We start from the raw sequence: 576,716 nt of genomic DNA on the forward strand, positions 1-576,716 counted from the left end.
ACGTACTTCCATAAAATGTATATTTTCAGTATGCATCTTTTCTAATTTTACCAACAAATCATTTTTATACTATAATCAATCCAATGCCATTTTGAGCTGTTATTTTTGACTTTTTGATCTATAAGTCCACCATTTTGTAATATACCTTCGCCAAACAAATTTGTAAGCATTCCGAATACATATACAAATATATTTAAAAAAGTTTGAGTGTTTGTTTCTCTTTCAAGAATCTCGAAACACAGATACTTTTTACCTAAGCATGAGTTGAAATATGACAGGTCTACTCTAATAAACATTTCAATATTAATTCGTCAAAAGGGCGAAAGTGTTTTTGTAAACCAACTTGTTTCGCTCATTAGTCTGCTGCAGAGTGGAATTTCATGAAAATATGCGTTAATGTAAATTTTTACCCTTCGTAGAAGTAATTTCAATTGTTTTCTGCTTCGAAATTATAGTAAATTAAGAGAAACCATCAAAATAATAGTTTGTTTACAAATCTTATTCGCTCTTTTGCAAATTTAATATGGATTTGTTTTATTCATTCATAAACATGAGTTTAATTGGTGAGCTAATCTATGTACAGTATTTCTAATATTTTTTTAGTGGAATTATGAATTGAATAATATTGAATAAAAGAGATCTTTCGAAGATGCTGAAGCCTTTGGGCCCATTTTCACCCAATTCCTATTGCCATGCTAACCATATGAATCCATTGATCCGATCGCAGCATGTGTTATGTTTGTTTAACGCATTGGCTTAAAAGGTATGGTGACGGTTTGACTCTCGTTTCGTATTTTTGTTACGATCAATCACGAGAATTTCACAATATTCACGTTCCTTTTGTTATTATACCGATTCTTGGGAACGAAGCAGATATATTGATACCAACTTTAGACGCATTGCATCGACTGTAGACTAAGTGAATAACGAAATTATGTCTTACTCTTTATAGGGTGAAAATAGGTATAATACCCTGGTCAATTAACAATTCCTTCTGCGGAAGTAACCGATGAACACCTGTTAGTGAAATAAGAGAAAAAACTACGAAATCGCTCCTTCGCGAACACTTCATTGCATTGCAATGAAATGTATATGTAGGGTAACGTGTATATTTTGGCCGAATTAGGGAGGACACTGCACTATTTTATAAATGACGCGGCCTATAATCGATGGAATGCGTAAAAGCATTTTTGCGTCATTCCTGAGAAGCGATATAATAAAAAAGTGCTTCTGTTTAAGCGCCACGAAAAATTGAATCGATTACCCCAATCATCGCATTACCATTTGAACCAATGTGTCAAACAAAAGTGACAGAAGATGTTCTAATCAACGATTTTAAATGGGTAGAGTGGTACAGGTTGACAATAAGCTCATTACTATACATAGCTCAACCGTGTAGACGTAAGACTAATTAGTCGCGGAGTGTTTTGTATTCTTTGCATCTCTGCAGAATCGTGCGCACAAAAACATGAATCATCGTCGTCAACTAAATGTTGTTGAACAGCACTGGGGGAACAATACTTTCATTATGTGAAAACTGACCAAGGTCAATGTACAAGGTGCAGTATTCGTTAATAAATATATCCAAAAAAGTGTTGTTCAAACCAGCGGATGAATGCTACGGACATACTATTATGGTTGGGTTGTCGTTACCAACTCAAAAAACACGTGCTCTCTGGAATGTGATAAGCGTACTGACACAATGTTTTTATATTTAACAGCAATTTTCTTTTATTAATAATTACATACATTATACAACTTCCATTGTTCGTATGCAGCTTAACGATCTCCTGTATAATTGTTCATTTTTATTTATAAATAAATTATCGATTATCTAACGTTACGCGTTCGGATTATGCCAATATTTTTTATATATTAGCTAAATATATATTTCTCTGCCTCAGGGCTATGTGTTATCCCTTCAGGTATTTTGAACATTTATATTTTATCTTCAGCTAGTAAGTTGAACCTTCGGTTTTAGTCCTTGGAATATTCACTACATTTATAGAAACATTGCAAAAACGCCATGTTTCCCTTTAGAAAATTAAAAACATCGTAAAGGTTGTATAAATGATCTGTACATGATTACATGTTTTCTGAGGGAAATATTGACAATCCGCTTTATGTGAAACGAATGAGTTTTTTTATAGAAATATTCATACCGTATGCCTTGGTTTTTTTGGTATTTGTATATTATATCATTAAAACGTGCAGTAATTAATGTGTCATTCTACACTAAGTACAATTAATACTTCAACAGTTATAAAAGAGTTTTGAGTAGTACGGTATGAATGATTACAGCATTCGACGATTTTAGGCGACGATATATGCATTAGAAATGTACAAAAAAGTGCAATGACGATTGAAACCTTTTTTCTCTTGTTGGTGCATACTGAAAATTTCAGCTAAGTTTAGGCCATGTAAAAAAACTATAACATTAGTCTACATAACAATTTTTTGATTTCAACATCCCACTAGTTTCAGGCATGCTAAAAACTCGTATAAATATATTATGCTTTGAAACCTTATCTCTCCTTTGGAATTGTAGCCACGTGTGGACCTTTATTGTCGTTTCATTTGGGAAATTATATTTTTTCTTGACACTCAGAATGTTGTTGTTCTTTATCTCAAATAATGTGTCTAGCAAGTCCTGCTTGCCGATTTCAAGTTTCCTACTAAACATAAGGTTCAGTTACAGTTATTGGTTCCATCAATATCTTGTAACTTATATTTTCTAGATGGTAAAAGCAAACAAGATTCCTGCAGCATTAGACTTGCCATAGGAGAAGATGGTTAGTACTATCTTCCCGTCCAGCAATTTCGCTCATAGTGTTGTTGCCAGTGCTTCTGAAATCCTCGTAACCATCCCCACCAGATATGACTAACAAATTAGGATTTGGTTTATTGTTTACTGGGTTCGATTTTCTATGGTTCATCTTGTGGAAATCTGCGCTATCTGGTGACTCAACAGCTGTCAAAAATCGAACGTGCCCCGTGTGACCGTGGGGTATTCCTGTGGATACACAAAAACTGGTTATCACGTTTACTAATTAGAATTGAGAAAGTAAAACTGCGATACCTGTCACGGCGGGAAGAGGCGATCCTTTGCAAATATTTGAAGCTGCGATTGTGAGCAAAACACCAGCACTTGTTCCTACCCAAATTAAATCCTTACATGCCAGAAGGGATGTTACCCGGAGACACGCCGCTTTATGCTGCCGGATGATGTCATCACAGTTGGACAGCATTTTATTAACAGAAGGGGCTAAATTGACCTCAAAAATTATTTCAAAGCTAAAAAATAATATCACCGATAGCTCATCGTAATATTTAAAAATGAACACTTCTTAGTAATACCTATCATGGTGGCAACACTTAATCAGTGCCGAGTTTTGTACCGATATCCAGACATAGTCATTTAGTGCAGCCATATTTGTGACTGGTTTAGAATCTGTTGAGATTTGTATGTGACTATCAACCTGTAAGTAGGGCGCAGTGTTATCAAAAGCACTACAGATATAGCAATCGTTTCTATGAATACCTGTATAGTTGTTGTATTCAGTACTTTAATACATCCTTGAATCGCACACCATAGTTTGCCCTGGACACTCAATAACTTGCTTACCGGATTTGTAACAGTTCCTATAGATACTGTGAGGGGCGTTGCTGTGTTCCAACCATCTGTAAAAATGTCAATTGGTTTATATTGAACTCAGATATAAAAAATAGATACTTACTGTTATCCCTCGTATAAACACAAATATCACCATTGGCTAACGAAACAAAAACTTTGTTACTCAAGTATAAAATTGAGTAGACTGCACTAATATGAGGAATCTTAATCTTATTTTTCTTTATCCGAATATTATCGGTACAGTTGTACACGTGAATGCATCCGTCTTCTGTACCAAGCCACATTGTGGATTGTTGTACGTCGGCCTCTTCAGAGTTCGACTCTTGGTGTCGATGTACGATAGGGGACTGGGTCTGTTCGGACATGGCAGTGGCTCCTGGAGGGCTAATCGAACGGTCTAGCTGACTTTCCGTCTCCGAGTCTTCACTCGAACTTTCCGAATCAAGCTGTATGTTACCGGAATTTTTCTCACTAAGCACTGTATCATCAGCAGGCTTCGAACAACGCTTATCTCTCGGTTTGGAAGCTGAATTGACTATCGAATTAATTGTACTGGCTATCGAAGCCGTCGGTTCCTGGACAGAAATGGTGACACTGGTGGCTGTATGACTAGAAAATCTAATGAACGAGCGTCGGTAATTAGGGACCTATTTGAAATATTACGTATAATACCTATCATCGGATGCAGGAACGGATGCAACGCAGAGTATTCTGGCGTTGCAAACGCCATTACAACTAGTGACAGTCGGTTCCGGTACCAAACTAAGTACGCAAACTTGCCCGACGTATCCGTCGCTGTTACACACCCAGACATCACGCTGAATGCCGAGTGTAGGAGAGGCACAAGTGAATTGAAGGCCAGCTCGGGTTTTTCTTATTGGCACTGATACGAGGAATTCTGGAATTTGACATCGTTCGACGCTGCTGGCAAGTTTTTGTTTTGCTTCTGTAAATGCTTGCTCCCATTGAGCTCTTTTGTCGGGTTTAGCAAACACCACCGTCATATTTTGAATACCATTTCTGTAAGATTGCAAGTTTAGTCAATTATTTAGCATTAATGTAAAATAAAAGGATTAAAAATTACGATGACTTCAGCGTCAATTCCAAAATATTTAGTTGAGCATCATTGGTCTGTCGCTCGGACAGCTGGCGTTGTACTTCTCGCTGCAAATCTCTAATGGATTCTTCGAGCAACTGGTGGGGACATCTGTAATAGAATGGGAGTGATAATCTCTAAATAGAAAACTCTTCGTTCAACTTCTATGAATGAATACCTTAAGCAGGAAGCTAACTCTGACATTTGGGACAATTTATTAGAGTCCTCTGACAGATGTTCTATTTCCTTCATTATTCGCCTTATATTCTCATCCTTGGCTGTAATAATAATTTTTCAAAGATTAGGTGGGGTTAAAATCAAATTTTGTTTTATAACTGAAAAACTATGATGTAAATACTGTGTAGTAATAGTAATACGGAACTCCTGCTTCTCCGCGTCAACGGGTATGGTTCGAGTAACCTTAGTGAAGATTGCGCATTCAACCTCGCTCGAATTTTTGATCATATAATGCCAGTGTAAAGAGTGCTTTTGTCTCATGTTAAGGACGGTTCATAGCCAGCATCTGTATTCAACTTTTTTAAAAAATCATGCTACTAAGAAAAATGACCGAAATAGCGAGAAAGTAATACGGCGAAAATACACTGACCCAGGACCCGGATCCGAACAAGTCCAAGAATTCGGACCAGTTCCATCTCTAAGTCCGGAACAGATTCCGGAAACGAACCAGTCTCCAGATAAAAAACATCGGACCATTGAACCAGGCTTAGACAAGTGCACAGAGTTTTTGGCAAAGTCGTGCGATTTGTTCACTGCATCTATATCGGTAAATTTGGGTCAATGAAGTTATTGAAGAAATTTGTGGACATAGCAAGTCCTTTCATATGGTTTGGTGATTTTTATGATTGATCTCCCTAAAAGTTACACAGCAAAAAAAATCGTCTTCCCAGAAATAAATAAAAGGAGCGTCCCAATTCACATAAATTTACTTTTAATTACATGAAGAAATGCGAGTTATTCGGCTTCTCCTAGGTCGTTCAGTCTGAGTTTTAGATTAAAAGAATCACAATATTTAATTTTACATATCAGTACATGTAAAATTCTATTATCAGACAGAAATATGCGTCGCTACGTTGTTTACGACAAATGTAATTTTCATTTTTTCTAAGAGTGTAGGTATATTTACCAACTGTCTTGTAAGAACATATATAGGACCGTTCATATTGCACGTGAACAAAAAACATTCGTTTTTTAACCCCATTCTCCCCCTCCGACGACAAACGTGAACAATTTATGTATCCCTACCCCCTCCCTAAATGTCCACGTGGAGTTTCCAAAAATATTCCGGGTTATTCCATAAAGATGAGTTTTCTGAAATGTTTTCAATGTGTTAGACTACTTTGATGCAGAAGGACTGAAAATCGTTCAAACTTCAACTACAGAAACTTCAGCTACATTTTCTTCTTTAGCCTTTCGTGAAATTTTCATGGAAACATCTCATTTCTGAACGGCATTACGATCGTGATATTTATGTCTTGAAGGTTCATCATAATAACACAAAATTGATAGCACGGGTACCTTTTTTGCTGACATTTGGCGAACAAAATTTGGTGTGCATACAAATTTGTTACATTTTCCCATAAATAACAAAAATGTAAAGAAAAGTCCACGTGGACATTTCCCATACCCTCACACACTCACTTTGGACAAACGTGGACTTTCTCGTGACCCCTCCCCTCCCCTAAATTATCCACGTGGTATATGGATGACTCCTATTAAGATTATGTCCTCGGTAAAGTTTTAGATACAACTTTCTATATTACAACATTGGCTTATTTCGTGTATTATTGAAGAAATTCGGGGATTTTTGAAAATTATAGTCATTGATTGTTTACATTAAAACGGCTGAATTTACGTCAATAGTGTTTTTTGTTACTAGAAGCATTTTAGGTTTGGATGAGAATTATTAGCCTGTTCATTAATTTTTAAAATTAGTTGGAATACTATTTTAATCTCATAATATTATTTTTAGAGGATGATTCCAAGCGAACTTAGGGCAATTACATTGTTAATGAAATGTTTCTATTATTAATAAAAATCGTATCTGATAAGAGAGGACGGGCATAGCGTAGTTGGTAAATCGATTGCGTTGTACGCAGCTCACCTGGGTTCGACTCCCAACCCCGTACATGGAGTTAGAGATTTTTTCAAAAGATAAATCTCTAATCCGAAAAGAGGCGAATGACCCTAAGGTTAAAACCTCTATAATCATAAGAAAAAAAAAGAACTCTAACAAATAACGGCTTATTCATGAGACTTGTATTAACTAACAAGTCATGGCAATTGATTGAGAAAAATCTAAAAATCGTAAAACCATTTTTGTTAAAAATCATAGCAAGTAACTGTCATCAAAAAGGTCTTAACCATATTTTGAACTACACTTTTATTATTGGTGTTTTGGTTTTTCCATACAACTCCAAGCCAGTCTAATGGTCAGCCATTTGGACTTTCCTTTCGTGATATAATCAAGAAAATATACTCTTTATACAACTTTTGAATATATTTAGTAGAACTACTCAATATTTCGTTAAATTGGTGAAAAAAAGAATTCCTCATATTCCAATAAACTACGTATAATGAACAGAAAAATTTAGTGAAACTACAAATCCTTTTTGTTGAACTGATGTAAAATATTCGTACGCAATGAAAGTGAATGAAAACAATAGAAGTATAAAAAATCGTTACATGTTGTCAGTTTATTTTCAGTTTGGGAAATGTGCTCGAATTCAATTTTATTCAGTGTGCGAAATTGATTTGTTTCAGAAAATTGTTGTATTTTTCGTAGAATTGAATCATTCCCGAATGTACACCCAACATCCCTAAGTTTCTATTACCTTTCGAAAAGGTAAAATTTTTTTTCGAAGATATCCTATTCTAAGCACGATCGAGATATCGTTTTACTACAAAATCGGATCGACTTGCAGTCTTCGGCAATGATGATCCTTGCACCTTAAATTATATATCTGTTTTGGGATGCTCAAAATGATACTGGCATTGTATACTGAATTTATTATTTCCATTGCTGATTTTTCTTATATTTGCACATATAGAATTAAAAAGTCTTGTGAGTAAACTAGACACAATCAAACAAGTTCATATAAGCCTTATGGCCAAAAGTCAAAAGTTAATTTTTATGCTGGTCTAATGTATATACTTTATGAATGCGCATTTCAAAAATTGAAATTCGTATTGAATTTTTTCTATACAAAAATCGTTTATTTTTTTTACTTTTAAATAGGCGACAATATTTTACATATTTTACATTTAGTGATGGAAGAGTTTCAATATTGTCAATAGTGCTGTATTGGAAACAAAGATACTCAACTCGTTCCGCAACGGTGATTAGGCTCATAACTTTAATCACAGCACATTCCATGAGTACTATCGACATAAACCAGCAAATATCTATAACAACTGAGTAGTGTTTACTCAGAATCAGAATATACTACTTCAATTCGAACTTGGACAAGGTTAAGTTCCACCTTGCAATATAACACCTTTTCGAAGTCGTGTGATAACAAATCGAAACATAATGAATTGTTTTATCTCGCACGTTCTGATAACGCCAGCAATTGTGGTAGTATCATCTTCGGTGTTCAATCAGTTCGTCATTGGAAGTTGTTGAACGTAGTCCTCAAGCCTGAACCCAACATGCCAAAAACACAGGAAACGAAATTTGTCAATTCGCTTTTTTTGACCAACCTAATTCAGTCACAGTATGCGGAAACTGAGGTTAAAATTAAGGCTTACGACGTTGAACCGGCTACGGCAGAGATCAATGATCCGTTTGCCAGATCATCGATGAACAGGATTCTTGTGAAGTAAGTAACAATCATTTTGTTCTTTTACGGTTGATCTTATTTTCCATATTTTTAATTCCAGGTATGTCTCCAAAGAAAATCCTATGGAGAACCTAATAACTTTTGTGGCTAAAATTAAACCAACGGAAGGAAAACTTGTCGAGGAATTTAAAAAGAGCGATGTTTTCGATAAAGAAATATTCATCTACAAAAATGTTCTACCAAATTTAGTGGCAATTATATCGAAACTTGGAGGAACTGTTGAACTAGCCCCTCAGTAAGTAGCACCAGTCAGCTGACTGGATAGGAGTAATTATATAATCTTGGCAGTTGGTAAAAAAGCTCTAAAATGCACCCAACCGAATCTAATCAGTTAACAATTGCACCCAATCTTCCCCAATTGGATTGATATGTTACCCATTGATGATCGAATTCAATGGCAATAGATATGACAACGTATGAGCACGTACGGAAATCGATAGCTGCTACCGGCATGCTTATCATCATGTTCCACACTAAGAAAAAATAGTAACACAAAATCTATTGACCAACTTTTTGCAGGCTAATCTATTCGTCTGATGTTCCATCCAATTTGATGGTTTTGGAAGACCTCACTGTGCGCGGGTATAGCGTGGAGAATCAACAACTGGGTCTGAACTTGGAACAAAGTAAGATGGCTATCGAGAAAATAGCATTTTTCCATGCTGCTAGTGCCATATTGATAACCGAGGTAAATAATACATGTGACAGCTTTATGTTTTATCATTTTTAGTTGGTAGCCACCTTTAACATTGTTAATCGTCAACATGGATGTCATCAGCATCAGTAATAATAGTAGAGTGGGTGTAGCAAATGGCGCTTTAGTTTTTGACATTGCACTACACTGGTGTAACAACGACTACGCTCATTCAAATTGGGTGTAATTAGTCTCTGTCGCTTTTTCACACTACACCGGGGGAGATATGTAAATGATTGTAATTGCACCGTAGTTGTCGCAACATTTAGAATATCTCGAGAACCACTACATTTCAGAAAATTTTCGTAATTGACATTTTGATATAAAATGGCGTTTACAATCATATTCAAAACGAAAATTGTGTTTTTGAGCTCAAATAGTATGGATTATAAAAATATGTCAAAAACTGTTAGGAAAACTTTTTTATTGAAAGCTTCTCCATGATCCAAACACACCGAAAAAGTTTATTTTACGTCTTCAAAACGATAAAAAGTAGATTTTTGACATTTTATAATGGGGTGACGCGAATAACTTTTAAAAATGGCATAATCACATGAATTAACTGTTTCGCTGGAACAAAATTCCAAATATCTCGAAGACTATCGCATTTTGGAAGATTTTTGTTTTTGATATAAAGTTATACTTAGAATTATATTCAGTAATAAAATTGCAGTTTTGTATGTCAATTAGCATGAAATTTTAAAACATGTATAAAGTCATTATTAGAAAAACTTTTTTATCAATAAGTTCTCCATCATACAATTAAATTCAAAATGTTTCTTTTCTCTTTAGGTTTTTGTTTACAAAATATAGAAAATTAGAAAAATGGGTTTTTTGCAATTTAAATTTCTACACATTTTTTTGTTTTTGTAAAAAAATACATAACATTTTTGTTCAGTGTATATTTTTTCGTACATAAATATTCATTCCCTGAAACTCTTTCTCAGAAAATTTTGATGTATAAAATATAGTAATAGGTTTTTTAATTTCATTAACTGAACGATATGAATGCTCTATTTAGCAGGAAAATTTCCAGTGGAACTAAAAAATTGAAAATACAAAGTATACTTTTTGAGTTTAAGGTACTATAAGACAAACAGGTTATTTACAGAAAAAGTTCAATAATTTTGTAACGATTGAGATTTGAGGGTATGTGTAGTACAATATTGTTGCCCAAATATGATCCTCTATCACCCCTTGATAGGTTCTTAACCATGAATCAAACATCCTATATGAACACCGTGTAATATGTAATAGGTATGATAAAAGTGTAAATTTCAAAGTGCTTTCGAATTTTTATATAGCGAGATTAATCTCTACAAAGTGGGCGTTTACAGAATTTTGACATTCTTCTTGGTTACTGAGATATAGCGAGAAACGTGCTGAGAAATTTTTAATTTTTTGCTTCAAATGACTGTATCTGGGGATTGGCTCTAATTATCTTTATGTATGAGATGTTTTTATTTGTAAAACTATCTGATAAACACAATGGAATAATCATTTTCGAAACAAAAATGCACGAACTGTGAGAAAAATGCAATTTAAGTTTTAAACTGGAATTATAGCATATTTGGCAACACTGTAACCAAAAATAGCTATTTTTTCTAGATTCTCTGACTCATTTCCTTCAAAATGCATCTCACCGATTGTTTATAGACCAAATGAAGCCAAAGATATGAATAAAAGTTAATAATTGATGATTTTTTTCTATGGAAAATTTTCCATGCGCAATTATGACATGCCATACAAATTTTGTTATCAATACACACCTATGACACGTGTTAGACCGACTTTTGTTTACATTTTTAAAGAAAAATCGCAATGTAGTTAACCGATTTTCGTAATATTCGAGAGATTAATGCAGAATAGATAGAAGCATCATTTGTCTTCTTTGAATTGTTTATACCATTTATAAGTTTCAAAATATTCAATCTCAAACTTTAAAAATTGTTTTTCTCGAAATGTACAAAATGGCGCTTGTTATAAGATGCAACAGCGACGAATTCTTGAACATAAGCTTGTCTGTATATTTTGCAGTTGCATTTGTATTGCATTACAACATTTACCTATACATAATTGACATTTTTCCCGTTGTCCTTCGTTTTCGATTATTTTACTGTAACCCACAAGCATTCTAAAATTGTTTTAGCGTCCCAATGATTTGGCAAAATTTGCGAAGGGCACATTCCATGCAGACCATAAGGAGCAGTTGAAATATTTCACCAGTGCCTTGGCGGCGATTGCCGAAAGTGCTTCAGAGTTGGGAATAAATTCCAACGTGGCAAACAAGCTGAAAGCACTACCGCAAAAGGCGGTACAAAAGGCGATCGAGGCGTATGGGAGCGACTTTCAAGGATTCAAGGTGCTCAACCATGGCGACCTCTGGACCAATAACATAATGTACAAGTACAACAAAACGGAGCTGATTGATGCTGTTTTCGTAAGTGTTTAGGCGATGTGCGCATAATTTAAGCAGGCTGGTGTGATCGTAAAATTACCATCAATGAGAAATTTAATAATTGCGATAACTCGCATCTCAAGCAGTACTTATTTGAATATTTGTAAAACTTTTTTAATTTCTAGGTGGATTTCCAAAATTGTGTTGTTGGATCACCTATTATCGATTTAGTTTATTTCCTGACATCCTCGCCATCCTATGACGTGCTGGAAAAATCAAAAGATGAGCTGGTGTATATATACTATGAAACGCTCGCGTTACTTTTGCAGCGTTTGAATTACAAAAAAACAATACCCTCATTGATCGACTTACAGGTGGAGCTACTCAAACATGGTGCACTAGGTACGGTTGCAAGTTTTGCGGGTTGGCCTATTTTACTAATTATACTTTTTATCGCAGAGGTCATTTTATCACTGACAACGGCTCCATTTTTGCGTACCAAAAACGCTCAGAATACTCCAGCTATGCAGCCCACACTCTACAACGAAGGACAAAAGGTTGACCTGAAGCCTGTGCTAAAAGCTCATGCTAGTCATATCAATCAACAATTGAAAAATTATGAGATTTGTGGCTTACTCGATTGGGGAGCAGCTGAAAGCAAGATTAAAGGACTTATGGGACGTTTCCAGCGCTGATTACACACGATAGACTTTTGGTATTACTCATCCGACCATAGTTGGTTTATGGCTATGTCAAACTTCTATGAGCATGTCTGCGTTGTCACCTTGATTTGGTGTTTAATGAAAGGTTCTGTATAGGTACATAGTTGTATGAATAAAGAATGCGGATTTCGGTAATACAAACACTAGATTATCATTGTATATTAAAGTATACTTGTTTGGATGACATTTGAGAGCTAGTAAAAGCGCTTTAACCTTGGCTAATTAGCCAGAACAAGATGTTTAATATCATTGTCCCATCCCAAGATGTCAGAACCAAATGAGTGACATTAACCTTCTTAGCCACGTCAATCCCAACAATTTATCTAACGTTAACCCTTTTAAAATGAAGCGGTCGGTACGGTTGTCCACGTTTCTTTCTTATTCAAGATTCAAAATGTTGTCGAAAATTGACTAAATTCTTCATTAAATGAATAATTTTATTATCGTATACTGTTGCATAATTTCGCTATACAGTTGGCCTGGCCGCTTCTATGATTGTGTCACATACATTAATATTGACAATAAAAATTGTAGGTGAACGTTTGCAATTTTCCAGCATCCCCATATGTACTGGCTGTTTATGTGAAGTCTACACTAGAGATACTTGTTGGGATGACATTTGCAATACGTAATTTTCATTTTCTACATGCGTCGTGGATTATTCTACGACTACAGGGCCAGTTACGATCCTATTGACACTGAGAATCATTCCTGTTCGAACATTCAATGACTGGCTTATGATATCAGCACCTCGTACCGCCATATCTGGAACGGTCAAATTATTTACCGTAATAAAAATTTCTATGAGCTTAAAGTTAATTATTCGAGTTTAATTTTTTTCGCTACGACGCTGTGCACAGTTTCACCTATTACAATAAACTAGTTTATGAGCGCACTCCAAACCGGAAACATCTATCCACACTATCTGTGCTGTGTGTTGAACAGTGTTGAATCTATCCACACTATCTGTCCTCAACACAGTGTTAAAAAATCAGTCTAAAAGTAAATTCTAAATTTAAGTGATTGTTCCCTAAAATCATCGGAAAAAAGTAAAAGAGCAGCAGTAGGTGTTGTCAAGAAGGCTCCAGTTATCGCCATCAAGACCATCCTCTGAAGATGGTTTAACTTTGATTGCATTGTCATGACTTCTTTCACCCATATGCCAGCATTGGTCTAACAATTGTTGTGTAGATCCACTTAATGTACTTGGGTTTGAGTGCCGAAAGTCAGTCCACATTGGCCGAAGGCCATGCAAGCTTTCTTAATTCTGAAATCGAAGTGAGCCAACCAATTATGTTTTGAGCAAGAATTACCCCAGCGTACTTAAGTTGATCTACCAAAATAATTTTAGTATCAAATAACTGCAACGGTCGAGATCCGGTAGTAATCCTTCGTTGCGTAAAAAGCACCATTGACGTTTAATTTGGATTAGCTGTTAGTCCAACATAAAGACACCATCGGCTTGTTGCGTAAAATAAAAAAGTGTGTTAATGCAAATATCGGTGATCATTATATGATAATCATCGGCGAAACCATGTTATGCTCATTAAGTTTCTTCAATAACTCATCGGCGACAAGATTCCATAGAAGTGGTGACAGCACACCACCTTGAGGACACCTGCAGACACTCACTTTCTTTATCTCTATTTGTCTTAATGATGAGCACAGATGTCTGTTACTGAGCATTGCGTGTATCCAGTTCGTGATATATGAAAGTACTCCAAGACCTCGTGCTGCTTCCAACATGGTTTCGAAAGACACGTTGTCAAAAGCACCTTCAATATCAAGAAAAACTTCTAAACTTGAGTGCTTCCGCGAAAAAAGTTTTTTTAATGTTGTAGACAGCATTCATGTTGCATTGCATGCAGCGGGTACTCGCCAAAACTAACATCCCGAATGTAGTGTTCGGTTAAACGTTTCACTGATTTGAGAAAGAAAGAGGTCAGTCTCATCGGTCTAAAGCTCTTTGCCTTCTCATAAATGAGCTTTGAGATTGAATTTTACAGATATATTCCGCCACGCTGATGGAGTGTATCCTTTTGCAAGACTACAAGTAAGAGCTTATTTTCAAAATATGCTTGAAGTGTTCATATCCTCTTTGAAGTAGAACTGGAATGATTCCATCTTTTCCCGGTGACTTATACGGAGCAAAACTTTCAATCGCCCTATTGATCGATTCGGTTGTCACAATTCAACGAGCAAATGCCCAAGAATCAGTACTACCCGAAAAGAACTCAGGGACAGTCGTCAGGGATGGCTCCGTACAACCTGGAAAGTGTGTGCCAAAAAGACAGTGGAGTACCATACATTCGTCTGACGAGTATTCACCATTAGCAGTTCTAATCGAACTGACATAAAAAGTTTTCGCTTACGGAAGTAACTTATTTAATCTACTAGTCTCGTTGAGACTTGAGCCATTGGTGCAGAGCCTTTTCCAACCTCTTCGCTCAGAGGGCACTTCCGTATGTTTTGCGAGCCAACTTAAATGCCTCCGATCCGTCCCAGATTCTGCGATTCCAAGGTCTTCTATATAACCTTTTGAGTCGAAAAGATCGGTATATCACCAGGGTGTTCCTCTAGAAATACGCATAACTTGAAGCGGACAAGCCTATTGGTATGCTGCTACTATGAGTGAGTTTGTTTTATCCACGACCTCATCCAAGTCACTTGGAGATATCTTTGGAAGATACCCATGAAATCTAATAACCAAGCCCTCTAGCGAGATGTTTAAATGATCAAAGAAAATGTGTTTATGAAGATAACGACGGTTCGATCTCCTTTGGTACGAGCCAGTTTGCCACCTCATGCCTAATATCGTCAGAGCAGAGAGTTATATCTAACATCTCTTCTCTGTCAGCTCCTGTAAATGTCGGGCGATCTCCTACATTCGGTATGTGCAGATTTGTGATACTTAAGTATTCCATCAATTCGGTGCTCAAATTCTTATCTGAGCTACCCCAAGCGTAGTTGGTAAATCGATTGCCTTGTACGCAGCTCACCTGGGTTCGAGTCCCAACACCGCACATAGGGTTAGAGATTTTTCTTAAGAGATTTTTCTAACCCGAAGAGGCGATTGACCTTAAGGTTAAAACCTCTGTAATCGAAATAAAAAAAAAATGTCCAACAATAGACGTATTTCTTGTTTATGTTATCAACTGCCATGTTGACCGTGACAGCACAACTATCGCGAATTGTGTGGACGGATGTAAGACATGCATCAATAGTACTACTCGTAAGTATGCATGTACGAAGCATTTCACGTGGATTTGTCGTGCCATTGTTGTTGAAAGTTGCGAAGACGGGGTTCAGTAGCTTTCTTGAATCATAGCCATGAAATTCTCCTTCCTGCACAAGGTGGGATAGATTCATAGTGGCTGTACGCTTACGCTGAAGACTAATTTGTGCTACTCTAACCATACTCGATCACAGCACTACCTATTTCATTATCAGCTCTTGTTGTACAGCAACTAGAAGATACCAAACACGTTGGTTTATAATCGCCTATAGCGAACCCCGAAATGGGTATTATGGACATGACCATCATTTAAATCCCAGGATTTGTGAAGAAACAAACGTCCACTGTGACAGAAATTCGTTGTAACACAGCAAGGGTAACCCAAGTAACAATTGAAGTTTAATAGCACGCTACAAGTGCAATCTAGGTTTTATGAGTGGCTATAAACCTACTACAAAACCTCAGTTGTTACTAGGGAAGACTACTGCTCTAGCGAAACCGTCTTTGAGCATAAGTGGCTGCTCGTTTAGGGAAGCATAAAGGGCGAACACGAAATTATTGCGACACATTCAACAGGGCATAACTTTTTTACCATTGGGTAAAAATCAACCAAATTTTGCACACTTTCTCATTGATGTGTATTGTTTATATGCTGTCAAACTCGAAGTCGTGTTTTTCGATTCAACGAAAATGGAGGTGAACCAACGCGAGTCGAGAGAACAAATTCTTTCCAAACACCTGGAATTTCCTGACCTGTCGCACCGGCAGTTGGGAAAAATGTTGAACATTCACCATTCAACCGTCTCCAGAGTGTTGAAGCGGTTCCAGGAGCGGTTGACGTTGGACCACGGCAAAGGAGCTGCAAGAAAACCGGGACCGGAGAACAAAAAGACGGAGGGAAAGGTGAAGCGGATGATTAAAGCATATCCCAACGTCTCAAGCCGTGATTTGGCTAAAAAGATCGGCATGTCGCAGAGCTACGCCTTTTGCCGTTCTTGCAGCAGCACGACGAAGCTCCGCTATTTTGGCCAGATTTGGCATCATGCCACTACTCTAAAAGGGTCCTGGAGTGGTATGAGGCCAATTCTGTCCATTTTGTTCCAAAGGACATGAATCCGCCAAACTGTCCGGAGCTGCGCCCGGTGGAGCAGTACTGGGCAATGATGAAACGGGAACTTCGGAAGAGCAAGAATACAGTCAAAGACGAGAAGGACATGTTAAGAAAATGGAAAAAAACTGAGAAACTGGTACCGGATGACACTGTAAAGACTTTGATGGAGGACATCAAGTGAAAATGCGTTCAATTTTACACTCAAGGCTCCATCGATTAACTTTTCTTTTGATTTTTAAATTAAATATATGTACAAAACTACTCTAAAATTTTGGTTTGATTTTAAACATTATAAGAAAATTGGCATGACATTTTCGGTGTCGCAATAATTTTGTGTTTGCCCTTCAGACGCGTTTACTGGAGCGGTTATAATCGAAATTTCAAATCAATATATCTCAAATATATGAAAATATGTGTTCTCCACATTTGGCAAGAAATATATGGTACACTAAGAGACGCCAATGACTTCTGCAACTTTTTGAAAAACTGATTTATAATTACGTTTTTAATTTTTTGGCTCATGCTTAAAACATGTCGAAAATAAATGCAAATTGTTAGTATAGCATTTCTCAATCAGAAACAAACAATATGAATTTAACAGAATGCAATTCTCATAACAAAATGTGTTATAAATAAGGGGTGGGTAATAGCTAAAGTAACAGAAAATTACAACAAGGAAGGACGAGAGTCATAGTTTTGGTTGTATTTTGTTATGATTTTCTGATCGGATTCCACTTCCAATAGCACTTCATGCCATACTTATAAAAGTCATATGAAAAGTAGAAAACAACAAAAATACTTACATTTAACAATCTCCAGATCATCCAGTGAAATTTTAGTCAAAAACTTATATTTATTAGTGTCCAAGGTTGACGCAATGCTTCCTGGACACGTCCTGGAAAAATCAAACAGTACTTTATTTGAAAAGCTCCCAAACCACCAAGAACTTACATATTATTTTTTCTAATTGTTCCACTGCGTCGTTTAATACTGGTAATGACTAACAAGTCGTTGAACAGAAAGAAACCCCGTTCCTTGCGAGTCGCTTGACCGGAAGGCATCGAGACGAGATCAAATAGCAGGAAGGCTCGGTCCGACGTTACCAGATCGCTTATGCCTTCGATTACACCCTCTAACTCGCGTAATGCAGTCTCACGTTGGCCGTTTTCCAAGGCTTCCTTTTCTTTGCAATTGAGAAACACCAGAATATCGTGCACCAACTTTAAAGCTTCTTGCAACAGCTTCTGATCCGGATGATCAATATCGGTGTGTTTAATCAGTCTTGATAATATCAACTCGTAGCTGCAATTATAATGTATTTATTTTCAATGCGCTTGGGCACAAATATGTTTGCATACTTCGGAAATTTTTGAACAGGTTTAATAAGCAAATTATCTAGTGATAATTTGCCTTTGTGTTCCCGGGCCATGGCTTCTAGAAACCGCGCAAAGGCTGGGCATTTTTGTCTGGTAGTGCGTATCGCATCTTTAGCACGATTCCAGTTGTTCACAAAAGACGTATACGTATCCAGTATTACAGGCCTTGAAAACTACATCATGCTCGTTAGATATAAAGCAATTTTGATTGCGGGCACTGTTTGAATACTTACTACATCTACAAATGCGTCCCCAATTTTCTGCAGCGGATCCCAAGCATCCAAGCGCCGTCGTAGTTCTTCGAGGAATCGTTCGTGGATATTTAGAATGGCCGGCACCATATAGAATATTTCATCTACCGTATGAGTATCGACTAATCCGGCGTTTTCGGATGATTTGAGTTGATTCAAATATTTCTGGAAAATGTGCTTAATTTTTAACGCTTAATTTAATTAAGAAAAGATAAACTCACCAATACTATTGTTTGTAATGATTCTACGTACGACTTTTCCGTATTGAATAGTTCTACTACAACGTGAGTCCTTGTATCCTGAAAGAATGAAATTACAATAAATTTGACGTTTGTTAAAAGTTTTGTGTATTTCTATACGATTCTAAATAAAATTATTATATTGGAAAAATCTTCATTTTATCGAACCTCAATGTATACTCGAAATCGGCAGCTACTACCGTCTTTATACGTTTCTTTTTCGCCAAGATACATTTCCAGAATAAATGTATAAGCAATACTGAGCAGCTACACAAACGGAAATTGAATTAGGCCTTCAAAGAATGCTTTTAACTCGGAATATGTTTTTAATTCACTTATGATATCCAGGCTAGACTGTTCACCTTTTAACGGTATGTGATGCAATGTTCAAACAACTACCGAACATTGCATCTGTCAACCAGTATTGTTTGGGTATTTTCGTCCACAATCTAATGTTTTGAAATAATTACAGATAAATATCCCTCGTGACTACGTATCAAATTCAATTCAGGTTCAATTTGGTTATTTTATTCGAAAACAACTGGAAAACTTCGTGAAAAATGCATTCAATGTTAGCCGGTTGCTTGCGGTTTGTTGGTTTAGAAGACGTAGAATCATGAAAAAAATCAAGGACATCGAAACACAAGAACGAGGTAGTCAATCGACATTACCGTTTTGAATAGGATTCCTCTATCGAGCATCGTCATCACTAAATCGTTGGTTGATATGACTGTGTGATTTCTTCTCCTATTTTATTTAGATAAAATCTCTTTCAAACCTTGGATAACAACATTTAGAAGCGACCTCTACTCATTCATGTCGCAATATTACTCGCAAGTGTGGGGTCCAGTATTATTTTTGCAAGAAAATGTCTCCAGGATGTCATTCGCCAGTTGCGTTATTGTCAAGAAATGGGCTTTCTAGAATCTTCTCTGCTCATCACACCTCAGTTTATTTACAACAAATGCAATTTCACATTTTTTAACAATAAGCAAAGTTTGTTTCTATTAGGGTTGTGCTACCGGTAGTATCGGTATCGAAAATCCTGGGAATACCGACCAATTTTGGGGACCGTAATACAGGTTTCGAGCTCCGTATTGCCCATCTGCTCTACGTTGTGTCCTGTCTCGCGTAGACTGACGTTGAAATACTGGTCCTGATTAAAAATAAATACCATTATTTCGGCGCCATGCAAAACTTTTGATAAAGAATGTATCTAATCTAAAGTTAAAACTTGGCGAGAATCAAACTGCCATCGCTTCCAAAATTAGGATAGGTCTGGTAATAACCAGATTCAATGACACACTCATAAGCAGTGTTGCCACAATTAAATCTGTACCGGGAGTTGAAAAATCTTTCCTATCTGTACTCTGCTATAGAAAAATCTGTACGGGATTCTGTACCGAAACAATAACAAGGTTGTTTAGAAAAAATCATTTTTCTTATACATATTTTTCATTTAGGGAAATCAAACCAGAAATTTTGACTCTTCTCTTTCACAATAAACTTCTTCACTCCTATGTGTTTTGCTCCCATGTGTGCATTCTACTCCATGGCCGCACACCTGAAAGAGTAGAAATAAAGAGGCTCTTTAGTGTGCATCATGGTCCCATGCGCACGGAAGCAGAGAAGACAACCAAAACACATTCCCTGTTTGCCAGTGAGGGGAGGCACAAAAAAGTGGCTCTTCAAGGTGACTCAATGTGCGAAATTTTGCATCTCTTGGTGCACAGCTCTTTCTCTTTTTCGTTTTCAAGTTTCTCTTTGGGCGGGTGATCTCCACATCGCAGTGTTCTTGTGCCGCTCTTTTTTGTGTTTCGCTCTTTGTGCACATTATGGGATGCATCGCAAGGTTAAATTATTTTACTCTTCTGTCATCTAAAAAAATCTGTACCAATCTGTACTTTTTTACAAAAATCTGTAATCTGTACCGTACAGAATCTGTACCAAAAACGCTTCAAAAATCTGTTCCTTTCTAGATAAATCTGTACTTGTGGCATCACTGCTCATAAGTAAAATGACGCAGTAGAGGTAAACACAAATCGTGATGTTAATGTTGTTGTTATTTGTCTCCGACTCATGCTGGGCACTCAAAATTTACGCTGGATACTCAAAAGTGTTTGTAGGCAGGGCATTCAGAAGCTAGGATATATTGTGACGAGCGAAAATTTGAAAGGATAACGATCTTACGTACGGTAAATGACCCTCGAGGAACTGTGATAATTTGAGCGAAGAGAGTTCATTCAGTTATGTATACTGTCAGACTCTCTATACATGCCTTCGTAGAGTGTAGTTGAAAACTTGAAATTACAAATTGGAAACGAACTTTACCGCTTAGTTTTACGCTGATCAAACCTTTCGATATAAGTTCCTATTTCAAAATATCGACCAGCCATGTGGTATTACAAGTTTACAAGTTCGGAAATAATTACAACGATCTTGTTTTAAATTTCAAAGTAGTTACAACGAATGGGAAACATGATTTTTGAGAAAGTTTCATAAGAGAAGTTCTGATTATTCGCTACGCGCCGACATAATTAGTTTTTGGGGCTACGTCTGGTTTCGAATTGCAAATTTTTATACAAAAAAACGAACATCGATTTAATACATAATTTTACGTATGATCCGCACGAATCACTTTGAATGGTGAGAATTGTGATTTATTGGCGAGTGTAACAAGAAGAGGTGTCATAGGAGAAAGAAGCCTTGAAGTTCAAAGGAGAAGATCATGGAAACCGTACTTTAGGATAAGACTTCTGTACAGCGAATTGTACTCGAGATGTAATAAAAGAGAGCATCGAATCTAGCAAACTGAGGATACTTTGTTGATTTATTGTTGAACATAGGGTTCCTAGTATCTACCAGATTCGAGTTCGAAGAAAGCAGCGGCGCTTGTAGAACCAGAAGAAAAATCTTCAGATAAATTCGAAGTATTGTTCCAAAGTAAGTGACCCATACAACATGCTTTGTTGATCAGAATACTTGTTAAGCATACAAGATCTGATCCAAAAATCATGATGAACATGATATAGACAGATAGTGAAACTTATCCGGCGTCAAGCAAGATAACTCTACCGACTAATGCAACTTAAGATAATAAATACTAGCTGATTTTTAGAAGTACATGTACACGGCTTTCTTGATATGCGGTACTAACTCTTGATCTGGTTTACAAAGCTTGGACATATAATTTGGTATCATCTGGTCTGGTAGTTATTGGTGCGGCTTGTCGCTTTACCATCACTTGGACACCATTAAGAACATCAGGAAAGAACTTCTTTTAATTGTCATATCACCCCTATTTAGTGCGACATCTTTGTCACTGTTTGTACCCACGAATAGACGAATGGTTATGTCAATACTTAACATCAACCGTTATCTTGTAGTTTGACATTGTCTTCTGTTGTTTTGCCCGGTTACAGTATTCTTATCTTGTTGAGTTATAGCAGACTGTACTACTGATTAAAGATTATTCCAGGATACATGTTTCGTTATAATGGGTGAAGTGCAAAACTACTAGTTATAGTATTTTATGTTGTGGCAAAAGCCCAGACAATTATCAGTGAATCAAACAATTTTATGTACTAAGATATTTTACTGATTTTTCGTAACGAGAAATAATTGTGTTCAAAACAGATAAACGTAGTAGAGAAAACATTTGACCAAGGGGACATTTCAAGAATCTTTGCATATATTTTCGAATATGAGTAAAAAAATTGCAATGATGTGCTAGTTTCTAAAACAACTCCCCAACATTGTACTAAACGCTTAATTGTTAAACTTAGACTTTTGACCCGTACATTTAATTTATACAGTTTCTTGAATGCCCTATTTCATAGTCATTTCTAATCCAGTGCGAAATTAATAGTATAAAATAAACATTCAGTTAGGTTAAGAATATTCCCGATTCACAATCTCGTATATTTCATAACGAATTTCAAGTTAGCACACGTCAAACAAATTGGCAGAACTAAGATACTACGTGGTAAAGGCGAGATCATTTAAAATTGGCGTGTATTTTAAAGTGCCTATCGAGAAACTTTGTCGCCCATCTTCACAAGTGCCTATCGAGAAACTTTGTCGCACATCTTTCAGCGATGGTCTTGGCAAGCTAATTTTACTAATTCTTCTAGTGACTGCTCCCTTCATCTTTAGTTTCCGCTTCATATTTTTCTACTGGACAGAACTGTAGACAATTTTATGAGTTCACCTTGCTGTTATGGCAGCCGGCTAGACCTGCCTAAAATGTAACTGGACCATCATGGAACAGCTGATGCTGATTCTCTTGCCACAGGATCAGTTCCCTTGCTAAATCATTTTTTTTTCGATAATCAATCCACGAAAACAAACTTGCTTGAAACCGCGAGTAGTAGCCTTGTAAAACTCGAGGTCCGGGATTTATATGAAATTGGTTTTCGCATAATTTTCATCGTCGATCAAAACACATCCATCGAGTTTTATCAGCACTCGACCGTACAGCAACTAAGATTGAGCCTGAAATACCAACCCTTCAAAAGATGCAGAAAGATATTGGACTGGCCAACGACTGAGACAAATGCTTCTTAACAGGCTGACCTTTAATGAATGTGGTTGAATCAATCGATTGCTTTGTACGCAGCTCACCAGGGTTCGAATCCCAACCACATAGGGTTAGAGATTTTTCTTAAGAGATTTTTCTAACCCGAAGAGACGAATGACCTTAAGGTTAAAACCTCTATAATCGAAATAAAAAAAACACTTGTACTTGGGTTTGCGCTAGTTGTTCTATTCTTTTGTTTTCTATGATTTCGTAGAACAAAGAATTTGCCTATATCAATGAAAGACACAGAATGGCATAACTGTACACGCTGTTCTCCAAGGATAAAATGCTTATATGTTTTGTTGGGGCAGAAACATTAAAATTGCTAATTCATTGAGTTGTTGAGATTATTTGATACTTTATTTGATGTTTGAAATAAAAAAAACGAATAAGTGCAGCAAAATGAGAACAAACGTTCATATTTTATTTGGAAATCACAACATGAAATCAAATTAACGTTTGAATTTGATGCTAATATCAAGATGTTATTTCGCTTTTCTTTAATTTTAATATTTGACTTTGCACGGGAATAAGACGATTGTACATTGACACTACTGAAAATGCTTTTTGAGTTTGAATTGCTAACAGATCTGCTATAGCAAAACGCTTCAGATTGAGAAATAGGAAAAACACAAAAAGAATCACCACAAGCTGTTTGTAGTAAAACAGGATCGATGGCGAAATGAACCCCTTGAAGATTAGTAGAGAAAAAATCTAGAGAAAATTTTCAATAGGACGTAAGTAACATTGAGAGCCTCTCTTTGTTTGATATAGGCTACTTTCTCTTTCGTTTATTACAACGTCATTACAACACTTTGCACTAATTTTCCAGTACATATCGAAGGCCGACGGTTTTACTATAATATTATGCAAAGAGTAGAGTAGTAAATGTTGAAATGGCCGAGTAATAAACAGAAGAGAAAGACCCCAAAGAGAATCTCTCATTGTTACTTACGTCCTATTCTAAATTTTCTCTAGAAATAGTGATTGCATTCAAGAACTGTGTGGTTTGTCCAACTAACTAATATTAATTCAACAAACTCACAATACGAATCGTGATAAAAAATAAATTTCCAAAATTCGACACTGTTTTGTCGCGAAAGGTGTGCCCCTCTTTCTCGGCCGGCTGGAGCCGCCAATGGTCGTAGCATTATGAAATAAAATTTATAGGAATGAATCAATTGAGAGATAGGATCATGTTATTTAAGCAAAATCATTGCCAATCGTAGAATATTAATAGTTTATTATCAGTTGACCATGATGTTGAAACGAATGAAACATAAGTCATTGATATCAACATTGTAATTACATTTAGAGCTGCTTAGTTGAAACAATAATCATTAAAGCATTTTCTTAATGAAACGCATTTTTTACAACCTAGGTACTAACAAAAACATACTCGTATAAGTGCGTTACGATCGATTACCCTTCATCAAGCTATTTCATTGTACGGTCACATTATTGAGATTGAGGCAAATTAAAAAAAAAATGAGAGACATCGAAATACTTACATTGTTTATAATACTATGCCACCTTTCAGATTCTCCAATCGATTTTGGCGTTCGTTCTGGGTCATCCTCGGAATCAGAACAGAGATTTAACGACAACATAATGTTTTACCTTGAGTTAATAGAATACTATCAAACCTGCCGCAGGACTGGATCGTATCATTCGATCGTCTTTAATAATAATTTTGTACTTTAGAGTTCTCCCTGTTTTAGTGATAAATACCACCGTCTCACAGCATTCTAAAGAAAAGAAAACCTGTTGCACTCTTTTTAGTTCTTCTCATACTTGGTAGATACAATTGCTGCACCTTTATGTTAGTGCACAACTACCGACAACGTGTCGTTCACGTGAAAAAATTACCTCGAAGTTGCTATGTTTACCTGTCCAAGTAGTAAAGATGAATCGCTATCAATGTTCTTTAAAAGGAAATTCGGTTCGAGAAAGTCAAAAAAGGAATCTGATTGAGAACTAGTTTGTTACTGCATAATGAGCAGATAAGATGTTGGTTGAACGCAGTTTTAAGTGGCTGCGCGATAAAGCTATAATTGATGTGTTTATTGCTTTTTTGCGAAATAATTTTCTCACGACAGGCAAAAGCAAATATTTTTCTGGCGATAGCTGCATTAACTCTTAGCCTTACCCAACATATATACACAGCTGTTGAGTTTTCCAACATTCACGAAAACCGCGATATAACGAAATAGTATCTTATACACAAACAAAATTTGTATACAGATTGGATTATTTCCGACATAAACATTTTGACTCTATCAATGCTACTAATACGAACTGGACTTTGAAACAGAGATTTTAAAAGTGAGGTTGTATATGGCAAGTGGAGTTTGCTTTGATTTTTCCAGCACAAGACATAGGCTCAAATTTCCATCAGGTTCACAAAACTCCTCGCTTTTCTACGTATCCACATCGCACGTGGCACAATCATGTTCATTTTTATTACTACCAATCAAGCAATTCAACTTGTCTTTATATATTTGAAAAGTTCTATCATTTCTTCACATTTTCGTCCAATTTTTTCCCGACTGTGCGAAATAAACACTATCAATTCGATTCGTCCATGAAAACTGCGTTGTACATGGTAGGATCTGTTTCCCTCTCGTCAATAGTCACTTTTCCTTCGGAGAGTAACACTAGAACTGATCTCGTGGTGGAAAATGAGAGCGAACAAGGGGAGAAGATTACATGCGTTGGAGAGGCACCGACCGAGTACCATGTGGAAAACTGTTTGGTAAATCATGTGTAAGTTGTCAGATATTTTCCTTCTCTTTTCTGTTACACACAGGTTGGAAATGTGAAGTGGATGGAAAAGATGCAAAACGGAAAAATACCTCTTTTTCACTTTGCAGGAATGCTGACAATGCTCGGCTGTAGTAACTAGTGTTTAGCTACACTAGCGAAAATTGTGTCGGAGATATCTTTAGAGTAGCCGATGTATTCCTTATTAGGGTGGTTCAAGGATTTTGTAGATTACAATTGTGCAATATTATTTAGTTGTGTTGATATCGATCCTTGACATCGAATTTGAACTAACCGTACGTTTAGGAAATTTCTAGGCAAATGAATAACGTTTGGAGTAAAAGAGGGAGTATGAAAATGTGAGATTTGTGTGTTTCATACAACTTTATCTTTATTTGCTGAAAACTTGATGTTGAAACTGTCAAAAAACCTTTATTGAAAATTCTAATTTTATTAAGAATTTCTAATTGCTAATGTTTTGCTCTTGAAAATAATTTACTAAAATGATCAAAGTAAAAGTGAGGTAAAATAAGCGGATTGTTAATTATTCCCATTACTAGAAATGTGTCCGAATTCGAAAGGGTTAGAATGTTGCGAAAGCATCTAAAGACTCTAATACGATGCTATATATGCGTCGATCTAAAATATCGATACCGGTGCCGTTTGATTAGCCTATCGGCTTGATACTGTTTGCTAAAATCAGGTTTCAATTACCCCTAGACTGCCGCTAGAAGCATAACTGTCTCATGTGCTATGGGAATCCCTATACACATGGGACAATTATCCTTTTAGCGGTAGTAGAGGTCCAATGGAAATAAATCACTCGACAATCTGTTTGTGCATTGTGCTTTGAAGAATAATTGGTAAAATATCATCTAATTCAATTAACGTGTTAAGAAGCTATACTGCCTATAAATGCATATACGCCCCATAATGAAACGCGCTTTCAATCCACCTAACAGTGTGTTGAGACATTTCTTATACCTCTTATCACTGTTTTCGAATATTATATCGATTGAACATGATGTTTCGCGATATTTTTTTGATAACACATGCTACATGGGACAGTGCCAGGACTCGAACGTTCAAATCATCATGGGACAACATCAGTGCGAGAAATCTAAATGGCTAAACCAAATCAAAGATAAAGCGAAAAAATAGTCTATAAAATAGACGGACTTACGAATTATTATTAATACTTTGTTAAGGGGAGGTTCTCATTAAAAAATTTCAAAAATTTGTTTTTTTTGTCTTGTTTGAAATTTTTGAAAGTTGTCTACTGTCTACTATATTGTGTTAAACGGGTTTTTTGATCTGCGCATCAAAAAACTTTCTACAGGCTATTTTTCGAAGCGGCCGCCATTTGACGCTCTCGGCTCAAAACGCACGGTCTCAGAGAGGAACCTTTTCATGACATTATGCACGTTTCCAGAATGCTTCGCGTTGTACTATACATGTGTACAGGTCTCGAGAACGCATTTCACGACTTGATCTGTAGAGGCATCGCAGACTAATCGTGAGTTATCAAACATCCACAGAAAACAGTGAAACAAGAAAAATTTGGATCAAATTGTTAAAGTCACATTTTGGTCCACCATATTGGAATCGCATTTTTTTTTTTAATTTTGATACATATCAACTCAAATTCTTGTTTATAAATCACAAAACCTTTTTTTTTTTTTTATTTTAGCTGAAATACCACGTCAGACATCAGATTCGTAATCAGTGATGTCCAAAATCGATAATTTCATATAATTGTTACAAAATATTGACATTCTAAACACCAAAATTTGGTAGTCGATTTCAGCAAAATTTTGCCGAATTATCATTAGGTGAAAGGTTTAACAATCCATGATGCCGAAAGTTCAATATTTTGAATTTTCAGCAAAGTAATTCTGTCAAATCGGATACCGTTTGACAGAACTACTTTGTTGAAAATTGAGCAATTAACATTGTCAAACTGACAGTGCAATTACTAGATTCACAGAAACCCAGCCCGAAATACTGAGAATGCGGTAATCGGGCTGTCAATTTGACAATTTCAATTGCTGATTTTCAGCAAAATGAATATGTCAAATGAGATAAATTCAAATTGCTCAACTTTCGGCATCTTGCATTGTTCAACTTTTCAACTGATTTGGCGTGGACCATGAATAATTCATCGAAAGCGTTCTCAAAAATTTAAACGCGTTTATCTTATAACATGTTTTTTTAAACTGCGTACAACCTCATTTGAAAATGGCTCAATTTGACCTCTCGCATGAAAACCTTTTTCAGTTGAGGAATGATCTATAAAATCTACAAAGTCTTTGTATTCATTGTTTGTACTGAAGCCTTAAAGTGGGAAAAAGGTCTAAAAGCCGATTGTAAAGTTCAAGATCGCACCCTTACGTCAAATTTTTTTACCCGTTCTTAGGTTATTCCTTCAATAAATTTAGTTTAATTTAGAGTCTTATTATTAGTTTTGTGTTTCACATCGATCCTGAAGCAGCAGGCTCTAAGAAGTTTTGGAATTCCACTTAACATTAGACAGTGCATCACCACGAACGCAATTTTGTATTTTTTTCGCCTTAAAAATGTAAATGAACACGAAAATATAAACTTTTTGAATCCTTAAACTGTTTCTTTCTATGTTTTTTCATTGGCCAAATTTTGCTTACTTTTTGGTCATTAGAATTTTAACCTCTTCTTAACAACAGGCGGTGGTCAGCTATTTTCGTCCGCGTCCCTTATCACCTGTTTCATAAGATGATTCATCAATAGTGCGAGCTTCGAATATCAACCACCTTAGTTATGAAATAAATTTTCCGATCTTATTTTATTGCCAATAATTAAGTAATCTTCAATTTATTATATTCAGAATTGCACATATTTTGTCGTATGTAATTTTAAGTGTTCTTTGATTTGGTGGCTTTGTAAGGGAACACGTATCCGCCGGTTGATGACAATCAAGCTGACAGTTCTTTGGACTGATGAAACCAATTGTTTATTTGCCCAATTAGGAACCTAATCCCCGGGTCATTTAATGGGGAATACGCATGCTCTTGTATGAGTGAAATTATGGCTGTTGAATCATTTATGAGGGTTGAGAATGGACGGTTCCCGAGAAAAATCGAAAGCCAGTTATCAATTTTCGGTAGTCGTCTTACTTTTAGCCCATTAAATCAATTAAATTAATTGTTCTCGTTGTACAGAATACTTAAGTCTTTGAAATAGTGCATGCACTCTGTTATTTATTGTGATATTAATTATATTGCTTCATGAGTATAGAAATATTCTATCTTGATTATTGACGAAAAAGGTGACAAGTTAGTTTCTTTTCGTTCTTTTTGTCCCCATTTTTGTTCTGGTAATTAGCGTAAAAGTTGGCGTCATCGGTTGTATATTCGACATACAAAGCCAGTGCTAATTTTATACCGTTTAAAATGCGCTTGAGATAGCTTAACAACGCGCGTGAATAATGATAACATAACAATCGGCACCTTATTCAACTGTTCGCGGAGAAAGAAACCAATTTATTATTGTCATTTTATTTGCTATATAAATGCATAGAACAGCGGTTCTCAACCTTTTTCGCTTCACGGACCCCTTGGAAATCACCTTGCATTGTTGCGGGCCCCCACAGTTAAACATCGATTTCGTATGCTATCAATATATTATTTTCAGTCTGTTAGGAAACAAGACTTTCAATACCCACTCGGAAAATATATGTTTCTTCGCGGATCCCCAGCAGCGACTTTGCGGCCTCCTAGGGGTCCGCGGACCCCAGGTTGAATATCACTGGTATAGATCGTATCTCTCATCAAGGTGAATCCAGATTTGGATAAACCCATCCTACTAATAAAAACTCCTTCCCGTTCCAAACATTAACAAGGGCCAATTCCACGCCGTTTCAAACCACACTCAGAAGTGCTTGTAGGAACGTTTGCCATTCTGGGCGAAGGATGTAAACGACCAACCAGATTCGATCTTAATCTATTGGATTATTCAGTGTGGCGCGTCACGAAGGCCTGTTCAAAACGTAACTCAACAACAGCAAGCTTTAGAAAAACAGATATGGACCCCGATTACATTCAGTTATATTTGAACGAAAGTGACTTGCATTGTCAATAACGACAGCAAAATTTATCAGGATTTGATCGAACTATATCCGTTCGAAGAGCAATCCGTCGTAATGCCGAAAAATGCTAAATTTTTGGAATTCCGAAAGTATGCTTAGACCGCAATTGTGGCAAATGGAAACTTGATCAATGAATAACGTAGTTTTAGACTTTAACATATCCCTTTTATTTAAATAAAAAGATTCATTTTATTGTTTGTGGCGCTAAAACCTGGATTATAACCGCACTGCGCACTTGCCATTCTCCTTTCTCCTTTCTTGTCATAGACTGGTTAGTTCAACTGGTCTTTCTATGATAGTACCATCTCTATCACTTGAAATACATGTGTTTTGACAGCTCGTCGCTGTTGTGCTATCTTATGACAAACGCCATTTTGGGGTAAACTGAGTTAGATGTGCCACATTACTTGTCTAAAAAATCTCTACAAAGTGGCGTTTACAGAATTTTGATATTCTGCTTGGTTACTGAGATATAGCCAGAAACGTGCTGAGAAATTTTTAATTTTTTGCTTCAAATGACTGTATCTGGAAATTGGCTCTAATTATCTTTATGTATGAGATGTTTTTATATGTAAAACTATCTGATAAACACAATGGAATAATCATTTTTGAAACAAAAATGCACGAACTATGAGAAAAATACAATTTATGTTTTAAACTGGAAATATAGCATATTTGGCAACACTGTAACCAAAAATAGCTATTTTTTCTAGATTCCCTGACTCATTTCCTTCAAAATTCATCTCACCGATTGTTTATAGACCAAATGGAGCCAAAGATATGAATAAAAGTTAATAATTGATGATTTTTTTCTATGGAAAATTTTCCGTGCGCGATTATGACATGCCATACAAATTTTGTCATCAATACACACCTATGACACGTGTTAGACCGACTTTTGTTTACATTTTTAAAGAAAACTTGCAATGTAGTTAACCGATTTTCGTAATATTCGAGAGATTAATGCAGAATAGATAGAAGCATCATTTGTCTTCTTTGAATTGTTTATACCATTTATAAGTTTCAAGATATTCAATCTCAAACTTTAAAAATCGTTTTTCTCGAAATGTACAAAATGGCGCTTGTCATAAGATAGCACAACAGCGACGAGCTCGCAGTTTTGAGATCACTCGCACTTTGAAAGTGCGGAGTCCAGGTTGGTGGGAAGTGCGCAATAATTTTATCATTGTTCAATGGTACAAACATAATTACGCATACGGTAATATACACACCGATTTTTTTTTTCAACGAAAGCCAAAATAAACAAAATTTGCTAAGTTTTCATTAGCTGAATGTTTCAGTAATCCATGATGCTGAAAGTTCAACAATTTGTATTCAATCCATTTGTAGAAAACCTGCAATTAAAATTGTTAAATTGGCAGCACAATCAACTAGTTCTCAGTATTTCATAGTAAATTATTGCGAATTCGGTTATTTCACTGTCAATTGGACAATTGAATTTCTGAATTTTCAGCAAAGCGAATGTGTGAAATAAGTTAAAATAAAATTGTTGAACCTTTAGCGTGTTAGATTTCCAAAACTTTCAGCTGATGAAATTTCGGCAAAATTTTGCTAAAACGACAACCAAATTCTTGTGTATATATTATGTACGTAAGCTGTTATAAAGTAATGAGCCTATTTTCGCCATGTTTCTATTATCACCCAACCCATTTGAAGCCGTTGGTTAGAACAGCGTCTGCCATCTCTGTCCAATGCATTGAGTTGAAATGGTAGAGGAACAATAGGGGCTCTCGATTCGAGTTGTCGTTGAGCTGAAACAAGAGCATTACACCGTTTTCAGGTATTTGTTTTATTATCTTGGCTCTTAACAACGAAGGAAAGCTGTTGATTCCAATTTGTACGTATTCCATTGAATGCAGGTCGAGAAATTAATGAATTAGTCAGGCACCCTCCCCAGGCACGTAGCCAGAGGGGGGGCTAGGGGGCTAAAGCCCCCCCCCGAAATTTTTCAAAAATAAATTTAAAAAACCGGTGACTTTTAACAAAACTTGTTGCTTATTTGGTTTGAACAAATTATTGAGAAAAAGTTAAAGAAGGCTATTTCTAACCACCGAAGGCAATGGTCACGAAATTCAGTGTGCTTTATGCTTTTGCTCGAGCCAGTGCGAAGCGAACAACAAAAAAGTAACTTTTATATTGTGTGCCTTGTCTGAAGAATACAAGAGACTGTTACTTTAATTGTAGCTGTAATAATCTGTCGAGATTAGTGATTAGCAGAAGCAAGAATTGGTGCTCCAGCCAAATGCGGTGATTATAAAATTATTGATCATTCGCATCCTGAAGGTGTAAATAGAGATTAGACTTTCGGAAACCGGCTCTATCCAGTTCTACCATGGCAGGCATTTAGCGCTCAACAAATTAGTGCAGACGAAACCATTCATTTCGCACAACTTAAAGCACAAGGTTGTGTGTGACAATGCTATAATTAAGATCCTTCTGTATATGGACTATGAGAAAATGAATGTTCCGCTACAAGATCGGATACCGCTTACTCGCAGATTAATGTCACATTTGGGAGAAATGGAATCTATTTGGAAGGGCAATTATTGAGGGCGAAAAGCAAGGAAGATATTCGCGAACATAAAGGCAGCAACTACGATGATGACACGGAAATGTACAATAGCGAGATAGAAATGAACTACTCCCCCCAAGACATAGTTGGTGAGGAAAAAAATATTTCCTCGCCTCGTAAACAGGTTTCCACGTGCAATGGCTAAGCGCTTGCGCGAGATCTGTAGGACAACCACATAAACTCGTTATATTATTTTTATTGTTTACATAAGGAAATATATAAAAGACCCACGACCCAGTTTGTTATTTTTAAATGATAAGTTTTTGAATTGCACACAATTTTGAATTTCTGTATTAGGTCAGTGCACACTGTACACTCTGTTCTCTGTACACTACTCTGCGCTACACAAAAAGTATTTCAATTTATCTGAGAACGATTGAGCCGAGAATAGAATTTTCATTTCGCGTCATTTTAACGCAATACCATTTTTATTAACGCTTCATTTCATTGTTACGAGTAATTCGTTCCGTACTAATACACTGTTAATCCGTAAATCCGTGATATCTTCGACAAACGTGCAAAAAAAATTCTTTTAAAAGTTGACCGGGCAAAAAGTGGTAAAATAATAGGCAATCACGAAGAGGGACTAAAATGTTGGGACTGATTGAATCTATAAGTCAATAAGTTGGGATAACAGTTTCGATTTCATATCTTAAGTATGTGACAGTCTTTCGTTCCGTTTTTGCTCGTCATGGAATAAAATGAGAGAGATAATCTTAAATAAGAGAGCAAAGAGAGGAAAAAATCAACCAATCTAAATCGACTCAAGATCACTCTTCTATCTTTACTATACACTCAACACGAGTTCTTTCCGAATTGCGCTCTGATCTTCTCATTTCGTCTTCGTTGCGTTAGGTGCAACAACTTTAATTGAAACTTTTTCCCAAATAGTGATAAAACAAACATGTAATCAGACAAACATTACAACTTTCTTCAAGAAATCATACATCTCTTCCAATCTTGATGATGATTGAAAAAAATCAAGAGCTAATTATTTTTATTCACAAACAAACCTATTACTAAACAGATTAGTGTTCATATTTGTTTAATGAATTGGCAAAGAGTTTTGCAAAAGTTTTACAGGAAACGGATAATTTGCTGTAATTTAAAACAGACAACTCTAAAAGAAAGCCTCGGCAAATTAGGTGCAAGTGCGATGTGTTCTCTTCCATGTGTCGGAAGCAAGTGATGCTGAAATTATTATCTATGTTTATAGTCTCTAGTTATATTGGTGTCATCAATGTTATATTTACCAAATTTTATGTAAATTAGAAGCATTGAGTAATCAGTGCTAAGTAATTTTCTTTCGATTTGTGAATAGATTCTGAGCAGTTTCGCTCAGTAGATTAAATTCTGGGTAGTTTCCATTAGTAGATTAAATCATTGAAATATTTATTTGACATTGTCCAAAACCCCACGAATTCCGAAATAAAACCTTCAAATAAATAAATAAAACCAAAATGTTCAAATATAATATTTACTTAATCTAGGTAATCTTCTCAAGTTACAACGGTTTTGCAAGATTGTCAAAAGTCAATAGAGCTAAGGCATTCTTGCTTTGTAGTGAAATCAGTAGTTTTTGCACTCACTTTACATTTTGACTTTTACTATAGTTTTAGGGATCTAGAAAAATCAGTCTACGATATTTTTAATTCATAAGTACAATGATATAAAAAGTACCTAAAAAGAATCAACTTAAATAGATAAAAAGATAGTTATTCTGAGTTGCCTGATAATGTTGTCGAAGATAGTCTTTAACCCATTACCTATGAGAGTCAAATGAAAAAAAAATGTGTTTTTTTCAGGATTGTTTTGATTACGACATGATCAGTATCATTTAAATTGAAAATTTCATAAAGTCGAGTTAACGCAAACTTCGGATGAAGTCAAAGATCTAGTAATAGTAGAAAGAAACCTGATCATGAAAATAAGAGTTGAACCTATTTTCTGCATCTACAAATCGCCTGCCTTATCAGAAGATTTGAAGCGAATTTCGACATTCACTTTGTTCGAACATTCTTTGCAACGGTAAACTTTGATTTCACACTGATATATTCCTATTCATGGGGACAACCTTGACGTTGGTTTCGTTCTTCTGATTAGCAAATGCGTGTAAAGTTTCATGAGACGGGTTTTTGGATATTTTTCTACTCATTCCAATTTAGCGTCTTCTACAAATTGTAAAGGTGTATCGAATGTGTAGCATTTTCAAGCAGCGTAGCATGCAGCGTAGCATTTTCAAGCAGCCCTTAATACTTTGAGCTCTTGACTATTCATTTTTGTAACTAGAGAAATTTCTAACTTGTAAATCAAAAATAATCAAATTTAATTCGTCGATGCACTATAGCCTTTCTTGTAACAGGCAACATATTATTAGAGTTTTTAGTGTCTATTGTCTTATTTTTGGAATTGTTTTCACTAAGAACTTTTCATAATTACGTTCAGTTTCCAGTGATTGTTTCAAGTCATCAGAATTAATACATTTATGCAATAATTTTTAAGCCCCTCCCGAAACAAAATCCTGGCTACGGGCCTGACCCTCCCTAATAAGGTGAAAATAGGCACCTTATGTACATATGTTTCGTTTAGTTGATGTAGCTCTCATATTTTTTTTAATTATCCGAAGTTCAATTGATTGCTAAATGACCGGTAAATTGATACTGTACTATACATGAAATGCAGAATTTGGGACTGTCAAGAACTATTATAAAGCACAACTACGTTAATGAAAAGAAAACTTACCAGACACTTGAGCACAGCAGTTGGAAGCGCGTTACTGGCGTTGTTTGGACTGGTGCCACCCGATAGTTGTTCTGTTACAAGTTTCTCACTTGACCCTTTGAGCAGTTCGGCCAGCAACTCTGGAGATGCTACTAATCCCTTCGGTGGATCCGGTGTGTTTAGGACAAAACTTCGCTCGGATGGGGTTCGACTTGACTGAGAGTATCTGGTATCATCTAGGCTTCTTTTTTGATGCTTATCGTTACCACTCGAAGAGCTCCGTTTGTTGTGTTTTTCGTGACTGGTAGTCTTATCAGATAAGTGACTATCCAGGGAGAACTTCTTGGTTTCCAATTTGCTGGTAGATTTTTCCGACCTGTCAGAGTCAGTGCTTTTCTGTTCGATGTTGCCGAGATGCCGTTTAGGAGTTCCTGTCGGGGTATTTTCAACATTGCCCAGTTCCGCAAGTTTGGATGGACTAGAAGCTGTTCTGCTATGTGCCGGAAGCGGGAGGTTTGCATTCGCCTTACGCGGTTTGAAAAGCTTGCTGGTGTGACGATCGTTGGTTTCATCCATTGATTGACTGCCGCCACCTCTATTTCTGCTGAACGATGGGAATGAGTGCGAGCTTAAATAAATAACAGATGTTCATGTCAGTATGATAGTTTTTTAATTCCTCGCTATTGATGCTTTTGATGGAAAAAAAATGATTTCATAGTTGATGTTTCCATTATCAAATCAAGCAGAGTTATTATGATTCAACTTATTAAAATGAATAGACGGGTATAAATGACTAGCAAAACGTAGGGGAAGATGTGTGAATGATAGTCAAAGCATGATCTATGTATCAGATATAATCATAATTAGCTATTCGTGCCAATAAGCGAATAAAAAATTATAGAATGACGATGGAATTTCCAAGAAGCTTTAATTCGTAAGTATGCTGTTGCAAAAGTTATTCACCAGCTCAAAGTGTGGTTTACTTATACCGATAAAGCATAAGGGTTGAGAAAATATTAGGAATCGAAGGATTGACGTATTTTGAAAACAATAGTTAAAAACAGACTGGCTTTACCAAAAAAAAAATTCTCTCCATTGAAAATTTTTGGTGATTATCCAATTTTTCTACTTAGGGGATAATATAGCATAGTGCTTTCGCATAGGCCTGCTAAGCCAAGACAAGTTTCGGCTTCACTGTGCAGAACTTCTGCTCGGACGGAGCATCACGTTTGACCAGTCGTTCGATTGAAACACAAAGTGTGTTTTAGTATTAGGGATTTAGCGTCAAGCTGGCGCTAATCTATTCCAAAAAAAGTTAGTGTCGGTTTCTGATGAGACGAAGTGGAAATGTACCCATGACTAACATATTTATTGTAATTGCAATAAATAAATATGTTCAGACCAATAATTTTGTTATTTGAAGTAATAAACAATAAATGATAGGATTCAATAACACATATTTTTGGTTTAAATATGCTTAATTTTTTTGCGTGTGCCTCCTCGACTAATACGTGTTCAAGCTTCCAATGGTCATATTTTCTTCAATTTAAATCAAAATCGTTACAAACTTTAATAAGTGTCGTATTATTTCATAATGAACAAGCAAACGTAAGCTTTTGTTGGTGATATTACAAATGAGAAAGCGAGCGTTTTTCTGTTCTGTAATATATTAAATAACTTTTGTAGTAGCATCCGGAAAATTATTGTTTATATCTTATTTTAAAGAAATCATTCTTAGCATTTGAATGGGAATATTTTAGTTTCTCGAAAAATAGGAAAAAATGGGGTTTCGAGCCATTTTGTCCCCAAAATTCCGCATTTTTAATAACTTTACTGCACTATGCTGTAAATAATACATATTTTGTAGTTTTTCTAATGTGAAACAATCTCAAGAATCGAACGAACTTGCGATTTTTGTCCGAATGCGAGAATTTGGTTATATGGTTTTTTGTCATTCATATTGAATTTTATTTTTTTCTCGTGCATATATTTTTATTTTTCTTCAAACATTTTTCATAAAATGCATCTTGTTGAACATGTAAAATTCTCTGGAACAAAATAGAAATAGATTCCTTACCGGAAAAAATCAGAAACATTTAATTTTTTGGCATTTAGTCTCGATTCCATATTTTTATCATTAAATTGCACATATCAAGCCCATTTAACAATAAATTATTTTTTAATTTATTACTTCTAGTGTAAAATACGCTGAGCGGTCACATGAGTAAATTTTCATTTCGTGTAAAATGCGGGAACTTGGGGTATTGGGACATTTAATGAAAAAGATGTGATTTGTCGAATAAATGTCAAAAAATTGATGTATTTGTATGTAATTCTGCAGGTAACGAATTTAATTTTATTTGGTTGCTAAGAATTTTCCGCGTTTAACAAGGTATTCTTTATGAAAACTGATATAAGAATGCTCGAGAAAATGAAAATAATTAATATGAATGACAAATGGACATATACTTTTCGTATTTGGACAAAGGTCTTCCGTTCGATTTCTGAGATTTTTTCACATCAGCAAAACAAGATTTGTATGATTTGCAGCATGGAGCAGCAAAAAGAGATTTTGGGGACAAAATGACCCCCTACCCCACTTTTTCCTATTTTTCGTGAGACGAGTATATTTGCTTTCAAACTATTAGGTTATTTCTTTTAATCCTGCGGCACTCGCGCCGTTGTATATGGTGTGACACCTTCAGGAACTCCAGCGAAATCTTCTTTCAGCACCAGCGGCTGCTCTTTCGGGGAGCTATTCACGCGAGTGCCGGAAGGTTAAAAGGAGCTATTAATTGTAATTTACCGAGTGCTACTTCAAAAGTTATGGCATTTAATATATTTTTTCTCCGTATTTTCCCATAGTATCAATGTCAAAAATTTCAAGCGAAGTGGGCGGGGGTCTAAATTTTCCAATTGATTTGAAATTTGATATCTGAGCTTACTTTGACACATGTTACAATATGAATATACAATATGACTTTGAGATTTCAAAAAATGAGTGATTTTTTGCAATGACCCAATATCCACCCTATCCAGAACCTGCTGCTCCATCGCCGAAAGTGCCAACGTTCACCATGTCAGAATTCCGTTCCGGGGAAGAATCGTCTGTCTCCGACTACTTCAATCGTTTCGAGTGGGCACTGCAGCTAAGTCGCATTCCCCAAAACCAGTACGCAAACTATGCCAGAGTGCATATGGGGGCGGAACTAAATAAGGCATTAAAATTCCTTGTGAGCCCCAACGATCCTGCAGAGACGACATATGAGGATTTACGCACCACACTCACAGATCATTTCGATCGCGCAAAGAATAAATTTGTCGAGAGCATCAAGTTTCGTCAAATCGTACAGCAAAAGGACGAAGCCGTCGCCCAGTTTGTCCTACGTCTTAAGCAGGGTGCTGCAGACTGTGAATACGGCGATTTCCTGGACCGCATGCTGATCGAACAGTTTCTACATGGACTTGAAGCACGAGATATGTGCGACGAAATAATCGCGGAGAACCCAGCAACGTTTAAGGCAGCGTATGAAGTAGCGCACACGCTGGAAGCAACCCGGAACACGGCACGAGAAGTCAATGCTGGAACACCATCAGCGAATGTCGAGGGCACGAACACGCTTGGATACGAAACTCCAAGAATGAGGAAGTTTAGTCGACGTGCCTCCCCACCACACCAGAAGCCGCATCTTCATCAGCAAGGATCATCGGATGAAAAACTACGAAGCGACCGTCACCATGACAGAGGATCAAGCAGCTGCAATGGTTGTGGAGGACAACATATGCGGAATCAGTGCCGTTTTCGCGATGCAAGATGTAACAAGTGTAACAAAACAGGTCACATAGCTCGGGTCTGTCGATCAGCAAGGTCGACGTTTCAAAACGATGGAACTGATCAAATACAGTCTTCAGAGAATCCAGCGTCCGAAGTCGATGTGGTACAAACACTCGGTCAAGTCTGCGACACAACTGCTGTCGGAAAGAAGATGATAAACGTTGTAATCGACGGCCAGCATCTGCAGATGGAGCTTGATACTGGTGCTCCGTGTGGAATAATTTCAGAGGCAAAGCTTAGAGGAATCAAACCAAATTTTTCGTTGCAACCATCAGATAGACACTTTTCAAGCTACTCGGGCCACCGTATCAACTGCCTCGGTCGTGTACCAGTTAACGTATCCATTGGATCGACAACGCGCAAATTAAATGTATATGTTGTGTCTGGCGAATCCGACCCTCTCTTTGGACGTGAATGGATTGCTCAGTTTACTAGCCAGATTAACATCAACCAAATGTTTGCTCCATGCGCACATATCAACGTGCTAACGCATTCTGAACTATCTCCAAATCAAGAAGTGCTGTTGTCAGAACTGCTCGATAAGTACGAAGAAATCTTTAGTGACGTTGCCGGCAAGCTAGTTGGGCCTCCAGCAAAAGTACACTTGAAACCGGGTTCATCCCCTATTTTTGCTAAGGCTCGTGAGGTTCCATTTGCTCTACGAGATCGTTACGCTACCGAAATCGAGAAAAAAATCACCGCAGGATTTTACGAAATGGTGGACTATTCGGAATGGGCTTCGCCGATACACATCGTTGTGAAGAAGAACGGGGGTATACGTATAACAGGCAACTATAAACCTACTATTAATCCGAGGATGATAATCGACGAGCATCCAATACCGAAAGTCGAAACAATTTTCAACAAACTAAAGGGAGCCTCTTTGTTTTGTCATCTAGATTTAACCGATGCCTATACACATCTGCCAATCGATAGCGAGTTCAGTCATGTGCTCACACTAAATACTACGACCCACGGCCTCATTCGCCCCACGAGAGCCGTTTACGGTGCAGCGAATATTCCGGCTATTTGGCAACGTCGAATGGAGAGCATTCTTCAAGGTTTGGATAACGTTGTCAGTTTTTACGACGACATCATCGTCGCCGCAGACAACTTTAGCGATCTTCTGTTAACCCTCACAGCGACAATGGATAGGTTGAAGCAAAACGGGATACGACTCAACCGATCAAAGTGTATCTTCGCTGTTTCATCTTTGGAATGCCTAGGTCACAGAATCGACCGTCACGGTCTGCATAAATCTGACAAACACATCGAAGCAATTCGCGACGCGCCACGACCTGAAACCCCCGAGGAATTGCTGCTTTTCTTAGGTAAGGCAACCTATTACAGAGCGTTTATTCCGAATCTCTCCTCTAGAGCACGAAGCATGCGTGACATGCTGGTCACCGACACGTTTGAGTGGACTGTTGAGGCAGACAAGGCGTACCAAGATTTGAAGCAGGCACTTATCTCTCCGCAAGTACTGATGCAGTACGACCCAACATTACCACTTGTTTTGGCAACAGACGCAAGCAAGACAGGACTCGGAGCGGTACTTTCCCATTGCCTGACTAATGGAACGGAACGACCGATAGCATACGCCAGTTGCACGATGTCCAAAACAGAACAACAGTACCCACAAATCGACAAAGAAGCCCTCGCGATAGTGTGGGCGGTTAAAAAGTTTTTTCATTACCTATATGCCCGAAAATTTACTTTGATCACAGATCACAAGCCACTCACGCAGATTTTGCACCCAGAAAAGTCCCTTCCGACACTATGCATCAGTCGAATGGCAAACTATGCTGATTACCTGGCTCATTTCAACTTCGATGTAATCTATAAACCAACCAAACTGAACGCCGATTATTGTTCCCGCATTCCGAGCAGATCAACTCAGTCCAACGTCAACATTCTGTCTAGCGAGGAAAGAGATGACGAAGATGGATTCGAACGATTTGCCCTTCTTCAGATACAGCAACTCCCACTGCGAGCTGATACCATAGCACGCGAAACACGGAAGGATCCGCAGCTCGGGAAAATTGTTCGAGAATTGGAATTAGGTCGTAACCTTACACAGTTAGGCTACAAGGCGCCAGAGACAAAATATGCGATAGTCGCCAATTGCTTGCTATTCGAACATCGAGTAGTTATTCCAGCTGTTCTGCGCCAGGCAATCCTACATGATTTGCATACAGCACACTTCGGTGTCGTCAGGATGAAAGGACTGGCGCGATCATATGTTTATTGGCCAGGAATTGACGCGGACATAGAACGAACAGCAAAGTCATGTATGGAGTGCGCGCGTTTTGCACCGGCACCACCAAAGTTCAGTATTCACCACTGGGAATATCCAAACGGGCCGTGGGAACGAATTCACATCGATTATGCCGGTCCCGTTGCTGGTGTAATGCTACTAATAATCGTCGATGCATTCAGTAAATGGTGCGAAGTTAAAACCACTACGTCTACAATAACAGCTGCCACTATCAAGCTTCTCGACGGGCTCTTTTCGGCATATGGCGCACCAGTAACAATAGTGTCGGACAACGGACCACAGTTTACCGCCACGGAATTTAAAACTTTTCTGCAGCAGAGCGGTGTGAAATATCACAAGCTGTCAGCTCCTTATCACCCTGCAACTAATGGCCAGGCCGAGCGTTATGTACAGACGGTCAAAAATGCTTTGAAAGCGATGGGAACAACTAGTGAAAACTTGCAAAGCAATCTTAACGTTTTCTTGCAACAGTACCGAAAAGCGCCGCACACCGAAACTGGAGAATCACCAGCGAAATTGTTCCTTGGTCGAAACATCCGGACTCGACTGGACCTCGTACGTCCACAGAATGCCAACACGAACATCACTGAGAAACAGCAAGCAACGTTCTCCCCATCGTTCCGCTTATTCACACCAGGCCAACAAGTGTTTTTCCTTTCCGGTAATCCGCGGATGGACAAATGGATTCCTGGAATCATTTCTGTACGGTTGGGAGATTTGCACTACGAGATTGTTTACAAGTCAAACCATCTGAAACGTCATGTCGATCAAATCAGATGTTTCGAAGGTAGCGACGGAAAGCAGCCAACACAAACGCACACACCTTCAAGCGAACCAAGGTATTCGATGGCAGCAGGTGAGGCCCCTCGCACCGTTCGTTATTATAGCAACACAATGACATCACAAGAGCCACCAGTATACGCAGAATCCAGCGCATCAGGCGAAAGGTCTTCTGTCCCAGATTCATCTGATGAACAATTTGTGACACCAAGGTCCAGTCCGGTTCAGTATAGAGAAAACTCTCCACCTGCAGTCCGCCGCACGAACAGACTACGTCGTGCCCCTCTACGATATTCTCCGTAATGTTCGAATTTGTTTCTTTGAAGGGGGAGGAAATATTATGTATGCATTCGTTTCAGTCAACTGTAATATGTACAGTGTATGTAAAAACGTCAGTTGAAATAAAGATGTCTTTGGAATATATGCGCCCGCCGCGTTCGCGCTCGATAGTTAAACGGTGTTTCTAAATTTTTATTAAACAGTCCTTACGATATTCCGGCAGTACAGGTGCCGCATTGGAAGCTAGTACGGTAATGCCCATAGCAACACAATACACCCTTCATTTGCGCTGTAGATATAAATGCTGTAACGATCAAAAGATTGTAAACTGCAATTTGACGCAATGTGTACCCCTCATTTTAAAAATGAATGTGTGTAGCATTTGATTTTGACATTTGCTCTTCAGTTGTGAAAATGGCATCGAAGCAAGATGAGTAACGGAGTTTTACACGCGCATCGCAAAAATTCGAAGTACACGTATGCCAAGTAGGCGAAATTGTTAAATGTGGCCAAATAAACTAATATATTACCAAAATAATAGCGTTTTTCGGAAAACTTTTATCGACGGTCAGGAAGCCTGAATCTGGCGAAATCGAAAGCCGGAGACCGCAATTGCGATAAAAAAGAGTAGCCAAATGTGTCAAACGGAACCTCAACCTCTCCGTTCGGGATCTCGCAAGCATGTTGGGAGTGTCGTCAACAACCGTGCAATGAGCTAAAAACGAGCTACACAGTCGACTTACAAGATGCTGGTGACGCTAAATCGTGTCGATAAGCATTACAAGTGGTCCAGAAAACGATCGTGGAAGGTGTACATGAAGATGCCGACGAAGTTTGATTGCGTGGTACAGGATGACGAAACTTATGTCAAGGCTGACTTTAAACAGAATCCTAGACAGGAATATTATGCGTCGAGTGAGAGCGGCAATGCGGCAGAGTTTTTCAATTATATTAAGCTGTCGAGGTTCGCAAAGAAATATTTCATGTGGCTGGCCATCTGTACCTGTATCCCGAAGAGCGACATTCACATCGCAATCGGTATTATCCAACAGAAAATTCACGTAATTGTCCCGTTCTGATTTGGTCGAATTTGGCATCTTGCCATTACGGAAAAAGACCATGGAATGGCATGCCGTGAACATTGTCCAGGTGGTGCCCAGAGGCCTGAAGCCTCCCAACACACCCAACACCTATTAGAAAAATATTAGACAATCGTCAAACGGCGTTTCAAGAAGACGGAGTTGCAGTTCACGGCAAACTGTCGTTCTGCGGCGAGGAAAATCACTAAGGAGGCAAACAAAAGGTCGGGCAATCCGCTTTCACTAAAAAGGAAGCTTGAGTGTATATTTTTTTTCTTATTTCTGTATGAATTGAACTTGCAAAAGAAACATGATGTGATTTTTGAATGAAAAGTTTGACCGATTTATGTACATCCTTGTTTGACTAATTTTTGATCGTAACACCCTTTAATGAGTAATAGGAATCTAGGTAATTTAACTTTTTATTCCTTTCTTTAAACTTTAATTCTACATCGAATGAGTTTTGCAAAATTGTTTCACAAGTAAATCCAAAGGACGAAAAATTTGGTAATATTTCCTCGATTAATATTAACAAATGTCTGAATAACGCATATGTCTCTTTTCTTATTTTTTTACACACACTTGGAGTTTGGACAATAGGCTCATCGCCTTCAGAGGTTTTTCAGTCTACCAGTCTGTTTGTCTTCAACAAGTAACTAGAGGCATTGATGTCAGTGAACTAGTTGATCAGAAAAATGCGTTCGCAATGCAGGGTCCTACGGGGGGAGAGGGAAGAAGGTGCTAAAGTAGTTAGCAGGTTATAAGAAAATTGCGTAAGGTATAGAGAATCAACTATGCTCTTAATAAATTCAAGTTTGCCTTACCTTTCATGCTTACTTAGTTCTTCCAATATTTCATTGTAGTGTACTTTGGAAGGCTTTTTCATTTCCGCCTCCAGCATCTGACCATATGGACCTCGAAGTGGCCTTTTAGAGTACCGTTTCAGATCGTACTCACTGGTTGGAGCTGGAGATGCACTTGCACGATCTCTCGACGAAGCACGTTCGCTTTCGTTGTCGGATACTGAGTCCGAGCGCAAAAACAGATTGCGGAATGAACGCACAGGAATCGAGGTCAGCTGCGCCGAATCGTCCTTCTCGTCTGAACTTTGATAGGTTAAACTTTTCCGACGAGATACCTTGGGCCAAGCTGGTTTACCAATATCCGAGTCTGGCGTGTTAAGGTCCATTAAGCTTGGTTCAGTGTGATGAAGGAGATCGGTTTCTTTGGTTTTCTCAGGTGATGAAGTTATGTCTTTAGAACTGAGATCAGTAAAACTTTCACCACTTAAATCTAAGCTGGAATCTTTTTCAATTGTCAATTTATCTGGACGCCAGCTATCATCCGGTGTGCAATTATCATTGGAATCTGATTCAGGATCAATGTTTGTGTCGATTGCTGGCCACTGTATATAAATTCCTTTTCTTCTCTTAGATTTATCTATTCTTCGTTTTTCTTCGATTTCACTGTTGCAACTACTCAACGCTTCTCCATTTTCTTCATTATTACTATGGCGCTTCCTCACCTCAACGATCCCCGTTGACTCTAATCTGATTGAGAATTCATCAGGTGTTGAAGGTGCTCCGATTATGGCTGTGCTTACTAAGCTGTCTGGTTCTGTGTACACTATAGACACAGGAGGGGTGACAATGATAGATTCGTTCTCTTCTTCTACTTGGATTTCCGTGTTATTTTGAGATTCTTCGTACGTGTTTCCTGTAACATTTTCTGGGCGCTCAGTTAATGCAATGTTTGATTCTGGTGGGTTTTCAACAGGCAACTCACTCATAATACTGACAAGCGATTCGCAGAACTCTACCCCATTTTCACTTGCTTCTGTAATACTGTCCGTACAATCCGTTAGCTTAGTGCATTCTGTTGCGGTTGCATCTATCCACTGCTCAGATGGACGTGCAGTACTCCATTCACTTACGACACAATCGTATACTGGCACCGGTATTAAGCAAGTAGTTGCCTGTTGCAAGCACTCCTCATCTTTAGCTAACGATCGAGGTGTTATTGGAATGCCTTCTTCGACTAATGGTTCCAGAATCATTTCTGATGCTTGGTTGACATTGATTTCTGCTTTCTGCTGTAAACTGTCTTCATTTTCGATAGTTTCAATGTGTTCCGCTTCAGGATCTTCGACAATAGTTTCTATGTCGGAATTTCTATTAGACGACAACTCTCTCCCATCTGAACTGCAAATCCTCTCGAAACCGTCTGGTGGAGTTAGGTTGATGTTGAGCTCAGTTTTTTTGATTATTATTCTTGGTATTTCGTCCTCTTCTAGCACGTGTTCAGATTCGGAATTCGATGAAAGCTGAGCGGGACTACAACTTCGCGTAAATTCCATTTTATTGTCACGTGGTTGCACGGCATTGTCCATGACTGAGCAGTCCTTTCCACGCATTAAACTATTTTTAATAGCTCCCAAAGCAGACCGGATGTACTTTCCAGATGAATAATCTACTTGTGAAAATGAGGCACTCCTAAAAGGAATAGTTTTTTGCGTGTATGATCCTACAATCGTTCGTGATTCTGGCCTTGGTAACTTAGTACAAATCTCAGTATCTTCTTTGGATGAGGTTTCGGGATTGACCTCATCACTGTTAGCATCTTTGCTGGTGTTGCTTTTCAAACATTCTAAGTTCGATGTGCTCACATTGGCTCGAAGATTAGGTTTATGCTCACTTATCGGAGAACTTGGAGTAGATGATCGATTACTGTCAGCAAATTGGTAAGGAATATCTATCGATCGAGACTCTTTAGTTTTCTTCAAACGACTCTTGCCCTCTTCACTGTGAAGTGTATTTATATTCAGAAGGCTTCTTGTGGAAGTTGCAGTATTTTGTCGCTCAAGTGTTTTATCAATACTTAGTAGATGTTTAGGCCTGCGTGGTGGTGGTACTGGAGGTGCTCTGGTTCCTTTCAACAATTCGGTTAGTTCTCGCAGTCGTTCAGTTTTCGTACCTCCGTGCTTGTCACTAGATTTCTCATTAGATGCGGAAGTAGTTTTTTTCACTAATTTTTGCAGTCGATCCAGCGTATTGCTGCGTTTTTCCATCATCTGAAAAATATTGTAGATACACTATTAGACAGATTGTTTTTACAATTTCATTTATCTATTTATTTACAAAAAAAACAGCAAACTTTAAAACTAGTTTATAAAAACAACTGATATTAAATTTTTATTCTTTTTCGACTAATATGTAGTCACAATTTTCTTTTTTACTTTTTGTCGACTTTCAATTAGCTAGAGATTACTAATGACTCTGTCACTTCTAGTTTTTAGATCTGCATATTTCACATCCTTGCTCTCACTTGAGTACTATGGGTCTAAATGTTCTTAGCTTTTCTTACTTAGTTATCTCTAGCCAATTAATGTCGTTAAAAAGTAAAAAAAAAATCAATTGAACTTGATTATTTGACCTCCGTTTCCGATGTAATATCGTGCACAATTACAAAGAAAATTGAGAAATAAAGTTTTCATTAAAAATCAGAAATACGATTACTAATTACCAAATATCTCCGGCTATATCGTCTAAATATCAAATAAAGTAACTCTGAATTATAGATAAATTCATTAGCTATCAATCATCTGAACATTATATTATATGCAACTTCTGATTGGCAACCACAGGAAAAAAATTCATTTTTTCGATTTTCGACCCAAATTTTTTTCCCGTGTGTGTATTAGAGTGGGTCGACATATGACATTTTTCAGCACAGCACTTTTTGAGTTCCTTTTGGAGTCCCAAATGCATGTGCAAAATTTGGGAGCGGTCGGTTGCTTCCCGGGTTTGCGCATTGCGTTTAAAGCTTGTATGCGATTTTATATGAGTAAATCAATTTAATTTGCATTTACGTTACGTTCGCTCAATAAGAAAAAAAACAGCTTTATAAAACTATAGTTCAAACCTTGGTTAACAACTTTGTCGAAGACGGTAGTTAGCTACGAGTTTTCAAAAATATTTATAACGATTTTAAAACTTATGGTTCAACCCAAAGGCAGAAATTCAATTATTTCTTCCAACACTGTCAGAATACCACCGACACCGATACTTTAAACTTAAATAAATGAGAATATAGTCATCGCAGAGACTTGGTACCTTTGAACAAAATGTTCAGAATGAATTGCTGAATAACATAGACGTAGTCAGAAAATGAAAACAAGAGAGTGGGAGGGCTTGTGTACTCCCTAGTTCTCTTTTGAGATAGTTTAGTATAACATAAGGAGTACATCTTTAACGCAGGTTTGGTGTCGGGCCATCAGGCCGAAAGCCGTTAGGCTTAATGCTGCAAGACCGAACGCCGTTAGGCCGAATGGGCCAAATGTCATTAGGTCGAATGGGTCATTAGGCCGAACGCCATTCGGCTGAATGGGCCATTAAGCCGAATGGGTCATTAGGCCGAATGGGTCATTAGGCCGAATGCGTCATTAGGCCGAATTGGTCATTAGGCCAAATGGGTCGTTAGGCCGAATGGGTCGTTAGGCCGAATGGGTCATTAGGCCGAATGAGGCAGTAGGGTCGAATGAGGCAGTAGGGCCGAATGGCTCATTAGGCCGTATGTACACCCAAAACGAATCTTTGAGAGCGGAATTGATTCTGTTTTTTTCGCTCTCGAACTGTGAGCGAAAAGCTCCCACACGATGCATTAGTGTTCAACCAACCTCATACTTGTGCAATACAATATCGTATCCCATAGTTACACGCTGTTGGCTCATGCAGTGCAGGGATAACTCGAATAACACATACCATCGTCTGCATGCTATCCCATTTGTGATCGCTGCTGCAATGATGCGAAGTTTATATAGCCCATTCGAACGACTACTCATTATGTGTCGTTATGGCAACAGGTGTAAAGTAGGCGTTTTAGCGAGTAGATGTTTGTCGGTTCCAGTCCTGATGCTACCCGTTAATCTTTAATTTTTTTCTAGTAAGGCTTAGTTCCCGACACACACATACAAACGAAATATTAATAACATCAGGGAAATGGTACAAAGCAAATGGCGTCAATGGCGATGCTGAAATACCGATGCGGCGGCGGGGAGGCAAACGATATTATCTCACTCATCATTAGTGTGAAGCTTATAGATGGCATTATACTACACCACCAGTGTGTCGTCATGGCACGGGTAGTAAATAGGTGTTTTTGCCGATGAGAAGTTTGTCGGTTCTAATCTTGAATCTCTGATATCAGAATTTTTTTATTAGAAGTTTCAGGTCACGAGCTATTTATAGCAGCGAAGAAAAAAGAATGAAACAAAACAAAATGCAATGCAGCAGCAATGGTGATGAGAAACCAAATACTAACAAAGTTGCGCTCATCCCGAATTGTGCGCGAACAGCTCAATGTTCAAAAAGGATTGCTTTTGGGAATGAGATTGTGAGCCCAAAAACAGAAAATCTGAGCGCGCCGTTTTGGGTGTACCATTGCGCTGAATGTCATTTGATTAAAAGCATCGTTTTAGAGACTAATTGAGATGACGGGTTCACGAGTTTCCCATGGCTAAAAAGTCATGTTGTACTAGAGGGTCCCACGAAATGTCAAACAGAAAAACGCGTTGATAATCGAAGGTGCTTGGCTTTTCTTTGGAGAGTGCTGTATATTCCTTAACATCGGTTGTGATGGGTTTGTTTATATGTATTTAATTTAGAAACATTTTTTTTAAAATTTGCTGATTGCGGATACCAATTCGTATTCATTAGCATTGCATGTATCATCCGGAACATTAAGATACACAAGCCGTATGTCATAAGATCAAAAATTGAATGTATGTCGTCCGAAAAATTAAAGTTTCAACCCAAATTGTTTCCGAAGTTTACAACGTACCCCTAGTGCATCATAAGGTCTCTCTGGCACAATGACCCATATTCGCTATCAGTTTTAATGTTAGCAAGCGCCTCAAAACATCTCGTCATAAAATTTCTTTACGAGTACAAGTGGAACCTCCCTTCGAGTACTTAATTCCCTCACGCTTCACCAATATTTTGACGATTTTCCTAATCCATTTAACGAGTTACTTTCTCCCAATCTCGGTGGAGTTGCATGATTTAAAAATCTTTACGCATTTTTGCTCGTAAAAAATAACAGATGCATGTAGCAACGATCCTTGAAACGAACTTAGCAACGAACAATAAACAATTGCTACCAGCTTTACGAGCCAGATGGAAAATTCGATCATCAAATTTGTTTGTCAAGGTCGCAAAAACTGAAGGGACCGTTCTTTCTTCTTTACTTTAAAAGATCTAGTATATCTAGTATCCATGTACCATGGAATTTGAAGTACTTCTTTGTGAGTTGGTAGTCTCGATTAACCTCTGATCGTTAGCTAGTTAGTCTCCGCAGCGCTGTCTTCCTATATGCCCTCCGTCTTTTTGATCTGTATATTCCAATGTATTGAATTACCAAGAACAACAAACCAGGTCGAAACGTGGCATAGCCAGTCGAAACTTGTTGGAGCACCGCATGTAGGAACATGGAAGACGATTGACGAACCTCGTTTGGACAGAAAGCTGGTAGTGTGTGGGCGAATGTGTTCCTTGTTGGAGGAAGAACCGCACAGAGGAATGAATACGCGCAGAAGAATGAACGACTCCGCAAAGTCGTTAAAAATTTTAATACCTATGCAATTAATGAATATATTATTGCTTTTGTAGCAATCATTCCTGAAATAAAATATACGATGTTAACTGCAATCAGATGGAGTCCAACGTGGTTCTATAAGTTTTAGCTAAACATTCCCTAGAAAATATAATGTCGAAGAGTTTTCCCTAGAAAATACAATTACAAAACAAAACCATTCTGATTATAATATCAATATCCGGAAATAATTTCTCAGAATGTACCGTTCACCAGAAAATCAACCATAAAGTATATTGCCAATGATTGATATTTCAAAATAAAATCCCATTTATAAAAAGCATAGGTAATAAAAGAAAATTGAAATAAAAAAATCAGTTTAACTTAATATAACCACTAGCCATAACTATTTTTCGGTTGTTACACTGCTCTAGCGCATGCGGCCTAGCCGCATAACCGAGGACAAGGATCCGAAGCGGCGTAAAGCCGCTGAGGATCCGCCGGACGAGGTGGCCGCCTACCCGCCGTCGGAAGCGGCGGCCTCTCGCAAGCAAACCTGTGATTTGCCCGGATTACTCAAACATAGGGGCTTAAATTAGTTTAAGTCCGACGGAGCGGAGCAATGTCGGACAGCACTTGACATAAAGCGATGTGGCGTAGCCACATTAGGCGTCACTTTCATTTATTTGTTCCATTACAGCAACGAGAAAGGTGTTGTAAATATTCTAAACATTATTATTGTAAGTTTTAAAAAATCGTGAAAAGTCACCCTTCATTGAAAATTTTCAGTTACAACCGCAATACATATTTATCATTCTCTTTGGTCCATTCGGCCTAATGACCCATTCGGCCTAATGACTCATTCGGCCTAGTGATCCATTCGGCCTACTGACCCATTCGGCCTAATGACCCATTCGGCCTAATGACCCATTCGACCTAATAAACCATTTGGCCTAATGACCCATTCGGCCTAATGACCCATTCGGCCTAATGACCCATTCGGCCTAATGACCCATTCGGCCTAATGACCCATTCGGCCTAATGACCCATTCGGCCTAATGACCCATTCGGCCTAATGACCCATTCGACCTAATGACCCATTCGGCCTAATGACCCATTCGGCCTAATTACCCATTCGGCCTAATGACCCATTCGGCCTAATGACCCATTCGGCCTAATGACCCATTCGGCCTAATGACTCATTCGGCCTAATGACCCATTCGGCCTAATGACCCATTCGGCCTAATGACCCATTCGGCCTAATGACCCATTCGGCCTAATGACCCATTCGGCCTAATGACCCATTCGGCCTAATGACCCATTCGGCCTAATGACCCATTCGGCCTAATGACCCATTCGGCCTAATGACCCATTCGGCCTAATGACCCATTCGGCCTAATGACCCATTCGGCCTAATGACCTATTCGGCCTAATGACCCATTCGGCCTAATGACCCATTCGGTCTAATGGCAGTCGGCCTAACGGCATTCGGCCGAACGACATTCGGCCTACCGGCTTTCGGCCTAATGACCCACCACCCGCAGGTTTATACCGCCAAATTAAAAATTAATCTTACTTGTTTGAGTGCTACTATTTAAGGGCCCTGTTGTTATCTGTACAACGGTTTATAAGTTTTACATATTTTAAAACCAATTACTTATCCGTTCAAATCCAGAATTTAAAAAAATGCATATCCAAGGATTCCTTGAAGCCTCGTAATTGTTTCTATTAACGTTTTCGTTTGAGAATCTAAGAACGAAACCAGTATAATTACTTCAAACAAACGTTTTTGATGAAATTGAGTTAAAAAAACAATGGTGATGTTAGGAAAACTGAAATAGACTTCAGGTTAGGACCCAAGACGATTTCAAGAACTGAGTTAGTTTTAGCCTCAAACAACAAATAAGTTTTTATGTGTAGATCCTAAATGTTGTAAATGTTACTTCCTACAGCAATGATTGTAGTATGATTCATATTTGGGTCTATCAAAATATTAAGAAAGTTCAGTTGGCTATATTTTCAAGGACGTAATGATTATTTGTCTTATACAAAACAATCTAAAAAAGTGGACTGGAGAGTACACAAGTCTCCCTCTTCTTTTCATGTTCTGATTACATCTATGTTATTCGGCAATTCATTTTGACCATTTCATTCAAAAGGAACAAGTCTCTGCGATGGATATATTTTGATTTATTTAAGTTTTAATTGGCGATGTCGGTGGTACGCTGGTAGTGTTGGAAAAAAATAATAAATTTCTGAATTTGGATTGAACCATAAGTTTTAAAATCGTTATTACTATTTTTTTTGAAAACGCTTAGATAGCTACCGCCTTTAACAAAGTTGTTAACCAAGGTTTAAACTATAGCTTTATAAAGCTGGTTTTTCATATTGAGTCAAATAGCGATCGTAAATGTAAAAAAACAGGTTTCCCCATATAAAATCGCATACAAGATTTGAATGCAACGCGCAAACCCGGGAAGCAACCGACCGTTACTAACAGGCATTTGGTAATCAAAAAGATCTGTGTCCGCTAGTTTGAATCATTTTGAAGTTTTCCCATACCACCGCGAGCCAATCTAATCTATATATCCTCTAATATTAAACAATATGAATGGCAAGCCCAAAATTTTTTTCCATGTCTGTCATTTATTATAGCTTGTTGATGCTTCTTGCATGTCCTGAAAATGACTCAAAGATTGTAAGGAGCTAAAAAGGTAAACAAAATTCATATTTTCAACTTTGTGCCCGGACCAACATTTTTCCATCGTAGTCTAATTGAAATTTGATGATATTGCTTCAGAATTTGGGATAAAATAAAATTAATGTTTATTTTTAATTGTGAAGTAATCAAAATCAAATAACTTGTAACGTGACAGATCGAAAATTCGAAAAAAATTAGACCACACTAACAGCTTGCATACATTTTTACTTATTTCTTTGAGTGTACTTTTTGAAACAGTATTTTCAAAAACTTAAATTTTTATTTATTTTTGACAAAACACAGTTGAACTTCTGCTGTAAAGCAATTCCATCAAGATTGATTCAATTATGTCAGAAATGGTGACTATTTCACGTCATCAGAATGTCTGGAAGTCTGTATCCCAGGTTCTACAAATCTATCTGAATTTCAGACCTTGAGCGCTTAAACCCAAAGTCTTGTGTGATGTACTATATAATATTCTGAGAAAGTAAAATGGCCCTTAATTAGCCGGTTCCGACAGCTTGAAGTAACAAGTTACTTTACGCTTGTCCGGACATGCCGTAGACTCAGGTGATTCGCATTTCTAATGCCAAAAGTCCCTGACTCCTACGGTAGCAGACAAAAAGTTAAGTCGCCGGTGAGCTCTAAGCTTGCATATATGATCCTTCCACGCTTTTCTAAACTTTCTCCCTTCAACTCCTTGATCTCCCTTGAGTACTATGGCTCTAAATATTGAAAAATATGCTTCACCTTTCAGTCACTTGCTAATTAAATACCGTAACAACTGTTGACAAATTGACTCAATAGGTCGTTAACAAAAATGGTAAAAATAAAGTAAAATGGGTTGTTAGTTTTACACTACGTGACGTAATAGTGATATGTAGTAACATATTTACGGATTCGTACAGTTAGAAACGATAATGCTCAAAACAGGGTTCCGCAGGTAGATCTGCTATGTATACATATTAAGAACTGTCGGAGGGTTTGGTTTGTGTCGTTTTTTAAATCAAAATGTGTAAGCTTTCTGTATGATACTGATTGAAACATAAATAACATTACTTTCACAATTATCATTCGATTATAACCAAAGCAGTGTCGTGGACTTCTGGCGCCCTTGGTGGAGTCTCAATTTGGCACCCCTTTGGTGTTTACATTGGCTTTCATTTTCTGTTCGACTTTCAAACCATAATTAAGTGTGTACTTAGAAATGATACATACATTTATCCCGACTTACTTTATTACTTATCTTTGCTTTGTTTGTAAAGCAACTCATGATTTCAGCGCCCGTTGCAGACGTCCCTCAGGTATATCATTTTGTCACACAATGTGAAAAATCAACACGTGGATCAATTTAAAAAAAAAAATATTTTTGAAGTATGTATGACTTTTATAATAAAACACGAAAATAATTCAGAGCAAATCTTCTGAAAGAGAAAAATTATCAGTAGTTGCTTCTCCAACAGAAAAACTATAATTTTGTGAAATTTAAAAAGACAAGCTTACTGCAGATTTGTCTGAAACATCATTCGAAGGCGAAGACGACTGATGGACTATATTTGTGAGATAATTTGTGAAGTCGGGAAATAAATAATAAATTTCCCGGGAAATCCCGGGATCCCGGGAATACAATAATAAAAAGGAGAAAGATTTCCTTGAAAACAAAAGAATAAATTGAAAAGTTTTCAAACCAGTTTGATTGCATGTGTATCTGTCCTAAAAGCAGTTGTCAGAAGATGGCGATTTGGTGGCCTACACATCATTCAGTCATTCGATAACTCGTCAATTAGTTTACGCAACATCAACTTCTTTTTGTGATTTTTCTTGGCTATATGTATAACCAAAATTTTGGTAATTACGATTACGATGGGGACTAAGCGCAGCTTAGTTACTGTCCAAAATTGGAATACGTTGTTCTGATACGATGGAATGTAATCAAAGAGAAAAATTATCAGTAGTTGCATCTCCAACAGAAAAACTATAATTTTGTGAAATTTAAAAAGACAAGCTTACTGCAGATTTGTGTGAAACATCATTCGAAGGTGAAGACGACTGATGGACTATATTTGTGAGATAATTTGTGAAGTCGGGAAATAAATAATAAATTTCCCGGGAAATCCCGGGATCCCGGGAATACAATAATAAAAAGGAGAAAGATTTCCTTGAAAACAAAAGAATAAATTGAAAAGTTTTCAAACCAGTTTGATTGCATGTGTATCTGTCCTAAAAGCAGTTGTCAGAAGATGGCGATTTGGTGGCCTACACATCATTCAGTCATTCGATAACTCGTCAATTAGTTTACGCAACATCAACTTCTTTTTGTGATTTTTCTTGGCTATATGTATAACCAAAATTTTGGTAATTACGATTACGATGGGGACTAAGCGCAGCTTAGTTACTGTCCAAAATTGGAATACGTTGTTCTGATACGATGGAATGTAATCAAAGAGAAAAATTATCAGTAGTTGCATCTCCAACAGAAAAACTATAATTTTGTGAAATTTAAAAAGACAAGCTTACTGCAGATTTGTCTGAAACATCATTCGAAGGTGAAGACGACTGATGGACTATATTTGTGAGATAATTTGTGAAGTCGGGAAATAAATAATAAATTTCCCGGGAAATCCCGGGATCCCGGGAAAACAATAATAAAAAGGAGAAAGATTTCCTTGAAAACAAAAGAATAAATTGAAAAGTTTTCAAACCAGTTTGATTGCATGTGTATCTGTCCTAATAGCAGTTGTCAGAAGATGGCGATTTGGTGGCCTACACATCATTCAGTCATTCGATAACTCGTCAATTAGTTTACGCAACATCAACTTCTTTTTGTGATTTTTCTTGGCTATATGTATAACCAAAATTTTGGTAATTACGATTACGATGGGGACTAAGCGCAGCTTAGTTACTGTCCAAAATTGGAATACGTTGTTCTGATACGATGGAATGTAATCAAAGAGAAAAATTATCAGTAGTTGCATCTCCAACAGAAAAACTATAATTTTGTGAAATTTAAAAAGACAAGCTTACTGCAGATTTGTCTGAAACATCATTCGAAGGTGAAGACGACTGATGGACTATATTTGTGAGATAATTTGTGAAGTCGGGAAATAAATAATAAATTTCCCGGGAAATCCCGGGATCCCGGGAATACAATAATAAAAAGGAGAAAGATTTCCTTGAAAACAAAAGAATAAATTGAAAAGTTTTCAAACCAGTTTGATTGCATGTGTATCTGTCCTAAAAGCAGTTGTCAGAAGATGGCGATTTGGTGGCCTACACATCATTCAGTCATTCGATAACTCGTCAATTAGTTTACGCAACATCAACTTCTTTTTGTGATTTTTCTTGGCTATATGTATAACCAAAATTTTGGTAATTACGATTACGATGGGGACTAAGCGCAGCTTAGTTACTGTCCAAAATTGGAATACGTTGTTCTGATACGATGGAATGTAATCAAAGAGAAAAATTATCAGTAGTTGCATCTCCAACAGAAAAACTATAATTTTGTGAAATTTAAAAAGACAAGCTTACTGCAGATTTGTCTGAAACATCATTCGAAGGTGAAGACGACTGATGGACTATATTTGTGAGATAATTTGTGAAGTCGGGAAATAAATAATAAATTTCCCGGGAAATCCCGGGATCCCGGGAATACAATAATAAAAAGGAGAAAGATTTCCTTGAAAACAAAAGAATAAATTGAAAAGTTTTCAAACCAGTTTGATTGCATGTGTATCTGTCCTAATAGCAGTTGTCAGAAGATGGCGATTTGGTGGCCTACACATCATTCAGTCATTCGATAACTCGTCAATTAGTTTACGCAACATCAACTTCTTTTTGTGATTTTTCTTGGCTATATGTATAACCAAAATTTTGGTAATTACGATTACGATGGGGACTAAGCGCAGCTTAGTTACTGTCCAAAATTGGAATACGTTGTTCTGATACGATGGAATGTAATCAATTTAATGCAAAGCACCTTCGTTAGTAATCTTGAATGAAAAGATTGAGATTCTTCAGGGTAGTGTGCAGTTATTTCCGATAAAATGAGAAAATGTAATATATGGAATCCATTTCCATCACAGTAGGATCAGAAATAAGTGTGAATCAAAATCAAGCAGATAATGGACGAACTGAACAGCGATGGATGAACCCTACCATCGTTTTCATGTTACGGGCGAGTATCAGGATTGTGTAATCTTATCTCCCTTCAAAAATCGTTTCTGCATCATTGAAAGCAATATTCAAAGAGTTTGGGTGCGCATGACGTTGGACAGATACAGCATTATGTATTTCTTTTCATGCACCCAAAAATTTACAGATATTACAGTTACGGCTTTCGATTAACCGACCAAATTAATCTGCAGACGATCTAGAAACATTACCTATTTTAAATAGCGTTTGCGCTAAGCATGGTATCACTAAAAACCATTTCAAGTTTTGAAACATACTCATCGATTTTTTTAATAAAGTGCCGCCATTTCCATTACTAATTTGATTGCAAGCCCTTTCATTCACGATCCAACTATTAAAATAAACTTTTAAAAGAACTGTTAAAAAATCTGATCAATGGGCTCATCGGTTGCAGAGATATCGTGCGCACCACTAACGCTACAATCTTCATTCACTACTCAATCCAAATGTTTACGGGTAAAAACGTTATTAATCCACCTATCAGTGTGATGAGACATTTCTTATAACTCTTATCACTCTCTTCGGATATTATATCGTTTGAGAACATTTAGAACTTGATGCTTCGCGATGTTTTTGATAACACATACTACATGGGATAGTGGCAGGGCTCAGAGAATCACTCAAATCAGCATAGGACAACATCAGTGCTAGAAATCTCAAACCAAATCAATGGGAAGGCGAAAAAATGGCCCATAAAATAGACATACAAACGAATTATTGCTAATGCTCTGTTAATAAAATATCTAAATTCCTCAATCAATGCATTGTGGTGGGAAAACTGATTTTTCTAAAGGGGTTATGTATATTGTACTGAACCAAAAAAAAATCGATTTGTTTTAATCGATTTAAAGTTTATACTTTACTCAAATTTCCAACGCGACTGAGAATTAAGAAATCAACGCTTTTTCTTGAAAAAACCCACCATTCAAAGAAAATCAACATATGCATATTTTTAGACTTGGTTTTATTTCCTATTTAAGAACTATTGTGTTTTTTACATCCTAGATTGCATGATTCAGTGATCGAAACCCAAAACTTCATGAAGTATTTGAAATTATTAAATTAAAATTTGTGTTTGCTATTGAAATTGACAAAATGATTGTATATATAGTATATAGTCCCTTTGGCGATTGTTTACTTTTTTGGTCCCACCTATCAGCATTGAAGTATCGCCCTTACGTTTTTTTACAATACCAATTTTACAATTGGTGGGGGTTTGGTGAAAATCGATCTTAATGTCTAAACGGCATAATTCCGAAACCGTAATTTTTGAAATTTTAAAATTACGCAGAATTAATTTTTCAGAAAATAGTAACAAGCAAAAAAGTACCAAAGTCCAAAAAAATCAATTTTTGTCAAACGTAATTTTTTCGAGTTTACATCAAATCTCAATGTTTCATGCATTATAATGTCATTTGGCATCAAAAATGCAAATTTGATTTTGAATTTTTTTCATTTCAGTTTATATTGGAATTTGCTGTGTGATTGCACTCTTCAACTCGTAACTCCGGATCCGGAAGTCCAATCAATAAAAAAAAATCAATTACAGCCGATGGGAAGATTGTACCTTTCATTTGAGACTAACTTTGTGCAAATCGATCCAGCCATCTCTGATTAACAGAGGTCATATTTTTTTTCCACATACACACATACTCACACATACATACAGACATGCATACACACACAGACATTTTCCGATCTCGACGAACTGAGTCGATTAGCATATGACACTCGGCCCTCCCGGTCGGGATTAGATCGACGAATTTTAGAGTGAATGAGAAAGGCAAAAACATTTTTAGCAAATGTTGAAATTTATGCATTTTTTGGTGAGCAGTTCTATGTTTCATAGATATTAAATCAATTTTAACTTCGCTTCCTATTAAATAAAGACCCTTATTACAGTACATCTCTACAAAAACGAGATCAATTTGAAAATAAATCTGAGGATTATGATTGATTACAGAACTCTGGAATTTTCTATTGGAATGTTTTCAGGCAGAAATTTGATATTGATGCTATTAGATAACTGTGAAATCAAGACCAAGAGATCAGTTACATATCAGGACCCCATTCCGACAATTTATCAAAAGTCCTCATGATGTTTACAACAACAGGTTATCAATCTACGGATCAGATAATTGTTATTGTAATATTGAATTAAATCAGTCAGCATCAATAAATTTTCAACTTCAATCCAATATTTTTTTTGGGTGTGGTGGAGGGGGGAGGGGGGTTGTATGGTGTTAAACCCCAAAACCTTCTCTTGGCTACGCCGTTGCTTGGAGTTATTTATTTCGCTTTTCATTTTCCGATATGTTTCAGATCGATCCGATGGTGATAAGTTGGAAAAATTACAGTCAGAAGGTTCGCACAAATGAACATTTTTGTACTGATAAGTTATCAAGTTCCTTCCAGACAACTTGGAAGTGTTCGGTGATTATTTCTAGCGGTTGTAGATAGTAAAATGAAATACAAAATTCGTTTTATCGAAATAATGTTTGGCTTATTTCAATGGATTATTACTATATTGAACAATAAATAGGCGACAAAGAGTAATCAACAAACAACAAGCCATAACTTTTAAAGTATTCAAAATAGATATTTGAAGTCTTCAGTAAAGTTATTCGCAAAAGTAAGAGCTACAAATTTGCTGAAGGCATCATTTCGATATAATCACTTCCAAAAAAATTTGTGAAAATATCTCACTCATAGGGGGATTAATCAGCAAGAGCACAATACCAAAAGAAAGGGCATATTGCCTCCATTAAATTCTCCGAAGATACTATTGACCTAAAATAAGCCGTTTTGTCGTTAATAATAGATTACATGTTTTTGGTCATATTTCTGGCTATGGGAAATGATAAAAATCTTTCGTCCGCATTTAATGTTAAATATCTCTTTTGATAATAGTCCGATTTCAACAATCTATAGCTTGTTCGAAAGGTATTCGTTAAAGCTGTCTAAAAACATATAAATTGTTAATCTATATTGTCAATTTCGGCAGATAATTCAAAAAACTGCAAAAAACGCCATTTTTGCGCATTCAAACATTCATATCTTGGAAACTAAACATCAGAATCAAAAACAAATTAATAGCGTTCATACTGTTTTTTAGTTCTTTCATTTAAAATTGGTTTGGATAAGATCGGTTCAGCCATTGCTGAGAAACACGAATGAGAATTTGTCCGTTACATACACACACACACACACACACACACACACACACACACACACACACACAGACATTGTCCCAAATCGTCGAGCTGAGTCGATTGGTATATAAGACTCGGCCCTCCGGGCCTCGGAAAAAATCTTGAAAGTTTGAGCGAATTCTATACATTTCTTTTATAAGAAATGTAAAACATTTCCTAAATAATTTCTTTCGCAGAACCTAAGCCTTTTGGGATAAATTAAAAATCTTTATTTCCCGGGAATCCCGAATCCCGGGAAAGAGAAAACACAATTTCCAAAAATCCCGGGATTCCCGAAGCTCTACTAGGTATTTGAATGCAGCGGATGAAGCATTTTTCGACTGGGTGTACAGATTAGTACACTGAGCAGGCGATTCATTAGAAAATATCATGGCATTACTGACGAGAACTGTTTTGTGAAGGACTACCGCGTCTACATGTCCGTCCACATCGTTGTGGTCGATGGTGTGGTCACCGATTTGACTTGTTCATGCGCGTGGTGAAGGGTATGGCCGTGTTAAGAACCCCTTTCTCCGCCCAGCGAAAATTTTGAATGGCAATCGCACAGTACGCATGGTATGTTTCTTTAAACTCGTATCGGGTGATCTGCTTAGCTAATTAAAACGAGACGCTCCTTTACGGTACAAACAGCCATAAAGGCAGGCGCTCCTTTGACATAGTTTGCGTTAAATACAAGCGAATGAATTGTCGTAGCAATAAGATGTGGCAAGTTCGCATAGAATCATACAGAAATACTAAAGAAAGCTTCTCCAGTTATCACCACAAACCATGTTCTCGTGACTCGGGAAAAGTGCGACTGTGACGTTCCCCACGCGGAGACATGTTTTACTGCCCATAAAAACTATAAACGGATAAAATTCCATGCAATGGTTACAATTCGGCTCTTCAGGGAACGTCAAATATAACAGCTCGAGGAAGCGCTGACACAAAGTCGAAGAAATCGCTGTTTTTGAACATTTGAGATCAAACCAGCAGTTTCTGTCGCTTCTAGCAACACTAAAAAATCCCAGTGGTTCAACATTTCAACCAGTGATTCAACTTAGTTGAGGACTGGTTGGGCACCGGAAACTTTGTGAGATTTGCCTAGCTCCTCCTGGCACCGAAGAAGCCACGTATTCGACATCGATTGTTTTCGAAGTAAATTTTAAAAAGTATTTTTGTAGGGTAAAGAGCCTATTTCGGCCCTATTGGGGAGGAAGCCGCACTATTTCAATAAATACTTGACCTATAATCGATTGAATACGTATACATTGGAAACAACATCTTTGATTCATTTTAAAGCATAAATATAATAACAAAAATGACTGAAAACGGTACAATGCAACGAAAATTAGAATCGAGTATCTCAATTATAGCAATACCATTTGAGCCAATTCTACATTTTAATTTTGATGATAATACATGTTATTTGTGTAGCCAAAAGTGATACAAAGTTATACTGTGTTGTTAACTAATACATATTTTTTTTCCAGCTGGTAAGATTCACGGGAAATAATTTTTTTTTGATAATAATCAGTCGTTGGTAAAATGTATTTGTGAGCCCCTTGGGTAGATACTATGAAACACGACGTCGTTTATAGTGAAATATTCTACTTGCAAATTTTATTCTTTTGTTTTGATAAAGAAAGACAAAGATCCTATCGCTTCTAATTACAGTTATATTGAGGCGAAAATCGTTTGTTTACGAAAGAAATCACTATATCATCCCCTTACATCGGACCACCATATATGCATATAAGCTGCAATCCTGAAAGAATAGATAATTTCTACAAAACTTGCCCAAGTTGACAAATTTTACACTAAATGAGTACTGATAAAAATCGGAAACTATTCACATTTTAGGACAGATCATAAAAACAAGAAATTTTCACTGTTCCCCGTACGTCATCGTTTCACAGTTATCAAATGGGGCTGTTTATGAATATTGTTAAATTTTACACAGAACCATGACAAGTTACCAAAAAACTTTGTTTGCGGCAAAGGTTGAGCATAATATTTGCTTTAAATAGCAATAGACTAAACATCTGATGAATAGTAACTCATAAAAATGGAATAATTTTTTTATTGCGAATTTACTCTGGCTGTTACAAAACAAACAAATATCCATTAAAAGAGATAGAGTTATCAGAAATCTTCCAAAATATAGCAACATATATAAAGAATTAGAAATCATGAAATATGAGGGAATGAGAGGATTCTGTTCATGCATTATGATTTTTTTGCGATTGTTTCATAGTTTCTGCTGTTCCACCGTTATCCTCACTCCCCTACTATACATATTTATAAAAAATGTAACACCCGTAACATAGTTTTTAAATTTTGTTTTCCAGTGAACATTTATCACAATACATCTATACATAGGAATACGCAATTTTTTTCTCCAAATTGTGTGTAGTTGCAATGATATTGGTTTTATTTCTCTTTTAATAAGCATGTTTCACTTGTCCCATTCAGTCAGTTGTAAATGTTTGCAAGAGAAACATAAATTGTGTGCTGCGGAGTAGTATTTTTGCAAAATCGCAAAAGGTCGAATATCATAAAATGACAAAGGTAACAAATGGTCGTATGTGGAAAAAGGTGCATGAAATGAACAGGTGTCTAGAAGTGTTTATACGTTGTAAGCACGAAAAGAGTATGCAAATCAAATGGGTTGTATGGCAGAATCTAAAAATAATAAATGCAACAGGTATTTGTTGTATAACCGAATATTTAAATGATTTCTCATACCATGAAGAACATGACACCTAATAGAGATCGTAATTACTGAATATGATTTTCATTAATGAAGCTCTTTTCTACGTTAAAAAGGTTTAAACTTGAGTATAATGTTTCAACAAAAACTAGAATGGGATAATCATATCATTGGCCACTGCCACATTAATTGATATTGGGCAGTGTGCTTAAATCTTCGCCGGTTTACGTCCTCTTAGGCTTACTTCAAGTATGGTGGCAACAGAGGTCAAAATAAGATTTTGTTTTACGCTCGCATCTAACTAATGGCATATAGTTAACACCTCCGCTCCACTTTGAACAGATTACAAATTGCCTTCAATGGCTGCATTCGTTGGGCATTCATTTTATATAATAGGGTTTGAACTGCAGCCTTCGATTGATTACTTTTGATTGCTTCTGTCAGATATTTTGAAATTGGATTTTTCGTTATTTATACTATTTTACAACCATTGCCAATAAAAATAATATCCTCTGCTAGTATCAAGGAATGACACAAACTAATTGAATCGCAATCCACTAGCCGTGCAGAACTGACATATTTCCTTCTCGGTTTAATTCAGTCCTTTGAAGAGCTACTCCGTTCGCTCCAAACAGTTAAATACGAATCGTAGTACAGTAGGATTCCGTTTTTGGCAACAATTTTTTTTTCAGTTGCCAAAACTGAAACCGTGCCAAAAGTGGAACCTTATTTTAAAAGCTTTTATTTTCAATCTTTGACATCAAACGTTACAAGAACTTTTAATTATATAAGAATATGGGAAATGGAATGAAATGATAGAAAAAAAATCAGCAAATCAGCAAAGCAACCCCATAAAATATATTTCTCATGTTTGGAAATAAAGTCAAAAGGATATCAATTATTATAACAAAATGTTTATTGCGAATTTTTTAAAGATTTACTATGTACAACAACAATGTTGCCAAAAACGGAACCCATTTGTTGCCAAAAACGGAACTTATTTGTTGCTAAAATCGAGCTTGCCAAAAACAAAACGTTCCAAAAACGAAATCTTTTCTGTAGAAACAAATCAGTAGCGGGCCAATATTTTAAACTTTTCGTTATTTTAGTTTTTGATTGGTGCAACATATTGACGGCTCTGGTCTAGATGGACTGGAAATTCCACCTTTTCTTAGACGACTTCGAAAAATTATTCCAAACACAGTTTTTTTCGTTATGCGCAGCACAAATTGAGTGTGCGTCTTTCCTGTTTTTCAAATAAAATTATTTTGTGCTAGGCACTATTGATATATAATACGGAACAACTGGTAAATTTCAGAAAATCAGATCGCTAAATTGATTCTTAGGTATCGTGATTGCCGTAAAGGAACAGTTGATCAGCAGGTAGCGATCAATGATAGCTGTGACTCAAGTTCTAGCCCTTCGGTCGAGCTCTAATCTTGAGAGATTATTCTTCAAAGTATGTGTTTTTAGAATATCTAATTTAACAATAAAATTCAATCTCTCAAGGGGTTACACAACAGTAGAATTTAAAAAAATCGATTTTTTGTTGCTCCAAAATGTGCTTTAGTATATTTTATATGAAATCCCATAACATGGAGGACGAAAACAATATATGAATGTTCAAATTTTCAATTCTGCCGCAACGCCTCTTATGTATATCCCGAATGTACTGAAAACTTTGGCCGCGTTTTTCTCGAAATCACTTTTTTGAACTGGCCAAAAATGTAACTTGTATAAATGGTTTCTGATCGTTTTCAAATATTCACATTATATTCGTACGCAGGATTTAATTTTTTTATTGCTTAATTTCTTTAAATTAAAATCAAAATATCGAAAAAATGCTACGTACGTCTCTTGCTATTGTTATAAGAAATCAGAAAAAAAACCTGTTTTTGGCTCTAGGTCATCAATTACAGGATATAGATTTAGTCGCCATCTTGTGATGAAATTACTCGAAAAAAATATTTTTTGTTATTCATTACAAGGTGCTAAAAAATAAAAAAGTGAATGTACTTTTTTTTTACTTTTACTTTTTTTCGGTCGTGGACCTACTCCAAAAAAACGCACGTGGGGAAAATGCTTCACAGCCGCCAGCTTGTGATGAAATTCCTGAATATTCCTGAAGGGCAGTGATGGCATTTCACCCTAGTGATGCACTGGCGCGTAAGTGTGATGCCTACACAGAGGATACAATGATCACACACCACAGAAAAAAGCAGAACGCTCTTTCTTTCGGAGCTGTATAGACCGATTTCAAGTGTGCGCTGGTGTTGAGGTAGTTGGGTGCGAGATAACCGTGCTCTCTTGCTCTTTAAATTCTCTGTGGCGCGCTCAGATAAAGTCACCACCGCGCGCGCCCCCGTGTCGCTGTGGTGTATTCACTGGCGTGGTTTCACTGGCGTGTGATCTTTGGTTTGTTTTCGTCTTACAAGCGACATTGCGAGTGAGATTGATTTGATTTGCACAGGTTGTTGCGTTGTATTGTGTGGATGGTGGTGGTTTATTTCAAGCTTATATTATTTTCTACTGAAGATTTCATACAAGTTGCTTGGTAAATCGAACGAGTTTATAAAATATTGTTACACTACCTGCAAAACTAAAAGTACTCGGTCCTCGGAGCAAATTGGGAAAACTTTTTACGTATCATCGTTTAGAGAGTTTTATAATGACCAGAGGCACCTGATATGCAAACTCGTGTTATAAGTATTAATAGTTTTATTATAACTTAATCCTACAAGTTTAAACGAAATCTTAGATTTCGTCGACAGGCTTGACATATTCAGTAAAATTAGGTATACGATAATTAATTTACATACAACATCACAATTACACCGTTATGCATTTGTTTATTTGTCTATTATTTTGCGTGGAAATCGTTTAAACAGCAGGCGAAAGCGAATGTTTCAAGAGCATGGGAGCTAGGACCGGGATTCTGCGCGTCAATGAGCGAAATAAATTGGCTCAGTTTCGGGGTCAAGAAAAAAGGCCACTAGTGTTCACGCTTATTTTAAATGAACAATGAATCTTGTGTTCCATAAAAGTATGTTATAAATGGGTCAGCAGCAACAATGTTTATTATACGTATTCTAGATTTTTGCGTCAGTTAGTATTTTAGACCGTAATTATAATGCACGGATTCATTGCACGTAATATCAACAGCAAAACAAAATATTAGGTATCTGGTAGTATCTTTCGGAATCTCTGTCAATCTCTATGAAATTTTCGTATTTTCAAGTAACAAGTAAGGTGTTTCCTCAAGTTTAAACAAGCGATTTTTGTGTGATAAATTATTCCTCATTATAACTTTCTTGAATGAGGTGTTTTATCAAAAAGGTAGTGTTGGGAAAATATCAAAATATCAATGCTCACAACAGAATCTTTTCATCGCCGATTTTCTAATAAAAAGTTCACTGATATAAAATATCGCTACGGAAAAAATCGTCAGTGAACTTCAAGAGTGCCGATGTTTGGGAACATTATTCGGTTCAAGAAAATATCGGAAGAAGAAAAGATCGCTTGCGAACTTTTATATCAACGAATATATAGAAAAAAATTCGCCTTATGAAAACATCTTGCACGATCTTCGAACAGGGGATTTCCGAGGGATTTTCAAAGATTCCAAAAACCTGTAGATTAACATGATATAAAAAACTACGTTCTATAATATTACGGCGATAGCTCAATAGGATAAAGCGTCAGGCTACTTTAGTGTCAACGAAGCTTTCTTCAGAAGCCATCGTATAAAAAAAAATTCATCAATCGACAGAATTAAAATGGGAAAGAATTAAAATGGTGCTTGAATGGTATGTTGTCAAAATATATACATGGAAAAAAGCAGATTCTGGTATGGTGGCCGGTTCTTAACAACCCGTTGTTTGTATGACCGACTATGAAAGTTATATATAGTTGAGCTAATGTATCTATAGTTGCATGTTCCATAGGAGCCGTAATTAGCAATGGCTATATTAATGATACATGGTAGTGGTAACGGTACAAGAAGTTTCACATACATAAATTGGTTAATAAACAATCTTAACATTTTTTATCATTTTTGGGATTAAACGTTTAATATATTGACATCGCCCATAGAACTTTTCATCGATTTTTTAGCAGAATTTTCACTCAAATATTCTAGTTCTTTGCACACATACCAAAGATACGTTGAACGATTTCCCATATTTGCAATTAAAATTCTAGGGCAGTTCATAAGACACGTAGAACAACTTTCAACATTCTGCTTTTATTGCACTATATTATTAGTCTAACTAATGCTATCGTTGTAATGCAGTACAAGTGTAGATTTTCAAAAATTTTATATTAGAATTAGAACGAAATATTTTTTTGTATCTCTACGTCGCTCGAGAATAGCCACAAAAGCGTAAAATATTTGGCTTTTACTGACCCAAGCATGACTAAAATGCGACTTACAGCTTAAGTGCGGAACTATTAAACTAATATGTATTTACTTTGTTAGCATTACTAGAGCATTCGAAATTGATAAATTTTGAGAAGAATATGGAATATGTTGAGGATAATTAGTATTGTCTGATATAATATTACTAAATATCCATAAAAACTTATTTCATCAGGAATCAAATCCTATATTTCTGCTTATCATAAAATTTTAATCACCTAATTGGACTAAGAATAAATATCACGGAAGTGTACTCGATTCGAAGTGTATGTATGAATACTTACAGGTGAATTGATTAATATATGTATAGAATACGAAGTTTACGTTAATTTTTGGGATAAACGTAGATCGTATTCCTTTTTCGGATCGAAATGAAAACAAAAGCACATCCTCATGTCACGAAATCAACTATAGGTTCAAGGTTTACACAAGAAGATTTTTATTCGGTGGGGTCATAAACATCCTCTGATACATAAACTAAATATTATAAGTTTTACAAATTATAAAATCACGGCAAACAGATAAACGTTCTTTGGAACAATTTAGTATGTACTGCAAAGACGGTGGATTTGCCATTTTGAACTTCTTTGCTATACTCGTACCCGAACATGTTAGGTTTCAATTTTAATTCTCTCTCTTATTATACCATCGCATGGAAATTCGAGAGAAAACCAGCTAATTTAATTAAATGATGGCACAGAAGAAAAATGCCGTCAAATGATTCCAGAACTAATTATTGAGGGGTTACACTACTATAGAGCACGAAAAATAGGCATATTTCGGGAATTTATCTTGACGCAATAATGAGATGAATCGAGATCTTGTTTAACTTTCCGGCAGTGCACGCTGCTCTGAAAATCTAGCGAACCCGTCTTAAAGCATCAGCGGCTGCTCGTTCAGTGGGCCATAAGCGCGACTTCCAGAGGGTTAATGAGATATATAACATTACTTTATTGCAAAAAAATGATTTATTCGAGTAATTTCGTCACAAGATGGCGGCTGTGCAGCACTTTCCCGTCGGGGATTTTTTTTTGGAAAGGGTCCACGGCCGGAGCTCCATGTCCCGTAATTTTTGATCCAGAGCCAAAAACCAAAGCTTTTTAAACTTCTTAGAACGACAGCAAACAGCATACGTAAGATTTTTTCTATGTCTTGATTTTTCGCGAAATGGTGCATTTTTAGTCGAAAAACGCTAAAAATGTGTTAAAAGTGTCGATTTTTAAAATTTGCATATTAAGAAATTATACAATGAAAAAATTAAATCCCACGTACATCGCTGGAGAAAGTAATCTTGAACATGCTGTAAAAATTTTAGGCTGATCAAAAATCATTTGTTCGAGTTACATTTCCGGCCAGATTAAAAAAAATTATTTCGAGAAAAACACGGTTAACGTTTTCAGTATACTCGAGGTATACATAAGAGGCGTTGCGAAAAAACTTGAATATTTATTTAATGTTTTCGCGATTCATTTTTTGGAATATCATTTTCAGCATCCTAAAGCACCAGTAAACAAAATTCAACTAATAAATAAAAATTAAATGCTTTAAAAAATCTACAGTGCTGTTACCCCTTGAAAGCAATGTACCGGTCAAATAGAAGCGCTTCTAAATTGGCACGTCATTATTTTTAATAACGCGCTACAGAAAAAAACGCTTTTAATCCACCTAACAGTGTGATGAGACATTTCTTATAACTCTTATCACTCGCTTCGGATATTATATCGTTTGAGAACATTTAGAACTTGATGCTTCGCGATGTTTTTGATAACACATACTACATGGGATAGTGGCAGGACTCAGAGAATCGCTCAAATCAGCATAGGACAACATCAGTGCTAGAAATCTCAAACCAAATCAATAGGAAAGCGAAAAAATGGCCCATAAAATAGACCATCGAATTATTGTTAATGCTCTGTTAATAAAATATCTATATTGTGGTGGGAAACTGAATTTTCCTAAAGGGATTATTTATTAATCATTCGCATGTATGTAAAAAGCCTTATGTTTACATTTGTGAGTATCGCCCTTTTCACAAAAAAGCGTTGAAATGAAATCGCAGCTCCTGATATCACGCTATCTCTGAAGTGCATGCGTGCATAGTTCCAAATTTTACTTCGACATCGACTTTTTCTAAAGGTGACTTTCCAGTAGTATCCTTGATTTGAATTATTATCGTTAATCCTAATGCCAACGAACAAATAAAAACCTCTCGAAAACGAACCGTTTGGGGAAATCATCATCATTACTGGAATTTTCATTTTCACGAAACTTTTCGATAGCCTTCCGTCACTTGCGTTAATGCACTGGGTGCACAGTGCTCCGAAAATCTAGCGAAATCGTCTTAGGGCACCAGCGGGTCTAATTCAGAGCTATCTGCGCGGCGAGTTAAATCTGTAAAGAACACTAAAAATTAATTTCTATTATTAATTTTCAGTTCAGCAATTCGAGAGATCGTGCTCACCGCAAGCCATGAAAAATAGACTACGTTGTGAAGCGATGGTCACTATTTATTAAAAAATCACGGTTAAATAAAAAATTAAAGTATTAAAAAATTTCAAATAGTTTATAATTTTCACAAACTTATTAGGAAAAATTGTTTAATAAGCTTTCGTAATATTGTGTAGGAAAAAAGCTGAAAATTTCAGTATTTTCTCTATCTGCAACATACAAACCCTTAAGTATTCCAATTAATTGGTATACGAATTGGAATAGGTTCGCCAAATTTTGGAAGAAGTCTATAAAATAACCCCTTGAAAGCTACCTAAAAATTGTTGTAGTTCGATGCAATAAAAAAATCATATTTGGCAATTCATATTTGGCTGATAAAATTGGGGTGTCAATGTATTATAATAGATTTTCAGCATTCGAAGAAGTTTCTTGTGAACGAGTGTAGAACGACTTTGTTTCTACTTACTTGAAGTCAGCGGCGTAGCCAGAAATTCGGTTTGGTGAAAATCGATCTTACTGTCCAAACGGCATAATTCCGAAACCATAATTTTTAAAGTTTTAAAATTATGCAGAATTATTTTCCAGAAAATAGTAACAAGGTTCGTGTCTTTAGAGAACTTGTTGAGACTTTATTGTTGTCATGAATATTAACCTGAGAAAATTCACCATAAATACTTCTTGGACGATATACCGTCAAAATTATTTTATCAAATGATGCGCTGTTTAACGTTTGTAAAACTCATTGAAGATACTAAACTTCCGAAATTGACGGCTTCAAAATGATGCTATCTTGACCTTAAATTACTGTTTTTAAACATTTGAATTATACTTATAATTGGTCATACAACAAAAATCAAATGCTCATCAAAATTGATCAGAACCTGCTAGAGTCGAATGGAAATCGTCATTTTTCATAAATTTCTCTCTACATTCGGAAAGTGTTATCCTCGTTATTAATCATATTACGTTTTCGTCTCAACTCGACGCATTCCCAAAATAAAAACCTGTTTTAATCCACCTAGTGGTGCAATTGTGCTTTTCTCATTTGTCCAAACTACGATTCCATGGCTGGTTATGTTCAATACAATGGTGGAAATGAATATTACATGTTCAGTACGATTTGCACATACATACAATGGATCGACAGCCACGATCTTGAGATACTATGTGATACTGAAACATCGCTTGAAACCAGCGGCGGATCATGGAGAAAGATCCGGGAGGTCCAGGTCCTGCCGAAAATTTTCAACTTGTTAAGAAATTTTAAACTAGTTTTCATTTTAAAGTAGCAACCCCTCACTGCATACTCCCTCCGGGCTGGTATGATTGACGATTTTTAGAGTAATTGCATAACTTTTCTATATGAGAAAGGCAAAACTGTACTAAAGTCCAAAAAAGTCCATTTTTGCCAAACTTCTCAATGTTTCATGAATTTTAAAGGCTTTTGGAATCAAAAATACAAATTTGATTTGAAAATTTTTCATTTCAGTTTATATGGGAATTTGCTATGTGATTGCACTTTTCAACTCGTAACTCCGGAACCGGAAGTCCAATCAATAAAAAAATCAATAGCAGCCGATGGGAAGGTTGTACCTTTCATTTGAGACTAACTTTGTGCAAATCGGTCCAGCCATCTCTGAGAAACAGAGGTCACATTTTTTTCCACATACACACATACATACACACACAGACATTTTCCGATCTCGACGAACTCAGTCGATTGGCAAATGACACTCGGCCCTCCGGGACGGGATTGGATTGACGAATTTTAGAGTGAATGAGAAAGGCAAAAACATTTTTAGAAAATGTTGAAAGATATGCATTTTTTTGGTGAGCAGTACTATGTTTCATTAAATCAATTTTAACTTCGCTTCCTATTAAATAAAGACCCTTATTATAGTACATCTCTACAAAAACGAGCTCAATTTGAAAATTAATCTGAGGATTATGATTAATTACAGAACTCTGGAATTTTCTATTGGAATGTTTTCAGGCAGGAATTTGATATTGATGCTATTAGACAACTGTGAAATCAAGACCAATAGATCAGTTACATATCAGGACCCCATTCCGACAATTTATCAAAAGTCCTCATGATGTTTGCAACAACAGGTTATCAATCTACGGATCAGATAATTGTTATTGTAATATTGAATTAAATCAGTCAGCATCAATAAATTTTCAGCTTCAATCCAATTTTTTTTTGTTGGGTGTGGTGGGGGGGGGGGGGGGGGGTGTTGTATGGTGGTAAACCCCAAAACTTTCTCTTGGCTATGCCGTTGCTTGTAGCTATTTATTTCGCTTTTTATTTTCCGATATTTTTCAGATCGATCCGATGGTTATAAGTTAGAAAAATTGCAGTCAGAAGGTTCGTACAAATGAACATTTTTGCACTGATAAGTTATCAAGTTCCTTCCAGACAACTTGGAAGTGTTCGGTGATTATTTCTAGCGGTTGTAGATAGAAAAATGAAATACAAAATTTGTTTTATTGAAATAATGTTTGGCTTAGTTCAATGGATTATTACTATATTGAACAATAAATAGGCGACAAAGAGTAATCCACAAACAACAAGCCATAACTTTCAAAGTATTCAAAATAGATATTTGAAGTCTTCAGTAAAGTTATTCGCAAAAGTAAGAGCTACAAATTTGCTGAAGACATCATTTCGATATAATCACTTCCAAGAAAATTTGTGAAAATATCTCACTCATAGGGGGGTTAATCAGCAAAAGCACAATACCAAAAGAAAGGGCATATTGCCTTCATTAAATTCTCCGAAGATACTATTGACCTAAAATAAGCCGTTTTGGCGTTAATAATAGATTACATGTTTTTGGTCATATTTCTGGCAATGGGAAATGATAAAAATCTTTCGCCCGCATTTTATGTTAAATATCTCTTTTGATAATAGTTCGATTTCAACAATCTATAGCTTTTTCTAAAGGTATTCGTTAAAGCTGTCAAAAAACATATAAAGTGTTAATCTATATTGTCAATTTCGGCAGATAATTAAAAAAAACTGCAAAAAACGCCATTTTTACGCATTCAAATATTCATATCTTGGAAACAAAACATCAGAATCAAAAACAAATTAATAGCGTTCATACTGTTTTTTAGTTCTTTCATTTAAAATTGGTTTGGATAAGATCGGTTCAGCCATTGCTGAGAAACTCGAATGAGAATTTGTCCGTTACATACACACACACTCAGACATTGTCTCAAATCGTCGAGCTGAGTCGATTGGTTTATAAGACTCGGCCCTCCAGGCCTCGGAAAAAATCTTGAAAGTTTGAGCGAATTCTATACATTTCTTTTATAAGAAATGTAAAAAACAAGTAACAATGTGAATTCTCGTGAACGTTATCTTGTTTTATGTGGACTTTATCTCGGAAAAGTTGGACATCGGATAAGCCTCTTCTCGCGTGAGTGAGAGAGAATTACAATGCCTGCGTATGATAATAATCGAAAACGTGTGTAATACCAGGACATTACTTGTAATGGATCACTTTACTTTTTGGCGTCGCCAAATTCGCAATCAAAATAAGTTAACTTACCATTGAGTTATTCAGTCGAACAAAAAATAGGCCGTACCTAATGTGGATGTACAAATCCCGTCTTACATCTGTTATACGATTAATCTGATACTACAGATCATTATAAAACTTTGTTTATACCAGCCGATACATTGATACGTAAAACGTTTTCCTTGTTTGCCCCTAGGCTCGAATACTTCAGGTTTCCCACGGTAGTGTAACAACACTCTATAAACTCGCAAGCTTTACCAAGCAACTATGAAATCTTCAGTAGAAAATCATATAAGCTTGAAATAAGCCACCGACATCCACACAATACAACGCAACAACATTGATTTGTGTAAATCAAATCAATCTCACTCGCAATGTCGCTTGTAAGACGAAAACAAACCAAAGATCACACGCCAGTGAATACACGCCAGTGAAACCACGCCAGTGAATACACCACAGCGACTCTGGGGCGCGCGCTGTGGCGAATTTATCTGAGCGCGCCACAGAGAATTTCAAGAGCTCTTCTCCACACTCTAGCTCGTTCCAGTGTTGGGTGTATGAAAATTTACCTCTGCCATCAACGTGCGCTTACACATATCAAATACGGTGGTGTATATGAACGAAAGAGAAGCGCTCTCGTTTTGCTTGCCAGAGTGTGGGGAGTAATTTCAATTTCTCTTTACTGCACAGAGGATAGGGACATCACTGCTGAAGGGAAATGAAGTGGTGAATTGTCTCGTGTTTTTTGTCCACAGTCGGACCAGCGTTTTAACCGTGCTTTTACTTGCTAAACTAATGCTGCTGCCTTAAATCGTTCAGTGAACCAGTAGTGCTAACCAATCGATTCGAGTATCTTCAAATAGTACACGTAAACGTGAACAAATTAGTATAAAAGGAAGGCCAACAATATTGTGCAGATTCGACACCCTTCAGAAGTATATTGTTTGCTGTTAGTCTGAAATTTGACATCTGCAAAATGATGAATCAGAATAAGCCAGCGACTCGATCAACATCAACATCATCATTGTTTACTGATGTGACTACTGCGAAGCGTTCCAGAGATGACCTGAGCAAGGAAACCGAAGAAATATGTAGCCTAAATGATCTTTGGACGAAGATGCAATGCCTGATGTCGGAAACTACTGCGCAAATTGGAGCTAAGATCGATAGATGTACATCCGACTTGGAGAAGCGAATCGATAACATTGAACACCAACTTACCGCTATCAAAAATGAGTGTAATACAAATGTGTCTCAGCTTGCTGCATCTGTTAACGAAATTCGATTTGATTTAGATCTTGCTAGTGAAACGGTTGGTCGTCTTGAAAAGTCACATGAGTTAATCATATCTGGTGTGCCATTCTATGAACGCGAAGATTTGAAAAAAATGTTTAATAACATCTCCAAGAGTATTGGTTACGGCAATGAACACACTCCGATGGTTGACCTAAAACGCTTAGCCAGAAATCCGGCAAAGACAGGATCTACTCCTCTGATACTGGTTCAGTTCGCACTAAGGAATGAAAGAGATGCCTTCTACCGAAAATATTTGGGTTTAAGAACACTGAATCTCAGGCAGATCGGTTTCAACAACGACAACAGAATATATATAAATGAAAATCTGACTAAATATGCGAGGGGCATACGTGCAGAAGCCATCAAATTGAAAAAGGAAGGTCGAGTGCAAAAAGTGTATACGAGGGATGGAATTGTTTATGCGAAAGCTGAAGGTGATCATGGTGCTGCTGCTGCTGAAGCTTATTACACATTGGAGCAACTGTCAACAAAATTCAATTGAACCTATCCATAATGCTATTATTCTCCTTCCTTCTTAATCCATGTCTCCTCTCCCTTTCATCCTGTGTCTCCATCCGCTCCTAAAAGTTGAAATTCAAATAAAAATTGCTAACCCTATCCATGCATTCTCATTTCCTAAGCACTTCTCGTTCCCTTGTCTCCGTTCATTCAGTTATCCATGATTATTCCTCTCCTGAAAGTCTTATTGCTGGATTGCTGCTGTTGTTTTGGTTGTTACTGCTGTGTTTGCTGATACTGCTGCTGATTCTGTTAATTGTTCCTGCAGTTGCTGCTGTTTGCTGATTTTGCTGAAGCTGGTTCGATAGTGGATACTAAAGTAACGAATGAATGAATACGCTAGTAGTTTATATGTATAGGGTAAAATTTAAATTCTCAATTACTGTGTGCACAATCGGTGTTTTGGGCTGTGATGAAGGGGGTCGTTCAATGTTTGTTCCAATAATTGAAAATGGCTAGTTTACCAATAGATAGTGTCTCCACAAACAGTATTATTTCGAAAGCAGTAATAAATGCTGCATTCTCCGAAGAAAAACTGAATATTTGTCACATCAATGTACAAAGTCTTTGTGCACGTAGTTTCACTAAGCTTGATGAGTTAAAAATGACATTTGCGAATAGTAAAGCCGACATAATATGCATGACAGAAACATGGATGAATAGCACGATTACAAATTCTATGATCGCCATCGATGGCTATGAGTTGATCAGAAATGATCGTAACCGCCATGGTGGTGGTATTTGTATTTATTTTACAAAAAAACTGAAATGTCGAATAATATCCAAATCTGCTCTGGAAGAAAGTAGTTCCCAACAAAAAACTGAGTATATTTTAGTTGAAGTTCTATGCGGTGACGATTGTCTTTCATTAGGTGTCTATTACAATCCACCTGGAACAGACTGCTCGGAGCTCCTACTAAAACACTTTGAAGAATACGGAGTTAAGTATAAACACAATTTTTTAATTGGAGATTTCAACACAGACATACGCAAAAACACCCGAAAATCTATACTATTTAATGAAACACTTTCTAATTTGTCATACACTAACGTGAGTTATGAGCCAACATTTTATTTTCGATCTGGTTGTTCTCTATTAGATCTGTTTATAACTGACACGCCGAATAAAGTTCTACGATTTAACCAAATATCAATGCCAGGGATATCAGGACATGATTTAATCTTCTGTACACTTGATTTTTGCTCAGTTTCAGAGACAATGAGTATCTGGTATCGAGATTATGTTAATTTTGATAGCAGAGCCCTAAACGATGCATTTCATAGTATTAATTGGGTTCCTTATTTGAGTATTGATGATCCCAATCTTTTAGTTGAATTACTGAATAAGCATCTTTGTTATTTGCACGATAAATTCATTCCTATTAGAGTAATTAAACCACGGAAAAATCCATGGTATAATGATGATATTGAAAAGGCTATTATAGATCGAGAAATTGCTTACAGAAACTGGAAGCACGAAAAAACTATAGCTAATGAAACTCATTTTAAAACATTGCGAAACAGAGTTAATTCTCTTATTAAAAATGCAAAAATCAATTACAACAAAAACAAAATTAACATAAATGTGTCAAGCGGTCAACTTTGGAGAAGTATCAAAAAACTTGGTGTCTCAAGCCGGGAAACGTCCTCAGAAAGTTGTGAATATTCTTCAAACGAAATTAATGAATACTTTTCTGCGAATTATACTACTGACGAAGGGCTTATCCAACACCGAGCAGGCATCGATGGTTTTTATTTTCGCACTTTTGCAGATTATGAAATTGTGAATGCAATTCATTCAATCAAATCTAATGCAATGGGACTAGATAACATACCTATTAAATTTATTAAATTAATTCTCCCCCTAGTCCTACCTTTATTGACCCATTTGTTTAATAGTATTGTATTGACGTCTAAATTTCCTCGATGTTGGAAACACGTAAAAGTTTTACCAATAAAGAAAAATTGTCGTTTGAACGACATTACAAATTTTCGACCAATTAGTATACTCTGTGCCTTATCAAAGGTATTTGAGAAGCTAGTTAAATCACAAATATCGATGTTTATAAATGAAATGAATTATCTCACCAAATTTCAGTCTGGTTTCCGTAAAAATCATAGTACTGGAACTGCTCTTCTCAAAGTACATAATGACATCGCTTTGGCTATTGATAAAAAGGGATTGGCAATTTTACTGCTCATCGATTTTGCTAAGGCTTTTGACCGAGTCTCACACCGACTGTTATTGAACAAATTAGTAACACAGTTTGGATTTTCGCAAAGCGCAATCTCCTTATTACGATCCTATTTGTCCGAACGCAGTCAATCTGTTTCGTACAACGGTGATATGTCTTCTTTTCACAGAATAGATTCTGGAGTACCTCAGGGTTCTGTTCTAGGACCATTGCTGTTTTCATTGTTCATTAATGATCTGCCCTCTGTTCTACAGTTTTGCTCGGTTCATCTTTTCGCTGATGACGTTCAAATCTATTTTTGTTCCAGTGGAAATATTAATACATTCAGAGTATCTAGATTGATAAACCATGATCTTCAAAAAATCCTTCAATGGTCACAGCATAATTTGTTACCTATAAACCCTTCAAAAACAAAAGCAATGATGATAAGCAAAATCAAAACTCCTCCTACTCCTCCACAATTATTCTTAGGCCAGGAAATCATTCAGTATGTTGAACGTGCCAATATCTTGGGTGTAATTTTTACATCGAACCTAGATTGGAGTCCTTTTATAAATGCTCAAGTCGGAAAAATTTATGGTTCATTGAAACAGCTAAATATACTAACAAGATACCTGGATATTCCAACAAAAATGAAAATATTCAAAAGTTTGCTATTTCCACTTTTTATATATGGAGATTTTCTTTTCACAAATGCATCTGTTAGCTCATTGAACCAATTGAGAGTAGCTGCTAATGCCTGTTCTAGATACGTGTACAATGTTTCCAGATTTGATAGAATTTCACATTTGCAAAAATATCTTTTTGGTTGTTCTTTTCAAAATTTCTACAAGTATCGATCATGCGTTACTATTTTTAGGCTTATTAGAATTAAAAAACCAGAATATTTATTCGAGAAGCTGACACCATTAAGAAATACAAGAACCAGAAATTTTCAGATACCTAATCATCGATCAGCATACTATGGTCAATCACTGTTTGTGAGAGGCATCGCATATTGGAATAACTTACAACCCAATATTAAATCAACTTTGTCCGATTCGAATTTCAAGCGATTGCTTTTGTCAGAGCTCAACAACGCAGATTAGGTGCATAGTAATTGAGAATTGGGGTAGGGATTAAACTTTAGAAGTATTGATAAATATTAATTGATATGCTAGAATTCTTTCACCAAATTGTAACAATAAACAAGGCAAAATGTCTTACGTTACATGAATAAAATAAATCAAATCAAATAAAAAAAAATTACTCTAAAAAATATTTTTGTTGTTCATTACACGGCGCTGAAAAATAAAGAAGTGAATGTACTTTTAAAGTGGTCTGTTAAAGGTTGTAAATGCAACACAGAACCACGTTTGATTATTTTAATATACCCTCAAAATCTAGATTTATAGCAAAAAAAATATTTTTCAGGGTTTTCTGCGCGAAAATTTTTTCTTCGTGGTCATTTTTGAACCGATTTTTAATTCTCGAAGTGTTTTGGAATGAAGAAGAAATGTCCTTTCCAACGGTTTGCTATGTTATGTTCTTATGTTAAAAGTACTATGCGGTTTTGGGACAACAATATGAAAGTAACCATTATTTTGCGAATTTTTTCATTAAAAATATAAAAATTGCTCTACATTTTTTTTAGGAAAAGTCTTTGTTTATATAGAAATTAGGGGAAATGGAGGATTTAATTTCGCTTCCAACGAACTTGCTCGCATGAACTTTTAAGGGGACGGTCTCATAAAAAAATTTCAAATTTTTTCTGCTCGATTACGTATATATTCAAAAGTATGTGTGTGAACTTTGAACTTGAAATTGGGAAAAATTAACGAAAGATAGCATCTTATATTATGAGACCTCAATAGTTCTTTAAAAGTTTACTTGCATGAACTAGAACTGAATTTGAAAAAAAATAACTCCGTCATGTCTCAACCGATTTTCATGATGAATAGGTCGTTGGATGCGAAATTGAATGTTCTCTCTAAATTTTAAATAAACCAATTACGCTTCTTTAGATGAATGTTAGCAATTTTCATAATTTTCATGAAAAATTCAAAGTCTTTACTAACAGGTTGTCGTGCTCAATAAAATTACAAAATCACAAATCACAAAAAATTATGGTAGTTTTCATATAGTTGCCCCAAAACCGCAAAATATTTTTGACAAAAGAACATAACGTAGCATACCGTTGGGAAGGTAATTTCTTCTTCTTTCCAGACCATTAATATTTAAAATTTAAAATCAGTTGAAAATGGCCGCGCAGAAATTTTTTTTAGTGTCGAAGGTACCGAAAAATAGTTTTTTGTGCCTTATATCATGATTTTGAGGACAATATCGTTTTGTGTTGCATTTGCCTATACCTATATTAGGACACTTGAAAAATACAAAACCACTGTAGCACCGTGTTACTTAGATGTTATTAATCCCATTTAACAAGATCTCGATTCGTCTCCTTATTGCGCCGAGAAAAAATCCTGAAATATGCCTATTCTTCGAGCTCTACATTGGTATAACTCCGGGATAATTAACTCAAAATAAACACTGGGTCACCCACTCCAACTTATCAAAACGTATTCAGCAAAAATATGCATAATTTCGCTTCACTGATAATGTCTGTTTTGTGTAATTACTTGAGTAATGGGAGGAGTTTTTATTATCGACTATATATTTAGTAGGTTGGGCATTAATGGATTAATGTATGTCATATATAGCCTAGTCCTGTCACTAAGTTAGTGTCAAATTCGGATGAGACAAATTCCATAACTAATTTAGTTATAGGTGTTTTACTCTTAACGCGCAAAGGTAGTTTCAAACAATTTTCTCCACTAAGGAGAACTGCATTATGTAATTGCATCTTGCATAATGCTAAGCCAAACCAAATGTTTCGATTTCATTAGTTCTCTTCAGCTTGAAATTTAACTCATTTTCTTGCCGGTATTCACGCAAGACTAGGAGCTTGCTCAAAAACACAAATCGTGCAGTTTTCAAAGGAAGGCTGCGAGAAACTGATGATATACTCTGACAAAATACAGTGCATGGTTATTGGTAGAGAGCGAGACCATTCGAATGATGTTGGTTTCTACTAGTCTGGTTTTTCTCGTTCTCAGCATCTAATCAGCATCAAACCAGCTATTTCGCTGGCCTTCACGAGTAATGCCCCATTTTTCTGTGGCTATTGTTGTACTGTACTTGTAGTTATAAAATTGTATTTTTCCTTATCAGGGCTACTTACTTTCTGTAGCTCAAGCCTTTCACTACACAGTCGAGTGCAACGATATCATACTGTTTGTGTAGTGGATAATCCACAAAGCGACCGTTAGAATTGATTGCTTATTTTACTGATAGCTATAGCGGATCAATTTATATCTTCCGCTCTGTGTTAAATGAGAAGGTAGATGGAATCATTTTAAACATATCTAGGATTTGTTTGGCTTAGGATTTATTGAAGTTTAGGTTAGATCCGCATTGAGACATATTCTGCGTCAAAAAATGACTTTTTTGCAAAATATATTATCCATATCGATGATTTTGAGCACAGATTTAAAATATGTGAAGTATTTATTTGTCATAGTTAAGTGGTCATTATTACAAGTAATTATTAAATCTATGATTAATGCAGTATTGAGTATAAATAAACATACCCAATGAAATTTAAAACCTACATCATACATTATGTTTCCAAAATTCGATAAGTTCAAACAATAAAAGATCCAATATATCAAACTTTTCCACGCATACGACCTATCTCATCTTCTTGTACTTTCAGAATGGTACAGAATGAATAAATCTGTCGCTTTTTGCAAGTGATAGATTCACTTTAAAAAGCGACAGTATTAATGGGAATGGAATTGACCTTTTCATTCATTCTTCTGCTACCATACCTAGATGAAAATATTATGTTCATACTTACCGGCTTTTCCGGCAATGTCTTAGCATATAGCTGATTCTTTCCGAAGCAATTTAAACTACTAGAAGAATTATCCGGCGATATGTCGTTGAATCTGTTTAACGACGGGGACCGGCCGTTTGAGATCGTGTTTGTTTCGCTACTCCTATTGCTAAAATTAGATATGGTTTGCTCCTTTCCAATGCTGACGGTATGTTGGTTGTTATTGCTATCACTTTGGGCACTAATGATGACATTTGGTTCAGTGTCATCCGCATGTGTGTTGGAAATCCCTTGCTTTCCATCACAGCCGGTACTGGGTGGAAAATCTGCTACATTGCACTTTCTGTACTTGATCGTATGAAAATTCCGTTTGGTTTCTTCTATACATTCGTTTGCTACTGTTGCAGCAACCGTGTCACTTCCACTACATACACTACTCAACTCATCGGAGGAGCAAGCACCGTAACATTCGGGAATTTGAGTACTAACACCACCACTTTGACAAGAATCATTCACCAGAGCACTACCACTTTTTGGCATCGAGTAAAATTTTTGATATTCACGATAATCTTCTTCGTTAATCACAGTTATAACATCTTCTCCGGTCGATGAAATGTCGGAAGAATCGATGAAACTGAATTCCTCCGATTCCGTTGTGTTTGCAGTAAGATTCAAATTCTGTGCACAGTAACGGTTCAATGACTGTAAACGAGTTTCAGCATTTGAATGGTCCACCGTAGATACCCTATGAGGTAATTTTGGCGTAAGATGACAGATGACCACAGATGAATCTGGTCCGTCTGAGCGACCATTTCCCGTGGTACTAATAATATCTGAGGAAAGTTTTCGGTGCCGCTGTGAACGTGTGACATCTGCATGATTAATTATAGGAAGTGAACTTTTTCGATGTCCCATAAATTTGTGTAGCGTAATATCGTTTTCGTATGTTGGATTCCAATCGACATTTTGTTTGCAATCCGTGCTGTTTTCTGATTCGTCGCGAATGCTTGTTAGTCTATTTATAATGGATTTTTTGTCTATATCACGCTCGGTTGATTCGTTTATAATATGGCGTAAAGTTTCGGGCGCTCTAGGACTAAGTGACGGTGAGTAGGAGCTCGAATTAAAAGTTGTTGTTTGTGGCGTGGATTTGATGTTCTGGGAAAGATCACTAACAAATGAGCAGCTATGTGACGGAATCGGCGAACAAGGTGGCGTTAGTTTGATGTAATCTTCAACCAACCGCGATTCCGCTAGTATTGGTGATGGTAACGGTAATGGAGGTGATAACGACGAAGACGAGGAAAACTCATCCGCGCCTGCTTCAGCACTGTTTGTAGTTGGGTTTTCCCTAGTTTCATGTGTATTAATAATCCTTGTTCCACTTACACTAGAACTTGGTACATTATTTGCGTTAATATTTCTTATGTTCACTACTTTGGGCCATGGTTCCTTTAACTGTGGCACGTTTCTAGAATTTAAATTTAAATCATCACCATCAACACGTATCTTCTTCCTGCCTTCACTGCTACTAACAACATCTTTTCTGCATATCAGAGTAGCCAATACACTGTTCTCTTGAGCGCTGTTCACTGTACCATATTCAAATTTTCCCGACAATTTTCCGTTTAAACTTGATGAATATTTGCAACTTAAATCATTTCCATTCTCACTGTCTGTTGGTAAATCCTTGTGTTCACCTTCGTTGTTCACTATTTTCAGCGTTTTCCCGTCGGAGTACTTGTTGCTCACCTTAATTAAGTTGTTATTTTTAGCATTCTTATTAGAAGGAGTGCCGAATCGGTTACTGTAACAACAAACAGTTGAGAAAGTAGCTGGCGCCGCCTCACGATTCGGTTTATGTTTATCAACAATTTCAGCACTATCATTGCTTTTTTTATTATTACTATTGTAATTTTTCGGGAAAACTGATGCTGCCGATCCGTTATTGTACTGCAGTGCTCCTTTGATATCTTGCTGTGTACTAATTTGCCTCTGAGCAAGATGCAACTGCTGATGAATGAATGACGACGAGGATGATGATGCTGATGTTGAGGGCGACGATTTTCTATTCTTAGCTGGAAAGATAGAAAACGAAAATTTGAATTTTCATCGTTCAGTGTTCGCTGTTTGCACGACTGATGAGAAATATATACTTATACATACAGATACTATATTTCCCTGTCTACACCTACTCAGATAGAACGCAACGAGTTGATTTCGGCTCTAAGAAAAATGTTGATAAATTAAATCCACAGGGTGTATATTTTTACTTTCCTTGTTATGTTTGTAGAAGTTTTCTTAACCCAATGAAGTAATCAGCGATCGACGATTATTTTAGCAATATTATGAAAATTCCCAATTATGAAACACCCTGTAGATTTTCCTAGTTTCACGCATGAAATGCGCAAACGCTGATTCTGCGTCGACATTGAGCTCATTCAGTTTTGGTTATTTCAATTATTTATTTTTCTCGGACACAATTACAACAAAAATGAAATTGATCGTGCCTTGTTCATTAGAACTTTCGTATCCGAAGGCATAGTGGAATCGATATTAGTTTTTATCTTTGGGCATCTGTTTTCTTTCTTGAGAGATCTTCAGAAAAACTAAAAAAAACTCAACTATTTAACTTCACTGTATAATCTGCAAAATACTAGAAATACATCGGTGTTATTATGTTTTCATTTTAACAATTCATAAACAACACATAGAGATCGCAAGTATTTCTAGCAGCCTTGAGAATTTTAATACTCACTTAGCTTAGCTTAGCTTAGTTGACCGCCCGTGAGTTTCCCGTGATTGATCAAAGCTTGTTGAAATTGCATATTGAACCAATTGTATGATACTATCATACGTGCAACCTAAAGAGACTAAGATTATAGTATGATCAATAAAGTACATGGCTACGCCCATGCATGTCAATTTTGGGATGGGAAGGAATGTTAGTTCAACACTTGTGACTATTATGACCGAGGAATTCTCTGCATCCTCCACAAGTGTCACAGGATAGGATTGGTGTTAGTACACCCAAAACAATTTCCCAATGCAAAAAAGGCATTACATCCTTTCGTGCATATTCCGAATTAGAATCATGCTTTCTTCGCATTGTAGACCAAGCATAGCTACTGCATTATACCAACACCGCTTGATTCATGATGAAATAAATTGATTGAGAATGCACGCTACCATATTATCTGCCCTGGTGTAAAAGTATTAGTTGGTTTTGCTTGCTGAGTCTGCCAAAAAGGTGGTGTATTCTATACATGAATATCTCTGTGGTGTTTGTAAGAACTTCTGTCTTCATACACAGTTACGCTTTTTTGTCTGCGAACAACTCAATTCCAACCACACTAAACACGGGAACAGTTGACGTTCACGAGAGTGTGTGATATACGCGTTGTTATTTTCCCATAGCGAATGGTTTTTACAGTAAAATCATCGCTCTCTCGTTCTGTGCTTCAGAGAAGAGTGGAAGAAAATGATTTGTGCTCAGATTGATTTGTGATGATCGTTGGCCAGGGCGATGATGTGCGCTAGATTCGCATGTTAGGGAAATAATATAAACTGAAATTAACTGCCAGTGCCACTGCTACTCAAAAGTGCAAAACCATGTCATCACTTCCCTTATAGTTTATGATACTTTAAATTTAGATACTTTTACTGCAAAATACTGATATGATATCACCTGAAAGTACTGTTGATATGAGGAATGCCAGAAATGATTGGCGGACGGCTTCTATCCGACAAATGTTGAATTAACTTGTTAACCCAATGTTCCCATATAGGTAACTTTCTCCTGCGTATAGTGCGCTTAAATAATCATTAATCATTATTTATGAACCTATCTAGTGGGTAGAACTCGCATATCGCTGGTAAATTTAGGGTTTAGAGAACGCCGAAAGCTCAACATATTATCAAAACAAAATCATCACCCACACCCCACCAATTTAATGACGCTATAAACTGTTCTCTCCAATATGCAGCATGTGATCAGTAGAAAGGCGAAATGGAAACTGGTCCTTGAGCGTGTATTAATATTTTCAGAGCACACATGTATCCGAGTGGAGATGTCCTTTACATGTGTATTAGTGCGGAGTCATTTTAATACTAATGCTCCGATATCGTTAAATTCACTAATACATTCTCAACTGTGGGTTTGTGTAAGTTTCTGTGGTGTAATCGCCTTAATGCATTTTTGTCCCGGACCAATATCGCTTTATATGCATTATATCAGTTACAATGCAAAATTCTCATTAGAATCATGCTTATTCGCATGTAATTCATGCGGTTCGCGTTTTGGGTGTAGGTAAGGAGATGGATTAGGATAAATTATTCTTCCGTGGTGCGTAATGAAAGAATAAAACCGCGTGGAATATGATAGAGGTCTATTCATCTATAGACAATATGATCGTAGCAATATGTACGAAGTCGCTCGCGATCAATTTCCGAGAATTCAAAACGAACAATTTGAACTCCGAACAGCCAGCCATCGGGAGTAATGCTTCTTATTAACACTTCAATGATCATTTTCAAAGTTTACAGTACAAAGAAAGCGTACAAATGTATAAAAGATATCCCAAATGAATGTAAAAAAATTCACTGCGAAATGTTAATGACAAGTTGGCATCTCCACTCTCTCTATCAGACTCGTTCCCATAATTGGGTTAAATACCAATTGCAAACGACATGTTTATTATGCGTAACAAATATAGGGTGAAGTGTCTATTTTCACCATACTAAGGAGGGCGCCTCACTGATTCATTAATTACTCGGTCTACAAACAATGGAATGCGTACAAATTGGCATCAACAGTTGTGCTTCGTTGTTAAGTACCAAGATAATAACATACATGGGCTGAAAACAGTGAAATTCTCGTGTTTGAGCGCAACGAAAACATGAATCGAGTGCCCCTATTGGTGCGCTACCATTTGACTCAATGCGTTAAACAAATATGGCAGACACTGCTCTAACCAACGCGCTTTATCTCAACACCATTACATTTTGGAGAGTTTGCATGTTCAACAAGTTTTCTCGCAGTAGAATTTTCTAAAACTTTGTCATTGACATCATGGCTTTATCTCGAAAGTTAGTGGAAATAAATTTTCTATCTCACTTTTAGGTGAATTAATCACAATTCAATATACATCAAAAGAAGGGGGCTTCCATTCTGAAAAAGTGTTCCTAACTCACCAAATCGCTAAAATCAATTCCTAGAGCACCATTAATTACACGCACGTTTTGGGACCATTGCGACCACTGTGGAGCGGTGCAAATTCGAACGAGTGACGTAGAGTACTGCACTGGATGATTTTGAAGAAAGGACCAGGAGTGCGATTTTACGAAGTTTTAGCTTCCGATGGCCCTACATTTTCTGACAAAGTGAAGTTCTGGAATGTTGAGATTTTTATCACTGTTTAGGAAAGCAAAAGTATCATAAAACTAGTGCCAGGCCTTCATGCGACCTCAAAAAGTTACTTTTGGAGGAATTCGTGTATGTAGATTTGTCGGTAGACGGTTCCAGATTTAATAAAACAATACCTAATTTAACACATCTACAGATCGCTTGCAACATACAAATCTTTTTGTACAATTTGACAGCTCCATCTTAGGCCAATTCAATAAATTTCCTACATTAAAGTTTACTTGTTTAAAAAAAAACCGGTTTTTAAAACAAAGCTTTGGAAGTTAAACCTTGGCGTGGAAGAACCGGTATATTAATATATGCTGTAACTTAGTGTAGAATTAGATTTCGTCCTTTACGGCTAATATACAACCGCCAGAAAAAACTCAAAACGTTGGTACACAATCGAGAATAGCGAGTCAGAAAAGGTGACTATATGTCAGTCATTCACTAAATACAGAATGGATTAAGGTTATGATGTAAAACCTTAAAGTCCGTCCAGGCTTGATAATTTTAATACTCACTAAATTTAAATTTAATTGCAATCAAAATTGCTACTAAAAATCATATTTTGCCTTTGTTCTGTGAAAAAATTAAAAGAGTTTTACCAAAAGAAAGCTATAAAGCTATACAAAGCTATGAAAATCTATACTCTTGTTTTAGACTTCAATTGTCAATTCTATTAGTCCCGCTAAATATTCTTCTGCAAGAATGTGATTCATAGTACCACTGTTAAATTCGTCATTTTGCAACGATATACTTTACGTGGTTCTTCGTACGTGGTAATTCTAAAGTATGATAAATTCGCTATTTTTACTGTGGAAAATTTTATCAAAACAATTTTTTCGGTTCTATCCGGTAGAAAGTGGGGAACTGATGGATATTGTGGAAACTAGCGGCACTAATAAGGATACATATCTCGACAAACATATGATTAAGTTATGTTGTTGGTATTGAACATTGGTGATTCAACATTATACACAAATTCTAAAAGATCTTGCAAATGCGAATCATTTTTCTAGTTCCGCTAATGAGAACTTTCATCTTTAATATTATTTACATCGTAGAAAATATTCTGAACAGTCTGCTATCGTCAACTGGCGGTCAAGAAAAGCTTTCAAAGCAAATGGTGAAAAAAGTTGAACAATAAACCGTACGCTGAGCAAGGTAGAAATCCTATAGAAAACACAGTTATTTTTATTCCAAGTTTTGTATGCATTGAGTTAATCGCGATGTCTAAGCGTTAGTACAATGAGTTTCACAATGGTCATTGATTTCAAAACCTGTAGAGTTCATCTACCCGTGCGAGAAGTGGAGCACTTGTTGAAGGAGAAAATGAGTATTGCTGGTTACAAAATTCGACTTTTCCAGTTCCAACATGTACGGAACATGTATGGAATGTGGTTTGACAATTCATTCGAAGTAGATGATCTCATCTATCAGAACAACATGACACAGATTCATACGGTACGGCAATACGGTAAAGTGGTCTCCATTCGATGCATCTTTTCAAGGAATATCTTCTCTGCACTACCAACGGTGTTTGGGTGGTACGAATTCGAAAACACCGTTCTATTCTTTCTTTCGTAACCCTGGAGCATGGCATCCTATATATACAGATCACTCTTTGAATCTATGACAATCAAACTGTCACGTGTCAATGCTGTGAGTAATCTTATTGCCCGTTTCGGCTGTAGATAGACTTTCGTGCTCATTTTGAAAGCAGCAAAATAAATATTCGCCCGTTAAACTGCACGGGGAGCAGCAAATAAACAAGCCGGATGTCTTATGCACAATCCTATAGAGGTCGTTAAATGTTGTTTTTGTTAGCCAGCATATTTTCATGTAACAAAATTAGTGAGCATATTTTCATGTAACAAAATTATTTTGCTGTGAGTCTATTTGGGGGTAAAATTCGCAATGCCTCTATGGAAAATTGGATGCGGAAACCCCAAAAACCCTCAACTAAAGCTAAAACAAGCACTTACCCTTAACCAAGATATTAAAACACACACACACACATACACACAAAACATAAATAGGTAAGAATTTAATCTTCCTGTATCAAAGCGTCGAAGTAGACCTGTGCGCCGCCGCGCCACGCCGCCGCCGCCGGTAATTTTTAACGTACGCCGACGCCGAACGGTAGACCGGCGGCGCGCCGCCGATGCATTTTTCCCGCGCCGAAAATTCGCGAACTCTAAAATTGTTGACTCATCATTTTATCCACAAATCTAGGAACATAGTCTATGGACCGAATATACGACGTTAACTGATTCATGATTTATCACATCTTGATCATTATTTGGTATAAGTGGTCGTCAATTGGATTACAAAATTAAAATAATCTTGATATTTTCTCGAAAACCATTACACGACACTCGTTATATAATTCAAAGATCCATTCTTGCTTCGTCAACTGGTTATGATTGTGAGCATATAAGTTTCAATTCACCATTCGTGTGCGTGAAATGGTCCACAAATAAAAAAAAAAACTTCCACTTTCAAGATATATGTGCCTGAAATTTACGATTATGTGCCTGATCCTAATCTTTGCACCTAATCAATTTCACTGGAACGCAGTGTATTATTCATTGATTTTTTAATCGATTCTTAATTCCTAATATGCTCCACACGATTCACCAGTCGAGCTCGTGAAACTGTTCATGATGTAATTCATGAAGTAATTAATTTTCCACATAATCTTATTATACTTACGTAAAAAATTACAAGGAACTCAGACTATTTTTCATGGATTATTGGCTTTGCTTTTTGGTTTTGAAATTTCTATGTGAGCTATTGTGTACAACTGCTAGCAACCAGTTTCATAGGCACGAGCATTAGATACAAAGACATTACTAGGATCTGTAACCCTGTTATTCCTTTGTTAAAATTCAGAGAAATGTTTGGAATTAAATGAAACTGCGCTGAGCAAAATACATTACCTAGCCACAATTCATGTCCGTGAAATAATTTTAAAAACTATAAGACGCATGACTCTGTGTAAAAAATCCAACGGTAAGCTGAAGACTAAAATATCACGATAACACGACGAGAATTTACGAAAATCGTTGCACGTCGTTAAATTCTTGACTGTTTTAGTCAATAAAGTTAATACAAATCAATTTTTCATCGAGTTATGAATTAGAATCATAAAAATATTAAACATATTCAGACACAACCACCTACTAAACATTTGAGTATAATGTCATCTTTTTTTTGCGTGAACTAGTTTTATGAAAACACAAAAATGCACAGATGTGGCGATGCAGAGGGTAAGATTTCTAGTCTCATAAATTATTCATCGTGTGATCTAGCCCCACTCAAGAAAGATTTTCAGTGTCAGTTGCACCAGCCCGGTATCACAGACAAATAAGACGAAACACGAGATGAATTTTCATCACTCGTAGAAAAAACGGTCGATTTCAATTACAAATCGGTGGCGTTAGTGAAAAGATTTTGACACAGAGCTAAATGCGTTACTTAATTTCCGCACCCACCCGAAAACGTTACGGTCTTTTTAATCTCATGCAAACCAAAACAAACAATATGGGCCGGAAATGTGAAATTCATTCTTGTCGAAGTGCCCAAGGTGGGAGTTGTTCACAACCATTTTTTAAGTTACAACACGATGCCGATCGGTGAGTAAGCACATAACAAGATGTTAGTAATTTAATTGATTCGGTGTATCGAATGTATGCAGTGGATTAGAATTTGTTGGTCTCCGGAAGTGCTGGAGAAATCAGCGGGGTACAGGTGCTACGAAAACTAAAGATACGCTCAGACCATTTTCAATCAGACTTGTTTAGTGATCAGTTTCAACCTAACAGGAGCTAACACTTCAAGTCGTGGAATGATTATGATTGATAGTAACTGTATATTTAGGTTTCGTCAGGGTGTAGATCTGTAAGATTCCAGCACATCGAGCATACTTTGCACTCAAGATAAAAGCAGATCGCACGTTGTAAGAAAATGTAGTGCCAGGGAATCGTATTCCTTATCATCGTGGCGATTTTGTACTTACAAGAAGTAAAAGTAAACACCAGCCTGGAAAATGAAGTAATGTGTCTACCTTGAAAGGTGTCCTTACACGATCATTAAAAGTGACATTTCTGCGCAGTAATGCCAATAATAACGCCTCGTGTTAGGGTACCTGATATCTAAAAGAGCGACGGTAAACAACCCAGGGACAACTTGACAGATAGTGCTTGTTTCATATATGCACCACCGATTTGATGGTGGCGCTAGTATGCCTTCTCTGTATGAGTACCACGAACAACGAAACGAAAAAGTTTCAAGAGAAAAGCGTGTTTCGTTACGTGTGTTATGAACGCCGCCAATGCGGCTAGAATAACATTTAGAAAAAACTTATTCCAAAATATGAATAAGGAAAACCGTCAGCAAAGTTGCATAAATCTTATTATATATTTAGCTGGAAGTCGTTGTTTTTAACAACCGGCTCTCTTCCTTCCTAAACATGTTTTGGTTTTCTTGTTGTGTGAAGTTTGAAATCGTTAAATCATTGGTGCTTTTTATCTCGAGAAATGTAAATGAAAAACATTTTGGCCAATGAAAGTACATCACCACTAAGCTTAACTATTCGTTTTGAATAGAATTTGTGTTTTTATCAGAATTCTAGCAGCAAAAAGAAATGGTAGAAATGCTTAAATTGATTATTTTCCACAGATATGGAAAATAATAAATGGGATGCGCCTTTTTCAAATTTTGCTCCATTCGAGCCACCATGACATCACCAAATCACCCCAAAATTTGTTTATGAATTCAATATATGGGAGCTGTCAATTGTCCCCGGACTTACGGTAAAGATGACTAAATAGAAACAAAAAACAATGAAACGACAACAACAATTAATTTTCTCAAACAAAACAAAAACTGTTTTACCGTTGCTTAATTTCCCAGATATAGAACAATAAATAATTATTATGGGTCATTGAAATACAGTCGTTACTCTACATTCTTCAAATTTATTATTTCATGCGAAGTCGTAGTATGCGACATCGACAATTTTTCTATTTCGTTCTTCAAATTTTACAACTGTAAAAATCCACCTTTCATTTATTATCTTGCATTTGGCAAGCAGGGTGGGCACGATTGGAGCTTCAGTTGAAAAAAAAATTGATATGGTTGCGAGAATTACATTTTGTGCAATGTGTTCAATAGATGTCGCTTGTACATCGTGGGCGATGATTTTTTAGATTTTCTTTAAGCTGTAACGTTTGTTTGTATGTGCTGTGAAGTCTGTTATAATAGAAACCGAAATTTTGGGAAAGGAATTGTACTGTCAAGAATTTCTTTTAGTTACATAAGCGTCAATATTCGTCACGCCGACACACGCCGGCGCGCCGCCGCCGATAGAGTCCTACGGCGTGACGCCGCCAACGCCGCCGCCGCCGGCCATAAATGTCGCTTACGCCGCCGCCGATTAAAAATGCATCGGCGCACACCTCTACCGTCGAAGACAGCAAATATTTTTCATTTTCGATTTTTCAGCAAGGCTAAATACTGCTCAAATCACAATAGTACCGAAGTTCCTAAATAGCGTTAGCTAAAAACGTAGTGCATAAACGGCCCATGAGCACTTTTGGTATTCTACGTGAATCTGAAAAATATTTTCATTTCAATTGCAATGCAAGTTGATCAAAAGTCGAAAATAAACGTAAAATTCGGAATTCGTTTCAACGAATCTTTAGTGTAAAAACAAGATGAAAAGATAATCGGTTTTTACAGTTCGATGGAGGATGGCTCTTACCGATTTGTTCGGTAGAGCACTTTTGAATCGCTGAAAAACTTCAGCCCGAGTTTTCCACAGACTGTTTATAGTCGACTTTTACATTCTAATATATTTGAACGGGTTTTACGAAGATTAGTGATTGGGGTTTTACAAAGACTGGCGTCTTCAGTAATTGCAAACTTCTAGAAGATAAACTAATGACTTTATGCCATTTTTAAAGTTTGTTTTTAAGGCCTTTAAGGTCTGCACACTTAAATCAGATTTCGCTGCTCGGTACATTTTTTGAAGAAAATTTCGGTGAAGATCAAAAGATAGCCGGTATTTCGGTAAACATGATTTATTTGGCAGAAAATACGTCACATTTTACCGAACAGTCTATTACATACAAACCTTACTATAAAAATCTGTAATTAAAAGTACAATTCATACGGTAATGCCGCATTATTCCCATATCCAGTAAAAACACCGAATCAATGGTATATTTAACTGTTCATTGCCAAATTTCGGTGAATTAGATTATCCATGAAAATCAATTGTCAAGCCGCAACCATTTGCAACTTGGTAAGTATTTTGTAGAGCGTTGTTTAGTTTATTATGTAGTGGTCGTGTCCGTAGACGAAAGATGTCCACTTGAGGAAATTCCCGGTATTTTTTTGGGTCAAACACAATGCAACGAAATGCCAGCTATAGCGGCTGGTCATACCTCATAACTGAAAATCATATTTCCACTCTTTTTCCCAAAACGAATGCTTTTGTATTTGATCTTTTCTTTTTATGACATGACAAGAAATAGGAAACAGGGACGCTTTTACCATACATTATGTTCTTATCACTATCGACTCTTTGTCGTCGGCGATCAAATATGATGATGAGTTATGTTCTATCAACGACCAAGCGGTAGACTTGGGTGGAACGCCCAGCTCCTACCAGCAGAAGGCCAAGGATTCTTCACATTTCTTATGAGCCTGTCTAGTTCTAGTTTTCTATTCTAAGTTTATAACTGATTCGCTCAAGAATACGCATCCATCTTTCAATTTCATTGATACCATTTCTCTTAGCATTAAATTTGCCGAAAATAGCCAAAATAATCGAAACAGTAGAACCTTGCGGCAGCAAAAGGATGCCTATAATACTAGTATTTTACATTAATATCTTTATTCAATCATCGAGTTCGTATACACCATACTCACCTAAACTATTCGGCAAAGGTAGCCGAGAACGAGCGTAACTATTATTCCATGGCATCCCAATCGTGCCGGTACCAACACAACAGCAGCTCTGGTTTGCAGCACTGCTGCTACTACTACTGTTGCCATCTGCACTCACAATGCTACTGCCGTTAGTGTTGTTGTCGAATGAATTGACAGAGGTTCTAGCATTTTGGACGCTACTATTGCCACCGTGGCGAACTGCATCACCACCAGCACTGAGATTCGATAAGTTCGTATTCGACCGGCGCACTCCGTAGCGCAATGTTCCAAGTTGAATGTAATCGGATTCTGGTATTGCTCTGAAAATAAAGCAAGCGATAGACGTGAGAAAATAAGCATATTCTTCGGAAAGCCAAATGCGCCTAAGGTGTATGCAATTTATTTGCTTGAGATTCTATCCCTAACCGTACCGTAAAACGGGGTGTGTTTGATCAGTTGTATAGTGCAGTTTCTGTTGATTATTTTTGATTATGGTACAACCTCGTAACAAGTATGCAATTTTGAAATAAAACATCCTTGTCACTAATTTGATTACTTCCACCCAGGTATGTTAGCCACAGGAGGGGCTAGATGCCTAAATTTTTTTGAAAAAATCTAGAGCGTCTAACCAATAAAATGTAATTTATTAACACGTATGCAAGTTGACAGAAACATTTTGACTTGTCCAAAATAATTTGTAGCCTGGTGATTCTTAACAAATTTGTGTCATTTGGATACACTAAAAAGGATTCGGACAAATTTATACGAAAATGAAATTTGAAAGAATTCTAAGCAATAAACTCTCCAAAAACAACGTTTTCTCGCTTGACTTCCATGAAAAAAGAGAGTGAATGTAACTATAATCAGGGGATGAATAAAGTTCAAATATCAGGTCATTCTACTTCAAAAATTCCAAGTGAAATTGGAAGTTTGAAATTATTTTGTGCTTGAAACTAATCTAAAAATTATCGAGAAGAGAGGGGCGGGGTCCGGGCCCCCAGGACCCCTCCCCCCTAGATCAGCCACTGAACATCATTCAATTAATCCAATATGATCTGATTCTTGATTGCTGATGGGCACAGTTTACTATAGCCACTGTTCATATACGAGTTTTCCATATTATTTTAAGTACTCAGTCAACCATTTTAACGCGGTTCGTTTTGGTTAATAAGGTGAAGAAAATTATAAACGATTTTCGATAACAGATTCAATACATTCATCGTACTCGAGTCTAACTATGGTAGCTATTGAGAATAATACCAGATTAACTATGCTACAGTCGCAGCAGTGTGTCGTCCACGTTCAGTATCGAATAAACTCGTACGTGTTGTATACAAGCCTTAGATGAAAATATGAGTAAAAATATAGTGGAAGAAACGATTAATAAAAGCTAGATGTTCATCTTTGAAAGTAGTCTCTAAAATTCTGAGAAAAGTTATCAGTCAGTCGGTTCGCCATATGATATCAGCGGAACATTAGTTGCTAGCAGCCTTGGTCTATCGAACCAACCGAAACAGGTTTGTTTACTAATCAAATCATCTTGAGTCGATTTTTTAGTTTAATTTGTCTTTTAAAAAGTTGCGCTACTAGTGAATTGATTCGTCGTTGGTAAGTGTCATCACAAAATTAGTGGCTGTCAACACCGAGCAAAATGTTGCACCCACCCAGAAACACTTGAATTAATCTTTTGTATCCTTGTCAAATCCCACCGACGGCGCTGATGGTTAGGTGGTAAGCGTGACCGCCACTCACCCCAGTTGGTCTTGGTTCAATCCCACTCGAGGTCGTTGAGATCTTTCAGAGGTGAGAAAAATCTTGAAGTTACGCCTTACTTCGGAAGGGAAGTAAAGCCGTTGGTCCCCGGTCCATGAGTTGATGGGTCGATATCCAGTTCAGATAGTGGGAGTGTCACCTCTCTGACGTGTCGGTGTTTGGCCTCATAGTGGAAATAGGCCGACGGGAAATAAACAGAATTAGAAGAAAAAGAAGCCAAATCCCCGCACCATTTTTTGGATATGAAAGAATGGTGTCTGTTTATATTATATCAGCCAATTCAAAACTTCGTTGATTACAAAAAGTGGCTTTTAGTCATACAAATGTTAAAAGTAAGCAATTTCTAAGAAAACCTAGTTCAGTTGACAACGTTTGAACGATTTCCATTCAATTCTTTAGAATACAGCGAGCAACAGAACAACCTAAAACATTGGTAAAATTCATAGTATTTCTGAAATTGAAAATCTTTTTTCGTGAAATTACTCGATACAAACCATTGTAAAAGTCCACGTTGACATCACGCGAAAGATGGTAGGAGTACTGGAATTGTCAACGGAGGGAGGGGAGAGCGTCAAAAACGTCGAGTATTAACGGCCCCTGACCACTTTTGGTATTCTACGTGAATGTGAAGCAGGTCCGTGCGCAGAAAATTGATATCGGTTGATTTTTAACGTTTATTTTAAAATAAACGTACAGAAACCCCCAAACTTTGAAGATTTGTTTCAGAGGCCTGGACCTAGTCTTGTGAACCAAACGACTCAGCTCAACAAATTAGGTAATTGTTCAAAGTCATCAAAAGACACCGCTGCACAGTGGTCGGAAGTCCCAAAAACATGAACTTAATTTACTAGAGGCCAAACCACCGAAAATATTCACAGGATATCTTTGGACGAATTATTCGTAAAAATATTACCCACAACCTGATAAAAATTGAAATTAGGCATGGCTTACTACGATCAAACTAAAAAAAATAACTTTTTATGCTGATGAGGTAGAAAGTTGGTGTCTTCGACAAAGTTTTAGAAATGTTTGTAATGAAGAATTTTGTTGAACAACTTGAACTTGTAGGACCTAAGGCTATCGACTTATAAAGCGTTTTCTATGGCAACACCCTTAAATTTAGTTTTTTCAATAGAACTTTTTCCACTGTGATTTTTCATGCAAACCATGTTCTAAACAAATACTCATTCGTTTTGAAGTTATTGAAGATTTTAACATTTTTTACCATTAATTACAAAATTTTACGAAAAAAATCGAAAAAAAAATTTTTTTCGTTTATTTTTATATGGAAAAGTAAAAAAAACATTACAAAGTGAGCTTACCGTATTCACAGGGTTCTAGAGTGCCACGCATCAAACCTTCTTACCTTTATTATGCGTAATCTGGACATTGAAAATAGTACCTACTCGTTCATTTTGGTTTGCACCTATCTGTCTTATACGCAGTTGAACTTGGTGTAAAAAAAATACTATTCTTCACTAAAACGAATGAGTATGTTTACAAGACGTGTGCGACGCGCCGCAGGTTTCCGGTAAAATTTTTACATGGAGTCTTCAACAATATTTTACATTCAGTTTTCAACAATATTATGTGGTTTTAATACCTCAACATTTATCTAGAACATCGTTTGCACGAAAAGTCACAGTGAAAAAAGTTATATTAAAAAACTAAATTTAAGGGAGAACGCTTCATAAATCGATAACCTTAAGTCCTACAAGTTCAAATTGTTCAACAAAATTCTTCATTATGAGCATTTCTAAAACTTTGTGGAAGACACCAGCTGTCTACCTCATCAGTATAAAAAGTTAATTTTTCTAGTTCATTCATGGTAAGCCATGCCTCAATTAAATTTTTATCAGATTGTGGGTAATATTCATACGAACAATTCCTCCAAAGCACCCTGTGAATATATTCGAGGGTTGGACCTCTAGTGAATTAAGTTCACGTTTTTGACATTTCCGACCACTGAACGCTGCCTGCTGGCACGTGGTGGATTCGGATTGGTTTGTAGTAGTTGTTAAGCCAACCGACTAAACCTAAACCTCTTGTATCTCGCAATCCTCATCCATCCGGGGTAACCGTTAAGTACCCCAAGCAACACCAGTTGTTGACTAGCAGTTCCAGCAACATAATTCGTTACATAAAGGTATATGGCAACCATTATTGCGCTGGTTTAGCAACCCAAAAAGCGCACGTGTAAAAGCCTTTGCTTATGCAACTAATCGCTGTCGATGCTTGTTACAAATGCTGCTTAAGACTGCTTTAGTAGGGATTGTGCTCTTGCTTATTTTGTTTTGTGTTAATCGTCATGTTTTTATCCTTAGCTACTTTTACTTGCTGTTCAACCTTCGCGATATATCTGACCTGTTCAGGTCTGTTGCAAATATCGTCACCTGTTGAAACATGAACCGATCCGGAGGTGTCGACCATAAGGATTTACATCTGATTACAACCACCTTCGCCGGGCTTCTTATCCTTCTGGGTGCTAGTCGTTTCTAATTATCTGCTAGCTGGTGCTGAGAACTTCTCGGCGGCGGTATTTTACCCTATACCGATACCCATCTTCGCGATCCATTTCGCTGCCACTGCAACGTAATAATCATCGGCGGTAAAATTTCTCTAGACAACGATATCCCGATTTTCTCTAACTTCGTGTTTTCCTCCAAAGCTGCCGTTGCTAGCCCGCTGACCAACATCTGCTGTCTACTCACTACTCGCAACTAATATCGAAGCTTGTCGAAACGTGAACCGATCCTTCAGAGAAGCCGTCCAACTTGACATACATCCCTTTCCAGCCACTCTCGTAAAGTTTCGTCCTTGGTTTCTTCATTGACTTGTTTCTAATGTGGCCGAACTCAGATGACATTTTATGTGCCAAAATGTTTACAGTACATTTTTTTCTGAATAGGAAGTTAATAAAATTTTTAAAAGTAGTTCAAATCTCTCTTGTGCACGGTCCTGGTGTGATGAATAGTTTTACTTAAATTCCAATGCAAGTTGATGAAAAGTCGAAAATAAACGAAACATTCGGACTGGAATTCGGATCAAAGATCATTTAGTTAATAAAAACAGACGAAAAGATGATCGGTTTTTACAATTGAATGAAGTATGTCTCTTACCGATCTGTTCGGTTAAGTACTTTTGAATCGCTGAAAAATTTCAATCCGAGTTTTCCGCTGACAGTTTATAGCCTACTTTTACATTCAAATCGATTTGAAAGGGTTTTGCAAAGATTGGTGATTGTTTTACAGTTTTACAGAGACTGGCGTCTTCAGTAATTGACTATATGCCAATTTAACCCTCCGGACGTGTCGCGCTTATGGCCCACTGAACGTTTAAATATATAACTTTTCTAATAACTCTTCCTTTTTTTATGAACGACTTAGAGTGAATGAAATTTCGCGAAAAATCAAAATTGCACAAAAAATCTAGCTACGCCGCTTGCTATTGTTATAAGGAATCGAAAAAACTACAGTTTTATTCTTTATGAAGAAAACCAGGAGGTAGATTTTTGACCGTTTACTCTTTCCAAAAAAATGCGCCAACGGGAAAATGCCGCACAGCCGCCATCTTGCTACAAAATTACTTATAAACTATATTTTTCGTCCTTAATAACTACTATTATTAATTCCCTTTTTACAAGATCTTAATTCGTCTCTCTATGGCGTCGGGAAAAATCCCCGCAATATGCTTATTTTTTGTGTTCGTTGAACAGAGATAGCAAACACTCTCTATCTGTGATGTGTTTACAAAGGTAGTAGATCTATAATTCAAATTTTGAGTTAATAATAACAAATATAAATCAAAGTTACCTGTTCCATGGTTGTTGCCCTCCATCTGTCAATTTTTGGCAGTTCGGGGGCAGTGCTTTCATATTCCGTGACACATCTCGTGGATTGAATTGATCGGTCATGTTGCATTCAAATCTAGGTGCTCTACGTGATGCATTTTATTAGCTGCTGTATTCCACTAACCATTGTTCAATACAGTATTCATCACCTGTAAAGAAAGGGTATATTTTTGTGAGTTACATTTCATGTGTAGTCTTTTATTTGCTTTAAGAAGCAAATGCTGTTTTAACTGAAATAATATTTTTGCCAAAAACGGAATCGTACTGTATATCATTCTCAATACTCCAGAATTTCGACTTCGACAACTTCTCATTACTCTAAAGCAATTTTTCTAAATTCTTCAGGCGATTGGCCGAAGTAAATGTCCTCTGCATTGACGAAATGCATAAGAAATAGATTTGCGTGCTTTAAAGTGAAGTCCAGAGATAAAATAATTGATAACTATTTTTGCACTATGAATAGTACATACTGCCAACTTACCCCGCATACTTCACCGTCAACCTTCTCCAACCACATGTTTCATAAAAAAGTATTAAAATAACCGTTGTAGTTAGGTGGAATATGTATATAGATAATAAAAGTTCTTTTCAGGCGCTATCGAAAATATTAAAACCTACCATAAATAAAACAAAATGTTTAAAAGTAAAAAAAAATACTTTTTATGCTCGAAAACACAATACTAACAATAACTTTTTCAAAACAAAACATGATGTAACATAAACACATTGCAGAATGTATTTCACATTACATAGGGTGCACAAGGAGAGACAGAGACATATATTTAATATGATTTAAGCCAAATTTTCCTGTATTGAAAATTGTTAACACAAGAAACATACCAAATATGTAGAAAATATAGTTATGTTCTTTACTGTCTGACATTTTCGCTAATGTTTTATGGAAAATAGACACCAGGCTTGTAATCAGATTTATACATATTTGTTTGTTATCTTCAAAAACTAGAAAATTGTTTGTAGCATTATAAACCAAAATTTTGATTTGAAGATCATTTCGGAACAGAAACAAATTTAATTGACGTTTCCAATCGTGAGATATTAAAGATTAATTAATTTCCAGGGCGCTTTTCGATTTCTTGGTTTAACCGATTTAATTTCTAATAAATCAGTCAAGCGCTATAGTGTTACAAACAGATTTTTAGTTACTTTTGTTTCAAAAATGATACAAAACATAAATCATCACAATTTGCTTTTTTACACGAGTGTATGCTAACTCATCGCCATCGATGACCGACACAGTTCAATCAGCAAGGCAGGAGTACTGCCATTAATTTCAATTAAACTCAACATTCAATGTTTGCCGATCTCCCGTTGAGGAGGTTACCTCTTCAGATATAACGTGGAAGGATCGCACTCGACTCACCAAGTCACGGTTTTATGCCTTTTGATGATGCAGCGCAATTCGAAAACTAATAGTTTATAAAATTTACATATTGTATAATCTATGTATGCACTCTATGATTATGAACATGACATACAGTAGACATCTTTTTCTCACTGCATTTCGCAGTGAACTGCACTGCACTGACTGAGTACCGTTCAGTTTCAATTTACGTCTTGAGCGCAGTCACAGTGACGCATGCAAAATTACCGACCCATGTCCATTCACAAGATTGCTATGCCATGTTACTGACATGTGTTGAAGAAAGTAAGTCATTCAAATCTCCCTCATACTAGTTGACAGATATCGGTTAAGACAGTTAGGACAGTGTTTAATTTATTTAAACCTGTTATCGATCTTATGCATATGAAAATCTTTAAAGTTTATGCGGTTTCTACCCCTATCTTTTATCCATTGTACACTATTCGCAACATAAAAAACGATGGACGAGCTCCGGTTGTAATCCTACTTTGTGTAAAAGCCCATTGATATTTTGTTTTGGTCAACTAGTGATCCATCATATGTAGACACCAGTAAGGGGATCAATATATCAGAAATTACAATAATTTGGACCAATCGGCTTGTTCCCTACGTTGTTTGAGGTAACACAAAACATAATGTGAACAGCTTAATTTTTCATCGTTGAAGTAATAATGAACCTTACTGATGAAGCCTATAGCTTTCTACCACACTAGGTCAAGAATCATACATCTTAAAGATTAAGCTCATACGAAGATTTGTCTATATTATGTGGTGATGAAAATACTCGGTTTTGCGTAATTGCATTATTGCACGATAGTTACGTCAGATTACTTATATTGTGAAAATTAAATTTTCCTCCACCTTCTCTCACCGCGTCATATCAACATTTTTAAAGTGTAATATTAGCAATACCATTCAAAAAAACATCACAATGAATACTATCCGACAAGGTTTGAATATTTATTTGTTTATAAAAACACATTTAAACAAAGTCGGAAAAGTGGCAGCACTGGCGAATCGCCCGGACGTGTAGTCGTTAACGTTAACGTCCAATATTTTGCAAAGTTTTTCAGTGATATACAATATATTCAACAGGAAAACGAAGTCAATCGTTTAGTAGGTAGTTTTTCCTGTTGAGTTACGTGTTAGTAGATTGAAATATCCCGAGAAGTGTGATTTTTCATAGAAATTTGTCGTCACAATTTTGCCATGGAAGTATGTGAAGCAAGACGCGAAAAAATACGCCCGTTCGTTCCGCTTAGCGCCTGCAGTACCTCCTGGACCTGAGCAGCTGATGCAACAATTTCACGGATGGAGAAGAATTCTTCACAGAAATCTCATGAATTTATTTATTCAGAGATGGTGAGATCGTTTTATGTCATTTTTCAATGCTTGTTCCTTTTGTAAATACGTGCCAGAATAAAAAAAAATCATTCTGGAAGTGCGAATATATTGCAAATATCCAATTGATACGTGGATGTATTCGCGCGGGGCTTATTGTATATGAAGGCGGCCTCAGAGTGTACGTGTAGGACCAGGCATTCCTGAAATGGGTCGTTGGATGTACAATAGAGCTATCGCCTTTCATTTCCAGGGCCAGAGATGTGTACATCTATAGATGAAAACAAATATATTATTACATAGATGCAGACAAGTTTGTTCCATAAAATCACTACCGGACAGTGGGAAATGGATTGTATACACACACACACACACACACATTTAAACAAAGTCGGAAAATTTTGAGTTTTTCCGTCTTAATTTGAATGCATCATTGCTCGGTGCATAAAACTTCATATCGTGTTCGAAATTATAAAATCACATTTGTGTTCTGATATATTAAATTCAACTGAGGAATTGACTCCCTTTAAGGGATTGGCCTGCTTAAGCAACCAAAAAAGCCGATTCTGTTTTTTTAATGTTTTAAATGTAAACCGATGATTTTGAAACTGTTTATATATGAAAGCATGTGGGTTTTTATAATTTCAATAAAGTTTTCCTTCGTGCTTTGGGTTTTCTACGGAGAAAAATCTCTAAGGAAATGGATTAGTCGTCGACATACTAAACATGTGGCATAAAACTACTCAGCAGGGAAACAAAGATGAAGTAAAAAAAGTCGGTGATTTTCCATAAGACGCACTATGGGTCACAGGGGAGGTTTTTTGGTACAAAAATCAATAACTTCCAAACCGTTCATTTCAGAGATATTATGTCTGAGAGAATATTTCTGGGAATAAAATTGGCTTTCTTTTAAAGTAAAATGTAACTAGGGTGGTCCTCTCGAACATTCTTTTCGAAAAATTATTTTTCGAACGAAATGGTATAGCAAGCTACTTACTTCAGCAAAGTTTTAGAAAAATGTTTTTCAAGAAACATTTTCAAATGCATCAAAGTTATAGCAGGTTTTCATGCTATAATTATTTTTCTTCTTTAACTTAGGGTGTTTCTGAAAAAGTCCGTCGGTATAAAACATCTTGTTGCAGTCGACTTTTTGAAATATACTATGAAAGATGCTTGGGATCACTTGCGGACGTATGTGATCCGGGATTCCACGAATCTCGTCCTTCATGGATGTGTCGAAGAATACAGTTGAATCAGAAGCATGGGGGAGATTGACACGGTTGGGATAATATGAAGAAGGATTGATATTTTGTGCCATGTAATAGAAGTCCAAGGACATAAATCGGGTTTGAGAATTGCGCTCGACAAGCCTTTCGAAATTTGCAATTACTAACGGGTTGAAAATATCGCATCGTATGAGCAATCGATATGAGAGGTCCCAAAATCGATTTTTCCATGTTCCGGTTATTGTACGGAGAAAGTTGATCCTTTGTTGGCACTTCTGTTTCAGATACCTAATGTAACATCCCCAGGTTCCTTTAGAGTCGAATTAGACCCCGAGATATTTGAAAGTTGAAACCTGAGCAATAGTTTGACCCATTAATTGAAGCTGTAGTTGCGCTGGTTCACGCTTCCTTGAAAATATGATTAGCTCAGTTTTCTCCGTGGAGAACTCGATACTAGCTGGAGAGCCCAAGCAGACAAATTGTCCAAGGTATCTTGCAATGGTCCTTGCAGATCAACAGCTTTGGGACCTGTAATAGAGACCACACATCTGTGTCATCTGCAAGCTGCCTTAGCGTGCAAGAATTGACAAGACATTCGTCTATGTCATTCACGTAAAAGTTATAGAGAAGGGGGCTTAGACATGAGCCCTGGGGAAGACCCATGTAGCAAATTCGTGATGTCGATAAATCACCATGCGAAAAATGCATATGTTTTTCAGACAGCAAGTTTAGCAAAAAGTTATTTACTGTCGGCAAAAGACCATGCTTGTGCAGCTTCCCAGAAAGAATTTTGATAGAAACTGAATCAACAGCCCCCTTTATATCTAGGAAAACTGATGTCATCTGCTCTTTGCTAGCATAAGCCATTTGAATTTCGGTTGAGAGCAACGCAAGACAGTCGTTCGTGCCTTTGCCTTTGCGGAAACCAAATTGTGTATCTGACAGTAAGCCATTTGCTTCAACCCAATTGTCAAGGCGAAACAAGATCATTTTCTGGAACAACTTTCGGATACAGGACATCATCGCAATCGGTCGATACGAGTTGTGGTCGGAGGCTGGTTTTCCTGGTTTTTGAATGGCGATGACCTTCACTTGCCTCCAGTCATGAGGGACAATATTACCCTCAAGAAAATTATTAAATAAATTGAACAAGCGTCTCTTGACAGAGTCTGGCAGATTCTTTAACAAGTTAAATTTGATTCTGTCTGGCCTTGGGCTTTATTGTTACATGACAAGAGAGCAAGTGAGAATTCCACCATCGAAAACGGTGTTTCGTTGGCGTTATCGTGAGGGGACGCGGCGCGGTAGATCTGCGCCGGGGTGGACTTAGGACAAACCCTCTTGGCAAAACCGAATATCCAACGGTTTGAATATTCCACGCTCTCGTTAGTACTGTTTCGATTTCGTAAGCGCCGGGCCGTAGAGTGCTCATCGATGTTTCTCTCGTTAGGCCGTCGAAGAACCGGCTCCAGTAGCTATGTTTTTCTTTGGCTTTCATCAAACTCTTCATGCGCGTTTCCGTCATCGCGTACTGTCGGTAGCTAGCTAGCAGCCCGTCGTCCCGAAAAGTCTTATAAGCAGCGGCATTCTCCGTGTACACGTCTGAGCACTCTTTATCCCACCATGGATTGCGAGGACGCCCGCGTGAGTTCGCGTCTGATACGCGTTTAGTCTGAGCTTGAACCGCGGTATCGAGAATCAAGCCAGCCAGGAACCCGTACTCTTCCTACGGAGGAAGCTTGTTGCGGCATAGCCTTATTTATGGTCGCTCCCTTTGTTGTCATCCCAATCATCAACACAGTTAGTGAGCACAATCTCACTCCTCACACTCGCGATGGTTAGGAGAATATGGAACGTGCGAGTGGATAACATACATCGTCCGTGTTGCCAGCTTGCCAACCATAATTAGAATAATTTACTATTATTTTTATAGAAATATGTTTTGATGCCTTGAAGCTGTAATAAACTAGTTGTAGTCTAGCCACTGCTCTAGGCAGTCGGCTTTTAACCCGTCTTGGGCTTTAAGGAAAATTACCCGTCGTGGGCTTTAGTGGAAGATTTACTCGTCGCTGGGCTAAGCAAAATAAAGTTGTACGAAGATACTTTGTGTTTATTTGTAACGGATTCCTAGAACTCGCGCCAACCTTGAAGTCTGTCCATTAGTTCGCTACGATGGGAATTTCAGCTTCCGACGACCGATTAAACTTCGTACCTGGAACACAGCGTAGGGCAGGTGCCTGACGAAACAAAGCTCTTGTTTCGATTCTACTTTTTCGGATATCGCAGACGCGTAGCTCTTCCAATCAATATTTCGTGTGAGGGCATACGAAACATTGATTGTATTCAGGGGCCCTGAACCGTTAACAATATTAATAACGATTGGCAGATGGTCGCTGCCGTGGGGATCAGAGACTACCTTCCACATGCAATCTAACCACAGCGATGTCGAGCAGAGGGACAGGTCTAAGGTGCTCGGACGCGCTGGAGGAGCAGGAATCCGTGTCATTTCACCCGTATTCAAATATTGAAGTTGTCGCAAAGCTCATGGAGTATCGTCATGAAGGCAACCCCATGCTGTACTGTGGGAGTTAAAGTCACCTAAAACTAACCACGGTGCGGGGATATCGCAAAGCCGTCGGTGGCTGACTGAGGCTCTGGGGGGATGTAGGTGGAAGCAATGCAAAGGTCTGCCTTTAATTCTGGTTTGGCAAGCGACAACTTCAATACCTGGTGTCGAGGGGAGGTCGATTCGGTTGAAAGAATAGCACTTTTTGATCCCCAAAAGTACTCCTCCGTAAGAGTCTTCTCGATCCAAGCGAATAATATTAAAATCATGGAAGTGTAGGTCTATTTCTGAAGTAAGCCATGTCTCGCATAGTGCAAAAGCATCGCATTTCAAGTTATTTAGTAAGATTTTAAAGGAATCGATTTTCGGGATAATGCTTCTGCAATTCCACTGTAGAACAGTGATTAAATCCTTGACCTCGTTCGATGAATTAGCCATCGAAGGATATAATCGCTGAAAGGAAGGGCCATTTTGCAGTGAACTGCATCAAGAATGCTTTTACTGCGGGGAGAAAGCTTATCAAGATGTTTTAAGGGGGTCAGAAATATTTAAAACTGTAAGAATACGGTCCACAATGTCATTGAAATTTATTAAGCCAGCGCTGTTTTCTTTCTCGGGCTGAGATATGGGAACACTTGGGGTTTTTGATGTTCCTGGAAGTGCTGGGAACTCCTTTTCTGAGCTTAGGTTACTGAGACCGGAAGCGACTTGCTTCAGTTTTGCACCAGTACTTCCTTGAGTAGTTATTTTAGGGGGCCATGAAGAGACAACTTCTGGCCTTTACGACGAAGCTTGGGAGAGGAAATGTTCCTCCTTTTTCTATTGCTTCTAGGCACAGCAGAAGATGTTCCCTCCTGGGGCTCATCACAGTCGTCTTCGTCAGTAGACAAGTTGGTTTAGATGTTCGTAGAGACAAGTGGCGTAGCTATCTTAAGCATTTCTGCAAAAGATCGCTTAGAGCGTCCCTGAAGGGAACGCTTAAGATTCTCCTCGCGCTGTTTGTACGCGGGACATGAAGGGAGATCATGTGGGTTTCCCCCACAGTACAGACACTTTTCGACATCTCTTCCACATGAATCATCCGCATGATTCCCACCGCATTTCCCACAACGGGCTTTGTTACTACAATGGGAGGATGTGTATCCCAATTGTTTGCAATTAGTACAGTTCATGACCCGCGGCAAAAAGAAGCGAACAGGTAGACGAACTTTGTCAAAGAGGAAGTAGTTGGGTAGAGCAGAACCGGCGAAGGTCACCCGATAAGAGTCTAAGTTGACGTATATTTTCTTCCCGTCAGCTGCGACTGATGCTGAATGCAAACGTTTGCATTCCAGTATCTTCACTGGCTTTAGCATGGGGTCTTTGAAACAGCCAGTCCCATATTTTAGCAGGTCCTTGCAATTCAGACTCGAATCGGAAACGACCCCACTGACTTCAACCCTGTTAGCTGGAATATACACGCTGTACTCCCTCGTAAAGGGCCCGTAACCAGCAATATCGTTTGCCTGAGTCAAACTGTTAACAACCACCCGAAGCTTATCAGGGCAAATTTTCGATATCTCTGTCACGGCCGAATACCGATCCGCCAAAACCCGAGAAATCTGCAACAGATTCAAACACTTTTTTTCTTTGGTCCAAAAGAAGATCACAAATTGCCCGGTGGCCGAGCTCGGATATACTTTGAGCCAGGGAGCCGATTTTGTTTCGTCGTCCATCTCACCTGGAGATGAATCGCCTTCAGGGGAAGTTATTTTTGCACGGACCTATTGCCCAGTGCACGTTAGTAAGACAACCAAGAAGGGGAAACGTAAACTAATACTTAACTTGTGCAGGTAACGGTATCCAGACGGTTTACTAGAAGAACACTGCTTCACTTGTCACTGACCGGCTAACGGTACTCAGAAACAGAAACACAAAAGAAGGCAAAAAATACTGAAACCTCGACTAGGCGTAGAGTTTGCGAAATAACCTTGAACGTGATTTAGCACTATTTGTCGCTATAGAGTGTACGGACCGACAACAAGACTTCTATCTCGACTGAGTGCTCGATAGCCAATGTCGTGAATATGATTTGTATATAACTCGATTCGTCAATGATGTTGCAGCCCACGCTCTGGAACATCATTATTTCGTTTTTGCTTGAAGCGAAACTGAGCCAGGTTCTAACCCCAACTGCTGTCAAAATGTATGAACTGACCGCGGTTGGGGTTAGAACCTGACTTAGTTTCGGGGTCAAGCCAAAACGCCATTACTTTATATGCACGTACAATGCACCGGCTCTACATGTCCCTTTGAAGCCTTCCTGTTTTATCTCCATTACTGCTTATTGCTGTATTTTTACTGTTTATATTGGCGTTTGGTGTTCAAAAAAGCATCGTAATAAATACACTTTTTGACCGGTTTTTGTTGTCGTAGCAGTACAGATAATGATGGTATGTTGATTCATTTCCCTGAATAGACTACCACTCGCTGTATCGTCGAAAATGCGTTTTTTCACCATAAAAACCTTAACCAGACCACCTCCCATACCTACTTTGACAAGAAATTGAGCATTCAATGGGTGGAGATTATTATTCGAAAAGGGAATTGAAATAAAATAAATAATACTAATCACTACTTTTTAGTGGTTATTCATTTGAAAATTTCAGGACAATCCGACAAAAGACGAAATTTCGGCGCGCTATTTTATTCTCGAAAAAATAGCGCACCGTATTTTATCCATTACTAAATTGCCATCATTAAAATTTTAAATTGATTATCAACATTCAATTCCAATCAGGCGTTGCATAGTTAGCAAATGTTTCGTATCATTAATTTAGACAAGTTCTACACTACCACATATCAATTGTAAACCCACAATGGCATAATCAGATTCACGTTTCTGATCGAATACGACGATTGTTGTCTTAATGACGGTAAACATTTTCATTGAACAAACGAATTTACGACCATGGAGGGCAAAAAAAGCTAACACTAAAAATGAATCTCTGAAAACTATTGACATTGACATCACGGACCCAAAAATCGCAACACCAGTTTGGCACAATGAGGCTGCGAGATAAAATAGGGACAGGCACACTTTTTTGGCCTATTGATTTAAATATGGAATTGACCAAGTTTTTTGAGATTTTAATTTAATTCTATCATTGGCTATTTTTCACCCACAATGCTGATTTCTGCTTTGGCGGTAGCCCCAATGTCCGCCGGGAGCCCAGCAAGAATATTTGCATTGACCGGGTAGCAATACCGAAAACATGACAGCTGAAAATGATCGGTGTCATCCTCGATCCGAGACTGTTGTTCAAACAACACTGCAAGCTGGTACAATCTACCTGTGACTCAAGGCTGCGAATTTTGAAATTTATCAGGGATAGAATCCCTCGCGGGCAACGGACTCCGCTACCGCTACGTATCGGTTCGGCCTCTAACTAGTTTTGACGTCAGTTTTGAAATAAAAGCTACGCACGGTGGTTTCAAATACTAAAAAAATGGCAAACAGTAAAGGGTGCCTCAATCAAATTGTATCGCGGAAATAAACGCTGTAGAAAAAATATGGAACGATCCTTTTCAAATTTCCAAGCAATAAAATATACTCATTAGAAAGCTTTTGGCATATTTATTTTATTCAACTTTAATACCATAGCCGTACGCTCACACCTTACGCTTACGGCTGTGTTCTACTACGTTTGTAATAATATTGTCTTACTTAATACAGTCATTATCACTAGAAAGCGATATTGCTGGATATATAATTAAAATGACTAAAAAAACCCCTTAAAATATCACCACTTTGCATCCAAGCAAAAAATTTTAACAATTTTTGACATACTCCTAATTTGGCCACGTTATTCAGGCATTTAGGTATGTAAAAAAAATATAACGAAATAGAAAATCGAAAAAAATATTTTGGTTATTGGCCAGGAATTTGTTCTAGTTACTCCTTTGTGCACCGTTGGCTTCGTACCACTCCAGGGCAACATTTGAACGAAGCTAGATCTGGCCAGAAGATCGTAGAGCCTTCGTGTTGCTTAAACAGAGGAAGCAGACACTTCTGTAGTCGCTCCTTGAGGTAGATCTTCCCGTTTACAGTCTCGGTAGTCACGAATGGCGCACTCCATTTGCCACATAAGCAGATTGCTTGCCAAATCTTGTATTTATGGGCACACTTTGAAAGTTTCTGCTTCCTTACTTCCTCCAGAACATCAAACTTGTGCTGGGTGGTGAAAAATAGTAGCCTCGGAAGCTCCCGGAACTCCGCCTTGACGTAAGTCTCATCATCCATGACGAGACAATGAGGCTATACAGTTTCTCTCTAGCTCTCTGAACTGAAGACTTGGACAGATTCATATTTTTGGCCACATCCCTTGCCGTTTATCGGTTCTTGCCGTTTATCTCCGCCTAAAGGGGGTTTTCGATCCTCTACTTGCGTATCAGTTCGTGATCCGCATACGGTGGGGTGCTTCTGTGTATGACTCGTGGGACGGGCTACCACCGACGCACTCGGTACCGTTTCTGCAGGCTTGCTAAGATCAGAAGTCCGTCATGAGGAGGTCCGTGTTGGGTCCCTCACAGGAGCTTTTTCAGTCCATGCCAGCCTAGAACATTTACGTTCGAAGAAGACCGAATACGTAGTTCAGCTCATTGTGTTGAAAAGTTATTAGTTTAACTGTAGCCTCATCCGGTAACATGAGTTCTACCATATTGAGGACCGTGCTTCTCTTCACGACCCATCAGCATTCTGTGCAGAAGTTGTCGTTCTGATTCTGCACCAGACGGAGGATGTTCATATTGAACCTGTCGATGCTGCCGGGAAAATACTTGATGAAAACCGCTTATTTTGGAATCTGCGACGCTTCAACAGCTTCCCATGAAGCGAATTCTTAGAGCTTAATCGCAGTTGTTGCATCCTATAGCCACTTAACTGTATTTTTGTCTGCACAGGCACTGATGATGATGGCCATCGAGTACTGATGATGATGGCCATCGAGTACGACTTGGCCACTGAGATACTGATGATGATGGCCATCGAGTACGACTTGACCATTTCGTTGAAGGTTGGGCGCTGCTCAGTTTTTAGTCTATTAAGCCCCATGATCTTTTTCTGACGGCGCCGGTGGTTAAATGGTAAGCGTGACCGCCACTCATTTCAGTTGTCCTGGGTTCAATTCCAGCCGACGTCGTTGAGATTTTTCTAAGGTGAAAAAATCTGTGGTCACGTCTTCCTTCGGAAGGGAAGTAAAGCCGTTGGTCCCCGGTCTATGAGTTTGGTGGATCGATATCTAGTCCAGATAGTGAAGTCACCTCTCTGGCGTCGGTAAAGAAGAGGTGATCCAACTTCTATACTCTTACTAACAAAAATATCCTCCTTCTGTGATACTTGTGGAGTGCACAGTAGTATACACGGCCTCTAGCAAAAGCAAGTATCGGACTAACCATTCCTTCCTTTTCCTTCCGCGATCTACGTTCGGGCCTGGCCGGCGCCGGTATTGATCAATAAATACTTTAGGATTACCAGGAGTTGCACATTGAAAGATGTTTCGCTACTCCCAAGCGTAATTATCTACTGATTCCCTGTGCAACTTCAGCTAGTCCAGATCGATAACGGAGTAGCAGTCAGGGGTGGTCGCACAAGCTCTAGCCCCATGATCTTTTTCGGTTGGGGATCCTTCCTGCACTCACTATTGTTCGGCGACTCAGTGTCCTTCGCATGGCTCCAGTTGCTCCACCGGACTGGTCTGTGTTCTCCTTGGTCACTCTTCGATCTTCGTCTCTAGCTGGAGATATGAGAATGGACGAAGTGCAGGATACAACTTCCTCCAACAAGCCATTATTCAGCAGTTCCGTAAGTTCCTCTTCCAGCTCCATCGCCGTAATCTCCTCCAAACTCATACAGTGTTCTTAGTGTTTTCTGTCAGAGCCCCGAATCCCAGTCCCAGTTTTGCATAGGACTGGAGCTCGAAAAGTTGATTCCCCCGGCCATTTATCCTTCGGCACGGCTCGCGTCTCACCTCTGAGTGGGGCTTAAATTTTACGGTTACGGTTTTTGCGGCCCGCCCGTTGGTACCCTCTCATTCTGCTGCTACAGCAGAAGGCTGATAACATCCAGTCGAAGTGGGTCTAACAATCAAATGTCATCAATAGACTCACGTGGAGGCATGATATAGGAAACTTGTGAGCGCTATGTTATCTCCCCATTTGACGGCACAGCTGTTGTTAGTCGCCTCTTGCAACATGGGAACTGAATCAGGAATCTGGAATCAGTTGCGTCTGGTTCAAATGCCACGTTCCCATGTTGGTCGGTGATTTGTGCTTTGCCATGAATCGTCTTTTCACCATTTCCCTGATGGGAAGGATTTGGTTAGGGGAGATGAAAATAACGACATAGAACAATTGAAACAGAGCATTACTGCAGGGTAGTTACATATCAAATGATATGAAGTTCCATTTTTACCATTTTTTGTTAACCATTTTTGCTAACGACCTATTCAATTTGTCAACAGCTGTTGCGGCATTTAATTAGCAAGGGACTGGAAGGTGTAGTATATTTTTCAATATTTAGAGCCATAGTACTCAAGGGAGAGCAAGGAGTTGAAAGGAGAAAGTTTAGAAAAGCGTGGACGGATCATATATGCAAGCTTAGAGCGCACCGGCGACTTAACCTTTTGTTTGCTACCGTAGGAGTCAGGGTCTTTTGGCATTAGAAATGCGAATCACCTGAGTCTATGGCATGTCCGGACAAGCGTAAAGTAACTTGTTACTTCATGCTGTCGGAACCGACAAAAAGTTAAGTCACGGTAAACTTCCACACTAAGCATTTGCGTTGAAACTCATTGAATGAACCAGTTTTGTTTGTTCCCTCACCAATTGCCTGCCTGAGTGATTTTATTTTATCGACTATTGTGACTGTCTCAGCGTTTGTGATATATGGTCACATGTGTTGCTGAATTGCACAGGCTGGAGGAAAACAAACACCCAAGTAGTGTGAGTGAAATCATTTGCATAGAACTCTATAGTTAATACAATTGACACATAGAAGGTATGTGTGCGCATGATAACAATAGCATTTCTTCTTCATATGAATTTTAAGCGGTTTGCGGCAAATAGAATTAACGTTTGGATTTTTTTTTCAGTGTATATAATCTATTAATGCGAAAAACTGATACTTCTGGATAGAAGTCAGATCTTCCTCCAATTACAGCCCCTTGGAGATCTCCAATGGAACAACTTACACAAGTCCAACAGGCAGTGACACCAGACTAAGAGAAACGAAAGCGCTGAGGAAAACACGGAGTCAATCGGTTCTTTTTTATTATTTCCCCTTTTCTTTCTTAAATAAGCAGGAATTTAAGAAATGTGGATGAGAGTCAAAGGAGACATAAATGGGAGATAGAAATGAAATACAAAAATGGTAAGTTTTTTAGTACACATGTGTTATGTTATATATACAAATTGAACCAATATACTAAATACGCGTCGATTTCCTGCTTGAATGGAATCGAAAGTCTTACTGTAATGTTACAATCCAATTGATACAAATATTACAGTAAGGCGGGGCTAGTTGATGGAACGATGACCTCGGAACATGTCTGGCACTGTACACGAAATGGGTCATCGGAAAGTCAATTGAGCTAACACCTTCCTAAATCCGTGAACCAAGTTATTTGCATGAATGTTTAAATACATGCAAACATCTTTTTTCTGTAAATCACTACCAGCTAGTGGTAGATAGGATGGTTAACACACACACACACACACAATGCTGATTTCTGCTTTGGATTAGAGCAGTTCAAGATTTGCTCTAATGTTTATAAAATTCTTATAAAGAACAGTTTGGAACGAGCCTAGCGCGACTCTGATTTAAAAACGAATCAGCATATGACACAACAGTTCCAAATATGTACTCCATTCACGGCTCCAGTTCCGTTTTTGGTGAATTTCCTTTCCATGTTCTCGGAGACATACTCGATCTTTTGTGGCAAAATTAATGCACACTTGGCGCGTTCGATAACCAACTTCTCATTTCAGCCATCTTTCACACATTGTTTTAGTTTGATTTTACGTTACTATTGCCTCAACTGATTTCTTTACGTTTTGAGTGAGCTGCTTTCCGCGGGCCCATGATCCATAATGAAGCAAAAGTTTGTGGCGATAAATTGACGCCAGGTATCATTCCATAATACTCATAATTTATTTACAGGATTCAACATGAGCAGCAGGCTGATTAAAATCTTCTTCCAATATTTTTTGTCTGACCATATTATACCACAATACCTATATACACGACCTACAGTGCTGGCCAATAAAATAAGTCTGTGATAGATTATTTTGTTTTTCTCTCAATTACACATACCAAGTTACAGCGATCTCAATCACTTAATCTCAATCAGCTTAAAAGGAATGGTACACTATGCCAACGGAAACTTATCAGCGTTTGAATGACTCAATGCCAAGACGAATGGATAAAATTTGGTTGAATAAGGGAGGTTACACAGGCTACTAGTTGCTAAAAATATTAAAGTCTTAAAATCATTGGATTTGAAAAATTGCAATGGATTACAATACACCTATTTGATTGGCCAGGTACTTTTTTGGATTTCATGGAGAAGAGAGAGAGTTATGGTAAAGCATAACATTTCATTTACAAATAATATGTTCTTTTTCATCTTTACGGCTGTGTCTAACGATAAGATATTGGAATAAAAAATATTTTTAGAAAAAACTCAAAATTTCATGTATTTTTATCTCACACCTATTTTATTGGCCAGCAGTGTATATACACCGCTATATGATTTACATCACTTGATCGCACAGACAATGTCTACAAATTAAATATATAATCAAAATAGTGTGTACCCAAAAATGGGCTCTCTAACTAAATGTTGCAAATTAATAGAACATACTGAAATCAATTCCTGATCATATGCGCAAATTATTATAATACTGTAATAAAGTATTCAAAACGCTGGACCGCGTCGACCTACACTTGTGGTACTATGGTGTTATCTGAGTTTGATCCAAATGCCAACTTCCTGAAATTTAGCTGAATAGCCTTTTGTCTGTAACATTGCCAGAAACGTTTATTGTTCGTAAAATCGTGGACAGAAATACCAACATTTACCCTTCTCATTCACCATTAATTGTGAGAGCAGCATATTTATAACTTGCACAACGATCCGTCAAACTAAAACCAGGACTAGCGATCTGATGGGCGATGGCAGCCAGTGTGCCTCCAGAAAATGAAAGAATAGACAGTCGGTAACGAAACGTAAGAAGTAAAAGTAAAATTTGCGAAGAAAAAGTTTACTATAATAATAATACAAACAGAGGTAAGAAAAAAACTGGTTTTTAGGGTTGTAATTTTTATACACTATTCTACATGCGAACCAATATTAAATTAGCATATGCTGCAGATGTGCCAGAAACAGAGTATTGTCTGGACGCGGACAATCTTACCAAGCTTGCATGTTATCTGGCAGCATGTTTTTTTTGCGTTCGCTTGCATCTTTTTTATCGCTGAATGCAAACTTAAGTTTCTCATAGTGTGTGGTAAGTCTAGGTAGAGCTAGTACTTCGATGAACCTAAACAATATTAACCGCATTCTAGTAATTTTTAGTAATATTTTAGTTTATAAATGGGAGAAATATTAAAACCGACAACTTAAGCTTAACACTTTTTCTGGGTTGCCACAAAACCAATAAAACTATAATTTCTACGCAGAATTCTTCTTCAGAAAATTCTTAACAAGGCTTAATTTTGTCAGCGCTTCAAAAAATTAATTTCATCAAAAATTATTGGTTGAAAAACTTGGAAAACATAGTAACCTTGTGTAGGCACTGCGGGTAAAACCGACACTCCCTGTAATTTATTTTCTCTCCTCTTTTTTATTAAAATGTGATATATACGTGAGTAATAAAGTGTGAATATGTGTTATGCAAACATGTACTTTTTGTAGCTTCATCATTTAGTGAGGGGAAGAAAGTTCGAAAGCGTAGTGTTATAAACAAGATTTTTATATTTTATGCTATAGGGTTATTTCTTGATATGGGTATTTCCAAATAATCCTTACGCACATCATTGCAACATTTAGTGTCATATTATTTCGTAAGAGAAAATTTGCAAAGGTTCTACATTCTGTTAAAAGGATTTATTCACTTATAAGTGACACACACTTCGCAGCAAAACTGCCTGGCTCAGATTTTGATTTTTCGGGACTCTAATCATCAACGATCTACCGGGGTATACAAAAGATCATTGTCTCACTGTGATAAAGTTCATCTATGGCAAACCAAGAGAACACTAGAAATTTGGTTTTATGAGCTTTTTACAGAAATAGCAAAAACTTTAATAGAATCTGATAAGCAAATATTCCAATTTTTGATTTTCAAAGAGACTTATAAGAAATATGCACAATAAAAGTATTTCTGTGTATTTCAGCTATTACTATAGTGTGCTAATAGTGTAATTGAAGTGTCACAAAGATCTCCAGCCTTTTGTAATGAATCGCAAGTAAACACAACCATCTTAACAGTGTGTCGGTTTTACCCATACCAAAGGGTGTCGGTTTTACCCCCACATTTTTTTAGAAGCAATTAAAAATATTGAATTTCTCAAACTGGTCTTCAATTGACTCATTTGATCATAGGAAAGGCCGATAATAATAGGTACTGAAAAATGTGGTGATTTGAAAAGCATTTTTCGCTTAAAACTCTAAAATCTACCAACAAAATCTAACATCCACAAGAGCATGAACGCTGCTGTCGCATGTTTTGTTTATTTTTATGACGTTCGGCGTACTAACGTAAATCCAATTTGTCTTCAAATGCTCTACATAATCGTCCTAACAATAAAGTGTCATTATGAAATGAATAAAAATTTGATTCCTAGGGAAAGTTGTGGGGTGTCGGTTTTACCCACAATTCCCTTACTTATCAATAAGGAGCTTAAGTACATATATTATAAGTAATACAGTGACGTAGACAGAAATTTGGTTTGGGGAAAATTCTGATAAAAATCGTTCATTTTTCGAAAATATTTTAATTTCATGTAAGTTTGATAAATTATTGAAAATTCAGAATCAAAATTAGTCTAACAGGTGCCTTTTATAATTTCTTTTATAATATGCCAATTAAGTTAAAATTTGAAAATACAAAGTGCACTTTTAAAGTAGAATAAATGTTTGAAAACTTTTCTATCGGTCACGTAATTTCGAAAGTATCAACTTTTAATAACCCTCATGTAATGATGTAATAATTTTGGCGATTGAATGTGCTAGAACTATTTATTTATTTATTTATTTATATCGTCTTTGATGCGAACCACTATACAGACTACCACTTAACATAAAATTAATTAATTTACATTTCAACATTAGGAACGAATCACTCGGAACAAACAATACGTTATACAGTTAGAACACTGAAAAATTTACGATATATTCTAGTCATATTAAGGCTACGAAAACGTCGAACCGTTCGTGGAATTCCCGGAAACAAATCCCGCGCGGCCGTGTAGCTGGAGATAACGCAATGCGCTTTATCTTTACATCGATCCTAACTTTGAATGAAATAACTGGCATTGATGCTGCATCCTTCCATTCGGGTTCCAACTTTTTACTACGACAGAATCACTTCCTAATGCTCCCGAAACCATAGCGGCGATTTCCGTTTCGCTAACAGAGTTCTTGATACGTGTAAAGAAAAGCCAGCAGAACGATGACGCAGAGATTGTCGAAGAGCGCGAAGTTGTCGATATACTACCGGTGCCGTGTTGTAGTTTAGTAGAAGACATCGGTGATGACTGTGCCGGGGGCGAATGGTTTTGATCAGTTGTATCATCCAAACGAAATCGGGAAATCTCAGCAATAGAGTCCTACATGTCGGCAATTTGTTTTATTCTGCTCAACTCCTCGAGATAATTTGAGCTGTTTTCATCTGTCTGTGATTTTGCATGAATGGCAACAGAAGCAGGGCGAATCGGAACGAAGCAGTCAGCGTCAGACAGCGCCTGTCGTTTATCACGAACAGGTCCCAAATGTCGAACGTAGTTCATTATTTCTATACATGGTGTAGGGGAAAGAGGGTAACAGTGGAACTATGAAAACAATGCGTTTTCATAGTTCCACCGTTACCCTCTTTCCCCTACACATCCACCAAATAGTTCGATGTTCGTTACAACTTAGCACCTCTGCGACGGTCAGCGCAACACAATCGGCGTGATATTGGTCAGAACAAAAGCCTTCACAAACGATGCTATTCTCTTCTGGCATTATCACAGAGACACACTTCTTGCAGCTCATCGTTACAGCGTACGTGAGTTGTTGATTTTCGACGCTGATACTAAAACGTTAATTTAGCATCTATTATCAACAATTTTTTCTCTCGACGTGTCGTTTTACTGAATAGCAATGCGGTGAATATCACTCTAAAAATCTCGACTTCACTGAAATTCAGGAGCGGCAGGAGGCACGACCAGTGCGTAAGAAAAACACATGCAAACTATTATAGAGAATTAACTCTTCAAAAATAGTAAGATATGGTGTCTTCAGCAAAGTTGTTGAAAATGTCATTTTAAGCAACTTTATTGAAGATATGAGAAAATGTGAATTATGTTGTTTGTAGATAGCAAATGAGATCTATCAATTATAGTAACATCAGAATAACTTGTTTTGAAGGTTTTCTTTCACATAAGTCTAATATATATATATATATATATATATATATATATATATATATATATATATATATATATATATATATATATATATATATATATATATATATATATATATATATATATATATATATATATATATATATATATATATATATATATATATATATATATATATATATATATATATATATATATATATATATATATATATATAGCGATATTCGGAATACACGGACTACTGTTGTCTTCAACAAAATTAGTTATGGAATGACTTCAACAAAGTTTCTTTTTCATTTTGATTATAGAGGTTTTATGCTAAGGGTCTTTCGGCTCTTTTTTCAGGTTAGAAAACCTGACGTATAGGGGTTGGGAATCGAGCCCAGATGAGCTGCATACAAGGCAATCTACTGACCAACTAAACCATGGCCGCTTCATTTAATAAAGTTGTTCAAAATAGCAACTTAGCTGAAGACATAAAATAAATAAAGCAAAAGTGGAAGACAAAAGCCTTCCACAAAGACCTCTTCTTCGAGATACGAACGACCGGACCGAGAGCGTAGATGCGGCGGATTGGACGGCTTGTGACGCCACAATGCCGCGAAAACTGGAAGTACGCAATAAACGGCGTCCAGCTTATTGATGAAAAGACGCTTGGTACGCTACGCGTTGCTTGTCTGAGAGCCAAGAGGAGGGCTCAGAGAGCAATATCGGAGCCAGATACAGAAAAGCACAAGGCAGCGTTTCTAGGGCCGCTTTAAAATGGGAGATCAGGCTTAGCAAGTCAGATTGCCACAATGAGTTGTGCCAAGAAGTAGACGCCAATCCCTGGGCTGACGCGTAGTGCGTCGTGATGGGGAAAATTAAGAGCTCGACGACGCCTGCCGAAATGTATCCGGTCGAGCTGAATATAATCGTCAAGGGTCTTTTCCCGAAGCACGCTCCAACTATCTGGCCACCGACACCGTACGGCGAGAAAGAAGGACCAAACACCGACGATCGGCAAGTGACTAACGATGAGCTCGCAGAAGCATCGAAGCACCTAAAATCAAAGAAAGCCACCGGTCCGGTTGGAATACCAAACGTGATGCTAAAAGCTGCAATCCTGGTATATCCGGACATGTTCAGGATGGTGCTGCAGAAGTGTTTATATGAAGGTAACTTTCCTGAAATGTGGAAGGTATAGAAGCTGGTGTTGCTTCCGAAGCCAGGGAAACCATCGAGTGATCCAACCTCGTATGGGTCTATATGTCTGCTGGATACCCTCGGAAAACTGCTGGAAAGAATCATCTTTAACAGGTTGAAGAATTGCTTGGAGGATGAGCGTGGGATGTCCAAGATGCACTTCGGATTTCCCAAAGGAACATCGATAGTGGATGCAATTCGAGGAATGCTCGAAAGTACTGCAAACGCAGCTAAACAGAAGCGAAGCGGAGATCGATACTGCACTGTGATCACGATAGATGTGCATAATGCATTTAACAGCACCAACTGGGAAGCCATCGCCATCGAATGAGGGTTCACGACTATTTACGTCAGATTTTGAAGAGCTACTTTCAGAGCAGAATGCTGCTGTACGAGACCATTGATGGGGCAGAAGTCAATGTGAGTCACAGCAAGCATTTCGCAGGGCACTATTCTCGGTCCAACTCTTTGAACGGGATGTACGATGGGGTCTTAATACTGCTGCTGCCCAGAAAAGTGAAAATCGTATTGCGGACGACGTGTCACTAATGGTGATGGGTGAGACATTTGCAGAAGAGGAGGTGTCGGTGACGGAGACAATAGACGCGATAATAAGCTGGATGAACAAGGTCAAACTGAAAATAGCTCACCACAAGACGGATGTGTTGTTGATTAGCAACTGCAAAGCGCTTCAGCGAATGCAGATCGATGTTGGAGGGCACGTGATAGCATCGAGCGTGCACTGAAGCAATTGGGAGTGATATTCTGTTTCGTCTTCGACACTCCGACATGGGATTCCTGCCTGGGGTACTGCGTGGAACCGTTAAAAGCTGAACAGGGCATCTCAGCTGATGGCGAGTCGCGAATGCGGACAGAACAATATCGTCGGTGGCAGTATACGTTATCTCCGGGATGATCCCCATCTGCATCACTCTGACTGAGGTCGTGGAATGCTACCAGCGGAGAAATGCACGCAATGTAAGGAGACTGGTCAGAGCGGACTCGTTGGCTAAGTGGCAGCAGAAGACGCGCCGGCTCATCCCAAATGTGTCGGCTTGAGTGCATAGGAAGTATGGAGAGGTGAACTTGCATTTGACTCGGTTTCTGTACGGGAACGGATGCTTCCGGAAATACATGCATCGGTTTGGACGTTCTTCGTCAGGTTCAAATAAGTTCGAAAGAGTATACCCAGAGAGGCAGTCGACAATATCGTCGAAGAGACGTGCCACGACAAATGTACCCGGGACGCTGTCAACAGAGTTGTTATGAGTATACTCTTCGAGATTGGTTAGAAAGTCGCCCTGCCGTCATCAGCGGGTCGGTGGACCACGTGGAACAGTCAGCAGCGGGTCGTTGAGAAGTGGATCGGGATAAGGTTGGGAGTTGAATGACTCACGAAAACAGGAGATAAATGACTCAAAGAATCAAACAGCACACACACAAAAGGAATGGTGTCGCTCCTTTTTGCAGATGTTATTTAGAAAGCTCGATTCGTAAAATAATGGACACACAATAAGGTTACCTACCATATTTTGCATAAGGGAAAATCCTTCTAATTTCCTGGAAGTGAAGTACTATTAAATTTTTTAATATAGGTTTGGCTTCTAGTCGACTCAAATTTTCTCGAGAGGGCGACGTTCTGGAATGTTTTAAGGTTTACTTCTTTTAGTACAACAACAACATTATTGGTTTCGTGCCAGTCTAGGACGATTCGGGCGAGGTGAATGTTGCTAAATCAGACCATAACGGTGGCCGGTAGGGCATCGCAAATTTGTTTTGACGTAGGACTACGTCTTTGTTTTCGATATAGGGGTGCACGTTGTAAATTCTACAAAAAATGGTATGTAACGAAAAGTGGTCCAATTTTAAACGCATATAATTCAGCCATCTCACGATAAATTTTCAAATTTTTTGCGCATATCGCCCCGAAATACTTCTAAGAATAGATTCCAATAGATAAACCCAAAGATTTTTGATATCATGGCATTAAAAATTTAAATAATGAACAACCTAGTCAAAATATCGCGCATTTACACACAGAAGATAGTGCTTCCCTAGTCCAGCACGACAGATTTGTGTACCCAGCGCGCTACGCTTCTATGAATGACGTCATCATCGCCTATTCAAACGGACGGATTTCGCCGAACCAGCTCAGTTGCCTGTTGAACGGCAGACGAAGCAGATCACTGCGCTGTGTGTTTTCACAGCCAGTGTAGCTGAGTTAGAAGTCCGTTACACTGCCTGTGGAGGTACGCTACCCAGTGAATGCGACTGAGCTCGTCCATTCAAACACTATGCTATCTTTTGTGTTGTGCTCGTTTCCAGCACACTTTTATGTATAATTAATTATTCGTACACAAAATACTTTGTACATGCGAGCTCCATTTGCAAACACGGTTAACATAGTGTCATGGTATTAGTTGTCTCTTTCGCTCTGCCCATCATAATCAGCGTTCATTCATTTTGCTTTGCGCGCTTGGATTTAATGTTTGAGGCGAATGTGTAGGTAGGTAGATCTAATTTGTTACTAAATTGCATAACGAAAGTTTATTATTTACGTTCGATCAATCAATCAATCATTGATTCATTTCCCCATCGCGTGATTCATTTCCAATCAGCCTATAGTATTTTGATTATACTAATAGGTACATTAGACTGCCCTAGAAAATAATGAATTTTTGAAAACTCAATCGGCCCACTCCTGAGTCGATTCCTAGTTCCACCAAGAGTACTTGCTCCAAATTTGAAGCAAATAGGACAAGTCTAGCTACCGACCAACGTGCCCGAAGTTTATGTGGGAGTTTTTGACAGTTTACATGGAGAAAACCCACTAGCGCGCATTTTCGCCGCTAGGTGGCACCGTGTGCATCGCATAAACACTGTAAGTGAAAACAAGGAAGATAATTTAATTGTCTACAACTTTGTCGAAGACTGCTAGTCAATCTGGCTTTGTTAAAAGAAGTTATTAAACTTTTAACGAAGTGATGTCTGAGTCAGTTTTGCATGGGGCCTAGCAGTGCATGGTTGTGTATCGGTACTCAATTCCCACCAACTATTAATTTTGGTGAGTTAATATTTAGATTTAGCTGAATAGTATGTTCAGAAGAATTGTAGTCCATAATACGAGTTATATTTTGGTTAGAAAATTTTAGTTCCACCTGTTACCGCATTGAGGGCGCCAACACTAACTTTTCAACGAAGAGAGTTAGAATATCGAGATGTTCGGAAAAATTACTGAAAAATACCTGTTCTACAACTTTGTAGAAGACATCTAATTCCTATCTCTCTCCGTTGAAAAGTTAGTGTTGGCGCCCTCTATGCGGTCACAGGTGGAACTAAAATTTTCTAACCAAAACATAACTCGTATCACGTGCTACAATTCTTCTGAACATACTATTCAGCTAAATCTAACCATTAGCTCACAAAAATTAATAGTTGGTGGGAGTACCGATACACAACCATGCACTGCTAGGCCCCATGCAAAACTGACTCAGACATCAATTCGTTAAAAGTTTAATAACTTCTTTTAACAAAGCCGGATTGACTAGTACTCTTCGACAAAGTTGGAGACAATTAAATTATCTTTCTTATTTTCACTCACAGTGATAATGCGATGCATACAGTGCCACCTAGCGGCGAAAATTCGCGCTAGTGGGTTTTCTCCATGTAAATTGTCGAAAAATCCCATACTAACTTCGAGCACGTTGGTCCGGTAGCTAGACTTGTCCGATTTGTTTCAAATTTGGAAACTATTTGTCTACACGAAATAAAACATCAACAAAACAGCTGCATCCAGCATAAATGTAAAATGTGTCCTTCATTCAACCAAAGGTGAAGCAAAGTCCTCTCATGGTTTCCAAATTGGCACAGCTACTGCTAGAAGTAGCATTTGAAAAGATTTTGACAACATCGCATGGGAAGTCTCGTCAAATCAAACGGTTGCATAGTTAAATTTGAGATTATCAAATAATAGCAAAACATCTTCTCACACTCACATGTGATCCAACTATTTGATGAAAGGAAAGAAAATTAGTTCACCCTACTCTTTTCGAAATTATGCTAAAACGCCAATACGTACTTCCAACGTCTACATTCTCTCTAATAGTATTCGAGAAAAATAGAATGAACTAAGTTCATTATTGAAAATGGAACTAAGATAGAAAAATACTTCAAATATGGGTAACACGAAAGCGTTTCTTGAAGCCCTGTTTTTTTTTCTCATTTTATCTTAAACAATCATTTTTCAAAGTACGAGTCACTGAATCGATCAAAAGAGTCAATTCATTTTAGTGAGTGAATCGTATACGTTCACTCACCAAACTGAATCGGTTTGCCCACCTTTAATCCACATATTTGCAAAAGTCTACACATATTTTTTAAGTCTTTAAAGTGACATTACGAAATTTAACATATTCACAGCAAATTAAATGTTTTTAAAATTAAGACCTATCTCCAACTATGTCCCATCTGCCTGTCTACCTGGTCTCAGCTAAGAAGTCGAGGTTCTAAGTGGTTACAGAACCTTTCTTATGTGAATGCGAAAATAAAAAAAAACTCATCATGAGGACATTATAACACCACTAATGGTGTGAAAAGGAATGATTAATTCAACCAATCAATTACGGCACTGTCCAGGAGGTGTCTTGCTCTTCAAATGCTTTCATTCTAATTGGATAAGTACACCTGCCGTTATACCGCTTAGTCGGGCGCAGATTTTTTTTATCTCAATCTTGTTTGGCTTCAGTAGTACCATTTTGCAATAGCCTGAAGGCGTGCTTAATCTGGTCATGCTGAGCAGAAATCGTTCAGATAAAATCAAAGCTTATTACGTTCATACCATACTAGACAATCTATAAAACAGTTTTTGCATACCACAGAAGTTGTTTTTCTCGTGCATTTTGCTGTGTTCCTTGTAACGAAAGGCATGTTTCTGGACTTTTGACTTCTTTTATGTGTATCAGATTCTTCTTTCCCCCGGTGTGAGTTCTTCACCAGATGGTGGGATGTTTATTTTATTAGCAATTTTATTACCGATTTATTTATATTTTACTGTATTTTCTCTGCTAGATCCTCCAAAGACTTTCTTTTACTTTAGAAGAAATGGTTCTAGTTATTACTCACTAAGTGGCTGTTTTCGATGGATTCTATGTTGGATGTAATGTTTAGTTAATGCATAAAACTTTTAGGGCATTGAACTCAATTTCATCCTATTCCTATTGCCACCGTTGCCGTTGATCAGAATCTGACATCATTGTGAAACGTACTGTAATGTGAAACATGTGCTCTCAGATTATATTTCCGTTTCGCTAAAACACAGGTATTTCACAATACTCACCGCACTTTTATAATTATATTGTTTCTCAGAAACGAAATTAATTGATACTGATTAATATTGATAATTTATACGCATTCCGTTGACTATTGACTCTAATGCAAATTTGTTCTTGTGGTGACACGCTCTTGTTACATTATATTTTGTTAAAGATCAAAATCATTCCTGAAAATTCTGAAACATCGACAACATATGACCAGGGCCACAGATCAGTTAACTAAGAAAATAAATGTATAGCGCTGCACCAGACTATTTTTCTTATAAAACATTTTATTTCTGTAATTTATGCCTAAAGTACTAGATATTACAATATGTGGTCCCACTTACCACATTCCAACTCAGCATGATAAAAATTTCTTTGTCAATAATGCTTCTACAATTCATTGCGCTATATGTTTGATCATAAAATGGTTGAACGCAAACACAATAGCATTCAATCCACCGAAATGTGCTTGATTTGCAGTGCCACTGAAGTGTAGCTTCCATTGATCCTTCGATTCCCGATATGCCGCCTGGGGTACTAACTATTCGTTAAAGGCCAAATACGGGGACGGTATGGCAAAGAGAGCGAAAACCGGAGCGCAATTTATTGGCTTAATTTATTTGCCGTTCGTATAGATTTGACAATAAAGTGAAATCTATAAATGGAAGAAAGACATTAAAGTGTAAGTTAGTACCGAGACCCATAATTTGCATACACTCGCACAGTACAAATAAAAAGATGATCGTAAGGCCTTGGCTTTGTAGCGAAGCTCGCTGCACTACCGTTAACTGGAGTGAGCGCGCACTGATAGCCCTAGACAACGGTAATTTCTACACATCGTCTCAGTATACAGAGGTTAGTTGCTGTATTTAGATGAGGTGTGGTTCTAAGCATACCAGCTGTAACAGTAGCTCCAAGTACATTTTCTTCGAGCGGTGTAAAATAATTTTTACTACTCTTGAACCTTAAGTTTTAATTCCGTCGAGTCGTGGACATTTTGGATTGGGATTTTTTTTCAGTTGATATAAAGCCATGTGTAATTTTTCGTGAGTTATTCATTACAGCACGATATGAAAGGGGTACAAAATCAAATTGCATCACAAGAAAAGGTTCGCAAAACTCACCCGTTCAACCGCTCGTTTTCAAACTTTCAGTGAATAAAATAAGGGTTTTCTGCACGAAAAAATTTTGCGAACTTTTGGGATGACCTGGGGTCTCAAACTTAAATACATCTATCGGATCTACACGACAATACGGATGCCTTGTGGCAGGGGCGAGAGGTGATGACTAGAGATGGGCGAATGAATCGCGAATCGATCAAAAGAATCGATTCTTCAAAAAGAATGAATGAACCGCGGTTTTTTACAGAACTGCGAACTGAACTGAAAAAGTGACTAATTATTATGAGCCCAATGAGATTCAACAAGAACTGAATGAGTCGTACTTTCAACGTCTACATTCTCTCTAATAGTATCCGAGAAAAATAAAATAAAATGAACTGCGTTCATTATTGAAAATGGAACTATGATAGAAAATTACTTCAAATATGTGTAACACGAAAGCGTTTCTTGAAGCCCTGGATTTTTTCTCATTTTACATAAAACAATCATTTTTCAAAGTACCTACGAGTCACTAAAGCGATCAAAAGAGTCGATTCATTTTAGTGAGTGAATCGGATACGTTCACTCACCAAACTGAATCGGTTTGTCCATCTCTAGTGATACCGGTCCAGTCGTAACTAAACCATCTGCAAAGGATGGCGCTCATGGCGTTGACTGATGCTTTCACCACAACTTCGACTGCTGCCCTTGAGGCCCTTCTCAATATCAAACCATTACACATACACCTCAAACAAGAAGTACTATCATGTGCACTGCAGGTTACTGGGCTTTGAAACACTAACCATGTTGATCTTGCTACCAGTCATACACGACTGTGGTCACAATTGGTTACATGGGGTGAAGATTTTCTTGCTCCCAGCAATATTACACTTACATCTAGTTTTCCTTAAAGCATATTCCATGTGAAGATTCTCTCTCAAGAGTAGTGGTTATCTGGCTAGTTGGAGTGCCAACAACAAACGCAAGTGTACTGTTACAGTGACGGTTCTCTGATGGAGGGACGTGCTGGTGGTGGTGTCTACTGTCGTGAAATGAAATTGGAACAATCTTACCCGCTAGTTAGATTATATGCGAGGTACAATTGGCCCTTCCACAGATCGTGTCGACAAAGTTATAAACTTCCGCTCCGATAGTCAGGCTGCAAACAAGGCCATTAGTTCAGATCAAGCACGGTCCAAACTAGTGATCGCGTGCCGAGCCCAAATCAAAGAACTAAGCATTGTCAACACTATCTACCTTGTCTGGATGGTCGGACATTCTGGTATTACTGGAAATGAATGGTCTGACGAGTTGGTCAAGGCAGGTGCAGCGATTGACATCGTTGGTCCTGAGCACGCCTTACCCAATGTTGACAAGTTGGATAAGAGAAAAAATACGGTCCTTGGTAGGGCTATACCGGGATTTTTGGATTTCCCGGGATTCCCGAATTCCGGGAATTTATGTTCTCTAATTCCCGGGAATCGGGAATCTTTTAATTTATTCCAAAAGACTCCAAAAGAAATTCTGCAGGCAATATATCGACCGGTAAATAATTGGAGTGGGTAATACTAATTATACTATTTCAACTAGTTCGCGGATCAATGAACACATATCTCTGAGCTCTGTAAAACACAGATATTTGTTCGTTATTTAGTCAGGTATATAATCCAAACCTTACTGCTGTCACTGCTGGAGAATGTTCATGTTCTTAGACAAATTTGCCGACTATATCCCCGAAGCATCTCTTTACAGTAGCGAAGCGTGCGCATGATATCTCCGTAACCGATGAACCTATTGAACTGATTTAACAGTTATTTCTTATTTCAAAAGCCAGATTTCAGTGAAAGGATTTATCAATTGGACAAACAAAGATTAGTTATGGAAATAGTGTTGTTGATTTCATCCATCGCTACACAGACCGTCCATTATCCGCATGATTTTGATTTAATCTTAATTCGGAGTGATGCTGGTTCTACTGTGCCGGGAACGTATTCGATATATCACGTTTTCTCACTTGATCGGAATAAATTTCACACTAACCTGCAACAGCAGAATCATTTCATTCAAGATAACCAAAGAAGGTACATTGCATTAAATTGATCACATTCCATCGAAATGTTTTGCAACGGTAACTCCAGCAGCTGCGTTCAGGATGTCGTCTCAATCTTAATCGTGTTTATCACAATTAATGTTACACATACCTCCAAGACAAATCATCCAACAGAATTTGATGTTATCTAAACTGAGTGACGAGTTATCAAACGATTAAATTACATAATTACAATTAAATATACGCATTCTACCAGATCGACATTTTCTGACAACTGTTTTTAAAACAGATATACATGCAATCAGTCGGATTTGAAAACATTCCAATTTATTCTTTTATTTTCAAGAAAACAATTCATTTTCTTTTCTCTCCCGGGAATATTTTTTATGTATTCCCCGAATCCCGGGAAGCTGAAAACCGTTGGGAAATGGAAGCTCTAGTCTTTGGCTTCGAGCACCACAAGAAATCTAGAAACGTGTCGCCAAAAAAAACGTCTCCAGATCAACCGTGTCCAGTAATTTCGAAAAATCTCCTACATTTTTCGAAACTCCACTGCGGCATGCTGACCAGGGCTTTGACTGGCCACATGGCAACTATTCAGGGCGCTGAGTCAATTTCATGTGATCTTTGTGAAGGAAAACGCGAGAGAAGACGGACCCGATGACTAAGCAGCGGTAGAAACCACAGCTAATGTTTCATCGCCCAGGAAGCGGATATCAACACCAGCAGCAAGCTGTGTCAATAAGACTCGATGAACAGGCATTTTGAAACTGAATTTTTATTTGTACATATTGTAAAAATCATAAAATGCTCACGGTTCAGTTACGCTAACGCATTGAGCCGTGACAAATAAACTAAAAAAGGAGAAAAAAATGATTAAGCTGACTCAGATATATTGAATTCGTTTCCGTCACAGTAGGACCAACATATCTCCGAATTAAAATTGAATCAGCATCAACCGGATAATTCAAAAACTTTTTTGCAAAAATATAAGTCTGCCACTGATTTTCCCTTTGTCTTCGGAATTGATGGATTTGATATGATAGATTAGATATAACAAGTCTAAAAATAACGAGATTCATAAACATTACTCCTATTAACACAAGACATTCAAAGGAGAATGTTTGATTATGTAAGTTCGAAAGTATAGCACGTAGTTATACATTTGATACCTGGGTGCATTCAGAGTTTATTGTATATAGACGACTTCAAATATTTGTGATATGTGATGGGTCATTGGATATACAGTAGAGTTTTCACCTTCCATCTCCAGGGATACAATGTTTACATATATGGAGTATGCGTTAGATCGTATACACACATATACTGGTAAATACTGAATATCAGCCCGAAGAGAACAATGTCACAAAAACGTACGCATATTGAACAGGCAAATGAAAATAGTTATTCAGTCAGAGTGCATTAAAGTGCGTCGCATTTTTCTATGTCGAAATAATGAAAATTGACACAGCTACTGAAGGTGCCCCGAAACCGTTCTTAATTCTTAATGCGTTTGTTTTATTAGAACAATACTAATATAGATAGTTCGTGACCGAAACTATTTTGATTTTCACGAAAATTGTTTGTTTATGCTCAAGTATCTCAATTGCTGAAACAAAAATTAGTCAATTTTTTGAGATATCCACGCTATTTCCGTAGGTGGTAAGGTAAGTCTTTGTTTTTAAAACCCATCATTGGCGATCTAACTAATAAAAAAGAAAATAAATCCATTCTGTTGCGGAAATATCGTGCACACCGAAACATGGATACTTTTTATTGATGACTTACTTGGATTATATACCGAAAAAAGGTCTGCCTTTTGAGTCTGAGTTTACAAATATTTAATTCAATAATTTGCAAAGCAGTTGACAAACTACTATTGACAATAACTTTCCACTTCAAACATTTGCCGATTTCCTGCTGAATTTCTTTTGAAGAACATAAGACCTTTGGATAAAATGGATTATGGGCAAAAACATTAAATCCCTGGATTCGGGATTCGAGGGAATGCGAAAAACTCGGGATTCCCGCGAAATGAATTCCCGAAATGGAAGCCATATCCTAGCCCAGCTTTCCCGTATAGATAAAAGTTCGATGAAACTTGGGATGGATATGAGACTTTGAGCGGAAACGTATAAATACAGAAATAAAAACCGTGCAAGTTTTGGCACCGAGATTGTAAAAAAGTTAATATTAACAATTTTATTGCCAATAAAACATTTTATGGATATCCTCGCGCTTTGCGACCGCACGGAACTGATCTCTGATGAGACACCAACTGTCTCTACTCTGTGATGTTGGGGTCTCTGAACCTACGTCCAACCTTTTTAAACTAACAAGTTGACAAGGAACAAAGACTTGTCAATATAGTCTTACGGATATGACATGTATGTAAATCTGAAAACAAGAACATTACTTTATGTAGTTTTCGAGAGCTGTTTACTATTATTATTTTTAGTTTTCTCTAGTTATTTTGAACAAGAAACTAAAAGTGGTATTTCGGACTGAAAATATGCGCTGACACCTTACTTTAAAATAAAACGAAGCAACGTCTAAAGTGAACCAGCATCTAAAATGATCAGAGCAGTCTGATGGAAGTGAATAAATTTTGCTTACCTCTGCAGTTGTCGATGGACGATTTCGATAGTAGTGACATCTCGATAGCATCTGCGGGTGGGAAATGAGAAAACGTAAAACTATTAAATCAACCAGCGAAAAGCCATGACAGCCGTTAAAGGTAATTATGATGATATGGTGAGATTTGAATACGATGGATTGCGCTGCGCCCTGACTGTTCAGTCAACGGCGGTTGTCATAGAGATATCGATCTTTAAAATCAATTCACGTGTTTGTCGATTTAATTTGCATTGACTAACACATAATAGGCGCATTTGCTGAACGTATTGGCTCAAATGGAAGTATTGCACGATATGGGCGGCACTTATGTTACAGCACTGTTCTTGGATATGAAGTAAGAATATTGACACGAATGTAATTAACAAAATAGTCCGGTGTCCTTTTTTATGATCCAAATAGGGAAATAACCCTATGAAATCTATGCAAATAAAACATAAATTCCATCATGAGGATGTTCGCAACATTGAAGAAACATAGAAAATTTGAACAACATTCAGTCGATGGACGGTACTTGAAACAGGTTATGTTGCCTGGCTCGTCTCTTCTATTTAACCGGTTATAATGATTTTGAAAACGGAAGCTATAGAATTTTGGCGAAATTATATCATGGAAATAAATAATGTATGCACTAGCAAGAGCAAACGAGGCACTTTTAAAAGCCTTCTATTGCTTATGTATCTAAAATGGACGGATTTTATTTCTTGTCATAACAGTAATATAACCACACGAATAAAATGAATGTGGGTACAGCATTGTGCGACGTTGCAATTTTTTGTACCAATACATATTTACATACTTGCTAGACTTTCCAGCAAAAAACGAAATTTGGAAAACTCAATAGGCCCGTCTCTGTTATGATTTCTCGTGTAATCAAAAGTGTCTTCTTTAAAATTGAACCAAATGGAACAAGTGGCACACTCTTGGAGCTTGTATTTATACAAATACAAACTTCAAGACCCTGCAACTTGTCCGAATTCGTTTAAATTTGAACACGACACTTGTGTGCATTTCCATCCCTAGCGGGCATTGTATACATTAGTTTGTCACCAAAACCGCGTAAATATTGTTGGGCTTAATGGAACAGTTGTTTTGGAAAACTTTTACTAAATAAGGTATGCATGTCATCGTTTAGCGGAGAGAGATTAGATAATTTTTAGTTCTCTTGAATGAGTCAATCTTTCTCCTTTGAAAAGTCGGTGTTCATGTTTTGAATATGTACGTTAAAATGTCGATTTAAAATGAACCAGCCAAAAATTTGCGCATTTTAAACAAATATTCGCACTCTAAGCAACATATTTCAAATCATCGAGGCGTAATTTCTTTTTATGCTGGAACGAAAATGTTCGAGATTCCATTGAAAAATCTATTGTTCCGAAAGACCAAAGGTTATAGGGGAACCCGGGGCTATTCGAACCTACTTAAGTAAATCGCCCTTTTAGGTGGATAGATGCGAAAAAAGTTACCGGTTAAAAATCCTAATTGTTAGTTTGAAACCTCAGATACATTTTGGTGCCATTAAAGATTCATTCACACCACTCAATGGCACCGCTAGGCGACGATTTGCAAACCTCTACGATTTTCCATCCTTTTTCAACGTAGGGGTAATTCGGACCTCCTTACGGGGCAATTCAGACGTCATTTTTCTTTAATTTTTTTACAATGGAATTATGCTTACCTATGAAATATTTATAAGAGACACTCCTTAATAAGCAAAAAAATGCCTTACAAAAACTTAATCTGGTATGTCATAGTTGTCGATTGGCGGCCCATGTATTTTCTTTGCTGTGGTGTGTGCAATGGTGTGCGCAGCCGCAAGCCGCTGAACGGTGGTTGACGGAATAGGGGGTCCGAATAGCCCCGTACGCTCATATCACACAAAAGTGGTGAGCGTTTCGAAAATATCTGTGTTTTCACCCAAACAAAAATCATTCCATAAAATAGGAGCCTCAAGTTTTCCAAAACACTTACCTTATATTTTTTCACTTTTATTTGTTGCTTTAATCACGGGTTTTATAATGATTTTTGTTTTGAGAATGGCAAAAAAACGAAACACGTTGTAGGATGATGAGCCCATTTGCGCCATGTTTCTATTATCACCCTACCCATTTGAAGTCGTTGGTTAGAGCAGTGTCTGCCATCTTTGTTCAACGCATTGAGTCAAATGGTAGCGCAACAATAGGGGCACTCGATTCGAGTTTTCGTTGCGGTCAAACACGAGAATTTCACTGTTTTCAGTGCATTGGTGTTATTATATTGGTTCTTAACAACGAACCAAAGCTGTTGATGTCAATTTTTACGTATTCCATTGATTGCAGGGCGAGAAATTAACGAATTAGTGAGGCACCTTGCTTAGTATGGTGAAAATAGGCACTTCACCCTATCACCTTTTTACAAAGAACAAAGAAACAAATTCAACTCTCAAAATTAATGTTTCAGAATAGCGGTTCCACGAATATGCACGATAGTCAGAAAGTCTTGCTATTTTCTGAGAAATCTAGGGGATCCGAATTACCCCCACTGTCTTAATAGCCCCGGGCATGTTTTTATCAGCCCCCGATTTTATTAGTTTTTTGACCACATTTTTTCGGACAACCAGAGATATGAGGTTATGTCTAGGGATTAAAGAGGAATATTTTTACGGCTTTGGTTTATTAAAAAGAAATAAACAAATATGTTTTCTCATTGTTCCCATTTTGTGAACCTAACATAAACTATAAAAACCCGTTTTAATCCACCTAGTGGTGCAATTGTGCCTTTCTCATTTATCCAAACTACGATTTCATGGCTAGTTATGTTTAATATAATGGTGGAAATGTCTATTACATATTCAGTGCGATTTATACATACATACAATCAATCGACAGCTACGAACTTGAGTTGCTATGTGTCGATACTGAAACACACAAAAATTTTCAACTTTCAATTATTTCAATTCAAATTTTCACTGGTTTTTCAGACCCATTAAGAAAATTCATCCTGAAGGAACTAGAAAATTTTATTCGGGTATGGAGGCTACATAATGAGGGAAAAGTGGTTTATGGAAGGATGGTGAGTGATGTGGGAGGGGGTACCCTTCACCGTATCCCCCTAACTACGCTCCTGGTAAAATACAGAAAACCTATGTAAGTAAAAAAAATGGCCCTGGCCAGGATTAAGTTGACGATGTTCAGAGTGATTGCATAACCTTTCTATAGGAGAAAGGCAAAACGGGGCTTCGCTGTATATTGAAAGATCGAAATGGTTTTTTCTCTGGAAGATCAACATCAACAAACTTAACTCGATTCACTTCACATTATATTCGGAATATTGACGATAGATCACAGGTTGACTTTATATGAACGGATCTGAAATCCGCGTTCGACTTTGTAGATCAGTCTCTTCTACCAGCAAAAACTTGTAAGCATCGTGTGACTTTACTGGATGGCTTAGAACATATCTCATCAATCGTTATCTATCTGTCCTTTCAAGCTTTCAAGTGAATCGTACAGTTTCACGAACATGTTATGCATACCGCAAGGAAGCAATCTCGATATCTGCTATTCTCCCTGTTCTCCAATGATGTTTTTCATATCATCCCATTGGGATGCACACTCATATAGGGGACAATGGGGAGTTGTGAACACCGTCAACATCCGCTAAGCTATAAATTATAAACATGTGGTAACTACTGTTAATTGTTTCTACTGTCATGCCGTCACTTTCTCATTGGCGAATGTTGCATTAACTCAGTTTCTTAATCACCCCGTGCCGTAACCGCTATTTCAGTTGGCTTGGCGCGAATCATGTCGCTGACGACCTTAAAACGGTTTCTCTTCGTACGATCTACAGCAAGATGATTTCTGTGATTAGCGTAATCACAATTTGTTGATTCTTAGTATATCTCAATGCTCTGTGGTGTCTTCCACTAAAGTAGCTTCTTTCAAGAGCGTGGGTATAAAATAATAATGCAAACCTGTGATGAAAATCAAGCAGTGCTTTTTCTTGGTCAAAGGTAAAACTACTCTACCATAGCTCAACCTCCTCGCCCAGCCAAAGCTTCAACTATCTCCCGCCTTTCTATAGATGTAAATCCAGGTGAGTCCGCCCGTACGTTGGAAATAACTACAGAATCATGTTGTTGGATGCCTTAGTGATAAAAAACATATCACATAGATCCGAAATATGAACCGTGTATGCCAATAGACTCATTACCATAGGTAAGATACACCGGGGCAAGTTGAAACGGGTTTTTCAAATTTGAAATTTGAACTTCTCTAATGAAATCATAAAGTAAAAAATTTCCAATCTGCTTGGGGCTATTTTAGTACATTCTATTTATTATTGATAAAAAATAAACATTCAAACATCTAATTACGAAATATAGTGTTTTTTTTTAAATTCCAATTTTCAAGTGCTTTGTTTCAGCTTGCCCCTCATAGCGGGGTAAGTTGAAATAATATGATTTCATAATATAATATGAGTTGAAAGTTTGGCCTTTAGACCAATCGCTACATAATACACATGTTTGATGTTATCATAAATGCTAGGGACTGTTCCGCGAGTTTGGCGGAAGGGTACACACAGAATCGAGCATAAACAGTTAAGGGTCTAAGATCCTGTGCAATATGAAAAAAATCGAAGTCATTTTTTAATTAATGTTCTTTAGTTTTATAAAATTATTCAAAAACTGCGTAAAACTTTAAGAAGGTACGGTTGAATGAAGTTTCTCAAATGTAGGTGCATGTAAAAACTATTCAATAGTATGCTATATTTCACCCTAAGGAGGAAAATTTGGTAAAAACCAAAATTTCTCACTAGGGTGAAAATTTGTTGATTAATTCACCATACACTATTCAATAGTGTAGAAAAATTATATTTTTATTATGCATTTTATACGATAAGTTTCATAAAACATTGAGCTTATTTATTTAATTGATGATATATGTATCATTTCATATCATTTAATTGTTTTTTTTTATGAATATGTACCAGCAAATAAAAGTATCAGGATACAAACAATGTAGGACAACAACAATAAATTCAAGCTTACCTAGTAGAACTCTGAAATATTGACAACCCCGAGTGAGCTTGAAAAAGAAACGAAGGAAATATCACGCTCGGTGCGCTGAAGGGTATGCTTCGATAGTATGCCTTGTCGTTCAATTGTGTGTCGCAGCGCATTCATTCAGTTATTTTCGGTTGAAATTCAATTTCAGTTGCAAACTGAATGTTGATGCTATGCTGACTATGAATTATCGAGCAAAAATACATCAGGCATAGATTACACACTTCACTTATGCTCGAAAATATAAAAGATGTCACTTTCTGTCCACATATAACAAATGAATGCGTTGGTTGGTGAAGGAATACATAGTTTCCCTGCACTGAAGGGATTCGATTCTGCGTGAAGCTTTAGTCAGCTTGGAGGTGAATGTGTGAGAAAGGCGTTAACTGAATGCTGGTTTCAGTAAATTCTCACAGCAATTGGCAACTGAATTTGAGATTGCACAGCAAATTACAAGCCAGAATATTTAAGTCATACTTGACTACTACTAACTACTTGCCATGAAATTGTAAAATAAATATTTAGTCGGCTTCCTGGTGCACTTGCGAACGATAACATATGCTAAAACCAAATCTCAAATTGAAGATTAGTGAATTATTACTGTCGTTCCAACTTGCCCCTCTGTATGTACTTCTATTTGTCCCAAAATAAGGGGTATAATGAAACGCTAAAAATTTAAGGTGAACAATGGTTTCTCAGCAGATATTTCATAATTACTACACTTCATAGAACCTAAACAATTGTTAAACATACAACTTTTTAGTAATAATCTGCAACAACATTTTTCGATCGATTGATCTGGTTAGTAAAACAGAAGGTTTTTGATTTCCCGAACAACGAAAAATAAACAAAAGTGCGAAAATCGTTGAGATGTTTCAAACTACCACTTATGGTATTCAAAAGGTGCGTTTAAGGATGCTTTTTGCTGGAAAAATAATCTCAACAATTGAACAGTTTAAAGGCAGAAATTGGCATCTTCTATATTTTTGGCACCAACGCAGTTCACCTGCGTAATCTACAGTGCTGTTCGAAATAATAGCAGCGCCAGCGTTTTTTTTATGTATGGTGATTTGGCTTTGAATATGACACATTCTTTCGTGACGTTACAACGATTTGACGATTCTTCATTCCATTAATACGTTATAACTTTATCAAATGAACGCCTACATCAAAACTTATTACAGATTCGGAAAGTAGACAAAATTTCACTAAGGATTCAATAAACATAAACTGAATATACTGGAAGAGAATTGTTTTATGACCGATAATGTAACGTGACGTTACAACGCGTCACAAATTAGAACTTTCAACGTATTTCTATAAAAGTCAAAATATCTGCTCTATAAGATTTTTTATCAAGAACAAATCTTCTGATGTATTTCTTAATAGCATACAAATAACTAGGTGTCATTAAATATATTTTTTATTGTTTTGTTTCTTATTAAGCATCTTTTAACTTTCGTGACGTTACAACGCTCCTTTTTCAGAAAAGCGATATCTCATTGCGTTGTAACGTCACGAAAATCTTCAACTCTGTAAGTTGCGCTGGTGCTATTGTTTTGAGTAAAATTTTAAACATTTATCACATTTAACCATTTAATGATAATTTATTCGAATTACAATAGAGGGTAGTCGAAAAATCACGCTACAGTTTATTTTTTTTAATTGTCGCAAAAATAATTGATCAAGCCAAGAAATGTGTTTTCATATATGTTGTTGATAGATTTGAGCCATTTGACACATTAAATTATTTGACAGGGCTCAATCTGGTAGTTTAACGGAGCCAGAATAGCAGCTTTTAACACATATTTCACAAACAAAAGTAAACTGGCAGTATTGCTTTATTTAATTTGGTAAGGAATCAGTTTCCCGATCCGAGTTTATAGTATGATATTTGTATTGTTGGGCTTAATCAAGTGGATTTATATGATAAAGCGAGCACAATTTAAGCGCCAGACAATCGACAGTGCTAAGGGACCATTCATTAATTACGTAACGCAAAAATTGCCCAAAATTGACTCCCCCCATGCAACAAATTGTCACAAATGTCTCCATCCCCCTCCTCTATTACGTAACAAATTCATTGAAATTTTTTTTCTTCGCTGAATACATGTTACGTAACGATCTCTCCCCCTATGTCAAGACTTGTCGTACCCCCTCCCCCCACTCCCCTAAAAGCGTTACGTAATTTATGAATCGTCCCTAAGTATACTGAAATATTGTATATATTATACTTGCAAAGATTCAAAGATAAGGAACACGTCACATCGCCGTGATGTTACGAAACAATGTGTTACATCCAATCGTCAATTCGACGGGATTTTAAATGTCTGCAAACACCAATAAACACTCCCTCATCTATCTTTTTTGAGCTCATTTGAGATGTGCCAAAGCCTTTTTATCCCACTCTAAGCAATTGAGAGGATTTAGTGCGGTCACCCAGATATGTATCTGTAGACCCAATTATGTCTTTACAACCTCCCGTAAATTTGAATAGATATCCGTCTATATTGGATTTAATACCTCAGGCATTTCGATAATGTAGCTGCTTTGACGATGTATATGTTAGTTACTAAATGACGGCACGTGCGACTACAACGGAGCCCGATCAGAAACACATAACAGAAATCTTTCAAAACTATATCTCGCATTGTTACTTGTTATTTTATGTTATTTTAACTACTAACTAATTTATAACACAATATGTTACAAAAATTGTGTTTTGTTATAATCTTGTTATTTCATTCTGATCGGGAGGTTGCGGATAACCTTATATCGGGTGTCTCGTCGATGATGGCGAAGTGTGGAATTGTTGATTGCTGGAAGCGAAGAAATATTCAGGGAACGCACTTATTATTAATGGCTAAATACTAACCCGAAAACAAAGTTCGGATAGTTCATTTGAAAAAGTTGTAACAGAGAATGAACGTTGGTCAAATCGTTGTAACGTCACGAAAGAATGTGTCGATGGTATATAACACCTTAAGCTCTTAAGGATATACATTCTGAATTTATGAATATCACGCTAGTATAATTTCCTGTTCACGAAACAACTTGAAAGCGTTTCAATAAACCATACGAAGTAAAATTTGACACTATATCTGATAACTCATTCAAGCGTCTGATAAAAGTTAAACTACGTGACGTTACAACGCAAAGTGTATGCTGTTCTAACTTTAGTTCCCCACATCCAATAAAAGAAATTGTAGGCTTTTTGGAAACGTATTTTTTAACACAAAGAGAATCCGGAATATAAATTTGAACAAAATTTCAGTTTTTTAATAAAATTAAAAAATGGGCATTTTTCGTGACGTTACAACGCAGAAACAACCAAAACTTCTATTAGTTCAAAAAGTATTAGTGGTCAAATCAAGAAAAAAATCCTTCTAGCTTTATTGTTCTACACTCAATAACGAACAAATTACTTTGAACAGATAATAATTTCGATCATAGTTTCATGAAATAGAACTTTTCTTAGAAGTCAATAATTTAGGAGCCATTTTCCGTGAAATTCAACTTACTTTGCTGTATATTTTTATACTATTTGTCGAAATGTCAATAGTTGGATTACATAGCTTTTCAATAGTTTAAACACTACCGAATCGTAAAAAAAATATTGTGATACCAAAATAAGGCAAAACAAAAACCTCCTTCTGGTGTACAAGCCCGCGGAATGTGTCATATGTTTTTCATGTTCGTATCGTGTATAGTGATAAAAATTCAGTTCCTGGTGGTCGTCTAACCTACTGACGTCTACCTTTCGATTTTAATAATACCACTTTACTATCATCAGCTCACTAAAGGGTACGCCACTCTTCGACTGTCCACTTGGCGTGAAATTCGACAACGTTCAGACAATTGTGAAGGTGCCGTATTGTCAGTAGTGGTACTTTTCTCGGACTTCCTGCGTGCAAATTTGTCTTAATCAATCGTTTTCTATTCGTTGACGTTGCAATAGAATGTTCCAGGTCTTTCTAGAATTCTCTCGAAGACATAAACCAATATTATTTTGCCATCCGACTCATCAGTTTGTTAAGTTTGAGCGGATGTTGTTCGCTATCTACCGCTAGTTTCACATTTGTTTGTCCAGTGAAATGCATTGTGTATCTTTGTGTTAGAACACTGTAAAAGTTCTAAAAGTGTAACTTCACGGTTTGTTTTGCCACCAGAATTCAACCGTTTGATGAGACTTTGCTCCTCGACTGTACAGTGCCTCGAACGACCCATTTTCATGAAATACTACAATATGTAAACTTATAATTTCGGGTTAATTGTAAGCGTAGGAATACTATTCCGCACAAAATAGATTGACTAAACTGAAAATCTTGGAAACTTTAGCGATTTGAAAACCTTTTGTGGTAGCGCTGCTATTTTTACGATCAGCTTTATATCGACTTTCTTCCAACTGTGTTTCGTAAACAATAAACTATTGATTCCAAATGGTGGCGTGTTCTACTCTTCGTACTATAGGTCACTTACAAAAACATATAATGTTATTGGAGAATAGAACGTATGGGAGTATTTTACATTAAACTCGAAAAATATTTGCTCTGCTAATTTTTCGAACAGCGCTGTATATCTCGTGTACTTTTGCTCAATAATCTCTCTCAGAGCTGTCATAGAAAAAAATTTCAGTTTGCTTCTGAAACCGAACATATGCGAACCAGAATGCGCTGTGCTGGGAGAACGAATGGCAAAGGAAACGAAACAAAAATTTCATTCATCGCGGTGGTCAAGTTCTGATCAGGGCTTTAACCGGCGCCTGCAAATTCAATTATCACATGGCTACTATTAGGCGCGCTGAGTCATTTTCATCTGATCTTTGTGAATTTGACTACGGAACATCATAGAATCTGATATGCAACTGCCCAGCAGCAACGCAATTGCAATTTCGAGTTTTTGGCTGTACATATACGAAACTATTGGTAGGTGAATTGAATTGTATTTCCAATGCATTGAATGCATTCAATTCTTCTGGAAACATCAGGCAGCTTGGAAGTGAATGAATGAGAGAGGATTTGAAAATGTATGCTGCTGCGATCACGCAAAAATAGACACTTGAATTTGAGATTTCGCATCATTGCGCTTTTTTGTTTAAAGCTACTATGGCTACAATGTTATAATAGGGAGCTACAACTTAGCTTGGATACTTCTGTTTCAACCGAATTTACGAATTTGGAGCATGAATAATGAAGTACAGTACATGAGTCTGACTAATATGCAAACAATCCACAGAGGACTTTGCTTCTCATGCTTGGCACAAACATACACAATTCAATAAGGCAGCAAAACGAAGAACAATCGAATAGCAACATTGGAAAGAATACTACTTCGTTTGTTCGATGAGAGCTCACTCTCTTCGATAGACCCAGGATATTACAAATTTGTTATGCAACAGCATACAACTTCCAATACAAACAGTAAATAAGACACGCGAATCAGTTCATTTAGCTACCACTCTGGAAAATCCGATGAAACCATTTTGAAACAGTGAAAGTGTGGTGACTTATTGTTGCAATTAGCATTACGGTTCTCACTCTCTCTCTCCTGAGCTTTCATCGTGGTTTCACTTTCAGACATGAAATAAGAAAATATCGAGACCCTTGACTGAACTGGATGACATGCGCGAACGCTATTGGCAAACACTTAATCTCGTTAATTTAAGGATACTGAAATCATAATTCAATCGCTTTATGCACATTCCACTCTCGTTCGGTTTACCTTTATTTATGTACGAAGTAAATTATATGTAGGGGAATTGTGGGAAAAACCGACACTGTGGGTAAAACCGACACCCCACAACTTTTCCTAGAAATCAAATGTTTATTCATTTCATAATGATACAATATTATTGGTACGTTTATTTAGAGCATTTGAAGAAAAATTGGATTTACGTTAGTGCGCCGAATGTCATAAAAATTAACAAAACATTCGACAGCAGCGTTCATACTCGTCTGGATGTAAAATATCGTTGGTAGATTTTAAGGTTTTAACCGAACGAAAGCTCTTCAAATAACCCCATTTTTCAGTACCTATTATTATCGGCCTGTCCTATGATCAACTAGGTGCATTGAAGACGAGTTTAAAAAATTCAATATTTTTAATTGCTTTTATAAAAAAATGTGCGCTGTTGGGGTAAAACCGACACCCTATGGTTAGGGTAAAACCGACACCCTGTTAAGATGGTTGTGTATAGTTGCGATTCATTTCAAAATACTGGGGATCTTTGTGACACTTCAATTAGCCTATTAGAACACTATAGTATTAGCAGAAATACACAGAAATACTTTTATTGTGTTTATTTCTTGTAAGTCTCTTTAAAAATCAAAAATTGAAATTTTTGCATATCTGATTCTAACGAAGCTTTTGCTATTTCTGCAAAAAGGTCATCAAACCGAATTTCTAGTGTTCTCTTGGTTTGTCATAGACGAATTTTATCACAATGAGACAATGATATTATGTATACTCCAATAGATCGTTGATGATCAGAGTCCGAAAAATCAAATCTGAAAAAGATAGTTTTACTAAGAAGTGTGTGTGTCACTTATAAGTGAATGAATCCAGTTAGCAGAACGTAGAACGCTTGAAAATCTTCTCTTATGAAATAAAATGACACTGGAGGTTGCAATGATGTGCGCAAGGATTATTTGGAAATACTCATATCAATAAATAATCCTATAGCATAAAATACTCTTATTTATAGTACTACGCTTTCGAACTTTCTTCCCCTCACTACATGATGAAGCAATAAAAAGCACATATTTGCATCATACATACTCACACTTTATTAATCACGCATATATCTCATTTTTAATAAAGATAAAGATTTTAATAAAGTGGAGAGAAAATAAATTAAAGGGGGTGTCGATCTTACCCCTATGGGGTGTCGGTTTTACCCGCAGTGCTTACAAAAAGTCACTTTGTTTTCCAAGTTTTACAACCAATATTTTTTAATGAAATTAATTTTTTGAAGCGCTGAAAAAATTAAGTCTTGTTAAGAATTTTCTGAAGAAGAATTCTGCATAAAAATTATAATTTTATTGGTTTTGTGGCAACTTAGAAAAAGTGTTAAGCTTAAGGTGTCGGTTTTAACCATAATTCCCCTACCAGCTAAAGGTATTCTTTTCATCGAGCGGACTGTTTGTCAACTGGACCGGTGTGTGTAGATGATTTAAAGATTTGTATGTTTGTACATATTAAATTTTTAGCAGATTTTTCAAATTTGCGAATCAATACCGAACAAATGTAGTTTAGTTTAAACAGAACACTTAGTAGTGCTCGGAATACCTAGAGCTTTTCAAATTTATTCTGAATTTTCTTCCACAGTTAGTATTCAAAATTTTTGTTCTCTTCCCATTTCTTCCAACAGGAAAATTATGAAACGACATGACAATGCACAATTCCTCGAATAACGTGGGAACGTGCCATGTAAGCCAATTTATTCTGATTCCTGATTCTATTAAATTTTTCTTTGTTTTCCTGCCTTGTTAAATTGTGCATCTTTATAGCTAGCATATGAGGCAAATTCCGCATTGGAAATAATTTGATACTTGAATTTCACCAAAACCATGAATTTACGTAAATTTACCTGATTTTTAACTGTTATCTTATGCGTATACCTCCAGCACGTCGATAAGATCACTTATTTTCAGATATCCGAGGTCTGCTACTTCTGAAATTCATAAAGTGTTTTAATTTGAAAACACGAATAAGCTAGTATTAATGGATTAACCGTGATGTCAGTTGTTGCAGTACACCGTAACTAAGTCTACATATGATACGTGCTCAGTACTGGTCTGATCACAGTGAAGGTTGCTATAGCTAAAGGATGCAGATACATCTGTTTATTTGCCATTTCACGGCTGACAGAACAGTGCGTGGCTTGTCAGATTGCGAGTCACCTCCGCGTATAGTTTGCGTAGCTTGAGTGTGAAATCTCGCGCTTTTACGACTACCGAGATGAGTTGAGGTAAGTTCCAGTAAAGTTATGCATTTTGCAGATAAGAAGTTTGATTGATTCACAATGGCAAGGAATTAATTAAACGTCCTTTAATTTGTATACGTCAACCGCCTGTACATATACCTTTTTTGCATACGAAGCGCAAAGAAGATGTATCTGAAGTGTAAACGAGCGTATCCAAGACATTCCTGAAAGCAAATGCATCACTTTCGAACCTGCAGATTGCGCTTTCATACGAAAGATATGATTACATCCAAATATATCACTAGAAGTTTATTTATTTACGTTTCCAACAGCCCGTGGGATGCAGATTGGGTTTCACTGCGACTGCAGCAAGAGGTGAGGTAGAAAAGTGAAAAAACATGCTCTGTTGATTGTATTAGAGTGCTGGCAAGTCAGCGATTTCGGAAGATGGATGCATATACGTATGAAAATGCAAATGCACGCAACAAGCGCAAGCAACGCTGCGTATGTTGTCTAGGGATACCTACATCACCTTGTTTTACATAACACACCGACAGTCAGAAGGGTACCATAACCCGAGGTTAAAAGGTGGCAAACATTATGCACCAATGCCAGTTCTAGAGAAACGTGAAACAGTTTTTGTTTTCCCGATTGTTATAAGGTAAAAGTGCTTGCTATTACCCCGTCTGGCATAGTTTTCTGCAAAATGCAATTCTTATTATTAGTACATACACGCTCATCATATTCGATGTCTTTAAATTTCGTTTCGAAATTTGTGCTATACGACTATAACTTGGTAGACCGCAACCATACAAATATGTCGCTAGAAATTGTTTCTGATATATTTACTTTCGCCGATAAAACGATTACACGGATTAGCAGTTTTGCTGCTAAATGTCTTTAAAACGCATAAAACGTCGAGATTTGTTGTTTGAAGAAAATTGACTTTTTTACACTCAGTTGATTTGGCACATTTTTGCCTTTCTCATATAGAAAGGTTGTGCTATTACTTTGAAAAACGCGAACCTTATCCTGGCCCGACCAAGGGCCAAATTGCTTTGCTTCGACTAAAATAGATTTTCTGATCTAAACAGGGTGCGTGGCGAGGGGTTACCCCCACCTATAACACACTCAATTCAGCAGATATATCACATTTCTACAACCGATACGGATATGGACATGAAAAACAAATGTGTGTTGGATACCGCGGCTACTCTTAGCTGAATAAAAATCTTAATCATTTTTGCGGCGATTTCTAACTGATGGGAAATCACAACACACCAGTAAAAAAATGACAGCAAACTGTAGTGCATTATAAAGGCGAACAGTTCCGCCGACGGGGAATGTAATCGTTCTTTTTTTCAAGGATAGCAAAGAAATTGCCATTGACGATTTTTTTGGAAGAGAGAAAGGTTGTCAATGGAAAAGAGGAGACCGAGGAGGGTTGAAACAGTTTTGACGTAGGACTACGTCTTTGTTTTCGATATGGGGGTGCACTTTGCAAATACTACAAAAATGGTATGTAACGAAAAGTGGTCCAATTTTAAACGCATATAATTCAGCCATCTCACGATAAATTTTCAAATTTTTTGCACAAATCGCCCCGAAATACTTCTAAAAATAGATTCCAATAGATAAACCCAAAGATTTTTGATATCATGGCATTAAAAATTTAAATAATATACAACCTTGTCAAAATATCGCGCATTTACACAAAGAAGATAGCGCTTCCCAAGCCCGGTACGACAGATTTGTGTACCTAGCGCGCTACGCTTCTATGAATGACGTCATCATCGACTATTTAAAGAACGGATTTGGCCGGACAAGCTCAGTTGCCTGTTGACCGGCAGGCGGAGTAGATCACTGCGCTGTGTGTTTTCACAGTCAGTGTGGCTGTGAGTGTGTGAGTGAGAAGTCCGTTGCACTGCTTGTGAAGGTACGCTGTCACAGATTTTTCTGTAATGTCAGAGATTTCTTTCATATTTTTTGATCACAGATTCTTTTTGACAGATGGTAGATTTTCGGTATTTTGATGAAAATTTGATAGATTTTTGGAAATATTGTGATTTTTCGGAAATTTATCACAGATTTTTTCCTGTTTCAGTTATCACAGATGATATTTTTGACCGATACACGGATTTCAATGTGGCATCCCTGATTGTTAAAGGAAGGACGAAAACTTTCTTAGCAACAAATTCACGCGGATCGCCGGAAATGATTATGATATATGATTAAGACCACTGCATTCGCTACATTTATATACGTACTTTAGGAAAGTTTAAATGATGGCAAAATAAAACTAGAAAGCTTGGCCTATACATGAAATGTGATTATATTGTCTAAAATTTGATTTTTCTTCACCGGTCCGGGTTTTTACAACACACAATCGAAAAGTTTTTACAGTTTTTAAAAGCTGATCTTGTGCTATAAAGATTTAGTTTCAAATATTAGTTCGGTCACGGTTTGCTGTCTTCTTTCTTCAGATCTTCTCAAATAAGTTTAATCGGGTTCGATCGCCTACTAGAAATGAAATAACTTGATAACCAACAACTTTTGGTTCAAAATGTAACATTCGATGTTGATTGGTTGTGCTTAAACTATTCGTAAGAAATATATTTGGTTTATTATTACTCTAAATGTACCAAGAAAATAAATATTTTACATTAAGTAGTATAGTCCTACGTCTACAGTTCGTGCAACCCCATAGGGCTCTCCCTTGTATTTTTTGTTTTTATTATATAAATCAACAAAAACTGGCATTCGGTGATTACTTATTTTTAAATTTCTTACTTCTGTTTATGCTTTATCATATTAAGCCAGAATAATAACAAAGCATCAATATATTGATTTTTGAAACAGTGTTCTCTGTGTTGTTTCAACTCTCCACCTACCAAGGTTAGTTGAAACAGCAACCAACATGAGTTAACCAATTATTTTAAATATTATTAAAACGTTTTATATAGCACCAAATGTTACTTTTGTGTCATTTTTATTCGTTCATATAAAGAAAATTCCTTAAGATGACATGCATTCCTATCATTATTTTTCACATTGTAGATCTACGTAAAAATTGACACTTGTTTTGAAAATTATTGTTAGATTTTGGCCACAAATGCAGGAATTTCTGTACCGATCAGAGCTGCAAATATTCACCAGGTTGTTTTGAACTTGAAGGAAGAACAAATCTCCAATCATGCCCTACTATGTTCAGTTCGCAGTTATTCGTTTACATCATTCATTCAAACAGTCGAGCTGCTCAATCATTTTCCTTTCGTTTTCGATTTCATTTACATTTAACATAAACTGTCAACATTTAACATAAACTGGCTTCCACAGAGCAGATGACAACTTTGGTTGGTGAATGAAAAAGCATCAATTTGAAATGAAGGCGTACGGTTTGGTTATGAAAATCCCGCCAACTTGAAAGTGAATGATTAAAGGAGGCTTTGAATTTGAATCATGGTTGAGTTTGATTGAGCTGAAATTTGAAAATGAAAATTTGCACCACTGGTACTGATCCTATCAGTAGTAATACCGGTTACCGATCCACTAGTTAACTATAACTGTAGAATCAAGAAATATGATGCCCATTTTCATTGATTTTGATATGTATTATTTTTCAACCACTTCCCCTAGGACATTCTGTATTGATTAAAATAGTTGATATGACGAGTGATACTATTTATGGCTATAAGTGAACTAGAACTAGAAAAACTGAGACAGCTGATCAATGTTGTTAATTCATTATTGATTATTATTAGTAGTTCAGGAACGTTAATATTATTATAACATTGCCATAAGACTAGAAGTTCATCATTGAGAAGAGTTGAAACAACGTGTTTCAACTCTCCTAGATCGAGAAGTAAAGCTTGATCCACGATTTACAATATACAGGTACATTGCAACAATGGTTACTGTAAGACTACATAATTATGATATTGTCATGATGCAATATCGCCTAATATCCCATTAATATTATCTCATTCATGTCCATGTTGTTTGTGGACAACAACAATTTCAAATCATTTTTTCAAATTGTTCTAATATTTTGAAAATGAATTAGTTGGTATTTATAACAAAACTTCAGTTCACTATGCTTCTTTAAAGCCCATGTTTGTACTTATTTCTGTACTCCCACTGTGTGTAATGAAACTTTTTTAAACGGAGGTTCTGGACAAAAATAGAACGGGTAAGAATATCCTTTTCATTTTCTGTTTTATTCCAAAAATAGATGCTTTATTGACCAAATTTTTTTTAAATATATATTTATTTCTAATAGTATCGAAATAATCAATAATAAAATCTAAAATGTATATCGCATGTTTAATACAATTACGCAAAAGCCTGTTGTTTATAAATAACGTTGAAAATGTAAAGGTTTAATGGGTGTTTTGCGTGTCTTCCTCTTGTCGCAGTTGCTCAATCATTGTTTTGTTTTTATGTTTCACGGATGCATTTAAGGGATTACATAGCTTTTTATTTTTCAAAAAATCGATTTCTTTATTATTTTACCTGAAAGTACAAATTCTTGAGAATATTTTCCTAAATCTATATAGAGATCTGAGATATAGATCGAAAGTTACAGCGTTTCCAAGCGCGCTTCGTCTACCAAGAGCTCCAGTAGGAGTAGAGCTTAGGCGGAGTTACTATGAATTGTTCAAAACTACCAACATGTATCATGTCAAAAGCAGATTTGTCTCTCTGTACCATGAGACTTTTTTCGGTCTGTTTATTCTAAATCCTTGCTCTCACTTGAGTACTATGGCTCTAAGCTTTCCTAACTATTCCTACTTAGCAATCTCTAGCTCATTGAATGTGGTTAGGAGGAAAAACCTTTCTTAATCCACCTAGCGGTGCAATTGTGCCTTTCTCAATCACACTCAGACACGAGAATTTTTAGTTGCTTATATTTATTAAAAGATTTCAAATGAATACGTTACAATTTTATTATACATGACTTGACAACTATATACAAGAAAAGAAATCATTATACGAGTTCTAAAATTTTGCAAAAGAAAAAAACAGCCACGGTAGCATTGAATTGAAAAAAGAAAAAGTCCCAAAAAGTCGATTTTTATAAAAAAAAAATCGAAATAACATAAAATCTCGACGTTTCATGCGTTTTAAAGATATTTAGCATCAAAAATACGAATTCGATTTCTGAAATTTCATGGAGTCCCCCTTTGAAAACAAAAATTTGAGCTCCGGCTTATATGAGAATTTTATATGTGACGGTTTAGTCTATATTTCCGGAACCATATAAGCGATTCGTACGAAATTTAATAGACATCTGTGGGGATGTTATAGCTATAATTTGGGTAAGTTTGTAAAATCGGCCCAACCATTTCCGGGAAACTGATGTGAATTCGTTAATTTTGAAAGATGGCCGCTTTTCCTTCGAAGTAGTTGTGGTTACATTTTGGAAAAAATTTCACCTTCATACATTCATTGCAGAATTTACTAAAATCGACGTGATCGTGCTCATCACCCTGTAATTCTGGAACCGGAAGTCGGATCTATTAGAAATTCAATAGCACCCTATGGGAACGTTGTACCTTTCATTTGAGACTAAGTTTGTCAAAATCGGTTCAGCCATCTCTGAGAAAAATGAGTGACATTTTTGGTCACATACACACACAGACGCACATACATACACACATACATACATACATACATACACACGCACAGACATTTGCCGAACTCGACGAACTGAATCGAATGGTATACGTCACTCGGCTCTCCGGGCCTCCTTTAAAAAGTCGGTTTTCAGAGCAATTGCAATACCTTTCTATTGAGAAAGGCAAAAAGATAAAAGTAAAATCAGTTGTGATCCAATTAAATAACGTTTAACAAACAACCAAAAAATTTAAAGATATTTTTATGTAAACTTTTAGAAAAAAGTGGTATGTTTCTCTTGTTGACGATTTCCGTGTATAACCTGCTGGAATCGGAATATCGAAACCTCGACACACGCAGAAAAAAATATTGTTAAAAGTAAGAGTGTTCCGCCCTTAGCAAAAACAATCAACGTTAGGTTGAAAGTAAAACTTTTAAATTAATCAAGAATAATAATCAAAATAAAAGTTTTCCTTTTAAGCTTTTACAGAATAGTATCAAAATAAAAGTTTTATTTTCAAACTTCAAGCTTTGGTTGTTTTTTGCTAAGAGCCAATTTTTTTTCGTGTGCAAGGGTCGTACAAGTTTCAGTGCGATATACACTAAGGTTTTCTTTTAAACGGTTTTTTTCGCACGGTTTTTTGCACGGTTTTCGCAATTACCACGGTTTTTCGCAAAAATATGGGAATTTTTGGAACGGGATTGACGAGTAGATGTCAAATACCGATGTCTGAGGCCATTTCGAAAACCAAGATATTCATTTAGCATAATTTTCAATTACCAAAACAATGTGAGAATTTTTGGAATAGCGTTGATGAATAAATACCGGATGTCAATTCCGGATGTTTTAATCTAAGATGGTGACTTCTAGTTAAGCGAACATCTCATTCATCTTAATAATACAACGAAGACCTGATTTTATTATTCTCCCTGATTTTGTCAGTTTTTTTATTCGATTATGAGCCTCGAAAATATGCTCGATGAGCTCTAGCATACGAACCAGCTCATATTCGAGTAAATCCATTCATGAACAAATCTTTCTTATCTTGTAAATGCAGATGACGTCAGACCTCTGGCAACTGCATATTTGTCAATCAAGTTCCAAAACACTCCACGTTGTCTGAGTTACACACAGTATGGTTAAGCTTGTAGTTGCCATTTTATATTTCAAAATGGCATCAGAAATTGATCTCTATCATATACTCATTAGGCCCGCTCTGAACATATGCATACTGATTGGGTTATAGAAAATTCCGTTAGACAGTAAGTCGCCATCTTGGTATTCCTAATGGCCTCAGACATCCATAATCGCCATCTTGATTTTCAAAACACCTTCAGACATCGATATCTGGCGCCTACTCGCCAAGCCCGTTCCAAAAATTCTCGTATCGATTGGGTTTTAGAGAATTCCATTTGAACTGGAAGTCGCCATCTTGGTTTTCAAAAAGGTCACAGACATCGATATCTGGCATCTACTCATCCAGCTCATTCCAAAAATACCCATACTGATTAGATTTTAGAGAATTGCGGTACGTATCTCCGTGTAAAAAAAATCTTTGTGTATGACTTTACCGACTGTATTCATAATTTGCATTAAAAATAATTTTTAATTGAATTAAAAATGAAATTGATTTCCCGTAGCGATCTTGTATTTTTAAGTCGCTAACCCAAACTTTGCTGTAATTACCAAGTCCGCTCGGTAACCTTATCTTCCAAGGTGCAGCAGGCAACGCACCTTATATTTCACCACCAAGGAAGAGGTTCTCAACACGCAGCAGTAAGATGCGCCAACAAGACCCGACGAACAGGCTGTAGCGATATTCTTGACCATTTTACATATTGTAAAAACACGAAAGAGCTACGGCTCAGTTGTAAATTTAAATATTTTTAAATATTCAGTTGTGCTAACGCATTGAGCCGTGTCAAATATATTTAAAATAAAAAAACCTTATCTTGCTATCGGTAGAGATTCCAGATTTCAACAAACTTGCACCAATCGTTAATTTTATCGATTCGTTCCAAGATTACATGCCTTGCTTAAACAAAACGAGATCTGCAGTAAATGAATTACCCATGTTTCTCGCATGTCTTTAACAATATAATTATAGGTACTATTTTTTAAACTTCTTTGTAGCCAAATATTCGGTCGATAAGAAAATCATCTAACTTGTGCTTCCCTTGATTCACTGACATTAACGCAATTTTCAACATGTTGCAATGAAAATTTGTTAAAAAATCGTCGGTTTTTTATTTCAGCCGAAAATACCTCACCCCCTGAAATGTGTTATGGCTAAAGAACAATAGACTAAGCACACATGGATTACCAAGCGGACTAGTACAAACTATCCTAAAATCATATTAACATGTAAAGTAGCCGAAACTCTAAAAAACTTCATAAACTAATAAGAATTAAATAACGCCTAAGACTCCAACACTTTATTTAGATTGAAGCTATTCTAATTCGCGTTTGGTCGATGCGGTCCATGAAATATTTTTCATGTATATCAATGTAATTCCATTAAATATTAATATGTCGTAATTGCCTCTGCATGACACATAAGTTAGTACTAAACGATTTCGAGTTTCTCGTTTAGCATAAATAAACGCTAATTAAATCGTCTCGAGCTGTCGCTAATTTATTTTTACAGCCAACCATTAAGTAAGTAATTATTTTTATCAGTTTTTAAAACACGTCCCGTTACTTTAATACCTGATGCTCGATCGATGCTAAAAGGTACGATAATGGTAAATTGTCGCTGAAACAGGCTATATCATCTACTAATAAATTACCTTCGTGTGAGTTAACGCTGTCTTCGAGTGCAAGACGTCGCAAAGCTTTAAAACATTGCCCGCAAGCAACCCTGGCTGAACTAGATTTGCAAGTTGCGCTTTCTGTAGACCTGCTTTACGTAGAGGAGTATTATGTTTCGCCTAGTTCCAGAGAGCTGTAGATCCGTACGTACAAGGTCAGGGGCGTTTGATGCATCGAGGATTAAATACATGTTTGTGGTTTGACACTCGAAAGTAGCTATCCTAAATGAATAGCAAATGGAAATTTATAGCACAATTTGGTTTTTAACTGTTTACATACACTGTCTTAACCTATATAATATCAGTTTCCTAGAAACAAAATTAGATATAGATGGATAGGAGCCTTGCTTGACATTAAGCTCGAACTCAATACACATTAAATGTACAGACAGCATTTCGATACATTTGTGAGTTGGCAACGAATTGTTCAAGAGTGACAACTTGATTGATAACTAGGCGAAGTTAAGTGCTTGCACCAAGAATTTTTTCGCCCCAGAAGATCCTAGACCAAAAACAAATCGACTTCAAAGTTGTTTGCGTGTTAATATGTATGTGGTTCGCCTTCTTTTCAGTTTAACCCTCAAAAAGGCAACCGGGTCTCAGAGGCCCGGCACGTTACAATTTTTTAGTTACAAAAAAATGTGTATGCAGTATAAGCTTGGGCATGGAAATTTTGATAAGTAGCTTTGAAATCTATAACAAAAATCAAGAATTGTGAAATTTTCATCTATGGATTGATGCGCAGCTATGTTTGAATTTTTTACATGCACAAAAAGGCAAGCCGGGCCTGGCAGGCCCGGTGTGCATGCAATATTTACTAAGAATACCACGGGTTTTATACATTAATATTTATCTGAAAAAAAACATTTTGATGAGTTCATCTTCATATTAGCAGGAATTTTTTCATGTTTTGATTGATTTTATCTTTTTACTTTTTTTTATAAGAAAAAAATCTTGAAAGTTTTAGAGAATTCTATACATTTCTGTTAATAAGAAATGTAAAAATAGCATACGATAATGACGTGTGTCATATTCTTTTGGGTAAATACTTTTATTTCACCCACTGTGGTCTACTTGACAATTATTTGGATACAACATAACCTAACTCTGTCGTTATTGTCTATTTTTGTTGTCTATTCTTTGTGTTATAGTTGTCGTTTTTAATCAAATTGTAGGATCTAAAAGCAACAAAAAATTGAAATGGCTATAAGACGATATGCCCATGTTTTCAATCGTCTCAAAGAATCTGAAATAATGGAAGAAATTCGAGCAAATTCAACAGCAGACGATTCTGAAACTGATTTGCAAAGCGAGGAAGAAGATGTGAATGATATTGCTGAATCCGATGCAAAAAAAAATATGAATATGTACTCCGGTTATGCACCAGAAGAAATTAATAGCAACCCAGAAAATTTATTGGTCGTGTTCAAACGAAATGGAGCTCAAAACCAATCGACAGTCGACGTGATCTTCCGAGTACTCACCTTTTGGAAAAAAATTACCTTTTCACATCCATCGTCTTATACGCTGAAATCGGGATTTGCTGCGTGTACGTACTCATCATCCTGTAATTCCGGAACCGGAAGTCGGATCAATTAGAAATTCAACAGCAGCCAATGGGAATGTTGTACCTTTCATTTGAAACCAAGTTTGTAAAAATCGGTAAAGAATTCACTGAGAAATAGGTACGACATTATCTTAGGAACTTGGTGAGTTCCCCCGGGGCATCAAGAACCGCCATAGCTGGCCAATGTGGTCGAAGTGCCTTCGGTGGGTCATTAATGATCTAGACATGCAAAGCCAAGTAATGTTGCACATATTTTAATATATATTGCATCACTTGGATATCATGGTGGTATCAGTTTCTATGGAAATTTGCTGTGTGATTGTACTCTTCAACACGTAACTCCAGAACCGAAAGTCGGATCAATAAAAAAATCAATTGCGACCGATGGGAAGGCTGCACGTTTCATTTGAGACTGAATTTGTACAAATCGATCCAGCCATCTCAGAGAAAAATCTGTGAGATTGTTTGCCACATACATACATCCATACATACACACACATACAGACATTTTACGATCTCGATGAACTGAGTCGAATGGTATAAGAGATTTGGCCATGCGGGTCTCGGTTAAAAAGTCGAAATTTCGACCGATTGCATAACCTTTCTATATGAGAACGGCAAAAAAGAGCTTGAATTTAGACGGGCCTGAGAGGCCCGGCTTGCCCTTTAATGTTAGGATTTTAGCTTGCCTTCACAAGGGTTAAAGAAAACTAACTACTATGTGCGGTGCTTGGGCTGTTCGCAACGCTGATGTATTCTATATGGGTTTGTTCTATTTTACATCACCGGCTAAAACAGATCGATCGCAATGCTGAGATGCAGTTCTATTTTTCGAGCATTTTTTAGATCTGATTTAGAACAGCTCGACTTTTTTTGTTTTCAATTTTTCAGAATTGGAAACACGAGTAGAACACTGTTTTAAATATTTTTTTATTAGTATGCGTGACGACTGACAACAGATAAAAATAGATGTGTCGCATAAGTGATAAACAACAAAATCGAATGAACAACATTTAGAACAGGTGGCTAGATCACCGCGTTGGGAACACCGTGTTCTAGATGTATTTTGACAGATCCAAATTATCCGACGGCTTGGAACAATTTTACATCACAGCAGAAGCGGATCCAGAAAAAAAATTTCGGGAGGGGTCCGAAAATTTGATTTTGGGATCTACATTGTACAATACTTTATACGTCAAAACTTCATTTAATTAAAATTAGTTTTGGTGGTCAAATTTGGTTTGAAGTGATTGTATGTTTGAAACTAATATAAAATTAAAACTAATTTAAAATTTCTCAACAGGTTGAAAATTCTCGGAGGGGGGGGGGCTCCGGTCCCCCAGGACTCTCCCCCTGGATCCGCCACTGTATCACAGCATTGCGAACAGCCTTAGGAATCGATCCTAGATTGGTTGCGTACCAGGCGAGAGCCTTACCAACTATACATTACTCTCCAAAACTGTTTTTACTTCATGTGTGACAGACATGCATTTTATACCTTTCAATTTTAAAAGATAATACCGCATAATTCACTAAAACCACTCACCCAAATTCAGTTAAGCTTAATTTTGTTAAAATGCTAGAAAGCTCGAGTTTCTTGTTTGACGCTGTACGATTGTGGATAAACAGGTGAAGATGCCTATCGGTACATCAAACGACCCGTTGCTTCAAAGTACACTTACAATCTTCGTTGCAGTTCTTTTTGTGTAGAAATTCGCCACACAATGCACAAACGATGCATAAATCTGACCTCCGGAGGCAAAATTTCAATTGTGTAGATGGTGCATCATTTTCTCGATTTATATGTGCCTCAGGTTTGCCGATCCTACTATCTGAAAGTCTTCATAAGTTCAACTGTAGCAACTTGGACGGCATCGACTTGCTAATTCGAACTATGGTAATCGTACGAATTAGAGCGGATAGACATGCTTTTCGCAACAGTTTTTACTTCTCATGTTGGCCAGCAACTTACTCCTGCCAGTAGCTATAAAGAACCTACGCACAAGTCAATTATGTTGGTATCCGTAACAAGTGTGCTATGCTCAGGCCCATTTCGGATAATCAAAACCAGCATAATTAACTAATGCGTAGGCTTTGTCAAATTCCTGACAAGACCTGACTGACCAACATGACAGTTTGCCTATCAACCTAAGAAATCAACTGTTAAGGCATTGCATAATCTCTGTAGAAAGATTGAAAATGCCTGGCAAAATGGAGAATACGCAGTGGCAATCTTCATCGATATCGATTACCATCGAATCGATTCGGTGTGCGATTGAATCGAAGGGTGTAGAACGATTTACTACAGCAACTACAGATGGACAGAGCACTCTATGACGATAGGACTCGCAGCACATTGGGACGCATTGCAGCTCTTGAAAACTTTTTTTCGACATAACTTCTTAAATATCGTAGATAAAACTTCAACATGTTCCAGAAAGTTGTTCGTCTTGTCAAGAGACATATCTTTCCTAAAGAGATCCTCGATCTATCTCTGGCGACTTAGAAGTTATTGGGTAACATGTGATAAGCCGTTATTGTGATATAGAAAGTTGTCTTGTTTTGATAATACAAACTTTTTGCAGAACATACCGAACTTGTCAGAATCATATTTAAAAGTTATAGTAATTAATTGGCTTTAAAGGGATCGTCCACGAACAACCAGCAATAATGTTGAAGATATTAAAGATAAAGACTTTGGGTCTTCAGCAAAGTTGTTGGGAAAAGCTCTACAACTTTACCGAAGACATAATTTGAAAATATGCACTTGGGAAAAAGTTGGTATATATATCTCACTTTTAGTGAGATTAATCATTAAAATAACCACACCATTTGAAAGGGCTTGCAATATTCACAAATTCCTCTAAATACATAATTGACCCAAATCTAACGATTTAGGCGTAATTAATAGATCGTATGGTTTTGTCGAAAAAAAAACCACTGTGCACGGTACAGAACATCGTTAACGACTGTCATTTCAGCTGTTACCGTGGATCAGCTGTATTAGTAACATCGTTGTTTACGTTGTGTGCGTGTGTCTTTTGTGTTAGTTTTTCATTATTTTTTATTTTGAAAATAATACAGACATCAACATGAAGCATACCCTTGGGGGCACGCTAGGTAGCTAGGGTAATGAAAATTTGAATTAGTGTACGTAATTTCGTACGAAATTCGCTAAACCGAAGTGAGGATCCGTTCGAACCATTACGTGCTAGTGTGAAAGCAAAGTGCTTGTCGTCAATAAAAACGCGTCAGATATTTGGGTGAGTTAACAATATAATAATTAAAGGTGTTGTTGAAGTAGATAATCGAAAAAAGGTCGAAAAATAGAAGGAGAAGGCATACAAAAAAATGTTCCGAAGCGCAAACGTGATCGTCGCAGAACGACGCACCCACGTGAGCCGGAATGCACAACTTTAATCCCACACTCTGGCGGTGACGAGGACACCGAAGATGTCATTTGCAAGTACAACACCAGACCCAGCAGCTGCTGAAAAAAAATGTTTTCAGTTTAACAATTTTTCACATCATTTGCCGCTCCCTAATTTTCTTACCCGAATGACGTCAAAAGATTTCATTTATTATTCGTGTTATAATTTTTTAAATAATCTACAGTATTGGTACTCTTCAAATGAAAGTAAAACCGCTGATTTTCTATATCTTGAGCGTTTTTTCAAAACGTCATATCTGCAATGAGTTACTCTCTTTGTTTACTTTCTCTTTCGATTTTTACGGCGTCACTATAACACTTTTCACTTATTTTACAGTACAAATCGAAAAACGGTGGTTTTAACTAGCATATTATGCAAAGAGTTGAGCGTTTTTTCAAAACGTCGTATCTGCAATGAGTTACTCTCTTTGTTTACTTTCTCTTCTGTTAATAATTCGGCCACTTTAACATTTATCCCTCAACTCTTTGCATAATATGCTAGTTAAAACCACCATCATTCGATCTGTACTGTAAAATAAGTGAAAAGTGTTATAGTGACGCCGTAAAAATCGAAAGAGAAAGTAAACAAAGAGAGCAACTCATTCCAGATATGACGTTTTGAAAAAACGCTCAAGAAATGACCGAATTATTAACAGAAGAGAAAATAAACAAAGAGAGTAACTCATTGCAGATATGACGTTTTGAAAAAACGCTCAAGATATGTATACATTGTTTTATTTAGCCTCGAATATAGTGACCTATCCAGCCCCGTGAAAACTGTTTGTTGCCTGAAGCTGCTACGTTTCAAATGTTCAAGGTCTGTTCACATCAACTGTACAACTCCGTTTAAAAGTTGGATTCGAAACAAGTAATTATTAACAATATATGAAAAATCACGCTTTCTCTTGCATCGCTTCTTCTCCACAAAATCCGAATACTTTTATCACCTGAGTACCAGTTAAGCACATCAAAATGAAGATTGTTTGCATTCGATAAGTTTCAGGTCGAGTTAACAACATTGGCTCGTAGCGATGTGAACGTTGCTTAAAGCGCGTTCGCTGTCATTTTTGGCAACTAGCCGAGCCAGGAAGCCAGCTTATGTTGGCTTCACTCATTTTCCAAAGAAACGTCAAAACATTCACCCTCTTGGACCTATCGTACCCCCAGATTTTAAAAACATCGAAGAAAGTACCTTCGCCATGTTGGATTTAGCTTAAAAAATATTTTGCTTATTATTGTCAATGTATAACCTTTCCAACGAGTGCTTGTTTGTCAAAATCAATGGAAAAGTACCACTTCAAACATTATTTTGTTGCATTTGATGAATACCTTTCCTAATTCATATGAAAAGTACAAAATTGCTGAAGCACCGTGTAATAGGTAGATCACATGAGTATCCTTTAACCGGTTACTAGTTATTGATCATCTTCTTACCAATGAACATTTTTTGACATTTCACTACAACGGTGTAGTCGATGGTATCTCATTCCAAATAGGTTATAATTTGTCTATCCTTTTTTACACTACATCGATATAGCACAACGTAAAAACGAAAACATTAAATTGCACAGTATTTATAAGGATCCCAAATTTTACGATTATAGCGATAAATTGCTGTGATTGCTACATGTGCAACCGAAAATTTAATTAATCCAAACAAGAGCATTGCATTATTTTATACAAAGAAAATTTTAATGATTTCCACCAATATGACAACTTATGCTAGCACTTATCGAGAAACTTTTGAATGTTCACTCAACAGCAAACAAGATTTTATGGTTCTTTGAGGTGTGCTATTTTCAGTATCAAGCCTGGATCTCTTCGCCGCATTTTTACTGTTTAAAACATTTATTTTTATTTACATCCAGCATCTAAATAAAATCACACTCGGTATTTGGGATCTTAAAATGGAAAAAGGCAACCACATAAAAATAGATTCTATATCTTGAGGCGAAGGTGATTTACATCGCGCGATCGATTGGGATCCAGATGCGAAAGAGGAATGGTGAACAAATGGTAAAACAAATATCGATTGAGCTCCAGGGTACACTCTCCATCTCACGGCTGAACACTACTGGTTCTGGCACCGGACAATCCGCGGTCTTGTCTTGCCTCACGGTATCTAATATGACATTGAAACCCCCCAGTGAGAGTGGGTGCTTTTGTGTGGTGATTAAGCTATGTAACTACATGGTGCTTCAGGACATAGGCGCATATCTGAAAGTGAACCATTTTTTTTGAAACTTTGTGTTATTTTTTACGTTTTAACGACATTCAATTAGCTAGAGATTACTGGGTAGGGAAAGTTATGAAACTTAGAGCCATAGTACTCAAGTGAGAGCAAGGATGTGAAGTAAACAGATCGGAAAACTAGAAGTGGCAGGGTCATTAGAACAGGCTTAATATCGTGCGGGCTTAATTTTTGCCTTCTGATAATGAGAAGACAAAAATTAAGCCCGCACGATATTAAGCCTGTTCTAATGACCCTGCCACTTCTAGTTTTCCGATCTGTTTACTTCACATCCTTGCTCTCACTTGAGTACTATGGCTCTAAGTTTCATAACTTTCCCTACCCAGTAATCTCTAGCTAATTGAATGTCGTTAAAACGTAAAAAAGAAAATGTGACTAACATAGTCGAAATAAAAAACTTTGTGTTATGTAGTTTTAACTAAATCACAAAAATGTAGCACTTATCTTCAAATGAGTTCAAGTCAGTGTTCAATCGCAGGCACTTTTAACGCTAATCCGCAAAAAGAACTGTGTGCTGTTTAAGTTGTTTTTCAGTTAGTTGAGCAATGATGTGCATTTAAAGGAATTGCAATTGACACTGAATGATTCAACAGCACTGCACGAAACGAAACGAATTAATCAATACTAGCGAAAAGGTATATTTAAATGAATAATAAGAAATACAAGAAACGCGCAGCTTCCATTTCCATGCCTATCGCACGGTTCGGTTAGCGCAAAGCGAAGCAGTTGATGGGTTGAACGTACTACCAATAGGTCCGGATAAGTCGTGAGTGTCGCAAACCCGGCTGATGTCGGAAGGTGTCGGCTAAATGAAAGGCACTTGTCCTCCTCTTGGTTATATATGCTGCCGTTGTAGCTTTCGATTGACTTCGAGTGCGGCCTTTTGTGGATCTTATTAATAGTGAAAATGTCTGTATATAGTATTGAACAACTCGGGATGCAAATTTGTATGGTTCGTGGGCGAAGAATTCAACTGATTTTTAATAAGCTAAAGTGTGAAACATACCCAGAAAGCACAAGTCAAGAGAAAAACAACGAAAGGAAACCTTGACTGTGACTTACATTGCACTTCATCTGTTGCAGAGCATTACTTTCGAGGTACGTGACTTTTATGGTAAGAACATTGAACAAAAGGTTAAACATGTTGAAATGGTAATTCGAACACGGCTAGGGATATTTAAAAGTCGAGCCACACAAAAGAATTTACGTACAAATGTTTCAGCGTGACCGGCAAGGCGTTTATCTGTTCACTATAGACTAATTTTGCATTAATTTAAAATATTTACAACTTAATTCTTTATGATACCATTGCGAGAGATAACGAACATTCCTTAGATTAGCTGTAATGCACACAAGCATCCAGTTGAATACCATTGGGTTGAGCTGAGCAAATACTAGAATACCCGCCGTCCCTCTTCTACATTTGTATATAGCAGACGAATCACTCTAACCTACTGCTGTACCTAAATAATATCCCGCCTTCAGTCAACGCAAAAATATACAGTAGCGATCAAAATTATAGACAGTTCAGTTAAGTGTTTTTTGTGCGCAAGATAACACGCATTTGTAGGTGATAACAATCAAGTTTGGATGAACGAAGCATGAAAACCGCAACAGGTACACTAAGCGCTTGGATACAATATTCCTTTATGAATTTTGTAGGTTTACTATCTCAGGTAAAAATTAGACTTATTCCTACAACTTTGAGTTGGATCTAGATAACTCGAAACAGATCAAGATCAGTTCTATAGTTTAGTAGAAGTGTCCTAGTCTTCGACAAAGTTGTTTATTTTGACATTCGCAATATACGTTTCGAAGACACATTTATTCCAAAATGTATGTAAATGGCGATATACACATAACAAAAATTTATAAGTATTGACGATTTTTAAATTCACAAAACATTGAAAAAAGTCTATCATTTTCTTTAAAAAGTTATTTGTTTTCATTGTTAGCATATTTTTCGAAGATACCAACATTCCAAAACCATAGATGGTATACTTCAGATAAAAACGTTACTTTCGTCGAAGAAATATGTGCTTTGAGTGTGTGTCGTGGAGATTAGGCGTCGTCGGAAACATAACTTGGATGACATTTAGTTATATTTTGATCTATTTGGCTTTGATCTGGATAAGTTTAAACTGGGAAGCTTCCTAGTAAAAAACTTTCTTCTGTGTTGTTTTGATATTTTAGACATATTATCCAAAAACACTCATAATCTAAAATGTGTGTACGAATTCATTCGATGAAAAGCACTTACAAAGATGGATTTTTATAACTTTTCCCTGCCTAAATCGCAGGCAAAAAATTTGTTTCTAATTTTTAAAAATGTACATTAATAAAGAGTAAAACATGTTATCCTTTAGTCAAATGTATTTCAACAACATTCCTCGTAAAAAAACATAATTTTCCTATATTTCAAACGTAGAGAAAAAGCTATCGGTAATTCCTCTTTTCTCTCATCGTGGTTCTAAAAATCATTATCTTGACTAGTAAAAATAAAGTTTCAGCTGCCACCGTCTGCCACTTCAATTTTCCATTTTTTGCAGGATATACTTTTTCGATGTCTGATAAAATGTACAGTTAAATGTCCAAATAATAAAGTTATTTCTTCGCCATTAGTTTTATTATGGGTCATTCTTAAATGTTTGATGATAAAATGTAATTTCCCAAAGATTTTTACATGAAAATGTATTATTCAATTTTTAGGCCCATTCTCAGTTCTAGAGCACCTTCAACTAATTGTGCCAAAAATGACAAAACAAACAATTTTGAATAAGAAAGTTTTATTCTATATGGAAGTAATTTGAATCAGTTGATAGTTATGAGCATGAGTACGATGGCCGTATTATTGGTAGTTGTTACTCCGTGATTGACCAAAACAAGCGAAATTGCACAGAGAAGCAACAAATGGAGCCATCCTCAATGTGCACGTTTAGAGAATTCTAAATCATTAAATGTCAAATATGGCGCCGGCCAGTCCTTACAGTCATCGGGGAAGGAAAGAAATGTTAGTGTAACAAACGTTGCTATAGAGGCCGTGTATATACTATATATACATTATATACCTCTGCATCTCCACGTTTGCCACGGGAGGGAGTTTTTGTTAGAGGGATGGGGCAAAAAGTTACTCAAAAATGGATTCACCTTAATAAGTGATACGACCTATGCAACTCACAGCAGTGTTTTTATGTTTTTATTGATCTGGGCAGCCGGCTATGAAGAATGTATTATAGATTATTCGTTTGTTAAGTTAATTTGGATGGCAAAAAATTCAAATTCAATTCCGGACAGCCGACTGTCGTGATAGATATTTATATACATTTCAATGACAATATGATACAATATACCGTAAAGCAATTACTTTCACTGTCTGCAAACATTTGTCGAAATAGATATGCTTATGCAATTACATAGGTAATTGACAATGTAATAGAAATAACATCGTCTTTCGAATTGTTATACAATTTTATAATTACACCATAACTTTCGAACGATAGAGTAAACGAAGGAAGGCTTTTATTTGCAGTTATGTTCATTTCAAAAATATGATAGACCTCTTTTAAATGGTATTTAAAGTCATTCCGATTCTTTTAATTTGAGATACACTTAAAATGGTCAGCCACCATATTGTAGACGCGAAAATTCCTAGAATTACTAAAGTTAGGTATTTCTTTAGGTATAATTACGATTTAGAAAGTTTAATCCTAACGAAAATGATCAACAACAAAATGTACTTGAATGAAGATTGTTATCCTCTAAGTACCTGATGATTATCTATAATCTTTGCTAGTACTGTATTGTTGTAGTGTGATTCGTGTTGAGTTAGATAAAAGGCTATTTATTAAGTAAACAATGAACAGCTGAAATTTTAAGTGGGATATATCTCACTCAAACCAAGGACACCGAATATTGAAATGTTCTATCCTATGTGCTATTTAAAATAATATACGCATTTTAATCCTAGGCTTATCAACTAGCGTTGGAATGCAAATCTCAAAAACAATTGGTTGTTTAGAATGTCTGGATTGGATCACTCGTTCCTAATACGAACACAGCTTGATTTGATCTGACAAAGAAGCTGAAAATAAATGTCGGAAGAACATGCTTTGAAAAACTCACTGTAATTACCGTATGCTACTAGGCGTACCAACTCTTGTTAAATTAGATTAACTTTTGAATCGGTTTAAGATATTTGTTAAGCTCCGACATGGTTTAAACCAGATGATGCCATTATTATGCACTGTGGTCTGCGATACACGCGAATGTTATAAAATAACAAATTAAAGTTAATTTATTTTATTTATTTACATTTGGTCGGCCACCAGCTCTACGAGGGCTATATGAGCTGTTGGTTTGTAATATTACTATATAATTAGATGATATATACACCAAATAAATATAAATATAAAGCGTATAACAATTTAGATATAGTCTAAAGGTAGAATACAAAAGTAGTATTTAGACATATTTTACAGGGAGAGTTCAAAACAGATTATTATTAGGATTGGCTTAAATTAGTTTATATAAATTAGTTTGTTTGACGAAACTTTATACATTTCTGATCTTAACTAAGTCATCCTTGAGCGTATCTGTATATTGAATGAACAATTTGTTTCTCAAAGCAGAGTATTTGGAGAAATGTTCGAATATATGCTTGATAGATATAATTTGTTTACTAGAATCGTAAATGGGAGGGTTTTCTTTAAACATTAAGTTCGAGTGGGTGTAATGAGTATGGCCTAATCGTAATCTTGTTAGAACTACCGCATCTTTTTTCCCAAGTAAAGCGCTAAATCGTATTCAGAGCCGGCAGCACCCTCTCGGATTTCAATGAAACTTTCTGTACATAAGAACTTTGTCACAAAAAGCCACTTTGCATACTTTGTTTTTCCAAAAATGATCTAGACTGTCTTTTGAAAAGGGTCAAACTTTTTTATCAGTTTTTTTTCAAATGGCTGTAGTCTAAAAATGATAAGTCCTACAAAAAAATGTTGTGGGAGTGATTTTCACAAAATTAGTCAAATTTTTTAATGAAAATATTGAAAAACTTCTTCATCGACTCCTACACTGAAAAAATCGATTTTAAAATTGATTTACAAAAAAAACCATCTTTGATTTGGATGAAATTTTATTCCAAAATAGGTAATTATGTTCCCTACCTACCGTCAAAAATTCAAGTTGGGCACTTTCAAGGAAAAAAATTATATGAAAAAAACTTTTCCTTGTCCAAACTTAATTTTTTTTCACTGTATTTTTATCGAAAACTAAACCAATGAAAATCATAACCATCTCAGAATCCAATTTCTCAACTGCTAGTTGCCTGAAACACGCAAAAAGTATTAGTAACGAATTTTATTAGTAACGAATTTGGTATATATTCAACAAACTTGAATGAGGGCAAAGATGAGCCATTTAACATCATCGGTATATGCGAGATTTAACTAAGTACCACTTGGTCGTGTACGAAGAAGTTTGTTGTCTATGTACCCGCCCGGGAAGTAGAGATTGATGATGTAATCTCCAGCAGGGACCTTAATTGCGAAGTATGAGGTTCGCTCCTTCAAGAACCCTTTGCTTCGGCCAGTGAAAATTCTGGTTCACAAGCAATTGCGTTCAGGAAAAATCAAGGAATATATCAAAACATACATATCAGCCTCAATTCGAACCTTTCGCCGCATCTGCTCTTCCAAACTTTCATCTTTTGGGCAGGGCTAGTCTACCTGCTCGCCTTTTCGAGCCGCGAGGCATGAACTATCGTCGTTGCAAACAATTGGGCCTACAGCGACTTATTGTAGAAACAAGGCACGCTGTGTAAAATGCGGAGAGAATCATGAAAAGTTTTCCTACTGTGGAGAGATTCCGCATGATCTCTCGACATAACCCGCATATAAATTATATGGGAACAAAATTTCTTTTAAAAAACGCTCCGATAAGAAATGCAAAAGATGGTCATTGTGGGAACATCTTCTAATGTGCCTATAAATTTCCGAAAGAGGAAAATCAGTTTTCTATCATAAGCTTCCTCGTAAAGGCCTCAGAGTTTCCCTTGAAGGGTGCTGTTACAAAACTGAAGTAAGTGGTTGGTGGTCTCGGTTATCTTAGAAACTAGCAGGAATTTCCACATGGGACATCAAAACCCCAAGTGTCCCTATATTTCAGTTCCTACATTTCCCTCCAGGTTTTATACAATGCATTTGCACTACGATTAAAGGTCAGACGAAACGAGTACCCGGCGCGAGCAACCGTGAACAGTCTCCTACTTCGTAGTGGGCAGGGATTGCTTAGAATTGTACGCGAAAGGGACTTTTGAGCGTCGGATTGCCCGATTTTCCCAATATACGCAACGTTACAAATGCAAATGAAAAACTTGATGAAAGCTGAAAAACGCGATTATTGGCACCAGTCCGTCGAAGGATTAACGGACGGATCATCAGAGAAACAATGTTTCGTCTGGTGGTTAGGGCCTACGTTGTGTATTCGATTCATCCCGTGATTGGAATACACGAACGTTCGTCATATGATGACAGCTATGCATCGCTTTAAGGCTAATTATTATGACAGTAGTGGTGAGTGCAATCATAATAGAGACTGTGCTGCCAACATTCTCCCCACAAAACTGATGGTTTTATATTTACCTACATGCCCACATCGTTACAGTTACGGGAGGCTCTTCGTTTGATGGATCATGGAAATCACTCTTTGTATTTCCTGGAGAAAACATGGAAGTTTTTGAGTACTTTATCTGAAAAATCATAGCAGATTACCTTAGTTTGAGTTCTTTCGCAGTACTCCGGGTAATGAGAAGGCGGACACTGAGAATAGAATGATAATGTGAAGGATGGCATTTAGGCATTAGAAGGTGATATTTATGTGCAATTCCACCATTTACGTCATGCGGTACTGATTATGTTCAAAAACATTAATCAAGCAGAATCATTCGCTTCCCAGAACAACATAAAACACGTCGTCGAATGTAATGACATTTTATACAGTATCCCAACGTATATAGATGTTGACAGTATTGAAATAAAGATACATGACCTGGCACCACGTACTACACACTTAAAAATATTTACATCTTACAAGATGCACATAAAACGAGCGTCACAATTCACTTGACAGCCTGCTATTCGCACAAAGCGAGATCAGAATTTGTTAGTAGGTAAATTGCACAGATACACATGTGGTTACCTGCACTAAACTGTTGTCTCCATCGACAGTCGCAATATTAATGAGATTTCCCTTTTTGATTCCTATCAATACACCACCACCGCGAAGAGAGCGGCTAGTGGAACAATTTCTATCGCATAGGTATATCACATACTCATCGGTCAGCTCTCCATTAAGAATATTATTTTTAAGCCATGTTTCTGTTACTACTACATCGTTTTCAGAAACAGATAGGGCAGCAAAAAATCGTTTGTTTTATTTCATAGGCCGAGGACGTTTTGATAATACACCGTGAGTGTATGATTAGGATGATTGTTTGCGGTTTCTGTAGTCCTTATGAAATCAAATGTAGATCGCGTGTCAAAATGAAATTCATGGAATATTATTCTCTTCTACAAGGTGGATTTTGACAGCGACATATATATATATATATATATATATATATATATATATATATATATATATATATATATATATATATATATATATATATATAAATATATATATATATATATATATATATATATATATATATATATATATATATATATATATATATATATATATATATATATATATATATATATATATATATATATATATATATATATATATATATATATATATATATATATATATATATATATATATATATATATATATATATATATATATATATATATATATATATATATATATATATATATATATATATATATATATATATATATATATATATATATATATATATATATATATATATATATATATATATATATATATATATATATATATATATATTGACAGTGTGTTAAACTTTAATCCAATTCTGGCTTTGAACAACACAAAAGATAATTTCTTCAAGATTTTTGGCCTTGGGAACTAACTTACGGACGTCAACAGTTTCGCTGATGTTGAGGTTTTACTGCACTAAACTGTAATCCGTCAGAGTAACAATTTAGCACTGGGTGGAAATATACCTATTTGTGCGTACTCTCTCCGTAGAGTGTATTGTTATTGCAACATAACTCACCGCTGTTCATTATGCTCGTTCATGATTTTGATGTAAATTTCGATTAAATAATAGTCCATGAACGTTGTCATTAGTTCAGATAGGTGTAGTAATTTTTGTTGTGTATTTGTAAATAAATAGCATAGGGTTTAGTTGGGTTATCGCTCTCCTTTCGCTGCAAAAGTGGTCTGGCTAAGCTATAGCGATGACAGCTATGTGGCGGTGCGTTTTTTTGGTGTTTGTTTTGTGGAGTGCGGGAGGCGGCCATCGTAAAGGCAGATAATAACGAACCACGGCAACGAGAAGACGTCGTCGATAATTTTCGCGGTAGTTTACCGCCACAAGAACAGTAGTGAAGTGCGCGTGTGCGACGGAAACAATACCCGTCAGAAAGTGCCGGCCCTAAGCTAATTACCAAGGAGCTTGCGCTTCCCCGCCTAACCGCAAAGGATCCAGACGCACCAAACCGCCCTCGCTGGGAAGGATACGCCGAACGAGCCTTGTTCTCCTTTCCAGCCAATAGACATGGAGGGCGAAGCAGGGTAGACGGCGGCTCCCCCTGGGAAGAACACTGTGGTGTCTTCCGGGATTCTTTGCGGGGAGCAAAGAATCCTGCAATTCGTCACCACCATCGCTAGGGAGATTCGTCACCACCATACGCTAGGGGGTTGATCCAACAATCCGAAATCCCGGTAGAAGCACCTAGACTGCCCTGAAAAGAAGGGTCCGCCGGGCAAATTTGTATAAGAACCCGAGTAGTGGTCAAACCCCTACTTACATTTACTTACAAAATTTCGTATGTCTTCCTCTGTTTGCTTTGGATCAAAACCGCTGCTTTGAATATGACAACAAACCAGAAACATGTAAAAATTTAGTATGCTGTCCAAAGTGCAGCAGAAGAACATCCAGTAAACGAGTGCAGCTCTGATTTCGAAAAGTATGTTAACTGCCAACGATTTAACTCAGAGCAGGAACTTGATGCAGCCGACAAGCTAGATATTATTCTTCCCTCTTGAAGCTCTGAATGTCCCCTGTACCAAAAAACGTTTGCAGAAAGCCAAACTTAAAATTTACTACTCGACTTAGCAACCAACGAAGCTAGCCATCCGCAATCCAAATTATGATGACTACGCGACTGGTTCTCCTGGTAAAGCTAAAGAGGGTATATGCCCTCGAGAAGTTACCCATGATACTGCACCCCCTTAAAATCATTTCCGGAAAACTCCTATAATCGGAAAACTCAAAAACTCAACGTAGGGGTTAGGTATTTTTTACGTCGAATGTGTGCGAAAATTTTTAAATAAATCGGTTCGGCAGTTTTTGAATGGCAGTTAACACCGCAAATCGTGTTTTTTCAAAAGATATTATACAAAAAGCCTCGTCACCTTGCACCGATATTTTTGCATGAAAAATTTACAGAATGTTATTGAAATGATACATTATAATGCACAAAAGTTTTGGTCAATTCACTTCTCCCAAAGCTCTAATAAAAATCGCAAAAAAGTGTTTTTTCACGCTAAACCCCTCTCCCCTTTTAAATCTTTGTTACTAAAGTTTACCAGTAACTTTCGAGAACCAATAACTCGAACTCAGCGTATATATAAAATTGCTAAAAATGTTGAAATGCAAACCTTAAAATTGCACTCAGTTGCACGTTTTTGCACTTATGCCTTTATGAGCGGTATATTATATAGGGTAACTGTTCCCTTATTCATTTCAGTTCGTGTATTTATTCTACCCATTTGAGCAGATCTATCCACTTTCTTTGTGCAATATATTGACGCTCGTTTCACATAATCGCGAAATGTTCTGGGTATGCAGAGTAATTAATGAAATAGTGTACCTTGACAAACCGGAATCAGAAACGAATAAGCAACTTATAATATAATAATGTTGATCTTGTATATTATCGTAGATTTTCTTCCAACCCAAATATCAGAGTGAAATTCATATTTCACCGTCAGATCAGTAATCACCTGTTCACGTTCATGCCTTAGTTTAGCCATCATATCAGCTCGAAGTTGACTGACATGTGTTGATCATCTAGAAACAAGTATTAGACGGAGTATCCAAAATTTAGTACAAGACTTTCGTTGAAAAGTGTATACTAACGACGCCATAACAAAAAAGTGTCAGATGTGTTTGTGAATTAGAGTGGCTCAAAAAGGCGTTTTGTAAAATATTTCCCCATCCGTCTCTTGAAACGATCAGGCGTAAAATATATTCAAGTTAATTTCGGAATTGAATTTCCAATCGGAAACACATGCAAGTGGATCAGGTTACAAATTGAACTGTTTTTCTGCACCACTCTAAGATGGATTACACACTAGCGCACGCGTACGAAGAAACTCTATGTTATTTCAGCCAGGTTAAATCAGGTATACGCACAATTCGCTTTTCCCGCTTTTTTAATATAGTTTTTAAGCAAACCAAAAGGAAACAATTTTAGCGCGGTTTTGAGCGGTTACACGGCATGTATTCCTTGCGTAAAAAGTGACTTGAGTTCAACTTGAAAGCAAAACACGGAGTTGCGTAGTTGCGACTATGTATTCTAACAAACAACTGGCCTGCAACCCTAAAAAGGTTAATAGTCGCGACGCAGCAGCCTAATTACATATATGTATACTAGTAACATTCACAGCCATTGAATCATGGGTATTTTAAGTAATAACAATATTAAGAGACTTGGTGAAAACGCGAACAGTTCATGCAAAACATTTTCTTCGGGTTTGATTGATGAATGATCATAAAAATTGAATTACCGGCAACGAGTTTTGGATCCAGCTGTGTGATAATAAGATACTGCAAGCATACCCATAAACGCTGACTTGTTCGCCAGTACATCTAAACCTTGGAAGGTGAAGACTATAGACATTGTTTACGGTCGACAGCAAAGAACGAATATTGATAGATGATAAGTTATTATAAATAGTCTGTCGATGTTATCGGGCAATTTTTGATATTTTGTTTCTATTTACAGAAAACTATATCAGTGATAAATTATGACTGTTTGTATTTTAACGATCAACGGTTTCATTTTAATTTTCTATTTATCGATCGACAACCTAAATAAAAAATACGATCGAGGATGAATTCCTCTCTCATAGTACAATGTTGTGTATTTTGTTTTTTTTTTTTATTCAGCGCTATTTGCATTCCCCTTTGCGATGCGCTAAAAACATATTATCAATCCGTGCAATAATTTGTGAATAAGGCATGTTCGCGTGAAGCGTTTAAATTTAAATTCGAATAATACAGGTACGTATTTTTAGAACACACAGTGAGGAGGCCGGTATAGCGAAGTGCGATTTTTGATGTTCTTCTGCTTGATTTCGGCGTTGTCTTTATGCATCATGTTTCGCATCTTCCGAGCGCATTTTATGAGAGAAATGTTGTGTGTCAGATAACATGCCAATGTACCTCGCGACCGCCTGTCTGGTCGAAGGAATGCACATATTTCAATGCTAATTCACGTTGAGTAGAGCACGCATGCGCAAATAAATTGTTGTCTACATACCCCTCTCTTTCTGCTCGCTATACATCCGCTGTAAACGAAACATCTCTCTAAGCTATGGCACCCGTGACTACTCACTTGTCAGTTCATATTCTGTTAGCTAATTTTGAGTTCTTGTTCACTTTGAAATGATTTAATTCTGTGGGAGTTCTCTTTCTATTAAGTGATGGAAAAATATACGCGCGAATATTTTGATTGATGGAATACTTCGTCAATCACAATATTAGGACATCCAATTTAAACAGATTCTTGATCAGATCGGATTTGATTTCATGAGTTATGCGCACATACTAAACACCCTTTTTGGGACAAATACGGAATTCAAGTTATAATAATTTTCTTGCCATTAGGTATTTTCTATTGGAATTTTGGGCAAATATAGATCAATGTATTCCATTGTTTCAGTTTTACTAGCAATTATTCAATGTCAGAGGAACAACAGCAGCATATAAAATTCTTTCACGCGTATCTGGAATATCCATATCTCTCTAAACGTACCATTGGCAAGCTCGGAATGGTCCATTCTACGATAAGAAGCATTTTAAATGGTACAACAGACATTTGCCCGTCGATAGAAAGGAAAAATTGGCCAAAAATGGATTTCCGCATGGCGTGAAGGATCACAAACGGGTAGTCGAAGCTTTCCAGAGGATCCCAATAGCTCAGGGAGAAGCGTGGCGAAAAACTGTATTCAAGCAAAACATTTATGCAAGATGCAAGAAACGTGAAGGTCTAAACATATTGCGAAATAAATGTAAATATATTGTAAACTAAGTGAGAGAACCGTGTTTCTATTAATATAACATTCATTAATAGCCCCAAACTCTGGGCCTTATAAAATGACGGCGCCGGTGGTTGAGTGGTATGCGTGACAGCCACTCATTCAGTTGGCCTGGGTTCAATTCCAGCCGAGGTCGTTGAGATTTTTCTGAAGTGAAAAAATCTGTAGTCGCGTCTTCCTTCGGAAGGGAAGTAAGCCGTTGGTCCCCGGTCCATGAAATTGGTGGATCGATATCTAGTCCAAGTGGTGGAATCACCTCTCTGGCGTCGGTAAAGAAGAAGTATATCCAACTTATATACTCTACTAACAAAAATATCCTCCTCCCGTGATACTTGTGGAGTGCGCAGTAGTATATACGGCCTCTAGCAAAAGCAAGTATCGGACTAACAATTCCTTCCCTTTCCTTCCGCGATCTACGTTCGGGCCTGGCCGGCGCCGGGATTGATCAGAAACACTTAAGGATTACCAGGAGTTGTACATTTCGCTAATCCCAAGCATAATTATCTACTGATTCCCTGTGCAACTTCAGCTAGTCCAGATCGATAACGGAGTAGCAGCCAGGGGTGGTCGCACAAGCTCAAGCTCAAGCTCAAACTCTGGGCCTTATAAAGGGTTAAGAGCAAAATACGTGCATTTGGACATGGCTATGAAATTGAATGACATAAACGCGGAAAAACTTTAATAATAGGTTTTTATTTTATTCCCTGAAAGTTTGAAAACGATCGGTTGAATGGGTGAATTTTACGAACCTTTTCTTGGCTCTTATTTTGTTCCGTTCACTCTTTACACTATTCTTTAGCATATCAGAACTCCATTGAAACTCCTTACAAGAACTTATGTTGAAAAAACTGTTTGATGGGCCTCACATAAATAACTCCCCGTATTTCTAAAACCAAAACAACTATGTTTTCGTATAAAATAATTACAGTAATCTGCTTTCTACTACTTTACCGAAGAGGATTATTTTCTATCTTAATTTTTGGAAAAAATAAATTTATTATCTCACTATAAGGGGGAATAGTCATCGATTCGATGAAACAAAATAAAACGGAATTTTATTCCAAGAAACTTCCTCAAAGGTATCGTATTGCTAAATTCAATAGTTTGAGCGCATTCAAAAAAGCGCCCTTTTCGCACTTTTCGACCCCTTTTCGAAATATACTTAAATAAACTGAAAACGGTTAACCATTTGGTTACTTTTACCACATTATGAAATTCAGAATATGTTATTTAACGTTCCTTATACATTGACTTTATTAGGTTTCGTGTTTAGACTGTTACAAATATACGAATTAGGAATTTGCGTTCCGACACTAATTTAGTGACAAGACTAAGGTAGCGCCGGATTAACGGAGATACAATTTTTAATCCTGAGCAAACCCCTAGTCAAGCGTGATGTCCCTCAGCTCATTTTGAGCTGATGAGAACTAATGAAATCGAAACATTTGATGCACTGCAAGCTGCACTATGATATATTTCTTCTTAGTGGAGAACAATTTTGGTAAAAACTATTTTTTCTCCCTTGAGGAGAAAATTGTTTAAAACCATCTTTGCGCGTGAAGAGCACAAAACCTATAACTAAATAAGCGGCGGGTTCTATCACAAAAATTTTACACAATTTTAGCAAAACTATGGTGAAATCGAAAAACGGGAAGTAGAATTAATCCGAAATTGCAAATATCGTTATCCCTTCAATCTTATTAATGTTAATCGATCGCGATCGACAATTGAATACATACTCGAGAAGTTTGTTAAAACCAGATCTTGGGTCTTTGGAGATTACACTAGAACGTGGAAATTTGAAAATGTGACAGTTTGCCTCCAAGTCATTCTTTATTCTTGTTGCACAGCTGTACGCATACAAGGCGATAGGGCACACACCGAAAAATATGCGCTATGGGTTTTGTTCTATTCTAGTGAAATTTTTTTGTGACGAGTGTCCTGTCGTCTCGTGGGGAAAAAGTCTACAAAATCGTTTGCGCCATGAAAACATTCCAACATTCTTCTCTTTCTTCGAGGCCGTATTGTGTTTTGTTTCGATTATAGACGTTTTAACCTTAGAGTCATTAGCCCCTTTTTTCGGCTTAGAAAAAATTCTAACCCTATGTGTAGTGTTGGGAATCGAACCCAGCTGAGCTGCGTACAAGGCAATCGATTTGCCAACTACACTATGTCTGTCCCCTATGCAACCTACTGAATTCGCTATAATCAGAAATGTTCGGGTTTGGAAATGCGCTTAGGGGCCATGCATAAATGACGTAGCATTTTGGGGGGTAGGGAGGGTATACCAAATTTGTGACGAAGTGTGACGAGGGGGAGGGTAGGATCAGAAGTTGTGCGACGTAGCATTAAGTTCGAAACCCATTGTTTAGAGAAAACAATTTAATGATCCTCCATTCCCAAGAGAAATAAATTTAAATTCAAACAAGTTACTTTTGATGCGGTTTTTCATGAGGTAAATTTTACGATTCGCGGAATTGAAAGTTCGCGAAAATACAAAAAGATTTTGTGTACGGATATAACTTGCTACATTAGTTAGCTAATGTTGCTAACTAGTAGACTTAGTTTGAAAGCTGAATTAAATTTTCACTTCGGATTCAACCAAACAAAATTTAGTAATTTAGATGAACGTATGCTTCTTACAATCATTGGCAGCTGCACGATTGTGAACTGAGAGAACTCCTCCTTGACATGTAAAATTCAAAACTATCAACACTATACTTGTCATGAAATGGGCTTATTTTGCACGCAATTTGATGTTATAATGAAAATGTTGATAAAAGTCGTCAAACATTTTGAATCGACACGTATTTAAAATAATTGAAAAACATATGCAATTTTTTTTTCATCCCCCGGGCGCTTTGCATGGGACGAGGGGGGGGGAGGTAGGTAAATGCTACGTTATTTACGAGGGGGAGGTTAGAATTTTGTGACCAAATGCTACGAGGGGGAGGGAGGGATCAAAAATCGCCGAAAAAAAAAGCTACGTCATTTGTGTACGGCCCCATTATGTAACCTTCTTTTCCAAACTAAAATTTGCTGATTATCTATAACAAACACAATATGTTACGTCATGCATGCAAATCAACTCGCATAATAGTTAAACAAATGATACAGAGATGAATTGGGTCTAAAAGCATTGAGAATCAGAAAGATAAGACTGTATTTGGACGCATCAGTCAATGTCTGGTAATGCAACCCGATAAGAGCTGACATTTTATATTGGATGTTTTGTTTCTGAGACAATATATTTCTCTAAAATCTTGCGATCGCGGCATCGATTCAGTACACATCGAAACTCTGAAGAGTACACTTAGTCATTGCATCTCGAGTCATTGTGAGTTTTGTGTAACAGTATATTTTGTATGCGTATGTATACATTGTCATTTATTAATTTTAAAGATCTATATATTAACGCAACTTCCTGGTTGGCAACGTAATGTGTCAATAGACTCGTTTAAAGTGCTCTAAAAACACAAAAAATGAATTTCGCATGTTTCAGCGTTTTCATAAAAGATTCCCTTAAAATGTGTTATTTAAATCCTAACGATAAACGTAACATATTAGCAGTTTAAAGTTTTGTCTTCGTTTAGTCCAAAATTTTGTATATTGATGTCTTTAAAAAAGGTGTTATTCCATTAAACTGTAAATTACATGAAACTGTAAATTTCATAATATCCTTTTAATCACGATGTTAAATTTTTTCCTTGTTATTCCTTTGCTAATATTTTTTTTTAGTTTTCTCTCAGTTCGAATACAATTATTTGGAAAGAAGAATGAATGTGTTAAACTATAGATTTGAGATTTTTGCGAAAGAATTATTTAAGTTTGTTCTACATTAAGAAAAGCAATTGAGAAATTTAATGTCATATCGGTAATTTATCGTTATACGGCTTACAATATTTGAGATGGTCTCCCATGAATCTGACTCAAAATTTAGTGTAGTTTCCAGAACTACAGACCTCATATTACGCCGAAGCTTTTATATCTATGTGTTCCTATATGAAGACGTATTATAGCTCTTAAACCTTCTTACAAATTGGTTGCCTAAACAACGTCATATTGCGGAAAGATAGCGTTTTCGACTAGGTTTTCCAACTATTTCTACTATCCGATGTGATTGGCTTCTATTATTAACGGGAATATTAACCCTTTAACGACCAACGCCCTCAAATGGGTTTACACAAAAATAAGCATAGCAAAAATATAAGAGATTGCCCGTGCTTGGTACTCCGTTATTGATCAGAACCAATTGAGATTGCAAAATGTTTATTGGAACAACATGCTTGGGAAAAACATGGCGAGCCACATTGTGCACTCTATATTGATCCCCGCACGCTGATTATTTTATTTTTCAAGAAATCAATTTTTTTTATTACTTTATATAAAAGTACAACTCCTTGAGAATGTTTTCTCGAATTTTTATAGAGATCCTAGAAATAGATAGAAAGTTACAGCGTTTTCGAGCGCGCTTCGTCTACCAAGAGCAGTTGTAGCTTGAAATTTTAAACTCGATTCTCTCGAAATGTCAATTTTCCAAAAATGGTTCTTTCGTGATCAAGATTGCCGATTGATCGCAATTAATTTTTCTCGTACCTTAACGATTCCTTTTTTTATGCATTATGAATTTTTTAATACAATTTTTAGAACTTAAAACAGCGATTTTCGGGAGAAACGGTCCCGAATACAGGAAATATTTATTCAACTAATCGTTAAGGTACGAGTAATACTCATATACTTACTTACCTTACCGTTCAGACTGGAGCCTTGTTGCCTCTTGCTGTATGCAGAAGCTGACTCCACTTCACCCAGTCTATTACTGCTTGTCGCCTGCTTCGCAGTCTACGAAGGGTCCGCAGGTCGTCCTCTATCTGGTCGATCCACCGTGCTCGCTGTGCACCCCATCTTCTTGGTCCCTTTTCACCTGGGTCGTCGTCCAACATTCTTACGACATGTTCAGCCCACCGCAAACGTCATATTTTTGCGGTATGCGAGATGGATGGTTCTTCCAGCAGCTAATGCAACTTATGGTTCATTCGCCGCCGTTCCGTCTTCCATCCAAAACTTCAAGGGCGCGTTGGTTCTCCACGAGCATAGTCCAGGTATCGTGGCCGTAGAGGACCACCGGTCTAATCAGCGTCTTGTAGATAGTCAACTTCGTGCGGCGACGAATTTTGTTCAACCGGAGCGTCCTCCGGAGTCCAAAGTGGGCACGATTTCCCGCCAAGATCCGTCTCTGAATTGTTCTACTGGTATCATTGTCGGCGGTTACCAGTGAGCCCAAATACACGAATTCGTCGACCATCTCGATTTCGTCACCATCAATCCGAACTCGGGATGGGAGGTTCACATTGTTGTTTCTAGAACCTCTTCCTCTCATGCATTTTGTCTTCGAAACGTTGATGGCAAGTCCAATCCTGCTGGCTACTCATATACTAATGGAATTTTTGAGTTTTGGGATTTTAGTTAATTTATTGGTCTTCAATTATGATCACCGTAAACCTCTTGAATAAAAAAGAGTTTCGGGGAAAAAGCTATAACTCCACCAATTATTAATATATTTTTGTTCCGCAGAATCCAAAAATATTTGTATAACCAAAGTGACTCACTGCACTCGTGGCTTGGGTTCACTAGGAGGTTGGTAACAGTCTATTATCTTTCTACGGACCAAACCAGCCTATAGACCGTGTGGCATCCGCTGGGTTGAAGTATCTCAACCAAGAATTGATCCACTCGTCCACTAGTTCCTGTTCCCATGTCGTAAGAGACAACTTAAAATAGGAGTCCTCAAGTCAAGGTGTTTCTCCGTGCCGAATACTGAATGGCTGGCAGGACAAAAATATGCCAGGCGCGCACGGTGTGTCGTGGATATTATCCGTGTTGTGTTAACCGTTGTGTGTCCGACGCGGTACCCGGGTACCTTTTTAAGTTTCAATTAATTAAATTCCTATGTTTTATCCATAGCTGGAAATTGAAACTTTGTGACATCTTAGAACTTCACTAAGTCAAGCTTTTGGGTTAATAATATTGTTGATATAGTAAGGGTGGGAGTGAGGAGGGGCTCCTGAATTTTTTTACTACGTAACAGGCCGACGTGGGTACCCGGGTACCCACAAAACTAAAATGCACGTAACTAAGGTAATATCCAACCGATTTCGATACTTTTGGCCGTTTTGGATTCAGGAACTCATCCACTTTTGCACTTGGTAAAAGTGAATCGGGTTACTTCATTCGGTTTTCGGGAATCCGGTTTTCCGGAAGCAGGTTCAAGTGCTGGGTTACTATTTGTGAACTTAAATGGAATACTAGCAATATGGGTATCAAAATTCTTGGAATTGCATCAGTAGGCTGTATCTCGTGGTTTTGGAACCATTTGGTGATCTCACCCCGGAACGGACATTCCGGAGCAGGTTCCCGTGGGGCCGTGAGTGGCCATTCCATTCCAATTCCATTTTTCAAATTGTCATAGGGTCCCGTAACAATAAAAAATAGACTTCCGAGACAATTTGAAGAGTTTTGATACTCATATTGCTAGTACATTATTAAAATTTACAAATCATATCCTAGTACTGGAACATTACTCCGAAAAATCCGGATTACTAAAAACCAGATCCATTATTCCGGTTCTATTGTACAGAATCAAAAAGTAGACGAGTTCCTGAATCCAAAATATCTAAAAGTGTCCAAATCGGTTAAAGGAAGTCATAGTTATGAGCATTTCAATTTGTGGGTACCCGGGTACCCTCGTTGGCCTGTTAAAGGTGTTTTTTGTTGGACACATAACTCTAAGAGAAGAGAAGACAATCGCGTAGCTAATTTGATCCATTCCTAACCTCAATATTGAACCAGCTTCTGATTGGTCATTTTGCCAGTAATGAGCGTTCATTATATTTACAATCGGGATGGAAAACAGTGCTGCTGAATCTATTCTGGCTATTTTTCATACACATCAACATTTCGTGCAAATTGGATAAAAGACCTGAATGACGATATAGTTACGTGTATTGTTAAGAGAGACATGAATAAATATTTAATTTAATTTTTAAATGCAGCTAGCATTGTAAATTCTTGGTAGAGGTGCGATCTTTTAGGTACAATTATTTTCGGCAATTGTAAGAAGCATTCAAAGGGAATCTGGCAACGATTAACGCTTGTTGTCTTCAGATTTACGGCAGGGCCAAGTCGAGAAAATTAAGAAGAGCAAGAAGCCTGTTGTCGTCTCTTCTCTTAGACATAACTGTTAAGCGAATCTCTGACGCAGTGGACGTTTGTTTCTTCGCAAATAGTGGTCATGTCCCTAACACCCATTTCGGAGCTCGCAATAGGCGATTATAAGTCAATGTGTTTAATATCTTCTAACTGCTGTACAACAAATGCTGATGATGAAATGTGTAGTGCTGTGATCGAGTATGGTTAGAGTAGCACAAATTAATCTTCAGCATAAACGTACAGCAACTATGAATCAATCACGCCTTGTGCAGGAAGAAAAAGCTTCTATAGCTTTGGTTTAAGAACCGTATAGAATAAAGGAAACTTCTATGTTGGAAAGCTACATAACCCCGTCTTCGTAGCTTTCAACAAAAAATGGCATGACAAATCCACGTGAAAATAATAGTTTTTGGTCAAAAGTTTTTTAATTCAACGAGAAGATTGACTTCCTATCTACTAGGCAAAAACTTTTTACTTTCCCAAAGGATTCAAAATTGGTTTGCAGTGTTAGTTAAAAAGCAAGCATAACTTATCATTACACTGTTTCACTATCGGTGATATAGAACATATATGGCCTGTGCTAATAATACTTCCATTTTAACAATCTGTGATTTAGCTCTTTGATGATATGTTGTTAATATGGATAGTTATGTACTGAAAACTGAAATTTAAAACATGAAATCAAAATATCCCGAATCAGTTCTACTTGTGTTGAAGGATCCCTAATAGAGCTCTGATTCCATCAAGAAAAAGATACTAAAATAGCTTAATACACTTGGAAAAGGGTTCCAAACCTTAAGGTAGGGCTTCACCTAGGGGAACTAACAAACAAACACGCACTGACATTTCCCCAGTTCGTTGATAATTATATAACAGTCAGTCCTCGGGTTTTCTTCAGAGTTTGAGGGGTTAATATAGCTATATTTCACAAGAATGATTCTAGTTAAGTTTTACGACTTGAACATCTTATTTTTTCGCACAGATCCAATTACGTCGATATGCTAAAAATAAAATATATAGTGTTTCTGTTGGCTGTCTCCATGCAAATACGGATTAGAGCAGACAATGGAGGAGATACGGTAAGTACCTACATTAACTTCGATTTCAGTGCAATAACCAATCAACTTTTTCCCGAAGCGGTCCTTCACAATCGATTACGATCACGACACGTTCCTGATGGATGGATCACCATTTCGTTTTATTTCTGGATCATTTCACTACTTTCGTGCTTTACCCGATTCATGGCGACAAATATTACGCTCCATGCGAGCTGCAGGATTAAATGCTGTCATGACGTAATGCATGGAAATTTCAATCGCACGATGCACATAGATTAACAAACAATTGCTTTTTTCAGGTATATCGAATGGTCAACCCATGAACCGACGGAAGGGAACTACAAATGGGATGGTATTGCAGATCTTGAGCAGTTCATTACACTAGCCGAAGAAGAAAATTTGTACGTTATATTGCGCCCGGGTCCTTATATATGCGCTGAGCGTGACATGGGTGGATTTCCTTACTGGCTTCTGACCAAGTATCCTCACGCTAAATTACGTACCTACGATACGGGTACAAAATGTACAAATCTGCGCAAGATTCCTAGAATGATCAGTTTTGTATATTTCAGATTATTTGCGGGAAGTGACAAAATGGTACGGCGTATTAATGCCACGTATTCAAAAATACTTATATGGGCGAGGTGGACCAGTGATCATGGTGTCAATCGAGAACGAGTATGGGTTTTTCTCTTCGTGTGATGTCAAATATCTCTCCTTTCTAAAGAACCTGACAGGTACGTTCGTATCGATTTAAAATAATCTGGAAACTCAATTGTATATGCATTCCATGCAAGAAATTGTTCGGAGTTCATCTTTTTAATTTTGAAACTTTCACCCGGATACCTTGACCATAAAATATTCCAAAGTACCAACTCTTTGACGAAACGATTCATAGACCTAAACATACGCCCATAGGACATATTAGAAGACTAGAAGATAATGCAAATGAACAACTAGACAGCCATAAAACTCATAGATATGCCAGGGAGTTAATGTTGATGAAAAACATGACTATGCTATTTATTTATATTGGTTTTTATTCATGGGAGAACTTAATTTCCCAAAAAGTTTTTATTGCCATTTGTAAGGATTTTTAACCCAATAGACAATAATATACCCGAGAAAATTCTCATGTGTTCAAACACCATTCAACTCCATGAATATGGCCCGCCCCAATTTTCACAACTATCCAAAAACCTTACAGTGGTCTCAAGTACTTGGAAATATACCAAAATATGGAATGAGATACTACGAACCATGGTTATGGTGTTTCCATGAGTCGAACCCATTTGCAACACTTTCAAAACACCATGCCGTGGGGATGAATTTAGAACCATGAGTATTATGGTATTCTCAGCTTTTCGTTTGCACGGATATACACTCAAGTTTTTTTTACGCGGTTTTTTTTTGCGCGGTATCTTTTACGCGGTTTTTTACGCAGATTTTGAAATTTACGCGGTTTTCATTTACGCGGTTTTTGAAATTTACGCGATTTTCATTTACGCGGATTTTGGAATTTACGCGGTATCCATCAACGAGGTTCCCTTTATCGCGGATTCTTAAATTTAAGTGGTCTTCATTTACGCGGATTTTGAAATTTACGCGGTTTTCATTTACGCGGATTTTGAAATCTACGCGGTTTTCATTTACGCGGATTTTGAAATTTACGCGCTTTTCATTTACGCGGATTTTGAAATTTACGCGGTTTTCATTTACGCGGCCTTATCCCCCGCGTAAAAAAAACCTGAGTGTAGATCAATAATAGTAGTCGAATGAATCCGATAGCAGGAAGGGTTTCGAAAACTAGTAAAAATCAATATATTTTCAATAATATGTAGTTGTTTTGGTAATATTTTCGTAAGAAAATTGATGAGCGACGGGTGAGGGATTCCACGAAGATTCGTCCGAACATAATTAAAATTGTGACAGATTTCGATTTCGATAAAACTTCACACGTTTTACCGGTATGGAAGAATCGAAATTTTCCACAGTCAATGAGATCATTTTGACTCAAAAGTAGAGTTTTAAAAAGGCTTAGAATTTTTTGGCATGGAGCATTTTCCAATAAAAAAAGTTCGAATGCCGCATTTTATACAACAAATCTATCTGAGCAGGGAATGAAAAATTCCGAAAGAAAAAAAAGTTGTGACACTTTTCACAAAAATTAAAATCTATTTGTTTAATATATAAATTTCAAAAAATCATTTATTTTTGGTATATTGTCAATGAAAACCTGAAGATAGAGGAAACATTTTAAATGCAATTGCATAATGAAGAGAATAATTCGGTTTACATTTTTCGTTGACAAACGGAACTTTTGTGCTTATTATCGAGAAATCGCTCGGTACCAGCCCGTTATTAGCAGGACATGTGACCTTTTGGATTTTACTGTCTAGCTAGCGCCAGTTAACCTAACTAGCATTAAGTTAGTGTTAGTTACTGATGAGAGGAATCCGAAAAACTAAAAAATGTACTTTATGTTAAGTTTTGTGCCATTATGCACGAACAATTTGGTCTAATCGAGAAATTTTCCCGTTTAGGAATTTTGCATAGGACTTGTTGTAAATTATTTTTTTAACATAAATTTTTGTTTTTATGAAATATGTTATCACTTTTTTTTCAGTGTGCCTTTTTTCGTGCACTAGTTTTTATTCCTGTAACTTTTTCTCAGATATAGTTTTGCTGTATGAAATATGGCAATCGAACTTTTTTTTGTAAAATGCTGCATTGAAAAACTTTTATGCCTTTTAAAAAAAAACTGCTCTTGTGTCAAAATGAATTGCCAGAGGAAATCATGGAGATTCATAAACCGAACACAACTGCAAAGTTTCGTTCGAATCGGCGATGGTCATATTTTATGATCGGCCACTTTCTATTCTACTACTTTCCATTTTAACAAACAAGCAAATTGATATATTGACAGTGTTACACATCAATGCACTCTAATAAAAATTGCTATAATAACAAATATCTCGACATCCACTACACTATAGGGGAGACTGAGGAGACTTGATCCCCGGGGAGACTTGATCCCATCATTGTAACTCAAAGGCGGATCAGAATACATTAATCGAATATACTAGAAAGTTGAGCAGCTTTATCTAAACATAAGTTTCTTTAATACAAAAAAATAAATTAGACATGTGTCACCGAATTTTTAACGATTCAAAGAAAAAAATCTCAGAAGAACTGAAGAAGATTTATTTTCTAAATTTTCAAACTTGTATACAATTGATAAAGTCACCCACTACATACTATACTTTTGCATACAGAATTACAGGAGAATGTCAATTATATGAATACGTTATGATTGAGCTGATTTTTTTGTTTAACTATACTTGTACTAAAGTTTGCTGAAATAGATGCTATGGGTTCACTTGATCCCTTCAAATTCGTGGAGATTTGATCCCCTTCGCCATGCTTCATACACACCACTGAAAATAACCAAATTCACACCCGAACAATTAAAGTCATTGTTGCCATAAAATGACAAAAAATACTGTCAAAAATGAACGCTTCATCGTACAGAAACTTAACTGTAATTTTTTACTACAGTATACGTAGCAACCATGCATCCCACATTTGACGTTCCTCAACCATAATAACGACAGCTTTCAAATAATTGCACAGAGATTTGGGGAATTCGTAAAAAAACTTGTGAGAGATGCGTAATATGTAGTAACAAAAATAGTAATATGTAATCACAACAATTTAATCAATACCACAATACATTTATAACATTGAATGGGGTTAGGTACCTATTTTTGTCCTATTAGGGAGGGTACCACATTATTTCATTATGAATTTTATTATTTCAGCTTCTTTGCTTTGTTGTTAGGAGCCATTTTTTATTTCGATCATAGAGGTTTTAGCCTTAAGGTCATTCGGCTCTTATTAAGAGCCAATATAATAACAAAATTGTCTTGAGAATGGTGAAAATCTTCTGTTTGAGCGCAGCAAAAACTCTAATCGAGTACCCCAATTATCGCAACACCATTTGAGCCAATGCATTGAGCAAAGATGGCAGACGCTGCTCTAACCAAAGGCTTTAGATGAGTAGGATGATAATAGAAAAAGGGTAAAAATAGGCTTATTACCCTACATGCTATTTTGAACACGTTTTCAAAAAATAATCAAGTGTCCCCAAATTAGGGATCGAGTCTCCACTAATCAAAGAATTTTCCAGTTTTTTGTTGTTTGCCAAAAATGCTCATAGCTCATGTCCAGTATAATATTTCCATGCAATTTTTTTATGATTATCAGTCAACCCTTGAAACAATATAAAACTACAAAAAATACATAGTTTTTGTATCATTCCACGGAGTAGAATTGAAAAATAAAAAAGGGGATCAAGTCTCCTCAGTCTCCCCTATGAATGTATTGTTCAAACATTATTTTCTCCTACGCGTTTACGCTGCACTTTTGTCTATTCGTAGAATCCTATGTACAAAATGATGCTGTACTATTCACGAACGATGCACCAGATTGGTTGCAATGCGGTACCATTCCGGACGTTTTAGCAACTCTAGATTTTGGGTCCAGTAAGTATAAACAATTTCCAAACGTCAACATTACTAATGTATTATTTCCGAATCAAGCTGACAATCCAGCTCGTCATTGGCAAATGTTAAGAGCATATCAACCGAAAGGACCCCTAGTGAATGCAGAGTTCTATCTTGGCTGGCTAACACACTGGTCGGAACCGATGGCTAGAGTTGCGATAGAACCACTGAGTAACACACTGCGTCTAATGTTGGCGCAAGGAGCCAATGTCAATTTTTACATGTTTTTCGGAGGAACGAATTTCGCCTTTACTGCGGGTGCGAATGAAAGAGATTCCGGATTGATCCATGCTGATATAACATCCTACGACTATGATGCTCCACTTGATGAAGCGGGTGACCCGACACCGAAATATTACGCTCTTCGGAGCGTTATATTAGAGGTAATGAATTTTAACTCAAGCAACTGATCTTGATCTTGATAAAATTATTATTGCTACTGTTTTGAAATCAGTTCTTCCCAGATCCTGGACTACCTGTTCCACAGAAGCTTCCAAAAATGAAAATTCCTCCAGTCCAGTTAAATGCGCGAGGATCTTTACTATCCGATGCAGCCAGAGATATTTTGGCAAAATATACCATATCCGCCGAGCGCACATTGGGATTTGAAGCTCTTAACCAAAACTCTGGTTTCATATTGTATGAAGCAGATATTCCTAAAGAATTGAATCAAGATCCTCTAGCTCTTTACGTAAATAATCTTCATGGTCGTGCATACGTACACGTCAATAATGTAAGTATGAGACAATGAATAGTATTTTCTGCATACATACTATACAACCTACATATTTTCGCAGCAATTCGTAGGAGTTCTTTCTAGGGATAGCGGAATTTTTTCACTACCAATCAGCTTGGGACTGGGCTATCGGCTTCAATTGTTAGTCGAAAATGAAGGTCGCATCAACTTTGATATTCCAAATGATTTCAAGGGCATTCTGGGATCGGTCACGCTTGATGGAAATGAAGTACTAAATTGGACAATGACCGGTTTCCCATTGGACGACTATTCACTAATTCAAAATTACATTGATCGCTATGTCAACTACATCGCAGAATCGCGAGAGCTCGCTTCTGTTCGAGTATTCCATGGAACGTTCATTATTGATGCTGAGGAAATTTACGATACCTACGTCGATCCTACTGGTTGGGGGAAAGGTTTGATTTTTATTAATGGGTTTAACTTGGGAAGGTACTGGCCACTCGTGGGGCCTCAAGTTACACTATACGTACCGCGACACATACTTCTTCGGGGATCTAATAACATAGTAGTGATTGAGTATCAAAGGAACGTACAAGAGAACGCCACCATATCGTTTACCGACGAACCAAAGTTGGATGGATTGTAGTGTAAGGATTTTGTGATGAAATATTTTCGATAGTGAATAAATATTTAGTTGAAGAGAACGAAACATTCGTCTTAAAGATAACAACAATAATAATATTATTAATAATAATCAGAAGAAGAAGAATTCACAAGGAGTATATTTTTATTTGATAATCTAAAAATAATTAGATTTATAGTTATTAGGAATCCGAACATGTTAATTATTTCCCCAGTAAATTCAAGTTATTATTACACATTTTTTTTATTTATTTCGTTTAATTCAACTCTTTGTTATGAAAAATTCAAAAATGCACTTTCATGTCACAGATACGTATTGATACAAACTGATACAAACACTGATGAAGAATGCAAGCCGTAGCCAAAATACGTATCTGTGATATGAAAGTGCAATTTTCCATTTTTCATAAAAAATAGTGGGATTTGACGGAAGAAATAAAAAAAAATGTGTGTAACATTCCACTAAGTCACTCAAAAACAGTGCTTTTTCGAAGTGTTAAATTCAAGTTGGTTTTTGCTAATAAATTGGCCCGGAAACCAAGATAACGATGAACTTAAGGCGGCATAAGCAAGAGTGTCAGAAAAAAATGTTTACTAACGTTCACAAAGGTCCATTGAAGCTCTAGCAAGATTTGACAAGCTGCTACTACAGCCGGGAAATGCTAGATATCGTGACAATGAGGTGAATTTCGCCTACAAGGATGTGAATTGTTTAATGTTGAAAAAACGCAGCTGAGTTTAACTAATTCAGTGCCATGTTTTTGTCGTGCACGATCAATTTTCTTTTCTCGTCTTACATCTAGCACGACGTCTTTGATACTGCACGTATCGAATCGAAACTTTTGCCACTGGAAGACGCGTATTTTCCAAATTAATCGCTGTCGAATCATTCAATTTCCAACCAATCGAGACGCTGACGCAGCTTAAAGCATTTTTTCGGGTTCTAAGTGACCAGAATTTACTAATCAAGGAGCGAAAGGTAGGGGGACGCCGTCTAGCAAGTATTTCGTACCCAACATCAGCTGGACCGGACCTAATTATCACGGTTAAACAGCAATAAATAATACTTTATACAAATATGTCAACAACTAGTACACGAGACATGCGAAACCGCTTACCCTATATTCTCTTTTTGGGGTGAAGTAACAAAAAACGGGGTCCAAAGTGCTGGACCGAGGCGAGATGTTGGGTACGCGCAAAATATGTGTGATTTGACAACCACAGTAGCCTACCGCTAGTTAAAGGAGGTAAAGCAAGCGAACGCGACCATTGTTGTCATGGCTCGTCAGAAATAACTGCCAGCCTTTCTGCCGCAGAGGGATAAAATAAATATTGGTAAACTTTAATATTAATTTTGTTTGTATTTGTTTATTGCTTGTTAAAAAAAATCCGAATTATTGGTAGACATCTTGGTCCCCTTGTCAGTTGTAGCCTACCGGCCGCTGTCAGAGTGGCGGCGAGTTAAGTTTGTCTTTTCCCTTTTAACGACGATTTATTAGCTAGAGATTAAGGAGTGGGAAAAGGTTTGAAAATTTAAAACCATAGTACTCAAATGAGAGCTAGGATGCTAAATATACAGATTGAAAACTTAGAAGTGTAAGAGAAAATTAGTTTGTAAAGATGTGTACATTTCTTAATTTAAGAAACCGGTAAGGTGGTTTTAAGCTTTTTAAATAATCGAACGCTTCGGCTTTATCTTCTAGTTTCCAACCCCGCACACCTAGAAAAAATAGTGTAAATTTACATCTCCTGACCATGACATATACGAGCATCAAAAACGACTTAGTTTTACGTTTGATTTTAATTTTACATGACGTTTAATTTCGTAAATCATGTAATTTTACTCCACATACAGCGTTTGTTCTGAATGGTAGGAAGTGTAATTTTATGTCATTGCGCATGTAAAGTATATGTTTCATGTAAAGTTAAATGGAACACGGTAATGTTCTGTCATTTCGTAAATTACGGTTTGTTGAATTGTGTCATGTTTGCAATTACGTCAACGATAAAATTCAGATTTTTTTGGTGTGCGCCTTTAGAATGGTTACGGAAGATTCGTTGAAGAATCTCAAAACACGGTTATCACTACTACGAAAATCTCTTCACAATATTCCCACCAATCAGGCATTGTTTGCTTATTGAAATCAGTAGGCTGAATATATGTTGTATTGGAAGTTGATAATTTGAGAAATAAAAAAACAAAACTATTATGGGTATCGCAGCCGTAGCGTGACCTTCCGGCGCCCTTGGCGAAGTCTTATTTTTGCGCCCATTTGGAGTTGACTTTGTCATTCTTTTAAGTTTGACTTTCGAACAATGATTTCGTGTGTACATGAAAATGGCTCCGCTCTCCTGGCGCGGTAGCCACAAAAGCATTTTCCAATGCTAGTAGTATTGGCAGCGAATATACCGCAGTTAACATGACTTTTAAAGAATTTGACTTAGACATATGAATCCAACATACGTTGCATAACATTCCACAGACACAAACTCGAGAGCAGGTGTTTCAGTTCGATCACACCAATTTCTTTCGTGAATTGGGAAGGTCAAAGTAATGTTACCATAGCAGTCGGATGTTCTTTCATTTATAAGTAATCACATAACAAGTTTTGACTTGATAAAACAGTTGAAAACCGTTTGAAATATTATCCTCAGCGGATCCCACTTGTTTGCATTACTATCCTTTGGCTTGTCTTTCAATTTATTATATCTCCTATAATTTCTGTCTATAGCTTCGTTTAGGCCGGTTTTAGACCCGAGTATTAAAAAAAAAATTCCTGAAAAGACCCAGAATCCGACTTCCTGTTTAAAACATTGATTGAACTCGGTTGGACCATATTTGAGCTTTTTTCGGACAAAAGATAAATGTCCGCTTACCAAGTTGAGATCGATAGTGGGGTCACCAATTCGAAATTTTTCGTGGATCTATTGAAGCATGGAGTTATGGATATTTCAAGGTCCCTTTGCTTCATTGAGCGAAGGTTTTTGAATGGAAATCGAACTGGATGGGACAAAATTGTGTCACTTCTAACTCGTATCGGGTGAACTTTGGTGTTTCAATACGCTTTTTTCGACAAGAATCGTCTGTTTGTTCGGCTGTTATACCGAGAATCGTGAGGATGACTCTTGCATTGAGAATGCTGAAAAATATGTATGCCTATTATGAGAGAGTTCATATGATCTGGGGTCCTAGGAATCTAAAGAGCTCCCTTTAAAGACGATCTAAGCACTCTTGCAGAAAAACTAAAAAGTGCTACGCCAATCACAACGACAAATCATTATGCCCATTTAGAAGAGTATCTGTCTGATTATCCCCATGGGGGGATCAGTCAGTTGAAACAGCAGTTGGAATTAGAACCGACTCAGTTTCTCCTCTAACAAAAACTGCATTAGTTTTGCAACCCTTTGGTGTTTGCATTCTCTTCCTTTTCACTGTTCAGTTCACTTGTAAATGGCACATTCCCTTGACTTATTTCATGATTTATCCTCACAAAAATTAAATAACGGTCATAGTTTCAGCGCCCCTCTGAGGCTGGCACCCTTGGCGGAGGCCAACCGCACGCTACGGCTCTGATGGGTATGCCAGTACAGCTTGGTTAAAAAATATCTCTAGTTTTTTTTTGGAAAAATCAAACACAATTGGTAAGTTTATTCCTGTAGCAGAAAAAATCTGTTTTGAACTTATTGCAAATAATAACTATTCGCAAAAATGGCGGTGTTGGGCAGTTTTGAGGTTTAAATAAAAAATTCCTAACTTTCATGAACTAGCAATATGTTTTTAGTATTGCTGTCACAAGAGATTTTGCCAACTCTGCTATTTTGCTTATGAAAAATGACCGCTTTTTGAGACTTTCTCGGTTGAACTTTAACGTAGTACTAGATTGTGTTGACATAGTTCAATTTTATCGTCATTAATATAAACGAGGGTATCGATTTTAAAGTTTCTGTATTCGATGCCCTGTTGCATGTTTGCAATAAAGTTTCATTTTCATCTCTTGTAACCTGATATGAGTTTGCTTGTAGTCAATCACATTTGTATTTTCCAATAGAAAGGACACTTCTGGTCTCTGTCGTTCACTCATTACAATACACAGCCGGTGTACAGGCACTGTACTGGTTATGTAGTTGATAAGCAACAAAATGGTAGGTAGGATAAATTGCTTACGCTGGGTTGATGGCACAGATGACTGACTGAGACAAAGATAAGATTTCTTTAAAGCCTATGCCCAAAGATGACATTTTTGTACATTATGTGAACAATAAAATGGCATTTGGAATTGTTTCAATTTATTTTAGTGCAAACCTTCCGACATGGCGCGCCAAAATTCAACTCAACTATGGAAAACTAGTCATAATTGCATTACTAATTTGAAACCGTAAACATGTATCACATTACTCGGACTCGGGTATGTTTTCCATATAGGACTTCTTCAATAAATGTTTGATTAAAAGTACCCAGTCAAAAAGGGCAAGTTGCTGGCTAACGGGGGCTATTTGCCAACTCGGATGCGCTAATTGCCCTTCAATTTGCCAGCAAATTGCTGGCAATTGGGGGTCTATTTCAAATGCAACATTTGGGCGATTTGCCGCCGTCATTTTTTGCCGCCCAATCCGCCTTTAAATCGCCCACGGAACGCGCAATTTAATCGCCCCTAATTGCGTAATATGAAAATTAAAAATAATACTTATTTTCGGATTCATTATCTACTCACATACATTTAACAGTATATTAGGTAATCACCACCAACTTATAGGAAAAATCAAAGGTGAAATTGGTATTGCACACCAAAACTTATCACAATCTGACGTTCATTAAGACTTTAGGTCCGAGATCTTGTTCTACTATACTTACACACGATTCCACAATTTTCTACATTCGTTGGCTAAATGAAGTACACTAGTCAAACAAAATACAAGTGAGAACACACCAATTGTTCAAAAAAAAAAATTGTCTAAGTATTGAAATTGCCTTTAAATCGCATTCGCAAATTGCATTTGTTTCTAGGGGTAATTAGCACAGGCGAGATGAGTCAAACATCAAACTTTTTAAATTGCCTGACCATGTTCGTCCGCATTTTTTTTTTTTGACAGGGTATGAATGACGGCGCCGGTGGTTAAGTGGTAAGCGTGATCGCCACTCATTCCAGTTGGTCTGGGTTCAATCCCAACCGAGATCGTTGAGATTTTTCTGAGGTGAAAAAACTGTGGTCGCGTCTTCCTTCGGAAGGTAAGTAAAGCCGTTGGTTCCCGGTCCATGAATTGATGTATTTATATCTAGTCCAGATAGTTAAGTTTTCTGGCGTCGGCAAAAGAAGAAGTAGAATTCAACTTTTGTACTTACTAACAAACATCCTCCTCCCGTGATACTTGTGCAGTGCGTAGTAGTATATACGGCCTCTAGCAAAAGCAAGTATCGGACTAACATTCCTTCCCTTTCCATCCGCGATCTACTTTCGGGCTTAGCCGGCGCCGGTATTGATCAATAAACACTTTGTTATTACCAGGAGTTGCACATTGAAAGATGTTTCGCTACTCCCAAGCATAATTATCTACTGATTCCCTGTGCAACTTCAGCTAGTCCGGATCGATAACGGAGTAGCAGCTAGTGCACTGCAGTGGTGGTCGCACAAGCTTAAGCTCAAATGTCTGATGATGAAAGTATGAATATGTCGCCAGATAGGCCATTGGTAAAGTCAAACATATCTGAATTTGCTTATAACATGCCGGAGTGAATAAAGAAATATATCTTAGCTTACTAAATGAATACATCCTTTGATTCAGATTAGGTTAAAATTTCAGGTGGACAATGAAACACTTAGTGCACTTTGTAGGCTGAAAGATTATTTTGTTAATGAAAGGCAAACCCAGTTCAATAAAACTGCAAACTGAATACTATTTTGTTTCTTATTATTTTGTAATACCGGTTTACAGGTTTTATAGCGCGTAGTAACGAAAATACCGGTTCAAAAAATGCGTCTGTTTTCCCAACCCTAAGTTACCCACAATAAAATCAAATAATTTGCATAGGGGAAACTGAAGAGAAATGGTTGCTACAATAGTAGATAACCAAATCAATGAAAAATGGGTATCAAATTTCTTGATTTTACAGTTATAGTTACATAGTGGTTAGGTAAAGTGTCTTCCTATTATTACTGTTAGGATCAGTGCAGAAATTCCTGCATTTGTGGCAAAATCTAATAATAATTTTCAAAACAAGTGTCAATTTATACGTAGATCTACACTGTGAAAAATTATGATAAGAATGCATGTCATTTTAAAGAATTTTCTTAGTGTGAACGAATAAAAATGACACAATTGTAACCTTTGGTGCTTTAGAAAACGTTTTGATAATATTTAAAATAATTGGTTACTTGTCTCAACTCACATTGATTGTTGTTTTAACCTCGGTAGGAGGAGAGTTGAAACACATGTACACTGTTACAAATATCAATATGTTGATACTTTGTTATTGATTTATACCATCTGACGTAATTTGATAAAGCATAAACAGAAATAAGAAATTTAAAAATAAGCAATCATCGAATAGCAGTTTTTGTTTATTTATGTAATAAAAACGAGTTTAATCCACCTAATAGTGTGATGAGACAACACTTATCACTCTCTACGGATATTAAACCGGTTGAGAACATTTACATGATGTTTCGCGATGTTGTTGATTAAACATACTACATGGGACAGTAGTAGGCCTCGCTCAAATCAATGTTTTCGAATATTATATCGATCAAATTAGCATGGAATAACATCTTTGCGAGAAATGTCGAAAGTCAAATCAAAATAAAAGTAAAACGAAAAAATGTCCTTTAAAATAGGCCGAGAATCCACTTAATACTAATGCTTTGTGAATAAAATGCCAGGGATAGTTTAGGTTGACTATAAAAATTAAAATTTTGCTATATCTTCATTATTTTGCAATATTATTGAAAATTGATAAAACCTATCAATTTGAACCGTCTTAGACTACATTTTCCAAGTAAATAGACTATTGTAAAATTTCTAGGAAAATTGTAAGAAGCATTGGAAGGTAAAACTTGAACAGCTTCTAGCACTGCGATGAAATCACCTATTTTTATGGAAGAAGGTTTTTCGTGTTTCTTGACCCCACTATTTACAAGGAAAAATAGTTTTGGATCCCTGTATGCAAAAGAAAAATGTTGGCATAAAAAGGTTGTAAAATTTTACAATCTTGTTTGGAGAGAAAAATTTTCTAATATTTGTCGATCCGGTATTTTTAGAAGAATGCGGAAAAACGGGTACAGAAAATCAAACAGAAGGTATACTTATGTGAATTGGAAATTTTGTTGTTTCATTGATTTCAACCATAACTACCAGCTGCACTTTTCCAGTAAGGAAATATTCCTTTACTCCGACATATTGTGAAGTTATCCAAGGAAAATTTTTATTTTAACTTCCCAAATGTGTATACGAGTATACATAAATTTTCAAAAGGTTAGGATGTATCTTTCCCTTACAAAAAATCACGAAAAAAGTCTCTTTTTAGTCTCCCAAAGCAGTCCACCCCCTTAATTGTACCTATTAATTTAGGATACTTTTTTAACATAAACTACCCAAACAAATGAACGAATGGGAGAAGGTTTGCCAAATTTTGAAAGAAACCGTGAATATAATCCTTTAACAATCAACCAAAAATGGTGTAGTCACAAATAAACCTCAAGTAGACAGTATTCGAAGAAGTTTCTTGTGGACGAGTTTATAATGACTTTGTTTCCACTTACTACAAGTCATTTATTTCGCTTATCGTTTTCCGTGATATATTTTAGATCGATCAAGGGGAAATAAGTTAGAAAATTAACTTCAGAAGGTACTGGCAAATGGAAGATTGCACATTGATAAGTGATCAAGTGATTCGGTACAAGCGGTGGTAGGTGGAAAATGAAGTACAAAATATGTCCTGATATCCTTTTCCGTTTTATCGAAATAAAACTCGGCTGGTATATTAAAACGGAGCATTACTATATTGAACGATAAATAACATGCTATAATTTTTAAAGCATTGTATGACAGACACTTGGTGTATTCAGCAAAGTTGTTCGCAAAAGAAAGAGCTATAAATTTGCAGAAAACATCATCTCAATATAATCACTTAAAAGAAAATTAATGAAAATATCTCACTTATAGGAGGATTAATCAGTGAAAACATAATGTCAAAATAAAGAGCATATTAAATCCAACAACTTCATCGAAGATGCTATTGACCTCAACTTAGCCGTTTTGACGGTAATAGTCAATTAGGGTTTGGTCTTATTTCTAGATATTGGAAAAACGTCAAGAATCCGTCATCCGCATTTAATATTAAATATCTCCTTCGCTAATAGTCCGATTTCAACAAACTATAGTTCGTTCGAAAGGTATTCGTATAAGCTAATTGACGCTATCAAATCAAATCGTCGAGCTGAGTCGATTGGTATATAAGATTCGTCCCTCCGGGCCTCGGCAAAAAAACTCGATGATTTGAGCGAATTCTATACATTCCTTTTATAAGAATTATAAAACGGAAAACTGTTTCAACCCTCCTCGGTCTCCCCTACTATAGAAAAAATCTCGTTGCATTTTGTTAAAAACTGGGAAATTTATAATCAATTAGATGATTTAAAATTATTCAAATAAAAAAATTCATTTACAATTCTATTAAAAAAAATCATGTTTGATATAAAATTAAATATGCATGAATTTAAAAGAAAATCACTACTTATCCCCCTTTAGCAGCAGATTCTGTGCATGGTCCTAGCTATGTAAATAATATTTCGATACCTAATAAAATCAAGTCATTATTTTGTAAAATGTCATCTCATTATTTTCTCATTCAAAGATAATTCATTTTAAAATCGTAAGAATTTTTTCAAACACGTGGGTAATTTTTTCTATCTAAATAATCTGTGCTTATTCAATAGTGTTGTAAAAATAAAAAAAATGTATGTACGTAAGGCTAGTACGCTAGTACATAAATGAAGAAATAAGTACTAAGATGGAAAAATCAACAATTTAATCAAAAATTACCAAATCATATGATTACTTATGGTCATTGTTTTAATACCAAAACGAGCAATTCAGCGCTGAAATTATTTACGACAAGTAGACAGTTTGAACTGATTTCTAGTTAAATGTAAGACAAACATCTCACTATTGAAAATGTTTAATAAACAAACATCAATACTAAATGGACGTCTGCCATCGATTTATTCAGTAAATGGTGGAAAGATAAAGGTAATAATGATAGTACTGCAGCATCGTGACCATATTTCATTTGAGCTTCGTTTCCCTTCTGCACTCCATAATATTATATATAGTCTTGCCGCACAATCGCAATGGCAGCGCGCATAGACTGTTATAGGTACCAGCAAAGCAAGATTCAGCCGGTTAAATCTCCGACAGAAACAGCGAGTGGCAGTGGCTGAGAAGAGCTCTAAAGTTGGTCGTTTATAACTCGAAGCGGTCTTTGCAGTTGGTGTATAGACGGAATCTGGCCAAACTGACTCTTCGCCAACCGATGAATATGCAGTGAGTGGTTAACTTCAAACAGATATACGATAGATAATTTATTTATTTATTTATTCAAATTTACTATTTATGACTCTGTAATGATTGCTGATCCTAGCAAGCACTTTCCAGACCGGCTATAAAGCAATACATGCGAGCAGTGGCGTTTTTCTGTTCCAAATATGAAACTCATATAAATCCTTTCTCCTCAAGCGTCAAATAAACGTGCAATGTAAGTGCACTTGCGGGTGCATCTTGTTGTAGGTGTTTGGTTTTTCGCTAGAGAAGCACACTGATATTATCGTAAATCGCATCGAACAAAAGACAAACAAGTGTGCACTCAAGGTCGGAGATGAGCAGTCAGGAGAAAACATTCTTCCTTGATTTCCTCGAAAACATTTGCATGAAATTCGCACGCTATGTTTTGTGCAGCAAGAAAATCCCACGACAATAAATCATACTTTACTTGTCCGGCAAAGGGAACTGATTGGAAGTTTATCCACGGCTCACAACCAGCAATACAGGTATCTCATATTCTTTTTAAAAGTGAACCTATCAAAAAAATTTACCTGGTCTGGTAGTGCCCATGTAAGGCGCTAGTCTAACAAACTCGTTGTCGTATGTTCATTCACCGGCCGGGAAGGATTCTTACGTGTCAGTACTAGACTTGTAATTATTTTTTATGCTGAGATTACTGAAAGAGAAAGTCAAGTCCTCTGATTTATCATTTGGAATCGAATGCACTACAATTTCTCGTTACGGCAATGTTTTGAACTTTCAATGAGTTAAATATAATAGTTTTCAGGAAATCATCGCACAGTGTTTTCAATCATTTCACCGACAGTGTAGAAAACGCAAATAAGATTAACCTACTGTGCCTTTTCTGTTCCGGACTGTCAAATTATGATTCCCGTAATTGTTCATTTTTACGATACTTTTCGAGAAACGAGTCGTACGTACGAAAACTAAATCCGCATTGGTATTTTGCGCATATCCTTAAGTGTCCTACGCAAGCCGTTACAGCACCAGAAAGCAAGTTGCTACTGATTACATTCGCTTTGACTAATGAATACCTATTTAGCTACGGTGATATCCAGCGGCCTTTATTAATGGGAAGCAAATAGCAATCTCCCTAGTTACCTTTCGTTTCGAGAAAAAAACGCTTACTTATATAGATTGATTTTAAGCACGTGAACCAATGATTAAGAAAGTAAAATATTAAAACATTATTTTGCTTCAAGATTATTTCCTAATAAATAAACAACAACGTTTTTAAACATCTATAACTTTTGATTTAAGCAGGAATTGCTCAAGACAAATAACTGTGACTACTACCTTTCCGCACCAACATTTGTAAGTATAGACTGTTTTTTACGCAGTTTTTTCTTGAGCGGTATTTTTGAAATTTACGCGGTATTAATTCACGCGGAATCCATTAACGAGGATTCCATTAACGCAGATTCTTAAATTTAAGCGGTTTTCATTCACGCGGATTTTGAAATTTACGCGCTTTTCATTTAAGCATATTTTGGAATTTACGCGGTTTTCATTTACGCGGCCTGTATCCCCCGCTTAAAAAAACCTGAGTATATTATCCGTAGGACTAAAATTATATCAATTAGTGCGATTAGATTCCTACGGAGCAGTTCTGATACAAGTATAAATGGATTTTTTTTATTTCGATTATAGAGGTTTTAACCTTAAGGTCATTCGCCTCTTCGGACTAGAAAAATCTCTTATGAAAAATTTCTAACCCTATGTGCGGGGTCGGGACTCGAACCCAGGCGCGCTGCGTACAAGGCAATTGATTTACCTACTACGCTACGCCCACCCCTGTAAATGGATTTTGATATATATTCTTTGTCTTGAAATATTATTGAAAACTTTTCCAAGCAATTGAATTGTAAAAATTCTAAAAGAATTTTATTGCGCATCGGATGTTGAAAATTGAGCAGTTTCTAGCACTGCAAGAAAAGCACTCTTCTTGATCAAATAAAGTTTTTCGTGTTTTCAACCCCAACAGTTTTAAAGAAAAATAGTTTTGGAATCCTATATGCGGTAGAAAAAAGGGCCTTAAAAAGTAAAGCTTTTCGATTTTTTTTGTTGAAATTGGTCCAACTAGAGTTTAAAGCTGGATTCTCAGATTGACTCCCTGTCAGAATTACTTACTAGAATTGCTGAAAAATGCCTGTTCTACAACTTTGTGGAGACGTCTAATTCCTATAGGAATGTTTTGGTTAGAAAATTTTAGTTCCACCTGTGACAGCATAGAGGGCGCCAACACTAACTTTTAACAGAAGAGAGATAGAATATCGAGATGTTCTGAAGAATTGCTGAAAAATGCCTGTTCTACAACTTTGTAGGAGACGTCTAATTCCTATCTCTCTCCATTGAAAAGTTAGTGTTGGTGCCCTCTATGCGGTCACAGGTGGAACTAAAATTTTCTAACCAAAACATAACTTATATCATGTACTACAATTCTTCTGAACATACTATTCACGTAAATCTAACCATTATCTCACAAAAATGTATAGTTGGTGGGAATCGAGTACCGATACACAACCATGTACTGTTAGGCCCCATGCAAAACTAACTCAGACATCACTTCCTTAAAAATTTAATAACTTCTTTTAACAAAGCCGGATTGACTAGCAATTTATCTTTAGTTCCTAGACATAGCCTCATAACCCTTTCTGATTATTTAGTTTAAACCTCCGCTCACTTTGCTTGAAGTTTTTGACAGTGTGTACCACATTTATACGTTGACACTAATTTTTCAGAATAACTTTTTTCTATTCAAACAAACTGCACCAATTTTTTGTTTTGCTGATAGGTGGGACCGAAAAAGTAAACAATCGCCAAAGGGGCGATACTATCATTTTGTCGATTTAAATAGCAAAAACAAATTTTAATTTAATAATTTCAAATACTTTATGCAGTTTTGGGTTTCGATCACTGAATCATGCAATCTAGGATGTAAAAAACACAATAGTTCTTAAATAGGAAATAAAACCAAGCCTTGAAATATTCACTGTTGATTTTCTGTGAATGGTGTCACTGCTAGTATCGCCCTTTTCAAGAAAAAGCGTTGATATGTCCCATATTTATATGATCACCTTACTTTTTTGCCTTTCTCATATAGAAAGGTTATGTAATCACTCTGAACATCGTCAATCTAATCCCGGTCTATCGCCCCATCACACACCATCCTTCCCTAAACCCACCTTCCCTCATCAATACCACAATTTTAATCTCTTCGTGCTGCAACCGCGAATTCAGGTGGCTTGGCGCGAATCATGTTGTCACCTATTCATTACGAATCAGATCACTTTTCCATCTCATCTTTAGTTTAGAAATATCTAAAAATTTATCTTCTATAGCCCTAATAAAAATAAATCAAAAAAATATTCCATTTCTGCTACTTTTTGCGATGGTTAACAATTCCCCACCAAATAAAAAATGCCGATTCAACGAATTTCACGCATTCTGCCATATCTCAAAGAATATAATGATTATTTTAAAATGCTTAAACCTGTGAATGTATTAAGGTGTCCTTTACAAATTCACAGCTTCCCACCACCTGTTGTTGTTCCCTGGACATGTTTAGTTTTTGTTGTGATTCTGGTTCATTATTTGGGAATACACAGCCGATAGTCAAATTTTGATCATGATTTCAAGAGCTTATTCGCGATTCTTTCAGGGTTGTTAATACGATACATTTTTCACGATAATTTATCGGCGTTACTCGTAAACGATAATGTATCGTCATCGCAAACTCCGTTAACGATAATGTATCGTCGCATTCAACGTCATCGTCGATAATTGTATCGTCGTTTGCATCGTCATCGTCGATAATTCATCGGTTATCGCGATACATTTTGCGTTACTTCCCCGTTTGTTGGAGTTGAAGTTGATGCGGCTAACTTTCAGTTGTTTAGAAATAAATACCTGTTGAAGGACATATTGTTGGCAGTTGACAATCAATAGTTTTGGACATTTTCAATGCATAATTTATTGAAGGGAAAGTTGTTGGTAGTTGAAAATCAATAGTTTTGAACATTTTCAATACACAAGGTGGGAAGGGGGGTCCGACGATGCGTCAAAAAGTATTTTTTTTTTCAATTTTTCGGGAAAGTGTATTATATTGAAGGGAAAGTTGTTGGCAGTTGAAAATCAATAGTTTTGGACATTTTCAATGCACAGGGGGGCCGATGATGTGTCAACTTTTTGTAATTTCTGTTCATGTTATCGTAATATTTTATTTTAGAACATACTTCCAAACTTGACACGAAGAGTAATATGACTAATGTTCATGATATCAGCAGTTTTATCATGGTAGTCGTAAATTGTCTTCGCCTAATTGTGATCTATTATTTTTTGGTTAGTATTGGTATAATTTATTTGGAATAACGTGACAATATGAACTGGATCATAAAAATGTGACTGATTCGAGATATCTTGTTCTGTGAATTATGTCACGCACACTATTTGGGATTCTTAGCGCAGTTTTCGTTTTCTATCCAGACATCACCATGAACCTTATCAAACGAATATCGATGTTCGAGGTCCCAATCAGTGATGCCACAAGTACAGATTTATCTAGAAAGGTACAGATTTTTGAAGCGTTTTTGGTACAGATTCTGTACGGTACAGATTACAGATTTTTGTAAAAAAGTACAGATTGGTACAGATTTTTTTAGATGACAGAAGAGTAAAATAATTTAACCTTGCGATGCATCCCATAATGTGCACAAAGAGCGAAACACAAAAAAAGAGCGGCACAAGAACACTGCGATGTGGAGATCACCCGCCCAAAGAGAAACTTGAAAACGAAAAAGAGAAAGAGCTGTGCACCAAGAGATGCAAAATTTCGCACATTGAGTCACTTGAAGAGCCACTTTTTTGTGCCTCCCCTCACTGGCAAACAGGGAGGAAGGGGAATCAAACTATTCAGATTCAGATAAAGATTGATCGGAAGAACGTTTTTAAAATGTTTTTTGGTTGTCTTCTCTGCTTCCGTGCGCATGGGACCATGATGCACACTAAAGAGCCTCTTTATTTCTACTCTTTGAGGTGTGCGGCCATGGAGTAGAATGCACACATGGGAGCAAAACACATAGGAGTGAAGAGGTTTATTGTGAAAGAGAAGAGTCAAAATTTCTGGTTTGATTTCCCCAAATGAAAAATATGTATAAGAAAAATGATTTTTTCTAAACAACATTGTTATTGTTTCGGTACAGAATCCGGTACAGATTTTTCTATAGCAGAGTACAGATAGGAAAGATTTTTCAACTCCCGGTACAGATTTAATTGTGGCAATACTGGTCCTAATATAGTTTTTTTTTATATCTAATGCTCGTGTCTATTACTATGGTCGCTAGCTGCTGGGCATTTCATAAAAACAGTGCATGGAATAAAAATGATTCCACGAATAATTCTCCAAATTTTGTGAAAGAGTTCCCGGGAAAATTTCATTATCATGTTGCATGAAATTGTAAACAATTAGCGATATCTTTTAAATTCCACAGTACGTCCAATAGATTGTTAATCATGTACTAGGCATCATGAACCAGTACACGAATACATGAATAATATTTTATGATTTCGTGAACTATTTCACAAAAATGAACGTGAGTTGTGAATTGTACTAGGCATCATCAGTTCACAAATACATGAATTATATTTCATGATTTCGTGAACTATTTCACAAGCACAGATATTGGATCGTGACATATGTTAGGAATGATGAACCAGTTCATGAATAGATGAATAATATTTGATAATTTTGTAAACTATTTCACGAGCACGAATATTGGATCGTACCTAATATATTAGAGATCATGAATCAGTTCACGAGAATTGAATAGATTCATGAATAAATTTTTGAATTTCGTGCAATAGTTCACGAGAACATATCCAGAACATTTTGATTTTGTGAAATAAGGCTCTATCTATGAAAATCATCATGAGTCAACCGTTGGTTTTATGAATAATGTTCATAAAGTTGTGAACTAGTTCGCGTACCGAAAATCGCATTAGAAATGACGTGGCAGAAACCGTGTCTGAAGTACACAAAACAAATACAAATAGTTCCACTAAAATAAGCGTTATGCGGGCGTTGCTGAAGGGAAATTGAACATAATTATAAAACATGATTTTTGTTCATGGTCCTGTTTTCATAACGTAAAAACGTAGTATAGCGTGACCGAAATATTACGTTTGAAAGTTATATGATTAGGGTCGTGTTTTGACAAAATTAGCCATTTCTTAGAAAGTAAATAACACATCGAAAAACAAAAATAATAGTGTCAAATTGTCACGCTTGGCCTTTCATTTGAAACTAGTTTCGCTAATAGCGGTTCAGCCGTTGCTGAGATAATTACATGACATTAGTGCACATTAGACCTCTCCACATTTTGAAAAAGTTTTAAAATATACATGGGTCAGATCAAATTTTTATTCTAGGTGTGAATTTAAAAACTTTCGCCAAAAATGGATTAATTTGGACATGATTTAGAGGTGTCTCGTGTTTTTGCTATGTTTCCATAGGAAGATCACTTACACTCTGATTTAATAGGCCCTATATGCCCACATATCATCAAAGGTTGTTCCCAAGACATATCTTAACATGTTTTATCAGGTGAACATAGCTCTAATCGCAATAGAAAATTTGTTAACTGTTTTTTTATATAGAAAAGAATGCCAAAACCAAGAAAAAATACTACTAATTTTCCTTGGTTGTTGAGTTATGTCTAAGGAACAACTTTTGATGATTTGATTGTATTCAGGGCCTTTTAAAACAGAGTGTAAGGGATCTTTCTATGTAAACATAGCAAAAACACTATTTTCAATTGGAGACACCTCTAAATCATATCAAAATGAAGCCATTTTTGGCGATAGTTTTTAAGTTCAAACCTAGAACAAAAATTTGAGCTGACCCATGTATATTTCAAAACTTTTTCAAAATGTGGAGAGGTCTAGTGCACATACATACATACACACATATACCTCCCCCAGAAGTAGTTCCTGGGAGGAACGATGGCGGAGCCCAATGGAGTTTAGTCGGTATTAATGGCAGCGTCACCATTCGAGCCCGACACGCCCCCAGTGCACCCCGTGCGGTAGCTTGGACCCTACCAATAGCACGTGTACTGGGCTAGGACGTAAAGGTCTTCTCCACTGTAAAAAAAACGTATGCATTGAGACAAACTTTACATTTACAAGCACCGGTACCGAGAGAAATTCCGTTGTCATGAATAATATTTTATGATTTCGTGAACTATTTCACAAAAATGAACGTGAGTTGTGAATTGTACTAGGCATCATCAGTTCACAAATACATGAATTATATTTCATGATTTCGTGAACTATTTCACAAGCACAGATATTGGATCGTGACATATGTTAGGAATAATGAACCAGTTCATGAATAGATGAATAATATTTGATAATTTTGTAAACTATTTCACGAGCACGAATATTGGATCGCACCTAATATATTAGAGATCATGAATCAGTTCACGAGAATTGAATAGATTCATGAATAAATTTTTGAATTTCGTGCAATAGTTCACGAGAACATATCCAGAACATTTTGATTTTGTGAAATAAGGCTCTATCTATGAAAATCATCATGAGTCAACCTTTGGTTTTATGAATAATGTTCATAAAGTTGTGAACTAGTTCGCGTACCGAAAATCGCATTAGAAATGACGTGGCAGAAACCGTGTCTGAAGTACACAAAACAAATACAAATAGTTCCACTAAAATAAGCGTTATGCGGGCGTTACTGAAGGGAAATTGAACATAATTATAAAACATGATTTTTGTTCATGGTCCTGTTTTCATAACGTAAAAACGTGATTGGGGGTTCATGGCACTTTATTCACAATTTTGGGAACAATTTTTTCCGTGTGGTTTGGAAAAATGAGAAAGGCACAATTACACCACTAGGTGGATTAAAACAGATTTTTTTCTATTTTCGATAATGCCATATACGAACTGCTATTCGCTTTTTCAAATAAAATTTACATAAAACACTTAAAAAATCACGAACTTAACTCACTTTTTCGCTACAACTTTGTATATAACCCCTTAATGATGATTTTTTGGTCACAGATTTTTGATGCAGAATAGAATTGTCACATCCAGTATTTTAACGCGTAATTGGGAATAGTACACTGAGAGCGACAGAGGGAGAGAGAATCTGATTCGTTAATGAGAAAAGTAATTTTCGATTTTTGGTCTTATGCCTCCCCATAGTGCAACGTTTCGAAGAGATAACCCTACATCTGCAGGGGAAAGCAGGGTTCGAACAGAAAATAATTACAGTTTTCCCATAATACAAACATTTTGCAAACTTTTTCGGGACTACGAATATTTTCTTTGTCAAGTTGGATAAAATATTATATTTGTTTTCACGAGTGGCTCCGCCCTACAGTAAAATTCAAAAAACTATTTATAGAGAAACAGCAAACAAAAAACATTTTTTGTCTTCCCGAACATTCGACATTACCAAATATATCAGCTTAGCAAAAGATCTTATGACACAACTGGAAGGATAGAGAAATAGGGTGCCATCCATATACCACGTGGACAATTTGGGGGAGGGTATATAAATTGTCCACGCTTGTCCATGTAGTGGGAGGAGAGGGTCAAAACCGAAGGTTTTTTGGTCCACGAGGTATATGAATGGCCCCAGGAAGATGTGAAACGTGACAAATAGAGAGAGAGAGAGAGAGAGAGAGAGAGAGAGAGAGAGAGAGAGCGAGAGAGAGGCAGAGAGAGAGAGAGAGCAAGAAATAGCGAGTGAGAGCTTGGAGGGCGACGGGGCGATGCGTGATGGTAAATGATAGCCGAGATATTATTTATATATTTTATGCCATATTTTGATTCCTTACATTCTTATTATAAATGACGCAACTGGTAATTTTTGCGCCATGACCAGTATAACCCAAATCTTGTGTTGCTTGTGGCACTAAAAACTGGATTCCAACCACGCTGCGCACTTACTATTCAATATTAATTCTTCAAAAGGTCTAAAGAGATTTTTGTAAACAAACTTATTTCGCTCTTCATTCCACTGCCGAGTTCAATTACATGAAAAATCTACATGAATCAGCATCTCAACTCTTGGTGGAATCAATTTCAAATGTTTTCTGGGTTGAAATTATAACAAATTAAGAGAAATCTGCAAAACAAAAGTTTGTTTACAAATTCTATTAGCCCTATTCAAATGTTGATATGGTATTCTTCTATTAAATTCTTTTCATAGACTGGATAGTTCAACCGGTCTGTCTATGAAAGAACCATTTTCATCACTTGAAGTACATGTGTTTTGACAGCTCGCAGTTTTCAGTAGCAGTTTGATCACTCGCCCTTTGAAAGTGCGGAAACCAGGCTGGTAGGAAAATAGGGTAGGAAACCAGGCTGCTAGGAACCAGGAAAATACAGTTGCTCTCGGTGATGCCACGAGCATAATATGAATATGAATTACACAAAAAAAAAATATCTCCCTGCTATAGGTGGATTATTTGGTGTCCTATGTATTCATATACAGTTCCACATCTGCCTCACCGCAGAACCCAACGCTCAATCCAAGGGGTAAATACATCAACTCTTGTTAGAACAGTATTATTATAATTCTTAATTACATGCATATAGCGTGACCGAAATACTACGTTTGAAAGTTATATGATTAGGGTCGTGTTTTGACAAAATTAGCCATTTCTTAGAAAGTAAATAACACATCGAAAAACAAAAATAATAGTGTCAAATTGTCACGCTTGGCCTTTCATTTGAAACTAGTTTCGCTAATAGCGGTTCAGCCGTTGCTGAGATAATTACATGACATTAGTGCACATTAGACCTCTCCACATTTTGAAAAAGTTTTAAAATATACATGGGTCAGTTCAAGTTTTTATTCTAGGTGTGAATTTAAAAACTTTCGCCAAAAATGGATTAATTTGGACATGATTTAGAGGTGTCTTGTGTTTTTGCTATGTTTCCATAGGAAGATCACTTACACTCTGATTTAATAGGCCCTATATGCCCACATATCATCAAAGGTTGTTCCCAAGACATATCTTAACATGTTTTATCAGGTGAACATAGCTCTAATCGCAATAGAAAATTTGTTAACTGTTTTTTTATATAGAAAAGAATGCCAAAACCAAGAAAAAATACTACTAATTTTCCTTGGTTGTTGAGTTATGTCTAAGGAACAACTTTTGATGATTTGATTGTATTCAGGGCCTTTTAAAACAGAGTGTAAGGGATCTTTCTATGTAAACATAGCAAAAACACTATTTTCAATTGGAGACACCTCTAAATCATATCAAAATGAAGCCATTTTTGGCGATAGTTTTTAAGTTCAAACCTAGAACAAAAATTTGAGCTGACCCATGTATATTTCAAAACTTTTTCAAAATGTGGAGAGGTCTAGTTCACATACATACATACACACATATACCTCCCCCAGAAGTAGTTCCTGGGAGGAACGATGGCGGAGCCCAATGGAGTTTAGTCGGTATTAATGGCAGCGTCACCATTCGAGCCCGACACGCCCCCAGTGCACCCCGTGCGGTAGCTTGGACCCTACCAATAGCACGTGTACTGGGCTAGGACGTAAAGGTCTTCTCCACTGTAAAAAAAACGTATGCATTCAGACAAACTTTACATTTACAAGCACCGGTACCGAGAGAAATTCCGTTGTCGGGGAACTCTCAGTCGGAGTAGGATAATATCCGAGTCGATCTCGATGACGCTGGGAGCAAAATGGCTCAATAAAGCGAATATTGATGTCGGGAGAAATTCCTTCGTCGGGGAACTATCGGTCGGAGTAGGGTGAGTTCACCGTCGTGGACTATTCGGATAGATCGTGATAAGGCCGGGAGCTGAATGATACGGATACAGAAGCTAAATTGCTTATGGTATCAGCATCTAAACGGCTCAGGGGACGAAAACTAAATGGCGACGTAATAGATGGAGACATGAAGCAAGAGAAGAGTCGAGAGTTAAATCAAAGCTCAAAGGTTTAACCATTTCATGAACCAAGTGAGGCTCCGAGATAGAGCAGAAGAAAGAGGTGCGAAGAAAGCACAACGGGCGAAAAAAGAGTAAGGAGTGCCTTTAGTGGTTAGGCACTATACTATACAGTATAGGCCAGGCTTTTGAAGTTTTTTAAACCTTACTACAAAAAACATACATAAAGGCATTGTCCCGATTTGTCCAACTGAGTCGTTGGCATATGAGACTCGGCCCTCACGAATCGTTCGAGGACACGGCAATTAAATCGTTAGCAACCCAGAGCTTCTGCCCCCTCTTCAAGTGCTCAGATAATACTTTCACAAGAAAAATAGCATGTAAAAACTGTACTGAAAAAAATGTTTTTAAAGGAACACCCTAAGTTATGTTATGGAAACCAATCCATAATAAGAATGGTTTGAAATACTAACTTGGCACCTTCAACAAAGTTCTTCAAAACTGCCTCCGATAGAACATTTCAGAATAAAGTACAGTTCTATCACAATAAAATTTTGCAATTTTGCATTTTTAGGACCACCCTAAACCATTTCGGTCAATTGAAGCAGTTTGTCACGCTTGTTTCTTGATAATTGTGCCTCCTGGACAACTGTACAATAAGCCTGACCTGTAAAATGCAGGAAATGAAGAAGAAACTCCTATATTTCTCACCTCATATAACAATAATCAAGCTATGATTTTATTTTGCACTATATGAAGTATAATAGTGCATGTGCTGCTGAACATTATATGTTACTAAGTGTATAAAAGTAATCAAAACAATTCATATGTGAACATGATTTTATGGAGATAAATCAAACCAATAAGTATGGCAATAAAATTCGTTCCTCGTGTTGATATGACTGCCTCAAATTGATAATTGGTTTTTAGATCCATCTCGGTAGTTGTCTCTATAGGAATTTTATTCAATTTAAGGCAGAGAAATCGATTACCTTTTATTGCTTTTTAATATTTCCAATAGTTTATTCATCTGTGGCCAATTAATTTGATGATGTATAACTTTAAAGAAGGATTCGTTAACATTTTATTGTAATACGGCGCTCAAACAAGAATAAATGGAATAAAAAATGAAAAGAGTGTGAAAAAAATCAAATGTGTAGTGCGAGAAAATTTAATCTTCAACTGGAAAAATAGCATAGTTGGTTGCACCGCCGCTAAAAACTAGTATTTACTTTTAGATTCATTGAACAACCTCCTTCAAAAAACATCTCGCGGTTTGATCCTAGCATAAATAGTTCTGATTAAAAGAAAATCGAGGTTTTTGGGATTTTATCATAGCGGGGGGTGCTTCCATAGATAAAAAGCTCTTATGTATTTAAACAATTTAAGGCCAACTGACACTGAGTCTAAATGAACTAAACTATACAAATAAATAGCCTTAAGTGGCAACAAACGGTTTCGAAACTGTGCAGAACTAATGACGAAGTCGAAGATGCCGGTAAAATCGTTGAAGCGACGGATTATTGCTAATATCGGGCTGTTGGCAGCGTAGTTGGTGTTGCGCATTTCAGTCTGCAGCAGTGTTCGTTTCATGTTATAGTAAGAGCTCATTTCATTCCGTTGAAGTGTTTTTGTGCCTACGAATGCAACATTAGGTGATATTAATAAAAATAAGAACCCAGCTTACTTTGCTAAAATTGACACGACGATGCTGATTGCCGAGCATTTACTCAGATCGATATGATAAAAGAAATAAGATGAGCAAATACTTTTCGAACATTCAACATCTATCAAATTGGTATGAATAAAAATCAACAATTGAAGTATATGGTTAAAAAAATGTTGAGCACGCCAATCACTATGCTCAGATAGCATCTACTTTTTAAGTATGACCTGATTCCTGTAATAAAACCGCATTCATTTAATTTTCTACCACTTCCTCCTCGATTACTTGCTGTTTTTTATACGACGGTGGCCCAGATTTAAAAAATTATAAGTTTAAAGTAATTGGCGATCATTTTCATAAAAATCACTGCAACAAAACATTTTATGACTAATGATAGTCCCCTAATCTTGTGATTCCAGATAAATAGTATAGGGTAAATCCCGACGGAACTCCTGAAAAATGGTTATTTAGTTAAACCCTAATCCGTTCCGACGGGGACCTGAGGAAGGGCTTCTGGATTTTTTTTACTCCGTAACAGGCCGACAAGGATACCCGGATACCCGTCGATTGTGAATCGGTCGTAAATTGTCCCCATGTGTCCAGATGACTTCAAACGAGATCGCAATATTCATAGATCATCGAACTGATATAATTTAATGTGTCGCATGACAGGTACAATCACTAAAAATGTTTAGTCCGAAGAACCGGGCCTGGCGTAGTTGGTAAATCGATTGCCTTGTACGCAGCGCACCTGGGTTCGAGTCCCGAAGAGGCGAATGACCTTAAGGTTAAAACCTCTATAAACAAAATTAAAAAAACGAACTAGCATTCCTTCCTGCTGCGATCTACGTTTTTAGGATGGCTAGGAATCGTACATTGAAGAGCGACTGGTTACTCTCAAGCATTATCGTCTATTGATTCTCTGTGCAATTGCAACAGATCGATAATAAAGTTTCACCCAGAAGCGATCGCTGAACTAGTTAAAATCAGAATAACGGGAATAATGAGGGACTCAGTGCAAGAACGGCCCAATTCAAAAAACTCAAAAATTGCATTACCGGTTTTCATTACATGTTTTAAGGAGCTGAAAACGGATATGAACAAAACATCTTAAATCATGCTCTTGTTTAATGTTGTTTTGTTGCTGCACTCCAATCATTTTCATTATTGTTGAAGTTTACTTGCTATGTGAATGCTTTCCCACAACCACTAACCTCCTATTTAACCCTCCGGCATTCGCGCGAATGGCTCCCCGAATGAGCAGCCGCTTTTGCTGGAAGATTTCGGAAGGTGTTGCACAAAATACAACGGCGCGGGTGCTGGAGGGCTGAAGGATATTAAAATTTCCAACCATGTGTGCGAAATTTGGAATCGAACCCAGATGAACTGCGTACAAGGCAATCTTGGTAAGGCTTACCAACTGGGCAAAGTCCCAAACTCAGGATTTTTATATAATTTAAAATTCAATAATTTACTATTTATATGAATCACTTATTCGACGTACAGCTTCCGTTCAAATTTAAAAAAAAATTATTATATATCAATATTATCAAGAAGATTCCAACACATATCATTCGCACAGCCGGGACGCAACGACTGCACTCCGCTTTCGATAGCGTAGGTGGTCTTTTATTCACTTATGATCGTCGAGAAAATTGGCTAAGCCCCCCTTTGTCGTCGGTGTAATTAACCGCATATTTCCAGATTTTTTAGTTTCCTCCACACGCGAACATAAATTATATCCTTGAAAGAGCATTCGGTTCGGCTGCTGTAGTGAATGTATAAAATACACACCGCAACGGTAGCTCAAAATTATTACATAAATTAACGTAACAATTTTATGGTTGACGTTGACCATTCAGATAGTTATTTGCATCTTACACGTTTGGTTTTGCAAAATCGAGAATTTCCTGCATCCATAAATATCTTGAAACTTTCTATTTTTGAAATTTAAAAAATTGTATTTTCAGTTGTGGATCCTTCCGGATAACCGGAAACCAGATGCGTTTGAATGGTTCATTATTACAGACTTAAAAAGTGAAAGAGCTTTTAAATGTGCGGGTATCTTGTCGGCCTGCTAAAGATTTTTTGAGGACACTAAACGTTTAAAAAGGAATAATGCCCCTATCCGCGTAGTTTTGAAATAAAAGAGTAGATAACTAATATTTAAAAGTGTTTGCAGGTAACAGATTTACTCTATGTGTACAACATTCTCCCTGTTTTATGGTTTTCGTTTGTTTACATTATGTTTTACGTCTAATAGCTTAGACTACTTATTTTTATAATTTTTTTCGTTGACTTAGTATCGGCTAACCCAACTGAGGTTAAAAATGTTAGAATACCGGGCAGACCTAGCCGTCATTATTAATCGACCACAAGCAACGAAAGCAAAACCACAGGAAGACAAAGGGTGACATAAGCTGACATTAACTGAAAACGACTCAGGATACTTGACCAATTTGTCGTTCTCTTTCAATACGACAACGTGGGTTGTTCTCGAGTTGGCCTTCCACTCTTGTGCCTGCATTTTAATTTTCGTTTTATTTTATTCGCCACACGAGTTATTTTTTCATATGGCGATTTCTTCAAATCATCAAATGCAGACGCGGGTTCAACTTTATTTAACTCCATCGGCAATTTATTATTTATTTATTTCGTAACATAGAAAATTGATGTATGGTTTGGTAATAGACATTTTCTAAATGGTTTAATCACCCAAATTAACAAATAGTATAATATTGAAATGGCGACTATTTTTGAACAGCTTCTAACTTGAGTTATATTACACTATTCAACACTAGATTGCGGGGCAGAAAAAAAATCAAACATTACAGATGTTTGTGTGCCTTTATATCTCCATGAATAAATTTTTAAGGGAAAAAATTGAACAAGGTTTGAAACCAAAGATTGTATAGAGAACTAATTATGGAGGTGCGTTTCGAATTGTGCTACGAGGAACTCGAAACGCACCACTGTAACTAGTTTAGTTCTAGGTTTGGTGCCCCTTACACATAAACGTGGTATCAAACCATTTTTTGGCTTAGCGGAGAAAACAAAATTCTCGACTTAGGAGAAATATAGCACGGTTTGAACCAAATTTGGAGGAATTGTTCATCTAGGGCCAATATATAAAAACCCAAATTTATGTGTCAATTTAACCACCCCTCGGGCCATAGGAGCACACCCCGTTTTGACAAATTGCCAAAACCCTTGATTTTCTTTTGGTCATATCTCCGGTTCTATTTACTCTAGAATCAACCGCAAGATGGTTTTTGAAGAAAATCGTTCAAGAAGTCCAGAAAAAATATTAATTTTTGGCGGCAGTGCTGCCAACTATGCGATTTTTAAAATTTAATTTTTCTCTCAATACGAAACATTGTTTCCTTGAGAAAAAATAAAATTTATTTTTAGGAGGTAACGGGCGACTATTGGAAGAATTATTTTGCAAAAGTCGATATACCCATGCGAAATCCCATGTAAACTTTAAACCGTGGTCGCAAAAATATAGTTTCACTGATCGAGCCTAAATTTGGCAGAGTTGTTCTGGGAGCTAAATGGGACCCAGAAAGTTACTCGGAGCATAATTTTATTTTTTTCATATAACCGTCTCCCACTCTATTGTACACTTCATGCACAAATTGGTTTGATCTAAATTTTCTCCTATCAGAATCAGGAAAAATCAGATGTTTGCCTTGGTATACCGTCATATCTTTTCCTGATGGGAAGGGAAAGTGAGGGGAAGAGTAGGGAAATAGGAAATGGTACCACAATGCAATCGCAACACGAAATAGTAAACAGCTTGGATTCTTCAGGAAATGGAATAATGAACTTTTCTGATAAAGCCCATACCTTTTTACTCCAATGGGTTAGGAACCAAAACCACCACTGCAAGCTATTTACATATCAAATGATGTGAAGTTCCGCAATCGCGTTCACAAAGATCACACGGATAATGCTCACACTTAATAATGGCTATGTGATAATAAAATTAGCAATATCAAGTCAGTGTGTCCTGACTATGATACTGTGATTGTGCTTGAAAAAATGAAACAAATTCTTTAACATCTTCGGACCAGTACAAATGGTTTTGTGTGGGCACAGGTTAGCAAACTACGCCAATGGTTGGCAAGTTCGTATGCAGAACGACTCTTGTGCTTTATCATCATTTCCTGGAGACTTGGCAAAACTTTCAATCGCCCATTTGATCAACTCGTTTGTCAACTCAACGAGTAAAAGCCCAAGAATCAGACCAACCTAAAAAGAACTCAGGGGCAGTCGTTGGTGATGACTCCGTACAGCCTGGTAAGTGTGTGTGTGTCAAAAAGCATAACTTTTTTTTTTTATTTCGATTATAGAGGTTTTAACCTTAGGGTCATTCGCCTCTTCGGGTTAGAAAAATCTCTTATGAAAAATTTCTAACCCTATGTGCGGGGTCGGGACTCGAACCCAGGTGCGCTGCGTACAAGGCAATCGATTTACCAATACGCTACGCCCACCCCCTTAAAAAGCATAACTCTTTGAGTACAAAAAGTTCGAAAATGCACCAAGTGATTTAATCAGAAATAGGCTTAACTCAAAGCGAACAAGACTTCTGATTAGTCAATCGGAGATTCAATCGCTAAAAATACCCTTAAAATCGAATCGACCAGCCCTCTTCTTAAAGATGCTAGTTCGTGGGTTTGGGATTACGAAATGTAAAGATATATAAGGAGACGTTAAAATGATCAGATAACGGAGACGATTTGTGATCAGATAACGACGGGTTGAACCCGTTTGACACGAACCAGTTTACCTACTGTAATACTGTCAGAGCAGTAAGTTACAGTCAATATTGAGTTTAAGCAGATTTGTGCAGCATAAGTATGAAACACAACAACTCTTTATGCACAACTCGGTTTAATCAAAATTTTCTTCAGAGGAAGAAATTGAGGGGCCGGGGTAAGTTGACGGAGTTTTCCCGTCACATATTTTTGTTTATAAGAACAAAGACAACGCAACAAATACTTTGATAAAAATCTGGAATGTTGGTAATAGTCTGGCCTTTTATGCAGCGTTCTATTTTGCAAGATTTACCTCTATCAAAGCGGTAAAATATGAAAAATACCGCCAACTAACCCCCATCTTCCCTACTCTCTAAATCATGATGTATAGCAAAAAAATCAATCTTGATTTCGGCACAAAAAACTAGCTACGTTCACTTTTCAGCCGATTATTTAATTTTAAAGGTTCTGGAAAGAAGAAAAATAGGCCTTTATGTATGCTATATTGCGCGGTTTTTTAAGAAATTTGGTGCGACTTTGAAACAACAATATATTTCCATTTTTCGCGACCTTTTCATACAACATGTATAAATGGTCCAACACGTTTGCATAGGCACGTCCTTTTTCTAACGGTTGCTCGAAATAACATTTAATTCCGCGTTTAATGACATCTTGATCATCAAAATCACCGACATATTAAGTTCGAAATTTAATTAATGCAACCTAAAACAGTTAAGGGACTGTTCATAAAACACGTAGACTCATAGGGGAACACGGGGGTTTAGCAAAAGTCTACGTTTGTCTACGAGAGGGATTGGGGATTTTTGTACAAGTAGACTTTGATTTTTTTTGTTATTTTCGTATTACTATTTATAAATGGGACTTAAAGAGACTTGTGTTAAACATACTAGCCGATTCAGCTAGACGTCTTTATGCAGGCACTTCCAAACTAGTACACCATTGAGGTAACTACTCTTTAGGCGACCACTCAACCCAGAACCCAGGTAATTAATTTGGACAAAACAACAACCTTACGCTTTGCTGTTTCTTGTATATATTTAGACTAGAAAATTCTTGGAATAACACAAAATGACAGTTCTCCCAAAATTCCTCTCCGCGGAAGATTTTGTCTGTGAAAAAATGAGTCGTGAATTGTCATCAGAGACTAAACTTTCAATGCCCGTTAAATTTTACACCTTGACCCGGCGCAACTCCGTGCAAACCGGTTCTACTATAAATATTCTGAGATAAACTTTGATATATTGCGATAATACTCTCAGGTGATATGACTATTAATTAAAAAATAGATATATTTGGAAAGGTTTGGATAATTTCGTCCTCTTAAGATAATTTCGATTATCTAATTATCCTACATATAATAAAATTTGTTCCCGAAAAGTGAAATTTATATGCATGTTTGGTTTAATATTCCAATCTAGGTAATACTAACCCTAGAATGTTGCACTGGGGTACAAATGTACCCCACGCCTTCTTTGGAGCCGTGTGAAGACAAGAATTCGGCATTTACCGATCTTGGACCCCAACCGTAATTCAATTTATAGTTCCTAGTAAGAGTAGGAAAAGGTGGTATAGCCAGTTTGCTTATAACCTTCGTGGAAGCAGGTGTCAAAGTTAGCGTGGGGTACATTTGTACCCCAGTGTACGGTTGCCGTTAGTGTTTCGTTCTGTCAGTGGAAATGTGACTCGTGACAATACCAGTTTAAATACTGGTTGTTTTACTACGTAAATAACAATTAGTATTATATAATCGTTTTAAACCATTTATTCAATTAATTTAATTTAATTTAATTTTGAAGTAGAAAAAAATCATTCTCATTTTTGCTGATTTTTATACTTTTATTGGTTAATTCTTATAGTTTTTCAATACAATGGCTCGCAAGTATAATTTGCGCACAGTAACTTCTGTACAAGTAACGTAGCGCGTTACCATGGTATTACTGGTCAGAAACATTTTTTTCATTTCAATTACCACCCCCTTTCGAGGTATTTTCCAAAGCCCGATTTTTAAACTTTCACTCTTCCAAATAATTGCACTTTTCCAAAAACATATAAATTCCATTTTAGAACATTCTTTCAACTTTTCGAATCATTTGATTTTTTTCAAATCGATTGAAAATTTATACGTTGTTATAGTAATTTTTGCGAAAAAAGTCAAAACCGCGATTTTTGTTCAAACCAATTTAGGTATGATTGATTCAATAAATTCCGTACTTTCACTTACACATCTGTTTTCGCAATTAAAAAACGAAGAAAATGATGTATTATACAAATTGTTTCTTAAAGCTGATACTAATTGATTTGAGCAATCGTAGACAAAAACCAATTTGAAAAGCATTATTGATCGTTGTTTGTTTTTACCCTTAATATTTGAAAAGCTTGAATTAAATCTGAACGCCTCACGTTTAATTTTTATTTGAACATTATATTGTGCTTCCTATTAATTTCACATTTTCCACAAATAAAAAAAATTAAAAGTCTACGTAGACTTTTGAGAGGAATTGGTAAAAGTCTACTTAAGTCTACTGGGGGGAGGGTGGAAATATGAATGGTCTCTAATCAAATATCAATAAATAAAACAAGTCTGATACCTAACACGTGCTGGATCTTTGCATTTGGAAAAAAAATCAAATTCCTCAACAGATACGGTCAATCAGACAAAATATACAAAGAATGTTTCCGGACTTACCATGCCAGTCAACCGTTTTTTTTTTTTTCATACGTTTATTTGACACGGCATTTGCAATAGCTTTTTACGCCAGTTTCTTTTTTTACATAGCACGTTACAAAAATCCTTAGGACTAATTTTAACTATACTAGTACTTTGTCTAAAACTAACACTGAAATCACTTTATTGTTTGCTTTTTTCCTTACATTGTGGTATTTCATACTGATCTAGTATTTTCGGGTGTATTTATTTACTTTTTTTTCTGTTATTGTCTAAATTTAAAAACTAAATATTCTAGGTTCCTTTAATTGGTGAATGATTAGCCTTGGATGAGAGTATGAGGAGATGAATTTAATTAAATTTTGACAGACGCTGTTTTTAGAAAATGATAGATAAGTTCCATGTATAGAGGATCGCGATACGCCAGGATGTCTCTAACAGGAACATGGATTGGTCTTCCTCGGACTTGTAAAGAATCTACTAATTGTGATCTGGCTTCACGATATTCAGTGCAGGACCAAACAACATGCTCAATGTCATGGTAACCTTCTCCACAAGCACAATGATTACCCTCAGCGAGCCCAATACGACGGAGATGCGCATCTAAAGTATAATGATTGGACATGAGCCTAGACATCACACGGATGAAGTCCCGACTTACATCCAATCCTTTGAACCATGCCTTCGTTGATACTTTAGGGGTAATTGAGTGTAGCCATCGTCCCATATCTCCATTGTCCCAAGATGTTTGCCAACTAGCAAGTGTCCTCTGTCGAGAAGCGCTATAAAATTCATTGTAAGCGATGGGTCTTTCATATATTTCACCATCTAGTGCACCAATCTTGGCTAAATTATCAGCTTTCTCATTGCCCGCAATAGAGCAATGGGCGGGGAGCCACACTAGGGTAAATTTATAACATTTTCTTGTCAGGTTACTCAGAGATTCTCGTATCTTCCCCAAAAAGAATGGATCGTGATTATCAATCCTCTTTGAGCGTAGAGCTGCAATTGTGCTGAGACTATCAGTGAGGATAAAGTAATGGTTCGGGGGTAAAGTATTAATTATTTGCAAACTATAGTGAACTGCTGCTAGTTCCGCTATATAAACAGAGGCGGGTTCTGCAAGTTTGAGAGAAATTGAAAAATTATTGTTGAAAATACCGAAACCAGTGGCCTCACTGATTCGTGACCCATCAGTGTAAAACATTTTAAGGCAGTCTATGTGTTGATATTTACTTGTGAATATTTTAGGGATCTCCCGTGAGCGTAGATGATCCGGAATTCCACGAATCTCTGCTTGCATGGACGTGTCGAAGAATAAAGTGGATTCAGGAATATCTAGTATATTGACGTATGTGGGAACATACCTAGCAGGCGTTATTTCTTGTGACATGTGATTGAAATACACTGTCATGAATCTGGTTTGGGGTTGAAGCTCGACAAGTCTTTCAAAATTTTCAATTACCAGTGGGTTCATAACCTCACATCGAATAAGTAAACGAGAAGAGAGATCCCAGAATCGGTCTTTTACAGGAAGAACTCCCGCTAGTACTTCAAGACTCATCGTATGGGTCGACTGCATGCAACCTAAGGCAATTCGTAAACAGCGATACTGTATCCGTTCCAGTTTAATAATGTGAGTGTTCGCAGCTGAACGGAAACAGATGCACCCATATTCCATTACTGAAAGTATTGTTGTTTGATACAATCTTATCATGTCACTTGGATGAGAACCCCACCATGATCCAGTTATTGTTCGCAGAAAATTTATCCTTTGTTGGCATTTCGTTATTAGATACCTAATGTGGCCTCCCCATGTGCCTTTAGAATCGAACCAAATTCCAAGGTATTTAAAAGTCAGGACTTGGGCTATCGTTCTACCAACCAACTGAAGCTGAAGCTGAGCTGGATCACGCTTCCTTGAAAAAACAACCAACTCTGTTTTCTCCGTAGAGAAATCGATGCCTAACTTCAAAGCCCAACTTGATAAGTTATCCAAACTATCTTGCAGTGGTTGTTGTAAATTTAAGGTTTTTGGTCCTGTAACAGAAACCACGCCATCATCTGCAAGTTGCCTTAGAGTGCATGGGCTGACAATACAATTATCAATATCATTCACGTAAAAATTGTAGAGAAGGGGGCTTAAACAAGAACCTTGTGGGAGGCCCATGTAACTTATTCTGAATGTTGCCAAATCGCCATATGAAAAATGCATGTGCTTTTCTGACAATAAGTTGTATAAATAATTATTTAATATTGGTGAAAGACCACATTGATGTAGCTTCTCCGAGAGAACATCAATGGAGACTGAGTCGAATGCTCCTTTTATGTCTAAGAACACAGACGCCATTTGTTCTTTTTTTGCGTAAGCTAGTTGGATTTCTGACGAAAGTAGCGCCAGACAATCATTCGTTCCCTTTCCCCTCCGAAAACCAAACTGGGTATCTGAGAGCAAGCCGTTCGCCTCAACCCAATTGTCGAGACGTCGTAGGATAATTTTTTCCAACAATTTCCTGATGCAGGATAACATTGCAATCGGTCGATACGAGTTATGATCGGAGGCTGGTTTTCCCGGTTTTGGAATAGCGATAACTCTCACTTGTCTCCAGTCGTGCGGGACAATGTTCTGCTCAAGAAGCTTATTGAATAAATTCAACAAGCGTCTTTTTGCTAGGTCAGGCAGATTCTTCACCAAGTTGAATTTAATTCTGTCTAGTCCCGGAGCATTATTGTTGCATGAGAGGAGTGCAATTGAGAATTCCATCATTGTCAAAGGCGAATCTATGAAATCGTTACTTGTGGGAGCATCGCGAGTGATTTTCTGCGCAGGAGCAGAATCGGGACAAATTTTCTTGGCAAAATTAAATATCCAACGATTCGAAAAATCTTCGCTTTCATTAGTCACGTTTCGATTCCTCATTCTTCTGGCTGTGTTCCAAAGAGTACTCATTGATGTTTCTCTTGACAAGCCATTAACGAAGTGTCTCCAATAACTAGATTTTTTGGCACGACGTATACTGTCAAATTTGTTTTGCAAAATGAAATAATTTTCAAAGTTCTCACGTATACCCCCTTTCTGTTTCATAATTTCTTTGTAGGCAACTTGTTTAGCTTCATATGCATCAGAGCACTCTTTGTCCCACCAAGGATTAGGGGGCCGTCTATTTATTGTCATTCCAGGATTGCATTTCGTTTGGGCTTGTTCTGCTGCTTCAATAATTAAACCCGCTAGGAATTCATATTCTTCGGTAGGGGGTAGCTCTTCTGTCGAAGCAAGAGAAGTGGAAATTAATGTTTCGTATGTTTTCCAATCAATATTTCGTGTTAAGTCATAAGGAACATTGATTGAATTCGTAAGGCCTAATTCACTGTTAATTGAAACAACGATTGGCAAATGATCGCTACCGTGAGGATCAGGTACAACCTTCCACGTGCAATCTAACCGAAGTGATGTCGAGCACAGAGATAGATCTAATGCACTTGGACGTGCAGGAGGTCTGGGGATGCGTGTTGTTTCGCCAGTATTTAAAACTGTCATATTAAATTCGTCACAAACATTGTAAATCAAAGAGGATCGATTATCATTGTAGAGGGAACCCCACAATACTCCGTGCGAGTTGAAGTCTCCCAGTATCAGACGCGGAGCAGCCATGGATTCCACTACCTCAAAAATTTGACGTTGTCCAATTTGAACTTTGGGAGGTATATATATAGAAGCGATAGACATGTCTTTGCCTTTAATGTTCGTTTGGACAGCAACAGCCTCAATGCCCGCAAACAAGGGGATGTTAATTCTATAGAAAGAATAGCACTTTTTAATTCCTAGAAGCACTCCTCCATACGGGGTGTCTCGGTCTAGGCGAATAATGTTGAAATCATTTAAGTTGAAATTAATGTTTGAGGTAAGCCATGTTTCACATAGAGCAAAAGCATCGCATTTTAAATTATGCAGTAAAATTTTTAAGGAATCAATTTTAGGTATGATACTTCTGCAATTCCACTGTAAAACAGTGATGGAATCTTTCATTGGAGGAGGTGAATTACCCATTGAAAGATACAATCGCTGCAAGGATGGGCCATTGAGTCAACCGTTGACTAAAAGTAAAGAGTAGCTGAAAATATCAACAGAATCTGTTTCAGCCAAACAACATTCAACAAAAACCTCAACACAGTTTTGACGAAATTTAATGGATGTATTATGATGGATGTTTTTGTGGGCTGCAATACGAGAATACATCGTCAACCAAAACGTTATATGAGATTTAAATTATGACGTACTGAATTTGGGTTTATTTTCGACTTGAAAGATTTTGATGATGCACAATTTTATTGAGCTTAACACTTAACACTGTAACCTTTTTCCCACTTTGCAATTTTGCAATTTCTCCTATCAGCTGTCTTATGAATTGCGACATTTTGTTTTGTTGCGGCAAAGATAGAAGTGAAACAATTGGAGGAGCGGCAATATTGTACGCTCTCGTGGAAACTTCTTACACCCAAAACTCGGCCGTAATACTTTCACGGTAATAAGAAAAAAATGCTCTAATAGCAAGACGCTTAATACTAAAACGGTCGCAACAAAAAAATCCCCAAACGGGAATACCAACACATTAAAATTCTAGGTTGGGTTTTCAAAAAGCCGTATTGACATTTTTCTCAAACGGAGAAATATGAGTTTTTAATTTTGCGACAAAACTTTTAAATCCGATTTAGAAACAAAACTGTTTTATATGATAATATACCTTTTTAATGTTTTATTTATTCATGTACTTTAGTTGTATAATGCGGTTTACTACGAGTTTTAAGCAAAATTCGACAATACGACCTTTTGCTGTCAATACGACATCTTATTAACTTACGATACGTCCTTTTTCTTGTGAATATTTCACATACGTCGTAGCGCTTAGGACTGATTTCTGTTCAATAGATCCCATAGGCCTATTGAAAAATTTAATTTAATGTGTAATTAAAATGAAATAACGTTTCAAGTTGAATTAATTCTGGCAACTCTAGTTCACAGTTCAACTACTCCCCGAAAGAGCGCTTGAGATGTTTCATCGACTTTATTAAGAAAGAGGGGAAATCGATATAAAACTAGGACGACGAAATGTCAATATTCTTTTTCCCCTCTCTTTTTACTCATACGCGTGATGTAAACATTAGCAAAACGTCGGAAGTACGTTTTCTTGTATTTATTTCATTTTGCCGATACGACATAAAATTTTTTTTTCGATTATGCGAGTTTTTGACTGTCTGCAGCGATTTTACATTGCAGAAGGCTTTTCTCATTGAATAGTATGGTAAGTTTTAACACTATTACAGTGTACAGGGGTGTAATAATAAAGTACTCATTACCGTCGACAGTTACAAATTGATGGATGAACTTTGTGCCAATGCACCGAAGAACAACAGAAACTGCTTAATCTGGTGACAAAGGATTTCGATTACAATAGTAGATTTATGTCCAGGTGAAACAAAACAGGCAAGTAATTTTTATTATTTCGTAATAGCAGTTATATAATTGATTAGTAGTTGCAAAAACGTTTTGTTTTTGGAGCTCAACACCGTTGGCGTCCGCTGATAACGTGAAGATGTAAGTGAAGCACAGGAATGCTTGTGGCGCTCTATCTTTCCTTATTTACCTTCCGTCAGCTTGAGAATACATCGTTTGGGGTCCTTTACAAAGTGAACCGTTTCCTACGGGAGTACCTCAAACGCAAAACACTTGTGAGCTTCGTAGATAGTGTTGGCCGGTATCGGTATATGCTATTGGGTAATCTTGTCGAATATGGGTTAGAGCGTCAGATGCTTTTGGATGATGGAAGGTATAGGAGTTTGTACGTCTTCCTTGATACAATCACATCAAGACTTAATAACATTGTACATATTAAAGTTCTGGCCGAAACCGTACCGAAACTTCATTTGGGTTAAAAATTATCGGATTCTCATTTCCAAAGTCGTATGTGAATTTACAGAATTATTTAATTTTTTTTTACTTAGGTCCTTTTACTGCAAACGTAAGTGCAGATGCAAGCATTGCTAAATAAATGTTACTTGCGTCCTTTTGTTGTGCGCGTATCTCCGCAATTCTGCGAATCCTATTTAGATGTACATACGACCTTGTGAAACAAAAAGGACGTAACCATTATTTGGAAAAATGTGATGAATAAAATGTGTACGACGTTTTTTAATTTCTTTTAAAATCAATCTAAAACCCGTTTTTAGAGAATACGGTTCATGTGCTACGATAGTGATGCTAGAAAAGAGTGGTATGATGGAGATAACTCAGTTTGTTTACTTTTGTCGCTTACGACCTTTTAAATACCCAACCGAGAAATCTTCTCTGCATCGCACTCATGTTTCATCAATTCTTCTACAACAAATATTAACGCGTTGGATTGTCTGAAAGTGTGTAGCACTTCGCTTGTCATTGTATTGCGCATCAAGCGAAGCAAACACAATTCAGATAAAGAAGAGCGTCGATTTTCTCTACACGACGCATTCCGTATTTGAAGATCGGCTCGCACTCGGCTAGTTTCAAAGTACAGTCAGAAAAAAAAACGACTCGAAATAGTGGTGGGGTATTTCGGTGGGTGTTAAATTAAAATATCCTTTCTATCACGGACGTCAACAGCAAGGCAGCGATCGCATAAAAACATACACAGTCCTTCCCGTCATGTACGGGAAGCAAGACCTACAGTTTGGATCCGCGTATCCGAACCGAGGGTCCGGATCCAGATACTTGTCTGGATCTAAACGCCTGGGCCTGGTTCAGGTCCGGACCTGGTAAGGGGAAAAGGGGTTGGGCTGATCCAGGGACTGGTCCGGATCCGGTGCTGGTCCAGATCTGGGTACTGGCACGGCTTACATATACTAGGTTAGCTCGTTAGAGTGAAAACATTTGACGAGTGCGCGTCATAGGAATCGTCGGTGAAAACAATTAGATGAAATTCATTTATTGTTTGCTGCTAACGAATGATTGGCACCTGATGGATCACAAGGAAGCTATGCCGACTTCCAAAACATTATCCACTGTGTCTAGAGTAATTATGGCGTAATTTACGTCATGAATCCGTTGCATATTATTTTTTTTCACCGTAAGAGCTCAAATATTGTCAATTAACATCATTCGAGAAGTCCATTTGTTTATCTCAACGATTTCTCTGACGTCACCGACAACTGTCAATTCGCGGAGTAGCAAGCCTCGTTTCTGTGAGCCATGGGTACTGGTCCAGATCCGGGTGCTGGTCCGGATCCGGGAACTGGTCCGGATCCGGCAACTGGTCTGGATCCGGAAGAACCGGGTTTGGGAACAAGTCCGGATCGGGAACTATGCCGGATCCAGAAACTGCCTATACTTTTTTATTTTACTTTCCAACTTACCCAGTAAAAATATTCCGGCTGATTTCTGCCACTATTGGGGCAGATTCCAGCTTGAATTTGGACAGAAATTCGCCACAGTTCCGGTTGATTTCACCCGATACTAACACTATCATAGAAATCGACCGAAATATCCCACATGCGAACAGAGCCGAGGTTAACACATACTGAAAAAGTGTTTGGTTGTATGATACACATGCATGAACAGCAACCGAAATTCGTCATTCCACCGTTTACCACCATTGCGGGAATATGAGTTTAATACCGCAATGCGCAATTGTGTAGTCTGTTACCGAAAAGACAATAGAATCTTATCCAAAAGTAATAGTAACATACCCGTCGGATTTTGGGTGATATCGTGCTTTAAAAATGTTCAAAATCCCAAATTCAATCCTCTCACACTCAGCACTAAAGAATGGTTTAAGGATGATCGGTTGAAGTTGGATCAAATCGTAATATTCAGCAATCTGTACCCGTGGAAAACGAATGGAAAACAGTAGACATCATCAATGGTGAAATTTACAAAACTGAAGGCTTCCAAATGTTTTATGCTATTTTCGAGTAGCGTAATGAAAAAACACTATTTTTGCGGCACCTAGATTCATGTCCGTATGAGGCAAATTCGATGCATTTTCTCTTCACGGAAATAACCTCACTGAACTGCCCTGAGCTACGTCCAATCAAAACCTATTTGGCCACTATAAAGCGGGAACTCAAAGTGCAAGGAGTAATCACCGAATGCAAAAGATATTCTTGGGAAGGGGATTAAAAATAAAGGTTCGATGATTGTTCGAGTTCTTGTGGATAGCGTGAAGCAAAAGGGTCGATAATTGTCTCAACCAATAAATTGTATTGCAATAATTTCGAGTTCACCCTTTGAAATTTTATAAATATCGAGCGCGTCGAATAGGAGTAAATCAATGTGAGGCATTTCGAGCACCCAAGAAACCTACATGTTTTACAATTTTTTACATGAATGAATTCGGCTGACTGTACTAAAACATCATTTAGAAAAACTCACTAACAAAACAACTTAACTCAACTCGCACAATGTTTAGCTGTGCTGCAGCCCACCATCTTATTTATCAAGTAACATACATTTTATACTTTCGGTAACACTTCATAATCAGTTAAGTGTATCGTCACGAAGGAACAAGCCTGTGTAAACGAAAAGGTTATCATTCATCGCCCATCGAATACTGGTCTGAAAAACCTATTTATGAAACGGATTCCACCTCCAATACGAACTCATCGCTAACGTAAGCCCTCTCGGATATAGAGCAAGCTTTTTCTGCTGCATCACTATACTTCATGTTATGTTATTCGAGATAAACCTTTTTTACAAGATCAAGATATGAAGGTATCAATTAACATGAGTTTGTACCGCCCATAATTGAATATTAGAATTAATTATCTACTTACAATCTTTCCTGTGCCACACACAGAAACTGGCAGCTGATTCGATTGTTTCCTCTTTAGGAAACAGGCTTTCCCAATTGTCAGTTTGAAGTTCGTTCCGTTGTCGCAATTTTTTTTACTTCGTGCTTCGAATTAGCTCCGTTCGCTCCTATCACTCACTAATCAGACACATTTGACTGCGCTGATTATTTCATTTCACTTCACTTCTTTGCATGACATTCAATCATAATCATCGCCTTCATTTTTATTATTCTTTTTATCATCAATCTTTTCCTTCCGCTTCTTTTCTTCTCGATGCAAAACTTTTTCGAACGTCGTGATCATACAAGGTTATGTGCCCAGACCTTTATTTTTTATCTCACTTTCGTCGGCTTTGATTTCTTAATCTTCTTGTGCTTCCACTTCTGACTTCTTTGTACGCCAACCACTCACTGGATCAGGCGCTGATCTGCAGCTTCGAAGCGATCAGATGGTACGCATGTCGCGTTGTACCGCTCGGCATGACAATGCGCGACACGATCCACGCCGTAGAAATGCACAGAAACCGTGACGTCGGAATAAGGTCTATTTCAATTGTCGCTTCTCGAGTGTAAGGAAGTATGAAGTTCACGCACGGTTTTTCCCTGCGATCACGTCCAATATTCCAAACAGTCAAGTCGATCGATCAACACTCCAATACTATTGCATTTTTACTACCAGTGAGCTCCATTATGTCGACTGATGCTGATGTTCGCATAATTTGTGTTGAGATTTGTAATATTCGATGTAAACCGCCGTTACTGCCAAACCGCAAATGTATCATTAAGTTTGAAGGTTTATTTCACATTATTTTTCGCCAGCTTCGCTCAATTGGCTTTCCGAGTTTTCGGCCCTTAAAGTGCGGGCTGGAAGTGAATGAAGAAAATGAGCTCGCCTCGTACGCACTATACAACTGTACGAGCTGTTTTGTAATCTCGAAGCAGTTGAATTTGAAATTGCAACACCTCGATTGGAAGATTTGGAGAGAAAGTTGCCACCCATTTTGGGACTAATTTTGGCGCACCTCGTATGCTATGCATGACGGTGCTTTGCTTACGTTGTCCCAAAGTCCGGATAAAATTCATATCTGGTATTGGATTCTGATGGACTGCATAATAGGCAGATAAAACTTATCTTTATCCTTGTTATAGTGCAATTAGATTGTTCTCATATATTGAGAGGTTTGGGTCAAGACCCTCAAAAAGGCAACCTAAAATTGTGACTTCAAGAAGTATCGCTCCTACGACCCAATGAAATCGAAACCCACTTTTTTGTCGTTTTATCAGAGAGGAAATTGAAAGCTCGAAAACGCACGATCATTCGAATTTCAAATTACAAGTTCATCGAAACTAGAGAACTGTAACTAGCCGGGCTCTGAGAGCCGTAGCCGTTTTGAGGGTTAATTTTGACTTATATGCCCGCCGATCATATTAATATTCTATTTCTAAAAACCGTTATTCCCCTATTGTAAGGGTATGATTTAAACTGTATTATGGTCACTTCTCTCGGCTTTTCCGAAAATTCGCATCTACGGAACCGGTTTTATTATTCGAACTGTATCCAATAACACCTAACGGAGATATTACACATTTCTGTTTGTTTATGAAAATCGGTCTTGCCATCCAATGTGATCAATGAATTGACAGTTTTAATTATTAACAGCCAACTCCGTTCTAACAGGACTTGTGGGACAACACAGAAACTGGCCTGTCAAATTTTCACATCATCTGATATTAAATTGACTAACAACACCTTCGAACCCCTGATAATATTCTTCCCATATTTCTACAAAGATTGGTAGACATAATTCTTTCGGTTCTACTAAACATCCTGAGATCCAGTCTCATCCATCCCACCTTTAAACTGGATAAAAGTTACAGTAATTTTTTTTCTAAAAACAGATGAAAGAGACAGTACGCAAGGCCTTTACACCTATCAGTTTGACATCAACCCTTCTTAAACTAATGGAAAAAACTACTGGACCGCTATATTCGAACGGAGCACTTATCGAAAGTTCCGCTAAACAAGTACGGAAACATACCTTAGTGACACTTATTGAGAAAATGCTCGGTTTCAAGGAAATAGCAATTTGTGCTTTTTTACGTCGAGGGTGCTTTTGATAATACGTCCTAAACATCAATTCACAAAACCCTGGCAAAAAGAGGTGTGGGAAAATCGATAGAGGACTAGATTCTTACAAAGCTCAACAATCGAGAGATGACATCAACGTTTGGAGACACAAAAGCAGCTATAACAACCAATAGAGGATGTCCCCAGGATGGTGTGCTATCACTCCTGCTCTGGTCACTAGTTGTAGACGATCTTCTCAATGACCTGATTGAAATGGGTTTCGAGATTGTTGGATATGTAGATGACATTGTTCATTATTCAATAAATTCAAAGAAGACAATTGATGCTTCTATCTATTCTGTATAAATCTCCCGAATATTACGAAGATCGGTTGACTGTGTTGCGAGCTTTTACTATAAATGTAAACAAAAGTCGCACTCACACGTGCCATAGGTGTGTATTGACAAAATTTTTATGACGTGTCATAATCATTCATGGAAAATTTTCCATAGAAAAAAATCATCGATGAATAACTTTTATTCAAATCTTTGGTTTAATGTGCTCTATAAACAATCGATGATATGCATTTTGAAGGAAATTAGTCAGGGAATCCAGCAAAAATAGTTATTTTTGGTTACAGTGTTGCCAAATTTGCTATATTTCCAGTGTAAAACTAAAACTGCATTTTTCTCCCAATTCGTGTATTTTTGTTTTGAAAATGATTATGCCATTGTTTTTTCAGATAGTTTTGCACATAAAAACATCTTATACATCAAGATAACTTGAGCCAATCCCCAGACGCAGTCATTTGAAGCCACTTTGCAGAGACAAGTAATGTGGCATATTTAACTCAGTTTACCCCGAAATGGCGTTTGTCATAAGATAGCACAACAGCGACGATGTGTTATCCTAGACAGAAAACTGAATTGGGACCTGACATACGCTGTTAATAAAGCAACTACAGCACTGTAGACGTGTGCTAAACTCTTCGGGAAAACTTGGGGTACCAAACCGAGGGTAGCTTTCTGGTCCTACACGACGACCGCCATACCATGATTAACTTATTCCTCAATTGTATAGTGGACCAAAGTTAAACAATAGTCTATTCAAACTACACTAACTAAATTTCAGAGGCTAGCCTCCCTCTCTATCGCAGGCCTTATGAAATCAAGACCCACTACAGCAATGGAAGCCATGCTTCATCTACCTTCATTGCCCAAACATGTTATGGGGGAGGCGAGACTTAGCTCAATGAGTGCTAAAGGGTTAACCACTATTTGATGGGGATTTAAATAATTGTGAAAATTTTCTACCTTCCAAAGAAAGTGAAAACAAACAGTGAATGGCTTCGATCATTCTAATGAACTCTATTCTAGTACACGTTGCGTTTGTTGTACTGTCTCGAAGGGGGGAAAGGAGGATGTTCGCAAGGAATATATAGGGTAGAATATATTTCTTGGGAACATCCTCAAAAAGGTTTTATAAGGAAATAACATATTTTTAAATAATTAGCGCTCTTTCATGCCAATTCGCTCTGATTGCTGGAAATGATGAATTTTATCGGTAACAGCAATATGTGTGCGGTGAAAATCGCAGTACAAATATATCTTTGTGTCAATCGTTCAGTTATATGTGAAAATCAAAGAAATTCAAGATCCCAGTGTTGCTCATGAAACCAAATTGAATTCAGCAAAAAATATTCCGCAATGTGGTGTACCCCATTAGGCATAAATACGTTAGGCATACGGACGTTTGGCATACGTACGTTTGGCATAATGGAAGTTAGGCATAAAGACGTTTGGCATATTGGACGTTAGGTATAATATACGTTAGGCATAATGGACGTTTGGCATAATGGATGATTGGCATAATGGACGATAACTCAAATAAAATATGCAGAACGAATGCACATCGAATGAACGAATAAACAAATTGCATATCTCTAAAATAGGCTTAATACTTTTGTTTAAAATGAATCTATTTTGTACTAAGGCATGAATAACGCAACCCTTCATGCCCATAATTTTTGTAATCAACAACGTTTTTAAACTGCTAAAACTTTTGATTTAGGTAGACTTCACTCAAAAAACAAGTAAGACCAGTAACTGGTACTATTAGAACTTAGAACTAAAGTTATTGCTATTAGTCTGATATAACTCTGCTGGAGCAGTACTACTAGAGATATTTACAGTTAGCGTTGATAGATGAAATTTTGATATATCTTCATTATTTTCCATTATTGTTGAAAACTGATAAAACGTATCAATTTGGACCGTCTTTGACTATCTTTCCTAGCATATAGAATATTGAAAATTTTCTAGGAGAATTGTGTCGAGCACCGGAAGGTAAATATTAGACCGGCAACAATTTTGACTTTTTTTTCGGAACACTGTTAAATCAAACGGTAATTGGCTTCCCACACCACTTGTCAAATATGAGCTTTTTCAAAAACTCTAATTCACTCACAAGAGTTTCGAAGTTTGTATGTGAAAATATAAATATAAAAAATGGGCAATTGAAACAATAAATTCAGTACAAAATGCCAGTATCGTCTTGTGCATCCCAAAATCTACAGATATATTGCTTAAGGTGTAAGGATCAACATTGCCGAAGACTGCAAATAGTTCCGATTTGGAGTAAAAAGATATTGTCATATAAAGTTATGTGTTGCCTCTCTTTCTTGCTCATGCTTAGAATAGGAAATTTCAAAAAAAAAATTGGTTGGTCTTGAAAGTTAAATAACTTTTTAGGGGAACCTTCAATCAATATGCCGTCTTCAACAAAGCTATTCGTTATAAAATAAACTACGCGGCCGTAAGTTTTGAAGTACGCACAGTTACTGTGAAATTTTTTATTGAATTTAAGTTTTTATTTCCGAGTTTCCATATATATTACTATAGAAACTTGAAACCTTTTGTGGGTGAACTAGAGCTATAGGAAAAAGCTCATATTTTGCATATGATTATCATTACCAATGACAATTCAAATTAGCAGTGTTCCGAAAAAAGCCAAATTTTGTGCCGGTTTAGTAAATATTGAGCAGCTTCCAGCACTGCGAAAGAAACATCTTTCAAAGCGGGGTTTTCGTGTTTCTTGAACTCTATGAACACTAGAAAAAAGTTGGGCATGTAAGGGTTAACTTAGATTAGTTTTTCATGCATGCGAGCGACCATCCATAAATGACGCAGCATTATATGCGGGAGGGTGGAGTTTTGTAATTTGTGATGATGTGTGACGACAGGGGGTAGGAGGTCATGTCATGCAACGTAGCATTTTTAAAGGGAATAGGGGTTGACCTGATGTCACGACAACCTTACCCGTTTCATCTAACTTACATCGTTTTTTATGTTTTGCGGTGACAAGGGGGGAGGGGGGGGGGGTTTAGTAATTACCAGGGGATATTGAGAGATTTGTGACGAAACGCTACGATGGGGGAAGGGGGTGTTAAAAATCACTCAAAAAATGCTACGTCATTTATGGATGATCCCCAAGATGAAATTGCCCAAGAAGAAAATATATAACCTTGAAGAACAGCTCATGAAAGAAATGATGCATTTTATTATTCATTCAACGAATATACGAATATTGCTGGTTCTATATTGATTGTCTCCCATATTCTTAAGCACAACGATTGTATTCTTGAGGCCATCACAAATAGAACTACGGAAGCTCTTTCATATGAGAGAATGTTTAATCCTGTACTGTGACGAGTTACCGAAACGAAAAAGGTATCGTCACAAACGTAGAATCCGTAGCCTAATGTTTATCCTGTACATGACACTGCCAGTTTCCATAGGATCCAAAACTGAATGTCCGTTAATTATCTTGTTGTTTTATATATTTGGATGCAACTGTATTAGTAATAAATCTAAGAGGTTTGAAATGTGCTTGTAGCAAAACTGTTCACTTAAATGAAGGAATATTTTCTTCGTCTTGTCTTCAGAAAAAATAGAAAAAAAACTACACTTGCAAGGTTTAAATATCTCGCTAAAGTTAAGCGAAGGTATGGTATAGCAAAGCGTCCTTTTTCCAATCTGACAAAAACAAGCGAGATCTCTATAATAACGAAAGCCTTACGATTAATTATATATTTTTGTGAATTATGCCTATCGTTCATTATGCCTAACGTACATTACGTCAATCGTCCATTATGCCTAACGTATACTATGCCAATCGTCTATTATGCCTAACGTACTTATGCCTAACGTATGTATGGCTAACGTACTTATGCCTAACGTCTTTATGCCAAACGTCGCGCACCCGAATAGAATTACAATGATCCTATTTGTTGATTTTTCTCTATCGTCAAAAAATTGAATCCTGCGAATATGTACGCACACAGACTAGAAGGGTCAAACTGTAAAAATTGCCCACCAACCGCTTCAAGCTGACACAGCAGCGTCGTCGTTTTTTTCGGGTCTCACAGTAATTGCGACCAAGCCAATAATTACGAAAATCATCAACTTTTCCCCTCTTCGAGCATTACTAGCTCACAAGTTCAGTGATCTTTAAGTACTATTTATTAACACACTTTTTACGGCATTTCGGGATCTACATGGTGGCGATGAGGAAGCACTAAAAACAGACGATCGATCAAATGGCAGTACTTTTTCGATTCCTATCCTCAAACATGAGTTTCGTGGTATGGTCGGTCGATAGTGCGTAACTATAAGAAAGCACAAGTAACAACGCAATGAATGAAGAGATCATCGTCTCATAATAGGGAAGTTAATAGCCAATGACTTAAGGAAAAACATGACGACGCGGCGAAATGCCAAGGCATCAAAATGCAATCAATAAAATTAACACTCTCACTCTAGAACACTTGAGCTGGAGTCAGACGTATTTTCCTTTGCGCCGCCGGCCACTTGAGATGGGTAAGATCTTTTCAATCAAGCGCGTGTTTAACATCGATTTAAATTCATGCTGATCCTTGCACCAGATTTCTCCGTCGATGCTTTCGCCAACGTTCTTCGTTATTTCTCTTTCAAACACGATGAACTGAAGATCGACCGTTTCTTTGTTGATTGAATGTAGGAACCCTCACTTATATACACCTTTAAAGAACATATTCAGATCAATCGTGATCGATCACTATCAACACTTTTCTTCGCTGTTGTTTGTGGATTCCATGATTTAGTGGGTTAGTCGCTCGAAAGCGCAAATTTTCTCTTCACAAAAGTATGCATAAATATCAGTGCACTGTCAACGAACTGAGAACGATAACATAAGCGAAAATAACTTGTTTATGCCACAATGTTTTGCATAAAAATTCTTGTTTCACAGCAAAATAATTGCGAATTTACACGACAAGACGAACAGGAGAGTACGCTTCACGAGAAAGCTAGTAAATATGATCAATTTATTTCGTATCCTGCAAGTTTCGTGTAATTGTCGATATAAAATGCAGATACGAACGTATATATTCGTTTTTTATTTTCAACAAATAATTCATTCCCTTCGGGGCTGAATTCGAGGAACAGATTCGCGAAAGTTTCGCCCAGCGTTCTTATTCGCACACCAAAGCAAGCGCAAAAGCAAACACGCGCGCAGCAGAGAAACGAACGAAATGCGGTCCGCGCACCAACTCTTCTGACTTCTGACTCAGCGATGTTGCGGATTGATCTGGCAGAAAAGTTGTACTTTGCGCGAGTGGCTCTGAAATAAACTGAGCTGAGAGTGTAGCTGCTGCAAGAAAAATGAGCGAGAGAGGACGTTGTTTATTTCCATCCCGAATTTTCTTCGACCCGGCAGCCAAAGGTATAAGAAATGTTCAAACACTTGAAGCCGGCAGACCGACAATCACAACCTTACTTTCTGTTGATGATGGCGCGATTACTAGTGTCGGCGCCCATAGTGCTATCGAGTACGAATTCGAACTAAGAACTTCTCAAGTGGTCTATATTTTCCATTGTTGTTTCAGAGAGTTTCTTTTCGTTAGAACTCGATTGCAACAAACTCCGAGAAACGCTGAATAATGATTGGAATTGACTCAGCATGGCATACAGAGTACTAACTGTGGTACGGGAGTGGATTGTGGCACCATCAGAATAATTGTTTCAACTTGAAACTTTTGTGTGGCCTCCGGCGTGCACAAGGGTGGTCTATAGCCGTAATGTACGCATTTTTTTATTTTAATAAATATAATAGCAATTTTAATAGATATGCAATTCACGCAGCGATATTATATCAAGTGTTAGATCAACGTATATCTCATAGCAGCATATTTAGAATTGTTTAGTGGCGACGTAAGGTTTTAGGCACTCGGTGCTAAGTTTTTTTTTTCTTGATTAACCGGCAAAGTTTCACCTGACGGTACCAGGATCCGTGAAAGTAAATATGGCTGAGTACGATAGCAGGATCTTCGAACCCAATATTGAGAGCCTAGTTAACCCTCTGCTCTCGAAATTTTTGCTTCGTTTAAAAATATTATGGGTTTCTATTGGAATGAGATTACCGAAAAACATTGTCAACTCACGAAGGTAACGGATTTTTAATTTAATCTTCCAAAATGCTCAACACCCCCATTTGATTAAGATATTTTGCTATTGCCAGTAAGCTCAAAACAGAATTTCACTGCTACAGTGGAGTACTATTAATTAGCAATATACAAATGTTTTTTAAATTGATACATTACACATCGGAAATCTAGAAGTGGTTAGGTCATTAGAAGCAGACTTAAAATCTTGCGGACTAATCTTTTGTCCTCTACTAACAGGAGTCGAGCTTTGGCAACGTTACTACGAATCGTTCAAGCCTACCAACATGTCTCACGGCAAGACAGATTTGTTCCTCTTTAATTGGGTTGACAGCAGCGTTACCTATCAATCGCTGCGCATGAAGTGACGATATGGCTCCGTTCATACGTTCACATGAGTTTCTAAAAAATGGGAAAAGAACAAACTTTTCAAGTTTTTGCAAGAATTCGGTCGTTTTCATTTTGTTGACAGTTTCTGTTACACCGTGTATAAGAGAGCCCATTGTCTTCATTTTTATAAATATAAAAATGTGACGTGGAAAACCCGTCAACTTCCCCCGGCCCCCATATGCCGGAAAATAAGCAATCAAATGGAATTAAAATTACTTCAAAAGTTTTTATAGAACATGTTGAATGAATTTTTGAAACTTTTCGGGCAATAGTCTGAAACAAATGTGCCCTGCATTAAAGAGAGATACAAAAAGATTAGCTTACTTTTGAGTGAATGCCAAGAATAACAATAATTGATGTTGTACTGTGAATAGAACCATAAACTTGCCCCACCGTGCATTTTATAAAAAGTAGGATTAAAAAATAACTTTTGTTTGCGGGTAGGTGAAGTATCTATACAGATTCTTAAAGCTTGAAGTACACAGCGAGAGACAGCACCATATGTCTAAAGAAACGGAGGAAAATGAACTCCACCATCTTACTCCGACCGCCAACTAGCCTTGCTCTCCCCTAAAAAATACATGAAATATAAATAACACAAATTGATTAAAAATATATAAAATCAAATAAACGAATATAAATAAACCTTTTTTGAAAAATGCTTAATAAAATTATTTTTTTAACACATTCATTCAGCTCCACCGATGTCTTCGTTACAAGGTCGAACTAAATCTCGATAAATTTAACTTTCTCAAGACAGATCACTTCGCTCTTCGTCGCTCTCTAATGTGGATTAACTGGAACGCGTTGCAACATTTTGCGAATGTCGACGATGCTGTAGCGCACTACAACTGTTTACTTCAAAAATGTGTTGCAGCTTCAGTCCCAGAATATCAGCCTGCCAGGAGACCACCATGGTCTAATGGAACTCTCCACAGACTAAAATGCGGGATTGAATCCTTTGCGTTGCTGTTTCCCTCTCATTGTCCAATATATCGTTTCGTTTAATAACTCTGGGAGCTGCTGACAAACAACTCTTTTGTTTAAATTTTTGGCCGCTACCGCTATCGGATCGAAAAGCAACTGGTGAAACTCGAACCTGCGAAGGGCTTGAAGACGGTCCATTACGCGGTTTGATGTGTACGACGTTTTTGCGGTACGAAGACCCCGACCCATCCACAATATAGGACCTATCGCTCATTTGGTGGGTGACGACTGCTGGGCACCAAGTTTTACTGTTGTCTGGATCGAGCTGCAGAAGAACTGCATTTCCAACCTGCAAGATAGGTAAAGGTCGAGACGCTCGCGCAAATTCTCATGGGTTCAAACACCATACAACCCCATAAAAATACCATGAATATGGTCCGCGCCAACATTTACAACCACTATGAAATGGTCTCGAAAGCCCATAAAGACACCAGAATACGGATTTTTAATGAGATCTTCCGGACCATGGTGATGATGTTTTTATGGGTTGAACCCAGGCATTGCATTTATCGCTCATCCCGAGCAAACGGAAAGTCCACAATACCCCCATGCTCATGGGACTTGACATGGGTGTTTGAAATGGGTTCAACCCATGAAAACACCATTACCATGGTCCGGTAGATCCCACATAAAACACCATATGTTGGTGTATTTATGGGTTATTGAGGCCATTTTATGATGTCTTGATGGTTGGGAATTTTGGCACGGACCATGTTTAAGGTCTTTTCAAGGGGCTGTGTGGTGTTTGAATCCATGAGTATTTGCTCGGGATATGAGTAAATGCGCCCGGATAGTTTGCTACTGCGACAATAAAAACTCACATTTTCACACGAAAAGTTATTGGCACTCACACAACTTCTCCGGATAAATAAAACGTGTTATTTCTCCGGATAAACAAAACAGCCGGAGAATGAGTGAATGAGTTTATCATGGTATCCTTTTTTCGCTCGCTGTTTTCCTGTCGTTATTCCAAAACACGAAAAAACAAGTCTATCATACTTCTTTGCCGCTTTTCTTTGCAATTAAGTGTATTTTTTGAAGTTTTTATTGATTTCCACGAAATTAAAATTTTATCGCCTTCTCCGGTGAGAAGAAAAAAGGCAAATAAATTTTATCCGGAAAATCATTCTCACGCTATTTGTGGAGGCGGAGAATTTTGCGACTCATCTTATTGCTTGTGGCACTAAAAACTGGATTCTAACTGCACTGCGCACTTACCATGCTTCCATTAAATTCTTCTCATAGACCGGTTAGTTCGACTGGTCTGTCTATGAAAGTACCATCTCTATCACTTGAAATACATGTTTTTTGACAGCTCGCAGTTTTGAGATCACTCGCAATTTAAAAGTCCAGGTTGGTGGGAAGTGCGCAATATCTCGGAAAAGTTGGACATCGGATAAGTTTCTTCTCGCGTGAGTGAGAGAGAATTACAATGCCTGATTGAACCCATTACAAACACTATCAAAACACCATGCAATGGGGGTGAATTTGAACCATGAGCATGAAGCATTATGGGCTTTTCGTTTGCTAGGGCGTGCTGTCGTAGTAGTATTTTACTTTGCGTTCGTTTTCCCGGATTGCCTCCGGAAAAAAGGAACGACTAGCAAAATTGAATTTGCAAGTTTCTCGCTGACATATCTTCTCGCCGACATATTCAACTCAAGAAAATCTAATGGCATTTTCGTTTTTGACAGTGCAGTACACCGCTGTAGTCGGTGCTACACTCATTCAAACTTGAGTGTCATCAGTCTATCTCTTTCTTTGCGCTACACCGGTGTAGCACCAAGAAAAAACGAAAAAGCTATAAGTAGTGGTTAACAGTTACCAACAGATTTCTCTTTCCATTTTTAAGATCAGCAAAAAGACACATTTTAATATGTAACGCAATCTGTCACCAACTCCACGATTAGAGAACTCATTCCCGTTCAAAACGCGGTTTCTCGGGCTAGACTTAGAGTAGATTCAATGCAATTATGACTAATATGCCTTTTGTCAATCGTTTATGAAGACAAACCCAACCTGTGTTGAAAACTCACCACGATATTTAAAATAGACTTTTGCTGAACTTATCACTAGACCGACCTAATTCGCCCAACTATTGTGGATTAGTTTATGATGGTTTGTAAGACTGTCTTGTGCTGTTGCTTCCATTATATTGGACAAGCAATTGTTTATTTATTTTATTTATTTATTTATTTCGTCAATCGATGTAGACTGGTATAGTTACAGGAATAGTTACTTCTTTTCTAAACTACTAAATTATATATACGTAATTTTATTATGAATAATCAATATTAATATTAAAATTAATAATTATGCAATTTCAACTCATACAGCATCATTTTCTTATGCGTTAGAATTTCTTTTATGTATAACATATTGTGTTAGTTTTAGTTTGAATATTGTAAAATCGATTGAGTCGCAATAGTGGTTGTAAATAGCCACCATTCGATTTATAGGGCCATATTTTGCATAGTTTGTTCGATATGGAGTTATTGAAAATATACTTCGATTTCGTAGCTGTCGATAAAGTGTATAAAAGTTCAATTTGGGTAAAATTTCGACTGAATCAATAGGATGCGAGACGATATTATTATTGAATGAACGCATTGCAAATTCACGACGTTCCTTCAATGTTTGTATATTGATAAGCATGCAGCGTGCTTTATTAGACGACAGAGGGCAAATAATATGAATTGTTTTTGTACAGATTCTATTCGCTATTCATGTGTGCTTGAAAAAGGGAACCAAATGATGCTGCAATATTCCAATATCGACCAAACATGAGCAATATGTAATGTTTTGATTGTGTACGGATTTACAAAATGATAACTAAAGCGTTTTATAAAACTGAGCATGTTGTTAGCTTTGTGAGTAATTGGGTTGTAATGATCAATAAAATTTAACTTGAAATCTAATATAACGCCTAAATCCCCAATTCTGTCACATTTTGCTACAGTCTGACTTCCTAAGGTAAACACAACATTCGGTGTTTGTCGTTTTCGACTAAAGGTGATTGAATGGCATTTTTTCATGTTTAGCTGTAGGAGGCTTTCTAGACACCACGTGTGGAAAACTAGAATTTCGTTTTGGAATGTATTAATATCCTCGGCATTTCTAATATCAAAGTAAAGTTTCATATCATCTGCATAGATTAGTACTTTCAGTTTTTGAGAATGAATGAAAGAAATAAACAATAGAGGGCCTAAATGAGAGCCTTGTGGAACTCCTGAGGCGATTTCAATTGGATTAGATTGCTTTCCTTTGAATATGATTATCTGCTGGCGGTTGGATAGTTATGATTCTAACCACGTAAGCAGCTCATGCTTCGAGCTACCGTGTCGTCTTTGCTTCTTAATAGACACCTCTTCATGAATAATTTCGAAAATTAGTTTGTAAAATATGTCCAGGGTGGTTTCAATATTTGCTTCATTCCTAAGAGTATTTTGCCAGTCGACACTACCTACCTTCCGTCTAATATAGTCATAGTTGGCTTTATGGTATTCAAAGACTTCCTCAAAGTCATAGTCATTGGGTACTTGATTATCATGGATGAACAAAGAAAACTCAATAGCAATATGAAAGGCTTCATTTTTCCACAAAAGAGCTAAAGATTCAAATACACAGAAATCTTCGTGAGTGTTTGTAAATAAAAGGTCAAGATAGCAATTCTGTTGATTTTTTACATGATTTATTTGATTTATTCCTATGCTAGCAGTTTTGTCAAAGATGAAATGCAATGTTTCGTTTTCTTCTATGACTGGGATTAAAATATTTTAATTTTCAGAATCCGGAATAAAATCGGCATTGCGCTGGTTGAAGTCTCCGTAAATATGAACTTTAACCTCGGCTGGGAGTTCAAATAAAATTTGTTCAGCAATTTTAAAAAAGGCTTCGTACGATGTTATATTAGCATGTTCTGGTGGGATATATACAGAGGCAAAAACATGCATTTCGCCTGAAATATTCGCATTAACCCACACATGTTCAAATTCCTTAAACTTCGCTGTGAGAAGAATTTCAGAATTAAATTGAGCCGAAACGCCTATAAGAACTCCCCCACCAGACTTCTTTTGAGATTCTAGGAGATTTCGGTCGTCTCTGAATACATTAAAACCGCTACCAAAAATTTCCCCACTTTTTATGCAATCGTTCCAATTTGTTTCAGTACCTAGAATAACAGAATAAGATGAGCTCAATACATTGCTATATATTTTGCTTGTTTTAGATGCGCTCTGCATACGATTAAAATTTTGACAATATATCTAAGAGCGTTTCTGATAAAGTTAATGGCAATTTGTCATGCTCAGAAGTATCATGCAAAACTACTGATCCGTTTTCATCCGTAGCCGGTTCGTCATGGTCTGCCTCTGAAGAGTGCGTTAGGTTGGACGAAAACACGAATGCTCACAGGAACAAGCTGAGCAGCGCTGAAAAACAGAATTCGTCAGGACGGGGGTCACAAACCTATCTGGTGCGGAAGTTGAGTTAAATTGATGTACAACCGGGTATGGATTCAGTGTTTCACCACGTAGAAACCTGATACCACGCTGATTTTCAAACGGATTACGCTCGGAGTAGGGAGTCCAGTAAGAGTGCCACACTTTCTTCGAACCCAAAACGCGTCACCCTTCAGTGGCTTCGGCAGTGGAGCGGTGACCTGAGTCACCCGATTTTGTTGATTGGGCATTTAACCCTTTCATTCCCAACTTTTTTTCTAGTGCATGTAGGGTTTCAAAACCATTTTTCCTTTAAAACGGTGAGGTCAAGAAACTCGAAAAACCTGTTTTCATAAAGGTAGGTGCTTTCCTTGCAGTGATTGAAGCTGCACAATTTTTACCTTCCAATGCTCACTACAATTCTCCTAGAATATTTACAACAGTCCAACTGCGTGGAAAACGTAGCCAAAAATAGTCTAAATTGATAAGTTTTATCAGTTTTCACTAATATTGCAACATAACGAAGCTATATGAAAAATTCATTTTCCGTCGTCAACGTAAGCGGTCCCTGGCAGTACTGCTCCATCTGAGTTCAACTAATTGCAATAACTTCAGTTCTAGAGCTGATCCTTGTAAACGTTAATACTCAAATGAAAGCCAATAGTCGCATTTATTAGCCTTACTTGTTTTTGTGAGCAAATCTTGCCTTAATCAAAAGTTATAGCTGTTTAAAAACGTTGTTGTCCACAACCAACATGGGCATGAATGGGTTAATTCGTCCATCAAGCTGGGGCCCTCTAGCGGAAAACAAGCATCGCGAATACTGCTACCCAAAGTGTTAGTTGTGCCGGCAGGAGATTGCACTTCTTTGAGAATGTCACAGCCAACTGAATTTGTTAAAGTTTTCATTTCGTATAAAACTTCACGTGTAGGACGCGATTCACTCATATAGTGTTCATTGCAATGAGCTGCCATATCTATTGTAAGGGTGCTCATGTTCTGAAATTCGCTGCAGATTTTTTTCAATTCTCTGGTCAAATCGGCAGTGAGATCATTTACATACAACAGTGATGTGATATGGTTTTTAATGTGACCAGCTCATCGGCCTTATTAAAAGAATTACTGTCAATGGCCTGCGATAGTGCGGATACCGCGTTTGCCACGATGTGTTTATGTTCACATGCGCCACTTCTTTAAGCTACAGCTCAACATTTTCGAATAAATCAACAATTGAATTGAACTATTTTATGTCTGCTGCTATTTGTAAGTTGCAGTCCGTTTGCGTAGTTATAGATTCAAATAGTTTTTCCTGTTGGTATAGCACCTTTCATGTTTCTATGCCTGCCTTTAGATTATGATTATGGTAAAAACCCACGAAACATGGAACCCCAATTCCATAGTGTCATGCGACCCGTGCTATGGTTAAAATTACTGAGGAGGTTTAAAATATTCTCAATGGCGAACGGAGCTTTTACCGGCTGTGGTCCACTAGGAGGTTGATAACACTCTATTATCTTTCTCCGGACTAAACCAGCCTAGAGGCCGTGTAGCATCCGGCAGGTTGAAGTATCTCAACCAAGAATTGATCCACTGGATTCCTGTTCCCATGTCGTAAGAGGAGACTTACTGTGCATCGATATATTGCTAATAAAAATTAATATAGTCAATTTTCCGAATTATGTACTCATGACACACCACGGTTTTGTGGCGTACATTTGAGATCAGATGAATATTATAACGGTAAATGTTTCAGTCATGTCATAGAAATCCGATTATTTATTTATGGTGAGCTTCGTTAGCTTTTTTGGGCGTGTGTCACATTCGTCCCGATAATATCTGGTCACTTCGGTCTAAGATGTCATCGTGGGTGATCCTGACACAAAATCACACTGTACTGGTGCAAAATGAACGCAAGTGTCTCTTGAATTTATAAATAGAAAATCAAACCTACAGCATTCCCCTTCATTCCATAAACTGAAAAATCCATGCATGATGAGGCGATAGGGAGATTAGATTCATGGCTTAACTAGGTAAAATCTAATTCTGTTTAGTTTTTTCGAAAGGGCCTTGAGAGACGTTGAAAATAGGATATACGTGAAGTTTCCAAAGAACAATAATATATTACGAATTTCTAGACACCCCCAAAAAGTTATTACCAGTTTACTCTGAAATTCATTGATACAAACCTACCATCAAATATGTTGTTGCAACGAGCTACACAGTTTAAAATCGTCATTTTTAAGGTGAAATGTTCAATGTAATCGGAAAGGTATGTCCTATTTTCAACCTCTCTCTAAGCACAACCAACTTATTGGAATCGGTTGTGTTACTGAAAACGGAATACTAACCGAAACCAGCCACAATTACGGCTCATTTCCCTGTTACACTTACTGGGTATCACCAGCTGTGAATTTGTCCGGAATTTTTTTTTTTTTTATTTTTTATATTGTAACGACATATAATTAGCAAGGGACTGGAAGGTGAAGTATTTTTCAAATATTAAGAGCCATAGTACTCAAGGGAGAGCAAGGATTTGAAGTAAGAAAGTTTAGAAAAGCGTGGAGTAGGGTCAATGAACAAGCTTAGAGTTTCCCGGTTACTTAGCTTTTTGTCTTCTGCAGCGCAGGAGTCAGGATCTTTTGGCATTAAAGGCGAATCACCTGAGTCTGCGGCATGTCCGGACAAGCGTATAGTCAATTTAATGACTTATGCTGTCGGAGTCCGGAATGTCCCCTCAAATCGAACTTTGACAGTTGGCTTACATGCTCCAATCATATGTTTGTCGAGATTTTATTTCTGCACATACATAAGAAATATGTGAGCATTGTTATAGAATCGAGTTTTATGTGGTCTGATCTGAGGGGCTTACTGCAAGAACGAACCAAGCCAAAAAACTTTGAATATTAGATAACTGATTTTTATTATAGGTTTTAATGTGCTAAATATTTGCACAGTGACTTGTAATCGAAAATTTCAAATTTGAGAATTTTATTGCAAAAACACGAGTTTCCGGATTTCGAATACAATGTTTTGCTGGTTGGGCCACAGCCTTGTCCAACTAACGAAATTGATTCGCTAGTTGGATCGACTGACAAATGTCAAAAACTGTCCAAAAGAGATGTTGCCAGTGAAAATGCATCTGTTCACCTCTCTAAATATTGTCAGATTGATTGTCAAAGTTAATTTGACACGAAATTTTGACGTTAAGATGCTTTTTAGTTGGACAATGGTCCAACTAGCGGAGGTCCAGTTAAAAAGTGTCCAACCAGCGAATCACGACCCATTCATGAATGCGCTAGAATGAAAAATACTGTCAACAGAATTATTTCTGAATTTAAAAAAAATCTAGATTGAGATCCTATTCCAAAACTCCTTAACAAAATAAAACCGCCAACTGGATTTATTTTCTTTTGCTTGCTCTAAAAATGCCGAACTAGTGCATATTTGCAACATCCTCAGTAGTCTAAACAGCCGTTGTTTTCGGAGCATTGCCGAAATGTTCCGTTTCCGCCACGGACTCCGATACAGGCCGACAATTTGAAGTTCCCGCTACGATCCTTAGTTTGCAGGTTAACTAGCTTGAAATAATTCTTAAGGATTTTTCAACCATTGTTAAGATCAATATACCCATTAACATTACCTCATCGCGTAGTTGTGAAATGGATAAGAAGTACTCATTGTTAGAAACAAAAAAATACCCATTTTTTGACAGCTCGAATAACTTCCGAAAATGGGCAATTGGAATACATAAAATGGGTAAAGTTTTTTTACCGTGTAGATTCGTCAATATGTCGACTAATGAGATATGTCGACCGGTTGATTTTTGATGATGACTGCGAGTCCGAATCTGTTTATTTAGTTTATTTACAAGTTCTTCCGAGGTAGTACGGTCGTTTCTGTATTCTGTATTTGTGGTACAACCTACAAATAAACAATTTATTCAAGAGTAAGTGAATAATACTTCATCTATTTCTCTTAACCTATTATTGAAATGACTGATAAAAGCGACCTAAACTCTAAAATCGCTATCCAATGTAAAAAGGGTGTGCCAATGGTTGGCGTCACAGATCAGTGCTATGTCGACCACATTTAATCCATTTTTAATGACCAAAATATCTTTTTAGATTTTTTATCAATACAACATTGCCTCCTAAATATCGAACATAATAAGTATGGTCTGGTTAGAATCATGCTGGTCTCCGTGTATATGGACAAATTCAGTGAAAACGGGCAGTTATGCCGTAGCAGCATACACCGTTGCTATGTGTGTGGTCTTGATCACAATGGTAAAAACATCCTACTGGAAGATTTTATACGGCTACTAAACGTTCCCAAACTTTTAGACTACCTATATGCTAACCGGAGGAGATTCATCTCAATTATACAGCCCGCTGTTTGAAACGGACATTCGCGATTCAATGCAGGTTGTTGGAGGATTCTTTATCGCATACTTCATCTTGTTGATTCTTTCCGCCGTCGGAATATGCTATTCGCTGAAAACAACCACGCGAGGATGGATGCTGCCATGGTTGACGCTTTTTGGAGTGGCAATTCTGTTCCAATTCGTATTCGGGCTATGGTTGATCGGTGGATACTACATTTATGTAAGATGTATACATCTGTCATGGGCCATTACCTCAAACTTACCTTTCTAAATGTTTCAGCTACAACAAACATTCTCCAGCTTGATTTTGTGGGTCTGGATGGCATATAATGTGAGTAAAACACCTCGTTAAAGCTGCATGTGCTAATTTTGTTTATTATTTTCAGATTTACTGTTGGATGTGTGTTTATTCACAGTACCAAATATTCGTTGACATGCAATCACCCAACATCGAGCTTTTGATGCCTTAAAAATGTGAGAAATGAGCTTTTGATGCCTTAAAAATGTGAGAAATGAAGGATGATATTCCAGTAACTATAGAAGTAGTTTTTTAAAGTACAATTTTACACATTTTTAAAAATCGACTTTTGAGAGCATTTGTTGTACGGCATTGAAAAGCCGTACATATATTTTATAAGATTATTACAAACACCACGACTCTATCATTACAATTTAGAAAAAATGTAAATGCAAACTTTACCGTCCACAAAATATAAAAAGCGTTGCATTTTTCACAATGTCTTGCTGAACTGTCGGAAAGAAAGTACTCCCGGTGCTGCACGTGGGGCAAGTTGGCGGTACTATTTACAGTGCAAAAAAAGCGATCAAAATTTTTTTTTCCGGAATTCACTCTAGAGCAAGAAAATCTTTTTTATTGTGTATCTCGTTAATGCAGAAGACATTTATTCCGACCAATCGCATAAAGAATTATGAAACTGCTTTTGAATAGGGAGTACGCGTCAAAGTCAAAATACCGGGGTATTGAATCTGAAATAAAATAGCAAGTGTCGGTTAATATACAGTTTTCTTGAAAAGACATTCAGCACGTTCCAAAAGGACCCTTCAAGTAATTGAATCTCCATTTAATTGTATAGTTTTTGGGGTATCCACACATACCCGGCCCCGGGGTAAGTTGGCGGGTTTTCAGCGTCACATATTTTTGTCTCTAAAAATGAGGACAATTCATCAAACGCTTTTAAAAAATCAGAGATGTTGCCAACAGTCTGCTCTTTCATACCGCGTGTTCTATTTTGAAAGATCTACAACAAAGCGGTAAAAATTGAAAACTGAAAACACCGCCAACTAGCCCCGGTCTCTTCTACTTAATATTTAAATGATACCAATGTGTACTTTAAGTACTTGTATTCTGGTTGCAGTTGAAAATCGAAATTGTGAATTTACGCCTTTCGATTTTCCTCATATTTAAAGCGTGCGGAACTAAAGCGCAACTGGTGTAGATGATGCGCAGGTTGATTCTTTAACGTGTACACAAGATGCGCATTAGGGTAACCAGTTGGATTTAAATGCATAATTATAATATTTTTTATCGATTCAATTAGTTTGTATGATTTGGTATTATGCATGTTACGTGTTTGAAAAGGTTTCTTCGTAATGTTTTATCTAAAAAATCTTAAATAAATGGTGTCCACAATATGTCTTAAAAAATTGATATCAACTTATTTTGGACACCACTCGATTTTCTTTCTTGACAGCTATTTGTTTATTAAGTTAGAATGATCAAAAAGTGAAAAATTCCGTAACGGTAGGTCGCCTACTCTTTTTGGTCAAATTATTTAAAAATGTTCAAACCAATGTATGTCGAAAATCAAACGATTGAGGAACATTTCATTGAAGACCATAATATGACCAAAGAGGAGACTTCTGAAGAACATTTGTAGTTCGAATTTGTTGAATTCGACGAGCTATATGTTGACAAATCTAAGAGACATATCACAGCTAAATAATAATAAGAGTGTGCTTGCTGAATTCCTAGAATCGCCTGAAACACTCACAGGAACATCACGATTCAAGCGACGTAGTCCTTCTGTTTTAACATCGCGCCGAACAGTTGAATACCACAAGGCGTAAACAGAAGAAAAAGGGAAAGTAAAGGAAGAAAAACAAAGAAAAACTGAGCTTAGAAAGAATAACAAGAAACCACCTCGTAAACAAAAGAATTAAAAATTAATATTTAGTACAAGAAGATTCCTGACGAACTTTGAACCTTGATTTATCATACACTTGAGGATGTTACTCCATAATACTGCTACAGATGAATTGGACGGTGTTAAGATTGGACAGAGAATGCGCAAAATTCGCAAACGAAAAAAGCAGTTTTTTTCCACACCGTATGTCAGATCTTCATAAAAATCAATCAGCGTATGTAGAATGTTGCTACAGTACTGCTGATTGATTTTTATGAAGATCTGACATACGGTGTGGAAAAAAGCTGCTTTTTTGTTTGCGAATTTTACCCTTTCTCTGTCCAACCTTAAGTCAGACCGGACTAAGTCGCAAAACATAAAAAAATGAGATAATGATAGCACTAGATAAAGTATTTCGTCAGCTACATTCGACATTTGCCAGATTTGAAATATGTAACAATAAACAAAAATTATGGCAAAAATTAATTTCCAATCATAATGTAAAAGATGCTGCGATTCAAACTTTAAATTCGTTTTTCGCGAAATCAATATTTTGTCACTTAGTCCGGTCTGACTTAACACCGACCAATTGTTACACGAAATATATTATTGTTAACACTATTGCATAACATTTAATGCTGCTTTGTTAAGTCTGCAGTAACCTAATTGTACCGAAAGTTTTTCTATTTCTCAAAATGATAGAACTAAAAAAATACTTCATGCAGTCAGCCTTCCATATAAAGATTAATGTACCATTTTTGATTGTCAGTCACTGATTTGCTTATGTTCTTCTTTCATGCATTAAATATACTGCAAGTAGAACGAGTCAGTAGGTCAGTTTAATAGAAAAAAGTTCACTGGTTCCAAAATATATTCAGTCACATTCAGTGTGTCCAAAATATGCTTGGAACACTGTCCAAATTAGTGTGGAAGGGTCCGAAATGTGAAAAATTCATGCTGTGAAGAAATGTCATTTTCGAGTTTATGTCAATGTATAAAACATCCATTTTCTTTCAAGAACGGTAATGTTGGAGCAGACTCGTGCATGTATTGCATTAAAAAACATAGGCAAGCAAATATTTTTTGACGTTCACGTAATTTTACTTCCTCTAGGGATCCAAAATTCGTTGGTTACCCTATGCGTTGGTTGTTTTTTGCTAAGAATAAAAAACTTATTTTTACCAACATTTTTTTCTGTGTGTACTATAACCTGTCGACATATGCCTCCGGTAATCACAACAAACTTTATTATAACTATGAAGTACGCATTTTGATGGGAAACTGGGACTACCCACAAAATGAATATATTGTTTTTACTCTCTTTTGTGTAAACAGAATGTACGTCAGAATCTGCATACTTTCTACTCCACACAACAAAGGAAAAAATGCATATTTTTGACTCTTTCAACAAACTATAAAATGGGTAATTTATACTCCTGCCTGCAAAGTTAAATGTATAGTTTTTATTTTTCTGAAAAAGTAAAAAAATACCTATTTCTTACTTCTTACAAGAAGTCAGTAATGCGTAAATACTGTACAATTTTCGCCTTTAAATTTTTTTTTCGAGAAGTAACAAAAATCACATTAATTTTTATTCTAATTTATTCAAATACAAAAAATATTTAGGGGTCATACCATCTTGAACTTCCTTAAACGGTACGGCGGTACGCCTTCAAGATTCGAGCCCAAACATAGAACTTTTTTCTAATCTGATTCTGAATCATTACTGGGCTTCATGCATTTCGAATCTAAAAAAGAAGAAACTTGATATTTTAAAGAAATTAACAAGAAAGAAACATACGTACCATAGCACCATTATATGATTTATTAAGAGGTTTGGAATGTTCGTCCATATTTCTCTGCCTTCGATAAATAATCGCGAAAGTAAACAAGAAGCATTGTTTGCAATATGAACACTTATTTGAAAATAGCCCCACGTCGAAGTGTAAATTTTCTTTACTCTGTGAGATATACTTTTTACGCATTTTTCTTCGCCGTTGACATTCTCGAAAATGCGTTAAAAATACTCTTCGTTCATAACTAAAATCGATCCACTTTTTGACGTATAAATGGTATTCTCAAAAATGCGTGAAACATAGTCATAAAATAGGTAGTCTAGATTTACCGTAGGTCAAGGAAGTTAACAAAGCGAGTATAGCTCTCAGGGATGCCAAGTGTTTTTCCGAAAAATCTGTAATTTTTTTTGAAAAAATCTGGAATTGTCTGGATGGCCTAATGTTTTTTGGGAATGTAGCAATTTATTAATGAAACATATTTGTATGTTAACAAATATATCACAACTTACTGAAAATTCGATCATTGCGCTGCTAATCTGACCAAGCGTTTGACGCTTAATTTTCAGCATAGGATTAAAACTACGTCTCTGGGCTTTCAGTATCTTGGATAGCTGGAACTTCCAGCTAATGAAAATTAGAGAAAATTTGTTCACTTTTAGCTAGAAAACTAGGGTATGGGGTGCTTCCAGCTTTTATAAAAAGTTTTCTTTTGAAAAGTTGTAGCTCAGAAAGTGGTTTAAAAATCAACTATGCATTCGTGTAACTTATTTTCTCATTTTCCAAATTTTCTGGATAAATCTGGACAATTTTTTTGAAATCTGGATCAGACAAACATAAATCTATGTCTGCACGACGTTAAAAAATCTGGAAGAATCCAGATAAATCTGAAAGGTTGGCATCCCTGATAGCTCTTAGGCCAAAATATATGACATCTCTGGTCAACACCCAGTTAAGCTCAGCCGGAAACGAACTGGAATTCTGGCTGGTTCCAGTTCACATTCCGGCTTCAGTGACACAACCGATTCTAGTTAGCCCGTATACGAACTGGAACCAGCCAGAATTCCAGTTCATTTTCGGCTGAACTTTACAGGGAATACTTGATGACATTGGCGCAATATCAAGATGCAAACTGCTTTTTTACTAATTTAAAGCATCTTGAATTTAATTTTTCATGGTTTTGTTATAAATTTTGTTATAAATACTTTATGATATTTTTTCCGTCATCAGAAGCAGAGATGCCAGATTTGCAGACAAGTCTGCAAATTCGCAGACTTTTAATTTAAGCTGCAGATTTTTTCGATGACATAGATATTTGCAGATTTTTTAGTTTGGTTGCAGATATTTGCAGATTTTTTAGTTTGGTTGTAGATATTTGCAGATTTTTGAATATAAAGGTTTTTGGTTACACTAGCTTTCCTGACATTTTTTGTTCTTCCCTGGCTTTTTAAAATTCTTATTGCAGACATTTGAAAAAAGTACCTGGCATCTCTGATTCAGAAGTTCAAAATCGACACATTCGACATATCATTAACGTCATCTTGACATTAGTCGAATTCAACGGTCAGCTTTTCCCGCAGGGATATATTTTTTCTCTATTCGGAAGAAGGAAGGCCTGCAAAGGCAATAAGAGAATAGAAACGTCATTCGTTGCGTATTTTTCAACAGTACGACACTACAAATTAATTTCCTAACTATTTGTGTGCTTCAAACGTTTTGCCAGTTTGTACAATAGTCTTATTGTCGAGATGTGCTGATATTGATTGAAATTTGTTGCAGAAGGGACGTTTTACGCTTATTGCGGACGAAAGGTAGGAAACGATGTGTTGGGTCTCGTGAAAGGTAGAAAAAAGCTTTGATCAGATTTCAGTGTGTGAGTTGTGGAACAGAAAGAAGCACAGCCAAAAATTACATAAAGAAAAAGAAATTTGTTGAATCTATCTGCTGGTGCATTAGAAGCAACGATTATCAGCTGAGCAAACCTTTCGCTTAATTCGTGAGTAATCCACTTGAAATTTTGAAGTCATCCAAGGATAGTTCCAGAACTAGTCGATAGCAGCTGCAAGGAAAAAAACAAAATGTCAACTCCAGCTCGCAGACGTCTGATGAGAGATTTCAAAAGGTGAGTTTTGAAATCATATTATAGTTAAAAGATACATTCAATTTTCTGATTCCTTGCCAGGGCAAAATTGTTTTCAAAGACGCTATTTATATCTAGTTCCGCAATCTTTTGATCAGCCTGACGAGTAGTTTTCTACTAATAAGGAAACATCCGCTACTAGTCGCTTTCCGAAGTTCAATGACTATAATCGAATGATCCAACGTCAATGTAGCACACATCTGATGGCACCGACCAATGCCATATTTATACATTGCGTGATTGCGCGAGTATCCGTTTGACCTTGTCACATTCATTCGCCTGTGGTCCGAAGGAAGTGCTGCCATATAGCTATATGTCGAGCAAGGGATCAACCACGGCACGAATTTTTCAAAACCTTTGGATATTTAACCCTTAAATATGTAATGTTTTTTTAAACGAAATGTATCTCAAAATTATCACAGTGTTGTAGTAAATGCTGTGAGACAATTTTCATAAATTTCGAAAAAAAAATGATTTGCGCCTTTAAGGGTTATATATCCACACAATCACAGAAATTAGTTAATTCTGATTATCAGCCGGATCGTTGTCTCGACGGAACGTGATTTGTAATTTATTACCCACATGGTAACCTGTTGGTTTTATCATTATTCAGGTTAAGTAAATTTAGGTATGGAATTTGCGTTTCTACTTCGTCTTGTCAGAATCCGACACTAACTTAGAGGCAGGGCTAAGCTAGAGTTTGATTGTGCTAGCTCCAAAAAACGGAAAAAGTCGAAGTCAAATTATAATTATTAGTTATAGGTTATAGGAAACTTCTATGTTGGAAACCTACTTAACCCCGTCTTCGTAGCTTTCAACAAAAATGGCATGACAGATCCATGTTAAATGCCTCATGCATGTATACTTGTGAGTAGCGCCATTGACTCATGTCTTATATCCGACCTTAAAACTCGCGATATTTATGCTGTCAAAGCCAATAACATAAACAGGAAATATGTCGATTGTTCGGTATATTTGCCGCATAATGTATCATGTTCTGATGATTTCAAATGGTTGTATCGTACTGTGGCAGAAATGGTTTTCCACTCATGATTCACAATTTAGGGCAGCACGGATATCAATTTTAGAGGCACCGAATTGATGGAGCACAAATCGCATCGGTAAACCTGGTTTAAAAGTTGTGTTTCATCGATGAAAAATTTTCATCAAATTAATCTATGTAAATTTAGTATTAAACCACCGACGAACCGACGTACCACATGGAACAAAAAATGCGTCAGATATTGTCCTAATTGTTTAAATTAAATTACGTTGTTACACTAGCGGCGTCTGTTTAATGGTTCGCGTGGTAGTCTTCGTCCATAACAGAACAGTACGCAAAAACCAAGGTGTATCGACGTTGTACCAGATATGCTAGAACGAACAAACTTTCTTTTAGCATGTTGAAGATCGTTTTAGCAGCTTTTTGTTATCCTATATATGTACTGTTTAACAAAACTGTCCATTACAAGAAAAAAAGTAACAGAATACATGCATTTCATGAGTTCTGAATATTATTTTGATGCACATTACCACTACATACGCAGCTGAGGGAATTGCACATCTTCGGTAATATCCTGTCCAGATTGAAACATGGCGGAGCGATCTGTTGCAGTTTGACACTGACAGTAGTGATCGCTTTATTTTAAAATAATCTTTATTTTGTATGGGACACTTTTCGAATGCCTCTGTCATGTCGGTTCGTCGGTGTTTAGACTATCAATTGACTTATTTGACGTCTAGGACACTAACACAGTTGCAATGTGTATAGACAACATACATATAACGCTATGTTTTCAATTCGCCATCTGATTTAACCTCATTTGGCAAAAAAACTACCCGATTTAACCTCAATCTCGCACTAACACAACTCCACATAGATTAGTCAATAGACCGATTTCGTCGGTCATATTTAAGGACGATTCAGACGATACAGTACGACTCACGATACATCAGGCTATGCGTCCGTCACTGGTACGGAACGTCTAGATTAGTTACATGCAATTAAATGGAAGCATTCACACACAACCTCAATGGCACGGAACGTTTTGACGTGCGGCAGGTGTGAACGGGCACAAGAGAAAAGTATTAAACTTATCCTGACGGAACGGTGACGTTCCGCTGACATTGACGGAAGCTGATGTATCGTCTGAATCGTCCTTACATCAGCTTTCGTCAACGTCAACGGAACGTCACCGTTCCATCAGGATAAGTTTAAAGCCCGATTCAGATGCCTCCATTTAACTGCAAGTAACTTATCCTGACGGAACGGTGACGTTCCGTTGACGTTGACGGAAGCTGATGTATCGTCTGAATCGTCCTTAAGTTTAATACTTTTCTCTTGTGCCCGTTCACATGCGCCGTACGTCAAAACGTTCCGTGCCGTTGATGTTGTGTGTGAATGCTTCTATTTAACTGCATGTAACTAATCTTGACGTTCCGTTGGCGTTGACGGAAGCTGATGTATCGTCTGAATCGTCCTTAATGCTTTTCTCTTGTGCCCGTTCACACGTTCCGTGTGTCAAAACGTTCCGTGCCGTTGATGTCGTGTGTGAATGCTTCCATTTAACTGCATGTATCTAATCTTGACGTTCCGTACCGGTGACTGAAGCCTGATGCATCGTGTGAATCGTACTTTAATCGTTTGTCGCATCGGCAGTTGCTCATGTTGAACTCCCATAAAAGTCGGTGCAAAAGTCGATCGATTGGATAGTTGCATAATTGTACCAACGCAAACCGATTTGGGCGGTGGCGGGAAAATGATGCAAATACGGTAGCCACCATCCACAATCCAACAGCTCATTAAAGCTAACGGGATGATGTTGAATTAACTAAACAAAAGGAATATACTTAAATATTTTTAAAGGATTGTTTCGTCTATGAACCTTGCCAACGCTATATTCAACGCAATTGAAATCAACACAATGAGCGCTTACTCGGCGTAACTGCATCGAAAATATCATGTTATAACACGTAGTATCCACCCTGATTCATCTAGGAAATTCTATCGTGTCGTTCATTGTAAAGCACGGCATTGGCATTCAGTTGAAATGCTGCGTTGAACTTAAACTCAATTTCTAAACTTATTTTGTGAAACCACACTCGTCATCGACCACGCCGACCAGTGTCAAAGACACAGTGACATAAAAATCAGAGGTAAAACGTCTTCGTCATGCGAAATCACATCTGTGGATAGATGTAGACAAGTAGCACGTAAAATTAAAGTTTATTTATATTTTTTCGATTACCATCCTCTCGAGGCGTCTGTTGTCAGATGTTGACTTCAGAACGGTTGTCGCGTTAATATATATGTACATATAAACGCCGTAGAGTATTGGGATTTTCGATTGATTGACACCGGTGTAGTGGAGTGTACTGGTTTTGCACTTTCTAGCAGAAGTGTCAACGGAACATACCCAGTTTTCTGCACTTCTGTTAGAAAGTGCAAAAATGGTGCAGTTCCAGTGCACTCCACTACACCGGTGTCAATCAATCGAAAATACCATATGTAATGCGCTCCAACGCAAAGTGGAACCAATCTAAAAAAGATGGGACAAAACCTATTTGAGGCTTTAGATGTCATTTTAGAACCAGCATTTCTTCGTATGATATGTACACAATATTATTCTGCAACTTTTTAAATAGAATATTTTGTTGTTGGACTAAAGTAGAGTACCCGAGCAAAATTTTTGTTTCGAAAGATTGTTTTAGAGGGTCGATGTCTTCGACAAAGTTGTAGAATATTATGTTTTGAATAACTTCTTCTAAGATACCATAGACATCAGACCTGAAATTTGAGGCAAAATTGTTGTTTTTTGAAAATACGATCAAAAATCAGTTTTTTGATATTTCCATGCTAAAAACCTTAATTGATTAATTTAATATGTTCTACAAACTTGTAGGTAACACTAAAATACAACTTTTTGTTGAAGTAACTAATGACCTAAAATCAATATTTTGGCTTCTAAAACTTTTTTTCATATAAATTTACTCTATTTTCATAAAAGATTTCTGTTTTAGGTGCACTTTTGTGCAGCCAAACTTTGGCTATTCCGATACTCTATAATTCGTAGAATAAAATTGATACTACATGGAAACAGGATATAGTTGGACGCGTTGTTTGGGTGACCATTCATGTACGACGGTTTATAACATAAAATGTGCTTATATTATTTTTAATTTATATACATTATTAGCTATTAACAAAATCTTATATTTTTCAGACACTTATAAGCACGTAGAACATATTGAGTTGATCAACTAAGGTTACAATATGGAAAAGTGAAAAAATAATATAAATTTTGAATTTAAACTGCCAAAGAACAACGATTTCGGATTAAAAAATAAGTCTACAGTATGTATAAGGTATTTTTAATAAAAATGTTCGAAATTGAATGTTATACAACTTTGCTGAAGCCCTCAACCATCTAAAAAAATAAAAATGATTCAACTATATTGTGAATATTTCTCCACACACTTTGGTTCTATAATATCTAAGGTCTCAAATAGATATTATTCTACTTTTATGAATTTGTAGAACTAATCTTATTGGTTAAACTAAAGTAGAAATCCCGAACTAAATAAATCAAATTTTGTTTAAATAGTTGAGGTCTTCAGAAAAGTTGTCAAATATTGTATTTGGAACAATTCTGTTGAAAATACAATTTATTTATTTTTTGAGCCGAAATCGTTGTTCTTTGGCAGTTTAAATTCAAAATTTATATTATTTTTTCACTCTTTCATATTGTAACCGCAATTGATCAACTCAATATGTTCTATATGCTTGTAAGTGCGTACAAAATATAAGATTTTGTTAATAGCTTATAATGTATATAAATTAAAAATAATATAGACACATTTTATGTTATAAACCGTCGTACATGAATGGTCACCCAAACAATGCGTCCAACTACATCCTGTTTTTATGTAGTATTAGTTTTATTCTACGAATACTAGAGAATCGCAATAGCCAAAGTTTGGCTGCACAAAAGTGCACCTAAAAACAGAAATCTTTGAAGATAGACACATTTTATGTTATAAACCGTCGTACATGAATGGTCACCCAAACAATGCGTCCAACTATATCCTGTTTTTATGTAGTATTAGTTTTATTCTACGAATACTAGAGAATCGCAATAGCCAAAGTTTGGCTGCACAAAAGTGCACCTAAAAACAGAAATCTTTGAAGAAAATAGAGTAAATTTATATGAAAAATAGTTTTAGAAGCCAAAATATTGATTTTAGGTAATTAGTTACTTCAACAAAAAGTTGTATTTTAGTGTTACCTGCAAGTTTGTAGAACATATTAAATTAATCAATTAAGGTTTTTAGCATGGAAATATCGAAAAACTGATTTTTTTATCATATTTTAAAAAAACAACAATTTTGCCTCAAATTTCAGGTCTGATGTCTGTGGTATCTTAGAAGAAGTTATTCAAAACATAACATTCTACAACTTTGTCGAAGACATTAACCCTCTAAAACAATTTTTTGAAAAACATTTTTTTGCTCGGGTACTCTACTTTAGTCCAACTACAAAATATTCTATTTAAAAAGTTGCAGAATAATATTGTGAACATATCCTACGAAGAAATGCTGGCTCTAAAATGACATCTAAGGCCTCAAATAGGTTTTGTCCCACCTTTTTTAGATTGGTCCCACTGTGCAACGGTTACAGAGAACCATGCAATTTTAAACATACGTTCGTTTCTTTTAGGTATCTGCTACGCCGCAATGATTTTAAGGTCCAAGATCGAAAACGTCGTGTTAAGGTCGGTCCGCAATTGACATAATCGATACCAATCAACACGACTGTGCGATTTTCGAATTCGTTTTATTATTGATGCATCATGATATAAAGTAAAGAATCATCACCAAATGAATTGATTTTTTAACGTCACTTTCCAATATCTGCCTCTTGTTTGTTTATTGCAAACAGGAGTGTCAGAGCAACTTTTGTACTCATTTTCATGCTACGAGATTTTAACTAATCTAAGGCAGTCTTAAGCCGACTTCACACCTTTGCGATCCGATTCACAATGCCGTGCCGGACAAGTGTGAATGTTCGCATCTGAAGTGTACAAAAGAATACTTATTCATTTATTTTCTCATTTTTCATCTGACCGGTGTTGGTCTACATGAAATGTTATTGTTGCTGTTGGATGGGAAAGGCCCATTTCAAGATTCACTTCAGAAGCAGACCTCGAATGTGCGAAAACCATTAATCTTTTCCTACGTTTTCACCTGATTACAATTATCATACTTTACAATTTAACAAAATTACATAGTATTACAATAACATCACAAAAATATTTTAACCTTGTCTTATAAACTAAAAGTCTATTTTGAAAACATCAATAGAAATAGCAAAATGAAAATAATGCAATCTAAGCTTTCTGGAGGATATTCATTTGAGAAAGAATATCTGGAGCATCCATTGGGTCAGTCAATATTTTCCCAACAAATACCGCTCTGTTGTATATCGCTTTTTGGTCAGAGTGTCTATATCTAATGGGCTTTTCGATTGATAGTGCATCGGGGTAGTGGAGTGCACTGGTTTTGCACTTTCTAGCAGAAGTGCAGAAAACTGGGTATGTTCCATTGCCACTTCTGCTAGAAAGTGCAAAACCAGTGCAATCCACTACAACGGTGCACTGCCATCGAAAACAGCATAAGAGAAAAGCGAAATAATCTTGTTTTCACTGCTTCAATTCTGTTAGTCCAAAGGCTCACATAAGGACACCAAATCGCTGCTGAAGCTTCCAGGACAGACCGAACAAGTGAAAAATACATAAAATACTCGTTGGCGAGTCTTATTACGAAGCTAAGATTTCTGTTGGCCTGTGCCATAACGTGAGAGTGATGGTTTCTGAATGTCAATTGCGAGTCCAGGAGTACATCAAGAACTCTTATAACTGGCACTCTCTCTAGCGACTGCCCGGCGATGTTGTTGCTCCAGAGAATTGGAGATTTTCTGCGTATGTGGATACACTGACAGCCAACAAGTCGCGATTACACCAGCTACAAGAAGCATCTAGATGTCGCTGAAGTTCAATATATTACCCATGATCGCATAGTTGTCCCGTTTTCTATGGAATTTCCTATCTTTATGGGACTGATATGCGATCATAGGCAGTATAGTCCTCTATTGACCGCACAATCAGGCATGATTTGAGATCTTCAGCGTATATAAGTTTGCTCAGCTGCTCAATCTTTGCCAGATAAGAGAGTGGACTACACGATTGAAAGCAGCTTTAAGATCACACAAACTACATACACTGTCTACCTATGATCCATTTTCTATATTTTCAAGGCAGTACGAAGAGCTATATTGGTAGTTGTTGAACTGCCTGAAAAAAGCCATGTTGGTCCTTCGATATGGATGTTTTAGTCTTATGAGAGAACATACGAAGATCTCTAACAACTTTGCTCATCACCTTTTTTAAAAAGAGGAAACGTTACACACGGGAAACACTCATTGCAACAGTGATTGGTTGAAAAAATTTCGGTGAATTGTACACAATACGCTTGCGCAGTATAATAGAAGGAATCCCATCTGGCCCAACCGATGTAGAGAACTTATGGTAGCGAAGACATTCTCGTTAGTAAATTGAAACCTCACGAAAATTGATTACATCACGAGGGACATCTTGAAGGCCACAATCTACCTGAGTTGATTTGGCCGATTTTTTTTACCACATTAGACATTTCATTTGTGAGAAAAATACTGGAAGGAAGACCATTATCTTTACGTTTCGTAGCGTTTGTAGCTGTTACTGGCTGGAGTGAACTCCCTTTTTGTAATGGGGTTCCGTCGCATAGTGTAGTTTCGAAGTGCAGCCTCTCACAATCTTTTCGGTTTACAAAGTTACTGGTTGGACCATACTGGTTTCGGTCTTGGGTCATGCTGTTTCCGCACCTGTTAATTTTTTTTCTTTGGCAGCATCCATATTGATCGCGAAATTCAAGAAAGTCTTCTAGTCGATTGCCTTAGTAAGTTCTGAAGTCTAGAGAACTCAGTCTTCGAAAAATTGAACTCTAACATCCTTCATCTCGTCATAAAAATCAGCTGGTGACAAATCTGCGTTACAATAAATGCAGGATGATATGCGTATGACGCAACTAACGGCTCAAGTGCTTCCGTTTCTTCATTAATAAACAGGAGGTCCAGGATTCGATTTCGCCCATTATTCACTGTGAACATTTGTCGCATGTTAAGTGCAGACAGTTCGTCCAGTAAGGTAGTACTCGCCTACGAAAAGGTTAATTCAGAAAGGTCTGGGAAATCATACCCAAAGGGTGTGAGGTGGGCCATCTCAGGAAAAGGGTATGGTACTCTTCCTAAGAAGTCCAGGTTGGTTATAATCACCAAACAGTAGAACTGGTTCAACGGAAGTTGCAATTTCGAGTTCGAAATCTATGTGCTTCTGAATAACTTCTACATCATTGGCGGAATCGGGGAGAATATATACATACATAGGGTAACAAAAGGCTGCTAAAACGATCTTCAACATGCTAAAAGAAAGTTTGTTCGTTCTAGCATACCTGGTACAACGTCGATACACCTTGGTTTCTGCGTACTGTTGTGTTATCGACGAGGACTACCATGCGAACCATTATACAGATGCCGCTAGTGTAACAACGTATTTTAATTTAAGCAAGTAGGACAATATCTGACGCATTTTTTTGTTCCATGTGGCACGTCGGTTCGTCGGTGCTACACCTACACAAAAATTAGCATAGGGGCCACGAATATTTACCCAAAGTTGTTCGAAATTGTGAGTATCATGTTCTTTGTTTGGATAAGAGTCGGTTGGAGACAGCAATGAGCACACCGCCACCATGTTTTTTTCCCTGCAATGTTCGGATCGCTATCGTTACGGTCAAGGATGCAAAATGCCTACCTTTTCTGCGGCTGTAATTTTTCTTCCTACATTCTCATTTCTCTTTTGACGCTGCTGTCGTTCGCTAATGCCCAGCGCTGTACGGCAGTCTGTAAGCAAAGCAGTAACAAGACAAAGAAATACTGCCCCCAGTACAGCCACCAGACGCGAGCAGCACAGCTTCTCTTTCCTTGTTTTACACTTTTTAATATTTTTAATCTATTTAATATTTTCAATCACAAACAACGATAATAAATGCGGTTCGTTTACGCCACGACCGGCATCATCGCTTTCGTGTGTGGGCCTCTCCCTTTGACTATGCAGAGAAAAGGGTACAAAGCGAGAGAACAAACTTTACTACGCCACACTCTCACCGAGCAGTCGGAGTACAGCAGCAAAACAAAAATGTATTCTACTGCTCTACGGGAAAATGTACTCGGTTTGGGTACCGTTCGGGCAAGAGCTGTAGTGATGCGTCGCTGTAGCGGGCTGTACGGCTTGTGCAAATGTAAATATACCGAAAAAAATGTAGTTTGGCATCCCTGGTTACGGTCAGGGCTTAAAAAATTAATAGCCCTGCGTGAAGAGAAACAAATCTCAATCCATGCCGGCCGCGATGAATGAAATATTTGGTTCGTTTACTCGTCATTCGTTCTCCTGGCGCAGTGCATTCAGGCTCGCACATGTTTGGTTACAGAAGCAAACTGAATTTCGTTTCTATGCTAGCTCTGAGAGGGATTATTGAGCGAAAGTGCACGTTAGTCACATTCTCAAAACATAAATCTATTTTATTTCAGACTTCAGGAGGACCCACCGACTGGCGTTTCTGGAGCCCCCACAGATAATAATATAATGATTTGGAATGCTGTGATTTTCGGCCCTCACGACACACCGTTTGAGGATGGTACATTTAAGCTGACGATAGAATTCACCGAAGAATATCCAAACAAGCCACCAACAGTTCGTTTCGTGTCGAAAATGTTTCACCCGAATGTATATGCTGATGGTGGCATTTGTTTGGACATTCTACAAAACAGATGGAGTCCTACGTACGACGTGTCAGCTATACTGACCTCCATACAGGTATGTTGTAGCATAACGTTTAACTATCACTTTTCACACGTTTCTCGTCCGATTGCAGTCCCTACTTAGCGATCCTAATCCAAATTCACCTGCAAATTCAATGGCAGCACAACTCTACAAGGAAAATCGTCGAGAATACGAAAAGCGAGTGAAAGCGTGTGTTGAGCAAAGTTTCATCGACTAGCCCTATTTCCCCAGGAACTGTTACGTCTATCGGTGTAGTTTTCCTCTTACAACAAATTCGCGTTACCTATCCCCTCTCATATTATTAAATCGCTGTTCAGTGTCCCCTAACTTCAGTTAAAATCTCTGATAATTAAAAATGTGCTATTAAAATCTGCGAATGATCACCTACTGTACTATCCACAATTATTTACGTACAGATGCTATTTAGTAGCTGGTAGCGATTAACACATTGGAACTGTCAGAATTCGTAAAGCTAGCCACAAAAGGTAATTAACCGCAAGTTCTAACAAGAAGAAATATTCACATCATACAGTTAGATGAAACACTACGCTGTAAACAATTAGTTTCTGGAATAATTCCTATTAGACAGGTGCTGAGAGAAGCATCGTTTATTGGAACAAGTCAAAAGTTGATATGAATAAATAAAACAGACTAGAATGCTGGTAAAGTTTAAAAAAATAATAAAAAAGAATCTTACACAGATATGTATCTAATTCACCCACAATAACTTCAGCGAGATATATAAAAATGAACAGAAATCAATGAAAATTTATTCGTGAAAAATGTTGTGGTTCAACAACTGAGCGAAAACGAGAAATAAAATCTAATTTAAAACATAAAATCTATAATATAAAAACAAAACTTAATGTACTACGCAAATTCAAAGAAAGAAAAACTTGAAAATAAAGCAAGTAAAATGAACCATGTCTTACTGTGCAATATATTCCGAAACCCCTGTTTCCGGAGACAAACGGAACCCCCAAACTTAGTGTCGCTTGTCGATAGACATCAAAAAATTAAGAGCCATCAGTAGCACAAAGCGATCTACCTTGTGATCATGATAATCTGCGACTAACCTGATTACCCAAACAAGTATGGCCATTGAAAATGCAGTATGCAATATAATTCGCGGCGTTGGCGGTAAAACATGATGATGAGTTAGGTTCTATCAGCGACTTGGGTAGAAAGCCGAACTCCTACCAGCAGAAGGCAATGGATTCTTCACATTTCCTTTCGATCATGGCCATATGAGCCTGCCTAGTCCTAGTTTTCTGTGTTGTGTTTATAACTGATTCGCGCTAGAATACCTATCTTTCAATTTCATTGCTATCGTTTCTCTCAGTCTTGCCTAAAACAGCCCGCTAAATCGATACAATAATCGAAATATCGCACGTTTACTCTCTTCACCGATATGGTCGGATAAAGTATTCATTTTTTCAAGTAATCGTTGACATTTTACATCGTTTGTCATCGTATTAAAAGTATGTACAGTTTTTCCGCACATATATGAATGCTAAAAAGAACTACTTAGTTCTAAACCATGCATATGATATGCATTCATTTAAAAATTTATTTATTGCGTATTTAAACAATTGCTTTGAAACCTACTTTTGTTCGGTCGATAAAGTTCAACTTTGAGATAAATTACAATATATTTTTTTTCGTTTTGTTTAAATGACAAAATTAGCGTATATTTTAGTCACGCTTCGATTTTCGCTTTACCATTTCGATCAATGCATACCGTTTCAAACAACAGCCAGTAGTGCCAGGGACCAAAGGCCTTTTCATGTAGAATACATTTAAGGTTTCAATATAGGGGTCCCGTTTCAAAATATCGGCTGCGGCGCCGCGTCAGATTTTGAACGTTAATAACTTTTATCATACTTAACAGAATGATTTGATTTTTAGGCCAATTTGTTGCAAATATGTTCCTCTATGCTGTATTAAAATTTGAAGTATGTATAACATGTACTAATAACAAAAAAAATGTGTTTTGAAAAATCTTTCGAAAACGACTCGGAAAAGTGAAAATTTTCAGCCCATCCCGCACAGAGCCGTCGTTATGGTAGACCAACCGACCAATAAAATAATGAAAAGTTTATATATAGGTCCACTACATGTTTGTTCGTATGGTTATTCGCATTGGGTTGCTTGGCGAGAGCACTTGGTGGGGGAAAGACGGCATATTCCTTTGGTTAGGCCATTAGAAGCCGGACGGAAAGGAAAGGCTCATGCACGGCACGAGAACGAGCGAGAAAGCGATAGTAGTGCATATTAGCGCGATTATATAAATATCTGTCGGTCGGTTTTTCTCATCATTCGTATTCGTTCAAGCACTAGCAAGCAGCCAGTCCACCGAAGAAAAGCAGTTGGCGATGACGACGGCGGAAAAAGTGCCCCAGCTACTGGTGACTCATCGCAACCCGATCAGGAACTGTCGCCCTGCAAGTATTTCGCCCCAACTAAAGGGCAACAGAGTAGGCTATCGTTCCAGCGTCTGGGTCGTGAGATTGTGCAGGACTGCAAAGTCGAGCTACGCTTACAAAGCTCAGTCGTAATGATGCCCCAAGAAGCCAACGATGCCTACTTGGTCGGTTTGTTCGAGAATGCAAAATAGTGCTTTCTAGCTCACCGTGTCCGCGGGGAGTGCGTCTGAATTATGCTCCCGCAATAAAAAAATAGATTGAAGGCGATGGAAAGACAGAATATTCGTTTTGGTTATGCTAGTATTGGTAGCCGAACGGAAAGGAAAGGCACAGGAATGGCACGAAAGCGAGCGGGAGAGCGATAGTAGTGCTTTCTCGTGTTTTCATATATGAATATTGGTCGGTCGGTTTTTCTCATCATTCGTATTCGTTCAAGCACTAGCAAGCAGCCAGTCCACCGGAGAAAAGCAGTTGGCAATGATGACGGTCCGAAAAAGTGCCCCAGCTACTGGTGGCCCATCGCAACCAACTACCGATCAGGAACTGTCGCCATGCTAGTATTTCGCCCCAACTAAAGGGCAACGGAGCAACTAATCCGCTGGCTAACATTCCAGCGTCTGGTTCGTAAGGTTGTGTATTACTTCAAAGTCGAGCTACGCTTACAAAACTCAGCCGTAATGAAGCCAGTGATGCCTACTTGGTCGGTTTGTGGGAGTGGGCGTAAATTACAATAAAAGCAACGGTTCTTTTCAGGACCAATCAATAGTGTTCTAGTGAGAGTTAAACTGAAACTTTCATTTTAAGGTGTGTAGCAAATTTTCAACAAGCAACATAATACGTTGGGTGGAAAGAAGTAGCTTGCACACGGAACAAGAATTTAAATTATCCTCTCGCTCGTTTCGTGCACTGCTTTTCCATTCCTTTCTACTGTTATTATCAGTATTACCAAAACGAATGTGTTGTTGCATGTGTTTAAGAGAAACGTTGAAGTCGCATGCTTCTATTCATGCTTTTTGGCAGCCCCCGTGAACTAACTGCATTAAATGATTTTTTTGCGCAGCTCCGTGCTAGTAGCAAACAAAATGGCCCTACCAGTGTCTGATTCGTGAGATTGTGCAGGATTTCAAAGTCGAGCTAAGCTTATAAAGTTCAGCCGTAATGGTACCCGAAGAAGCCAGTCTTGTCGTTTTGTTCGAGGTTACAAAACAGTTCGCCAGGCACGTAACTATCATGCCAAAAATATCCAACGATCCAGCGCATCACCATCAACACCAACGCCGATACCAAAGGTTCTTTTCAGAACCACCATTATTACCATAGAGAATTATTTGAAAATTTCCCATTCAAACGTGATTCTGTTGAATATTATTAGATTTAAATTAACGTCTCGAATTGAAATCACGACGCTCCGGTTATGTGACAGACATTACCCACCCATCTTTTTTTATTGTGACCACGACTAACGGTTTAATATAGACACCCCATTTCAATATTTCTGAAGGAACAGAAGGTCGAGTTTGGAAAGTTTGTAACTTTCATTGTACTTAACCAAATTACACAATGTTCGCACTAATGATTCAGAAATATGATCAGGAATCTTCTGTTAGATTTGTAAGTATGTATAATTTACATGAATAAAGAAAAATTGATTTTCAGGAATCAATTATTATCTGTTCTTCCATTGGCCAGTACTACGCGACTTCCTCATGCTAACAATTAATTTCATCGTTAGCCATCTCCCTCACCAAGGCCAACAAAACCGGTCCTTTTCAGGACCACCATCATTTTTGTAAAGAATAATTTGAAATATTCCTCGCCCAAATCAGCTTTTGTCCGAAAATCCTAATGAGTATCAACATATTTGAAGAACGTGTTCCTTATGTATTCTACATCTCTCCGGTTATGTCGCAGACATTACCCACCCATCTTTTTTTTATATTATTTTCTATTTGATTATATTGTTTTGTTTGCATTACATTTCTAATTTAGTATATTGGGTGTTCAGCCACAAGTGGAGACTTTTCATCCCTATTGTTTACATGATTCAGTTAATTATTATTAAGTTATAATTTGCTTTCGCAGTTAAGTATTTTTTTTAGTAGGATGGTTTAAACCTACTTGTCTTCTGAATAAGGAGTTAAACAAATCTTATAAACTAACTTATAAACTATAAAGAGAGCTAATCGTTGCAATTGAAGATTGCAACGATTTTTGTCGAAAGTTGCTTATAATACTGTTCGTCATTATTTCTAATGTTTCTATGTTTGCGAGTCTGTGCAACTCATTTGTGCTAAACCAGAGAGGACGCTTCAAAATCATTTTCAGAATTTTATTCTGAATCCTTTGAAGCGTTTTCTTCCTAGTAGCACAACAACTTGCCCAGATTGGCACTGCATATAGCATTGCCGGTCTAAATATTTGTTTATAAATTAATAGTTTATTCTTTAGGCAGAGCCTAGAATTCCTATTTATAAGAGGGTATAAACATTTTATATATTTGTTGCATTTTGTTTGGATTCCTTCAATGTGATCCTTTAAGGAGTGAGTTTTTTATCGTAAATCAAACCCAAATATTTAACTTAATCTGACCACGTTAAATTCAAACCATTAAATTTAATAATATGGTTATTATTTGGTTCAAGAGAAGAAGCTCTTGGCTTATGCGGAAACACAATCAATTGTGTTTTTGCCGCATTCGTGGAAATTTTCCATTTTTTCAGGTAATCATTGAAAATATTCAATCTTCGTTGCAGTCGACTGCAGATAATACGAAGACTCCTCCCAGTGGCTGAGATGCTAGTATCATCACAGAAAAGTGACTTTTTACAGTCTGTAGGTAGATTTGGAAGATCAGAGGTAAAAATATTGTATAGCATTGGTGCGACGCTTGATCCTTGAGGGACGCCTGCTTTAACGGGTAGCTTATTAGATTTACAATTCTGATAAGAAACCTGTAGGGTACGGTTAGTAAGATAATTTTTAATTATCTTTATTATGTAAATTGGAAAATTGAAATCCCACATTTTGGCAATTAAACCTTTGTGCCAAACACTGTCGAAAGCCTTTTCGATGTCTAGAAGAGCAACTCCAGCGGAATAGCCCTTTGAGGTAAGCGTTTGCCTTTATCATGTTAGTTACTCTCACAAGTAGATGAGTAGTTGAATGTCCAATACGAAATCCAAACTGCTCAGGAAGAAAAATAGAATTCTCATTGATATGTGATATCATTCTTGTTAGAATGATTTTTTCAAATAATTTACTAATAGAAGAGAGTTAGCTAATTGGTCGATAGCTAGATGCTTCTGCTGGGTTCTTATCTGGCTTCAAAATAGGAATAATCTTGGCATTTTTCCATCTTTCAGGGAAGTATGCTAATTCAAAACATTTGTTGAATATTTTGACCAAGTATCTCATGGTGATTTCGGGAAGGTTTTTAAGAAGAATGTTGAAAATTCCATCATAACCTGGAGCTTTCATATTTTTTAACTTTTTCATGATGGGTTTGATCTCATCATAGTTTGTTTCAACAATATCGTCCAGAGACAATACTTGATTTGAAACGTTTTCATATTTTTGTAAGACTTCGGTTTCAATAGGACTCACAACGTTAAGATTAAAATTATGGACGCTTTCAAACTGCTGAGAGTTTTTGAGCTTTTTCTTCGTTTGTAAGAAGTATGTGGTCACCTTCCTTCAAAGCTGGAATTGGTTTCTGAGGTTTCTTAAGAACCTTAGAAAGTTTCCAGAAAGGTTTAGAATTTGGCTTGATTTGTTCAACCTCTTTCGCGAAATTTTCATTTCTTAAGAGTGTGAATCTATGCTTAATTACTTTTTGTAGATCCTGATAGATACATTCATAGCAGGATCACGAGAACGTTGATATTGACGTCTTCGAACATTCTTCAAGCGAATCAGATCGTCGTCAATAATAGGAGTATTAATTTTTTTCTGTGTTGTTGCTTCTAAATTTCTAGCATCAACTATAGATATACTTAAATTTTGTAATGCCGTATCAATGTCAGCTTTATTTTGTAAATCAAGGTCATGATTAAAATTATTCTCAATATAAGTTTTGTACCTTTCCCAATTCGCTTTGTGATAATTGAACACTGAGCTAATGGGATTGGAAACAGCTTCTTGAGAAAGTGAAAAAGTTACTGGAAGATGATCAGAATCAAAGTCAGCATGTGTAATCAATTCGCTACAAATGTGACTTTGATCTGTCAAAACCAAATCAATTGTTGATGGATTTCTTACAGACGTAGGACGTAGCACGTAGGACCATTCGGGAATAAAATTGAATAATAACCAGCAGTGCAATCATTAAAAAGTAGTTTACCGTTGGAATTGCTTTGAGCATTATTCCAGGCTCGGTGTTTGGCATTAAAATCACCGATTATGAAGAATTTCGACCGATTTCTTGTAAGTTTTTGTAAGTCTCCTTTCAAGAAATTAATTTGCTCGTCAGTGCACTGAAAATGCAAATAGGCTGCAGCAATAAAAATGATACCAGATTGGTGTCAAGAGACGGCGTAACGGAATGTTTGAACCTGCGATTAACCGCTATTGCGATTCCTCCGCCGAATCCAACAATTCGATCAAATCGACGAATAACAAAATTAGAGTTACTCTTCAATTTAATATTTGGTTTTAAAAAAGTTTCGGTCACAACGGCTATATGCACATTATGTATCCTCAAGGAATTGAAAAATTCATCTTCGCTCGTTTTTAATGAACGAGCATTCCAATTTAATAAATTTAAATGGTTATTTAAAATCATTGTTAAACTTTAATTTCATTACAATTTTGTTAGCAAATTCCCAACCCGCTTGAAAAGCTTCAAACATGGAGGTAGAATTTAACATGGAAATCATCATAGGTAACATAGCCTCCTGTAGGTATTTTAATTTTTCTTCCGTTACGCCACCTAGATCCATTGGACTAAAGGAAACGTTGGGTGCAAACGAGATTGAGGGCGTGGTAGTTGTAGCCGTTATTTTGGCATTGCTACCTGCCACTGAAGCATAAGATGACACACCATTGTAGGATGGTGTGACGGAGGTAGAAGAAGTTGTTAATCTATTTTGAATCGGATTAACACGTTTGGGCGTGTTTTCTTGAAGTGTACCTAAAGAAGTAGGTACATTTTTTATTTGTTGTTTTTGTTGTCTAGAACGAGAATTTATAATTTTTTCTCGAACAGGACAACCCCAGAAATTCGATTTATGATTTTCGCTACAATTAGCGCATTTGAAACTTTTTGTGGTTTTTTTCACCGGACAAGTATCTTTCGTGTGCGATTTATCACCACAGATCATACATTAGGAATCCAAATAACATTTTTTTGTGCCGTGCCCAAAGCCTTGGCATCTACGACACTGGATCAGATTTTGAATTCTGCCCCCATGTCGTCTATAATGTTCCCACTTTACTCGCACGTGGAACATAAAACGTGCTTTTTCAATTACTTTCAAATTATTAACCTCATTACGGTTAAAATGAATTAAATATAGCTCCTGGATAATTCCAGAGCGTACTGGCGTGTCATCGCCGGTAGCCTTTTTCTTCATAAGAATAACTTGTGAAGGAGAAAAGCCAAGTAAATTTTTCAATTCGTTGGATATTTCATCCAAACTTTGACCTTGAGGTAGCCCTTTCAAGACAGCCTTGAATGGTCTATCTCTTGAAATCATATCAATAAAATTTATATAACTTCTCCGTAAGATACTGGAGTAGTCGTTTGTGGCCAATCAATTCCTCCGCTGTAACTCGACATTCTCCTCTTCGGCTAATCTGAAAAGAGACTTTCATGTCCGGAAGGAACGTCGAAAGCTCAGTTCGAAGGACCAAAGGCCTTAGTATAAAGGTACGCAAAGAGTGTGCAGATAGTGAGGCCAAAAAACGTCTACCTATCGAGCAAAATTAGAATCCAGCTTTGCTGCCGAGGTATCAGAGATGGATTCCAATTGTGCTCGATAGGTAGACTTTTTTGACTTCACTCTTTGCGCAACTGTTCTTTATAAACTGTGCGTCTACCTATCGAGCAAAACTGGAATCCAGCTACTGATAGGATTACGATATGGGTCATGCTAACTACGGCTCAACATTTTCGATACGCATAAATTTTAATCTTTTATGCGGAACCAGTTCCTTATACATCGAAATGAGCGAGAGTGTGCCCTTGTAAATACACCGAGCTTCAAGCTCAAAACAATCGGCTTCCAAATTTGAGAACCGTCGATTTGTTTTTTTTGTCAGTTTATAAACTCTAGTGTCGCAAAAAGCAACGTGGTACTAGATTCATCGCAACAGCATGCTCTCAACTAGCACTGAGTGCCGTAACTCTCAAGTTGTGGTGTGCAAAGCAGTACACAGCGCACTGCATAATTTGAATATATCTATCGGCTATTGCTATCGTCTCCGCTCCGACGTTCGACCAGAGAATGAGCAAGCGCGAGCAATGCTGAAAGTTATATATATCCGAGAATGACGTCATTGGCAAAATCAATACAGCCAATCAGGACCATGGAAAGGAGACATCACGAGCGCTTGGCCGCTAAATGCCTAGACCTGCCGTCGTTCCCACCACCAGCGGTAGCAGTGATCAAATGCAGCATTCATCGAAGCGCATTGTCAACACTCCTGATTGCTACTGCTGTTCTTTACGGCCCAACGTTCGATGGGAGAATGAGCTCGCTCGAGGAATGGTATTCTTTAAATAGTCGACGATGACGTCATTCATAGAAGCGTAGTGTGCTGGGTGCTCAACTCTGTCGTACGAGACGCTATAGGCACGATGTTACTTGTCTGGCAAAAGAGCAACAACTGATTCATACAGACACGCGGCACATTTATTTATAACTTTTCGTATTTGTTTGAATCACTGAGGTGCTCCCTATCGTCGGCTCTGCCGGGGATAGATTGACTGATGTATGGGAGTTTTCACGTTTTCCGAGATCTATTCATTTGTGCTTGTTTTTCAATAGTGTGCTATTGAAATACAAAACCACTATAGCAATAAAACATAATTTCAGTTAACTTAGAATTGCTTGGTGATAACCAGACGGAAATCCGTTTATATATAACAAAGTTATTAGCGTTCAAAATAGTGACGCAAAAACGTGACATAGTTTAATTTTAGATTTTAGAATGACACCCTCCCTGTCAAAAAAATGCGGACGAACATGGTCAGGCGATTTAAAAAGTTTGACGTTTGACTCAACTCGCCTGTGCCCCTCGGAACAAATGCAATTTGCGAATGCGATTTAAAGGCAATTTCAATACTTAGACAAATTTTCTGGCGGCTGAAATGAACTTGGTTGTTTTTCGCGTTTTTCAAACATGGCGGTTCATGTTTGGCTTAAGCTTAAAATTGTTTTTTGAACAATTGGTGTGTTCTCCCTTGTACTTTGTTTGTCTAGTTCACTTCATTTAGCCAAAGAATGTGGGAAATTGTGGTATCGTGTGTAAGTATAGTGGAACTAGATCTCTGACCTAGAGTCTTAATCAACGTCAGATTGTGGTAAGTTTTGGAGTGCAACACCAATTTCACCATTGATTCTTCCTATAATTTGGTGGTGATTACCTAGTATACTGGTAAGTATATGTGAGTAGATAATGAATCCGAAAATAAGTATTAAATGTAATTTTCATATTAGGCAATTAAATGCGATTAAATGGCGCGTTCCGCGGGCGATTTGGGGGCGATTTAAGGGCGGGTTGGGCGGCAAAAAAATGACGGCGGGAAATCGCCCAAATGTTGGGCTATTTGCGAACTCGGATGCGCTGTTTGACAATTGTGAATTAATAACATAGGGTTTAGTTAGGTAACCGCTCTCCTCTCGCTACAAAAGTGGTCTGACTATGCTGTACCATAGCGATGACAGCTATGCGGCGGTGCGTTTTTTTGGTGTTTGTTTTGTGATCGAGTGCAGAAGGCGGCCATCGAGTTTTGGCTAGAAAGTGAAGAACCACGGGAACGAAAAGACGTCCAGAAAATTGTTGTTTTATTTCGGGACAGTTTCCCCCCACCGTAACCAACGTTCAGTGCGCGTGTGCGACGGTCGATTTACGAAATATAGTCATGAACTGCCCTTTTGCTCAGGAAGGGGAGTGGGCGCGTTGTGCCAATTTGGTCGAGGCATATTTCGTTTGTGAGTCAGTGAATGCATGACGCGCAAAAGTGCCTGAGCCGATTGCAATCACTGTCAGGGATCAATCGGAGATGTTGAAATGAAACCATGCAAGTGATTAAAACCAGATTAGTTTATATAGTGGTAATTCGCCAACTGCTTCGGGCCACTAAACTATAATATATTTAAAAGTACTTAATATTCAAATAAGTGGTTCTATCACAAAAGATGACTAAGCATGTTCCTGTTTCATATCCGCTGAACCATACTGAGTGGCCGAAATAAATATATTTATTTATTCATAATACTCGCCTTTTTCCTCTCTGTATCTTAGCTATCGTTTTTCTTTTTTTTTTTTCTTTAAGGAAACGGAAAACTGCAGCAGATTACACTGAACTTACAATTTTGGATTTGTTAGGGCTTGGCAGAGTGCGAGGGCTCGGCCACAGATAACAGACGTTTAGGCTCGATTTGAATCGTGTGTAAATACCCGCTGCTGAAATTCCGAATAAATCAGACATCTGAAACATGTTTGGCAAACGTTTGCAGATGGCGCAGCGATCACTACAATGCAGTTAGAGTGCAGCTGTCAAACACGTGTAGCAAACAGTTGCGCAGATGGCAATAGTGAAACGCGGATTTTCAACGTATATCAATTTGAAAGTTTACACAGGTTTTTGAAGAAATTTTGTTCTAGCCTAAACGTCTGTTATCTGTGGCTCGGCAATGCCTGGGATTGGCTAGAGTGAACAAAAACATTATGGTATTCAGTATATCGAAGAGAGATGCCGATCTGAAACCTGCAACCATGCGCATACATAGTACTGACCTTTGAGCATTATTCGGTTCCACAATTTGGTTGGCGTGTTAATGAAAGAAATGCCTGTATATATTGTCTACGCTTATATTTTCAAAATCCGATTGTTGCCTATTATTAGGAATAACCGTGATTCTTGAAACACTCGGTAGGCCATGAAAACTGTCAAATGTGGAAAATTAAAGCAATCATTGTAAACCAGTAGTTCATCTTCAAGCGAAAATACTGTTCAAGTGATTTAAAGGTAGGTGGAAGGAATAAACAGTTTTTAGTGAAATTCTTCTCATATTTCGATAATCCTTTACTTATTTGTGTTTCCTTAGGTAAAATGGCTCAAATTAATCTTAAAAGCCGATTTCTTGAGTACGACGACAAAGATAATATTTACAAATGTCTTAGGCGGCATAACGTCCAGAAACATTCAAACATAGCTGAAAAAGTCAGCATAACTGGATATAAGCGTAAGGATGGCCAACCATTGATTGCCTCGTCATCCCAAGCAAAGCGGTTGAATACAGTAACTCGTCAAATAGATCCAGTTATGTTCCATACCGGAATAATTCAAATGGTGTCGGAAAAATCGATTTCTTTTAATTTTTTCAGGTCTCAAGCATGTGGAGCTACGATTGGAGTCTTAGCAAAAAGCTTGAATTTTCCAATCTATGGAGAAGCCGTTTCTTCGAGTATCCCGATGATTCGAAGCATGATAGCAGAAGATCTCGATAAATTCTTCTGTCTTGAATTCTACGGAGCAGCCCGACATAATCGGAACATATTCGGCATAAATGCCCGAATATTGAAAAACGGAAAGATACAATCGCAAACTGTACAAATGATGGAGATAACTGAAAAGCAAACGGCTCATAATCTGAAAGTTTTCATCGAAGGTTGTTTATTCATGTACTTAAGATCATGGTCGAAATATGATAAAATGCGAACAGGAACTACGAAAATCACAGGAAATGTCACTTTCAACTGGCACTGAAGAAATCGAATACATCGACAATGATGCTTACGATGAGTATGAGAACGAAGAAGATGAAGGCATTGATACCAGTGGGGCTGATGTGGTAATAGACAAGATGTTGGGGGCCTTATTATTCTTAGCGGTTATGTATTACCACTATCAAATGTGCTGCCTGATGTGTACGCCCTTTGTATAACATATTCAATCTTTCGTCTACTGAGAAAAATTCTATGGTATCTGTGACCCGACTTTCGTGGTTGTTTTAACTATTCGCCAATATAGCAGTAATGACAATAAGATCGGCAATACTTGTTGATAATACCGTAAGAAAACTCGAAGTATTTCTGTAGGTAGGTTTGAGATAACTTTATTTGATTCTTGTTCGTCAAGTTATATAATGCTAACATAGTTCGATATCGATTGATATTTCGTGCACTGTTTATCACAGTCCCTTATTGACTGCCATACCCTGTCATACCCTCTGCCTATAGTAAACAACACATCCATGCGCGGCGTCCATATGCAAAAGCTCAAGTTACCCACTTGAAGCTTTTGTCACATGACGTTCTGTCAGATGACATCTCAGAGCTTTTTATAGCACGTTCCGTATGACAGTTCTTACTGTCAACTGCCGTCCCGTGAATGGCAAATTGTTTATATACAAAGAATATTTCGTACGTATATCACTGCGAAATATTCTTTTTCAACACTTCCCCACAATTTGCACATTCAATACACCGAATAACTTTCTGTGTATATTTTTAGGTAACCCCTTAGTGAAGGCATCTGCAGGTTGATCGACGCTTGGGATGAACTGTAGTTTTACTCTACCATTTTTGATGAGATCCCGGATGAAAAGGTATTTGATATCCAAGTGTTTCATCCGTTGATGTGATCTTGGCTCCTGTGCTATGTTGATACATGGGATGCTATCTTCCATTATGATGAATGGTGTTATGTTTACATCCAATTCATTGAGAAGTTGTGTTAACCACACTCCTTCTTTCGTAGCAGCGCAAAGTGCTATCAGTTCTGCTTCACTTGTTGATAAGCTTACAGTCGGTTGTCGTTTCGTTGACCACGAAATAAGATTACCGTATAGTAGAAATGCGTATCCTGAAACTGATTTCCTATCATCAGGATCATTTGCAAAATCTGCATCGGCAAATCCTACTAAAGCTGGATATTCGGTATTTGATGAATAAATTATTTTTGTATTGCTCGTTCCCCTCAAATATCGCAATATTCGTTTTAATCCTGACCAGTGCCAATCGGTGGCGCAGTTAGCATATTTGCTTAGGGTGTTTACCGCAGAGCAAATATCAGGTCTAGAAGTTAGTGAAAGATATTGTAAGCATCCCAGCAGTTCTCTGTATGGTTCTTCAGTGATTTTTGCCTCAGATTTTGACCATTTCGTGTTGATATCCAATGGTGTCCCCACTGGTTTACAATCAGCCATCCCAAATCTACTAAGAAGTTTCTCCACGTATATTGTTTGAGAAATTTCAATAGTCTGGCTTTCCAAATCACGATTTATCTCCATTCCCAGGAAGTGCTTAATCTCTAACATGTCTTTCATTTGGAATAACCTTCCAAGTTTCTTTTTAATCCACGTAATTGCTTCGATGTTTTTGGCAAGTAGTAAAATGTCGTCTACATATAGTATTACTATAATGCCTCTAGATTTTGACTTATAGATGCAGTTGTCATTTTTGAGAGGGACAAAACCTAATGTTTTCATTGCATCATCAAAATGTTTATTCCAAGATCTGCTTGCCTGTTTCAATCCATACAAACATTTGTGTAGACGAACAGTTTGTCTTTGCCCATTTACGTTTGGTGGAAGTTTCATGTATATTTCTTCTTCTAACTTCCCATGTAGAAATGCAGTTTTGACATCCATTTGATGTACTAACAATTTATGCTCGTTAGCAAGGGCTAGTGCTAACCGAACACTCTCTAGTTTGGCGACTGGTGCAAATGTTTCACAGTAATCGAATCCAGGACGCTGTGAACACCCTTTTGCCACTAATCGTGCTTTATATCTTCCATCTTCTTTCATTGAGAAAACCCATTTTGAGTTAATTGGTTTAACTCCTTTTGGCAAACAGTTAACCACTGTCCAAGTGCCATTTTGATGTAATGCATCAAACTCTTCTTGAATAGCATGCTTCCATTCTTGCCAATCAGAAACTTTCTTCAATTCCTCAATAGTTTGCGGAATCTCTTCGTTGAAAATCATTGCTGTTTTTGCTGTATAATCGGAATACCAACCCGGTATCTTTCTCTCCCTCTTGCTTCCACGCAATGATTGACCATCATCGACGTCCTCTCTTTCGTCTGTTGGATTTTCATTTGTACTTTCATAGTCAGTTTCGCCAACTGATTCTTCAAGTGAATCTAGATTATCTTGCTCTGTTTCGAGTGTGCATTCTTCATGCTGTTCTTCATCAGAAGGATGTATAGCAGCATCCTCGTCTTCGTTCTGTTCTCCTTGGTTTAAGCGTGTACATCTAATTAAATCTTGACCAGATGATTCTACGAAATCCATGTTTGTGTGGTCAATATCTTGATTGGCTCTGGTAGATTCATTGAATACTACATTTCTGCCAATTTCTATTGAACGCGTATCCTTGTTCCATAATCTAAAACCATTATTTGCGTACCCCACAAATATCAAAGGTTTTGTTTTGAAATCTAATTTCTGACGCCTCTCTTTAGGTATTTGTTTAAATGCTTTACACCCAAAAACTCTTAAATGATTCAAGTTTGGTCGCTTTTTGAACCATTTTTCATACGGAGTTTTGTCCTCTTCTATCCCACTTGTTGGAGATCTATTGATTAGATATGTTGCTGCATATAATGCTTCTCCCCACATATCTTTCGCTAATCCACTTTCGTAAAGCAAAGCTCTGACCTTTTCCATTAAAGATCTGTTCATACGTTCACTTACACCATTTTGCTGCGGTGTGTATGGAACAGTGAACGTCATTCTAACACCATTTCTTTTGCAATGAGCTTGAAATTCGTTACTTGTATATTCCCCTCCATTATCACACCTTAGCATTGAAATACGTCTTTCGAAGAATGCTGTCGCCATTGCTTCGAATTCTTTAAATTTCTCGAAAACCTCCGATTTCTGTTTCATGAGGTAAACCACGAGAAAGTGCGTATAATCATCTATAAAGGTTACAAAGTAACGATAGCCATCATAGGTTTCCTGCTCCATGCTTCCACAAACATCCGAATGTATGAGTTCCAGTGGTCGTTTTGATCTTGGCAGCTGCAAGTGTTTAAATTTGGATGCAGCCTGCTTCCCCGCCATACAACCATCACATACATTTGTTTCACTAATATTTCCAGAAGTTAGATTGATACCCTCAACCATTCCCTTCTTAATTAGTTTCTCCAAACTCGTATCACTGATATGGCCAAGTCTTTTATGCCATGTTTCCAAACTCACCTTCTTTCCGAACAATGCTAAGTTTGTTCCATCTTCCGCCGACTTTTCTTCCCGAAATAGATCAAGGTGGAATAAACCATCAACGAAGATTCCTGAAGCAATTACTTCATCTTCAAATTCAAAGATAACCTCTTCATCCGTAAAAGTAACCCTTTTACCATTTTTGCTAACCCTTCTAACCGAAAGGAGATTTTCTTCAAGACCCGGAGTAAAAAGAACGTTGTACAATTTCAATTCTTTTATTGTATTGTTACCCACAACACTCTTTAATCGCATTTTTCCAACTTTTGTTGCCCGTAAATTCTGGCCCGCTTTCGCCGTCGAAATGGTGATTGGCTTCTCTAATTCTTGGACATCTTCCAGCAGCTTCTCGTCATTAACCATATGGTCGCTTGCTCCTGAGTCAATTACGAATCTGACTCTCCTACCACGATCCGCTTTGGTCATCATTGCAAAGCTCTTTTTAGGCTCCATCTTTTGCTGCTTCTTGAACTTATCTTTCTCCTTCGCGTTAAACTTTTTCATTAGTGGGCATTTATTTTTAAAATGCCCAGTTTCGTTGCAACTGAAGCATCGGGTTACCTCTCTCCTTGGCTTGTACTTTGAAGACAGCGCAACGTTTTTCGTTTCTGTCTGCTTCTCTTCCCCAGCTTCAGCATCAATAAACATTCGTTTGATCTCCATGATCGGCTTGGCACACAGTTCTTCATTCGTCAGTACCATCAGAGCGCCTTTGACGTGTCGGTACTTGTCTGGCATGGAGATCAGTAGAGCATGAACTTTTTCCGATGCTGTCATTTTTGAACCCATACGATCTAGCTCGCGAATAATCAGATCGTACTCATCAAAAATCATGGACAATTTGTCGTGATGTCTTTGTTTGATGGTATACAACCGGTCCCGCATATTAACTATAGCGGCTGTACCGCCCTTTTGGTACGTTCTGACCAGAGTATCCATGGCTTCTTTCGCATAGTTGAGCCCAATGAGTTTATTCAAAACATCATTGTTGACCATCATGACAATCTCGTCCATTGCTTCGACGTCGTCATCAAGCCGTTTTCTGAGCTTAGCCTTCCTGGCTGTTTCTAGCTCTTCCGAGGCACCTACTACTGGTTCGTAGAAGTCCTCTTCTTCGGGCGTTCGTAGCAACGTGTGCTGGAGTTTCATCTTTATAAGATGATGTTCCATTCGCCATTTCCAGGCTGGGAACCGCAACTCCGAACCGTCGAATATCGATTCGCGGTTGACGCTACCGAAGTATGCCGTCGTCGGCACGGTGCGCTCGAGAGTTCCCCTCTCGTACCCACCACCTCTTCTGTCCTCGAGAGTAACCCTCTCGGCAGATCCTCCAGCTTGCTGCTGGGTTGCCATCCTCTCGGCAGATCCTCCAGCTTGCTGCTGGGTCGCCATCCTCTGCTTGCTCCCGAAACGCTGGTGCTCGCTGGATGCCGTTTCTTCCCGAAACGCTGGTCCTCGCCGGATGTCGCTTCTGTCCGAAACGATGGTTCTCGCTGGCCGTTTCTACCCGAAACGCTGGTCCTCGCCGGATGCCGTTTCTGCCCGAAACGCTGGTCGTCGCTGGATGCCGCTGCTACCGGAACGATGGTTCTCGCCGGCCGTTTCTACCCGAAACGTGTATCTTCCAAAACAACTATTTTACAATAGTCCAGGTGGCTAGTTCCAGTTAACTACTGGGCCCATAACCTGTTGATAATTTTTTTTTTTTTTTTTTTTTTTTTCTGTAGGTAGGTTTGAGATAACTTTATTTGATTCTTGTTCGTCAAGTTATATAATGCTAACATAGTTCGATATCGATTGATATTTCATGCACTGTTTATCACAGTCCCTTATTGACTGCCATACCCTGTCATACCCTCTGCCTATAGTAAACAACACATCCATGCGCGGCGTCCATATGCAAAAGCTCAAGTTACCCACTTGAAGCTTTTGTCACATGACGTTCTGTCAGATGACATCTCAGAGCTTTTTATAGCACGTTCCGTATGACAGTTCTTACTGTCAACTGCCGTCCCGTGAATGGCAAATTGTTTATATACAAAGAATATTTCGTACGTATATCACTGCGAAATATTCTTTTTCAACAATACTAAACTTCTGTATCGTAAAAAATGCTACCAAAATCGATTATCGCTTAACTATACTGTTGTTATTCGTGACAATTTGAACATGCTCACTCCAACAATATCTACCATCTAAAAACTGACCATAAGATAGAAGTACTATTAAAATTAAAGTAAAAATGAAAATATGAACGTGGTAAACATCTTGAAAATAATCAATGCCATTGTTATAACTACTTTTCTTATGATTGTTCTCTGCACAATATAGTAATAAGTTGTAAACACTGAATATATAGTTATTACAAGAATGTGAACGTTGAAAGAACCATATATACGGTTTATGTGGACATGAGCCTGGTTGTAAGCACCATATATATTTCGTACTTTGCATATCACAGATCAACACTATATTTGATTCATCCAGTGGTTTCATTTGAAATCTGCAATGCACAACATCATAAAATTATAGTCGGTTGACGACCTACACATACACCAATCGTATGAGAATCGCTATCATAAACAACAAAGCAGCCTGAACATAGAGGACAGAAGTCAGCAGTACTCAACGAGCTTCGAATCCAGCGCATCACCTATCAATGCCGACGCCAACAACAAAGACAGTTTTCAGAACCACCATAATTAATATAAAGAATATTTTGAAACATTCCCACACATTTCATTTAATTAAAAGTGAAACATGTAGTCACGACACTCCGGTTATGTCCTACACATTACCCACCCATCTTTTTCCTCATGTCGTTTGCAGCAGGCTTGGAAGATGGCTGATCCCGTTTGTTGAACCGTTTATCAGAAGATCACTGCTTAATAACATTCACTTGACCGAGACATATGGCTGACTCGATCATAGCATTGTCATGTTTGAGGTTAAGAAGACGCTGTCATTCTTCCACTAGCTGCTCCAACGTGACGTCATTGTTTTCCTGGAAAGCAGCCGCGTACGGGTTTCTGCATCGCTTTCTGCTTTCAGTCCGCAAACGTAGGTCAAGCATTTAAACTGCTCTTCCAATAGCTTTTCCAGCTCAAACTCAACGCTGGCTTTATTAACATGACAAGCGAAAGCAATATGGTCCTCAGTCGGGTGCTTGGTGATTTGTAGCGTTCTATACCGCCTGCTTATTACCGACTCTTTCGACCCAAATAAATTTTTCATCTTCGCTAATGATTGGGCAAAGGTGTGTTCTTTCGGAAGTTTCGGTAGAATAACGGACCATCATAAATTACGTAACGCTTTTAGGGGGGGGGGGGGGGGGTAGAGGGTATATAAAGTTGTGACATGCTGTGACATAGGGAGGAGGGGAAGTTAGCTAGATCGTTACGTAACATGTTTTCACCGAAGAAAAAAAAATTCTAGGAATTTTGTTACGTAATAGGGGAGGGGTAATGGAGAAATTTGTGACAATTTGTTGCATGGGGAAATTTTTGCGTTACGTAATTTATGAATGGTCCCTAAAAGAAACATACCTTTCATGTTCAACTACGCCCAGCTTTCGCAGCAGTAACCTGATATTCGCTTCGTCGTCCAAACGAGCGGCATCTTTATCGAACAAATCTTCAACCAATCCGCAAACGTGACGTTATTGTTAGCGTCGTAGCGAAATTCCTTCACGTTGCCTGCTAAAAAGTCAAGAATTTGCTCTAGGTTGGGTGGTACTTGTAAGTGGATAGATGAAACTGCACTCCGGAAAAATGCTTGCTGCTGCTGAAGCTGCATCAGGTGCATGAACTGCACGATGGTTGTTGTGGGACCTGCTTCCGGTCATTATCATGCGGAATTTGACTATTCTCCCTGCTTCTTCTCCGTTTTTTATGCGGGGGCAACGGAATTTTGAGGTTACTCTTCGTGAATCGAAATTTCATCAATTATCCGCTAATATACTCGTCGCCACTGTTTTAGCCCTGTGCTGCGGGACAGGTCGGGAGTCTTCTAATACAAATAAAAAGATACTCGCGTACAGACTACATAAAATACTTTTATTAATGAATGGTTAAAATAAAGAGCGTGTGCTCAACGGAGTGAACAATTTGACTGACTAGATAAAACTGGTTTCCGCTTATGGTGGCATCTCGAAGTGATAGCAGGACAGCCGTTAGAGAACCTAGCGTAGAGAATGGCTGATGGCACGGCAAAGTTGCCATCGCTCCAGTTTAGTTGTCTCCAACATCTACAAAGGTGAGCTTTACTGCTTTCTGGTCTAGCCTGGATCGCTTTGAATCTGGGATATGCACGTATGCATCACATCCCAACACTAGAAGTTGAGCGAGGCTCGGTTTAACGGGTGTTCAATAAAAAATGAGAATTTTTTCAGTCATATAGTCAAAAAACAAAAAAAAAATTTCGAAGAATTCAGTTTTTTTTATTAAAAACCTGCTTATTCTTCAAAAAATGTCAATCAATATTGGAGAAGGGGCCCTAGTCAGCCGTACGACCCAACTTAGTTACGATGCTCTCACAAGAGCGCTGGACGGCACTGACGTCCATCTTCCGGCTACAATTCCGGATCCTGGTAGTCAACTGCTTCGTATCCTTGGCCTCCTCCTGGTACACTTGTTGATTGATGGCCAGATCGCTTGGCTTGAACCACGGCTTTGAAATCTCTCTGTCAGATATGGCTATGTACAGCATAACTTTTTTCAAATTTATGCTTAAACTTGTATTTTACTTCGGGGGTGGCCGACTTGTCGCTGGAATAGTAGCTGTCATTTCCTGGAATGTGGGTCTTCGAGAGCGGGAAGTAACTTTCGTCGTCCAGCACGAACGACGTCCCGCGGTAATTCTTCGTCATCCACAGGCACTCCGATCGTTATCTGCTCGTCCGTGTATTTGGGGGACCGAGCCTTCTTCCGACAGATGATGTCCTCCATCTTGAGGGTTCGGTGAATCAAGGTATGGGAGCAGTGATATTTTCGGCCGGCGTCACGCAAACTCGTTCCGTCCTTGTTGTCCTTGTTTTCAACACTTTCTTCTTCTTCTACTTCTTCATTATCTTCGCCGAACGGCCGCTACCGGCCTTCCGCTCCACGCTCAGGGATGCCAGGATCCGGAAAACTACTCATGGGCACGTTTTCGTCTCGAAAGTGGTCTACCGTAAACTTTTTTCCACGATGACCATGCGTTTCGTAAAACCGCACAACACGCTCGCGTAGTGCTTACTGTTTCAACGCCATCTTCGATTGAACTGACAGCACCCGAGTGAAAAGAGACATGCCACCCATTTCTGCACTACAACAACGGGGCAGAATGCTCGGTGAACAAGCAAGTAGTTTTATTTTTTTAATGGGATTTCACAAAAGTATGCCATTAAATAGCCTTATGTTATGCAATCAGGAGGTTTTCAGAACGATTTTTCTATTTTCGATTAAAAACCAGCAAAATCAAAGAAGAGGAGGGCAGCGATATAGATTTAGCAAAAAGTGAATTATTTAGCACATTTTTCATACGTAGTGCGACAGGATAATGAACAACGTATAATAGAACTGAAATGCTCGGATATAACAGTAAAACATCATTTATAAGAGCCGAAAATCCTTGTTGCACGAGCTACAATAATAATATGAGAAGAGCACGTTATTGCTTTTTGCTTATTTCTCAAGCTGCTATTGACATACGGTTATAAAACTTTGACAGTGTATGAAATTTTCAGCTGGTTTCTAAATAAGCAAGGGGTGCAATTTGCCCCGGCGATGCGTTTTACCCCATCTTCCCCTATGCGATAGTGTACCGACTGTAATCGCCGATTAGGGTCATAAAAAATCGATCGCCAGATGGAGTGTGTATCACTTGCAGTGCCCGCGCCGTTTTCCGCTCGGTTATCGGTGGGAACAGCTTCCGTGCCGACTTACCCTTAAGCCACATTTCAGTACCGTGCACGGACACCAATATTCTTTCTTACATATCAAATGCGAGTACACTAAGGTTTTGTACACGTTTTTTTTTGCGCGGCATTTTTTACGCGGATTTCAAAATTTACGCGGTTTTCATTCACGCGGATTTTGAAATTTACGCGGTTTTTGAAATTTACGCGGTTTTCATTTACGCGATTTTTGAAATTTACGCGATATCCATTAACGAGTTTCCCTTTAACGCGGATTCTTAAATTTACGAGGTCAATTTATACTGGCTTTCCTCGATGAAAAGTCTAACGTTCGCTCGCGCTTTTCGATCATGATTCTTCCACTCTTTGGTAACCGGTTCTGGCTTCGCAACGCTCATAACTTATCATGCGTCTTCTTTTTCGAGCAAGCATTCCATTCACTGTGTCCAGAAGCTCCAATTGGTCTGCTTAAGATTCAACTGAGAACGCCTCAATAAGCGGCCATCTTGAAAAATGAAAATGAATCAATGTATTCGGGGCATTGGTAGAGTATTGCTGATTCATTTTCATGGAGAGTTTTCCTATAGTGTGAGAAAAAGTTCCTTTTTGATTTTCCAAGCTTTCTCAGTTGAACATTATTGTCGTTTTTGCTTGAAGCGAAACAGTCAGTTTCTAACTCATGATGCCATCGAAGTCAGGGTGGTATGTGAGATTCGCGCAAGACCAGACCGGAAGCCGAATGCTTGCAGCGGCTACACATTAAACGAAGAACGATAATGGGCCCCAATTCTTACAGTCACGCCACTTGGTGACTAGAAGGAAATTTTCTTCCAGTCACTAAGTGACGTGACTGTGGGAATAGGGCCCAATATCAGCTACATCGGTGTAAGAAATGAGAGTGCGACGAAAGTGTACTCTCGAAGACAAAGGAAAGCTTTGCCATGAATGACGCGGGAATGTTTTACATAACGATCAACAGATGTTTATTATCGAACGGATAAACAATTAGAAATAGCTCTGTCATATTTCATTGTGAGAGTTTTTGACAAAATAGAATAAATCGCTGGTTGTAATCACCTGAAGAATTTTATTCATGAGTTGCTGTTTGTTTACACAGAATAGCTGTATGCTTCTATTGTTTTTTAATGTACCGCAATTTCACGCACCTTAAACTTACCCCGAGTAATTTAGAAGTAATATTTGCGATTTTTTAAGTTCATTATCATTCATTTTCGAATAATTTAGTTCTTTTGAAACTTTTTCTACCACGCTTTAGTTTCAAGTTTTTCGGTACCCTTGCTGACGAAGGCCGCAGTAAACAATGAACGGATTAAATGTTTCTTAATTACGCTCTCGGTAGACTGTATAAGTGGGCTTAAATGGCATGTATAATCAATCCTATTCAGACTTCTGTCTTTCGAGGAAATCCAAAATTTGAACTGGTAGGTGATTCTTTGTGCGATTTAAAAAAAATGTAAGTATATTGGAAAACAATATCGTTAACACTCAAAACATGATACAGTGCGCGAGATCACGGTATTCTAAGGTTACGTTATGTTAGGTCTATTATTCATCGTCATAAGAAACTATATTCCTAACATTTTGATATCGAAATTAACAGTTTTTGATCGCTAGTAAGTCCCATTATCCATAATATCTTGAAGAAGTGGGTCTGACTTGCGTCTGCGGACAACCGCTACAGCATTTTACACACAATTTATAACAAAGAATCGACATATTATTGTTGAAAATTCACTGAAACTCCACAAAAGACAATCGTACTTAAATCTATATGAAAAATAGGTATAAAGTTTTGAATTCCAAATAAAAAACCGCGAAATAATTTCGCCAGTTATCAAGGAATGGCGTCTAACGCAACAGTTAATCAACCACCTCTGTGATGTCTGAAAAAGTCACTCGGCGCGATGAGTTGAAAACATCGGTTCCACTACCATTGAAGAGATTCTCTTCATTGTTTGTCGAACACACATCGCTGTACTGTACGCCACCATCACGCGATCGTGAAGATTCACTATCTACCGGAATGGGACTGGCATCTCGATTGATGACGTTTTCTCTCGCTGATGGCTGTTCACCTTCATTCTCGCATGTCTGCGCCATTTGTTGCTCATTGTCCTCGACGCCATGATCATCACTATGCTGAGAAACGACGTTAGTGTCCGGAGACGGCTGCTGTCGATCAATCTCTTCATGAGCAGGCTGATCGGTAATATCTTCTACCTCTGCTGACGTATCATGTGCTACTTCGACGGGGACTACTGGGGGGTTATCGTCGGTGATCATTTCCCCTTCATCATCATCATCATTGTTATCAGGAAGAATCGACTCCTCGGCTGCCTGATCTGGTTCATCCGATCCAGCGTTTACAATGTGCTCCGCACTGGACAGATGCTCGGCTAGTTGCGATGGTTTAAGATATTCTTTATGGCATGCGTCGCAATTAAAAATACGGTTCAACTTGCGATTCTGAAAGGATAGAAATTGGTGTGTTAGTACGATAATTAACTAGCTAAAAATAGAACTGGTGAACGTTACATAGGGTTAGGTGGGGCAATATGAGCACAGTAACAAGTAACAGTAACAAGAAAAAATGACTGTCATCGACCCAGCCCTGAGTCGATTCCTGGTCCTCCCACGAGTTTTTGCTCCAAATTTGAAACAAATCAAGTCTAGTTACCGGACTTTGATGTTTGGGATTTTCGACAATTTAGGGGAATATGAGGCAGTATGCACACCTTAAGGAAGGCATGTATGTAGCTATGTGTAGCTAAAACAAACAAATAATGCTAAATTTCCCCCTATTGATAGAGGGCAACACAATGACCGATTTTTGGCATACAATTTAACAATTTTATGGGCATGATCATGTTGCAGAGTCAGAGAAGTTATATTTTATTATGAAATTCAAAATTCGTTGCACTGAGTTTCGATTATAGAGGTTTTATAACGTAGGTTTCATTCGCTGTTTTTTCGGGTCAGAAAAATTTCTAACCGGGGTGGGGATCGAAACAATGCACAGTGGTCCAGAATTTAGCAGGAAACCTAGGACGGGACATGCGAAGATGGTCTTCTTTTTCCTACCTGAAATTGATGTTATTTTGCACTGCCGTTATAAGCTTAATTGTCCCATGTTCTATGGGATTCCCTATATACCTGCGACAATTATGCGTAGAACGGCAGTGCAGGGAAAATCCGCTTGCAAAATAATTTCAAGCAAATGCCGATGGTAGTGTTGTGCCGGTGCGGCATCGATTTCTGCCAATGAGCTATTGATTTGTGCCGAAAATAATAGAGCTCAAACATGACATGAATTATGTTATCGTTTGTCTGAATTGTGTAAAACAACATTAACCATAACTGTTGATCAGAATAATAGGTAATTGTTTACTTTAGCTACTTTTCCCCCTGTAAGTGGAAAACATGTTTTTCTTTCGTGAATATGCTAGTTTAGTGTTGTAGATTCATAAAAATGAGGCGGAAAGCGAAAATTTTTAATAATTCATTAATTAGCTTTAAAGTAAGTTGTACCTAATAACTTTGTTCATAGGGTTATTGTGCTCCCGGAAGTAAGGTTTTTGGCGAAGCTAGTTTAATGCGGCTATGCCGCATAGCCGTAGTCCTCGTACTCGTCATCGGAAACGTAAGCGAACCTGTGATCCACTCGTTTGCCCGGTATACTCAAACATAGGGGCTATCCGTAGTTTAAGTCCGACTGAGCGTTAGCGAAGTCGGACAGCATGAGAAAAAAATCGATGTGGCGTAGCCACATTAGGCATTAACAATGTTTTATTTAGTAACAATAGGATTGTATTCATCGGCAAAAATTAAATTATTGTCACTGCCTAATGTGGCTACGCCACATCGTTTCAATTGGGTGCTGTCCGACTTCGCTGCCGCTCAGTCGGACTTAAACTAGGGATAGCCCCTATGTTTGAGTATACCGGGCAAACGAGTGGATCACAGTTTTGCTTGCGTTTCTGATGACAAGTACAAGGAAGGCTCGTCCAGCGGACTTGGACTCGGCTATGCGGCGTAGCCGCATTAAACTAGTTTCGCCAAAAACCTTACTTTCGGGAGCACAATAACCCTATGTGCAAGGTTAGTAGGTAGAACTTACTTTTAGTCTCATTAATAAATTATTAAAAATTTTCGCTTTCCGCCTCTTTTTTATGAATCTGCAACACTAAACTAGCATATTCACGAAAGAAAAACATGTTTTCCACTTACAGGGGGAAAAGTAGCTAAAGTAAACAATTACCGAATAATAAAATTGCACGTGCCTTCAGTGTATTTTCAAAGATGTATGAAAAAAGTGCAATGTGCGAAATTTCAAACCTTGCACCTGAAAATGATAGTTTGGGTGGCCAATAAGCTTTCCTAAAAATTTCAGCCTATTTGGTGCACTGGAAGTGGTTCCGCAAACGGCTCAAAGTTTGTATGGGAAAAATTGACTAAATGTATGGAGAAAAGCATTAGTTTCACATTTTCAGTTCTAGGTGGTCATCGATGAATGTCTCTCGCGAGAAAAATTAATAATCTTCTTGTAAAAACAAATCGACTCATGAAGACTAGAAGCCAATCGGATAAAACCAGACAAAGTTATAGGCGCAAAGTTGAGGGTCTCATGTGCTGTAGTTGGGGTGGCTCAGTCGAAAGCCACCCCAACTACAGCACATGACACCCTCAACTTTGCGCCTATAACTTTGTCTGGTGTTATCCGATTGACTTCTAGTCTTCATGAGTCGATTTGTTTTTACAAGTTTTCTTAATTTTTCTCGCGAGAGACATTCATCGATAGCAGCCACCCTGAACTGAAAATGTCAAACTAATGATTTTCTCCAAACATTTAGTCAATTTTTCCCATACAAACTTTGAGCCGTTTGCGGAACCACTTCCAGTGCACCAAATAAGCTGAAATTTTCAGGGAAGCTTATTGGCCACCCAAACTATCATTTTCAGGTGCAAGGTTTTGATTTCGAGATTTAAGGCATTTTGGGCCAGGCTAGTGTGCATCTACATGCATCTAAGCATTTTCATTTTACTGCGTTTGGTGGGGCAATGATAGCGCAAGTCAGTCCAAGGCCGATGATAGGAGGGGTAATGGCAGAATAGTCTATGCGGACCACCAAAACGACATGGGAGAGGAACAGGGTGTGGGTTGGGGTAGGGTTAATGGATTGATGTATACTTGACGAATAATTGCGCTGCAGAATATGATGAAAAGGTGCATTGAACAGTACTACTGTTGGCTGTTCAGAAATAAATACAATATGTTTCTCCATAAGGTTTGACAGCTAATGTGTGTATTATGTTATTATAATAAATTTATAAGCGTTAAAAAGTTCATTTTATCCCTTGGTTTTATAAAGATTGTGAGACCGCTACCGTAGATGTGCGTGGAAGATCGCGAAAAGCTCAAGCGCTTGTATATTCACGTATTTGTCGCGTATGCCAGAACGTATGTGATTTCGCGTGTAACTGTGTGGCCATATGCATATTCGCGTGTGTTCTTAAATGATCGCGCGGACCGTGAGTTTGTTGCTTAGTTTTTAGTGTACGGTTCAGGTACTAGAAGATAATTCCCCCATAACACTAGAGTTCCCGGTCACGTTTCCATAGAATGTGTTGTCTAATGAATATGAGCCTCATTTTTTTATTGGTCCAACTGAAGACATGAATCTAGGCTGTTAAGAACAAGGGCAGGGACATTCTAACGTGACCGACTCATGATCGCGCGTGCGGTGGGTTGTTGGCGAGATAGCGAGTATGTGTGGATGATTACAATTGCATGTTCGCGTTTGTGACCCGGTTTGTGTTATCGCGAAGGCTAGCGGCGTTTGTACGTTTTCAATGAGATATTATGAGTGTATATGAGAGCATATGCAATTGATTGTGTTAGTGTTATAATGAATCTAAATTAAGATATAGCGAGAAAAGGAAAAATAACATGCCGAATTGAAAGAAAAAAAGTTAAGACATTAAGTAGAAGCGTATAAATTGACTGTTTTTTTGGTTTGCACGAGTAGTGGAAAAGCAGACTGATTGAAGTAAAACAAAAACAGACAAATGAAGTAGAAGAAAAGAACGGGAGGGACGTGTTCTAGGTTGCTTATATTCGGGAACATAGCCACTTTATTTGACGGTTTGGTTCGCGTGGACGATGGTTCTCCAAAATTACTAGGCACATTTTGAACATTTGACTTGGTATGGTCTCAATACTTTGGATAGTTCACTTAAATTTCAATACATTGTGCAATTGAATGATGTTTACTTTAGATTTGAATTTAAATTGGTATGATCCGAGTACTTTGGCTAATTGGCTTACGTTTTAATGCATTGTGCAAATTGAATGATATTTAATTTAGATTATATGTAATGAACCACCAATACTGCATCGGTCTGGATCTAGTTGAATTGATAGCAAAAATAATTCAATCTGCCAGTCGTCAGGGTATCCCTTCGCTTCTATCCACCACCTGAAGCACGCGCCGTATTGCTAATATCAAAATGTTTATATAGTCTTGTTTGATTAACATTTTTTCATTAGCAAAAAGTGCTGAATTTTCAATGTCACCGTGGTGAAATGACATTTTTTATGTCAAAATCATATTGTTTTTATATTATTGCCAAATAATGCCAAAATGCAATTAGGAATTTTACTGCTGCCATCAGTATCGGTAAATATTCAAATATATTCTTTATTTAATGCTTGAACTCGGATCAGGATTGATACTAACATTACTCGACCCGCTATCGCTACAGTTTCAGTATCTGGAAAATTTTGTTGTCATATCCCGATCAAGTATTTGATAAAGATGTTGATGAATACACCCAGGTTTTTTTTACGCGGGGGATACGTACCGCGTAAAAAAACCGCGTTAATTGGAAAATCCGCGTAAAAACCGCGTTAATTCGAAAATCCGCGTAAACATACCGCGTTGATTGGAAAATCCGCGTAAAAAAAAACCGCGTTAATTCGAAAATCCGCGCGAAAAAACTCTCAGCAAAAGACTGAATATTTTTGGAAGTTTTTTTTGCGCGGATTTCGCAATTAACACGGTCTTTTCAAAAAATATTCTAAGTCCTTTTGAATGCAAAAGACTGCAAGATGCAAAGATTTTCGGAAAGATGGAAGAGACGGGTCTGGAAGATTCCTTATGGCTCGCACCCCAACAATATGGGTATTTTCGGAGTGGTCTTGAAGACTAATGAAATCAAAGATGGCGACTTCCGGTTTTAGCGAAATTCGCTATAACTCAATCAATATGGGTATTTTCGGAATGGTCTTGAAGAACAGGTGCCAGAAATTGATTTTTGGCGTCATTTTGAAATCCAAGATGGCGACTTCCAGTTCAGTGAAATCCGCTATAACCCAATCAATATGGGTATTTTCGGAATGGTCTTGAAGAACAGGTGCCAGAAATTGATTTTTGGCGTCATTTTGAAATCCAAGATGGCGACTTCCGGTTCAGTGAAATTCGCTATAACTCAATCAATATGGCTATTTTCGGAATGGTCTTGAAGAGTAGGAGCCAGAAATTAATCTTTGACGCTATTTTGAAATCAAAGATGGCGACTTCCGGTTTAGCGAAATTTGCTATAACTCAATCAATATGGATATTTTTGGAATGGTCTTGAAGTGAAGGTGCCAGAAATTGATTTTTGACGTCATTTTGAAATCAAAGATGGCGACTTCCGGTTTAGCAAAATTCGCTATAAACCAATCAATATGGGTATTTTTGGAATGGTCTTGAAGAGTAGGTGCTAGAAATCGATTTTTGACGCCATTTTGCAGTCCAAGATGACGACTTCCGGTTTAGCGAAATTCGCTGTAACCCAATCAATATGGGTATTTTCGGAATGGTTTTGACGAGTAGCAGACAAACAACGATGTTTGCCGTCATTTTAAAATTCTAGATGGTTCACCGAAATTCTCGCATGAAAAATTTGGGCAATCATCTAGATCACCCTCAAATATAAGATCTAATCATAAACCAGCAAAATGCAAAATATTTTTATGTGTTCATCCAGGAAAGTGCGGTGAGAATGGAAGAGAGAGAAGAAAGAGACGTATGTGGTGTGAGTTGGGGGTTTGAATTTATTCAAATTAAACATATTGCTTAAATTTAAGTAAATTCAACTGTTTAATTAAAACTATTTGTACTACAACTTCAACTTCCAAAAATACCAATATTGATTGGGTTATAGCGAATTTCGCGAAATCGGAAATCGCCATCTTGGATTTAAAAATGGCGTCAAAAATCAATTTTTGGAACCTAGTCGTTAAGATCATTCCAAAAACACTCATATTGACTGGGTTATAATGAATGTGGCTAACCCGGAAGTCGCCATCTTGGAATTCAAAATGGCGTCAAACATCGATCTTTGTCTACTACTCGTCAAGACCATTCCGAAAATACCCATATTGATTGGGTTATAGCGAATTTCGCTAAACCGGAAGTCAAAATCAATTTCTGGTGCCTACTCTTCAAGACCATTCAGAAAATACCCACATTGATTGGGTTATAGCGAATTTCACTAAACCGAAAGTCATCGTTGATTTCAAAATGGCGTCAAAAATCAATTTCTGGCGCCTACTCTTCAAGTCCATTCCGAAAATACCCATACTGATTGAGTTATAGCGAATTTAGCAAAACCGGAAGTAGCCATCTTTGATTTCAAAATGGCGTCAAAAATCAATTTCTGGCACCTACACTTCAAGACCATTCTGAAAATACCCATATTGATTGAGTTATAGCGAATTTCGCTAAAACCGGAAGTCGCCATCTTGGATTTCAAAATGACGCCAAAAATCAATTTCTGGCCCCTATTCTTCAAGTTCATTCCGAAAATACCCATATTGATTGGGTTATAGCGAATTTAGCAAAACCGGAAGTCGCCATCTTTGATTTAAAAATGGCGTCAAAAATCAATTTTTGGAACCTAGTCGTTAAGATCATTCCAAAAACACTCATATTGACTGGGTTATAATGAATGTGGCTAACCCGGAAGTCGCCATCTTGGAATTCAAAATGGCGTCAAACATCGATCTTTGTCTACTACTCGTCAAGACCATTCCGAAAATACCCATATTGATTGGGTTATAGCGAATTTCGCTAAACCGGAAGTCAAAATCAATTTCTGGTGCTTACTCTTCAAGACCATTCAGAAAATACCCATATTGATTGGGTTATAGCGAATTTCACTAAACCGAAAGTCATCGTTGATTTCAAAATGGCGTCAAAAATCAATTTCTGGCGCCTACTCTTCAAGTCCATTCCGAAAATACCCATACTGATTGAGTTATAGCGAATTTAGCAAAACCGGAAGTAGCCATCTTTGATTTCAAAATGGCGTCAAAAATCAATTTTTGGCACCTACACTTCAAGACCATTCTGAAAATACCCATATTGATTGAGTTATAGCGAATTTCGCTAAAACCGAAAGTCGCCATCTTGGATTTTAAAATGACGCCAAAAATCAATTTCTGGCACCCATTCTTCAAGTCCATTCCGAAAATACCCATATTGATTGGGTTATAGCGAATTTAGCAAAACCGGAAGTCGCCATCTTTGATTTCAAAATGGCGTCAAAAATCAATTTCTGGAACCTAGTCGTTAAGATCATTCCAAAAACACTCATATTGACTGGGTTATAATGAATGTGGCTAACCCGGAAGTCGCCATCTTGGAATTCAAAATGGCGTCAAACATCGATCTTTGTCTACTACTCGTCAAGACCATTCCGAAAATACCCATATTGATTGGGTTATAGCGAATTTCGCTAAACCGGAAGTCAAAATCAATTTCTGGTGCTTACTCTTCAAGACCATTCAGAAAATACCCATATTGATTGGGTTATAGCGAATTTCACTAAACCGAAAGTCATCGTTGATTTCAAAATGGCGTCAAAAATCAATTTCTGGCGCCTACTCTTCAAGTCCATTCCGAAAATACCCATACTGATTGAGTTATAGCGAATTTAGCAAAACCGGAAGTAGCCATCTTTGATTTCAAAATGGCGTCAAAAATCAATTTTTGGCACCTACACTTCAAGACCATTCTGAAAATACCCATATTGATTGAGTTATAGCGAATTTCGCTAAAACCGAAAGTCGCCATCTTGGATTTCAAAATGACGCCAAAAATCAATTTCTGGCACCCATTCTTCAAGTCCATTCCGAAAATACCCATATTGATTGGGTTATAGCGAATTTAGCAAAACCGGAAGTCGCCATCTTTGATTTCAAAATGGCGTCAAAAATCAATTTCTGGAACCTACTCTTCAAGACCATTCCGAAAATACCCATATTGTTGGGGTGTGGGCCATAAGGAATCTTCCAGACCCGTCTCTTCCATCTTTCCGAAAATCTTCTAAGTCTTTTGCATTCAAAAGGACTTAGAATATTTTTTGCCAAAACCGTGTTAATGGCGAAATCCGCACAAAATAAAAACTGCCAAAATTCTTCTAAGTTCTTTGCATTTAAAAGGACTTAGAAATTTTTTTCAGAAAAAAGTCTGTCTTTTGCATTCAAAAGGACTTCGAATATTTTTGCAAAAACCGCGTTAATTGGAAAATCCGCGTAAAAAAACCGCGGTAATTGGAAAATCCGCGCAAAAAAAACCTCGTAAAAAAACCGCGTAAAAAACCTGGGTGTATTTGTCGAATGTTCAGAAAGTTTCTGACTTAGTCTATGTTTGACGAAATGTAGACAGAAATTGCATCGAATGAAAATAAATGACATTTATATGTGGGCACCGAAAACCCATAGTGTCTTCGTTTCCACAAGCTGCTCTCTCGATTGGCGTGCAACGAATTAAGTACAAAAATTACTTATGAATGCTGCAAGTTAGTTTTAGTTACATACCAAATGATAAAATTTCTAAAAAATATTTTCAAGGTATTGCCAATATACAAAAGAAGGCAAACTTGTAGTTGTGTAAACTAAATTTAAAACGAAGGGCCCTATTCTCACAGTCACGTCACCCAGTGACTAGAACAAAATTTTCTTCTAGTCACTAAGTGACGTGACTGTGAGAATAGGGCCCGAAATGTAAAATCCATTAAATTCCAAAAAAAAAACAAGAATCGTTCATGTTGAAATGGAACACCACTAAATTTCCGCATTCAAGCCAAAGTCAGAATAACGGTGTTAAGTTAGACCAGACTAAATGACAAAGTATAGATTTCGAGTAAAACGAGTTAAAAGTTGAATCGCAGCATCCTTTACGTTACAGTTGAAAATTTATTTTGGCCATAATTTTTGTTTATTGTTACATATTTCAAATCTGACAAAAATCGAATGTAACCGAAGAAATTTTTATCCATTGCTATCAATATCCCATTTTTTGATGTTTTGCGACTTAGTCCGGTCTGACTTAACACCGACCATATTGCATTAGCTTGCTAAACCAAACAAATTTTCAATTTCATGAAGTCTCATTAGCTTAATCAGAACCTCTTTTTGCGGGACCTAAAGCAGGATTAGAGGCTTGTTCAGAAACACAAATAGTGTTTTCGTTTTTGAAGCTACCATAAATCAGGCGCTAGCTTAGTTTTGTCATTACGTTGGTGTTAGATTATGACGAGACGAAGTCGAAACGCAAATTGCATAACTAATCCGTTGTTTAATTTGAGTTCTTGCAGAAATCAGTCAGAACTATGAGTTTTCAACTGATTTTTGACTGGGTGAAAGAGCGCAGTTGGCTGTATAGCCAATATTTTCAAAATAAGTTAAATGTGTAGTGGCTGTGGTTCTTTGTCTGGGAAGTGGCACATTTTAGAAAACAGTTTAAGTTTACTCCATGAATGCTAATAACGAAAAAATGGCTGCTTGATTTTTGATTTTCCGCTGCTTAAAAAATAAAATTTGAGTAGCAATTAAAGGTAAGGCAATTTCACTCACCAATGTATCTATAAGCAAGTCCTAAGAAAGCGTTGAAATAAATATCGTATCAGAGATCGAACGTTGACATTGCGCACACGTGACACAGATTACCATTATTATTCTAAATAGTCAATGCAATAGGATTTCACGATAGGACACGTCCATGTGTTTTTAAATAACCTATTTGTGTTTTATCCTCACCTACTATGTGTGAAACCCAAACCAAGAAAACAAATTCTGTTTGAACGTGTGTCTAGGATTGTAATGATGAGGTGTGCATTAGAGTGACAGGAAAAAATGACCCCTATCGGCCCATGCCTGAGTCGATTCCTAGTTCCACCAGGAGTACTTGTACCAAATTTGAAGCAAATCGCACAAGTCTAGCTACCGGACCAACGTGCCCGAAGTTTGGATTTTTCGACAATTTACATGGAGAAACCCACTAACTCGCATTTTCGCCACTAGGTGGCACTATATTCATCGTATTATCACTGTAAGTCAAAATAAGAAAGAGAATTCAATTGCCTACAAATTTGTGAAGACTACTAGTCAATCCGGCTTTGGTAAAAGAAGTTATTAAACTTTTAACGAAGTGATGTCTGAGTCAGTTTAGCAGTGCATGATTGTGGCTCAGTACTTGATTCGCACGAACAAAACATTTTTGTGAAATAATGGTTAGGTTTAGGTCAATAGTATGTTCGGAAGATTTATAGTAAGTAATACGAGTCATGTTTTGGTTAGAAAATTTTAGTTCCACATTTTACCGCATAGAGGGCGCCAACACTAACTTTTTAACGGAAAGAGATAGAGATTAGGCGTCTTCCACAAAGTTGTAGAGCAAGCATTTTTAAATAATTCTACCGAACATATCGATATTCTATCTCACTCCTATGAAAAGTTAGTGTTGGCGCCCTCTATGCGGTTACAGGTGGAACTAAAATTTTCTAACCAAAACATAACTCGTATTATGTACTACAATTCTTGTGAATACACTATTCAGCTAAATGTAACCATTATCTCACAAGAATGTATAGTTGGTGGTAATCGAGTACCGGTCCACAACTATGCGCTGCTAGGCCCCATGCAAATAACTCAGACATCACTTCGTTAAAAGTTTAATAACTTCTTTTACCAAAGTCGGATTAACTAACAGTCTTCGACAAAGTAGTTGGCCATTAAATTATTTTTCTTATTTTCACTTACAGTGATAATACGATGCATATAGTGCCACCTAGCGGTGAAAATGCGAGTTAGTGGGGTAAATTGTCGAAAAATCCCATACAAACTTCTGGCACGTTGGTCCGGTAGCTAGACTTGTCCGATTTGCTTCAAATTTGGAGCAAGTACTCCTGGTGGAACTAGGAATCGACTCAGGGGTGGGCCGATTGAGTTTTCAATAATTCGTTATTTTTCTGGGCACTCTAGTGTGCATGCATCGATTGTCAAGATAGTGTCTACGTGATCGAGCTCAACTTACATTTTCGTGGGTGGCCATATGACGACTGAGAGTTTTCTGGCTGACAAAGGACTGTGAGCACAGTAAACAGGTAACGGTTGTGGGAACCACCGCTGCAAAATTTTCCTTGCGTTTCTTGGGTGGCATCGCAATCTCAACCCGTTTGACCTTGGGTTTTTTCGCTACGGGTGCTGCAGGTTTAGGCTTCGTTGCTTTTGGAGATTTTATTGGTTTAGTTGCTTTCGTTACTTTTGGAGTCCTTTTTTCCACTCTTGTTTTAGTAGCTGATGGAGATTTAGCAGGAGACGGAGATTTGAAAACTGGCGGAGGTTTACTAGCTGATGGAGGTTTGGCTTTTGTAACCGATTGTGGAAAAGACTTTGGTCTTCCCCTAGGTTTAACAGGCTGGGCAAACGACTTCACTGCTGCTTTTGTCTTTGTACTTCCAGCAACCTTTTTATATTTATTAATGAGGGCGGCAGATATAGGACTTAGTCGCACTACTAGTTCCTTTGAGAACCGAGGATATATACTGGATGCTTTATGACCACGACGAGTCGGCGTGTACAGCTGATTTAATGAAATTTCGCCGAAACTGCGTCTTGACGAATTTCCTCTTTTTCCTGCTCTAGGTGTAGAACAAAGTTTAGACAGATCAATTTGATCACGCTGTGATGGGCCTGCGTTCATGTCTAGTTTCTTCAGTTGCACAACAGGGTTGGACAAAATTGTTTGTTCAGGACGCGCAATAGGTGCCGTAGCTTTTCGTGGGCTGAGAATTGCATGGAGATTATGCAGTACTTCGTTGTTTTTCCAGCAAAGCAAACGAAACTCATAACATTGATCAAGTTGCTTCTTACATTGACCGCAAATCGACGTCGGAATTCCTTGGTTATCATTCTCAGAAATCTATGCATAAAAATAATTTTAAAAGCGCCAATATTAATGTTACCTTACCAATTACCTTCAGATTGGTGCACTGGAAGATTTTATCGACCAGTCTATCGTCCCCAGGAAAAGAAAATATCGGTTCCATATTTGTATTGGACAACAGGCACAAACGACAAAGCTTATTTAATCTGGAACTTAAAATAATTTAATACTATTCAGTAGACAGACACTTCTACTTACGGATAGCAATCATTCGTACTAGGATGTACTCTTGGCGAAAAGTCGATGTTCGATGTGGCACTTGAAGGCTTCGCCACTAACTGGGAGCCGTCCCTTTTAAGCGCCTTTTTGCCTCTTCTTCGACCGCGTTTCACCATCGTTAATAATCGAAACTTTTTTGCTGAGCCAAACCAAAAACAGATTCCTGCCAAGGAACAGTGCTATATTATAAAATTTATGCGACAAAATATAAACTTACCTAAAAGAAGCTACTGGTGTCCAGGAAAATGGTTTTAGCTGTTTCACTTTCACACAAGCCCACATACACAAACGCATTGCCGCTAAGTTAAATTCTGTCATTGTCAAAAAAGCGCACGGTACACACTGCACGTTAAATTTAAATTGCTCAATTTTGCTACCGAAACAGAATACACTCAAAAAATAAGTCACATTAATTGCACGTGATATCATTCACATACACACGCAGAAGAATCAAGCCTTCTTGAATCAACAAAACGTTTAGTTGAATTTCAAACTTGACGATTGAATTTAGTTGAATTTCAAACTGTTTCGAACTGGAATGGGCGTTTCATGAAAGCATGTATTTGGAGTTCAACAAATACTTCTGTTTGCATTTTAAATAGAAACATTGCTGAAACAAAATAAAATTTGTTAGATCGAACTGAACCCTTTGTTAAAAACCACATTAATTGCACGTGATTATTCACTTAATCGAAACACGCAGAAGAATCAAGCCTTTTTGAAACAACGAAACGAATGACTGTTTCAAACTGAAATGAACGTTTCTCTTGTATTTGGTTTAGTTCCACAAATATTTGTTTGCATTTTAAATAGAAACATTGTTGAAACAAAACATAATTTGTTCGAACTTTGTTAAAAGCCAACAGAATTTTTGTATGATTTCAACTAAATTTGAGTTGTTCTCTCCTTTCGATAATACTAGATATTTTATTTGTTTCTTCGAACTTGTTTGTTCGGTTAAACTTATCATTATTTTGTCGTTTCAAACGAAATATTTGTTGAAACTATTGAAAAGCCAACAAATGAATTTGGTGGTAATTTCAAGCAACAGTATTGATTGAATGAAACCTGAATCTTGTTTATCACTATATCAAACAGGAAAATTGTTGATTAAAACCTAAAATTTGTTTATTCTTACTGATATTTTTTGCTGAAAATAATCTACACGATAAAACCATATGCAATTAAACATCACTTTCATGTGCGTACAGAGCATGTTCAGAGCATGTTCAGGAGTGTTTCAGTTCTATAGATTCATAATTTTGTCAGTTCTACACTTAGAAACAAAAATATGCATAGTTAGCATACTTTCTATTCCTGTCTCTTTTCTTCTGGTGTGATTTTTATGCATCAGGCTTCATAATCTTCTACCCAGGGCCGTCTTTAGACTACTCGGGGCAATTGGGCACTATTGAGCTAAGGGCCCCTTTAATTGAACAGGTATAAACAACTGTCGAGGATGAGTATGATCCAAAACTGATTCCCAGCATCAAGGAACCACTTCTACCTCATGCCATGCTGAGACACTCTTTCATATTTGAGCCAAATCAGTCAACCGTGTCGAACATATTTAACAAAATACAAAGTGGGATGCAAAATATATGGAGAACAAAGACTATTCCAGATTTTCACAACCTGATGTCCAAATATCGTCGAAAAAGAAAGATAATCTGAGTGCATCTTAAAAAGTTATTTGTTTTCCTGACCGGTAGTAGCAAACGGCCTAACACACTATTTGTGGCGGTGGGAGTTCGAACTCAGGTGAGCCGCGTACAGTGTAGCTGACCTACCAACTACGCTATAGTCTTCCCAGATGGTGTAATCTGACCACCCAACCAGTATCCCTCTTTGCTTACAGATGGCCGAATTTTATATAATAATAACAAAATCCCTATTCAACAAACTGTTGTGTCGAAGACAGCCATAACACGATCGCTATTCAATATTAGAAGAGGTCAATATCTTAGTTGTCGCGTAAAGTTAGTTTAAAATTACTTTTAAAGCGAAACATAAAAATTAATCGAATCCCTCAGTATGATCGGTATCATTCCCTTCAATGCCAGTAATGTAAAACAGTCGGAATATAAGAGATGCCGAGTGTTCATCAACGGAAGTTTTGAATTAAGCAAGGAAAAACTGAATTTTAAAATTAAATATATTTTATTTCAGCACTGCAAGAATATTATGCTTGCGTGAAGCATACTTTGAATATTTATAAAAATATTTACGCTACCAAATAGCCGAGTTTCTTCAAATATCCTCAAAATGCACGCACATTTCTCATGACCTCTTTAGTCAAATCTAGGGTAAAGCTAAGGTAGATACGTGGAGACACTTTCACAATAGCTCTATTTAACTTCTTTTTTTGGGATTTCACGAACGTTTACGTTCATTTTGTACCGTGTAAGTCCCCGACACTTGCTTACGAACGCGAACGATAACAGTTAAAACAAACTATATTTTATCGAACACATTAAAAGCACGGTACAACTTTATACAGGACGTAAACAAACTGAAACTGACAACCACAAAAACATTTCATTGATGCGCTTATCAGGCATCACACATTGACAGCTATGCTGCCGAGTTAGAGCCTAGCGCTGAACGGGGTACTAATTAATACACCGCGATAGGGTTGTCCTCAACATCTCCCCTCTTAATAAAGGTGGGACGGATCAAACCTGTTCGGCGGTCTTCGGGTTCGTGAAGAACGTCTAGGTAGATTTACCACGGATTCGACTTCGATGGCGGATTCGAATTCAGTTGATGTTGATGTTGTTGATGTCGATGACGTTGATGGGAAAGCCGAGACTTCCTGCTGTGGTGTAGACGACGCAAGCGCCGGCACTGAACCTAGCAAGGTATGCTCGGGACTGGAGACAGGTGATAATTCAGATCCCCTCGCAACAAGGGACGGTGCTGGCGTGCCAGAAGATTGATTTGGTAGATTCCAGGCACCCAACAGGATGTCGAGCGGTAACGAATACTGACGAGAGGTGGCTTGATTGGCAGGTTGCTTTGGTATCGAGTCGACAGCTAGGCGACTCCGGAGTTGGTTGATATGGGAACGCAGCATTCGGCGATCATCGACCCATACGTTATACATCACGTCTCCTATTTTTTCGATGATTGTTCCAGGAGCCCACTTCCAACCGTTATGGCCATAAAGCTTAGCGTAAACCGAATCGTTCCGGCTGAAGAACCTCGGTTTTGTGTGATCGTCCGACGGTGCCACTGGAGTTCGTACCGTTGGGGGACGTAGCAGCTCGAGACAGGTGCGTATTTTGCGACCAAACATGACCTCGGACGGCGACTTTTGGTCTGGCAGTGCCCGGTTGGGTGTACTTCGGTACGTTAACAGGAATATGTCTAACGCTTGCTGTATCGATCCTCTCCCCTCTCGAATTTTTGTAACAGCCCTTTTGAACGTGTCAACAAATCGTTCAGCTTGGCCATTTGATTGTGGATGAAACGGAGCAGTTGTGAGGTGTTCGATGCCGTTTGAGGCGCAGAAATCTGCGAATTCAGCGCTCGTGAATTGGGTTCCGTTGTCGCTGACTAGTGTAACAGGCATACCCAACCGAGCAAACAACCCACCGAGAATGCTGATGGTTGCCGCCGAGGTTATACGGGAGGTTTGAATGATTTCTGGCCACTTGGAGAAGGAGTCGACGGCGATCAGGTAATATTCGCCTTCGATTGGACCGGCATAATCCACGTGGACGCGCTGCCACGGAGCGGTCTGCTTGGGCCACGGCACCGGTGAAGAGTGAGGAGGTGACCTGGCTACGGCCGCACAGTGTTGGCATGCCTTGACAAAGTTGACGATGTCAGCATCCAAACTGGGCCAATACACGTAGCTTCGAGCGAGGGCCTTCATACGCTGCATACCAGGATGGCCACAATGGAGCTGTTCGAGGCATCGCTTGCGATGGAGCGACGGGATGACGAGCCGTTCGGCAAACATGATGCACCCATCTACCACGGAGAGTGATTCCTGTCTGGCATGGAATCGCTGGATGTCGGATTCTGAATGTTCAGATTGCGGCCAACCGTGCTGAATGTGATGGTAGACTTTTCGGAGAAGTGGATCTGCTTGGGTGCTTTGTGCGACGGCTCTGAAATTGAGAGGCAAAGCTTTAACTGTATGAGATACTACCGACCTGAGGTCCTCTTCCAGGTTGATGCTGGCGATGATATAGTCCTCATCGGGTTTGACGTGCTGGTGATCAACCTCGAGAGTAAGTCTGCGTCGCCGAACTTGTGGGTGGGCACGTACTCGATGTCAAAATCGTAGAGCAGTAGATTGAGCGCAAATCGTTGGAGGCGGTTGGCTGTGTAGACCGGTATTCCCTTTTTAGAATCAAAGATACGGAGCAAAGGCTGGTGGTCGGTTTTCAAACGAAAGTGCCGTCCGAAGAGCATTTTGTGAAACTTCGTGACGGCGAAGACGATAGCTAAACCTTCACGATCCGGTTGGCTGTAGCCTTGTTCAGCTTTTGTGAGTGCTCTGGAAGCATGTTGGACGACTTTGATTGTGCCGTCGGGGAACTTCTGGCTAATCGTTGCCCCGAGCCCAACGGAAGAAGCGTCGGCAGAGACAATGATCTCCCGCTTCGGATCATAATGTGTGAGAAGTAGATCCGAGGAGAGTATTTGTTTGAAGTGCTCGAACGCTCTCTGGCACTCATCAGTCCACTGGAACTTCGCATCGTCCTTGAGAAGGTTGTCCAGCGGATATCGTAACTTGCGCATATTGGGAACAAACTTGCCGTAGTAGTTGATAGCCCCCAAAAATGATCGCACACCAGATACATCGGTTGGACGCAGCAGCTTTTATATCACTTCGATTTTGGCCGGATCTGGACGTAATCCGCGACTGTCGACAATATGACCCACATACTGCACTTGCTGCTTGCGGAAGGTGCATTTATCGACTCGAATGGTGAACCCGAAATCCTGAATTCGTTTTAGAACAGCCCGCAAATTGCGATCGTGGTCTTCTTCAGTTTTTCCGCCGACGATGACGTCATCGAGGTAGCCACACGTGCACTGCAGACCGGCTAGCATTGTATCGATGAGCTGCTGGAAGGCACCAGGTGCGATCTTCACACCTGGCGGGAGGCGGTTGTAGGAGTAGAGGCCACGATGCGTATTGATGGTTAGCAACTTACGGTACTGTTCGTCGACTTCCACCTGCAAGAAAGCGTCGGACAAATCGATCTGGCTGAACACCTTACAGTTAGTCAGCTTGGCGAAGATATCGTCCGGTAGGGGAAGTGGATACTGATTTGGTTGGAGCGCAGCGTTAAGCCCCGTGGAATAGTCTCCACAAATTCGAATGGAACCATTGGCTTTACGGACGACAACGATCGGAGCAGCCCACTCCGAATATTCGACTGGGGTGATGATATTCAAATTTTCCAGTCGGTCGAGTTCCTGGTCAACGGCATCATACATCGCGTACGCAACCGGGCGCTTAGGGCAGAAGACGGGTCGAACACTTTTTTTCAGCTCCAACTTCACTTTAGTTTTGCTGCACAAACCGAGCTGATCGGTGAACACGTTTGGAAAAATCGATTCTGAAGGCGCTTGTCGCCAAGTGAAATAAATAAATTAAAATTAAAATTTTAACGCATTAAAAAAATTAATCGACCAATAATCGACGCTAACTAATCGATTATCCGATAATCGTCAAATTCGTTAATCGATTAAAAATTAATCGATTAGTTTCCATAATAGTCGATTAGTTCGATTAATCGAGAACTAATCGGACATCCCTAATAATGACCATGAGATCGGTAATACCACAGGTAATACTATATAGATTATCGCTTAACTATACTGTTGTTATTCATGACAATTTGAACATGCTCACTCCAACAATATCTACCATCTAAAAACTGACCATGAGATAGTTAGAAGTACTATTAAAATTAAAGTAAAAATGAAAATATGAGCATGGTAAACATCTTGAAAATAACCAATGCCATTGTTATAACTACTTTTCTTATGATTGTTCTCTGCACAATATAGTAATACGTTGTAAACACTGAATATATAGTTATTACATGAATGTGAAGGTTGAAAGAACCATATATACCGTTTACGGGGACATGAGCCTGGTTGTAAGCACCTTTTGCGTATAGTGAATTTCAACTGACAATGCTTTGTATTACTAACAACCATAAAACTTGTCAATGTTTACGTTCCCATAATATATTCCTACATTATGCAGCCAGTACAGTGAAAAATTGTGAACTTAGCATACGAGCGTGTTTTTCGACGCACTTTTTAATTTTAATTTTTCAACTATGGCAGTACTATTATTTCTGTGATATAACTGGGATGTGATATAACTGATATAGTGAAAAGCCGTTGTATGATCGAACCCCAGCCAGAAAAATAATTACTGGGTAAAAATGAGCGTAACACTAGCCTTACAAATGGTCTGTTCCAAGGTGTGACACTGAGAATCGATTTCTAAGTCTTACGAAACAGAAGGTTATGTTCCGCTACGGAATTGAATACTAAGTGTTTACTAAATGCAGTGAGTGCTTCAATTTAATTTAATAACGACGTCTTAAAATCTTAAAATTTTCGATGCTTTTAGTTAACCGTAAAGACAGGAAATACAAGGAGGATTTGGTTGCCGAAACGATTATTTTTAATAAAAAATGTATGTATGTCATTAAGAAACTAAGAGACGCTTTCCAAATGCTACATTGGCTGAAACTTTCTTAAATCTTTATCATCCATCTAATTATATTGGACCATGTTAGTTTCAAAACAACAACGATATCTGTTTTTGAAATAAATAGGCGAAAATGTCAAAATCTCAATGTTTTAGTTAATGCAAACAGACCTTCAGTCAGGAATCAGTAGCGTCTGGCTCAAATGGCACGTTCCCCATTTTGATCGGAGATTTGTGCCTTGCCAAGAATCGTCTTTTCATCATTCTCCTGATGGGAAGGATTGGGGAAGTGGTAAGGTTAGGGGTAAGGAAAACAACGACACAGAACAATTAAAACAGAGCATTCTGCACCCCCGGAGTGATGCTGAACGATCTGCAGGTGCTAAAACAGCAGGAATAAAACTTCCAACCCCCGGAGGGATTTAGAACCACTACTCAAACAGTGAGCGGATATATCAACACCCCCGAGGGGATATTCAGATAACAGAACGACAACACCCCCGAAGAGATATTGTCATTCAAATACGGCTAAAAAACTATAGCTCTTTACCACACTGGGTTAGGAACAAAAGCATACCCTTAAATTTCAGCTCTCTGTACATAGGTTCATCTATGTATGGAGAACAAAAAATCCGGATGCGCAATTGCATTAATACAGGGCAATTGCATATCAAATGATATGATATTCCGTAATCGGATTCACAAAGATCACATGAATAATACTCAGCGCGCTGAATAGTAGCCATGTGATAATTGAGTTTGCAATGTCCAGTCAGTGCCCTGACCAGAACACTGCAGTTGTGCTTGGAAAAATGCAACAAATTTCTTAACATTTTCGGACTCACATCCGGCAGAAAAGCCTTTGTGTGAACGCAAGTTTGCAAGCTACGCCAATAGTTGGCATGTTCGAATGCGAATGCTTTATCCAACTTATTGACAGTGGTAGAACTGGTTCTGGACCAACGAAATCAGTCGCAGCGCCAGCTCTAGCCAATTCGTCCGCCCAATCATTTCCAGTAATTCCGGAATGACCGGGTACCCATAGAAGGTAGATAGCATTTGAAATGCTAAGTTCTTCGATTTGAGTTCGACATGCGATTACTAATTTCGATCTTGAATCTGCCGAACTAAGTGCTTTCAGGGCAGCCTGACTGTCAGAGCAAAAATAGATTCTTTTACCGCAAATTCCCTGTTTAAGTGCGGATTAGTCAGTATGACTATGCTTATTGTTATACCAAACGTTCCATAATGGTCATTCGTACCACAGAGTGTTCAATTTGACTATTATGCGTAATGCATGGTAAAATATTCTATTCTGGTTTAGTTACAATAAACAGATCCAGGTCAAGATAACTATGCATATTGTTAAACTAAGCATCCCACTTATAATGGTTATGATTACAATAAAATGTCCAATAGTACTATTATGGTTCAAAGCTTTAATATAGTGAATTTGAACATGGATATAGTTAAAGTGACCTGATGCTATAGTCGGTTAAAAACCACTATACTCATGAAGTCGAATTAACCCCGTCATATGGTAAATGATACCACATAATTTTTCGATTCTGTCACGTTCGCCCGAATGACAATCGCCCGAAAGCCATTTACCCGAAGGACATTTGCCCGAATGTCACATAAACCCGAATGTCATTCACCCGAATGCCACGAACACTCGAAAGACATTCGCTCGAATGCAACATAAACCCGAATGCCATTCGCCCGAATTCCATATACCCGAAAAACATCGAAATGTCAATCGAAAAAAATTATTTATTAAGATGAAATACGAATTTTATTACATTTGATGCTATGAAGAAATTAATACTAAAGCTATACCAGTCAAATAGTTAATGGTTTGTATGATTTAACTAGGGTTTCCAGTTTTAGGTCCTTTCGTGAGTTTTTTTTAGACTTTTTAGCTGTTTGACGTATACACAATAGAAATACGTCAAATTTCATGTTCGTTTGGATACGTCATGGCCTCTTGGCCACACTCTAACTAGAGTGCTCTAGTTGGTACCGCTTGTAGTGTACGTAAAGCATACGTATTGCGCACTTCCCACCAACCTGGACTCCGCACTTTTAAGAGCTATCCGCACTACGACGGGACGGGACGGCACGGCACGACATTTTTAGCTTCGGGTTCGCTCGGGTTGTTGATGTGATGGTGTTGGTAGCACGTCGTGCATCGGGCTAGAAAAATATCGTTGGGAAAGATATTCCTCGAAATGTCGTCGACGGCATTTTTGCCTCGCCGTCGGCTGGAACAAAGAGAGAGCGTGTGAGAGAAACAAAGCAGAGGCAAAGTGATACCGCTGCCGGTGTGGGACTGCATGTCGTCCGCACAGCAAGGAAAAATATGTCGTCGGTCATTTTTGCTTCTCCACGTACATGAACAGAGAGAGGCATATGAGGGAACCAAAGCAGCCGGTGCGAAATTATATGCCTGGCGGGACTCGCGGATAGCTGTTTTGTTTTTCTTCCGTTTGCACATTCTTCGCGCAGAAAAAAAAATCAGAATAAGCAAATTTTGGTTTTAATTAACAATTTTATTGTTTGATATATAGACAAACAAGATTCAGGTTTGGTTCAATTAATACTATTGCTTGAAATTACCAACAAATTCATTTGTCGGCTTTTCAATAGTTTTAACAAATACTTCGTTTAAAACAACAAAAGCATGATAAATTTAACCGAACAAACAAGATCGAAGAAACAAAAAAATAATCTTTAGCATTAACCAAAGGAGAGAAAAGGTCAAATTTTGTTGAAATCAAGCAAAGATTATGTTGCTTTTCAACCAAGGGATCAGCTCGATCTAACAAATTTTATTTTGATTCAACAATGTTTCTGTTTAAAATGCAAACAGAAGGATTTGTTGAATTTGAAACAGTCATTCGTCAGGTTTGAAATTCAACTAAACGTTTTGTTGTTTCAAAAAGGCCTGATTCTTCTGCGTGATGTTATCCTTTCTGTTTGCGAACTAGATGTAGGTAATTCGAAATTCTAAAATTATGAAAATCTGTATACATAACTAGAATTTTGTAATTTATACTGATTCTCGACTTGGATATTAGGTTTGTTCCAGTACCAGAAGAAAATCCGGAATAAACCGCGAAAAAACCGCTATTTGCATTTTTTCTTCTCTTTTCCTTCTGGTAGCAAACCAGAATAAAAAGGAGCAAGTAGGCGCATTTAGCGTGTACTAGAATAAACCTTTCCCCTTTCTCACATACCTGGAAGGAGGGAAGCGGAAATAAGCCTGTTTTGTTGAATTGAATTTGTGAGAATTATTGTTCAGAACTAAAATATGATTTTACTTAAAACTTTCGGTTCGGTTGATTTAAATACTTCTATTTGTATTCCAGTTAGACACTTTACTCATATTTGATTATTGAAATAACGGACTTCTCTGCTTGCATTCATCGTATCAACAATAAATAAGCATAACAATTACAACAGTTTGAAATTACAATTTTTACATGATTGTTGTAGCATTAAAGAATTCTTTCAATCCAATAAAATTTCACATTGTAATGAAATCTATATAGAATCATCGTTGGAACTATCCAGAATTTTCTTGCACTATGTCTTCGACAAAAGTTGCAGAATTCGGTAGTTTTTAGAAAAAAAAAATTGAATCTTTTTTACATTTTTTCCTATGAAAAATTGTAGATTGCGATTTTTTTCAGAACAAGAAATTTTTTAAAGCAAGAAATTTGAAATCTTAAAAAAAAATCTTGAAATATTATTAAAACTTATTTTTTCATATTTAATTATTTAAAGATTTGAACATTTAAAAATTTTAAAAGATAATAATTTAAAAATGTGACAATTCAACATTTTAAGAATTTATAAATAGGTTTTTAAAGATTTAAAAATTCTAAAATTTAAGAAGTTTAAGTATTTTGAAATTTAAGAATTTTGAATTATAATTTAAAAATTATAAAATGTAAAAATTTGAAAATTTAAAAATGAAGTAGACTAGATAAGGAACCCGTACTTCAAATGTGTTGATACTCATTGGAGTTTTTGGATAAAAAGTGATTTGGGCGAAGAATATTTCAAATGATTCTTTATTCAATATATATATATATATATATATATATATATATATATATATATATATATATATATATATATATATATATATATATATATATATATATATATATATATATATATATATATATATATATATATATATATATATATATATATATATATATATATATATATATATATCAATTGGCATACCTATTTCTTCCATTAAGAAGGTGGGCATGAAGGAGAGGGAAGGTTTCTGAAGTAATATCTATCAATTTATGTAAGCATCTAAACTTTATTGCATTTGGGTTTACCAGCACACAAAAGGAACGACAAGAATTTATTCGATAGATAACGCGTTACGCGAATAATAATATAATACCGATGAATTGCATGAATTCGTCAAAAAATAAATTAGTTTAAAAATTAAATTGAAAATTGCACTTGTTATCGCTTCATCTGAAGTAGAATCAACAATGCTGGATGATGGACGAACAGCTTTGTCCTAAAATAGCCACTAAATCTTGCACTTACGGAAAACGTTACTTACAATATCAATCAAAATTCGGGTATAAGCAAAGTGCTGAAAGAATGCAACACTGTCATATAGGACGAATTTACGATGAAACATAAATATTACAATTTAGGTGAGATACGGTGAATCTTCAGGAGACATGCGATGTACACCATAACTCGAAATCTACTGAACCAAATTGTTTGAAATTTTGCACAGTTCTTGTTCACATCATTACAACATTAATTATTATTTTTACTATAACAAGTTATATGATTTTTGTAACGAAAATCGCATTTTAGCTTCAGAATGCTACGAAAAATTCAAAGATCAAGAAATAAATAAAAGCTCCGATCAATACCTGGGGTTGTGTATAAGAACTGTGCAAACCTTAAAAACGATTGGTCCGGTATTTTGAATTATGATATCAACCGCAAAACAAGTTTTTAACGAGCCATCTCCGGAGATTCGCTGTTACTTTCGATGTAACAACAAATTTCACCAGATTTCCACATGATTTTGTAAAATGATACAATCCGTTGAAGAATTGATTAATTGCGCATATTGACTTCAATTTCATATACTACTGCATCCAAAATAAAATCGATGTAAATTCGGTTACCCATATAATTCTATGAATTATCCTGTTAAATTCTTTAATTCAGTCTCATCAGGCTTTCATCCGCAAGTGTTGCAATTGAAGCTTTGTGTGCCTATTATTTTAGTTACTGCGCAACATCAACCCACCACGACTGTGCCTTGGTTGAAAAATTTAATTTAAGCAACCATCATAACTAGAAAATATAAAGGAGCAGATTTACTGCTACCACGAATTTGAATGATACCTACGGTTTTCAAACGATTGTATGTACGAAAACCGACCAATGGTCAAACCAAGAACATTATCTATCCGCAAGGATTACAATGAGTTTCTTCTTTGTAATAAAAATATTTGTTATTTTTGATATGTTTAAACTATTTCGTTTAGTTAGTCCCGATGGGTGTAGCGAAGCGCACCGGGTTACAGCTAGGTTTTTATATTTCTAAAATTTTGAATTCTTGGATTTTTATATTTTTAAGTGATAATATTTTAAATTCTTCGCTTATAATTTTTTTAAATTTTTAATATTTTTAAATATTAAAAGTTTGAAATTTTTGAATTTTTAGATCCTCAAATTTTAAATTTTTTTTATCATTTTGATTTTTAAATATTTGAATTCCTTAATTTTAAAATTTCAAGCTTCTTAAATTTTGAAATCTGTAAATGATTAAATTCCTTAAATTATCACATTTTTTAATTTAAATTTTAAATAATTAATTCCGAAAAAATAGGATTTTAAAATATTACTGTTTCATCCTTTCAAATTATTATATTTTAAGATGTCAACTTCTTAACTTCTACAATTTTCTTGTTCTGAAAAAAATCACAATCTGAAATTCTTAAATTTATGCAGAAAAATGAATATTAAATTCTACACACAGAAAAATGTATATTAAATTCCAAAATAATTCGCTTAAAAATCAAAAAAAATATATTTTTGAATCAGGGCCTTATTGCAATTTTTTAGATTCAAATATATTTGTTTTAGATTCCAAAAAAATGGTTGTTGTTTCTACTAACAAGCCCTCATAGGATTTTGTGTAGATTCAATAATAATTTTGTTTAAATCTATCATATCTTTTTTTGAAACAAAGTATGTTATTTCTTAGTTGAAATATACTTTTCTTTTTAAAACAATGAAAAAATCTATTTAAATCAAAAAACTTACTTTGATTTCAAAAAAAGTGTAATCAATATTAATATCTTGATTTTTGTTTTTTCTTCTATCCTGAGATGCTCGTATTTTGCACCAAATCCCAATTTCGCTCAAGATTTTCAAAAAATATATCATGAATTTTAGAAACTAAGTGATTACAGTTTTTTAACTTTGCATTAGATTGTGAGAAGAATTAGAAGCCCGCGCGAAATCATTGCACTTCGTTATAGTTAAAACGTAGGTTCTAGATTTTCTGTTTAGAAACTATATTCTTAAATTTGCATAGATACAACTCGTAAACGACAACTTTTTAAAACTTTTCGCTAAAAAATGCTATTTTAGCTCCTCTACTTCCTCTCGTTCGATAAATTTCAAAATTTCGATGGGGTATCAATTTTCTGGATTAATAACAATAATATTAGGTTCTTAGGTATTTCCCTATTAACCCTTTCATGCCCAACTTTTTTCTAGTGCATGTAAGATTTCAAAACTATTTTTCCTTGTAAACGGTGGGATCAAGAAACACGAAAAGCCATTTTCATAAAGATAGGTACTTCTCTTGCAGTGCTAGAAGCTGTCCAATTTTTACCTTCCAATGTTCAATACAATTCTCCTAGAATATTAACAATAGTCCACTGGCGTGGAAAACGTAGCCAAAGGCACTCTAAATTGATAAGTTTTATTAGTTTTCAATAATATTGCAATATAACGAAGATATATGAAAAATTCATTTTTCGTCGCCAACTTAAACTGTCCCTGGCTTTACTGCTCCATTGGAATCATATCAGACTAACTGCAATAACTTCAATTCTAGAGCTGATCCTTGTAACTGTTTGTACTCGAATGAAAGGCAATAGTCACATTTATTAGCCTTACTTGTTTTTGTGAGCAAATTTTGCCTCAATCAAAAGTTATAGCTGTTTAAAAACGTTGTTGTCCACAAATAACATGGGCATGAATGGGTTAATAAATAATTTTCTCACCTATGAAAGCACTCACGACCGCATTGCACTAACTAAATTGTATTTATATCGCCCAAATAGTCTAAATCTAGCGTCATGAACTCCAATTATTTATTCTCGACCTCTGATACGTCCATTTTTTATTTGTGTGATACAACAAAGATCGAACCAAACACAGTCTAACCATTTTCAAGCAATACTTTAAAATCTAACAGCAATATTTTTGTTTTAAATAATGCTATTGTAGATTCAACCGATGTTTTTTGGTTCAACTAAATACTTGAATTTGAATCAAGGTTTCAGTATATTTGATACGTATATTCCCTGTTTTATGCAAGGATTTTAAAATCAAAATGCATATTTTTTGTCACTAATGCCAATATTTTTGTACCAACAATGTTTGGTATTTGACACAGAGAAATTTTATTTATGTTTCAACAAAATCTTTGACTTAGAATCAAAGTCGCAAAATATTTGATTCGAATGTGCCTTATTTCTCTGCGTGTAGGAAACAATGTTCAAAAGATTCTATTCTTTTTCTAAAAATAAAGCCACCTCCTCCGCATTCCGCAACTTTTACCTTGCACTAAGACATAGTGTAAGAAAAGGATTAGTTTAATCAAAACAAATTCTGGATTGTTCCAATGATGAGTACAATGTGAAATATTATTTGATCGAAAGAATTATTTAATGCTATCACAATCATGAGAAAATTGCAATTTCAAATTTTTGTTTTTGTTATGCTTATAGATCATTCCACGTCAGGTTTACAATCATAATTTTAATTCCTTCCTAAATTTTTTCTTGCATTCTCGAGCTAAAAATAAATGACAATAATTGTTTTTGTTTTGTTGTTTCCCAAGTTATTAGTTTTTGATCTTTTGAAGTTTATAAAATTGAACATTTTTCAATCACTGATAACTCGGAAACGATTCGATATATGGATATTAAATAAAAAAGTTACGTCCAAAACAATTGACAATTTTTTTACATAACTTATAATATCTGCAATTATTGGAAACAAATTCATTTATTTTAAGTTGGACCAATTTTTTACTTAATATTTTCTTTAAATATTAAGAATCATGTTAAAAAGATTGTGCAATAATTTGGGAGTAGATCAAAATACTCATATTTTAAACATAAAGCTGTTATAATTGAAAGATCTCGTACTTCGGATTCCATCCGGAAATTTTTTCACAGTCTTCTCAATATAATTATAAATGATTTCAAAACATGAAAAAAATATTTTTTGGCTCAACTCTAAATAAAATATTTGATTTTATATTTGCAGAATACATAAGTTACATAATAAAAAGCAATATACAAAAAATGACGGTGAGCTCATGCGAAAATGCAACTTTCATTATATAATGCTTTTTTCCACAAATTGAGTTATCAGTGATTGAAAAATGTTCAATTTCATGAAATGTATAAAAATATTTTATTAAGTTCAAAAACTCATAACCTGAAAAAATACCATATTCAGCCAAAACAAAAAAATCTCTCGTATATTAAGTAAAAAAATGGGTTCAGCTCTGAAAAATTCAATTTATTTCTGATAATTGCAGTTTTCATATATTATACAACAAACGATTTTTTTCGTGAATTTCATCAGTAAGCTCATTTGAAAACGGAACTTTTTTATTTAATGTTTTTTTATATATCGAATAGTTTACGAATTATCAGTGATTGAAAAATGTTCAATTTTATAAACCTAAACAAGTTCAAAACCTAGTAACTTGAAAAATTATCATATTCAGTCAAAAAAAAAATACGTGTGAATTATTTTTAGCTAAATAATGCAGGAAAAATGTTTGGAAGGAATTAAAATTTTGGTTGTAAATCTGACGTTGAACGACTCTTATGTCGTTGATACGATGAATGCAAGCAGAGAAGTCCGTTATTTCAATAATCAAATATGAGTAAAGTGTCTAACTGGAATACAAATAGAAGTATTTAAGTCAACCGAACCGAAAGTTTTAAGAAAAATCATATTTTAGTTCTGAACAATAATTCTCACAAATTCAATTCAACAAAACAGGCTTATTTCCGCTTCCCTCCTTCCAGGTATGTGAGAAAGGGGAAAGGTTTATTCTAGTACACGCTAAACGCGCCTACTTGCTCCTTTTTATTCTGGTTTGCTACCAGAAGGAAAAGAGAAGAAAAAATGCAAATAGCGGTTTTTTTCGCGGTTTATTCCGGATTTTCTTCTGGTACTGGAACAAACCTAATATCCAAGTCGAGAATCAGTATAAATTACAAAATTCTAGTTATGTATACAGATTTTCATAATTTTAGAATTTCGAATTACCTACATCTAGTTCGCAAACAGAAAGGATAACATCACGCAGAAGAATCAGGCCTTTTTGAAACAACAAAACGTTTAGTTGAATTTCAAACCTGACGAATGACTGTTTCAAATTCAACAAATCCTTCTGTTTGCATTTTAAACAGAAACATTGTTGAATCAAAATAAAATTTGTTAGATCGAGCTGATCCCTTGGTTGAAAAGCAACATAATCTTTGCTTGATTTCAACAAAATTTGACCTTTTCTCTCCTTTGGTTAATGCTAAAGATTATTTTTTTGTTTCTTCGATCTTGTTTGTTCGGTTAAATTTATCATGCTTTTGTTGTTTTAAACGAAGTATTTGTTAAAACTATTGAAAAGCCGACAAATGAATTTGTTGGTAATTTCAAGCAATAGTATTAATTGAACCAAACCTGAATCTTGTTTGTCTATATATCAAACAATAAAATTGTTAATTAAAACCAAAATTTGCTTATTCTGATTTTTTTTTCTGCGCGAAGAAGGTGCAAACGGAAGAAAAACAAAACAGCTATCCGCGAGTCCCGCCAGGCATATAATTTCGCACCGGCTGCTTTGGTTCCCTCATATGCCTCTCTCTGTTCATGCACGTGGAGAAGCAAAAATGACCGACGACATATTTTTCCTTGCTGTGCGGACGACATGCAGTCCCACACCGGCAGCGGTATCACTTTGCCTCTGCTTTGTTTCTCTCACACGCTCTCTCTTTGTTCCAGCCGACGGCGAGGCAAAAATGCCGTCGACGACATTTCGAGGAATATCTTTCCCAACGATATTTTTCTAGCCCGATGCACGACGTGCTACCAACACCATCACATCAACAACCCGAGCGAACCCGAAGCTAAAAATGTCGTGCCGTGCCGTCCCGTCCCGTCGTAGTGCGGATAGTCCTTTAAAGTGCGAGTGATCTCAAAACTGCGAGCTGTCAAAAAACATGTATTTCAAGTGATAGAGATGGTACTTTCATAGGCAGACCAGTCGAACTAACCGGTCTATGAGAAGAATTTAATGGAAGAATGCAAAGAGAATAGGGAAAGAGACGAATAGTGTGAAGCCAAAAATACCTTATTGAGCAGACCAATCGTGCAATGTAAATAAACATTACTCATGCCTGAGTTGGAGGAGATAAGTATTGTACTTCTATCAAAAAAGAAATTTGAATTTTCGTCAGAATTTAGTTCAATCGTGATTGTAAGGTGCATTCTAGAGTATATGTATGAGTAAAAATAAGCTTTAGAATTATTTCATCTCTTTGTTTCGAAATGCACATCGTTTGATAAACAAATCCATCGATCGACATACGGTTTGTTTTCAAAATATAATAGGAGTCATTTAAAGTGCTGCCTGTAGAAGCGGTTGCCAAAATTCTAGTGTTGAAATCATCATAAAGGGAGTGTTGCCGTTTTGACTGATTTTCATTCTTCGTCTCTTTCACTATTCTCTTTGGAAGAATGGTAAGTGCGCAGTGCGGTTAGAATCCAGTTTTTAGTGCCACAAGCAATACTAGGGTTTTTCTCTTCAAGCTGCAACTGCAACATACCATAGAATTTCCATGGCTTAACAAACCGTTCCATTTATTGTGCTAGTTTTCCACATTATTGGTGGTTGTAGGAATCTTTGTCGATACATTTTCGAAAACTGACCACGAAGCGGGGAGCAAAGAACGGTTATCGAGAAACTTTTTGACTAGTTTCCTTCTTACCAAAAATACAATTTTTACTGATGTAATCCAAAAAATCGTCGAGAGCCTTTGGACAACTTTTCCTCAATTCTTCGAGTGCCATTGGAATACCTTGATGGGGCAATAAAGCCAAGGCAACAACTTGTTTGTAAATTAGTTGTATTCGGTGATCTTCCGAATATTTTGTCTGACGACCAAGTTGTTTTATTTTTCTGAAAAAAATTTGGTTTAGATGGAAGATTCATCCGTGAATTAGGTGGAAGAATCATCCTGTCTCGAAATCCAATATTACGTAGAGAGCTATTTGGTATATAGATTCAAGAAATTGCTCTTGTTTTGAAAGAAGGAATCAACCCTTATGTTTGAGTATACCGGGCAGACGAGTGGATCAACAGTTTCTTTGCAAACTTATTTGGCATGCAGATCCAAGGATTTTTCATGTTTGAAAGAAGCAATCAACCCCTAATTGTGGGAAAAGAGCTGCTCATGTTTAAAAGATGGAATCAATCCCTAAGTGTGAGTAAACCGTGCAAACGAGTGGATCACCTGTTTGATTGCGAGGGCTATTTGGTATACAAACTCAAAGAACTGCTCGTATTTAAAGAAGGAATCAACCCCTATGTTTCAGTAAACCAAGCATACGTATGGATCACAGGTTTGCCGAGTAGGGACCTCCGCTTCGGTTCCTCGACCTCGGTAATTGTGGCAAAGCCGCATCACACTAGCTTCGCCACATAACATTTATGAGCTACTATTTACTAACGGTGTTGTGCCAAATGGACTTCCACCATGCAAGAATAATTACTAATTTAATTGATTCAATTCGTTAACGGAACATCTTAATATATATTTACCTCGATCGATGGTGTTTCCGAAAGATTTCTTATTATTTTGTCCGGTTTATCACAAGATTTCACCGCTCGAGCTGACAACTGCGTACTATATGCATCAGTTTGCATCTGAAGAGCATTTGTGGCGTTGGCAACAGAACCTCAGTGACGTTGGATAGTACACCTAAAAGCGATGTCGCATAGCCACATTGGTCAGTGTACGGTTGACTAATGTGGCTACGCCACATCGCTTTCTGGTGCACTGTCCGACTTCGCTGCCGCTCAGTCGGCTTTAAACTAGCTATAGCCCCTATGTTTGAGTAAACCGGGCAAACAAGAGGATCACAGGTTTGCTTATAACTCCGGCGACGGGTGGATCAACGCCTCGTCCAACGGAACCTCAGCCTTCGGATCCTTAGCCTTGGATATGCGGCCAAGCCGTATCACACTAGCTCCACTGTATAAGCTCACTGGTTATTGTTCAGTTTGTCAAACTTTGGTTAAAGATTTCACATTTCCCGCTCGGATTTGGTTTATGTTAAAATACATCGTTTTGGCAAAAAATCCGCATTAAAGTCGGACTTCTATCACTAAAGTCACTAAACTAGACAATTACCGATTTTATATTATGCTCGAGTGAATGTGGTATTCGGGTTAATGACATTCGGGCGAGTGGTCCATTCGGGTTGATGGCATTCGGGTAAATGGTCCATTCGGGTTAATGACATTCGGGTAAATGGTCCATTCTGGTAAATGGTTTTCGGGCGAACGTCATTCGGGTAAATGACTTTCGGGCGAATGTCATTCTGGCGAATGTGATAGAACCAATTTTTCTTAGTGTGCCCATTTAATGAAAACATTAAATTAAGGTTGGACAGAGAATGGGCAAAAATCGAAAACGAAAAAAGCAGTGTTTTTCCACACCGTATGTTAGATCTTCATAAAAATTGCTGATTGATTTTTATGAAGATCTAACGCACGGTGTGGAAAAAAACGGCTTTTTTCGTTTTCGATTTTTGCCCATTCTCTGTTCAACCTTAAGGTGGGGCTAGTTGATGGGACAATGGCTTTGGAATACGGTTTGCCCTGTAAACGAAATGGATCATCGAAATGTAATCGAGCTAATACCTGCCCAAATCCTTGAACTAAGTTATTTGCAAAGACATGGAAACACTTTTTTTTCTGTGAGCCGCTGCTTGCCAGTGGAAGTTGGAATGGTTAACAAACAAAAACGGTCTATTTTCCAGCCATACGGAAGGAACCCCAGGTGGTTGACCGAATGGAGTGTTTATAGTGTACATATTAAAATGATGAAACAAAATCCTTTGGACCCACCTATTTTGTCGTACATTTCTTTATTGAAACCATTCAATTCAAATAAATATTAGGTTTTTTTTGTCATTTCAACATGAACCATAGAGAAAACATTCAGTTCGAATGTTTTCTAATTAAAAATTTGACAATTTAAGTTTTCTCTTATTTTAACGAATGATCGATATCTCTACTAGCACTAAAAATGCATAATAGTTTTGATTGAAAAATATATGACTTCTAATACGCATATTTGCTTATAACTACATGGAAAAATATAATTCATATTTCTTAGAGATTGCAGTGTGTAGGATTTTTGGTAAATTTGATTCGTAAGATTAGACGCTTTGCTGTTGAATGATCACTGTGGATAGCGGTATGCTACGTAAGGTCGACTATTTCGATGGGTGGCTCGATTATTGCAACTTCGTCGCCATTGTTGATCGGTCTGAGAAGTTCGTCCAGATCCATTTTCTCCAAAAGTAGATCCAGATCGAGAGGTTCCAACTCCACGCGGCACGGTCGAACACCGATGTGCTTTGCTAGACTCTGTCTATCATCAAAGCGGACATCACAATAGTCGCACTTGTATGTTGCTACTTCATCATAGCATACGTTTGCATAAGGATTGTAATCGTCATCAAATATGCTTCGCGTTTGGGACGATTTCCTACGTGATCGATTTCTATCTGGCTGATAGTCATCGAATTCCGAATTACAAGATGGGCGGCGGTTGTTATTACTAATATACGAAGACCGTCTTCGTGGATAGACAGCTTCTCCAGTAGCTGCTCTGTGGGTAAGTGAACGGTAATGTTGATGTAATCCTTGCGGACTAGCGAATGACCGTTGACACACTTTACATTCTAACATTACGGATGATGGATGTTTCTGTGCGATGTGCTTACGGAGTGTATCAGTGGTAAAATAGGCTTTCGAACAAAATTTACACGCCAATTCGTGCTTTCGATCAGCGTGGTAAATATCTATATGCTGTCTTATTTGAATACGGTAGGGGAAAGATCCTTCGCAGAATTCGCACTGGAATAAATCATTTTCACCAACCGGATCAACCGTTGAGGCACGCGATGTTCGTCCATCTGATACAGTCCGAGGTGAATTTTGCACAATTCTTCCATTTAAGCGTGTAATTGGTATAACTAATGTGGGAACTTTATTTTCGCTTAAACTTAATCTTTGCCTTTTTGGTGAATCATCTTGTGTATCGGTTTCGTAGGCCGTTTGTCGGAATGGAAGAACTTCATCAACTTCGTCTTCACCCTGTTCGTCAGTGTCACAATCACTCCAAGTGATATCGCTTGCACTTGTCGACAATTCCAAATTGCTACGAGTTGACTTGCGCCTTGATACAGTTCGTTTTCTATTGTGTACCAACTTAGGATGTGTTACTACAGGTGTGGAGCGAATGACCATGCGTAACTCGTTACTTGGAGGATCCCCGTTCCCAGTCTTGTTGTGACTTGCTAGTAGATTCTGTATTATCTTATTGTTGCGTTGGCAAAGTTCCAGAAATTGAAAACTTTTGTAAACCGATGTCTTACATGACATGCAAATGGAATTCGGACCAACTGCTGCATTTTCGTCAACCTGGAATGATAAATATTTAATTTACCGTGGACATTTCATATATTGAAACAGAGCATAAATCTAGGTATTTAATACTTATAGGATTGTTTATAATTAAGAACGATTTTGATATAATGCAGTGAAGATTCCATTTAATTAGCGTCATATGAAAATGTTTGAAGGGTCTTTAGCAGACGAAACAAGTCAAGTTTGAGTGAATTCGTCCTTAGGCATGATTTTCTCATCTTAAAGCCCTCGGCATGATACTGTACCTTGACGTGGTCCGGGGGCTTTTCCACTAAAGCAGTATTACAGTGATAATATAATACAGAAACTTGGGATACGATTATTTTATTTTTAGTTAACCTACATTGTGCTCAAGTTTAGTACTTGGCGACCTTTATTACCCACTTATGCCATGGTCGAAATAATGTACAGTGTGGGTTTGGGGCCAAGTACTCTCTGGAGGCACCTTGGGCTTAGCGACGAGCCCCGACCTGGGACTTTCCTACATTTGGACTGTACCATGTCAGGGCTCCCGAAGATGACAATATACCAAACAAACTTTGACAGCCTTACGCGATAACTCATGCACACCTACGCCCGCGATCTCCAAAGCACGATAGTACCTCGTTGATAAAATGATCGCATTCACAAACGCTAGCCCACAGGCGCCCGTGTTCGCGCGGTCACGGGTCGTTCACGTCCGGGAGTCTCCATGGCCGCACGACTACAGAACCGAAACTATACTCGCGAAGCTGCATACATCATCACACGCGACATACATAGGCCCACGCGATCGAATACGCTACCATACAAATGTTTCAGTCCCTCGTCATGAATTGGCAGGGGCGAACATGCAAATGCGATCGTCCACCAATACATCCAAAATCTCGAATACGTGAAAGTGATATGGAAGAACACGCTCTGCATCTGAGCCATGCTGCGAAAATTAAGTATCAAATTCACGGTCCGTGCGCGGTCATCTAAGAACACGCGCGAATATGCGAATGGAAACACGGTTATAAAATCAAATTTATACATGCGAAGTTACATGCACGCTAGCACACGCGACATACAAAGGCCCACGCGATCGAACACGTTAACGGACAAACGCTCGAGCCCCTCGTGATGATGCACGCGATCCCTGTGTTTGCACATGTCTGTACCGTACAACAAATATCATTTAGAATCACGACCCGCTGCAATTGATCTTGTCTGCAACTGTAGCGAGTGATTCTGACGGTTAGCTCTTCCCACAACCTAGCTCTACAGCTCCAGTAGAACAACTCTCGAAAAAACATCCACACGCTCTTACGCAATTAGTGAGGATCCACGCCAACTCAGACAAGTATGCACCCCTGGACTCGAACGCTAAAACTTACACATTCCATGCACAAACCACCACAGTAGGACTCACAATTAGACATATACATACAAAATCACACGTAATAATTACAGGTATTCGTCTAGGAACCGGGTGAAGTACATCTCAAACGCAGAACTTATCATTTCAATGATGGCCTTGGATCTGCGTTGCCTGTGTTCAAGGCACCATAGCTTCGTCCGTCAGGTCAAGGATGTATGAGACCCGCTAGTCACCACCCTGGGCCCTAGCTGCCCATAAAGGGATAAAAAAGGAAGAAATTGAGGGTTTGCCTGGTGCATAATGTAATGTACACGTGTATTGACTATAACAAGAAAAAAGTATTTGGGAGTAAGGACTAATACGACTAGTAAGTGTACCGTATCAATTAATGGTCGATTGATCCGCTTCGAACCTAGGAGACAAAAAGGAGATTAGGAAGAGACAGAAGCGGATTCAATGCGAAATATGCCAATATGATGTAGACTCCAAGGCGATGCTGACAGAAATGTCAGGAAGTAAATAATTCATGGCAAGACGCTGGTGCGATAGTTTTGTGAAAACATCAGTTATTTTGTGTTGTAAATTAGTTTTTTCCCGTGCTGAAGAAATAAGCCGTTGAGTTCGTAAACTGGGAAGTAATTTTGCGCATGTACGAGTGTGTATGACACTGTTACGTACAAAAGTCCGCAAACTAATATATTTGGTCACTTGGTGGAAACGTCAGCTCCAGTCATCGGTATCGGCATCCTACTGATTGTGGAATATTATCATTCAGAAGTATTATTCGGGTATAGATAAAAACTGTTTGAATCGTTGAATCTCCGTTTGCAACACATCAGTTGAACTGAGGGCCCATGAAACTGCTGCGCTTGGAAAAGCTAAAGCAGTTGGCTGAAGAGTAATTTGCGGAGAAGAATTGTATGTCCGACTTGGAATACAGTAGTCCAGCGATTCTAAACCTGGGGTAGTGACCAGGGGTCCGAGAAGAGAATTATTTATCTCAGAAGGACCTTTTTTGTAACAGACGGAAAGTAATATTTGGATGGTACACAAAATGGATGTTAAGCCGCGGGGGTCCGCAGCAACCCTGAGTAATTACGAAGGGGTCCGTGGCGCGAAAAGGTTGAGAACCGCTGCAGTAGTCAATACCGCCAGCGAAATATTCGGAGGAGGTGGTTGAGCGGTGGTGCCTGAAGCCCGTGCCTTTGCAGCATAGCCCAGCAAATTTGGGGAGATCAATCCAGTTTATTTTTTATTTACTTTTTATTTTCTATTATTTCGAATATTATATAAACAACACCAATTCCACAACCCAAATTCCTTTCCTACTAACAATATCTAACATCCGTAATACCTATGGAGATTGCGTGGATTCCCCGTATCTCCTTAAGTAGATATTCAACAAACATTTCCTTCCCTTTTGCGATCGGAAGGACATGACCAGGTGTGCAGCGAACTATACTATTGTATAAAAAGATTTTACTGTATCAGCCACCAATGATGAGTGCGGTCGTTTTTGCTATGCTATTCTAAGCATGTTTTTCTCATCTTAAAGATCCAAAACATGCAAAATTAAAAAAGAACTATTTTTTTAAATTTCGCATTTTTCTTTAATGGAAATTTGAACTAAACAAGCAGAAACTCGCCACTAGCCAGATGCTTTAGACATTCAAATATGTTGTGTTTGGCGCCAAATTAGTGGCATTTACTGACGAGTGGAACAGGAAACATTTAAATCCAACGTTTCTAAGCAGAAATGGTAATGATACTATGTCTAGGGACTAAAAAAGAATATTTTAATTTTCCTTTTATTAAAAAGAAAAAAATATGTCCCGATTTTGTCAATATCCCCATTTTGTCAGTTCTAAAATAAACCAAGGGGCTGATAAAAACGGGTCTTTACTGTACTTGATTTGAAAGAGCCTAACTAGCAAGCGACACATTATATAAGTATTATAAAGGGTTATTTTATCTGATTGTAAAAGTAGCATAGCGCATGCATTATGAATTAATCAAAACTGCAATTACTCTAAGCCCAACTTTTCCATAATTCACATACACGGTCAATCTGATTCTATAATGCCTTATTGGGCCAATCTTGCCATCAGATTAGATTTAACTTATTTCTTCTAACTTTCGGTGTATATCAGACCTGAAAAGTATTTGCTTGTGTGGTGTGTCGAAAAGGAAACAAAGCGCGCAATCAAACGAAATTAAATAAAATCAATAATTTGCACTCAAAATGATTTTTGACGGCGGGATTCTATGCGCTAATCATGATTTTTAGAGAATTGTTTAAAAAGGATTATGAAGAATTTGACTACAACTAAAGACTACATATTAACCCACCGGTACTCGCGCGAATGGCTCCCCGAATGAGCACTCGCTGGTGCTGGAAGAAGATTTCGCTAGAGTTTCGGAATGTGTTGCACAAAATACGACGGCGCGATATGCAGTCTGCGCTAAAACTTGTTTTGCAATTCTCTCAATGTTTACGTATGTTAGTTAGGCCTTTTTCAAATGTTTGGCTAGTTAGTACTTAATAATTCTCGCATACTTATTGAAATATACGCATATGAGAGGCTCCCAGCTTAAAATTCTCTTTCGATTATTACAGCTTAGACATTAAATTTTCTAGTAAATATCGGAAGAGAATGATTTCGCCAAGTTTATCATTGAAAGAGTTAAGGCTCAAAGAACTTTCGGTAAGTGTCTATGAGGATTGAACGCTTGATAGTATGTGTTGGAAAAAATATTTTCAGCTTTGCCACCGGATTTTATATATAAATCCTTTTCAAAACTCTAAAAGAAGAAAATCAGTCGATTTATTAGATCATCATGATTCAAATCACGCAAAATAGCTGCTGTAACAACTATCGGCTTAGTCGAATGGTGCTTTTGAAAAAGTAGCTGTGATTTTTTGCCACCCTACCACAACGTGCTGGGGTACGCAACACAACTGCGCAATGAAAAAACCACAGCCACTTTTTCAACAGCACCATTCAGCCAAGCCGATAGTTTTTCCAGCAGCTATTTTGCGTGATTTGAATAATGATGATCTAATAAATCGACTGATTTTCTTCTTTTAAAGTTTTGAAAAGGTTTTATATGGATAATCCGGTGGCAAAGCTGCATGCATTTTTTTCCTACGCATACTACCAAGCGCTCAATTCTAACACATGCTCAAAAAAGGTAACTTGAGCCTTAAGGTGAAGCGATGCCAAAATCACAACAAAGGTTCGGTTTTGTTCGGCTATGTTCGGGTTCCGTGCAGCATCTGTGTGCGGTTAGAAAGTACTAGGGTGACCATACGTCCTGGTTTCCCAGGACATGTCCTGGTTTTGTATTGACTGTCCTGGTGTCCTGGGAAGTCGAGGAAAATGCTTGATTTGTCCTGGTTTTCCTCCTGTAAGCCTAATATATTTATATTTATTCAGTCTTCGCTTTTCACTATGCTCCAGATCGCTGTTACGACCAAGGATAGGAAGAATCGCATCGTTTTCTGCTCACTCAAGGCTCACGCGCACTCACCCACCTCCGATGCTTTATGCTGTCTTTCTTGTTTATGAGTGTCATCTGTTGAGCTCCCGATCGGCTAAAGCCAAGCGAATACGGTAGCTCACAAGTTCGTATTTTTTCTCTCTTACGCTCACCTTGGATCGCTGCGATTTAGGTTCTTTCCAATACATGTTCGGAATTGTATCCGAACAATGATGAGCGGATCCGTTCGGCAATGCGATTCTTCCTCAAAAATTTGGATCGCGATCTATGTTCGTCTAAATCGAAAATCGATTCAATTCCCACCGCACGCGAGCGGGAGCGGTGCTTGCGATTGTTTGCATTGACGCTGCCGCGGTGTTTTGTATCGATGAAGTGGTGTAGTGTCAGTCGAGTGCATGTGCGTGTTTTTGTAATATGCTAAGCGAGCAGATTGTCCCTTTGTATATCGTTGATATTCCTCGTAGGTATAAATGAATAGCGGACTTTACGGGTTCAATATTTTTGATGCACATCGTCAATCCAACTTTGTTATACCACAATGGATTATTGAACGCTTAAGAGCCGCTAATCATTAACAGACTTAGGAGTTTTTGTTTTCAAGACAGTTTGATGTTTTGCATAATTTGTAGTATGATAGTACAGTAAGTTGACTTTGTGACCAAGCCGGGGTGCGTGGAATCGGTTTCTTTCCCTAGACTGTTCACAGTGATGTTATGTGGATCTAATTCGGAATGATGAGCGGTCAAGAATGGATCCGGAACGTGATGTTCCGGGTACGACGATTTATCCATCTGTTCTAAATATTGCTTTCTAAATATTGTTTTGATTGCTTATCCTTTTTGTGGTGCTTTTTGTTTTTCCTGCTGTCAATCATCATATATACTAGTGAAGAATGTTTGATCTTGTTTGTGTTCCATATTAGCGGTCCTTACACGTTCAGTTGTTTTGTCAATACTGGAGCGTATTGACAAGGTTATTCAACGTGTAATGGAATGGAGGAAGTATTGACGATATGTGTGTTTTATGTTTCTTGGAGGCTGTTCAATGATAGTACAATAAGATTGCGTTTTTGGCACGTTCCGATTTTTGCATGCTCCCTTTTCGGTACACTCAGATTTTGGCAACAAATGGATTTCGTTTTTGGCAACATTATTGTTGTGCATAATAGGTCTTTTAAAAATGCGCAATAGATATGTTTTGTATCAATTGATATCACATTTTACTTTATTTCCAAACATGGGAGTCATATTAACCCTCAAAGGCGCAAATAATTCTTTTTTTTTATTTTGTGAAAGTTGTTTCATAGTTTCAATACATTACTGTGATAATTTTGAGATGTTTTGGGTAATATTGTTTTAAAACAGCGTAATGCATTTAAGGGTTAACTATACTTTATGCTATACGTGTTATATTTATTGATTACAATGAATAGAAATGTATTATTTATATATATAATATAACTGGTAACAGTGTAACTAGTGTCTAGCGGAATCAATTTTTATAGTAAGACCCAGAGTCTGTGCACTTTAGGAGTCAAATACAGAGGAATGCGCTACACTGGATAATAACACTATTTCTGGAAAAAAAAATTCAAAAGAATCTTTTGTTTGGACAGTTGAAAGTGATTTTTACAACAAAAATGGTTTCCTTCAAACCTAAATACCTTCAGGCTTTACAATTCGATTTTCAATCTATCGAGCTCGGTCACTAAAAATATGACGACAGTAACGCACCGGGTGGAGATATCCCAATTAGCTTCGATAACGTTAGTGATTTTTACACAAGTTGAATGCTAAAGATGGACGTCTGTTCTCTGTGGTATGTGCTTCTCTTTCAGTAATAAGCTACTACTCAATGTTTACTTTCTGAAGCACAATAGAATTCCCCTAGAATCTTTGCAAAAATCCAGTTGCTTGGAAAATATAGCCGAAGACTGTCCAAATTGATAGTATTTATAAGTTCTTCAGTTCTACGCAGTTCTGTGTCGTAAGTGCCCCAGTTATCGCAATGAACACCATTCTCAGCAGATAGCTAAGTTTTTACAGAATCGTCGTCACTTCTTCCATCTGACACCACACAAGAACATTACTAAACATACAATTTTTTATATAAACTCAAAGATGTAATTCGGTTCGAGACTCCAAGTTTTCCTAACAGCTTTTCTGTGCTGCCTGAAGGCTTTTCACATTTTTTTGGGTCTGACTCTAATGAGAACAGTTTAGTTTAAATTCTAATATAATTCGCACAATACTCACAATCATAGAATTGCGACCTGGATTAAAATTCGCATCTTCGTAAAATTAACCATGTATCATTTTTCAAATTTGAATCTTAGGAAAGTATCTTTATACCGTGAGATTTAACCAATTTTCTCTGGAAGTATTATATAACATGGGGTCTTCTATTAATATTAGATTCATTCGTAACCCAACTTTGTACCGGGAAACAAGTGCTTTTTGTTCTCTCCGGTGTGGTTTAGTTTTTTCGGTGGTACGAAGGTGCTTGCTGTGGCAGAGGCTGCAGTAAAGCATTACTAATAAACAGTCCCGCGAGTGATAATTGTTACCTGCGATATCAGTTAAAGTAGTGCAGTGAAGTGCGTTACTAAACATTTTTCTTGCCTGAAAGACGGCTTTGTTTAGACGAGCTATATCAGCTCTAATGTGTGAAGGTCACGCGGGTGACGAATAAAACAAACGAAGGATCAATTCACCTACCAGCTCGTCAGGAACCAACTGGTGAAGTGTTTCGTTTTTTACTTTTCTTATCGATTTTTTTCTTTTTATTGCTTTTGATTTTTTATTTTGATTTAAGTTAAACAGTGCGGTCGAGCGTGTTGCTCCCGCAACAAAATGGAACAAACAGAAGGATCACCCTCCGAAGAGGAATATTATGAAGAAGAAGAACGTATATCTGATACTGAGACAGATAATGTTATGGTCGATCCACTTCCCCCACTTTCCCCCAATGTCTCACAGCCCCCCCGAGTCAAGGTTTACCAGGATGGATCCGCTGGTCCTTGGGTGGTATACTTTCGGCCCAAAAATAAACCGTTAAACAGCATAACTGTTGCACGGGAGCTGACAAAACGTTACTCGGCCGTAACCGAGATTAAAAAGGTTCAGTCAGACAAACTGCGCGTAGTCGTTACTGACTTGAAACAGGCCAATGATATCGTTAGAAATAGCCTCTTTACGCTGGAGTATCGCGTCTACATCCCTTCTCGTGATGTGGAGATCGACGGTGTGGTAAGTGATGCGGGTCTAACTGTCGATGATCTGATGAATGATGGGGCTGGCCGCTTTAAGGACCCTAACCTTCAATCAGTTAAGATTTTGGAGTGCAAGCAATTGCACTCAAAGTCCATCGAAGATGGTAATTACTATCCATCAGACTCGTTTCGCGTAACCTTCGCCGGATCTGCACTTCCGAGCTACGTTGAAGTGGGAGGAGCTCGTCTACCTGTACGCCTGTTTGTACCGCGGGTCATGAATTGTTCCAATTGCAAGCAGCTAGGTCACACGGCCACCTACTGTAGCAACAAGCAACGGTGCGGTAAATGTGGGGAACGCCATGCGGATGATACTTGCAGTAGCCCCGCTGAGAAGTGTGTTTACTGTGGGGAGAATCCGCATGCACTTTTGACATGCCCAACGTACAAACTTCGCGCGGATAAACTGAAGCGATCCGCCAAAGATCGCTCCAGACGCTCTTACGCAGAAATGCTTAAAAGAGCTGTTCCACTTATCTCCGAAAACCCATTCGCTCTCTTGCCAACTGACGATAACGCCTCTAACGACCCTTGCGAGGGGCATTCTTTGGCTCCGCTTGGAAACTCTAGGAAAAGACCTAATCAAAACTCACCTGAACTTCCTCGTAAGGGTCCTAGGTTGTCCCAAACAAGGGTACAAAATAAAAATAATTCATCAACTGGAAGGGCTGGTACAAATCCGAAGATAATACCTCCTGGTTTTGGGAAATTGAGATACAACCAGGAGTTCCCAGCACTCCCCGGGGCACCAAAAATCCCAAGTGCTCCAATTTTACAGTCAGAAACTCAACCTAAAACGGGATTCCTTAAATTTTCTGACATTGTGGACTGGATATTCACAGCTTTCAACATTACCGATCCTATGAAAAGCTTGCTGGTTGCTATTCTACCAACAGTAAGAACATTTTTAAAACAGTTGACTGAACAATGGCCCCTCCTTACAGCGATCGTATCCTTCGATGGCTAACTTATTAGACGGAATCAGGGATCTGATCACTGTTTTACAGTGGAACTGCAGAAGTATTATCCCCAAAATTGATTCATTAAAACACTTGCTAAATTACAATCATTGTGATGCATTTTCCCTATGTGAAACATGGCTAACTTCTAATATAAACCTCAACTTCCACGATTTTAACATTATCCGCTTGGATCGAGAAGACTCATATGGGGGGGTACTTTTAGGGATCAAAAAGTGCTACTCCTTCAATCGAATCAACCTCCCTTCGACGCCAGGCATTGAAGTTGTCGCTTGTCAAACAACAATCAAAGGCAAAGATCTTTGCATTGCTTCTATTTACATTCCTCCTAGGGCCATGATGGGATATCGAAGATTCTCCAACGTGATTGAACACCTTCCCTCGCCCCGCCTGCTTCTTGGAGACTTTAACTCTCACGGTACGGGGTGGGGCTGTCTATACGACGATAATCGATCTTCGACAATTCAAGACCTTTGTGACAACTTCAATATGACAATTCTGAACACAGGGGAAATGACACGAATTCCTAGACCACCTGCGCAAGCAAGTGCACTGGACATATCTTTATGCTCGACATCACTACGGTTAGATTGCAAGTGGAAGGTAATATCTGATCCCCACGGTAGTGACCACTTACCAATTGTAATTGCAATCACCACTGGTTCAAGACCATCGACACCAATCAATGTTCCCTATGACCTCACACGAAACATTGATTGGAAGAGCTACGCTGCTGAGATATCCAAAACTATCGATTCAACACAGATACTTCCCCCGGAGGAAGAATATAAGTTTTTGTCCAACTCGATTCTCGATAGCGCGATTCAAACTCAGACGAAACGAGTACCCGACGTGAACACCCAAAAACGTTCTCCCAACCCGTGGTGGGACAAAGAGTGCTCAGACGTGTACGCGGAGAAAGCTGCCGCGTATAAAACTTTCCGGAACGACGGGTTAGTTGCTAGTTATCGAGTGTACGCGATATTAGAAAAGCGAATGAAAAATTTAATGAAAGCTAAGAAACGCAGTTACTGGCGCCGGTTTGTCGACGGGTTAACAAGAGAAACATCGATGAGCACTCTTTGGGGCACGGCCCGACGTATGCGAAACCGAAACAGTACTAACGAGAGCGTGGAATATTCAAACCGTTGGATATTCGATTTCGCCAAGAAGGTTTGTCCGGATTCCGCCCCGGCACAGAAAATCTACCGCGCCGCGTCGCCTTACAATACCGCGAACGAAACACCGTTTACGATGGTGGAGTTCTCACTTGCTCTCTTATCATGTAACAATAAAGCCCCGGGGCCAGATAGAATTAAATTCAACTTATTGAAGAATCTGCCAGACTCTGCCAAAAGACGCTTGTTGAATTTATTTAATAGGTTTCTTGAGGGTAACATTGTCCCACATGACTGGAGACAGGTGAGGGTCATCGCCATCCAAAAACCAGGAAAACCAGCCTCCGACCACAATTCGTATCGTCCGATCGCAATGCTGTCCTGTATCCGGAAGTTGTTCGAGAAAATGATCCTGTTTCGGCTCGACAATTGGGTCGAAACAAATGGCTTACTGTCAGATACACAATTTGGCTTCCGCAAAGGCAAAGGGACGAACGATTGCCTTGCGTTGCTCTCAACAGAAATTCAAATGGCATATGCTAACAAAGAGCAGATGGCATCAGTATTCTTGGATATTAAGGGGGCTTTCGATTCAGTTTCGATCAACATTCTTTATGAGAAGTTGCACCAGCATGGTCTTTCGCCAATTTTAAATAACTTTTTGCTAAACCTGTTGTCTGAAAAACAAATGCATTTCTCGCATGGCGATTTATCGACATCACGATTTAGCTACATGGGCCTTCCCCAGGGCTCATGTCTAAGCCCTCTCCTCTACAATTTTTACGTGAATGACATTGACGAATGTCTTGTCAATTCCTGCACGCTAAGGCAGCTTGCAGATGACGGTGTGGTCTCTATTACAGGTCCTAAAGCCGTCGACTTGCAAGGACCACTGCAAGATACCTTGGACAATTTGTCTGCATGGGCTCTCCAACTGGGTATCGAGTTCTCCACGGAGAAAACTGAGCTAGTCGTATTTTCTAGAAAGCGTGAACCAGCGCAACTACAGCTTCAATTAATGGATCAAACTATTGCTCAGGCTTCAACATTCAAATATCTCGGGGTATGGTTCGACTCTAAAGGTACCTGGGGATGTCACATTAGGTATCTGAAACAGAAGTGCCAACAAAGGATCAACTTTTTCCGTACAATAACTGGAACATGGTGGGGTGCCCATCCAGGAGACCTAATCAGGTTGTACCAAACAACGATATTATCAGTGTTGGAGTACGGATGTTTCTGCTTTCGCTCCGCTGCGAACATACACTTCATCAAACTGGAGCGAATCCAGTATCGTTGCTTGCGTATTGCCTTGGGTTGCATGCACTCGACCCATACGATGAGTCTCGAAGTGCTGGCGGGCGTTCTTCCGCTGAAAAATCGATTCTGGGACCTCTCATATCGATTGCTCATTCGATGCGATATTCTGAACCCATTGGTGATTGCAAATTGCGAAAGGCTTGTCGAGCTTAATTCTCAGACCCGATTCATGTCCTTGTACTTCGATTACATGGCACAGAACATCAATTCATCTACATATAACGTCAACCGTGCTCATCTCTTAGATACTTCTGATCCAACTGTATTTTTCGATACATCCATGAAGGAAGAGATTTGTGGAATTCCGGATCATATTCGCCCACAAGTGGTCCCAAATATTTTCTATAACAAATACCATCAAGTCGACTGCGCCAAAATGTTCTACACTGACGGATCAATTCTCGACGGGTCCACAGGCTTCGGTATCTTCAACGAAAATCTTGCTGCCTCATTCAAACTCAATGATCCTGCTTCAATTTACGTCGCAGAATTAGCTGCCATTCAGTATACTCTCGGGATCATTGACACCCTGCCCTCAGACCATTACTTCATCGTTTCGGATAGTCTCAGCTCCATTGAGGCCATCCGTGCGGCGAAGCCTGGAAAGCACTCACCGTATTTCCTGGGGAAAATACGGGAATATCTGAGTGCTTTATCTGAAAAATCTTACCAGATTACCTTGGTTTGGGTCCCGTCACATTGTTCTATTGCGGGCAATGAGAAGGCGGACTCTTTAGCCAAGGTGGGCGCATTAGAAGGCGACACTTACGAAAGACCAATTTGCTTCAACGAATTTTTCAGTATCTCTCGTCAGAGGACGCTCGATAGTTGGCAAACCTCATGGAGCAATGGGCATCTGGGACGGTGGCTACATTCCATTATCCCGAAGGTATCAACGAATGCTTGGTTTAAGGGGTTGGATGTGAACCGGGACTTTATTCGTACGATGTCAAGGATCATGTCCAACCATTACTCGTTTGACGCGCATCTCCGTCGTATAGGGCTTGCTGAAAATAATCATTGTGTTTGTGAGAACGGCTATCACGACATCGAGCATGTTGTTTGGCTGTGCGCAGAGTACTGTGTTGCCAGGTCCCAACTAATAGATTCCCTTCGGGCCCGAGGTAGATCACCCTATGTGCCAGTCCGGGACGTCCTGGCAAGCCGTGACCACCCCTATATTTTTCTTATCTATATCTTTTTGAAAACCATTGATGTCCAAGTTTAATACATTTTACCCTCTCTCATTCACAGTAGAATCTCACCAACCTATCCCTGTATCTACAATATGGCATTGCTTCACGAGTCTTCGGTGCACACTCTTCTTGATAACCGTCTATCCAGAACATCATGACATACCGCACATGCAGATGATATAGAGTGCCAATAATTATCCGAAATATCGACCCTCCCCTCGCCCCTGCGATTACAGGCTGGAAACTACAACACTACAACAAAGTGTGCATATCCGCCACAATGATCAATCAGCAAACGACGATGTCAATTACACAATATGTATCCCACTTCCTACCTTTGTCCTTTACTTACATAAGAGGGGAGCAAGCCGCCCCTAAATACGGCTTTCCCTTCCCCCACTAACATGTGACATGTAATATAAAAAAAAATGAATTATCGGCCTCGTTAAGCTACAGCATTTGGGCCTAAATAAACGTATTTTAAGATAAAAAAAAAAAAGATAATATTAGATTCAAACTCAACCGATCTTGTCCAATTCATAAATTCCAATCGATTTGAAAGTACTGTGATTTTAAACAATTTGACGCCGATCGAAATGGTGTTGGCCAGTTATTATGATTGGAAAAATATATGGCTACGAAAGTTGCACACGTTTTCCATCCCCGGTTTTTGAATGATGTCTTTAAACAAATTCATTCACACCGATCACTCGAAACCTTTCATGCTAATTTTTTTTTTTGATTTGTTTGTATCAAGAAACACTAAAAACCTCTGATTATTAAGAGTGATGCTTCTATCAGAGTGCTATGGGCTGCCAAATTGTTCAATAGCCCATAGCACAGGAAAAAAAGACAAAGATAGTCTACGTTTATGTGTTTTTATCAGTTTTCAATAATAATGCAATATAACGAAAATATCTACAAATTTTATTTTCACTGCTAACTGAAAATGTCCCTGGCAGCACAGCTACAGCGGAATCTTTTCAGACTAATATCAACAACTGCAGTGCTATAGATAATACAATTGTAAGCGCATAAATGAATGGTTTTAGTCCTAGTTACTAGCCTTATAGATTTTTGTGAACAAATCTTGCCTGAAGCAAACACCAATAGTTACTTCGCCAGAACGGTGATCCTTGTTACTAAATTTCACGCAATCCACATTCCAATTATTAGTTCCAAGGGACTTAATAAACTTAACAGCATTTCAGTGAAAATTTCGTTTGGTAAACTGTTTTTAAAATTTCGATTTATCTATTATATTGTATGATATTGTTATTAGTTAATACATATCCCTCTCCTAGGTTGACGGGTTTGACGGTATTGCAAACATCTTCAAGCATATTTGAGCAGACACCTGCTTTAGGATGGTTATTGCATTGCGCCTCGATAGTGGTGCATCGAGGAGACCGAGAGGGCTTATGGACCTTTTTTATGTTTTGTGTTTTTTCATACTCTGCACCAGTCCAAACTAACAGTCACCTAAGAGCCTGTGCACACTGGCGTGGCCGATTGGCGGGTCGCCGTGGATTGACTCTTTCTGTGGGCTGTGTTTGAAGACATTGTTCAACAGCTTAACGGCAGTCTTTGTGAGCACGGCTCGCAGTGGAAGTCATTGTGTGTCGATTTATCGGTCGACCTCGGCAACGTGCACATAATTGCATAATTGTGGTTTTTGGTACTAGTGTACAGTTGTGTGCTAGCCGTGTGTCTATCTGTGTATGTGGGCGTCTGAGTATTTGTGACGTGTGGACCAGGGAATGGATGCAGAACTGACTTATATGATGGAATAGTGGGTGATCCTTCTTGGGATTCGTTGGTCATTTTTTACTGATGTTCAATTCGTGCATTCGATTCGATTCATTCGGATTGGATAAATGAAGGTACGATTGATTTACCGATGCACGTCAATGATCCATTCCCGTACAGCATAGCATGAGAAACTTCTAACGGAGTTAATTGTCGTTAATGGTAAATATATATCATTTTCTGGCATTTGGACGATTCCAAGTAGTTTTATTGCATGGTACATGTGTTGTTCAATTAATATTCAATAACAGTACTAACTCTACTCTTTATTTTATTTTATTTATTTTCGATTTCATGCGTCATATTCCTCTGATGACTTCTCCGAGATAATTTAACATAAAAGGGCAACATTGCTGTCAACAATAACTATTCGCTGCCATCAGACGTCGCCAGGTTTTAGAAAAATTGAGATGTACTTTCATACTCAATTGAATCAGATAAGTAGGAACGAACAACAAACTGTAAGTAGCATATTACACATGTCTTATTTTAACATCATGCATATTTGTATTAACATATTATTTACAGGTAACACACATATCTCAACATGCAACACTTCCCATACACACGTAAACATTCACACACGCAAATATACAAATGCTCGACAGGTGACTGGGCCAAGTGCATTCACTCGTAGGATCTATCATCTCGATGATCGCCTCGATTCTACGAAACCAGTGCACAATTAAGCTGACATAAGCTAGTCTCGTCTGGTGAATGCATGTAACCTGGAAGCCCCAGACACGACAGGACGAGACGGACAGATGACGGACTGGACTCGACGGGGCCTAGTTCAGAGTTTTAGGCATTCTTCAATGCACGGCTAGCGACCTCAAAAAAACATAAAAAAAATATTGTTATTAGTTGGTACATATGATTCCCTTTCTGTTTATTCACACCTAATTTCATGCACACAAAAAGGTATGAACTTTATGCGCCGGACTCGTATGCCCTAGCACGAATGTGTTTTTGTTTGATCTCGAAACTGAGTCAGGTTTCAACCGAAACTGTTATCACTTAATTTATTTAGACATCAATTTGAGTTATAAAATGGGCCAGCTTCGCCTCATGCCAAAACCACCTAAACGTGGATAATCATATGATTGAAGCAAAAGATATTATCATTACAGTTAAAAACAAGATAATTGATCAGCGACAATCGATATTTTGTCAATTCTATGCAAATGCATATCACCGAAAGTAGTGAGCTATATTAGCGCAATGATACGCTATAAAACGCACAACATTCGAGATTATTTATTGGCATAGAAAAGAAGACAAATCTAAGTTTCCTCTCGAATGTAGCGCATGGAAGGAGCCGAACGCGCCTGAACATTGAAAATTAAACTAAATCCAAACAAATCTAACCCAATTTACATTACCACACATCTTGTCTACATCGCAAGTACGGCATTTGTGCATACAATGGTAGAGTTCAACACGAGCGATAACATGTATAGCGCATGATAAAATTAACACGCAGCAAGGAAATGACTGCGAGTTGAACCTACACAGCAGGAATTGCCACTCCGTGCGGTGTCCAGGCGGACACTGACTCCTACCGATATTTTCAGGCCAGCCATATATTTCAATCGTTCAGCTTCAGGATTGCGCACGAAGATTTGGATCATTTTTCCGAACGAACATGTTCGCTGCCGAATATGTTCGATGGCACTCATTACGTCACTGCATCGGCAATGTGGAACGCGTTAAAAAATTTTGCGATTTCCGATTCTCTCTCTCTTCGTAATCGCATACGGTGTGTTGCGGAACGAGTTGTGTGGGTCTGTATCTTTTTAACGAGAGCGTAAACCCCCGACGATGTATAAGGAAACAAATTCATGTACGCTCATGGCGGTGAGCGAGTTTTCCGCACCTTGGTTACGACCGACCGCAACCATAACTGCAACGTATACACATCCTCAATCGGAATGCGACAAACAAAACTTAATACAGTCGAATATCCTAATTGTACCTTCCGATGGTTTTTTTAATCTCCCAAGAGTACCTCGTCAATATCGATGAATGACAAACCCCTGCGAGCCCTGCGCTGATACACAAGAAGACACACTACAAGAAACCATTTACACAAACCTCTAACGAAGCAATATCAACTGCAAGCATACCCATCACACAGCCCTTCATCAACATCAACTAAATCACAAACCACCGGAGTTACAGCTCAGGCACCAACGAATACTGGAACAACAGAACCTACGCACAACGTGAACGATAATTGTGATGCGCCTACTACTTCCCAATCAACTTCCAGCACCACCGATAATAAAGTAAATAAAAAAGAACATGGATAAGCGATCGTGACCCATAGGCCCCACAAACAACTCAAACCAGGTAATCGTGAAAGCCCATACAACATTAACAACGAAGATAGCATGAACGAAAACGATAAACCGAGTGAAAGCGGACTAAGTGATCCGCTAGCAACAAGAGGCAATGAAGTAAATAGATCTTCAACAAGAAATAAGATCTTTACGCAAAGTAATAAATCGCGTACACAAGATCCGATGGATATACAATAAAATTCGATTTATTTATTTTTATTTACACATTGATAATATTAAAAGAGGTAATGCTCAGGTAATGCATTGAGGCGTGTCAAATAAATAAAATAGCTAATGGATGATTAACATGCCTTCACGCCTGGATGCTGAACAGCGACTAACCGCCGAATTTAGTATAATAACAGGGAGTATGCTGCGAAATTTCAAAATCAGTTACTTATTTTTTCGTGTATTTACTGAAACCAAAATTCAGATTCATCGCCTCCCTCATTCATTAACTTCCCAACTGACTGAAACTTCATGCAGAACGGAATGCTTGAGTGCAGAGGAAATATAAATTCCTTCACCAACCAAAGCATTTATTTGTTTTTATGTGGACAGCTTGAAGGCAGAAGCTGGCATATTTCTACATTTTCGAGCATAAGTGAACTGTATAATCTATATCTGGTGCACTTTTGCTCAATAATCCCTCTCATAGGTAGTATAGAAACAAAATTCAGTTTGCTTCTGAAACCGAACATGTCCAAACCTGAATGCGCTGTGTCGGGAGACGAGGGAAACGAACCAAACATTTCATTCATCGCGACGAGCATGAATTGAATTTTGTTTTCTTTCAAGTTCGTCGATGTCGATTTTTTCAAGCTCAAGCTCAAACTGATATTATTTACACCAAGCTATCCGCCGGTTTTCATATAACAATCGATTAAGCAAAGAAATTGCTGGTAACAACGGTAGGTTTTGCAGATCTCAAATCGAAAGATAATGGTTGTCATTGGAGATTACCAGGCATAGCGCAGGGAATCTAGTTGGGATCGCTGATGTTTCTGATTTACGTCAATGTCGTGTTTTTAGTACTGAAAACTCCTCGTCGGTCGTGCACAGACCATCTCAGCATGAAACGTTTGTTTATGGTGGTGTAGCAAGAACTGCCTGTGTGTAAATCCGAAAAAGTTCTTGGTGATCGAATTCCGATGAAAGACTTTCTGGAAGAGCTCTTCCTCCCAGACTCCCAGAACTTTTTTACTGTCGAAGCTCTGCCTGCCAGACCCCATAACTTTTTAGCAGCCGAAAACATGTGGAAAAGGCAATGTCGATTGAGCGGTAACGGGGGGAAGCAGTACCCTTTCGAATGTCCTGGTTTTTTACTCGTCTGATATGGTCACCCTAGAAAGTACTATACCGATATGAGATGGCACGCACACAAGCGTATCGTTCAGCAATCAGCTGACTGATATTTGCACCACGTGTTTCATTTGTTTTGAAAAATAAAAAGGTACAAATTTCCCAAACCAATCAAAATTCCGTGAAGAGAATCTATTCATCAGCTTGTGCTAACATGCCTGCATACAGTGATACAATTTCTAAGCAATCTGATATAAGACACTCAAGTTACAAATAATTTTGTCTTGCGCGCCAATTGACTTATTTGACGTCTAGGACACCAACACAGTTGCAATGTGTATAGACAACATACATATAACGCTATGTTTTCAATTCGCCATCTGATTTAACCTCATTTGGCAAAAAAAACTACCCGATTTAACCTCAATCTCGCACCAACACCACTCCACATAGATTAGTCAATGCAACGTTTTGATTTTGACGATGAAATAAAAAGAAGAAGCAGAAACGACGGCGGCCATTTTAGCTGCCACCTTGTGGCTCTATTCAGCATGCCCTTAAGTAGTAGATGCACATGCGACCCAATATCGTATATACAGGTATGGCGAAGAGGGCACTTTGGTATTCGAAAGATGAATCTTACATGAGTGGTGTGAGTGGCACAGAATAAATCGACTTGCTATGTCCAATGCATAAAATTTACAGCAGAAGAAACGAGAGGCAGATAGAAAAGTATGCTATCGATGCATAATTAAATTTCTGCGTCTACCTCATTGCATGCGACAAAGTTTTTGGCGTAAGAAAAAGTAAACAAAGACGGGCTCGCATTTGCAGTTAGGACCTCAATAAGTTTGCTTGAATTACTGAAAAGTTTAGTCGATTTGCACATAAACCTTTCCTTGACCTGATGTACAATGTAAACTAACAGATTTTCATATGCAATAAAACTACAAATTACAAAAAAACAAAATTTTGCTTTAATAATTTTAAATAATTTATGAATATTTGGGCTTCGATCAACTCAATAGTGTTAATATGTACATTAAAACCAGATCAGAAAATATTTACTGTTGGTTTTCTTATGGGTTTTTCGATTGATGTGCACCGGTGTAGTGGACTGCACTGGTTTTGCACTTTCTAGCAGAAGTGCCAATGGAACATACCCCGTTTGCACTTCTGCTAGAAAGTGCAAAAATGGTGCAGTTTCAGTGCACTCCAGTACACCGGCGTCAATCAATCGAAAATCCCATTAAGAATGATGTCACTACTACCCGGTCAAACCGGGTGGAATCCTTAATGGAGTCAGTAAGGATTCCAACTCAAATGCAACCGATTCTGAAACCGATTGAGTTGGAATCCATACTGACTCCATTCAGAAATCCGAACTGGTTCCGGAATGAGTTTAACTGGGTAGTACCACTCTTTACAAGAGAATTGCGCTGTAATATTTTGTTCGCTATCCTTCATGATCATAATCAATGTTTATATTTACGTTTTTTTTTTGTATAAACTCTCACCTGTACACCGGTGCAGGCTAAGATTTTGTTGGCCAATGTACTGTCCCCGGGGTGGATAAAAATAGGCTCCGTGTCTTCCGCACGCATCAAACACAGGCGGCAAATGTATCGAAATGATGCTGATCTAAACAAAATTCCAACGCATATAGACGTGTAATGTACAAAATCGCAACGCTGTATTGTTGTAAATACTTACCCGGGCTGCGATTTTGGGGCTTCTTTTGGCAAGTTACATTTGCAGCATTTATCCGTCATTTCGATATACTTCACTAATTCTGACGAATTAGTATGAATGCAATTTTATTACCTTTACATTTCAGCACTATTCAACACCAATGTTGTGACCGCCATATTTCTTTATTCTTTTACACATGATTGCCCAGTGGGTTGGAATTGGTAAGGAGAGGAATAATCCTCTAGAATGTCAAGATGGCACACAGGTGTCCATATTTTTTTGTATGAGGATGTTCAGGCAAGGATGCCAAGTGTTAATTTTTTAGCAAATATAATTTGAAAATAAGGTTTTACACCAACCGACATAACCCCGCAAATTAAGCCGGATGAACTTCGTTTGACGTTTGTCGGTGGTTTGTTTACATGTGGGTTACGTGAGTTCGAATGTAACAGATGAGCACCCGTTGCACTCACTCTCATGCAACTGACAAAGTAAACAAACCACCGAGAATTGTCAAACATGAACTGTATTCATCCTGAGTTCATTCGTGTCGTCATCTTGTAGAACTCAATGTCTGGAATCCAGATCAGGGATGCCAGATTTGCAAACATGTCTGGAAATATGTCCATCTATATATCGTATTCGATTGAGAATCTATAAACTAATCCAGGTTATGCTTCAAGCAAACGTTTTTAATGGAACTGAGTTTGATTCTCGCAAAAAAGGCGGTGGTGACCAGTCACCATGGCAAGCAGAAAGTTAGCAAAAGTCGAGCAAAGCGAAATTGATGCTGGCAGTTTCTGCGAGCATTTTGCGCAATTTGTGCGAGAATTCTGGCAAAGAATTCGCTCAAATGCAACAACCGTTTCTGACAGAAGCTTTCCACTTATTATTTTGTTATTTTTCATTACAAAAATCTATAGAGCTCGACTTTCTAAATGAAACAATGCATATGCCTTACTCTTAAAACTTCAGATCGATTTTTAATAGATTTTCTACGAAAATTTAAACACGTCCTCGCTTGACACAGTCATTCGTACTTGACAATAGTTTGAGCTAACGACGCTGAATCCCTCTGGATAAAGACTCGACACGTCTATCGTTTGCTTTTGGTAACCATTTATCTGTCAGTGTCATTCAAATCGAGCACGAGACCTGTCAATAGCCCTCATTCCAGAAGGATTCGAAGCGTTTTTCTTCGGATTGAGTGCTTTTGACAGGTCTTGTGCTCGATTGGAATGACACTGACAGATAAATAATAAGAAAAAGATAGGAGAGTTTTTAGCGGCCCTTACACGTTCAATATTTTTGACAACACTAGAGAGTATTTACAAAAGTATTGTACGTGTAATGGAAAAAAGTTGTATTGACGATGTGGATTTCAATTGGGATTGAAATATTGTAACAATATCGTCAATAGTGGTATTGACAAAAATATTGAACGTGTAAGGGCCGCTTTTATACAGAAGGATTCAGCGTCTTTAATGGGAGTTATGTGTGTTCCAAGCAACGGATGAACATCCGTTGCACTCGAATCCATGTAACTGACGAAGTAAACAAACCACCGAGAATTAGGTTCTTTACTGACACAGTTAACCTCACTTTCTTGACAGTGTACTTATACTGTTTATACTGTTTACATGGACGATTAGATTCACGCGAAGGAAAGCATAAAGAATTTCCATGTAAACAGTACAAACGAACTGTCAAAAATGAACACTCGTGTTCATTTGTAACATCATCGTAAAGTATTCAATTGTGAAACATGAACTTCATGCATGAAGAGTTCATTCGTGTCGTCATCTTGTAAATTCAACCAACTGCACACAGAAAAAAATATTGGTAAAATTAAGAGTGTTCCGCTCTTAGCAAAAAACAATCAACGCCTATTAGGTTGAAAGTAAAACTTTTAAACTAATCAAGAATAATAATCAAAATAAATGTTTTCCTTTTAAGCTAATGAGGAAAAGTAATCAAAATTAAAAAAATGTTTTCAAACTAACAGTATGCGTTTGTTGTTTTTGCTAAGAGTAAAAAAGTCTTAATTTTACCAATATTTTTTTTCTGTGAGTCAAAATTATTTTTGAACAACCGTTATTGGTCGAACACAGCTCACAGCAGTTAATGAGAGAAACCTTGTTTCTTTTATTCAATGAAACCAATTTTCATCAAAATTAACATTCATCGCCAAATCAAACCTGATAGTAATCGATGGTTTCGATGCACGAACATGTGTATAGATGAAAACCTTCCATGGTAACCTATTTTTAATTTGCAAACAAATCTGAATCGATAAAAAGCGTAACCAAGTTCGCTTGTTTGCATTCCTTCCATTCATTTAGGGTAACGAACCTATTTTGGACCCCTACCTATTTTGGACCCTGTTAATGTATTTTCCTCCTGCACTGCCAGGTTTCTCTGCTTTTGTTAGGTGTGATGCAACTATTACATTCCTTAGGTTGTCTACAATGTTTCAATATCATTAGTTCATCTCTAATTGTTTAAAATTAAACAGAATCCACAGTTTTAAAAAGTATCACCGAAAACGTTTCCTAATTCAACGATAGCGAAGAGGAACCGGTGGAAGTGATACTTTTTCAAATCGGATTTAAATATACAATTGTAATATTTTATATTGATTTAATTAGTTTGACTGATTTGGTATTATGCATGTTACGTGTTTGAAAAGGTTTATTCGTAATGTTTTATCTAAAAAAAGTCTTAAATAAATGGTGTCCACAATATGAGTTGAAAAATTGCTCTCAACAAACTTTGGACACCCCTAGATTTTCTATCCTGACAGCTGCTTGTTTATTAGAGCTAGAATTATCAAAAAGTGAAAAATTTCGTAAAGGTATGTCGCCTTCTGTTTTTGGTCAAATTATTTTGAAATTTGAATTTATGTTGATTCAATATGTGTTTATATTATTTTTACGTACCTTTATATATATATATATATATATATATATATATATATATATATATATATATATATATATATATATATATATATATATATATATATATATATATATATATATATATATATATATATATATATATATATATATATATATATATATATATATATATATATATATATATATATATATATATATATATATATATATATATATATATATATATATATATATATATATATATATATATATATATTATATATATATATTTCTTTTTTCAGTTGATGCATAATGGACAACGCCGCCGAAAAGCGTAGAGTTCCCCACTCGGAGGAGGTGATTAAACGTTGCTTGGATGCAATCAGCAATGGAACGCCAATTAAAACAGCTTGTCGACTGCACGGCATTTCCAGGTCCACTATCAAGTTCCGGTTGAGCAAACACTATAAACATCAACCGCGACCTGGACCAGCACCGGCACTAAACCAAGCGGACGAACTTGAGCTTGTTGCATGGATAAAGAAAATGGCCCGAAAAGGATACCCTGTTACTAAATACCGCATCATGAATCGGGTGACCCTCTACTTAGAAGAGCATCCGGAAAGAAATCGTTTCCAAAAAGGAAAACCAAGTAACTAATGCCAGCTACATTGATGTTTTTGTTCTAGAAACTATATTATTCATGCTGTTTTAGGTTATCAATGGTTTCGTCGTTTTTTGAACCGTTACCGGTCTGAACTTTCTGTTCGAAAGCCGGAGAGTGTCACGAAAGCTAATGCGAACGTAACCGAGTCCGACATTAGAAAGTGGTTTAAAGAGGTTTTAGGAATTCTTCGCGAAGAGAAGGTAGCCGACATTCTTTCCGATCCAAGAAGAATTCTTAACGGTGACGAAGCCTGCTTCTACTTGGATCCGATGATCAACAAAGTGATTACTAGGAGAGGTGAGCGAAACGTGTATAAAGTTGATCAGGGAAAAATATCACGGTGATGTTTACTTGCTCTGCTGATGGTGTAATGTTTCCCCCAATGATAGTGTTGCCGTACAAAAAAATTCCTATGGAAGTTACGAAGAGCGTGCCCGCTGAATGGGGATTGGGCAAGACGGACAACGGATGGATGAATAAAGAATGTTTCTTAAAGTACATCAAACATATCTTGCATCCTCTGCTAGTTAAGGCAAACTTGCTTCCGGTTATTTATTTTGTTGATGGACACTCTTCGCACACACCATGGGAAACAGCAGAAGAATGCAGTAAACTTGGCATTATCCTTATCTGCTTGTATGCAAACTGCACAAGGTTTTTACAACCTTTGGACGTTGCAGTTTTCAAACCACTGAAAACGGCATGGCTAAAAGTGACAGAAGACTGGAAAATCAGCAATCCAAATCAACACGTAAAAACGGAAAAATTTTCGTGCCTTCTGGAAAAGGCGATGGAATCGATCGATGATCGCATTATTGGAAATGGGTTTAAAGCATGCGGATTATTTCCATTCGATGAAAATAGCGTCGATTACTCCAAATGTCTCGCTCGCAACAGTTCCAATATAGATCAGAATAATCCACAACACGGAAACTGCCATTAAATGAATGTTAGCGCTGTAAGTAGTTCGAAAACTTTCCCAGTAAGTCATGCTGATGCGAAAGAAGTACTCGATATGATGGGTCGGTCCCGGCGCATCCGATACCGCGAGGGAAATGATATGGATTCTATGTCAGAGGAAGACCAAAATCTTGCGAAAGTTTACAATATCTTCAAACCAATGGATGTCGTCGAAAATCAAACGATCGAGGAACATTTTATTGAAGACCAAAGCATGACCGAAGAGGGGACTTCTGAAATGCACGTTGAAGAAGATTTTCAATTCGAGTTTGTTAAAATCGACGAATTATGTGTTGACAATCTAAGCGGTACATCACAGCAAAGTAATGATAAGAGTGAGCTTGCCAAATTCCTGGAATCGCCTGAAACACCCAAACGAACAGGAACATTACGATTCAAGCGACGTAGTCCTGCCGTTTTAACATCGCGCCGTAGACTTGAATACCACAAGGCGAAAGCTGAAGAAAAAAGGAAAGTAGAAGAAGAGAAACAAAGAAAAGCTGAACCTAGAAAGAAGAACAAGAACCACCTCGTAAGCAAATTGATTAAAAGTTGATATCTTTGATTTTGTCCACGTTACATGGAATATATTGATGTAACATCTATTGCATAACATTTAATGCTGCTTCGTTAAGTCTGCAGCAACCTAACTGTACCGAAAGTTTTCCTATTTCCCAAAATGATAGAACTAAAGAATTACTTCATGCGGCGAGCCATCTATAAAGAGATTAATGTACCATTTTGGATTGGCAATCACTGATTTGCTTATGTTCTCCTTTCATGCATTTAATATGATGCAAAGAGTCAGTACATCAGTTTAGTAGAATATACTTCACAGTGTCCAAAATATATTCAGATATATTCGGTGTGTCCAAAATATGTTTTGGACACTGTCCAAATTAGTGTCGAAGGGTCCAGAATGTGAAAATTTCATGCTGTAAAGAAATATCATTTACGAGTTTATGGTAATGTATAAAACATCAATTGACAGTTTTCTTTCAAGAGTAGTAAATTTGCGGCAGATACGTGTATATATTGCATTTAAAACATAGTCAAGCAAATATTTTTTTTATGTTGACGTAATTTTACTTCCTCTAGGTGTCCAAAATTGGTTGGTTACCCTATCGACAGACGAAACGATCAATACAAATTTTTCAGATTTCATTTTCACGATAAATACAAAAAGTAATGTGGCAACCCTGCTTACGATTGACAACCAAAGTAGTAGAAGGTTTGTTTACATCTAGGTTTACATCAAATTTTTATAGCTGTTTTTCTTTTTGAATTCTACTAAATTTGTTTGCATGTTTTAAATTAAAAATACGACCGAAAAAAACATGTCGTGGTTTCAAGATCTCGCTGGGAAAGCTGAGAATATTCTGACCAAAATTGATCAGAATGCAGCAACGGTACTTCAGCAGCAAACACGACCTTCTGCGGAAAACAGTGATGTGGAAGCGATGGATCCGTTGATAGAGGTTACATCGGGAGAGTTTTCTGGTTCTAAGGCTCCGGTGGTCAATGCAAAACCATTGACAAAGATACTATCGCTAAGTGTCAAGTCTCCACCGTCTAGGGGATTGATAAGATCGTCCTCGACAGCATCTCATGAACACCCTCTTTGGAACGATGTAGTAGATCTCGAGAATGTATCCGCCAAATCAGATATACTTGCTTCATCGCGACGAAGTTCGGTTAGTTCAAAGAGGGAAGGTACAGTAATCGATTTTAGTGGATATCTCTTGGAGAAAAACACTATTCAAGATTGTAGCTTTTCTGTGGAAAAAGAATTGGCAGCTACTAAAATAATTCTGGCGGAAGTGAAAGCTGAGAGAGATGAATTAAAACTTGAGCTTGATAGCGTTCAATCGCTGCTTTCTAATTCAGATGCAGATACGAGGCTGAAAGATATGGAAAACGTATATCAAATTTTGCTAGACGAAAAAAATGATTTGTCCGCGAAACTTCTATTAACCGAGGAATCAAATGCAAAGTATGTCAAGTCGATATCAGATCTCGAATCAGTTGTATCAAAGCATATACAAATGCATCAGGAGTTAGAGCAGCAACTTGAGATGGCAAGAATAGAAACCAGTAATGTAACCGCGGAACTTCAGCAGTATCGCGTAAGAGCTCACGCGACACTGCAATTAAAAGAGAAAATGATTGAGCAGCTCAAGCAAAATGTATCGTCTGATGGCTTTGGGCAACCGGATGAACTTACATTGATGGAATTGGAACAGATGAAAAGTGAAAAGCTCAGTATGTTGGAAGAAATTGCGACTCTGAATAAGAAATATGAAGATGGTAAAACTTTTTGGAGGACAATGGAACACACGCTCAAGGCAACAATACTAGATCTGGAAATTAAACTCGAAGAACTTCAGCAAAAGCTCAGCTTAGAAACTACAAAGGCGATGCAGCTGGATGATGACCTGAATATGCAGCAAAAGGAACTGACAGCTGCTAGAGATGAGCTAGTCAAGCAGAGATTTGTGCTTTCAACTCACATCCACGAGAAGTAGAAATTAGTTTTTTTTATCATTCTTTTCAGATATTCAAAATACCTTCTTTTCCAGAGAGACTGAAATTATAAAGCTTAGAAACCAGTTGCAAAATCGACCGAGCAGTCCGCCAAATGATCTCGAACAACGATTAACTTCACTAACACAATCTTTGGTGCAGAAGCAGACTTCCCTGGAAGCGGTAACAGCCGAAAGAAACGCTCTTCGTATACAGCTGGAGAAATTAGACGTAATTGATTTGTCAAATTGTTGCCTTTCAGGAATTAATAATGACTTTTATTGCAAAATTTTCAGGTCCAATATCGAAGTACTGTTTCTCAAATCCGACAAGAACGAGTAGCTTACACGTGCTCCAACGAAACAGACGATGGTTTGTGTTGTTATATTGTCTTTTTTCGGACAAGGGTTGATTATAAATTATTCTTTTTAGCCAAGTCGCAAGTGCCAAATTTTATGGTGGAGAACCCGTTCGATAACAGGGTGGCGCGTAGAGTAAAACGAGCATACTCTTCACTAGACTCCGTAGGCATACGGTTAGGTGTGTTTCTGCGGCGATATCCATTGATTCGTATCATGGTCATTGTTTACGTTGCGGTGTTGCATTTGTGGGTCATGTTTGTACTTTTGTCAACAACACCGGCGTAATAGAATCTATAAAAAGTGCTAACATGCGGGGCATGATTTGGTAGAGCACTTCGTGCAGTATAACAATAACACTAGTAGGTTAATGAGTAGAGTGATAAGAAACAATTGATCCCCATCGAGCCTCCTCTGATTCGATTCCATGTCTCACCAGGAGCATTTGTTCCAAATTTGAACTAAATCGGACAAGTTTAGTTAGCGGGCCGGCGTGTTCGAAGTTTGCATGCGTTTTTTCGATAATTTATACGTAAAAAGAGCACTAACATGCATTCTCACCATTAGGAGGCACTGTATGCATTAGTTTATCACTGCAAGTGCAAATAAGAACGATTTTATTGCATTGGGCCTAACAGCACATGGAGATGAATCAGCAGTCAATTCACATGATTTTTTGCGATATGGTTGGTTTTAACCACATAACAGACATTTAGATTAGAACAAAATTTTCCCAAAAACCTGTGTAAGCTTTAAAATTGATAAACGATGGAAATTTGTTTCACTATTGCCATCTATGCAACTGTTTGCTACAGGTTTAATTGAATAGTAGATTTGAAAGAATTCTAGTGCATATGATTTAACTCTTAACAAGAAAATTCATATAGTTCTACATTTCACCATAGAGGGCACCAACACTAACTTTTCGATACAGATAAATAGAAATTAGATGATATTACAGCCATTTCTAGTAACTCTTGTGTGTCAATTCTTCATCTTACTATAAAAGTCTGGCCCCTCTAAGGGGTGACAAATGGAACCAAAATTTTGTAGTCAAAAGAATACTTCCTAACACTCTTCAGCTAAACCCAACCGGCTCCCAAAAAAATAAAGCTCGTATGAATCGACTACTGATTCATCACCATACTCAAAACTGACTTACATTTCACTTCATTAAAAGTTCAAGAACTGCTGTCGATGTTGGGTTGATTAACGGCCAATTTCTTCACTGAATGAAAACCGGTTTTCACTGAAAACCAATTTTCAGGTTGCTGGTGACTAATTAGCCGAAAAGCGGTTTTCAACGAAAACCAGTTTTCCGCCAAGTGAAGAAATTGACCGTAACAGTCTTCCAAAAAGTTGTAGGCAATGAAATTATCTTATATATTTTCACTCTTAGTGATAAACTGATGTATACAGTGCCACCTAGCATTGAAAATTAAAGTTAGTGCGCTTTCTCCATTTAAACTTGTCCGATTTAGTTAAAGTTTGGAGCAAACACTCCTGGTGGGACTAGAAATCGAGTCAGGGGTAGCCCGATTGAGCTTACAAGATTCGTTTTGTTTCTGGGAAGTCTTTTGATGAACCTATTTTGACTCTTAGACGACGATAGGCACGACATTGTTTTTTAAATATCTAGCTGACTTTATTATCAATAACCTGCCACAGTATAAAGTATCAGTATATTATTCCTTATGTCTGCATCTGGTAGATGCCCTAGATGAAGACTCTTCATCACATAACGGTTTGTTAGCACACGCACCCTTTAGCCTCTCAGTCGCAACAGCGGTCGTGGGTTGTTGCGCTTTAGTCTCACTTGGACGAACAGGTAACACGCGTCCCGTTTGATTATCAAAAATCGCGGCGACAAGGAACACAATTATTTCGCGTGCGAATAGTTACAAAATGGAAAAAAGGAATTTTTAATATAAAAACTTGCCAAATAAAAATTTAAAGACGGTTGCAGAATATTGTATTGACTATCTTGAGAAGGCATTTTGGACTCGTCCAATTACTTTCATCGAATTGTTAAAAACCTGAATACCCCTATCGTAGTGTGACGCAAAAACGATGCAGAGTTAAAAACAGTAAATTTGGCTGCCCGATTTTGCAAGTTAATTTGTCTGATAGTTTTGGGAACCATGAGTTTTTTAAACAGCGAGTGCACACACACTTTTACAGTAAACGTAAAGTTATGGCGGATAGGCTATGACGACCTGTTCAGGGTATCATCCAAACAATATGTGGATTCGTTGGACTATATGGGTTAAAGTTCGTGTATAATATTTTTATATTAGTGTAGACCGAAACTCGCGTTTTTTGTTTGAAAAATAAATTCACCTTGAATACCTTACACACACCCTCCTCCCCCTTCCCATCAAGGTTTTTAATCCTGGATACGTCCTTTATGAGTATTGTACATTGTTATAACGCAAACAAGCTTTTCGCGAAAGAATGAGGCGAATATTTTTGGCCACCTCTTTGTATGGAACCTTTCCATAGTGCCATGACCAAACTTACAGTTTTTCTCTTCGCGTGTCTTTATATATTTAAAACATCGTCTTTGGTTTAGGATTCGTACTGTCATTTTTGCAATACAAAGTTTTATTTATTTATTGATTTGCATCATTTTTGTGTCCAAAGTACTATACTGTACAAGGGTTTTGATTCGTATCCAAAAGAAGATTTAATTAATAAGAGAAAATAACTTTGATATTTTATTCCTTATGGATTTTGATAGCCCGGACGTGGAAAAAGATTTTCCGGGATTGTACGCTTCTGATGGCAGCGGCAAATGTAAGGAAAAAAGTGATATTTTTATCTTTTTTGTCAGAGCAAACCCCATATTTTTGATCGCCAGTTTCCCATTTAATAGCGTTTTATTATACGATGTAGTGTAAAAGAGTGACTGAGTTGCAGAATAAGTGCCAGCGTCTTCAGTAGACATGATTACAAGCAAGTTTGAATGAGTAGCACTGACCGGTGCAATCGGATTAGTATAGTAATTTGTAATTTTATTGCGTACGAAAACCTGTTAGTTTACACCGTACACTACAGCATAGTAGTATAATAAATAACGAAAACGCCGTTGGTGATTTCTATAAGCGTCTTGCCTGCGAGAAAAAACCGTTTTAATCGTGTATTTTTTCTTCATAAATTACAAGCTAATTCTTAAGAATCCTATAATTGAAAAATACCATACCTAAGTTGATCAACTCTGGCAACAAAAACCGGACACCTTTCAGCAACGAAGTGTAATCGTTCATCACATTCAGGTAGATGGTTCGCATGGTGTACGAAGTTGGTCAGCTAAGGTTTTCACGGAATAGTTCTTGAATATAATAATTTTTAGTTGATTTCTATTTACTACAGTAGCTGAAACCGAAGCAGAAAAGGTGAGCAAAAAAGAGCTTCTGATTGGACGTAGAAAGGATAAAAAAGAGAAAAAAAGTGCCTACGCAACATTGGAAGGCGAAAGTTCACCAGAAGAGGAATTGGAAACAAAGTGAGTTAATATCAATTATTTTGCAGAAATCAAAAGTTACCAAAGTCATTTTTTACAGGAGCCCTTCGAAATCAAAGAAATCGAAAGCTTTCAAGTTTCCCTCGAAGAGTAAGGAAAAAAGGGAGAAGTCTCGCGACAAAGAGAAACCGGAATCAAGCAAAGTAGAAGATTCCAAACTACCAGAGAAGGTCGAGAAAGAGAAAGACAAAGAGAAGAAGAAAGACAAAGACAAGAAAGATAAGGATAAGAAAGATAAATCCAAAGATAAAAAAGACAAAAAATTGAAACAAACCAGCGTAAGCGAGGAAGTTTTGGAGCTGGGAGATGCACAACCTATTTTCGGCGTTTCGTTAGGATTGGCTGTTGAGCGCAGCAGATGCCATGACACCGTAAATCTTCCGCTAGTGGTTCGTGATTGCATTGACTATTTGCAGGAACATGGTTTACAAAGCGATCAAATCTATAAAGTCGAAGCCGTTAAAACTAAACTCCAACAGTTGAAAAAGGCTTATAATAATCGAGAAGGTAGTTGTATCAAAGAGTTTGATATACCTACCGCTTGCGGTTTGCTGAAGTTATTCCTTCGTGAATTGCCGGAACCAATTTTGACTACGGATCTGTCGACACGATTTGAGGAGGCCGCCTCACATTCCCAGGTAACTCAACAGGAACATGAATTGGTTAGTTTGGTTGAACAGCTGCCCAGTTGTAATAGGACATTGCTGGCCTGGACCATTCTTCATATAGATGCTGTTACACAAAATGAGCTCCACACAAAGATGAACGCACAGAATATTGCAATGCTACTTAGCCCTACGCTGCAAATGTCTCACAGATTGTTTGTTGGAATACTCTGTCATTGCAACCATTTATTCGGCGATACGAAGCTGTTGAAGTAAGTAAATGATTTTGGAGTATATACTAGTAGCTTAATCGTAATTTCCCTGTTCGAAGTGCTGATAGCTTGAGCTTGAGCTTGTGTAATCATCCCTGGCTGCTACTCCGTTAACGGGCTGGGCTAGCTGGAGTTGCATAGGGAATTATGCTTGGGAGTAGCGAAACCTCTTTCAATGTGAAACTCCTGGTAATCCCAGTGTTTATTGATCAATACCGGCGCCGGCGAGGCCCGAACATAGATCGCGTAAGGAAAGAGAAGGAATGTTCGTCCGCTTTTGCTAGAGGCCGTATATACTACTGCGCACTCCACAAGTATCACGGGAGAAGGATATTTGTTAGTAGGTATATTGCCCATAATCGTAAGTCAGTCCCATGTTCTATGGGATTCGCTATCTACATGACACTGACGCGATTATAGGCAGTATAGGGGTTTGATAAAAGATATTCTGACAAGCACGCGCGATTTAAGATGTTTGAAGTGTCTGGGTGCCCGACCACCAGGAGACTTAGTGACTACCCAAGTTCACCATACAGAAATATTAAAACGACAAGAAAGTTTAGACAAAATTCTTATTTACGTTTGGAAAATCATAGCATAGCATAAAAGATCGCCCGTGGTTGTTACTCCGTTATTGACCATAACCCTCTGAGATTGCAAAATGTTCATTGTAACAACATGCTTGGGAATGACATGATGAGCCACATTGTTTAATCTCTATTGATCCCTGCATGCTGATCAATACCGAATGCAGCTTTTCTGGAAAAGGTAGGAATGTTTGTCCGGTAAATGTTACCCTGTTTGACAAAAAAGGACAGGTAGGTGGAAGACGGAGTGAGAGGTCGGCTCTAATGCTGCTGAATCCTATCCCTACACCCTGGTAGTAGAGGAGTGCGCCGTGCCGACAATTTCATAAATGATGCAGCATTATATGGGGGAGGGAGGAGTGTTGTATTTTGTGATGATGTGTGACGACAGGGTGATAGGGGGTCATGTCATGCTACGTAGCTTTTTTAAAGAGAATAGGGGTTGACCTGATGTCACGACAACCTTACCCGTTTCGTCTAACTAATACTATTTTTTTATCGTTTTTAAAAATAATTACCGTGACAAGGAGGGGGGGGGGGGTGCAGTGCTACCGTCAAGCTACGTAATTACCAGGGGGCATTTAGAGGTTTGTGACGAAATGCTACGATGGCGGAGGGTGGTGTTAAAAATCACTCGAAAAATGCTACGTCATTTATCGATGATCCCTAAAAAATAGTAAGTGCGCTGGCGCGACGCCAGCGTTTTACCTGAAATCGACGGCGCGGCGCACCCCTCTACCTGGTAGGTCTTAGATCCGTCTGTATAGAGCTTTGCATGGTTCGCGTAGCTTCTTTCAATGACTTGAAAGAATTTCTTTTGTGATTGGGCAACTATTAGGCCGCGTCAACTGATATGGGTTGGGTTTGAACCGCAATGCCACTTTATGAGAAGACCCGTTAGGGATGAAAGCGGTATTCAGGTATAAAGGTATACTGCCGTTCTACGCATAATTGTCCCATGTATATAGGGAATCCCATAGAACATGGGACAATTAAGCTTATAACGGCACTATGTTCTATGTTGATTTGTTTGGGGATGTGAAGTGTTAGGCAGTCTCCCCCGTAGGAATCCGAGGGCTCGCCTCAGGGTATATAGTGCTGTAGCTCGTCGGCAGGGCTTCCACACATGCACTATTTGCTGGTGTACTGGGGAGTAGGTTGAAGGCAATGCGCACTGCCTCATAGTAAAGTGGGTAAAACCTTTGAGATGTATTGGTTTGCCAGTTGCCACGTAATTATATGGACAAGAGCGGGCAGTGACACATTTTCTGGTGGATATCCGGAAACCAACCGAAGATGCGCTTACAACTTGATTTCGTTGTGACTCTTCGATGCACCAACGACTAGTATGATATCATCAGCATAAATGAAGATGAAAATTCCCTCTGACAGATAGGCAAATACAGACTGCATGCTGACGAAAAATAGTCGCTGTCGTGCTTTCTTATGGCATTCGTCATGCCACTTTACTTGTCTGAAAAATCTTTACAAAGTGACGTTTTCCGAATTTTGTAATTCTGCTTGATTATTGAGAAATATCTTATACAACAGCTCCCTTAATAACCAAGAAAATTGATTGCATCTGCTCGTTGCTAGCATAGGCCATTTAGGGAGCGGGCCATTTGGCATAAAATCATTTGGCATAAGGTCATTTGGCATAATGAACATTTGGCGTAACGGTTATTTGGCATAATGGTCATTTTGCATAATTTCGATAATTGATCACACTGACGGTCATTTGGCATAACGGACATTTGGCATAACGGTTATTTGGCATAATGGTCATTTGGCATAATTTTGAGAATTGCTCACAGTGAAGACCGTTTGGCATAACAGACATTTAGCGTAACGGTCATTTGGTATAATGGACATTTGGCATAATTAACATTTGGCATAATTTTGCTAACTGATCTCACTAAAGGTAATTTAGCATAATAGACGGATGTGTAGTTTTTCAGGTGAATGACCCATAAGGTTAAAGCTGCACTAAGCAATAATAATAATGTGTTATTAAAATCAGCAGTTCTTTCGAGTCTCATTTTACAAATTTTTGTGCTTGTTCATTTTTGCAATTATGGATACTTGACTATGAATTACGTTTTAGTATAGTATAGTTTAGAACTGCGATCCACCAGACCATTATTATGATCGCCAGTGTGTTTGGTCGGAAGCGGCGGCCCCTCGCAAGCAAACCCGTGATCCACTCGTTTGCGCGGATTACTCAAACATAGGGGCTATAAATTAGTTTAAGTCCGACGGAGCGATAGCGATGTAGGACAGCACGCGACTTGAAGCGATTTGGCGTAGCCACATTAGTCGTAAATGTTTTGTATTAATTGGTAAAGAAGAATAATCCAATTAATTTTGGTTCAAGTTCAATTTTAGTACTCATTTAAAGTAATTTAAATATTTAGGTAGTTGCCGTGATACTCAAACATTTGAGCTACATAACTTTCCCTCGAACAATGCACGTTATTTTCAACATACAATCAAAATACATTATACATACGTAATAGAATACACTCAAAAACATCCTGGTGATTATTAACTTATCACTACCTATACCTATGCCAAACGACCGTTATGCTAAACTGCTGTTTTCCTTAACATAAATCTTTATATGGAAAGACCTTCATCAGTAACGCAGCTCAAAATTATGCCGAATTATCTCACTTCTCGCACAGTTTTAAACTTTGTGTTTCCCTGTAGTTGAGGAAATGGAGAATAACCTCCAGTGTGATTATTTCTTAAAATTACGCCAAATGACCGTTATGACCTTCAGTGTGATCAATTCTCAAAATTTTGCCAAATGACCGTTATGCCAAATGTCCGTTATGCCAAATGACCTTCAGTGTTATCAATTCTCGACATTATGCCAAATGACAATTATGCTAAATTACCGTTATGCTAAATGACCTTATGCCAAATGATTTTATGTCAAATGACCTTATGAAAAATGATTTTATGCCAATTGACCCAGACCCGGCCATTTAAATTTCTGTTGAAAGTAGGGCAAGGTGGGGCAAATCCGACCGTTGGGTAAACCCGACCCCCCTGTTACCGAAAATCAGAAGCACTACGCGAACTAATATCAATGTTGTCGTGTAGAGCATCGAAAATAATCATAATGGTGGTAGGACAGTATTTTATTAGTCTACATTGAGATGCTCATATAACAAAAAGTGTGTTTTTACAACTTTTGATTTGACTTTTGTGCATCATTGACTACAGGATATTTCTGTTCTTAAAGTGATTACATAATAAATGTAAGTGGATTTAAATTCTTTTATTTAAGTCCTACAAAGTGCATAGATGAATTTAGTTCAACCTTTTTCATATATTTTTTAATTGCATCGTAATGAAAAATGACGCGGTGGGGCAAATCCGACCTCTAAATATTGGGGTAAATCCGACCGCTTTTTTGCTAAGAAAAATTTTATTTCTCAGGCCGAAATATATTTTTATTGTTATTATTTATTATTTTTATGCAAAATGGTTCATAATTACAAACGAAAGACACAAAAACGTGATGATTATAGTATTCGTCAAGCAATTGCTCCGATGCAAATGGAAATATCATTACGTGCTACTGCTCGTGATTTTAGCATTCTAAGATTGATATTGAACTCCATTTTCTTCATGTTACAATTCAACGCAACACAACATTCATTGATTTATCATCGTAAAACCATAAAATTTACGTAATATCTGCACTAAATCACCCACCCACCATTTTTGAAAACAGCAAAAATGAACATTTTTGTAAAACGCTTGTTTCTCAAGATGTTCCGAAGATCCAAATAAAATGCTATATACAGAAAGGTTTGCAGTCAACTACATCATACATGTTTTTACTGCGAAGAGAAAGCTTATCAAGATGCTTTTAAGAGTGTCAGAAATATTAAAGCCGTAAAAATATGGTTCACAATGTCGGCTAATTGGGATATGGGGACACTTGGGGTTTTTGATGTCCCAGAAGTGCTGGGGAATCCTATTCCGAGCTCAAGTTTCTGAGACCACGAGCTGTTTGCGTCGGTTTTGCACCAATACTTTCTCGTGCTGATAATTTTGGACGGCCTTGAGGGTACATCTTCTGGTCTTACAATGAAGTTTAGGAGAGGAAACGTTCCTTATTTTTCTACTGCTTGTAGGCGCAGCAGAAGATGTTCCCTAATGAGGTTCATCACAGTCGCATTCGTCAGTACCAGTTAGTGTAGCTATTCGTTGAGACCGGTTGCGTAGCAATCATTAGCATTTCTCTGAAAGAACGCTTAGAGGGTCCACAGACGTCAACGCTGTTAGCTGGAATATATACTCTGTACGTATAAGGATTTTCGGCATGCAGTCTTTAAAATACTGTGGACAGATTTTTACCTTCTCTCCCAGGAGAGACTGCAGGCCGAAAACCCTTATACATAAAAATCCGACAGTCGTATACACAACCAATATACTATGTACTCCTTCGTAAAAGGCCACTATTTACCACCACCTGAAGCTTATCATTTTACCATCATACGATGTGCTTACTTATGATACGTATGTGAGCGACTTTGGTTTACATATTAAGCAAAAACTGTCAATATAGTCCTTTCAAAACCGACCTTCGCCTTAATGGAGAGATGACTACAGAAAACTTAGAAATATCTATTGTCTTCTCCGAAAAAATTCTAACATTTATAGGTTTCAAGATTTTCAATCTGAAACTTTAAAAATCATTTGTCTCTAAAAGTGTTAAATGGGGCTCATAAGAAAGCACACCAAGCAAAATATTTCAAGTTCCTGGTCAGAAATCATATGGTAATAAATTGGCAGTTTATGGTTTACTTGGTAATCGGTTCATAAAGCTTGGCAAGGCTGTATTATTGTGCAACACAAGGCCAAACCATTCACCTCTGCTATTGGCATTTTGCTGCAAAGCTCAGTTACCTGCTGCGACATCTACAGATTAATAGCATAAACAAGATAAGGTGGATGTTTGCGTGTTTTTTCATATCTATGCTAAGTAATTTGATACATTTTTTGATGTTTTGCCTTAAATACACATGAATTATGGTGAATAATTGACTAAGAGGGAAAGAAAAACGTTTTGAAAGTTAATAATAACAGTTTTTGGTAGATACACTCAAGTTAAACATAAGAAATCTTTCGGTTTTTTCTATAGGGTAGGAGCAAATTCGACCGTTGGGTAAACCCGACCCCCCTTTGTTACCGAAAATCAGAAGCACTACGCGAACTAATATCAATGTTGTCGTGTAGAACATCGAAAATAATCATAATGGTGGTATGATAGAATTTTATTAGTCTACATTAAGATGCTCATACGACAAAAAGTGTGTTTTTACAATTTTTGATTTGACTTTTGTGCATCGTTGACTACAGGATATTTCTGTTCTTAAAGTGATTACATAATAAATGTAAGTGGATTTAAATTCTTTTATTTGAGTCCTACAAAGTGCATAGATGAATTTAGTTCAACCTTTTTCATATATTTTTTAATTGCATCGTAATGAAAAATGACGCGGTGGGGCAAATCCGACCTCAAAATATTGGGGTGAATCCGACCGCTTTTTTTCTAAGAAAATTTTTATTTATCACATTGAAATATATTTTTATTGTTATTATTTATTATTTTTATGCAAAATGATTCATAATTACAAACGAAAGACACAAAAACGTGATGATTATAGTATTCGTCGAGCAATTGCTCCGATGCAAATCGGAATATCATTACGGGCTATTACTCGTGATTTTAGCATTCCAAGATTGATATTGAACTCCATTTTCTTCATGTTACAATTCAATAATACAACATTCATTGATTTATCATTGAAAATCCATAAAATTTGAGTAATATCTGCACTAAATCAACCAAAAACATAGGGGGTCGGGTTTACCCCACCATTTTTGAAAACAGCAAAAATGAACATTTTTGTAAAACGCTTGTATCTCAAGATATTCCGAAGATTTAAATAAAATGCTATATACAAAAAGTTGCCCAGGAGTCTACCCTTTAATTTGGTATGTAAAACGACTTGATCCGTTGTAAAATGAGCATTTTACAGCCAAAACCATTTACTAGGTCGGATTTGCCCCACCTTACCCTACGAATATGGTCAGTTTCCTTAAAAAATGCAAAAATCACATGAACTGCTGAAAATTTCCTACCAATTTGACAGTTCATACGCAAGACATCCACCTCATGCATATAGCGCCCCCTATATATATTCTGTGTAAAAATGCCAATAGAACTTCTATCCATGCGATGCGGTGTTTTGCTTGAACCCATAGCTGAGTTGGGTTTTTCTCCAATGGATTCGAGCCTGACTCAGCTTTGTTTTGAGCGGAAGCAACATTATGGAAGATCGGATGTGATCTGTGGTCGTATGCTGACAAGGAAGGGGAACAAGCGACGCACGCCTGGAACTGTTAGTGTATCCATTATAGATAGCAAATCTCTGTACCGTTAATGATTATTTTAGGGCACTCAAAATTATTTCCTGTTTTAATTGTAGATTAGGTTTGTTTGCTATCCTCGCTTAACGTTTCGTTCTTTCTATTTTGCTAGTTTTACTTCTGTTAAAAATGTTTGAAAAAAAGAAATATGAATAGAGACATTTTTATATGTTGATTAAAGAGGTTTTAACCTTATGGTCATTCGCCTCTTTTCGGGTTAGAAAAATCTCTTTAGAAAAATTTCTAACGCTATGTGCGGGGGGTTGGGAATCGAACCCAGGTGAGCTTCGTGTTATTTGCCGTACTGCCTATGATCGCAAATCAGTTCCATAAAGATAGGAAATCCCATAGAAAACGGGACAAATATGCGATCGTAGGCAGCGTACCGATTTCAGCAATCCCAGCAAGTCCAAATCAATAACGTAGTTGCAATCAGGGGCAGTCGCACAAGCTCAAGCTCAAGCTAAACGGAAACTGAAAATAATTCGAGCTAAAGAAATCTGGAAATGATTATTGAATTGAAGTATAAATAGGAAGCACATTCCCGATGGCTGGCTGTCCAGATTTCAATTTGCTAGATAAACAAATTTGAAAATTGATCGCGAACGACTTTTGTGCATAATGCTCAAATCGTATTGTCTACCAAGACCTCCTGATCTGCTCCCTTTCCTACTAACACAATTCCTTTTCTATGATGCTTATGGAAATGCCGAGGTAGTTTCGGTCTCTATCTACTACGATTATCGCACTAACATTCCTTCCGTTCCTTGGAAGAACCGCATTGGTTGTGGTTGGCGTCATTATTCAAACATGCAGAGTGAGAATGATTTGCTACCTCCCAAGCATTTTTTTTGGTTCATTGCGCATTTTTATTCTTTCGGTCAGTCACGAAGGGCAACTACTGGCAGTTTACCTAAGCTAAGCTAAGCTATTTGGTAATCTGTTTATAATTTGATACGTATTCTTGTATTATTTATATATGAATGTTTTTTGGTACAAGTCATATTTATAAATAATATCTTCATATTTCGTATAATGATACCAAAATAGAACAGAATCAGAATGGCTTCATCAAATAAGTTCGTGAGAACTATGCGTTTCCTGAAATTCACACAATTCTAAGAATCTCTATAGGTTTTCAAAAGTAACTGAGCAAATCATGTTTGTTGCTCAATGAATTATTCCTGTGTCCGTTCCTTCAACAACATGCAGGATTACGCGCAAAATTTGCAACAAAAGTAGAGATGCAAGTTTCGAGGAAAAATAAACTGCTTTCGGACTATAACTAGATATTAGTCCAGTGTGATAAAGATAGTAAAAATAGTTTAAAATATTCGAATAATGAATCCCAACAACAATGTGTCCATCATGTCACATTTCCATGTCACGACAAGTCACGACAAGAGACTGTAACGGTTTTAGTTTAGATCGTAGCTTGTTAACAAGATATTTGAAGACAACGATCAAACATGCTAGCTAAATTTAATAAAAGAAGCATTGATAAGTTTAACCCTAGAAAGGTTTTGTGGGGTACATTTGTACCCAAGAGCTATTTGCAATCCCTGTTATTCTGTTACGCTTTATTTTATCTGCAAGCAATCTTTATCATAAATTAATTTGATTATTAAACTTTCATTAAAGCAGGTGCAACCTATTTGTTTCACTTGACCAAGTTAACAGTGCCCGTTTAAAGTTTGTCTGGGGTACGAATTTACCCCACAAAACCGTTTAAGTTAGTGTTTTGCCATGTGTACATAATTCGGAAAAATTGTCATAACTTTTTTACAAGAAAAATATCGATACATAGTAAGCGAGAAACTTGTGTGGAATTGTATAAGTTTCATCATTACTGAACAATAGAATTTGTTATTTGATAGAATAAAGCTACTAGAGCAAAGTAACTAGAAAATGCACTTGGAATGTCATGTTAATTTTTGATTTTGCGGATGAAAGAGACAAAACACATTCTTGAATATGATTTGTATATAATATGTACATCGCTATTCGTCCTATTATGTAGTACAGGCTCTGGAACACACTTACTTTATATAGGGCTAAGTGCCTATTTTCACCCTATTAGGGAAGGTTCCTCACTAATTCATTAATTCCTCGGTTTACAATCGATGGAATGCTTCCAAATTGGCATCAACAGATATACTTTGTTCCAAGATAATAACATAAATACCCTCAGAACGGCGAAATACTCGTGTTTAAGTGCAATGAAAATTCGAATCGAGTGCTCCCATAGTTGCGCTACAATTTGAATTAATAGGTTGAACAAATATGGCAGACGCTGCTCTAACCAGCGGCTTCAAGTAGGTAGGATGAAACACGGCGAAAATAGGCTCATTACCCTACACGTACAATGCACTGGTTCTACCTGTCCCTTCGACGCCTTCCTGTTTTATCTCAGTTACTGCATATTACTGTATTTTCACTGTTTCTGTTAGCGTTAGGTGTTCAACAAAGCATCGGAATAAATACACTTTTTGATTTTTTTTTTTTTATTATTTACTATTTATTCAAAAGGCAATTTAATAATCTTTACAATGCCTTATAGATGGTCAAAATTGGTTAGAAATTACTGGAGTTATAGCAATATTAAAGAAAAAGGGGATTTCGACGTATTTTAAAGACTTGTTTTACAAAAATTGAAATATTACATAATAAAATAGACAAAGCACGAATATTTTTGAGCAAGCTGCTTTTCGAACGATTTTAGAATAAAGCTATCCAATGTATTTATTAATACAATAAAAATTAGACAAATTAGAGCGATTTTAGCTCTAGGGTACGAATGTACCCCACAAAACGGTTTACTCATAGACAAAGTCACGAAACCGTTGTAGGGTTAAGTAGCCTTAAGAAAGCAATGTAATGGGTGTAAGGTTTATCCCAATATTTCAAAATCTTTTTCTGTGCTTCTATTTAAACAGTTTGCTCCACTCGTAAATAAGTCTTATGTCTGAAGATGCTGTTCGTCTCGTTAGTGCCTGCAAGATAAAAAAGTCTTAATGATACGATCAAAAGCACACAGGTTGTCACTAGTCAAACAAAGATAACACAGCTACTCTGTTTTCAACTCGTCTGTCTACCGACCAATACGCGTAAGCTATGTTTGTCAGTGTTACAGTCTTCGCGTTGCTTTAGTTTTATCTCTATGTCCGATGAAGCGCTTAAAGAGGCACAACTTGTCTTTACTGTCGAGAATTTTTTTGAAGTGGTTTAAAACACGTGGCAATTGTTCTTTACCGTTAGTTATTTATGTTGTATGTTACAGGTATGTGCCTCCAATTACCGCATCGAGTCCAAATCTTCCCGAAACACCGGATGAAATTTCCGCTGAATTGAAGAAACAAGAAAGTTTATTGGCACAAATACATGCGGAAATGAATGCCGGGTTTGTAACGAAGAAACGCGAGGAACAGCTGTGGGAAGTACAACGAATAATTACACAACTCAAGGTATTGATCATTAGTCAGTATGCATTCATATTATAGTAACTCAATTCTATTTCAGCGAAAACTAAGGTCGTTTGAAAAGAAATCGGACTGCACGCAGAAAAGTTTGGACGACACAGTGGATGGAGATATCTCGATCGATTTGAATAAGGCAAAGTTATCCTGCTCGGATGATGAGTCTTCAATCAAAACGGTCACGGGGGTATCCACGGAATCGGCCACGAATACAGATGCGAAGAATACTCCTCAAGAAACACCGGAGGATGTTGCTCTAATTGAGCAGAGAATTGGTGGAATTGAGTCTCCTGTCCAAGTGACGATTCAGGACCAGCCGGTGACTCGTAGCACAGATAGTTCAGAACAACCGATCATAAGTGACCAAGTTACTGTTTCCGACAATGGGTTTATGTTGCTCCCAGAAAATCATCCCGATTATCTAGCGCTGATTAGGTTGCAGCTAGAAAATCAAGAGTTATTGAATTGGAAGGCTCAACTGCAGGCTCGTATCAATGCAGAACGGGCCGAGATTGTGCGCATGAAGCGTTTGTTGGTTTCTGACAACGTTATTACCTATGGTCCAAGTAGTTTAGATTGTGTCGTTAGCGACAATGAGGACTACGATCGTTTGGTTGCGCATTATGCGAAAGAAAATGCACTTTTAGAGCAGAAACGACAGATTCTTTCAAAAGAAATTTTCGAAGAGAATAAAGCATTAATTCAGATGCAGGTGGATTTGGCATTGAATCGTTACAAGATATAAAACGTCCCCGTGAATTAGGACATAGCATACAATGCTATTACGTACAATCTCTCTACTTATTGTGTGATTCGCACTGGAATGTCTATGTATTCAATAAATGTGTTATTTATCGATCCTATGATATTTTTTTTTAAATTCGTATTCATTTTTCATTTTATTTATTTATTTATCGTCTAACCTAGTTGGTCTTGAGGGGTTACATACCTTTTTGCTAGAAACATTTCAAGAAAATTTGAATTTACATAAAGACATAAAGCAATGATTTCATTACATCAAAGTTATAGTATTTTGGAAGCACATTTTTCAGTGAAAAAAAAAACATTAGTTCACAAAAATATACGATAATTGGCGGAGAAATGGCCTTTTCCTCGAAATCTTTTTTTTTATTTTAAAGGCTTGCGGTGATCACGATTGAAAACCAATAGATCAAATAGAATCCTAAAACTCATAAAATTCCTTTAGTATAGGAGTTATCCTCGTGCCTTCACGATTAGTTGAATAAATAATATTTTTTCCTGTATTTGGTAACGTTTTCCCTAAAAAATCGATGTTTTAAGCTCTGAAATTAATTTTGCATTAAAAAATTTCTGCATAAAAAGGGAATCGTTAAGGCATGAAAAAAAATAACGATCAATTGAAAAAATTAATTGGTTTTTTGGTTTTTCGGTTCAGTGGTTCAGTTTTTCGTGATCACGAAAAACCCATTTTTGGAAAAACGACATTTCGAGATAATCGAGTTTAAAATTTTATTGATCTTAGTGGAAGAAGCGCACTTTGAAGCGCTGTAACTTTCTATCTATATTTCTGATCTCAGTAAAAATTTGGGAAAATATTCTCAAGTTGTCAGATAAAGTAATAAAAAAAATTTCGATTTTTTTTTTCAAAATAAAAATGTATGTAACCCCTTAATGGAATGGTGTGGAAATGGAGAAAGGCCAATTTGAGTGAAATTACACTGTCCTCAAATTGGCATAAAACCTCATATATTTTCAATTGTATGCACAATACAAAATTTGACAATAAATAGAAAAAATAATATAACAAAACAAACTTACACAATAAAGTAAACAATAAAAGTAAAAATAGAAAAGAAAAGCAGCAAATAAAAGTACAGTAAAGTCAGTCAGAAGTCAGAAACTCCTCAATAGGTTCTTGAAGTTCACGTTGAAATCGAAATCCGCAAACAGTTCGCTGAATGTGGCAGACATGAAGCGAATCAGATCATGGTGGTCAACTGCTTCGTATCCTTATCTAGCCAATTATTTTTGAACACTAGGGCACTGAGGGAGCCGAAAAAATCCTCAACGGGTCGGCACTGGGGCAAGTTAGTCTTTCGGCACGTACGGTATTTTTTTTCTGCTTAAGATACTCCAGCGTCTTCTTGACGTAATGGGAAGAAGCCTTGTCTGGCCAGAAAACGTACTTCCCATCCGTATAATGCTCCTTTAAGAACGGCGGAAGAATTTTCTCAAGACACTCCTCTTGGAACACTTGTTGATTGATGGTCAGACCGCTCGGCTCCCTCTGTCCGTTGCAATTTTTGCTTAAACTTATATTTTACCTCGGAGGGTGTGGCCGACTTGTCGCTGGAATAGTAGCTGTCATTTCCTGAAATGGAGGTTTTCGGAAAGTATCTTTCGTCTTCTTGCACGAACGACGTCCTGCGGTAGTTCTTCGTCATCCACCGGCAATGCGATTTCACGATCACTAACTGCTCCTCCGTGTTCTCGGGGGACCGAGTCTTCTTCCGACAGATGATGTTCTCTATCTTGAGCGTTCGGTGAATCAAGGTATGGGAGCAGTGATATTTTGGGACGGCGTCCCGCAAACTCGTTCCGTCCTTGTTGTCGAACAGCTTTTTCAACGCCTCCTTCTTCATTATCTTCGCCGGAGGGCCGCTACCGGCCTTCCGCTCCACGCTCAGGGATGCTAGGATCCGGTAAACTGTACTCGCAGGGACGTTTTCGTCTCGAAAGTGGTCTACGTAAACTTTTTCCACGATGACCTTGCGTTTCGTAAAACCGTACAACACGCTCGTGGAGTGTTTGCTGTTTCGACGTCATCTTCGATTGATCTGACAGCACCCGGGCGAAAAGAAACATGGAGTCCAGAGAGCAGTTCTCTTGGAGAGAAAAAAATGTACGCTCTTTAATTACAGAAAGGCATTGAAATCATTCTCATTTTTTATTGAACACCCGTTTAATTTCGACGAATCTAACTCTTCTTAGCGTCGAAAACTGGGCTACTTTTCGTTTCAAGCGTATGTAGACTTCATAATCTACAGCGGTTTTCGTATGGCGAAAGATTAATAGGCACGGCTTACATATATTATATGTTTATGTGAGCCGTGATTAATAGGGTCCTGCCAAGGAAGTCGTCTTTATCTTTTAGTTATCTTTAAGTCGTCCAATATCGACCGTACCAATACCCAGTATAGTGAGCGGAGACATAGAGGGTCGTTAAATTCATTCGAAATTTTAAAGTTGTATCCCATCTGACGGTTTGGTTTGCCTAGTTAATAACAAAGTTGAAATGAGATCGGAAAGTAAGTACAGAATCCAAGGTAACTTCAAGGTCACACATACATTTACCCTGTGATCCTTAACTTTCAGGTATCAAATTTTCTGCAAATTTTATTCACATAATCCCGGCATTTTAAGGCAGTGTATGATTCAAAAACGAAACTAACTGTGACAGATAATGCTCGAACATTCGTGTCTTGCTAATATAGGCAACTTTCATATCGAAAGTGAGGACACAAATTTTACGAGTTTATATCGAGGAGTTATTTTTGTTGTAAACAGCGACGGGAGGGTTTCAATAAATTTCCTGTATGTTCTTAAGCCAAAGCTTTGAAATATTAATATATGCTGTATCTTAATGTAAAATTATATTGCATCCTTCTCAATTATTGTACAACATATCATATCAGAAAAAACTGAATTTGGGCCACGAGACGACAATGTCAGTCACGCGGTTCATGGTTAAGAATCTTTTGAGGGATGATTGACTGTCATATTTGGAGAAAAAAAATCGTTCTACACATACCATGAAATCTCAACCGTTACTAAGTTATTGAACTTTTTGTGTTAAAAACTTAGTTGTCTTAAAATAACTCTATCTCAAAAAATATACTTTGTATTTCAAATCTTTTAGATCCATTGGATAGGTGAGAAAATTTTCCATTGAAAAATGTCCTCAAAAGTTTCAGCTAACGAGGTTAAGTAATCTTTTCACAGTAATTTATTTGAAATTTAACAATTTTGATTGATTTTTCGTTCACTTCGCGAAAATCTTAATAGTTAACATCACTATTTTAATAATTAAAATTGTTAGTCTTGAAAAGTTGTATAATTTGTTCTTTGACATGATACACTTATCTTGTCTTGTTTTCATGTGTTTGGGTTATTGAACTTGGATATTTTTATCTCATATTCACTAATACTAGCTCTTATTGAAAAAGTATGGCACTTATTGTACCTTATTTTATTTTATTCGAAAGCCAGGAAAATTTTGCAGAGAAAAATGTATTAATACCTTTCAGTTAAGTGTATTTAGTATGCTTTTAGAAGTTAATTAGATTAAAGTTAGTGTTATTATTAGCATTTTCGTTATTTTCTTAAAATAGTAAATAATAAACTTCACCATTATTATCATGGAATTAATGCTTCTTTGCAAGTTCTACAATTCTTCCTTTGACTCCATTCAGTTATCTCTTTTAGTTTCGAAGCAAAATCATTTTTATCTTCTCGTTTCATATGCAAAAACAACGATTTCGAACCCACTGCATTTGTGATGAGGTCATGCTGTGTTAACTATTAAATTGCAGCGAAATGAAAAGCGATAGCGATAAAGTGTCCAATAACAAGTTGTAGGGAATATTAAGGGTCACCAAATGAACAATGGTGATGATAAATTTAGTTGATTAATAATTAGAATAATTTCAAAAATCACCAAAAAACGCAAATTTTGAGTTATTTTACTAGTAAAAAGTCATGTAGTACACTTAACTAAAAGATATCTGTACATACATCGAAAGGAAATTTTATCAGCTTTCTAATGAAGCCCTGATAATAGCGATATAAAGCATATTTTTTAGATTAGAGTCTTTTAAGAACTTGCAAGTCAATTACAGGAAAAGTTTAGAAGTCAAATTACAAGGAAACGAGAAGAGATAGGAATATTATGTTGAAGAACAAATTATGAATCGTCCTCAAACCAAACTTTTGGATAATAGATATTGCTATAATCATAATTCATTATTTTAAGAAAATTGACAAAAACCTCATCAAAAACAATAACTTTTAACTACTTTACAACTAAAAGGTAATTAAAACTAATTATCTGAAAGATATCCATTATTCAATAGAAAATTTTCTCACCTTTCCAATGGCAATAAAAGATTTGAAATAAGAGGTATACTTTTTGAGTTAGAGGTGTTTTAAGATAAACAAGTTTTTTACACAAAAAGTTCAATAACTCTGTAACGGTTGAGATTTTATGGTATGTGTAGAACGATTTTTTTCTCCAAATATGACAGTAAATCACCCCTCGAGAGATTCTTACTCATGAACCAAACACCCTGTATATCGGTGATTCATTCAAAACAGCTTAGCTCACCTTAGGCAGACTGCCCGTACTTCGGACTTCGTGCTTGACCGAATGAATGAAAATGCACAATGAACCAAACAATGTTGATTGGGAGGCGCAAATGATTCTCAATGTACATGTTTCACTGGCTCAACATGTTCATAAAATGGTCAATTAGGACGCCGGCCAAGACCAAGACTGTTTTACTAGGGAAAGAAAGGAATGGAGACTACCTCTGCCTTTCCACGAAAGGTCAGAAGGTATGTCAAGATAGACAACACGATCTTAGCAATATACACAAAAATCGATCGAGATCAATTTCCGAAAATATTTATCGAGCTGAACTCCGGACAGTCGGTCATCGGGAGCGTTGTCTCTTCTTCATATGACAAGTCAATAACGCATTACTCCAGAGATTAATGTCATATCTTATTTTTTTAGTTTTCGTTTATAAAAAATATTGAGCTTTTAAATTTGCCACAAAAAAACTGCGGCTTGTAAACAAACTGAAGCTACAACAGAAAAACTATCGATGTCGTGAAGAGAATGTTAAATAATTTTGAGTGGCCTAAAATAAGCATTAACTGCACTGGAAGTTGATCCCTTTGTTAAAAACCAACAGAATCTTAGTTTGATTTCAACTAAATTGACCAAGTTGCACAGTATTTCAAAATAGGCAAAAACGTGATCGAAATTGTTTTGACCACGAAAAAAGGATTTTCGAGATATAGTGTCTCCAGCAAAGTTTCTCTATAAATTATTCTCCATCTTATTAAAGTATTGGTTTGGTGATTAATCCTCCTAAAGTTGAGAAGCAATTTTTTACCATTTATGAAAATAATAAGAAACTGCATTCAGCATAGTTGTAGGGAATATAACTAGAAACAATTTTGCTGAAGAGACTATGTATCTATCTTTTTTTAATCTAAAGTTTTATTTGAAACTGCTCAATGCGTTAGCACAACTGATCCGTGGGTCTTTTATATTTTTTTACAATAAGTGAAAATAAAAAAATAATTTCTGCCAGATCTTGTTGACGCAGTTTGCTGCTGCGTGTTGAGATCTTTTTCCGTGGCGGTGAAGCCGCTTGGGGATCATTCAGTCTGCCTTCTCTCGCGTTATCGTTCCCGTCCATGTCGTCATCGGTACTGCTTTCTTGCTGTTCACGATCAGAGGTTCTTATTTATTTCTTGTTCTTACGGGTCGCTGTTGTATATCCGTCTTCATCGGTATTTGCTTCTTTATTGGCGATGCTAGTTGTTGGTTTGGGAGCGGTTGTCGTGGTCGTTGTACCTGCATTATTGGGTAATTGGATCGTTGTTTTTGGTTTATCTGAAGGTGTAGGTGGCTGCTTGTTAGGCTTGTTGGGTGTAGTAGATGAGCTTTGACTAGTTGCTTCGGCTCATGTTTTTCCGTAGTGGGCTGTATGGTTACAGAATTGTCATGTTGGGGTCTGCCTGGGATATGTGATTAGCGTTGTTTGCTTATAGGTCACGCCATCCTTCGATGATTTGCATTCGATAGTCATGTAAGAAGGTATTGGTTTAGTCACTCGCATCCTCACAATACGAACGCCGTTGGGAATGCCATTGAAAAAAATTCTCCAGGTGTCATTCGTAATAGATTCTACTTCTCCATATTGCGACATGATTCGTTTGATGAAATCTTCCTTCGTGCGCGGGGCCCGATCATGGATACGCACGTCCACCATGTCGTTTTCCATATGCACGGGGATCTTGATTCTAGTGTTATTAAACTCGACCTCGTGTTGCATGTTGTTCTCTACAATGAATCTATTCGCATTCGTTTGTCGCATGCTGTCTCTTGCATGCAAAAACATATATTCAAAAAACGACTATAAAACTCTTTTATAAGGCCATTCAAAAATTACACCACACATTTAAGTCTAAAAAGAGGAAGTATGAAGCATGTTGTTACTTTGGTCAGAGGAAGAAGGGGAGGGGAGAGGTTAACATAGCTTAATATTAAGCCTTGGTGGTAACCACGAGCTTTTTTCATGGTAGCTTAAGTTTGTTATTTTTCCCAATAAATCAGTGCATTTCAAAAGAGCGGCCATCATACACTTAAAATAATCATTGAAACATTAACCTCTGATAAAGATATGCTTTTACTCCTTGTGTTAATATTAAGAATACAATTTACTATTTTCAGGATATGAAATCGACCGTAAAGAGTTCAATAAATATGCATTCAAAACCGCGCAAATTGTCGTTGAGCTGTAGATTTTCAGGGGTGTACCATAGAAAACTCCGAAAACCGAAGGGTATTAAAACCAAAAGATAGATACATAATCTTTTCAGCAAAGTTATTTCTTGTTATATTCCCTACTACTTTACTGAATTCAGTTTTTTTATTGTTTTCATAAATGACCAAACAAAAATTTGCTTCTCAGCTTTAGGGGGATTAATCATCAAACCAATACTTTAATAAGATGGAGAATAATTTATAGAGAAACTTTTCTGAAGACACTATAGGTCGAAAATCCTTTTTTCGTGGTCAAAACAATTTCGATCCCGTTTTTGCCTATTTGGAAACACTGCACAGCACAAGAAATCCAACCAAAAAGGCAATTAATTGGAAGCCGCTGAAAAGTACCTGAGGCTGGAGGTATGGGGCTTTGAAGATCCGGAACATTACCGGTTTTCATCAAATCAGAGGCTTAATCCACAATCTGCTAAAAAGTACAAAGAATTATACCCTTAAAGTTGCGGAAAACTCCGGCAATCAAGACGAAATCAAATTTGTTCACCGCACGCACTTGTAACCACATATATGACTTTGAAGATCCGGCTTTTTTTGGTCGGATTTCTTCCACTGTGTATTGTGAGCTGGCTTCGGCGGTAAAATATGATGATGAATTATGTTCTATCAATGACCATGCGGTAGACTTAGGTGCAGCGCTCAACTCCAACTTAGCAGAAGGCAAAGGATTCTTTAAATTTCCTTTCGATCATGTCCATATGAGCCTGCCTAGTCCTAGTTTTCCGTTTCAATTTTATAACTAATTTTATAACGCTCTAGAATACCTATCCGTCCTTCGTTTCTCTTAGTCTTAAATTTACCGAAAATAGCCAACAAGATCTATACAGTAGAACCTTGTAGCAATTCAAACATAGTAACTCATCATGATTTTGTTGTTTTAAACGAAATATTTAGTTTCAACAAATGAAAAACCAACAAATGAATTTGTTGGTAATTTCATGCAACAGTATTGATAAAATCAAACCTGAATCTTTGTTGTCACTATATCAAAAGGGATAATTGTTAATTAAAACCGAAATTTGTTTCTTCTTACTGATTTTTTTTCTGCGTGTACTTTGGTAGTTTCCTCACAGAGAAGTTTCCTTTCGTCCCACTTTACCTCGCTTACTACTAAACAAGAAAAAATTGATCTCGGGTGTATGCTACATTTCGGAGTTCAATGAACATAATCCAGGATCTTCCTCTTAAAAAAAGAAGGGAATCCATTTCACGTAGCTATTTAATTTAAAACAATCGTACAAGTATCATAAATCTCACAGAGAATCGTGAAACGTAAAGTTTTTAACTTAGCGTGCTCATTGTTGACTGTTTTACAATCTTCTTTTGTTATGAAAACCTAAGTACAAGTCTAAACTGATGGATAAATAATAAAAAGTACAGAGTCATTACAAGTTATTCATCTAGACATAAAAACATTTACAACCGTAACATTAATTGACGGCCGGCCGAAAATCAGACAAAGGCATTGTACTGGGATACTTTTCCTAGAATTTGCTCGATGTCCTTCTGGCAATCTATTCCTATGTCATGCAAATCCTTTTCCGAAAGTGTTAGAAAAACTTCAAAATCGATTTCTTCCCTGTTAAAGATGCCAATATACTTGGAGAGGTTCATATCTTTCAGGATGTTGGTTACGGAGATTCGATGTTCAAGTTCACGCTTTACCAATGGTGTCGTCATCACGAACATCGTCTTACGCCTCTCCCGTGTGTTCATGACTGAAGGGCTGCAATGAAATAAAAATAAAGTATATAATTTGCAGTTAATGCAACATTTGTTTTGTTACAATAATATTGAGCTATTGTAGCAATCAAATAATTAAATTGCGCGTCAGCAAACTAAGCCCAAGGCACATTGGAAATTTAAAATTGAATACGGGTTAGGTGAAACTAAACAACTTTAGGGAGTGTTATGATGATTTTTTCTATAAATATTTGCTATTACAAAAGTTTATAAATTTCTTTTATTTTAGTGAAAACTGCTACATAATTCCCTGAATACTTCTATCAATGGAAAGTATTTTATACACTAACTTTGTTGAAAACACTGTAGTTTAAAAAAAGATTTCTCGTTCCCCTAATAATTTCGTTTCAACAGAACACGAGTTCTTTAATTCAAAATGATATTTTCCCTCGTCTACCGGCGTATACCGTGAAATTGGTTTGTAATAGACGAATACGAACAACCGACTTAATTTTGCCTTTTATAAATTTAGCCTAAAAAAAATTTGGGGTTTTGTGACTTTTGCAAAGTTAGCGAGCTCGTTAAACCGGTGTTGTTTCTTTGATAAAAACTAGGGGAGACTGGGGCAAGTCGACACGGATTTCGTTTTCTAGACTTGAAGTCAAAACATGTTGATTTCTTTTTGAAAACAAAAGCACTACATGGAAGTGTACATCTTACTGTACAATTTTACATATTCTTATTTTATGCTTTAAGAAATGTTGTAAAATAACACTAGTTCACAAAATAAAATTTTTAAAATGAACTGAATCCGACAATAAGGTCCAAACACATTTTGGTCGAGTAGTTTTCGAGTTTGTACAGTAAAACTTGTAATTTCTCAATAAAATCGGAAATACGTTTACTGAAATCCAAATATCTGCGGCTATATATCGCATCAATATCAAATACTGTAACGCTTAATTATAGATAATTTAACTCACTGTCGATCATTTGAATGCTGTGTTTTAGGGCGGTTTAAAGTCCTGAAGATTCAAAGTTTTCCAAAATGATGGGAATTCGATTGACTTATAAATATAGTGTTATTACTTGAATGAAGCATTTTTGGCAAAAACTTTTTTTCTTAGTAAACGTATAATTGTAGGGCACCATTTGTTTCATTTAAACTGTCATAATTAGCGACAAAACGCACCAGGGTTTCTAAATTTCAAGAAACATCGTTGATTAAGTTTTGAAATAAACTCATAAAATTTGGTGCAGTATGTTTGAATGGAAAAAAACAGCTTTTCTGAGAAAATTGAGTAAACGGATAAATGTGGGACACATTTTTCACTTAATCTCCCACAATAAACGAACAAAACGCTCCAGTATATCCAAATTTCGAGAAACATCGTTAAACTTTAAATGAAACCCTAAAAAAATGGTGCAGGTTGTTTGAATGGTAAACCTATGAATGTGGGACACACTGTATTACGTTATTTGTACGCGGCCCTTGCATCTCTTTCTGATCATATTCGATCGATCACTTTATAAATGTTTATAAACACAAAGGGCGGTTTCCTTTGTAGTATTGGTAAAATATGTCCAAGCGTACAAGAAAGGGCATGTAGTTGAACAAAATAGATATCTACTAGGAAAGCGAATAATTGGAATAGCTTCACTTTTATTCCTATCTTATAGTTTTTTTTTTGGAACGTTAATGTGCCATATCGGTACACAATGTTAACGATATGTCCTACATATGCATATGATAGCTATTCACGTAATGAGATGCGTTTGATGAAAATAAGTTTCCAGCATACTTATCGCGCCATGTATGAAGAACACACAAATAATTTGATGCACAATTTTGGTTTCATTCTATCTTAGATTACGGATAAACGAATTAATGGTTTCTTATCTTGGACACTCACAGTTTACACATTGGATACGCCGCTCCCGTCGATTTGACTCTCGGTGTGTTCATTCGTGGCGATACTCGAAAGGTCTTGTTCATCGCAATTGGGGAAATGTCCGGCGATCGCATATTTTGTGCGTTGATGATCGGCGAAAAGCTTCTTTTTCGCGTATTCGAGTACTTTGCCTGCTTATACGATTCGAATGAAATATCTACAGCGGCTAGTGATTCCGGGGAGTACTTGAAGATTTTCGGTGAACGCTGCGGAACAGTGCTTGGCGCTGAAATAAGAGAGCAGTTAATATATTTATGCTTTGTGTTTTGATGAATTAATTACCATGAGTTTTAAACATTTTTCCACTGATATTTGAAACACCAAACAAAACGGGAGCGGTAGAAATAAATATTTTCAATTGTCAAGAGCTTAGCCTTCTACAGCTACGATAGCACAATAGTGTAGTGTAATCAGCTATACGATTATTGCTTCGCTATTGTCTACACAGGAAACAATAACACAGTGATACAAGTTCGGCAACATTTTAGAGATGTTTGCTATAATAGCGATGTAATAGGGTATGGTTTAACCATGCTGAAATATGCCATCTGAATTTCGATTTTTAAACTAGAAAAATCTCCTTAGAAAAATTTCTAACCTTATGTGCGGGGATGGGAATTGAACCCAGGTGAATTGCGTACAAGGTAATCGATTTATCAACTACGCTATGCCCGTCCCCTATTTTTCTATTTCTTCAATTTTTATAATTAACAAGTTGTTTAACCTTCTCATTATACAAATATCACAACGTGTATATCATAATATTTCACAGTCGTGATTCGATGGTTGGGCCACTGCCTATGTCCAACTAACGAATTTAATTCGCTAGTTGGACCGACTGGCAAATGTCAAAAACTCTCCAAAGAAGACATTAGCAGTTGAAAAGATTGTTAGATGGATTTTCAAAGTCAATTTGACATGAGATTTTGACGTTAATGTCATTTTCGAGCCACTCTAACGAGCAAGCTTAGAGTTTACTGGCGATTTAACCCTTTGTCTGCTACCGCAGGAGTCGGGAGCTTTTGGCATTGGAAATGCGAATCACCTGAGTCTACGGTATGTCCGGACGAGCGTAAAGTAACTTGTTACTTCATGCTGACGGAACCGACTTGACGTTAGCAGAAAAAAACATGGTTTTGAAAAAAAAACGGTATCTTGAATTTTCGAAAAAAAATTATTTTCTAATTATCGATAAATAACGAATAAATGATCAAAAGCAGAAGTTTGTACACGATGTGTTTGGTAGAACAAGTTTCTTCGAAAAAATCGGCATTTCTAAAACATCAGTATGTAATTGAATGGGCTTTTCTCTTTCATTTGCAACCAAATGAATGAAAAATATGGAGACGACACGAATACATGATAGGAAAAATAAAATCTGTGTACTACTTTAACCACCGTCTTAATAGGTACGAGTATCGAATAAGGGCCGATTTCTTAACCCTCGCTTAACTTTTAAACGAGATTCACCAGTATGTTTAAACCTGGCTTAAGCGTTTAGCGAGGGTGAAGAAATTGGCCCTAAGTCTGGTCAACATTTCTCTATACTTCCATGTTCACTGACATTGGCGCCCAAGAACAGACGGAATTGAACTGAACCCAACATTTTTTTGAGTCCTTTCAAATCGTTTTTTAACCAGTAGATCCCGTGCAAATCTAAAAATTGTTAAAATGTTAATAACTTTTTTGGATGATTTTATATCAGTTCATATTTCTTAGAAAGTTTTAGACAATAAAATTTTTCATCAGATTCTCAATTTTAGTATTATTTGAATGTCCATAATACCACCTATTGGCAAAAATGTGAACTAGTATCCTTGTGAAACCAAAATTTTTAAACAAAAATCTGAAAATGAAAAGTTGTTCTAGAAATTCTAAAATATTGATTTGATTTTCCACCGAATCCAAGAGAAGTTCTTCTTAATAATGAAATTCCAACATACGGGAAGAGATACGAATATCATGTTGAAGAATAAGTTATAGATCGTCATGAAACTCGACTTTTGGATGATAGGTATTGTTAAGTTAATTATTCTTTATTTTGAGAAAACTTACAAAAATCTCATCAAAAAACAAACTCTTGGTTATTCTTCCACTTAAGGGTTACTTAAATCTAATAACTGAAAGATATGGTAGCTTTATTCTGTAGAAAATTTTCTCATTTCCAATGGACTTAAAATACAAGTTCTTGAGTTAAAGGTATTTAAAGACAAACAGGTAATACAAAGAAAAAGTTTAGTAAGTCTGTAAAGGCTGTGATTTGATACTATGTGTAGAACGATTTTTTTCACCAAATATGATCCTCTTCCCCCTTGAGAGATTCTTAACCCATTCATGCCCATGTTGTTTGTGGACAACAACGTTTTTAAACAGCTATAACTTTTGATTGAGGTAAGATTTGCTCACAAAAACAAGTAAGGCTAATAAATGTGACTATTGCCTATCATTTGAATATTAACAGTTACAAGGATCAGCTCTAGAACTGAAGTTATTGCAATTAGTCTGATTTGATTCCGACTAAGCAGTGCTGCCAGGGACAGTTTACGTTGATGAAGGAAAATGAATTTTTAATATATCTTCGTTATGTTGCCATATTATTGAAAACTGATAAATCTTATCAATTTAGACTGTATTCCACTACGTTTTCCACACAATTTGACTATTGTAAATATTCTATGAGAATTGTATTGAGCATTGGAAGGTAAAAATTGAGCAGCTTCTAGCACTGTGAGGGAAGCACCTATCTTTATGAAAAATGGCTTATCGTGTTTCCTAACCCCACCGTTTTCAAGGAAAAATAGTTTTGAAATCCTACATGCTTTAGAAAAAAGTTGGGCATGAAAGGGTTAACCATGAACCAAACACCCTCTATATGTGACAGAGAATTGCTTTTGTGTATTTTCAAGAGCAAAACATTAGCTGAACCGTATGGCCCCCAAGTTGTGGTAGACAACGCAGCTAATGTTTCACCACCAAGAAAGAGGATCTCAACACACAGCAGCAGACTGCGTCAGTAGACAGGCATTTTTAGTTTTTTTTTTATTTTTAGTTATTGTAAAAACATAAAAGATTCATAGCCCGGTTGTGCTAAAGCACTGGACCGTATCAAATAAACCTATTAAAAATATCACTTATTTCAAGTTTGGAATGCTCTGAGCTGTACAGAAATTCTCAAAAGTATGCAGAAGTTGCCTTGAAGCTCATAAAATATCTATAAAATTTTGTTGAAGTTTACAAAACCAATCTCAAAAAATTCGAGGCAAAATATAACTACTGTCGTGGTATACTTGTATGTCTCAATGACTCCTGTTATTCTTAGTATAATGCATGGAATTTTGCATATCGAATTATATACCTAGTTTTAAGATAGGTGTAAAATATATGTGTTTCGATATAAAAAACTTATTTTAAATTGTAAATCCTTTGTTTTCAGAAATTTCAAATGTTAAAGATATTGGTACCGTCAAGCTCCGTGAACTTGCCATATCATATAAACGAATTGAATGAAAAATGAAATTATCAAGAAATGTCACTGATGAAAATGAAAATGGGTGTCTATTTAGAGGAATTGTGGCCAACCGTCACTGTCCCTATACCGACTAGTGGAACTCAACGATACCCAATGTCTCCTATAAGCTATCATCGCTGTCCCTCTCACTTTGATAGGCTATATCACTATCGTTACTGACTGGAGATATTTATAGATCTGATTGCTTCTCATTGACAAATGACATAACATTTGGTGAAGGTGGTTGGGGATCTAAGCGTAATACCGATTTTGTAACGAAGAGTAATCCTTCCTACTTAACCGACAAGCTGCTGTATCGATATAAATAAGTAAAGTAATTGAAAGCTGTGTGTAAGATACGATTGCGGTGTTAGTGAAAATGCAAAGTAATTTTAATTTGATGATTATTTAAAATCTAGTTTTTCGCAAATGTCTTGGGTCAATTGGGTGCTTTCGGAATTATCAACATGAAACTGTAGCAACTGAGACACATTGGACTAAACAGAACATCTCTTTAGGAGTGCCGAAATTCTAAAAAAAATCTGCAATACGTTATATTGTAGCTATATTTTTTCATTGTCTCTTATCGAATGATTTATTTCTAATAAATTTCATTCCTTTTACATGAAAGTGGTGTTAAATCATATGTGTTCATCACTATCAAAGTTCTCTACCTAGTTTGTTCTGACTCGGTAATCCCGGTAATCCCGAGTCGGAGTAATCTGGGCATACATATCAAGATTTTAGGCATTGCATTACCAAACGGGCGATCATGTATTCATGTATCGTTAAGCAAAGGAAGCATGTTATCATGAACTATTTCGCATTCATGTCAATGCTCAGAGAGATCGTCGTTCATTGCGGGTAAGTCTTTTTCCTATCTTCGAATCATAGGGAGATAGAAAGTTGAAAACACCATTTTTCAGGGATACCATAAATAGCATATTTACACTAATGTTCAGTAGAACAAAATTAACCTTCTACTGCCCAACCTGACCTTTTTGCGGGTTACGAGAAAATCGCTATAGAATATTCAAAACACGATTGTATGTTGTCACTATGACAACATCTTCACAACATTCCCACCAATCTTATAAATACATTGTTTACATTTTGAAATCACTATGTTGAATGCATTCAACGTTGAAAGTTGATAATTTGAGGAAAATGGAAAAACCTATTTTGTGTATGGCAGTGTAATTTAGTTAAAAAATGTTAAATTTTTGGAGAAAATTTACAAAAACAAAGAGTTTTTAAGTTGCTAACTTATAGTACTCCTCTGTAGCTGTGAAATTTTGTTGTGAACGATGTGAAAATAAAAGTTATTAGCAATAAAATCTTGACTCGTCAAATGGCAGTGTTGTGCATTTTTGAGGGTTAAATGACAAATCCGTAGCTTTTGTGAGCTGGCAATATATTTTTTGGTTTTTTCATTGCAAAAACAATCTTCAATAGCTTTTTGAAGCAAAACAAAAATTTGGGCAGCAGAGGGTTAAGAATTCGCTATAGTGTACCTTTGAATCCTAGTGTTGGCAAATTTCAAACTTCAATGGCACATTTTTCGCAACGTGTGTTCACATGCTCCCCCAAGGATGCAATGAGTTAATATGAATGTTCTCGCGAGCATCACCCCTTAGTCCCTATTTTGTTTCGATTTGTGTGGGGGTACGTGCGCAAGTCAGCGTTTGGATTGTGGTAAACGATGAAAGAGAGAGAGGGAGTGCAAGAGAAGCCAAAAGGAATATGCACAAATACCATTGAACTGGCTGGAATAAGACGTCCATCATATGACATGTGTGCCTAAGGCTATCACCGAAATATAACGCCAAAAAATTGAAATGTATTATTAGGCTTCGGCACGGTATACACATACAAAATAAAAAGTGTAATTTTTACTGTTTTCGACACCTCAAACATTATTGGAATCCAAGGTATTGTAAACCAAGGTTTCGTTGATACCTTCGCGATAATAGAGAGTAGTCACCATCCCAACGATCAATTGCTCCACGATGTCTGCCAATTTTATAGCGTTCTCTGACGAGCAATGTCGATAAATTCATTGTTTTCGATTGGTCTTTCGTTAATGTTACCTTCTAATGCGTCTGCCCTAGCTAAAGACTCAGCTTTTTCATTACCAAATTAAGGTAATCTTGTGCGATCTTATAGATGGAGCCCTCATATTTTCCCTAGGAAATTCGGCGTACTTTCTAGGTTTCACCGAGTGAAGAGCCTCTTCTGAGCTTGAGGCTGTTTGAAGCGATAAAGTAATGAATGGTGGGCAAATTATCCAGGGTATTTAGAATAGCAGCGAGTTCTGCGACATAAACTGAAGCAGGATCATTGAGTTTGAGTGTGGTAATGAGGTTTTGTTTGATTATACTGAAGCCAGTGGAATCTTGATCCGTCAGTGCTAAACAACTTGTTACAGTCGACTTCTTAAAATTTACTATCAAAAATGTTTGCGTTCACTTTCGGATGCTTGCGATCCGGGGTTCCACAAATCTCTTCTCTCATGGATTTGACAAAGAAAACAGTTCAATCAGAAGCAAGAAAGGAATTGACACGGTTGGGATAATACGACGAATAATTGATGTTTTGTGATATGTAATCGAAGTACAAGGACATAAATCTAGCTAGGCAGTCCTCCCAGTAAATTGGCAATTATTAACCGTTGTGTGTTGCTCCCATGTGTGAATTCTACTCAATAGTAGAAATAGAGAGGTTCTTTATTGTGCATCTAGGTCCCACATGCACGGAAGTAGTGTAGTTCCTCCCTGTTTGCTAATGAGAAGAGGCACAGAAAAGTGGCTTTTCAAGGTGACTTTTTGTATAAAATTGTGCACTTCACTTTCACATTGCAATATTTTTGTGTTGCTCTATTTCTTATCGGTGTATGTCGTTCATTGTGCACAGTGTTGTTCTTTGTGTGAGGAATTAAAAAGCCTCATCTCCTGGTGCACCCCAAGATGTTCCAGTTGTCCAGATACAGATTTCACATCCCCAGGTACCATTGGAGTCGAACCAGATCCCGAGATAGTTTGACTGAGGTCCGTGCGCAATTATACTTTTAGCTTTTTTGACACATAAAATATCAATCTGGAAAAAGTCCTTGACGAAATTTTAAGAGGGTCTGTAAAGAGATGTAAGTCAAGTTGGTCGGCCTCTTCAGATTTGGTTCACATCTTGACAAACTTCGATATTAGCAAAACTAGCGAACGCACAACACGGAGGCGGAGGGAACACGAACGGGTATATCGTTGTCTGAGAGCTAGCACGCTAACGAAAATGAGGTTTCGTATCGGGAGAAATTCTGGCGCCGGAGTACCCTCAGCACCACCTAGCAGATCAACAGAAACGGGTAGGACAAGAAACTCTGCGAAGGTGGTTTTTAAGAGATGTAAGTCATTGGGGTCGGTACCTCCGGATCCGACCACGTCTCGATAGGTTACGATTTTTGCAGAAGACCTAAGCAGATCAGTTAAACCGTGAATAGTTGGATAGCAAGCAAGGAACAGCAGTTGATTGATTGAAACTGAATTAAAAGCCCCCTTAATATCCAAGGAAATTGATACCAGCTGCTATTTGCTAATATGAGCTATTTGAATTTCTTTGGGGAGCAACGGACGGCAATTGTTCGTCTCTATGTCTTTGCCGAAGTCAAATTGTGAATCTGATATCATTCTTTGTATGCGGAGGCCTTCTCCGCGTAGTCGTCTGCGTATTCTTTGTCCCACCATGGGTTGGGAGACCTCCGCGGGTGACGCATACGCAAGAATTCTAAATGTAAACGTTTGTAGTCCAGTATATTTACTGGCTGAAGGTCTTTTCATTTTTACGCCTAAAATTCTCAAATATTGCTTGATTTTCCGCCGAATCCAGGAGAAAGTCCCCTTAAGTTTACCCGGGTTGTGTAGTAATACTCTATAAACTAGTGAGTAAAGCGGGCTGGAATGAAAGGAAGCAGCTGATATGACGTCAAAATGGTGAATTTTTCCTATGATCCATTTTTATACGTGAATGAACTGCGACAAAGGGGCAGTCCTAGCAACGCTCACTGCTTGATAGAATTGTACGAACCAATCATTGCGAAGATAATTGCTGCTTTCAAATCTATTTTTTCGTTAATTTTAGTAATTGTATATTCAGATTCAGTTACAAAATTATTGCACATATTTCCAATCAGATAGCTTAGCTTAGTTGACCGCCCGCAAGTTTCCCGTGATTGATCAAAGCGTGTTGAAATTGCATATTGAACCAATTGTATGATACTTGGGAGTAGTATATCATACTCAACGTGTAATCTAAAGAGACTAAGATTATAGTATGCTCAATAACGTAGATGGCCACGCCCATGCAGGTTGTAACTATTATGACCGAGGAATTCTCGGCATTATCCACAAGTGTCACAGGATCATCCACAAGTGTCACAGGATGAATCAGGATATATCTTGGTAGATATTGTGATTTAGCTAAGTACCCACGCGCTTTGTCTTTTCATTGTAGATCAAAGTTTTCAGGTGTGCGACCTCCAGTAGAGATATGAATGCCATTCGAATGGGCATTTTAATAATTATTCTTTCGCGGGGCATTACATAAAAGGATAAAACCGCGTGGAATATAATATAGGTCTATTCGTCTATTGGCAATACGATTTTGGCAATATGTACGAAGTCGTTCGTGATCAATTTCCGAGAACTCGAGCAGTTTGAACTCCGAACAGCCGGCCGTCGGGAATATTGCTTCTTACTAACACTTCAATAATCATTTCCAAAGTTTGCAGTACAAAAAAGGGCTCAAAAATATAAAGATATCCCAAAGGAATGTGAAGAAATGCACTGCGAAATGTTAATGACAATGTTGGCATCTCCACTCTCCCTGTCAGACACGTATGCATAATTGGGTTAAATGCCAAATTGCAAACAAGATATTTATTATTCACGACATGTTAATAAACACATAGGCTCTTGATCCATCGGCGGCCCAGAAGAAGAATGGATGGGAAAACAGCAATACTGGTAAATACCGACTACTATATGAGCGGTTTAACCTCGAACGAGTGACGCAGAGTACTGCACTGGTTGATTTTGAAGAAAGGACCAGGAGTGCGATTTTACGAAGTTTTAGCTTCCGATGGTCATACATTTTCTGACGGAGTGAAGTTCTGCAATGTTGAGATTTTTACCACTGCTTAGGAAAGCCAAAGTAGTACAAAGCTAGTGGCAGACCTTCATGAGACCTCAAGAAGTCACTTTTGGAGGTGTTCGTCAATGCAAATTTAATAAAAAAAATGTCTCTTTTGGACATATCTACAGATCACTTGCCACACAAAAAAACTTTTTGTGCAATTCGACAGCTTCATCTTAGGCCAATTCAATAAATTTCCTACAAGAAAGTTTCTTTTTTTCTAAATAGGGTTTTTGAACCAAAGCTTTAAAAGTTATACCTTGGCGTGGAAGAGCCGGTATATTAATATTTTGTTAGAAGAACTCGAATGCATCCTTTACGGCTATTGTACAACTGCCAGAAGAAACCTAAAACGTTGGTGTACAATCGGGAATAGCGAATCAAAAAAGGTGACTATATGTCAGTGATTCACTCAATACAGAATGGATAAAGGCTATGATGCAAAAGCTTAAGATTCGACCAGTTTAAGTCTTCGGTACGGAGCAATGCCTTGACCTAGGAACTCCTAGCATGTTGTTAGTCGCCTCTTACGACATGGGAGCAGGTTCCCAGTTGTTCTATTCTCGGCTGAAATAGTGCAAAAAGATTTTAGCCCGCCGGACACCACACGGCTTCGTTGTGCATATTTTTAATCAGATAGCACAAAAATTTATTTTTGTGCTATCTGGCACTATTAGCAATCAAATGGTGGTCTTGCTTATATCCATTATACTACCCAAGATCATATTCATATTTGTCCCGTTTTCTATGGGATTTCCTATCTTTATGGGACTGATATGCGATTATGGGCAGTATAAACATTACAAAAATTTGTTGCAACATGAGGTAAACATGTTCAATTGCATCATGGATATGAGCAAAAAGTTTTCCTAACAGCAACTTTGACTATATTTTAACAATTCACACAATTTGTTGACAAAAATAAAATTTTCTTATAGAATATGGTTCTACAAGTCATTGCAAATCAAAATGATCATAACTAAACTTTTCCAAAATGTAGTCGTTGTCAAAATATTTTAGATTTTGTTACAACAAAAAAGTTTAGACGTTATTTTGTTCGGTATGCAGTCATCTGGCATAATAGAACAGGAGTTGTCTGTTTATCCAACGTTTCGGCTCATGTATTTTGCTTTCTTCCGGGAATCATAGGTGTCTTCCCGGAAGAAGGAAAATACATGAGCCGAAACGTTGAATAAATAGATAAATTCTGTTTTATTATAACAGATGGCAGCATGCCGAACAAAATAACATCTGAAATTCCAATCAGTGGACCTGATTAACTACCAAAAAGTTTTGATTTGTGGAATTATGTCCTTATTATAAGTTATTCATGTTTAGCTGATACAATGTGATAACTAATGATATCGGTTGAATTCATTGTTTGCTTCTAGCTTTTTAATGGTTCATATTTTATATTTACCAACAATCTCGTAGGATAGAAATAGCTTTTACCATGACTAGATACATAGATAATATCGGTCAGATAAAAACTTCCCGAACAATAGCTGAAACAACCAAACAGTAGATTAGCTCCGATTGGAAAGTTTGGTTGCACCCTGTTAGGTATTTATCTTATATTACCTTAATTCATCCAGATCTATGCAAGCCTAAGCATCGAAGTCACACTTGACTTTTGACATGGTGCGATGTATGAGCCTTCTGGAAAGAATCTCTCCGCTCCCCTTTTATTCCTCTAGGATGGAATGAAAGGGAGCGAACACGCACAATAAGCAGCAAGTACATGATTCACTTTCAACTTTCTCTTATTCTGAAAAATTCAATCTACTTCACTCTCACTTTCGACAGGTCACCAGTTCCATGTACATAGTAAGTTTCGAGAATTCGCATATGTGTATGCAGGGTGGACGCGCATATAGCAGCGCCTTCGGAGGCCACCCACCATCCCTCCCGGTGATGGTGATGATGATGATGACGACGACGGTACCGGAGGAAGAGAATGAAATGTCCTCGCATCCTAGCCGTCACTACCTCCGCCACCGTTGCTCCCATGGTCCGTCCGGTGTTGAGGGTGGTTGTGGCGATAGTGGTGGTGTGGCGGCAATTGTTGTTGCTCCGTTCTTCGGATTGGGGTGGTTCAACCGTATAGGCTGCACTACAACTGCGAACGAATGCGAGGTGGCGCGTTAAGCACACATGTTCATGTGAAAACTCGAACAAAAGTAAGGATGAAAAACAGACTGGTCAGACCGAGTGGAGGAAAAAAAGTTTACGAAAATGGATAAAAATAAAAATATATGTATGTGTTAGCCCATTTGTGTGTACGAAGGGAGGAAAGAATTCGTGTACTTTTTTTCGTCGGTGGTCGTTTCGATGTCGCTGGATGGCGGTGGCGGATGTGGGTTGTTGGCGCTTTCCTCTTGGAAAAATCGGTTAGTCTACAAAAAGTCGCGTCCGCTGCGGTAGCCTGGGTGAACGGCGTGCGAGGCTACCAAAGATCTTGTTTTACGCGCGTTTTAGTGTCGGAATGAATGTTTTGTCGTTGTAAAGTTACAGTAAGTTTCATGCGATGAGTGCCACTTTTCATTGTTCTTGGATAATAATTAATGATCGTAGTTTTGCATACATGTTCAGCTACTGTGTTCGATCTGAGTTCTACTTCCTTTGGCGACTCCTGTGAATAAAATAGTGAATTTACCTACGATTCCATAAATATCGATTACACAAGAAATAAAAAAAGTGATTTGAAATTCATTTTTTATGTTGGAGTTGTTTTCTAATAAAAATAGTGGCAGTAAACAGGATTACAACAGCTCAACATTGAATAGAGCCGGTATTTGATATTTCGCTCTCAACTGAGCAGAGAAACAACCAGTTTGCATAATAAACAGTGCTGGTGCCTTGGTGACTGTAGGGATTTTAATTCAAAATCAGCAGTGCAGTTTTGGTATGTAGAACACAGGAATTACACGATCCCAACTATTGGACAAGTATATAGAACGTTTTGTTTGGTGACACCGTAAATTTCGTATAAACGGGTCTCAATGGGATCTTTTTTGAATGTTTGGAAGTAGAACCGTCGGTGTTCCTAGAAGAATACATTCAATACAGTTGTTTAGATGTGAACGTTGACAATAGATGGTAAGCAGTAATATCAATGTGGTCATTACACAAAGTAGATTGCATCCAAAACCATTTGAATATGCTTGCGCGCCGACAAAGACCTTTAACAACTGCTGGGATGCGGTGGCACTGATCATACCATCAAAGCCCACAGATAACACGGTGCAACAAAATAAAACAAAATGAATGTACTTTTAAAGAGATCTGTTTGATGTTGTAGGTCTGGTCAAATACAATACAATTGGTCAATTTAATACATATACCCTCAAAATCTTGATTTGTAGCAAATAACTATTTTTCAGGATTTTCGACAGGAAAATTTTTTCTACCCGGTCATTTTTCAACCGATTTTCAGTTCTCTCAGTGTTTTGCATATTTGCTAAAAGAACTATGCAGTTTCGGGACAACATTATGAAAGTAACCATTATTTGGCGATGTTTTCGTTAAAATATTGAAATTGCTCTACATTTAAAATGGCAGAGTTAAAAATTGTTTTTACAAATTAGAAACTTACTCGCATGAACTTTAAAGGGAACGGTCTCATCTAAAATTGTCAAAATATAGATTTTTTGTGCTCGATTACGTATACATTCAAAAGTATGTGTGTGAACTTTGAACTTGAAATTGGGAAAAATAATGGAAGATATAATTAAAGATTCTTATAGTGCGAGATAATATTTCACCAACCCCTTAAGAGTTCATGCGAGCAAGTTTCTAACTTGGAAAAAATTAACAATTCTGCCATTTTCAACCGTGTTTTCTCCATATTTTCATTGAAACAAAGGCGCTTCTTTAAAAGACTGTTGAGCGATTTTCATAATGTTCATGAAAAAATCGCAAAATAATTGTAGTTTTCATTTTGTCGTCCCAAAACCGCAAAGTATTTTTCACGAAACAACATAACATAGCATACCGTTGGAAAGATTATTTCCGCTTCATTCCAGAACACTAAAAAAAAATTAAAATTGGTTGAAAAAAGGTTGCGTAGAAATTTTTTAGTGCCGAAAGTTTTGAAAAATCGGTTTTTGCTATAAATCAAGATTTTGAGGGTATACAACATTTTTCATACATTATTATGTGTTGCATTTGATGAGATCTACAAGCTATACTAGGTCACTTGAAAAGTACAAAATCACTGTAGCACCGTGTGTCCGTCAATATTCCGGATTTCGAAAGAGTTGCACGTTCAACAAATTTATTGAGTCCTATTCCGCATCCTGGCAGTGAACGAATCATCGATGTAGCCTTTTGTTAGAAACTCAGAAGACTTGAAAATATTTTGTTCCAATATAATCTAATATAATATAATATAATATAATATAATATAATATAATATAATATAATATAATATAATATAATATAATATAATATAATATAATATAATATAATATAATATAATATAATACAATATAATATAATATAATATAATATAATATAATATAATATAATATAATATAATATAATATAATATAATATAATATAATATAATATAATATAATATAATATAATATAATATAATATAATATATGTCAGTTTCTTTCTCCGAGCACCCTAGATAAGTGAAGTGTCGAGTGGTTGGTTCAATCAGTCGAAGAATTACACTACGGACCACCTGCTCCGCTAGTAAAAACTTATCACACAGGTAACCCCAATTTCATAGTGTCATGCGACTCGGTGTTTCGGGTCAAAAGTTCAGGGAAACTAAAATATTCTCAATTACGAGCAGAATCCTGAACTCCCAGTATGAATGTACATCCTGTATCGCGACCTTTTTTCTCCGAGCTTGGGCGGAGTATAGTTTCATCAGCTTTTCGTAAACTGTGGATTTGTTGAGGCTCTCGACTAATCGAAGTTCGGTGGAGTTTTACTGGGCTTCAAACATCTAATTGTGGTGTGTGCGGATAAACCTGCCTAGAGACATGCGGGTTAACATATTTCAACCAAGAATTGATCCACCGGAAAATAGGAGTCTATAGGTCAAGATGTAATAAGAGAACTACATGGCTGAATGGTTCTTCCGCATTTCCAAATTAACACTTTAACTTTTTACATTTCCTGGGTGTTGAAGATCGACCAGTCATCAATTATTACGCCGAACGTATCCAACAGGTATATTGGTCTGTACGACGCTGATTCATCGGTAGGTTTGCCCGGTTTTGATAGCAGCATTGAATTCTGTATCTTCAATTAGCCAGGGAAGTCACCTTCGTCTCGAAGCTTAAGCTGCTAATTCGAACTTGAAGAAGGAACAAAACTCAAACCATTCTTGTATGTTTCAAGTTGCAAACATATCATTCATTCAAACAGCCCGGTCGCTCAATTATTTTCCATTCATTTTCATACTCTCTACCTAGTCTACTGACTAGGTCTTTCAATTGAAATTTGGTATTTGAAAACGAAAATTCGCATCACTGCTAGAAGCTTTTGGAACACCTTTCTAAATGCCTAATGTTACGCTGGGAATTCCATCAAGTCCGGGCGCTTTATTCACATTTAAACCCTTCGCCACGGCTACGAATTCCTCGTTGAAGACCTGTATCACTTCGGCGTTGTTCCGCTCTACTTCGCCAAACGGTGTAGTTGGTCATATCGTGGGGTCATGTTCCAAGTAGAGTCCCTCTACGATAATGTTCAGTTTGTCAGGGCCCTTTGATTGGTATGCGTCGCCCCAAAAGTTGGTATCAGCCCTTTAAAATAACTCGATTTGTTTTGCCTTATCTCACGTTTTGGAGTGTCCCTAGCGGCGTAGAAAACCATATTTCGCACCTCTCTGTTCGGTTCAGTGTTAGCTCTCGAAGCGTATCTTTTAGCTAGGCACCAAGCGCGGAGGGTGCTTGTTTCGTCGTTCCACTAGTGAGCTGGGCACCGGGTGTTCATTGACGCTAGGTTGCTTGGTATAGTCACATGCTCCCGCTAGCGTTTCTGTGAACTCATTCGCGTTCAGGTCAAAGGAGTCTCTCGCCGGTCGGAGTGCTTCAACAAGGAGATCCTTGTCGAATGACTTCACTGTCCACTTCCGCTTCTAGGCTCTCGCCCTATCTGTTAACAGCATGGTTTCGTTGAACCAGATTGCCAGGTAGTCACTACGCATGTAGTTGTCGCAAACCCTCCAATTCATGTTTGCTACCAGCGACAGAATGCAAATGGTAACGTCAATGATGTATTCTCGGCTGTCCCTGATGCTGACGCACTCATTTCATATCATAACATCCAGTTTGGTTAGAGTTTCCAGCAGGCTTCGTATGAGCTCGAGACTACTTTCTGTATGGGGTATTTGCCCATAACGTATATTGCGGCCATTCTGCCGTCCAGTTACCGTTGTTGATAAGAACTGAATACGGCTCCGCCATAATTGCAACGTCGCACTCGGTTTCTGTTATCAACTGCCACAACAGTTGCTGTGCAGTGTCGCCATTATTGAGATTTACATGGGTCACCTTCATTAGTTCTGGCTCTCCACTGCCTGTACGCTGGGCGTATGAAGTCATCCGCTACGTGGTCCTGCTCGCCCTTCTTCGGTTGCTTTGTGCAGTCTCTTGCAATGAGTCCCTTCTCCCCGCATTTTCTGCAAAGATCAGATCTGTTAGAGCCTTTGCAGTTTCTTACATGGAGGTCGAAACCCGCGCATTTAAAGCATCTCTCCTTTTGTTTGATATATTAAGGGACATCCTTTAATGAACACGCTAGTCACCAAATATCTATTCGGTATGTTTCCAATAGTTTGCTAGCTACGAATGTTGAAAATAGTGTTGAAGGCGTCTGCGTACCGTCGTGCGTTTTCTTCATCCGGATTGCCATTAGTGCATCTTCTAGATCACATTGCTACTTCAGCGCACTTCTCAGCTCGTCTTCTCTTGCGATCTCGTCCAAGTTTCTGCACTAAATTACTAATGCACAGTCTCGTGGGATACGGCTAGCCCTAATGGTTGCTGTCTCGCTTAGCGAATTTTCGATGCGCGCCATTTAGCCCCGAACTCCGCAAGCTATTTAACTCCGGTTTCCGTGAGCCATTTAGCTCTCGGCTGTGTCACAGTATGTTCGGATAGTCCCCAGTGGCGAATCCACCCAAATACGACTGTGAGCTCCCCAGCGATGGATTTCTCCCAATACTGAGGCTCGTTCTCGTATTTAGTTCCCCGCCAATCGGCAGGTGCCAAGGTCTGTCCGGCGATTACGGACAGGTTTGTGGAGTTAAATTGACGTATTCCAAAACGAGCACGACAACATTAAAACTTATTTGGCCTCTCCGCCGTCTAAGCAAGCTGACCTTCAATGTCAGCTTCTATTTCTATCTCTCTCACTCTCTCTCTCTCTCTCTCTCTCTCTCTCTCTCTCTCTCCGAGCAGCGTAGATAAGCCATGTAGTGTCGGTTTTTGTTTAAACAGGTTAAGAATTACGTTAAATACCACCGCGATGCAGTTGATTCGGGATGCTTCGAATTTCTCACCACAGTCGACCAAACGACTGTGAGCCGTTCCGATACAGTCTCACCAGGTGTTTGGTTCAACATTCGATGTCTACCGCTGTGATCGCAACGCTCTCAACAGCCACAAGATATCAGATGGTGGTGTGCTTAACGCCGTTCGCCATGGTATAAAAGCCCGAGTTATTAACGATGACCGGTGGGCGAGCTCCGAGTAAAGCCGAATTTACACCTATCCGATCCGTTTCAGTGCCGGTTCAGTTCCGTGCACGGACGCCAAAATTCTTTCATACACTTCAAATGCAAGCATTCACACTTTTTCGGGACGGTGCCGTGCCGGACAAGTGTGAACGCTTGCATTTGATTTGTATGAAAGAATATTGGCGTCCGTGTACGGAACTGAACCGGCACTGAAACGGATCGGATAGGTCTAAATTCGGCTTAAGTGTGGATATCAGTGAAACTTGTCGATCGCAATCTATTCCTGTGTGTCGTGTATTTTCCACCAGACAGAATTCGTGATTTCAGCCTGATCTTTCATCAGTTTCTTTCATTACCACGATCGCCGCCCCATCTGACGAAATTGTTTTACTGGGTGACTTCAACTTACCTGGCTTGGAGTGGTGCCTGACGAGTAATGGATTTCAACGATTGAATATCGAAAAATCTGCGCTTGTAAGTCGGGATTTTATTGGCGTGATTTCTAGGCTCAAGTCCAATCACTGTTCGTTCGACGCTCATATCTTTCGTATTAGGTTTACTGAGAGTAATCTTTGCATTTGTGGCGAGAGTTATCAAAACATCGAGCACGTTGTTTGGTCTTGTGCGGAATATCGTGTTACTAGATCCCTTTTATAAGATTCACTACAAGCCCGAGAAAGACTACCCAACGTTACAGTTCGTGACATTTTGGCAAGCCGAGATCTTTCTTACATGTTGTCGATCTACTTTATGGAATGCATGGCTATACAAGTTTGACTTTTTTGAGAGTGTTGTCCACTAGGGCATTGCAAAAATCTTTCTTTTTGAATTCCCAAGGGCCCCCCTTTTCATATTGTGACAAATGTCAAAGTAAGCTCAGATACAAAATTTCACATCATTTGGACGATTTTGGACATCCGCCCACTTCGCTTGAAGTCTTTAAAATTAGTACTACGGGGAAAATATAGGGGAAAATATAGAGGAAAAAATACTAAATGCTTTAACTTTTGAAGTAGCGTTTTCAGAAAATTACAATTCATAGGGTGATGAGCTTATTTGCGTCATGTTTCTATTATCACCCTACCCATTTGAAGCCGTTGGTTAGAGCAGTGTCTGCCATCTTTGTTCAACGCATTGAGTCAAATGGTAGCGCAACAATAAGGGCACTCGATTCGAGTTTTCGTTGCGCTCAAACACGATAAGTTTACTGTTCTCAGCGCATTTGTGTTAGTATACTGGTTCTTAACAACGAAGCAAAGCTATTGATGTCAATTTTCACGCATTCCATTGATTGTAGGGCGAGAAATTAACGAATTAGTGAGGCACCTTGCTTAGTATGGTGTAAATAGGCACTTTACCCTATCTCTTTTAAAAGGAAATAATCTTAGTTTTTGAATGGATATATGTCCGATTCTCGAAAAATACGGGGTTACTGGAGCATTTTGTTCCTAAAATCCCCTATTTTTAAGAAATTTTTCTGCTTTGTTATGCAAATCATACCTATTTTGCATTTTGTCTAATTTGAAAAAATCTTAGAAATCGAACGGAATCTTTGCGAGTTTTGTCCGAACACGAGAAGTTGGGGTTACAAAGTCTTTTGTCATTCATATTAAATTGTATCATTTTCTCTTGTATATATCTCTATTATTTTTCAATCGATTTTCATAAAATGTACCTTGTTGAACATGGAAGATCTTAGGAACAAAATAAAAATAGGTTCGCTACGGGTAAAATTCAGAAACCTCAACTTTTTTGACATTAACTCAACATACCACATTTTTCCATTTAATTCTAATTCACCAATTTTCCGTATTTTTCCAAAAATGAAACTTTTCTCATGTGATCCTCAAGAGTATTTGCAACTAGAAGTAGTGAATTAATAATAATTTATTGTTAAATGGAGTTGTTTGTTCCTACGGATTTCCTACGTTCAACAAGGTACATTTTATGAAAATTGATTGAAGAACAGGAGAAAATGTTAAAATTTAATATGAATGACAAAGGCCCTATAACCCCAACTTCTCGTATTGCTAAAAAAAAATTGCTGTGCTCTATCGTCCATCCTTTATCCCCTATCTAGATGCTATGCTATTGCGATGTTGAAATGTTCTTTAATTATGTCGCTGTCCCCCTGAGTAAATAAAAAAAGGTTTGCCTAGTTTTAATTAAATTTAATCCATTCACATTAACAAACTGAAAATTATCAAATTGTAACATTAGTTTAAAGAAATTCTCATATTGTTCACCTTAGTTTTAAGAAAATTCCAAATTGTAACTCCCGTCGTTTTAAAGTAATTAAAGTGAAAATACCCAGGCACCTCAAAGCTAACGCACGTGCCTTGTCTAATAAACTGTCTAAATAAAAATAGTGATAATTAAAAATCCACATAATTGCAAATAAAATAACCTGCCGTATTAAAAAAAATATTGATTGTAGCAAGCTACGGCAGGTCTTTTTTAAATAGTGAAACAGTTGAAAATCAAACCCTGAAGATTCGATGCTTCGCTGTTGTAACCTGAGCTGTCAGTATGTTTTTGGTTATAATTTATTTTCCATTGCATTTTGAAATTAACGTTAGAATGTCAATTATATTTCATCCAATAGGAACACGTTGTGTAGTTTAGTGCGATATTATGCCCGAAATAGCGGAAACCAAACATAGTGAATTTAGCCTTACGTAAAGCAGTAAGTTTCCGACGCAAGCATCTCAGAGGACTACGGTTACTGTTGCAACAAGAAACGCGATCAATCAAATGTCATTTTCCGGAGGACACTTGTAGCTCAAGTAAGTAAATGCTTGTAATTTGGTAAATTTACGCGACAAACTATACAACTGGAAAATCCTATAGAATGTGCTAAACATCCGTAGAACCTGAAATCGTCATGGTGTTTTCAACTGCCATTTGAAAGGCAAAAGAGAGAGGTCATTTACCCTTCGATTCGACACATATGCACACACACATTTTGGAATGATATTTATTTTTTTCAAAACTCCCCCACTAACCTTCGTGCTCTTGGACTTATTTGCTTGCCCACCGAGCGAAGGGAAAGCAAAAGGGTCCTTGTGGCTAAGTGTTTTGTGTTGTTTCGGTTTGCATGCGTTTTGTTGCAATGGTGGAAATGTTATAGTAATTTAGAAGCAAGACTGACAATCTTTGCATTTGATTAATTAAAAATTGTAACACCATCCTAGGTTCGATTACAGATTATTTTAACAAGTAAAATAGCGTAATCAGTACAAATGGAAAACACTTTTAATTTTGTTTAATTAACGGTGTTGATAGTATTGAAGGTATAAACGTTTAATGTTTAAAAGTGTGCAACCTGTCTTTCTTCCCAAAGAAAACAAAATGGATTAACCAATTTGCGCTTAAGGGCACAAGGCATAGCTTTGAAAAGTTTGATTTTAAAGTTTCGTCTTCCATTCGTCAGTAACTGACACCAACTTACTGTCAAAACTAACACAAAATTGGTACCAGTTGGACACTCAATCATACGTGTGTGAACGCCTAAAGCAATTAGCTAGTACCAAATGATGTCTTGGTTAGACAAGCACAGAAGTTTTGGGTCGCTGATAGCAAGTTGGTGCCAGTTACTGACGAGTGAAACACGAAACGTTTAAAAGTGGTTTGATCCTATTGAAACGTCTGCTTGCCTAACTTACCTTTGAACTTTACGTTGAATATTGAAAATCTATCCACATATTGGCGTTATTGGGTAGTTTTAAGCCTAACTTGTAATTTTCATGAATTGTCAATGTATTTTTCGGTTTTCTCATTACTACAATTGTTGCTACAAGTGTACCTAATATTTGGGCAACAAATTGTTAAAGCTGACTGTAAATACACTGAAGTTTTTTTTATGCGGGAGACCGCATAAAAAAATGCATAACTTAGAAAATGCATAAAAAAGCGTGGAGTAGGTTCATAGAGTTTCCCGGCTACTTAACTCTTCGTCTTCTGCAACGCAGGAGTCAGGATCTTTTGGCATTAAATGCGAATCACCTGAGTCTGCGGCATGTCAAGACAAGCGTAAAGTCACTTAATGACTTATGCTGTCGGAACCGTGACTCCCCGGAATCGCAAGATTGACCTCGGCACCTAACTGTCTAGCATCGAGATAACGATTTTGAGAGAAATTTCAACGTCGCGAAATTTCTCCGTCGGAGTAGACCCACCGCCGGGGACTAGTTCGAGTAAATCGGGAAGTAGCTCCGGCAAATGGTCGTCGGGGCGCCTATCAACTGGAAGTCATCCTCCACCCAGAATCGGAGGACCGACCTCGGCATCTACCCGGGTAGCATCGCTTTCTTCCACTGCCGGGGAGCTCTTCGTCGGAGTTGGAAAGATCCACCGTCGGGGACTATTCTGAGTAGTCCGTAGTGAATCGCCGGGTTGAATCATCGGGGCACCAGTGAACAGGACGCAATCGTCCACCGGGAATCGCTGGACTGACTTCGGCATTCTGCCGGACTGCATATAAGGAAGAATAACGCGTCCGTCAACGGTTACGGGAGACATTCTTTCGTCGGGGAACTCTCCGCCGAGGTAGGTTAGCTCCACCGTCGGAGACTACGCCGAGTAGCACCGAGCGCGACAACCCACCAGGGTCGTCGGGGCACTAGTGAACCGTAAGCCACTCTCCAACCAGAATCGTTGGATCGACCAACTGGCATCCAACTGGTCAACGTAGAGAGGAGGGCATGTAGAATATCATGCCGTGAAGGACTGATATGGCGGTTATGATACAAGCGAAATCTAGCAACAGCCAGCTAGACAAGGAATCAAGTGAAGTGCATTAGCATGCCTCCCCCCGAAGTAGTCATTTCAAATGGAATCCGGGGGATCAGGAAAATGTCGGACTTCTTGGTGGAGTTGAGAGGAATAGGGTTCAGAGTTATCTTCTCTGTTCGGAGTCCCTCACTCTGGCACTCGATGGACGAAATCGGTAGTATGGTCTAACTACTCAACGTGTGCCGGGTCAGCGTAAAAGCTTTATCACCAAGTAAAAAAAAATACACGCACAGACTTTTTTCAAATCTCGCTGAATTGAGTCGAATGGTATAAAAGATTCGGCTCTGCGGGCCTCGGTTAAAAAGTTGAAATTCCGACCGATTGCATAACCTTTATTATGAGAAAGGTAAAACCATTCAGTCATTTTCTGTTTTTATTTTCACTGACATCATGAATGCTTCTCATATCCTTAACCCAAAGACTAGTAATTAATAATCTAAAATAAAAATATGAACATTTTATGTCTTTTGTTTGAGCATGTGCATTCACAAGGATCTATCTTTCGATAAAATTCGCTTCAGGTGATACCCTAAAAATTAAAAAGAATCGCATAACTTTGAAAATCCGCATAAAAAACCGAATAACTTTTAAAATCAGCATAAAAAACCGCATAACTTTGAAAATCCGCATAAAAAAGTCGCATAAAAAGGACTTCAGTGTACCGCTATCTTATCAGACAGGGTAAGAGAAAAGCATCTTCATATTAAAATAATTTAGTTTGAACTTCATATTGAGATGTTGCAGGTATTTATTACTCAGATTTTTATCGTTTTGGTCGTTTCGACTGTTAAAAGATCAAAATCAGTAGCAGAAAAATTGTCCTATGACATTAAAGAGAAAACTATTTCTGCTAGTGAGAGCAAATTGAATACTAATTGAGTTGTTAACATTGCTTGGTACCGTAAACCGGGGTGACATTGATCACTTTTCGAAGTAATCATTACATATTTTTAGACGCAACACATTTTTTTCAAGTTTTATATTTTTAAACCATGTACTGGTGTATGAAGAACAAGATTGGATGGTTTTACCTAAAATTGTCCGCTGACAGCTATTTTTTAAAAAATGATTTCAAGTTGAAGTCCGTCTTCGTGTTCCGGGGTGACTTTGATAACCTGCATGTTCATCCACATTAAGTTATTGATGTCAATGTTTTTCATTCAAATGTTTGTTTAAACTAATTCTGGAAAGATACTCTTTGTTAAATAGATGTTAATTGGTATTATACAAAGTATTTAAATGTACTTAAAATTCGAGTAACCAATATTCGTATAATTTGTGTCTAACTAGAATAAAAGATTCCGAAAAACTTTAAAACTGCCAAAATTGTTTTATTTCAGTGCTTTATCAATGTACAAAAAGTTTCCATTCATTTTAACACATTAGAATATTGAACAATAAAGAAAATGTTATGAATTTTAGCTTAAAATAATTTTAAATAATTGCCAACTAGTTTTACAAAAAAATGTATTTAAAATAAACAAAAACTTAAAACTAAATTTGGCATATTCTAATCTAAAGGAAAATAAAAACTCGCTTGTAATTTATTACTTTTGCTCAAATCTGAGATTTATTTGTTTTATAAAAAATAGACACTTCACGAAGCTTCGTAAAAATAAGGTAAAGTCAAATTTTGGGTTTTTGTAGTTTTTGTACCCAAAAACTGAACAATATACTCAAAAAGTATAACAAATCAGTATTTTATAAGTTTAAAGTAAAAATCATTTTAAATTAAAATGATTCGGTCGACTATTCTGGTTTAATAAGCGATCTACGAAAAAAGTTTCGAGTGATCAAAGTCACCCCGATGATCAAAGTCACCCCGATGATCAAAGTCACCCCGGTTTACGGTAATTAAAAATAAGTATCCAATTTTATGTTTTGCCACAGAAAATAAGCAAAAAAAAATCTTCCAAGAAACGCGGAGTTTGTAAGAATAGGAAAAATAGATCACATTTTACGTTACATTAAAAAAACTTAAACTGAGATCAAAGGGGGATTTCAATTCGAAACTGACTTCAAAATTTGATGTCCACTATCTGTAACTTTAATGTTCGGCTATGCTCGGATAGTAATATTACAAATTTCCGTACGAGTTGGAATGCATGCAACAGTCGTCATCCAACTATCGACCACATAGAAACACATTTTTTTTCTATTCTTTTGTTCTAGTTCCGAGCAAAAGGTAAAAGAAAATATTAATTGATATTTGAAATTCCTATCAGGAAAAAGTGATACACAATCGGAACCCACGTTATGATTCGATTTGGAACTAAACCGTCGCTTTCGGCAATCTTACGTAGCAAACGGTTATCAGTAGTTTGTAGCTGTGTCATCTCCAGAGAAGGTATATTTTTCACCCTCTTGACTTATACACCAGACGGACTGATGGGCGGACAGGAATGGAAGAAGCATTGATTGCTGTCGCATTCACCACATTCTTATCAGAGATGATTTCACTTGCAGCATCGTCCGCTTGAGTAATGCTCATATTTCCAATGTCTTCATTTTTTTATGGTCATCTACTTTTAGTATATAAAATACATTGTCACTTTTATGTATGTATATGAGCAAACAGAATCCCGGTGATGTCAATGCCAAACATTTCCGTTGAGCTTGCTCCGTACGCCCAAGTCTTATCAATATTTCTGATCGTATCATCAATAAATAAATATTAATAATTTTCTTCCAATTTATTTTTTGTGAAATTAGGAAGTAGAAAATATGGAAAGTCCACCAATTGGGCGGTCGACGGTGTTCGGATTGCCGTTGGTTGTCGTACGCTTTGATGGCCAGTGTCAGTATAAGCACGTTCTCGTGTATATTCGCCGTTGGTTCATTTGTAGCACTTGTGACCAGGACATTTGCCAATACTACTATATACGGTCGCGGTTATACGTCGCCTCCAGTCGGATGGTGGCTTTTCATACATTATTAGAAGATTTTGGCCTGGGGTGGATTATTTGCGCCTAAATAGACAGAGGAAAAGCAATTGGACTCGCTGCCAACGTTTGGTGGAAAATATTATCGATGAAGAAGGAAAAGCGATCGGATATGTGAAAAATATCAAATGGACAAGTCATTGAATAAATGAGAAGGAAATTATATTGAAGTGCAAGTGGAACGGGCAGGATAAAAGAGGGCGAAGGGAATAGAAATAAATTATATTTTTACCATTGGTAGTTAAGGAAGGGGTATAACACTTTGGTGAAAGTGGAACTAGTATGTTCGAGACACATTAAAGGTAACTTTCGTAAAACATTATTTATATCATGTGAGAATCAAATTCCGTTGTGATTAAAGTAGTCATATTTTTAGTACAGAGTCAAGAACCTTTCTAAACATTATTGTAAAATTGATAGCATTGCAAAAATGCAAAACATGACAGCCAATTGAAGCTGTCTGATAGCATAAGTAGTACCGGTAACATGCTTTTAATGTTTAAAGCTCTTCATTGGTGTTTTATAATAATATTAGTAACGCAGAAAGCGGGCTGTCAGTATCTGAGGGGCCGTTCATAAACCACGTAGACTCATAGGGGGGACGGGGGGGGGGCGGGTCTGGTAAAAGTCTACGTTTGTCTACGAGGGGGGGGGAGTCTTTGAAAAAGTCTACGTAGACTTTTATTTTTTGTTATTCTCGTATTACTAATTATAAATGGGATTTAAAGAGTATTCAAAATATCGGTCTATTCAGTATTTATGCAGACATTTCAAAGCTAGTACACTATTGAGGTAACTTCTCGTTAAGCGACCACTCAACCCAGAACCCACGATTTTTTGGACAACCTCTCACGTTGTTGTTTCTTGCGTAAATTCTGATATAGTTTTGATCTAGGAATAATACAAAATGATAGTTCCAAAGACGAGCGCCAAAAATTCCTCTCGTCGGAAGATTCTGACTGTGAAATCATCTGAAACATCACTGGTTAGCAGATATGCACGGACCATTAAATGCATGAACCATAAAAAGTTAAAAAATGGTCAAAGTAAAGTATTAAAACCACCATTGTAACAACAAAACACCCGTTGAAATGGATTATTTTTTTATTTATTTTATTGATTTCGGTGGTTAAAGCAGTAGTGTAGTTAAACTTTTACAACAAAGTGTTTACTCGAGTAATTCAGCTTCTCCTGCAATCATTTACACTGATCTGATCAAAATCTTTAAACACCCGTTAAATTTTACGTCTTGACCCTATGCAACTCCGTGCAAATCGGTTCTATTATATTTATCTCGAAAATATTCGGAGTTAAACTTTGATACTTTGCGATAATACTCTCAGGTGACATGGCTATTAATTACACAAGAAAAATAAATATTTTTGGGAAGATTTAAATAGCTTCGTTCAAATAAGGCAATTTAGATTATCTTATTATCTTAGAAATATTGAAATTTGTTCGCGAAAAGTGAAATTTGTGTGCATGTTTGGTTTATTATTTTAGTCTAGATGATAGTACACATCGACAATATTATTTTGTAATTGTTTCTTATAATTTAACAATTTTGAATGCACCAGTAAGGCTCAAAAAGTGTTTAGCAAATCTGCATTGTTGGTGTAGGTCGCACTTCGACCAAAATTTGAACTAGTTATAGCAATATATCTTTTTACATACACTTGAGCGACGAACCTTGAAAAGAGTATTCCGCTACACAAACGTTGCACTTTGAATTGGTATTAATTGATTTGATCAATAATAGACAAAAAACTAATGTTGAAAAACCTTTCTTTAATATTTAAGCTTGATATAAATCTGAACCCTAATTTTTATTAGAACCTTTGTGCTTCTTCCCGCGAATAAAAAAAATAAAAGTCTACGTAGATTTTTGGCGTGGGGGGGGGGGGTTGGTAAAAGTCTACTAAGGTCTACTTGGGGGGGGGGGGGGGGGTTCAAAATTCTCAAATTTCGGTCTACGTGGTTTATGAACGGTCCCTGAACTGCAATAGCACAATATGTCACCTTTCCTGGCATGCAGATGTACAGCAATTTTAAAGCTACGTTATGATGGCTAAACACGACATAAATATTTTTTTACGAATATTATTTTTAGAAATTCTCGAATAGAGGTTTATTATTTAGGCTTTCATACTAGATTGGTCATTGAAAAGTTTTTTGTGTGATGCCCTAACCGGATTTTGAAAATATGAGAAGTAATGAGAAATTTAAGCTGTTTCTTTCATTAAAATTCCAACCGGAGTCACTCGTACAAATCACTTAATATTTACAATATTTTTTTCGATAGAACATAATTGTAATTGTTATTTATTGTATAGTTGTAATTGTTATTTATTGTATTGAGAATTATTTATTTAAACTTGTTTTATACTAAAAAGCATAAAAATGATCATTTTTGAGTAATTTTGGGGGTTTTACCTTTTTTTTTCCTAAAATTCAAACACATTATGTTTTGCACAAAAACCTGTATTTAACATCAATATCCATCAATATGCATCATAAACGTTCATTATGGAGGTCAGACTTCCTCTATGGTGGATCTTTAATACGCCAAAAAAATAGTCATTTTCAGCAAATTGTTCAGCTTTATATTCTCATTACTGTTAACCCTCAAAAAGGCACGCGTGTCTTCCAAAAATTCATTGAAAATGTAAAATATTACAGAAATATCACATATGGTGTTCTTCATAGATTCGTATAAACTTTTTACATGCACAAAAAGGCAAGGGCAGGCCCGCTAGGTATTCCGACATCTACTGTGCATACTGGTGATGCAAATAATATTCCTGGCACGTATGTTTGCATCCAAAAATCAATTTTGATGAATTCATTTCAGTTTTTACAAATATTTACTTAAGCTTTGACAAACATTTATTTGTGTCATGTATTTTTGTCTCACGTAAACGCTTTCCAATGTTCCCAGAACTGTGCACGCATACTAGACCGGAAACTTTTTTGAACTTTTTTCGAAACACTGCTAAATCAAGTGTTAATTAGCTCTACAAACCATATGTCAATTATGAGCTTTTTCCTATAGCTCTAGTTCACTCACAAGAGCTTTGAAGTTTCTATGGTGAAATATATCGAAAATCGGAAACAAGAAATCAACATTCAATAAAAATTCCTACAGTTACTCTGCATACCTCAAAACTACAGGTGGTGTAGCTTTTTTAATAACAAACAACTTTGTTGAAAGTTGCATAATGACTGGAGGTTGCCGGACAAAGTTATTTAACTTGGAAGATTAGAAGAATTTTTAAAAATATTCTAAGAAGGTGCTAGAAAGAGAGGCAGCATTTAACATTATTTTACAATATCTTTTTACCATCAAAGTCGGATTAATTTGTAGTCTTCTGCAATGTTTATCCTTTCATCTTCAGCTATACATCTGAGGATTTTAGGCTATATAAGATGATACTGACATTTTTTGCCTTTCTCAATATTGCAATTGCTCTGAAAACCGACTTTTTAACGGAGGCCCGGAGGGCCGAGTGACATATACCATTCGATTCAGTTCGTCGAGTTCGGCAAATGTCTGTGTGTGTATGTATGTATGTGTGTGTATGTGTGTGTGTGTGTGTATGTGACCAAAAATGTCACTCATTTTTCTCAGAGATGGCTGAACCGATTTTGACAAACTTAGTCTCAAATGAAAGGTGCAACGTTCCCATAGGCTGCTATTGAATTTCTAATGGATCCGGTTCCGGAATTACAGGGTGATAAGTACGAACACGCAGAAAATGTCGATTTTAATAAATTCTGCAATGAATGTATAAAGGTGAAAATTTTTCCAAAATATGACCACAACTGCTTCGATTTGTAGTATTAGGTTACTAACATCCATTCAAAGTCTATTTGGCCACATTGGCCACCATCCTCGGTTCCGGAAGCCCCGGCGGAAGTATCTAAATACAGAATAACAGTCACATCGGTTTCTCGGAGATGGCTAGACCGATTCGACTAAACTTGGCCTCAAATGAAAGGTATTGCGTCCCCGTAAATGGCTATTTAATTTCATCCCGATCCGACTTCCGGTTCCGGAGTTACAGGTTGTGGCGTGCGATCACATAGCAAATTGTGATTCAAACCGATACTCCGATGAAAGCAAAAAAGGTAAAAATTTCGCTAAAATGTCTCTCAAACAAGTTCAATTTGCTGTTCTAGGTCACTGACGGCCAACCAAACTTTCGTTGACTACATTGACCACCATAGACGGTTCCGGAAGTGCCCGGGAAAAGCGGCCATCTTTCAAAATTTACGAACTCGCGTCAGTTTCCCGGAAATGGTTAGGCCGATTTTCACAAACTTAGTCCCAAATGATAGCTATAATATCCCCACAGATGTCTATAAAATTTCGTACGGATCGCTTATATGGGTCCGGAAATATAGACTAAATCGTCCGGTCACATATGAAATTCCCATATAAGCCGGAACTCAAATTTTTTTTTTCAATGGGGGGACCTCATGAAATTTCAGAAATCGAATTCGTATTTTTGATGCCAAACATCTTTAAAATGCATGAAACGTCGAGATTTTATGTTATCTCGAATTTTTTTTTATAAAAATCGACTTTTTGGGACTTTGCCGATTTTGCACCTTTTTAGATCAATATTACCGTGGCTGTTTTTTCTTTTTCAAAATAATAACTCGAATAATGATTTATTTTCCTGTGTATAGTTGTCATGTGATGTATAATAATAAAATGTAATATATGCATTTAAAAGCTTTTAATGAATATAAACAACGCACACATTCTCGTAATTCATGATTGAGAAAGGCACAATTGCACCGCTAGGTGGATTAAAATAGGTTTTTTTTCATAAAACGTTTATTTGACACGGCATTTGCAAAAACTTGTTTACGCCGGGGTTTTTTTACATAACATGTTACAAAAGTTCTTAAGACTATCACGTTATAATAATTAATCACTTTCTAATGCTTATACTGAGGATAATCATCATTTTGAATATTTTTATTTATACTCTATTTTCTTGAACTTCATTGTAAACCTATTGATAGTTTTTCTGTAATCTTTGTTTATTTTATTTCTTTATTTATATCGTTTTATCTAACTTAACTAACAGCGAAGAAATCTAAATTGTTTGTGAGTAGCAAGGGAAAAAAACTAGAAACATTGTAGGGATAATTATATTTGAATATTTATTGTTTTCAGGAAATGATAAATATGGCCCATGTAGATACTGACATTTTTACTGAATTTATTGTTTTAATAGCCGATATTTCTTATATTTTTGCATACAAACTTAAAAATTTATCAGAAGCATCGGGACAAATTTGTATTTGGAATGTAGCGTTTGCAGCCAATTACCATTCGATTGAGTGGTGTTCTGAAAAAAGTCAATTTCTGTGCCGGTCTGACACAGTGGCGTAGCCAGAAATTTGGTTTGGAAGGGGTTTTGATGAAAATCGCATTTTTTTTGAAAAAATGCTAAAATTTAATGAGTTTGGTAAATTATTGAAAACTCAAAAACATAAGTAGTCTAACAGATGTCATTCTAGTCTACAAACAAGAAGGATCAACATGGAACAGTTTTTAAACCTCTATAGATTATTTTCTTGTATAATATGTCAATGAAGTAAAAAATTACGATCTTTTAAAGTGGGATAAATGATCTAAAAAAATTTCAACGTTCAAGATCACCTAATATAATAATCCTCGACTTTGAAGGTTTGACAACTTCGGGAAGTTATCAACAAAAAACAGCGCCTGCTTTGCTATAGAAATTTTAGTGATTAACTCTCATAGAGGTAATTATGGTGAATTAATTTTTCAAAAATATTAAGAGACATGGTGCCTTCAGCAAAGTTTTTGATAATGTCATTTCAAATAATTTTGTTGAAAATATGAAGGCTACATGAATTCAACATATAGGGATTTAAATGGACTGGGCCTGCTATATTTCTTCTTAGTGAAGAAAAATTTAGGTGAAAGCTATTTTTTTCTGCGCTACGGATAAAATTGTTTGAAACAATCATTGCGAGTTGAGAACACAAAACCTATAACTAAATTATGGATGGATGGAACTGAAACTTGCGTTTCGACTTCATCTCATCAGAATCCGACACTAACTTGGTGGGCGGACTAAGCTAGCGCCGAATTGATGGTAGCTCCTGAAAATGGAATCACTCTTTGTGTTTTTGATTCCTTTTAATATCTGGGAATTATTTGTTTTAAATCCAGTTCCCTTATTTTTTTGTAAGCTTCAAAGGTACCTTGAACGCAATGTGAATTTATTATTTAATTACCGCAGAAGAGATTTATCAAATACAGTAATTTCAGAATAGCTTGTTGTAAAGGTTTTCTACTACTATATTTCGATACTCTGAATATGTGGGATATTTATGTATTTGACAAAGTTGTTTGAAATAGCACTTTCAAAAACTTTGCTGGAGACATTAAGTCTTGACCCAAATTTGGTTGAAGAGTAATTCTTGTCTATAATTACTTCTAGGAGAATTAACCGTCAAAATTATTCTATCAGCAGATGAACAGTTTTACGTTTTGAAATTCTTCAATGTTACTTAACATCGAAATTTGGCAGTTTCGAATGAATGTGATCGTGACCGTTAAAAATTTATCGAGCATTAATTTTACTTTTCATCATTAGTCAACCTCACAACTTGTTTTAGTACGCCATTCATTGCATCCTGCTAAGAGGCTATTCATATAGTTGATAATACAACAAAAATCCAATGCTCATAAAACCGATCCTGACCTGCTAGAGACAAAATTACATCAGCTTTCAACTAATTTCTGAAATGTTATTCTTGTTGTTAACCATATTGAATTGTTGTCTAAACTCTACACAATCTAAAAAAATACATTTTCAGCAAATGTTGAAATGTTTTATATGCAATCAACCTATACAAATTTAGATTCCCATTCGAAAAATTGTCTCTAATCCATATTTTGAAGCATCTTTCCAAAAATGAGCTCATAATAATTCAGATAGTTATTTTATTTAACATTGAAGTAATTTGACAACTATGGGATTTTGGCTAAGAGATAAGTAACAAGATCCCCTTCCCACAATTTTCCAACAGTTCTCATGACGCTTTAAACACAGTTCTCAATGTAGTGATCAGAGAATATTTTTCCAAAAATATTTTGTGGAATATTAAATTAAATTCGTCAGCATCAATTTTTTTTCAACTCAATTAATTTTGGTTTGTAGGGGGGGGGGGTTAACCCCCAAACCCGCCCCCCCTGGCTACGCCACTGGTCTGACGAATATGATATATTTTATACCTAACTCTAACAAATGTCAAGCAAGCTGTGAGTTTGCGTTGGGAAAAATTATATTATTGTTTTATTTGTGTGTGCGTTGAGTTGACGATACAGGGGGAACTCTTATGAAAAAATGTGTTCGGTGGTTTGTAGGGTACGTAGAGTACTCTACAAACCGCCACGTATTCAAACGCCACGTACAAGAACGTTTTATATTTTGGATATACATGATGCGTTTTTTATCACTAATGCATCTGACAACATACTGTAGGTATTTCAAAAGCTTGAACGACTGGGTTTGTGGCTTACAGTTCTAGTTCCACATTAAAACAACTATATAAATTAAAACGCCGCGGAACATGCACTAAATTCATTGTACTAGTTTCAATCTGGAAACGGTTTATTTCTAAAATGGTCAAAATTTCAGATTATCGCGGTGATAACATTGTCTTTTATTAATTTTTTTATTTGTTTAGCCATTGATTGAGATATACTCCATCTAATGATTCTTTACCTAAGTTCATTAGTACGTTATTGAAAATTTAATTTGAAAATGAGATTTCATAGCTACTCATTTTGAATTCATTTTCGGAACAGACTAACCTATTTTGTTAGGTGGATCAGCCAAATAGTGCCATTTTTCGATTGATAGTTTAATATAAAATTGATCATGTAATTGCTAATTGTAATCGATTAATGCCAAGAGATGATTGATTAATTGAAATAAACGATTAATTTAAAAGTATAGCGACAATAATGGTTTTAGAATAGGTTTTAGATTTTGTTTACTGTTATGGAAGCATTAATAAACATTATTTTAACGGGGAAGGTCTATAGCAAATTGTAACGTATGGGAGCAGGAGAGTAAGCTAGAACATGTCAGCAGAGTCGATGAGTCGAATTTTTTTGATAAATTAAAATTCATCCGCGATTTATATTGGACAGTCTTGAAAAAAGTCACATTTTTAATCATACTATGTTGCGTTTCGGCTTCGCCTCTTCAGAAACCGACACTAACGTATTGTCGGAATAGATTAGCGCCGGCTTGACGCAAATCCCTTAAAACTAAAACACACTATGTGTTTCAATCAAACGACTGATCAAACGTGATGTCCCGTTCGAGCAGAAGTTCTGTTTATGCCGATGAGACACAAGTGAAGCCGAAACTTGTCTTGGCTTAGCAGGCCTATGCGAAAGCACTATGCTATATTTCACCCTAAGGAGGAAAATTTGGTAAAAACCAAAATTTCTCACTAGGGTGAAAATTTGTTGGTAAGAACCAGTCTTTGTACAGGAGGGCACAAATCCTTATTTCATACTATGTTGCGTTTCGGCTTCGCCTCTTCAGAAACCGACACTAACGTATTGTCGGAATAGATTAGCGCCGGCTTGACGCAAATCCCTTAAAACTAAAACACACTATGTGTTTCAATCAAACGACTGATCAAACGTGATGTCCCGTTCGAGCAGAAGTTCTGTTTATGCCGATGAGACACAAGTGAAGCCGAAACTTGTCTTGGCTTAGCAGGCCTATGCGAAAGCACTATGCTATATTTCACCCTAAGGAGGAAAATTTGGTAAAAACCAAAATTTCTCACTAGGGTGAAAATTTGTTGGTAAGAACCAGTCTTTGTACAGGAGGGCACAAATCCTTATTTCATACTATGTTGCGTTTCGGCTTCGCCTCTTCAGAAAATCTATTCCGACAATACGTTAGTGTCGGTTTCTGAAGAGGCGAAGCCGAAACGCAACATAGTATGAAATAAGGATTTGTGCCCTCCTGTACAAAGACTGGTTCTTACCAACAAATTTTCACCCTAGTGAGAAATTTTGGTTTTTACCAAATTTTCCTCCTTAGGGTGAAATATAGCATAGTGCTTTCGCATAGGCCTGCTAAGCCAAGACAAGTTTCGGCTTCACTTGTGTCTCATCGGCATAAACAGAACTTCTGCTCGAACGGGACATCACGTTTGATCAGTCGTTTGATTGAAACACATAGTGTGTTTTAGTTTTAAGGGATTTGCGTCAAGCCGGCGCTAATCTATTCCGACAATACGTTAGTGTCGGTTTCTGAAGAGGCGAAGCCGAAACGCAACATAGTATGAAATAAGGATTTGTGCCCTCCTGTACAAAGACTGGTTCTTACCAACAAATTTTCACCCTAGTGAGAAATTTTGGTTTTTACCAAATTTTCCTCCTTAGGGTGAAATATAGCATAGGACATTTTTAATGCCACTGTGGTCATGTCCCTTTAATTTGTTTTACAAAACCTAACCGAAAATAATTATTTTCCTAAGAGTTACTGAGCTCCGATTGTTAATGTTCAAAATTGCCTAAATTGAAAGAGTGGGAAACTGCGTAACTCCGAAACTGGAAGTTGGATCGAGATAAAATTGTATAGCAGGGGGATGTGTATCGCCTTTCAATTAAGACTAAATAAGTATGGTTAAATCGGTTCTACGAGAAACCGAAGTGGCTTCCGGACCCGTCGATAATGGCGGTAGCTAGTAAATGACCAGAAATGACAGAAATATCACTTTACCCCAAAGAATACTCTGAGTCCTACTTACAATTGGTTTATTAACAGCATTAAAATAGATATGAAAACTTGGCATAAAGAAATTGTGAAATCACTCGAAAACGTTGACAATTCTCTGAAAGTACAAAAATAATGCTGTATGCGTCGGTATATCATAAAGATTCGCTTACGGTCGTAACTAACAGATGTCAATAGCGCATGATAACTATACTTTGATAGTTTGCCTGGGAAGTAGCATTTCCCACTTTACCCCTACGCTATATAAGCTTTTTGCGTATGCTTTTAAGCTTTTATAATGCTAATGTAGAGCTTGAGTGCATTATAAATGCTCAAAATGGATTTTTTTGCCATATTAGTGCAAATGTATAGCTAATATCGTGCAATGGCTTCATGCTTGTGGTTTATTGGATGCGTGGCTAGGGTTGCTTCAAAGCGTTCAAATGTTAATTTAAAGGTGCAATGTGTAATAATGATGGAATCGTTACTAAAACGGCTTGCTTAATTTTTTTTTATTTCGTATAAATATAGGTGAACTATGCCTAAAATGGACACCTTAAAGTTTGAAACCGTTTTGAACCATTCGCTAAAATACATTAAAGTTGACAATTTGACCTTAGTTCCTACCTATCATCAATAATGCGGGGATTTCGGATACTGGGGGGTGAGTTGGACGAATAAGGATCAATCCTTAGACATTTGATAGAAAATTTACTAATGAAAAGTGCTTCCAGGATTTCTTAAATTGTCAGTATAAATATCAATAAATTCATAAATAGTTCACTGCACATCTATCCAAGTACTTACGATCGCGAAGGGAAGGAATATTGGCCCAACACCTTCTTAAAAGGGTACTTACTAGATCTATATAGGTACTGCACATGTTGGAGTTTATTGCTAGGGAAAAGGAAAATAAATGGTGGTTTTAGCATGATTTGGTGTAATATTTTGCTAAAATTAATAACAATGTAGACTCGGTGTCTGGTCATTTTGACGAATGGCGGTCGACAGATCGCTGTTGGCCATCATGTCAGCAATGGTACACTGAGAAACAAAAATATGCATAGTTAGCATACTTTCTATTCCCGTCTCTTTTCTTCTGCTGTGATTTTTATGCATTTTCATGCATATAATTCTAGTAAACATTCAATGAGTGGATATACCGAATATGTTCAATAGAGTGGCTCGAATATGATATTTTTCAGCACAGCACTTTTTGAGTTCCTTTTGTGGTCCCAAACGCTTGTGCAAAGCTTGGGAGCGGTCGGTTTCTTCCCGGGTTTGCGCATTGCGTTCAATGTTTGTATGGGATTTTATATGGGGAAATCAATTATTTCGCATTTACCGTAATAAAGATCGCTATTTCACTCAATACGAAAAACGAGCTTTATAAAACTATAGTTTAAACCTTGGTTAACAACTTTGTCTAAGACGGTAACTAGCTACGAGTTTTCAAAAAATAGTTATAACGATTTTGAAACTTATGGTTCAATACAAATGCAGAAATTCATTATTTCTTCCAATACTGTCAGTACACCACCGGCACCGATACTTTAAACTTAAATAAATGAGACTATATTCATCGCAGAGACTTGGTACCTTAGAATGAAATGTTCTGAATGAAGGTTAGGTTCACGCAAAACAATGATGGGGCGAACCATAAATATACTTCAGGTTAGAACCCAACGCGATTTCCAGATCTGAGTTAGTTTTAGCAAAAACCACACATACATTTGGAATCCTAAATATTATAAATGTTATTTCCCACAACAAAGATTGTAGTATGATTCATATTTCAGTCTACCAAAATATTAAGAAAGTTCAGTCGTTCTCATTTACAAGGACGTAATGATTCTTTGTCTTATACAACACAATCTAAAAAAGGAACTGGAGATTACACAAGCTCCCCCCTCTTCTTTTCATTTTTTTACTACGTCTTGATTCTGAACATTTTATTCAAAGATACCAAGTCTCTGCGTTGAAGATATTCTCATTTATTTTAGTTTTTAACGCCGATGTCGGTGGTGCACCAGCAGTATTGGAAAAAGTAATAAATTTCTGCATTTGGATTGAATCATAAGTTTTAAAATCGTTATAACTATTTTTTGAAAACTCGTAGCTAGTTACCGTCTTTGACAAAGTTGTTAACCAAGGTTTGAACTATAGTTTCATAAAGCTGGTTTTTCATATTAAGTGAAATAGCGATCTTTATTAACGTAAATGCAAAATAATTGATTTCCGCATATAAAATTCCATACAAACTTTGAACGCAATGCGCAAACCCGGGAAGCAACCAATCGCTACCAAATTTTGCACAGGCATTTGTGACCACAAAAGGAACTCAAAAAGTGCTGTGCCCGCTAGTTTAAATCATTTCGAAGTTTTCCCATACAACCGCGAGCCACGAGAGGCTTACATGTTCTGATATGTTAAATAAAATATTGTGACTCTTTTTATGTAAAACTCAGACTAAGTGACCTAGGAAAAGCCTATCAACTTACATTTTTACATGCAATTATATGTAGACTTATGTGAATTTGGACGCTGTGCTTCTGGCAAGACGTAGAGTTACTAGATTTTTTTACTGTGTGCTATTTGACCATTTGGCTGAAATCGTTACTATGACGAATCTTTCGGAACGATTATCAGTTCGAAAAATCCCAATATAAACATATACAGTAATGTTTCGATTATATCACGGTCGCTCTGTATTTAAGCGTGATATATTTGCAGCGTGATATATTCAAAACAAAACAAAAAATTACATTCAAGCATTAATCCATGTATTTCTATTAACAAAAAGTATTAAAAAGTTAAAGTTAGTCAAAAACAATAAATCATAGTAGGGTAATGTGACTATTTTTGCCATGTTTCTATTATCATACTACCCATTTGAAGCCGTTGGTTAGAGCAGCGTCCGACATCTTTGTTCAACGCATTGGGTCAAATGGTATTGTATCAGTGGATAATTTTTCCCCACACAGCTTCACTTTACGTATCCCGTACTGTTTTTTAAAATTGTTGAACCACCCAAAACTAAACTATAAGGAATCTGGCACGTTAAGGTTTTGGGCAAATATCTTGACTATTAAAATCAGTCTATTCGAAGGGCCTACGATTTAGTTCTCGTTGTGTCAGCATCCATAGAAATATTCCCATATCCAATCGTTGATGTTGTCCTTCCAAAAGAAAAGTATTCACATCAATTCAAGAGAAAATGCATATCTCTGCATACCTACCATATCTTGGGTGTCTTGTTTTTCTCATTATTTTGTTAGATTTTCCTGCGGATAACTAACAATTAAGCGAATAAAAAAGAAGTATATTTTTTACCCGCTGCACCAGACGCCCCCTTAAGGGTGGCAAATAAGTTACGAAGAAATTAAAACAAAAATTGGAATCAGCCGAAAGATATTTTATCAATCCTACTCATTGCAACAACATTTTTGGAAAAACAAGATTTTAAGAAGATTAAGAGATTCACGTTTAAAGCTTCGCGCCACGCCCTCCGCCCACGGTGAACAGCGCCATAACTTTGCTTCTACTGCTTAGACCTCTATAAAAATTTCAGATATATTCTTAAGAATCTATACTTTAAGATAAAATAATAAAAAGTTCGACTTTTTGACCGACCTCATCATATATAAACCCTTATCGCAATAGTCCGAAACCCAATAATAGGCTCATTACCTTACATGGTCGGTGTTAAGTCAGACCGGACTAAGTGACAAAATAATGATTTCGAGAAAAACGAGTTTAAAGTTTGAATCGCAGCATCCCTTACATTATGATTGGAAATTAATTTTTGCCTTAATTCTTGTTTTTTGTTACATATTTCAAATCTGGCAAGAGTCGCATGTAGCTGACGAAATACTGTATCCATTGCTATAATTATCTCATTTTTTGATGTTTTGCGACTTAGTCCGGTATGACTTAACACCGACCACATGTAAATAAGCAAATCAATTAAAATCTTAAAAGTGCCAGGACACAACATGTGGCTTAATTGGATCAAAACGTAGTGTGCCTTGTCTGTTTTTCAAAAAGCGTGATATAATCGAGATAAAACCGTGATATAATCGAGATAAAACCGTGATATAATCGAGGGTGATATAAACGAGTATTGATATAAACGCATAGTGATATAATCGAAACATTACTGTATGTTGATTAGTATCCAATTGAGTCAAAATTTCGCTAACGGGCTACTCAAATTAGGTGAAATCGTAATTTTGATGGAAGATCCAACTTTTTTGTAGTATTTGGCATTGCAAAACAAAATCCAGATGGGTCTTGCGTAAAAAAAATGACCATAATATTGTTATTTCAAGTTTTTAGACCCGCCACCCATATTGACCCGGATTTCGAGCTCAGTTTTAAGACACATTTTCAGCCGAATCTCATTTTCAGCTGAATCTTCAATTTTCAGTTTCTGTTAAATATTACCGTTTCTGACTAGGTTAGGCAGCCAGTGGGAATCGATGCCGTATGGGGTCATGGTTGGCATACTTACACTGAAAGCCATTCGATGAAAAAATAACACAACCAATTCTTGTTTTCCTAATTAGTTGATTTCAAAAAAAAATATGTTATTAAATTTTCTCTTATTTTTTCGAGATTCCAAAATAATAGTTATAGGAAAATTATTATTGATTTTGACAGCAAACTATCCAAGATACACATCCTACTGAAATACATCGAGTTTGGAGACAGCTACTATTTTCATACAAGCTTGGCATAATGGTTATGCAGGTAGGTAGTTAGGTTTAAAAGTTTGTTTAGCCTAAACCCAACTATCAGAGTCAATACATAGACCACACAAATTTGACTGACCGCACTGGCGGTTTCAACAAGTTTATCATAAAAAATATTTCAAAAGAAGGAACGATTTTCATTGACATTTTGTTTCAATACATGTATACCACTGAAGATTGGAAGTATTATCGAACACTTTTAGAATCTTTATATTTCGGATTTAGTTGATTGATTGTATTGTAAAATTTAAATCATGATCGAATATTTTTCATCTCCTGAGATGCAAAACTAGATGTTGAATGTCACATGTATTCTCATTTTTTGTAAGATTACAGTCCACAAAAGATAACATTATGAGAAACAAAACTAAATATTCAATTTACGTATGCAATAACTGACCCCCGAAGTATTTCAACAATTAAACTCCATGCTTTCAACCATCGGTTGATAAACAAAACATCAATCAGAATTAGTCATCAAGTTTTGTGCCGAGGCTGAAACCTACGTATCCAGACAGAGACTGACAGTATCAAAACAACAGCTCTACATTATTGTTTTCAACGGAAAGTTAATTCGCCCAAATATCAATGAAGCGAAATCAAGAATTCAACTACTTTTTTAGTTGAAATTGTAATAAATCGGTTTTCAGTGCAGATCATTTTAACGTAGAATCCAGGGTCAATAGTTGAGTCAAAATATCAATATCATTTTTGATGGAATTTTATACAACCTTCCAAGCATATTACATATTGATTGACTACATTGTCACTTTTCAATATAATGAGAAATATTATTATACCTCCGGAATCAGTATTGAACTCATAATCCAAACAGACATCAAAGATCGGTTGTATCATGTATACATTCTCATTTTTGTTTTGATTGTGTTTTTTAGTATTTTGTCAATAAACCTGTGATTTATACTGACGGTTCTGTCTGTATATATCTATGTCTACCAAATATGACCCCGTTCGGTACCGATTCCCATTAGCCAACCTGGTCAGAAACGGTAATATTTATCAAAAACTGAAAATTGAAACTCTAACAAACAATTTGGTTGCAAGCTCATATAGATTAGGCTTAAAATGTGTCTTGAAACTGAGTTTAAAATCCATGTAAATTTTTGTATATTTTGCATCTCTAAAATAAGAAAAATATACTCAAGAAAGGATTTACTCGAATGTGATTTGGTTCGTCTGTTAGAGCTTATCGAACGGATTTTCGTATGAGGTTGACAAAATCGGGTTTTGACTGTAAACGTTTGGCTCCATCATATCACGCACCTAATAAAGAAAGAAATTACAAAAATGAAAAATCCACTTCAAACAAGGAAATGTTTTTCTCTTTTTATTATCATGTAAGGGGCCGGTCCGCGGCCTCCCCAGCCCTCTCGATAACCCGGCCCTCTCCATAACCCGGCCCTGGTGTTTTGTAGCGTAAGTAACGTTTAATAAAAATGTCTTTCTAGAGTTACAATGAATGCACATTATTTTAAACATCTTCACTAACCATGATCGCATATTTGTCCCGTTTCCTATGGGTTTTCCTATCTTTATGGGACTGGTTTTGCGATCATGGGCAGATCAATGTTTTTTTTACTGCACCTTTTCTCTAAACCTCTAAACCTTTCAAACAAAAGCAAAATGATTACTCATAACTTGTTATAATGAACAGTGAGTGAGCGAGTCAGCATGAACTGGTTAATTGCGCGCGAAGGAGCAAGCTACCAGATGAAATTAATAACGTGATGAAGGGAATAACAGGAATGCGGACAAGCAGAGGAGCCCAAAGGCGGAAAAATGTAAAAATGGGAAAAGTTTTTATTTTCGATTTCACACACCAATACTAAGTTCGGTTAGTGGGTGGCAGACGGGAGTGATGGTATAAAATTCTCATTTCTTTTTTTCCATTCAAGACCGTGACGATTTGCTCCCGAAGCCTTGCGCGTCTTTGTGTCCACTCATATGTAGTTGTGGATTATGTACAGCAAAAGCGACGGCTGATTTTTTTTTGCTTTAACACTCAGGCACGACCGAATCGAGGGTGGATAGGATGAGTTATAGTTTCTCGTGCTGCTGTTCCTGGCTTCCCTACCCCTCTGTGTAAGGTTTCGCAAGAAGTTGTTATGCTGCTTTTCTCCCGTCTTGTGCGTGTGTGGGATGATTTTGTACTGTCCATTTTCCAGCACTTGTATTCTCATTCCTCCGTACAGACTGAGCAGTATCTCGTTCCCATCTTTCCAACGTAACGGGTCGAATTTTCTTTTCAGCTTTCCATCACGCCTCCCTCCAAGCCAGGATTTTTCGTAGCTTTCAAATCTTCACCCAGCGAGCTCGGGGTGTGGTGCGATAGTAGAATGAAAAACGAAGACGTTTGTATGTTTTCCTTTAAGCTGATCGAAATTGTTTCCATGGAATGATGGATGGACGAACGTTGACGGAAGGATATTTCACTCAAGACCGTCTGCTTTGCGACGTATATAATGCGTACATGGATCTTTGTGTGGATGTGTTGGGGGGTTCCTTCGTACGGTTGGAATAAATATATTGAAGGGTCCGTCGCTAACGACCAGATGGATGAGTTTAAAAGACGAAATTAAGTCGATATTTTTAAAGTTTAGACAAGGCCACGTCTGGGTACACATTAAAGAGGGTAAAGGTTGCGGAATCAATAAATCATTGTTATATCACGTCTGGTGCGGGACTGGACGATTCAATCTACTTGATGGATCATGACCTGTTTTTCAGTTGGTGGGTGAAGTTCTATATACCTAACACAATTTACGATTATTTGGGCCATCAGGCTGGCGGTCGTGGAAGCCTTTCATTCGGGATTGGAAATTAGTTTTTCAGGTATACATATCCCGGTTTGTCACGATGGGATGCACTGAGTTCAATTCAGATAAGTGACATCAACAGTGTGTCGTTAAGTTATTTAATATTTGTCCTCGGTAGAATTTGTAGAAAAAGCGATAGAAAGTTGAAGACTTTACGTGGTAATGTTGTGAATGGCGAAAACGTTATAGCTAACTATCAAATGCCACTATTATCAATTGTAATTGGTACTCGTTATATTACCATGCGTTGTTAAAGTTTCTGTTTATTACGAAACTTTTGAAAATGCTTCACTATTTTGTATTTGTGATATGAGGAGCCTCGATTTGCAACCCACTAATGCTGCCCAGAGACGAGGCAATATGACACAAACCACATTAAATAATTATAATAATCATAATTAACAATAACGATTATAATCACTTAGGAGTTTGTTCTAGCTACATATTCACATGCGGCAACAGCAACAATGTGTTGCCGCATATGAATAGCCAGAACTAAATCCTTAGTGAATAGTCGTGCGGCTTTTTACTTGTTTAGAATTATCACAAAAATTGTAATACCTTCTACACACAAGAATGTGACATTTGACATATTCATAATAAGATTGACGAGTAGTGTAACACGATTTGACACATATATGTTACAGTGTTTTGACCGATATTCTGTGAATATACTACACAGGAAAAAATATTATAAATTTTTTTTCATGCACATATTTGAAGCATGTATATAAATGTAAAATTAAGTTCCATCGCAAATACGCACAACTTGTCGTGCGTTCTTCAAAGAATTTTATTATAATTTTACATGTTGATTGAAGATTACAGATTCATTAATCGGGATACCAATGTACTTTAAAGTATTTTTAATCTAATATTGCTGATGGAGATGGCTTTTGGTCGCGGTTTTAGCAAATATTATTTAATTTTGTCTATCGCCTACGTTTCAAAGGTCTACGCCTTCATCTCCAGGCCAACACTACAACTAACAACTTGATGACATATAACAATTTACAAACAGTGCAGAATTACTTACAACAGTTACAATAATATCATAGTCAAGTGAATTTTGTACATGGAATCTCAAAACGCAACACGCTACTCTACACTGTAAGATCATTAAGTATGGTTGAAATAAATTTGTAACGGAAATATATAATTTATTGGAAAGCTTGCATAAAGGAATATTATTATTATGATAGTAACCGTTGTAAGTAATTCTGCACTGTTTGTAAATCTGTGATTGTTATATGTCATCAAGTTGTTAATTGTAGTTTTTGCCCTGAAGATGAAGGCGTAGACCTTTAAAACGTAGGCGATAGACAAAATAAAATAATATAACCTATAACCGTGACCAAAAGCTATCTCCATCTGTTGAAAACAAAGTGATCATTCTTCCAGTTAGCGAAAAAATTGCTATAAAATGAATGACATGTAATATTACACGAACGAAAGTGTAAAATAATATGCTTTTTGATGCTCCGATAGAGTGCATTGAATTCAACTTAATTATTAATCAAATTTTTGATTCAAACTTTGTATGTTTACATTCGTATTGATTTGCATGTCATTTAAATTTCATTATGTTTTGGTGTGTACATTAAGTATCTAAACCTGACGCACAGGATCATTTATTGACAATGTTAAAAATACATTAAAGATATGCATTAGACCGGTAACAATTTTAACTTTTTTCGGAACACTATCAAACGGGAATTGACTTCACATACCATATGGAAAATATAAGCTTTTTCTGCATACTCTAGTTCACTCACAAGAGTATGGTAAAATATATAAAAAATAGGCAAAAGAAACAATAAATTCATTAAACAATGCCAGTATCATCTTTTGTATCCCATAATTTGCAGATATATCGCTTAAGGTGTAAGGATCAACATTGCCGAAGACTGCAAATTAATCCGATTTTGCGGTAAAATGATATTTTCATATAAAATTATGTGCTACTTCTCTTTCTCGCACATGCTTAGAATAGGCAATTTCAAAAAAATCGGTTGGTTTTCAAAGTTAAATAACTTTGTCGGTGAACATCTAATCAATATGCAACCTTCAACAAAGCTGTTCGTTAGAAAATAAAGTTACTGTGGATTTTTTTTATTTAATTTTAAGTTTTTATTTCCGAGTTTCCATATATATTACTATAGAAACTTCAAACCTTTTGTGGGTGAACTAGAGCTATCGGAAAAAGTTCATATTTTGCATATTATTTTTACATCAAATTACCATTTGAATTAGCACATATTTGGAGAATGAATATAAATGTAAAATTAATTTCTACCATAAATACACACAACTTGGCTTTCTTCAACGAAATTTATTATAATTTTACACGTTGATTGAAGATTACAGTTTCATTAAACGGGATAAAATGCACTTTAATTTATTTTTAATCCAATATTGCTGTAAAAGAAATGACATGTAATGTTACACGAACGAAAGTGTGAAATCATATGCTTTTTGATGCTCTGATCGAGTGCATCGAATTAAACTTAATTTTCAATCAACTTTTTGATTCAAACTTTGTATGTTTACATTCGTATTGATTTACATGTCATTTAAATTTCATTATTTTTTGGTGTGTAGATTACGACGCACGTGATCCGAATGCATTCTAGAAGGTTCCCACTATTTAACTGACACATATTTTACAAAAAAAAACCAGTTTAAAGAAAACAAAGTTTTACGTGGTTTTGACAAATTTCATGATATTACAATGCAATTGAACGCACATAATCGAATCAAGAACAAGATTTTTTGTAGTTACATATAAGGAACCTTTTAAACTAGCCAGTATTGAAACTGCTCGAAGGAAAAACTCGCAATACAATGTCATCGTAAAACAGTGACTCCTTACATGAGTATATAGCGCAGCGTCTCTCCCGCAATTATCCTAGCCAAATTGAATTCGTAGCAATTCAAGAACTTTACTTATTTAGCGAACAATCTTGGAAAAGAATTTGCGTTTGCATTTCGCGCAGCTCAGAAGCTAAAAAACCATTTGTTAACAGCAAGCAAAGAACAAATCTGGAGAAAATTTAGAATAGGACGTAAGTAACATTAAGAGCATCTCTTTGTTTACTTTCTCTTTTGGTTATTACGACGTCACTATAACAATTTGCACTAATTTATCAGTACGTATCGAAAGTCGATGGTTATTACTACACACCTAGAAAAAATAATGTAAATTTACGTCTCCTGACCCTGACATATAGGAGCATCAAAAATAACTTAGTTTTACGTTTGATTTTAATTTTGCATGACGTTTAATTTCGTAAATCATGTAATTTTACTCCACATACAGCGTTTGTTCTGAATGGTAGGAAGTGTGATTTTATATCATTGCGCATGTAAAATATATGTTTCATGTAAAATTAAATGGAACACGGTAATGTTACGTCATTTCGTAAATTACGGTTTGTTGATTTGTGTCATGTTTGCAATTACGTCAACGATAAAATTCAGATTTTTTGGTGTGTAGCATATTATGCAAAGAGTTGAGTACTAAATATTGAAACGAACGAGTAATGAACAGAAGAGAAAGACCCTAAAGAGAATCTCTCTTTGTGACTTACGTCCTATTCTAAGTTTTCTCTAGAAATATTACCCGCGCCGCTCTTCAACGAATACACTATTGAAAGAGTAAAGTCCCGTTGCCCCCTGGTATGAATGACATGAGTGAATCACAAATTGAAGTGCGCCCATCGCGGAAGAACATGATCGCGATACACGCAGAATTTTTTTATGCATCGATAGCATACTTTTCTATCTGCCTCTCGTTTCTTCTGCTGTAAATTTTATGCATTGAACATATTCGGTCTATCCACTCATTGAATGCTTACTAGAAGTATATGCATGACAATGCATAAAAATCACAGCAGAAGAAAAGAGAATAAAAAGTATGCTAACTATGCATATTTTTATTTCTCAGTGTAGGCTTTACTCACACCTGTTCCTATACCTATAGTGTGCGAGGTAAAACAGTCGATAATAGAGAAAATGGAACTTACGCTTACGGATCCGTCACATACACAACTATACCATACACGTAACGTTGCGTTGCGTTGTGACGATGATTTTGGCGGATTGTACACTGACTTCATCATGTTTGACTGCTGATTTACTAATAAGAGTTGCTTAGGAAATGGTAAGTAGGAATTCATACCAATCCGACCCATATTAAAACCTCAACAGCATGATAGCCATCATTGCCGGCCGCCCCCATCTCCATCGTTCATGGGGAAGGATAAAGGATAAGGTAGACAGGAAGTGTTGATGCTCCACCTACTTAACGGAAGGACGACGATTCATTAGACTCTTCCATAGGTGTCGCGGAGTTGGTAGTTTGAAAGGGTATCAGGTCTAGGATTCGCTCCAAGCAAGCGATGCGACCTGTAAAGCATATTTTATTAGGTAGTTGTTTAGTTAGCCTTCGAGTGCACGATCACTCGAAAAAGAGAAGATTTTGTTTAGTTTTTGTTTTTTTTTAACTCTGGGCAGCCGGCTACCGAGAGTATACTATGTTCCCTAAACAAAAGCAATTTGAACTCCACACAGCCGACCGTGGGAGTATTTCCTAGAAAAGCTAATCTTATCTGCGTAATGGGCCGGATCACTATTCATTGCAACAGTATTTGGACAGAATTCAACGATATATTTATTGGCTTGAAAACTACCGTGTGATAACATATTATAAGGCAAAAATAGCGCGAGATGTTATAAATCAAGGAAAGTATTTCTTATTTTCCAAAACCGGATTGTTTGTGGAATACAAGTATACGAGTGATAATAACGAACACTGAAGGGAAATATAAAGGACTGTTAACCTGATGCACGGGCTTGTTAGCAAGCTTGAAATTAGGTTCATAAAAACAGACGCGGCGAATTTTCAATACCTATTGACCCGTGATCATAGATACTAGTCAGGTTAGTCGTATTGGGGCTAATTTCCGATCAACTATTCATTTTTACGACAATGTTTTCTCGACTAGATCTGTTCGCACCCTCTCATTCTACTACTATCGGCAGAAGGCTGATAGCACCCAGTCGTCGCCGGTCTAAGGACCAAATGTCATCAATAGACTTAGACTCGCGTGGAGGCATGAGATAGGAAACTTGTGAGAATTTTGTTATCCCACCGTTTGACGACCTATACCATACACGTAAAGTTGCACTGATAAAGTTCAATAGTATAGTCGAGGTTGAAAGCCTCGTTCAATTTAGTCTAGTCTAGTCTACACATACACAGCCAATACATGTAGGAATCTTGAAAAATTTCAGACGCCTACAGTTTTTCTCTTAAATATTAATGTTTGTGGCATGTTATGGTATGTGAAACAGTTAATAAAGCAGCCAGGCCAAACTGTGCAGCGTACACAATTATGTAGAAGATGATTCAATATTATACGGCAAACAAATTATTCATTTAATGAAACATTTAATCAACGAATCATATTGAACCTTGAGTAAGGAAAAATGAGGACAACCGTACCAACAGTTTCAATTTAAAGGGGTTAGCCAAATTGTTGGGAGTAATGTTGGTACAATGCTTTATGATCACTCCTTTGGTCCTAACATCTTGGAATGGAATAAAGATATTTACATCTTGTCCTGGTTAATTGGGCAAGATTAAAGCGCCTTTACTCGCTTTTTATACTGAAACATAAAACATAAGATGTCTAACGCAGTTAGAGATATCATCTATGGTCACAAGCGATACAGGATCGTGAATACAGAAATTTCCCTAACCTCTAGAAATACTGTTTTACAATGATGTAAAACTGCCGACAGGAGTGTAAAATGTAAACAAAGACAGTTTTAATGTCTACCAATCAACTCGAATAAAGACACAAAATCCTTCGCATAAAGACTAGGCTTCTTCATCCCTAGTCTACCCGCTGCCAGTGTTACTCCAATCGAGCACGAGCCTGTCGACAGCATTGAAATCGAGAAAAATTTCTTGGAATCCTTCTCGAATGAGAGCATTGACATTTCTCATGCTCGACCGGAGTGTCACAGACAGACAAATGGCAAATAAAAGGATGAGACGTCGAGCGCCAATGCAGGGTACTCAGCTTTGATACAAAACTGCTAAACCTAGAATTTAGATCCCGAATTCAATTAGACTTCTTTAAACTACGAATGCTATTATCACGGAGGTGGTTTAGACGCGTAACCCGTGCCACCGATGAGCTGTATTGATTGTACGCGAAGAAACGGTTATACTCCTGTTTAGGGAAAAACATATTTCTAAAAATTTATAAAAATGAAGAAGGCAGCCGGATACGTCCTCACTATCGCGTATCATACGGGAGGTTAAAACCTCTATAATCGAAATAAAACAGTATGCTCAGCGTACAATAGAACAAACCTTTCCTACGAACAAAAATACTGGAACGATACAGGGGTGTCTTTAATTTTTTTTACATACTACACATTCACTTGCGCTTACCTGTGCCGACTACTGTATGGCACTCAAGAAGAAAAACATATTTTAAAGCAGTTATTCTTTTATGTTCTGTTGATTCATATACCTTGAACCTTGCAGAAAGTTTGAAGTTCAGAATGAATTACCAAACACATGTTTGCAGAATTAACAACATTGAAAAGTCACACAGAAAAAAAATATAAAGCTAAAGATTTTTCAAGATTTTAAATAATATTGATAATTTCATGGATGAATGAATTAACGATTCCCTATAGCGTATTGGGTAACATTGTAACAAAAAATTACTATTTTTCTAATTTTTTGACTCATTTCTTTCAAAATGCATCGCATTGAATTTTTATAGACCAAATTAAGGGGTTATATACAAAGTTGGAACTAAAAAAATCGAAAAAAAATTAATAATTTATTGCATGTATTAAATTAAGCTATGTTAATTGGCAACTCGTATTCGACAGTTTACATGACGCCACCCGCGTTACTGGTTGGCGAGAGGTAATATGTGTTCTTTTTTATGGAGAATGCAATTTACGCACTAACCCAGTACACGTGCTATTAGTAGATGCCAAGCTACCACACGGTAGCTAAGTCCCAACATACTACGCTATGACCCTCGCATCTATGCATGAGGCAGTCCGGGACAATTATGTGTATGTACTATTGATTTAATAATGGTGTTAGTATACCATCACCATATGAGTGCCATCGTTGAAAGATTGTCTCTACTCCCCGTAGATTTCTACTCGCTTGAGCCAATATTTTTTGACAAATTTATTTGGGTTGGTTTATTGATGATTATTATGAAAAATAAATCGCACAGACGCGACACACTTATTGTTGAATGTGCTACTCATAACCGTTTAAAAAATAAAATAATTCGGACAGTTTGCGAATCTGAAGAGAAGAAATGTTATACATGATTAAAAAATACAATATTTGGGCATCAGAAAATATGACGAATTCTAGCGATTCAAAGATAACATTTAGTACGGTTATATGTGTCATCCATTCATATAACGAAGTAAAGTTAAATACTATAAAAAGAGACTGGATGTTGTGTGTAGACGGAAACAGCGTCAAGAAATGGTTAGGTGTGATCTGTTCAAAGCCCGAACTCGACCCGAATCCGATGATTCCAAATTCGAAAAACACGAACCCAACTCGAACCCGAAAGTTTAAAATTCAAAAACCCAGATAGGACCCGAACTCGAGAAATTCACATTTGAAAACCCGGAACCCGATTCGATTCCGAAAAGTTTAAATTTGCAGAATCCGAACCCGATCCGAAATCCGTCGGGTTCGGGTCAGGTCCGGGTTTCGGGTCAAAAACTCGAACCCGACCATCTCTAGTTTCAAGATATTCAATCCCAAACTTTCCATAAGATAGCACAACAGCGACAATTTTCCATTGCAAAAACACATCCCGATGGATTGCGCTAAAATCTTTTTTAATTGAAGTATTAAAAGTTTTTAGCCTGCTTGGTTTCAAAAATTTATCGATTGACTAATGACTACATCAGCATTGAAATCGTCAAGAGATATTGATTCATCGTGATTTTTTTCCGATCCGAAAAGTCTCATTTTGGTTTATTTTTAATGCATTGTTTATAACAACATGAAAAGAAAAGGTCTACTGGACATCTTTCTCATTCCGAAAAAACACATGTTCTTTTAGCAATTAACAACGCACTGTCGAGAACAAAAATGTCCCACCATTTGTAACTAAATTATTTCATGCCGACCGTCTTTGAGCTCGCATTTTGAAAAATATACTGCAGACGTAAACAGCTTGCATTGCCGCGAACCCGCATGGCCCCATGTATTTCACCGCCAACTTACCCTACCCGCTTTTAAAAAAAGTATTTTAATACCAACTTTAGTTTGTGGGAATGGGTAATATCTATACGGATATTAAAAGCTCATGCACTATCGAAAATATAATAATTCGTAGAATAGATTAACAATCACCATAAACAACGCAAAATGTTTAAAATACAAAAAATGCTTGGTATGTAAATCAATACGATTGTGATTCTATATTTCTGAAATCGAACATTGAAAATAAACTTAAAATTAATGCACCTATTTATAGCATTTGATATTATACACGGTATCTCTGCTAGAAAATATTTTAACAAAAAATCAGTATCGCTAAACTTCTCACTAATCGAAAGCTTAGATGCTCCTCTTTCACCTGAGCATAACTTTGAAATGTTCTGTCGGGGGATCTAGAACATTTTTTTAAACATTTGGACGAGTATTTTTTAGGTAATTTTTTTTAATTTGTAGCTCAAAACAGATATCTCCCTTTTAGTAGGTTTAATCAGTGAGCACACACTGTCAGAGGAACGGATTTGTAAGGTTAATGAAAACTTTCGAAGACACTATTTCATCAGTTTCGATTTGATAATTAGATTTCTTGAAATTCGCAAAACAAACCTTCAATTTATTTTTCTTCGAAATATATTTTTGCTCGGGGTTCCTATGTAACTGATGTTATATTCAAAATTCTATCATTGTTCTATGGATTCTTCGAACAATTTTATTTAAATTAGATTTGTTTTCGTTTTTAGTTTCATTGAAAATTACGAGTTTAATCACGATCGAAAGATTCGCCCTTTAGAAACACATCACATCAAATCAGTGGAAATGAATCCCAAGCAAAAAAACTAATAATATAAAATATAAACAAAATAGTATTGTTTCGCGGATTTGAAGAATTTCTAAAAAGTAATGATAACAGATTTATAACCCTAAGTTAGCCCAAAAACTTATCTGTCTTTTCACAACTCGGTAGATGCGAAAAATTGCAACGTTTTTTATATAGTAGTATTTTCAAGGCAAAATATAATAATATTTTAGTGCATTGATCGCAAATCCAAAGAGAAAGTATTCCAAATTTCAACCAATTTCGGAAGGTTAATTCACAATGATAGATTTATCTCACTTACCATTGAAATAGGAAGCAGATACTAGGCCAATGTTCTTATAACATATGTACTAACAAAAACTGTAATCATTCAAGTCGTCATACATAAAAATGACACTCGATCAAAGGGATGTTCGTTTGTGAAAAAAGTTCTCTAAATTTAAATATCAAACAAAAGGTACGTAAACATAACTATGTAATTGAATTCAACGAATACAATACAAATACATCATGAACTGAAAATTTATTTTCTGATACCAATTATTCAAAAAGGTTAAAAAATGTTAGTTTTTTAGATCGACGTATAAGTGAATAAAACTATCCATATTATATGTACATAGGTATTTAATTTGCTAAAATAAAAAAGTTCTGGACCCTTAGGAAGAACAATTAACAACTTGTCTCTTTTAATAGAAAAGCAAATTTCCGGATAGTGAGTACATCAGTGATATTGATTTGTTTGTGGTAATATTGTTCTACCAGAAACAAAAAATATACCGGGTGAAAATATTATTAAAATTTAAAATGTGAATTAACGCGAAATTGGCCAAAATGTCAGTCATTAGTGTCTTCAGAGGTATTTATTAACGTAACAAGTCCCTCCTTATAATACTGAATGTCTAAAGATTGATCCCTCTAAAAGTGAAATATCTTCTGAGAGCTATTCATGGAAACGCAGTCTTCAAAAATAATCATCAAAGCGTTAAAAAATTATTGTTCTAGACCCCCCGACAAAACATTTCAAATTTAGTCTCAGGTGAAAGAGGAGTATTTAAGCTTTCGATTAGAGAGTACTTCAGCTATACTGATTTTTTTGCATAAATATTGCTCTACCAGAGACACCGTGTATACTTTTATTAACGTATGCGAAATAAAATTTGGACTAAATCCGAAAGGCATTTTTTGTAGAAATATTTTGATATTTATTAAATATTCTCTCTATATGGAAATATTTGTCAGCTTATTAACTTATTGTAGAAAAAAATTGAGCTCATTCGAGAAACTTTACGACAGTTTGCAGGAACTTTTTGCAAAGCAGTCGAAAAAGTTGATGTTGGCATTTTCTAGATTTCTTTCTCCATTTTGATTATCAGATGTTTGATAGTTTTAGGTCGAAAATTATTAGCATATATCCGCTTCAAATTAGCCCAGAAATCCTCAATTGGACACAGTTGTGGTAATTTGGAGGGTTACAGCTTTTTGTTCAAAAGGTATGCCATAATCATTCATTCCTTCAATTTTTTTGCCATAATAGCTAGATGCTAGATTATGCGTTCGCTGCCATTTTGTTTTGACATTGAAATTTACATGATGTTTCAATCAATTCGTGTAGACTTATGAAACGATTAAATTCTGCATTTATTTACATGCTCGAAAAAAGTTCAAGGAAATAAATTTTATAACGAAAAATATTTGTGTGTGTGTGTGGTTTGAGTATAATAATAGGACCAGGGATTTTATAATGTATTCATGATTCAATCGGATTTCAAAATGGGACAACTCTGTTAAGTTTATACTACGCTCAATAAACGAAGTAGAACAAATCAGATCTCTTGAAACAATATTTTAAAGTGTCTTCGAAGAACCGTTGAATACTACAGAGCAAGGTTTATTTTGCAAATTTGTTTTATTGTAAATACAAATAAAATTTCTTGGACGTCACTATGAAAAAATCCATTAGAATCTTAGGAAGTATTGGATGAGAACACTGAGAATTATTTCTTTAGAATCCTAAAAAAGATTCCATCGTAATCTATACCTGCATAGTAAAATTTGACTTTAGTTGGCACCCCGACTAGTGAGATAAATAGGGGTTCATCTACCCTAGTTACTGCACAAACTTATGGCATATTCGTTTTTGACAGTGCACTACACCGGTGTAGTCGGTGCTACACTCATTCAAACTTGGGTGTAATCAGTCTATCTCTTTCTTTGCACTACACCGGTGTAGCACCAAGAAAAAACGAAAACGCCATTAGTTTGCGTTCAACGGCAGCGGTAGTTAAGAGTAATACACATTAGCGAAGGGTGGTGCTTAGTACTATGCCAGCCACGGTCTTCATTTGAATAAATCGCTACGAAATGAACCGGTTTCCATAACTGATTTAGGTTTCCGTAGACAGTCTGAACGGGCGAACACGAAAAAATGTACCATGGGGATTTAAACTTTTGGGTTTCTCCCCATCGCGTGTTCACGAATTATTACGCTGCTAATGTTTCAACGCTCCTTTAAAACGAAGCGCTGTTAAAGTAATTTTCCCATTTTTAGTTTTTCATAAGCTCAGTAATCATTAACATGATGATAGTGTCGCTGATGATGATGATTATGATTTTGGTTTCTAGGAAAATTGCACGAAACGAGGTGAATAAATGAGTATTTTTATCATGCTGTTCATATTTAGCTGGTCGCCTGGTGGAACTGAAGTTGATTAAACTAAGATTATCCGGGCTGGCCATCATAGTAGAGAAATTCAAGATGCACAAAATTGTACAGAATTGATCAAATCACAAATGTAACTTGCTGTCCTTTTGCTATTTTTTTCGCACATTCAGTATACGTAAATGTATTTCTTTACTTAGCGCTCATCAAAGAATTACGTTCGAAAATCCAAGTGTGTTCTCTCTGATTACCCTAGCCTAGGTAATCTTCCAAACCAATTTCATTATCAGTTGCAATCTTGAAATACAATATAAACACATACATAGACTGTGTTCATCTGAGTACCAACCTTGTTTCTATAGACAAGGAAAAATGGAGAACATCGAAAAATAAAATCAATCAATATTTTATTACATTACATCACCTATGGTTTTTGCTTGGCTCGCTGCTGCTGTTGTCCTTCGGAGAAATATTCGTCAGGTTGGATGTTACGTACTTCTGAGTTCTTTTCATTTGCAATACGCTGCTAAGGTTCGTTCCCGGTAGAAAAGCTTTTGGCTTATTTTGCTTGCTGTCCTATTTTTTGTATTAGTGCTCTTTTCAGTTTATTATCTATGGATTTCGAAGAACTTTGCATTCTAGTTTTGCACAAATTTCCTTATTTCCAGTAGCCTTGATGGTTTTGATTTTATTGGTTAGTCGTCTAAATCAAAATCATTGGCAGAAAATAGAGACTTTGACAAGCAATATTTGAATTTTAATAACAGAACTTCTCATTGTAATTACGGATTCATTCGGACTCTTGTCTGAATATACACAATAAAAAAACCAGATCGACATATTGGATTTTATATTCAGCAGAAGGATGGCAAAAGCAAGCCAATAGAATACAATTCAATAAAAGCATTGATACTTGTGTGTTGGAACGGGAACAAAATACTTGAAAGTGTCCTCGGAGAATTAAGGCCTGAGTATTTCGGTGTACCTTTAATAAAATCTTGATTAAGAATTTATTTCCGCATACTGAATGTGGTATCTAAAGTGATCTGCTGATTTGCTCAAAGAGGTATACATCGAGTCTGCCCCTTCCGTCTTATGATTCCTCGAGTAGCGAGGAATAGCTGTTTGCACTGCTGAAGCAGGATGCGTTCTTTCATCCAGCTTGTTGCAGGGTAAAATTACTGGTCTGGTCACGTATCGATATTAGGTTCGTTACTATGTTTCAGATTTTTTATTGTCCACCAGTTTGCTGACTTTTCTTTTTCGAGACATTATTTTGTAGTTTTTCATTTTCGGCAACAATTTTATTCCCCATGTGCTTTAGTGTCTACATATATGAGAAGTATTTTTAGTGTTTATGACTGACGCAACAATAACTAAAATGCTACGCACAACAACTAGAACATTTTGATCTACAAATTGTCCTTGTGTAGACGTCAATCGACTATGTGGTCTAAATGTTCGCAACGGTTTTCTGCAATCGACAATCTTGCTAGCAATGAGTATACTCTTATTGGCCAGTGGAGCTATTCAATATTTTGCTGGGGGCTGGAAGGAGTTCGTGGCATATTTACCAAACGGAATTCTGTTTGTCGATTGAACGGACGGAAATGCGAAGGAACCCTTCGTCCGTTCAGTTTGCTGGAAAAAGAAGCACAATCCAGAGAGCGCAAGTTTTCCTTTATGTTTTTATTAATGTCCTATATAAATATTATATTTTTAATTAATTATAACCGCACATGTGTGGGTCCGGCAAAGGCTCCGGCCAAAAGATGCTGTACGTATGTGCGTGCGCTGGCGCTTTCGTCTTATTTCAACTTCATATTTCGGAAATATAAATTCTTTTTCACCACAGGCTGCTGATAATGTTTATTCTTGCCGTTTTCTTGGATCCCACTTCCATTACCGTGGCTCTCGTGTTCGGCGACAATGACGGGTCGGCTAGTGTGAGGTACGGCCCTCTCACGAACGTTGGCTGTGTGTTTGTTCGCACATCATCTCCAATATTCTTTTCCAAGCCACTGGAACCGCCAGAAACTACGAAGGGGATGTGAATTTCTTTTCTTTCTCATGCATCCTTTTCTAGCTGGCGTCCGAGGAATAGCGTGATTATCGCCTTTGGTCCCGAATACCATGTTCCGTAACGCTTTTCATGATAACAGATAAATATGTGAACGATTTTGATAGTAAATTTTTACGGGCAAAAATTGGGATAAAAATATGAAACCGATAAACAGAATCTTACAATACATATTGGAAAAAAGCTGTTTGTAATACGTTAAGTGTATTTGCACAATAAGATGGTAAAACAGAACAAAGTCTTGGTACTAGACTACTAGATTCCATTAAGGGTTGTGATACCAGTAATACCGGTACCGAAAATTCTGAGAATATTGACACATTTTTGGTACTGAAGTACCGGCACTGAATAGAAATAAGTACCGGTATTTCCGGTACTATGCAATGCTTTTCAAAAAGAATATTTTTAATCTAGAGCTAATACTTCACGAGAATCAAACTGGTATCGTCACTAGAAACCTATCCGGTATTAACGGGAGTCAAATGATATACTCATCAGTAGAAAGACACAGTATAAGTAAACACAGATCTCGACAGTAAAGCTCTAGACCAACATGAGAAAAGGGCGGAAGTCCAAATGAGAGTCTCTCTTTGTTTACTCTCTTTTCCGTCAATAACTCGGTCGCTTCTACGTTTGCTCCTCAACTCTTAGCATAATATGCTAGACGACATCAGAGTCTTTCAATCTTTATTAAAACAATGTTGGAAAGTTTTATGTTGACGCCATAATTATCGAAAGAGAAAGTAAACACAGAGAGACTCTTATTTGGACTTCCGCCCATTTCACATGTTGGTCTAGAGTTATTCGTCTTCGGTTATCTAATTGATGGTGGGACGCCGCCGGTGGTTGAGTGGTTATCGTCACTCATTCTAGTTGGTCTGGGTTCAATCCCAGCCGAGGTCGTGTATATTTTTCTGAGGTGAAAAAATCTGTGATCACGTCTTTCTTCGGAAGGGAAGTAAAGCCGTTTGTTCCCGGTCCATGAGTTGATGGATCGATATCTAGACCTCTCTAGCGTCTATCATGAAGAAGTAGAATCCGCATTCTTCTTTTCGCACATTTTCACCCTGCTGAAATCTTTCGAACAGTGTTGCTATTTTTATTAATGAAAATAGAGTCTTGCTAATTTATTTTATGCCGGCAATATTTTGTATCTTGAATCCACTATATTGATGAAGGGCACCGTTTTTCCATGTCATGGGTGTTTAATAAGGTTTGATGAAGCCATTTTCTGAAAAATTTTAGATTATGGTGTGGTTTCTATCTTATTTTTGTTAAAGTTAATCAACCACGTAAATGGTAAATGCATGATAAATACTTGTTTCACTTTGCCGCACAATTTCTGTTCAATTAAGTCATTTTCACTTTTTCAACGATGAAAATTGTATTTATCAAAAGTAATGACAATCTTTTCCTATAAATATAGTAATACTGCCAAACATCATTTCGCTATCCCTGCAGTAACATTGCTTGCGGTGCAAAAAGTCAGAATCAACCAATCAGGAGCTGGACCATTCTGACATAAAATTGGAACAATAACTATTGTCACGTCTTGTCTTAGTGTTTAAAATACGTGTGCTTAGAGTATGACGTTTAGTATGGTGCCTTGCGCTGGGTTGCATTTTTGTTTTAATTCTGTAAGGGGCCATACACAAATGACGTAGCTTTTTTCGGCGATTTTTGACACCTCCCTCCCCCCTCGTAGCATTTGGTCACAAAATTCTAACCTCCCCCTCGTAAATAACGTAGCATTTACCTGCGCCCTCCCCCTCGTCCCGTGCAAAGCGGCCGGGGGATGAAAAAAAAATTACATATGTTTTTCAATTATTTGAAATACATGTTTGACTATCAACATTTTCATTAAAAAGGCAAATTGCGTTCAAAATAAGCCCATTCAATGACAAAAATAGTGTTAATAATTTTTTTTAAATTTTATATGGCAAAGGGAGCCTGAAGAGAAGTTCTCTCAGTTCACAAACCTGCAGCCGACAATGATTCTAAGAAGCATACGTTCATCTTAATTAAATTACTAAATTTTGTTTGGTTGAATTCGAAGTGAAAATTTAATTCAGCTACCAAACTAAGTCTGCTAGCTGGCAACATTAGCTAACCAATGTAGCAAGTTAAATCCGCATACAAAATATTTTCGTATTTTTGCGAACTTGTAATTCCACTAAACGTAAAATTTACCTCATGAAAAACCGCGTCAAAAGTAACTTGTTTAAATTTAAATTTATTTCTCTTGGGAATGGAGGATCATTAAGTTGTTTTCTCTAAACAATGGGTTTTAAATTTAATGCTACGTCGCACAACTTCTGACCCTACCCTCCCCCTCGTCACACTTCGTCACAAATTTGGTATACCCCCCCTACCCCCCAAAATGCTACGTCATTTATGCATGGCCCCTAAGGGTTGTCCGCATTTTATTCCACATACGTTAATACGAGCATTCATAAGCTTTACATATTGTAAAATCGCATTTCTTAGCCGTTCAGAGCTCGAATTAAAAAAAATGCATGTCCATAGATTCCTTCAAGTCTCGGAATTGCTTCTATGGACGTTCTAGGAACGAAACCAGGATTGTCACTACAAACAAACGTTTTGCCTTTCTCATATAAAGAAAGGCTATGCGATCACTGTAAAAATCGACTTTTTAACCGAGCCCCGGGGGGCCGAGTGTCATACACCATTCGATTCAGTTCGTCGAGATCGGCAAATGTCTGTGTGTGTGTGTATGTATGTGTGTATGTGTGTGTGTCATTTAAACTCACACAATTTTCTCAGAGATGGCTGAGCCGATTTTCGCAAACTTACGTTCATCTGAAAGGTATAACGCTCCCATAAGCTGCTATTGAATTTTTAGTTGATCTGACTTCCGGTTCCGGAGTTACGGGTTGAAGAGTGCGGTCACGCAGCAAATTCCCATATAAACTGGTACCACCATGATGTTCAAATGATGTAAAACATATTAAAATTGATGTAACATTACTCTAGTTTGCGGGTCTGGATCACTAATGATCAATCAAAGCAGCTTTGACCACATTGGCCACCTATGACGGTTCATGACGCCCCCGGGGAACCCGCCAAGTTCCTAAGCTAATATCACACCCATTTCCCAACGAATTCTCTACCGATTTTTACAAACTTGATTTCAAATGAAAGATACAGCAATACCGTTGACTGCTGCTGAATTTCATTCGGTTCTGACTCTTGCTTCTGGAGTTACAGGGGTGTTAGTAAGGATACACTGGAATTTCCCATATAAATCGGTACAATCGTAATACCTCTACAACTAACAACTATTGAAATGGTCACCAAATTGCTTCTAATCGCAGATCTAGATCACTGATTGCCAATCAAACATTCTTTGAATATATTGTCCACTATCGACGATTCCGGAAGTCCGGAATTCCGGGCATATTCCACAATTAAAGTCACATTGGTTCTTCGGTGATGACTGAAACAATTTTCTCAAACCAAGTCTCAAATGGAAGGCAAAATATGCAGTTGAGTATTGCGTCGCCGCACCTCCTCCCCCCGCCTTGCCCTTACACCTCCCTCCTTCATCACTCCCCTCCTCTTGGACCACCCTCACGCCCGCATTTCCTTCATCCACCCCGTATACCGAAATAAGATGAAGGATTTCTGACGCATCCTCCACTCCCACTCTACTAAACCCCCATTCCCTCCACTTTCAAACCCATTCCACCAACATTTCAAAATATAATCACATGAAGATAACATTGAACTCATGCTGATTAAGCTAATTAAATATTATTCTTTTGCCTTTCTCATATAGAAAGGTTATGCTCCAAAAACCGACTTTCTAACCGAGGCCCGGAGGGCCGAGTCTCATATAACATTCGACTCAGTTCGCCGAGATCGCAAAATATCTGTGTATGTATGTATGTATGTGTGTGTATGTATGTGTGTATGCATGTATGTATGCATGTATGTATGTATGTGTGTATGTGCGGATTTGTTAACAAAATGTCCACATCGGTTTCTCGGAGATGGCTGAACCGATTTTTACAAACTAAGATTCAAATGAAAGGTATAATATTCCCGTAGGTTGCTATTGAATTACATTTTCAACCGACATCTTGTTCCGGATTACGAGTTGAAGAGTATGGTTACAAAACAAAATTTGTTGATTTGTCCACATCGTTTTCTCGGAATTTTTTTGAACCGATTTTGACAAACTTGATTTTAAATGAAAGGTCCATCAGCTGCTGTTGAATTTTGTGTGGATACGAGTTCTGGTTCCTGAATTACAGGGTGATACGTACGATCACGCAGCAAATCCCGATTCTAACGAATTCTGCGATGAATGTAAAAAGGTGATTTTTTCTCCAAAATGTAAACACAACTATTGAATTTGTAGATCTAGGTCACCAACAGTCATTCAAAGTCTCTTTGGCCACACTGGCCACCATCGACGGATCCGGAAGCATCCAAATTCAAAATAACGGTTATATTGGTTTCTCGAAAATGGCTAGACCGATTTGATCAACTTAGTCTCAAATGAAAGGTGTTGCGTCCCCGGAAACTGATATTAAATTCCATCTCCATCCGACTTCCGGCTCCGGAGTTACGGGTTGTGGAGTGCGATCACATAGAAAACTCCGATTCAAACCGATACCGCGATGAATGCAAAAAGGTGCTCTTATATATACTTACCAAGTGTAATAAGAATGAAAGACATTTCCATAATGTTATATTGTACGAACCAGCTATTCATAGTTTGGAGAAATGAGAAAGGCACAATTGCACCTCTAGGTGGATTAAAACGGGTTTTTAATTAAATTGAGTTAGATTCTTGCAAAACAGCGGTGATATTAGCGAGCCTGAACTATACTTCAGGTAAGAACCCAATCCCATTTTCAGAACTAACCGCTCTCAAATTTTGCGCAGGCATTTGGGACCACAAAAGGTACTCAAAATTAGTTTAATGAATATGAAAAATCAACTTGCACTAGACCATTTATTTTTCTGAAAGTATATAGCAAATAGCAAACTTGCCATCATAAGAGTTAGCTCGGTTTTGTATGGCATGTGGTTAAATGAAGTATTTGAAGGGTGGATATTCAAAGTCGTATAACAGATAAACTTAATGTTTTTATTAAGGGTTATCAATTTAATTTTTAATTTTATTTTTTTCCTTCTGAAAATTTTAAAGCCCGTTTTATGAAAACTGTATTTTTCAAAACTTCGTGCATGATTACAAAAAAACTATAAAAGCTATGTATACAAGTAAAACTCTGCCTTTCAGATAATTTAATTGTGCTTCAACTGAACTGAGAATACATTGAAAATCTCATTTTACAATGTTATATACACACTTACTGCTAAAAAAGGCTGAAAAATCAAGTATTTTATTTTAAATATACCTAAAATATCTAAAGTTTCAACTTTCAATCACTGTAATAGTCTATACTGTGCAGAAAAGCTTTCCGAATAAGAGAGTATTTCAGTTTTCTGTTTCAAGTAAAGATTACAGGCTGAATCTTTCACGGAGTTTGAGTTGTCCGCGGAAAGCTGCGATTGTTTGTAAATCTGTCATTTCTATTTAGTTTGATATTCAATTTTTTGTTGAATTATGTATGTTCAAAAATACGCAAAATACCATTTGTTTCTCTTGTTGTTTTCATGCTCCAATCCTAAAATACCACCTTTTCCATGAGCCATTGATGAGGAGGCCCCTTCCTCCTCCTTAAGACTAATTGAGGGCGATCTGTACGGAGATTTGCTATTGGTGGTGGATGGATGGTGCGGAATCTGTGGTTGCGAGGAAAATTGGAGGAAGTTGTTCAGGGATAAAAATAATTAATTGATCCGTTTGACGAAGTTACTTGACGTCTTGGGACCAGAGCCATCGAGAGCCGCTTCGGGCCCCAACGCTTGTATTACTGCCGGGCCCTTTTAAACGTAATCCCTCTAGTTCAGCATGAGTTAGTTAGTGGGAAACTCGAGAGTCCGTGGTTTCTATTCGTCTCCGGTTGACTCATATTGCCACGTCCACAGATAGCGTGCCATACAGGTGAATTTCGACAGCTTCTTATTCCGTGGTATCCAAATCGGGTAAAATTGCCATAGTTACGAGTTTTTCAATTTGCGGGTACTCGTATGAACATAACCATTAACAACGTAATTAGAGGTGCACGGTGCTAACTCGTGTATTCGTATCTCGTTTGTGTTATCGCCTATATACATACAGAGGTACTGACTTCAGGTTGCATCATCCAACGATATATTTCGTTACGCGAAATAAACGCTTCTGCTTGTTTGATGTTCTGAAGCATAATCAGTACTTTTAACAATAGATCTTAAGGAACGTCTCGAAAAATAAATAGGAATATAGGCCTTATAATCTGCTTATAATCGTCAATCATTTTTTTTTTTCGGCATAGTGGGTTGGAATACGATATTTTGCTTCTACTCTGCAGACAAAACCGACACACGGATTGATTTATTTACTGTTAGCGGTGGAGCAGTTTTTAGCTTTTGTTGTAAGCAAGATGAGAAGGTAGCAGCTGTAGTTAGAAATTTTCGTTTAAAATTATTTAATCAAAAAGATTTTCAATTTACATGAGTTTATCTCATATTGAATCCAAAAAAATCGTTAGATATTATACAGGTTATGTTAATAAACAATATGATAAATCTAATACTGGAGCCGGTTTTGATATATTGTGAGAATATGTAGGACCCGACAACAATATAGACATATAACGCTGTAATCAGACGCAAATTAAACAAATGCGAGTACAGCAGGCAATAGACTGGTTCGATTTTTGACTATTAGCTCCATCAGGCACTACTGATTCCTTTTATGGCCCTTAGTAATTGAGCAAATTTTGGTACCGATCGGTTGTGTCTACGGACCCTCCAAAAATTTCAAAGTTTATGTGGAAGTTAGTATGGTGAATCGGTGAACATAGAAAATAAGTTATTAAAAATCACCTCATCAATCAATTGATGAGAACACTATATAATTCTGAAGGTAGTGGATTTTATTATTAATCATAGCAACCCTGTTTGAATAGCTCTATCACTATACAAGGTTAAACTAGACTTGCCCCCCACCGCTCCCGTATGGCAGATACAGTTTTTCAAACAGGGTTGTTATGATTAATAATAAAATCCACTTGTTTTGAAGTCATGCTGCTCCTTTAGTTAATAACTTTTCTCAGAGAATTTCCACAAACTTACAATGTTTCCCGAATATGTTCCGTAGAAGAATACCTTTAGAAATATATAGTGTTCTGATTAATTGATTAATGAGGTGAATTTTTAAGAATTTATTTTCAATGTTAACCGATTTTCCATGCTAATTTCCATATAAACTTTGAAATTTTTGGAGGGTCCGTAGACACAAACGATTGGTACCAAAATTAGTACAATTACTAAGGACCATAAAAGAAATCAGGAGAGCCTGGTGGAGCTAAAAGTCAAAAATTAAACCACTCTAGCGGGTAACCGAGTACTGCTGCTGTTGGCTGAACTGAACTGATTTGATTTCTTTATTTTGAACATTATAATTGGGTTGCTATACACATCACAGGCATCTTTGGCGAGGCCTCCCTTAATCATTCACTTTCAAGTTGGCGGGATTTTCATAACCAAACCGTACGTCTTCATTTCAAATTGATGCTTTTTCATTCACCAATCAAAGTTATCAACTGCTCTGTAGAGGCCAGTTTAGGTCAAATGTTGACATATTTTACGTTTTCAAGCTTACGTGAACAGTAAGAAGTATGTTCAAAGTAGTTTTGGTTGAAAGACGTAGTCAATATCCCAGTACAGAGATATTCACAGGGTCAATGAAATCGAAGATGAAAGGAAAATGATTGAACAGCTCGGCTGTTTGAATGAATGATGCAAACGAAAAACTGCGAATTGAACATAGTAGGGCATGATTTGAAATTTATTCTTCCTTCAATTTCAAAACAACCTGGTGAAAATTCGCAGCTCTGACAGAAATATTCCAAGACACTTCAAATTAAATTTTGTGTTATGGGTAAAGTGCCTATTTTCACCATACTAAGCAGGGTGCCTCACTAATTCATTAATTTCTCGGCCTACAATCAGTGGAATGCGAAAAAATTGACATCAACAGCTTTGCTTCGTTATTAAGAACCAATATAAGAACACAAATGCGCTGAAAACAGTGAAATTCTCGTGTTTGAGCGCAACGAAAACTCGAATCGAGTGCTCCTATTGTTGCGCTACCATTTGACTCAATGCGTTGAACAAAGATGGCAGACACTGCTCTAACCAACGGCTTCAAATGGGTAGGGTGATAATAGAAACATGGCGTAAATGGGCTCATCACTCTATATGCGTTGGTGGATATGTACATTGATAAAATCGAAGGCTGAACCAAAAATCGTACCGATTTAAGTACATAGCATTTTGCTCGACGCAATGACTAATGGATACTCTTAGGACGAGATATATTGCTCGAAATAAGAAGTCGGATTTCGATGACGAATAACGTTTTAGCGAGGCTCGTGAAGGCATGGAAATATAAAATAAAGCACATACCCATTCAAACGTGAATATAATATAACTTCTATTTAAAATTGGTAGTATCTAGCGCATCTAAGTCATTTTAAACTTTCAAACAATTTGAGTCACCCTAACATACATGCTCGTACCGTTGGAAACTCTTCGCACTACTTTTTTGCTTGCCATACCCTGTAGCTGTTGGTTTTTCCTTATCGAGTAAACATTGGTTCATTTTTTCTTGGTGATGTATTTTCCAGCGATGGTTCAATTTATGTATGGAAATATGTATATGTATGTTCTACTGCTATCTCGTATTTTACATTTGCTCTCACTCCAATCAATTTTGTTCAAATACCACTCTTGGTATACGTACTTCTGTTCAACTCTAGCGAATTCGTTTCGGAATAAAAATGATGATGTTTCATCTATTTTATAATAAAATATTTCTACGCACTCTTACACACTTAGCACATAGAAAGACGTCATTCTTGAGCCGCTACCGGGCCAAAGCTTGTCCAAACTGAGAGAAACGAAAGACGATGTTGAACGAAAAATTTAGATTAAATGTTTTCCAGTTTACAGCGCACTTTGTCAAGAAAGTAAAATAGCACGACTTATTTTTTCTTGGGATTGCACAATCATACCCTAAGGAGGGGGCAACAAAATTGAAGCAGTGAGGCATGATAAAATGGCATGCATATTTTTCAAGAAAACCGGAAGAAGAGAAAAGGAAGCGTTTTTAATAATTCACCCCAATACATCGCGGCGGTTGCTTTCGATCCTTCTGGGGTTGTTCGGTGTCCTCTACGAAGGAACGTTCTCCACTGTTTGGTATATCCATCATCATTGCGTCGAATTGATGGTTTCTTCCGAGGGGGTTTAAATTTCGTCTTCTTTGAATCGTTCGAAAATATTGGATCCCGTTGCCTTCGTGAAGTCTAGCGTAAATTCTTCTATTTCGTGATGTGAAAAATGCGACAATCGAAAAAATGTATGCAAATGGCGGTTGAAAAATTGGCAAATGGCGGTTGAATATGAAATTCAGTTTGGGCTTGTATGTAAGAATTCCAGTAAGATTGTTGAAATTGTACCGCTTGCGTGCGTGCGTATTGACTTTGGCTCACTCGAGTGCTACAGCATATGTATCGATTATACATTCGGTTGCAAATCTACAAATAATACAACAAATAAAATACAACATTCCACCACACATCTTGGTGACATTACAGGGAATCAAAATGTGTTCAATGAACCATTCCGAATAAGGAGCGTCAAGAATAGTAGTAACGATGATTGAATCTATTCATGTAAATTTGAGTATTCGTAACGTCTTACGAGAATTGATGACTTTTTTAGAAAGGCCTCCTACTCCCTGTGTCTACTAGAATGTTTCAGTAAATACTAACCCTTCTGATGTTCGACGCCAGGTAAATACTCTTGTTGAGCAAAAGTGTGCTATTTTAAAAGATTTGTTGAGTATTTTGACCACCATCAGCAAGGTTTCCAAGAAAAACCTATTTTAATCCACCTAGCGGTGCAATTGTGCCTTTCTCAATCATGAACACGTGAATGTTTGCGTTGTTTATATTCATTAAAAGCTTTCAAATGAATATATTACATTTTATTATTATACATGACATGATAAATATACAAGAAAAAATCACTATTCGAGTTCTAAAATTTTGTAAAAGAAAAAACAGCTACATTAATATTAAATTGAAAAAAGGTGCGAAATCGGCAGTCCCAAAAAGTCGATTTTCATAAAAAAAAATTTTTCGAGATAACATAAAATCTCGACGTTTCATGCATTTTAAAGATGTTTGGCATCAAAAACGAATTTGATTTCTGAAATTTCATGGGGTCCCCCCTTTGAAAAAAAATTTAGTTCCGGCTTATATGGGAATTTCATATGTGACCGGATGGATTAGTCTATATTTCCGGACGCATCCAAGCGATCCGTACGAAATTTTATAGACATCTGTGGGGATACTATAGCTATCATTTGGGACAGTGTTTGTGAAAATCGGCCCAACCATTTCCGGGAAACTGATGTGAGTACGTCAATTTTGAAAGATGGCCGCTTTTCCCGGGCACTTCCGGAACCGTCTATGGTGGTCAATGTAGTCAACGAAAGTTTGGTTGGCCGTCGATGACCTAGAACAGCAAATTTAAGTTGTTTGAGAGACATTTTAGCGAAATTTTTACCTTTTTTGCTTTCATCGGAGTATCGGTTTGAATCGCAATTTGCTATGTGATCGCACGCCACAACCTGTAACTCCGGAACCGGAAGTCAGATCGGGATGAAATTAAATAACCATTTACGAAGGCGCAACACCTTTCATTTGAGACTAAGTTTGGTTGAATCGGTCTAGCCATCTCCGGGAAACCGATGTGACTGTTATTCTGAATTTGGATACTTCCGCCGGGGCTTCCAGAACCGATGATGGTGGCCAATGGGGCCAAAAAGACTTTGAATGGATGTTAGTGACCTAATATTACCAATCGAAGCAGTTGTGGTCATATTTTGGAAAAAATTTCACCTTTATACATTCATTGCAGAATTTATTAAAATCGACATTTTCTGCGTGATCGTGCTCACCACCCTGTAATTCCGGAACCGGAAGTCGGATCCATCAGAAATTCAATAGCAGCCTATGGGAACGTTGTATCTTTCATTTGAGACTAAGTTTGTCAAAATCGGTTCAGCCAGCTCTGAGAAAAATGAGTGACATTTTTGGTCACATACACACACACAGACGCACATACACACACATACATACATACACACATACATACACACGCTCAGACATTTGCCGAACTCGACAAACTGAATCGAATGGTATATGCCACTCGGCCCTCCGGGCCTCCGTTAAAAAGTCGGTTTTCAGAGCAATTGCAATACCTTTCTATTGAGAAAGGCAAAAATTTTACCTTTTTACATTCATCGCAGAATTCGTTAGAATCGAGATTTGCTGCGTGATCGTACGTATCACCCTGTAATTCAGGAACCAGAACTCGGATCCACACAAAATTCAACAGCAGCTGATGGACCTTTCATTTAAAATCAAGTTTGTCAAAATCGGTTCAGAAAATTCCGAGAAACCGATGTGGACAAATCAACAAATTTTGTTTTGTAACCATACTCTTTAACTCGTAATCCGGAACAAGATGTCGGTTGAAAATGAAATTCAATAGCAACCTATGAGAATAGTATACCTTTCATTTGAATCTTAGTTTCTAAAAATCGGTTCAACCATCTCCGAGAAACCGATGTGGACATTTTGTTAACAAATCCGCACATACACACACATACATACATACATACATACATACATACATACATACATACATACATACATACATACATACATACATACATACATACATACATACATACATACATGCACACATACATACGCACATACAAACACACGTACATACACACAGATATTTTGCGATCTCGGCGCACTGAGTCGAATGTTATATGAGACTCGGCCCTCCGGGCTTCGGTTAGGAAGTCGGTTTTTGGAGCAATTGCATAACCTTTCTATATGAGAAAGGCAAAACAATAGTATTTAATTACCTTAATCAGCATGAGTTCAATGTTATCTTCATGTAATTATATTTTGAAATGTTGGTGGAATGGGTTTGAAAGTGGAGGGAATGGGGGGTTAGTAGAGTGAGAGTGGAGGATGCGTCAGAAATCCTTCATCTTATTTCGGTATACGGGGTGGATGAAGGAAATGCGGGCGTGAGGGTGGTCCAAGGGGAGGGGAGTGATGAAGGAGGGAGGTGTAAGGGCAAGGCGGGGGTAGGAGGGGCGGCGACGTAATACTCAACTGCATATTTTGCCTTCCATTTGAGACTTGGTTTGAGAAAATCGGTTCAGTCATCACCGAAGAACCGGTGTGACTTTAATTGTGGAATATGCCCGGAATTCCGGACTTCCGGAATCGTCGATAGTGGACAATATATTCAAAGAATGTTTGATTGGCAATCAGTGATCTAGATCTGCGATTAGAAGTAATTTGGTGACCATTTCAATTGTTTTTAGCCTCTGAGGTATTACGATTGTACCGATTTATATGGGAAATTCCAGTGTATCCTTACTAACACCCCTGTAACTCCGGAAGCAAGAGTCAGAACCGAATGAAATTCAGCAGCAGTCAACGGTATTGCTGTATCTTTCATATGAAATCAAGTTTGTAAAAATCGGTAGAGAATTCGTTCGGAAATGGGTGTGATATTAGCTTAGGAACTTGGCGGGTTCCCCGGGGGCGTCATGAACCGTCATAGGTGGCCAATGTGGTCAAAGCTGCTTTGATTGATCATTGGTGATCCAGACCCGTAAATTAGAGTAATGTTACATCAATTTTAATAGGTTTTACATCATTTGAACATCATGGTGGTACCAGTTTATATGGGAATTTGCTGTGTGACCGCACTCTTCAACCCGTAACTCCGGAACCGGAAGTCGGATCAACTAAAAATTCAATAGCAGCTTATGGGAGCGTTATACCTTTCAGATGAAACTAAGTTTGCGAAAATCGGTTCAGCCATCTCTGAGAAAATTGTGTGAGTTTAAATGACACACACACACATACACACACACACACACATACATACACACACACAGACATTTGCCGATCTCGACGAACTGAATCGAATGGTGTATGACACTCGGCCCTCCGGGCCTCGGTTAAAAAGTCGATTTTTACAGTGATTGCATAGCCTTTCTTTATATGAGAAAGGCAAAAATATTCCATTATCGAATAAATTTTACAAAAACAAACCCTTCCATATTCTGCTCTTTTGAGGTCTTGCGAAAGCATAAGACTGTTATGGTAGGATTTAGCATCTTACACTATGCCCGAACCGTCTTAGACTGGTATGGAGCCAATAATTATGTCCTTTGACCTAAAAGAAGTCAACCTTCAAATATTTCATGACTACGCCCCATTGAGAAAATTTGAACCGTCTTGATGGTAAAGGTAAAATTTCAAAAGTGTTCATAGCTAACTTGAACATTACAAAACTGCAAAAAAGGAGTGGTCCTACTATTTTTGTTACAGTAAATATTTTTATTATGAAGAAATCATTTGGTTCTGAAATAAGAAAATTTAAATTTTAGAATGTAGTTCATACATGTAAAAAACTCAGTTTATGATCAAACAATGAACGAAAAGTCAAAATGTGAGCCACTTCCTTAGCGAAGGTAAGCTTGAAATCGACCCTAGACCGCTGGGGTGAGCAGTAGTCAGGCTTACTATGAAATGTGAGTTGTGAAATTGTTATTATTATTTAAAATGTATTGTGTAGCTCATTTTTTAAGTCTCTCCGAGCCGTTCATAATAAACGAGTGTACAAAAGACTATGAATTCTATAAAAAAAATGAATACATGAAAGGAAATTACATATGACTATTCAGCCAAATGATAATTCGGCCTAATGACCATTCGGTCTAATGAGCTTAATGACTATTCGGCCAAATAGTAATTCGACCTAATGACCATTAGGCCTAGTGACCATTCGGTTTAATGACTATTCGGTCCAATGACCATTGGGCCTAATGACCATTTGGCCTAATGAATCAGCATCTTGTGAAACTACGCAACGTGTCGTGGAATTACATGCCGAATTTCGCAAGTGCGCATGGAATTATCCGTGGATTTACTCATGGAATTACCCGTTGTACTACGCATGTGGAATTACCTATAGAGTTACCAGTGGAATTACTCGTGGAATAACGCAAAGGTCCGTGGAATTAGGTGTAGAATAACCCGACGAATTAGGTGAGGAATTATCCATGGAATCATCTATTCCATTACTTGTCGTCGAAATCTTATCGGTGGACCAGGTTGCAGTTGCCATCAATAGTGTACCTCAACTTGAATGTTAGATGTATGAGCTACACATGAGTGATTTGCATACAATCTCGGGTGTATCCAAGCTAACATCATCGTATCCTTCTGTGATTTCGAAAAAAAAATACAGCCTAGCTGAATCACTTCGTTTGATATTTGAATTGTTTCTTTTGTTTCTGAAGGGTTCGAGAATGGTTTATAAACCGATACAATCTACAGTGATCTGCCGGCGCATTTGGCAAAATAAATCACATTTCCATCGCTAACTTGTCCAAGCTGGGTTTCAAAGGATCTTCTTTCGATGGTTCCAGTCGTATTCTGTCGGTCGTGAGCCTATGTGCATATAGGCAACGACATTTACAGCTGTCTGGCATCCCGCAAGGAAGCCATCTTGAATCATGCATCTTCCTACTTTACTGCAATGTTGTGAATTGCAGACTAGGTGTATGACGTTTCTCGTACGTGGATAATCTTGAAATCTTCAACTCTAACGTATGAGACCTTTGGCGGACGCAAATTTCTTGCAGCAAAAAGGCGATATCTTTGGCATTCGGTGTAACGATAGTCAAATGCTTGTAAAACCTGCATAACGTTCAGCAATAACAATGGCTAGGAAAAAGGAATCTGTCGATTCCGACCACAAACGATCTGAGCTTCTTTTTCCCCGAGAGTTTTGCGTATCTTGGAGTGTTGTTTGATTTGAAGATTGCTTCCGTCTCATATGTAATCGCAAAACCTAGCCTTCATCATCAAATCATTCACAGTGTGTACTACACTCACGGGCGACTTAGTGATATTTTCTACCTAGAGTTTGTACGGGTTCATAATGCGGTCATCTCTGCAATATTGTTCGGTGGTCTTTTCAGATATCCAGCTACGAGAATCGTTGTCAATTCAGTTCTCCTGAGAGTAGCGGAACCCGGGGATATTCGGACGTATCTAAGCGAATCGTCGTTTTGGGTATAGATAAATATAAAACAATTAATCGGTTAAAGGTCCTAATTGTTAGCTTGAAACTTTCAGCTACACTTTGGATTCATTTGCACCACGCCATGGTAGCGCTAGGTGACGATTTGCAAAACTCTAGGTTTTTCCAGTCTTTGACATTGTAGGGGTAATTCTGCGGACCTCTCCACGGGGCAATTCATATCGTCATTTTTATAGTGTTTTTGCCTTTCTCAATAGAAAGGTATTGCAATTGCTCTGAAAACCGACTTTTTAACGGAGGCCCGGAGGGCCGAGTGACATATACCATTCGATTCAGTTCGTCGAGTTCGGCAAATGTCTGTGTGTGTATGTATGTGTGTGTGTATGTGCGTCTGTGTGTGTACGCGAACACAATCTCACTCACTTTTCTCAGAGATGGATGAACCGATTTTTACAAACTTAGTCCCAAATGAAAGGTGCAACGTTCCCATAGGCTGCTATTGAATTTCTAATGGATCCGACTTCCGGTTCCGGAATTACAGGGTGATGAGTACGATCACGCAGAAAATGTCGATTTTAAGAAGTTCTGCAATGAATGTATAATGGTGAAAATTTTTCCAAAATGTGACCACAACTGCTTCGATTTGTAGTACTAGGTCATTAACAGCCATTTAAAGTCTCTTTGGTCACATTGGCCACCATCATCGGTTCCGGAAGCCCCGGCGGAAGTATCCAAATTCAGACTAACAATCACATCGGTTTCTCGGAGATGGCTAGACCGAATCAACCAAACTTAGTTTCAAATGAAAGATGTTGCGTCCCCGTAAATGGCTATTAAATTTTATCCCCAACCGACTTCCGGTTCCGGAGTTACGGGTTGTGGCGTGCGATCACATAGCAAATTGTGATTCAAACCGATACTCCGATGGAAGCAAAAAAGGTAAATATTTCGCTAAAATGTCTCTCAAATAACTTAACTTTGCAGTTCTAGGTCACCGACGGCCAAACAAACTTTCGTTGACTACATTGACCACCATAGACGGTTCCGGAAGTGCCCGGGAAAAGCGGCCATCTTTCAAAATTTACGAACTCACATCAGTTTCCCGAAATGGTTGGGCCGATTTTCACAAACTTAGTCCCAAATGATAGCTATAACATCCCCATAGATGTATATAAAATTTCGCACGGATCGCTTATATGGGTCCGGAAATATAGACTAAATCGTTCGGTCACATATGAAATTCCCATATAAGCCAGAACTCAAATTTGAACCCATGAAATTTCAGAAATCGAATTCGTATTTTTGATGCCAAACATCTTTAAAATGCATGAAACGTCGAGAGTTTATGTTATCTCGAAAAAAATTTATTTATGAAAATCGACTTTTTGGGACTTTCAGTTCAATATTACCGTGGCTGTTTTTTCTTTTACAAAATTTTAGAACTCGAATAATGATTTATTTTCCTGTATATGGTTGTCATGTGATGTATAATAATAAAATGTAATATATGCATTTAAAAGTTTTTAATGAATATAAACAACGCACACATTCTCGTGATTCATGATTGAGAAAGGCACAATTGCACCGCTAGGTGGATTAAAATAGGTTTTTTGTTTATTTGACACCGCTCAATACGTTAGCATAACTGAGCCATGGGCCTTTCAAATGTTTTACAATATGTAGAAATTATAATAAACTTTCAATTCTCCATAGGGTCTTGTAGACGTAGCTTGCTGCCGCGGGTAGAGATCCTCTTCCTAGGTGGTGAGATATTAGGTGCGTTGTCTGCCGCACCTTGTCGGTCATTCGGTCCGTCTTCTTTCGCGTTTTCCTTCTCGTCCATGTCGTCATGGGTACTGCGTTCATGATGCTCACGGTCGGATGTTCTTGTTTGTTTCTTGTACTAAATTCTTCTTCATCGGTGTTTGATTCTTTGTTGATTGTTGGTATGGAGACATTTGGCATAATCATTCGTTGATGAGCTGGTGTTTGTTACTGCCGCAGTCGTTGGTTCACCAACCGGTTGTGGTTTAACATACGACGACTGCATGCCGGCTTTGGTTGTAGCAAAGGGAATTTCCTTAGCAATCGCTGCGCAAGATTTTCCGTGGTGTAACGGCTGATCGCAATATTGGCAAGTGGAAATCTGCCCTGGGTACGTGATTAGTGTTCGTTGAGAATATGCAATACCTTGAGGTGATATGCCTGAGATGGTCAAGTAGGACGGAATAGGTTCTGTCGGCCGCATTCTAACTACTCGAACACCGTTGCGTAATCCTGGGAAGAAATTGCTTCAAGTGTCTTCCTTAACACTATCCACCTCTCCGTATTTTGACATGAATTGTCTGATTGCGGCGGAACTAGTACGTGGTGCCAAGTCATGCAGCTTTATTTCAATACTGTCATTATCAACATACGTTGGAATGCTGTTTACAATGTCATTACATTCAACGACGTGTTTTAAACTATTCTGCGAAGCGAATGATTCTGCTTGACTAATGTTTTTGAACGTATCAGTACCGCATGACGTAAATGATGGAATTGCACATTATTAACTTCTGCTATGTTGCTTTGCATTGTCACTCATTGGTTGCTCACGTATCACACACTAGAATCAACTTATACTTTTGCAAATAGACAAACCGGCGCACAGAGGAGTAACTGGGGTCAATTCCTGGCCAAAATTATATGTTGCTGCTATTGCTTTTATTATACCTTAATATGAACAAAAAATAGACTAAAATTGGTTTTTGGAACAATTTGGCATCTATCCACCTACCAGTGCATAGGTCGAACTTCGAATACTAGTAATTTCGAGGTGATATTTGTGAATACATTTGGTTTTCCAGTTGCAAAAACAGTTGATCAGTGGAAAAAGGGAATGAAAAGGGACGCCTGTGCATATTTTCATAGAGATACATTTTGAAAAACATGGTACTTGGCCCTACAGCATTTCGGTGTACCTCAAATTACTAAAAAATTGAATATTTTCAAATCGCTTAGAATCTGTGGATCGGACAAGATCGGAAGAGTTCGAATGTTTTTCAGATAGCTGGAATCTACTTTTGTAATACTGCTTCAGAAACTTTGCCGGATCTCGCCGTATAATGTATCTTTTTTATCATTCAAATTTGGAATCTAATGTTTTAAAAACTATTTTTTTAAAGTTGATGCAATGCACAACAACACTACTATTTTCAGTTGGTTTGAGCCTAAAGTTATACAAAAGTCTGTGTTCTACTACGTTTGTAATAATATTGTCTTACTTAATACAGTCATCATCACTAGAAAGCTGGATATATAATTAAAATGACTAAAAAACCCCTTAAAATATCACCACTTTGCATCCAAGCAAAAAATCTTTAGCAATTTTTGACATACTCCTAATTTGGGCACGGCATTTAGGTATGTTAAAAAAATATAACGAAATAGAAAATCAAAACAAAAAATTTTGGTTATTGGCCAGGAATTTGTTCTAGTTACTCCTCTGTGCGGCGGCACCCGGGTAAATTTGATCACTTAATCTGCTACAGCAGCGGAGCGATTTACAGCTTCTGAACTGAGAAATATGAGAAACTGGACTGGACAATGGAATTTTGTTTACCTATGAAATCTTCATTGGAGAAACTGATCAAGAAGCAAAAAAAAGTTGTTGGAAAATAAATATGGATAGCCACAGCTGTCGATCATCAAGTATTTGCTTCGCTGTGGCGTGGCGTGGCAATCGTGTGCGCAGACGCAAGCCGCTGGATGGTGGTTGATGAAATTGGTGGTCCTCATTGCCCTGTACGCTCATTTCGTACAAAAGTGGTGAGCGCCTTGAAAATATCTGTGTTTTCACCTAAACAAAAATCATTCCATAAAATAGAAGCCCCGAGCTTTCCAAAACACGTACTTGTTATTTTATCACTTTTATTTGTTACTTTAATCATGGTTTTGCCATTATAATGATGTTTATTTTGAGATTGGCAAAAAATGGAACACGTTGTATCTCCTTTCTAAAAAAACTGATGAATTAGATTCATCTGCCAAAATCAATGTTTTAGAATGGATCTTACACGAATCTGCACGACAGTCAGTCATACGATTTTCTGAGAAATCGAGAGGGTCTGAATTACCACCACGATCTTAATAGCACAGGGTTCCCCTACCTCCTCGGCGGTTTAATCACACAGTGAACGCTGCCGTGACGGGATTACAACGAATTTATTTGATTTCCAAGGTGAAATTACTAACATTTTTAAAAAGTGTTTAGATTGATGGGTTAGTTTATGGCGTGGTAGTCATTTAGATTGATAAATAATTACATTAATATTGAAAACTATTTTCTTTCTTGTCTAGAGTTACTTAATTGTTTTAGAATTTTTTGCTCAGGTGTACCTCATATAAATATCAAATATATTTAGAGTACTCAATACACGAAGTTTAAAAAATCTGCCAAAGGATGCGAAGAAACTTTCACGATGATTTTGTATTATACATTAAAGCTTAGAAAACAGGCGCAACATTTTTGCTCCGTTGGCTGAGAGACGGTATATAACTGGTATCATAAAATCGATTATCATTACGAGAAAACTAAACATCATAATTATAAATCTAAACTTTGCTCGAATGACCGATATTTGGCTTGAATGTTAATACAACGAAACTGTACTTCCAAATTACAGTCAACGCTGACTTCCTACTTGATTTGCATTAGACACCGCACATTCAGTTTTATGTTTTCCGAAATGTGTACGGGATACATTAAGCTAAACACATAAGAGCCTAATAAGAAATTACATAAATATTAATTTAATGTACAGTTCTCTCCTTTACATTCTCTCGATCTGACGCTGAACAACTTCCTGCTATCGTTCCGATGCCTGTTTCCTAGTTTTGTTTTTTTCCCCGAACAACCGCACCTTTTCCAACAATCGTCCAACCTGCCCTCCTCGGTTGCTCGTTCCCTGTTCTTGTGTGTACCTAATGTGAAATCCACCACTGTCGTAATTCGCTAGTAAAGCAGAGCTCGCTGCCACCCGACTGCCTTCCGTTGCTGTGAAAAGAAAACTTGGATTAATTTTCACTTTCTATACATTCTATCCAACACAGTACTTCGGTGTCATAAGGATACTACCCTTCAGCACCCGAGCGTCGTTGTCGTTGTCGTCGGTCGTTGGGCACGAGGTTAGCAAAGTTACATTCCTCCACTCCTTGGTTTTAAATATAAACACGTACAATATAGCGAAAAGGTTCCTACATAGTCGGCAGCACGAAAGGAACGTGGCCCAGCCAAACACTGCTGCTAAGCCAGCACGACTAAAGGATGATGATGACAGTTTGCTACCGAGGACGATGGTCATTACTAACCAGCAGTGCAATGTTCTCTGGTGCTTAATAGAAATAAATTTATATTTAATTCATTTAGAGCAAGCTATGCAAACACATCTGAATATGTGAACATTAGGTACAGCCATTTTCAATAATATACCTGCCCTTTGAAAGTAAAGGGTGATGTGTACTTCGAATGATTTCCACTGAGAACAGAAATCCAAATTATGTTTTATGAAAACAGGTGGAATAAGACAGTCGTTTTGAGCTAACACCAGCAACTATTTTGTAACTAGTCGGTACTAGTTAAAATTGCATTACGTGTGGGTGCAATGGAGATTTGTAACTTAGTTTCATTTAATTTTTTCACTATTTCTTTTTGGAGACAACGTCCATACATCTATAGGATCTTTGTGACGGTTAGTTAAGAGTGTTAGACTATGCGAACATTACACTTTCAAATAAAACTCCTTTCACACTAGCAATAAGATAGAAAATTGAACATCTTATTGAGAGCCGCTCGACTAGGCTCACTAAATCATTGTGACAGTATCAGGTTTTTTTCTCCATGTTCCCTTGATACAGTAGCTTTGAAAATAGCAACATCATGAGCAAATCAAGAAGGGCTGAGGAGGTTTTTTATTACATCTACCGAAGGGTAGTACAAGGTTGTTCTTGGCGGGCGTTTGCTATACATAGGATTTAAAATACATAAAATATAAAGTGGGGAGAAATTATTTTAAAACGGGAAGAAATACAATTGAGCAACCTGTTGAATCGGTGATCCTGTTGCTGTGCAGACATTATAGGGATGTGTTGCGCCTTTTCGGGTTAAAGAGGCGGCGGGTCCATTGTGTTAAGAACGGCAGCTTTCGTCGTCTGCGGCTTGAAAATGTGGTATTACAGAATGCGATAAATGTGGGTTCAAGGGCAAGGTTATTAGGTTAAATTATGGATAGGGAAGTTTAAATTGTGTTTTACGCTTTGTGACCATGACAGGATTTTAAAGCAGGGGTGTTGTCGTAACTAAATGTTTTGAAACAGTTTAATTCCTGCACAGCTTTGTGTTCCTTGAAAATTCCTATACATGATATTCATTAACGTTTACATTTTTATTTGTTGTCGTTGGGAAAATTTTGCATATTAGTTGTCTGCGAATTTTTTGGTGGTAAAAATTTGAGCGTAGCGTAGCAATCAACTTAGTTCAGCAAATTGAGTAAGTATCCGTTACCGAGATGTAATTTCAATATACACCGCTGCCTGCTGGCTCGTGGTAGTGTCGGATTAGTTTGTAGTAGTTAGGTCTACCGGAAAAACCTAAACCGCTAAACATCCGGGGCAATCGTTAGGTACAACTTCAGTAGGGATTGTGCTCTTGTTCTTTTTATTTTGTGTCAATCGTTCATGGTTTTGCCTTTCTCATCTAGAAAGGTTATGCAATCGGTCGAAATTTCGAATTTTTAACCGAGGACCGCAGGGCCGAATCTCTTGTACCATTCGACTCAGTTCATCGAGATCGGAAAAAGTCTGTATGTGTGTATGTATGTATGTATAATAGAGTGACAGGAAAAAAATGACCCCTATCGGCCCATGCCTGAGTCGATTCCTAGTCCCACCAGGAGTACTTGCTCCAAATTTGAAGCAAATCGGACAAGCCTAGCTACCGGACCAACGTGCCTGCAGTTTGTATGGGATTTTTCGACAATTTACATGGAGAAAACCCACTAACTCGCATTTTCGCCGCTAGGTGGCACTGTGTGCATCGTTTTATCACTGTAAGTGAAAGTAAGAAAAATAATTTAATTGCCTACAACTTTTTCGAATACTGCTAGTGGATCCGGCTTTGTTAAAAGAAGTTATTAAACATTTAATGAAGTGATGTCTGAGTCAGTTTTGCATGGGGCCTAGCGGTGCATGGATGTGGATCAGTACTTGATACGCACGAGCTAAACATTTTGTGTAATAATGGTTAGGTTTAGGTCAATAGTATGTTCAGAAGATTTATAGTAAGTAATACGAGTCATGTTTTGGTTAGAAAATATTAGTTCCACATTTTACCGAATAGAGGGCGTCAACACTAACTTTTCAACGGAAAGAGATAGAGATTAAGTGTCTTCCACAAAGTTGTAGATCAAGATTTTTTAAATAACTCTTCCGAACATCTTGATATTCTATCTCACTTCTATGAAAAGTTAGTGTTGGCGCCCTCTATGCGGTCACAGGTGGAACTAAAATTTTATAACCAAAACATAACTCCTATTATGTTCTACAATTCTTGTGAACATACTATATAGCTAAATCTAACCATTATTTCACAAAAATGTATAGTTGGTGGGAATCGAGTACTGATACACAACCATGCACTGCTAGGCCCCATGCAAAACTGACTCAGACATCATTTCATTAAAAATTTAATAACTTCATTCAACAAAGCCGGATTCACTAGCAGTCTTCGACAAAGTTGCAGGCAATTAAATTATCTTTGTTATTTTCACTTTCAATAATAATACGACGCATACAGCGCCCCCTAGCGGCGAAAATACGAGTTAGTGTTTTTTCTCCATGTAAATTGTCGAAAAGTCCTATACAAACTACAGGCACGCTGGTCCGGTAGCTAGACTTGTCCGATTTGCTTCAAATTTGGAGCAAGTACTCCTGGTGGGACTAGGAATCGACTCAGGGGTGGGCCGATTGAGTTTTCAAAAATTCTTAATTTTTCTGGGCACTCTAATGTATAAGTATGTGTCAAATAATCTCACCGATTTTTCTCGGAGATTGCTAGCCCGATTTGCACAAATTTAATTTTAAATGAAAGGTATAACCTTCCCATCGGTCGCTATTGATTTTTTATTGATCCGACTTCCGGTTCCGGAGTTACGGGTTGAAGAGTACGATCACACAGCAAATTCCCATATAAACTGGTACCACCATGATGTGCAAATGATGCAATACATATTGAAATCACTTGGATTTGCGTGTTTCAATCATTAATTACCCGTCGAAGTCGCTTTGACCACATTGGCCACCTATGACAAATCGTGATGCCTCCAGAGAACTTGTCAAGTCCTTAAGTTAATGTCATACCTATTTATCAGCCAATCATTCACCGATTTTTACAAACTTGATCTCAAATAAAAGGTACAGCGTTCCCATTGGCTGCTATTGAATTTCTAATTGATCTGACTTCTGGTTCCGGAATTACAGGGTTATGAGTTCGAGCGCGCAGCAAATCACGATTTCAACGTATATGGCGATGAATGTAAAAAGGTGAAATTTTTTCCAAAATGTCTCCTCAACTGCTTGGATTTGTAGTTCTAGGTCACTAACAGCCATTCAAAGTCTCTTTGGCACCTTGGCCACCATCGATGGTTCCGGAAGCCCCGGCGGAAGTACCCAAATTCAAAATAACAGTTACATCATTACGATTTCTTATTGATGACTGGACCGATTTGACCAAATTTAATCTCAAATGAATGGTGTAACGTCCCCAGAAACTTTTATTAAATTTTATTTCGATTCGACCTCCTATTGCAGAGTTACTGGTTTGGTATGGACAATCATCGATTTTTTTCGGTAAAATTTCCGTCCATACCAAATTTGCTAGCGGTGATGAAAACAAAGCAACAGATTTACTGGTTGTGGAGTATGGTCACAGAGAAAACTCCCGTTCAAAGATTTTTTTGCTAAATTCAAGCCAAACATCTCGCATTTCTAGTTCTAGGTTACTGACGGCTGAAATCTTGTTGGTCACATTGATTACCATAGACGGTTCTGGAAGTGCCCGAAAAAACCACCATCTTTCAAAGTTAAAAAAACACATTAGTTTCACATCAGATGGTTAAGGCGATTTTCAAAAACTCGGTCTCAAACGAAAGGTATATTATTCTTATAGACTATTATGAAATTTTGTACATATCGGTTTTATGTTTACGGAAATATAGTATGAATCGTAAAATTTATGTTAAATCGAAAAAAAATATTTTGAGAAAAATAGTTTTTTGAGACTGCTGATTTCGCACCTTTTTGCATTTCTTTTATAGAAGGATTGTGCAATCTGTCGGAATTTCGACCTTATAACCGAGGCCCACCGGGCCGAGTTTTTTATACTATTCGGTTCAGTTTGTGGAGAACGCCAAATGTCTGTGTGTATATGTGTATGTGTATGTGTGTGTCAAAGAGTGTCACTCAATTTTATAAGGGATGGCTGATTTGCACAAACTTAGTTTCAAATGAACGGTTTAACGCTCTCATAAGCTGCTATTGAAGTTTTAGTTGAACCGACTTCCAGTTCCGGAGTTATAGATTGAAGAGTACGGTCACATCCCAACCAACAATTCGAATGCTTTAAGGTTCTAAGTAAATTTATAATGATTTTATTACAGTCGCTACCATTGCTATCGGTTTTATAAAAGTAATAAAAATTGCCAGTTAAGTCCGCTCTTATTAATATCTTAAAGCTATCTTTAAAACATCGATAAATGTTATAGAAGAATATAATAATAAAAATTCCCTGTTGCCTTATCCATTGGTTTATTGCAATTTTAAAGTGCTCAAAAAATATATATCTGAAGTCATTATAAAACCCTGTCACCAATCTTAAAATATTCTCTTGCCGTTTTAAAAATATTCTCAATAAAACAAGATAGTCCACAAAAAGCTTTTTCAAAACTATTATAAAAGTATCAAGCCTTCTCCATTGCAGTTATACATATTTGCAGTTTTATATTGCATTTGTTGTGAGCAATTGGGTTTATGGATATGGGTCATTCCACGCGAAGTGATCAAAAAAAGATGCAAACTTGAAATCGAGCTTCACGGATTTCAACCAAATTTGGAGGAATTGTTCATCTAGGGCTAATATATAAAAACCCAAATTTTTGTGTCAATTGAACCATCCCTCGGAGCACCCCTCGTTTTGGCAAATTGCCAAAACCCTTGATTTTTTATCATATCTCCGGATCTATTTACTCTAGAATCAAACTGCAAGATGGCTTTTGAAGAAAATTGTTCAAGGAATCTAGAAAAAATATTAATTTTTAGCGGCAGTGCTGCCAACTATGCGATTTTTTCAGTTAAATATTAAAAGGTTATTTTTCTCTCAATACATACAAAGCCATCTTGCGGTTTGATTCTAGAGTAAATAGAACCAGAGATATGATCAAAAGAATATCAAGGGTTTTGGCAATTTGCCAAAACGGGGGGTGATCCCATGACCCGAGGGGTGGTAAGGTCGATTACACGTGCCTTGATCACTTCGCGTATACTGGTGAAGAGTAACTCGCTAGATGGCCATTATTATGGTTGATATTGAGTCACCATTTGTAAACACTTTTTGTCGTGAAATACTATTCCAAATAAACATGCAATAAATTTCCACCACTATGATATTAGTATAGAACATGGTGAAATTATTTGGTTCGTAAATAGTGATGAATTAATTATCTTGATTTATTTTGCTATTGGCATTTTTTGCAAGAACAGCATTATTATGAGAGCGAAGCTATACGATTCTCAATTTTATCGATGAATATTCACGACAAAATTTGAAGCGCATGTTCTTCATGATTGCGAAAGTTCATAAAATTTGCAAGGTAACTTTTAGATTTCACTAACCTGATTATCAAAATTACGTGGCATGCACACTCTGCTTTTTTATTAACAGATGCAAAGACGACGTTTTTGTTATTTGCTTGCATTTTTAAGCTGCCTTCAAAAGCAACCATAAATCAGAAAAGATTTCAAACTTATTTAAAACAGAATCTCTGGTGCTAAACGAATGTAATGTTGTTCTGAAAGCGGTTTTTAGAGCTTTTTAGAGAATATAGCAGTACAACATTCCTGATGTTATCAGAGCCGTAGCAATCCTGTTTTGCGTGAGGGGGCTATTTTTTTTATTAAACTTAACGTATATTTAAAGCAAGGGACTGGAAAAAAAGTATTTTTAATATTTAGAGCCACAGTACTCAAAACGATACTGACTTCTGCGGTAGAGCACAAAGGGTTGCGTCATCAGTAAACTCTAAGCTTGCTCATATGACCGTTTCCACGCTGTTCTAAACTTTCTTCCTTCATCGTCTCGCTCGTCACAAGATAAAAACAAAAAAATGATTCACTCTTAGTCGTTAAGAAACAGGAAAATAGAGACCCACCCCTTGGTCGGCAGTTGCTACGTGATTTGGTATTTAATGTGGATGAAGCGGTTTCGCAATTTCGCGACACGGATCCAATGTCGCGCCCCAAGATTCCGAAACTGCAGTATTCTTTTAAGTTGACCTGTGAACTTCAGGTCATGAATGGTAACGTGCTCCCAATTCACCTGGAATTTGCGCAAAACCTGAAAGTATTCTGTGTTGCAGTGGCAACCGTAAGATGTTTACGATACCGACTTACACCTAGAGGCGACCCGTCTCAACATCACCGGGAAAAGTAAATACCTCCAGGGCAGCGGAGATTTGAGAGTCGGACCTCGAACAACTCAGCCGCTATCATTGTATCTACTGAGCTTCGCATGCTGGGAGCTTGCCAGCTGACGAAAAAACACGACACACTAATACAGTATCTTATCCAAATGACTAAGGCGTTAAACTTCTATGACCAAATCAGCCACAAGAAGCCCAATTTCAGCGAAGGTCTACCGGATATCAGCGATGTTATAGCTTTGAACCAGTATCGCGAAGGGCTTAGGCGCTAGGAGAAATGAGCAGGCGAAGAAATCGACGAGATGTCAGCTGTCTCCTGTCGAACCCAACGATGAACGCGAGGGTACGCAGTATCTTAGAAATTACACGAACCCCGTTTATCGCCAGATTTCATAACCCGTGGTACCACAATTCTCAACCCCCATCAGGGCAATTGGTCAGGACTGGAGATTGCGACGAAGGTGAGATGATTCGGGACACGATTCGCGGCGAATCATATCAGTATATCGGATTTCTGCAGCTCACCGGGATTCGCCAAACCGACATCAAACTTAAGCTCCGAAATAACGTTCTTGAACCAAGTGAACTGTATCTTGAAGTCTTTCTTGAACGCGTGAAGTAAAGTCAGAGCAATCAACACGTTGGCTGTCCCCGTGTTAACCTACAGTTTCGGCATCATCAAATAGAGTTGGTCAGTTCAGCTCTGGAAAATCTCGAGAGAAAATTGAGGAAGGCGTTTAGAACCAGCGGCAATGCGCCATCCTCAGTCCACGCTGGAAAGATTCACATTGCCACGGAATTAAGGAGGGCAAGAAATAGTCGACATTCAGGCAATATGTGTAGCGCAGGTGCAACAACTACGAGAAAACTTGGCAGAAAATACCAGCCGACATGGAGTATATCAAACAATTTGTGCTGCGGACCGCAATTATAGCGCAAGCGAACTACAATCTTAAATGCAATTTGCAGACTACAGAGGAAAAGATTGCAGAGTGGAAGTAGATAGCTATGCACGGTGCACATCCACACCAGTTGAAGCAGCCGTACATCGTCAAGACTGCATCTATTTTTTGAGCAACTTGTGTTCTCATTCGGCCCTTCGTTATGCAATTTGCAATATTATGACAGATCGTCTAAGCGCGGTGCTTCATGAAGCGCGGCCATTTGCGGCGATGAAATTTCGGGTCGATACTAATTACCACAGTATAAACCAGAGTCGGAAAATGTTTTTTTCATTTGCCAAAATCAGGCGAAACTGACGAAAGAACGAAGCTTTTTTCCATACCACTAGCACTTTGCAAAATCGAAAATGAGACAACGGGCTAGGACAAAGCAGGCATGTAGCAGAGCGTTTTCATTATGCTCTCCGCACGCTCGTTTTCGCTTTGAGATTCAGAATGATATTGGTAACTTCGACATTGAACTTACTGCTGGGGAAACGAAAATGCACTAGCAATGATATTTATTTGTCGATGCTCGATTCTGTAGATTTGCGAGCTAATGATGGTATTGTAAGACGGAAGCCTGGTCGGTGCGCATATTTCTCATTTTAACTAAGTTCTAGTTGCATTATTAGATGCACATTGCATTAATTTCATTTAATGAATGAGAATCAAATTACTGAGCATGCATAGGGTTACCAACCGTCCTTATTTTCAAGGACATGTCCTTATTTTCGAGGTTTTTGGAAAGCGTCTTTATTTTAATTCAAATGTCCTTATTTTTAGTCTCAAACCTTGGCATATACAGGGTGGTTCAACATGATGTTTTTTTAACAGGGCATGTCATGTTATTGTTGTTTAGTATTGTTTGCCACCACAGTATGCTCACCGTTTTCAAATTATTCAACTATATTTCGAAAATCAGCGATCTGTGAGTAATGTGTTTCGTGCACTCCGACAATAATATGGTCGACATAATCGGCCAACTGACTCTACTATTCGCCATTCAATCAAAGAGTAAAAGTTGTAATTCTCGTTATTGGATGAGTAGCGAATAAATCGACCACATCCAGCACACATTGAAGAAAACATAGCGGCGGTGACATTCCCAAGCATCAGAAACCAGCATTACTCGCCTAATTAGCCAGATACCACTTGAAATCCGTCATCAAAAATTGGACCAGTCGAATGGATTACCTCAAGCGCCAACATGGTCAATATTTAAAATAAATTCTTTTCAAACAATAAATGGCAAAAAATGTGCTTTCGATTGACAAATAAATATTTCGCGATTTACTCAATTTTTCAAATTTTTGCGAGATCAAAAAAACGTCCTGATGAATCACCCTGTATTAAATTATTCAGATCAACTTTATTCCAAGAGAATAAATTTCGATTGTCAATTTCAAATACTTCCAGCGATTGTTTTTGTCGATGAATACTCTCTGCGACTCATTCCAACCAAAAGTTCTTTTACTCAGTAACCAAAATTTGTTGGATAGCTCGATATGAGGTTTGGCCAAAGTGGTTATCTTCGTTCAATATTGGCACTACACCATTTAAGTTTGTCCCAGATCAACTGCTGGAAAATAAGCCAGAATCCAGACTTTTTTCAGAATTCTGGCTCAAGTGACAAATGATTCAGGCTCAAATTCCGAATAGATTTGGCAGGGATGTCCTTAATTTGCTCTTAGTCCGTTTGGTAACCCTAAGCATGCATCAAAACGAAATTGAAATTTCGGATTGTCATAGGAAAACGAAAGTCGCTGCTGCTGCTACTGGTTTTCGTAGAATCGAGAGAGGAGGGGACATCATCTTTATTGTTTTATTTTTTCATGCATTTAGCGACGAAAGAGGCAAGGAAAGGACGAAGATGAATTCTCTGAATTTCGTCGTTCATTGAATAGGTATGAGAATTTTAGGCTCTGGTATACTGGACAGAGTCGGCATTTAACATTGGAAAAAGCCACATATTCTCTTTCAATGAACATTTTATTTCATCGAATCTTGTCACCCGTTAAATCAATCAATATAATGTAGATTCTGAGAGCGCATATTACTTTGAGGTTTACTTATGTTCCATCCTCGCAAGTGTTTGAGCTAAAAAGCTGGCCAAAAGCGGAAACTCCAAGCGCGCACAATAGCTTGTAATCCAACAGTACTAGCATCTTGGAAAGCTATTTTGTACTTAATTTGGAAGCCTTATTGGATTTATTTATTTGATTTACAACACGCATGAGTAGTCAGATTAAGAATAAAATAAGAGCGATAAATTCTCGTCAAAAAGTCAATTGACCCAAGTAACAATTGAAGTTATATAGCACGCTACAAGAGCAATCTAAGTTTTATTAGAGGCTATGAAACTACCATAAATTCTCAATTGCTACTAAGGAAGATACCTTACGACTAACCGATAGATAATACCGGTTCTTAGATACAGTTGACTGGTTCGAGCAGACGAATAAAATGAGCTAAATAGTACTTTTGCAATAATATTAACAATTTTCTTACTCACATTTTAACGACGGCGGTTAACTAGAAAGCCCAACCCCAGCCCTACGAGGTTTAATCCATGTCGAGGTTATTGTGATTTTCTAGCATAAGATGGCAAATTCATGCTTTCCTTCGCAAGGGAAGTTGCTCACAATTGGACTTTGTTCTCATCATTTGACAGCTAATCGAAGTTTTGAATTTAACATATATAAACAATATTCTAAAATTTAAATCATTTCATTTAGAGATCACAATATTTTCCATGATCAAAGAAAACCCATAAAGATATTGTTAGTGACAAAAAGAATGAGGTCGCAGTTTTATGGTGTTCAAGTTTATTTTAAGTTTATTTTACGTAGGTTTGGCTTTAAGACGGCTTAAAGCCTTGGTATGTTTGTAGGTTCCCTATCAGTCTAAGACGTTTGGGCGTAGTGAAAAATTTCTATCTGGCCTTCATGAAGCCTCAAAAAAGTAGAATTGGGAGTGGGGGTGGTTGACGGTCCCAAATGTGATAAAAAGCTGCATTATCTGGTTACATCTGCAGAACGCTTGCCTGACAATTGTTGGCCATCGTGTTTTGTTTGTCGCTACAGTTCGGTCCCTTCCGAACTTTGTATACGTGTAATCCAAAACAAATCATTGACTTTGCTCAAAATCAATCGATACTTGATTCGAAATGTTGGAGCGACGCTTGGATGGGTCCCTTTATAAAGCTGTGTCAACTATATTGCCACCTTTTCGTTTCGTTCATAACGCAGGAATATCAAGTGAGAAATGTTCCAATTATATGAAATCTACTTGTTAGGAGTCTGGCAACTCTGCTTATTACTTTTTATTGAAATACAGTGAAAAGTGTCAGATTAATGAAGTTTTTTGAAAAATTACGGCGATCTCCTTTTGGATAATAAAATACTCCAGACCCTATAAGTTGGTGATGCAAATTTGTAAAAACAACTATTTTGAATCCGAAAATTTAGTCTAAAAGTGGTAAAAATTGCAAAGGATAAAAAATAAAATTAATAAATGATCGTCTGTAATCAGTGGTCCCATTTTTCAACTTCTCCTCAGAATCCAGGGGTAATTTACTGTTAATCAGGGAATAACCAGTAACTCACCTTAATTTCTTTTTGAATTTCTGATCCAACTCGATTTGTCTTTATCTTTGCACCAATCTCGTTGGAAATATATTAACCCATTCATGCCCATGTTGTTTGTGGACAACAACGTTTTTAAACAGCTATAACTTTTGTTTGAGGCAAGATTTCGTCACAAAAACAAGTAAGGCTAATAAATGTGACTATTGACCTTCATTTGAGCACTAACAGTTGCAAGGATCAGCTCTAGAACTGAAGTTATTGCAATTAGTCTGATTGGATTCCGATGTAGCAGTGCTGCCAGGAACAGTTTATATTGACGACAGAAAATGAATTTTTCATATATCTTTGTTATGTTGCAATATTTTCGAAAACTAATAAAACTTGTCATTTTAGACTGTCTTTGGGTACCTTTTCCACACAATTGGACTATTGTAAATATTCTAGAAGGATTGCATTGAGCATTAGAAGGTAAAAATTGAGCAGCTTCTAGAACTGCAAGGGAAGCACCTATCTTTATAAAAAAAGGCTTTTCGCGTTTCTTGATCCCACTATTTTCAAGGAAAAACAGTTTTGAAACCATACATGCACTAGACAAAAGTTGGGCATGAAAGGGTTAAACATTACGAAGCCTGACGTTGTCTAACAGGCGGTAGCTAGTATATTTTCAAAACATTTATTACGAAATAAATGTAAATATATTCTAAACTAGGTGAAAGAACCGTGTTTCTATTAATATAACATTCATTAATAGCCCCAAACTCTGGGCCTGGATTAATGTTATCCTGGCTTCGCTGTGCCGTGTTTTCGGACACTTGTATCATTCCGTTTGGTTGTCTGATGCTCTTTAAACGTTTTGATCCCATGGGGTACGAATCAATATGCGAATACAAACTACTCTGCTACCGATTCATCGATAAGAGACATTGGAATTGGAACAATGAAAATATAAACTTTGAACTATAAATGGCTTTCAATTCCAATTTCCGCAATATTTAGCAATGCACTAGAGTTTCAAATAATCGATAATTTTTTCAACCAACAGTAACACAATTGGCGAATTAGGGCCATAGATTTTCATCCTGTGGTAGAGTAAATAGCTGTTTAAGTTTGCTCCTCTTTAAAACATTTGCCTTTCTAGCAACAATATAGAAACCTAGCATTGGTCTAATCCGCCTAGAAGAATCGACTTACTTGAAGAGTCTGCAGACTCTACGTAAACAGCAAAAATGAATATTATATTTAACTGTAACATCGTATCGATTCTAATGATAGTGTCGAAACATGAGTGAAATAAAATAATTCGTATCACGAACTAAATAAAATGGCAAACAACTCCTACTTTAACGTGATCTTAAATGTGGAATATGACGCTCCGTTTACGAGCAACTTGTGGGATGTAATAGATTTGTTCTTCGCTGTGTACCCGAGAATAAAATAAATCATACGATTCTACATTCCTATGATTTGAATACCAAATCAGCAATTGTTTATCATGTGGATTAAGTCGATAAAGTATAGTTGAATAATGAACCAACCATGCAACTAAAAAGACTACAATTTATTTTCTTGGCTAGCAATGTCCTAGGGGAGTATATTGTACAATTGTATTCAGTACCGCACGAAAAGTATCCTACATACATAGTAGGATAGTGGTGTAACACCGGCCGGCGGGGTAAGACGGGCTAGCGAAAATGTTAAAATGTTAAAAACCACATATTTCGGGAATGATTATTTTGGTGGTATATGGTCTACAATTTAATGCTCTGAAATAATTTCAGATGAATGTCCACCGTGACTACCATTTAAAAATCGAAATTTGTTGTTCCCGTTTTTCGATCGGATTCGTCTACCGAACATCGTCTTCAATAAATAGAACGGTCGTACGACTTCTCACTCCATCTTATTTAGACAAAAGCTCTTCCAAATCTTGTGTATCCACATTTAAAAGCAATCAGTACTCAACCATGTCTCGATATTGCTCGCAAATGATATCAAATAATGATAATAAAACACCCTTTATGTGGTATAACGTTTTATTCCATGGTGTCCTGTTTTGCCCTTAATGTATCTCCGTCAGCGGTATTTAGAAACACATGATTTGACATAATTGAAATGCAAATATGAAAAAGACAATAACTTTTAATTTGTGTTCGAGTGTTAAATTTTGTAATAGTCAACATTGTTAAGATGACCGTCTTACTCCATTTTTCTCTATGAATGAAGATTTTTTTTCGGAAGCAAATTTATTGAAACTGGTTCGATTAATGAATCGCTCTTCGAAAGTACGCTCTACATATTGTCAAATGTCTGGTTTTCCTAGAAAATGATAAATTTCCAAAATAAGTGATTTATGGAAGACTGATCCTATCACCAGATTTCCCCAATTTCTATTTTCTCCAAGATGGATTCCACTTTTTCCGAGTCGCTCTCTAATTAAGGGGCGAAAAAATCGAATTGAATTGTTCATCGATAACTCAGAAACATAAATTACATTTTTCACAAAAAGAAGGAAACGAAATCGGCAAAAAAGGAAACGTTACACACGCTCACATAAATCTTACCACCACGCATTCATTGGTTTGCGTTTCTCCCAGATGTGTGTGGACGCTCATCGTCGGGATAAAGGTAGGAAACCGCTTTGCAGTGTTATTTTTTTTCGACACTCACCAACACCACCGATGATTGCACATTTTCCGCCACACCACTCTTTTTCCTTCAGTGACCAGCCGGAGAGACGTTTTCTAGTTTCACCCAAACTTCTGTGCATGTAATTGTAGTTAGTGCACAAAGCGCAGACCGGTTCCCTTTCCTTCGTCAGTAGGGCCGAAACTTTCACTCTCGCTTGGAAATTCGAAAACATAAACAGAGAGCGAGCTAGCGTCTGGAGAGACAGAGCGAATGTCCTTTCGTGAGAAATCGGCTTGTACGAAGCAAACATGTGATTACCGAAGTTGATGTAGACAAACAGCACTGCACAACTACACATGAACGTATCTGTCACTAGACACGTGGATAAAAGTGAAACCGAAAGGTCGGTACCTATAGCTACCAACTGGAGGGTCGTGGGTGGTGAAAAGTTGGGCAGAGTTGTTGCTGACTGGCGGAGACGTTTGAAGGATTCGACTGGTCTGACTTTGAAGGGCGATGACGCGGTGCGGTGGAATGGGTGGCTGCCAACAAAGACGGTTGTGGACAATGTCCATATCTTGTTGGTTCGCATGCTGGAGTATACAATTTGCTCCCTGCCTTCTGCAAAAGGTGCCGTTCTCTTTGCATCCTGATAAACTTGTTCGTTTCTGAAAATCGAGAGCTTCGGCTTTATTTGTACATTTTTATATTTTTCTCGCACTCATTTCAAGTTACTAACTTATTAAAGTTTTTTTTATTTGGTAATCAAACACACATGTGCACACTCGACGGACGAGCTTGTATGTGTGCATTTTTGCAGGAGGTTTTAACGAGGGGTGGTATACATATGTGTGGGAGTATTTTATTTCACTTCTAGTATCTATGCCAACTGGTGGACACATGCTTATAAATATGTGAAATTTTATGTTTCGGTGCAAATTACTGCTACCCTGGTGTACAGCAGTGCTAGAGGAATATGTATCGAGCTCTAAACAAGGAATTGCATGGAGCTTTGGAGTTTTGTAGTTTGTGTATGGTTCATAAACCTAAACCTAAACTAAACACTACAGTAGATCAATGAGTGAAGGGTTATAAAGGTTAGTCGTTAATTATTGCGAAACTTTGGATTGATTGGTAAATCAGCTATAGTTATTGAAATGAAACTAAAGTTTTATAGTATTTCAGTATATATATATATATATATATATATATATATATATATATATATATATATATATATATATATATATATATATATATATATATATATATATATATATATATATATATATATATATATATATATATATATATATATATATATATATATATATATATATATATATATATATATATATATATATATATATATATATATATATATATATATATATATATATATATATATATATATATATATATATATATATATATATATATATATATATATATATATATATATATATTTGTTTCAGCTTACCTACATTACCAGTCAAAAGTTTAAGTTCACCCTACAATGTTAATATAATATTCAAAAAGCTATGGTTTTCTTCATTTATTGTTATTAATTATTATTATTTATAATTAATTTTCGACCCATTTCTCTACGATAGACATATAAAATATGGAGATTCTTTCTCTTTTCAATAATGAGATGATAATCTTCGAATTAGATCAATTTGAATAGATTTTTTTCGACAGTTACGATTTTCAATATAAAAATCTTTCTACTTACCTTTTAATAAAAAAAAATATAAAAAGTAATTTGGAATATAATTTTTGGAGTGAGCTCTCGCAATACTAAGTTTGTTTGTGATTTACGCATCACCCAAAGGCGTTAAACCCTCTACTATACTCTGACCAGTTGCGTGTAGCAACATAATATAGTAAAGACGCACGTGCTAGACAAAGTCTACCCACTCAATTGTGTAAAATAAAAAAAAAAAACAAGTGAGCTTGAGCTTGAGCTTGTGCGATCACCCTTGGCTGCTACTCCGTTATCGATCTGGACTAGCTGAAGTTGCACAGGGAATCAGTAGATAATTATGCTTGGGATTAGCGAAACATCTTTCAATGTGCAACTCCTGGTAATCCTAAAGTGTTTCTGATCAATACCGGCGCCGGCCAGGCCCGAACGTAAATCGTGGAAGGAAATGAAAGGAGTTGTTAGTCCGATACATGCTTTTGCTAGAGGCCGTATATACTACTGCGCACTCCACAAGTATCACGGGAGGAGGATATTTTTGTTAGTAGACACTCAACCACCGTCATTGTGTAAAATAAAATAAAAAACAAGTGAATCTTAAAACTAGGAATATAAAAAGCAAATGTGGTTTATTCCCAACATCGGTGTTGCAGCAGTTATATCAGGGACAGAAAAGAGTAGGCGGACGTGGGGGCAGGTAAGAAGACCAAACTTGCCACTTTCAGGTAAACGGGAGATCAGCGACAGGACTTAGAGCCCCAGGCTATCCAGACGTCATGACCCGGGTTGATGGATGGGATTCATCGAACCTGCGGAAAATCGGGTCGCTTTCGCTTCAAATTCGCGTGGTAAGGGCGACGGCAGTCACATACTGACACTCTGGTGCTGATCGGCTTCACAAGGTAGGACAGGGAACATCCAAAAAGGAGAAATAAAAGAAAGGGGCTAAATTGGGATATTTATCGTTTTTATGAAAATATAACTAGAGGAAATATAGGGGAGATCGCGATTTGCCATCATATCCCGAACTGTGACATTGGGTGGTCTACCTCGGGCCCGAAGAGAATCCTTTAACTGAGACCTGGCGTCACAGTACCCGGCGCAAAACCAGACAACGTGCTCGATGTCGTGATAGCCCTCGTCACAAGCGCATAGACTACTCTCCGCACGGCCAATACGCCGCAAATGCGCATTCAAGATGTAGTGATTAGACATAAGCCTGGACATTACACGAATGAAATCCCGACCTGTATCCATCCCCCTGAACCAAGGCTCCTTTGATACCTTTGGGATAATGGAATGTAGCAGATTTGTATCTCATATATGTCACCTTTTAATGCGCCCACCTTTGTTAAAGAGTCGGCCTTTTCATTGCCCGGGATAGAGCAATGAGAGGGGACTCAAACAAAGGTAATCTGGTAAGATTTTTCAGATAACGTACACAAGGACTCCCGTGTTTTCCCCAGAAAATACGGGAATTGCTTTTTGGGCTTCATCGTACGAAGAGCCTCGATAAAGCTGAGGCTGTCCGAAATGATGAAGTAGTGATCTGTGGGCAGAGTGTCGATGATCCCAAGGGTGTACTGAATTGCAGCTAACTTTGCGACGTAAACTGAAGCGGGATCATTGAGCTTGAATGAAGCAGTGATAGTATTATTGAAGATACCGACGTCAGTGGACCCATCGAGATTTGATCCGTCAGTGTAGATCATGTTGGCACAGTCGACTTCTCGGAATTTATTATAAAATATATTGGGGATCACTTGCGGGCGTATATGATCCGGGATTCCACGAATCTCTTCCTTCATGGATGTGTCGAAGAATACAGTAGAATCAGAAGTATCTAGGAAACGAACACGGTTGGGATAACTAAAGCCATATTGAAATCTTAGGTGTTTTTCTGCATGAAAATGTCTGAAGAACACAATGGTATAAAGTGGTTTTTAAACCAAAATGCACATTAATTGCGATAAAAATACAGTATTTGTTTTAAACTGGAAATATTGCATATTTGGAATACTGTAATCAAAAATTACTATCTTTTCTAGATCCCTTGATCAAAATGCATATCGCCGATTGTGTTTAGACCAAATTAAGCCAAAGCAAATAACATGGTGCTACAGTTATTATTTTTTCGAATTTCTAGAATAGTTACGTACCCATGAAAATCTTGAAGTAAATATTGTAAATATACTTTGCATGAAAAAATTAAAAAAATGCAATATTCAAGTTGTTCAAAAATGGCACAACATTTCTTACAAAACAGCATAATGTAGCATACCGTTAGAAAGTTTTTCTCTCTTTCCAAAACCTGTCTGAAATCGGTTGAAAAATGACAACGTAGCTAATTTTTTTCGTTCCAAATGGCACAGCAAATGATTTTTTGGTGATAAATCAAGATTTTGAGGGTATATTAAACTGTTTGACTAGACCTCTACAACCCATACTAGGTCATTTCAATATCTGCTAGTGACGCATGGTCGGTGTTAAGTCAGACCGGACTAAGTCGCAAAATATCAAAAAGTGAGATAATGATTGCTCTGGATAAAGAATATCGTCAGCTACATTCGACTTTTGCCAGATTTGAAATATGTAACAATAAACAAGAATTATGGCAAAAATAAATTTCCAATCATAATGTAAAGAATTCTGCGATTGAAACTTTAAACTCGTTTTTCTCGATATCAATATTTTGTCACTTAGTCCGGTCTGACTTATCACCGACCACATGTGAGTGCGACTTTTGTTCACTTTTTTAGCAAAAACTGTCGATAGAATCTACCAATCTTCGCAATAATTGAGAGATTGATACAAAATAGACAGAAGCAGTCATTGTCTTCTCTGAATTGCTTCTACTATTTATAAGTTTCAAGGTAGCCCAAACTTTAAACATCGTTTTTCTCAAAATGGCTAAATAACGCTTGTCGTAAGATTGCAAAACAGTAATGGTATATGGATGACTTCGAACGTAATTCGTCACTGTTGTGCTATCTTACAACGATTTTTAAAGTTTGAAATTGAATATCTTGAAGCTTATAAATGGTATAAACAGCTCAACGAAGACAATCTATTCTATACTAATCTCTCAAATATTACGAAGATCGGTTGACTATGATGCGAGTTTTTACTATAAATGTAAACAAAAGTCGCACTCACACGTGTCATAGGTGTGTATTGTGTATTGATGACAAACTTTGTATAACGTGTCATATTCGTGCATGGAAAATTTTCCATAGAAAAAACCATCAATTATTAACTTTTATTCATATCTTTGTCTTTATTCGGTCTATAAACAATCGGTGAGATGAATTTTGAAGGAAATGAGTCAGAGAATCTAGAAAAAATAGTGATTTTTGGTTACAGTGTTGCCAAATATGCTATATTTTTAGTTTAAAACTAAAACTGCATTTTTCTGACAATTTGTGTATTTTTGTTTTGAAAACAATTATGCCATTGTGTTTCTCAGATAGTTTTACGCATAAAAGCATCTTATGCATCAAGATAGACACAGTCATTTGAAGAAAAAAAATTCTCAGCTCGTTTCTCGCTATATCTCAGTAACCAAGCAGAATTTCAAAATTCTGAAAACGCCACTTCGTAGAGATTTTTTAGACAAGTGATGTGGCATATCTAACTCAGTTTACCCCAAAATTGCGCTTGTAATAAGATAGCACAACCGCGACGACTTGTATTCGATGTCGTGTTGCATGTTGTTTTGCACTATGAAGCTTTCTGCCGCGATCAAGCTGCTGAACCATATTTACCACGATGCAGCAGAATATCGGCTGCATTCGTGAGTTTATGCTGAAAGCTATGGCTTTTTTCGTAAATTGGGCGCTGTCATTTTCTTCTTTTGCAGCCGGAGTAACACACAAGTAAGTAATCAGTTAGTAAGTAAATTTTCCGGGTGCACTAAGTCGTGATTTATGTAAAATTGATAGGTACTGTCGTCGTAACGAAGACTACAATAAATTTTTGACTTTCTTTAGAACGGGCTGGTTTGAGAAAGTCGGACTGAAGAGATTCTCTGAACATGTTAGAAATTTCAGTCAAACTTCAGACTGTAGAACAAGGTTACCTGCATATCTTTCAGTGCTTGGTATTTTCTATATCATTGGGCAGAACTCAGAGATTTTAGGTTAACTAAACTAGGTAGAACAACAACAACACCAAACTAACCCGATGGCACAATGTTCCCAGAGCAAGCCAAAGGCAAACGCGGTGCCCACTTGCTCACATTTACTATTAATTGCGATTTGTCGGCTCATTTGTTAATTTTATTCACACATTTACACTCAGTACAGTGACTGTTTCTAACGGTGGGTAGCTTTCCTGATGACATGATTATTCAAGGCGTGGTGCACTGAATTTTCGAACTACCAACTATGCGGCAGTTTGGTAATACGCGGTACTTGGCATGCCACTTGCTCTACTTATTTGCTATTCCTATCCGAGCCTGGCTGTAGGGCCAGGACGCGTCATCTAATACATATTCATTAGGAATCAGCATAACTGTTTAAAAATATTTTTACTATAAAACTGAATGTCGGTCGTAAAATTAATTTGGAAGCCGAGTGAAGAACGAGGAAACGCAGTCCTTTGGTGGATTTTGTTTTCTTCGTCCCGTCAAAGTTTAGTTGGCGATGGCTTTCGGACATCCAAAAATGTAATAAAATTAACCTCCCATAGTGATTTATTTAAAAAGCACACGACCACGAATCCGGCAGCATAATGTAACGACTGAGAGGCTTAATGGAGGCGCACGATATGCGGTAAAATGTTATAGTCGACCCGTACTTACTGCTTCGAAATATTTTTATTAAAATTTGATAGTGTTTTTTTAATATCTTTGCAAAACACAAAAAAAATATAGCAGAAGACGCTATGACTGTTGGTAAAGCGACTGAAAACGGGAACTACCATAACGATGAGTGCATTAAAATATAAGTTTATTATTATTGCCACAGTGTAGCGTATTTTTCGTCCCTGCGGCTGCTTCTTGGTTGTTATTCTTATTTCACTTCTTCTTCAAATTATAAAGAAATCGATGGGAAAGCTAGCTAGCTTATTTTATAGACGTGAACATTGTAGTAATAAATATTTATGCTTTTTGTCGTCACGTTCATTCTATGCCGCCCCCAATGAAGGTTACTATTTGAATAGTAGCTACAGTCCAACGAATTTGGCTCTAAAGAGCGGGGTTCCACAACCAGCAATGGAAAAATTAGTACATGGTAATCTCTCTAGAATTGAAAACAATCGATATGTAGTTCATGTTCAGATTTCATTCGCGATCTCGACAGCTTTTGATATTCGTTTACATTTCGCAGAAAATAATTTGTAGGACAACAAAGCAATACGTAGTTACACAACAAGCAATTTCGCTGGATAATGGCTTCTACAGTTCTTATTCAGTTTATTCTATCTTATCAAAGCTTTGTCCAACATTTGTTGTTTGTTGGGTATACAACTATTGCTAACTTTTTGAAACTTATCTTCACAGTGTACATTTTTACATTTCTTATAAAAGAAATGTATAGGATTCGCTCAAACTTTGAAATTTCTTTCCGAGGCCCGGAGGGCCGAGTCTCATATACCAATCGACTTGGCTCGACAAATTGGGACAATATCTGTATGTGTGTGTGTGGGTATGTGTGTATGTGCACTAATGTCATGTAATTATCTCAGCAACGGCTGAACCTATCTTAACAAAATTAGTTTCAAATGAAAGGACAATTACCATTTGACACTAATCTGCACAATGGGCCGAATCGCTATTTATTGCGACAGTATTCAGACAAATTTCGCTTTCCTTCTCTACGATATATTTATTGGGTTGAAAACTACAGAGTGATAACAAGTTGTACAGGCAAAGAGTTATGATAACTCGTTTCTGTTTTCCAATGTATTGTATACTTTCAAAGATATGGACGATTTTGTCCAAACACAAATAACCTTCGAACAAAGCGATTTTGTCATAATTAGAAAGCTTGTAAAAATACTTTTTGAACTATCTATAGATTGTTAAAATCCGTTTAAGAGCGACGGAGATATATTTTTATTCCTCGCTTACCAATTTTATACTAACTAAAAATGAGACCGTTTTATACAGAGTATTGCTTTACTGGTGTTTCAGGGGTAAAACTAAACCGATTTTAAATATTCGGGTATGGAAACACGTGATCCAAGAAATTCGATTTCGAAAACATTTTATTGTTCTATACAATAATTTATTGACTGTTTTTCAAAAATTAATACGCAAGTTCACTTCAAAGACAAAACAATGTGTATATTCACTTTAATGTAAAAAATTGTCCAGAGTTGATGTATTTATTCTTTGGATTAAGCGTTGCGTTCAGTTAAATAGACATTGGATGGAATATTAATACACAGCAATCCACCTATTGGTGAGAAAATATATTTCTAATATAATTCATATTCATATTGCACTCGTAGCATCACCGAGAGGAACTGTATTTTTTAATAACAAAATTGTTGTGAAAAATTGTCTTCTGTTGCAAGATTTATGTTATTTATGTTACCATTTGCATTATTTATAATAAAAATGTAAGGAATGAAAATTTCGCTCTATATACGAATCAGGAATCAGTAGCGTCTGGCTCAAATGGCACGTTCCCCATGTTGATCGGAGATTTGTGCCTTGCCAAGAATCGTCTTTTCATCATTTTCCTGATGGGAAGGATTGGGGAAGTGGTAAGGTTAGGGGTAAGGAAAACAACGACACAGAACAATTAAAACAGAGCATGTTGCACCCCCGGAGTGATGCTGAACGATCTGCAGGTGCTACAACAGCAGCAATAAAACTTCCAACCCCCGGAGGGATTTAGAACCTCTACTCAAACAGTTAGCGGATATATCAACACCCCCGAGGGGATATTGAAATAACAGAACGACAACACCCCCGAAGAGATATTGTCATTCAAATATGGCTAAAAAACTATAGCTCTTTACCACACTGGGTTAGGAACAAAAGCATATCCTTAAATTTCAGCTCTCTGTACACAGGTTCATCTATGTATGGAGAACCAAAAATCCGGATGCGCAATTGCATTAATACAGGGCAATTGCATATCAAATGATATGATGTTCCGTAATCGGATTCACAAAGATCACATGAATAATACTCAGCGCGCTGAATAGTAGCCATGTGATAATTGAGTTTGCAATGTCCAGTCAGTGCCCTGAACAGAATACTGCAGTTGTGCTTGGAAAAATGCAACGAATTTCTTGACATTTTCGGACTCACATCCGGCAAAAAAGCCTTTGTTTGAACGCAAGTTTGCAAGCTACGCCAATGGTTGGCATGTTCGAATGCAGCCCAAGAGCGAATCTTGTGCTTTATCCAACTTATTGACAGTGGTAGAACTGGTTCTGGACCAACGAAATCAGTCGCAGCTCTAGCCAATTCGTCCGCCCATTCATTTCCAGTAATACCGGAATGACCGGGTACCCATAGAAGGTAGATAGCATTTGAAAGTTCTTCGATTTGAGTTCGACATGCGATTACTAATTTCGATCTCGAATCTGCCGAACTAAGTGCTGTCAGGGCAGCCTGACTGTCAGAGCAAAAATAGATTCTTTTACCGCAAATTCCCTGTTGAAGTGCGGATTGTATGCCACACAGAATCGCAAAGATTTCTGCTTGGAATACGGTACAGTATCTACCAAGCGAATGAGATTGGTTTAATCTCATCTCATAACAATAGACTCCAGCACCGGCTCGGCCCTCCAACAAAGAACCGTCCGTATAATAAACTACGTATTCTTCAAGTGGTCGCTCCATCCAGCCAGACAGCCATTCCTCACGAAGAGGAATTCTCACATTGAAAGTTTTAGAAGGAAAACTACATGTGAGTGTAAGGTCACTGGGAGCAAGTGTATATTCATCCCAAGTAACTATTTGGGGCCACAGTCTTGTGTGGCTAGTTACACGATCTATTGGGTTACTGTTCCAGAGCCCAGTAACCTTAAGACGGTATGCACAAGAAAGTGCTTCTTGTTTCAGAAACACATGTAGTGGTTTTATGTTCAAGAGTGCTTCGAGAGCAGCAGTAGGTGTTGTCGAGAACGCACCAGTCATCGCCATCAAGACCATCCTCTGAAGATGGTTTAACTTTGATTGGATTGTCATGACTTCTCCCTTCTGCCACCAAACAAGGCACCCGTATGCCAGTATTGATCTAACAATTGTTGTGTAGATCCACTGAATGTATTTGGGTTTGAGTCCCCAAGATTTGCCGAAAGCCCGTCTACATTGGCCAAAGGCCATGCAAGCTTTCTTGATCCTGAAATCGATGTGAGCTGTCCAATTAAGTTTTGAGTCGAGACTTACCCCAACGTACTTAACTTGATCTTCGACAATAATTTCAGAGTCAAAAAACTGCAATGGACGAGCTCCGGTTGTAATCCTTCGTTGCGTGAAAAGCACCATTGAGGTTTTATTTGGATTAACTGATAGTCCTTCATGTTGGACTATCCGTTGGACACCACCGCTCAACAACACATAAGGTTTGTTGCATCAAATCAAAAAGTGTGTTAATGCAAATACCGGTGATCATTATATGATAATCATCGGCGAAACCATACGTCGGAAACCCAAGCTCATTTAGTTTTCTCAACAAGCTATCGGCGACAAGGTTCCATAGAAGTGGTGACAACACACAAGCTTGAGGACATCCGCAGACACTCAGTTTCCTTACCTCTACTTGTCTTAACGATGAGAACAGATATCGGTTGCTAAGTATTGCGTGCATCCAATTCGTGATATATGAAGGTACTCCATGACCTCGTGCTGCTTCAAAAATGGATTCGAAAGACACGTTGTCAAAAGCACCTTCAATATCGAGAAAAACTCCTAAACTTGATTGCTTTTGTGAAAAAGCTTTTTTAATGTTGTAGATAACATTGTGTAACAGGGTGGTAGTAGACTTCCCCCGCTGATATGCATGTTGCATTGCATGCAGCGGGTGCTCGCCCAAGCTACCATCCCGAATGTAGTGGTCGATTAAACGTTCCACTGATTTGAGAAGGAAGGAGGTCAGACTGATCGGTCTAAAGCTCTTTGCCTCCTCATAAGTGACGCGGCCACCTTTGGGAATGAATTTGACAGTTATTTCCATAACTGACATACTTCAACCCGCCGGATGCCACGCGGCCTCTAGGCTGGTTTTGTCCGGAGAAATTTATTTATAATAAAAATGTAAGGAATGAAAATTTCGCTCTATATACGAAACTTATGTCACAGAACAAACCATCATTTACCATTCCTCACCCACCCCCCTATCTCAACTCTCTCTCAACATCGTGGCAACTCTCACGACTCACATCTATCCTGCTATTTCCATATCCATTTCTAAGATGTGTTATAAGATCTTCAACAAATTTGAAATATTAGTTAGTGTCTAGGCTAATTTAATGATGCGATGTATTTATGCATGTTTAAGAACACACAACCTATTTTTGTTTTCTGTTTCCCTATAAATAGTTTTCCATTTTAGTGTAGAACACAGCCACTTGCGGATACGAACTTAACGTTACATTATACTTGAGAAAGAACATATTTATAGTCCTGACAAAATTTGCAATTATTACTAATTTATGTATAAACCCTGCTTTCCTCTGAAGATGATGGGCTATTCCTTCGAAACGTTGCACTAAGGAGAGTCATGTGACCAAAAACCGAAAACTACATCAACTCCAATCAATACTAAGCGTTTGTATATACTCTAATTAAGGAAATCCTTGGGGTTGGTAAAGCTGTATTATCATGCAACATGAAGCCAATATATGTCGCCATTCACCTCTGATACAGAACTCCTTACCCTTACCTCTCCGCGGCACCAATCAGATTGGAGCCTGTCTCAGTTTCGTTTCGAACGGGAGTGGCATTAGTGAAGATCGGCTAGGATCTGTGGTCGTATGCTGACAGGGAAGGGGGACAAATAATGCGCACGTGGAAATGCTAGTGTATCCGTCTTGCAGAGTACAGTTAATGGTTATTTTGGGCAGTTCAAAATCATTTATTGGTTTTCTTTTGTAGGTTCGGTTTGTATACAACCCTCGATTAATATTTTTTCTAGTTGTTTGACCCCAATAAGACTTTAATCTTACTAGTATCGATGATCACGGGTCAATACGTACTGAAAATTCGTCGCGTCTGTTTTTATGAATCTAATTTCAAGTTCCGTTATTGCTAACAAGCTCGTGCATCAGGTTAACGATCCTTTGTATTTCCCTTCAATGTTCGATATTATCGTTCGTATACGTGTATTTCACAAACAATCCGATATGGAAAATAGGAAATACTTTTCTTGATATATAACATCTCGAGTTATCATAACTCTTTGTTTGTACAATTTGTTATCACTCTGTAGTTTTCAACCCAATAAATATATCATAGAGAAAGAAATAGCGAAATTTGACTGAATACTGTCGCAATAAATAGCGATCCGGCCCATTATGCAGATTAGATTTGCTTTTCTAGGCAACACTCCCACGGTCGGCTGTGTGGAGTTCAAATTGCTTTTGTTTAGAACACATAGGAAACTCTCGGTAGCCGGCTACCTAGAGTTTAAAAAGAACCAAAAACTAAAAATGATCTTTTCTTTTTCGAGTGACCGTGTACTCGAAACCCTACTAAACTACCTAATAAACCATGCTTTACAGGTCGCATCGCTTGCTTGGAGCGTATCCTAGACCTTATACCCGTCGGAACTACCAACTCCGCGACACCTATGAAAGAGTCTGATGAGTCGTCTACCTTCCGTTAAGTGGCTGGAGCATCAACATTTTCCGTCTACCTTATCCTTAATCCTTCTCCGTGAACGATGGAGATGGAGGCGGCCGGCAATGACGGCTATTATACTTTTGAGGTTTTAATATCGGTCGGATTGGTATGAATTCCTACTTACCATTTCCTAGGCATCTCTTATTAGATAATCAGCAGTCAAACATGATGAAATCAGAGTGCAATCCGCCAAAATCATCGTCACAACGCAACTATAATTAAGGAAATCCTTGGGTATTTCAGACTGGAGAGTATGGATGTTTGAAGACGAAAATTTTAAAAAGAGACATCCATCGTGAATTTTTTAATCTTTTAGTATCTCTACTGAATTTTGAATGAAACATATATTCTAATATGTCATTTGAAATACCCGTTTTGGGATGATATTATTGAAAATGCATATTCATTGTTTGGGATGCACTTTTATGAAAAATAGAGGACCAAATTACAAAAATATGCACAAATTAGATCCGGAAATGCAAGTATAATGATGCTTTTAACTTATATCGATGGTTTCAATTGCCAAAATTTACCTAATGTTGAGAACGCTTCAATTGAAGCTTTAATGACAAAATTAGTAGAGGGGCATTGGATAATTCAGTAGCCGTTTCGTTTGAGTGCTCCGTATTCTGTACGTAAATTAGTAGGGATTACAATCAGAGTTTATGCATTAGACAGATAGTTTATCTTATTGAATTTTTGCCATATATATATTACTATGACACTGACATTCCCGAATATATATGTTTCATAATCAAAAGGGACAATTTCAATGGTCACATGATTTTCGATGAATTTAAATACTTATTCTGGTAGTTATAACTTGTTTTTTCATGGTATTGTTTTGTATAGGACTCATAAACCCATATCTCCAGAACTGGAACTCCTAACGAAACAATTCGCTTGTTATAAGGATGGGTGGAAAGAGTCTGCATTTTAAGCGACCGAATGTACACTTTACCATTTCCTTTACCATTTTTTATTCACTTCAATGCATATAAATACGATTTACTGGTATTGCTATACATGATTCGAATTCTCTCTGTCGCTCTCTGTTTTAGGGACTTGAAAGCACATGTCACCTTATTTCAGTTTACTATTTTCAATTATGCGTTAAAATACTGCACTTGAAAATTCTACTGTGCACAAAAATCTTTTTTTTTTTCAAAAATCTGTGACCAACAATACATTTAATTCCAAAACAAATTCCTGATTTCTAGATTTCCTGATGACTAATTAAGGCCCATCAATAAAGTAGCAGCAGCAGATAATCCTAAAAATGCCGTCTAGAAGAAGAACGAAAGCGTGCAAAAAATGCGAGTTTCGCAAACATTTCAGAATATTCTGAAAAAATGGTTCTGGAATTCGAACAATTCGTTTTATTTTATATGACTTTCTTTAAATTTTATTCTGAATATTCATTTTTCCAGTTCATTCATTTCATGGATTACATTCGTTTTTTTATTTTAAATATCTGACTAATTTTAAAAAAATGTTCTTTTCATTGTAATGATGTTTTTTATTTAGCATTCTTTTTATTCATTTAATCATTTGATCTCATTTTATCTATTGTATCCATTTCATTCTTTGTATGCATTCCGATGAATTTATTATATCATGCATCTTATTCGTATCATTCAATTAACTTATTTTATTAATTTGTTCATGTTATGCTATTTCATCTTTTTGTTCGGTTTACACAATTTATTAATTTTAATAATCTGACTAATTTTGTTCAGTCATTTATTTTTTTTCATTTCATCCAGAACATTAATTAGACACAATTTAACTTATTCTATTAATTCTATTCCTATTTAATATCGTTGATTTTTCATTTTAATCATTTTATTGTTTGAAAATCTACAAAATGACGAAAAATGATAAAATGAAAAGAAATATATTTTTATTCATTTGATCATTTTTTTCATTTCGTTTAATTTATTCATTCTTTTCGTATTATTGATTTTATTAACCCCCTGCTTGACCTGTTATTTATGAACAACAACGTCTTCGAACAGCTATAACCTTGGGATTAGACAAGACTTCCTCGCAAAAGCAAGTAAAACTAATAACTGTGATTATTGCCGTTTATTTGAGCGCTAATAGTTTTTTTTTTATTATTTCGTTTATTTGACACGCCTCATAGCGGTAGCTTAACGGAGCCGCAGATCTATTATGTTTTTACAATATGTGAAAAATTAAAAAAAAATCCTCGTTAGGGTGAAATATAGCATAGTAAAAAAAACAAATATTATTGATTGTCCGTTGGATTTCGAGCGCGCAACTTTTTATTGCGAGCGGAGACTTTCTTTCGCGGCTCACCTACTGCATCATGGGGACCATTTAATTCACTCCTGTCTTTCACATCAACATCTCATCAAACAAGAGCGAATCCAATATTGTTGTTTGCGTATTGCTTTCGGTTGCATGCAATCGACTCATGTGATGAGTTTGGAAGTGCTGGCGGGCATTCTTTCGCTGAAAAATCGATTTTAGGGCCTCTCATATCGATTGTTCATCCGATGTGATATCTTGAACCCGTTAGTAATTGCAAATTTCGAGAGGCTTATCGAGCTCAATTCTCAAATCCGATTTATGTTCTTGTACTTCGATTACATGGCACAAAATATCAACCATTCTTCATATTATCCCAACCGTGTCAATCTCCCTCATGCTTCTGATTCAACTGTATTCTTCGACACAACCATGAAGGACGAGATTCGTGGAATCCTGAATCACATATGTCCGCAAGTGATCCCAAGCATCTTTCATAGTAAATTTCGAGAAGTCGACTGCAACAAAATGTTTTACACCGGCGGATCAAACCTCAACTGATCCTCTAGCTTCGGTATATTCAATCAAAACCTCACCGCCTCATTCAAACTCAATGATTCTGCTTCAATTTACGTAGCAGAACTGCTATTCCCTTGGGATCATTGATACTTTGCCCACCGTTCATTACTTTATTGTCTCGGTCCTCGGATATCCTCAGCTTAATCGAGGCTCTCCATTTAATGAAACCTAGAAAGCACATTCCATTTTTTCTGGGGAAAATCTGGGAGCGCCTGCGTGCTTTGTCTATAAGATCGTACAAGATTACCTTAGTTTTGGTTCCCTCGTATTGTTCCATTCTAGGTCATGATGCATCCGTCCGAATCTGTAATTCTTATTGTTGATTCCCTATGCCGGAAACTGAAAGTTAATATCCCCATCCCCCCTCTGACAGCTTTGTCCACTCTCTCCTTCTCTCCTGTAGGACTTAACCCCCCTAGTTTTAAAAAATTTAGAATGTAAAACAAAGAAAAAATGGCACTTTTCAGCTAACGCAAACGTGCCTTATCAAATAAACGAATTGAATATAAAAAAAAATCAATGGAGCTATCACACTTCTAACGATGAGCGATAAGTTGTGCGGCTATTATTCTCATTATTTAAATAAATGAGAACCATTTCGAATTGAAAGTTTTGACAGTTACAGAAAAAATGTGATTCAAACTATATTCCGATCACATTTTGACCTTATGGATATTTTTCACGTTCTAAAGGAGTATAGTAAAGTTTCGATTATATCACGCGATTATATATATATATATATATATATATATATATATATATATATATATATATATATATATATATATATATATATATATATATATATATATATATATATATATATATATATATATATATATATATATATATATATATATATATATATATATATATATATAGGGATGAAAGTATATATGTTGAAAACAATATATAAGTACATGCATATATACTCATTTCATGCATATCGATTTACATATGCATACTACGCTACGTACATATACATATGTATATACACAGATACATGCATTAGGGTGGCACAAATTTTAGAATTCAGTGGAACCGATCTAAAACTACTCGCTAAACGACCTCATTCCTCCATGCAAAATGTTGATTTGATAGATTGCACTATATTTTAGCACAAATGGTTTAAAGTTTGTATGTGATTTAAGATGGATAAACGATTCACATTATTCAATATTTCGTAGACACGTTCCTATGTATTCTAAAAATATATGCTATGCTAATTTCGGTAGATACGGGTACCGTGTACAACTTCCCCGGAGAGTGTAATAGGCTACAACTTCTGGTTCAAAAGTTATTCTTTATACAATGCTTAAGTGTCTACGTCGTTGGTGGAAATTGAATTTATCTGGATACTCTGGCTGATACTTCAATCAAGTTAACCGTGATATGCCAGTCATAAACCGAATTAGGCAGCTATCAACATGGGTGGTTTTATAGTTCAGATGCGAGCGTCATAAATAGATAATCTGAAGGACATGAGTTCGATTCTTAATTTTTTTGATATTTTAATTTAATTTTATTTTAATTTTTAGATACATGTCATGCATACATATATGGATATATAAGCGTGATATAATCGAAACATTACTGTAATAGAGATGGGTTTAATAGTTTACATCGTAAATTAAAGAGAAGGTTGAATATAAGTCTACCTCATCTGTGCACAACATTTGAAATGCGATGTCCATCATTTGTAACGTGATGTCACGTTGAATGAACTCTCGGTTATTACATAAGCGGTCCAAATGTTCCATTACTGACCATCACACTTGGTGATTTGTGTGGTAACGCTAATGTAGACCAGCAATTGATTGGCACAAGTATGCGTATAGTTGACGACAATGTACGTGACACTGAGTCTATTTGGTGCTGCGTCGTGTTGTACGATGAATGAAACTTACTTCATCCATCTTCCGAATTTCTGTATTCAGTATCCAGCAAGCAAAACTCTAGCTGCATAAGTCTTTTCCGATATTTTCATAATTTTTTAGGCCAATTTGATGCGCCTTGATCGTAGGAATAAGTTCATTGCCAGAAACGAATGTTTCCAATTTACATACGAACTATAAAAGCGTTTTTATAATAGGGGAACATTCAGCTCGAAACAACCCGACAGAGTCTGAATAGCTTTCTGTATCAATTATTATAGTTTTCAACGACCAATGTCGCATATATCTAGAAGAGGGAGGACTCGAATAAAATAGTCCTACCTAACATAGACCCACAGCCACTAACAGCAAGTCTTGCCGATCGCCCTTGCGCTGCAAGACTGGAAAAAATAAATTACCATAATGTCCAAAAAGTTTTCTCCTTCGTTCCGTCCTCTTTCGTAGGGGTGATTTTTTGTGTTCCAAAATTTCGATCTTTATATCGAAAATGTGTGCGTCTGTGTGCAGGACTCATTACACTTACGGCGCAGTGAGGCACGCGACCCTAGCGAGCATAACTGAGTGCAGTAGCAACGAGCAGCGGGCATAAAGGTTTATAATAGGATTTTTGAAAAAAATAATAAAAGCGATTTCGAAAAAGGGAGGGGAAGGGATTTTTCCGAAATTTTGGGTGTGCAAAGAGGACGAAAAAAAGCGATTATGGTGTTCAGATTTTTATAGATTAGAATTTTTGAAAATTCTATCAGTACCAGTCGAGATCGCTGTCAAAACAGTGTGCATAGTATGAGTCGATCGAAATCCAAAATACAGTTTGATCGGGCGCGAAATTTTCAAAAGTCAAGAAGTTGAATTGTTATCAATATAACGAAAACACATTGTAAGTCAAGTGGATTGCTGGTGTTGTTTGAGGGGAATGTGCATATCTGAGGTTTCAGTGGTAAATGTGTTGGGGACATCAAAAGAACTTACTGCTAACATGCATAACGGCTAATAATTTTAACAGCACTTTACCAACCATCTGGTTGATCGAAGGAACACACACAGTTAGTGGTTAAAAATACGCGATTGTCAGCATTTACGATTGTACTGAAAATGGTAGAAAAGAGCTGTTGTATTAACAAAACTTTCAAAACAAATCGAGCTTTTTACTTGAAGCGTTGAAAAGAGAATTTATTGGGATGACACGAATTGCAAACCGGATTCTTTTATTCCTATTGAAAAACATTTTGAATAAGTATATCAGGCTATTTTCATGGTGTAAGCAAAGATAGTGTTAACTGTAAGAGGAAATAATTTAGTGAACGGATTGTGACTTCACAACTTGTATACGATGTCTGATATAATCTATAAAAATTGGTGTGCTCGTTCATGTGTTTCCCAGGAAATCGGCAGTTTCTCAGGCCTAAGTTAACAGTTAAAACATCTTTGTCCCTTGTTTCTGCTTCTATTTCTGTCATCGATTGTACAAATGAAGTCACCAACATACTGTATCAGCTGACTGACAAAGACACGCCGCAGTTATGATAATCATACCCTTCATCCTTTGCATGGTTTTCGTGCCCCAAAAGGTTCCCCTAATCTAATATATCAACGTCGCCACTGTAACCCGGTTTCAAAGGGGAACGTCGGAAAAGGGGTGAGCCATTTTTTCGAGTTTCAAAGTTCAAACAGTCGGTAATTACAATTATTGACAGCCGCAGGGTTGCAACGTTCACGCGTTTGATTTTCGGCTGAGTACCATCAGCGCGTTTCAAATATTTATGACCATAATTAAACAGAGAGGTGGGCAATCATGCTTAACGCGACATGTCACCTGCGATTCAACGGGCACCACGAAGGAGCGCAGGGTAATCGACTAATCGTCCCCTCCAAATGCTGATATGGTAGAATCCGTATGTAGGTACCGTATCGTCGACTAATGGCGATTCAGTGTGTAACTGTGTGGTTGTATTTTTATCTGTACCCGAAAAAAAACTTGAATCGAAATCGAAAATATTTATTTTACTGCCGTCCCTGAGTTTACTGGCTCTCGGAATATTTCGGCTGCTTTCTAGCTGCCTTCGGTCAAATGGACTAGGAGCGGCCATAAAAATATAAGCCTCGAATAAAGGAAAACGTAAAATATTTTCACCAAGTCGTCCTCAACGTGTTTAATTAAATTAAGTATTTGGCAAGACAAATAATCGATGATCGTGTTACGAATTTAACATCGGTAGTATGTTTCAGAGTGGGTGTATAATTTAACAGCATTAGGCACATCTGTGTGACGAAACAGGTGTGTTGAAACTTTGCACCATTTTTGATGAATTAGTAGTAGGGTGACCAAGTAGGTTGAGAGCAAATTAAGGACACGTTGAATCTCGACTCAGTCTAGTTTTAATGATGCAGTAACAATTCCGGATGAAGATAACTAGCTTTGATCATACTTTATACTCAGCTATCCAACAAATTTTACTCACGTTTGCTTGAAAGTGATCCTAGTTTCAACGAGTCGTGGAGAACTTTGTTTTTTGATTCATATTAGAGCCACAAATAATAATGCAAAATTTAGGGTCGTATGCCAATTGTTACGTCGAATTATAACCCAGAAAGAAGATAACCACTTTGCAGATGGAAATACTGTGCTAGAATGTCTCCATCAAACATGTGTAGCCAAAGTTCAATCTTTCGAACACCTCAACACCCCACAGAATGAGAAACATGAATAATATTTCAGTTTGAAATTTCACTTCCACCAATGAAATTAATTTTTTTTTGAATAATTATACTTAACATACGAAATAAAAAATAAAAACTGCAAGTGACAGCGTTACAAGCCTATTGACGCAGGACTACAAATCTGAATGCAAAATATTTTGGTTATATTTCATTTTGTCAGTATATTTGGATTAATATTAAACAAATCGAATTGCTTTCATATACTGCATGTAAAAGCAAATAAGTCCTATAGTGAAACAAAGCGAACTGAGATGAACACTATTCAAGATTTCCATATTCATTGTGTCTTATGGACGGGACAACCAACCGATATTTATACACTCACTTGTTACATTTCTTATATTTTTTTTAAAATTTCAAATTGTGAATGAAAGGATATTCAGAATATAATTCAAGAGATCAAATTTTTCCTGTTTTCTTTGAACACGCATAAGTGACTTTTATGCTTTTAGGGTAATTTCGGGATCTCTATTTTTCGTATATAGAGTCACTTTTGTACGGGAATATGATATTGCGAGTTTGTGTTTCGAAGAATTACAATACTAGAGATGTAGAATAATCCTTATTAGTAACTCACCAAAAATATTATTAATGATTATGTGCGATCACGAAAAGTACCGAAAAATTTTCAGAACCGTAGTAAAATTTGAATAGTTGGGACCTTTTAGAAGTCATGCTCTAAGACGATTTCGCTAGATTTTCAGAGCAGCATGTACTCAGTGCACTAGTGTGACTGCCGGAGGGTTAAATGAACATTTGCGTCGGATATAGGTTTTCAATAATCTAACGGACCTAACACCGTGAAGTGAAAAGTGAAGGTGCTATCCGATTTATCAGCTTAATCAAGCTTCATGAAACTTAGCTGACGACACTTAATCACAAAAACATCAACGAGAGCTAAAATGCTTTTGTTCACCATTTGTCAGATTGGGACCACGGTGCGGTGTCTCACCGGCACATGTGGCATCTCACCTGCAATGACCTTTTTTTAAATGTTCGTGGAAATTTTATAAAAAACCATTTCAGTGTATTTTAAATACTTATCGTAATTGATGAAAATGATTTTTATCACATATTGTATGGTTTACTCTGATGCAGGATTGATTTTTAGAAATGTGCGGCATCTCTTCCCAAATCACCCTATGGGCAATATAGCGTATGACTCATATGATAATCAGAATCCCTATTAGAGCATGAGCATAATGACCTTACTATTCGTAGTTAATACTCCGTGATTGACCAGAACAAGCGAAATTGCACAGAGAATCAACGAATGGGGCCTGGGAGTAGTTATCCATTCTCAATGTGCACGTTTCGAGAGTTCTATACGTTTAAATGTCAATAACTGCGCAGGCTACGTCCTTACAGTCATCGGGGAAGGAAAGGAATGTTAGTGTAGCAAACGTTGTTATGGAGACCGTGTATACCTTTGCATCTCCACGTTTGCCACTGAAAAGAGTTTTTGTTAGTTGGATGGGGTAAAGAGTTATGTAAACCTGGGTTCACCTTGATAAGTGATACGATCTATGCAACTCTCAGAAGTGTTATCATGTGTTTATTGCTCTGGGCAGCCGGCTGCCGAGAATTTGATAGAGTTATCGCTTGTTGAATTAATTTGGTAACGCCCGGTTTGCAAAAAAAGCAACTTAAACTCCGAACTGCCGACAGTCGGGATTGTTGCTTATGTTTAATAGAATCAGAGGGCATGTGAACAATGTTATTGTTAGTTGTTTCTTTATTCCGGCGAAACACGATATTTCAAAAAGAATTCAATATTATGAAAAGCAATTACCTTCAGTGTCTCAAGAGATCTGTCGAAATAGATGCGGTAATACCTAAGTATTTGAAGACTTCGCAATACTTCGCAATACAAGCACTATTTATCGTATATAAAATACCTGAAACGACTAGCTTTTTATGTCGAATATATAATTGATGACGCTAATTTTTACAATAAATACTAGAACAAGATTGAAAACAATAAGAACGAAAAGAAACTAACCTGTCATCTTTTACGTCAATAATCAAGCTAGAATATTTTTATACTCATGAAGAAATATGGTTAATATGACAATCAATAATACAGTGCATGCACTACTTCAAAGCAAATGAAAGTATTCAATATGATGAGAATAATTAATTTGATTTAATTTGATTTATTGGACTAAAAGTAAGCCACTGAATATGACAATGAAGCATATGTTTCTCGTGCTGATATGACTGTAAATTGGTAACTGGCTTCGTGCAATAAGTGCAGATAAAATATAAATTTATTAAAGTTTCAAGCGATCAAAATTTAACAAGTATATTGTTCATCAATTTTTGAAATTATTATTTCTGTTTCGAATTTGATCGCATGTATCCTTGAAAATATACATGTGATCTACACTATTATATATTTTTGGAAAAGGCATTGTAATCAATGACGTTTCAAGATCTCCAATGTTTTTTTCTGGTCTTCAAAATTAAAATTTTACAATCAAATCATGTAGCTGCAGAATAAAATTTAAAAAAAATTCAGTAAATGTTTTGCCAAAAAGCAGCTTAATTTCAGACCTTGAGTGTAAAGGAAACCCCTATGAATAACTCATGTTTAAAAGAAGCGGAAATAACCAACGTTATTCTGTAGCTACTAATTCAAATTACTGGAAGACAATTAACATATTTTACCGAGATTTTTTCCTTCTTTTAACTATGAGTTGTTCTTTATAGTTATGTTTACAAAATCTTCCATTTGGTTCCATTTTATTCAATAGTTCGACCGAAAATAAAGTCGCAAGAACAGAACATGCTTCGTACAACCCGCTTCAAATATAATGGAAAGTAAAAATCGGAGATAAAAGTCATACATTAAAATCTAACTTGAAATTTTATTGTCACATATAATCTATGGAAATGAGTTCATTTAGTAAGAATTATAAAATTGTTTTGAATAACGAGATATTCAATGTAGAGAATAATGCCGCATTTACCGCGCAGTGCGGTGAGGTAAATGCGCAGTGCGGTTGCGGTAAGCGGAGCGGTTTTATTATTTTTTTGCGGTTGCGGTGCGGACTATCCATTTACCGCCCACATCAGCACCGCGACGAATTCTAGAGCCATCACAGTTGCCATGAACGCTATGTAAAAAGAGTGAGAAAGAGAAACAGAAAGAGAGGAAGTGTTTAAGGTATGGTTAGTGTCGAGCCATTTTTTAAAATTTTGATTATAGACGTTTTAACCTCAGGGTCATTGGCCTTTCTTTTAGGTTAGTTTTTGGTTGAAAAAAGACCATTTTTTGAAAAATTTCTAACCATATGTGCGAGATTTGGAATCGAGCCCAGATGAGCTGCGCATGAGGCAATCAATTTGCCAACTACACTTTGCCATTATTTTTTATATTATACGATATTACCTACATTCATATTATAACTAATGCAACTTGTATTTTTTGTCCAGTGCTTTTGAAAAAGTGGCTGTGATTTTTTGCCACACTACCATAACGCTAAGAGAAGAGAAGACAATCGCGTAGCCAATTTGATCCATTCCTAACCTCAATATTGAACCAGCTTCTGGTTGGTCGTTTTGCCAGTCAAGAGCGTTCAAAATATTTTTAAACGGGAGGAAAAACAGTGCTGCTGAATTTATTTTGGCTATTTTTCATACACATGAGCATTTCATGCAAATTGAATAAATACCCTGAATGACGATATAACTACGTGTATTGTTAAGAGAGACACGAATAATTTGGAATTACGACAGGGCCTGGTAGATAAAATTAAGAAGAGCAAGAAGCCTCTTGTCGTCTCTTCTCTTAGCCATAACGTGCTGGGGTATGCAACATAACTGCGCAATGACAAAAACCACAACCACTCTTTCAAAAGCACCATTCAGCTAAGCCGATCCTTTTTCCAGAAGCTTTTCAGCATGATTTGAATTGTGGTGATCTAATAAAGCGACTGATTTTCTTCTTTTAGAGTTTTTAAAAGGTTTTATATGGATAATCCGGTGGCAAAGCTGAACACTTTTTTTTCCTACGCATACTACCAACCGTTCAATTCTAACACATGCTCAAAAAAGGTAACTTGAGCCTTAACCGATTACCGTAAAAGTTATAAATTTTTAGTAAATAGCAGGCATTTGTTATGGAACGTGTTCGTGTGCTATTGGTTGGGGATTATCTGTCCGCCAGATGGCACTTTGGAACAAATTGTGTTTCCCTCCTATTTCGTTGAAAGTTGCAGCAACGCGCGACGGGTATTATTGGAAAATTAAAATAATAGTAATAAGAATAAATAATAATTATAAGTAAGAAATGAAAATATAAAAGGTTCAATATCTCCGCCGTTCGTAAACGGATTTTAACATACTATGGGCTGGTAGAAAGGCATTTTGATAAGTTTTATACAACAGCCGTGTAATCAGCAAATTTAAAAAACTGATATCTCAGTAAAGTGAAATTTGTTAGCTGATTTTCGGTGAAATATTTTCCGAGTATCAGCTTTCAAACGTCACTTTTACTGAGATCTCAACCAAAAAATTGTTGGCTGAGAATTCAGTTGTTGAGATTTCGGCAAAAGATGCGTAAAAGGCTGAGATTCGGACAAAATAATCCATATCTTTTGAAAGTATTTATGAACATTTCAAATAAAATTATGGACACTTTCCAAGAATGACGAAGGACTTGTCCTGTAAAATAAGGACTTTTGGTAACCCTAATTAGTACGGAATTCTTTAGGCTGTTTAGGTTGTAATTAACTAGCAGTTGGTGTTAAAAAATGAATAAATACTTTGTATTTCGAGCATGCTACATTGTATTAATTTATGTCTTGAAAAACTTCCTTTGTCGAATAATCGTATCAGTAACTTGTTGTACTCGTAGTGTATCTAACTTGTGATTATTATTCTTCTCTCTTTTTCTCAGAACTCAACCAAAATGGCCACCTCAGTTTATGCAACGCCACCGCCCGATTTCAGCGGGGAAGAAGCCACCTTAAGTGATACCTCTAACTCATCGCAAACGATCAGTTCCAACAATTCAGCAACGAAAGCCTCGAAACGGTCACTGTCCTCCACATTCCTGGATTCACCACACGCCATCAACACTATCACGCAACTTAGTTCGGACAGTTTACCGGATTTGTCGAAAAAACGACGAAAACAATCGATGCCCAGTCGCATTTCAGCAAATGGACAGGAAGGCGGCATCCCCGTTGATGGCGCTGACAACGAGAACGGAAAACCTGAGACTTGTGCGATCGAAACGATTGCCAGTGCATTTGCGGAACATCAAAACAACTTTCAGAAGATATTTCTGTCCAACCTTAGTCAATTACAGAAACAGCATCTCTTGCAGCAACGTTTGAATGATCAGCCGGATGACGTTGCCCACGAAGAACTGATTCTGAATGGATCGGATTCTATTATTTCCCTTAAAAACCAGGAAAGTTTGCTCAGTCTACCGTCAACATTGAAAGGTCTTGAAGATAGGAAAGAGGATTCCAAGAATACAAGCAACAGTGACGAGCCTGAAAAGCTGAATGGCAATGAAGAAACCAGCTTCGACCGGAATGAAAACGAAATAATCGAGCGTAGAAATGACGATAAAGTCGATTCATTCGATAATAACGTTGAAGCTCGAATGGAACTACCAAACAATGGCCACTTAGGTGATCAATCGCATCGTGGATTCACATTCAAACGAGAAGTATTACAAAACACTGAATGGGACGGTGAGATTCGTAGTTCGTTCATTTCGAACGAATCGAAGTCCGACGATTGGCTGCCAATCCCTGGATTACCATTCCCATTTTCGCCAGAAGCGACTGCTGCATTGTCCGCATCTGGATATCTTCCACAGATGCCATTACTGGGTATGTCCTCCGTGTCATCGTTTGGAACGAACGACAATGCAAATCGTACCAATGTACCGCCGTTGAGAATTTTCAACCCAGAAGCGTACTGCGGTCTTTGTAATAAGGAATTCTGCAATAAGTACTTTCTAAAGACACACAAAGCCAATAAGCACGGAATATATGAGCCGCAAAGCGGTACTAACGAAGCTCTGCCCAACATTGGCTCATTCAATCCACTTCATCAGTTCTCGCAAGTGTTCCAACTGCAGCAACAACAAGCTGCTCTCCAAGAACAGCAGGAACAATCTAGTCACCAAAATCCGAACCAAAACGCGGATCACATACCACAACAGCTGCCCCAAATGCATCCTATGACCACCCCAAAACTGCCAATAAACCCAATTCAACCAACAGTATTTTGTGACATTTGTTTCAAAAAGTTCAGTAGTCTCAGTGCAATGCGTAAACATAGAAGCAAAGCTCACGACAGGTCAACAAACCAACAACAACAGCCTTCACAATTACAACATCAACCTTTGCAGCCAATATCTGAACATAAAACGGAACCGGAGTCACCGTCGAATCTCGGACAGATGACGCCAAATGGAGCACCATTGCGGCTTCCTGATGGCTTCCGCGAAGATTATTCCATCGAACAAGAAGACGCACCTTTCACACCGCAACCGCGTCAGCTATCGCCACTCTCGATCCAAGCTGCCCGTGAGGCAAATTTTTCCGCAGAAAAACTGAAGCTTCTAGGTGTGATGAATCCAGAAGCGTTCTGTGAAATTTGCTGCAAAGAATATTGCAATACTTATTTCCTTCGTACCCACAAACTTAAACGCCATGGAATTTTCCCACCGTCGGAAGAAATCAAGGATGAGCAGCGCAGTCCGTGGAATTTCATTCAGACTAGTCCACTTAATTTGATTGTTGGCAATACTGACGTATCTGGGCTTCCACCACCATTGAGGACTTTGTCCGAGAATGAAGAAAATAATTTGCCCAAGATAGATCTTTTGAAAGATGTAGATGCAAACAAGTCTGCTGATGAGGAACAGAATCAGGCAGATGTGTCAGATGTGAAGCAGGGAGACTCGAACGCAGAACAGGAAGCAGAAGCCATCAGCGTAGACCTGCAGAAGCTGCAATCAATGATAATGCAATTAAATGATTTGAACAATCAACGAAAGATGACGTGTGGTGTTTGTGGGAAAGAGATGGAAAATCAGTACTTATTACATGCCCACATGATCCAAGAGCATAACAATATGAACGAGAACAATAATGGAGTAAAGTCCTCTCCGGAACTAGCCCTCATGCCAACGTCGCCCAATGAGTATGAAGTGTGTAAGCAATGTGATAAAGAGTTTTCGAACGCATTCATGTTGAAGCAGCACTTGATTGAGGTTCACGGAACTGCAAATGGAAGTCTGAAACGGGAAGGATTTATTACACCGGATCGTCCCACCACTACTCCGACATTAAGTATGCCGCCGGGGCCGAGTTACATTGATAGGAAGCCAACTTTCTCGATGACGCCCACAAGCAGCTATTGTGAGATATGCAACAAAGAGCTGTGCAATAAGTATTTCATGAAAACTCATATGCAAAGGATGCATGGTATCGAGATTGAGAATGGGGCACAGATTGGGGGAGTTGTGTGCAATATTTGCAATAAAGAGTTATGCAGTAAATATTTTCTTCGTGTTCACAAGCACAATACGCATGGTATTGTTGAGGAAGGATCTCCGCTGCCGCAAACACGAAGTAACGGCGAGTCAGCGGGGGTGAAATCCGAGGGGCCATTTTCTCCGGATAGTATGCTGAAACCAGGAGAAATCTCGGATGTTAGCAACCGGTATTATTCCCATTTTACTGAGGTATGTCCGTTGTGTAGTCGACGATTCAGAAGCGCTAAATGGCTTCGAGCTCATCTTCTGAGTGATCACGGCACAATGGGTGCGGAGAAGCTTCGGGAAATTGAACACAAACTGGGAAGTGGCAACAAGCCTAATAGTCCATCTTTGAAGATACCCAATGGAGGTCTGCAAATTAATACCGCTGAACAGAAATTCAATCCGAAAGCATCTTTTGGATTTCAATCGCCGGGTGCAAAGTTTCTCATGAAAAATCCGTTCTGTGGTTTGTTTGGAGTAGATCCTTCAAATTCCAATGTTGGTCCGAAAGGCTACCAATGTTCGTACTGTCCGTTTGCAACCCCACTGCTTCCATTGTTGTTCATCCACGAAAGAACTCACACAAGCTTGGATATTGTACAACAGCAGCTGCTACAGGAAGAGGAAAAGCAGCAGCATCAGGATTCTTCTCCGCCGTCACTTGTCATCAAATCGGAATCGGCTGTATCGTTGGCGAGAGACGTCAGCAGCTATTCGATTCCGACATCAATCCCATCAACTGTAACACCTTCGTTGACGCCAGCTTCCACTCCTGTTCCATCTGCAACGCAAGAACCACTGAACTTGCAACCTTCGACGGCACAGCAGCCCTTCGATCGTGATTCACCACCCGCACCATCACAGGATTCGCACAAATCTCCGACCCCGAAATCCGAACGTAATGGACTTCTTTCGGAGATGGCTAACCTCACTCAACGGCCAGCCGTATATGCTTTGCCTCAGCAAAGTGGACCGTTGCTGATGCAGTCTTTCCTCCTGGAGGAGTCGGTTGCCGGGCACCCGAAGAATCCAGAAGAGCAGCCACCTGCAAACAGGTTTGTACCAGCTGTTGTTTTCCTACCTGTTAAAGAACGTATCCTCGCACCGATGACAATATCGTTCACGCTGAGCCCTGCCTAGTGGAAGGGTTCGCGAACCAGAATAGCAGCATGATTAGTTTTTGTTCCGTTCTTTTGAAATTCATTCATCGGGGACCGAGGGAACCGAGAAGCATCTGCATGAGCAAGCTCTTGGTTCTAAAATAAATCCACACGGAAAGTAACGAAAAGAAGATGGCAAATCCGCAAATACGTACACATTAATCCGAGATGGTAGTGAATACTCGGAGCAAAAAAAAAGAAGAATAACATTAATTCTACTTAGAAGAAGCGCAAAGAGAAAAAAATCAAAATGTATTAATATTTGAACACCGTAGATGTATCGTTGTGTAGTGTCTATTGCTAAATAAAAGGGAGTGCATGTATGGCGAGAGCAGGTAAACCCTTGGCACGGTGCAGCAGTTGCAAATTGATGCGAAGAAAGCAGGGAACAAAGAACGTACCGGAATGAGCTTTAGCACCGTTTACATGAGAATCTAATACAGTTAAATACCGTTGAAAAGAGACATTATCATCAAATTTTCCTTTGCTTATGCCGATTGAAATAAATCTTCTAAATTTTAAAGACTAACAAATTGGCCACAGTCCGATAATTTCAAGTGATTTATCGCTGATTTTTGTACGTAGTTTCGTCCTAGGAATGCTTAATGTAGAAAAAAGGCTGGGTTAGGAAATATTCGTAGACAATTAAACAACTGCTAACAAACATGATTTAAGAAGTAAGAATAAGACATTGACAGCGGAAGAAATTCTTGGTGATGTTCTAACAAAGTTCCTATTATGAATAAAGCTAACAGAAAAAGTAAACTACTTCTCTTCAGGCATGATAGATTTTGTAAGGATATATTATTCTATCAAAAGATATGATTGATGTGACGTAGTGCTTGCGATAAGATAAAATAAACATCGGGTTGCTTACAGTTTACGTTATTTAAGTTCAGTTATCTGCTTTCGCCAAAGAGTTGATTTTGCTCAATATTGCACTCGTAGAACGTTCGACATGTTCGGTTTTGACAGCGAATCTTGTATCAACGGAACCAAATCATAACTCAGGGTAATACAAAGTACAAGCAGTTTTAAATTATACACCTAGTGAGGGGTTGATTCTCCCGCGAATCTAGTCAAATTTGGAAACAACTGATACCTCATTTTACCGCGATGAAACGAACGTTACCAAACAAAAAATGCAAGCCTAAAGTACAATTTTAGACAAAACGAATGCTTCGAGCAATTACAGTTTGATTTGAATGAGTATTGAAATACCTCACACTGCTACTACTGCACCAATTGAATTTATTTTACCTCAAATGAGATTAAGAACGAAAACAAAAATCCTTCAGTACGTAATATTACTACACAGAAGATAAACAAATCAAACTAGTCGTGAGACAACGTTGTGTCGTCAAATAGTTTTAGATCAATATAGTAGTTTGCCGCTTTGGCAAGATGATAAGTTACCAATTGCCGGGAACTGCATTTTAAGGGGAAGTACGTGTATATAATAGCGGGGAATACTTTATTTTAATCATTCCTGTATAGTTCATTTCTAGTCTTTAAAATAATGCTAGTCAGAAGCAAATGTGAGTTAATCAACAATTTTATCCTATATAAAATCGAACAAAACTTTTTTGTTACACTATATTGCTTCTAACGTTATTTGTAGAGTGCTGGTGGGAGCTATTGAATTGGAGTTTCGTTCTCTTCCAGTTTTGGGAAAACCCCATTGGTTTCGCAAAGCGATCTCCCAGATGGAAGTTTTAAAGAAAAATGATAAAAAAAACGGAACATGCGACATTATAGAAGACAACCAGATATGGGCGAGGACTAATCAGCGATTGCTATTGAACAATATAAAACTGTAAAACGCTGTGTGCCTTTTAGCAATTGCTGACACAAGATAGGAAGAATGAGCAAAAAACAACAAACATTTTGAGAGTGAACACTCTAGAATACTCGCTGATAGAGGAAGTAACTGAGCCGTGAACGAACCATAACCTCGTTATTTGGGAATCTTTAATTATTAATATTTCATATATTTGTAATATTTAACTCAGGTGATATATGAAGTGTTATGATTAAACAATAGATCGGCAGGTAACATAGGGAAGCTGTTAATAAAACAATACAAGAAAAATGTGTACAAGAAATGTTTCATTTAGAACTACATCTATGAATCAGACGGATAATAGAAGCAAATCGAAGTACCGGCAAATAGATCAGAACTGGACTGGACAGTGCACTGGATCAATATTACACCTACAAAACAATCTTTGGCGCTTGATTGAAAACCTCAAACTGAACAACACAGCCCACGAGGCGGACCCACCAAATACACGACTGCGTCTCAACGGAAGAAGCTAGCTGAAGAAACATCGTCGATGACATCCCGTATCAGAAGCGTTACTTTTATAATAAACAATTATAACCGCGTTAGGTAATTGTGCCAGCCGCCATCCTATTGGGGTTCGCTGCTCGGTTGACATTTCGTCCCATTCACCATTACCAGTTTCTGTCGTCGGGTGTATAATTTATGGGTGCGAGGAAGATTATGCCACCTAATATAGAGGGTGTAGGCAGGTACCAGTCTTGCTCGTCTGGGTAGGGTAGGGTTCCAGCCAGGCATTCATTGGTAAGACGACACGGTTGCGTGATTTCCACACCGTGCGTAATATGGTGAAAGAATACTTTTTATGTTCGCGTTATAGAGCGTTGAGCCTATTTTCACCTTATACCTCTATAATCACTCCCTTTGTTAGAGCAATGTCCGCTGTTTTTGTTTAAAGCATTCGATTCGATTCTCAAAATTTATAGGCATTCCATAATTTGTATCCCGAGTAATTACCCAAATAGTTCGGCACGCATCATATTACGGTGAAAATGAACGTATAACCATAGCGCTAAAAACGAAAATAGTCGCCGATAATCGTTGATTATTTTTGTTCTTGCTTGGACTAAAAATATTTGCCAGAGGGTGCCGATTTGCGCACACTACTGGTACCCACCCACCAACTCATTAAACAAGATCGCAAATTCTCTAACTGATTTGCCATTTTGATTAGCTGCCTGAGTTGGAGGAGTTATTTTCAACATAAAGCGTAATCTACGAATTTGTGCGAATATCAACAACAGATTCGACTTGTACGTTGTTGAGTTGGAAAATCATTACCATACACTGGAGTTATAATTGACCAGATCGTAGCAAATTATACGCATGACGGAAAAGTGGAGGTGTGCAGGTCCTTCGCTTCAATGGACACCTCATTCATATGCAAACTACGACAAACAACGAAGGAGCGCGACGATTGCTGTGGCACATGGGGAGGGGAATCTTCCGCCTGAACGGGTACCGCATCAAATAGAGCCATTATCTTATGCTACAAATGATTTAATTAAATCAAGTATGCAAAACAGATATTTCCACGCCATAATCTGTTGTGTCTCGACTTTTGTGAAACTTGTTCATTCTAACAATCACTCGATAGCACTATCATCGTCGTCATTATCGTGTCTACGTTGTCGTTCCCGCGCAGTCATCGTCGTCTGAATTCGGAATTTCGGAACCTGGGTTCCGCCGCTGGCAACCGTAAGACTGAAGATTCCGTGTGCTGTTGGTAGAACGAAGCGGGAAAACATTTAACACCATTATTCCCCTCATCGTAGCTGCCGGTTGTAGTGGTAGCCATCTTCGCGCAGTATGTTCTATGTTTTATACTGTTTTGTGTTCTCGTATCCAAAGTCGCACGCTGGTCGAGATTTTCCCACCCCATCGCAAACTGTTGTAGCTTTAGTGATTGCACTGCATTTCCCAGGAGTCGGGTGCTGTGTGGCACATTTCCAATGATAGCTAGTCAAGATCACGTTGTTCCTGTTAAAGTGTTAACTGTTTTCCTCGTCAGCATAAATGCTTTGGAAGTGAGTGGCGAAATTGAGCGTACGACGGGGGATGCTTGTTGCACATACGCAGATATGGGTTTAACATTTATAACATTTTATTTGGGTAAAATCACTTAAAGTCTAAACTAATATTAGAAAAGTGACAATTCTTCATTGAAAAGTTCATAAGTGTCGCTCTGAATTTCGCGGTATCACAATTTTCTGTTTTTACTTTTTAACGACATTCACGTAGCTAGAGGGTACTAATGACTCTGCCATTTCTATTTTTTCGATCTGTATATTTCACATCCTTGCTCTCACTTGAGTACTACGGGTCTAAATGTTCATAACTTTTCCTACTTGGTAATCCCTAGCTAATTAAATGTCGTTAAAAAGTAAAAAAAATCAAATGATCTTGATTATTTGACCTCCGTTTGAGATGTAATATCGTGCACAACTACAAAGAAAATTCAGGTGTATACTTTGGCTGCTTTATTTTTCAGTTCAGCCTTCAATTAATAATTTATGTACATAGAAATAGCCCACTTACTCCCTACTTAATTCAAATTTGACTGCAGTTCTTTTCCTTGTAAATTTCAGCCACAAATCTTTTACTGTATATTTAAAGGGCGAACACGAAATTATTGCGACACCGAAAATGTCATGCCAATTTTCTTATAATGTTTAAAATCAAACCAAAATTTTAGGGTAGTTTTATACATATATTTACTTCAAAAATCAAAAGAAAAGTTAATCGATGGAGACTTGAGTGTAAAATTGAACGCATTTTCGCTTGATGCCCTCCATCAAAGTCTCTACAGTGTCATCCGGTACCAGTTTCTCAGTTTTTTTCCATTTTCTTAACATGTCCTTTTCGTCTTTGACTGTCTTCTTGCTCTTCCGATGTTCCCGCTTCATCATTGCCCAGTACTGCTCCACCGGGCGCAGCTCCAGACAGTTTGGCGGATTCATGTTTCATGTTCCTATTCAAAGGAATTATAAGATAATAATTTAATTTTTCCCATTTTTTCGTTATGTCTTCCTCATATTTGACCTCCTTGGGATGCTTCCGTAGTGCTTGCTTCATAGTTGCTCAGTATTTTTCGACGGGCCTTAGTTCTGATGTATTAGGTTCATGTCCTTGGGTACGAAAGTGACCCCGTTGGCTTCGTACTACTCTAGGAAAACATTTGTATAGTGGCACGAAACTAGATCAAGCTAGAAGATTTTGGGGCCCTCTGTTGAACAAAGGAAGCAGACGCTTCTATAGACACTCCTTGTGGTCTATCTCCTCATTTACAGTCCTGACAGTCATGAACGGCGCACTCCGTTTGCCACATGAGCAGAACGCTTATCAAATCATGTATTTATTGGCAAATTTTGAAAGTTTCTGGTTCCTTACTTCCTCCGAAACATAAGATCTGTGCTAGGCGGTAAAGAACAGTACCTCCGGAAGCTACCGGAAGTCCGCCTTGACGTAAGTCTCATAATCCATAAGGAGACAATGAGGCTTCGCCAGCACAGTACAGTTTCCAGGCCCTTTTTGATGGCCCATATTTTGCCGTTTGTCACGATTTGGAGACTGCTGCACTTTGTACGTATGCATTTCCTCTCGGTCCTCGTCTCTGTGAACGAAGGAGTTGGACAGATTCAACATTTTGGCCACATCCCTGACCGAAGCATTGGGATTCCGCTTAAAAGCTTGCACTAGACGCTTGTGATCCTGATCACTAATATAACACCCATTCTGGCCGCATTACTCCTTCCGTTCGATGCTCAGAGTTTGGTAGTAACGTTTAATCACACGACTCACCGTTGACTGCACGATTCCGAGTTGTTTTTCGATGTCCCCATAAGAGAGTTGAGGATTTTCCGGGCACTTGTGTAAAATCAATTTGCGACGTTGGTTTTTGGGTGACGCCATTTTTCCAATTTTCGTGAAACTGACAGCGATAAAAATACAGTGTAAACAATACATTCTAAACTACTTATATCCAAATTTTCATCGTTGTTGATCAGATCGTCGCTGTTGTGCTATCTTATGACAAACGCCATTTTGGGGTAAACTGAGTTAGATATGCCACATTACTTGTCTAAACAATTTCTACAAAGTGGCGTTTACAGAATTTCGACTTTCTGCATGGTTACTGAGATATAGCGAGAAATGTGCTGAGAAATTTTTAATTTTTTGCTTCAAATGACTGTGTAAGGGGATTGGCTCAAATTATCTTGATGAATAAGATGTTTTTATATGTAAAACTATCTCAGAAACACAATGGCATAATCATTTTCAAAACAAAAATGCGCGAATTGTGAAAAAATGCAATTTAAGTTTTAAACTGGAAATATAGCATATTTGGCAACACTGTAACCAAAAATAACTATTTTTGCTAGATTCCCTGACTTATTTCCTTCAAAATGCATCTCACTGATTGTTTATAGACCAAATGAAGCCAAAGATATGAATAAAAGTTAATAGTTGATGATTTTTTTCTATGAAAAATTTTCCATGCACGATTATGACACGCTATACAAATTTTGTCATCAATACACATCTATGACACGTGTGAGTGCGACTTTTGTTTACATTTATACTAAAAGCTCGCAACATAGTCAACTGATCTTTGTAAAATTTGAGTGTTTAACACAGAATAGACAGAGGCATCAATTGCCTTCCTTGAATTTTTTATACCATTTATAAATTTCGAGATATTCAATCTCAAACTTTAAAAATCGTTTTTCTCGAAATGTGCAAAATGGCGTTTGTCATAAGATAGCACAACAGCGACGAGATGACATATGGTAAAACCTTTTTTCTTTGCCAAAAGAACAATGTCAATCCTGCATTTCGTATGTGGTGGAATTTGATAAAGGTGGCCGGGATTCTATACTTCCTTTGACGAACAGAAGGGCGGATACAACAATACAAAGAAAAATGTACTGATTGACTGGGATTTCGGTTGTGCATCAACATTGCAGTTTGGTCTTCGCATTTCTTCTCAGTTTGGCAACATATCAAGAGCCGAGGGAGGGGAGCAATGTGAGCGCATTACTATATTCCTTATATTTCAAGGATGCACAATCGCTATGTGGTGTTGAATTTAAACTAATTTGCGCTGATGACTTGAATCTTATAGTTTACTGTAGCAAAGATCATATCCGCCTGAAAGAACTTCTAGTGCACGTTGCAAAATAGTAAGTTATACCGTTGTTCCGCTATTGCCTATCAAATCGATTGGCAACATGATCGAATGAGTGGATCATGATAAGAAGTCATTCATAAATTACGTAACGCTTTCAGAGGGAGAAGGAGTACGACAAATAGTAACATGTGAAATTAAGGAACGTTAAGTAACATGTTTTAACCGGAGAAAAAATATTAAAGTATTTGTTTCGTAATAGAGGATGAAGGATAGATAAATTTGTGGAATGGGGGAAAGGGCGGGGTCAATTTTGTGCAATTTTTGCGTTGCGTTAGATAATTTCCCTAGTAACAATTGAGGTTTTATGGTAGTTTTATAGCCTCTCATAAAACATGGATTGCACTTATAGCGTGCTATAAAACTTCAGTTGTTGCTTGGGTTATCAATCGTCCCTAACAAGCTTAGTGTATTGTTGGACAATCCTTCCTGATTTTGTATAGCTAAGAGATCTGTTATTTCGTAATCCTTTCAGATAACCCTTCGTATTCTGATCGGTTTAGTCAGAGTGGGCTTGATTAACTGGAACGACCGCAGTATTCGTGAAGAAAGAAGTAATGGCCAAATCTCTAAAGATTAGAAGAAACAAATCAATTGCGGTTGGTTTAAAATCAGATCGTATTTGACCAACTTCTCGTTATGAACAGTGTTAGAAAATGAGTTATTTTACTTTTCTTGATTAAGTAACTAATATTTTCTCGAATTGTACGGGAAGTATATCAGAGACTCACGACACCTTCAAATGGCTGAGTCATTGCGCCGAATGCTATTTTACTAAATGTATAATTATAATAACTTAGTTATTTTTAATGCTACCATCAGGATACTTATAACTCGTCACTGCTGTATTATCTTATGACAAATGCCATTTTAGGGTAAACTGAGTTAGATATGCCATATTACTTGTCTAAATATCTCTACAAGGTGACGTTTTCAGAAGTTTGACATACAGCTTCATTACTGAGATATAGTGAAAAACGTGCTGTGATTTTTATTATTTTTTGCTTCAAATGACTGTGTCTGGAGATTGGCTCAAGTTATTTTGATGTATAAGATGTTTTATGTGTAAAACTATCTGAGGAACACACTGGCATAATCATTTTCAAAACAAAAATACATGAATTGTGAGAAAAATGCAGTTTAAGTTTTGAACTGAGAATATAGCATATTTGGCAACACTGTAACTAAAAATAACTATTTTTCCTAGATTCCCTGACTCATTTCCTTTTAATGCTTCTCACTGATTGTTTATCGACCAAATGATATCAAATATAAGTTAATATTTGATGATTTTTTTTTCTATTGATAATTTTCCATGCACGATTATGACACGCCATACAAATTTTATTATCAATACACACCTATGATACGTGTGAGCGCGACTTTTGTTTACATTTAAAGTAAAAACTCGCAGCGTAGTCAACCGTAGCAGAACTATCTGAGAACGAGTTGCAGTCAATGAATACTTATGTGCGAAAAAATATGCACTGAAAGTATTCAAAATCCAATAAGGATAAATAAAAAATCATAACAATAAAAATTTGCGTAAAAATTTAAATTGCAGAACAAGAATTTTGTATGTTATATATTTTGTCAAAAAACCTAAAGAGAAACATTTTAAATGTGATTGAATGATGGAAAACGTATCGGTAAAAATTACAGAATATGATTCTAAGTATCATTTCAAATCAAAATGCATTTAGCAAAAATCTTCAAAAATGCGGTAGTTGTCGAAATATTTGGAATTTTACTTCAACAAAAATACTTAATTCGTGTAATTCTGCCTTTTTTAACAGTTATTTGCGTCTCTCCATCATAAAATGTCAAGAATCTAATGTTTATCGTTTTAAAGACGTAGAAAAAACTTTGTCAGTGTGTTTTGATCATGGAGAAGCTTTAAATAAAAAAGTTATCACAACATTAACTTTTGACATATATCTATTAGGGTGGGGCAGAATGATCGTTTTTTCAGCACAGCGCTTTTTTGGTTCCTTTTGGGGTCCCAAAAAACTGTGCAAAATTTGGGGTCGATTGGTGTTGACCCGGCGTAGCGCATTGCGTTTGAAATTTGTATGGAGATTAGTATGGAAAAACCTACATTTTTGCATTTTTAATTCTACAGACTACAATTCTTCCTGTAGTGTGCCAACAAAGAGATAGTCCAGTATAGTCCAGGATATGCTGAACAACTTTGCCGAAGGATGTATGGTGTTAGAATGTCTCTAAGCCAAGTTATAGCTGTTCAAAGTTCAATACGTCGAATTAAATGCCAAAAATCATTTTTATTGCCAACACTGCGGGTGTACCAATGGAATTTCATATAGAATTCCAAAATAACATTATTTATATTAGATTTATCACATTGATATGTTTGGATGAATTATTCAAAAGCCTTAGCTCAATTTCATGAGGTAGTTGAGCAATAGGGCGTAGTGAGGGGTGAGGGGGGGGGGGACTTTAATATGTAGAAATTCGAACTGAAATGTTGTCGAGTTGGAATGTTTAGATGAATTATTTCAAAACATTTACACATTGTCCTACGCATAATAGTAACGATGAAATAAAACATTCTGTATCCATTTGCCTTGACTTTTATCGATAGAAGTTATGTTACAGACTGAATCGAATGATGTCGAGTTGATATGTCAGAGGATTATATTTCGGTATACAGTCGAGATTCGCTGGTTGGGCCACAGCCTAGTCCAACTAACGAATTTGATTTGCTAGTTGGACCGACTGACAAATGTCAAAAACTCTCCAAAGGAGACACTGACAAAATGCATCTGTTCACCTCTTTAAATATTGTCAGATTGATTGTCAAAGTTAATTTGACACGAGATTTTGACGTTCAGATGCTTTTTAGTTGGACAATGGTCCAACTAGCGGAGGTCCAACTAAAAAGCGGTCCAGTTAAAAAGTGTCCAACCAACGAATCACGACTGTAATACGCATGATTTGATAGCATGCTCAATTCTATGCTGTTCGATCACGAGGTGTGAAGCTAATTTCTGGATTTCAACATGAAATCCACCAGTTCCCTACATCATTTTTGCTTCAGGTGATCGAACAGCAGCGAAATGAGCATCCCATCAAATCATAGTGCGTATTAAACTGAAATATAATCAATGCAATCCTCTGATATATCAACTCGACATCAGTTGATTCAGTCTGTAACGTAACTTCTATTGATAAAAGTCAAGGCAAAAGGATACAGTATGTTTTATTTCAACGTTACTATTAAGGGTACGATATTGTGTAAATGTTTTGAAATAATTCGTCTGAACATTCCAACTCGACAACATTTCAGTTCCAATTTCTACACATCAAAGTCCCCTGCCCCTCACCCCTCACTACGTCCTATTGCTCAACTACCTACGGTCATGAAATTGAGCTAAGGCTTTTGAATAATTCATCCAAACATACCAATGAGGTAAATCTAAAACATATTCTGCTATTTTGGAATGCTATATGAAATACCATTGGTACACCCGCAGTGTTGGCAATAAAAATGATTTTTGGCATTTAATTCGATGTGTCGAACTTTGAACAGCTATAACTAGGCTTAGAGACATTCTAACCCTATACATCCTTCGGCAAAGTTGTTTAGCATATCCTGGACTATACTTCGATTTATTTGTTGACATACTACAAGAAGAATTGTAGTCTGTAGAATTAAAAATGCAAAAATGAAGGTTTTCCCATACTAATCTCCATACAAATTTCAAACGCAATGCGCCACGCCGGGTCAACACCAATCGACCCCAAATTTTGCACAGTTGTTTGGGACCCCAAAAGGTACCAAAAAAGTGCTGTGTTTGGTTGATGTGGCTATGATTACGTTTTTCCATATAACAATGCCCCACCCTAATATCTATAACTCATACTGTTTGCAGTCAAAAATACAATTTTTTTTATTGAATATGATTCTAATTCATCACTGATTGTTTGTGAAATGTGCTAGTCTTCGAGATATTTTAAATTTTGTTTTAACAACACAAATATTTTGTTTTATTACAACCTTTAAGTTGTTCACGTTTCTCCATAGGCAACAATAGGTTTTTCAAATGGCCCATAAAATTTTCTGTAACTTTTCCTTCGACATCAAGGCGATATTGTAAACCAGGAATAACAAAAAAATTCAAGCAAGAACAGGAGATTTTCTGGGCGTTTTTCGTTGTTGATGGAGAAATGCTAATAACTTATGAAAAGGTCGTAATAAAACAAAATAATTGTGTTGTTAAAACAAAATTTAAAATATCTCGAGAACTACTAAATGTAAGAATATTTTTGTTATGAGCATTTTGATTTGAAATGGTAATTAGAATCGCATTCAAAAAGAAAAGAAAAAACTTTTTTGCCGATAAGTTCTACATCATGCAATCACAATCAAAATGTTTCTTTTTTCTTTAAATTTTTGTTGACAAAATATAAAAAAATTGAAAATGGTTTTTTTGAAAATTAAATTTTTAACAAATTTTTTTGTTTTTATGAAAAATGACAATATTTTTTTCAGTGTATATATTTTTAGTTCAGAAGTATTCATTCCTTGTAACTCGTTCTCTGATAGTTATGAGCATAAAACATAAATCAAACAGTTTGTTTTCGAAAATGCCACACGTAAAATGCCACAAGTAAATTTTCACGCCCTTTTAGAAAATTGCTCTTGAGTAAAATAGGCCTTATTGAGTGAGGAAAATGTTTAGTCTTTCATGGCAGTGAAACGTGTAAAGTTTCATCGGAATGTAAAATCGGTTATGATTTTACAGATTTTCGTACGAATCCTCGTAGAATTTCTTACAAGTAAAATTTTCCAAAGAAAGATGGGTCAAAGACTATAGATAAATTACAGAGCTTCTAAACGAAAAAAGAAGAGTATTGCTTGAGTGGTTCTTGAGATATCCATAGTATCGACTTTGAAGACATGGTTTCGAGAACATCGCGATGGAAGTATTCGCAAGAGTCTATTTAGTTTTACAACTTCAGGAGGGCGACCAATTTGAGGCGGTTTTAAAAATTTATTACACAAATGCAAATATTTCAATAAATATAAACCGAAAGGAATCAATTTATTTAGGAAAAGAAATCTCCTACGTCCCCTTAAAACTGAATTCGGCGAAACGGCAAAATCGGCGAAAGTACCTTTAGAGACACGGCATTCGGCGAAGGGACCTCCAGTAAAACGGCATTTGGCGAAATAGGCAATTATTGGAAATTCAAAATTGATTCACGGAACATCTTTAATGTTGTATATTAAGGATGTGACGAGATCCGCACTTTTTCAATAAATAAAAACATGAAATACGCGTCGGAGCACATCCGTGTAAACTTTTCTGTTATTCTGAAAATCCGTGCATCGAATTACATCTGCCGCGGATGCCAAAACCCAATACCTTAGAGGACTCGTTTTCCGGCATGCAAAAAAAATCAATAAAATTTTAGACCTTATCGGGTATCCCACATCGACTCAGCATGTGCAATTTGAAAGCCACTCCAATCTGCATTCATCATAGTATTTAAGGTAGGGTAGATACCGACCAGCCACAACGGATGCAAAACAAGGGGACTGTGCTCCGTTTTGTACGCTCACCGAAAGGCAAAAACTGGAAAACACAATAGCTTCGGTGTTTCCCAGGGCTACCGTTTGAGTTTTCAAGCTTCGTTTGCGAAGGAAAAAAAATCAACATAAAAGAAGAACCCGAAAAAAATACATTAAAATATGTAACAATAAATCGAAATCAATATTCAATTTACTGCTGTGCTATTTCGTTTCATACGCGGTTTAGGCTTTTTCTTGAATATTTTCATTTTGAATAGGAAATCCATAAAATGAAAACGATAATGATTGTAATGAACCCTCATTTATTCGAACATTTTCCAGGCGTTTTGGGAGCTACCGTTGCTGTCGAGGGAAGAAGAAGTTCGTCTAACTGCTAGGTATTGCGTACTTGTACAAAGCCTGAATACCGTCAATTTTTGAATCAAGTCGTCTCTTTCGGCGGACAACTGATTGTCACATACGTGCACTGCACAAACAAAATATGTAGCTCTTTGGGCTAATGGTGTTGGCAAATAAAATTCGGGTGTATGAAACCCCTTCCCGGAATCCTACCTCCGTCGTCGTCGTCGTCAATTGCCATAGAGCCGAAAAATCGAATAAAATATGTGGGTGGCCATTAGGCGAGCACATACATAAATTTAATCAAATTTATATCGCTCAGCCTTCTAAGGGTTCCCTTGTTCTGGATCGAAGCGCACACAGTTTGAGTCGAGCTTTCAAATTACTGCATGAGCCGCGGACGTCGTTTCATGCGGCCGCTTCTCTTCCTCCTTCTCCACTTCTGCAGCGCTAATGACCTCCTCATGTGGTCGCTCCCCAGGAAAGGGGTGACAGATTTTCCAATAAAAAAATCGTTCGTTCGTACGTGGCCACCTCGAGAGTGCGGGCTCCGAAAAATCGATGATGAAATAAAAACTTTAGCGATAATGAGTTCAAGATAGCAAAGTCTGCTTTGAATGTGGAAAATCGATAGAGATAATGGAACGACATATGTGACGGGGTTTTGTGGTTCAAATTAGAGTCGAATTTAACGTTTGAATGATTTATTGCAGTCGACGATAATTAATCACCTATGGAAAGGTATGCTTGGGATTGAACAAAACATCGGGATATGGTGGCATTCAAGTATCATTCGAGTTTTGAATAAAGGGCCAGTTTTTTGTTATTGTCCCAGAGGATCTCTTTGATCTCGGTTTGTTTTTGATTTCCGCGCATCCGTTTCATATCTTGATCAGAATATTATAACAAAAAGCTATTAAAAATCTGCCTTTGATACATGGTACTGGCAGTGTATTCAGTTATAAAGATTTTATTTCGTTTTGATCTGAGGGCTGGTCTCTCTCTGAACACGCACAATATCTTTACAGAAGTCCATTATAGTATCTATATTGATTTTTCTATTTAAGCTTAGAAGTCTCTTCCCTTTCTAGAATGTATAATCTGTCTTATGTCCAACGCGTCCATTGCCTACAACCATACAGTTTATGCCTTCCTCCAATCGTAGGCCCAATTCGAGAAACCGGGTTTCCATGTTCTTCCGGACATAAATTATAATTATTTCTTCGCAAAAACCCATAATTTCACAATGCAAGCGTGTCCTGTAGCCGTTCGACGTCCTGCCGACGCGACACGGTGCTACCAAATCACCCCTCGCCACGGTCGAAACTAAAATTTGCATGCAGCCTCGCGAAGGGGGAACAAATTTATTCGATCTTGGTACATTTTTAAACAAAATCAATAAGTGTCGAATTCGAAGTAGGGTCCGATTTTTTTTCTCCGATTTTTTTGCACGTTCTCAACACGCACAGGCGGACAAAATTCAAATTTGAAAAAGTACCCCTAATTTGCATCACCCTCACAATAACGGATGGTCACCGGAAAAGGGACACTTCGAGCGGGACACCATCAGGGAATGCCTAACCGAAAATGAATCAAACGAAACTGGCTGGTGATTTTATGGGACGGATAATATTCACCGGAGAAGGCAAACTTCAACGCGGACGTCACAATTGCATAACGTGGAAATTAGATCATATATACGTAATTTTATATGCTTCTGAGAGCGATGAGAAGGCGAAAATCGGTCGAAATTTTGTGAATCATTGTGCATAACGTGTACTCCATCAAGAACGAATGTGAGCGCACAAAACGAATCCATATCCCGATCAGTAACGGTGCGATATTTGGTATTCGTGCAGAAATTAATCATTTATGCATAATCTGTAAAAGTCGTAATCCAATTCAAGTGTGCTGCAGAAATTTGCACCATTTGTCGACTACCGGATGGATTAGCCGAGTCAAAATGAAGAACAGAATAACGGGAGCAGATGATTACATCGACATCAACACACAAAAAGAAAACCTTCTCAAGGGCGTATGAGACAGGTGTGAAGTACTACAGCAAACGATTGTACAAAATTAACAAAAGGTACTTGTTTAGTGAAAATCCAGGCGTTCAGAACTACAACAAAACAGTAACAAATAGAACAAAATATCTATATATAAATGCATTTTAAATGAAATATTTAATTTTACCAACAAATGAAAGCATACAGAATATGTGGTAGCCAAAACAAAAAAAAATATATAAAAAACAATATGAATGAAACATATATTCATGAGTCTATGCAAGAGCTACCGGTAATAAGATAACCTCGTGTTTAAATTAACTGAAAAAGACAAAAAAGTAAATGTAATTTAATCAGCAAATCAGATTTAGAGAATAGTAATAATTAAAAATTCATTGATTAGTTATAGAAGGAAGATGAATCCTAGTAAGAGTAAGTGCAGTCATAATAATACAAAGTACCTTTTAAACCAAATGAGCGTAAAATCAAAAGAGCCTGTGTCTGGAGCTTTGGTTCCGGCAGACTCCATTACAGAAATAATTAAAATTATCTTACACAAAAATGTTCGCAAACAGTCATATTCATATTTGTAATTAGCGTATGATTTTTAAAATTTATTATTAATTATTGTATCCAAACACATGACATCGGTTAGATTCCAAATCAAATACATCTTTGTTGACTTTAGAAGGAGTTCATTTATAGCCACAAATTCGGCATTTCATAGCTAAAAGCACCATCAGCTGCACAACATTTGTATCCATAACGTATCATATTTACAGTCAATAAACTTTTTAGTAAGAGGCGAAATCTGAAGTAACATAAAAAGATTCTTTCATCATTTCTCGCTGCTATATTATTTATTTCATGTATTTTTCGACGGGAGATACAGTTGTAAAACACAAACCGAAAGCAAATAAAGCGATGTATTTGGCAATTCTAAAATCGTTGACCGTCAGCATAGCCAAAGGGATGGACATAATACCTCATATCTGGGATGCGGAAGCGAATGAAATTTGAGCTTTGGAATGTTTGACTTATTTAAGTCATGTTTCGTTTTATTAGGGTAGAGAGATAGCAGTACTATAGGGTGGATGTACCAATAGTCGCATACTTAAGGAAAACTTTTGATAAAAAACCGATGAATAGACCTATGGGCAATGTAAATACATTAAACCAAAGCTTTCAGTCCCTACTTCATAGGAAAAATATAAAGATGGTTTAATAACCAATTTATGTATTCAAAACCGCCTGTACCACTATAGGAACACATGTACCAATAGTGGTGCAATCGCTAATTTCGGTTCCTATTGTTGAAAATCCCATTGCTTTCTTATGGGACTTGCAACTATAGATACACTATATCAACTATAGGTGCAAGGATGCTCAAAATTCTAAGAAAATCATTTTTTTCAATAGTTATTTGAGCAAATTTCAAGGAGAACAGTTTTATTGTCGCATAATTTTAGTGCGATGAATCGATAAAAAAAATATTTGTTGATGGTTGGTACCTTAGTTAGGCGTATAACCCACTACTGCGACTATTGGTACACCTCAACCATAGGAGCACCCACCCTACTATAGGTAGAATTATAATAATTTTTGACGGTTTTGAAGTAATGTTAGCTACTTCATTAAGTATTAAGAAAGATGCTGAATATATTTGTTTAACGGATTCGCGACATTGTCGATTGACGTTTTTTCGCTTTCTCTTATTGTGCACAAAAGAAGCTTCAATTTATCCGTCAAAATTTTTGTAAGGAGATCAGACAGTCCAGATCATTGATTTAGAAACAAAAAAACAAAATTGCATGTAATTGGACAGCCAACAGCAGTGATGTTAGAAAAAATTAATATTTTACCAATCGGCTGATCATCGATCGATAACTGCTTAATAACTTTTTCCACAAGCGTCGGATCGTTTTGTGGTCTTGGAGACGTTGTTTCTTTGTTAATTTTCCTACCAAGCCATAGAACTAGAACTAGAATCTAGATCAACCACCCTAGCCTGTACGCAAACAACAGGTATTCAACGGACTGACAGGCGTTCAAGGCAGACATGTGAAAAATCACTAATTCGTTTGATGGCATCTGGTATCCATTCCTACTTGGATCACACAGCTAAAAGATCTTGTAACATCTAGTCTGACAAGATGCGCTTAAAATGACCGTCCTTATTCACATTCACAATTTACATTGTTTTACATGTAAAAATGAGTTTTTTTTCTTTCCCTAGTTTATTTAGTCTGAGTTTCACAAATAAATCATAATATTTTATTTTGATATTAGAACATATAAAATTCTATTATATGACAGAAAAATACGCCGTAATGTTGTTTATGTCAAATGAATTTTTCATTTATTTATGTCGTTTTCGATTGGGAACCTAGAAATTAACCCAGTTTAGTTGCTTCAAACAAATGTTTTTATTGAAACTGAGGTGGGTTCTCGCAGAACATCAGTGGTGTGAGCGAACCCGAAATATATTTCAGGTTAGAACCTAACCCGGTTTTCAGGTTCTAACCCCAACCGCTGTCAGTTCATACATTTTGACAGCAGTTGGGCTTCGAACCTGACTCAGTTTCGCTTCAAGCAAAACTGACATCAGAATAGTAAATGAAGAATCTCTCTCTGCATTATCGTATTTGTACAATCCGAACAGTAAGTACACTAAAAGTGAAGGGTCAAAACTGCAGACACTTTATACACAAACTTGCAGAGACGAAAATAGTAAAATTAGCAACCATACCTATACATGGGTATTTACTGGCCAGTAAAATACCCATGCATGGGTTTTAACTGGCATCACGGAAGGTCACCGTAAAGCTTTGCATAGGTTTTTCTCTTTACTTCCCCTCACAATACCCACATGCTCGTTCGGATGCAGTTTTTGACACTTTGCTCCTCTGTGTATACAGTGTCTGTAGTTAAAACCTAAGACGTTAAAACTAATTCTGAAATAAACCAAATGTGTGCAAAATAGGAATTGAATTCCGAATGAACTCAATCTTCACATGCGTTCGTGGATTGATTCATTGGATTTATTATGCTCCTAATAATGTTATAATAGTTTGTGCCGCTATAATTAACACTATTCTCTTTCTTTACCCTCAAATTAGTCTAATGGCATATTCGTTTTTGACAGTGCACTACACCGGTGTAGTCGGTGCTACACTCATTCAAACTTGGGTGTAATCAGTCCACCTCTTTCTTTGCACTACACCGTGTAGCACCAAGAAAAAACGAAAACGCCATAAGACTACTACGCATGAAATCTGAAGCTGAGAGTTGCCTTGGAGTGGCACCAATCACATACAGTGCACTTTTCCGCAATGTTCTGGTAAAGCATTTTTATATAAATATTTGCATATATCACGACAAGCAAATGATTAAGAAGAAAAAGCTAACTGTCAAAATGCTCTTTGAAAGGAAATTCCGGACAAACTCTTATTGGCCGAACACAGTACACAGCTGTTAATGAAACAGAAAATTTTCGTTTTTTATTTACTATCAACATCTGTGATAGGCAAGTAACGGTTTGTCCTGATTTTATATTCGAAATGAATTTTGCTAGTTGGCTTTCACTCCGTAATCATATGTTTGTCGAGTTGTTTTTGTTAAAATCACTCGAGCAAATCCAAACATGGTTCAACGGGAATTAAGTTAGACTTCAATGTTGCCACAAGAAACAGTTGTGTTCTCTTATCATGCTTAGTGGAATGTAGAATGTAGAACATTCGAAATGTCTAAAATGGTTCCAGCAACATTCGCTTACGTTGAAGAATTAATTTCCAATACTTGATAAAAAAAGCTTCATATATCCGGCAGTTCAACAAGTGATTGTGTAAGTTTGTATGCAAATTTATATGAGTAACATTACTTTTTTGCATCTCCGCATCTTCAGATCACTTCAACTGAAAAACCAACCCTATAGAAAGTTTGTCCAGAATGTGGTTAACAGCTTTGCCGAAATAATCGCAGAAAATTGTTCATTCTGTCAACACTGCAAATGTACCATCGACACCTACGTTTCGATCCTAAATATCTTAGAATGTGTTCATCACAAAGGCTTGGTATCTTCGACAGAATTTTTCAGAATGATTCTCTGAAACATATGAACTTTAGTTAGGAAGTCAAAAAACTGTCACCTATCAGTGAAATTGAACCAATCTGATATCATTTTTCCACATTTTCATTTAATTTGCCCAATCAATTGCCATTTTCTGATTAAAGATACAACTCACGTAAACAAGCTGTTTTTTGTTTGAATCTCGGTCCGAAAGGGTTTTCTTTGTCAGTGTATTTTGAATTAGAATTACTTGCTTTTGTTGTTTACGTTGTTTTACGTTCCTTTATAACAATTGCTTGGCTCTTTTATTCGGATAACATTTTCACTTCGTAGAATGATTCCAAACGAACTTTTAACCATAACAAGGCTAACCCGAGCAAACGAAAAGCCCATAATACACCCATGCTCATGGGGTTTGGCATTGGTGTTTGAAATGGGTTCAACCCATGAAAATACCATCACCGTGGTCCGGTAGATCCCATATAAAATACCATATGTTGGTGTATTTATGGGTTATTGAGACCATTTTATGGTGTCTTGATGGTTGTGAATTTTGGCACGGACCATGTTTAAGGTCTTTTCAAGGGGCTATGTGGTATTTGAACCCATGAGTATTTGCTCGGGAATACACATGAGATGACAGTATCGGAATAGTTCGATCTCACTGTTAGGTGAATTAAATTGGCTTTTTGGCTACCTTTATATAATTCATATTATGAGGAGTTTTACGGCTAATCAGTCATAAATTAGTCAGCGAAAACAACAATATTGCTTTTACTTCCAACGTTTCAATGGATTTATTCCACCTTTATCAAGGATTATGTAATTCAGATTTTTTTTAAATTCTTTCGACGATTACAAGTCTCTGTGATGAACAGGTTTTAAGATATTTAGGATTGAAACACTTGCAGTGTTGCCAGAATTAACAAATTTCTGCGATTAATTTAACCTTCTATTTTAAAACCGTTATAGCAGTTTTATAAAAAAAACCTAGCTAATTACAGTTTTTGGCAAACTACATTCTCAACTACTCTTTTATTGCATTGGTTTTGTAATTTCAGTGAAATAGCGATCTCTATGAGTGAAGATGCGGAAAGTAATGTTTCCCATATTAATTTCCACACAAAATTTAAAAGCAATGTGCTAATCGGAGGAGGAATCCATCGCTTACAAAATTTACATAGTGATTTGGGTCCACAGAAAGTACTCAAAAATGCTGTGCTCGATAATCAGAATCATTTTTAGTTTTTTCCGCGCAACCTCGAGCCAGTCTAATGGTGTATATGCACCAAACAGATTTAGATCCAAATGTATTATTGAGACATTCACCGAAACGTACACACCGCACCAACTGCTTACTGAATACCGCTGTAAGGTTGACAGCAAGTTTTTGCTGTAACAAGTACTTATATTTGCTACTGATGCTTGAAATTATTTGTAGCGGTAGCATTAAGCCTCCAATTTTACCTTAACCGAAAGGAAAATTATCAAAACAAAATTTGATTGCTGAGTTCAGTTCACTAAACCAATTTTATTAATTCTCTAACCCAAAAAGAATTTTTGATTTTTACCGAAGGTGAAAAATTTAGCACAACTTGTACATGAGGTGCCCAAAACGTTGCAGAACACAGGGCTGATTTTTGGAACAACCTGCCTAATCTCGGTGTTTCATGGAGTGCGGGCCGTTCCATTCAATCGGGAAACACCGCGTGGAATTTTGGTAAATGCGTTTATATTGCACGTTAGATGAAATACCTATCAAACACTCTAAGATGCAAAGGACCAAAGGATCTTTAATAAAATATTTTTTCTATTCATTTCAAATTGATTTCTTGTTAATCATGGTCGTTGAAAGAAATTTTTAATAAGGCCAAAAATTACATTTTCCAAAGCGATTCTCTCGAAAACTCGTTCAAATTTTCATTTAACCTATATGTTGTGTATTTAGGTGAAAGAAGTCAAATTAATTTATTATTTTATTATTTTAGAAGATGCTGAGGTTTAAAGTAATGCTGCTCTACTGACACATTAAGCGAGAAAGGGTTAAGTATTTTAATTGTAGATTTGATTTCACTAATGAACTTTGCGAAAAGCGGAAAGAATAGCTTCTGGCTATTCCACAATGAGATATACTTACATAGTGATTGGAATAATTAGATGCACCAGAAAATGAATACAGTTGAATGGATTTTTATTCAAACTAAAAAAATAATGCTGAATAGTTGAAAAGATCGCGAAATAATAGTCACTTTTTTAATAATTCTATTGAAAATTTTCAAATTAAGGATTTATTTTGTTCTATTTTCATTTATCAACCTATACTGCATATATGGATAAGTTAACAAAAAATAAAAATTTAAGGTTGAGCAGAGAAAGCGCAAAAATCGAAAACAAAAAGAGCAGTTTTTTCCACACCGTTCATAAAAATTAATCAGCAGTACTGTAACAAAATTCTACATATTTTGATTAATTTTTATGAAGATCAAACAAACGGTGTGGAAAAAAACTGCTTTTTTTCGTTTTTTATTTTTGCGCTTTCTCTGTGCAATCTTAAGCATATGAAAGTTGCCAAAAAGCAGAATTATTCCATGTGTTATTTTGCACTTGATTATGGCTAATATTTGGTTATTCAAGGGTGGACAAAGACCAAATTTCCTGTCAAAGTAGGAAATATAATACATTTCCTGAACTGTTTTGAAAATATCTAATGTTAAAACAAATTGGGTAAAGCCAAGCATAAATAAAATAAACTGGAAGATACTTTTTTTTCTAAACTGTATCAAAATATGACATGTTTTTCTCTCAACATAAGTAAACGCCACCACCCATACCTGCACTAACCCACCGATCACAACGAGCAAAGTGCAAATCGCAATATCCGCAAGGAAAATCGGTGCAATCCAATTTTGCAGAACGACTTCATGCGACAGCTTTCACTCTCGGTGCACACGACTGGCATCTGAGCCTACGAGAAATTTCATCATCCGTAACGATGATGAAAAGATATGCAAAGTAAAGAAACAAACACATTTCGACTGTGTCGAAAAAATACGCAGTGCATACACACACCATACCCCCATCGGTATGATAAAGTATAGTTCTGCATAATTTATCCATCCTTCAAAAATTGAATAAATTTTCCTTTCTTCAAATTTTATTAAATTATTCATTCCACTCAATTTCATTTAAAATTTTTCTGCTCCGTCGCTTCTCTCGATGGTCAGAGAATGAATTCAGTTAGTCGAAGGAAAAAAATGCCTTACTTCTCGTCTTGCAAAATTTAATTAAATTTTTTTATTCAAGCACCGACACCGACAAAATATCTAAATTTCAACCTCAATAAGTTTGATCCCCTGCTTCAATATTCTTCGCTATATTCGAACAACAAGGAAAAATCTTTGAAAATTGAGAGATATATATCAAGTTTGGAAGGAAAACTTCATCACCTGCTTCACGCATTTCGGTTTCCTTTCCTTGCCATTTCTCCGTTCCATCCACCCTTGCGGGAATAAATCATCCTTCATTTATTTTGGTGTTGTTTCTCGGATCCAACCAACCCGGTGATATCCTTCTGGTGCAAATCACAAGGACAAAAACTGTCGACTCGAAATTTCTTTCATCAACATCACCGTGGGTAAAAACCTATCTCCTATCTCTTCAAACATCAAAACAAGTTTGTGTTGTTTTTTTTTTTCAATCGCCGCAGAAGGGACCTATATTCAGTGCGGATTTCTTCACCCCTGTTTGACTGTTTTTGGGGGGTTGTGGATACCGTACAACGAAGAACTCCTGGTATCTTATCAACCGGTGATAGATGATACGTAAGATAGGAACTTTCGTTCGGGGTTTTGCAGATTACTAAACTAAGTTGGAAAAAATCTAAAAAACGAAAAATTCCTTTCGATAAATTTCTCAAAATATAAAGCCGATGCAGGATCGAATGGAGCCGATTTTACTTTCATTTCAGTAACTCACAATACATATCCTCTGAACTGATGCGTTTCAATCTCCATTTCATGCAGCTATGTCTTCCTTCCTGTCATGATGAACGATGTAGGCCCACCAAGACCTAGAAGCAAAGCTCGTTTACTGTTCCCATGTGAAACCGATTCAAGTCAAGAGCAAATGCACCGAAAGTAATCACCACCACAAACCACAAAGGTTACTTTTTCTAAAAAAAACAACACACAAATTTGTGCGTATCTAAAGTTACATGTTAGTTTTCTGGTTGCAAGCGCCCAAATTTCCCCACCTACTGTCCCATAGACCAGCAATTTTTCGATTTTCTTACCGAGAGCAACACAATTGTCGGTCGTGTTTGCTTCACCACATCACAAAGGCACAATCACTCCAGTGCACGACACATTCATACCAAACGTGATGTATTTCTCCTTCATTTCTCGCAAAATTCTTAAGATTATGATTTTTCGCTCACTCTGACATGTGCACCCATTCGAGCATCCCCTTCAGTTCAGGACTAGAACCGGCATACATCCATCTTTCTTGCTTCTGACCTAACAGAGGAAAAGGGAGTGATGTTTATCGCTTTCGATATTTTTTCTTTACTTACTTTCATTTTCCTCTTTCCTACTCAGATGATTTTCTTTTCGACAGCAGTGACTTATTTTGTGTTTTTTTTTCTTTTTTGAAAACGCAATAGTTGATGAACAAACCCCACCCTGGCACTCAACCCAACTAAAGTTTTGCACGATGATTTTTTTACTGAAAATAAACAGTGATGTGGAACACGGTGGGGTAAAAACATGTAAATGAAAAATTTCTGAAACTTCTAGGTACCATTCAATCTCTATCGATCCGTTTATTCATATTTGGTGTATGGAGATGGGGAAATATAGATTGGCTTGGAATAATTTATAGCTAACAACTTAACCCATTGTAGTCAACTTCATTTCTTGTGTGGAATATATATATTTTTTGACTCAGTAAAAGCCTAGTAGCACATTTTGTACTACGACTTTTTGGAAAAAAGTGTTTCCGAATTTGTTTATTACAGCTGCTATATACAGTCGATTTGATAGTTATTTCAATTATCTTATTGAAATGCATAGAAAAAATACATACATCATGGAGAATAAATCAATAATAAATAAATAAATTTAGTTCCGGGAAATTTACAATGCATGATTTATTTATTTCTATCAACTGCGACAAGTATCTAAAGTGCGCAGATACCGTTTTTAATGCGGAAAAAATCCTTCACATTATCGCAAATATTTTGCAAAAATTGACCCGTCTAATTTAATTTTTTCGTTGATAAAATTGAAAATAAATATATATGTTTGTTTTGACGACACACATCGTCGTCCTGCAGTGTCGCCAGAATACAAAAATCAAATGTGCTGTTCGCCGTACTTTGTTTTTCACCCGAGCGTAGGGTAAAAGGGTATCATAGGCCCCACCGGGGCAAAATGCCCCTCTTCAATTCCCAGGACTCCTGAATTATCTAAAAAGTCAAAGTGGCTGATAACAGTATCGTTTCATGAAATCAACGTACTAAGTTAGTTTGGTACTTTTAATATGTTGCTAAACAACATATACAACTATTTAGATGTAAGTTCCCACTTTTTCCAATAGCATTATAACAAATTAGAAACAGTCGGATTTGATAGAACTATTTTGAGTAGCTTACTAGAATATTTTAGTTACTATCTTAGTTTTTAGTTTGGCTTTAAACTATGTATTCATGCATTCACAACAGCTCATCGCCGGCTAAAACGCCCCACCCATTGTTGTGAAGTATACCCACCGATTGCTGTGGGGCACACCATCCTCTTGTTGTGGGGCATATTGTATTGTAACCGGGGGAATTTTGCCCTGGGTGAAAGAAAAAACTAGAATTTAGGCATCTTTGAAAAATGTTACTTGTATCAGTACGTTTTTAATAAAAAATGAAACGGGTACTCATTTCTAACTAATACAACAATAAATTAGAGTAGGTGGTGCGGAGATTATAGTGTCGAATGTTGAAATATAGCTATTTTGGCTTAAGGGGGGAGTATTAGACCTGTTTACCCTATAATTTTTGGCCATTCAGCAAAGAGAAAATGATATTTGGATTTCATGAATACTGTAAAATTGGGGAACATTGATCACTTTTTTTTACTGTAAAATTGGGGAACATTGACCAGTTTTTCAAATATTTTTTTTCAATTGATATATTGATGAGTAGATGTTTCGATTTTGCAAACAAGGGCTGATACCCATAATATTTTATTTCGTTTTACTATGAATATAAAATGGGTCGGTGTTAAGTCAGACCGGACTAAGTCGCAAAATATCAAAAAAATGAGTTAATGATAGCACTGGATAAAGAATTTCTTCATCTACATTCCACTCTTACCAGATTTGAAATATGAAACAATAAACAAGAATTATGGTAAAAATTATTTTCCAATTATAATGTAAAGGATGCTGCGATTCAAACTTTAAACGAGTTTTTCTCGAAATCAATGCACTGTCACTTAGTCCGGTCTGACCTAACACCGACCAAATGATGTTGCAAATTTTGATTCTCTCTAACAAAATCATCGAAACAAAATACAAATCATATTCTAAACATGTTCAGCATCTATCGGACAAAATTCAAATTAAAAATGATACAACTTTCATGCACTGTTCCAATCTGTTCAAACAATTCCTTGTATAATAGTGAAACCAACCAACTTCAACTGAAATGATTTCTTTTTTTGCTAACTATTTTATTTCAGATAATTTTTTCCCGAAAAATATCGATGAAAGTCGGCCTTATCCTTCCAGGGAACTTTGTTTTCTTACGAGACGACATAATATTAGGCCATAAAATCGCCTGCAGATATGCAATATACACAACATTTGGAGCGTTATTTCTTATTTCGATAGATATATTTTGCTGATCAAAGTTACCCCGAAAACAACGAATCAAAATTTAATAAAAATTTTATAGTAAAATGAAATAAATTACCAAACAATTTGCACGTTTTCAATCTATGGGTACCAGTACTTATTTTAAAAATGCAGGCAGTTACATCTACCTGATGTGAAAAAAGTTATTCGAAAAAATATAGAAAATTTGAATTTCCCCCGTTTTAGGGTATCAAAACGAAAACTGCATATCTGCATGCGATTATATGACCCGAACTTATGACTAAAAACAAAATTGCCTGGAAGGATATACAGCCCCCTGGCAACCCTATACCAGGAATCAGAATATATTGGCTCAAACGTGCTCGTTTCCCGTATGTAGTCGGGGATTTGTGCCTTAAACCCTATACCAACATACCAACATATGGAGTTTGACAGAGACCTACATATATGGAGCGTTATAGCTATAAAGCCCCAAACAAAGAATTATTCAAGCATTCCACACGACGTTTTGCATCTTGCGTGATGTTTAGATACCATATCATTCAGAAAATCTACAATTAGTAACCAAATACAGCTTTTAATGATTAGATCCAAAATTATTGTTTTGATTTTGGCTGTACAGAGACGCCATCCTTGACAGGAGGCTGAGGATTTATTTTTATTTAACTTATTTAGGAAAATAGTCGAAATATAATAGTTAGCAACAAAGATCTTGGATTTTTTAAATGAATTTTTGGACAAAAATATTTACGGTTTCTAAAAAAGTGAACAGTTTAGTTGAAGTTGATTGATTTCATTAAAGTACAAGGGATTGTTTGAACAGAATGAAACGATGCATGATAGTTGTATTATTTTCAATTCGAATTTGTGTTTATAAAATGTACATTAACTGAGGAAATAATCGTTGCCGATAGATGCTGAACATGTTTAGAATATGGTTTGCATTTTGTTTCGATGGTTTTGTTAGAGGGAATAATCTTTCTCATTTGATCAAATTTATTTGTTGTTTATTACCGCATTTGACGGTAGTTCAATGTTCTTGCTAGCATGCGGGGGTGGGTACACGAGGGGATGAAAAATACTATACCCAAAAATTTAAGACAATGACTACTTTACATCCCCCCGTTTTTAGGACAAAGGCTATTATATCCTTGCATTAAAACTGAGATTGTGAGAATCGAGTTCGCAATATACGAGAAACAGGTGTGAATCTAATTTCGAACATGGCCATTTCCCCGGATCATCCGGAATCCTCAACGGTTCTCAATATGGTCAAAGCGACTTTGGTTTGAAATTAGTTATCTGGATCAGCAATTTCAAGCAATTTAGAACTCATCTCAATTAGTTTATTTAGATATAATAATTATACCATTGTTTGAATTCGTTTATTTTATAGCATGGGTGCCGAACCCTCAAAGGGAAAATTAAAATTTTCGCATGCATGCATACAAACTAATAAGACGGTAGCCACCGAATGCTGTACTGAAAGGGAAGTTTGTAGTTTGAAATATATCGCCATCGTGAACGGATCGTTTGATTGAAATATAACCAGTTATTCGAGCTAGAATTGTTTCAATAAAGTATAGTAGTGCGGATTCCCCGACTTATTTGAATTGATTTCCGGATCCTTGTGCACCTGATCATTTCGTGCAATTATTCCGGCAATCTCTGGTAGCCGCTATTTAGATTCGTTCGATTGACTTTTGCTTACCGACTCGTCGCATGACGAACCTGGAAATCGCCAGACCTAAGAAACCAACACAACAGGGTTATATGGGTTATATGGGAATTTCGCATGGGACCGTGCGCTACAACCCGTAACACAGGAACCAGTACTCCAATTCCTGTGGAATTTAATAGCAGTCAGAGGGATGTTTTGGCTTTCATTTGAGACTAAATGTGAGAAAATCGAGTAAGACATTTCTGAGAAGCAGGTATGTATTCAATTCAGGAACTTAGCCTCTTTTCTGAAGTTTCCGGTTCCGCCGAAGGTGTCCAATGTGGTCATTGTGGGTTTGATTGGGCATCCGTGAGCTGAAGCTATAAATCCAAGTAATTTAGAATAAATTTTATGATGTTTTGCATCTTTTAGATACAGGGCTGTAGTAACTTAAGGGGCAAAGAGGTGGGATTTGCCCCCCTCAGACTGCCCAGTTTCAAATTTTTGAAAACTCAGTCGGCCCATCCTCAGTCAATTCCTAGTCCCATCAAATGTCTCTGATCCAAATTGGATGAGTCTAGCTACTAGACCAACGTGTTCGAAGTTTGTATGGGATTTTTCGACAGTTTACATGGAAACAGCGTATTAGGTTGCAATTTCACCGCTATGTGGCATTGTATAAACCATTTCATTACAGCAAGTGAAAATTGGAAAGATAATTTTTTACCTACAACTTTGCCGAAGATTGAAAATCAATTTAAATTCATTAGGAGAAATTATAAAACTTTTAATGAAATGCTGTCTGAGTCAGTTTTGCATGGGGCCTAACATCACATGGTGGTGAATCATTAGTTGATTCCCATGAACTTTTTTTGCGAAATAATAGTTGGGTTTAATTGAATAGTATGTTTGGAACTATTTTAGTGCATGATAATAGTCATCTTTTGACCACAAAATTTCAGTTGCATATTTCACCACATAGAGGGGGCCAAAACTAAATTTTAAAAGAAGAATAATATGGACATGTTAACAAGAATTACTGGAAAAAAATTGTTCTACAACTTTAAAGAAGACAGCTAATTTCTATTTCTTTCCGCTAAGTAGTTAGTGTTGGCGCCCTCTAGGTGGTGAAATGTAGAACTAAAAATTGCTAGTTAAAAGATGACGCATAGTATGTTCTCAAATTCTTTCAAATATGCCAGCGATTTTCAACCTGGGGTCCGCGGACACCTAGGGGGTCGTGAAGTCGTTGCTGGAGGTCAACGAAGAGGAAAATCTTTTCCGGATGGATATTGAAACAGAAGTTTTTTTATCGTATCAGACAGAAAATAATACATTGACAGCATATATGTTAAGCCGTGGGGGTCCGCAACAGCCTAGGATAATTTTGAAGGGGTCCGCGACCGCCCAGAATAATTTCGAAGGGGTCCGCGATGACCCAAGGTGATTTCAAAGGTGTCCGCGGAGCAAGCAAAGTTGAGAACCGCTGAAATATACACAGATAAAAATATTTTGTAATTTTACATTTATTTTCATGCACATATTTTGAGCACGAATATAAATGTAAAATAAAGTCCCACCACAAATACACATGACTTGTCGTGCTTTCTTCAACGAATTTTATTGTAATGTTACACGTTGATTTAAAATTACAGTTTTGTTAAACGGACAACCAATGCACTTTAATGTATTTTTAATCCAATATTGCTGTAAAATAAATGACATGTAATATCACACGAATGAAAGTGTAAAACCATATGCTTTTTATGCTCCAATTGAGTGCATTGATTTTAACGTAATTTTCAATCAAATTTTTTATTCAAGCTATGTATGTTTGCATTCGTATTGATTCACACGTCGATTAAATTTAATTATTTTTAAACCCAACCAGTATTTCGCAATAAAAAGTTCGTGGAAATAGACTACTGATACCATGTGCTGATAGGTCTCATGCAAAACTGACAGACATAACATCATTAAAAATTTAATGACTTCTCCTAAGAAGTTGAATTGATTTGCAGTCTTTGACAAACTTGTAGACAGTAAAATTATTTTTCCTATTACCATTTTCAGTGATAAACTGATTTCTACAGTGCCACCTAGTGGTGGAAACGCCAGTTAGTGGGCTTCCTCCATGTAAATTTATCCGATTTGGCTTAAATTTTGAGCAGACACTCTCATTGGGACTAGGAATCCACTCAGAGGTGGCCCGAAGGGGGTTATTTTTCTTCTTGTCTTGTAGTGGGCACCGTGCTTTCTGCTTTCACTCTGCAGTCTTCTCCTCCGTACTCTGCATATTGCAGTTAAGGTTGTGGTTCGCTTACGCTAGGTGAAGTGCGCTGTAGTTGCGGTCCGCAGCACAAACTGCTTATTATAGTACCTACATGTCGGTTCGCACTTTCCACAAAGTATTCGCGCAATCGTAGTACCTGCGCTACGAATAGTGCCTGGATGTCGACTATTCCTTGTCCTTTGGCAATGTGAATCTCTCCTGCGCCGACTACGGATGACGCATTCCCGCTTGTCTAAACGCCTTCCTCAATTTTCTCTCATGATATTCCAGGTCAGTCCGGCTCCATTTGATGATGCCGAAACTGTACGTCAACGCGGGGACAGCAAACGCGTTAATTGCTCTGACCTTATTTCCTGCGTTCAGAAAAGAACTGTTCCGAATCATCACGCCTTCGTCGATCTCGCAGCCTCCAGTGTCGACTAATCGCCTTGGTGGTAGCTGATCAGATCGGAATTTCTCTAGGCCAAACGTCATGCTGATGTCGTCACTAATCTTTTCGACTAGTTTGACTACACCTATTCGTTCCGTCGAGTCATCATAGATCTTAAAATCATCCATGTGGAAGGTATGGGCAATCTCTTCCGGCGGGCTTTCTTCATGTTTTATCTAATAGCCATGCCCGTTTCGATTGAGTTTCCTACTTAACGTTCTAGACTGCAACACGTATTTTCCACTTCTGAGCTGCAAAGTCGTCGTCTTCTTCTTCTTCGCCTGCCGCATGAACCTCACGGTTACAGGATTAACTTTATACATCTCCAATATCTTGATGAGGAGCGAGTGCGGTGTGGAGTCGTATACTTTCTTGTAATCGATTTAGGCCATACTAAGGTTCCGTTGGTTACACACTACTTGTTCAACAATGATTACATCGATGATGGCTTGATCTTTGCAGTATGTTTTTCTTGTATCCCTTCTGCTCCTCTACCAGGATGCTATTCTGCTTACAGTGGGCCCATGCGTAAGTGGTGGAAAAGGCGCTCATGATTTAATGCGGACTTGTACTTTGAGTGGTCGGACGTGTTGCTGTCCTTGGGGAGGAGAATTTTAATACCATGGGTGATTGAATCCGATAATAAGCGTGGTTCGCGTGACAACTTAATTATTTCTGTCGAATCTCGCATTTTTGACGAAATCTCAACAACTGAGATCTCAGTAAACAATTTTTTTTTCCTGAGATATCAGTAAAAGTGACGTTTCAGAGCTGAGACTCGGAAAATATTTTACTGAAAATCAACGAACAAATCTCACTTTACTGAGATATCAGTTTCTAAATTTACTGCACCCAAAACAATTTCCCAATGCAAAAAAGGCATTACATCCTTTCGTGCATATTCCGAATTAGAATCATGCCTTCTTCGCATTGTAGACCAATCATACTTACTGCATTACACCAACACAGCTTGATTCATGATGAAATAAATTGATTGAGAATACACGCTACCATATTATCTGCCCGCATGTAAAAGTATTAGTTGGTTTTGCTTGCTGAGTCTGCCAAAAAGGTGGTGTTTTCTATACATGAATACCTCTGTGGTGTTTGTAAGAACTTCTGTCTTCATACACAGTTACGCTTTTTTGTATGCGAACAGCTCACTTCCAACCACACTAAACGCGTGAACAGTTTACGTTCACGAGAGTGTGTGATATACGCTTTTTTATTTTCCCATAGCGAATGGTGTTTGCAGTAAAATCATCGCTCTCTCATTCTGTGCTTCAGAGAAGAGTGGAAGAAAATGATTTGTGCTCAGATTGATTTGCGATGATCGTTGCCCAGGGCGATGATGTGCGCTGGATTCGCATGTTCGGGAAATAATATAAACTGAAATGAGTAACTGCCACTGCTGCTCAAAAGTGCAAAACCATGTCATCACTGCCCTTATAGTTTATGATACTTTAAACTTAGATACTTTTACTGCGAAATACTGATATGATATCACCTGAAAGAAATATGAGGAATGCCAGAAATGATTGGCGGACGGCTTCTATCCGACAAATGTTGAATTAACTTGTTAAGGTTCAAGTTACCTTTTTTAAGCATGTGTTAGAATTGAACGCTTGGTAGTGTGCGTAGGAAAATTTGTGTTCAGCTTTGCCACCGGATTATCCATATAAACCTTTTTAAAACTCTAAAAGAAGAATATCAGTCGATTTATTAGATCATCAGGATTCAATTCATGCAAAATACCTGCTGGTAAAACCATCGGCTTAGCTGGATGGTGCTTTTGAAAAAGTGGCTGTGGTTTTTTCATTGCGCAGTTGTGTTGCGTACCCCCGCTCGGTGTGGTAGTGTGACAAAAAATCACAGCCACTTTTTCAAAAGCACCATCCAGCTAAGCCGATGGTTTTTCCAGCAGGTATTTTGCATGAATTGAATCCTGATGATCTAATAAATCGACTGATTTTCTTCTTTTAGAGTTTTGAAAAGGTTTAAATGGATAATTTGGTGGCAAAGCTGAACACAATTTTTCTTACGCATACTACCAAGCCTTGAGGTAACTTGAGCCTTAACCCATTGTTATAGGTAACTTTCTCCTGCGTATAGTGCGCTTAATTAGTCATTAATCATTATTTATGAACCTATCTAGTGGCTAGAAGTCGCATATCGCTGGTAAATTTAGGGTTTAGAGAACGCCGAAAGCTCAACATATTATCAAAACAAAATCATCACCCACACCCCACCAATTTGATGATGCTATAAACTGTTCTCTCCAATATGCAGCATGTGATCAGTAGACAGGCGAAATGCAAACAGTTCCTTGAGCGTGTATTAGTATTTTCAGAGCGTATCCGAGTGGAGATATCCTTTACATGTGTATTAGTGCGGAGTCATTTTAATACTAATACTCCGATATCGTTGAATTCACTAATACATTCCCAACTGTGGGTTTGTGTAAGTTTCTGTGGTGTAATCGCCTTAATGCATTTTTGTCCCGGACCAATATCGCTTTATATGCATTATACCAATTACAATGCAAAATTCTCATTAAAATCATGCTTATTCGCATGTAATTCATACGGTTCGCGTTTTGGGTGTGGCTACACGGCTGTTGGGAAATTTCCGAACCGAATTTAGTGTGTAACGCCCTGTTGAAAATGCAACCATCGTGGGATGAACCGCGGTCGGCTTCATGTACAAAAAGTCGTCGTCTCATTTGTTCATTTGTTTATTTATTGTACCGTCAGCAACAGACCCCTTGGCTCCAATGGTGGTTACTTAAACTAATTACATTACAGAATACACATTATTTTATTTTTTATCGCATTCCTTGTCAGGTTGAAGTCAAAAGCCGTCGCCACACTGTTAAAAGCACGCTGCAGTCCGGTAACAGCGCTCTGGCGCCCATAGTTGGTTCTCCTGAACGGGACTCGCAGAAGAGAGTTATTGCGCAGAGCTTGAACGCGAGCCTGAAAATCGAGGCGTCCGGGGATTGTAGGCCAATCCGCCCTGGCAGACAGTAAGTTCGAGATGAACAGGGCTCGAGAGCAGTCCCTACGGATGCTTAGAGTATCGAGCTGTATTAACTGACAACGGTTTTCGTAGCTCGGCAGCTGAAATCTGTTTTGCCAAAGAAGATGTCGGAGTGCAAAGCGTAAAACCCGGAGTGCAAAGCGTGTGGACGGCCTCGATTCTGTCGACGCCGTTCTGGTAGTAAGGGTTCCAAACAGCAGAACAATATTCCAGTGTTGAGCGAACCAGTGCGCAATAGAGAGATTTTAAACAGTATACGTCCTTAAAGTTTTTCGCTATTCGGAAGATGAACCTAAGCTGTCTTGATGCCTTATCCACAATAGATGATGTATGTGGTTTGAACGTTAGTGCCGAATCCAAGATGACTCCGAGATACTTGACGTGAGAGAGTCGTGGAATACTCGAGTCGAAGAGATTGTATTTAAACTGAATCGGATGGCGTTTCCGCGTGAACGTAACGATTGAGCATTTACTCGGGTTTAAAACCATTCTGTTTAGATCACTCCGCATGCTAAAGCTCTCCAATTCACTCTGAAGAAACTCAGCATCGGTTTTATCTCGTATTTGTTGAAAAATGTTCATGTCGTCGGCAAAAGAAAGGCGGGGTCCTTGTAATTTGATGTTGGCGTCATTAAAGTAGAGGAGGAATATCACTGGACCGAGATGGCTTCCTTGTGGGATGTCGGATGTAGCGAAGAATGGTGCAGATAGACAGTCTTTAATGCTGATTTGGAGTTGCCTTCCATCGATGTAGGAACGAAACCAGCGCAGTAGTTGTCCATGAATACCGAGTTTGTCCAGCTTCGCTATTGCGAAATCATGATTGATTTTGTCGAAGGCCGCAGATAAATCCATGTAAATAGCATCGGTTTGCAATCTGTCAGCGAATCCATCAAGTACATGTGTTGTGAACGAAAGCAGGTTGGTCGTTGTCGATCGTTTAGGCATAATCATCTCGGCAATATCTCAATCTGCTCATTCCTCCTCACGCCTTAGCCGCGGTTGCCCTTCGCGATGTTCAACGGGGGTGTCCCAAATAGTGATTCAATCTTCTAGGCTCTGCACAAATTCCAGGTACATCGAAAGAAACGTTAGCATCCATGATCTGAACTTCACAGGTCAACTTAAAAGACTACTGCAGCTTCGGCATCCTGGGGTGCGATATTGAAGACCAAATTGCGTAGTAGCTCCTGATCAAGGGGGTGGTCTTCTTGCAATGATTCTCTTTCTTTTTCTTTTTATTTACGACTAAGAGTGAGTCATTATTTTTTGCTGTAACCGCTCAACAGAAATCAAAAAAGTAAATAAAAAATAACTTGAACGAATCAGTTTCCCAATAAAAAAAAATTAAATTCCTATAAAAAAACATGTTGACCAAAAATTGAGTTTTTTGGTGTTTAATATTTCAAACAAAAATTCATTGCGAAGAATCGAAAATTATTGGATGAAAAAGGAACCGTTCAAGTACACGAGAATATTAATACAAACAATTGAAAAAAAATTATGAAGATCGGATGAATAGTATTTGATATATCACGTTCACCGCAACGGTACTTTTCAAAAAACATAGTTCCGAGATAATTGCGTTCAAAATTCTGTGTTAACTTTATTCGTGGAAGAACCTGCGCGCTGCGAACGGCTTTAGTTTGAAATCTGATGCTCCGATCTGGATGAAATTTCGCACAGATATTTTCAAAAGTATGTACTTTCAGAATATTTCATGTGTGACCGCGCTCTTTAACCCGTAACTTCGGAACCGGAAGCTGGAATTAAATGAAATTCAATAGCAGCTTGTGGGAACGTACTTCTTATTTGAAACTAAGTTTTATAAAATCGGTTGGGCCATCTCCGAGTAACCGATGGGCATTTGTTGGTCACATATGCACACACGCACACACATTTGAGAGACTCAGTCCTCCGAGCCTCGGTTAAAAAGTTGATTTTCAAAGTGATTGCATAGCCTTTCTATAGGAGAAAGGCAAAAATACTAAAAATAATATATCAGATAATGCACTGTTTATGTTGGAAAACTCATTCAACGACCGGTTTCGGAATTATGTCATTTTGACTGCAAGAAAAGTTTTTTTTCTTTATTAACATATTATAGAAGAAAGTTATCTATGAAATTTTGAAAGCATATTAATGTATTATAATAATTCTACTTGTTTGTAGACTCAATATTTCATCACAGTTACATTACATTCTAACATTTTCGAAAAATCACCGATTTTCAAGCAAAATTTCGTGCGACGTCAGTGAATTTAAAAATTAGATTGCAATAAGACTTAACATTGTCAGCAATTTTTCGCTGTTACTGGTTGCAGAGAAAACCAAGCGATAAACAAGTTCAACTACTATTGAAGACTGCTGACAATTTTAAATTTTACTAAAATAATATAATTCAATTAAAGAGATATCTCATTATACTTAAAGCAATTAACAAGAACTATTTATAATGTATTTTGAAACTGGTTCTGGCGACATATTGCGATTCGCTGTAATTATTTGTGTCAGTTACTTACCAAATTTTCTTTTGTATGATTAAATCAGTTCCACAACTAAGTTAATTCGGAAATTCTTTCTGTGTTCAGAAAACTTCTACTAACTGGTTCGGTGTTCATTTCAAAATTAATTTACAACTAGACTAAACGAAGACAGCAGTTTCATAGCGCTAGATAAGTAAACACGTTTTGTTTCTCAACCCGGGAAATTCTTTTACTTCGAGAATCATCGTTGGTATTGAAAAATCATCAATTTTGTCCAATACTCGATGAAATCTAATTAATTAAGTAAAACCAAGCTGGTCGAACATTTCGCTGGCTCCACGGTGGTTATGAGGCATATATGTATATCCAATATTTGAGACACACAAAAAAAGAAATAAACCGGGCCGACCCAAGCTGGTTGGCGGCTGAGGGGAAAAATCGAAAAAATAAATAAAGAGGAAACCATCGGCAACCGAACGGGCCGAAAGTTTGGACTGGACCGGTCAGCGACAGGGACACAGTTCCTGGCGGTTGGCGGGGTTGCTGGTGATAATGATAAAAGATGCTTCCCGGTGTGGAACGGAGAGAAGGACTAAGAAGAAATAAGTTGAAAAGTTTTTAGTGTGCGTGTGAGCCATACGTAGAAGGATCTCTGCCTCCTCGTATCCGCACGCAGCATCCACCTCTGTTGAGTGCCAATTGCTAGTTGTTTGATTTTTAATGTTCTTGTACGTGTGATTGTTTGTGTCCCGCTACGAGGTTTTACGTGTGTATGTGGAAGATGTTGCCACACGGGTGTCTGAACCATAGTCCGGGTAGTGAAAACGGAAGCTGGGTGGTTGGACGGCGATAAGGCGAAGCAATGATTCAAGCCTGCTGTCTTGGGCGATGTCCAGTTTTTGCACAGACTATTTTCGCTAGACCCATCCCTAGGCTCACGTCGAGGTATAGAGAACATTGAGCAATGCGAAATTGCAATTGGCTGAAACAGGAATCCGGATTCGTCATACGACGGAATGTATTTCCGATAAATATTTGCCATTTTTATCGAACACGACTCACAGTGCCTTTAGGATGAAAAAAAAATCTCATTTTATTTTATTTTATTTCATTTTATTATTTCTCGTGTCTTCTTTCTTTTGTAAAAGTGAGAAGCACACTTTTTTGGCTGCTCTAATTTGGCTCAGACGCTTTCGGTGTTGGTGTGTCCGGTTTTCGGAGGCCCACTCCCGGACATACGATGGATGAATAGATGGATGGATGGATGGATGGCTGGATGGATGGACGGTTGATGGTGCTGGAAAGTGAAACTGAGATGTGCGTATGGAGAGGAAAACTGGCGGCCAAGAAGAGAAAATGAAGGAGCAAAGTTTTTCTTTCTTATCGTTCCCGCATGACCGCTTTGCACCACTTCCTCGATCAGCAAAGCACTCATCCTTATTTTGTTCACTGGCACTGCCGGCAACATCGGTGTTGAACTTGGAATGTTGTTTTTCTTTGGAGCGCAACACCCCCCTCCACTGTCAGTTGCTTGTTACTGGATGCCGGAATTAGGACCGAAGAATTTAATTTTATACACCAATACATTAATCAGCCGACCAGGAATTTAGTTAAGGGTTGCTAGCGATGCTTTGGCTTGAAAAATACACTACGTTGATGGTGTAATCACGTATGGTGAATTTGGTATTAAATTTATTCGTCACTTGAGTTGTTCAGTCCATGGTTTAAGGGATCCAACATAATATTTTTGGAATGGCAATTGATTGTTTTGATCATGTATGAATGCTCCATTTTTGTTTATAAATTCCCTACAATTAAGTTTAATAATGGATGCGGTGCCAAGTACTATTTTCAAAATCTCTCATTATGCATATTTTTTGGAAATTTTAGTTCTCTGACCTCTAGAATTTTCCGATTTCTCCACAATCGAGAACTGTATCAACTCATATATCAATTAAATTCCCAGGTAGCCGCATTTGAAACAGCTTGATACTCTCTCCACAATCGACTGCCTATTTGAAAGTGAAATTCACAAACAACACAATTCCTATAAATCTTTCGTAGAAACATGCAAAATTCGTCAATCCAACCCGCTAGCTCTGACTAATCCACCCACTATCCTAACCGGTTGCTTGCGCGCAACGTATCTGTACAGTAGCGAGAGGAAAAGTTCGAACACATAAATAAAAAAATATAAAGTGGAATGCTGCTGTACGTTATTGAAAATCAATATTCCTTCATCCATCGCGAGAGCCCAGGGAATGTTCAGTAATTTTCCCGCTTTCTGGTCCGACGAATTTTCACAGGCCGCCTCCCGCCACCTGTTTCCTCTAAGCGAACTTTTTCTTCTCCATTCTTCACACTGCTGATGCTCACCCGAACCACCCACCAATTGCTGGTCGCTCTTCGCTCCTTGCATTCCTCCAACGAAAACCGATCATGTTGTGCGTGCGAGTACAGCGGGCATGGACTGGGTGGTTACGCCGCGGCGGTAGAATGAGAAAGGCACTGAGCGAGAGAGGGAGACTAAGTGTGGCAGTAGAGCTTCTGAGCGTACAGGCCAGCTCCGTTCCGAATATTGATGGGTGCCGAAAATTATGAGGACACAGCGGGTGGATCAAAATCTGATTGGGTAGGGGTTACCGGGGGCTGTCGAGAAATCGGAAGGGGAGGCAAGAAGAAAAGTAAAATAAAATAAAAATGCCCCCACCAACACAAATGCACGAGCACTTGGCCGGATTCCAGTTGCCGAAATGAGAGAAAACTTTGTACGGAGGATAACTGAAGCCCATATATTATATATTTAGAAAATTTGGAGAATTTTTTCTTGTTTTTTTTTTTCCGTTTCTCCGCATCTTCAATCTTTCTTCTTTATGTTATACATAAGCTATCTTCGTGGTTACCTTCGCTAGATTACCCATATTGCAGAGGGCCGAAGACCTGCCTGCACTTTTGTTAGCTCACTTTCTTGGCTGGGATGGTCGTTTGTCATTATTTTCTTAATTTTTTTGCTTCTTTCGGGAAATATTTGCTCTATGGGGATGCCGCTGACGGATTATGTACATATTTTTCGGTACTCAGAAACGAAAATTGCTGAGTTCCTTGTCCATATCCTACAGTTTTTGTAAAGTGTACGTCCTAGGCAATGCAACGGTCGAGTTTATGCAGGTGTTTTTTGACGTTGCGAATAACATAATTCGTTCGCTAGCACCACTTTGGTCAATAGGAAGCATCACAGGGATACTCAAGTAATAAAACCACTCTTAAGGTTAAAGAAGCCTTTGAGACCTGTTTCTTTAAACCGAACCTAAAACCATTTTTTTCGTCAAAACAGCATACATAAGAAGAAATCTAAAGGTATTTATTAATTTTCTCGTAGAACTCGATAGTTTTTCGTTGCTGGTAGTGATGTTCAAGATTTGCTTACTACTATTACAAGACTGCGCGTGAATGCTTTGTGAAGTGTATTTAAAATAGTAAGAATCAGATGAACCAATAGGAAAAAACATTTTTATTGTAGGGAAAAGCCGGACATTGCTCGTTATTTGTATATAATATGTATATTCCATCAATATAGTAACTTATGCTAATAAGATTTCACACACTTCACACAGATTTCAAATTTGTGATGGGGAAAATGGATACCTGGTATGGAAAAGATTGACATGCACATTGGTAAAGACGAGCATTGAACAATGCTTTCAACGGAACTAACCAAAACTCTTTTTTATTTTGATTGTATAGGTTTTAACCTTGGGGGCATTCGCCTCTTTTTGGGTTAGAAAAATCTCTTTAGGAAAAATCTCTAACCCTATGTGCGGGGTTGGGAATCGAACTAAGGTGAGCAGCGCACAAGGCGATCGATTTACCACCTACGCTATGCCCGTCCCTTAACCATAACTTATTGATACTTTGTTTTATTGTTTTGTTTTATTGTTTTATTTGGAGCAGGGAAAAGCCCCCTGGATCTAGGTTACATACAAACCCTTTCTCCAGAAGGCATAAAACCTCCTCATCTTTTGTACCAACAGATTACAAACATTCAAATGATACATTACACAGCTTATTTCTACAACTAACACTATTACAATAATTTTGCTACTGAATAACTAAACTAAGGACAAGAGTTAGCTTGACAAGGAATTAACGAACAATTGCTTAGTGACGGTACGGGAAAGATGAAAGTCAAAGACGTGGGAACTTCGGTTGAATAAACGACACATATACTGGCGAATGGCTCATCATAGCCATAATTGGTTCTGGCTGTAGGAAGATGAAGGAATGGATGGGATCGAAGGCTACGACGACGGATGTCGAAATCCAGTCGATTCATGATTGAAGAAGATCGGCGATGAAAGTAGCTTTGGAAACATCCCGACGAACATATAGGAGATCGAGATCGATTAGCCTGCAGCGTTCAGCGTAGGACGAGAGATTTAGCGGGAGATTCTTGCTAAAAGTAATATATTTTTTAAGATCGTGATAATTTTATCTTTATTTATTGCAGTCTGGAAGATGAGCAGTCGAGTGTGAATGGAACTAATTTGAATGTTTCAAGATAGCTAATTTTTTTGTCAATGTTGAAATGAGAAATTATTATAAGCAATTGTAATCGTTAATTACAATGTCAATTTGAAAGTAGTTATTGATTTCAATAATCGACTACCCTGCGGGTGCTTTGCTAAGCATTACTTTAGCTGGCCATTCTTCCGGCATTCATGTTACCTGCCCACACGACAGAATTCATCACCCACGCGATGTCAGCATTTTTGCATACTTAGTACGCTTCGAGGTTCATGTGTCTGAAGAGCCAACGAGAGCCTTTCCAGGACCCAGGACTAGATGCATACTTGTTTGAATCATGCTATGTTGCATCAGTCTGCTTTAAACAATCGATTGGTAAATAAATAACAAATATATTGTGCTAGTAAACAATACTTCGATGGAAGTACTGTCTGTGAAAAATTAACACAACAGTGATCGTTTCCGAAAGGATTTATACCGTCCAACCTTTAGCAAGATTGAATAGTTTGGAATGTTGACAGATAAAGTGAAACCATGGGCATAAACTAGTTCCAGTAAAGTTTCGCCACTAAGTTAACGGTTTCAAATTATTTTAAACATGTCAATCAACCAAAAAACTCCAAATACAAAGTCTCATCTATATTGAAAGCAGCGCAGTAGAAGTTCGACTACATGATCTATCTAACAAAATTCGCCTTGTTCCGTGCACTTTGAAACTTTTTCGATGTAAGCATTATAGTTAAAATTATTTGAATTTAAAATTGTATCCATTTTTCACTACACGCTAAAATTTGACAAACATTTCAGACCCACTTTTCCAACTTCTCTAATAAAATCATAAAATAATATTTTGAGAAAATTTTTGGGTTTTCATGGTATTAGTTCATAAAATCAAAACAGTCTTGATATTTTCTTATAAACTATGTAAACTACATTTACATGATTTATTGTTTATGCACCAGATCATTAACCGCATTACAAAAGTACTTGCATTTTTCATTTGCAATAGTTGGAAATAGTAGCGAATACAAGAAATCGGCGTAAAATTTTCTGCTTGTACAATATGATATAGCTGTTACGTACAATGATTACATTGAATACAACGATATCAACTTGTTTGTGTACGCTAAAATGTAAAAAGGTACATTAGAGTGGATGAACTTTTTGCGTCTTTTTTACCTATTACTATTTCCAGAAAGAAAAATACAAATATCTTTCTAATGAGTTTTATGATTTGGTGCATAAACAATAAAGCATGCAAACAAAAAAGTACCCTTGAACGATTTGGTCTAGATAAGTGAACAAATACATATTTTGTTACGGAGTGGATACTTTATTTACATACTGTACTTAAACATTTTCGCTTTCATAGTTTAAGCAACTTTTTTTCATTGTTTAAGCAACTCATCCCTTGTTCTAACTATTTCATAGGACTCATAATATTATTCATGGATTAATTATTGCCTCGTGAACTCTCTCCTCGATTTATAATATGTTATTCAGGATATTTCTTGTATGATCGTAAATGAGTTTGGGCATCTTTTCTCTAGTTTTTGTAATTTTCACATGAACTCTTTCACAAAATCTGCAATATTATTATTATTAACGATTATTAACGATAACGCACAGAGGAAAATCCGATAGTAACCTCAAGTATAAGAATCACACACCAAGGAATTGTGGAAATCGTGACTATACCTATAGCTTCCCGAGGTCGGCTGTTTTAGTCGATACACCTAGCACAAATGTTTGTATCTTAAAATTATGGCATGTATCCATAAAAATCTAAACCTGTTCAGGAAAGCAATTTTGATACATAATAAACTCTTTCATGCTCAACTTTTATCTAGCTCGTACAGGGTTAAAAATTCTTATGCCCTTTAAGTGTTGGGGCCAAGAAACACGATAAACCTAATTAAATTAATGGTATATGGTTCTCTCGCAGTGCTGTAAGCTTCTATAGTGCTATAAGTTTTATCGTCCGCTGCTTAATGCAATTCTCCTAGAATATTTACACATCGTCGCTGTTGTGCTATCTTATGACAAACGCCATTTTGGGGTAAACTGAGTTAGATATGCCACATTACTTGTCTAAAAAATCTCTACAAAGTGGCGTTTTCAGAATTATGACGTTCTGCTTGGTTACTGAGATATATCGAAAAACGCGCTGAGAAATTTTTAATTTTTTGCTTCAAATGATTGTGTCGTAGGATTTGACGGCGCCGGTGGTTGACTGGTAAGCGTGACCGCCGCTCATTCCAGTTGGTCTGGGTTCAATTCCAGCCGAGGTCGTTGAGATTTTTCTGAGGTAAAAAAGTCTGTGGTCACGTCTTCCTTCGGAAGGGAAGTAAAGCCGTTGGTCCATGGTTCATGAAATTTGTGCATCGATATCTAGTCCAGGTAGTGGAATCACCTCTCTGGCGTCGGTAAAGAAGAAGTATATCCACACACCTAGAAAAAATAGTGTAAATTTACGTCTCCTGACCATGACATATACGAGCATAAAAAATGACTTAGTTTTACGTTTGTTTTTAATTTTACATGACTTTTATTTTCGTAAATCATGTAATTTTACTCCACATACAGCGTTTGTTCTGAATGGTAGGAAGTGTAATTTTAAGTCATTGCGCATGTAAAGTATATGTTTCATGTAAAATTAAATGGAACATGGTAATGTTCTGTCATTTCGTAAATTACGGTTTGTTGAATTGTGTCATGTTTGCAATTACGTCAACGATAAAATTCAGATTTTTTTGGTGTGCAACTCCTATACTCTACTAACAAAAATATCCTCCCGTGATACTTGTGGAGTGCGCAGTAGTATACACAGCCTCTAGCAAAAGCAAGTATCGGACTAACAATTCCTTCCCTTTCCTTCCGCAATCTACGTTCGGGCCTGGCCGGCGCCGGTATTGATCAGAAACACTTTAGGATTACCAGGAGTTGCACATTGAAAGATGTTTCGCTAATCCCAAGCATAATTATCTACTGATTCCCTGTGCAACTTCAGCTAGTCCCGATCGATAACGGAGTAGCAGCCAGGGGTGGTCGCACAAGCTCAAGCTCAAGCTCAAATGATTGTGTCGTAGGATTGGGTCAAGTAATCTGCATGTAAAAGATGTTTTTACGTGTTTAAACTATCTGAGGAACACAATAGCATCATCATTTTCAAAACAAAAACATTGAGAGAAAAATGCAGTTTAAGTTGTAAACTGGAAATATAGCATATTTCGCAACACTGTAACCAAAAACAACTATTTTTTACAGATTCCCTGACTCATTTCCTTCAGAATGCATCTCACCGATTGTTTTTAGACCAAATGAAGCCAAAGATATGAATAAAAGTTAATAATTGATTATTTTTTTCCATGGAAAATTTTCCATGCACGATTATTACACGCCATAAAAATTTTGTCATCTATACACACCTATGACACGTGTGAGTCCGACTTTTGTTTACATTTATAGTAAAAACTCGCAACATAGTCGACCGATCTTCGTAATATTTGAGAGATTAATACAAAATAGATAGAAGCATCAATTGACTTCTTTGAATTGTTTAAACCATTTATAAGTTTCAAGATATTCAATCTCAAACTTTAAAAATCTTTTTCTCGAAATGTGCTAAATGGCGCTTGTCATAAGATAGCACAACAGCGACAAGATGTCCAATTGCATGCAAACAGTAGTCGAAAACAGCCTAAATTTATAGAGTTGAAATTTTTGCGTTTTGGATTCTCATCAGTAACTAGCCCCAGTTTTTGGGCCAGTTAGGCGATAAATCTACACTAGCACCAGTTTTCAAAAATATTTTAAGACAAGGAAGATATATAAAAATTTTGTTTTTCACCGTTTAATGCAACAGTCTCTGGCAGCACTGCTCCAAAGGAATCAGACTAACCGCACTAGGCTATAGACAATATGACTTGTGAACTGAAAGAGATTATTTTGCAGCAGACATGTTGTCTCTGTCACTCGCAGTGATCGAATTGTAATAAATTTTCTACGTTAAACTCCTTTAATTCTTATTTTTACTTATAACTTTTTTGTTTCTGATTTTTCGACAATATTCGAAAGTGTTTTTTGTCATCGCAATTTTCCCGAAGTGACCAACTAACGGTGAATATTTTTTTGAAGAGATATGGCTGATTTGGATTTAATATAAGCTGTGGCGGATCCAATGGGGGGGGGGGGGTTGGGGGTTCGTAGTTAGATGGTGAAAGGGATGGACAGTTGGTTTGTTCAGATGAATTATTCAAACACATTTGAACGAGGCGAGAAACTAACTTCCGATTTCAACAAAAAGTACACAAGAAACCCTATTAAACAGCAATATTTGTTTCGGTTGATCCAACAGCACTGAAAACATCATCTTTTCAAAACATAATAATAGAATGCATGTAGGTTCTCACGGTAGAGAGGAACAAATCTGTCTACCAGGAGGCATGTTGGTAGACTTGAGTGATTCGTAATTACGCTGCATAAGCTCGACCCCTGCCAACGGAAGACAAAAGACTAGCCTGTAGTATTTTAATTTAATTTAATGACCCTGTCACTGCTGTATAGTTCACATTCTTGCTCTCGCTTGAGTACTATGGCTCTAAATTTTCACACTTTCCCTATCCAGTAACCTTTAGCTAATTGAATAATATTAAAAGTAGAAAAAATGTCACTACATATTAGTTGAAATAAAAAAAGGAAAAAAAACATAATAACAAACGTTTTTCAACAAATCATCTGAACATACCAACTCGATAATTTAACAAACGAATCTCTTATTCTGTTTATGTGTATAATCCTCCGCCCGCTATGAAATTGAGAAAATGCTTTTGAATAATTCATCTGAACGTACAAATTCTGTAGAACAAAAAAACTACAGTGTTATTTCACTATGAAATCAACCTCCCTTTGGTACACTGGCAGTGTTGTCAAAAAACTTAGATTTTGCATTCAGTTCGAGCCATCGGCTTTTGAACAACTATAATGATTTTCAGTAACATTTTAGATTGCTTTCAAATATATTATTTAGCTAAACGTAATCATTAACATCAAGTTAACGCAAAAATAATAAAGTTCGTGAGAATCTGATTGACCACCATGTGCTGTTAGGCCCCTTGCAAAACTGACACCATTTAAATAAACGTTTAGTGACTTCTACTATGGTAGTTGAATTGATTAGCAGTTTTCGACAAAGTTCTAGACAATAAAATTATCTTTCTTATTTTCACACGCAGTGATAAACTGATATATACAGTGCCACCTTGCAGTGAAAATGGAACTTAGTGCGCTTTATCCTTGGCTTTATCCATGTTAACTGTCGAAAAAATCCATACAAACTTCGAACGCGTTGGTCCGGCAGCTAGACTTGTCCGATTTAGCTTAAAATTGGAGCAAACGCTCCTGATTGGACTAGGAATCGAATCAGGGGAGGGCTGTAAAATGAATTTTCACAAAAATTCGTTGTATTTTGGGTAGTCTAATGTATATTCATCAGCTTTTTCAAGGCGCGATGCGATAATCCATGCGGGTAAACCAAATCCTTTCGCGTACGGTTGGCTCCATCTCCACCGAAATCTTATTGCCAACTGCAGAACTCAGCAGATGTGAATAATACACACTAAAAAAATGAGCAAACCTGGTTCATTTCGGTCAAGCTTAACATGTTTGTAAGTAATTTGCACGAGGGGCTGTATACTCATAATCGACAATGTTGCGAATGGCTGTCGCATCCTTTGGGATAGCTCTGATCTCAATTTGAGGTTTTAAATTGGTGGAATACTTAAGCAGCACATATCTGCATATACTCAATGCAGAAAATCGTCCTTCATTTGCACGATCTAGAATAGGGGTGTATAATCTAACTCTCTGCTTAGACAATATTGCGGTTTACTCACCTTACCGTTCAGGCTAGAGCCTTGTTGTCTCTTGCTGTATGCAGAAGCCGTCTCCACTCCACTCGGTCCATTGCTGCTTGTCGCCAGCCTCGCAGTCTTCGAAGGGTCCGCAGGTTGTCATCTATCTGGTCGATCCACCGTGCTCGATGTGCGCCCCGTCCTCTTGTTCCTGTAGGGTCGCTCTCAAGAACCATCTTCACCGGGTCGTCGTCCGACATTTTTACGACGTGTACAGCCCACCGCAAACGTCCTATTTTTGCGGTATGCGCTATGGTATGGTATGGTTTTTCCACCAGCTGATGCAACTCATGGTTCATTCGCCTGCGCCCCGTTCTGTCTTCCATCTGCACGCTACCATAGCACAGTGGTCGGAAACGCCAAAAACGTGAACTTAATTCACTAGAGGCCAAACCATCGAATATATTAACAGGGTGTCTTTGGAAGAATTGTCCATATGAATATTCCCCACAATCTGATAATAATTGAAATTAGGCATGGCTTACTATGATCGAACTAAAAAAATCAACTTTTTATACTGACGACGTAGAAAGTTGGTGTCTTCGACAAAGTTTTAGAAATGCTCATAGTGAAGAATATTGTTGAATAACTTGAGCTTGTAGGACTAAAGGTTATCGAGTTATAAGGCGTTTCCTATGGTAACCCCCTTAAATCTATTTTTTTTTAATGTAACTTTTTTTATTGTGACTTTTCGTACAAACTATGTTCAAGACAAATATGTAGATATCAAAACTACATAATATTGTCGAAGACTGTATATAAAAATACTCATTCGTTTCAAAGTTATTGAAGATTTTTACATTTTTTTACGCCAAGTTCAACTACGTATAAGAAAGAAAGGTGCAAACCAAAATGCACAAACAGTCAATTTTTTAACTGTTTAAACTATGCACAATAAAGCTAAAAAGGTTTGGTGCGTGGCACTCTAGAACCCTATGAATAGGGTAAGCTTACTTTATCATGTTTTTTTACTTTTTCCATACAAAAATGAGCAAAATTTTTTTTTTTTTATTTTTTTGCCCCAATTTTTTAAATTTTTGGTTTGATATTCAATTTCAAGTATTATTTCAACTTATACCTGAATAGTTCAGATTTTTTAAACGAGGTGGCAAAAATATGAAGTTTTTAATATCATTGGAGATCCCTAACTAATATATACTCAAATAGACATGTCATAATGAATTTAATGCTCACAAAAGGATGTCATACCATTAATTACTAAATTTTACGGAAAAAAAGAAAAAAATTTTTTTTGCTGATTTTTGTATGGAAAAAATCAAAAAACATGATAAAGTAAGCTTACCCTATTCATAGGGTTCTAGAGTGCCACGCACCAAACCTTCTTAGCTTGATTGTGCATAGTTTATACAGTGAAAAAAGTGCGTGTTCGTGTATTTTGGTTTGCACCTTTCTTTCTTATACGTAGTTGAAGTTGGCGTAAAAAATGTAAAAATCATCAATAACTTTGAAACGAATGAGTATTTTTATATACAGTCTTCGACAATATTATGTAGTTTTGATACCTACACATTTGTCTTGAACATAGTTTTCACGAAAAGTCACAATGAAAAAAGTTATATTAAAAAAATAGATTTAAGGGGGTTGCCATAGAAAACGCCTTATAACTCGATAACCTTTAGTCCTATAAGGTCAAGTTATTCAATAATATTCTTCACTATGAGCATTTCTAAAACTTTGTCGAAGACACCAACTTTCTACGTCGTCAGTATAAAAAGTTGATTTTTTTAGTTCGATCGTAGTAAGCCATGCCTAATTTCAATTGTTATCAGATTGTGGGGAATATTCATACGAACAATTCTTCCAAAGACACCCTGTAAATATGTTCGATGGTTTGGCCTCTAGTGAATTAAGTTCACGTTTTTGGCGTTTCCGACCACTGTGCATAGATGGTACGCAGCACCTTTCGTTCGAAAACTCCAAGGGCCCGTTGGTCCTCCACGAGCATAGTCCAGGTCTCGTGGCCATAGAGGACCACCAGTCTAATCAGCGTCTTATAGATAATCAACTTAGTGCGGCAGCGAATTTTGTTCGACTGGAGCGTCCTCCGGAGTCCAAAGTAGTCACGATTTCCCACCAAGATCCGTCTCTGAATTTCTCTGCAGATATCATTGTCGGCGGTTACCAGTGAACCCAAATACACGGATTCGTCGACTATCTCGATTTCGTCACCGTCAATCCAAACTCGAAATGGGAGGTTCACATTGTCGTCTCTAGAACCTCTTCTTTTCATGTATTTTGTCTTCGAGAGGTTGATGGCAAGTCCAATCCTGCTGGTTTCAGCTTTCAGTCTGATGTACGTTTCCGACATCGCTTCAAAGTTCCGTGCCATCATGTCAATGTCGTCGGCGAAGCCAAGAAGCTGGGCGGACTGCCTGAAGATCGTGCCACTTGTGTCTATCCCCGCTCTACTTATTACACTTTCTAACGCAACGTTGAACAGCAGGCACGATAGACCATCACCTTGCCGTGACCCTCTTTGAGATTCAAAGGGACACGAGAATGTACCTGATACTCGAACAACGCACATCGCCCGATCCATCGTCGCTTTGACTAATCGTCGCTTACTGGGATTTAACATTGGCCTCTGATGACGCGGTAATCAACTGAATATGAACAAAGAAATATGTTCAGATTTGTTGAAAAAAGGTAAACCTTATCTCAGATGAAACCCGACTTAATTGGCAATTACTCAATCGATGATGATGATGGTTTTTTTCAGTTTTCTATGGAATGCACATTATTTTGTTTTTCCAAAATCGTACGAAATATTAATTATACCAAATCGTTAAATTTGGGTCAATAACATCTTCCATGCAATCTATGGGCATTGCATGCCCTTTCTTATGGTGTTGTGATTTTAATGATTATTCTCAACAAAGGTAAGATATACATTAGAGTGGCTCGAAAATGACATTTTTCAGCACAGCACTTTTTGAGTTCCTTTTGTGGTCCCAAATGCCTGTGAAAAGTTTGGGAGCGGTCGGTTGCTTCCCGGGTTTGCGCATTGCGTTTAAAGTTTGTATGGGATTTTATATGGGGAAATCAATTATTTTGCATTTACGTTAATAAAGATCGCTATTTCACTCAATATGAAAAACCAGGTTTATAAAACGATAATTCCAACCTTGGTTAACAACTTTGTCGAAACCGGTAACTAGCTACGAGTTTTCAAAAAATAGTTATAACGATTTTAAAACTTATAGTAAAATCCAAATGCAGAAATTAATTATTTCTTCCAACACTGTCAGTACACCACGACACCGATACCTTAAACTTGAACAAATGAGAATATATTCATCGCAGAGACTTGGTACCTTTGAATGAAATGTTCAGAATGAATTGCTGAATAACACAGACGTAGTCAGAAAATGAAAAGAAGAGGGAGGGGGGAGGCTTGTGTACTCCCCAGTTCCCTTTTTAGATAGTTTAGTATAACATAAGGAGCACATCTTCAACGCAGGTTTGTACCGTCGAATTAAAAATTAATCTTACGTGTTTGAGTGCTACTATTTAAGGGCTCTACTGTTATCTCATTTAAAATGGTACAATGGTTTATAAGTTTTACACATTTTAAAGCCCTATTTCTTAGCCGTTCAGAGTCAGAATTTAAAAAAAAATGCATATCCTTAGATTCCTTGAAGTCTCAGAATTGTTCTTATTGAAGTTTTCGTTTGAGAATCTAGGAACGAAACAAGGATAGTTACTTCAAACAAGCGTTTTTTGATGAAATTGAGTTAGGTTCACGCAAAACAGAGGTGATCTTGGTGGACCAGCAATATACTTCAGGTTAGAACCCAACGCGATTTCCAGACCTGAGTTAGTTTTTGCATCAAGCAAAAATAACATAAATTTGTTGGTGTAAATGCTAAATATTGTAAATGTTTTTTCCCACAATTCATATTTGGGTCTATCAAAATATTAAGAAAGTTCAGTCGTTGACTTTCACAAGGACGTAATGATTCTTTGTCTTATACAAAACAATCTAAAAAGGGACTGGGGAGTACACAAGACCCCCCCCCCCCACCCCGGCTTCTTTTCATTTTCTGACTACGTCTATTTTATTCAGCAATTCATTCTGAACATTTCATTCAAATGTACCAAGTCTCTGCGATGAATATATTCTCATTTATCTAAGTTTTTAATGTCGATGTCGGTGGTGCACCGGCAGTGTTGGAAAAACTAATCAATTTCTGCATTTGGATTTTACTATAAGTTTTAAAATCGTTATAACTATTTTTTGAAAACTCGTAGCTAGTCACGGTCTTCGACAAAGTTGTTAACCAAGGTTTGAGCTATTGTTTTATGTAGCTGGTTTTTCATTACCAGTGAAATAGGGATCTTTATTAATTAAAATGCAAAATAATTGATTTCCCCATATAAAATCCCATGCAAACTTTGAACGCAATGCGCAAACCCGGGAAACAACCAACCGCTACCAAATTTTGCACAGGCATTTCGGACCACAAAAGGAACTCAAAAAGTGCTGTGCCCGCTAGTTTAAATCATTTTGAAGTTTTCCCATACAACCGCGAGCCACTCTAATATACATTACTATAATATACATACTTTCTTGCGAGTACAGATATTAAAAGTAAGTTTTCAGAAAAAATAAGACAAGCTTTTTCCAGCAACTTTACTGAAAACACATAGTCTTTATCTTTAATACGTTCAACTTTATTGTGGGTCAATACTTTAACTTTTCAATATAACTTATTTTATAACATCCTGGCAAGTTCGATATGATCAGTAGAAGAGTTTGTTTCATTAAAATGGTCTAATTTCTACATGGAAAAAATATTGACTTATCTCGTGTATTTTCGGAGTAAATGACCAAATTTTAAAAAATACGCTGACTCAAAAAAAGTTTGGTTGTTTACGTTGAAATGGCTGAGTTTACGTCAATAATTTTATTCAAAGTAATTATGAAAAATCTTCAAAGTAATTATGAAAAATAGCAAAATGTTATTTGTTCATATGACTTTAGTGACTAATCTTCCTGTAAGTGAAAGTCTTCGGCAAATCCATGGAGATTGCTTTTTCGGACAATTTTGCTGAATGCATTAAATCTCTTTAGAGCCTATAGCTTCTTATAATTGGATGACCACCTAAAATATTTTTGGATCATTACAAAACATCTCAGAAGACATCAATATTATACACTTTACCGTTCTCCCGTGAATAGTTTATTCACTCTGGAGTGGTTAATACGCTATAAATTAGTTCAATGCTTCGTTATCTGATAACAAACACATCTTTGATACTCTAACCATCCGTTAGATATGATATCATTTCGTATTTCCAAATTTTCACACTGGGACCTATACAAAACGGAATTGGGAAAAAGGTTTAAATTTATTTTCTTATGACTAATCCTATAGCAATCCGCAAAACAAACAATTTTTAAATTCAAAAGCAGTGGTTGTGTCGCCAATGCTTATGATGTACTGGAACCCAAATGATCTTTCTTAATACGTTGTTCTTGGCACGTGTCTAGAAAAACCAGAATGAAGATAAGAAGATATGTAAGGCGTTCAACAAAGCAATTTCATTACAAGTCCTATTCATTGTCACTTTTTATTTTCAAAAGTCAGCGCTACACTTTATATTCAAAAAAGAGGGTTAAATTAAGCCAGGGTAGGGGCATTTCGACATACCGTAATGGGGTGAACCTTAAAAAATAGGGTTACGATATATTTTCGTAAACATCTCTGAACTACACGCGTACCGGTTATAATTGGGGTCGAAGTTGTGCCGATTTCACACCCTTGTTCATTTGACGGCTTCGGTGCCGCTTTTGATTGCGATGTGGTTCAATTTCTAAAAAAATCATAGCGTCGGAAGCTGTTGAGGAAAAAGCCGGAAGCATCTGGTTGATCCCGGACCATCGCAACATTTTACAAGTTGTCTTTCGTCTTCTCAGTACTGACTAGGTCAAAAGCATGCTGATTTTATCCTTTATTCAAATTGACTTTTATGGCCATGCTGGGCCAACCCGGTGTCGGTTGCTAGGGCTCGGAGGCTGGTGAGTGCGAGAGTATGAGCTCGCGCGTAGCTATTAAAAACGAGCGTTTAGACTTTCACTCTTTTCGTCGAGCTTTTAGGGGATGCACATGATGGCATTTGGATATGTGTAGCATCTTTTCCACCAGCACCATCATCATCATCATCATCACTGACGCTCGGTGGCAGCAGAGATGGTGAAAGTGAATCTGTAGTATGTGGTTCCGACTGACTGTTGGCAGATCCAAGCACCGGTCGTAAAAATCGAATAAAAATGACAGACTGCAATAAAATGATTAATACGCACCCAAACAGCGGCAAGTCAGCTGAGAAGAGTAAAGCAGTGCACTCCGCCGGTTTGCTGTGATTGAAAAGAGGTTCGCTAAAGAAAATAATGTCACGAAAAGCCTGAAAAGCGAACCAGCAATTTTCAGATTACATTCATTTTTGGAAAATAAGTCTAAATTGGCTGTGCCAATGCATAAAAGGATTAGCACACATCAGTAGAGTAAACAGCACACATCGGTGACGGAGGATTGAAAGGGATGGTTTCGAACTTTTTTTTTCCGTTGGGGTGAAATTTCTTTATTCCATTTCGTGCGATCGGTTGCTACGAGAAATTTGAAAAATTTTCGTTTTTGGAAAAACGGTGAGGCAGAGTGCGTTTTTTTGTCAAATAATATTATTGACGTACAAAACATGATTTTGCAAATTATTGTTATCGTTTATGACTGCTGCCATTTGTAATCCCGAGAAACTTTTCGAAATAACAATACCCTATAATACCATGGTGAACGTTTTTGATTTTAGTGAACATCATGTTTGTATAAATGATGAACGTATCTTTTTTTTCAATTTTTGAGACGTTTCTCATTCATTAGTAGATCTTTCTTCGAATTTTCATACGTGAGTATTATTTTTATAGGACTATAACGGCCCGTGGATTTATAGAGTCTGTAGATTACGTAGCTACCCGAGCTCACTGTAATTAGAAGCGAATCGATTGTCGATTCGATGATATTATATTAAAACCTGACAAAATTTACATGCACTCACATGCTTAAATATAATTAATTTATAAACCCAACTTTTCTTCGATTATTGTATTTTTTATTCGTATAACTCAGGCAAGTTGTAATTCCCACCTTGAAACCCACATTCGCGCGCGCAGTAAATTATTTTTTTCAATAACTTCCACACACAACCACCGCACATTCCCCTTTTTGTCGAAAGTTCAAAAGCAACTGAAAATTTTGAAAAATAATCTATCCTTATTCCCGAATCGTATTTATTTTGAAAATAAAAGCAACCCCGCATTTATCGGTGCACATGCTCGGAAGGTTCGCCGGGCCGGTTGTTACCCTTAGCTAATCAAACACAAGTTTCCCCTTTTCTTATTTCGTGTTCGAAATTTTCAAAATTTCCCCTCGCCAAAAGGTGCAGGTCTTTCGGTGTGAAAGATAAATATCAATTTTACGATACATGTCAAAATCGTTCAATAGTCGACCCCTTTCAATTTTTACGGTTGAATTGCTGTTTTTTTTGGAAAAAAAGAGTTACAATTTGAAAAAAAAAAAATCGAAAACCCTTTATTGATTGGTTTTTGCTAAGGTGTTGTCTGTACGCGATTGGAACATCTGTCGTTTGGATTTTTTTTTCCGCTTTTTACAATAATTTTGAATCCGATTTACTCTGCCAAATCCGAAAATAATTGATGTACGTCGAATGTCACAGAAGGGTTAATTTAGTGCTAGGGGTCGAGCGTTGGGACACGTGGCGATCCGAGGGGTTTTGGCACAGAGTTGTTGAACTCGTCGCAAAAATTATTTTTATTCCGACTGTTTAGCTATGTAATTCCGTATCCTAAAAATTTCATGTAGATTGTGAAAAATTATCAAAAATGCATGAGTTCAAGTAATTGTACTAAGCCGTGGGTTATCAACATGTATCAATCGTTGAAATAGGAGGACAATAATGACTCTGTCAAAGTTCGCTGTATTTGAAATTTGGGTGGTACCTTCCATTGGAAATTTTTTGTTATTTGTTGATATCAGCAAAAACACTAAAGTAGTCCAAGCCTAGGATAATTGCTTTCACCACAGCCACTCAGCATGGGATACATGAAAATGGCTCTACAAGCGCCCAGATTTGCGATTGGGGTCTATGAAGAGTGTCGGCACTATTCACAATAAAACAGAAAAGTTAAACAGCCGGTAATGAGTAAGTGTCATGAAACAGTGGGAAGGCAGTTTGACGGAAGGAAGTACAATTGCTTGCAAACGTGTGCTTACGGCCAAATGCGACACCTTTGTTGCGATAAGGGATCATCCATAAATGACGTAGCATTATATGGGGGAGGGGAGAGTTTTGTATTTTGTGATTATGTGTGACGACAGGGGGGTAGGGGGTCATGTCATGCTACGTAGCTTTTTTAAAGGGGAATAGAACACATTTTTTTAAAAAAATTTGCGGTGACAAGGGGGGGGGCAGAGTTACCGTCAAGCTACGTAATTACCAGGGGGGGTATTTAGAGGTTTGTGACGAAATGCTACGATGGGGGAGGGGGTGTTAAAAATCACTCAAAAAATGCTACGTCATTTATGGATCATCCCTAAAAGCGTTATTTTTGGAAATGTCTGTAGTTGCGGTAGAAACTAGGGGAAACGATTTTTTTTCGCAAACTGTCAATAACTGCTATTCGTAAACTCCCAGTGATTTATATAGAGAATTTAAAATCAATGGGCAGACATTGGTTTTTTTTATTTCGGCTTATTCACTCGATTTTATGCCACGTGTAACACCCTAATTTCAGGTTTTTTTTTATGAAAGCACAATATGTAATGTGTTCTAAGGGTGATTATAACAGGAATGGTGGAAAAAACTAAAGAAGTTTTATTTATTTCGATTACAGAGGTTTTAACCTTAAGATAATTCGACTCTTCGGGTTAGAAAATTTTCGTAAGAAAAATCTCAAATCCTATATGCGGGGTTGGGATTCGAATCCAGGTGAGCTGCGTACAAGGCAATCGATTTACCAACTACGCTATACCCGGCCCAGAAGTGAACTGATGGTTGGAATGTTAAAAAAAAGATAAACCAGCTTTCGCGTAATTGACTGTCAAATACAAAATCAAGATGCAGCATCAAGAGGGTAGACTGGAATTTTAACAGTGTTGAACTGTGTAGTCCCATTGAAGGGTGTACGGGATTAAAATGCATCACAAGAAAAGAGTCGTCAAAATTCACCCATTCAACCGATCATTTTCTCGTTTTATTCAATTTTATAGCTATATGCAAGTGCACGTACCGCCCTCTTGACACTGCTCATAAGGTCTTGTACAACGTCGTTCCTATTCTGTTTCCGATTTACTTTCCTTAGGATGCTTCTAGAATGTCTGCTCCATGATGGCCCATTATTTCTCAACTGTGCGCAAATTCGATGAGTTCTGGGGAATCCTTTGGCACGAAATTGACCTCCGTGAACATGTGCCAGTTCAGAACATCTTTCGAGAAATGACAGCAAATCCGGTCAGAGAAGTGTAGGGCCGTTGTGAGTCTTCGAAGTGAAAGAAGACGCCTTTTGAGGCATTCTTCCATGTACACTAAAGTGACAAGAAAAAAATTACCCCTATTGACCCATCATTGAGTCTAATCCCACCAGGAGTGCTGGCTTCAAATTTAAAGTAAATCGGACAAGTCTAGCTACCGAACCAACGTGCCTGAAATTAGTTTGGGATTTTTAGACAATTTACGTGTAGTATACCGACTAGCTCACACCTTCACCACTAGGTGGCACTGTATGCTTCAGCTTATCACTGCAAATGGAAACAAGAAAGATAATTTAATGGTCCACAAAGCTGTAGAAAATTAAATTATCATTCTTATATTCCCTTGTAATGACAATCTGAATCATACAGTTCAACCTAGCGGTGAAAATGAGAACTAGTGGATTTGTCGAAAAATCACATACAAACTTCAAACACGTTGGTCCGGCAGCTAGATTTGCAAGATTTGTATTAAATTTGGAGCAAGTACTCCTAGTGGGACTAAGAATCGACTCAAGGGTGGGAATAATGAGTTTTCAAAAATTTATAATTTTCCTGTGTAGCCTCATGTACACCTGCTCATTGACTGTTCCACTTGTCACTTGATCCGCTTTCCACACGGGCAAATTGCCTGCCGTATCATGTATTTTTGAGTAAATTTTGACAGCATCTACTAGCTGACTTATGCAAGGACGTCAAACTTATGACGAGCAGTGAAGAAAAGGAATCCAGTATCCTGCCGGAAATCTTCTTACACATAAGTCACATCTTTTCACAACAAAGCAGAGACAATGCGGTTTCATCAACAGTGTAGAGTTTCCGCGTACGGGATTTTTTCACTGTATTATGCTGTTCATCGTGCTTCGGTGCCTTTTGGACTTTGTACGTGTGTAGTCATTCACGTTTTTTCATAATCGTGCACAAAAGTTTTGTTTAAATTCAGTTTTTTCGCTACATCTCTTACTGAACTATTGGAATCATCATTAAAGCTTCGACAGCCCGCTTGTGATCCTTCACAATGCGTGGAGGTCCATTTTGGCCACTTTTTTTTCTTTCTATCGACGGTTAATCGTTCATTGTACTGTTTCAAAACAAAACCCAAATTACCGTAGAATGAACCATTTCCAGCCTCCTGCTAATGGCATGATAAAAGAGCCCGTTTACGCCGCTGATGTTCTTCTGACTCCATGTTTGCATCTATTGCACAAATGCTGGTGAAACTTACAGAATGTAAACAATATAAATTAATATAATTACACCCCACATTTCAATAGAAAATACCCAATAGAAAAAAAAATTGACAGCAATTTAAACTTAGATTACACTTGTAGCGTACTATAAAACTTCAATTCTTGACAAACATATGATTACCGGTTAAAAGCCAACTGTCAAAACTTTCTTTGAAAGAAAATTCCGGACAAATCGTTACTGGCTAAACACAATTCATAGTAGTTAACGGAAGAGAAAACTTTTCTCTTTTGTTTACTGCCAACATCTGTGATTGGCGAGTAACGGTTTGTTCAGAATTTCTTTTCAAAGAGAATTTTGACAGTTGGCTTTTAAGCCGTAATCATATGTTTGTCAAAAATTGTTACTAGGGCGTGAGCCATTGATGCGACTTCGAGAGGACCAGAAACAAATATTATAATATTTTCACGGTGTTCCTAAAACCGTTATTAGCAAAAGAAAAATGACCACAAATTTGTCATACTGCATTCAAAAGATACAGTATCCAAGCATCTTCTCAGTGAATTTCAAAATGATCCATCGAGGGATTCGAGAGTTTTTGCGATTTGAAGTTTTATGATACGTTTCATAAGGCTACCAGCAAGCACCCACGGGTTTGGTCCTATCTCTATAAACAAAAAAATATTTGTCTACTTATTTAGTGCATGGCATTCGAAAGATATAGTAATTAAGTATATCCCCTGCAAGTTTGAAAATATTTCATTGACGGAATCGAAATTTATAACGGTTCGGATGTGGTATGTGGTCATAGATGGGTTTTCTACCAGACTTCAAGCATGAATCAATGTTTGTCCATTGACTATTTAGATCGTTTATACGTGTCGTGGTTTTTAAAGGAAAACCTTACCATTTAATTACATAAATATAATGTACAAAAGGTGTTATTTGTATGGTACACTGAAAAAAATATGAAAAGAGGGTTGTCTACCAAACGTTAAATATAATGCGTAAATTAAAAAAAAATGGATAAAAGTTGGAATGTTTACTTCAAAAGGCCATATCTCAATGGTTTGTTGACCAATTCTAATTATTTTCTCATTATTGAAGTCTACCTGTTTCATCGTTAATTTTCATTAAGAAGAATATAAAATATACTTGTCTACATCAATAAATAGACAATATAATTGATCTCAACTATATGTATTATAGTTATTTAGTGAATATTTTTGTATTAAAAATAGCGGCCTATCCATTTTTATATACTAGTTGATTGCAATTGCTGTATAAACATCTGAATGTCATATTCTCATAATAAGTTTAATTCGACAATAAAACTGACAATAGTTAGATATATAAGCAGATGAACTAGTACTTATAACAACCCCTTTGACCAGTTTTAACATCTGTCAACCCAACCAGCGAATCACGGTTGTACAAAATTTCCAACAAACACCGTATCATAACATAAATTGATCTGAATCAGCAAATACAGATTTTTTTTAAATTTATGGTTTTATTTTTTCATGATTTGTAATTTTCTAATGTATAGAAATTGATAGGTCGTCGTTTTGAATATAAAGATATTCACTAAATAGTGATAATACATTTAGTTGAGGATAACTATGTTGTTTATTGTTTGAAGTAGGCAACTATATTTTATATTCTTCTTTATGAAAATTAACGATGAAACGTCTACCTGTTCAATAATGAGAAAATAATTAGAATCGGTCAACAAACCATTGAGATATGGCCTTTTGAAGTAAACATTCCTACTTTTATCCATTTTTTTTAATTTACACATTATATTTAACGTTTGGTAGACAACCCTATTTTCATATATTTTCAGTGCACCATATAAATAACACCTTTTGTACATTATATTTATGTAATTAATGGACAAACATGGATTCACGCTTGAAGTGGTATGCGATCATAGATGGGTTTTCTACATTTATGACCGCATACCACATCCAATCCGTTATAAATTTCGATTCCGTCAATGAAATATTTTTAAACTTGCAGGGATATACTTGATTACTATATCTTTCGAATGCCGTGTACTAAATAAGTTGACAAATATTTTTTTGTTTATAGAGATAGGAGCAAACCCGTGGGTGCTTGTTGGTAGCCTTATGAAACGTATCATAAAACTTCAAATCGCAAAAAGTCTCGAATCTCTCGATAGATCATTTTGAAATTCACTGAGAAGATGCTTGGATACTGTATCTTTCGAATGCCGTATGACAAATTTGTTGTCATTTTTTTGTTGTTAATAACGGTTTTAGGAACACCGTGTTTTAATTTAATAAAAATCATGCATGACTCTTTACAAAGTATCCACAGCTGTTTGGTCTGGTATTCACAGCTATTTGGTCTCTTGCATATTTTGTAATGATAAAAAATGCCTCCAAACATTATTAACGCGAAAAATCAGAAACAAAAAAGTTATAAGTAAAAATAAGAATTTAAGCAGATCATCAGAGAAAACGTCTCATAACTCGACAGCTGTGTATGACAGGGACAGCATGTCTTCGACAAAATTTATAAAAATAGTCTCCCCTACAACTTTGTCGCAGACGGTCAAGCGCTATTGCTTTTGGTTCAAGAATAAATTTTCTAAACAAATTATCGCTTTCTGTAGAGAGCTAGCAGTAACTTAGTAACAAATTTAGGGGGGAAGGGATATGTACAATATATGTATATACGTATATATGTACAAATGTATGTTTTCATAGGCCAGAAAACATCTTCGAAAAGACCCTGAGCTCAGGATACGGGAGTTGCGAAAGATTTGCCGCTGATAAACTCTTACCGTCGAATCTGCTTCACCCATGGCACTATCTAACGACATTACTTCGGGGAGGGGTTATTTTATGTGCATAGTACCCACACTAGTCAAACTATTTTGTACTTAGTTCCTTCAATAGAGCACCGCTCCTCGACACACCACCAGTATTAGACCATCCACACAAAGTAAGCTATTTCTGTATGGCAGTACGAAAACCTCCCATTTGGTTCGCGAACTACTCGGTCTAATCCCCGACAATGGACTTAACTTACTCCGATGGAGAATTCATCGGCGAGAGAAATTCTCCCGAAACCGAGCCGGAAAACCAGGTGCCGAGGTCGGTTTAGCGAGGTTCAGTTCGCTGATGCCCCGACGACCCACAACTGGTGATGTCTCGTCGCTGTAATTCGCATTGACTTCTGCCCTTCGCTCGTCTCATACAGCAGCATTCTGCTCTGGAAGTATCTAGTATGGCCATTCTCTTCAGTGCTGCAACGATGGCATCCCAGCTGGCGCTTTAGAACGCATTCTTCACATCCATCGTGTCCACAGTGCAGTATCGATCTCCTCTTCGCTTCTGTTCAGAAGACTTCTCAGCACTCTCGAGCATTGTTCGAATTGACTAGTGAATATCGATACTTCTTTGCGAAATCTGAACTACATCTTGCATAGTCCGCGCTCACCCTCCGTGCATTTCGTCAGCCTACGAATGTTTCTTTCCAGAAGTGTATCAAGTAGAAATACAGGCCTGTAACTTTCTTGGCTATGGCAACACCACCTTCTGTACCTTACACCTTTCGGGACAGTTGCACCATCTAAACACTTCTGTAGCACTATCTTGAACATGTCCAGATATGACAGGATCACATCTTTCAGCGCTGCGTTTGATATTCTATCCGAACCGGGGGTTTTATTTGATTTTGGTCGCATCGACGCTTCTGTGAGTTTGTCGTTAGTCACTTGCCAATCTCCATGTTTGCTCCTTCTTCTGCATTGTATGGTTTCGGTGGCTATTATCATTAGCTTACCAGGGCACATTGCGGTTAGCATCAACGAACCCTTGATCTTCGCCATTACAACTCGGTACGCGTCCCCCAGGGATTGGCGTCTAGTTCTCTGGACAGCTCTTCGCGGCAATCTTGCTTACTAATATCAGTTTTCGCGGCATTATGGCGTCACATTCTGTCACAATCGTTCTTGTTATATCAGCCGCACGTTTTCGGTCCCGCTGTCCAGCCGAAGTACTTCAACGAAGAGGTTGTTGGAGGCTTTCGTCTTCCACTTTCGCCGTTCTTCTCCGTGCTGCAACAGGGTTCCGGAGGCCGCTGCGGTAACGAATCGTCTTGTGATTGCTATGGGTATGGTTCTCGCACACTCTCCAGTCCATGTTCGTCGTCAGTGAAAGACTGCAAAATGTGACGTCGATGATAGACTCCCTCCTAATGGCTCTAGAGGCTTCTGCAGAGAAAACGCTACAGTATTACGGAAAACTACGTGTTCCCGCAATACCAATACCATGGAGTTCAGCTTCGACTGTATCATCACATTTGAAGCTGTCGTTGTACGATAGAGTCGATTGCTGGAATCGGTTTATCAATAGTTCTGCGACTATTGGTCGAACTTTACCGGGTGGGTCTCCGGTACTTACAACTTTCTTCACTTCCCAAACATTCGTCAGTTTCGCTCTGTGCCACTCTCGATCCCTGCTTTGGGTAAGCGTGCGTATTATGAGCAACGTCCGGTGAATTGCTGCGTAAGCTCCGATGCTCATCGGATCAGTGAGAGGTTGCTGTTGTTACGATCTTTCTTCAGCTCTCGCAAAGCAATCTGCGCAACAGACTGTACCGCTAGTAATCCGAAGGGAAGTGTTTCGGCCATTAGCAAAGGGAACAGAACTATTTTATTGTAAGCTGGAGCGAGTGTCTGCAGCGAAGATTAGCATTCTCTGCTTACTATGCCAATCCCATACATTATCTTCTAATTGATCATCGACGATCGCACTTGAAGCAACGTCGATCAGTTACCACGCGGAAGTTTGGCACCTATCATTTTAAGAATCCGGTGTATGGATGCATGGGACTTTTCCATGTTGCAATGAGATTTAAAATTCAATGTCCGGTCCAACGTTACACCGAGGATCCTCAATCGGTTTGTTTTCGGGAGAACTACCCGTTCGATGGTGATGTGACGCATTGGATCTCGACGTGCGTTGGGACTGCAGTAAAAGATGTTCGACTTTGTGGCAGAAATCGCGAAACCAACATTCTTCGTCCACTTTTCGACAACCTTATCCGCGGCCTCTAGTTGCCAAAGTAGACCTCCTGTTTTGCAACTTCGCATCACAAGAAGTATGTCGTCCGCATACAAAAATATTTCCACGCCAGCTTGGGATTTAAAGATCAATTGCATCGTGACGAGGAATAGTGATCAAACAGAGCCTTGTGGTATTCCATTTTCCTGTTCATATATTTCTGGCAGTTTTTCTGTGTGGTTTTTTTCTGTGCAAACCTGGAACTCGCTTTCTGTCATTCTCTCCATCTATTACGCTATATAGATCATCTGCGTACTTCAGCGGTTTAACTCCGAACTTCACTCGGATGTTACTCAGCGGTAAGTTACTGCTAGCTATTTTGCTCTCGTTTACAGGAGCCGTTTAGCTCCTTTTTTCGTGACTTATTTTGCATCTCGTCTCAGTGAGCCATTTTGTTCCTGATACTAAGAGCTATTTAGCTCCGGTTTCCATGAGCCATTTGGTCGTCAGCTTTGTCTCGATCTACTCGAATTGTCCTCGGCAGTAAACTCATCTTAATCCGACTGAGAGTTCCCCTGCAGCGGAGCTTCTTCCGAAACTGAAACCCATTTCCTTAAGCCATTTAGCTCCTGGAAATTATCGAGATCTGTTAGGTTATTTTCCGGTCGTGAAACTACCCTACTCAGACTGAGAGTTCTCCGGCGGTGGAATTTCTCTCGATACCGCTGACCGTTTCGTGAACCAACTAGCTCTTAGTTTTGTCAGTGAGCCATTTAGCTCCCTGCTTCATTGTGATGTACTCGATGTATTGCTGGGCGGTAGACATAGTCTCCACAACGAGCCAACTGCCAGGTGCCGAGGTCTGTCACCACAACACAACAAATTTGAAACTTGTTTAGACAATTAGTTTAGAGAATTAGTTCGGTTAGACGCTGCGCCTGTAATGTACCATTCTGCTTAACCCTTCAGATGTTCTAAGAGTCATATCTGTAAATGCGAGTGCCAGAAGTTCAATAAATGATTTGTTTATGTAAAGTTATGGAAACATATTTTAGTATATTTTGCATTTGCTATCAAATGGGAAGCTAAGGTCATTCAACTGTGTAAATTCAATTATCTATGGACTAAGAAACTCAAACTCAATCTAGAACATTATTAAAATACCTCATTACCATCATCCAATCACTCTTACTGGGATCCCCACTGAATTCGTTTGTGAACATTCCGCCTTTTCCGTCATACGCTCTAACCAAAATATTCACCAAATAAGATTATCACCAATTTATGTTTGTTGCTTATTTTCTTGTTTCGTATCGTCCGCTGTACATCCCAAATTGAGGTTAAATGTCCTTACCAGTGACCCAAAAATTTGCATTGCGTTTGGCACGTGAACACGAACCAGTGAATTGAAATACTTCACCTGTTATTGCCATCGAATCATAACTGGTTAGTAAAAATAAATCATCAAATGTTGAACTCCTATATCTTCGAATTTCCTTTCACCCAAATAGTTTCATTTTAAACCGATGCAATTATTTTGTTCTATTATTATTCCCCGACAGACTGTGAAAGCTAAAATATAGTATAAAGAAAAAGAAAAAAACAAAACAAACTTTAGATGTAAGATGAGCGAAAATCAAAAACTTGTTAATGAGGGTGTGTAGTTTCAAGATTTTGTAGCGTTATGATGTAGTTTCTATGTTTCGTAAGTTTCATCATTTTCTAAATTCCAATAAATTCTGTAATCAAATCAAAACTAATTTAAGGTTAACCAACTAAGTAGCTTTAGATATATTTTGAAGTCATTATCTCAGTGATCTATTTTCTATTGTTCAAACTTGTTTTCAGTTTCGATAATTTATCTATAGGCATAGAGATAAATATAAAAATAAACAACTATATCGGAGGCACAAAAATCAAAATTAGTATTTAGTGAAAGAAGTAAAAATATTTTAGGTGTATTGGATTTTAAATACATTTGTAAGGCAAACAAAAAAAAAACAAATAGAAAAAAAATCCGGCAAAGGGAAAGATCGATTTCATTGCTGCGCGAGTATAAATCAAACCACCGTATTGTTATAGAACGAATTTTATGTTCCTCCATGGATACTCTCAACTTTCACCGGCAGTACACCACCAGGAAATGTAAAACGGACGCAAGACCATGGGCTGGTATTATTGCGCCATTGTCGGTGTGTCGCCATTGACAGCCGCATTGTAAAGAAAGAGTCACCGAATGGACGCTCTTTGGAACTGGCCTAGAATGCAAAGCAGGACATCATTTCCGTAATTTAATTCGACATTTGGCTTATTTTTAGTCGAAAATTTAACTCCGTTTAATTTATTCATCCAGTTGAATTATTATAGAAAAAATTCATTAAATTATTTATACTCCGTTTGGATATGGGCGGTGCGCTTTGGAAAACATTTCTGCCCTTATGTTAATCACATTTTTATTCAAATAGGAATCGAGCGCGCGTGTCGGACCCTGGTGGTATGATGCGAAATCAGTGAGTTGTTCTGATTTACTTATACATTCACACTGATAGGAACGCAGATATAACTGCTAATTTGGGAAGCGATTGGACAGGGAAACGCAAAGAAACGGTGTACCTTGATGCTTAAATTGGACGTTGCTTCAATTAACAGATTCAACGTAGTTGACAGCATTACAAGTTGTCATAAAGAACATTTCATAAACTACTGAAAACTAATGTTTAATATATTAGCTGTCGTTTCTTAAATTTGAATTCGGAGGATGTTGGAATATTCAGTACGGTTGTTGTAATACATAAGAAAACAGTGCTTAAAACCTACTATCATCGAGGATAAGTCCGATAATTACTACGATCTAATTATCGTCAAGCGACTTGTCATTGAGCAGCCCACTGACTGAATAAAAAAAATCATCATTGTGAATTAAGTCGTACTCGTGGAATTGCCTCGGTGAAAATTGAGGGTGTCCTTATCGTTTCTGCTACCGAGAGATCGGTTAGAACCGTTGCAAAGGAAAACAAATTTGTCTCAACCTTTCATTATTTATATTTCTTGTCTGCTGCGTTTTATTTATGACGCAGACTAGAAGTCTAAATTTATTAGGAAATTGTTCCAGTTAAGAGACGTACAACTTGTGCTCTTAGATGTAGCAACAGGGACAGGTGAAAAAAACCAATATTTTTCTTTCCTCTTCCTTATGTTGCGTAACATGTAATGGCAATATGTGCAATGTCAGAAACAGATAAAAATGGTTGCCAATAAAAAGCTAAACATTGTAGATAAAAGCGTGAGGGGTGGTTTGAGGTAGTGAACAAGACGTCGCAGTAATATGTACGCCATAGCTGATACAGAAAACGGCGAACTAGAAACGGTTGCGATCAAACCTAAAGAATAAAAATTGGAAGTGACATCTCGAGCAGACCGAGGCCGCCAGCAGAAATATGTGCAGGGGAGTGAAAGCAAAACCATCATGCCCAACATTGATTAAATTCCTGGGAAAAGATTTCCGCCTAACAAAACGTCGAAATGTATGCTCCCAGTACCTTGGAAACGTTGCGGCAATCCCCCTACCGACAAAAGCTATAGTTCAATAAGTATAAAATTTATTCATCAAAACATCCGGTGAAAGGCCTTCCAAGCTCGAGCTCTAGTCACATGAAAGAACCAAAGTATTTTAGCCGCAAATGCGCAAAAATACTTGCCGCCAATCTACCTCAACAAAAAATATTTTCAATAAACCTCGCAGCAAACCACAATTTATCAAATTTTATAAATAGCATAGCCACATACACACACATGACTAGGTGGGATGTCAATAAAAATGAAGAAAAACTTGAAACTCAACTACCTCTGCAAATGTCACACGAACAAAAGAAAATGAAACCGCAGTTACCAAACGTATTCTAGGCTTATGATTTGATGTTATGTAACTAGGAAAGTTGCTATCAAAAGGTGCTAACAACAAAGTGCAACTTTCCCAGATTGTAATTTATTCCACATCCGATGAATAAAAAACAAACCGTACAATTGAAATTAAATGTCCTCGGTTGACTCATTTCCTAACGGCAATTTGATTTGTTTTCTAATCTAAAAGACGACGACAAAAAGGCGACTAAGAGGAAAGTAAAAAAAGACAGCATAACTTTACTGAAACAAATATTATATTTGAAATTATATTAATATGTATGTACTGTAATTTGTAACTAAAATAACTACAAAAATATACTTACAAAATGTTTGGAAGAAAACTAGACCTGTTTCCTTTCTGATGACATTCGTTTCATTTCCTATATTGCTAACATGGCAGACTGCATTTTTTCGGCCCTCGACTCTTATTCCAGGGTACGACCACTTCGTGAGTTTAGTGAGTAGCTTCGATGAACTGCACGTTTTGTAATTGACTGCGCTGTTGTAAAGGTAAGTGAACTCAATGGAACTGTTACCACCGACTGGAGTTGATGTATCAATCAGTGTTGTGAAACGAGCGAGAAGTACATTGAGCCCGTTCGTTCGTGGGCGTGAACAAATAACATGCCTAGCGCTCTTCCTCGTTCGCTCCCGAATGAAACAAGATCTCTAGCGGGAATGCTAGCGAGAAACTCATGCTATCATCTTGTATGCGGATCAATTAGGTTCTTTACTGCCACTGTTAACCTCTTGACAGTTAACTAGTACTGTTTACATGGATGGAAATTTTGTGGATGACTAGATGCCTTGGTAGCAAATCACAAAAAAAATTTTAAGTCCATGTAAACAGTAGGGGAACTGGTGGTAAAATGAACACGTTAAGCAAAGTCATTATTTTCTAACTAATAAGTAATTGAGATACTACAATCACCTCATACGTTTCTTGTTATGTACATATTTGGTGAAAATATTTCGACATAAACACAAGTTTTCAAACATTATTCTTGATTTTAAAACATGTCCAAAAAAGAGACAAGTTTATAGCGTGTGGGTAAAATGAACATGTGCTGGTGGTAAAATGAACACCTTCTAGTGACCTGCAAAATGTTCTGTATGTATGCCATGCTTAGCGTTGAAAAGCAATTTCCGAGCAATGCTGATGTCCCAGCTGCTCATGGGCATTGCATACACAGAAGGCATTTTGTAGGCAAAAAACTTGTCACGGAAAAATTAAATTTTCATGTAATACTAACCAATTTACAATTCTGTGACATGGAAACACATCTACAAACTTGGGGTTATCCATAGGTGTTTAAAATTTAAGGATCTGTTGGAGAACAGTGAAGATATAGTAACTTAAACTTAGTGATTAATTTTGAGGCTTGGTACTTGGAGCAGCAAGATGGTTCATATTACCCCCACTACAACCTGTTCATTTTACCCCCTAAGACATTTTATTTTCTAACAGCCGTTCCAATTGAGCCGATTTGTCCTGATCCCTACTTATTGCTGTGAAATATCTGCAAGAGGTTCAACTACTGTCATGTAACACCATTTTCTCAATAAAAATAAAATTTCACCACAAAACACCTTATATTCTACATGCCGAATTTAACATCAGCGACAAACATGAATGCCGATTTTGGTTTTAACCATATTTATTTCACATTCGACAGCTTTTTATCAAAAGAAATTATTTCAATATCCTTTGAATACTTGGCAGGTCACGTTTCTGTGAAGTTTGTTCTAAATTTAACTAACATTGACTTGATTTGGCTACCTGTTCATTTTACCCCCCTCCCCCTGTTCATTTTACCCACAAGTCCCCTACAAGCGAACTGTCAAAAATGATTACCCGAGTTCATTTGTGACGTCAGCGTAAAGTATTCAATTTCAGGAAGCTTTTCTCTTGAATTCACGTGTGCAGTAGGGGAATCGTGGGTAAAATGAACAGGTAACCAAATCAAGTCAATATTTGTCAAATTAAGTACAAACTTCACAGAAACTTGACCTGTCAAGTATTCAAAGGATATTGAAACTATATTTTTTCATAAAAAACCGACTTAATCCACCTAACAATGAGATGTGATATTTCTTGCACATATCACTGTGGGATCATCACGTATATGGCACCCCTATCCCATTTGTATTGAACTGACATAAGTCAACATCTCAGCGGGCACATAAATTATGGGCCCCACGGACAGTTCGAATTGTTCTGCTTGTTTTGTTCGAAGCTCGATTTTCATTAGTTAGATACCGTACGGCATGACACAATTTTTAGACATTTGTTAAAAAGTGAAAATATTGGATAGCTAATTGAAGAAATGTGTTGTTTTGGACAAGTCGGTGAAAAACAAAAATCTACACCATAGTGACCAACAAATTAAACGAACTCGGCTATCACAAAATTGTGTCGAATGAAATTGATTCTGCTTCTTGTGGATCGACCCTAACGCGACGTTTTAGATGTTGGCATAGAAATCATGGCGGCGTAGCAGATACCTGGGGATCATTCATTAGTTTGCAGAATTTCTGCGAAGTAGGCACACAATTAGTGGTGGGATGAACACAGTTTCGAATTCAGCATGAATAATATTTCGAATAAAACTAATGAATTATGAAATCAAAAAAATATTTGCGCAAAAATTGGTTAAAATATGAATGATTAATATAAATCAAATTAGTAGAATAACTAAAACAAATTGATTCAGATCAAAATGAATAAAATTAACAAAATGCATAAAATGAATGAAATTAAGAAAGTAATATGAATACAATGAATAAAACGAACAAAATATATTAAATGAATGAAATTAATAATGGATGAAATGAATAATATGAATGGAATGAATAAAATAAAAAGTTAGATGAAAATCTTAAAATGAATAAAATATATAAAAAACTTAAGCTAAAGCAAGAAAATAATTTAAACAAATAAAATATATAAAATTAATGAATAAAAAAATAAAATGAACAGAAAAGAAATATGAAATAAACAAAATAAGGAAAAAACAAATACACTATATAAAATAAGGTAAGGTGGGGCAAATCCAACCGTTGGGTAAACCCGACCCCCCTCTGTTATCGAAAATCAGAAGCACCAAGCGATCTAATGTCAATGTTGTCGTGTAGAGCATCGAAAATAATCATAATGGAGGTATGACAGTAATTTTATAGTTTACATTAAGATGCTCAAACGATTATAAGCGTGTTTTTACAACTTTTGATTTGATTTTTGTGCATCATTAACTACAGTATATTTCTGATTGTTAAAGTGATTGCATAAAAAATGTAAGTGGATTTCAATTCTTTGTTTAAAGTCCAACGAAGTGCATAGAAGAACTTAGTCCAACTTTTTTTAATATTTTTTTGAATTGCATCGTAATGAAAAATGACGCGGTGGGGCAAATCCGACCGCTTTTTTCGCTAAGAAAATGTTTATTTATCAAATTGAAAAATATTTTTATTGTTATTACTAATTATTTTTTTGCGCAATGGTTCATAATTACAAACGAAAGACACAAAACGTGATGAATATAGTTTTCGTCGAGCAATTGCTCCGATGCCAATGGTACTGCTCGTTATTTTGACATTCCAAGATTGAATTCCATTTTCTTCATGTTACAATTTAATAACATAACATTCATTCATTTATCATTGAAAAAGCATAAAATTTGGGTAATGTATGTACTAAATCAACCAAAAACATTGGCGGTCGGGTTTACCCTACCATTTATGAAAACAGAAAAAATGAACGTTTTCGTAAAACGCTAATATCTCAAAATTTTTCCAAGATACGAATAAAATGCTATGCATAGAAAGTTGTCCCAGTCCCAGAAGTCTAATCTTTAATTTGATATATAACACGACTTGATCCGATGCAAAATTATTATTTTACAGCCAAAACCATTTACTTGGTCGGATATGCCCCACCTTACCCTAAATAAAACATAAAACATATGGGATAAATTATTAAAATCGATAAAATGAATGAAATAACCAAATTAAAAAGAATTTATAAAATGAAAAATAAAAGAAAAAAAATTAAACAGAATAAATTGCATTCAATGATTAGAACGAAAAACCATTAGATATTTATATGAAGAAGTCTAACCCCATAGTTATAGCTATTCGAAAACGTTTTTATAAACACATTTTCGTGCTCAAAATTAATAGTGTCTAAACCGTTAACTTTAGCAGTATAGTTTGTTCGGAGAAGTTCTTGACTTTATGATTGCGCATCTACAGGAATATATTGTTCAGTTATCAATTAATCTGTAAGTGATATATAAAATTTATTTCCTGAACTACTTAAGATAGAAACTGTGTGTCTTCGGCAAATTTGTAGCAAATATTACTACAAAAGAAATTGACAAAGATACAATATATTTAGCTTTAATAGTTTTCGAGCTATGGAACATGTTTTGTGGAAGAATTAGTTTTTTCATGATAACTTTTTTAGTCATTCTCATACGTTTTTGGAATCTTCCACAAAGTTATTTGTGGTGTCGTATATTTTTGCGGAACAATGAACTTTATATCTGTTGTATTTAAAAAGATATTCCAAATTTTTCGATATTTTAGGGTAACTTCCACCTTAAATAACCCGTTAACAAAATAATTTGCTGAAAGTATAAGCTTTTTATATTCATATAGTGGCTGATTTGTTTGTCGATTCAAGTCTCCCAGAGTGTTATATTCAAAACAAAATGCCATCGCAGGGGTACAAAATGAAACATTCAAGCGCACTATGACAAACAGTTTCATCTCCTCATGGTAAATTACATAGAACATATTCATCGAAATTCAACAAATCAGTGGATACTGAGAAGCTTGAAAAAATTCCACCAGTAGGTTTGCTACAATTATAATTAGTATTTTGATATTTATTTATGTCCTTCGTGACATTTATAGTGGAGCTTGATAAAAGTCTCCTGTTCACAATGTAGGTTCAAACGAATGAGAGTACGATAGTCAACAATCGACCAGTTTACGCGTACGATCTCAAAGCATACAAAATGTAGGTAGTTAGACGCACATCCAGTTTTTCGCTCTAAAGCGAAATCATAACTTCACATTCTTTGTTAGGTTTGTAACACGTTGCTTCAGATATTTTGGTGAACCGTTCAAATTTTATGAAAACACTTAGTCATCATCGGGAGTAAAAGTTGAAATACATTGATATCGAATTTAAACAGACAATATTAACATTAATAAACATATTTAAATCTATACTTCGATCTTTGAGATGAAAATCATATACATTGCATGTTATCGATGAATGTGTTCTATGTAATTTACCATGAAAAGATAAAGCTGCTCGTTGCAGTGCTCTCGAATGTTTCATTTTATACCCCTGCGATGGCATTTTGTTTTGAACATAACACTCTTATAATGTTGTTTGCTCTCCTTCGCAGGTTATTTAAGGTGGTGGTTACCCTAAAAATATTACAAAATTTGGAATATCTTTTTAAATACAACAGAATGTGCGATTCGACATCGCAAACAATTTTGTGGAAGATTCCAAGAACGTAGGAGACTAACTGAAGAGTTAAAATGAAAAATGTAATTTAAGGAGTCTTCCATAACTCGAAAACTATTAATGTTGGATATATGGTGTTGTTGCGCGCACCCCTCGTGCGACAACGCACCTTGTATCCAGAAACCTTGACCTGACGAATAGGGATGAAAGACGACAAATGTCATCGGACGAGGAAGCAAACGTTGTCTGCAGTGTCATTTCCTTGAGTCCGCCTGCTGAGTTTACACGAGGTTTTTTGGTAACGCCAATTAGTTTGGAATTTAGTCTATATATTTCTAATCGTTCGACCAAGTTCGATCACTGATATCGCTATATTTAAACTTTATAATCAAGGTAATAATATTTGTAATTCATTGAAGATTCAAAACTAATATTGTATTAAGTTCAGGATTGCGAGTAGTTGGGGTTAGCTTTGCCTGCGTTCGACAATCGCGCTATATCGGCCTGAAAGCTAAGGATATTTTTCCTTGACGTTGTCCCAGGCTTCTCCCGTTCCAGACAACGAGAGATAGAGACCTACAAAACGTAAGTCCTTCGCAACTGCAAAGATAAATAATTAAAATTCCTATTATGAATTTGCAGGAGATTTTAATTCGAGTGAATAAAGAATTTAAAATAACGGAACCCGTTTCTCTGTTGCTGGCACAACATTATTAAAATCTCGTTTTCCGGACAAGCCGTAACAAAATGCCAGGGAAAAAACCTTGCCCGCCTCCAGAACAAAGCTGCCCTCTTTGTAACTCTCCTGACAACAGTATGATGGTCAGCTGCGATGAATGCCTTATGTGGTACCACTTCGACTGCGTAGGTGTGACTCATGACATAGCGAATCATGAGTGGAGATGCTCGAAATGCCGGAGTGTTCCAGCTCCTACGGATGATGAACCCGATGCGGATAATGTGCCACCTATACCCACCTCGCCACAGGTATCGTTTTCAGCTAATGGAAAACAAACAGACGAAGGCGCTCCAACATCCCAGTTGCCAGCAGAGCTGCAACTGCAACTGCTTGAGGAAGAATACGCACTTGAGAGAAGATGCCTTCGAAGAAAGTACCAACTAATGATGACGATCGGAGCTGCAACAGCGGGTGCTGACACCACGATTCTTCGACCCCAACATCACTCATCTCCTCTACCACCGCGTCCAAGCGCTCCCATACTTCATCCCGAGGATCATTTGCTCGAAACAGCCACAGCGAATGAAGCAGCATTGCTTAATCAAAGCCAAATCGCTGCCCGCCACGCTGTTTCTAAAGAGCTTCCTATATATAGTGGTAACCCTGAAGAATGGCCCCTATTTATCGCTACCTTTGAGAATACAACACGATTGTGCGGGTACACATCCGAGGAAAACATGGCTCGGCTGCAGCGATGCCTTAAAGGTAAAGCTCTAGAGGCCGTCAGATGCCAGCTTCTACATCCTTCGAACTTGGGTCACGTGATGTCGACGTTTAAGATGCTATTCGGTCGGCCTGAAATCATTGTCTACTCATTAGTGCAGAAGATAAACCAAATACCATCACCAAGAGCGGATAAATTGAATTCGATAGTTGATTTCGCTCTAGCGGTACGTAATATGGTGGCTACAGTGCAGGCATGCAACCTAGAGGAACACCTCTGTAACATCTCTCTCCTGCAAAACCTAGTGGATCGACTGCCGCCGATGATTAAACTCACCTGGGCAACCCATCGCCAAAACTTGCGGCGGATCACACTTACCGAGTTCAGTGACTGGTTGTATACTCTAGCAGAAGCTGCCAGTATGGTGACAGTACCTTTCCTACCAAATGTCACCGAAAATAATTCTCGGCGGGGAAGAAAAGACGACGGATTTATTAACGCTCATTCCGTAAACGCGCTAGAATCACTATCAAGTGAACCGGCATGCGCCGAATGTACTATTTGCCAAGGAAGTTGTACGTCAGTGGAGAGTTGTAAACAGTTTGCGCGTTCAGATCACTCCGCTCGGTGGGCCCTTCTGCAGGAACACAAGCTATGTCGCTGTTGCTTACGAGCTCATAGAGGTCTATGTAAATTTGGGAAACCATGCGGAAAAAACGGCTGCCTTTACAAACACCACCGTCTGCTTCATAACGATGCCAAAGATAAATACGACAATGCCCAGCTTACCCAAACACAAGCAAATGTGAACAGCCCTAGCAATCCGGTTTTCAATGATTTTGCCTGCAATACTCACCGTGTGAACGGAAGGTCCGTGTTATTCAAATACCTTCCCGTGACGCTGTATAACCAGGGATTATCCATAAACACCTACGCCTTCGTAGACTGCGGATCATCCCTAACCTTGTTAGAGGAAAGCCTTGCAACTGAGCTTAACCTTCACGGAGAAAAGCACCCGCTATGCTTGCGCTGGACTGCCGATACCTGCCGCTACGAGGATTCATCCATTAAAATCACGATGGACATATCGGGGTCCCGCAGCTCCAGCAGAAAGTACCTTCTTTCTGACGTCTATACAGTAAAGGAGCTAAATTTACCCACTCAATCCTTGTCGGCCGAGGAGCTTTCAAGAAAATATAGCCACCTTAAGGGAATACCAGTGGACTCATACGTTGATGTTCAACCCAGAATCCTTATTGGTATGAATAACATACGTGTCGTACATCCGCTGCGCAGTCGTGAAGGGAACGAACATGAACCGATAGCAGCAAAAACGCGTCTTGGGTGGATGGTTTATGGTACTAGTTTGATACACGCTGCCGTTGCTGGACCTGCTCGTAGCTACCACATATGCTCCCATTCATACAACGACAACGTTCCCACGGACAATTATCTTGACGCCGCCGTGAAAAACTACTTTGCTCTTGAAAGCTTGGGAATCGTCAAACCCGAAAAGGCATTGCTTTCTTCAGAAGACGAGCGAGCCATGAAGAGTCTTCGTTGTAACACAATATTAAAAAACGGTCGCTATCAAACAAGTCTCCTATGGAAATATGACGACGTGCGCTTTCCGGACAGCAAGCCAATGGCAATACGGCGACATCACTGCCTTATGAAGAGATTGCAACGTGAACCTGAATTGGGAAACATACTGCAAAATAAGATTGCTGATTATATAACAAAAGGATACATCCGAAAGCTAACACCAGATGAATCTATGATGCCCACAGACCGCGTATGGTATTTACCTATATTTCCGGTATTCAATCTAAATAAACCGGGTAAAGTACGCATCGTTTGGGATGCTGCAGCGACTGTTGGTGGGGTCTCATTAAACTCTGTTCTCCTAAAGGGACCGGATCTGCTGACATCCCTACCGTCAGTACTATACAAATTTAGAGAACGTCGAGTGGCGATATGTGGTGATATCCGCGAAATGTATCACCAAGTGTTGATAAATGACGCTGACCAACACTGCCAGAGATTCATGTGGTGCGATGATATGAAGACCGGCGAACCCAGCGAATACGTCATGAGAGTTATGACGTTTGGAGCAACTTGCTCTCCCAGCTGTGCTCAGTTCATAATGAACAAAAATGCGACACGGTTCGAGCAGCAATATCCTAACGCGGTAGAGGTGATCCGACATCGACACTATGTTGACGATATGCTTGCTAGTGTTGATACTGAGGAGGAGGCGATTGAGCTAGCATCGAACATCCGTTTCATCCATCAGCAGGGCGGCTTTGAGATGCGAAACTGGATGTCGAATTCACCATCAGTACTACAAGCTCTGGATGTCAGACCAACTTCAGAGAAGAGCCTGGACACACATCCCGATCTTGGCTTCGAGAAAGTTCTAGGAATGTGGTGGAGCACTGTTAGCGATGAGTTTCGATATAAAGTGGCCACAGGTCGCAACCAGGAGTTGCTCTCTGGAGCGAAACGACCAACAAAACGTGAAGTTCTAAGCACACTGATGTCCACCTACGATCCTCTCGGTCTGATAGCGAACTACATGATGTTTTTGAAAACGCTTCTTCAGGAAATTTGGAGAACCGGAACAGGTTGGGACGAATCGATTGGTGAAAGGGAAGTGGAAAAGTGGAATCTCTGGTTGAGAATTCTACCGCAAGTAGAGTCGGTGCGAGTTCCTAGATGCTATCATAGCTTCAACAGTAATAGTAGCCGAAGAACAATCGAGCTGCATACATTCGTGGACGCTAGCGAAACTGGGATCGCTGCCGTCTCGTATTTTCGTTTCGAGGAGAACGATCACATTCACTGTGCATTGGTGGGAGCCAAAACGCGAGTGGCTCCGTTGAAATTTATCTCAATCCCTCGTCTTGAACTGCAGGCAGCGGTGATCGGAGTGCGTTTGGCTCAGAACATTCAGCAGAGTCACACCTTTGAAATCACCCGACGTTTCTTTTGGACCGATGCACGCGATGTCATGTGCTGGCTTCACTCCGACCATCGTCGCTATTCGCAGTTCGTCGCCTTCCGTGTGGGAGAAATTTTAGAATCCACCGACATCACAGAGTGGAGATGGCTACCTGGGAAACTAAACGTCGCCGATGATGCCACGAAATGGCAACGCTTGCCAGACCTCGATGAAAACGGTCGCTGGTTCAAAGCACCATCATTTCTCTGGGGACCACAATCTGGATGGCCGGAGTCGTCAAACAACGTTGGTACAACAATCGAGGAGATTCGATCGAGTTTGTTATTCCATTCTGAAAACCTGTCAGGCGATATCTTACAGCCAGAAAGCTTTTCTAGCTGGAAACATCTGGTCCGCCTAACAGCGTTCGTTCAACGGTTTCCTTTAAATGTTAGGCGCAAACAAGCAAAAAAAGGGCAGTCATAGGTCCACTTACACGCGAGGAACTAGTGGAAGCAGAAAGGTTTCATTTCAAGCGAGCTCAAGAAAAGGTCTACGGAACAGAGATTAAAATTCTGTCAGTGAAAAACGACGCGACTAGTCAAAGGAACTTACCCAAGCAAAGTGGGCTCTACAAATTATGTCCATTTATGGACAACAACGGTGTTATGCGCATTCACAGTCGGATTGATGAAAGCGATTTCGCTGGAGAATATACAAACTATCCTGTTGTACTACCACGTGACCACATCGTCACAAAGCTCATCCTGCAAGAAGTTCACCAGCGGTATCATCATCAATGTCAGAGAACGTTCATCAATGAAGTCAGTCGAAAGTACTACGTTCCGCGCGTACATACTGTATGCTGGAGAGTTCGACAAGAGTGTCAACGCTGCAAGATCCGGTCTGCGAAGCCTAATCCACCAGCTATGGGGAATCTACCAAAGGTCCGATTAGCAGCTTATGTTTGTCCCTTTTCCTACATGGGCGTGGACTACTTTGGCCCCATGACCGTGGTAGTTGGTCGTCGATCGGAGAAACGATGGGGTGTCCTTATGACCTGTTTAACAACTCGGGCAGTTCACATCGAGTTGGCTCATTCGCTGTCAGCGGACTCATGCATAATGGCTATTCAGAATTGCATATCGCGAAGAGGAACTCCCATTCAAATAATAAGCGATCGTGGTACAAACTTTATTGGAGCTAATAAAGAGCTGAAAAGGGCACTCGCTGATTTAGATCAGGACAAGATGATCGCAGAGTTTACAACACCTGAAACCTCCTGGAGCTTTAACCCACCAGCTTCTCCGCACATGGGTGGCTGCTGGGAGCGACTAATCCAATCGGTAAAAAAAATTCTTGCGGAAATTCGACCATCACGGCTTCCCACGGACGAGGTGTTGAGGAACACTCTACTGGAAATTGAAAATATTATCAACAGCAGACCGCTAACTCACGTACCGATCGATCACGAGTCGTCCCCGGCTTTAACACCCAATCATTTTCTTATTGGGTCATCAAATGGGTCAAAGCCGCTAGTTCCATATAACGATTGTGTCACGGCTCTACGTCAAACCTGGAAAGTGTCACAAATGTTAGCGAATACGTTCTGGAAACGTTGGGTGTCAGATTACTTGCCTACGATCACTCGTAGAACTAAATGGTTCCTACCGACTAAGCCAATAGCCGTTGATGATATTGTGATCATAGTCGATCCCAACCTACCCAGAAATTGTTGGCCGAAGGGGAGAGTAGTAGCAGTAAAACCATCTAAGGACGGACAAGTACGTTCAGCGACGGTCCAGACGGCTTCAGGACTTTACGAAAGGCCGGCAGTGAAGTTGGCGGTACTTGACGTCGGTGCAAATTTAAGTAGCCTGAACCAGGGTCCAACTACTGGGGGGGATTGTTGCGCGCACCCCTCGTGCGACAACGCACCTTGTATCCAGAAACCTTGACCTGACGAATAGGGATGAAAGACAACAAATGTCATCGGACGAGGAAGCAAACGTTGTCTGCAGTGTCATTTCCTTGAGTCCGCCTGCTGAGTTTACACGAGGTTTTTTGGTAACGACAATTAGTTTGGAATTTAGTCTATATATTTCTAATCGTTCGACCAAGTTCGATCACTGATATCGCTATATTTAAACTTTATAATCAAGGTAATAATATTTGTAATTCATTGAAGATTCAAAACTAATATTGTATTAAGTTCAGGATTGCGAGTAGTTGGGGTTAGCTTTGCCTGCGTTCGACAATCGCGCTATATCGGCCTGAAAGCTAAGGATATTTTTCCTTGACGTTATCCCAGGCTTCTCCCGTTCCGGACAACGAGAGATAGAGACCTACAAAACGTAAGTCCTTCGCAACTGCAAAGATAAATAATTAAAATTCCTATTATGAATTTGCAGGAGATTTTAATTCGAGTGAATAAAGAATTTAAAATAACGGAGCCCGTTTCTCTGTTGCTGGCACAACAGGTGTCTTCCGGAATTTCTCTTGTAATAATATTTTCTACAACTTTGCCGAAAACAAGAGATATCTATCTTAAATATTTTTGGAAATAATCACTTATAGTTGAATTAATCACTAAACAATATATTCCTGTATTTGTGCAATCAAAATGTCAAGAACTTCTCCGAACAAACTATACTCCTGAAGTTAACGGTTTAGGCGCTATTAATTTTGAGCATGGAAACGACGTTTTAGAACCCCATACTTCGCAATTAAGGCCCCTACGCCATCAATCTCTACTTCCCAGGCGGGTACATAGACAAGATACTTCTTCGTACACGGCCAAGTGGTATTTAGTTAAATCTCGCATATATCGATGATGTTAAATGGATTATCTTTGCCCTCGTTCAAGTTTGTTAGAATATATATCAAATTCTTTTTGCATGTATCAGGCAACTAGCAGTTCAGAAATTGGTTTCTGAGATGATTTTGACTTTCATTGGTTTAGTTTTCGATAAAAATACACTGAAAAAATAATTTTAGTTTGGACAAGGATTTTTTTTCATTCATATAACTTTTTTTCCTTAAAAGTGCCCAAGTTGAATTTTTGACGGTAGTTAGGGAACATAATTACCTATCTTGGAACAAAATTTCATCAAATTAAAGAATGTAAATCGACTTTAAATTTTTAAAACCGATTTTTTTCAGTGTAGGAGTCGATGAAGAATTTTTTCAATATTTTATTCAAAAATTTAACTAATTTTGTGCAAATCACTCCTACAGCACTTTTTTGTAGGATTTGTTGTTTTTAGACTATAGCCTTTTGAATTAAATTGGTAAAAAAGTTTGATCTTTTTCAAAAGACAGTCTAGATCATTTTTGGAAAAACAAAGTATGCAAAGTGGCTTTTTTTTAATTCGTTTATTTGACACGGCTCATAGCGGTAGCTTAACGGAGCCGTGGATCTTTTATACGTTTACAATACATGTAAAAATAAAAAAATGCAAACAAGAATTAATTAATTGGATCTCGTGCGCGCAACTTTTTATTGCGAGCGGAGACCTTTTTTCACGAGGTCTGTTGGCAAACAGCGTCAGGGGGGTCGTTTAATTCTCTCTTGTTTTTCACGTCCCGGTCGAAGCCGGTTTGGTGTCCGGGATCAGAAGTTCTCCCTTGCTTCTTGCACTTATTGTTGATCAGTGTAAATCCGTCGTCATTGTTACTGCATTCGTTGCCGATGTTGCTTACAGTTGCTTTTGGGGTGCTGGATGATTCTTTTGCGGTTGTCATTATGGTTTGAACAGCTGCCACAAATTTGGCCACCATTTGTGGTTCAGGCATTGGAATTGAAAACTCTGTTTTAGGTTGGTTTGCCGTAGATGAGTTGGCAATCGGTTGAGATGCATTTTCCTCTGCATCTTTCACGCAAGGCTGTCCATGATGAGCTGACTGATTACAATATTTGCACGTAGGAGTTTGCCCCTCATGTATGCATAGCGTAGTTTGCATAATTGTAGTTCCGTGAGTTTTGAGTTTTATTGCCAAGTAGGAGGGAATAGGCCTTTCAACCCGCATCCTCACTACAAAAACGCCGTTAGGAGTACCCGGGAAGAAGTTTCTCCAAGTATCAGGTGTAACGGATTCTACTTCTCCGTATTGCGACATGCATTTTGCAATTGACTCAGGAGGGGTACGAGGTGATAGGTCATATAACCTTACATCTATATAATCATTCTCAATATATACGGGAATCTTAATTCCAACGTTGCCACTTTCAACCACATGTTTTAAGTTGTACTTCAAAACGAAACGCTCGGCTTGTGCTAACTGATGATATTAACACTACATGATTGATATTGAATGGTATGGCCGGTGTTAGGTCAGACCGGACTAAGTGACAGAGCGTTGATTTCGAGAAAAACGCGTTTAAAGTTTGAATCGCAGCATCCTTTACATTATAATTGGAAAATAATTTTTACCATAATTCTTGTTTATTGTTTCATATTTCAAATCTGGTAAAAGTGGAATCTAGATGAAGAAATTCTTTATCCAGTGCTATCATTAACTCATTTCTTGATGTTTTGCGACTTGGTCCGGTCTGACTTAACACCGACCATATGATTGAATGAATATTAACTGTTGAATGATATTAACACTACATTGCGAAGATGATGATACTGAAGGTACAAGACTTCCGCAAGCCTAAGTTGCATTTTTACCTTCAGAAGGTATTCCACTTCACTAAAACTCGGTCGTTTTAAACAAAATTTAAAGTCAACGACCGCAGCGTTGGGTCGGAGTAGAGCTTTTTCGTCAACTTTACTCATGATGACAAGAATAATCCGATATTTCCTTTGTTCTCGAGACAATGCACACTAGATGGAGAGGCCTGTTGTTCACTTGGCTCGATTGTACGTCTGACTGCGGCAGAAGTAAAAAGTAGACTGATTTGTGACAAAGTTCTCATGTACAGAAAGTTTCGATAAAATCTGAGAGGGTGTTACCAACATTTGTTCGAGTTGGCGCGAAATTCGTCTTAATTTGAATTCGATTGTGCTTCTTTTTTGAGGTGTATCTGTAATGGTTTGATATTTAGAATGGCTTTAAGGGCAGCAGAGCAGATGGTTTACTTTCGACTAGACCGTCATTACCTTCTGCCTCTGCTACCACACAAGAAATCCGTATAACAGTATTGGACGTACAATTGTTGTGTAAATCCAATAGATGTATTAAGATGGTTTGAGACCTCAGGTCTTTACAGAAGTTCTTCCGCATTGTATGAAGGCCATGAAGCTTCCTTGACTCTGAACTCAATGTGATCAGACCAATTCGGTTTGGAAACCAACATAACTTCAACGTACTTCACTTGATCCGCACACAATAGCTCAGAGTCAAAGAAATGCAAGGGATTGTTATTCGCTTCCTCATGAAAAGAAACATCGAAGTTTCGTTTAGTTCAGTGATTCTCAATCTGGAGTCCGCGGACCCTCAGGGGGCCGTGAAGTCGTTGCTGGGGATCCGCGAAGAAAAATATTTTTTCCGAATGTATGTTCAAATTTCAATACTTGTTTTCTTACAAACGCAAATTAACATATTGATAGCATACAATATCGATGTTTATCTGTGGGGGTCCGCAACAACCCAGGCTGATTTCTAAGGGGTCCGTGGTACGAAAAAGGTTCAGAACCACTAGTTTAGATTAACTGATAATATAACTTGTAGACATCATTGTTCGACGGCTCGTAATGCTTGTTGCATTAAGTCAAAGATTGTTCCGATGCAAAGTCCAGTAGTTAGTATTTGGTAATCGTCAGCAAACCCGTAGGTTGAAAATCTAAGCCGTTGGTAACCAGGCTCCACAGCAAAGGTGACAGAACGCCACCCTGAGGGCAGCCACAAGTACTCAACTTTTTTGCGGTTACGGTGCAATGGCGTTTATCCAACCTGAGATACATGCAGATTCTCTATGATCGCGTGTCGCTTCCAGAATACACCGGAAGGACACATTGTTGAAAACACCCTCAATATCTAGCAATACACCCAAGCTAGATTGCTTGAGCGAGAAGCCCTTTTCAATGTTACAACATCATGAAGCATAGTGATCGTGGATTTCCCACACTGATATGCATGTTGCATTTTGTGCAGTGGATATTCAACTAAGCTAACGTTCCTGATGTGATGATCGATAATCCGTCTCAAAGCTTTCATAAGAAAAGAACTTAAGCTGGTAGGCCTAAAACTCTTGATTAACCCTCTTAAGACAGATGTCTTTCGTTTAATTCCACTTTAATAATAATGAAAAACAGTTAAGTTCTACGAAGTCGCTCAAAAAGTTTTAATTTTTCTAAAAATTATTGTAAAACTCTTGGCTTCTTCGTAGTTTGAGCGCCCACCTTTGGGAATAAATCTAACAGTTATTTCTTGCCGAGCTTTCGGGATATATCCGGCAGTAAAACTGGTAAGCATAATTTTTTTCAGGACATGTGTAAGAATATTAAATCACTTTGCCAGGTAGTTTGCTCTGCAGATCTAAGACATTTCTTATATGTATTACGTGCTGACCTGAAAGCATCATGCTGGCGCCGGTTCCAAGATCTTCTCATATACTTACTTTTTATGCTCCCCACCAAGGGGATTTAACAGTACGAAGTGGAGAAGCTTTGTCGTACGAAGCAACTTTGAACGAGTTTGTCGTATCTACGACGCCGTCCAAGTCGTGTAATTCTTGGATATAAAGATGGTCGAAACATATATACAGCGAAGACCCGTTTTTACCAGCCCCTTTGGTTATGTTAGAATGATAAAATAGGGACAATGACAAAACATATTTGTTTATTTCTTTTTAATAAACCGAAGCTCTAAAAATATTCTTCTTTAATCCCTAGACATAGCCTCATAATACTGGTTGGTCGATAAAATCGGATCAAAAAACTGATTAAAACAGGGGCTGATGAAAACGGGTATTCAATGTATTTACGATCGGATAGTTTAGTTTCATTTGGAACCTGCCAATTTCCCTGCTCTTATGTTAAAACTGAAAGTCAAAAACTGATTGACGTTTGAATGTCATTGATTTCAAGGGGTTCATTGGTTGATTTCTGTGGCGATCTAGAAAAAATCATACTTTTAAATTCAATGGAATTTTATTTTTTGAATTCATATTTCGGAATGATTTTAGTGAAATAAATGTGTTAAATATTTCGCTTCTTCCAGTCAGCATCAATTAGTTTGTGTCGCAGACTCTTGATTTCAGTCGCCTACGACATGGAAGCAGGAATCAAGTGGCTCAATTCTTGGCCGAATACCACACAGCCTCTGAGTAGGTTCGTCTGTACACATCGAAATTTGATAATCGAAGCCAAGCAAAACTTCACCGAACTACCATCAGCCGTAAGTCGCAGCAAACGGAGCCAAGAAAAAGTCGGAAAATAGTTCCGATCGTAGGCAAAAAAAAAAATCGTTGCGTAGAGCGAACGTTCCGCTGCGTAATGCAGCATACTAGGAAGCTCACCAGTAAGAATGTTTTAAACCCCCTCCACAATTTTAACCATATCACGGGTCGCATGAAACTATGGAACAGGGGTGTTACCACCGGAACAGGTGGTCCGTAGTGTAATTCTTAACCGGTTGAAACAACCACTACCGACACTACACGGCTAGGCTGTTCGGAGAACACTGATAAAATAAAGTACTCATTAATGTGTAAAAAACTACCCATTTTATATCAAAGTGGAATAACACAAATCCACCACCACGTTTGTTTGACAATTCAGCGAGGGGTTTTGTCAACAAGTTTGGTCCTACGAACAGAAAAACCCGTTCGACGACCACACTTCGTTAGCTCGATTCGTTTGAATGTTGAATCGAATCGGCGATTTTCTCGTACCTAGCACCCACCCGAGTTACGTCAGAAGAAATAATCAGCTGATCAGAAATGTCTCATGGATTGCCTTATTAAATGGGTAAAGAGTTTGCACCCATTAATGAGTACAGGCGTTGTACGTCAAGTATGTTTAACCCATTATTTTTCGCAGAAATATTACAACCAAACGCGTAAAAAATACCCATTTATGAAAATCGCTTCAGAATGAAAAATACTGTTCTGCAATCTTCTGCAATTCTGCAATAGAATTATTTCTGAATTAAAAAAAAAGATGGGTGGGTAATGTCTAGGACATAACCGGAGTGTCGTGACTACTCGTTTGACTTGTAATTCAAATCGAATGATACTCAATGAAATATGTGGGAATGTTTCAAGTTATTCTTTATAATAATTATGGTGGTTTTGAAAAGAACCTTTATTGTTGGCGTCTGCGTTGATAGGGGATGCGCTGGATTCTAAGCTGGTTGAGACATTCATTCATGAAATGAACAATTTTCTTGCTTTGAAATATCAATGTTAAAATCTCTCGAAACAACCATCGGAATCTTTTTCGTACAGAAATGAACACACTTAGCAAAAAACTAGGAGCGGGTAATGTCCGGGACATAACCGCGATGATCATATTCTTAAAATTCTGCTTGTATCTCTTTCAAATGGCTAAATTTTACGCATTAAGTTCGATTCACCGGGCTCAGTGAAATTTTCCTGGGGATCCCGTTCGTTAGTATATTCAGCAAAACAATTTTATTACCGAGTTCTCCGTATTGAATACAGGTCAATAATTTCATATAATGATTTCAACAAGCAGACAATGTGCATGTATGACAGGTGGGAGTGTTCTGAAGTGGTTTTAGTGGAGGTAACAACATAAAATCATGTATTGGACATTTTACAATGATTCTCCTTAACCCTGCAAAACCACGGGGTTGGCAGCAGAGGGTTAAGTTGTTTGGAAGAGATGACAGTTAATATATGATAACTAAAAATATAAAATTGTTCTATAAATTGCAAAGTTATTGCCGCGTTGACCTGAAAATTTGTCATTTCATTCATAAAGGAACAATCATTGAAATTACGTCAATTTATGCTTTGCAAGATTTGAAATAACTTCGAAGTGTGGTCACGACACCCCTGTTATGTCATATACATCACCAACCCATCTTTTCATCATTCGTTTTGGTGTAGCTTTCGCTTAGTGGCAGAGTTGCGACATTCACTGATTTTCTTGGAAGGATTTGCAAAAACCTTCGAGTTTGTAGATTAGAAAAACATTTTCTTATGATTCACTGGTAAAAGTACAGAATTACCAAGCGCAAACTTAATACTAGTTAATAAAAGAAACTTTCTAATTAAATTCTTTTTCCATTTTACATTCGTCCTAATAAGGACGGTTTGTAGATAACTATGTTGATACAAGACGGGAATCTTTTAAAACAATTCAAACCTTGCCGACGATTGTTTTTACTGCGTACATACATCTTTCCCCTTTCGCAGCTCACACCGAATGAGCACAGTTTTCATCATGGTGTTCCTATTTATAGACTTTACAATGCAGATGGAAGGCCGTCCTTTTGTTCGATAAATGAAAATATTTTCATCATTCGTTTTGGTGTAGCTTTCGCTTAGTGGCAGAGTTGCCACATTCACTGATTTTCTTGGAAGGATTTGCAAAAACCTTCGGGTTTGTAGATTAGAAAAACATTTTCTTACGATTCACAGGTAAAAGTACAGAATTACCAAGCGCAAACTTAATACTAGTTAAAAAAGAAACTTTCTAATTAAATTCTTTTTCCATTTTGCCTTCGTCCTGATAAGGCCGGTTTGTCTATGTTGATACAAGACGGGAATCTTTTAAAACAATTCAAACCTTGCCGACGATTGTTTTTACTGCGTACATACATCTTTCCCCTTTCGCAGCTCACACCGAATGAGCACAGTTTTCATCATGGTGTTCCTATTTATAGACTTTACAATGCAGATGGAAGGCCGTCCTTTTGTTCGATAAATGAAAATATTTTCATCATTCGTTTTGGTGTAGCTTTCGCTTAGTAGCAGAGTTGCCACATTCACTGATTTTCTTGGAAGGATTTGCAAAAACCTTCGAGTTTGTAGATTAGAAAAACATTTTCTCATGATTCACTGGTAAAAGTACAGAATTACCAAGCGCAAACTTAATACTAGTTAATAAAAGAAACTTTCTAATTAAATTCTATGTTTGTCTATGTTGATACAAGACGGGAATCTTTTAAAACAATTCAAACCTTGCCGACGATTGTTTTTACTGCGTACATACATCTTTCCCCTTTCGCAGCTCACACCGAATGAGCACAGTTTTCATCATGGTGTTCCTATTTATTGACTTTACAATGCAGATGGAAGGCCGTCCTTTTGTTCGATAAATGAAAATATTTTCATCATTCGTTTTGGTGTAGCTTTCGCTTAGTAGCAGAGTTGCCACATTCACTGATTTTCTTGGAAGGATTTGCAAAAACCTTCGAGTTTGTAGATTAGAAAAACATTTTCTCATGATTCACTGGTAAAAGTACAGAATTACCAAGCGCAAACTTAATACTAGTTAATAAAAGAAACTTTCTAATTAAATTCTATGTTTGTCTATGTTGATACAAGACGGGAATCTTTTAAAACAATTCAAACCTTGCTGACGATTGTTTTTACTGCGTACATACATCTTTCCCCTTTCGCAGCTCACACCGAATGAGCACAGTTTTCATCATGGTGTTCCTATTTATAGACTTTACAATGCAGATGGAAGGCCGTCCTTTTGTTCGATAAATGAAAATATTTTCATCATTCGTTTTGGTGTAGCTTTCGCTTAGTGGCAGAGTTGCCACATTCACTGATTTTCTTGGAAGGATTTGCAAAAACCTTCGGGTTTGTAGATTAGAAAAACATTTTCTTACGATTCACAGGTAAAAGTACAGAATTATCAAGCGCAAACTTAATACTAGTTAATAAAAGAAACTTTCTAATTTAATTCTTTTTCCATTTTGCCTTCGTCCTGATAAGGCCGGTTTGTCTATGTTGATACAAGACGGGAATCTTTTAAAACAATTCAAACCTTGCCGACGATTGTTTTTACTGCGTACATACATCTTTCCCCTTTCGCAGCTCACACCGAATGAGCACAGTTTTCATCATGGTGTTCCTATTTATTGACTTTACAATGCAGATGGAAGGCCGTCCTTTTGTTCGATAAATGAAAATATTTTCATCATTCGTTTTGGTGTAGCTTTCGCTTAGTAGCAGAGTTGCCACATTCACTGATTTTCTTGGAAGGATTTGCAAAAACCTTCGAGTTTGTAGATTAGAAAAACATTTTCTCATGATTCACTGGTAAAAGTACAGAATTACCAAGCGCAAACTTAATACTAGTTAATAAAAGAAACTTTCTAATTAAATTCTTTTTCCATTTTGCCTTCGTCCTGATAAGGACAGTTTGTCTATGTTGATACAAGACAGGAATCTTTTAAAACAATTCAAACCTTGCCGACGATTGTTTTTACTGCGTACATACATCTTTCCCCTTTCGCAGCTCACACCGAATGAGCACAGTTTTCATCATGGTGTTCCTATTTATAGACTTTACAATGCAGATGGAAGGCCGTCCTTTTGTTCGATAAATGAAAATATTTTCATCATTCGTTTTGGTGTAGCTTTCGCTTAGTGGCAGAGTTGCCACATTCACTGATTTTCTTGGAAGGATTTGCAAAAACCTTCGGATTTGTAGATTAGAAAAACATTTTCTCATGATTCACTGGTAAAAATACAGAATTACCAAGCGCAAACTTAATACTGGTTAATAAAAGAAACTTTCTAATTAAATTCTTTTTCCATTTTGCATTCGTCCTAATAAGGACGGTTTGTAGATAACTATGTTGATACAAGACGGGAATCTTTTGAAACAATTCAAACCTTGCCGACGATTGTTTTTACTGCGTACATCCATACGATCTTTCCCCTTTCGTAGCTCACACCGAATGAGTACGCTTTGCAGCCTTCGATGTTTTGGTAGCATTTTTAGTGGCAGTTACTACCGCCTTTTCAGTGACTGCGTTTCTTAGCCTTTGGCTTTTTGGCCTTCTCACCGCCACCACCGTTTTTCCTCTCTCCGGTGGTAGCCAATTTGATTGGTCGTCCGATGCAGCTTCTCACGACCACGCACGTCTGTTATGCACTGCGTCTTACACACGTCTGGCTTTGAGAAAAGCTGCGACACCCCTATTTATAGGTTTTATC

At 37.4% G+C, this 576,716-nt stretch overlaps 13 protein-coding genes and 2 long non-coding RNA genes across 26 annotated transcripts; 9 read left to right on the forward strand and 6 right to left on the reverse strand.

Moving 5' to 3' along the window:
• Nucleotides 1-1,724: 1,724 nt before the first annotated feature.
• On the reverse strand, nucleotides 1,725-225,359 carry LOC131683523 (uncharacterized). The gene is made up of 20 exons (XM_058965566.1): nucleotides 224,460-225,359; nucleotides 130,729-130,779; nucleotides 99,241-99,427; nucleotides 93,656-93,975; nucleotides 81,331-83,387; nucleotides 44,468-46,713; nucleotides 35,414-36,020; nucleotides 18,599-18,676; nucleotides 18,360-18,542; nucleotides 18,109-18,299; nucleotides 17,702-18,052; nucleotides 17,554-17,645; nucleotides 4,909-5,008; nucleotides 4,719-4,841; nucleotides 4,307-4,654; nucleotides 3,738-4,252; nucleotides 3,542-3,681; nucleotides 3,358-3,479; nucleotides 3,080-3,294; nucleotides 1,725-3,013 (listed from the first exon to the last, which is right to left on the reverse strand). Exons 3-20 carry the CDS (start codon nucleotides 99,339-99,341, stop codon nucleotides 2,769-2,771), a joined length of 8,034 nt encoding a protein of 2,677 aa, XP_058821549.1. The 5' UTR covers nucleotides 99,342-99,427; nucleotides 130,729-130,779; nucleotides 224,460-225,359; the 3' UTR covers nucleotides 1,725-2,768.
• On the forward strand, nucleotides 8,331-12,491 carry LOC131683527 (uncharacterized). Its single transcript, XM_058965576.1, has 6 exons — nucleotides 8,331-8,569; nucleotides 8,631-8,825; nucleotides 9,110-9,278; nucleotides 11,434-11,724; nucleotides 11,868-12,084; nucleotides 12,142-12,491. The coding sequence occupies exons 1-6, from the start codon at nucleotides 8,400-8,402 to the stop codon at nucleotides 12,375-12,377; spliced, it is 1,278 nt and encodes a 425-aa protein (XP_058821559.1). The 5' UTR covers nucleotides 8,331-8,399; the 3' UTR covers nucleotides 12,378-12,491.
• Nucleotides 82,393-186,175, forward strand: LOC131683525 (beta-galactosidase-like). Of its 7 annotated transcripts, none has more exons than XM_058965573.1 (9): nucleotides 82,393-82,415; nucleotides 180,064-180,160; nucleotides 180,219-180,376; nucleotides 180,439-180,653; nucleotides 180,712-180,876; nucleotides 184,579-184,683; nucleotides 184,741-185,087; nucleotides 185,159-185,437; nucleotides 185,502-186,175. In XM_058965573.1, exons 2-9 carry the CDS (start codon nucleotides 180,080-180,082, stop codon nucleotides 186,048-186,050), a joined length of 1,899 nt encoding a protein of 632 aa, XP_058821556.1. In that variant the 5' UTR covers nucleotides 82,393-82,415; nucleotides 180,064-180,079; the 3' UTR covers nucleotides 186,051-186,175. The 7 variants fall into 7 exon arrangements, with proteins under 7 accessions (XP_058821556.1, XP_058821552.1, XP_058821555.1 ...); XM_058965569.1 differs by lacking the exon at nucleotides 82,393-82,415 and adding an exon at nucleotides 143,612-143,762; XM_058965572.1 differs by lacking the exon at nucleotides 82,393-82,415 and adding an exon at nucleotides 160,135-160,506.
• Nucleotides 220,816-243,959, forward strand: LOC131683528 (uncharacterized). Of its 3 annotated transcripts, none has more exons than XM_058965578.1 (6): nucleotides 220,816-220,957; nucleotides 221,022-221,139; nucleotides 242,963-243,124; nucleotides 243,182-243,442; nucleotides 243,503-243,553; nucleotides 243,609-243,959. In XM_058965578.1, exons 3-6 carry the CDS (start codon nucleotides 243,011-243,013, stop codon nucleotides 243,690-243,692), a joined length of 510 nt encoding a protein of 169 aa, XP_058821561.1. In that variant the 5' UTR covers nucleotides 220,816-220,957; nucleotides 221,022-221,139; nucleotides 242,963-243,010; the 3' UTR covers nucleotides 243,693-243,959. The 3 variants fall into 3 exon arrangements, with proteins under 3 accessions (XP_058821561.1, XP_058821562.1, XP_058821560.1); XM_058965579.1 differs by lacking the exons at nucleotides 220,816-220,957; nucleotides 221,022-221,139 and adding an exon at nucleotides 242,641-242,784 and having other exon boundaries at nucleotides 243,609-243,687; nucleotides 243,719-243,959; XM_058965577.1 differs by lacking the exons at nucleotides 220,816-220,957; nucleotides 221,022-221,139 and adding an exon at nucleotides 242,641-242,784.
• Nucleotides 243,960-246,950: 2,991 nt separating this feature from the next.
• LOC131680174 (uncharacterized) lies at nucleotides 246,951-247,598 on the reverse strand. The gene is made up of 2 exons (XR_009303856.1): nucleotides 247,172-247,598; nucleotides 246,951-247,114 (listed from the first exon to the last, which is right to left on the reverse strand). It is a non-coding gene; the product is annotated as an uncharacterized LOC131680174 (long non-coding RNA).
• A 1,170-nt stretch (nucleotides 247,599-248,768) lies between these two features.
• Nucleotides 248,769-260,152, forward strand: LOC131683530 (ubiquitin-conjugating enzyme E2-17 kDa). 2 transcript variants are annotated; one of them, XM_058965583.1, is made up of 4 exons: nucleotides 248,769-248,881; nucleotides 248,939-249,281; nucleotides 258,979-259,264; nucleotides 259,323-260,152. In XM_058965583.1, the coding sequence occupies exons 2-4, from the start codon at nucleotides 249,238-249,240 to the stop codon at nucleotides 259,446-259,448; spliced, it is 456 nt and encodes a 151-aa protein (XP_058821566.1). In that variant the 5' UTR covers nucleotides 248,769-248,881; nucleotides 248,939-249,237; the 3' UTR covers nucleotides 259,449-260,152. The 2 variants fall into 2 exon arrangements, with proteins under 2 accessions (XP_058821566.1, XP_058821565.1); XM_058965582.1 differs by having other exon boundaries at nucleotides 248,778-248,970; nucleotides 249,023-249,281.
• A 21,868-nt stretch (nucleotides 260,153-282,020) lies between these two features.
• LOC131683533 (uncharacterized) lies at nucleotides 282,021-295,808 on the reverse strand. Of its 2 annotated transcripts, XM_058965584.1 has the most exons (6): nucleotides 295,687-295,808; nucleotides 295,449-295,632; nucleotides 295,282-295,396; nucleotides 294,339-295,226; nucleotides 292,880-292,900; nucleotides 282,021-283,440 (listed from the first exon to the last, which is right to left on the reverse strand). In XM_058965584.1, exons 2-6 carry the CDS (start codon nucleotides 295,583-295,585, stop codon nucleotides 282,835-282,837), a joined length of 1,767 nt encoding a protein of 588 aa, XP_058821567.1. In that variant the 5' UTR covers nucleotides 295,586-295,632; nucleotides 295,687-295,808; the 3' UTR covers nucleotides 282,021-282,834. The 2 variants fall into 2 exon arrangements, with proteins under 2 accessions (XP_058821567.1, XP_058821568.1); XM_058965585.1 differs by lacking the exon at nucleotides 292,880-292,900.
• Nucleotides 295,809-298,125: 2,317 nt separating this feature from the next.
• On the reverse strand, nucleotides 298,126-299,436 carry LOC131680522 (uncharacterized protein K02A2.6-like). The gene has a single exon (XM_058961236.1). The coding sequence runs from the start codon at nucleotides 299,434-299,436 to the stop codon at nucleotides 298,126-298,128; it is 1,311 nt and encodes a 436-aa protein (XP_058817219.1).
• A 1,928-nt stretch (nucleotides 299,437-301,364) lies between these two features.
• LOC131680193 (uncharacterized) lies at nucleotides 301,365-302,305 on the forward strand. The gene is made up of 2 exons (XR_009303857.1): nucleotides 301,365-302,019; nucleotides 302,083-302,305. It is a non-coding gene; the product is annotated as an uncharacterized LOC131680193 (long non-coding RNA).
• A 13,298-nt stretch (nucleotides 302,306-315,603) lies between these two features.
• On the reverse strand, nucleotides 315,604-337,271 carry LOC131683534 (uncharacterized). The gene is made up of 3 exons (XM_058965586.1): nucleotides 337,107-337,271; nucleotides 336,911-337,034; nucleotides 315,604-317,206 (listed from the first exon to the last, which is right to left on the reverse strand). Exons 1-3 carry the CDS (start codon nucleotides 337,163-337,165, stop codon nucleotides 315,980-315,982), a joined length of 1,410 nt encoding a protein of 469 aa, XP_058821569.1. The 5' UTR covers nucleotides 337,166-337,271; the 3' UTR covers nucleotides 315,604-315,979.
• A 5,606-nt stretch (nucleotides 337,272-342,877) lies between these two features.
• LOC131683535 (golgin-84) lies at nucleotides 342,878-344,851 on the forward strand. Its single transcript, XM_058965588.1, has 4 exons — nucleotides 342,878-344,133; nucleotides 344,192-344,366; nucleotides 344,432-344,507; nucleotides 344,568-344,851. Exons 1-4 carry the CDS (start codon nucleotides 342,950-342,952, stop codon nucleotides 344,780-344,782), a joined length of 1,650 nt encoding a protein of 549 aa, XP_058821571.1. The 5' UTR covers nucleotides 342,878-342,949; the 3' UTR covers nucleotides 344,783-344,851.
• A 2,252-nt stretch (nucleotides 344,852-347,103) lies between these two features.
• LOC131683536 (ralA-binding protein 1) lies at nucleotides 347,104-360,273 on the forward strand. The gene is made up of 5 exons (XM_058965589.1): nucleotides 347,104-347,290; nucleotides 347,867-347,999; nucleotides 348,058-348,894; nucleotides 359,215-359,398; nucleotides 359,454-360,273. The coding sequence occupies exons 1-5, from the start codon at nucleotides 347,221-347,223 to the stop codon at nucleotides 360,153-360,155; spliced, it is 1,926 nt and encodes a 641-aa protein (XP_058821572.1). The 5' UTR covers nucleotides 347,104-347,220; the 3' UTR covers nucleotides 360,156-360,273.
• Nucleotides 360,274-368,206: 7,933 nt separating this feature from the next.
• LOC131680217 (ankyrin repeat and SAM domain-containing protein 6-like) lies at nucleotides 368,207-371,116 on the reverse strand. Its single transcript, XM_058960936.1, has 3 exons — nucleotides 370,946-371,116; nucleotides 370,625-370,889; nucleotides 368,207-368,754 (listed from the first exon to the last, which is right to left on the reverse strand). Exons 1-3 carry the CDS (start codon nucleotides 370,959-370,961, stop codon nucleotides 368,481-368,483), a joined length of 555 nt encoding a protein of 184 aa, XP_058816919.1. The 5' UTR covers nucleotides 370,962-371,116; the 3' UTR covers nucleotides 368,207-368,480.
• An 18,418-nt stretch (nucleotides 371,117-389,534) lies between these two features.
• LOC131683537 (uncharacterized) lies at nucleotides 389,535-489,513 on the forward strand. Of its 2 annotated transcripts, none has more exons than XM_058965590.1 (3): nucleotides 389,535-389,583; nucleotides 389,666-389,846; nucleotides 485,112-489,513. In XM_058965590.1, the coding sequence occupies exon 3, from the start codon at nucleotides 485,124-485,126 to the stop codon at nucleotides 488,859-488,861; it is 3,738 nt and encodes a 1,245-aa protein (XP_058821573.1). In that variant the 5' UTR covers nucleotides 389,535-389,583; nucleotides 389,666-389,846; nucleotides 485,112-485,123; the 3' UTR covers nucleotides 488,862-489,513. The 2 variants fall into 2 exon arrangements, with proteins under 2 accessions (XP_058821573.1, XP_058821574.1); XM_058965591.1 differs by having other exon boundaries at nucleotides 389,565-389,587.
• A 71,509-nt stretch (nucleotides 489,514-561,022) lies between these two features.
• Nucleotides 561,023-565,579, forward strand: LOC131680523 (uncharacterized). The gene is made up of 2 exons (XM_058961237.1): nucleotides 561,023-564,959; nucleotides 565,305-565,579. The coding sequence occupies exons 1-2, from the start codon at nucleotides 561,023-561,025 to the stop codon at nucleotides 565,577-565,579; spliced, it is 4,212 nt and encodes a 1,403-aa protein (XP_058817220.1).
• Nucleotides 565,580-576,716: the final 11,137 nt, after the last annotated feature.

Source organism: Topomyia yanbarensis, chromosome 2 (genome assembly GCF_030247195.1).
Source record: "Topomyia yanbarensis strain Yona2022 chromosome 2, ASM3024719v1, whole genome shotgun sequence".
In the NCBI taxonomy this organism is placed as follows: Eukaryota; Metazoa; Arthropoda; class Insecta; order Diptera; family Culicidae; genus Topomyia; species Topomyia yanbarensis.

Excerpts from the sequence above, each read along its gene's own strand:
- LOC131683527 (XM_058965576.1), top strand. The coding sequence starts at position 8,400 with ATGCCAAAAACACAGGAAACGAAATTTGTCAATTCGCTTTTTTTGACC. Across the intron at positions 8,826-9,109 it reads ACTGTTGAACTAGCCCCTCA|GCTAATCTATTCGTCTGATG; the intron begins GTAAGTAGCACC and ends AACTTTTTGCAG. Across the intron at positions 9,279-11,433 it reads GTGCCATATTGATAACCGAG|CGTCCCAATGATTTGGCAAA; the intron begins GTAAATAATACA and ends AAATTGTTTTAG.
- LOC131683523 (XM_058965566.1), bottom strand. The coding sequence starts at position 99,341 with ATGACCGATCAATTCAATCCACGAGATGTGTCACGGAATATGAAAGCA. Across the intron at positions 4,253-4,306 it reads GTTCCTGCATCCGATGATAG|ATTTTCTAGTCATACAGCCA; the intron begins GTATTATACGTA and ends CTCGTTCATTAG. Across the intron at positions 3,682-3,737 it reads TGTTTATACGAGGGATAACA|ATGGTTGGAACACAGCAACG; the intron begins GTAAGTATCTAT and ends ACATTTTTACAG.
- LOC131683525 (XM_058965573.1), top strand. The coding sequence starts at position 180,080 with ATGCTAAAAATAAAATATATAGTGTTTCTGTTGGCTGTCTCCATGCAA. Across the intron at positions 185,088-185,158 it reads TTCGGAGCGTTATATTAGAG|TTCTTCCCAGATCCTGGACT; the intron begins GTAATGAATTTT and ends TTTTGAAATCAG. Across the intron at positions 185,438-185,501 it reads CATACGTACACGTCAATAAT|CAATTCGTAGGAGTTCTTTC; the intron begins GTAAGTATGAGA and ends ATATTTTCGCAG.
- LOC131683528 (XM_058965578.1), top strand. The coding sequence starts at position 243,011 with ATGGTCTGGTTAGAATCATGCTGGTCTCCGTGTATATGGACAAATTCA. Across the intron at positions 243,443-243,502 it reads TCGGTGGATACTACATTTAT|CTACAACAAACATTCTCCAG; the intron begins GTAAGATGTATA and ends TAAATGTTTCAG. Across the intron at positions 243,554-243,608 it reads GGGTCTGGATGGCATATAAT|ATTTACTGTTGGATGTGTGT; the intron begins GTGAGTAAAACA and ends TATTATTTTCAG.
- LOC131683530 (XM_058965583.1), top strand. The coding sequence starts at position 249,238 with ATGTCAACTCCAGCTCGCAGACGTCTGATGAGAGATTTCAAAAG. Across the intron at positions 249,282-258,978 it reads CTGATGAGAGATTTCAAAAG|ACTTCAGGAGGACCCACCGA; the intron begins GTGAGTTTTGAA and ends ATTTTATTTCAG. Across the intron at positions 259,265-259,322 it reads CTATACTGACCTCCATACAG|TCCCTACTTAGCGATCCTAA; the intron begins GTATGTTGTAGC and ends GTCCGATTGCAG.
- LOC131683533 (XM_058965584.1), bottom strand. The coding sequence starts at position 295,585 with ATGGTGAAACGCGGTCGAAGAAGAGGCAAAAAGGCGCTTAAAAGGGAC. Across the intron at positions 295,397-295,448 it reads AGTACGAATGATTGCTATCC|ATTAAATAAGCTTTGTCGTT; the intron begins GTAAGTAGAAGT and ends TTTAAGTTCCAG. Across the intron at positions 283,441-292,879 it reads ACTTGCTTATAGATACATTG|AATCGCAAGTTGAACCGTAT; the intron begins GTGAGTGAAATT and ends CTATCCTTTCAG.
- LOC131680522 (XM_058961236.1), bottom strand. The coding sequence starts at position 299,436 with ATGTTTGCCGAACGGCTCGTCATCCCGTCGCTCCATCGCAAGCGATGC.
- LOC131683534 (XM_058965586.1), bottom strand. The coding sequence starts at position 337,165 with ATGACGGATAAATGCTGCAAATGTAACTTGCCAAAAGAAGCCCCAAAA. Across the intron at positions 337,035-337,106 it reads GCCCCAAAATCGCAGCCCGG|ATCAGCATCATTTCGATACA; the intron begins GTAAGTATTTAC and ends AATTTTGTTTAG. Across the intron at positions 317,207-336,910 it reads TAGCCTGCACCGGTGTACAG|GTTGACGAAAATGCAGCAGT; the intron begins GTGAGAGTTTAT and ends TTATCATTCCAG.
- LOC131683535 (XM_058965588.1), top strand. The coding sequence starts at position 342,950 with ATGTCGTGGTTTCAAGATCTCGCTGGGAAAGCTGAGAATATTCTGACC. Across the intron at positions 344,134-344,191 it reads TCAACTCACATCCACGAGAA|AGAGACTGAAATTATAAAGC; the intron begins GTAGAAATTAGT and ends CTTCTTTTCCAG. Across the intron at positions 344,508-344,567 it reads CTCCAACGAAACAGACGATG|CCAAGTCGCAAGTGCCAAAT; the intron begins GTTTGTGTTGTT and ends TATTCTTTTTAG.
- LOC131683536 (XM_058965589.1), top strand. The coding sequence starts at position 347,221 with ATGGATTTTGATAGCCCGGACGTGGAAAAAGATTTTCCGGGATTGTAC. Across the intron at positions 347,291-347,866 it reads TTCTGATGGCAGCGGCAAAT|TAGCTGAAACCGAAGCAGAA; the intron begins GTAAGGAAAAAA and ends TATTTACTACAG. Across the intron at positions 348,000-348,057 it reads GAAGAGGAATTGGAAACAAA|GAGCCCTTCGAAATCAAAGA; the intron begins GTGAGTTAATAT and ends CATTTTTTACAG.
- LOC131680217 (XM_058960936.1), bottom strand. Across the intron at positions 368,755-370,624 it reads GCGTATCCAATGTGTAAACT|CCCTTCAGTCATGAACACAC; the intron begins GTGAGTGTCCAA and ends ATTTCATTGCAG.
- LOC131683537 (XM_058965590.1), top strand. The coding sequence starts at position 485,124 with ATGGCCACCTCAGTTTATGCAACGCCACCGCCCGATTTCAGCGGGGAA.
- LOC131680523 (XM_058961237.1), top strand. The coding sequence starts at position 561,023 with ATGCCAGGGAAAAAACCTTGCCCGCCTCCAGAACAAAGCTGCCCTCTT. Across the intron at positions 564,960-565,304 it reads AATCGAGGAGATTCGATCGA|TCGGATTGATGAAAGCGATT; the intron begins GTTTGTTATTCC and ends GCGCATTCACAG.